This window comes from Sturnus vulgaris, chromosome 2 (genome assembly GCF_052056855.1).
Source record: "Sturnus vulgaris isolate bStuVul1 chromosome 2, bStuVul1.hap1, whole genome shotgun sequence".
Lineage (NCBI taxonomy): Eukaryota > Metazoa > Chordata > Aves > Passeriformes > Sturnidae > Sturnus > Sturnus vulgaris.
This window is the reverse complement of record NC_142244.1, coordinates 99970142-100546857: the sequence shown is the minus strand read 5'-3', so window position 1 is coordinate 100546857 and position 576716 is coordinate 99970142. Positions and strand designations below refer to the sequence as shown.

The following is a 576716-nucleotide window of genomic DNA, read 5'->3' as shown; positions in this document are numbered from 1 at the left end:
AGATTACAGTTTTAACACACAAAATGAGAAAAAAATATTAATTCCTTAGAAAGGCTTCTCTGGCCAGAGAACTTCCCTCCATTTTTGCTGCTTGCAGTTCCTGAGCGTGTTAGACATTTCAAGAGATTTGATTTATTTCATACCCAAGTATTATAAATAAGTGGAGAGCATTTGCTTGCTAATGCCCAGTTTTAACATTTTAGCATTTCGTAAACTTAGTAACAATTGTGTTCAAAATTAGTATGACAAAAGACTATAGAGTCACACAATAGAGATGTTATTTTTCTTTTTATCTCTTGGGGAAATTTCTAGGGAAAAATTCTGTTCCTGGTATAGCATTATAGCAAATACTTTAATGGCCTTCATAGATTTGTGCCTCAGTCTAAAATTCTATACTTAACATTTCACTTCACTATGATTTTATTTGAGTATTAAAATTGATCTAAAGTATAGATGAGCTAAAGAAAAAACTGCTTTGAAAGAAATCATATAACTCAATACTTATTTCAGGAATCCAAAATGTATATTCACTTGTCTTTTATCAGACTGAATGATTTTCTGTTTTAAGGCAATACAAACATCACTTGGGATTCCTTGTTACCCTGAATTTACTCCATCATTGCTAAGTGTTTGCAGTCTTGCAAGACACTATCTCACATAGAGCTCAGATTCTACTTTAAGGCACCAAAAAAAGATGTAATTCTTAATGGAAAAATGGGTTTTGAGGCTTACTGGAGGCTGAAGGATCACTCTTTGGGACATAACATGTCTATCAAAGAGCAATGGAAGTGCAGTCATCAAAGTTACTGAGATCACCTTAAGCTACAGCAATGCAACAAATTGGGATCTGTGGCATTACCTTGCTAAATCACAGTTACTCATCAACCCAATGCTTGTATTTTCAGGTGCCTCAAATGACTCCAAAGACACCATAGAAAACCTGGCTGCTACAGGGATTATAATATAAGGCTCCTTTTCTCCATGTGTCTCCATTAATTTATTTTTTCACTTGATGGTTCGATGTTTTTGTCATTGATACACCTTTCTAACTGCCAGAGAATCTTGGGCTCAATGGTTATCATATGGCAGTAAGTTCAACATATGGTAGTAAATTTACTCTGCCAGTGATAAATATAAGATGACTTTTTTATGTGTCATATTTCTGTTTTTCAGGTGCATCAAGCATCTCCTTAAACACATCACCTGACTGCCTTTCTCTGTACCCTGATTTCACATCTCTTTCATATACTTCAACTCCTCTGTGAAACCAGGTGTCCCTGTCTATTCAGTTTGTATTCCTACTAATAACTTTCATTGCTTCTAATCGTCTCTGTAATGAGTCCATAAGCAGGAAAAATGTTATAAAAGACAGTGGAAGGGGAAAATATTTTATATGTATATTAGAAATTTTCCTGAACATGTTTCTGTGAGCATATGTGTACAGCTGAAGCATTAGCACTTCAGGGGTATGACACCACAAGACTGCACAGAACATCTGAATCATAGGATTATCATATTAAGTATTATTGCTTCTAAAAATTCAGCTTTGCAGATAGGTGAATATTTTATGTCAGTGCATATATGTACTTATGCACTCCTACCCATGCACCCACACATTATGCCTTAAGAAACCTTATACATGTGAAATAAAGTATGCTACATCTACAACGTAGAATTAATTTCATTATTGCTTATATTCTCATTTAGACATCCAATCGCACTTGGACCATCCCTGCAGATAAAGAGGACTTCAGTGAAATTTTTGAAGGCCCTTTCCATCTCTAAACATTAGGGAGTATTTTTTCATTTTGAACTAGCAATATTGCCCATGAAACACTTTTGTTCACATATTCCATCTATCATTCCACTGCCAGTTTACCTAGCTTTGTTAGGTGTTTTTCACACTCTATTGCACTTCAGGTGAGCTTTACCATCATTTGAAATGCATTTGACAGCATTCATAGGGCAGCTCTGCAGTCATCAGTTGGCTGGCCTTTTGTCAGCATGGTACCTTGGTATTTACCTATAGTCCTTGCTTTTCTATGGCTTGCTATTCCCTAATCAGAATTCCCTCACCTCACGATACCTAATTTCTGTAACAGGCCCCACTTCAGGAATTTTGGCAAATGTAGTTTTTAAAAGTCAAAATAAATAGTTTCAGATTATTTTACTTTATATATGTCTATGCTAGCATTTACAATAAACTGCCAGTAGATTGAAAACACCACTTTCTTTTACAGTATCAATGTTGATTTGTGAGTATTACATCTCTTCCTGTTCCTATTGCCTTCTAATAACTTCCTTTAATTACTGTTTCATCCTCTTACTCAATAGTGACACTACACAAACTTGTTTATTATTTCCACAGTTGCCACAGAGTTTTTGTTAGACATAGAACTGAAATTTGCTACCCTAAGGTCTACTTCTAAAACAACACTGTGCATTTTCTTAACAACACAACCATATTGTTCTTGTGTTTCCACAGAATTCTTGGTGGAACGGCAGCCAAGTTTTCTTTTAAATAAGCTGCTGCTTAATTGTACCAGCTTGTTCTAACATCTCTTCTTTTGACACCTTGGTCTCACAAGGTTTCAGCTCTATTAGCTGGAAAACAGCTATTGCCAGTGTTTTCTGTATTCAAAATGAACAAAAGAAAATAATTTTATTTGAAGACTTCATCTACCTCCTTTATAACTTTAAAGGAACAGGTATGTCTGGGAGAAAGGGAAGAGAGAAATCTAGATTCAAATCCCTGATCTGTGCCCTTGATTCAAGGACTAGATGGCCCCAAAATATGCAAAGCAAAGTGTCTTTGGATTTTGGCAATACCGAACAACAAAATTACCACAATTTAATTATTGTCATTGAAGAACACTGTTTGTAGGCAAACCCTTTCTAATTTTCTCAAGTTCTATATACTATACATTTTTCTATACACTGACCCAAAACATAGATTGTTCAAGATTTTTACTAATAATATGGAACAGTTAAGCCAGAGGTTTTCAGGACAACAACTATGAATTTAGGAGTCTAGATTTCAGCAAAATTCCCTCCTGATACCTCCTCATCTGCAATTATCATGCATCTCACTGGAATCTGGAGTATCTGAGGAAGCAAACAAAGCCACAAGGAAGAATTGGTGCCACCACTGCTTCTGAGTGACTGATTTTTTTCATGGACACTTCCATGAAAGGAGAACACCTGCTTGTTATTTTGAGAACAAGCTGTCCTGGCTTCTCTGAAAGCTTACACCAGGAGGGGGCTCACAGGTGTGAAGGCATCTCTAGTCAGCCCAAAATAACACTGCCTGGAGGGAAGCAGATCTAAAGCTCTTTAAGACTCTGTTGCTAAACAGACAACTCTTGTTTTTGCCTTTACAGGTTCTGTTCTGTGGTGCTAATTTTCCTCACACATTGTAGAAAGAGCAGATCCACCTCCTTAAAGAAAGTCTTACTGGGTGAAAGAACACCTTGTAAATCCTCCTTATGACTGCAGACTGAACTATTTATTACTGTTTAAGCATATAGATTACATCCAACTATGTATCTTTAGCTCTCTCCCCTCGCTCCTGCAAAGTCCTGGCAAGATCCCACACTAAACCTGCCAATGATTTTCTTAAGGCAATAACACTTTTGCTAACTTGGAATTTGATGTCTATTCCCCACCCCCCTCGGCCTTCTTCACCTTACAGCATTAGCACTGTTGCTAACTTGGGAGACTGTGTGCCTAATAAAGTTTTGTAAACTTCCATTGCAGCTGCCAACTAGAGATGTAATTCACGTCCCCAGGTGAGTGGCTGCAGCTGATGAAGGATATAAGCAGAAGGAGGAAGAGTCAGCCCAAAGCACTAAGGAGGATTTCTGCTATCAGAGGAGAAGAGGAAGCTGGTGTTCTGGATGGAGAAGGACCAGCAGGAGTTTCTCTAGAGGTCGTGGAGCAAGACTAGCCCAAGACTAGCCTAGAAATGAGTGAAGAAAAGTCTGATCAGGGTGGACTGCACTGCTTGTTAAAAGATTAAAAATAGCAAGAAACCTGAAATCTCTTACTTAGTCAGCCCTTCTCCCGTGGGAAGAAGGACTCAAAAAAGACTAGAAATACAAGGCTCAATCCTGCCTTTCTACTGAACTCCTAGTTCCTATTGACAGTTGTTTTGGGTTTCAGGGAATGGCAGTTTGGTCAGTTGTTCTTCTGTGCCCTCTTTCTTTGAAACTTCAAACAAAAAATGAACAAAACTTCATTTAAAAGTCAATTAATCAAAGCAAGGCAGAGGAATAGCTCCATTAAACTGTGCAAGACTTAGGACAGGTGTGTTTGCATGAATATTCATTGTAAATTCTCCTGCTACCTCAGTCTGACAATCCCTGCTTATTCAAAAGCAAAGTTATAAGCCACTAGATAAACTAATCAAAGGATTTGCTCTACAGATTTGTCATATATTGTTCATGAAGTTCGGTATATACTCTATTCTCTTGAGTCATTTCATACCAAAATGGAGCTCTAGCCTAGCATTTCATTAGATTCATAAGCAATATAGGCTGAAATAAATGAATAAAGGCAGAAAAGTATTGAATTTTTTTCAGGCAGCTTTCCAATTGGAATGTTTTTCATTTTTGTTCAGAATTCAAATGTTTCTTGCGTTTTACCAATGTGAAATGTGAATCTAAACATATTTCAATTCATTTCATGGAGCAGTGACTCTAGAAAGTTGCCTAGATACATAAGATGACTTAAGGTAATAGAAGGAAAGTGTCATAGTCACTCTTAATTTCACAAAGCAACTACAGCAGCAGGAACTGCAGTTACCAGCAAATAACACAGTGGCCTGAAGGTGAACATATGGTATTTGTCATACTGCTCAGCTATGAAACTTGCCAATATGGCCATAGGAGGGAAAAAAACCCAAACCAAAACGAAAGAAACCATGTCAGTGGAGTATATTACTAATTTGATGCAAGTAAACCATGTTATCAAAGACCGGAAGTTAAATGTAAAAATGAGTGTAGAAAATTCTAAAACATTTAAAATGAAAACAGTATCTCCTTTTATTGCAGGAGGCCATGTGATTGCTCATGGTAAGAAATTGAAATAATTGAAATTTAGAAAGTGTAATTATACCCCAGTGCAGCAAATAAGAATTTTTATCTCATTGTGCTCATATGAAGGATGGTGTGGGCGAGCATATGGATCTTAGAGATGATTAAATTAGTGACTAATTTACTGCAAAAAGAGAAGAAAACAGACATATAAATAAAAGTTGGAAACAAAAAAAGTAATTTCATTTACAGATATGACTAAAAATAGAACATACACAAAATTTTATATTTTAGATAAACGTAGTAAGGCTCATATTTAACATAAATTCCCTTATATTTTAGCAAAATTTTGCCTGATTGGATAAGGATGGTGGATCTTGCTTCTCTGCTAATGAAATCTATGACTAACAGATGGGTGGTTGTGTTTGAAGTATCAATTTTCACTCACTGGGAGACTTTTGATGGGTCAGCCACTCTCTGATCTTGGGAGGATGATAACACAGATATGATGGCTGGGCACTGGAACAGGCTCCCCAGCAAGGTGGTCTCAGCACCAGCCTGACAGAGCTCAAAATGCGCTTGGACAACCTCTCAGAGACAAGTGTGACTCTTGGCATTGTCCTGTGCAGGGCCAGGACTTGATGGTCTTTGTGGGTCCCTTCCAACTCAGCATCCTCTATGAGTGTGATAATAATGCTCCTTTCTTGTAAGAATAGAATTTACCTTTTCAGAACACACAGAAACTACCATGGCAGAGACGCTTTAGAAGATATGCCAAAAATTTGGGTCCAAAAGTCTTATGTGGGCTGATAAACAAAGGAACAAGTTTTCCAAAGTGCTCATTTGGTAATAATTTCCCTTCAAGAGACAGCTGATGAGAGCTCAGCACTGTCAGAAGGAGGTTACTTACTTAAGCATGTATGTTGGAAAGTTTCCCTCAAGTTCATGGGATTGCAAAAATGAAAATGTCTTGCTTCCTTAAATCAAAGTCAGGGTGAAAATAACACTGACTAAAATGATGGTTAACTGATTCATCTATATAATTTATATAATTTGCTGCCACAAGACCTTATTGAGACTAAGGGCCAAATACAATGTGCTGTACAGACAAAGTTGTCTTGGTTATCATAGGATGATGGTGTAATTCAGGCTGGGAGGTACCTTGGGAGGTCTCCAGTCCACGTCCTGGGCCAGGGCTGGAGCCAGAGCAGGCTGCTCATGGCTTAGACCAGCTGGAGCTGGAAACCCTCTGATGTTGGAGACAGCAATGATACTCAGGGTGACCTGCTCCACTGTCTCCCTCATAGGAAGAAGTTTCTGTTTATCCACAGCCTGAAACTCTCATTTCAACTTATTCCTGATGCCTCTTGTCCTGCCAGCCTGCCCTGCACTGCAGTGAGGAACCTGATCCCATCTCCTGCTTGTAGGTTCTGCGAGGCGTCTCTCAGGTGCCCACAAAGCCCTCCTCAGCTCTTGAAGTGGGGCCTGTGGTTGTAAAAGCCAAACCTCTGGCTGACAGCAGTTATGCAGACAGCTAGAGCCCTTTCTCCAAAGCGTCAGGATCCAGGAGAAAAGCTCCAGGACCTCTTCTGGCCTTGGCAGAGGTGCCCGTGCAGAGCAGCAGTCCCAGGATCTGCCCAGGCCCCATCAGCAGGCCAGGCCAGGAGAGAGGGGCCTCTGTCCCTGTGGGAAGGGGATCTCCCTCTGCCATGCCTCAGTGCCTGCTCCTGACTCTGGGATGTCTCTCCGGGCACAGCTGTCTGTCTGTCCCCACAGCTATTGGTCCCCACAGGTGTCTGTCTGTCCCAACAGCTGTCTGTCCCCACCTGCCACGGCACACTCACACTCCTTGCAGGCCTCTGGAGGGAGGCACAGCCCCTCTCTGCCTTTTCCAGGATTTGGGAACTTCCAATCTTCCCTGCCATGGTTGACTCTGTGTTCCCCACAGCACCCACCTGGATCCCTCCTGTCTTCTCAGGGCTTGGGAGAGTCCTCTCAACCTCTCCTCATGAGATCTTACACAAAGCCTCCAATTCAGCATTGAAAGAACACAAACAACCAGGTTTCATTCTGCATGGCACCATTTTATATGACCTTATATTCTGGAAATCATAAAATCAGTCATGGTTAGATAATCTCTCTCCCTTCTTCAGTGTGGGCTAGATCCTGAAAGCAGACTTACTAAGGTTTGGTGGGGAAAACTGTCTGAAATAGTCCAAGAGATCCAGCTTTTATGTGCTGATCTTATGTTGGTCTTTGGGCAAAGGGAATAGCATCTTAGCTCTGTGTTGGGACAAGTTCCCAGCTGGTGCCGACTGGCAGGACTCCAGTAAGACTCCCTATCCCTGAAGGTATTCAAAAGATGTGTCGATGTGGCACTTAAGGACATGATTTAGTGGTGAACTTGGCAGTGCTGGGTTAGCAGTTGGACTCTAAGACCTTAGAGGTCTTCTCCAACTTACATGTTTTTATGATTCTATTTCTTCAACCCCTCCTGAGATCAGACCTCCTGCTCTCCTCCTCCCAGGGACAGGCACAGCCATCACCCATGTCACCTCTACCCTTGGTGATATATCAGAGGCCATGGGCATCTGGGCTGTGGCCAGAGCTTCCCCTGTCCTTCAGCATGGCCCTCCTCCCTGGCAGCCTTGCAGCATGACTTGCTCAGCCAGTGCTACCTCTGCAGCTAAGTTTTAAACTGGTTTGGCTAAACCTCGACAATTTTGGGTATGAACTCTAGTAAACTGGTTTAAATTCAGCCTACAGTGACTCAGCTGGCATTCATAAACACTAGCGTAACAAAAAACTAATTTTAAATCCGTCATCGTGTGTACAGTTGCATCAGTTTAATCTGAGCTGCTTCCAGGCAGAGTTAAGCTAAGCTGGCTCTGCTTGGTTGCAGCAGAGCCTAGGTCTGGAAAAGCTGATGTACAGATACAAGTAAGACCGTCAGTTATAATTATAAACTACTTCAGCTCGGGTATCTGCGTGCTGCAGGGTATAAATTAATCACTCACTGCCACGCCAAACAAGCCTTTCTTCATGTGCTTTTGGGGGAGTTAATGAATGCTTCCCTCCAAAACACCTGCTGGCATCCAGGCTTGGGGCCTGCTATCCCCTCAGGAAGGCTTGTGAGCTGGACAGAACACTACCAACTTCCATAAAATAATTATCATTCTCAAGAAAAACACAGTGATGTTATCATTAAATTGGGACCAAATCCAAGGCAATAGAGAGCACGGAACAAGCGGTCCCCTTCCACTGGATCAGATGCCTTTCTTGGCATTAATTGGGAGTGCGTCAGCAGGGGAGGTAACTCTGTTAGCTAAATGAATAACGTTACTGAAGTTTCTCAGGTTGTCTGTGCCAAATCTGTGTTTAATCAGCCTAACTTGGAAAGGCTATAAAGGATCATTTTATTAATCTCTAAGGTCAAGATCTTAGCAAGATTTTGAATTATTAATGAAACTGGCTGATAATTGGAGCAGGAGGTAGAGTCACGCTCACCTTTGAAATCATGGAATCAGCAAAATTTTCTTAAGTCTTATTACCAGATTCAAAGGGACTGAGATATGCTTTTAGACAGGAGAATTTCATTTTCTGTTGAATGATTTAAAATATAGCAGTAAAATCCATGTGGATCCCGCATGTTTTAGCAATTTGCTGAACTCAGTTGTCCATACTACTTTCATTGCTTAAGAGACAAGGGTAGAGCACTGTAACCTGACATTTAACGTTTCCTGACTTCCATTAAATGGAAATCGTTAAACATGAAGCCATACCAACTTGAACAATTGTACTGAGCTATAAAACACGACTTTGAGAGTTTGGCTTGAGAACACCTCAGGGATGCAGGCAGAGAAGAGAGAGTGGATGAGCTCTCCTGTTGAGACTACCTCTTGGCAGCATGAGTGACCTCCTTTCTGCATTGCCACGAGCTTTCTTCTCCTCATGAAGATGAGTTTTCTGTCCTGTATGTGGCTCCTCTGGACAGGAGGCAAGCTGCAAGACTTCTTGACCTTTTTTCACTAGTAGCCAGTCTCATTTCTTAGTGTCCCTTTTGTAGGCTGCGTGAATAACAAGGAGTTTATTCTAGGAAATGTACACCCTGAAAAATGTAAACACTATGGGTTTCATTTTTCCCATTTCCCTAAGGATCTGAACTCCAAACAGATGGGAAAATGTGGATCATACACCACAGATACAAGAGAAAGATAAAAGGAAGCAACATCCTCTGAAGATCTGATCTAGTCCTCAGGCTGGTTGGGATAAAATTTCTATGGTTTAAAGGAAATTTTAGTGCCACATTGTTGTGGTGACCTCAGTTCTACAGCATGGAGATACAGGTTGTTCTAGTTCACCTTGTTAACGGGGAGTGAAATTCACTGCAGCTCTGCTCACAGCAACAATGCAGCTAACAGGAATTTTCACAGAATAATAACCCAGGCATTTAACTAAAACAATGTAACACCAATCATCTAGTGTCATTAAAATCCAGTATCATTTTAGTAGCTCAAAGCAATAATGTCGGAAGTGTTGTAAAATTTCTTTCCTTCCTTCCCTTGTCTCCACATGCCTGTAGCTGAAATTGCAATCCAGCTGTATGAAAGGGAAAAAACTTATATTCCTATAGTGCTTCCGACCTAATACCAGTGTTATCATATTGGATGTGAAACCATGCATCCAGACTTAATTTTGTTTTAATAAGAGTGTAACACTTGCTATGTACTTTCTTCTACTCAAGAATTAAATTGTACAGAAGGGATATATATCTCCTAATAAACTCTTTTTTTCATTTTTCCACTGCCTCTGCTTTCTCAGTATCAGCCTTTGAAAAATGCTTTAATAGTTCTGTGAATGAGAATGTTCTTTTTTTCCCATTGCCTGAGTTCTTTCCTTCATATAAATCAAGATTTTTGGAAAGGCAATATGCTTTCAGATTATTAGAAAAAAGTTACATTATTGTTTTTGAAAAGGCCAGCAGCCACAAGACGTTATTAAATGCTTTTCTGAATATATTTAATATTCAATTAAAAGGCATAAGACATGGTTCAAATCAAATCTAAGGATGGGTAGACTCCTTTGGGAAATGCCATCTCCCAAGACTTTAAGCCATAAGGGCAATAAGCCACTGGAATATGATTCCAAAGGACATAAGCAGCATTTTATTGTCTGGAGACTCTAAATCTAGATTGGAAAAAAACCCCTAGACTCTTGCTTTGGCAAGGATAGGATTTCACTCTGAATATTTTCTGAGTACAGTATCGAACAAAGGTGCTTGGACTTGCCATGGTTCTCATGAAAAAACTGCATGGAAACTGGGGGGCATTTTAGGGACTGTTTTGTGTAGGTTGGAGTTGATGCTCTGAGTGGTTGAAATAATGCTTTTAAAACTTCTGAATAATTCCACAAATATTAAATTTAATCTTCTAAAATATGTGTATTTTCTATCTGAGTACATGGTGCTTTACAGCTATTGATAAACTAAGCTTTAGCAGTCCTTTGAGATGAGTAACCATGTGCTTCCTACAGATGCAAAAATTGAGGCACACAACATTAAAGTAATTTTCCAAGAGCCACAGAAAAAAATTTAAATATAATTTTCTTATGATTCCTCTGCACCACTTCCAGCCTGACCAAATACTTGAGTGTCAGAAGTGATACCTACCTTTCAGTCTACTGGTGAGATACATGAGATATACCCCTGTGATACACAAAAAGAAAATTAAGTTGCAACAGGATGTGGGAAAGGGATGCCATGTTTTAGCCAACATGCATTCCTCTGCTCACTGTTCTCCAGGTTACTAGGCCAGATAATGGAAAAAGGGATAAAATCACACTAGAAAAAACAATTACTTTGAAAACTAGAGGCTAAGTGAGAATAGACTAGAAGGGAAAATGTTTGACAATAGTCTTGAAACAAGGTTTCCTACTTCTAGCAAGGCAAAAATGTAATTATGTGAGAAGGACTGATGTCATTTTTGATCCCACAGATATGAGAGAAAACCAGAGAAGGCGCTTTGATGAGAAATCTGCAGAAATGATTTTGTTGATCCATCTCTGATGATTTCTAGCCACTAATATTTTAAAACAGCAAGAGCAAAAAGACATGTTTAGAATTGTACAGGTGTAATTGGTCATAATTGCTTTTGATTTTCATTCATCAGCACTTATACTTCTTAGCAATACACTTGACCTGAAGTACAATGTCCATAAACAGGGTTTACTCAGCAGTTGACCCGTATCATCTCCTTGCTAAGAAATTACAGGTTGGAATAATATCCTGAGCTGTTCATTTTTACAATGTCCCTGACCATGGCTCTGAAAGGTTTTAAAAATTCATTTACAACTCAGGAATGAGTCACTGCAATCCTTCATTATATATGGAGAAAAAACGTCTAATGACTTCCACTGGGATGATACTGTGTTCCAGTAGAAAGACTGTAAAATCTATTTCTGCTTATGGCACTTCTGTTTTTTAACTCCTTCTTCTGCCTTTCTTGCCTCAAAGAACATAAAAAATTCCTAAGAGGCACTTAAGCATTTTTGGTATCCATAGCAGCCAAAGGAAACCCATTTTAAACACTTTCATAAAACACTTTATGGGAAAAGAAATTTTCAAGCTGTAGAGGAAAAAACCCACCTAAAATACCCTACAAAAGAGAGCCAGTTTATTTATTAAAACAAAAAAAAATCAAGCAAACATTTCTGCTGGAATCATATAATAAACATCCACAAATCTTAAGGTTCTTGTTTGTTTCTTCTACATGGGTATGACAATATTAAACTGACCACCACGTATGTTTACACATTCAGCAGTACTGGAGAAGACTCATTGATGATACCTATTTCTTATATAGCAATAGTTACTTTAACCTATTAGGAGTGATGTAAATTATTGTTGGTTATCTACTAGTTAAATATAAATATATCAAAAGATATCCGTGGTAACTGTCAGTAACTATAACTCTGTTATCTGTATTTGATTTAGCATCCTGGTACTTTTACTTACATCGTTTCAAAAATGCAAGCATGTATTTTCAATGGTTCCATCATTTTCTTTTCGTTACTTTGCCTACAAACTCATGTTTAACATGAATAAATGGCTGCTTTGAAAAAGGAAGAAAAGGAATAAGGTGCGCATTTCTTGTTCGGGATAACTGCTTTCATTTCAGCATGTATTCAGTTATTATTTAGTATTTATTTAGTCATGCAAAAAATCTGGCTTCACCTCTCAGATTTTCTCCATTAGTTTTTCTGTTTCACTGTCCTGGTCTCAGATTTGTACGTAGAAAGGACGTGGAGGAGGGAAGTTTTTTATGGCTAATGAAGCGATTGCTGGTGTTTTGATGACCTGTAAGGCCTCATTTGGTAAAAATACTAAAAATCTGGTATAATGCCCTTGTGACTTTGCCAATTTCTGCAGTAAAGGAGGCTGGTCATTCACAACAACTTTGCCATGAAAAAGGACTATTAAAACTTGTCCATATACATGTTTCAGGCTAAAACTTACACAGGTATTTCCAGTTACTCCCCGTGCAACAGGAATTAAGGAAATTCCAAATCATTTTTAGGTGAGGAAGAACAGTGCACTATCTGGAAAGTCGTCTTGTTAATTAATAATTGCATAGGTGGCTATGTGCACAAAAGACTAAGAGGCAGAGGAGACAGTTCTATTATTTCAAATTTTGGCATTGGAAGAAAAGTACTGTATTTGAAAGACTGGATGAACAGATTGCTCATAAATTGAAAGCATGCTTCCAGGGACTAGAATCATACATGTGCCTAAAACAACAGGGAGTAAGCATATTATCTCTACATATAGCTTTTTTTCCTTTGTGTAGGGCAGAGCAGTGAAGACTTGGGCCAAGTGCATGTAACTTATTACTAATTCCCAAAGAAAAAATCTGATGTTCAGGCAATCACAAGCAGAGGGAATAGCCTGAGCTACTTAATAATAGCAGTTGTAGAAAACATGTATTTTTTCTACATTTAGCAAGGGGAGGAATAAATTAAATCAATTCAAAAAGGAATTAGACAGTATTTTGTATGAATAATTCAAGCAAATTGCCTAAGCCTTGTTATGTGTTAATGGAGCTTTAAGTTTATGGACATCTAAAACTAGTCAGACAATGCAGGAAAGCTAGCCAGAGAGATAAAACCTTGTTTGAGCTGTATGCTCCCATAGGTGACACACAGCACTCCTAGAAACAAGGGAGGATGATGCAGTCCGAGTGTGCTGGTGCAGCCGAAAACAAAATAATAAATGTGCCTGATCCCCTAGAGAGCCATGATAGGATAATGGGACTATTGTTGTGTGTCCTTGATGCTGCTGTCGTTCCTTTTAAAGCAAGGGGAAATCTATGAAACGACTCTGTTCATTTCACTAGAAGGATAGGTCTAATTCTGAACCTCTGGCAGCTGTCTCAGAAGACCCTTTGAATTATTCTGGGGCAAACTAAGGAACTTCACTTGGCATCTATCCAGCTTCACTTCTGCTTATCCTTGAATATTTGTTACTAGTAAGTGTCAAATAAGAAACTTCAGCTACCTACTACCAGAACAGTTATATCTCTTTGTGCTGTGGTACAGACAAGAGTGGGGACAGAGCAATTTCTGCTGAAGGCTTTGGTTATTTAGCAACCTCCCAGAACAGGCAAATTAGAGAAATGTTGTAACAGCTTGCCCTTTCAGGGAGCCTTTCTGCCATAGGCACCCCTCACAACTGCACATTTCTTTCAATTCCACATGATCTCACTAACCTTTGGTTCCTTTTCTTCTCTTCCCTCTCTCCAAAAACAAAGCAAAATAAACTAGAAAAAAGCCTTTAAGCCTTAAAAAGGACACTAAACTAAGGTTGCTTGAAGGTTGCTATGTATATAGCTGCTGATGGCATATGGAAGGTTCAAAGATACTACAGAGAGAACTGCTGGCACTAAAACTGACTTCTTTAAAATATATCATACCATGATCATTACCTGTTGTAATTGCAGCAAAAAGCTGCAATCAGTCTAACTCAGCTAGGGCTCTTCATTTTCCTGTGTATCAGTCCAGCAAATTAAGCACCTGCTCTCTCACTTCCTAGTCTAGCAGTCTAAGCTCAGTACTCCGAGCTGGCACCCTGGTGCTACTAAAGGTAAAGCATGGCTAAAACATGTAGTGAGGTGTTTATATTGAATGATATGGACTGATCTTATTGGGCTCCAAATGCTCCCTCTGGGGCTTCCCTCCAACCACAGCCTTCTGTACACTATCACCATAGAGAGTTCATATTTATTTTTTATTTTTAGAAAAAAATCAAAGTCCAGTTGGCCAGGGTTTCCTTCCCAGCCCCTCTCCGTCTCTTACACCATCCCAGGTGACCCTCACATGGCAAAATTGGGAAGCTTAAGGACTGAGTGGTGCTTGATGTACAGAGAAGGACTTCTTGTGAAGAAAGGCGGTTTGACACCTGTAAGAGGCAACTGAACAAGCTAGAATGGGGAAGGGGAAAGCTGTGCTAGGGAGGGTTATTTGAAAGGGAAAAAAATAAAAGTGACCTGTGTATCTCCCTGTATTCTCCCAACTGTCCTCCCCCAGCTCTGACCAGTGATTCCTCAATGCAGAGCTAAGCACAGCCTCCTCGTCAAGTCTCTCCTCTCTCCCCTTCCAATCCCAGTACAAATGTCTCTGACATTGGGCAAACCTGCCTCCCCACACCATGGACAAGGACAGGAAAGGGATTTTACTTCTCTTCTTTAAGCACTGAGATTTATTTTGGCTCTTTTGTGGCTGTGCTTTGAGTTGGCTCAGAGTTAAGTCATGGCTTGATAGCATGCACTGCCATCTATCCTGGGGTTGGAGGAGTGACCAGCAAAGGGAGAAAGGGGTCACCACGCAATTCTATTTTACACAATCAGTTGACATTATGTCATCTTAGTGATCAGAGCAAAGAAAATTAGATCTGGAGCTCCTTAATACTTTGCCTGTTTTGTTTTTGTTTGTTTTTTTTCTAGTTTGTTGCTTGTGTTTCCTTGTTATAGACAGGACAGATAATCTCCAAATAAGCAGCCTTACATCATCCTTTACAAAAATGTGCTTTCTCATGTTGGATCTGGATTTCCATTTGCATTGGCTCACTGCTGTCTTTCTCGGCAGCTGAACCCCAGTATATGTGAGAAGGACACCTTCAAGGGGCTCTGTGGTGCAGGGTTGCCCAGTGTCATGGATACAGGCACTAGGATGGGAAGCAGGGGACTTTGCCTATATTTGCTGTATTTTGGCAACTATCATCTTGTCTCTGGGCACCATGTGCAAAGAAAGCAAGAGACATTTGAGCCTGGAGCCCAGGAATAGGTGTGATTAGAATTAATAGTGAAAAGTGTGAAGACCCTGAGAGAAAGAGGGGTAGAGGTACCAAGAGGAGTGGCTGATACCAGGTCAGAAACTGGGGCAGCAGAATGGGAGAAGGCAAGGCACAAGATTGAAAGGGGAACAACAGGGAGACAACTGGGAGCAAAGGTATGAGTGAACTGGGACGGGGGCACTGGGGATGGGAAGGGATGCATCCCAGCTGGGTGCAGAGACTACAACCAGACCACAGAGCTGGGAGCTAGTGGAGATGGTTGGGAAAAAGGAAAAGGATATAGGAGGGACACAAAAGCAGAAGGGAGAATTTTCTCTGCACTGAAAATATTTTCAAACTATATAATTAAAAAAAAATAAATCAGTGTCCCATTAAGTTTTCTATGTTTTGACCGGATTTTTAGATTCTACTTAGCTGAAAGTCAAGGCCTGAGCATTCAATTTCCATTGTGTGTTGCTGTTTTCCACTGCTCCAGACATAGCACGGGTGTGACACCTCTGTCTGCAGGGGAAGGTGACGGCTCACAAAATCCTGCCTGTGGCTGTCTGCCTGACACACATCTGTGCTGGAAGGAGCACCTCCTTTGCTTTGCCCTCAGACTGACTGAGTACTTATCCTGGGTTGTATGAAGAAGATGCCACAACAGATAACAGTCACTAATCTTTGAGATTCATGGATAGACAGTGCTCAAAATATCTGCTATTAAGGTGTGTGCAAGTGCTCTTTTATTCAAGGAGAGAATGCCTTCTGAATGCAGGATAAATACTGATAAAAATCAAATAAAACAGGATGTTTAATCTGTAATAGGCAGGAGACGGAACAGTACAAAGACACATAGAGTTTCTTTACCAGTGCTCTTTTAAGTGATAGGAGTCCAAGCCAGATTCCCTTTCAATGCCACACATATCTATTGAAGTCCAAGCAACAGACTTAATTGCAGCAGGAAGTTGCTGTTTTAAAAAGCATGTCTGTAAAGAATGGGGGGATGCATATGGCACATATGTGCCTCGACAGTTTTGCTAAATAAACCATGAATTTTGACAAGTGTGTATCTGTAAGTTTGCCATGGAAATAGGATTGTATAACATCACAGCTGAAATAAAAGTTCAGCCTCTGAAAACTGTGGGGGCGTGCTGCTAAAATGTTTGTTCGAATGTTAGCTGACTAGTTTCATAACTCCAGTGCATGTGGTTAATGCTCTTTTAGACAAATACCTGGAATGGATGGATGTCAGAGCTGCTTAATAAAATCATTAAAATTGTTATAGCTAATGGCCATATCTGAATTTCAGTGTTTTATAAAATGATAAAGGTTTCTTGTATTAAAAAGATTTAAGATATGAGGCTTCTCAGCTTGTTTATACAGGATTCTTTAAAGTGGAGGTCTGGAAAAATATTTGGTTCTATGTTTAATGAGGAAATTACACTTATGGGGATATTAATTTCATTCATAGAATCTGTTTAGTTTGACAAAACAGTAAGGAATGGGCTGTAAAAGCTTTCTCTTTCAGGTTGTCGATATAGAGCCATTGCCCTGATGCCAAAAACAGGAATTACAGTGAAGAGGAGTTGTTACTATTAGTGAACCCATGATTCAGCTCAGGAATCTCATCCAGAACCCAGTGAATATGCTGTCACTCCGTAAACCACTGGCATGTTGGCAATGCATCAGCTGTCCCTTCAACCAATACCAAGAATTAAGTAGGTGTAGAAGCACATCTCCAAGAGGCTCCTAAAATGGTAGTTCTGGCACAGGTTTGATATGCTACTTGCTTCACAAACTGCCATCAGCCAAAAGATAAAGAGCAGAGTGAGGGTTCAGGGCAGCTTTTGTTGCACTGAGCACTGTAAGCCACCTGCACTGACTTTGCAAATCAGTCATTCCCACTCAACTGATCTTGACCCGCATTCAGGAGATGCAAAACCTAAATTAACAAAACAAACTTTTCCGAATTTGACCTAAATTTAAAAATCATTGGGATCATCCTCAGTCTTCGCTGAAGGTCTGTTTTGTAATTCACACCAATTGGCTCATCCCAGTTGCTGATGGTATTGATGCTCTTGGTTCTGATGCATGACCACAGCGCCTTTTCCAGGTGGGTTTGGCTGCCCCTGGCTGTAGAGGGCTTTTGTACACTGTTCGACTTCAGCACATGGCAAAAGCAAAGTGAGCCCGCCCCTGGGATGTACACCAGGAATGAGCACTCGACCATGCTGCAGTTTTGCTCTGTTCCAAAAGGAGAACTGGCTGGGGCAGGGGGAATTGTCATGAGTGTGTATGCACACACCTGTGCATGCAGGCATGTGCCTGCACACAGGTGTTTGCATATATGTGCATATATGCTGAAAGGCAGGCTCTTTAAGCTGCAGCCCTGGAGAAAGGCTATTGCTCAAGGAGTCAAAGTGTCTATTGGTCTGATTCACTAGCCACAAAATGTCCCAGGAACTGTATAAGGCCTGCCTTGCCAAGTGTTTTCAGGCTAGCAGGATTACTCCAGGGAAGACGATCTAGCAATTGCTGTGGCATCTTTAATTGTTTATAAGAAAATTGCTTATTAAGACTCTATTAATGATAGTGCTCCTTATAATAAGAGGCAAGAAATATGTAAGACACAGTCTACATCTCAGTCCCTCTAGACTGTTCCAAAATGCTGTGTTGGAATTGCTAGGTTTATACTGAACTGGTGACCTGATTGTGCTTTTATTTTGTGCCTGACAGATTTTGTCTGGCATACACACATGGCTTGTACACAACAAGCCCAAACTAACACACTACATGTGACAGAAGTCAGGCACACAAATGACCAAGGTGTGCACAAAAGCATTTTTGCACAGAGACACAGATCATTGTCCCTTGGCTTTTACAGGTGTCACATGAAACATCTGTTGGGCCACATGCAGTAAAGAGTTGCCAGAGATGGACATGCCATGGTGAGCTGAAGTATGGGTACCACCTTTTTGCTTTCTGCTCCTGTGGATTTGTTGAAGATAAAATTAAACAGGAGTCTCACTATCAAAAACTTTGACAAACCCCTGATGTTCGTCTCTGGCTACACTCCTCACACTGCTATACTCTACAGCAGGGTGATGTGGTTGGCAAGATTAGGGCAGCAGAGTCATACAGCAAATACACAGCCTCTTGGTAGGAAATCTGAAATCACCAAATGGAAGAGATCCTATTACAATAGATCGTCTCCCCCAAAGCCGTGACACTTGATCTATTAAATCATGGAAATCACAAACGCTGCAGTTTCAGTGCACTGGGAGGATTGTATTAAACTCAGTCAGCAATTATTGGTAATATGGGATAAAAATCTTTACTCCTAAAGTAAGCTTTAAAAGGTCATAATGTAATCGCTGCCACTGATGGTCTCTGCAGTGGCTGTTAGTCTGATTGCAAAGCAGCAGAGAAGAAATGGAGATGCATAAATTGAATGCAAACCCTAAATTGCTATTTCTGTCACAGTGTTACTGGCAAAATTATAGATGCAGCACACATCATCTTTCTCCCCATTTGCTAGATTTAATAAATTTACCTTTATTCTTCACCAAATTTCCTCTTTATTGTTGTTCTGTGAATGCTCATTATGAGAAAGCACAGAAATGCCAAATGAGGCAGGAGAAGTAGGAAATGTGTGAAAGAGACAGTGGGAAATTCGGACAAGTTTTCCAAGCCCTTTGTGTTGCTCACAGAAAATGTAATGCATGAGTTAAAGCTGCACTGCCAGATTAGATCTGGAGTTGGTCATAGTGGCACCTTCCACTGCAATGAGATACAGAATAGAGACATTTGGAGCCCGATTTGGGTGGTGTTGGGGTTTGCACCCTGACAGGTGTTACGAGCTGCCAGCTTGCACCAGTGCTGGCAGCCCCTGGCTCCCTCACATCAACAAGTTCAACACTAGAGGCATTTTTTGTACCATTTCTTCATGCCATTTCTTCATCCAGGGGACATACCCTGCTCTGTCACATCTGCAATTCCCTTCCCAAGGGAGACCTGATTCCTTGCACCTCATCACTTCCTAAGACAATTGGCAGAACAGATTTCAGCTTTCCTTGTCTGCTTTCAGAATCCCACTCCCATTCCATAGCCTGCTTATGCACAGTGGTCAGCAGAGTTAATCCTAGCCCATTTTTAAGGCAATGCAGGTAAACTTCATGGAAGTCTCCATCAGATGCCCTCATTTATACTTTAAAAAGTCTCAGAGTAATTTAGTGCTTAGACTAAAAGTTTTGAGGTAACAAGTTATTGCATGCCAGCTCCTATATATATAAACATCTGCATGTGCTCTCTGCCCTAGCACCACTCTGGTTTGAATGACTTCACTTTTGCTTTATATTAAGAACCATTAACAATAACTGCAGATCCCTCATACATAATAATTTGCAACCTAATAGGTTCTACTGCACCACTTAGTTTCTATCACTTTGAAAATAATTTCTCCTTAATTGAGCTAAGGTCAACTCTTATTGAGTGCGCTGGTGCAGTGACTAAATGCAGTTCAGTTTATTTACTCTCAATCCATATTTTAACATTTCTGAGTGTAAACATACAAGAAGCAGATTTTTCATACAGGAAACAAACAATTAGGAACAACCTGAGCAGTACAGCTGCTTATCTTCACTGTTGTGATGTGATGCTATACCTCTGAGTATACCCAGTCCCACTGAAACATAAGTGGTCTCCTCTACCTGGCAAACTGACTTCTTATTGTAAAATCATCAGCAAGTTACTTCAAATTGTGGATTTACAAATTTCTCATGTGCTTCTTGAATGGCTATAATTAGTTTAATAAAAAGGACAAATTTTAGTTAATCAAAACCTTCTCAGTGGATTCTGAATTAACTGACTGAGAGGTAAAATTAATTAGAATTTTTCTCCAGCTGAAGGAGTAAAATAATCTCTTGCTCATACACATTTGGTATAGAGGCTACCAGGAACACCTCAGGCCTTTATTTTCTGAAAAGCTAATAATATCAAACCGAGTGAAAATTAATAAGTCATGAGTACCTTGTGTAGAGCTGTCTATCCTATTTAAGTGATTTTAAACAATAAAAGCTTGCAGCCTTAGAGCTACTCCTCCTTCTCTGCTTCATTTTAGTCCTAAACACCATAGCAACCTACCTGACCATAGGAAAGGATGTCAGGTCCTATTTCTACCATCTTGTCACTATGCCCTGCCTGCCTCAACAAACTCAGGAGCTGTCTCTTCTTTAAAAAGAAAATACTACTGCATGGGATTGAAGTGGCCATCAGCACACTAACCGTGGTAGCAGAACCCAAATGCCACAAGTTCTGAGTAACCCTCATTCCTGCAGCTTCCAAACCAGGCTCGATATCTCTGCGGCACAAGCTGGGCTTGCAGCAAAGCGCAGCCTCTCAGACAAAAGCCCAGCTGGTTAATGTAACCACCAGTGCTCTGCGGAAAGATGAGACAATTCCTGTATTGACCCAAATCCAAAGCACACTTGAATCTAAGGTCACCTTCAGCTTTAGATGAGCAGAAGTTGCAGAGCAACTATAAAGAGCAAAATATAAAGTGCTCCTTGCTGCCTCTCATCCGTCTTCCCTCCAGTCCCAGGCACAGCTGTGCCAAAATGTCTCTTTCCAAGAGCTGCTGCCTGAGCCCCAGGTACCCCTTCTGCCAGCACAGAAACAGCTCCACAGCCCCTTGGATGGGCACAGACCATCTCATCACAAGCCTCTCTCTCTCCCACCTTTTTTCCTGACATCCTGTTGCCCATCAGCCATGGCAAGGCACCTGACCCCAAACTCAAGGGCCTTACACAATTGCGCAAGAAACTCCACTTCAAACTAGCTGTGCAGTAGCTAATTACTGCTGATGGGTGAGAGACTATTACTGGAGGGATTCAGGAATGCACATTCTAGCTCCTCAAATAAAATGGTGCTCATCCTGCAGCTGTGATCACTAGTCTGTCTTACTTGTGACAGAATATTGCAAGGTGAAGCTCTTTTTGCTTTAGGCATTTTATAGCACCTGTCCCGAAGTGAGAAAGAAAATGGTTGAATAAGCTCCAGAAATTCTTATTACCAAATGCAAGTCTGCACAGCATGTAAAATACAGCTAGGGTCACTACATTTCTGAGGTGTTTAATCAAGTGGAGTTGCTGTTTTTTTCTCCCTCAGATTAAGTTATCATATTATAATATAAGCTACTAGAGTACTTCCCTCAATTCTGAAGGAAGTCATATTCAGATCCAAACCTCTGATCATAGCCTGAAAGTTTATGTGGAATTTAATAGGAATTGAAGGTACATAGCACTCCTTAGGGCTTGGCCAATGCAAAATGCTGAAACTGAATGTTATCTATTTTAGAGATATCTGTATATATAAAATATATACCAATATACTGTGTTCTACTATGTTTACCTGATGTTGCCATCTATATGTCTACCTGTCATACCTAATAGCTTGTGAATCTGCTGGCCAATTTCAAGGTTATTTGACAGAGTAGCAGGAGAATAAAGGGAGTTTAGTTTGAACCTGATTAATGGAAAGAGGAAGTGAGGTAGAGAAACAACAGCCACCCAAGCTGAACCAGTGTATGCATGGTGGCTCAATCTCCAGCCATAAATCTTGAGGGAATCAAAGCATAAGACTGGTTCCACTGCTCACCAAACTGCTTCTTCACCACCCTGAAATCCATCAAGAACATCTGCTGGAAGCTTTCACTGTAAGTGCAGGAAGAGTCTCAGTGAATCAAAGGCTTCACAGACAGCTAACAAATCATATACCTCCTAATGTGAAGGTCAGCCAGCTGCCGTGTTTCTATTCACATATTAAATGAATAATACTTATCCTAGAACTGACAGAATAAGCCATGTCACTGCCAAAGTTCATCCTACCAACAGTGACCTCAATGAGAGTTAGACTGATTAGTATAAAAGTACTTATCTCCAACTTTAAAAAAAAAAAAAAAAAAGAAACTGAATGAAGTGGAAGAATAAAGTCACTTCAGCATCTTAATATACTTTATCCTGAAAGGTGTAGGCACTGCAGAACAGAAGACAAAAGCAACTCTGAGATATTATTTCAGTATGTGATATAAGTGTTCATAAGAAAAGCTATGGAAAGAGTTTGCAAAGTTTACTGAATTCCCTATGCCTTCACTCCCTGTGCTTGTTTCACAAAGTGGAGCTGACCTGCTCAGGTAGGGTATCCACATGACTGTGGATAAAAGAAAATTACATTTGTACAATGGTTTATTATGTACCTCATTAAGGCCAACTATTTTCAACCATTAGTAGCCATTTGAATGGACACTGCGTGTTGTGTTTTGGAGGGAGGGTGGAAGTGTGCCACATGTAGAAGTACAAATAATACTTCAAGGTATATTTTAGCTGAGACTAAACTGATAACAATAATAAAGAGACACTATTATGGTAAGAAATGGACACTGTTCACTGTCATAAAGATTTGTATCCACACTCCCCTAATTTGTTGTCTTCCTTTATATAGCGCCCTTTACAAGTTTTTATTTTGCTCTTTATAACAGCAAGAGAAGTGTAATTACTCTTGCTAGAAGCTGATGTGGTTTGTGCTATCTCATTCCTTTTCCCATTGATTCCTAAGGTAAATGAAAGAACAGGCTGTATAGTAGCAGTTTTTTTCTCAAAAATGCAGCTTTTTCTTTGTGTGCACCAGCAAAGCACTAAGCTCAGACTAGGGGGTTGGCAGGAACCACAGGAGCTCTCACCTGTGCCCATGGGAAAGCCCAAGCCCTGTCACCAGTGGGAGTGTGGGACAGCTCCCAAGCCTCCTATTCCCACAAGCCTTGACAGAGGGGCTGATTAATGGGGTGATTTATCCCAGATCTAAGTTGGCATACATTCTCGTGTGTATGCATGTATATATACATATATTATATATATATATATATATATATATATATATATACATCTGCCCTGCAGTACTGTGTGATAGGAAAAGAAGTTGTGACCAGTGCCCTTGGAATGTCTGGGCTACCCGACTTTAATAAGCCCCTAAGAACATGCTGGTATAGTTTGCAGCTCTTTACTTACTCCTGGGGGACAAAGATACACTCCACGTTCCTCAAACCAGGAAGACACTGAATGTCTTACAAGCAAACAGGCAGGAGCACATGCCCAAGTGCATCTGCCAAACCTGAGTACATGATCTTGGCTCAGAGGAATAACTTGGATGAGAAAAAAGGATTTAATTCTCCCCATTCCCTTGGAAGAAAGAAAGAATCAGAAACATTGCGGTGCAGTTAATACAGCCATGGCTCAAAGACCAAGACTGGCTGATCGTACAGCAGTGCATCAGCCAACATACAGCCTTCCAAAAGAAGTCCTTCCCCCTCCCTCTTCCCTTCCCAAACTCAGAACTCCCCATTAAATCCTTTTTAATCTACAAAGATCAAGGGATCAAGGAGCAGGTGGATTCAACGCAGCTTTGTAATGTTCCCCAGCTCCCATTAGGAATGAGGGAAGCCATGTCAGGCAGAAGGGAATTGGAGGTCTGTAAGTGATGTGAGATTCAGGTTTTCACCTGACAGCTTTTCTATCAGAAAAACAACCTTTCCAATTAAAAAATCTGATTGTTTATATGTCCATATTATTGAATGTGAAGGACATCTGAATATCTTTGTACATTGTTAAGCAGTTCTAAAGATTATGCTGAAGTCTGGTGTATGTATGATGATCAAAAGAGACACCCTCAATTAGTATTGAAATTCAGCCAGGATTGTTCATCTTATCAAAGATTAAAATTGAGGCAAATTTTGGCACTGTCACTATGCTAGCCTAAAATCCTGTCAACATGTATTTTTTTATGCCAATCCTTCTCTCACCTCTCCAAACCCATCCTCTTTGTTGCAGTTTTTGCAGCTGCATATCCAGGTCTTCAACAGCAAAAGACACAATATCTAGGTAGAAACAAGTACTGTCTTGCTCTCTTATTCTGGGGAGGACTTTTAACCTCTTAAGGGAAGAAAGAAACAGACTTTCCTACCACCATTTAAAAAATTACATGCATTAGCATATGAACTAGCCTGGAGTTGTCTTTTCTTTCAGAAATGCATCTAGGTTGATTTTTTTCTTCTTTCAGTTGCTCCCAAAAACTTCACAGCCCGCTGTGACACCGCACATGCACAAGGGGTGCCCAGGCTGGAGCTGTCCTCTGCCCAGGTCACCCTGTCAGGGGCTGGAGGGCAGCTGCTGCAGGGACCCCTGCCATGCTGAGGGACACACAGACCTCGGTCTGCCCCACATAACACAGCGGCAGCTCTCAGCACCATGGATCAACCCTCTGCCAGCACGGAAAGCGGATACCAAATTAAGTGTTCTTACTCACGGGCAAAACTGCTCCTCTTCCACTTCATCCATGACTTCACTGATGTCCCAGGGAATGCAAAGGGTTTGCTTTTTCCCACTGCCAAAGTCCCTCTCCATGATGGAGGCAGGAATATATAACCGACCCTGCTCTTGGCGGGAGCAAGGAGCACATGAAGCCACTCTGCACCTGCTGTCCCTCAGCTGGAAAAGGCTGGTGCAGGCTGGGCTTACTCTGTCAGAGCAACCGTGAGGAAGGAAAATCACACAGAGAGAAGGGGGGAGAGTGGTGGTGAGTGCATGGAGTCCAATCACTTTGCATCATTTTGCAAGTTGGAAACAAGATACGGTTAAGAGGTCATGTGCCCTGAGTGATTTACAAATACAATGTCTGCACAAGAAGCCACATGAGTTTTTCTTTTCAACAGAAGCAGCGGCTTTTATTGGTAATTTGTCCAACATCCAAGCTTAGAGATTGCCCATCACATATAAGGGAAAGTGTTAAAGCACTTAAAAATATATTAAATCACTTTTGAAACCCACACGGTTGGGGGATGGTGCTTCCTCCAACCAGTTAGCAGAAGTGTAGGATTTAGCACTTTCAGTAGCAGACTGAAAGCCTCTCCAAGGCAGCAAGCAGAGCCTTGGATACTAACACTCACATTCGATAAGGAAAAATAGCCTCTTTTTCTGAGCCAGCCCAATTTACTACAGGGATAAGGAAGATGACACTGTGAACATGGCCCTCTGTGTATCCACATTCCCCTTTCAAGTGAAAAATGAGAAGCACAGCAGCAGTCCTCCACTCGGTATTGAATCAAACCAGGATGCTGGCAGGAGAGTCTTACACAACACAGTGAATAAAGCACATACCTTTCCTTGTGTACCTTTGTCTGGATGGGGCTAACAATCTAATGCTTGTAAAAACCAGAAGAGGGTCTTTCCTTACAGAAGAATATTGTGAACTCACATTTCAAGTGTTTAAAGTCCACCTAAAGGGAACTTAAAATGCAGCATGATCAGAGAGGAAGAGAAAGCTGTCAGGTACTTAGCCAGTAAAAAAAGGAAAGAAAGAAAGAGGCTGAGCACAGGGCAGCAGGCTGAATATCTCTGGAAGTCTTACCTCCAATTATGGAATATAGAGGATAATTTAAAGGGATATTGTAAATTCAAATTCAGTGTTTCAAATAATTTATAGTTAGAACTTTAGTCCCTTGAACAGTCTATCCCTACACTGGTTTAGCTTCTCTCATCTGCCTAATGTTTCACACCTCTCTTGTAAGCAAAAACTGAATTTAAAAAGACTAGAGATTTTCTTTAAGACAGCAAGTTCAGATTTGGTTAAAAATGCAGGAAATATTTGGCACCAAAAAAAGGACTTTTTGTCACAGGAAGTCCTTTAAAAATCTGCAGTGGCCTCAGTACCTCCTGGGGCTGAAGATCACTCCATGGCTCTTAGTTGTGCTCTGGTCCTAACAAGGAAAATGTGCGGAATCCTTCTGCACCAGCCACACCACACAGGCCAAAAAAAGGGCTAGACAAATCCTTGATGCTGCAACAAGATTTGTGCTTGGGCCACCACAAGCCATTCATGTACACTGTGCTTAATGAGGGAGGGCTGCATTTGCACACTCAATAGAAAATGCAGAGCAAGGGGGCAATGGGAGCAATGTGGATAGGAAGGAGACAGAGATGCCAGGAGAGGAAGAGCATCCACCTCTTGGCCACAGCCTTGGGAGAACCAAAGTCTGAGAAAAGGGATTCATCCATGCCCTGCTTGCTGCTTCTGCAAGGCAACCATATCTTTCACATCTATTGTAAGCAAGCTGAGCTGGAAATCACTGTCAGCCTTCTCAGGGTAAACTAGCTCACTGAGTCTTCACACAATCTTCTTCTCACAGCCTTCACAAGTAGATGCCCAGGAGCAAGAGCTTCCCACTGCACTCAAACTGTGGCAGAAATTATGGTGCTAGTCCAGCTGGGCATTGCCCACTTCTGCCTCTCCACCTCCTCCTGACTGTCTCTTGGTGTATATAAAAACTGCAAGCCTGGAAATAGAACTGTCTATTTTAGGTTTACCACCATTTGGTACAGTGAGTCTGTGACACACAGCCAAGGCTCCTAGGTAAAACCACAGTGCAAACAGCAATTAGAAGGATGAGAAGAGTTTGGACTGGGATACTGCTGCCCTGCACCAGAGGTGTTGCAGAGGCTCAAGGAGGATGGGAGTGCTGTGTGACACAGCAGCCCCAGGACTGCTACCAGGTATACCTTGGAAGTTGTTCTTATTCTGAGCCACAAAAAATAGGTATGAATTAATGATATAGTTACTTATTCCCTCTGTCTAGGCCTCCTTTCCTAAGTTACCTTAGGGAGGTGCCTAAGGTGTTTCTGACAATGCAGATCTCAGACAGCATCATTTTAATCTGACAGCATATCTATTTCCCTCTGTAACTGGACTGTGCTTGGTGTTCTCCCTTCCTACCACATCTAAAATAAGGACACTGCAGCCATTTTGACAATTCTCATATTGAAATTCCAAATGGCTGTGAGTGCAATGCAAAAAACACTTTAAGGGACTGTGGCTCTTCAATTATTTACGACAATATTATACATCCAGATTTTTCTTAACATAAATAGCATCAAATGGGAGCAGAAAGAGAATAGAACATTTGAGCCTATTTTTGAGACACCTAACATGCCATGGAGCTCCACACCCGCCCTCTGAGATCTGTTTGCTCCACTCACTGCTGCAGCAGTGGGTGCATTGGTAATCCTGCCAGGGAGGAGAGAAAACCTTCCCTGGAGCAGATAGTACAGACTGCAAGGTACTTTGCAATTATTACTGAAAATATCCAACTCCTCTGTTTCTCTTAATGATGGCTCTAGAAGCATTTTGCTTCATGTTTAATTTTAGTCTGAAAACCCTGGCATGGCTGGCACCGATACAAATGTCTTGTGCCCCACTAGGGCACAGATGAATTTTTAGGTGATCAGTGGGAGACTAGATGGCTTCTCCGAGCCCTGAGTGTGCAGGACCCCCACTCCCAGTTAAGATACTCGACGAGACTTGTTACTGCTGTTTCACTCTTCGTGTATCCAAATCAGCAGTCCGTGGAGATTTAGGGGCACTTCATCACATAAAATACTCACTGCAGGAGTATCTGGAGTCTCTATCAGATGACTGGTGAATCTCAGGGTCAAGACAATGTATCTGCTCTTGCCTGCATGTATTACAAAGTTAGGAAATGCAAGACACTCCTATCTCTCTGAGAATTGCTAGGACAGTCACCACTCACTCCCAGGGGCTCTGTGGCTTTAAGCACCTTACTGCAAGTAAGACTGAAGCAGTGGGGAAGAAGACAATACAATGGTTTCTCTCCTTTAAAACCTATTTTCTAAAAGCAAATATCAGTCCAGAAGTATGATGCCTTTATTCCAGAAAGCCAGTTCACATTGACATTTAGAGGCAATATCTTACCTGTACAGGCCCCCTTCTGGGATGCTTTGGCCCACTTCAGGGACAGCCACAGTCCCCCACTCACTCCAACAACACCAGAGCTGGCTGTTCCCCTCACTAGCACTGCCCAGAAAAGCAAGTGATCTCTTTCAGACAGTTTAGGAGAAGATATTTAGAAGGGAAAGGAAGAAAATTGACCTTATTTTACCTTAGACATAAGAAAATATTCCCTTGCTTAGGTATATGACTGTGTTGGAGTAATTTTCATAACTTGGTCCTAACCATTAAGGAAAGTTAAACACAGCTCAGGGAGATGCCTTCATATACTTAATTTGACTTCCAAGAGTGATTCCATGGAAACATATGGAACTGCTCATATAAACAGAGTTACAGGATATGCAAGCTTTCATGGCAATGGCTTGTTCTACATCCCAGTGACTTTTACAGATCCGAATCTTTGCTGATCAGTGCTCTTTCTTTGGAAATCTCTTCTGCAGCTGGATTTGCAAGCAGGAGTGTAGAGTACAGTGTAGTCACACAGGCAGGCTCTGTGTGTTAATGATTCCCATGCTGCACAGCCATTCACCAGACATTTTGTACACAACCTCATTATCTCAAACTCAATTGATAGTTAAAAAAAGAAAGAATGGATAAACAAAGGAAGGAAAAGGGAAAATATAAATAAGCCAGATTGGCTGTTGAAAGCCTTTACAAAAATACATCAGAAAATTCAAATTATTTTTTCTTTTCCCTTTTAAAAAGAAAAGCAACCAGTGCAAAGGCACTTTAAATAGCTTCACCAGCCCTAAGCATTCTCTGATACATTCTCCCCCTTCCTAGAAGCCGGGAAAATAAAATGCCCTGGAGAATACCTAATAACAGAGTCTCTGTTGCTCAACTACACTCCTAGCAGAGATTATCTCTGATTGCAAACCCACCTATGCAGTCCAGGTAGGAGAATTACTGAAGAAAATTATTTTCCCATCCTTCAGGTAGCCCAGTCCTACCTTCCTAAACCGCATCAGGTAGCTGATAGGGTTTAGCACTGCTTGGAGTCACCTGGCATGGGCTCTGCCATACGTGGAGGAAACTTCTGGCAGCTTCTCACCAAAGCCACTCCTGTAGCCTCCCTGTTATCTTTTGGGGAGTACGTGAATGAAAAAAGAAAACAAAAGTTGTTGTGTATCAGGTATATCAGAATAACTTGGTTAATTTTCACTGTGTGATAAGGTAGATAAAAACAAAGGAGTTTTCTCTCTTGAAACCTTCTCTCTCCTCAAAGATAAAGAAGAAAAGGAAATCTCTTTGTAATTAGTCGAATTGGTTTTGCACTTTTCCTTTCTAGAGCATAAATCAAATAAGGAATATTTCTAAAGAAATTACCTTCATCTACTGCAAGACTTTTCAGAGGCTGTTCAGTATCTAGAAGGTCACAGCAAACTTAACGATCTTTTCATTCACACATACCCTTCAAAAATACATTTTAATTGACATTAGGAACTTTAAGAACTTGTATTGTGTCTGACTTTTTGAGGAAGGCAAGACACAATAACTTCTTTGTTCTCATTACATTAAATGGAAAAGTATTTTGGAGATGGCACATCCTAGTGCTCAGCACCAGTCTCTGGTGTTCACTCAGGCACCAGCGAAGGTGCAGCCTGTCATTTGAAAGATGAATGCAGACCCTGTCAGGAGATGAAAGGGCCTGGGTGCTGTGTCTGCAGGGATTCATGGACACACAGTGCCTCCTGAAGGTACTGACAGGCTCCACTGGATGTCACCTTTAGATGAGGACCCTATGACTATGGGCAAGTGTTTTTAACCCGGAGTGTCACCAGTGCAAAAGCAAATACTAATGTTGATTCAGAGGACTCCCTTGGAGCTCCAGAACTTTACAGTTCTAACCATTTTAACCCAGTCGTGTCAGAGAGCAGAAAATTGGTCACTGCTAACTCAATTTTCTTTCATTTAGAGTTTGAAGAACAATGCTGGAATTGAGACTGCCCTATGCTGGGCACTATACAACAGTATGAGTTAGTCAATAACCACAAAAGACTGCAATCTAGATAGATGGCAGGTGGAAACAGAAACAAGACTGAAAGAGACACAAATTGCCTGAAGCCACATAATAGCAAAGAGCAAGTCAATATCCTATAGACAGAATTGGATTTTACCTTTTAATCAGAAACATACTTCAATTTTTTATCATTTATAGCATTTTAGTTCCAACATCAAACAATAGCTCCATAAAAGAAAAGCAGTTCTCTCACTTGAAACACTTTTTGGGTTCCTCATTATCTCTAGTAAAAGAAACCTAATGGACAAAAGCCAGGAATCAAAGAGTAAATCATTGGTATTGTTGCTTTTATTATTATCATAGTTGCGCTTCAGCTTCCCACAAATTTTACATACAGAAGTGAAGCTGAGCTTTTATTTCTTTCATTGAACTATATGGGCAAAATTATATCAAGTCTCATTACTGCTTTTTAATCCTTCTTCTATTTTGAGTCTTGTTAGCTGGGGAGGAAAAAAGAGAAAATGCAGCTGACTTTTATCATTAGAACTCAACAACTGTCATTAAAATAACAACAGCACATCAGGCACAGCTTCTCTGTGAGCTCAGCCTCGGTGCTGCCAGCTTGTGTGTGTCAGTGCACCACAGCTGGCAGTGAGGTGGTGGCCTGTGGGCATTGGCAACTCTGGGGACAGCCAGCACCATCCTGTGCTTCTGTCTCTCACAGGTCCAGGCTGGGGGAAAAAGCAGCACCAAAAATGTGGCTTTGCCCTTTCTTTCCAAGCAGATTTATCCTCCATGTGGTCACTGTCTGAACCCATAATGTGGCTGTGCTGGGATAGAGGAGGATCTGTTCAGAGAAATCCCATCTTTTTTCATGACCAAAACAGAGAAGAAACCACACAGACACTGTGGGTGACTCTGACTACCGTGTAAAGCTGATGGAAAGAGAATAGACAGAAATGCAGGCCCTGCAGCAAGACAGTGTGTGTGACCTCCCAGCAGCCCAGTGCCTGGTCTGGGAGAGCTCCACTCTGTCCGTGGGTTGTGGTGGGACTGGGGATGAGAGTGAGCTTCAACCAAGGCCTCTCAGAAGTGCTCAACTCATTCTAGCTCCAATGAATTGCTAGAAAACATGATTCTGCATATTTTGTAAACCCATGGTCTCCTGCAACGTCATTGTCTCATTAGATTGGCTTCTTGTATACCTCTGAAAGATAGAGAGAGCCCCTTGAACTTCCTCGATGGTGATGAGACAGCAACTGGTGACACCCTTCAATACACTGATTTTCATCTCGTGCCTGATAGATGTGGCACTTTCCTTGTGACTAGGAGGTTGTTTCAGTGGTTACCAGGTACCTATCTCTGTCACAATACTCTCTTTTGTTCCTGAGACTATAATACTGTCACATATACAAAGCTGACTTAAAGTGAGATAACAGGAGATGAATTCCTAACTAATTAGCATTATTGTTTTCATAAAATTGTCCAGAAGAAGGACACATTTGGCTACTTTTGTTGATTTAATCTTTTGCTCTTTTCACTGGATGGGTGAGTCAAGCTGCAGGAATTGGGGCAAAATTTGGTATGTGGAAAACAGTTCTCTTATCTAAGCCTTCCCCTCTTCCAAGTCAAAAAGAAGTATCTGGAGTTGGAGTTCTAAACAAAGTTTTAGAAAAATGGTTTTATCAGGTATCACAGGTTCTTCCAAGTGTTTCATCAGTTCATGATGAAATGAGCTCAAAGATTAGATGAATGGATCAAGTCAGCCTGATCAACAGAAAATGAGGAGATATAAAAAAGAAGGTAATAAACACATTTCAGCTTCTAATTAGTCTATCAAAAGCTCTGCTTTCTCTATAGTCTAAAATAAGAGAAAGATTAATAAGATTTTTTCAAAGACTAGTTGTATGATCATTAGACTTTTCCTTTTATTCACATTGATTTTTAACCTCCTCTTATGAGAATTTTTTTAAAAAAAAAACCTTTACATAAGGAACATTATTAAGCATCTTTTCTCTTTTTGTAACATCTACATGTGTGAACGACAGACAAATTATTATTAAAGCTTTGAAAGAGCCTCAAAACACATTGCCTCTGATACTGCTAACAATCAACAGATGAAGGGTAAAATGTTTTAACCCACAGTTTCCCAAACTGTTTCTCTCATCCTCTATGCACCTGTCTTTCCTGGACTACATCAAAGAATATTAAAAGCATATAAAACATATTTTACTCTGAATAATTATACAAAGAATTTAATTTAGAAAGTAGCCTTGCCCAGAAATGGTAGTTCTTTCATCCCAGCACTCATCACCTCAGGGCAGAAGAAGGAGACCTCTGGTACAGACTGTTCACACTTCTGTTCCCTCTGCACATGTGATGTTTTGTTTCTGTGAGCAGGCAAGATTGCAGCTTCAGTCTGGATAGAATTGCTAAATGTTTTGACAGTTTGAGAAAAACCCAATAACGCAGCTTGTTCTCATATTGTAAGTGTAAAGTTTGCATAAAAATTCCCAGGGACACTGCTGGGAACAGTGTTTAATTGGACTGTAAGATCTCATTGCATCGTTGAAAGAGTACAATCAATAAGCCTTACCTACAGTTGCTTAAAAATGGAAGCCATTTAGAAACAATAACAGCTGACAAAACCAATCTAAACAGTGCTAAAGGCCTGGTTACTGCTTTACATCCTGCATCATAAACCTGCAGGCATTGGGAGGACTTGCTATTTTTTGGCTCAATTCTGTCAAAGCTGGTGAAAATGGGAACCACACATAATGCAGAGGGCTCAAAACCTGAGCATTAAATATGAAATATAAAGATTTAAAATCATGTAATTCTGTTTTCCAAACCTAACAACAGTTGCTGCCAGCTGCATGAAGAGTACAAATCTGAAATCTGCTGCCAAATCAAACTTGAGCCTTAATGTGAAAGCCCAGATTTTATAAAAAGGGTAGATATTATTAAGAAGAGAGCTAATCAATCAATTACTGACACTCAGCTTCTCACCAAAGCTGGTGCCATTTGTAACACGTATTGAGATCCTTGACTGGAATGAGATGCAGTAGAAAGGCAAAGAATGACTGTGGGCACTCACAGCCCGGTGATGAAGTGCCAAGGAAATGTCAATAGCAGTCAAACAGTAATTTTCCTGATTACAACATGTAATCTAGGCTCCCCTTTCCTTGGGGCTGACACAGAGTTTTAGACCAACAGTTTCAGACAATTGAATTCCAAGCTGTGGCTGGGTGAAAAAAACACGTATTGAATTCTAAATGTACACCTCAGTAACATTATCTTCAGTGGAACATAAGCACATCTTTAGTTTTATAAATGTGTTTAAGTGCCGTCCTGATGGGACTATGTTGTTAATGAGGTTTATTACAGTAATTTGCATTGGAGTCACTTACAGGCCTGAGTCCCAGTGTGTTTGGCATAACACAAGAATTGGAGTATCAGTTTCTCTGCTCCCTGAATCACACAAAGTATGGGAGAGAGAAACAAGTGATTGACATAGAGAGATGGGAAGTAGAGAACAAGCAGCAGATATGTACACAGCAATGGGGCACTGGAAAATAATGAGGTGAACAGGGATCACTGCACATGGAGAATTGTTTTCCTCCTTTACATCTAACTTCAGATTTTTAAAAATCTGTAAATTTATGAATCTGAGTTGATTGCCCAATACCATCTGCATCCTATACATTTATCTGGATCACCAATTTATGATAAAGATAAATCATACTTTAACACACATCTTCACCTCCTGGTGCTGCAATGGTGCCCTGAACGAGTAATTCAGATGCAGACATTGTACAGAGTTACTGCCCATAAAAAGTCATAAAAGAGAAAGGATTACTTTTAATAATAATAATGATGATGATACCACCCACAGTAGCTTTATCTAAAGGACGGATATTCACAGCGTGTGAAGCTTCTGTATTCAATTTCACTGCAAGTCCAGGCAGGAGCTCCTGGGGACCCCTGGAGCTTGGTCAGAGCAGGCTTGTCCCCACACAGCCCATGACACTGGGGCAGGCAGCCTGGTGCTTGGCGTTCAGAGAGAGTCCTGTGCCATCTGAAGAGCAGCCTGGCAGCACTAACACGTGGTGCAGCCTGGTCAGGCTGAAGGTCCCTGCACACAGATTTTTCCCGTTCCTGCAGAGGGTTGCTGTGCAGAACTGGTGGGGAGCTGCCATCCACACTGCCCTGTGTGAAAGCCTGCAGGCCCTGCAGCTGGACAGTGCTCCCTGCCTGGCTGGCACTCACCCCTGAGCTTATGTGACCTCACCACAGGCTAGGGCTGGCTTTACTGCAGTCGTCCTGTTATTCTAGTGACCAATGTGACCTGGAGAATGTGGCACTCCTGAACACGTGCTCACGACCTGACTCTTCACGGATGTAGTGCCACTGAAGGTAGTGCAAAGTGTGCCTCTGTCACAACCAAATGGGATATTTTATTTTATATTTAACCACTCACATGGCATACCTATCTCCTAAGGCTCTCTTCCCTCTCAAAAGGGTAAACGTTCTTACTTCCTGACACACTCTGGGCTGGATAAGGGTCTCAGTTTGATTACCAGTATCTTTTGAAAACACCCAATATTAAGATCTCCAGAAGCAGAAGAGATGTCTGAGGTTTAATTGATCTTAGAGCAAAGCCGCCAGGCATCAAGAGTCTTAGGGTGGATGCAAGAAATGGAGAGCCAGAAGCCCACATCCTTTTGCTTCTTCTCTGGGCTGTACTCTACCAAGCACGTGTTCTGAACCAGCCTGTTCTGCAAGGTACCGCAAAAAGGAAAATCATAAAGATGGACCTTAGATTTGAAAACTTCCATGATAAAACAAAGCAAATGGAAGACAAAATGCCACCACTGTGACAATCTCAGAGTGACATCATGCTTGTTTCATAATTTCCTTTGTACCCCTGTCTACCAATGTCTATAAAGGCATTAGCTTTGCTGTAAATAATTCCTCCATAAGGCACACTGCAAATTATATCATGAACTTAAAAAAAAAATTACAATATTCAGTATACTATACCATAAATATTTCTAAAACTTCAATGATTTCTAAATAATTGCCAACTGCAACTGTGTAAATGAAATGCAACAATAAACAGCTATGTTCTGTTGTTCTCTAGATGCATTCACTGTTTTGGATAATTTTTATAGTGCTGCAGAAGAGGTTTTGCATTAATTAGCTGGCTCTTGTTCATTGAAAGCAGTTGATTTACTAAGTATCTTGCTTATTAGTGTGGAGGAATAGAACAGAAGGCAACACTTTGTAATTGCATTTTAATAAACAACCTTGAATACTTGATTTTTAATAAGTAGCTGACAGGAATTGGGGCACCAGTTTTTCTTTGTGAAAAGGTTTAACTGATGGAATCTGGTGTTTCCTTTAAGTTGATGGTATCCTTTCCTGCTATGTTCTGTCATGCAGTTCTGCCAACTATTCAGGCCAAGATTCATGACTGTGATTGCTCAGTAGATTAGCTGAGATCCCAATGGACAGCAGCACCCATTACTGACTCATTTTGCAAGCTTGAGCTAATAACCTCATGTCATCTATTCTTGTAGAAAGTGTGTGAAATTGATTCTATGGTGGTTATAACCCCAGCAGACAGCTTAGACCCACACAGTCACTCACTGTCTCTCACCAACAGAATGGGGAGAAGAATCAAGAAGGGTAAATGCACAAAACCTCACAGGTTGAGATAAAGACAATTTAATAGATAAGGCAAAGAAAATAAGGAACTCTTTCACCACTTACCATGGGCAGACAGGTGCTCAGCCATTTCCAGGAAAGCCACGTTCCACCACATGTACCAGGGCCTTGGTGAGACAAACACCATCACTCCAAACATTGCCAACTTCCTTCTTCCCCCAGCCCTGTAGGCTGAGCATGACTCCATATGGTGTGGGATATCCCCTGGGTCAGCTGGGATCAGCTGTCCTGGCTGTGTCCCCTCCCAGCTCCTGCTGCACCCCAGACTCCTCACTGGGTGAGGTGAAGAGCAGAAGAGGCCTTGGCTCTGAGTTAAATGCTGTTCAGCAATAATTGAGATGCTGGTGTGTTACCAACACCTCTCTCACCTGCCCAAACTCAAAATGTAACCCATATCAGCTCATATGAAGAAAATTATCTCCATCCCAAATAAAGCCAGTACAGACTGATTGTGTGCACGGATGGTATTTGGAAAAAGTAGAAAGAGAGCAAGTATCACCTTTTGCCATGGGGCAGTGGTTGGGACAGGAATCAGCTCTAGAATTAACATACCCACATATTTCAAGCCCTGACCAGCGTGAGAATCAACATCTTTGGATATGTCTAATGAATCTCACCTCACTTGGAAGCTTTGAAAAAATCTTTATTAAAAAAGAGGTATTATTTATGACAAAACTAGAACTAATTGAGTTTAAAGAAATCAAATATATCAAAGTGTTAAGCAGCTTATCATCTGGATAAGATAACTTTGGTGGTAACTAGTTATTCTTCATTCAAAAACATAAATTCATCAAATTACCACCTGTGTTTTTACTTTGTTTTTCTTCTCACAAAAAATCCTATCTGTACTGGATACATACATACATATATATATATATATATATATATATATATATATATGAGACATGTATATGCTATTCCATCCTGACCTTAACGGCCCTGCTGGATTTAGCATGCTCATGATTTTGCCCCCAGGATGTGTTTCTACATCTGTGTATGTGGCAGAAGGCATAGGGAAGAGATTATTTTCCAGTTTTTGACAGCATGAGGGATTTCAGCAGCAATGTTAGGCACACTGAATCTCCTTGCCAAAGTGAGACTAAATCTGCTCTCAAGAAGTAGTGGCATGGCAGAGACTGTCTCAAATGAATGCTTTGAGATATCACTAAAGTAAAGCAATAAAAGGTGCCAAACAAAAAGGAAGTCTCTCTGATTAGTCTAACTAGAGATGAGGGAAACTTGGTTGCATTCAACCTGAGACTCTAATCACTACCCTTTTAGTCACTCCTGTGTTTTCCACATATAAAAAATTAAGCAACATGAAAAACACGGCTTATTTGTGGTTCTTGTAATTATGATTCCTAAACAGGCAATGGGCCTTAGGGGAGAATGAGACATGAGAAAGGTGAAATGGGATTTGAACATGCAAGAATGTTTTCTGCATGCAGCCCGGCTAATCCAGATCTCCAGCAAGTCCCTAATTCACAGACCACTGAGACAACAGAAGGACTGTACTGACTTCACAGGCTTTGCAGTTGACAATATAAATGCTCAAATACATTCAGAGTTTTCTGAAATCTGAATTAGTTCAATCTAGAAAATTTACACCCCAGTAAGCCCTAACAACTCTTTTCTACTCACACTTGCTCTTTGTTCCAATATGCTTAATTTAATTTTAAATTTATGCTATTTTCCTTATGGGAAAAGGTTGCTGAGCCTTCAGCCCTCTTGGGACTTCGCAATGCCAAGCATTCTTGGGTTATGCCACTCTTGTTCTACTTTGGTAGCCATTACCTTATAGATGTGGAATAGGAAATTAAAAGGAGTAAGCTTTCCTTGCTCAATCTGGACAAAACATTAGTAAATATCCTTCAGGAAAAAAAAATGTAACAGGATTTATTCATAATTTTTATAGATTTCCTGGAAAACAAGTAGTCATAGTTTTTCAATAAGGTTCTCATCTGGAACTATATGGTCTATTTGTGGGCATAAACAAATGAAAGACACAAAACCTGATCAGACAATAGTCAACCCACCCTGTGCTGAGACATCCCAGATATGCCTGCATGGTTTTCCAAGGGGAGCCCACAGTGTAAATGATAACTGGGCCAAGAAACTGTCTTGGCAGCCCTAATCCTGTCTCCAGAGAAAATCAATTGCTAGTTGAACTGTAGAACTCCAAAGGTATCCATTCTGCCCAGATTGTTATACACCAGGCAAGCAGCCCACCCAAAAATTTCACTCCCTGATAGCCAGAACACGTTCCAAAGATCTTTCCAAAGGATGGAACATGAAAGCTGTGTGAGAAATCTCAATAGCATCTACTGCTGGGGAAGCCATTGGTCCAGAATAATCCACAGCAAGCCTTGGCACATGGACTGGTGCCAACCTCCATGGCAGCTCTCCTTCACAGCACTCCTCCAAAGGGGTGCTCGCAAATTTTGAGGAACACGCTGTTCTTTCCTCCATAACTCTGCATGCTCCCAGCCTATTTGTATGCTTTTGTAGCTTGTGCTGCATTCTGAAGTCTGTGATTATTAAATGCTGGTGTTTGCTGCTCTTTTTCCATTGAGAAAAACACGTGAGAAACAGAAATTATACTGCTACATTAACAGAGAATCAGGAGAAGGAAGTTACAATGAGTTCCCCAAAAGACAGATGATTCATACATTTCATAAAAATTGTACCATATGCATTAGCTATCGTTCTCAGATAACATTATTGTTGTAAGCACTGTTGCACATAAGTACTTCATTTATCTAAATCGAGACTTTACACTTCTGTGCACTCTGCAGGTCCCAGCCCTGCCATGATGGAGTTACTAGCATGATGTAGCAATGTATTATAGTGTCAGATCGACTCACATTTCACATTTTTAACTAAAGAAGATCAAAATAATGAAATGCAGCCATAAAAGGAACAACTGCTCTCATCTGCAGCCACTCCTGCTTAAGAGTTATTAAATAATAGCAATAAAAATGAGAGAATATGTTGTTATTGACAACCTGTATAGACTGGAATAAAATATTTATCTTTTATTGATGCTATTATTTATTTCTACTAGATGAAACATCATTAATTTTTTCCTCTACTACTTTTTTGGTCCTCAATTGGTATTCAATATCTTCCTAAGCCCAGAATATATTTCCACTTCGCCTTCAGGGGTTTGGGGTCTGTCTCACCCTCTCATTTTGATGACTCCGTCCTGCCACATATCCATCTTCCTCATTAGTAGGGTTGGTTTGTCTCCTATTCTAACAGGTTCCTGCCTGCATTAAGAGTGATGGGAATGTTGTCAGCATTAGTGGGGACTTTACCTTTCCAAACCTCTTGTCCTTCAGTCTGCTCAAATAAGACCTGTGAAGAAGCACTTACCATGTGATAGATGGGAGTTGTAATGTCAACCTGCTTCAGCTGTATCATCCTCAAGCATAAAACAAAGACTAGGAATGGGGGGGTCACTCATCTGACAGTTTTGATGCCAGGCAGGCAAACTAAAACTGGATCCAAGAACATGGAAATAAACATAATTTTAGTACACAACACTGTGCTCCAAGCTACCTGGCAACTGTTAGAAGTCATTTACTCACTATTCACTTATTCTGTGAGCAGGAGGGAATCTACTGGGAGACTAAAACCATGCAAGTCACAAAATTATCATTGTCACAAACCTGAGCTGACTCTGCTGGCAGTCTTTCACATTTCATATTTCCAGCTGTAATTAATGAGCCATTTTCCAGAATGCAAATAGAAGATTTTTAAGGTTTTTCTTTAAAGCTTTTTAGCTTCATTTTCCATTTGTGTGTTCTCTGAGATACAGGAAACGTAGAAATATAAGGTGGAATGACAACAAGATGCAAAAGGCATAGAAAATTATGTAAATATGTTAAAAAAAAGAATTTCACTTGCCTTGAGACATGTCAGAGTGCATATATTAACTTAATTTAACTTACAAATAAAACTGCCTTTCTTGCAGCTAAGTTAAATTTAAGCCAATGCTTCACTTCACTTTGCATAAAGGCAAGGATGCCAAGACAATATTCCAAGCATGCAAATGTGTAAGTCCAGAAATCTCAAGACAGGAGTATTGCTTAGCCATCTCCATGCAGTACTTTACCAAAAAAAACCACAAATAAACCCCAAATAAACAACAAAACCCCCCCACCAAACCCAAAACAAAGCTTAAAACCCAAAAAAAGCCATATTTGTATAGCACCAAGCACTATTGTAGTGGGAGGAAGGATGCCCCAAATCCTTTAAGAAAAGGCACAGAGGGCACTGAATAGCTGCTCTCTCTTTCTCTATGAGCTGTAGCTTTCATGTTTTCCGAGACTTTTTACTGAACAGGTAAATCAATTGCCGTTTTTCAAATCAATATTTTCTTGTCTTGAATGTCTTGTGCTGATAAAGCACTTTCAAGTACAACTTGAGTTTTTCTTTGTGTTCTGCATTTAATATTATTATTGAAAACTAGAACTCTGTAATTGTCATGGCAAAATTTTTGCCACAGCATCCTCTGGAATAAAATTGACATTTATTGTAAATAAAGATGATAATTCAGCAATGATCAACCTTTCTGATGGCCTTCTAGATTCACCAGTATTTTGAAAAGCAAGAATTTAAAGACCAAGTCTACCAGTGCCAGTCTACTGTTTTTTCTGGCCAGTTTTTCACAAGTCACTCTAAGAAGCTGTTTGATATTTCCATGCAGCTGCAGTGTCCCAGCTGGAGTGTCTCTGAGGGAGCACAGACAGAGATTTCTGTTGCATTTAAATTCCTGCTGAAGTTTTACCAATTATTCTTTGTAATCTTTGAACTTGTCTTATGTCAAACTAATCAAACAACCCCCTCAAAATATCCAGCACATAAAATTGGGTTTATGTCATTATTTTAGTCGCCTTTCTGAGGTGGCTCTGTCTTGCTCAGCTGAGTTGCTCAATATATTTATGACACTGAGCAAGCATTATAAGTCCCAAATCACAGCACAGGTCAGGTTAGAAGGGACCACAGTGGGTCATCAGGTCCAATTTCCCTGCTCAACCAGGATCATCCCAAAGCACAGGATTGCATCCAGATGGTTCTGGAATACCTCTAATGAGGGAGGCTCCACAACCTCTATGGGCAAACTGTTCCATTGCCTGGTCACATGCACAAGAAAAGAAGTGTGGTGTATCTATAGAGATATATATAAAATACAGTACTTGATACTCAAAGCTTGACAAATACTTAAAACTTTGAAAGAAACCCAAAAAACCTCTTTATTTTCAAAGATGGAATTACCTCTCTTTCACTATCTGATACTTCTTAGAGATCTCATCTTCAGAGTTCAGAACCAGAAATATCTAACTACTTTGTGTTCAGGATGTTTCAGCAGGGCTGGAGATCATCTAGCAGATAAAACAAAGAGATTGCCTGAGATTTCTAGACCAATGAGAAATGCTTTTGTGAACCTGAACTTTCAGACACAAACATAGTATGAAACCTTTTGAAAATCTTCTTTCACTCCCAAGCACATTACCCATTGAGAGGGCGAAGACATCATCATTAGATGGTATTTCTGCTGACTCCATGTTCACTCTTTGCAAGAGGTTCTGGCAAAATACTCAGAAAAGGAGATAATTTTTCTGAAACAAGCAGTGTATATGCTTCTATGTCAGGGTGCTTACAGCTGTAACTCTAAAAATATGGACAGCTTTTATATGGAGATCAATTAAAAGAGTGATGCACTTAGACTGAGAGGCAGTGACTTCATAAAACACAGAAAGCCCTAGAACAACACAATCCAGTAGTACTGGTGAGATTATAGTGTTGCCACAAATGCATCATTTAAAAATAATGCAGTACATCTCTGAAGAACATAGTTCATTTCAGATTTAATATGAGTACACTGCTATCTATTCCTAGCTGCTATTTAAAAGAAAAAGCCAATATATTGAGAAAACATTTCAGAAAGCCTGAAATACATTTCAAGTTCTAGTAAAATAATTGGAACTGTCTAAGATTTGCTTAATTATGCAATACAGTTAGCCCTTAGTTAGTGATTTAAAACTTAGGTTAAATATATGAGAAAAGCCTGTCATTTCACTTGAAATAAGATTTTTTTTTCACAATAAGCATTTACATTTTTTTGTATTTGAAAATTCCTATATCTTTTATTTTGTTGCCCTGCCAAGTTAAGATACTTTAATTAAATTGAAAACAGTTAGATTTGCTATAATCACCAGAGAAAATAAAATATGAAAAACGAGTCTGCAATAAAACAAATCTTCCTTGAGACATTTTATCAAAATGGTGATTTTGAAATCTACTAACAGCTGTAGGCCAAAAAAGCACATGAAATCACCAGGCTAGCAGATCCAGAGGTCCTTTATCACTAAAAGTGAAACTATAATTTTAACAACAGTCCAGCCATTAAAGCTGTACTTCAAAAAGCTAGCTAGTGGTCAAACTCTTTCTATAACATACTATGGAATAAAGTTATATAATTATAGTTATTAAAAAATGAAGTACATTTCAAAATGTACAACCTAACCTTTATAGAGGTTTGCAGAAATGAGGTTCATGGTGCAGGAGCTCATGCTGTGCAGAAGCAAAAGTACACCAAGTCTATGCTTGTGACCTGCTAATGCTGTGATGAACTGGGATTCTCACAGCAGCCATTTCCAGAAAACACACAAAACACCAGCATTCATAACCTCTGCTTCAAAAACGCAGGCTGCTGACTGACAACAAGGTTTGTTGAGCCACATCCATCCTACCAGCCCTACTCCTCTGTGGCTCCTCTGCAGCCTACGTTCCTTCCCTGCCAGCAGGAGGGAGGTGAGCAGGGGCATCCCACAGGCAAATCTGCAGAGTCCACAGAGCACCCAGAAGACATGGAACAAGAGAAGGGTTTTGAGGAGTAAAAAACCAAAAATTTGCATTGGAAAAAGTGGCATCCTTTGGCCATCAAATGGGGAAAATTTCCGTCACACTATACAGATGTCCCATTGTTGTGAAGAATGAAAAGCAAGCAAAATGCAATTGTAGAGAGGTTTGCTATCCTCACCTTCCTTCTGTTACTGCATTGTCTAAGTAACTTGCTGGTTTTTAGCATCTCTTCTACACTATTATCTGCACTGTAAGTCAGAGACCCATGGATTAGATGTGTTAAGGGATTCAGGTTTTGGAGCAACAGTCATTGCAGTGTCTGCCTTCCTGCTGAGTGCCACCTCCACTGGATTTGTAACAGGCAGAGCTGGGGAGCAAGGATGCTCCAGGGTTTGCTGAGAGACACCTTAGAGAGGTACCCTGAGAGCCCACCACTCATGTGGCCACACCTGAGTCACAGTTCAATTAGCTTCAAATCGTGCCAGGGAATGTTTAGATTGGATATTAGGAAAAATTGCTTCACTAAAAGGTTTGTCAAGCCCCAGAACAGTCTGTCCAGGGAAGTGGTTGGGTCACCAGCCCTTAAGATACTAAAAAAAATGTGTAGATGTGGCACTCAGGGACAGGGTTTATGGTGGACTTTGCAGCGCTAGGCTTATGGCTTGCCTTGATCTTAAAGGACTTTTCTAACCTCGAGGATTTTGGGATTAGCATCAGGTTGGAACTTCTAGGCTGGAGTCCTCTCCTGCACTGCAGCTGTACATTGTACTCAGGCCTGGGTAACACAGAGAAAAGTCATTGCCTGTGTGACAGGGAAGCAGGAGGCTTCCATTTTAGCCAAATTACTAAACTGTGTACAGGTCTCACTTGTTATCCCAACCATCCTGCTGCAGGCTTTATGCTCAAGATGTTCCTCTCCCTTTCTGTTGCAGTCATATTCCTGGGCAAAAAGTGATTAAAAATCAGAGAGAAGCTGCCTAATCTTATAACCAGTGACTGGGAAACTTGATCAGAAGTATAGAGGCTTGGTTTCTAACCACTGCTCTAACAGCTATTTGTGTGCACAGAAAGAAAGTATTTAATACTTGGTGAACAGGAATATGAAAATCTGTATGCCTAAAGTGCTAGCTTAAGGAATGGTAAGGATCAAAATTTAGGTTTTAATATGAAAAATTACTCAGTCTAGTCAGCTAGGGATCCTCAAACCTTTATAAATTTGGGCTAATAATGGCAGACCTGAACCACAGGCCCTTCAGACTGCTACCAGACTTGCCTTCCCCACCACCCTGCAGATAACCATTTTAAATGCAAAACTGCATTCATTCCTGCAGCAGCAGTGCTTTGACTATTTGTCAAACTGTAAAAAGCGATAATAAAAATGAATAATTATAGTTATACTACTAATAATAATACTATTACTATAACTATTACTATATTGTTATGAATAATAACAATAATAACCCTATGTCTTGTTTATTTCCTAAATAACTATCCAACTTCACATGGCCACTGCAGTGGCTGCCCATAGCCTTAGATATTGTCATGTAGTAATGTGCATACCCTTATCTGGGAGGATAACAATAATCTTAGACCTTGAGCAGCCTCATTTCACAGCCTGATCTCCTCCATATTCCCACTAAAATATTTCCCAAGTTTCTGATACATGCAGCTACCTTTACAGATGTACTAGTTTATTGCTTTATTTTTCAGGGATCTACAGAAATAGAAGCACATAAAATTTTGCCAACTGTTGTCTAAAAAGAAAAAAAATCACATTATTCAGTCAGTGCATGAAACAAAGTTATACAGAAAATCAAATTTTAAAAAATAGCAACAACTGAATCACTGCCTCAGTTTTTCCATCACTTTTTTGGATATGTTTGGTGGTCAGAGACTCCAGGGCTTTGCTGGAGCCCCATCTCTTCTGGTCCCTAGAGCCAAGTTACATCTGTCTTTCTCGGGTAATCAAAAAAAGGTTGCTTGTAAAATAATTTTATAAGTACTAGTGCCCTGTTTCAGGCAATGTCCTTTGCTACCCAGAAATCAGTTTGGTCATCTGTTTCCTGGCTACCTGCTCATCTGGCAGAATATTATTTGCTTGTCCTTTATTCAAAGATAACAAACTTACGCAGTTTTACAGCCCTGCGCTAAATATGACAGCTTTTCCAATCAGCCCTATATGTGCCAAATCAAAACAAGGAGGTTATGTTGCAGATTTGGAAGCCAACAGGTGGATAAAGATATATTTAATCACACACAGACCCACCACATCAAACATGGATGCAAAGTCAAGTTTCGTTGGCAAATTGATTTTGTTTAAGCGAATCTCCCACCAATGTCAAAACATAACATCAGCCAAACCTCATCCTTTTAAAGTACAAGTACTGACAAAAACTGGGAACAACAAATGCAAAAAGTTTTGCTCTCTTAATCCAGCAGCATCTGAAAACAAAATCCTGTAGCTTCTCTGCAGACCTCAGGCACAGAGCTTGTAAGACCAAAAACTGCTGTTAAATAGAATTTAAACTAATTGCCCCTGGTTACTGGATGTGAGGAGCAGTTATATAAAACTGTCCCTGTCTCCTGATGAAATCAGTGTCCGTGTTCTTCTGTGAACACATTTGCATTTTTAGCTTTTTCTTAATCCACAAAAGAACCTTACATGTATCAAAGTTGCATCTTGTCCTTGAATGCTCCTTTTTTCTCTAAACTCTCTAGTTTATTTGGTGGTTTATCTGTTGTCTCTGCTTTCTTTGAAGCCTCTGGATACCATCTGTGAATTTAATTGATGTGCAAGTTTTCTTCTGTTATTATTTTAGGTCATTTGAACAGAAGTGAGTATTAGGCTTGACACTAACCCCCAGCAAGCTCCACTTTGCTGTTTTACCCCTCATAGGTGCTTTGGTTTCTGATTTTTCAGTTATTTTTTAATTAAAACTGCAATTATTACTATGGGTTTTTAAAAGAAATTGTTTTGATTGGATTTCCTTTGTTGAAAGTCTCAGATTTTTGCAGAAAGTTTTTGCATTACCTAGTTAAAGTACAAATGAATCAAAGAAAGAAACAAAATTTGTTTGGGCTCTCATCAGCCCATGTGGCTGTAGCATATCTGGCTATATATGACTACTTACATAATGAAGGGTTCTGTATTTGCTGTACTGTAAAGGCAGTATACACACTTCTATATAAAGCATACTGATATACATACTGCATGGAAATTTAGATTTATAGGACTTATGCATAGCATAATAAATGTTTACTTTCACTATTATAATGACAGCTGCTTACTCTTGCTTATTTGAAGATATAGAATTTTGCTATCAGAAGAGGATGTGGAAATCTTATTCCTTATCTCTTCTTCCTCCAGGTGAGATGAAAAGAGAACTAGCTCAGCATTTATGTTTCCTTTCAAATGATTTCTTGGTATAAAATTGCAACTCCCCATTCTTCTAGAAAACAGAAATGCAAACTAATTTTTTAGTATTTCCAGCCAAATATTAAGCATGAATTAATTAAAAACCATAAAAAGGAGTTTAATGCTGGTCACATATATCTCTCTTCTAGAATAACACTCTCTTAAAATGACAGTTTCCCCATGAAGCAGAGAGCCTAGAAAATGTTTGACAAACAAGTCACCCAGACCCTTCCTTGCTGTTCACATTGCCTTGTGCCTTGTTCAGGGTCACCATGAGATGCCAATGCAGAAAACACTCCACTCTGGCAAGTGAACGACCACTGCTAATCCCAGTACTCAGAAATTGAAAGTTTGTGCATCTCCCTGTCCTTATAGCCACTTATAATTTTCAAGTTATTTATCAGAGGCAAAGGTGCTGACTTCACTTTGCTCTGTATCATTTCAGCTGAAGTACAATAAATGTTATAAGATGACTGAAAAAATACCTAACACAACCCTGCATTCAAGGAAATAGTGTCATCAAAACTAGGAGAGAGAATTTTATTTTAAAAATATTTTGACTGATTTGCTCTTGTGCTTTCAGGTCTGCCACTCATAACTCCACAAGGCTTGTCAAACTCACTTTTCCAAGAGGAAGACGTGAATTTTCTCCTTGTTCTGCTCTGAGACGAAATCAAAGAAAGTGGAGATGACTTCTGTAATCTATCAGTACACTAAATGTTTCTCTCTCTGCAGTTGAACAGCATAATTAAGAAGACTTCATTTAGAATTTGAAACTTTAATCATGGTTGTCCTAATAAAATCCTCTCTGGTTTGATGGACTTTATATTACTTCTCCTTGAGTGAACCCCAAACTGATTACTTGACAGGGAGCATTATCTAATTAATTATTTAGAGGAACAACTACCAAATTACACACAGAGATTGAGCAGCATATGGTGATTCAGTTTTAATCTTCTAATCCAGAGTTCAAATCCCAGGTGGGGACTACAATCTTCTGAATATTAATCTAATTGCACCTCTACTGTCCCAGAAAATGAGTTTCTTGTCCTTATGAATTTTTCATTATTTCATCTGTAGTGAGAAAGAAGCCTACATCCATCACAGTTTGGAAAGCATGTACTGCATGTCCACAAACTCCACTTCTCACCTTATTTTTGAGCAGTTCCTCTACATTTCTAGATCTTCTTGGCCCATAACACTGATTTCCATCATCACCCCCACAATGCAACCCTCAGCGCTTGTTTGCCAAGGCATCAAGTGCTCCACTCTGGACAAGCAAGTCTCCATCAAACCTCTTCAATTTCTTACCACTTCCTTTCACCTATGCTCAATACACAGGTGACCCATATGGACTTAAGGAAACATACTTGGGGTTTTGAGATTTGTTAGCTCTCATAACTACTCACAAGTCTATTTCTTAAAGTAACCGAACACTTGAACAGCTAAATTAGGGTTCAACTGATTCCAAATATAAGTGTTGCTGCATCTTTTTCTTTTCTTTTTTTTTTTAACATAGCCTAAGGATAAACTGACTTCAAAATTGTTTACATATTAAAAAAAGCACGTAACAGGGAGAATCAAAACACATCAAAATGTGGTGAGCGTTGTTTTTCAACCAAATGTCTGTGCATATGACAAACACAGTGTCAGGCTAGAATTTGTGTGGCCTTAAGCTTAAGGACAGAAATAAAGTATTTGGAAAAATGTATATTCAGAAAGAACTCCTTTCAATGCCCTGCAGTCTCTTCATCAGTGCTTCATAAGTGGCTCAAAAACCAACCTACAGCAAATCCTAAGGAAAGCCACATAAAACCATGTACTGCATCCAGTCCTTAATTCTACGTGATGGCCCCCAGCTTACCTGCACTCAATCCCTTTCACAGCACCATATGGACCACACATCTACCTCATTCACCAGCTATTTTCCCAAATCTAAACACTACCTCACAATAAGTCTCTTCTAGCACCAACCCAGAGGCAATTTCCCTCCAAGCCAGGTGGAGGTAGGAAAGGGCAGCCTCATAACAAGGCAGTCTGTGTGCTGCTACCTATCCCTAAGGTCATTGAATACTTAAATCCCCACACGTGGCTTCAATCCATGAAGTACAAAAAGCAAGGCTGCTCTCACACTGATGCAACAGTCTAGGTGAGAAAAGAGGCAAGACTGAACCCAGGCTGCATCTCTACTGGTTTTGCATCACAGGCTCCTGAGCAGAAAAGCAACGATTGATGTGAGCAATTAAAAATTGTGATTGGTATGGGACTGAAGAATGCAGTCCTACTGCAAGAAGGATGTTTGAGCTGAGGTTTATTTTTCCCTCAGCAGCACTATCTTTCACAGTGCTTTAGCAAGAACTGCTATGAGGTGTTCTGCATAGGGTCTCTGCTGCAGGATCTGAGAAAGCACAGGTTTCACTGACTGCCTATGCTTGCCAGCATGGCACGAGCAACCAACCATGGGCTAAATGTTGCAGCAGAGGCAGGTAAAAACACAGTGTTGATCCTACCTGCTCTGTACTTGTTGTTTGCCTGCTTTCAACTCCACGTTGTGTGCACATTAGCCAGTTATTTGCCAGCTCTCTTCCTCCACAACTAACAGTTGTTTTTCATGTGTTCTGTGCTTTATTTTTTTCCAAGTTTCTATCTTTCTTCTCATGCCATAAGTCTCTGAACGCTCTTGTAATAACTAGATAGAATAACAGCCAACCTCTCCTGGGCTTGGAATGAAAGTGATTTATATTTACAAAAATGCCTTTAATACAGGAGAGCAAACCCATGAAATATAAACTCTAGAATGTTCCAATCAGTTTAAATTTATAATAAACAGTACATGGAGGGACTCTCTCATGTAAATGTATGCCTAAGCATCTGTGTTGAGCTCTCAACTCTAGATTCTCTATGCAAAGAGTAGGTGGTGTGGCTCAAGAGCCTGTGCTCCACACCCACTTCAGGGCAAGATCAGACACACCTGAAGTACTACTTCTTTCCAAGGACTACAGAAGTTGTTCAGACAAGGGTATCTCAGATCCATGGTCCCTATTTGCTGGGCAGAATTCTACCCTACATGTTTGAGCAACAACAGAACAAACAAGTTTGGGGCATAGGTAGGTTGGGGGCTTTTTTTGGCTCTTTACCAGAAGAACCCAAATTTCAGAATTGCAGAGTGGGACTTTGGCACACTCCAAATGCTCACAACTTGGCCCTGGTATTTCTCAGAGAAATTACTTCTGTGTCTCCTAGCAGCCTGGTAGCAAAGCTGTCCTCAAGGTGTGCAAAAAATAAAAAGGAAACCAAGTGCTGTATGGGGAAATCAGAACATGCAAGTGGAAATATCACTCTCTAGCTCAACGAGAAAGAAAAATCTTCTTCCCTGTGGCTCTCGCAGCCCTTTCCGTGCAGTGAGACTTTTTTAGGAGTGGTCTGAAGGGTGGCCTCATGCAACACGGTGTGTAGAGTGCACAGCTAAACTTCTGAGGTAGAGTAGGCACCAAACCCACATCTCCCATAGTCTAATCCACCTTTAAACCACTGTATCTAAAGGACCTGCCACAGCATTTCCAGCCTGCTCCTCCTGCCACAGCAGCTGCTCTTCCTGTACCACAGGTTGCACTGCCATTGGCAAGAGGCATGTGCCCTCCAGCAGATACCAGTGCAAAACTGCTGCTCAATCTGTACATGCCACATGGCCTTGAAAGCCTGACAGGGGTGCCAAAAGCTCAGTTTGTCTTTTTGATGTCTAAATAACTTTACTGGAGAAAACTTCAGCAACCACAGCCATACAGATTGCTGTGCTAGATTTGGAAAAAGAAAGGATTTTGCTCTCTTTAGCTTATATGATCTCAGCCTATATTTTTCTTTAGATACCTACTACCCTTACCAGAGCTACAACTCCATCAAGGTAACAGCAACAACTTGTTATCTTGTCACAACGAGAGACAAATAATTCAATGAGTGGGTCTAACAACATAAACAACATATGAAGTTTGCACTTACCACATAGAAACAGTTAACTTCTTATTTTCTTCTGATGCATGATTTCATCAACTTCATCATCATGCACAACATAATTCTGTTACTATGGTAAACAATTTATCGCTCTCATTTTATTAATAGACATTCCAAACAATTAAAAAATTGAATCTACAAATTTAGGTTTATGCCTTTGGCAAAGGCAGCCTGTTTTGTAGACCAGCAGATGTAACTGTCCTACCCAGAAAACCTCACTATCCGAGGCTTGTGTTATGTTCACACAGATGTTCACAAACAAATTCAGTCTATTATTATTTTCAGATTAATGACATCCTGCTCTATTAGAGCATTGCCAAATCATCCTTTTATTGCCAGTCTTGCAAGGCTTTGTGCTTGTTTTTTTTTTTTCTAAAGCTCCAACTCTAAAAGACACGTGATTAGTCAAAACCCTCAGTTTTCCTTCCTACAGTCTCAAACAAGCCTTGTCGCAAGCTTGACTCATGTTACCCTAGGGGCCCTAAGAACAGAAGTTAATTGTCACTTTTTCTTAACCACTTTCAAGACTTTTAAGGGTCTGACTCATGATTTCTAATGCCTACAGTTGGCAATACTGCATATACATTACGTGTGTCATATCATCCATATGCCAGTAAACAAAATCTTTATGAAATGTCCAATTAGTTACTACTCACCCTGTTTATAACACATGATTTTTGAAAATAATGCTCAAATCTCTGGTGCCAAAGAAGTTATATCACTGCAGTAGTCACTCACAGCAACAGAAAATAAATTCCTCATTAATCTGATTAAAAACAATTAGCAAAATCTACCGCCTACTCAAGTATGCATGTGAAACCTCAACAGAACTACTTTCAATTTCTTAACTCAGCAGCCTACAAAACAGAAGGAAAGCCATGAAAACTCTTACTAAATATCAACTGTACAAGCATTTTCTGTACTACTGTCATTGAAATATAAACATATGAGACAACTTGTGAAGGTTTGTTCCATCTACGGACTCATTGTGTCATTGTGTGCTTACCAGTGCCCCCAGCCCACCAGTGGAGGCATTTTGGGGAAATCTGCAGGTTACCTTAGTCCTGCTGCTGAGTGCACCACCTTCACCAGGCCAGCCACCTGGCAGCTGATTTGTCATATACTCCATGTCTAAGAAGCTTCTGCAAAAAGAAGAGCAGAATGTTTGTTTATAACATGGGATGGTAGCATTTCTATGTTTGAATTCAGATTTATGGCAAAATTTGATGTTGTGATTACTAATGTTAACATTTAATCAGTTTTACACTTTAGAGAAAGGCCCTCATTTATAATGCTTGGCATCAAGTAACCAGAATCAGAAAACCGGACATAAAACAAAAATACCTCCTCCATGTAAATACATACAGTGGAACTAATTTCAGGCATATTTAAATTATCCATTAACTCAATTAGATATTTGCACCATTCAGTTCACCTCTTTCATTTTGGCTCTACTTTTGAGCCTACAAATAACAACCTTGTGTATGCTGTACAGATGTGATGATTGCAGCTCAGAATGAATCAGAAACATATAAATGGTTAAGCAAGCTACATGCTCAGACTTGCTTAGTCTGAGTCAGAACTATTCTTCTCTCCATGAACCTCATAAGCAACTTTCTAGACTAATAGAAAAAATATAAGGAAGGAAAGAGGGGAGTAAAGAAAGAAAATACTTGGGAGATATTTTTGTTTCAAGGACTTTAAAGATTATTAACTTAATTATCAGATTGGCAATTAATATAATTAAAGAGTAAAAAATGTTTCATAAATTGAACATCTACTTGACATTATCTATTAGAAGCTCAACCTGCACACTACTGCTGAAATGGAAATGTTGTTGCTCATTTTGCCAGGAACTAAACACGTTTATCTCTACATTTCTTACTATATAAACACACTTTGTTTTCTGGCGTCACACTGGAATATCCCCAAGAACATATTTGTATGATTTAATGCTTTAATACCTGGGTTGCCTTCCCCAGAATTAGATCCAATACCTTGTATTGGTTAAGAAAGTAATTTTTAATCAAAGCTTCCCACCATTTCTAGAAACAAAATGGCAGAGAAATTACTCCATTCCGTGGAATGCATTTTTAAATGTCTGTATTAGTGGTGGGATTTATCAATTTGCATCCAAGCATTGCTCTTCACGCTGTTGCCCATTCACATGATCTAAGCAACCACTCCCAACTGACAGACAGCAGGAGCAATGTGCACTTCATTTTCCCCCTTTTTTTAAAGACAGACTTCTTTTCATCGTTGAGCACAAGTTTATACTTCACTGATTTTATTCAGCTTGCTATAATCTTTACCCTTAATGCAAAAAAGTCATCTGCTATGTGAGTTAGATGGGGAAAATACATAATGCATGCAATAGAGAGAATGCACTGAATTAGATCTTAGTAAGCATCTACATCTGCCACTCAGTCATTGCTGATAACATTTTCCATATATATTGCCATTGCCATATATATTCCAAGCTTTGGTTTAGGAGTTGGGGGGAGGGTGTGTTTTCGTTGAAGTAAAAACCACCAAAAATTGAGACAGAAATACTGTAGTGTTGCTACCTCTGACTCTAGCAGTGTAGTACCTGTATTCACTAATTTCACACACAAAAAACATGCAGCTGTACAAAAAGGAGAAAATTCCTCCAAACTAATTGTTTCATAAGCAAGTGAAAAAGTTGACTATGTAAACACATCAAGGTTATATTGATTATGGTCAAATGCACAATGAATGTAACACATCATCTAGAACTGTTGCTCCTGGGAACCTCGAGACACTGGTATGTATTAATGTATAAAACAAAACAGGTGTCTTGACTTGTTAACGTGAAGATAAAAACATAACACATTTAGCCAAAGCATGCTTATGCTGTGGCTATTTCGCTTTTTATCCATTAATTCAGACAAGCCTTTGTGTGCTCTGAAGTGCAATCTTGCTTTCTGCCTCTGTTATTGGCCAAGAAGTTGAAAGTGATCAGACATGCACCAGCTCAAAGTTAAGACAAGGCTCTCTGTCCAAGAGCTGTCAGCATTGTGCAAACATCTGACTACCACCATAAAGGCTGGATTTGAGACTTGACGAAGGATAATAAATGTTCCTTTCTTCTCCTTGCCTTGAGCAGCTTATTTCCACCCCAGTACACATACTTTTGGAAGACATGCCAAAGATGCCAGTTGAGAAAATGTATAATTTTCACAGAATGAAGGATTTAATATACACATATACATTTTAACTCCAGTAACAATCTCTCTGGTATTCTTCCCAAATGTGTTGATAACACTTTTGATGATATAAACATGAAAAGCAGTAACAGATTTTTTATTTCCAATCAGCTTTTTATTTCCTTCTTGACTGCAGACACCTCTCTCAGCATAATCCAGAGCAAGGTTATCCTACACTAGTGTTTGACAAGTTCCAATCAAACATCCCTGATGGAACAGGTGATGGCACATTCACTGCTATGCCACACCAAGTGCCAAGGGAAACCCTACCATGTGCATAAGCTTTCAGAATGGAACATGGAACACATTCTTAATTAGCACTTGGTAACATTTGCATTTGTCATCTCAGTGGAAAAGGACCCTCCATGAAAGCCTGAGCATTGAAATAGGAGCTTGAAAAACACAATAGCAAGATGAAAGGCAACATGGCCAATTCTAGACAGTGCACTTGAAAGAAAAGTATTTATTTTCTTCTTTTTTTCCTGAAGGATGATAGGTACATAACCAAGCTTTAAATCAGGAATAGAACAGAATACTCAAGTTATATTCTGTTTATTCTTCTTTGGTAAACTTTACTGTCTACGTAAAGCACTTAAGGTCAGTTTCATAGTCCTGTGGCACCATGTAAAGTTCCTGAGGCACCTTCCTGTGCCAAATTCAGAGCAGGTACTGAAATGAGTTCTCTGAGTGCAGCCAAGCACCTTGGGCACACAGGGGGCAGCTCTCTTCCCACCCATCAGCCGCTTCTATACCTCAGCTGCAATTATTCTCCTCTGCCTATTCCTGAGAACAGTCATATTCAAAACCTGATATCACACCCACTGTGGGAGCACCCCACTCTGGAAGGGAAGTGCAGGACTCACCCTCAACATAGAGACTTACCAGTGTAAGCATGCACTAATTTCACTGGGATAATTTCCTGAAATACCCAAACAAAACTGTCTTCCCTTGGAAAGAGCATGTGTGACTTGTACAAACAGGTATGTTGGTATAAACTATCACTGCCCATTAACCTGCTTCCTCAGCTCAGCTTCTCTGCTGCAGGGCACTGTCTCTCAAGTCTTCTGGCAGCCTTGCTCCTCTGAAGGCTCCCATAGCCTGCTTCAGTAAGTTTCATATTCCCCCAGCTGATCCACAACATTTTTCAGGTAAGAAAACATGGTATGAATAACTCTACAAGACCAACTGAATAACGACAAATAGTTAAGTGCATCTTTCATCACCTCAGATGGATGTGGAGCCCATCAAGTACCTGATCAGTCAAGGACATTCAGAGAGTTCCTGCAGATTCATACTGCCTGTATGGCTACACTATTAAGCTTCCCTAGCCACAAGAACCCTTGAATATTACATTTCAGATAAATTTTAGGGCCCACTCTGGTAAGTCTCTTTATATTTGAAGATTAGTAAGAACTGCCCCCTCTTGAGCAATCTTTGAAGTTTTTGCAAGTGTCTCCCACTGCTGCAGCTTAAAAAAAATTAAAAATCAGGTATAAAATTTTGAATGCTGTAAATGAAGAGTGACAATAAAGGGGGAATGTGAAAGTTGCACATTACTGTAATTGAATATATACACCTAAACTTAAAAAATTCAAATATATATTCAAATATGAACGTTATATCAATCAGAAGTGTCAAGAAGCACAAAGAGGTGCAACTTTGGGGAAAAGTTTCTGGTTGTTATGAGAGTAAGATAGTTTGCAATATTATATCCAACAGCAGCCTCAAGAGAATTTTATGAAAAATTCTGTTCACATAAAGGCTACACTGTAACTGGACCATCAGAATTTCCCCCGCCTCAGACCTTTTGAGCATTTCCACAAGGCAATACCAACAGTACTCCTGACCCCTTGATGCAGAAATTTTCATTTCAAAAGGTAAACACAATCACACAATAGGGTTTAAACTCTGTTTGCAACTTGTCTTATAGGTTGAAAAAATGGAACAAAACCAGATCTGCCCTATTGTACATGAGCATTCTTACAGTAGAAAATATTAATGTCAGGTAGCATTCCTAGACTAATCTCATGTTAGACAGTTTGTTCATAATTTGTTGAATTGTCTTTTAGAGAAACAGCATTTAAACCTAGAATGAAACATGTCGGCAAAATTTTGATGTATATGGATTCTGCTAGAGATTCAAAACTTCTGTCATTTGAGAATGATGAAAGCTTACAAATATGGGGTTTTCTTGGTACAAGAGAAGCAGGTTTTAAAAAGAGTAGTGCTGCATGGCAATTTTTAGAACTAACAATCACCAAATCTGCATACATTCATGCCACTGGTTTAACAACAACTGAGCTCAACAGACTCTTTATAGAAGTTTTTCTAAAAAGGAGAACCTAAATTACAAAACCCTGGTAATACTTATCGTTTGAATTCAAAAGCTTGAGCACACCACAGAACTCTAAAAAGGGACAATGAATATCAACAGCTGATTTTACATTTCTTTTTGGCCACTAACCCTAAGCTTGCCATTTATGTTTGAAAGATGATGCCTCCAAATTACTCGTTTTTGCAAATCTGTGAGTAAACTTGAGCTCTGCATTACAGGTGGAAGTTTCCTGAACCAAGAAGGATTAGAGTGATTAATGCATTCTGTAAACCAGAGCCCTGTTTCCTCTCAGTGCTTTTAAAATCTGTGTCTATCTTGATACAGCTGAGGACTTTGAAGGCCAGTGTTCTAAGTCCTGCATGTGGTTTCAATGACAAGAATTATGTTTCAATTAATTTCTACTGAATGTGTTGTCACATTTGTAGGAACTCAGTTCTCACTGAACCGCTATTTCCAGAGCCAAAGTGTCTAAAACAGTCTGAAGAGACATCCTTCAAGTCTGCAGAACACCTAATGATACAGAAAGGGCTCCTCTCCGTATGTTGTCAGTGCTCCCAGCTCTCATTATATGCACACTTAGCACCCTAAAAACAGTAATTAAGCACAAACAAGATGTTTTAGACAGTCAAAATCACACATCCACATAGCAGCCACTGTGAACTTTATTAAGAAAAGAAGTGTTTGCCAATTAAACTGCAATGACTTCACTGACTTTCCCATTTATTTGTAGAAAATCAGTTCTTTCATAACGGCTCTGGAAATCATTTATTGCCAGGTAAATGCCGAATCCCTGGCAGTGTATGGTCTACTTGGAAGCCTGTCAGCTTTACCATGAAAGGTCTATATACAGCTTTGCAAAATGCCAAGTCAGCAACACACCTTTCATTCAAGCAACAAAGTCATTTTTGAGGCAGATGTCACACTAGCCAAATAGCAAAGCCACCTTTACATTAAGCAATCCTTTTCTATCATGACAGTTCGACAAATGAAATGCAATTTGAGAGGAAAACAATCCGTAAGATACCAGTTACAAATTCTCTTCATGTAACTGTTTAGTCAAGTCTTATTTCTCAGGCAGGAGAGGCTGAACTACAATGAAACACAGCATGGTGATTTATCTTCATGAAAGAGTCCTGTTGCCAATGCATCTGCTTTTGCCTCCTTTACTTTTTATTACTCTGTGTAGTCCTGTGCAGTAAAGTCAGAACAAGGCTTCTTCATTCATCTGGAGTCAGATTTATATCCAATTCACTAAGTGACTCACACCACTGTCTATGCACATCTCTGAAAAGTAGTTCTCCATTCCTATGTAATCCAACCATCACAAAGATACTTTCCAGTGTCTTCAACTCCAGAAGTTGTTTTAATTCCTTTTTCATCTTGTAGCCATGTACCAGAATAGCATTGTCATGGGCTATGTAGAGGAGAATTTAATCCTTATTAATAGCTTCAGTAGATTGCCCGAGGATTTTTAGTACTGTAGTAGGCTTCACATGCAGCTACATAAGCAGATTCTGGGAAAAAATCATCATGGTATTCTGCTAAAAACCTGAGAAGAAAGCACACCAAAAAAAAAAAAAAAAAAAAAAAAAAAAAAAAAAAAGAACAGAATATGAAACATTTAGGAGAAAAGCTATTTTCAAATTAATTTTTAAGCTCAGCAAAAACACAGCCTGGGAATTAAGAATTATTACTCTTTGAAATTTGGCATACAAAGGATTTGCCCTATTTTTTAAAAGTTTCACATAGTGAGAAACAGCCTTCCCCTATCATTCTGGAATTCAATAAGCACTAAAAAAAATTCCTCAAGCTCAATAACAAAACAAACACAAACACCAAAAAACCTCTGAAACTTAAAGGTACACTCAGAAAAAGAATTCAAAGAACTAGCACAGAAGGAAAAAAAAGTTAAGAGATCTTTCTGCAACTTCTGTAAGTCACCTGCTCAGCACACTATTTTCATTTCTGTCCAAACCAGTGTTTACAGTTATCACTGTGTCAGTATCTTATACAAATAGCCAAGACCCATTAAGTCAAACTATATCTCTTAAGGCAAATAAAGTTATGATTTTTCATATGTGTTCATGTGTCTGTGCATATAGGGTCTCCATCCTTTAGGAGAACCTGATTTAAATATGGATTTCAATGACAAAAAACATCCTTCGTAAATTCAGTTCCTTAATTTCATATTTCTGCAAGATGGTTTGCAAATAATATTCAAACTGCCAAGCACCCAATATTTTATGATGTTTTCCTGCTCTGCTAACACACAACTCTTTCTTTGGTTTAGGACTGAAAATAAACAGTGCTGCTACAAACACCAGTAACAAACAGCTAAAATGACTATAAGCTCTCTGCTCCTTCCTTTAATTTCGAAGGCACTGGGTATATAAACGAGGGCAAAAGGGCAAAATGGTTATGAAACTCAAGACTACAATCAAGCTGTACTTCAGAAAAAAACACAGACCTTCAAAAATACTTGGATATTAAAAATCAGCACGAATAAACATGGCAAAATGCTAGCTACATGTTTTAAGAGTAGGAAGCAAAAGAAACAACAGAAAATAATGTCATTTACAGAATCAGTGTTCTCTCAAGAAACAGTGGTTGGGGTGCTGACTTCACCATTGGAAACTGAAAATATCTGTTTTACATAGCCAATACTTTGGACACAAAGTCCAGATTAAAAAGAAACGTTCAGGCGAATGCCATTAAAACTACAGGCCTTCTCCAACCTCACTCACTGCTGCACTGCCTGAACTAGCATGTCCTTTGACCTAAAGGCAGCCAAAGCTTCAAAGAATACTGGCAAGATACTCTAAATAAAGCACTTTAAATTTAATGAGAAACATATTAATTGCTCAGAGCTCATAGAAAATGGTGACAATACAAAACTGCAAATAAATGGAAAACGGTTGATTTTTCCCACACACCCCCATCCTTGCACTTGAACACAGGCATCAAACAAGTGCTAAACTGGAGGAATACCTAGTTACATCCTACTAATTCTAGAAAAAGCAGTGAGAAATAGAAACTTTTTAGAAGAAATGGTGTCACCATTAATTTAGAAGGAGTCATGGTGTCACCGTTAATTTAGAAGGCACATTGTCAACTTCTTCCATAATTCCTTATTTCATAGCAGCTCTGTAATTAACAGTATATAGATGGAACTAAAAGATTTCTGATGTAAAACGTTTCAAACCACTAGAAAAGAATACTGAAATTATAGCAATTTAGAAGTTAATAAAATACCCAAGCCATCAACTGCTATGACCTCTGACTTTAGCTAGCTACAAATCACTTTCTAGGATGAGGGGTTGGTATGAAGCAAGTGTGGAAAAGCCTAAAACTTAACAGATTTGAACTTAACTTTGAAGGCACTTTAATTGTAGATGGTTAAGATGAGCCACAAGTGGTATTTAATTAACGATTCTTCATTAACACGCATTAACGCCTCCAAGACATTAAAAAATTACAGAGGCTGATGAAAATCTTTGTGTCTTTGGATAACATTCAGTAAAACACGGTACTAAGAGCTAGATCATACAAGGGAGCATGTTTTAAAAGAACCTTCAGAAGACATTTGGGTAGCTGACAGTTCCAAGAATTTAACGGCAAGTAACGAGAAACAGGCTCACTTTCTCTTACCAATTTCCCGACTTTTGCTCAAATCATCAGTCATACATGCCATTTTGGTGCATGCTAAAGTGACAGCTGGTACAGATGAGAAATTTTAGTTGAGACACTGTGCCACAGCTAAAGCTCAAAAAAAAGGCAGAATGCACAGTCAAATATACATCTCCCTGTTCTTCATGTAACAGTAGTGAAAAGCAAAATACCCCAGAGCTAGCAAACACAAATTATTTTCTGCAGAGAAATAGGAGAAAACTACTGACAGAACGCAGTCAGCTTTTGTCCCAATCCCTTCTAAATGTGTATACAAAGAACAGAGGCCCTTCTGAAGCTGCTTTCTATTCAAAAGACATCACAGTGCAGAATGCTGGCACAGAAATATTAGGAGTCTCCTAAGACTTTTGCCTACTGGATATTTCACTATTGCTTTCTCTTGGACAAGCTAAAACATCACCAAGATCAATTACACTGTTACCTGCAAGTCATGAGCCAAGATTTAAAGACAGAGGGAGCTGTAATTAGCTGACAGAGCTAATGTTCAGCAATAGATCAGAAAGCACATTGCTATCGAGCTATTCAGAAATTATTTCATTATTTTTAACTTACAACTCTGATCAATTCAGTCACCTGTTGCATTATTGCCTTCTTCATTTTTATACTTTTTATGGAGTTCATATGCATACATCTACACAGAGAGACTGCTAATGAGCAATCAAGTTCTAGGACGCACAGTCCACATTGATTTGAGACTGGATGTATTTTTCATCATGAATGTCCTCAAAAACAAACTCATGCTTTACACTCATGCTTAGAGCAGAGAGGTAACACAGTACAATGCATTATCTTCCTCCCTATCACAGGTTCCTAGAAGGGCAACACTTCAGAAATGTCTAGAGGGGATGGAGACAAGGGAAAAAGATGTGGGCAACTAAGGAATTCTTCAAGCTATGTTCTGATCTTCAAGTGTGGGTGTTCTTAAGCAAGGAATAGCCTCACAAATACATTACCTGTCACATTCCAGGCAGATGTACCAAAAAGAAGAACTGAATTATCACTATCCACATTATAAGGCCATTTGACACCTGTCATGAATATATCTCAGCAAAAGTCACTGAATTAGTATGAGTTTTAAGAGCATCCTCTGGCGGGTCTTGTCTTGACACCACCAACGCAACCCATTACCAGAAGTCTCTGAATTAATAAAAAAAATTATTTTAAACATCAGCTACCATCACATGAATAAACTTAGGGACAGCCCAGAAAGTGTAAAAATGACAAAAAAAAAGAAAATCTTAGTTTTTAGAAAGACATCCTCAGCCAACAGGGTATAAGAAGACAAGAGTCCAAAGGAAAAGTTTCCAGGAAGGTGACCTTACACACTTCTGCTACAGAGTTTTAAAAGGTAAGCAGATGCTTTGATGAGATCAGTGACCTGATCTAGATGTTGTTTGAAAGGCTACTGTAATGATCTATCTAAATTTGCTAGAACACCATTATGGGTCCTAATTCTATGAGTCACCTCATCAAAAGAAATGTCATTTACAGATTAAGAAGTTACCTCATCTCTGACACTACTGCTCAAATGCAGGATTTGAAAAGAAAAAGGCTTTAGGTTCACAAAAAAAACCATCTGACCCTCACCCCTCCCCAATTTATAGGCCTGTCTCCATCCGGAAAGCTGCTCAGGGCAAAAGATAACAAAGTCCATCATAACCCCATTGCAGTCAACAGAAGAAGTGAAGTTTCAGACGTTTATTTTAATACCTAGTGTCTCAAGAACCACGATAAAGGAGTAAACTGGCCCGTTTTCTGACTGGACTCTTGTCACTCACTGATATATAGAAACTGAGATCATATTCCTTGGCCTTTTAAGAGAAAGCACAGAGATCCCTGAAGATGCCAAACTACCATCATAACATTTCCAAGAATCACACTGAGTGAGAGAGAGAATTAAATTTTGCCAAAGACCTTTTGGGAAAACAGTCCTACAAGAGCTCAGTACAGGAGTCCTTGGTTTGTCTTCAAGATGAGGACCCACTCGTGGCCAGGCAAGCACAGGTCCCTAGAGTTACCTTCTAAAAAAGCTGCCATAATACATTGAAAGTATTTTGGGAAATCTCTCAATTTACATACATGATCCAAACCTCAGCTATTGACTAGCAATATACTCATTCAAATTCCCAGGCACCTGATGATTAGGAAAGCAAAAGAAAGAGAAGCAAACCACATGGTGAGTTTCAGGAACAGTTTTTGGCAATGCAACAAAACCTTAGTCAAGGGCAATAAGCACCGATGAGCACATTCTGCAGACCGAGCAGCCAGCAAAGCCCACTGAAAGTAAGAACCTGCACAATTCCAGGTACTCACTAAGAAGCATTCTACCTAAAGGTCCTCAAAATTTGAGAGGGCACAGAATGGCAATTATCTTTCCACCCATTCAAGCAATTATCTTTCCACCCATTAAATGAATACAGCAAAGCCCCAAAAAATTGTAATACCCTAAAATATGGCACTCTGCAAAGAGAATACCTTCAGTTCAAAGTGTTTCAAAACTTGGAAAAAGATGTTGCTTTACATGTTGTTTGTGCACTCTAAATCCATGTCTCCATTTATACTCAGAAATCTAATTTTCTCACATTTAGGTCCCAATTCCATGAAGTTTTCTAGTGTGTCAAAACCAAGTAACTGGCTAATCCAAAAAATGAGAAAAAAAACCCAACGTAATTCAACAATTTAAGGAAAATAAAATAATAAATATAAGAAACATATATATATGTTTAGATATATAATTAATATAAGAAACACTGGCACAAACACTGGCAAAATTGCATTCTTTTCCATCTTTCATAATGTGATTTTTAAGTACTTGTCCTTTTGCAACTTAAGTCACAATGACTCACAATGAGCAGGAACTCTACCACAAAACAACGTTGCCTAACTGAAGATGTCTTCTAATCCATTCACCATGTGCAATGCTTAATTTTTTCATTCTTAGACAAAAATAACCTCTCATAATTGTACGTTAGCACAGACTAGTGGTGATAATTCACCACTGCAGTTATATATAATAAAATTACTACACTCAACATGTACTGTCAGCAATAGAGATCTAATTCTTAAGGTTACTTGAAACAACTTGTCATCTTTGTATATACATATTTTATCATCACAGTCCTCTAATTTGGTCACATTCTGGCTTGGCTTCCTTCTCAGAAAAACTGAACAGTATCAAAATATTTTTCTACCCATGGAACAACAGATACGAGCAGATTTTTGAGCATCAGGGAAAGAATAAAAATATACCTAAGCTTAAAGGAAATACTGAGTTTGAAATACCTATGGGTTTTTAACAAAACTAAAATATTTTACTGTTAGTTCTCCATAACCTGAAATAATATGTTGACCTCACCTGAAAAGAAGCTTATTAGAAATTTTAAAAGCAGTATTTCAGAAATATTTCATCACTTAATTATTTTGTATTTCATCAAAGTCAAAATATGTCTATGTCTTTTTGTACCACTCCATTTTGCCTTTTTCCTAAAATGCAAATAACATTCTCTGAAATTACCTCAGTGAAGATGGATCTTGCTCTTGTAAAAATAGACATACTGTATCCTCCTAAGTTTTAAATAGCTCCTATTAGTTAACAGACCTGGGCGGAGGCCTCTGCTTCCAAAACAGTTTTCCAAGCCAAGGCTGCATGCAAATTAATGGAAACAGCAAAATAGAAACGGGCACCTTCCTGCCAGTCATTTCTCATCACTGAGGCAACCTTTGGAGGCACCTTACAATGCCAGGAAATTGTAAAGTAGAGCATATGCAGCACTTTATTTCAAATGTGGCTGAAATAATGGAATTCATTTAAAGCTAATACTTCCTCTTACTCTAAAGCTATTAACAAGCAAGGTGATTTAATCAAGCGTCTTTCACTAGTCTGACTACCAGTTATCAGCAGTAAGCACTAGTTAAACCATTAGCTTCCACTCCTTCAGTCCTGAAGACTAAATGTGAACTAAGTGAAATTCAGTGAAACCAACTGGTGAGTCTATTTTACACTGCAAGTACTATGAATTATTTCAGAACTAAATAATTTAAGATTCAGAATTTTGTACTTAATTTGAGAAACCGATTTTCTTCTGCAAATTCTATTATTGAGAAATCAACTTGCATGCTCTCCATGAAGAAATTTTCATTTTGCACACTTCTAGAAAGCTGAACTAAGCACAAAAGGTAGAATTTCTAATTAACAAGAAAGTTCAAAAGATGCATTTCATACATTCTTTAAAAATGTATGTTGTCTGGGAAACTGAAAAAAATCTTGTCTAGCAGCAGTCTGAGGGCATGACTAGAAAATACTATCCAGTTGTGGACAAATATTATGTAGCATTTCAAAGCTAATTTAATGCATCTATCATGTCCTAAGTAATCTCAAGACAACAAGCCTCCAGAAAAAATTTACATTACAAAAGTCTCAGTTTCTCAGCCCACGGAAGATTAATATTACAAATGGTAAACTGTAAATTTTAGCCACAAAATCATAATTCAAAATTAAATCAGTATCTATGCAAGAACTGAATCAGTTGTGAACTGTACGGAAGTTTTATTTAAGAATACATAAACTACTTATGCTTGGACTACTCTTATCTAGATGTCAAAGAAGATTCAGGAGTAGTTTTATGAATGCAAGCAGACACATCAGCCCTTTGCTATTAGAGAAATAAAGAAAGCGAGTGTACTTCAGCTTCTCACTCAAGAGCAGTTCACTTAAAAAAAAAAAAAATTAAGCAGTCCTAAGTAAATTGGCTGCTTTTCCCTAATGCATACAGACCTGGTAGGGAAGTTCTTACTGTTCAAAAGCTAAGCCAGAACAGAACTGATATAAAATATTTCCATTAATCCTTTAATTCCCAAGAAGGAAAATGCAGAACGTGAAAACTGAAAACTAGTACTGATGCCTAAGATTTTTAGCTTTTTGTATTTTTCATGTATTTGTAGCTTTGTAGATTTGTTAAAGCATGGCTGTAGTTTCTAGTATTTTTCCTATATTTCTTCCCTACATTTAGAAACAATAGGCTAATCTTATACACACATTCCTAAATATTGATTAGTCTTACTCCAAGAAGAGAACCAACTACACAGACATTCTGTTTTCCAACCAGAATCTGGACCAGACATTAAAAAAGTGGGGCAGAAGAAAACCCTGGACTGCTTTCAGTGGGACAGGACCCCAAGGATTATTACCTAACCAACGAACCTTTTCATTGGAGAGGATATGATGAGTATAATAATCGACTAACCTTATAAAAATTTCAGAATTACTATACCATGTGCGATTTTCACCATACTGTGTACCTGAAAGCTTTCAAGTAAACGTTTGCTTATATCACTCTAACAAGCTTTCTTGTGATTAGAAACAGATAATGCAGAACTATTTCTGTGATAAAAATCAAGCATGAACAAACGTCTAGAAAATATAATTGTTTGACCACTTTCAATGACAAGCAGCACAAAGAAATAAATACCCAAATGAAAAACTTTTCAAAGCACCATGTGAATACATGTTGAGAAAAAAATATCTAGTAATTTGCACTGGTTTCTGTTGCCCAGTAGCATAGCTGACAAGGAAACTAGACTAAAGAAAGTATTTATTACAAAGCTACCCGAGACCAAATGCTTCCTACAGCAGTAACTGTAACTTTGAAGCCTTTTTGACACTGTCAAATAAGAAAGTGCTTGAACACAGCCTTCAAGTGTTTTGTTGTAACAGATATGTGATATCTACATTATGCTTGCCTTGTGGGGCTCATTTTGGTTTAGTTATGGCCTGGCCTCAAGGACTGAAGCACACTTCTGGTTAAGTGTTTTCTAAAAGGAATGCAGGTTGTGTACTTGGAGGACTCTACACCGCGACACATGGAAAGGGGGAAATATTGAGAGATTTGCTTCAAAAGCACAGTTCTACCTCCCCTAAAAATGCCGCTGTGGAAACACAATTTATTTTTATTTCTATTTATAGACAACTACACATTTCAATGAGATGCTCAGATGGACAAGTAAAACACAGATACTATTACTAGAAATTTCAGTCCTCTTAAGCAACCCTTTCCCAATAAGCAACCTTTATTGTATGGGGTGTAGGGAACATGTTTCTCCTTTCATCTATTTGGCTCCAGCAAAGCTTATCCATAGAATGGGTATGAAATACATGGTATTAAAGACACTAAAAAACAGAGATCTGCTCTGATCAACACAGAAGAATCTGAACAGGAAAAGATCTGATAAAAACTGATCTGATCCACAGTGAGTTAAGCTCCTTAAGAAATATTCACTTCAAGCAAAAACAGTCCTCCAACAATAAGCTTTAATTCTGTCCTGTTTAATTTAAAGCTATTTTGAATGTCAACAAGGATCTGACAAAAGAGATGCAAAATGAAATCAGCAAAACTTCACAACTGACTGCTTCCAGAGAAAAACTGTGTATTGTAGAAACTTTGACATTGGAAACATCTTCTATTTTCAATAAGCAATTACAGTAAAAGCATTTTAAAGCTTTCATCTTCCTGACCTCTAATCCAAGGTTTTTTTTATGCTAGTATAATAATACTATGTTACCTTGCTGTAAGTCACTGACCAAATTTAAATTACAATTTCCATATCTGTTCCATTACCACCTACAACACCTTCTCCTGAAAGTTTTCCTTGGCAATTTAATTTTTCAGTGATGCTGCACAACACAGTGCCAACACTAGATATCTAACTACATCCTCAATGTCATGCAGAAATACTAATTACAGTACCTGACAAACCCATCTGATCACGGTGCAGGTATGACTTTACTGACTCCTGGAGCTAATGTGCTCAGAGAGAGTTGTGCATCTCTACAAACCACTGCACTGCATCAAAGAGAAACCTTTCTGTTCAAAGCTCAGTTAAGACAGACATTTCTTTTGAGAAACCACCATAATTAAAAATACATTTTAAAGCAAAAGTTTCACCCCCTGCTAATATTGATACAACATCAAAACTCTCAAGACCTTGCTCTAAAAAAAACACCAACGCAGACTTTGCATTTCTTCATAAAACATGCTACTTAACCAAGTCAGACTTGTCAGTCTATACGTATCAATAAACTTCCATACTTCAGTTCTATATCAATGTGTTTATCAAAATTCAAAGTAGAAAATTCAAGATCCCTTCAAGTGGAATTAAAGAACAGAAAATCTTATATTCATCTTTACTCAAATTGCTATTGTTAAAATGGTATACTAATTTTATAATCATCTTGCAGTTAGAGAAAATGAGTATCTTATTGTAAACCCCCTTTGCCATTCCAGGACATTTAGATCCCTGTAACAATAGAAACACTGCTGCGGTACATTGTGCCACATTACCTCAGAAACATCTCGAAGTGTTTTACTAAAGCCTTGAGGTTTTTGTCAGGAAAGCACATCTTCCCCAGTATTTCTGGTAGTTTTACTGTGAATAAAAGAAAATGTTTATACCTCTTCTTGCAAATGCAACTTCAAATTACTTTTATCCACTATAAAGAAAAAAATATAAAAATTTCTTCTCAGCACAGACCCCTCCCTTTTCCTTGCAAGCTACTTTTGATCTTTCAAAGCCTTACTAAATAGAAACATGCTGAGAAAGTGAATGCTGCTGGGTTTAATGATATTTGATAGTGTTCTGGAAGTAACACTGCTTTGCTTTTCTTAAATGAAGGCTTAGAGACCCAATAATATAACCAAACCTATGAATAGCCTAAAAGCTCCAAATAGATTAAAATGCACATTCCTCCAAAAATAAAAATACATTTAATAAAACAAATAGAAAAATCACACAGATATCAGGACTGGAAAAAAAAATAAAGCAACTTTGATTAAGCAGAGAATTTTGCATCTGTTTACCAAACATCCTCAGCAAATGTTGAGATCCATAGATATACGAGGGAGGTGGTGGTTGATCGCTCGGTGGATAATTCTCTGGCATCAATTTCCAGGACAAAACCTACACATAAAGTAGGAAAATATTGGTTATGAAATCTTTATAACATCATAAATAATTTAGTCTATACAGAACTTCAAATTCAAATAAGTAATACCAACAAAATCTTTTCTTATACAGCCCTACTCTCAGGTCCACAAAATTTTAGTTATTGAATCTAGGACAGTAACATCAAAATCTGTTACCTCATTCAATTCGTTGTTTCTTCTACCTTCAAAGCCAGTAAACACCGTGCTCCCTTCTTTGCTAGGAGTCAAAGTTATAGGTGAAGATGACCCGCTATGGACAGGGGTTTCTTCAAAACCAAAGGAAAAACAAAACAAAAGAAATATGAAAAATTTTACTACTTCTAAACTACTACTTGGAACTATAAGCCATTAAATACATCTAAGGCCTGCTGCTAAAACGTCTGAAGTCTTAAACACCTAAATTCAATAAAGGCTATCCTAAAATAGTCTCTCAGAAAAGCAGCTCATTGCATTCTGTGAAAAATATACCAAAGTACTGGAACCTTGCTTTGTATTTCTCTCTTTGATAAGGCCTCAGTTAAAGAATTGATACAAAAAGTAATGACTTCCCACTCCTATCATTCATTTCAGAGTCCACGCAGCATTAAAAAAAGAACAGAACTTTACACTTTGTGTAGACCAACAACGTAAAGAGAACAACCCACTTTTTTCCAGGTGCAAGAAGAGCTTTGGCATAGAAGCTGGGGTGTCGAGGTGGCGCCGCTTAGGCTGTGGGGACGCGCTGCTCTCTGACAGCCTGTCGCAGTTGGAGCTGTGGCGCGTCGAACGCCTCAGAGACTGCAGGATTTCGGGTTCAGCTTTTCGCCTTTTCGGCGTGGCTGGCTCTCCTGTGGTGGGCTGGCTGTCAGTGGACTGAGGCGTGGGCGGGTTCAGCAGAGGAGGGCTTGGGGAAAGTTCCTCCTGATTTCTAGGAAATGAAGGCAGCTTTACAGAATTGAAGAGGTCACGGCTCTACCCACAAAATAAATTCTTCTAGTTTCACAGATCTTACTGAATACTTTCAGGTAAGACAATCTTCTCTCAGTATTATCTTCTCTCTTCTATTAAATACTATTTTCCAGAAGTACACTTATCTTCAAATTAAAGTTAAAAACCATGAATACCACATTCTCCTACCTTTTGAGATAAACAGTATTAAAGTACTTTTATCTAACCTACCTGTTAGTATTTGTTGAGTTTTCTTTGATAGGAAGAAAGAATTTTGATGAAGTCACCTTCTTAAATTGAGCTTGTTCATAAGGATAGAGCAAAATTAAGGGAAGTGTGAAGTCAAATGTTATTCTTAGCCCATCCACCATCTCTTTACACAGCTCGACACTAGAGAGGGAAAAAATTACATATTTCAAAGTTGCATGGTAAAATTTTTCAGCATGGTTGGACAAAATTGCTCTTTAATACAGTCCATTAACATTATAATTACAATAAGCTGATTCAATCACTAAGTAATGATAAACAACTAAAAATACACTTAAAAAGACGCTCTTGATAACTTGATCTTGATTGCTCTTGATAACTTCAGAAATGCAAATTTTTTAAGAGGTCTGCTTCACAACCTCAATCAAAATCACACAACTGTTCTGTTGTATTACTATCCATGAAACTAATAAAATCTACTGTAGAGTAAATAAAGTTAGTCAGATGTTTTTCAGGTACACATTATTTTGGTTTTTCAAGTTCACTATGCTCAAAAAAGAGGCATCAGCCAGAACAAGTAAGTACTCGGCAGACTGAATCTCTGTCTAAAAGGCATAGCAGAATTTGACCTATAGCCACTAAGATGCAGTTAAGGCTGTGCTCAAGAGATATCCAGTGAACAAATAAAACCAGATACATTTGCATTGGAGAGCAGTTTCCAACAGTCTGCTCTGGTAATCAGAGCACCACATTTGGAGGCTACCAGGAATTTCAGTTTCAGGCCTGTGTAAAAGACTTAAAACATTAGGTGATGAATACATGAGCTATAACAAGTAGAACCAAGAACACAGAATGCAGCACACCTGCAACCCCTCTCACCTTTGTGGAGGTACTCCCCTCTCATGTTTCAAGTGTACATATGTGTATGGTAACAGAATTTGATTCTGCCAAAATGATCACATTAGAAATTCCAAACCTCCAGTATTTCATACCACCTACTAAAACTACTGCACGTGAATTGGGTCAGGGGATCATCATCTGTAGAAATTCTATAAATCCAAGGTCAGTAACCTTCAGCATTACAGCAGTAAGTGAAATATAATGAAGATGTCAGCTGAATCTCTCCTACTTAATGATCACTGAAACTATACCCATTTTTTTTACTAAAGCACTTTACTTAGTTTTTATTGAGGAAGTTACATAAAGCTGTAAAAATCATAATGTGTGTAAAACCTTCTGTTCAAATTTCTAATATTTCATCTAACCTTTGTTTGGAAGATTATAGTGCAAAGAAAGAAAAGTGTCAATCTGTCAAAGAATGAATAACATCAACATAAAAAAAGACACTCACATAGGCTAAAATATTGCAAGGAATAGCATAATTACACACCACTGAAATAGAACACTAACACAAGTCAGAATTTCTCTTTGATAAAATAACAAGCTTTCACCCCATTGTACTTCGATAGAAGCAGTTTCATCTAATATCAAATATCTTGAATGTAAGAGAAAAAAAATCCCCAAAACAATAAAAATCCACCACACTGCAAGCATGCATGGCTAATGCATTTGTAACATGGTAGAAGAACATACAGCTCAACTGAGAAAACAGACACCACCAATTTTGACAAATCATGATTTCTGTTACCACAGTTTCCTTACATACTGACTCTGATATTTAAGATCATATGCCCATCTAAAACAAGCAAGCTGTATTTGGCTTTGTAAGTGTTTGTATTAAATTTTTATCCTTTTTAAAACTTGAACCTGTTCAAGTTTATCTAATCTTATATCAGATATTAAATTCTTCACACTGACAACAGCAACACATTCTTCCAAATGGATCTCCGTATTTTTAAGAACTTACATCATAAAACAGGATATGGATACTTTTGCATAACGACTTTTCAGAGTATAGGGACTCTCTCACTGATGAATGTATCAGTGTTACTCTACCATAGTTACCTGCCAAATACTTTGAGCCCTGTAAATAGATATACATTATGGTATAAGCTCATAGAAGTCAACAGCCATAAAACAGAACACAGAATGCAGCAAGATCATTCTTCTTGTGACAATAGCAGTGGGCTAAAGGTTACTTACTTCTTCTCTGGTGGCACATAATGGAGATTCATGTTAGCATGTGGAGTCATCTGATGGTGCCGAGACCTTTCATTGGCTGAAAAAGCAGCGTTAATTGCAAAATGTTTTACATATGACTCCAAGATGGTTATTATATTTGTCTGGCAAGGAAGCTTCACTAGCTGAAAAAGAAACAACAAATTAATGTCTTATAAAAACATTAAGTAAGTATACCAAGCTAGAATCGGAGCTTGTAATGTACCGACTAATTTAGTAAATGTCTACTGCATAAAGCAAATTCAGGACTGTATTATTTCAACCCTTAAACTGCATTTTTAATCAACATCAGAAGAAACAAGAAGCATGGACAGTTAGATCAACAAGTCTGCTGCCATTTCCAGCTTTCAAAAGCAATCTGCATTCCAAAGCAGTACAAAACACTGTTAAATATGACAAGGTACTGTTACAGCCATAGAGAGGTCTACTCCCTACACTCTTTCTATTCTACCTTGCCCTGTCTGAGCACAACATGAAGCTAACAAGGTGAAGTTAAAAACCTTCAGCAGTTATATAAATCAAAACTACTTTTGACATCCTCCTCACACCCCCATGCACATTAGAGTCCCAACTTTTATTTCATACCCTTTTTCTTCTATTAATATAGTAGCAGTCTTCCTCAAGTTTCTTTTTCAAGACTTCAGGAATTTCTATGCTTATTGCTCTTTCTTCCATGTCCCTTTTTGTATGAGTGTCTTGTTCTTCTTTCTACAACAGATCAGTAAAAGAAAATAATATATTGGTTGGTTGTGAAAAAAGAACTTCAGTAGTAAAAGCACAAGTAGATAATAGCCTTAATGCAAACCATTTACCAATACTGCTCTTTAAACCATCTGTAAATTCATTTTTTTACACTTTAAAAAAAATTTAGCGTTCTCTTAATATTTAACTAAAAAAACAAAACAGAAAATTGTTAGGTGTTGCCGTTTCATATCACCCACTGTAGTAGTGGGTGATATGAAGTACTACTGTAGTAGTTAAATTCTACACATCTTCAGATCGACTGTTTACTGTAGAAAAAGAAACAGTTTTTTTTCTTGAAAACAGTCCTCTCTACATTTTAACTTAAGACCAGGATTTACATGCCTGTTTCACAGTAAAATACAAGACAAACATCCTGCTATTCGAGTTTGACCAACCTGCATAGACAAGTAAATTTTTACAGCACCTACAAAAGTGGAAAATCTAGTCAACTACATTTTCTCTCCATAAGCCTTTTGTGTAGAATGAGAAGAAGAGAAACAAATGTGTATTTTTAGCATCAATTAGTTCTATAAGAAAATGGCATTGTATCATTTTCAAAATCACAATCACAGTAAACACAAGGAATAAGAAAATTATGCTTTTAATCCTAGCTAAATTATCAGCTGTGGCCTATACTTCATCTACTTCAATTTTTCCAGTGTTAAATATGGATGCTTAAATTCTAATAACTTAAGGAACACACAAAAATACCATTTCTGTCCTCTCATCTATGTCACTTTCTTCACTTTTTATTTCTTCATCTGTTCCTTCATCACTGTCACCAGAAGAAGAACTACTTATAGCTGCATAAAAGAGATTTCACATATTTATTATTACAGAGGTTATAACAAATCAGTTTGAGGCCTCAACATAAGAAAAACCCAAAACCAAAAACCCAACCCACTAAAAAACCACAACTAGCTTGTTATACTTAATTAGGATGAATAATTCCAATTGAATTAAACATGCATTATTTACTGCCCACTACAAACGTTTTAAACATGTAAAATGAGTTTATAGGAAATATTATTAAATCCTCTCTAATTGAAAAACACTCATTTTTAAAAGCTCCCTACATTCCTGAGCACCCACATTTTCACTGGACTTTAGTTCTGCACAGGGGATTGATATATTAATCATTCAATCAAAAGGCATGGATCTGTGTAGCAACAGTTCCCAGAACATCAGTTTAAGTGCCAGACAATGTTCCTGCTGGCTTTCTAGTCACAAAGGAAAATGCAGGAAATTAAAGATCTGGCTTGAAAGTTAAATCAGCCAGTCAGCTGACAAGAAACAGATCTTTGTGCGAGGTAGACTGGGGAAAAAAATAATCTTATTGCCCTCAAAAATACACAAACACTAGCAAGGAAATGCTGTGTTTCCTAACATCAAAGAAAATTGAGGGCTTCTCACACCTATTAATACTACACTAAAGAAAACAGTGCTAAGTTCTGAAATCGCTGATTAGAATAGTTGAGAAGAAATGCAAGGAGAAGCCTCTGGAATACAAGAAAACAGATATTCTAACTTAACAGACACTTAGCATGAAACATAGTTCTCACTCTTCATACGACTGCCTTTGTATCTTTCAGACAGGACCACGATACTCTCCTGGCAAGTGACACCATGCACTTCTCCCCCAGATCATGGGATCCCACCAGTTACCAAAGGATTAAAACAAACTCACAGTTTTCGCTACTCTCATCATTTTCTTCAGCAGGAAGGCTTTTTAACACAGAGTCAACACCAGGCAACCTGCAACGTCTCTTCTTTCTTCCCTTTCTTCTCCTACAGAACATAAAATGGTTCACTGACATTTGGGTAATATTATTTCACTTGTTTATCCTAGGCAATTCGATTATGTGCAAATGCACAGGAAACGTATGTTTGAGTTATTTTCATTAATTAATGCTGAAATCATTTGGACAATGCTTATTTGAGAGTGGATACCCTAATGTCTGTACATTACCTCATATTCATGTTCTCAAGCAGATCCTCAAGCCATGGCCAACCAATATTAGATTATTGCCCTTGGCTCAAAAATACTTCAGGTTTTCCTGAAGTATTTTGCAAGTACATTTCTTTGGGAAGATGCAGATCCAATACACAGACATTTCATAGCAATAGTTAAGAATAACATAGTTATTGAGTTGTTAGTCTTTTACAGTGTTAATCCACAGATCTCCAGCTTAGAGCAGCTCTTTAGAATGCACTGACTGTATTATGTAGACATCTACCACCTACAGCATAAGCTCAAACACCAAGCTCAGTTGTAGACACCTGGATGTATTTGTCTGAATCTGAAAATGAATCTCATTTATTTTGAGGCCAAAAGGATTCCTTACATGCGAGCCACAGCCTTCCGTGCCAATTTACGCTGTAATCTGCGGTTTTCGTCTGTATCCCGAAGAACATGATCTTCAGCTGCCCATCTATCCCAGCTAAGGACAGGTCAAAAGAAAACAAAAAATTACTATGAAGAATGGCCACTCATGATTACAAATGAATAAATATACTTTAAATTTACAAAGGACTCATTTAATGTCATTCAGAAGCAATATCTACATCTCATGTTTACATGGGTTCAGCTCTCATGTTGCCATCTAAAATCTTGTAACCCACAACAGCATTTCTAGCACCGACACAAACTATCAATCACAGTCAAGACACTGCACTCATGTACTGGCCTTAACAATCAAAAAATCCAGGGCTAGTTAAGCAAACATTGGTCCTTTGATATTCTGTGCAAAGCCTGTGTTTACAGAATAAAACAGAAGAAATGGAAGAACTGAAACCACATATACAGGTTCTTACCTTCTGTTCCAACCGTTAAAATGGATCAGATATTCTGGAATCTTTCTGCCTTTCTCATCTTTTCCAACAACAATATCAACAATCTGAAACAAATATTGAATAGTACATATTAAAAAGCTTGAGAGACAGTAAGCCTTTGGGCATTTAGAAAGTTTATGCACAAAGAATGAAAGAAGAGAAAATTAAATAGACTTGTTATTTTGCCAGTTAATATTGACACAAACAGAAGATAATGAATATACTAAATGATCAGAAAATCTAGCTTTCTTGTTGACTACTCTTAACACGCAAACTGCTCACCATCTTTGTCCTATCCTCAAATGTCCCATGCTTTCAAGAGAGACAAAGGGAGACATCAAACAGTGCAGTAGTACAGTATGGATATGCAGATCTGGGCTACTTACACTTTCTCTCCTATGCTATCTCCTCAAGCCCCCTAGGTAGGAAACACCATTCTCTATACAAAATCCTCAGAAATACTGCTCTGTCGAACACCACAGACTCTCAGCCACAAAACATTAACAGGCTTTGGGAATATCTCAATCTCTGTTTTCTTCTGTTTTCATGAATGGCAATGGCCAATCTGAAAGGGTCTGCACCTCAGAAGATGTGGTGTCTACACTTGAGTGGCTTTCAATAGATCATATATAAGTACTTAGGCTACAGTGATGTTTAAATTTGGGAGTCCAGAATTTAAGAACTATTGATGGATTCACAGACAGTTATCTTGGTTAGGGTACTTGACAGTAAAGAAGAAATGGCACTATACATTCTTGTACTCAGATCATAGGTTTATAGGGATAGGAACTACAGTTGCCAGGTAGTTAGGACATAGGAGTAAGTGTACAAACAAAAGGGCAGCCCAAAATATTACAGGATGGTGGCATTCCTAATCAAAGATGTTTGAGAAACACAGACAAGCACAACTAGCAAACCTGCAGTAAAAAGTAGTAATTTCATCAAGAATCCAGTTACAACACTTCCTTTTTTATCCCCCTCTGTAACAAAAAAACCCAAAACTCTGTTTCAAAGTCAGACACAGATGATTTAGGATTGAAAAACAATCTTGTGTACTACTGATACCCTAAAAAACCACTGTATTTAGATAAAGCTCTGTCGTTACTATCATTACTCGTAAGGTCAGGCCCTAATTGAGGCAGTCACCTCTCACTGCAACACCTATGGCCCACCTCGCACTGCTTACTATCCTATTTCCGTACACTCTCCTGCACCAGCGCTACTACTAACACCTTTCTGAAACGCAGAAGGGCGGGCAGCAAGCGTGGGAAAACGTCAGGGGAAATAAATACAGCTACGCTACAAAACTGCAGGGGTGGCAATAAGACTTCAGAATTACTTTGCAGGTGTTCAGCCGAGGATGGAAGGCAGGAAGCCCGTCCGACACCTCCAGAGCCGCTCGGCTGTCTACGAGCCGCGACAGGCAGGCCCCGAGAGCGCGGGCCCCATCACCTCTGCTCCCCAGCGGGCAGGCCCAGAGGCTCGCAAACAGCGCACCCACAACCCCCGGGACTCCCGAGGGCCGGCCTGAGCCGCCTGCAGGGAGCAACAACGGAGGGAGGCCAGGCCCGGTGGGGACGGCACCGCCTCCCTTCGTTTCCCTGTCCCGTGGCGGCGCCCGCCCCGCGGCCCCCACGCCTGCTCCCCGCGCCAGAGCCCGTTTCCCGCAACAAGTGCAGCTGCCGGCGGAGCCGCCTCCCCGGCCAGGCCCACAGCCGCTTCCCGCGCCGCCTCCCGCCCGGGGGCGCGCCCAGCGCCCGGCGGGAGCGGTAACGGGAGAGCAGGAGCCGTAACGGGAGCGGGCGGGCCGCGCGCCGGCCCCGCCCCGCGCCCTCCCGCCCGGGGAGACGCGGGAGGGGGAGGCAGGAGCGCGCGCGGCCAGTCACCTTGGCATCATAGAGCACTTTGGCTTTGGTGGGGTCGGGCTCGAAGCAGAGAACTCTCTCTCCCCGGTGGAACTTAAATTTCATTCCCCGCGAGGTCATTTGTTCATCATGGCGCAAAGGAGAGGAGCCCCGCCCGCTCCCGCGGGGAGGTGCCGCGGACGGCCCGGCCCCGCCCCGCCCCCGGCTCCTCCGGCGGGGGCGGGCGGCCGGGACGGAGCGGGGATGCAGCGCCCGGCTTCGTCTACTGTCTGCGGGGGAACGGCGTTCGGCCCCGGGCGCTGCGGGGACGGCCCGACCGCTTGTGCCCGCCCCGTCGGTCACGCGGGGTGCGCGGCACGGGATGCGGGAGCCGGCGGCGGGAGGGGCGGCGGCGGCGCGGGGGCCGCGTCCCTCTGGGCGGAGGGGTGGCCGCCTGCCCTGGGCCGGGGGAGTCCTTGGAGGAGGGCGAGAGCTGCCGGCCCTGGCGGCGGTGCCCCAGCGCTATGGGAACCGGGGCGTGCGCTGGGCCTGTGCCCGCCAGCGGAGCAGGCCAGGGTTAAGTGCTCCCCGAGAACAACAACTGCACTTCTCTCTGCTGCTGCTTCCCCTAAACATCAGCAGATGTTCCCATTCCTCACCCTCTCTCCCGTGCTCTCTGCTAGGCAAAAAAATGCCCTTACTTCCAAGATGGCTTTGTGTACATTGTAACTTCCCGCAAAGGTTTTTTTTTTGCTCTCCGTTGTTCTTTCAGCCTTCCTTCAGGAAAATAAATCAGAAATAAATAGGGTGTTGGTACTAGAAACTCTATCTGCTGTTTAATTTCAGATTCTACAAGCATACATATAGTGCAGATAATCAAAATCAATACACAGCTTTCTTGCCAGTTGATGCTGGCTGATGCCTGGAAGGGACCCATGGGGTTCAGCCAGAAGAATGCTGCAGTTTCCCACATGATGTTATTAGATGCTCCCTCAGGGCTGTTGCAGTTTTTTATGCCAGTTCTGGATTTCTGATTTACACAAGACCATAACAGGACTGGGAGGCCTGGGCTTAGCCAGCCTTGTGGAAAGACCAGTTAATTTGTGATTATTTAGCATTTCTGAAGTTGTTTTTCTGTGGAAGTTGTTCAGGAGATGGATGACTAGACTGCAACTCTAGACTGAGCATACACTAGTTTGATGCTAAGGGGAAGAGGATTTTAAATCCTCATATTTTTTTTCAGTCACTGAGACTGATAGCAAAGCTAGAAGCTGTAAGGAATGCCATGGGAAAGAACATAGAGTTCTATCTAGTGCATTACCAGAAAGTTTCTCAAGGTAAAAAGTGATAGGGGGTACCCAGAAAACAAGATTCTGAGAAGGTGACTGCTCCTTGGGATAGGATGAACTGAATACTCAATTTCTTTTGATTCAAAACATACTTTTTATAGTGAGAATGGCTGGAAAAGCCTATAAACTTGCTGCTAAGACTGTGTGGAGTGAGAGAAGCCAATTGATGGAAAAGAGTGAGAGAAAGTTAAGGAAGCATTCCTGAAATTGTTCAGAGCCCACTGATGCTAAGGTTAGGAAACAGGCTCCAAAAGTGCATGGATGCAATGTCAACTGCAGGAAGTGGGGGTTTTTTGTTGTTTTGTTTTGGGTTTATTTGTTGTTGTTGGGGTTTGTTTGTTTGTTTTGGTAAGATAAAGAAAATGGTGTTGGACATTTGGAGAACAAAGCTGCTTCCAAGAGACTACTGTGCTTTAAAAATGGGGTGAAACAGCAACAATCAAACAAAACAAGGGAAGGAGAATCACCAACTTGTGCTTAGGTCCCTTCCTCCAACCTGGTGTTAAGAGTACTCATACAAGAGGACTCTCACACCACTTGTGCATAAACAGCTTATGTATTTCCACACTGCATCCTAGATGACTCCTTTTCCTTCCTCCCCACTGGTGTCCACTTGCAAACTCTGCTTCTTGTTCATCTCAGCCTCTCCTAGTTCACCCCAGCCCACTTTTATGGCTCCCACCCAATCTACTCCTCAAATCTTTTGGCTCAAAATTTCTTTTTACTTGGGCCTCCTAACACTTACATACAACTTGCTGCCATAGCATTTGAGATCCAGTTGTTGTCCTGTTTACTCTCTCCCTGCTCCCACTCTCAGAGAGATGCACATGTGCATCCATCCATATCTCTCTGAGCCACCTTGCTGTAGATAATCCTTGCCTACAGATCCCTGGCCTTGCCAGATCATCTACCAAGGCTCCTCCTCCAGCAGGGTTTTCAAAATCCTGTATGTGAGCTGTGCTTAACTAAGATCCACCCAAAGGGAGACAGGAGAGGAGGAATACTGGTGTGTTTATGGAAAACCCATGAGAATACTACCCAGGCAATGCCTACTTCTAGATAAAATACAGAATGTGGACTTTTCAAAGATACTGAATTACCCATAGTGAAAACTGTCAAATGGCTGTCCAAAATCAAAATTAAAGAGCAATAGCCACTTGGAAAATGGTGTCTGTGTGTGTACATACTGTTTGTGCACCACCTGTCATGAGTTGTTCCTGCCATATACAGCACAAAAACAAAAGGCCCAGTACAGATATAAGAGATTTAGCAAAGGTTGAACTACAGCTCTTCACTCGTGGGCAGCAATTCTGCAGCAAGGAGAAATTACAGACAACAGAGCAATGTCAGGCAGCATCTTCAGGATCATGGGCCCAGATACTGAGGAACAGTGAAGGCAGCGAATGGTGGAAGAGGCCAGCGGCTGGGTTTGTTGAGTATTGCTGAAGCAGGAGATAAGCTGACCCACCATGTATTTTGAGGACATTCCCAGGACACTACATCGCCTCCAGGAAAGAAAAGCAGATTTACAGCTCCTCTGGGAGACAGAGCAGCCCGGGAGTGGAGAGTTTGGCCTCCTGCCAAAGTGAACCCAACGAGATCATGAGGGCTAATTCGAGGATCTATTTCAGCTGCGCGCCTCACTGCAGGCTCAAAGCACACCCTGAGAAAGTTTTGTTCAAGGACAGGTTTTATTTCAAGAACACATTGTGTTTCAGCAACGCAACCCGCGGTGTTTGTGAGAGGGAAGATGGAGGCGGCGCAAGGCTCTCTGGGAGTTGTAGTCCTGCTGCGGCGCGGGCGGCGCAAGGCTCGCTGGGAGCTGTAGTCCTGCGGCGGGCGCGGGCGGCGCAAGGCTCGCTGGGAGCTGTAGTCCTGCGGCGGGCGTGGGCGGCACTCTGGCCCGAGGGGAAGAGGTGCCCGAGTCCCCTGAAGAGGAGAATTCCCTGCCTCGATCCTTCCCGCGCAGTGCGCTGGGAATACCGAAGCTTGGGCTGTCCGGGGAAGAGAGGTGCCCGTGGCTGCCCGCGATCTGCTCTATGCGGAGCCTTCGCTGCCCTGGTGTGTGTAGCCTCAGTTTTACCCCCATGTCTGCTGGTGCTGGGCTTCTTTCTATACTTTTGTCACAAAGGTGACAGCACCCTAAAGACACACCCAGACAGTCTGGCAAGATGCAGTACGCGTACTGTTAGTTGCTATTGTTTGAACGTGCCCTGCTTTTCATTGTTTCTCCCGGGATCGATGCTCGGTGCCAGGTGTGTATTTTACCTGGCTCACCTGGATTGGTGCGGTGCTGAAGGGAGGACACGTCAGCCGAGGGCAGTGGGGACAACGGGTGTTTCCATGAACTCCAGCACCCACTCTTCTTGTAAATCCCGGTGAGATTTTCTGTTATACCTAAGCAATCAGTAATTCTTTTAGCCCTCACTCAGTTCTTTAAAATCCCTCCTTCATTTGTTCAGGCTGGAAACGGCAATCAGAAACCTTTAAGCATTCTGAGGGTATTTTGACTTTATGAGTCTCTCATCACATTGGCCATATTGGAATCTCTTAAAAGTGTACAACTTTCTCCCTAAACTTTTATTCAACAGCCACCACCTGCATGTTCTCTTATATGTTTTGCTTGTTAGAAAGCAAAATTATTTGTTCTGGCATTGATCAGGGCAAGATATTTTTTTTTTTCAGAGTGACATTCTTCTTTTTTGCCTCTTCGTTTTTTAAAAGGAATTATAACCAGGAGTTTTAGTATTAGGATCCTGGAAATTTCCCCATTAATATTACAGGACACTCAGAGGAAGCAAAGGACATCCACAATGAGCAGGAGGAAGAGGCAGTTAGAATCAAAGCACAGCTCACAAGAAAGAGACAAGAATCCTTTAAGAATGTTGTATTGTATAAAAATCTTGCTGTATTGCAGTGCAGAGAATACAACTTCAGTGAGTGTCTGCATGTTTAATGAAGCAATAATCCAGTTGTCCTCTCCCTGTAGTTAATAAAAAATTAGCTAAACACCAACATAAAGCTATCCTTGATTTTTTGAGGAAATCCTCAAAAAGCTCAAATGGTGAATGTTTAATAAGGAGAACATACTTCTTTAGGACCTCTAAACTATATATAAAGGCATATAGAAATACTAAACTATTTGCTTAATTTTATTAAGGCAAACCCTGCTGTTTAACTATTTGCTTGGTTTTATTAAGGCAAACCCTGTTGCTTTCAAATCTCCCAAAGTTAATCCCTGGTGTTTACACTCATTTTGCTGTTTACATTGGCTTCATGAACCTTTAGTGTAAATAGAGAAAAAGAAGTAAGGATTCTTCCCATGAAACAGCTCAAGGAAGACATTGTGACATCACTTAAATGAAGCACGCTTCCTGTTTCAACATAATTAAATTCTGAGATCCTAAAAATAAAAACAAAGAGAAGAAAAAAAACACCCTAATTTATTGTAAAGCTACAGACATCTCAGGGATTAAAAAGGGCTACAGATGGTGAGATTATTGTTACCTATGAAGGACATTCCTCCTGATGTTCTTATTTGGGTGTCTATTTCAAACAGCGGTTTCAGCCAAAGCAGTTGTTGTTTCTAGGATCAAAACTAACATTTGCTCTGCACAAGGAAAAAAATCTTTTGTGATTCTAATGCCCTCAAGGGTTTCAGCAGGATCACAAAATCACAGAATATGCTGAGTTGTAGGGGACCCACAAGGATCATTGAATCCAGCTCCTGGCCCTTCACAGCTCCATCCACTATGTGCCTGACAGTATTGTCCAGAGGATGGTGACCTTAGTGTCACAGGTGCCTTCTGCCATCTCTGTGAAGCTAAGACCAGATTCTTGCAGTTGGACTATGTTTATAACACCAAATACAACAAGTGAAGGCACTTGGCTTTTTGGCCAAGTGCCAAGACCTGACCCGATCCATAATTACAAAGCAATTGCTTCCTTTCCATGGACCTAAGATACAACTGTTAGTATGTTTGTGCTTTTTTTGTTATCTCTTTCTTTTCCTGAAAAAAAAGGGTAATTGGAGTGATATTTTCATAGTATGAAGCTGAGAAGACATGAAGCTATGCACTGGAGAGTCTGAAGGCAGTGAAAAAAGGTGGTGCTAGGCACAGGAAGAGGGAAAAGGGGAGGCTGGTCTGGTGTTTGCCTGGTGCATGCTCCCTGCTGGAATGGGCTGCACACTCACCATCTCCTGATCTGGATTTTGTCTGGGACAGTGTGAGCTGACATGAGCCAAACCTTTTCCAGGACACATGCTTGCAGTGAAGCATAATGAGCAATTAGCTGTCCAGTGCTTAAGCTCATTTCCAGGCCCTGTTTTTTCTAAATCTGTGGTCATAACTTTAGAGTCCTTCGGGGAGAAAACCACTCCACATTGTACTGCGTGTGACTGGTAGAGTTTTTTTTTATTTTAGAAGGTCTCAGGCCAGGGTTCCTTGAAGAAGCTTAAGAAGTTTCTGCTGTTTTCCCCTCCATCACCAGCTGTCCTGACACAGCTGTGTGTGTAATAAGGAGCCTCACTGGAATATAGGTTGAGCAAATGTAGCTATGGCAAAGTTGAGTAGAAGCTTGGGCTGAAGTACAAACAACATATAGTGACAAATATTCTTAGAAATTAATCAAGATCTTAATAACTCTAAGTAGAGTTATTACGAAATACACATTACTTTTGACTTCAGTATTTTTGCCTTCGTTCCTGTCTTGTGAAATAACAATAATACTTCAATCTAGAAGAGAACTAAAGCTGGGATTTCCCTACCTTTCTGTTTTAATTGAACTGTGAGGGAGTCATGAAGTGTGAAATGGTGCTGGCATCAAGGCAGCAGGCTGTATAATCTTCAGGCCTTCAGCTGTGTTTCCAGTTTTATCTTCAGATTATCAGTGGACCAAGAATTTTAGGAGAAAACATACTGATCACACTTATCCTGAGAGAGGCTTGACCACAGTAGCAGAGTGTGATCAATGAAGCTGCAGAAGTACTTAAGGGGGGGGGAAAAGGATGAAATAATCATAATCACAAGTAATTCAAAGATTGTGCATTGAGGCTTTACAAATGCTCATCCCCATCTGCATAGAATAAATACAAGGAAAATGGACAAAAATCTGCTGTTTTCCTTAAGGGTTTGTCATTATTTTATGTTGCTATGGAGTGCAAAAGTTGTAGGGGAAGAGGTAGAAATAAGGTATTTATACATACCACGTATCATGGAAATTATTTGTCTGTAGTAGAAAACATACTCTGGGTGTTAGGATTGTACATACTTTTCATGGGAAAGAAATGGCTCTCTTGGAATGCAAACCTCCCTCATTCCTGGCCTTCGCTCTGAGACATCGTAAATAATGCAGCAAGCTGCTGCCCCGAAGTCAGGAGCTTGGAAAGGAAGAAACAGATACAGCCCTTATGTCTGCCTTGGTGACCAGAGCAGTGCTGGGCAAGGCAGGGTGTGTAGGGGGGCGTGTGCAGTTCAAGCCAGGAGAGAACAGCTGGGGCCCCTGCAGGAGGGTTAGGGGGGTGTTGTGTGGCTCATGAGATGCAGCCAGTGCCAGAGAGAGCAGAGGGCACCCCAATGCCCCAACACTGAGGGCAGCAGAAGCTGCATTTGTGGAGCACAGCCACAAATGCATCCTCCAGCTGTCAGCCTGGGTCACCCAGGCTCTCAGGAGCACAGCCTTAAAAGTCAGCCCTTTCCATTTTGCAGTCCCATAGCAAAGAAGTGTTACTTGCTTTCTTCTTTGCTATAAAACCACTCCCTGGGTATTGATGTTTGTGCTGCTCTAGAGACCCTTGTAGTTGCAGGCAGTCCTTTGATGTGGTCTGCAGAAAAGTCCTCAAGTTCAGGCAGGCTGCCCAAGCTGAGGTGAAATTACTTTTGGAGGGGGCCTTAGGATGCACACATGGCCCTTGTTTTTAATGTAACCTCTGTAACCCCAGCAGTCCTGCTCTTTACTACCCCCATTTTCTATTTCAACACTTTTTCTTTTCCCTCTTTCATTGTATCACTTGTGATCCCCCACAACCATTTTTTTTAAGTGTTTTTCTCACCCACTTTCCATTTCGGTAGGGTGGGGAGAAATGAACTGACACTTTGTTCCATAACAAAATGGGCTGCCATTTCTAGCTGGCATGGAGGATCAGTGACAAAATTTGCAGCTGTTTTTTTACCTAAGCCTTTTGTTCAGCTCCTCTGACTTCTCACTCACTTGGTTGAAGTGCATGTTCCCAGCAGTATTTGTTAGATTGAAGGGTTTTTGCATGACTTGGAAAGGGAAGGCTGAGAATATGCATGAGTTCAAGATTTTTCCTCATGTTGGTGTAAGAGTATAAACTGGCAATTAATGAAAATAAATGATGGTTGATAAAAAAACAGAACAACCAACCAACCAACCAAAAACTGACTTTGTGCATTTATTCAAAGAGGCAGAAGAGTTATTGTAAAGTACAGGTAAGCAAATTACACCTTCCCCACTTGATCTATGAAATCCCCTTTTCCAAAGGTGTGTCCTTATGCTGCCAAACATACTGCATAGTTTCAGCTGATGTACTGGTACAGTAAAGTCTTTCTTTTCATATGCCCATTCTTTTGCTAAGCTCTATTTTTCATAGTCACCTTATTCCAAAATATAAAAAGGGGAGAGACTTAAAAAAAGAAATACCTGAGATAACAAGATACAATGTGGTCTTTTATTCTGTAAAATCACTCAGTCAACACCTTCTGTTCCTCCCTTTGCTTCTCTACCTGCACATTGAACAAGTCAGCCAGAGCAGTTTCAGAAGTCAAGGTACAGAGTGATATTGAAATATGATTTAGCATTCTTGAAATGTTTAGTAGTTTCTAATACAACAGGACATGGACTATACTTGTGGAAGATCAATGAAAGACGTTACCCAGGTAACCTTTGGAAAACCCAAATAACAGGCCTGCTATAATGAAGATCTATTTCCTTGAAGCATTCTTAACAGTTTTTCATTTGACATGACAAGAGCACTTCTGAATTATTTCTAAATGAACAGAAAAGGAAAAATCCATATGGGGGAAATTGTTTCTTAACTTAATCTACTTTTACTCTTTTCATTAAAGAAATAATGGTGGAGATAGGGCCAATTGTAAAGTTTTAAAAGAACATTTTCTTGTGTTTATAATCTGTCCTGTAGTTTGATATTTTCAAGGTTTCAAGGCTTTATTTGGCCTCTATGCTTTTAAGTGATTTTTTCTTTTCAGAATTCATGAAAGTTTTTAGGCATCTCTTAAGTTATTTAGACCCTGAACATAAATTTCCATGATTAAAAGATTTTTGGAGTATGCATTTCCTTTTCTTCCTTGCTTGGGTAGCTCCAAAATGACTTTAGCTGTAAACTTGGCATGCAGTTGCTTTGGAACAGAATATCATTTTTCTGAGCATGCAAAAAGAAAATTCTGTCTGAAACAGTGAAACCTTCCTTGCTCTTCCCCACATGACACATATTTGCAAAAGAGTACTTTAGTTTAGAGTGGCAGTCCTAGTTTCATGGGAAATAACAATGAATGACCTTTGCTATCCTCAGAGTCAGGATCTGACTGATGGCTCTTAGAAAAATAAGTATTGAAAGGAGTGTAGCTCTGGAAGCAGTTACGTGTCTTCCCATATTTTCTTCCTCTCTGCTGAAGCTGAGACAAATTATTGTGGACAGACAATAGCCCTGTCTACAATTATAAAATTAAGGATATTTGGCATGAGGTAGAGGTTAGAGGTGGGCTTATGAGTCAAGGACTAGGAGTGGTGAGCAGCAGATGGTGTGGGAAAGAATTTGAGAAAGCCAAATCGATCTCTGTGAATTGTCTTTGTGGTGTGAAATCCCATCCTTTCAGTCCTTCCTCTGCTTCCAAGCTCTGAGTGACTTGGAAACCAGTTCAAAAATAAAGTGTACAAATTCCCCATCCCTTCTTCCCACTAAGTCCATCCTAATTAATTTATAAGAAAGGCTACACAAACCAGTCTGAAAATGAGAACGGAAAAATAAAGCTTTTGTTTTCCCCACTCCTTCATTGCCAGAGATTTTCTCCCGTTTCTTAGAATACCACCCAACATTCAATTCACAAAGTTGTTCATAATGAGCTTTCTTCAGGCTTCCCTTAATATTGTTTCACTGTGTATAAATACTGCTGTGAAAAAAGACTGAATGATGAAGACTGCTCAGGCCAGTGGCTGGGTCCTCCCTCCAGGAGACAGGAGTTGGAGCTGCCCCTGCTCCAGGCAAGGTTTATTCACAGAGACTGAAAAATGTGAAGAGCTAAAACTGTCACTCTAGGCTAGTCCAGCAGCTGGTTACCACAGCAATTCCTCAGATATGGGGAGGGGTGTGGATTTAGATATCTAAGGTAGAGAAACTACCATAGCCTGGTCTACCCCACCTCCAATGAATTCTCTTCAATGAACTGAAAATAATAACTCTTTTCCTCTGATGGTTCTGTGACTTTTTTCCCCTAATCAAACCTATCTAATGCCTAATATTTGAATTGTTTTCCCAGTTAACATAACTTTTTAATATTTTTCTTTCTCTCAGTTTTAGATATAATATTTATTATTAAAAATCTATTGTGTTTTATTAGTAAAATTGAGCATGTAGTTTATGCTAATTTAAAGCAATTACTTCCTCTTGTTGATTACTCAGGCTGCTGTCACTGTTACATAAAGAATTAAAATGTGGGTTTATATTCTTTCTAGCCTTGAGTAATTCCTTTCTCAACATATTAATTTTGTGATAAATGAATGTGTCTTTGTTCTTTCTTGTCATTTCTTCTTTCTAATATTACTTAGTGTGCTCTGGACTAACCAGCCTTTCCCAGGGAAGAATGGTTCAACTAAAGAACACGCAGTGCAATTTATTTATTTTACCACTTGCAAATACAAGTAAACAGAGGTAATGCACCATGGAAAGAGGAAGGAGGAAGGCTTCTCAGATGGTGGGCTCGCCTGTGTTCTTTGGTTGTTTTGCCAGAGGCTGAAAATTCAGCAAAACACATGATTAGCCCATGTTTGAAAGTCCCTGTTTTGTTGGAAATGAAGCTCAAGCTGAACTCTGTTCCTATTCAGCCAAGACTATTAACACATGGTGAAATATTAGTAGCTACTTCAGAGTGACAACACTGAAGGTGCTGCTTTGTCACATCCAAAGTCGAGGTGAACATCATCCCTGTTTATGTACATGTTTTTTCCAGGGACCCTCTTGGGCTTCTGAGGGAAGAAGAGCAGACAACTGTAGGGGGGACAGGACATTAAAGGACAAGTTAATGTCCTGATTAAATCAGTCACAAGTAGTTTACCCCTTCAACAAAGCTATATTTGGTAGATACCATACTATGATGGGGTGAAAGGGGAATTAAAGTCAGTATACAGTCAGTAGCCTAAGGCAGAATGAAACTTGGCAGAAACAGCGGACCCAAGTCTGGAGAAAATGTGAAAATCTTTAATGATGATCTTCTTGACAGCCTACTAGGAAAAAAGAACTAGATGAGATATCTTGGAGTCAGCAGCAAGACTATAAGATGTGTTATGCTTGTTTTCCTTGCACGTGCCAGTTAAGAATGAATAAAGGTGGCTGGCAAACCAGAGGCCTTCAAGTCCCAGGTGAGCAGAGCCCTCAGCCCTGGTCCAGCTCTTGTGATGCCCAGCATCCCAGTGCTCAGGGGTCCCAGGGAGGGCTGTGGGAGTCATCTTCATCAAGCATCAGACAAGGGCTGTTCTGGGACTTCATGACAAAACCTGCAAATCCAGGAGAGCTGGTGATGGCTGAAATCTTCTTGGTGGGCAGTGGGCTCTGAGATGAGTCTTGGGTTCTTCTCAGATTGTGCATAACATAGGAAGAGAGCTGAGAAAGGCTGAATAAGCTTTGATGTGGATCACTCCAACAGCCTAGAAGATGGTTCTTTCCAGTATTGATATTGGAAGGACAGGATGTTGGGATTATACAGAAGTTATTAGGAGTAAGTGGCTCATTTTTATCCAATATTAATACAGTATTTGGCATCCAAAGTATATTTTGCACTTAGAGTTCTGTGCAAACTAAATTACATTACATTATACTGGTTTTTTTTTATATTTCTACTTAATTTATTTATTGAAGGCAATTGTTTATATCAGACTACTCTTGCAATGTCCAAACTTCTTTGGATCATGTGTACTAAGAATAGCCTTGGCTACTGAAAGTGGCATAGATTTATATTTCATACATATCTCAGAATATCGAGGACTAGAAAATAGTTTCTGAGAAAGTTTTAAATATCTTTTGAAAAGGAAACACAAGAAAACTTACTTATGCCTATAGAGGATCATATAGACAGAGCATAAAATGTTGAGAAACATATCTATGTATAGAACATGAACTTAAAAATGAAAATTGAAAGACATTTTACTAATTAACATGTGAAAAGACATGGTTATTTAAAGGCTGAAAAAGGAACTCAAATACTCTTAGACTCTATGTTTCAGTGAGTAAACAAATGCAGTCCTTACTCCACATTAATGTAACCTGTCATTCCAATGCTAAACACAGTCTGAGGAAAGGAAAACACTTCATCTGATTGTTTTATGGTCATCTCCCACACTTGAACGATGTCTTGAAGTGAAATCTAAGTGTGGGCAAGCTACAAAAGAATATAGAAACTCTTTCCAACTTAAAAGACGCTATGAATTGCTATCATTTACTTTCAGGGAGGGACTGAAGCCCATTCATCTCCCAGCAGGCCAGCTGAGGGTACTGCAATCTTTCACCCTGCTGGGGATGCTGTCACTGGCTGTGGGCACTGTGGCACTCCCAGCAAGAGGCTGCTGCCGAGCCCCTTCTTGTGCAGGGAAGCAGAGCCTGATGGATAACTACAGCTTTCTCCTCACTTTTCTGGGACTTCTTTGTGGCACTGCTTTTTTTTCCTCGTGCAGCAGTTAGTTTTCCTCATTTCAGGAAAACTCTGTGTACTCTTGGCTTGGATGCAGTAATGTGTATGAAAATGCCTTCACTCCAGCTTGGCATTCCCTGGCCATAGCTCGGGTTCCAGGTGTTAATGGTATTCTGCTCTGAGTTCATACAGACAATTTCAGGGTAAAGGCACAGCACTAAACTGGTTACCAGATTACATTTTATTTCTTAAATGTTTATTGCCAGCAGCTTATAGCCTCTCTGGAGACAGATGATTATGTTTTCCACCCTGTTCTGAAAATAAGTCTCCTCTCTTCCTAGGGATACCTTTTCTGTTTAAGCAAAATTAAGTATCTGATCTTTTGAGAGACTTGCTGTGGTTAAATCACTGTCTATATTTCCTTTAGTAATGATCTCAAAGGAGTTTGGGAAGATAGTAAAACTTTCTGTAACACACTGATTAGTCCTCTTAATTAATAGGGCTGAATAGAGCCAAAAGTATAACTTCCAGAATATTCTCTCTCAGTCTAGCATAGTTCTGTGTTTTTTCCAGTGTCATTTAAGCATGCTGTTATATTTCCAAGACTTCAATTGGGTTTTTTTTTAATTATGTTATAGGACAACATTTTTCAAATAGATGATTTTTGGTGCAGATAATTTGCAAGGGCATCCTTGATTCTTGTGGAGGCACATGCAAACATTCTTCCTGATATTTGGCTTCTTCTATTAAAGAGCCACATAAGGAAATAAACAGCACTTCATATTTTCACAACAGGGAAACACTCTTCTAGGATGTGCCCCTTTCATATTTTCAGGTGCAAAGTGTGCCTCTGATACTGCTGAGAGCCTCTGGACTTCTGGTACATGAACCTCTTGAGAACCCCACCTGCAGAGATTGCACAAATATGTTATAGCAGCACTGTTTGGATCCCACCATACAGAAAACTTCTTCTTGTTTAATATTTCCAGCTGAGGGTGGAAAGATATCCTTCCAGCCTGGAATGATCTCTGAGGTATTAGCTAAACATTGCCAGGTTTATGGCCAAAGTGAAATGTGGAAATCATGGATTAATGTCCCTTTTGTGCAATTTCTCAGCTAATTACTTAATTCTGAGCACATGAGGGGTTCCCTTGACCACGTGTATGTTTTCTGACACTTCAGCTACATGACTGTGCTTGTAAGACTGAAATTTTGTTTGAAATAGCTTGTTTTATTATGAGCTCAGGCTGTGGTTTGACATGATTATTTAGGGAGTTTCATGCCCTATTTAATAGACACAAATTGCAGGGTGCTGGGCGAACTCACTGTGCTGGTTCATAATGGTTCAAAAAAATGTATGTAGGAGGTATGTCTTGTCTTAGACTTACACAGACGGTTGAATTCTTATTATATAAGCTATATGTAATATATTACATAAAGTATTATAACACTTTATTTTGGCTCTGGTATTGTTTGTCCTCCTGTGGCTGTTAAGAAATCAACAACATGCCTAACATATTTTTCACTCTGATTCAGCATAATGCAGAGGTGTTCACATCTGATATCAGATTTTGCTGCCAGGTGATCCAGTAATACAGCTTCTGTATCCATTACCATGACTTATGTAACTTTTTATGGGAGAACCTAATCCAAAAATGAGCAAAACTCTCTCTGAAGTCAGATGGCTTTGGATCAAGTCAGTCTCTCATTTGCCTTGCTCCCTCCAGGTTGAAACAGACTGGGGACCTTAATAGGTTTTAAAAGCATGCTTCATTTTTCAAGAGAATGATTTTGACTTAAGCTCATTTGATAAAATGCTATAAAAGTGAATTTGCTACAAATGAGGAGCAGTATATTTTATAAAGTGGAATACCTTAACTAATTATTTTAACTGATATATTTATGGGTTTTTTGAAAGTAATCTTCAGACTTGTCCATGCATTAGTCCTGGGGCGAGCAGGGAAGGCACATGTGGTGTGATATCAGTCATCAGATCACCCCTGATTCACAGGTGACCTCAGCCTAAGACAGATAGCTAAGGCATCAAACAGCAGTCTCAGCTTAAGCTACAAAAATTAGATGTAGTTTGGGATTTCAAAGACCTCAAATTATGGGAGAGTTTCAATGTGGTTTTAGTTTTCACCTGGCTTAATTACAACGCTCTGTTATCACAGACTGCTGCTGTTTTTTTTTCCTAGTAGCAAACCTGAATGCACTCCTAATTTTCTTGATCATAACCCTTTCCCATAGTCATACCCATGATAAGCTTGTGACTGAAGTAAAAAATAAAAGCTGCTCACAAAATTGTGCCTCAAACCTTTTCAGATCTGTGGAATATTTCCAAGATACATTTCTCTACCTTGTCTTCCAAAAGGAGTGCATCATCTACGCCGAGTGGGGCCGGTCTTATCAAGGAGGTCATGGAGTTAGGGAGGTTTCACATTGCTGTGAAACCACATTGCCTCATCTCTCCAGATAATCATTCACCTGCTTACACACATGTGCTGCTGGCTGCAGACTCACAGTGTGATATGCTGGAGCCACAAAAAAAGGCCGTAGGTTGCTGTGGGAATAGTTGGAAAAACCAGTCAGCAGGCGTTTGTGGCATTTCCTTTGAGTTCCTGCATTCTCTGCTTCCCTGGAACATGGCAGCTGTAGACCTAAAGGCTTGGAAGTGGAACACTTAAGCCAGTTTAGGTAGTATTATGGGCATATAGGATACACTGAAAAAGGAGATTATCGAGTGATTGCAATACCAATTAACAAAAACTTGGCTGCAAAATTTACAATAACCCCCTACACCAGTACAGGCTGGGGGCTGATTTGCTGTAAAGCTGCTCTGTGGAGAAGGACCTGGGGGTGCTGGTGGACAATCATCTGTCCATGAGCCAGCAGTGTGTCCTGGTAGCCAAGAAGGCCAATGAGATCCTGGGGGGCATTAGGAAGAGCATTGCCAGCAGGTTGAGAGAGGTGATCCTGCCCTTCTGCTCAGCCCTGGTGAGGCACATCTGGAGTGCTGTGTCCAGTTCTGGGCTCCTCAGCACATGATGGACATGGAGCTCCTGGACTTGGATCCACTGGAGGGCAACAAAGATGATTAAGGAACTGAAGCATCTCTCTTGGAAGAGCTGGGGAAGCTGGGCCCGTTCTGCCTGGAGAAGAGATTACTGAGAGGGGATCTCATCAATGTCTGTCAGTATCTGCAGGGAGAGTGTCAAGAGGACAGAGCCAGGCTCTGCTCAGTGGTGCTGACCAATAGGACAAGAGGCAATGGGCAGAAACTGATGCACAGAAAGTTCCACCTGAAGGTAAAGAACTGTTCTGCTGTGCATGTGACTGAGCACTGGAACAGAGTGCTCAGAGAGGCTGTGGAGTCTCCCTCACCAGAGATATTCCAGAACTGTCTAGACTCAATCCTGTGCCATGTGCCTCTGCTTGAACAGGGAGGTTGGAGCTGATACCCACTGTGGTTCCTTACAACCTTACCCATTATGTGGTTCTGTGATTTGCTTCATCTGTCCTCCTTACTCCCACTGTGTGTCATTTTACTTCTGTGATTTCTATTAGGACAAGAGTATTTTCAGTTTTTCTTTGCCAATTAGAGACATGAAAAGCCTTAAAGATGTATTTATTTATTTATTGCAAAACCAATGCCCTGTTTTCACCCAGATCCCAGGCTGTTTAGGAATGTCAGTGGGTGAGAAGGAAAATAAAGCATCAGGAGGAACAGGAGAATCTCCTAGTCTGAGGGCTGATTTGGGAGAGCAAATGCAGGTGGCAGGGAGGCCAGTGGTGACTGGGGTGGGGGCCTGGGGAGGGACACATTGTGAGCAAGCATGAGGATCAACTGAGATTGAGAGGCACATTCATGGCACTCAAAAGTGTGAAGAAAGATCAGGTGGGAAGACATGCAGAGCCTCGGGCAAACCAAGAGAAGCAGAGCATGGTGGTATGGGGAAATGGGGTGTAGAGAGGACCTGGCATACAACATGAGGAGACAGTCGTGGGAAATTGGGTTGCATGGTTCTCAGTGGTAAGAAAAAAGGAAAAAAACTTCACAGTGGTGTTTTTAATCAAATTAAAAATAAAAAGAATTTTAAAAAATTAAAGAAGGGATTAACGATAGAGGCAGAAAGAAACAAACAGCATAGTACTATGTGTAAAGAGAAAGCTCAGAAGAAACTTTAGAAGAGGAATGGTTCAGATTTAATAGTTAAATCAGTATTGTAGGTCTGTATTGACAAGGAGTAAATGGTGTCCTTGAAAGGCGCCTTCTCAAACTATTGTCTCTTCCTTATCAGTAAGAAATAGGTCTGTGTCTTTTTACTCCCTATAATTTTCTCTAGAAATTCTTTGCTTAAAAGGAAATAATTATTTTTTCAGAAGAACAAAAATTCAGCTTAAACAGTCTGAGAGTGTTTTTTCTTTTAATCTCTTGGTTTGTTTAAGGAGCTGAAAAATCAATCTGAGGCTCAGTCAGAGCAGTTACATGTACTTTGCAAGCTGCAAGTTGATCCCTCTCCAGGACAGACTGAAACACATCTCTTAGCAAGGCAGAGCGGGAGTACGCACAGAGTTACTGACAAGCACTTCCCTGGAACTCACTGACACTTGGAAATATGCCTCATTTCCATTGCTTGGCTAAGGATTTGTTCAGCATGTTCTGAAGAGAATGACAAAGTGCCTTCATATCCATGAGCTGCTGCCAGGCTGATCCTGAGGACTGCACTGAATTTCACTGCTCTGCATAGGGACCCTCGTGCCAACAACAGGCATATTTCAGCAGTGCACTGAATGTGACCTCTTGCTTTCCAGCAGGCACAGCTCTGATGCTGGCAGGGGGCCAGATAAGTGCAGTGTAGGGCCAGCTTTGCTGATTCACATCAGCCATACATCCTCCCACACCAGAAATCCTCAGCTGACCTGTAATCAACACAAAGGAGGCCGGATCCATTGCTAGCTCTGTAACTCAGTCTAGCTTTTATTATATTAAAATCTTACCAACTAGTGATGCACTGCGGGATGGGTATATATAGCTAATCAAAAGCAGAGCTCACACCTTCTTGGATTTTCAAGCTGAAAACAAATTAGTATCTAAATGTAATGGGAACAAAAAAGAATAACAATACATCAAATTAACCATTGCAATATATTGTCTGTTGATTTGCTAGGACTTGTTAAAGTGTTCCTGCTTAAACTGAAAATGCAAATGTTAGCTGGATGTGAGCATGCAGGCAGTTATTGGAAAGAATGGGCAGATTCTGTGTGTTTTTTTGATTCAAGATGCCAAACTACTGCACATGCATGAGAAGAAATACACTTGAATTCTGCTTTCCACTTTGGGCAGCTACTACTTCACCATTTCCATTCCAAATGTTCATTTATTTTGTTTATCTTTTCTCATCTCTTTCCCAGGACACATGGTGCCTCCAGAACAAATTCTCCCTGCTAAAGATCTGCAAAGTGTTAGAACTTATTCCTCCAGCCAAAACAACAATCTGTGTAATAATTTCTGCATTATGAAAAGAGGCCAACTACTAAAAGTTGGTAAAAATCAAAGTACTCTTTTGTTATTTGCTCTGTAGTCTGCTGGGAGAATGAAAAGACTATCAATGCCTCAGGAGGGTAGTGAAAACTCTTATTGTCCAGGAAATAAAAGTTTACATTGAAACTTTGTGGATACCAACCCTGAGCATGTGGTGTTTCATCCTGTTTTAAAACACAACAATTTTCTTTTTTTTTTATGGTGGGAACTTTTCCTGGGATATAGGAATGATGAACACCAAGAGAGCAACCAAAAGACACTGTCTTACAACTGCTTGTGATTGGATTTTCTGTCCTCGTGCTGCTTGCCCAAGTTCGTCCAACTGGAGGTGCCTTAATTTTACATGACCAGTTTGTGATGCACTTGTGAGATGGCAGATGAGCCCCTCCACCACCCCAAATTTCAGAGAGGGACTACTGTTGCAGTTAATAGATGTAACATACCCGAGTAGTGCACCACCTGAGGCAGCTGACTTCCCAACAGAAGTTTCTCTCTCGGCTTGAGAGCTGAGAAAAGACTGATGGCTCCAACAAACATTTCTGAATTGCAAATGCTGCTTTGAATAAAACAGACACATATAGCTATTTATTTATTTATTTATTATTTATGCTTAGACCATTGACATTTATTTAAAACTTGAGAATGAAATCCACTTGGTATTTGCATATGAATGTTTTACATTTGTATAAACTTAGCTTTATATTCTGGGAGGAAGGAAAGTAAAGGTAGGCAGGCACAATGCTTTGGCATCCTGTACAGTAGCTCACAGCTCAGTTACATGCAGCTTTAGTCATTGCCATGGCTGGGACTGGTGTGACTTGGGTCCAGTGCTCTCTCCTCTGCTTAGACTGCTTTGTGAGCACATCCTAGCTCTGTACATCATACTAGAGTGGTAGACATCTGCCTTGCCCAAAAGCCACAGGTGAGGAGCAGTTCACCTCCTTTGTGTTCTTGTCTTGCTGGGGATGCTGTTTTTATAGTGAGCAGGGCTGGGACTCACCATGACTCACATCCCCAGGATGCTGCCACAGCTCTGTGGCACCTGATGCCAGGAGTAGCTCAGTTGTCTCTGCACAGAGCACCTCCCTGCTCCTGGAGTGACAGTGAAAGTGCAGGAGTGTGTGAGGGAGTCACCTGGGATTTTTCATGTGTTTCTTTGTATATTGATATTGGTAAGGTCTAGTATTAATCTGCTTGCAAGTCTGGGTGAGAGAAATTCAGTGCACCTTTACTGAGCACAATACAGCCCAGCTACACCAAATGACTCTCGAGAGACCTCGTGTTGCAAGTGTGGACTGGCTGGTACAAGTTATGTCTTGGGAAAGGCGCAGGAGTCTCCAAAGGAAAAATCCACCCATCTGGAATCACTTGTATGAGAGCTCATGATTTCTAAATCTCTAAGTGCCAGATCTTACAGCCTGCACATACCCAAAAGTATGATTAACATTGACAGGGGAAATGGCTGCATCAAACAATCCTGAAATGAGAGCTTACTCGTGTTAAATACAGATTAAATTCTAAGTTTAAAGCAGCAATCAATTTTTAATTGCTCCTTTCAGCTGTGGTTTTCTAAGAAGTAGAAAATAATTGCACGAGTGTTGGTTAACTTAGGAAAGTCTACTCTGAAAGGAGATTTTGCAAAATGTTTAGAATAATAAAAGAGAGCCATTTTTGCATTGTGCCAGAAAAACTCCAAGTTAACAAAAAAAAGTCTGGCTCCAAGCCGGACCACCAAAATAGAAACTAAAGATAGTGCTACAAATATAGTCTCAGAAATTGGTTCACATAATTTGGTTGTCTTCTAAGTAAAGAGAGAAATTATTTAAAATTTCTGATTTTAAAATGTTTTGAAACATCCCACTTGTATTGCAGACCATCTTCATTAATGTAAAAGCCAAGATTCATGTTTTGTTAGCACACACACATTTATGCAGTAAAAAGTGTATGAAAAGATTATTATAATTTACTTCTAGGGCTTTGCAGTAAAGTGAGAGAAAATTCTGTGCAAATTCCTAGATCAATCAATTTTCCTTTCAAGGAGTAAAAAGGAACAAAACATCTTAGAATACTGAGATGGATTTTCAGGACCTTTTCTGTTTTATAGGAATTGCTGTTTTCTGGAATAAACAAATAAGTTTTCTGATGCCACAACCTGTTAAAGTAACATCTTCAACAATGAAAACACTCAATTGGAAAATTGGAAATAAACAAATGTACATGAGTGTACTGAACATAGATGCTCATCTGTTGAGAAAAAATTGAGTAATTTTTATATAGTTGCAGTGGGAGCAGCTTCATTTTGAACAAAATGGGTTGAATGATATTTTTTGACATAATGCTGTGTCCTAGGTCAGGTGGCTAAGCTTTGTTTTAGAAACATGAGAAATAAAAGCTTGCACTGTAAAGAACAGCACAGTGTGTCAGAGGACAAGAGACATGACTGGAACAGAATAAACTCAAAGACACACAGAAGTTGAGCTTCTCTTAGCCACTACCTAACAAAGGTATTTAGAGATGTTGGAAGCACCTTCATTCAGAAGAATTTAGAAGGAACACTGGGTTATTTGGAAATTTGTGGGCTGAATCATCATCTTTAAAGGAAACATTGAGAAATTGCCAAGGGCCTGGCAAACTACAAAGAACAACAGGAGGTAAAATCCAGCATACATAAAAGCAAAGGAGCACACATGGAAGGTAAACCATGAGTGTATCTGGGAGACCTCTAAAGAGTTCCTACTCACTGACTGCCCCTGGGAACACCTAGTCCAAAAAAAAGAGTAATTCCAGGACAAAGACTGGAGTAGAAACTGCAATAGGAAACTACACATTGAACAAATACTCATATGACACCCTCGACAATTTGATCTATACAATGCATCTCTATAATTTATGACTCAGTATTGACTGTACTTAACATGACACACAACAAAGTCTTACAGACTCTGCTATTTACTTACTGCTTGAAAGAGGCCTCCAAATAGAGTATTTCCCTTAGCTTACTGTTGACTATGTTTTCTCCAGCCTCCTGTGGCTCTGTAGTTACAATTTCCAATACTGACATACACATTTACCAAACTTTTCTAGACATCAACTACATTGCTGCTTCCACCATGAGCTCGTAGAGCATGATAAGCTCAGGCAGTCGTTGTGCAGCCCTGGCACAGCAAAATGTGATTTTCTGTACTGTACCCACCAGCCCTCAGCCACAGTTCACCCACCTCTCCCAGCAGCACCAACTGTTCCAGCACTACTTGGAACTCCACAAGTCCAGGTATCACAAGGAACAGGGGTGGTGGACTGACCCCTTCCTCCTGCCAAAGCCTCGGCAGCAAGCATGGCAAATAGACAAGGAGGGAAAGCAGGGAATCTAAAGCCACCCCAAATTCACCCAAATTCACTTTTCTAGATCTCTGTGTAAGTACTAGTGTGTGGGGTGGATGCATTTCCTATTTAATCAAATCCTTAGATGGACACCATAGGTGAAGTTTATCAAATATTGACAACTTTCCCATCCTTACCTATCTCAAAGGGTGCACTCTCCTCACTGACCCACCCGGGTGCTGACTCTGCCTCTAGTCTTGCCTGTTTTCAAGGAGTGCAGCAATAGAGAACATCAGGTAAATGGTGCTCTCTGAAGCTCCCTAAGTCAGTCCAGCCTTCAGCACAATGCCTGAAATTGCTCTCCTTTTCAGAGTGGCATCTCTTCCCACACATTGGGATGGGGGGGAACGAGGAAAGAGAGGGAGAAGGAGGGAAGGTGACAATTCAGAAGATTAGGTCCTTTGATTGCTGTGCATAAAATAATTAATCAATAATGACACTGTAAACCTGTGGTGCAACTTCAAGACATTAAAATATGAACACATCAGCTAATTTAATTGCCAGTATCTTGAGCAGAGCACACTTACAGATAAAGCATCTACAGCTAACATTTCAAAGCTTTCAGTTCTTGCTTGACAGGGCCCATCACTTGCATTACTGGTTTTAAAACACTCTACATCAAAAAGGCACACATGCTCAAGGCAACACCACCATCTCAAGACAGTCACTTCTGCATTCTGAGAGAATTAAGACATGTTTTAGGTTCCTGTGGCTTGCCAGGTTAAGCCACAGAGTGAGCCATCTAACCAGGACACATCTGTCAAGTAATTTTTACCTCCTACCACAGCCAAATCTTCCCATGCTCATTCCTTTCAATATACAGGGCATGCTGTGATACTCTCCTAGGCAACACAAGCCACAGCAATAAGTAGGTTTACTTTTTCTGGTCCTCTACCACTGGGATATATCAACCAGGCTATAACAAACAATTCCCAGACTTAGGAAAGCTGAGTAGCATTGCACTTTTCTTACACTCAACAGTAAACATCTCAGCCATCTTCACCTGTTTCTCAGTTCCAGTATTTCTTGCAGGAGCTTAAGAGAAAAAGGTGTCGAGACTGAAGCTGCAGAACAACAGGGGGAGAAAAAAAAGTAACAAAAAGGAAGTTTCTTTGTTTCCATGTTCTATAGAAACTGTTCATTCCGGGACTGTGGGCTGTAGAGATGGCGAGAAGCAAAAAGGTACTGTGTATCCAAGCCCAGCAGTTCTGATGCTGTGAACCAGTGGGGAAGCAGGTGAACCAAGGTACAGTTCTCAGCTTCTCCATTTGGGGAAGCACTCTGTATTACCAGCTTCCTCATACAAGGTATGGTAAAGGATGTGGTTATCCATTCCTTCCCATCTGATGGAGAATATCTGAGATTATTTATACCTTTGTGCAACACAGGCCTGTGAACAACTTGCGCTGTTCTCAGCAGTGCAACAGTGTTGTAACGTGCTAAGGGCTTGCTTTCAATGCTTTGAGCACTGACAAAAAAACCTCAAACAAATCAAAGGTTTTTAAATGCTTGCTAACAAAAGCAAAAAACATTTTGTCTAAACACACAGATAAAGTATATCATTCTCTAATAATACTGAAAGATTCAATTTTATTTCATTTTATTTGCAGGTAATCAAAATGTTTAAAACAGAAAATGCATGGTAGGAAATTATGCATATCAGGTATCACCCACTATCTTCTCAGAAAGCATTTGCGACTACATTCAGTCATACAATGACAGTACTTTGTGGCTATGTGGTTTTCTGTTGTTTTCGCGGTTTTTTAAAGCATATTGAGGCACAAGAAGAATGGTCTTTTAAGGTTCCTCCTTGGGCTTCATAGATCTGTAATCAGTTCCATGAAATGCCCTCAAGCTTGGTGGGTCAACATCACTGACAGCCTGGTCAGCTTCGCCTGCTGGCCAGGGCTCCTTTTCCTGCTCACTAGCCCACAGAGCACCTGCAGCAATACTGATGCACATGTAATTTGCAACCAAACCTCATTGAGATACATACTCTGCCCAAAGCCTTTCCACTGGCCAATACCACACTAAGCCACAAAGCTGCATCTTCTTTTCCTTAACAGGAAATTAAGTGACAGAACATTGTCAAAGTCATTATTTCTGCTCTTGAATACCACCAGATTTTTTGTGCTGCTCCTGGAAAAACTTAAGTGTAAACTCAATCTTTTCTCCCAGCAACCCCATGTAATGGTAGTGAGATTTCCCCCGTTATCCACCAATACTCCATAACAAGGTCACATATCTCGCTTGGGAGACTGCCAGTAAGGGAGAAAGGACAAGGAAAACTACATAGGAAAACTAAATGCTTCTCCCAATCCAATAATCTTCAAGGAGCCTATTGCTTCAAGTCTACTGAGTCACACCAAATGCAGCAAGACACACACCTGCATGCCCAGAGCAAAGGCACCCTCAGAGATTTCCCCACCTCAAAGTGACTTTATTTTACTATCACCAGTGCAGAGTCAGTAACATTTGTAATCCCAGCACCTCTGTTAAGTATTTGTATAGTTGTCATTCCACAGCTAAAAGCTGGGGGAAAAGATGTTTTCCCTTTGCACTGCATTGACCATCCCAGGGAGATGTACACAGTAAGGAACCATCTGCCTGCCCTGGTGGTATTTCTTTGTTCTAAACACCATCAATGACATTTCACTGTTACAAAATGAAAAAAACCCAGGAGCTGAGACTAGGCAGGTATCGTGGAAGACACATACCAGAATGCTCAAGTGCAAGGTGGGAAATTTAGGCAGAGGAGGTTTGAACTCACATTTCAAGAACATGCCTTGTTCCTGTTTATACCAGCAACATCTACTCCTAGACACACAGTCCAGGTCCTCTGCCACCATACTGTCATATTACCATGTTGCAGATTATCAATTAAGCAGCCCCACCAACGAATATCAGCACACTTTATTGCCCACTACTTTAATCTCATATTCGGGGGTAAGAGAGGGCATTTATGGACACTGAGCATCAGCAATGCAGATGGTGCTTATATCTGTAACCAGTGTAAGCAATGTAGCTGTTTTTTAACAACCACTCCTTACTTCAGATCATCAGAACTGCAATTTGTAGTGGCAAGTGACATCTTCTGCAAGTGCTCATGTAGGTTCAGATAAAATGCTCATATTGCACAGTTCAGAAAATAAAAAACATCTGGAAACTGAATATGATCCGGGTTTTGCTTTGAACAGAATAAACAAAAAAGCTACCTAAATTTTGTGGAAAGGATTTTATGGACACAAATGTTTGCAATTAAAAAATTTCAAGAAAACACTTCAGTGTGTTTATGTAAACATTCCCCTGCTGCCTCGGAAATATTGACACAGCAACAATGCACTGAGACGTTGCAGAAAATAAAGTACGCTTTAAAGTAAAGAAAGAGCTACAACCACCAAAAAAGGTAAAATACTTATTGAATTATTTCAAGTTTACAAATAGAAAGATATTGTAAACATGTTCCTGCTATTTAAATCTCTGCTGCTCTTTAGCTGATTGCCCAGTAAACTGCTAAACTGCACCAATACCAAGTAGTTTCAATGAGAATTCTCAGGTGAAGAAAAAAACAAAACTGCTGGACCCAGATTTTATGGATCAAAGTGTCATTTACTGGGTTGGGCAGAGGCATGCTAAACTTCATGACAGTGTAAAAACCAAACCTGGGTACCAAAACAAGAGGGGAAAATAAGATATTTATAGTTTCTCCAGCCAAGTTTTCAGAGACGTTATCTATTTGTAGGAAGAGTTATCAAAAACACTCCCACATACACTATCAATTGTTGCAGTCCCTGTTAAGCCGATGACCTGAAAAGAAGTTTGGTCACTTCACCAGGCAACATTTCCACCAACACCAAGGCTGTTAGAACTAAGACACATCCCTTCTCTCAATGGTTACAACAGTCTCTAGAACTTTTGGGTTTGATTTTTACCAGAGGAGTGGACAAAAAAAAAATACTGCCAATGCTACTGGCTGCTAAAAACCACAGAAGCCTTGCAGGTAGCTGGGGAGCCTCCTGTGTGCTCTCTACCCAGCCACACTTAAATTCACACTCTGATTTCCTTCATGCTAGATCACACGGCTTGGCAGAACTACCCACACCGAGCGAAAGGCTCCACACATACAGACAGGTTGATCAGATGCTGCCCTCAGAAGATGTCTGCTGTGCTCACCAGATTTTTGTAAAGAAGATAACCAAGTTGGTAAGATGATTCAAGAGAGCAGAAGATGGGAAACCAATGTTTGCAGCTTAAACTGGAAGTCACACTGAGTAACTGAGAAGATCTCATCAGGTCAGAAATAATTTTGCTCAACTGCAGATGCAACAGGCTGCCTCACATGTAAAACATTCTGCTGTCCCCTTACCTTTAAAGATACATCATTGTACTAATAAGGCCAGAAGAGTAAGAACAGCCTTGTCTTTTCAGATGCTTCAAATACCTCAAACTGAACTGCTGCACATGGGTGGAAGTTAGAAATTCCACTTATTTGACTCTACTTCTGCTACAGCTCAACTCTGAACTGCCCAAGCATGTCAGCTTACTTAAAGAATTATGTGCTTTAGTCTTATTCCTGTGTTGCAACTCAATTTGTACTGTCAGAATCACACTGCACTAGTGTTGATTTGTTCTTTGCAATAGCAATGCATATAAATCTAGCACATGAAAAAACACGTGTGTGGGATAAAAAAGCTATCCTGCTAGAAATTCCTAAAAATAAACTTATTTGAAATTACTCCTCAAAAGTATGCTCCTTAATTCTAATTAACTGAGAGAAAACTGTTTTTCCATAAGCTGCTGGTTCTCCCAAACAAATCAATTTCCACACACTTCACAAATATTCCCAACTGGAAATTCCATCAGTCTTAGTGAAAAGCTCTGCAGCACCTTTGTACAAATGCTCAAAATCTTTTGAGCAAAGCATAAGAAATTATATCTACACGAAAGACATTCTCCCATGCTATGAAACAGCACTTACATAAATAGTATTTATAGAAAAATAACTCCTGTGTATCACTGGTTTCCACTGCAGATCACAGTTACCCCAAGAGCAACAGAATCGTGGTTCAATCCCAAGCCTCTCTCCAAATGTGCGATCTGTCCTCACACAGCACTTAAAGGGTTATCCCACTGTCAAGGATTGAGGCAAACCCATGCAATAACTGTTGAAATTCGAAGAAACCCCTTCAAGTCCAACATTTTAATGAGAAACTAGTGTAGAAGGAAATTTCCTGCAGAATCTTACAGCACAGCAATGAGAGGCAAAGCACACATGCAACAATAAATCCTAAAGCAAGGATGCACAAGTACCACAGTGAAATTACAGGGTGGCTCAGAGTGAGTAAGAAAAACCAAGAGGGGAGGAGGTCCCACATGTTCCAAAAACATCACTGCCAATAACATGAAACACAATTGCTTTATGAAAGAAGGCAGTAACTTTAAAGCAGCCACTGACACTGGAGAACAAGATACAGCTCTGGCAATTCTCTACAGCAGATATGGAAGACAGGGTGGTCCAACCCAGAACCAGTAGCAACCAGGAGACTGGGCGGTGACAGTGCCAGGAAGGGCACCAGACTGTACGAAGGCTGGAGAGAGTAACAAACAAACCCAAAACATTCTTGGCAGGACTCAGAAAAGAACATTAGGAAGCGTTTTAGACTCCAGCTGGCTATGCTGCTCCCAAAGAGGACACAAAAAACAAAACCCTTGCTGCTTTGCTGGTCTGAGTCTGTAGGTTAAGACCCACACTTTTACAATTCATAAGGGAGACAGATGAGACCAGTTTTTGCTCACCCTTCCTCACTCCACATCCACCTCTTCCCAGACATCTCCCCAAATCCTGCCACTATTACAGCACTCGCTCAGGCTGAGATGCCCGCAGTGATGCAGCAGCCATGTGGTTCATGTAGCAATGATGGTAACAAAGACAGCACAGGCCAGCAAGTAAACAAGTTCTGATTTCTTAAAACAGAAGGGCAAGGGAAAAATAGTATGAGTGATCTGATGATTGAGCTTAAGCTTCTTCTTGAAAACAAAAAGTATTTTTGTAACGTGTAACATTGCTCTATATTCTACTGTATCAAATGCAGGAATCTCAGCATTCACTAGATCAGTTTCAGTTTGGAGGCCATTAAGATACTGGTATTTCAGTACAGAAGCTATTTCATTTTCAAGGTCTGATTTGTGCTATCACTGTCTCAAAAGCTGGCAGACGAATAAGCTACAACTACAGCTACATCATGAAGCCTTTATGCAAAATATTGGAGGAAAATTCCAAAGGCTGATTTATTTTCACGTTAGTTAAAATACAGTTTTGCTTTAATAACTGAAAACCAGAAGTTTTGTAAAAAGTCAGGTGATGAAAAAAAGTGAATACAAAAGCAAAGTGGCAATATAAGAACAAGGGAGGAAAAAACCCGATAAGATTAAGAATAGCATTTAAATATAAAAATTTATTTAGGTGAAGTCACAAACAGTTTGATATCAATTTACAAACATTTTATGTTATGCATATTATTGGAAATATTGAGAAAGGGAGAGGAAGTAATGGCAGATTTTTCCTGAAACAACTAAAGGCAAACCCTTACCATCATGCGCATTACTGGATCACAGTATTACCTTGACCATACCCCTTAGTATGTGAGGAAAAAGGAGAAAGATGCAGAACAAAAACTGTGAATGAGTGAAAAAGATTTTCATGAACACCAGACTACTAAGGTCTAGTCTGATGGTCAGGATTTTAAGTATTCTACTAGAATAAAAACTAGAATTATAACTTAGGTCAGTCATTATAATTGATGAAGAATTTTGTAATGCACAATTGGGCTATCTGGCAATGACAGCAACAGTTAATGTAGAACAATGGAGAGAGGATACTGAGCCTCACAGAATAATTCTGTTGACAACCTGAGTTATTATCCCGAGTGTATGATACTTTTTTGAGTCAAATATACATTTATGTTGCAGATACTCTCAATGAAATGGCAAAAGTAACAGCTGTAACAAGACAAGTTATGATTTATTTTTTTTAAACAAATATAATACACAGGGTTTTGAAGTGTCCGGTTGTGATCTGCAAAGATCCAGGATTGCACACAAGTTTGGTCAAATGAGAAGGTTTAATCTGCGCATTAAATTGGCTTTTACTTTCAAAGTAGTATTTTAGGGCAGGATTCTCCTCCGGGAGAGTGTTCCTGACCTCATTCAACCAGTGTTCAATTTATTCACCTTCCTGAATCTTTGCCCTCTTTGGATAGTCTGTGACAAGTGCTGCGCTGCAGGAATTCCTGTTTTCCAGCAAACTGGCTTGCTCTGCAGGTTTGTAGTCCATTGTTACAATTGCTGATTGGGTAAAATGAATTTCCTACGTCTTCTCTAGCACAGCTTGCAACGCAACAGAAGCAGAGGTAAAAGAATGCACTAGAATACCAGAGCTCCACTTAAACACCAACGGAGTCAGGCTGTTGGCACCAATAAGAAATTCTGTATTTAACAAATCTGCAAATATTTAAAATCCAAAATTATTCAGTTTTATAAATAAACTCACCCACTTAGTCTGACTCCCATCCCAACTGATCTTCTGTTTTCATGGAGTCTGGGAAAAAAAGGAGAATTGTCTGAAGTTATCCATACAGACATAAATTTGCAGTAATGAATCTCACCTATCCTACACACGCGCCAATTATCGCACTCAAACTAAAACTAGGATTTCTCACTTTGTTCATTCCGTGTAAAGTTACAGCTCTTCACCAGTGCCTTAGAAAGGACAGCTATCTTCAGACACAACACTTTGTATACTTTGACTTCATTTTTACTGTTTTACCATCTGTGGAAATGCAGAATTAGAGATACAGGCACTAAACTAAATGATGCTGAAATTTTAGGAGTCTTGGACTAAAAGGGGGAATGAAATCCAATCAGGCTGCTTAAGACTATCCCTTGAAACCACAAAAACAAACTCAGTTCAAGCCAACAATCTGGGAAAAAAGTTAAAACACCTCCTCTTCCCTTGACAGCATGAATGTGGAAAAGTTTAGGTTCTGTCCAAAGTCTTACACCCATAAAAGGCTATTCTCTGCCGTTTTAATGCTCCAGTTCTTTTGCCCAAGTGTGATGTCGTGTCTTATTTTACTCAAGCAGTTTTACACAACATAAACAGAGCTTGCAAGAAGCTGGGGAGATATGGGGAAACACACAGGTCACCTTCAAGAAAATATTTTCTTGCTGCGACCTTGACAATGATAAACTCATGCTTTATCCTAGGCTTCATCTACATTTGACAGCTGCTCAAACCATCATTTCGTTTAAGGACATTTTTAAACAATTATAAGAGACTATATGCTACCAATTAAAAACTGCTCTAAAAACAGAAAGATGGCTGAAACCACAATAATTAATTACATAAGTTTTACTTTTTCATTGTGTTGCTAAAGTACTACTCATTTTACAAACATTAAACTTTTGGTATTTTTTAGGTTAAAATAAACATATTTATTTTTTTCTTTACACACTTTCTGGGAGGAAAATACATCAATGCCACTGATAAAAATCAACCAGGAAATTTCCATTAAATCATATGGGATCAAGACCCCTGGTGCCTCAGCAGACAACTGAGCAAAGCTCAGCACTGACAGACCAGCTGCTGTGGAAGAAGTTACAAAAGTGGTTACATGACAAGTTGAAGGTCCAGTCTCAGATGAGGTGAAAGCTATAAACCATTGCCCACCTGGTGCCCACATAAGATCTGTAGAAAACAAGAACTGAGCTGTTCACCTTGAGACTGGAAAAACGTAAACAGATATATCAGAAAAAGTTGCACAACAAAGTGCATCAACCACAGAAGGTGCAAGGCCAACAGGCCTGAGTTTATCTATCTTATTGCGTGGTGTTTGCTCCCTTTCTTTGTTACAGGTTGGCCTAGAGAATTTAGTTTTGATAGGTACCAAAGGCAAGACTTGGTGTGATATACCAAGCACTTTCAGATGCCTGAAAAGGGACCAGGCTAACATGAGCCAAAGAACTTAGCCCCTCTGTAATGGCAATCCCAGGGAAACAGCATCAGATAACTTAGCAAAAATTCTTCTGGAAGGAAAAAGTTCTTTCTACAGTCGTAAAAAAATATTTGATTAGAAACAAACATAGCAAAGATAACACAATCTGTCACCATTCAGCTGGAATGAAATTCAACATTCAGCATTTTCTGTGCTGGGGATTTGGCAGACTTCAGTCACCAGTGTAAGAGAAGCAGCACAACCCCTAATATAGACAGGAAGCCCTTTGTAGCTGTGGAGCTCAGCGTCATGCCTCAGGCAGGAGAAAGGGTAGACCTGCCTGCATCCACCACAGGTTATACAAATTCATACAGTGATGCCTATAATGAAAGCAAAACAAGTACACAAAATCCTCCCTACTTCTCTTAATCACACTCATCATTTCCCACAAAACAGGTTCTAACTTGTGGATTAAATTTAGTGAGCCCCAAAACAGGTTTAATCTTAAAATCACTGTGAATTTGCACACTGCAGCCATTCTTATTGAAGTTTATCTTTTATTCATATCAATTTTTTGCCATCCCACGCTGCCTGCAACTGCCCACATACTCCCATAGTAACAGGAGAGTCTGTACTCTTTGCCTTACATACAGTTAACTGTATTGCTGAGAAAGTTGATTTTTTAAAGACAACTCAGAGGAAAAGAACAAAACCACGGAACATCTTTCTTCTAATATCTTCAGGAAAATGCAAAAATATACCAGAAGAAGGAATTAGTGGGGTTCCCATTTTCTGGTGGCTGGAGCAATAAATGCTTAAATATTTGCTCAGAGCATCCATCCATGTGCACACCTCTCACGGTGGCCAGCTGGGCACCCGTGACACCGTGTCCCCATGGTCAGCACAAGCAAAGGGTCAGTGCCATGAGACGAGACCTGCCGACCAAGACAAGGGCAACCCAACTGCCCTTTTCTCCTCTTCCCATCCGAGGGAGCACCATGCCCAGCCAGCAGAGCAGAGAAACACGCGGCCATCGGCCCATCACACCTGGCTTTTCTCCTCCTGTTTGGGGCTCTGGCCTGGTGGTGGCGGCTGGGCCGCCGAGGCCTGTGTCTCGCTCTCAGCACGCGGGCGCCTGGGGACAAGCGACTTGAGGGGCGCCATCCACTTCATCCACAGGTCCAAGTCCACGTCGCCCCAGGGCAGTGAGGGGTTCTTGGCCGCCCGCCGCCGGAAGTCCTCATCGTAGTTCATCCAGGAGGTGCCGCCGTAGGTGGCGTGCAGCTTGCGGATGGTGTCCAGGTACTTGAACATGGCTCCGCAGCGCGCCGGGTGCTTCTCGCACAGCACGCTGGCGTACACCAGGAAGGCCGAGACCCACTGGTCCAGCGTGTCCCCCGGGCGCGGGCCGTGCTCGGGGGCCAGCTCTGTGTGGAGCAAGGAAAAGAGGTCAATGAACTCCCCCCGCCAGATCCGCTCCTTAGTGGCCTTGGCCAGCTTGTAGCCCAAGGGCCGCCGCAGCCCCACGTAGGGGGTGGCCGCCGCCTCGGCCTCGCCCTGCCCCGCCGCCGCCGCCGCCGCAGCTGCTGCCGGAGCCGCCGCCGGAGCCGGAGCCGGGGCCGGGGCCGGGGCCGGGGCCGGGGCTGGGGCCGGAGCTGGGGCCCCGGCCGCGCCGCTCGCTGCTGCCGCCTCGGCGCAGGGGCTGGCGGCCGCCGCCGCCGCCCCCAGCGCGGCCTGGCGCTCCAGCCAGCGCGGGTTCACGTAGACGGTCCGCAGGCGCGGCGCGGCCCCGGCCGCCGCCGCTGCCGCCCGCGCCGAGCCCTCGGCGCCGGGCTGAAGGCGCAGCACGGCCAGGGCGGCGGGCGCGCCGGCAGGGAGGTCGCTGCCGTCCCGCCGCGGGGCCGGCTGGGCCGCCGCCGGCACCTGCAGCAGCGAGGGCGCCGCCCAGGGCGGGGAGCCGCCTCTAGGCCCGGCCGCTGCCGCCAGCGCCTCTAGGCCCGGGAGGCCGAGCCGCGAGCCGGGCGCCACCGCGCCGAGCACCCATCGGGTCTCGGCAATCCCGGCGCGGTCCCGGGGGCTCCGCGACCTCCCCTCCTCGCGCCGCCCGGCGAGCGCCGTCCCCAGCGTCAGCGGGGCCGCGGCTCCGGCCCGGCGGCGGCGGCGGCTCCGCCGCCTCCCACGTGGCATCGGCACGGCGGCTCCGGGCGGCGCGCGCGGCGGGGGGCGGGGCCGCGCGGGGCGGGGCCAGGGACCGAATCCCCGCCCCCGATCGGCCCCGGCCCCGCCCCCTCCCGTCAGCGGCCCCGGGTCGTTCCGTGGATCCGTCTGTGCGGCACCGAAGGGCCCGGACGGGAGCACGGGAGCGTAATGCTCTGGCTCTCTCGCTCTCTCTCTCTCTCAAAAAATAACCCCCAATACCGCTGAATATATATGCATGCTCTATTAATATATATATATGTATAAATATATATATAAGTATGTACGTATATACACACATATATACAAATATGTACACCTTATTTATATATACGACATGCTATGTAATATATTTGCACGCTGTATATATAACTTCTGTAAGGATATGTAGTGTAACCCCGATGTTACTATTATTGCTTCAGTATAGCAAACTTTTCGAGGAGTAACGGCATTACATCACTTCTCCCTTCCTGTATAAATAAGCCTCTTTTTCTCTTTACTGAAAATGTTGGGAGTTTTTTGTTTGGTTGGTTTGGTTTTAGGGATTTTGTTTGTTTGTTTTAGTTTTTTTTTATTTTGGGTGTTGTCACACAGACTCAGCTTTCCTGGCTAAGCACTGTGTAGGTCACCAGCTGGGTGAAGGTTGACCCCCACTGAAGCCAAAGCTGGGTGCTGGCTCCTTGTGTGGACTTAGGCACCCCACTCCACAGCTGCTTCCACAAACACTTGTGTAGCACTCTCTCTTCTGGGCACTTCTCTTGAGCGCTGTGTTGAATTGCCTATAGATCAATTCCACTCCAATAAAGACAAAAGTTCTGTAAAAAAAAATAACAGCACTTGCATTTTCACAGAAAGACCGGAAGAGATACATTTTAGATAAAAATCTTTTTATCCAAAAAAAAATCAAATCCCAGAAATGACAAAGTTAGAATTTTTCTGTAAGAAAAAAAAAAAAAGGTAAAAGAGTGGCTTTGGGGTTTTAAAAAAATGCTTAATAAATTCTAAAGCAATAATTAGAGCAACAAAAAGTTACTATTTTCCAAATCACCCTCATTTTCTGGGATTTTTCAGAAGTCTTAACAAAACAGGTTTTATTTAATTCTTGAGATGAACACAATCTCATTTTGATAAAAAATAATTTTTTAAAAATTCGACCAAAACAGGTGACAGTATCTCCTTCCAATTTCAGTTTAATGGGGCATCAATAAAACCAGACATTGTTAAAACAACAATAAGACCATAGTTCCTCTAAAACTTACCCATGTAACACACTTGTTATTAGGTCAGGTGATAGGCATTTACACAAAGTCTCTGAAAATTTCCGAAGGTTAATGTTTTTTTGACTGATTCTAAATTAGTATTTGTTTAGAACCAGAAAGTGACTCAAGTTGGAGGGAACCTTGAGAGGTCTACAGTCCAACCTCCTGGTCACACAAAGGCAAAAACTAAACTAAGGCAAGATTTCTTAGTGTCTTCTTCAGTTAGATCTTGAAAACCACCAGTGATAGGGCTTCCATAACCTGTTCCTGTACTGATGATTACCCTTGGTAAATCCATGCTGGGTCTTTCCAGTCACATTTTTTTTCTCCTCTATGTGCCCAGAAATGGCTTCCAAGAGAACTTCTGTGATTTTCCTGAAGTGAAGTCACCAGCCTGTAGTAGCTTGGGTAGTCCTTGCTCTTTTTGAAGATAGGTGCAACATTTAGCCTTTTCCAAGCCATTAGGTACTTCTCAAAATTTTGATGGCCTTTCAAACATAAAAAGTGGCCTTCCAGTGACATCATTCAGCTCTTTGAGCACTCTCTAATTCATCCCCACTGGTTCCTGAGACTTGCATGGGCTGTGACCCCTCAAGAAAAGATCCATGACTTGGTCCTTTTCCTCTATTTACAATTTTTTCACCTTGAGGCACAAAGGGCTGGGAGACTTTGTTGGTGAAGGTCAAGGCAAGGAAGGAATAAGTAGAAATCATTTAGTGCCACTTCTACAGGTTTTTTAAATACCTCCAGAGACAGTGACTCCACCACTTCCTTGAGCAGCCTGTTCCAGTGTTTTGCCTCTGAAAAGAAAGGGTAGCAACATCGGATCAACTAGCATTATTTCACTAATCCTCCGCAGGTATGGCTGCCCAGACAGTATCTTGTGGCTGGAAGCTATCAGTAAAATTTGAGAATTAGGACTGTTTTTGTCCTGTGCTTGTACCATGCACACTAGAGCTCAAGCCTATTTCAGGGTGGTGTTGCCAGATCAATAATGTAGTTCATAGTGATAATGAACAGAAACTTTAAAAATAATCAATAAGTGCTTTTATTGCCGTTTTTTGTTTCTGCTGTCAAAGAGGCAGACAGCAGCTAAGACCAGTAGCAAAGTTGTCTACATGAAGCATCTCTGTACCTATGCTGCACTTACTCTTTGAATTGCAGCTGTGATCCTCCAGGTCTCTGTCTCAAGAAAGCTAGAATTTTTCATGGGGTCTTTCATGAAGAAAACCAGCTGGGCAATAAGTAATACCTGGGCTGAGGCAGGTGGAAATAAGAATGCTCTGCCTCCACTTCATTTAGAGTTGCTACTCATCAGCTGACGTATGCTCCTAACTATGCACTTATCTGATTGTTTCAGTCTCCTTTCACAGGCTGTGAGTGCAGTGTGTAAGGATCTGAATCGGAAACTTGGAGGTTTGCCTGCTGGCAACTGACTATGCCCAAGAGTATCAGCCCTTCAAAGTGGGCAGTGCACCCTACAGAGAGTGGCGAGAACTGTTTCTGGTGAATTTTGGAGGCAAATGTGATTGTCCTCTCTACTCCTCATGTGATGAGTTCCTTACAGCTCTGAATTTCTCTCTCTGCCTTTTTCCTCATGTCTGCCAGTCCCTTTATGTTCCTATGATATGCTTGTAGAGGACAAAAAAAGAAAAACTTGGAGCCACACGTATGTATAGTTGTATTGCAGATGTGTCTCTCAACCAAATTGCTAGAATGGGCACAGAACTGCAGAAAAATATGCAGATCGTTTTATGTTCAGACCTTCTATTTAGTCTCAAGCATGAGACCTTATTGAAGGCATTAATGAGGAGGCAAAATGAAATGAAACTTTAAACAGAAACAGCTGAAACCTTAGCTGTGGAGGAACTTGGAATTAAGCAATAGGACAGTTTATTAAAATAAGAGGGGAAAGCTACTTTGCATACCAAAAAAAAAAAAGAAAAAAGAAAAAAAATCTCATTTGGAAACATTACCTAAAACCAGAACACGTACTTTTGAAAGTAGATGTACTTGTGTGCTGTTGCTCTTTATGAACCTTAAACAAAGCCACAGAGAAGAGAACTGTCTACTCTATTGATGAAACCAGAAGTTCTGCCATAGAGCATTTACCTCATTAGCTCCAGGACCCCAGAGAGCACAACAACTCTGCACTAGGGTTTAAGGGGAAACTGGAGGGTTTGTGGAGCTGATGGGTTTTCAAGTCAAAAGAAGGATGCTTAGGCCCCATGGAATCAGCAGTCTAACTGTAAGTTCGTCTGAGACTGGGGAGGTTCGCCACTTGCACAGTTGTCCTTGGGCACCTTCCACTTACTCCATAAACAAAAGCAGAGGTCAGGAAGAAAAACAGGATTTGGTGTTGTGTGTTTTGCTTTCCAACTCGAAAAATGTAGCGGCTGTAGCGTTCACTGACACAATAGCAACAGAACCGAACCTACCCCTGAAGCTAAAGGTTACTTAAAAAGGTTTAAACACCGAGTAAATGACGGTGTTGGGGATCCAGAAAGAAACTGACAAGCATCGCTGCTGAACTCCCCCAGTGAGGGGAGGAGGACTCAATATTCCCACTAGGAGAAGAGGCAGGAGTCAAATTCTGCATCTGACGGGTGGCTTCCTTCACTCCAGGTGAGGAAGCATCTGGCTGCCTTCATGGGTCTGCATGGTATTGTCCCTCCCTGTGCATTCTGTTTCTGCATTTCTTTACAATTTTGCTTTTCCCAAGCTTGTTCTGTCTCTCTGGTAAATACTTCCTTACCTATGCTCAGAGTGGGAACAGAGAAAGTGTCAATGGAAGATAAACACGTGTCTTGAGGAGGCTTAACTCCACTGGTCCCACTCCTTTCTTTTTCTGTGGCCGTGAGGTACTCAGCAGAAGAGCTACAGGTCTCGGTGACCCATGCTGCCTGCGGGGCTGACGTTCATGCACGCTCAAATTAGGTGTTTCAGAGGATGGTAAGAGAAACGTGGGCCAGAACACAGTTACAAGCCGAGCTCTCTGTCCCATGTACTGCACCCACAAAATACCCATTCTGTTCCCCTTAACTCTGTGTGTAGCCTCTGCTCCAGCTTCTCAAGGCATCAGTGTGATTATCCTGTTTATTGCTGGAAGTTTTTCCTGGAGACATCATCTCTGCCAGACACAGCCGGGACGGAATGGGACGCGGCGCGGGGCTCAGAAGAATCAGACGGGGGTTTGGCTGCACCTCGGGAACGATCGTTCCGGAAAATAGCTGTCCTCTGCTACTCGATCCCTCCCCGAAACGCAACCGCACCGTCCCAGAGCGGCAGCACTCGGGACCCGCAGCGCCGGTGTCCGCGCAGCCCGGCCGGGCTGCTTCCCCCGCGCCCCCGACGTGGGCGTCCCGCGGCGACACCGAGGTGCAGGCGGCACTGAAGTATAAGCGACACCGGGAGCTGCTTTTCCTGCCCCATGTGGAGAGGCAGACGGGCCCGGCACCGCTGGACCCGACGGCGTGTGTGTGTGCGGGGCGGCCCGCCACTCGCTGCGCATCGCAGCCGAGGGGGGAGTGACTCTGGCAGCCTGCAGCGAGCCCAGATAAAAGCTCCGCTGCTGCTGTTTTCCCTCCCCTTTTCTCTCGTAACTTTTTTTTTTTTTTTTTCCCTCCCTCTCCCTCCCAGCAAAGTGACCGCGCCGGCGGCAGCCCCGGAGCAGCCCCAGCGCCGGACGCCGCCATGAGCCCCGCGGTGCCGCCGTCGGGCCGCGCTGCCGGGGGCTGAGCTCGGCCGCGGGGGACGCCCCGAGAGCCGCTCCGCGCCGCCGTGGCGGGGGCTGCAGGCAGAGGCAGCGAAAGCCCAGGCAGGACCCCCGGCCGCCCCGGCGTGCCCGGGGCAGCGCCCGCCGCGATGTCGGCGCAGAGCCTGCTGAGCAGCGTCTTCTCCTGCTCCTCCCCGGCCGCCGCCGCCCCCGCCGCCGCCAAGAGCCTCTCCAAGCGGAGGCTCCGCCAGACGCGCAGCCTCGACCCCGCCATCATCGGCGGCGGCCGGGAGGACGGCGAGGGCGCGGGGCGGGCGCCGCGGGCGCGGGCCGGCGGCAGCCCCCCGGGGGAGCGCCGCGGTCCTCGGGGCGCCCCGCCGCCCCACGGCGCCTCCTTCTCCACCCCCAGCACCCCACTGGAGCGGTCGCCGCCGGGCAGCGCTCTCTTTGACGACGAGAGCCTCCGCGGGAAGCGGAGCCCCGGCTGCGAGCTGCCCTTCCTGGCGCGCACCCCCTCGGCCCTGGCGCTGAGCGGCACCGCCAGCCCCGCCAACAGCATCTTCTCCTCGCCCCGGCGCTGGCTGCAGCAGAGAAAGGGGCAGCCCTCGTCGCCCGAGCCTCGCCCCGCCGCCTACGTCGTGTGGAAATCCGAGGTAGGCACGCCCGCCCCCGGGGGACGGGCACCCTCAGCGCCGCCCTCGCCCCCGTTCCGTGCCGGCGGGGCTGTCCCGGGGCTCCGGCAGCGCCCGCCCGGTGCTGGGTGCGCGGCTCGGCGGGACTCGTGCGTGCCCGCCCCGTGCGGCGGGGCCGTCGGGGCCGCCGCGGGTGTTGGTGCCGGTTGTTGGTGCCGGGTGTTGGTGCCGGGTGTTGGTGCGGGTGCTGGCTTCTGCGGCCCTGGAGGGCCGGATATTTGAGGTTCCCTCGACGGGTTCCTTGTGTAGTTGTCCCAGGCCTGTAAAACTTTCCCCTCCCAGTTTCACACCTCTTAAACTGAAGTATGTGATGGCTTCTAACAAGACACTCAAATTATTTTTAATGTGCACACCCAGTGAGCTGTGATTTATTTGACAACGCACATGTGTCAGAACCACATGAGGAGTAATTGTATTCCAAGACAAATCCAACTTTGCAATGCAAATATTTATTCATTTAACTTGGATGTCGTCGATGTTGGGCTCCAGATACCATACCATGTGGATGAATGTTTTCAAAAAATGTGGCATTGTTTCCTGGTAGTGATTGCTCATCGAGTTGGTTATGCTGAACCTTTTGTAGCAGAAGAAGAACGAATTTTTCTTGTTTAAAGAAATTCTCCGTCCAGTTCATAGTGATGAGGTTTCAGGCTTAACTGATTAGTAATGCCTTCTGGAGAATTTGGATCAGAAAGCAGCATTTCCATTTCCATTTCAGATGAACCTATTATAAATAGTTGGTGATAATTAGATGCATCAATAAAACAGTCCCATTGTTGCAGTGAGATGTAGGTGTCCTTGTAAAATGTCTACCTTACACAGTAAGATCAGATCCAAAGCCAAACCAGGCACCATGATAACACAAGATTACAAAATGTAGTTTTCATGGGCAAAGGCTGCATCTTACCCTGAATCCCATATCTCCCTTTTTGTTTGGAGTATAAAAGTTGTTAATGTCTGTCAATTGGGATGGAGTGTCAACATGTAGGTGGCAACTTCAGGCTTGATGCTGGCTAATGTTGAAAGAGGTGGCGAAGAATTTTAGCAATTAATTATTACAAAGTCTTGTAATCTGAAGTTACTCTTAGCAATATTTCATCTTGATGTTGAATTTTAAGATAGTAAAAATTCATGATGTCAAAGAACTTTGTGGGATTTGTAGTATCAGTGGACAGTGAGATAATAGGTGATCCTACTAATTAAGGATAAGTTTGCTGCTTATCCACTTATGATTTTATAAGGTCTATCAAAAAACATAAGATACATAAAGTTTCCTGTGCAGAGTTTCCTGAGTCCAAGACTCACAGCATGGTTTCTGATATGTAAATCTTAAGCAAGACTTCCTTTTTTCACTGAGTCTATCCAAAGGCGGTGGACACTTGGGACGTTTTTTTTAGGTCTGTGTGTTATCAAAACACACAGCACAGCACATCTTCAGACTTCCTATTGAAAAGTCTTGGGTTCTTAATTTGGTGTATGTCTAGCATTTTTAAATAGCCAACCTTTTTTTTTTTTTTTTTTTGGGAGGGATGTCATTGTCCCCGCAGTCACGGTGGTGAGGCTGTGATGCCAGGAGCAGGATGTGCCTGCGGTGGGTCAGTGTTGTCATTGTGAATTGATAGCATTTTATGTCAGTGTCATTTAGCCTGATACTCGCTAGTTTCAGAGTTGCTATTTTCAAGCTGTTAAACAAATATGAACTTCGTTGTTCAGCAAAGACATGTACAAATTATATTAATCTATACTTTAGAAGAAACTGCAGATACATAATTTTGATCTTATTCCCCTTTTATTTTAGGGATGCAGCCTAATGCCCATTCAGTCTGGTCTCATTGTAAAACAGCATTATTAATAAAAGACTTATTTTTTTTCTTCCTATTTAGTGTTTATTTGAAAAGGTTCATTTTTTAGGAAGTGAAGGGGTTTTTTTTGTCTTTGCAGCTTCATCCTGGCTGCAGCAAAGCAAGTGTGCTTGAGGAGGTGAAAAAACCCACATTTGATTGGGTGGAAAGGAAGTAACTTTTTATATAACTTTATAAGGTCCCATTATTCAAATGATTGTATTCTCAGTAGGAAATCTGTAGTTCCATTTCTATTCAATTTAGGAAAATAAAATATATTACGATAATGATTTTACTTAGCTGTAAAGATGACTGAACAGATGACCGCCTAATGAAAATGAACATTGAAAGTTTCGGTTGTAGTATTTAAAAATTCCCATCCTGTTAGCTGGGAATAAAATAAATGTTCATTGCAAAATCAGTTTTCTATACTTTCATTCTAACACCTTCAGTATAATTGCCCTTTTTAGGAAATATTGCTCTAGAGCCACTGTGGAAGCAACAGGGTTATGCACTGGGAGATAGGTTCTCCCCTGCTACCTTAATCTACCTTAACCTTAATCACCTTAATCTTTAAAGGAGTAAAGAGAGTAAAAATACCATGGAAGTTTCATCTTCAGAACCCCCTCAAAATTGTAACTCCTGGGCAGGTCCTCCTGTGCCTGTCCCAAGCTGGATCAGTGTGGTGACATCCACAGGGACATGTTGAAGGTGTGGTTTGCAGCCTATGCTGGATGAATCCTGCCCTGGGACACCTGGTACAGATGGACAGCTGGAGGGGCACTCCAGTCAGGTTTTAAAGCAGGCATGCCCCACTGATTTGGCATTTTTGTATATGAGCCCACAGTGTCCATACTAGCTTTGTTACGAGGCCAGGAGAATAAAATGGATTGATTATTTTACCTTTTTTTCATTGGAATTCCTTGAGTTCTGCATTTTATATGACAAGACTGTCTACTGGCCTAGGGAGAGAAAGGTTGCTGCTAAGTTAATGCCACCTTTCATAAATAATTGTTAATTGAATGCCTGAATGCACAGGGGATTTCCAGTTTCAGCAGCAGGTCACACCTAAATGTGTTAGCCCTATATTCTTAGGTCCACAGATTTTTGAATGTGAAGCATCATCTGACAGATGTATCTCTCAGTGATCTAGCCCAGTGATCTGGCTGTTCTTTATTGACGTGTTGTTTTCTTCACAAGAACATTTTTACTGCTATAAAGATGACTTTTGGCAGAACTTTACTTCTGTGACAAACATTCTTTCACCTTTCTGTTTTCTGCTTATGTATATAAGCTGCTTAAATAAAAAAAAAACACCCCTGTTCCTGGGTCTGGAAATCAGCAATGTTTCCAGTGGTTTCAGCAGGAAAAAGCCAAGGTGGGTATTTTTAATAATGGAGAAAAAACATTCATCCTCAATTCCCATCTGATCTTAACTGTACTTTTATGCCATTTCCCTTAAAGAAAATTCACTTTCACTTGAAAATTAAGTCTATTATGCTTTCATTAAGTGTTTCAGATGCTCAAGTGAGTTTCTAAGTAAGCTAAATATCATGGACAAGATGGTAGAAATATCTAGAAATACCTTAATACCTTGATTCTGCCAAAATTGGTTATACATCTATGCTAACATATGTGAGTACACATGTACAAGTTAGGGATGCAAGTGTTTACACTGACTGACTGACTGAAATACATTTGCTGGGTCCAGAATAGCTCAGGATTAATAGATCTGTGTGAAGTCTCAAGTTATGTTAACTCGTCTGCCTATTTTTCTGTCTTAAAGATAGTAATGGAAAGCCACAGCAAGTGGATAAAAAATATGGCAATCACGGGAATGTATCAGAGTAATCTATTTGTTATGAGAAACCAAATCTACACACAACTACACAAATCTACACAGTTAAACTTAAATGGTCTGATTGTTTCGCTGTCATAGTCTGTGTGTTACTGGCTAATTAGATATTACCATCTCCAACTAATATGGTTTTTTTGGGGGGGAGAGCTGATTTTAAAGTAATGGTAGCATAACATCTGCAGCCTTCCCACCTGCATGCTTGTTCCCTGGGAGGCAGAGGGCAGCATCCTTAATTTGCAGTTTGCTTCTCAATGAAGTTGAGTTGCTGCAGGTGGATGGCTCAGCCCTTCCTCACCTCCTCCTCCTCCTGACTTACCCTGTGATCCACTTGCATGCCCAGCTTTCTGTTGAGCACTACAAGAGGAGTTTTCCATGGCATGGGAGGGAAGGTTGCCCTGGTTCCTCACCAGGTTTTGGAGGAGAGGCCAGGAGTTGTCCAGGTGTCTCCTGTGCTGCTGGCTGGCCAAGCTGTGATGAGCTGCAAGGATGTTGGAGAAGCCAATCTGACCAGAACAACATTAGTTGAACTGAATTATTTTATAGCATGGCCAAAAGAAGTAGAGAATGTTCACAGCACAGTTTTCAGCTGACAGGTGCCTTGGGACGTCAGCTTGGTAAATTCCCTGGCTTGATACTTTAAGACTTTAAGTTAATTGGGAAGGCAGTGTAGGTTCTCTCTTTCCTTGCAGCAAGTGGAGGTCCTCTCTTCTCTTAGGCAGCCAGTGACAGGATAAGAGGAGGCAGCCTCATGCTGTGTGAGTGGAGGTTCAGGTGGACATCATTGTGAGCACAGTGTCTGTTACCCTTGATACCTAACCCAGAGATTTTGCTGTATGAATAGAAGACATGTAGGAACATACTCCCTTGCAGAGCTCTGATTAACTGTTCTGGAAGCAAACTGGATGTTTAAATGGATAACTTGCATTTTTTCTGTTGAGGGAGCTTTTTAATGAGATGTGTGAGAACTGTACTTTGGGAGATTTTTTTAAAGTAAAAATTGTATGTGCTGGTATTTACCAGTGAACTGTTCTGCTTTATTTTCTTCCCTAAGACATTCCAAACCACTGGACACACAGATTAGTCTCAGCCTGAGTCCATTCCATTCAATGCTGTAAGAGTTCTATAATTACAAAATTTGGTGGGCAGGAATGTTGTGGGTCTCTCATGACAGGAATGCAATTAAAAGTAACTAAATATATTTAATATTTCCGATTTTGGCAAATGGACTCTTCCCATTCTCAACTAAATTATGTCTGAAGACATTGGTTAAAAATATGGGGGTTGATGGCCAGGACAGACAGAATTTTTCAAGTGTGCATTGCTTAAGTAATGGGAAAGGAACTTGTGAAAATAATAGAAATGAGACTGAAAAGTAATTTTGAGTAACCTCTAAAATATTAACAACCCAGACTGCTGTCTTGAGTTCTTGGTGGAGCTGAAGCACATTTAGTTTTGCAGATTCTATTGAATGACAGGAATTGCAGCTGTGACAGCTTGCAGGTGAAGAATATTTCAGAAGTCTCTTCTGTAGTGTTCTGGCTGTACAAGTATTAAGGCTGTACAGGTCTTAAGCCTGTTTGGGAGATTTTTTTTTCCATCCAGATGTAAATATCATAATTGAAACCAGCAGGGAGCTCTGAGCAAGTAGGGCTGAGCAGTCATGATGGCATAGTAGTAACTTCAGCGCATCATTGTCATAGTCGTAAAGCTGAAATATTAATATAGAAAAGGTACTAAAAATCAAAGTTATAGTGGCAATGCTGTCATAATCTCCTTAAACATGATATAGTGCTGCTCATATTTGATTCTCTATGTGGCACAGTATATGAGAGCATAAGCCTTACTGGAATTAAGCTAACATTTTAAAACGTAACTTTTGTACATCCTGGGTTCCACTGATTGCTAACTGCACCAGGTGTCTGGATTGTGGGAGAAGGGGCCAAAATTCCATTCAACTTGTGGAAATTGGAAGGAGAGCAATAAGGAGATTTAGGGCAAGGTTCAGACTTCATTTGACATTACAACTCATTGGCCAATTTTGGAAAGTACTGAGCTTTCAGACCTAGAGTACTCAAATGTGTGCCTTCCTTTTGGCTGGTGACTACTAATCAAGCCAGAGTTTCAGGAAGGAAGCAAAACCTTTAGCTACCATTCAATCCTAGGAATTTACTTTCTTCATCTCAATTAAAAACTTTTGTATCAATTATTGTGTACAAATTTTTAAGCTGTGCTTGTTCAAAATAATTATTATTATTTTTATCTATTCTTACCCTGTAACAATAATACATGTCAGTGGAAATGTACGTGGAGGCTTTCTGGTAGAGTTTTAGTTTTTCCTAGATATGTATAGACTGGCTATTTCAAGTTACATGTGTTTTCCACTCCAGTTGTCAGTTAAGAATTATTAAATCCTTGGGAGAGTTGAGAGTGTTTTTGAAGGATTTGATGAGCTTCCAGTGCCTGATGCTTGCCACATTGTTGTACTGGAATCAGATGTTGGGTACCACGTGTTTGTGTTGTTGGACCCAGGGAGGTTAGGTACCGTGTCTCTGGCTCACAAAACCAAGCATCAGTTTCACACTCTAAAGCTGTCATCCCTGGGTCATCATCCTTGCAGTAGTCCTGGCCATGGGAGCAGCTTGAGTCAGCATCCCCAGTTAGGAAACCAAAACTGTCTTTTCTGGCCCTTTCTACTTCATCTCTTCTGTATCCTCTCAAAGGGAAGACCATCTGACTCACAGTATTTACCCTGAGTGTGTTAGGTCAGAAAAAAACTTTTGAGCAGTGCACTTAATGAGGATGCACATGAGCAGCCAGTCCAATGCAGAAACTCTTCTCATGGCTGCTGGGCACTTGTTTTTCTCTTTCTCAGCTGTTAAGTTCTGAGTTCCTGTTCTATGCACTTGGACCTTTCTCAGCTGGGCTTGTCTTTTATCCACTTCTAATACTCCTTGTTATGCGTGTCTTCCTTTATCCTCCATGCCAAACATTAAAAAGGAAGATACTGTGTCTTGTTGCTTTTATCACCTGAAATTCATACTGAAAAAAAAAAGCTGCTTTACTGTAGCTGTTGCCTACTATTTGGCATTGGCCAAGTCAAATGTTAATGAGTATTTTTCTCATAATTGGACAAACTGGTTTTCAGCAAAGTACAAAGTATATTACAGATCTTAGTAACAAAGGAAAGATTTAGTTTTAGGTTTATTAGTGCAATTAAGATTATTTTTGCATTGCCTTGGAGTTAGCCTGGACTTGATTTTCAGTGATGGTACTGTACCTCCACTGAGTGTCTATAACTGATTTTGCAAGAGGAAGACTAATACAAATTTTCCATTTCTATTTTCAGGTTTCATTTACTTTATCCCTTTGTTTTCTGCCACTGTTGTAATATGGCAAGATGGTTTCTGAGCACTAACTTTTTCATTTTTTCTCTGAAGGGTAATTTCAGTTGAGCAGCACCCTACTGAGACTAATGTGGTGAGAAACCATTTGGCTGTGCTCTGTTCAGTTTTCATTTGCCTCTCTCCATAAAAAATTAAAATTACTCCTCCTACAGGAAATGTTTTCGGTTCTATTATGTCTTTTCCTTCCCATAGGAGGTATTCCTTTTAATTTTTTGAATAAACCCATAAAAACTTTGGCACAATAGGGTATTTGGGCAAGCTGTTTAAGAGATCTCACCATCTTCTGTTTTTAGAAGATGTGCAATTGTTTCTTTATACAGTGCTGTGAGGCTCTGGGGCCAGCTAACAATTATGTGAAATGGGAGAATTTGAAGCTAAAGAATATCGATTGACACATCTGCTATCACTTCTCAAATGTCGTTATTTTGATTGTTTGTATCTCATATTTATCTTTTTTAAACCATAATCAATCCTTTTTCTCTTTCCCCTGTCTTCAATCTTAAAAGGATTCTGGGTAATATTTTGCTCTCAATCTCATCACCACAATTCCTTTTGTAAGTGTATGTGTATATAGGAAGGTTAAATCCTCATAATGTCCTGGCTGGAAATCAGCTAGACTTAACTTTTAATTTAATTTGATGACAGTGCAGACTACTATTTGAAAGGGGTGGTGGGGAAAGAGAGACTGGGATAGATTACATTTTCATGCTCCAAAATAAGACCCTATCTACTCTATCATAAATTAGAAAAATATGGTTGAATTTTCTTGTGGCTGTTTCATAGCATTCCTACTGACAAAATATGGTGTGCCTCTTGCTCATTGCTTCACTACTGTTTCTCAAGCATGTATTTGTGTCTGCATCCAGTGACAGCTCTTGTTCCAGCACACCACAGGGACACGTCTCGTAGGTCTTTAAAAGGGGGCAGCAGACACAGAAATGCTGCACAGAGTGGGCTCTGCCAGGGAGTGGGTACCAAACCACAGCAAGCCAAGAGAATGAGGCAGCCAAATTACTTAAACAGACACAATTAGAAGTTTTACTTATTTCAGAGATAAAGTGCCTTAATTCTGTATTCACTAAAGGAATGCAGTGTAATTGGCAGCCAACATATACGGAGTGTGTTTAAAGGAACTTTTTAGCAGAATAGTAAGAGTTACATTGGAAAATTTGCATATTTTAAGTCTCTGGCACAGTGTCCAAGATGTTTCTCAGTGCTTTTCTCTGCTTGAGGTATGAGCACATACGATTTCCTCATCCTGCCAAGGCTTAGATGGAACCTTTCTGTTCATAAACCTCTCCTGAACAGAGACAGAGTGAATGAAAGAGATAAATATACTTTTCTTTCTTGGAGTAAATTGTGTAACAGAGCCTCCCTTCTGCCTGTTTTTTAGCCCAAATGCAGGTAAATTACACCACCTCAGGTGGACCAGGGGAAAACAAGTTAATCTAATTCATTTAATGAGCTGTGGAAGGTGTGCAATGGGGGCTGCAGGATACCTGCATACTGGGCTGCATGAGCAGAAAACAGGCAGATCAAGAGAAGTGACTTCACCCTTGTGAGGCCCCATCTGGACTCTCCTGTACAAGGGAGATGTTGAAAAGCTGGAGCAAATGGAGTGCAGGGCCATCAGGACAGTTAAGGGATGAGAGTGTTTAATGCACAAGAAAAGGATGAGATTTGTTTCAGCCTGGAGAAAAATCAAGGGGGAATGAAAATCCACTTTTATTACCTACGTGGGGACTAAGGAGAAGATGCAGCTGGATATTGTCAGAGTTGCACAATGACAGTCACTAGTTGCAGCAAGAGGAATTTTGAGTAGATCTAAGTAAAAGTATTCACAGCAGGAGTGGTTAACTATTGAAATGGATTCACCAGAGAGGCTTTGGAATCTCTGTTCTTGGAAATTTTAAGCCCTTGACAGGTCAAGGCCCAAAGGATTCAATAAAATTTTGGAGATGGGACCCAACTTTGAGTAGAAGATTGGACTAGATGACCTGCAGAGATCCCTTCTGACCTAATATTTTCTGTGATTCTGTGACTCAGAGTATCATTTCTTTCCAAAGTAGAATGAAAACTGCTGTTCTCCCTTGTCCTACAACACACCTTTGATGGGACAAAAGTTGCTGAGTTGTAGAAATTAAGCATATCCTACTCTTACTCTGCTCCTGATGTCTCAGAAATGCAAAGAAAGCCAGGGTAGTTCTTTAAAGATGTCAGTACAATTCAAAATGAACCACAACCAAACCCTTCTGAAATTCAAGTGTTTTGCAGAGGCAGCTAGACAGTGCCCTAGAAGAACTTCAGCAGGGATTTGGCAGGGAGCTTTCAGTAACTACTTGCCAGTTTGGTTTCCTGTCACCTCCTTTAAGCAAGCCAGCCTGCTTCTTCCAGCACCAGGGGTCCAGGGCTAAGATGGGCTTACACCTTTAGGACAGCATGTTGTTAGGACAGACTGATCTGACATTGAGCTTTGTCTGTTTTTATGGGTTGTTCACGCTTAAAAATATTGAACATTTGGCAAAACACTGTTAACTTTTCCTAACATTTCATGGTAGTTCAGTGTGCTCATTACAGGCTGTATGATGTGCTGCCTAAAACACCGCAGTTCAATGCCTTTAATAAAATGATGGTACAGAAACATTGCTGTCAATTTAGCTTTTCTAACTTTCATTTTTGTCATCTTGTATTTTAAAAGTAAAAGTAATCTGTGAGAGAAATGGAAGAAGGAAAAAATTTGAAGAGGTATGCAAGAAGGAAAGGAAATCTGCCGTGCTTTGAGCTGGGAATTTCATCAGATACACAGAAAAATAGGTGTGGCAGTAGTACTGTTCAGGATTTGCCTATATTGTCTTACACAGCAAGAGTTTAACCTGATATTGACCTTACGATTTATGAGCTTAAGGGTACAGTTATGTAACTGGGATCAGTCAAAGCTAAACTAAACTGGAATAGGCAGATGGGGCCACACAGCCTGGAAAAAGCTGGTACCAAATTGGCTTGCTGAAATAAATGCTTCCATTCTGCTATTTAAAAGGAGCACAGGTCATAATTTGCTGCTGTTTACAATGCAGCAGTGGGTTTTTTGAGCTTCTGAAGCATGCTGATCAATATCAGACCTGTGTGTCTTTTCCTTGCTCTTGATAAATTATTTTGGCAAGTCTTCGTTTAGCTGGCAGAGGTTTTGTCAAGCAGGTGCAGCCTCCAATAACGAGTATGAAAATGGGCTGACAGAAGGGTCTTGCCCACAGTAAAACAAAGCCTTGATTACTTGGACTCATAACTGTTTGCAGTCATGGTAAATACTTTTTCCCTTCATGGACCAGGAGAACATATTAAAAGGAAAAAGTGATTCCAGCTGTGTGGTTCAAATAGAAGAAGATGAGGAAGGGCAGAAGACAACACAGTGTGGTAAATGAGTAGCTGAGTGAACATCAGCAAGGCTGGAAAGCATGATTGCCACTAAAGTGCCACCAGTGCTGGGCAGAGGAGAGCTTTGACTTCTGCTTGGGTGTCCTTGTCCTGTCTTGCTCATGGTGTGATGTCCTGGTTTACTGCTGGGAGTGCTGAGCTCAGGGTGCTCAGGTTGTGGCATCTGTGGCTCGGCACATGGTGGCTTTGCTTGCCACACCACCTGGCCCTCAGTGTGGCTTGGTCAGATGAAAGGCTGGTGTTGGACCCAGTGTGGTCTGTACTGGCTGCCACAGGGCTTGGTGCCTTGAGTAGTTCTCATCATCATCTATCTCTGCAATGAGATTTTCTGAAGCTTTTGACTCACTTTTGAAGACAAACCTTGAGTTCCTAGATTATTTAGTTAGTTTTTGAAATCTTATCTTTGAAGTCAAATTTTATCTAATCTAGATCTTTTGTATTGTTAGTTTTTGTTATTGTAACGATTTATTGTAACTGTTATTGTAGAGCCTTCTTTCTTTCTTCTTCCTTCCCAGAGGACTGTAATGCTGAGGTCTTCCACACAACTGAATACTGTTTTTTAGCAGTAAAGGAGGCTTAAGCCTTGTTCTTGTGTTTCCTTGTGCGGTTTTTCATTTTAGCAGCACTTTCAGCTGTTGCTGTTTCAAATGTTCATGCTTCATTGTGCTTGTTTTGTGATGATAGATATGTGCTTTAGAACAACTTACTAAATTATATTTGCCTCTACTATTGTTCGTTATTTTCTGCTTGTGACAACGTACCTGCTTGATTTTTAGAAACACATCTGGAGGCTGTATCAGTACATTATTGAAGTCCAAATGTGTGTACTTTAGCTCTTTTAACTGATAGCATCCAGCTGGTGAGATGGTAAATGGAAATTCTGATTGCTGTAGAATGTGGGGTCTGGCATAAGTGCCAAAACTAAAAAGAGACTATCTGCTGTTCTTTGGTAACTTATGTTCTGTGATAGCTGGCCTATCAGAGAAGAGGAGGGAGCTAGGCTGCACTGCTGTATTTGTCAGAGATTCCTCTCTGGAAGTCCATTGTAAGCAAAGCTCTCAGGTGTTTAAAGGCCTGGTTGTTTGGGAATCTGTCTGACAAACTGGCTGGAAACTAGATACAATTTTGCTTTCTACCAGGGAAATCCTTCCCTTATCCTGAAAGGCTGCTGAAGGCCAGAGCCCTGCAGAGACAGTGAGGTGCCACGGGAGATAACAGAGCATGATCCTTATTGCCTGTGCTCCACAAACAGGAACTTCTCTGCCAAAGCTGCTGAATCCTGATGATGGGGCAGGCAGCAGAGTGAACCCTCATCACCTGGCACGTTGGAGAACTGTTGAGCTCTGGGAATAGAAGCACTGGGAACAGCAATGAGCTCATCTCCATGGCCATACTGCAGTTGTGGTGGCCATGGTCTCAGGTGGCAGGACACCTCTCCTAAGTGGTTTGAGCTCTTGGAGACCCTTCTTTTGGACCAAGTCCAGCTACTTGGACTTAGCATTCAGCATGATATTTAACTATAGAACTTTTTTGAGCTAAAGATAGCAGGCTTAAGATGAATTAACTTGAATTATCATTGAAAAGAATGAGATTACTGCAATGAATTATTTATTTCTGGCTTCCTTACAGTTCTTTGAAATACACTCCCTTGAGTGTTGAGATGAAGGCATTTAATAACCATATTGCTCTGCTAGAGGGTGACCGGCCCCTTAGTTAAAATAGGACCAAAGGATTTATTGGAAAGCAGGAGCTCCTCTTGTGCTGGATCTGACTCAGACAGATGGAGGCAGAGTGGAAGCCAGTGAGAGAGGAAAAATATGGTTGGCAACATCTGGGCCAAATGAAAGAAAGCTGGAAGGGAGCAATTAGGATGTTCCCAAGGAGAATGTGAGGATTTCAGTGGAAGGTACATAGCAGGGGGAGCTACAGAGAGGATTGCTTGCTGACCCCTCTTGAAAGAAAATCCAGGGCTAGAGGAGGCTGAAAACAGAAAAGCAAAGGGGAGTTTGCATGGCATGTTCCTTGGAGCCAGTGATAAAGGGCCAGAAGAGCAAGGGAAGGGATTTGCTTCCAAGTTTGGGTGCTGGGGGTGTTGGTGCAGCAGAAGCAGCTGCTGAACTGTCGAGGACACAGAAAAAGCAGCATGTGGGGAGTATAATGGGGCCTCCCATCAGGTCCAAAGGTTGGGGTTTTTTGTTTTGATTTATTTTTTCACTATTTTGGTTATTTTATAACCCAGCCTTTTCAGGCAGAGAAGTCCTACTGGGGAAAGGCATGAAAGGTTTGGGAAAGACTGGAATGACTGAACAGCAATCTCTAGATCAGTGAGCATGGTGTGAGATGGAACTCGGTTAGCTGTGGTGTTGATGTGTCATGTATATGTTTTGGGGTAAGCAATTGAATTGCTGGGTCTTGCCTTAGAAGTGAAGATTATTTTGTGTAGTAGCAAAGCACTCTAAATTATTTGCCAAAGCTTAATGAAGCCTGGAATTGAACTCAGGAGGAGAGAAATTGGGAATTATATCTCTACACTATCACACCCTCTGTGAGGTGTAGTTGCCCAGGAAAGCCAGACTGCAAATGTTTGATGGGAGAAAGGAGAAGAGTTTAGGAGAACAATAAGGGTAAAGGAAACTACAGGCACTTTGGGATGATTTAAATTATGAACTGCAGGGGTATTATTTAGCCTTTGTGACAAAATGTTTTGGTTGTAAAATATATTTATATTTAATACATTTAATATATTGTTTCTTTCTTTCTAAACTTGGAAATTATGTTTGCTATGTTATATTTTTGCATGGGAAATACTCATTGTGTCTGGATCCTTTGCTGCCATGAATGATTACCACATGGAAAAATGTTAATTTAACCATTTCACAATAATTTAAGTACGTCTGGAGTCCAGGCTACCAAAAAGCTGTTACTTATAAAACATTGCAAAGTACAATGTCAGGGAAAATAAAAATAATACAAAATGTACTATTTCTTAATAATGTAAGTCAAGGTTTTGTTGTTCACCTTTTTCATTTTGTCAGGAAACATCTCCCAGCTCTGAGATTCTGTTTCCTGGAGATGAGGCACTCACTGCAGAGCTGGGTGGGTGAAGATTGTGGTGGGTAGAGCTGGGGCTCCCCAGACGTGTGTTGGGCTGTTCACTGCAGTGAGTCTGTGGGACATCACTTGGCATTCCAGTACAGCAGCTCCACAGTCCCGTGCCCCACCACACCAGGGACCGCCGTGCTCACTTCAGGTGACATTGGATGTCCCAACTCCCTCAGACACCTCTTGTGGAGGAGTTTCCAGAACAATGAGGCACAGGAGTGGTTCTGAGATAGAATAGCTGCAGGTTACTTGCTTCCAAAGACAGCTGAGGGGCTTTTGTCTTTACTTTAGAGTGAGGAATTTGTGAATTAGGCTCAACTGGCACAACATCAATGTGAAGGAAAGGATCTAGCATGCTGAATTTGAAAGAAATGAAGAAATATTTTTTCCATGCTTTGTATTAGGATAACTCTGGAAATATTCTGTTTTTGATTTTGCTTTTGTTCTTTCCAGCTTTTTAGGAAATATTTGAATTAAAAGAGTTGAGACAGTGCTCAAGACCATTGAGGGAAAAATTAATTTGCTCAGCTTGGAAAAGGATCAATTGCAGATTTTGCTGTAGGGACCAAGGAAGTTTTTGCATTTTCCTTCTTCCTCCTCTGGTGTTATGGATTTGGACTACACACACTCTGTAAGAATATATAGTTTATTTACAATATGCACAGCTCAGATGCTTGTTAGAGCATCTTTTGACTTCCTCCCAAAGAGTGGGACAGAAGCAGTGGGCAGGTCATTGCTTGGTCCTCGAGCTGCCTGGGGGTGACTGAAGCACTGGGAAGGGACAAGGCTTGAAAAATCAGAGCTGCAGGTGAGCCTGTGGATTTGGTGGCTAATCCATGCAGGGCTGTGGGAAGTGTCTGCTGTGAAGGCTAGGTCTTTGTGCCACACGGCCCTACAGAGTGGGGTAGTGGGGCTTGGGTGGGGTTCGGCAATTGCTGCTGGGTATGTTTCCCTTATGGGGGAAGGGGATGCAGCATTAGTTATTTTTGGAAACCACACAGCCTAGAGAAATGATATTTAGCTGATAGATAACTGGTTTAAATTGGGATAATGCCCAAATTAGGGATGAGACAGTAAAAGTGAGTGATAAGAGTATCTGTTGTTTCTGCCCTGACTGTGGGGGGTTGAGGGACAGAAATGGGCATCCAGCAGTGTGCAAATCCATACAGAATCCTGAGAATTTGTATGGGCATTCCTGCATCACAGGTCACCTTGCATTGCAGAGGTGATTTTTACATTACCATAGTATTTTGGCACCCCATTTGTGTGTTAGGACATCAGTGTACAAGGTGAATAAACACAAGAGACTTATTTCCAGAAATTTTAGATAAGAGACAACAGATAGATACAGTTGCACCAAGAATTGTATAGAAATTGTTTTTTGATATTTAGTGGACTCAGCAAGCAAAAGTTTGGCCTTGCTACGTTTTAGAGATTCTTCAACCATGGGGAGAACGTTACAATAATAAGCATAATAATAAATACAATAATAAATACCATTAATAACGGAATGTAATGTAAAGTAATGTAAAGTAATGGAATGGAATGGAATGGAATGGAATAGAATAGAATAGAATAGAATAGAATAGAATAGAATAGAATAGAATAGAATAGAATAGAATAGAATAGAATAATATTTAGTGGTAATTTCTTCAGAAATGAGGGGAGAGGGAGATAAGTTCCCAGTGCACAAAGCTGGGTGACAGAGACCTGACATGATGGAATGAACATAGACAGTAGATGAGGATGATGGAGAGGATGGGACTACTTAGGAAGGAAAATGTTTACTACATCTTCTGAGATACAATGGAATGCTACAAAGAAAAAGGTGGCATTATCAAAGCTAAGATGTCTTTGCATAGCATTGTGGATGATGTAAGCAAAGCAGCATCCTATTGGAAAGATGAGGAAAGAGGATGCCAGAGCCATTGAGAAGAAAGGAGTCTGCACAGGATTTCTACCTGGGTTTTGTATTGAAAAGGCTGTGTATTGATAATTTGTGTATAAATATAACTTACTTTAGCTGCTAGGCAAGGATCAGTGATAGGAGGAATACTGCATATACTCATCTTTATTACCTTCCTGCCTCCCTTTCCACGGGCATCCAGGCATCAGATTTTCCCGTGTCCTGGAGGCTGTGTGTAGATGCACAGTATGGCATGGTGTAAAGATCTCTGGTCTAAACTGAGAAGCTGATGCAGTGTATGGCTGTGCCACAAGGTCTGTTGAGATCCCAAAGTAGTGCAGCCATTGTCCCACAGTGACTAAGCTAAGAAATATAAGAAAACCCTACTAATCTGGTAAATCACAATAATAATAAATTAAAAGTAAATTTAAGGTATTTAAGTATTTAAGGATCAGTCTACTTTTATTTCTACAGAACTAAGTCTGTTTTGATTAGTACATGTTTTATCTTACTTGGGTGGTGTTGGATTGTGCTTGTACTACGAAAGGAGTTTGACACCTTTATGTGTGAGATTACCCAGAGATGAAGCATAAAACCAAGTCCAGCTCCTGCCGGTGTAGGGATACCTCACCACCCCACTTGTCTCCTGTCCCAGCCTGGCTGGCTCTCTCACAGCTCCTTGCCTGGGGCAGTTTCACTCCTCTTCCCAAGAGGTGTCTTACAATATTTTTATCCCCCTGAGCAGTGTTGTGGTTACCCCATAAGCCTGCTGAGTGTGCTGGATGGTGCTACTTATGAACCAGTCACCCAGGTGCTGTGGTAGCTGTTGGCTACCAGCCCCTGTGGTGGGCAACTGAATCCTGGTGTCTGACACCTGATACAGCCTGATTCTGCCCTTTTGGCTGGCAAAGGCAGAGGAATCATCATCATCAGAAAAGGAAGAGATTAACGTGTGATTTTAAGTACACAATTTAAACGTTTAGGCAGAAATGTTTTTATTTAAAAAAAAAAACAGGAGCAGCAAAATAAAGGCTTGATGAAAAATACTAATACACAAAGCAATTCCTTTTGTTTGAAAGTTATCCAGTTTATTCCAAGGACCTTTTGCAATGGTTTCTTTGCACATTATATGTCTTACTGGAGAACTGGCATCTTGCTGTGAATTATTAACGCTTACCTAATGGGTGTTTACATATGTTTGCCTTGAAACTTAGCTCTGTAATTCGGTATGAAAACATTGAGTTTGCAAGCCTGAGCTTTAATGAAGGCGCAGAGGATGTAGAGGAAAGTGGCTGTTGTTTTTTTATGAGTAACAGTTGTGCTGAGCCTCCTCCAGTGTTGCCATTCATGAACTTCAGGGATTCTTACCTGTTTGTTATGACCACTTCATTATTTCTGAACTGTTACTGTGTCAGCAGCAGTAATAGTAAGCCTCTTCTCTAAATACCGTCTTCATTATTTCTCTATGAGAGGGTAAACCAGCCTTCAGCCATACACAGTAGTCTGGAGTGCTTCACTCCCTGTAGCCCCATTCCTGCCCACACCCTGTGCTGGACCACAGCAGCCTGTGGGGCACAGAGCCAAGCACAGAATTTACCTTTTTCAGCACCTCAGCCCTCTGACAAGGACAGGTGCACACCAAAGCTCCTCACTGTCTTCACCTGGATGGGTGTCTGTGTTCTCCATTCAGCCCCTTTTTGGGGACTCGCTGTCAAGGTTCCACCTTGTAATTACATCTCTGAAGGAAGTTGGTGGGTATTACAGCCAAGGTTGCATGCTACAGTTCTCGATCCCAATCCCACTGCCGTTCAGAACTTTCATCCTCCCCTAAGCAGGAACTACTTCTGTGAGAACTTGCTTTGATAAGAAAGAAACTTACTTCAGTAAAAATTGGTTTTGCAGTGGCCACTTTGTAGAACTGGGGGAAAAAAAAGGGAGAAAACGATGCAATAAAATCACCACAACCTGAAGACCCTTCTGTGTTTAGGAGTCCAAATGTCTTACTTGGAAATGCAAGTTCAGGAATGTGACTTGAATTATTGGTGACCTTGTCACTTGAGAAGAAGAATTAATTGTTATCTTTTGCCCTTGAAGATGGAGATTTGAGTGCCTTGATTAGATCTTTGTGTGAGAAGTTGGAGTGGAACAAGCAGCTCCTCTTTCCAGTATTTCAGCCTTGTTAGGGCACTGATGGCTTTCACAGAAGTCCTTGCCCTGGTTGTTAGTCATTGCTAAGAGGAATCAACTAATGATTTACCTTTTTCTGGACAAACATTTCCTAGAATGACAGCGGAAAGGATCCAGTGGCAGACGCAGTGAAGCCTGTTCTGCCAGCTCTAAATCTGTTATTTTGGAAGCAAATATGCAGAAGCTTTCCCTGTGCAGCAGCTGTGACTCGTGGGACAGCTCTGCATGCCCAGGCTCAGCCACTGCAGGGATGCTCTGCAGCAGTGGTGGCACTGGTGACACAGCTGAGCATTCCTGGCTGTCCTTGGTGTCCCCATGCCCTGCAGGATACCTTTCTCCTAAACACATGCAATCCCATTAACAGGACAGGAAAAATTACTATATTGAGTGAATATTTAACATGTAAGATTTTGCATACTTTTATTTTTTAATCTTTTCGTCTTAGATGGCAGTAATCATGTTGAATCTTAGAATTAGCTGAAGTATGTAGGAGAGAGTTGTTCACATGAAGAATTAATTCTTGTTTATGGTGTATTTGTCCTAGAATGTGTCCAACTTCAAATAGCCATGCTTTGATTGTTTTGCAACAAGGCATTAGTCTGTAGGAAAAATATTTCTAGTAAGAAAGTCAGAGATTTGTGTAGCAAATTCTGCTTTTTTTTTTTTTTTTAATAAAGGAAAATTGCTATGGCAAACAAACACGAAGCTTAATCAAGCAGCATGTTGATATTAATTGCCATGGTTTCTTTTTTAGTGGTGGTCTTATTTAAAACATGTCTTAACACCTTGTGGAATCAGTTAACTATTAGTTTGCAAATGATATGGTGTTTCAACAGATGTGTAAACACCCTGCCCTTCCTAACAGGAAAAGGTCACAAATAACTCAGCTTTAAAGTTAGGGTTGATCATGTAATGCTCAGGAAGGAAATGTGTTTCTTTTATACGGGAAAAATAGAGGGTATCCTGGTTCCTATTTTGGGACTGAAGTAATATAATTTTTTTTCAGGGGATCACAACACATGGTCCATTTTTAACACGTTTGTTTTAATAAAATTAAAAATAATATTCAATTAAAAAAAGCTGTGGTGTGATGTTCAATCAGGACGCTGTTGCATTCTTCACTTGACAGTATTTCATTCTGTCTGTGATGGGGGTTTGTTTTTACGGTTAATTTGCCTTCCCATAGTAGGGAGGACTGTATTTATTAGATCTTACCCTGCCTAATCTGTCTCAAGCACCTGCTGGAAAGCTGTAATACAATGTCAACTGCAGTGGTGAGATAAGGACCTGATTTGCTTTTATTTGACACTGTTTCATATTTACCATATTTCTTTAAAAAACATTTTGAAAATTTTGGTTTGTGTGCATGTTTGTTTAGGCTGTCCCATCAATCACTGCTGTGTTTCACTTCCATAAGCAATGCTGTGGCTGACTCCAGTGTGTCCCTGCCTGAGTCTCTTGATAATCTTTTATATGAGATGCAGTCTGTCTCCTCCCAGACTTCATACATCCACAGGCTTATTTAATTTTGAGACTTCTTTCACTTCACTGTTCTTTATTCTGTGGATAACTCAGTACTTCATGGCTTAGGCAGATCTTCAAAGAGACACTCATTGATATTGCTAGCGGCATAAGCAACATTCATCTACAAAGTGTGTTGCTTCTATGACTTGCTCCAATGTATGATTTTTCAGTTGCCTGTCGTGCTGTTTGCAACTGGTCAATTAGCACATGAATTAATTTATGAGATAGTATTTGTGACAAAATACTTTTCATCATTTTTTATGGGGTACTTCATAGCTTTTCTTAGATGTCTTACCACACTTTGGAGGCAGACAGTTGACACGTCATTCATGTTAGAAATAGCATTCAACAAGATATGTATTATTTTGTCTTTATATATACAAGCAATATTGTATTCTATATTCCCTGAATTGAAAGACATTACTCATTTTGATGTTTCCATATAAATATAATTTCATTTATACATGCTGACACCAGAAACAAATATATAGATGAAAAGATAAGATTTCAAAGAACAATACCCATGTATCATTACAAATATATTTCTTGTACATGTGTATATTCCTGTATAGTTTTGTGCATGAATGTTCAAATGAAGGACAAAGTGTTTCCCACATTTGGCTCTGGCAGGCTGAATTTTATGTGTGAAAACTGGACAAACATAAAGGTTCATTTTTGGCCTCACATCTGAGGAAGCTCTGCAGCATAATATTTTCCTCCAGAGTCCTCTTTAGGCTTGTATTTAGTAAATGAGCTTCAGATCTTCCTGTTCTGTGCTCTTCTAGCATAGGAAGAGGAGCTTTGGCTGGTCAAATACTGCCCAGCGAACAGTGACATGAGTGTAGCACATCTCCACCGAAGTGCTGCCTTGGGACAGGGATGTGCTGGGAACTGATCCCCATCTCCTGGCATCAAAGAGCCACCTGAACAGGCTGAGTCTTGCTTCCCTCGTGTCTTAACTCTTTCCTTCGTGTGGGAGTGAAGAGGCGAGGGAGAGGGATGAGAAGGTCGAGTGTAAACCAAGGTCCTGCCCCTGGGTAGGGAGAGGAGCCAGCAGGACCCAAGGGCACAAGGGAACTCCTGAGTCTGTCACTAAAGAAGTACTCCATGTAGCTAATGTAGCTGAAAATTTAGTTTGGCTGTCTCTTTACATCCTTAATGCTTTTCTGTGTATGAGGGAGAAAGCACTGTATAACTGGTAACTTTTATTATGTGACTTTCACAAGTACTTTTTGATTTTGTACGTGGCTGGTTTTTCATGTGACGAGTCCAACAATGCTATTATGTTTAGAATTACAGAAAAAAACATATAGAGCATCACGCTATAGAAATTCTGGTGATTGTGTACTTACTTAATGACTGCTTTCCACTTGAGTTTAGAGCCAAAGTTACACGAGCAATTTTATAATCAAAAGTTACTGGGTTTGAACACTTTGTGTTCTTATGAGGGGGCCTCTCATGTGGGATTAAATTTACCAACTGCCAAAATACTAAGCCTGAAAGAGAAGGATGCCATTTCTCTTTTTTTCTTTCTCTAAGTCAGTTTATCCAGATCAGAATTCTGGGAATATTCAAAAAATAACAGCTGCTTTGTTACAGTTCTAGATATGTGTGGAAATGTGGAGTTGTTGCAGTTGATTTTTTTTGGTGTTGTTTCATTTGGCTTTGTTAATGGTGAGCTGCCAATGAAACAATTAAAATTCCACCCACTTCAGCACAATCTGGATAAACATGGGCCTTCAGAAGGGCTCTTTTAGTTTTAATCTGAAATATTTTCAGTCTTCATTCAGGGTTCTCATTATTTTTTTTACACTCTGTTCTGCTTTATTGGGGTCTGCTCCATAAAGATGATCCAAAATGCTTGATGCTTCCCTGGCTAATGACAGGAGTAGGTGAGGTGTGATCTCCTGCTCCCCTTCCATGGTTTTCCTGAGGTTCTCCATTGGCTATTTTTGTGAAAATGCATTCACCTTTAACTCTTTAAAATTGAGTTAATTTCTTTAGGGTAATTGTGGGTTGCCAAACAGCCTTCAGGAATAAGGAACAGACTCCCAGAGAAAATGTAGGTAATTTGAAATGATTGGGGGCTCTCATCAAAAAGCTTTGACAAAGCTTTCTTGTATGTTTTTAAGTAGATAAGCATTAAAACCTTGCCTCATCCCATTGCTAGAAGAAATGTAACTGCAGATATGAGCTGTGGATACCTAGAGAAACAAAACTTCCTTTAATCAAGGAAAAGAGAAAGAAAGAGGTCACTGGGACTATCATTAAACCTGTGAAGTTTTTCTGGAAAATACAGACAAATGTGTGAATCACATCTCTAATTTCATTACAATTACAATAAATTAGAAAACCAAGAATTATTCAGTTGTCTTTTGTCTTCAGGTGCTTTTGGCATTCTCAAAATTTGCTATTTGGTCTTTTATGATAACTTCACAAGTGCTAAGGCTGTCATATGCTGTCTGAGTTATAAGCCTTTGTGTCTTGACTGGGTCTTCAGTTACTTTTTTATTAGTAACCTTTTAAATCATATTTGGGATTGCAGTTTGACTTTCATCACTGATTTTAAGTGTGTACTTAATTTAGTAAGTGAGGGACTTAAAACTTTTTGGATTATATTTCAGAGTTATTTTTCTTGCAAGATGATTTGTATTGATTGATAGCTGTTTCATGTGTTGAGTGTCAATAGCAATATAATCTTTTCCTTAATTTAGTACTTCTTTTGCTGTTCAGACTGACAAATTGCATACACACTCTTTGTTATAAATAGTGAATAATATATATAGCATGTAGTCATGTTTTATTTATGGTGATGTCTTGGAATTCAGTTCATGAGGCAGAAAATCAGTATTACAGAATTGGTTAAATAATACTGAGTACATATAAGAGAAGAACTGGAAAGTGTGTAAAACCACATTGTTATTGAAATTAAGGGAATTATCAGAAAATCAATTAATCAACACTGTATGTATATTAAAATTATAATTTTAATTTGGATCAGGTGTGTGTATTTTGAAGCCACTCTGTTGATTATCTGCACTCATTGAGCTTGATTGGGTTCACATCCTGGAGCAGCCTTGGAGCATGTGGATACAATTGTTTTTATATGAAATTAGTCTGCCAAATGCACAGTGTGTGCTCAGCCTACATCAGGTACTCAGGATCTTGGAAAAAGCAAACTGTGCTTTGCCTCTACATCTGAGGGCAGTTTGTTGGATATCTTGGACAGTATCTTGTCAGCCTCTTCTGCCAGGTATGTATAGATTTGGAAGGGAAAAAATCCTTACTTCCAATCAGTTCTCCAAGCTTTAAGGAATCCTGTTCTTTAACTGGGCTGAACTAAAGAAAATCCTCTTTATTATCAACAAAATAGGTTGCGATTAGAAGTTTGTTTTCCTCTTGAGTGTTTACTTCCTTGTAAGCTTCATCAGCAGCTATTTACTCTTCAAATTTAATATAAATTCTTTAATGCAACAAGAAGACTGAAGTTTAAAGTTATGAAATTTTCACATTCTGAAAGTTTATTTTTATGGAGATATTTTCTGAGTGTAAAGGATGTTACACACTGTCTTTAGCTGAGTAACAATGACTTGTGTGCTGTTTTAAAGGGTGAGATCTCTATTGTGTGCTGTTTTAAAGGGTGAGATCTCTATAGAAATAGTTATGTATTTTGTCAGTCACTGATACTTCTAGTCTCCAAAACCCTTGGATGCAAATTATACCTGGCCCTCATTATTTCTGCTCTTTGTCATCTTCATCTATAAACAGTGTATTTCAAAAAGAGTAAGTATGGATGTTACTCTGCTAATGTCCTTCCACTATAAAGATAGAATACAGAAGATGCAAAGAAATCAGACATCTTTTGCGTATTTTCTTGCTGTCCCTTCTTGTATCTGTTTTGTTTGTTGTTATTTCAAAGTGTCTCTTCCAGAACATGGGTAGGAGCACCCTAGACAGGTCAAGGGAGATGCTTTTCCCCCTTGACTCTTGTGAGACCCTACCTGAAGTGCTGCATCCAGCTCTCAGGCTCCCAAAATAAGAAGGATGTGGATCAGTTGGAGTGGGTCCATAGGAGGGCCATGAAAATGATCAGAAGACTGGAGCCTCTCCTGTGAGAGCAGGCTGGGAAAAGAAGGCTCCAGAGAGACCTTATAACACCTTCCAGTATCTGAGGGGATAGGACAATGGTGAATGGCTTTAAACTGAAAGGGGATAGGTTTGGGTCAGATGTTAGGAAGAAACTTTTCACTGTGAGGGTGATGAGGCACTAGAACAAGTTCCAGTGAAGATGAAGATGCCCTGTTCCTGGAAGTGTTCAGGGCCAGATTGAATGAGACTTTGAGCAACTTGGTCCAGTAAAGGTGTTCCTGCCCATGGTAGTGGGTTGGGAGTACATGGTCTTTAAGGTCCTTCTAATGCAGACCAGTCCATGATTCTGTATTTCTAAGATGTGATCTTGGAGGAAATGAAGCACCTCTTCCGTGCTCATGCTCATATCAGTAGTGATGTAAACACAGAACTGTCAGGGATGGGTGGGAAGAAAAGTCATGCTCTGCTGCCTCCCGGTGACCAGTTGTATCAGCGTGGGTGTCCCAAATACTCAGAGTTGTCTGTGTCCTTCTGAGGCAGCTGGCACTGGGCTGTGGCAAATAGAGCAAAGGAACAGTGCATCTCTGTGCTGGGAAGCAAGAAGTGTTTCTGTGGCTGGGGCCCACTGGTCTGTCCTTAGTGCATTTTCAGAACTGGCCCCGTGGGCTAGCAGGGACTGCAGCGAGGGAGGAAGAGCTGTTTTGGGTTCATGACTTTGTACTTTGCATGGCAGAGTGTGAGTCCCAGCCTGGAGCTGGCCGAGCAGGCAGTGCCTGTACAGCTTTTGTGTAGATATCCCATGAGAGCACAGACTAGGTGCCCAGTGGGATGCAAGTCAATGAACTCGTCATCCTTGTGCTCACCTGGCACACGGTTGCAGTTGTATATGCAACAATTGAAAGTGGAGTTGCTTTTGGACTGCCTAGGTCCAAGGCATGGAATGATGCTGAAAAAGAAGACTTTTTTTTGTTCAAATGAGATCTTTGCAAAATCCGTGCTTTTGTCTACTAAGGAAAGAATATTCCTTTTTGTATTTCTTTCTTCTAGATAATAAATGTACTTGAACAATGTGTTAAGCATCACAGCTCTTCTGAGTAGGGAGTGCTATCGACTCTTGGCTTATTTTCTAATGTAGTTTGGTCCCCAGTTTGACTACAGCAGCAAAACTTCAAAAGTATGTGCACAGAATTTTATATCCATTTTCTACAAAGTTCTTCTTTAGCATATTATGTGCTGTCATTTGATACTGCAGTTTTATATTCTTCCCTTCCTTTCCTACCCTGCTCCTACTGTGGTTTTCATATCTGTCAAAGTGGCTTTATGGCTATTTGCAGTTATTTACCTTTTTCACAACTCAAGTTTAGTATGGTTTATATTTTTCTTCCAGATTGTTACATTACGCTTTCAGGTCATTAATCTCTACATTCTTTTCCCAGGGAGATCGTGGAGAATCAGACCTCAATGGTCTCCTGGAATTTTCTTTAGCAGAGTCCAAGGTCATGAGGCTGAACGTATTGTTTGAATATTCATCCAGCAGGACCTTTGGATATGCAGTGACTGAACTCAGCTGAGCACTGCTGCTTGCAATGATCAGTCTGTTTATTTAACCCAGGCTGTACTTTAGAGAGGTTTTGGTTACAGGCATATTTGGAGTCCTATATAGATCACAGTGTCACAATGTCCTTGTATTATCTCTGAGAATCTTTATCGTTGAGAGAGAGGGAGAGTCTATTCTTTTCACATGGTTATATAATTCATGAGTTATTCTAATGGATTTTAGATTTTATTATTTGGGGATATTTTCAATGAAGCTACAAGGCAAACATTTCAGAAAAAAGGTGAGGCTTTATTTTAGCTGAGGGAGTAAGATGCCTGCATTACCAGTTCTAATAGAATTTAAGTTTAGCTAAAAGCATCTGTAACCAACACCATCTGGTTTCAGGAGGACCTCTCTCCAAAAAGCTCTTCTCCAGATTCTGCCATTAGACAACTGCAGGACTTGCCAGTTCATGAACTTTGCCAAACTGCAGACAAGTGATTCTGATGACAGGGGGCAGTTTCCCTGTGGCTATTTCAGTCCTTGGGACTGAGAGGAAAATGGCAAAAGTCACATATGCTTCCACTTAAATTTCTTCTGGATGACAGGAATAGTTATAAAAGCTAGTTCATGAATATTCACAGAGGAGGAGAAATAGAAACACTAAAAATCTGGAGTAGAGGACTGGAGGTATGGGGTTAGGATGCCTTTGTCCTAGACCCAGCCTCTGAAGAAATCCTGATGGAGAAGGTGGGATCATCTAGAGGGAGGGAAGTAGATTTTTGGTGTTTCCAGGTAGATTTATTGTAGGACATATTGGGAACACTCATTTCACCTTTCATACATATTAAGAGGTCGTTTCTTTAAAAACAATACATGAATGAAAGAAATCTGCTAGACCTGCAGTGTTCAACATTTCACTCCCTTAGGGACTTTCAGAAGATACATGCTCAGAGCAGGTTGGGTGCTTGTCTGTATGTCTGTGGGGGTGCAGTGTCTGTGGGTGCAAACCCACAACACTTTGTGATGTCAGACAAAGCAATAGGGTTTTGTGTCCTACTTGTGATCACATCGCCTCTCCAGCTTCCTGAGATGGAGAAGTCCCCATTCAGCTGCCCACAGGCTGCTCCTACCTGCACAGCAATGCTCCAGGTGAGTGGCACAGCCACTTCTGGGATCCACATTGTGCTAAGTCTCATTTGTCCAGGCTAGCTTCCAGTGCTGTGCTCTCTTAGGGCAGCTGTTTCTGCTGAAAAGATGCTGGAATACTCTTGGGAGTGGCTGTGCCAGCAGTCCAGGGCAGGTGTTAATCTCCAGGGAAGAGGAGATGACAGGCAGTGGGGCAGGACGAGGGCTGTAACCTTTGCAGTCAGCAAAGCAGAGTGACACGTGGCCAAATACCTCATCCTTGTGAAGGCACTTAATACCCACTGTGCTTTTATTTATCATTCCATATGCCAAATATGTTATCTTTAACTTATGCAGTGAGAGGTTTTTTGTGCTAGAGATAACTCATGTGATTGAAGCTCAATTTTGCAATATCCATCCATTCTGTGTGGGATATAAGGATCATTTTGCAGTAGGAATAGTTGCAATATAACTGTAGGCTCCACTGCAGCCATTTGTAACATTTTGAATTGTTATGGCAAAAAGTATTAGGACATGCAGTATTTGGACATCACTGTGAGTTAGTGCATGCTGCTCAAGGAGCTCTGCACTGGTCAGACCTTATGCTGTGGAACTGGTCATTCTATCACTGGCTGTGCCTAATGCTAATGTAGAAGCCGATGAAAAATTCATAATGCAAGTGTGTGTGCCTGTGTGAATATAATTGCAGAAGGAATTCATCCACAGTAACTTCAAAGAGCACTCTCCAGCAGGCAGAAAATCACAGTTTAACGCATGGAGTCTTCTGTCCCAAGACATTTGTCCGTGTTGCCTTACAGGGCACAGTTTGTCTTCTTCAGCATATGCAGTACAGATGATGCAACCCCACTTTCAAACACTCAGCTGAGACACACAGCCCTGAGAAACGCTCATTATTCCTTGGCTTCACTCTTCCTTTTACTTCTTATTTATTCAAACAGATTACATTCCCATTTGGATAGGATTAGCTGTGGTTTGAAAGTATTGCTGCGGTTTGTCCTGTGAACATGAGTGTAGTATTTAGCTGAGTGAGGTTTGTTTCATGACCTGAAACCTCTTGGACAGAGCACACAAGAGTGTCAGCATTTGTATCTAACTAGATTTCCTGTTGTATAAAGGCATGAGGCACATTTGGGGACCTCTTAGGAACTTTCCCATGGGGTAGAACACAGCATTTGGGGGTTTCTTCATAGCTTTTTTTAGGAAATGTGGAATTTTTTTTCTCCTTTGCTGTTGAGCTTCTGATTAAAGTTAACGAATGTATTCAGAACAAGCTAAAATAGTAGTGCTCAACATTTTGCTGTGATGGAGCACACAAGAGCATCCTGCAGAGTGACTTGCCTGTGCATGCATGTACCCAGTGTGCTCCCATCCCCATATGCCCTAATGAAACCCATATACAGCTGTTTATCAACATTCAGCAAAGTGACTTTGTCCTCAAACAATTTAATTTTGCATTCTTAGGGCTAAAAATAACCAGGTAAGTGCAATAGTTGTGATTTATATTTGTGCGATTTAGTATGGCAAATCCCAATTTTTCTAGGCTTCTAAATTAATTTGTCAAAATGCGAAACAGGGCGTTTAATCTGCTCTGAATAGCTGTGTTGCTCCTATGAACATGAAATATTTTTCCTAATTTCATTTAACGGTTTTATTTTGGATACAAATAATTTTGTTAGTGTTGGAAACCCATGCACAGTAACATAGCTCTGATGTTGAAGAACTGAAACTCTAATTGATTGGCCTTGTCTCTCTGAATGAAGAGTGCAATGTAAACAAGAAAACACAAGCCATAAATGGTGAAAAGCTTACTTTTTGGATTATAACCTCCTGAGCCAGACTACCAAAAAATTGGTGCTAGGATTTAACCTCAGCATGAATACACACCGTTATTTTAATAGGAAACATACAGGTTTTTATCCTCTGTAATGGAGGTATTATTAAAGCACAGTGTAACTGTTCTGTGCTAAGTATGTGTTTCTTAGCACAAATTAAATTGTTCCTGGGCTCACATTGAAGTAAGGTAGGAATTTGTTTATATTAATATTAACAGGGTGCAAACTAAACTAAGTGCAATGGAAGTCTCTTTCTTGCTCGTTCACTCCTGGGGAAGCACTTCCAGCACCCCAAGGGAAACTTGTGTCCATCTCAGGCCATCCTTCTGCTAAGGGGGACTTGCTGTACATGCACTGATGTTCTGAGGTGGATGGCATGTGGTGCAGGTTGATACCATTAGGCAGGAGGTGAAGCATAATCCTCACATTAAGTGGCTTTAATAAAGGACCTCTGAGAACTCTTACCTTCAGGAAAGACATGATTATCTGTCTTCCATCTCTGAGGAAAAAAGTTTCTAAGCTTCTTAAGCATCATCTCAGGAAGAGTAGGAGGTTTTCTTGCCACTTTGGTTTTGTGAAGCAGCAGCCACAGATGTACCACGAGATGACAGGTTATAAATCTGGATTGCAGCTGTACATCTTGAGCCATGTGAATTCAGGCACAGTCAGTTCTTTTCCTTACTATATTTGTTTAAATGAAGTCTAAGACAAAGCTTAAAAATTTAAGAATACGTGAATATCTACAGCCTTAAATGGGAAATGTGTGTACCTGTTCATAGTGCTTTTTTTAAGTATGTTTTTGATGTCCCAAATAAGTCTGTATCTCTTAGTTTTAATTCATGAGCTCTGAAGAAATTTGTGGCTAGTGTTGTATGCAATGGCTAGTGCAGAATTCTGCATCAGGAATGTGAAAACTCTGGTCTGGTGTCTTCTTTTAGCATTGCTGTGCAGTTTGGCTTTTCTGCCCATAGGCAAATATCCTTTACTGTGTTCAGGATCTTCCTTGTGGTGGAGACTGCTCTTACCAGCTGTATCCCATCAGGTCCTGATGTTGCTACTCTACCCAAATGGTAGTCACCTTGCATGGTCCTCTGTACCTGATGTAAAGCCATCTATAGTTAGAGACTTCAGTGAGATTTGTGTCAGACCCTTTCCCAGGAGCTGAAGCTACACCAAAGAACTCCCAATCCCACAAGAAATTGGAACAATCTCAAAACTCTCCTTGTTTGCAACTGCTTCCAGATCCCGTGGTATAGCTTATCTCATCCTGAGTAACACTGAGAACCAGAGCTTACTACTCCAAACTGAACCTAGAAGAGCTGAATCTGTTCTTTGCTTCTATTTTTATTCCCCAATGAAAAGCAGTACCTCGTACTTAATAGCAAACCTCTGATTTCTAGCTGCAGTCCACTCTCAGAATCAAGGACTGGTTCCTCATTTTCATTTTTCCTAGACTTTTCCCATCATTTTGAGCCCGTGAATAAATTGCCCCTGTGTTTTCTTGGCTATAATATGTCCTCATTGTACTTCACAGCTGAAATGAATTCTCGGAGGGCAGGAAACTATTTTCCCAAATGTATTTGTAGTATATCCTTATTTTCTTGATGAGGATGGACTCTTTAACTTTTCCTAGTTACTCATATTTACACATTTCTTAAGAAAATGGAATTACTCCAGTTCCTTGTTTTATCTGTATTACTCTTTAACAATATTCAGATACACATTGATCAAGGTGGTGAAACTGTTGTTATAAGAATCCAGCATTGAAAGAAGGGTGATTCTTTGATTGCTTCCTGAGATGCAAAAAGAGGGGACCGAAAGTGTTTTAGCAGTATAAAGTAAGCCAGTGTATTTTTGTATTTCAAATTGTTATGTAAAGACATTTGAAGCCTACTGTAGTTATTAGGCTTATTCAGATGGATCCAGGGATATCATGCAGAGCTGCAAAAAGCATTTTATGATTCAGGCTGGTATCTGGTGATGCAGTCTTCAGAAGAACTGCTTGATGCTTTCCAACAGCACTTTACATTTTCAGCTATACTAATCATTTTCCAAATACATTCTGAAAGGCTGGTAGCATTTCAAGAATGTGCAGAGTGAGGGAGTGCAGAATCCAACAGGCAGAGAGAGGTGAGGCAGCTCTGGTTCTGTGTCCCCAGGTCTTTTTGTATCTCCAAGAGGAATGTGTGTGTGTGTGTGTGTATAAACACGGTTACAGGGACACACAGATGGAGGATACACAGCTGTGGCACAAACAGGAGTGCCATCCATGCCTGGTTGGTTTCTCCTCTCCAGCTGTGTAAGATGAAAGTCAAATATAGACATCTATATAGCACATCTTTATACACAAATATACAGTGTATGTATGGACATATGTGTTCTCAGTCTAGCCTGCAGCTGCCCCTGGATTCCTCCCAGTCTCCCCAGCTGCTGGCACCTGGGCATGCAAGCCAGGGCAATTGCTGGTACCCCAAAACAGGGACCTCTCTGCCCAAACAGCTGCATTCAGAGCCTTGCACATACATGTGAAGGCAGAATAGACTGCCCACAGGGGTGGCCTCCTCCTGTGATAGCTTGGGGGATGATGAATGTCTGTGGTAATCAGCTATTAATCAGCTACCCTAATGAGGAGGCTCTGTGCTCAGAGCTGCTGAGGCTCAGGCTGCATGTCTCAACTGAGGTGTTCCTCCTACTTCTTTACTGGTGAGATAGGCAGGAACCCTGAAGTGAGGTAGTGCCTAAAGGTTGTGAATGCTCATTTCCTTAAGGACCCTGTTGAATATTTGTTACAGCATTGTTTGTCTTTCTTTCCTTTCTTTCCTTTCTTTCCTTTCTTTCCTTTCTTTCCTTTCTTTCCTTTCTTTCTTTTCCTGGAAAGCTGAGTGTAAATACGACTGCTTTTGATGCTTGAGTTTTGGGATTTTCTCCCACTGACTTCACACTGCTGGGAGAGGGGGGCTGCACAGACACAGCTTTTGAGAAACTGTAGCTGAAGCCGTGTGCCCCTGTGGCAGATCGTTGGGAGGTTTCAGGAAGGCTTTGAGCTATTCAGTGGGAAACAAAGAGAGCACTGGCTTGTCCTGGAAAGATGAGTCGGTACCCTGGAAAGAAGGAGCTCTTAGTATGTGTCATATTACTCTGAGTCAGCTTTATCACTGAGGAGATTTAATGATAAAAGCATGTTTATTCAAAATACAGATTTACAGGAATGGAATGTAGTCATTAAAAAAGTTAAAATCACAAAAACATATTGCTAAGAGTACACAACGCAAATTCTTCTTTTCAGCTTCAGCAATTTAGGTACTTTGTGAGGCTACTTTGCTCTTCCAGTGTGCTCTGCAAAGTACTTATAATTAAAGGATGAGTTATGGGGATCTGGCTTTGATTTCCAGAGAGAGCTGCTTTGGGTCATCTCCTCCATTGCTGGGAACAAGCTCCTGCCTCTTTCCTATGTAACTGGCCTTGGTCCCTGTGGAGGGTCAAAGTCACTCCCACCCACATCTCACCACCCTGGATTGATGAGCATTTCCTCATAGCAGTGGTTTAAATAGGCATTAAACTGCTTTCATTGTGTTTTTATGCTCAATGCAGCATGTGACTTAAGAGTTTTATTTCATGAGCAATAACAATAATAGATTCTTTTCTTCACCATATTGATTGTACTTGCTACTCTGCAGAGAAGCTACCCCAGGTCTGTAAACCCGTGGAAAGAGGAACAGAGCACCTGGACACTGATCTTTTCCTATCTAAAAGATTAATATCTACAAGGACCTGCCAGAGTCTGGTTTCTTACTGTTTGTTTTGTTTTGCTGGAAGTGGTCTTTGATGGAATGGAAATAATGCAGAAGGAACACCTAATGAAAAGGAAGTAAGCTTATTAGAAATTTTGAGCTTCAGATCTGTTTTTGGAACTTGAAGTAGTCAACACTTGGTTGAAATTAAAGTACAAGCCCCTAGGCTGAATTTGTGACTAAAACTGAAGGAAAGGATAGAAGTTAAGCTGACCTTCAGATGTTAAAAAATATTATTCTTTTTGCATTTAGGGTGAAATTAGAAAGGACTTCTGTCCTAAATGGAGTGAAATTAGTTGATCCAAGGTGACTTTTTCAGTTCACTGCACTGGTTGGCTGTCCTGTAGGATGAAACAGGTGAGGACCAGAATTGTGGGGCTAACATCACCAGGAAGGTGTATTGATTAGTAAGACTGGCAAGGTTGTCCTGAATAAACTGCATTTCAAATATCAGCATTTAGCCTGAAACAGTGAACCAGTCTTGAAATTAGAACAGTTTTCATTACATAATGATGGGAGTGCTTGAAGACAGATATTTGAGGTGCCAACCATCTGCTGCACCAACATTAACTGTAGTCTTCAGTTTTGATGTGCCAAATACCTTCTACAGCCTAAATGTCTGAGTCTGTGATTGTAATACTGAGATTTGCTTTAGTGTTGATAGTTGCTGCTGTGCACTGTCTTTCTCCATGTAAATAACATTATCCAAGTAGTTTGTTCCAGCTGCTGGCTCTCTTGGTAGGTGTCAGCTGGAAGCAATGCATTGGTACTAGAAGGATCACTGATAGAGCAAAATTGGTGTCATTGCTTCACTGCTTACTTGGTTGACTTTATCTCAACAATTTTTTTCGTTAGCTTTGAGAACTATCTTATGTAATTCTCTGCTGAGCTGCTGAAAGCTCTGGTGTCCTTGGTGGGACAGGTCTGTTCAGTTTTTCTTTCAAAATGCAAGGAAGTTCCCTAGGTCTATTGTGTTGCGAGCATCTGGTAAGGATTTATTTATTTTTTTTACTGTAGAAAACACTGGATTGAAATGAAAAAAGCAAGAACTTGACCTTATTTTAAAACCAAATATTGATTTTTTTTCCCCCTACAGATAATGGGCTTTGGCTGTTGATAATCAATAATTCTGCCCTTTTGAATGTTTGTGGGATGCTACACTAGATGCGGAACAATTAATTTTTTCTACTGGCTGGAGAGGAATTTGAATGTTCTGCTGGGCAATGATTAGGCTTTATGGATCTTTCAACTCTGGTGAGACTCCAAAAATGTGTAAAAACTCTGTTTTGCAAATTAAGATCAGAAACTATTATTAGATTTTGTTTGTAGTTCAGGCATGATGTCATATTTGGCATAGTGCAAAAGAAAAACTCCCAGCTCGTGGATCTGTTCTTTCTCAGCTCGGTGTCTTCGGTGTTTGCTCTTGAGGCTGTCTGTCTCTCCAAAAGAGGAATGGTTTGTGTGATACCAGCTTTCTGAGGGCTGATTTAGTGTTATCACCCTCATGGGAAGAGGGACAGGAGGCTTTGTTTGGAGCTGGTCATGACTGCATGATTTCCAGCCAGCTTATCCTTAAATAAAAGTGTCACAGCTTTAACTTTTTCTGCTGGTATAAAGTTCTCTAAGGACATTCCAAATAGACAGCCCTGGGCTTTGTGGGAGGGGTACACAGGAGTTGCTCCTGCATTTTTTTGCCTCTTTTTCCAATCCTTTTATTTATATTGCTAAATGATAATGCATATTTATATATGTTAAGTGACTAATTTTGGGTTGAAAAAGACTTGTGGAAGCATAATATCACGAAAAAAACCCTTGTGTTTGGTTTTGTAAAGCATCACAGGGGACAAAGTTCTTCCAAGTTCCATGAAACAGCAGTGTGTTAATGGCCCTTTTGTAACATCTTTTCCAGCCTTGCTTTTTCCCCTCCACAAGGAGGGTGAGGGCTGCTGAATTTTAGAGTAACTACGTTAAGTAGGAGTCACTGTACTTGTGGAGTAATTTGGTCTGCATTAAGTATCTTTTTGGTTATTTGAAGTTTTCTGTAATATTTATTTGAATAAAGTTTGAATCTACAAAAAGCTTGAAATCCTCCTTTGTATTGTGACTATTTAAATGTAATCTACTTTTGCTACAATCAAATATAAACGAAGTATGTTCATTGGAAAAGCAAGTATAAGGAAAGGGGAATATTATTTATCATTCAGTTTAAAGAAGATTCTTTCAAACCAGTCACATGATCAGTTTGTAAGGACTTGCTAATTTTCTGAAATAATTATTTCTGAGTTCATTGACCAAGTATGCATAAGTGTTTAGCAAGAACATTGTAGCGTTTGCAGTTAAAGGTAAAATACATAATTATCAAATCACCGGTTTCTATGGTTTTTTTTGCTGGCTGAAACATCCTCCTTACTGCTGTCTGTAGAAATGTTTCCTTCTTCAAAATGTGGAGTTTCTCTCTCTTACAAGGTTGAAAAGTATGTGGTAGCTTGAGGGACAGAGGAGCCAAAATACAGTATTAGAATAATGGCAGATTTACAGCCTGGTAACTTACACATTAATAGAATCATAAAAGTAAGCCTCACACTACTAGAAAGCAAGCACTCCCCTCTTCCTAAAGGAATTGCACAAAATGTTTATAGCTATAGTGTATCCTGAGAGGAGGCATTTATACCTCCTTGTATTGGGCAAAATCGAAGAAATACTAAAGAAGTGGACACTGAAGAGATAAACAGAAAGGTAAATGTTCCAGAGTTGTAATTTACCTTTGTAACTCCACATTAGAGCTACATGTCATGAATGAAGCAGCTCAGCCTCGCAGGCGTGTGGACAGAAAAGGCAGCCTGAATTTCCTGCACTGTGGCCATGGGGAGGTGGGACATTGCCATTAAAAATGACTGATGCTGCTGTGCCTCAGCCTCAGATGGCTCCTGCGAGGCTTTGCAGCATTCCCTGCGAGGCTTTGCAGCATTCCCTGCCGGAGAAGCGCCGTGTCAGGAGCTGGGGCCGGCCCTTGGGGCTGCTGAGGTTATGTATGGGAGGCTTTTGTCTTGCTGCTGCCCCACTGCAGGTTGGAAATTCTCCTGGCTGGGTCTCACCGCAGAGATTAATGCAAACCTCCCCCGAATGGTAATGACTTACAGAAAACACTTGACAGCTGAGTTTTGTGGAAGGCTTTTGTTGACATTCACTTAAGATAAACAACATAATTCCTCGGCAGTTTTGCAAGTCATGAGCAATGGCATGGTTTTGGATTATTCTGTTTAAAGCCTTTAGACCATAATGGCAGTGTGTGTGTTGTGCCAGTACTGTTATTTTGTACAGGCTTGTTCAAACGCTTAACAGGTGTCTTAAAGGCAGTAACACACCCAGAGCATTTTTAGAAACCATTATTGTATTGTAGTGTGCCATGAGGAGTCAAAATTAAACAAGTGTTCATCTTCTATGTTCCTGTAAAACTTCTGCCTCAAATACTCAGCTTAGCCTGGTAAATAGTCCTGATAGGGCCTGTCCCTCTTGCTATACATTCTACATTTTTTGCATGTGTAGTGAAGCATTTGTTCAACTCTTTCTGTGAAATATAACCAGATATTAAAATATCCAGTTTTCAGGGCTCTACAGAAAGTAACTGCTCATGAAGTACTACCTCACCTCTCTGCTTCAGTAGCTCTAGTCTGGATGGTCAGAATCTCACAGTGTTGCAAAGAATGGGACCATAACAAAGCAGCACCAAGACAGTTAACAAAGGTCACCACTCCACACACCCCAATGTTTTATAAGTAAATAAGCCATTTTAAAGCGTACACTTAGAAAAAAACAACAACGTTTTTTACTATGATAACTTTTTAAAACTAGCTTTAGGAGAGGTGAAGAATGTTCTCTGTAGAACTGTGCTCACACTGTTTTAGAAATGGCTTTCCAAATACAACAGCTGGATTTTGTACGTGTGTAAATGGTCTTGGTTTCTAACTAATGTAATACTTCAGCAGAAGAAATTGAGTATGAAAACTGTAATGTAAATATTTTTAATCTCCTGCTATCTATCTATCTATATATATCTCAAGTTCTGAATGTGCTGTCAGATGCTATAGGCTAATGTTTCCTGAGACTCTGTGAGGCAGAGGAGCCTGTTTAGTACTCTGCTTCATATCCTTCAGATCAGAAGACATTGAGATTTATTTTCTCTCCCTGCTCCAAGTATTTGCAACCTCAACAGCCAGTAAAGAAAGGATAAACAGTGACACTGCTGAAGGACATTCATGCAAGAATTCATCTAAATTCCTGCAGCAATTAATATATCTACTGGGGATTCATCACATTTCTGAGAACCAAATAAACTCAGACATTTACTGTTGATATTAAGACGCCATTTGTCTCACAGCCCAGCAGGACTGGTTTTTTATGGCTCTTCTATCCCATAGTCAATAAGGGAATCAGGAAAATGATTCTTGGATCTCTGCTGCTTTGCTGTTTAATTGCTCTTCATAATAGCTGGAAGCAGCTTTCTGTCTGTTGCTGACACATATTTAGTCCAAAATAATTGTGAAAATCAATAGCCTATGGAGCATGTTACCAGCTTTAAAAGACAACTCCCACACCCCAGGCTGAATGTCCACAGAAGGTATTTGTGAAGTTCTCTGTCTGGACTTCTAACATACAGTCTTCTCATGGAGCCCCAAATTTGCCAGGTTGTCACAGGATGATTACCATAGTCTGTTAAGGCTTTAAACTTTGCCAGCTTCTGAACAGAATATTATATCAGAAATGTTTCTCTATTTTTTCTTTTTCCTCTTTTCTTCCTGAGGTTCAGTAGTTTCATTTGGAATCAAAGACACCTAAGGCTCTTTTATAGTGCTTCAGGCAAATAAATAGTCATGCAGTTCAAGTTCCAGTTTATAGTAAAGAACTGAATTTGAAAATTCTAGAAATGTGATACTTGCAGGTTTATTTTCCTCCTAAATTGTGCTTCTTGTATGCATCTGATGGTGGATTTGAATAAAGGAGCTCCAAAAATGCCAGTAACATTTCCTTGTCTTATTCCTGATGCATCTATACCCAGTTATATCTGCTGACCTTTGTTGTCAAGTTAAGTTTGTGCTGCAGAATCAGCTGATTTAAAACAGGGAGTTTAATTTATTGATTGTGAATTGAAGTTTTTGTAGTTTTCCCTCATTTTCACAGTGTTCAATCTTTGTTCTTTTTTTTCTAAAAACTCTAGAATGGTTATCCTTTACTGCCATTTCAGTACATACAACAAAGCAGAAGAGATCCAGGTCCCTGCTACACTGCCTCCCAGGATATCGTTCACAAATTAGGAAGAGGAAAGTTGCATGTAGAGGACCATCCAAGTGCCAGAGATGTCCTCACTGGACTACAAAATCTAAAAGCACTTTTGACTTTCTGTAATGGCAGGGTGAATTTAACTGAACTTGAGATTTCTTTGGTTAATTGAATGCCTGAGGGAGAAAACCTATAGTGACTATTTCATGATTGATGCCAGGAAAAAAATTAGTATTTATGTTAGATGAGAGCATTTAGGTTGATGAAATACAGTCTCCATTATCACCCTTTTCTCATCATGTTTGTGACATCTGAGCACAAATCCAATTGTTACTGATTTGTTCCTGCTCATCTTTTGGCATCAGAATTGGGGTGGCAGGAAATTCACTTGAGACACAGTTATTTTTGATCCTCATACAGAGTTTATATTTTAAAAATAAATGAAGTTATTTTTACAGAAGGGCAATAATGCGTGTGAACATAACAGAAAAATCACAGAGGAGACATCAAATCTTTAAATGTTAAATAAACTGCTTTGCAAATTAGAAGAGTCATGCCAGTTCCCATCCTATCTGAGACCTTTCTGCACTGAGAGTTTGGAAGACTGAACTGTGTTTTGCAATTGACAACAATATTTTTGCTTTAGCATTTTTCTTTTTTTCAAAGACAGATACATAAAGAAAATGTCTCTGTGTATTCTTCAGATTAATTTCTTCTGTATCCAGAATAATATAGTAGACTTTAAGGCAAGAACAGAACATGATGATTCAGGTTGACCTCTGTTGAGGCTAGCTGCTCCTGTATCTGCCCCAGCATCCTGTAGTTGAAATTAATCAACTTGTTATATTTTTTTTCCATAAATACAAAATTTAATGCAAATGAACACTTACACTAATTTTTGTTAGATACACTGACTCCAGATGTCAGGTACATAACCTGTTTGAAAATTTGATCCCTTTTTTCCCCTTAGCCTTTTTGTGATGGATAGGAGATGTATTATTGTGGTCTGGATGACCTAACTAAATGCTTGATTTAACTTATTCATAGTAAAATTAAGAAGGGCATTATAAAAAGAGGCAAAAGCCTGACAACCTCCTGATCCCCAAAATTCTATCCTTTGCCTGGCATAGAGGCTTAACTTCAAGGCAGAATAAGTACTCCCTGTCATCTGATAACTGTTCCTGGGATGGAAAATGGTATGTTAAAAACATGAGTTGTTAAGGCAAAAGTATTAGGAAAGCAGGACAAAATCAGAAAAAAATCTCCACAAGAGTGGAGAAAATCCTGCGACCATCAGGTTTTTCAGGTTGTGTTGACAGGATAGGGCTGGGAACTGTTAACAAACTCTTTTCATTGATTGTATTGTAGTAGGGTAGAAGGGTTGTATTGTAGAAGGGTTTTTGTAGTAGAGTTGAGCTTTATCAGGCAAATGCACAGTTCCATTGTGGTTTCTTTTTCTGACACAATTAACACGCAAAAGCAGAAATTTGGTTTTATGAGTCAGAAATGCATAAATGCTGATATGCACAGTATGCACACCTCTGGTCACACATGTAACTTCCATTTCTGACACAGCAAATTAACTAGACATAGCTAGTAGTGAAGGTCAAAATCTAATAAGATTATCTGCTTCATTGTAATGTATTTCATTTCATTACAAAAATGGTGAAGCTGGAGTAGACATCTAAACCAATACACATGCAAAACTAATGAATACATTTTGTACTGATTGACACAGGTTGTCTTGCTCAAACTTCTTTGGCTCCAGGAATAAAATAGCTATTGACCTAGTTCTAAAAATATAGAGGATCAGGTAATATCTTAATTCTGATTTATTTGGTTCAAGATTTGAAACGCTATCACTTGCAGCTGGAAGATAAGCAGTGGTAGGGAACAGTGCCATCATGAAATGCTGCAGACTGAAAAAAATCACCTGCTTGTCCTGGGATGAGTGCCATTGCTGTCTGACAGAAACATTGGGCTGGTCTCTCATCCTCTGAATGGGATGCACATGTTTCTAATGGAAGAGGAATTTACCTGTACAGCATAAGGGATGAAGCAGCAAGAGGTAACACTTAACATTTCACGTGTGACTTCTTGTATCCAAGTACAGTACTTTTTTTCTTCTTTTTTTTCTTTTCCTAAAGGCATCACACAACCTGGTAAATATTAGAAGCAGATTGTTCATATACTGGAAGAGATTCTTGGCAGCTGTTTCTTTTGGCTGACTCAATTTTAAAATAAACTCCTAACAAAATAATATAAAAAGTGTATGTGGAATATTGTACCTTTGTTTGGCATTTATGCTATAGTGAAAAAAGTTTCATTAGTGTTATCATCATCATTTTTACATGGTAGTTGGGCATCTAGTCAAAACTATGTATATTCATAAATAACTAGGCCTATGCCTGGACTATTCAGACAATATATGACATTAGCTTTCCTTATTGTCATTGCTTTGCTTTTTTTTCCTCTTTGTTTTTTCTTTTTTTTTTTTTTTTTGTTTGTTTGTTTGTTTGTTTTTGTTTGGTTTTTTTGTTTGTTTTTTTTTTGGGGGGGCATTAGCTTTAAGAGCTGGGTCCAATGTTTTAACCCAATTATTGGATTATTACAGTTACTCCCCTCAGCCCCTTCTGCACAAGCTTTTGATTTCTTGTATTGCAAGTAGGCTGCAGTTAATCTTTGAGGATGTTCTTACTGAAAAGGGAAATTGAGTGGATTGATGTTTTCCTATTTTTCTCTACCTTCTTTTAGATCTTAACCAAAGGTGAGACAGCAAAATGAAAATCTTGCAAAATCTTGGAGTCTGCAGATTAGAGAGATAGAGATATCAGTCTCTTGCAGTCCCATAATGCTTCAGCAAGCTCATACCAACAGCCAATTTGTTCTGCAGAATATTGCAAGAGGCTTTTTATTACCTCTGTTGACAACCAGTTCCTACTCTCCATGCATGATAGAAGGTTTATGAGACCTGAGCTGTCACCTTGCCTCCCCTTTGAACTTGCATCCTTGGATAAAATCTGGACCTTCTTGTCGACCTTCTTCCTTGCATGTTTGTTTAATTTCATGCTGAGTTGACTGACTTCTTGCTCTGGACTTTGCCTTGATGTGACCACCTTTTGTTTTCAGTATATAAAGTTGCAGTAAACCTATTTCCAGTTTTGTTGTAATTCTTTACTTTAGTACATTTTAATGTATCTGTCCGTGGTTTTTTCTTGTGTATATAATATCAAATAGGGAAGAAAATTCAGGATGATTTGAAGGAAAGCTTTATCAGCATTAACATGGGAATACTTCTGTTCTTTCTGGGCGAGGGCCAGCAAATGAGTTATTCAGGACATGATAAATGAAGGGGAAACTATTGTAAGAAACTACTCTATCATGTATAATCCTCATAAATGACTGCATATATGCAGAGAGGAATACTTTTAAGAATTTTGAATTCTTCTTAAAGGCCAGAATGAATTCAAAATATAAATATAAGTTTATTAGAACAATTCTATTGATTGAAGAAGCTGATGGTTTCTAGAGCAGTTTAGATGAGATGAAATCTTACCAAACAAAGACAGGCTCTAGGAGCTGCTTGTCTAGATGGGATTTCTGGCTGACTCCCTTCAGGACCACATGCCCATCTCCAGTACAGTTTGTCTGTTGTGAAGTCACCATCTCCAGAGCCCATGGGCCGGAGGCAGGAGATATTCCAACTGGAATGATCCCAAAGTTAGGAATTTCTGTCCCCTCTGTCACCTGTTTGCTCATTCCCAACCTTTGTCCCAGCACCCCTGGTGCAGCCCAGTTAGGCACACTGTCATTGCATCTCCAGCAGCAGTGTTATTTTGCTGAGCAGGCATAAGAGGAACCAAAGAGCACTTTTATTTTTAGCAGAACAACATTCTAGGCCGGGGTTGATTTATAATGACTTTTATAAGGATCAGGGTTTTTTTGGTCAAGAAAGAAAACAAATGCACTTGAAGCACGCAGGCAGGACCCACAAAGGGTTGGTGAGACATGAATTTTGTCATCTCTATCAGGGCCTCTCCCAGTTGTGCAACAGGGATCACTGGCATACCTTGGCCCTTTTCTCCAGGGACCCCTTGGAGCTGTGATGAAGCACACATGCTGCCCTGACTTGAGGATCCTCTTTTTCCGAGGCTGGATTATTTAGCTTGATGCAATTGGAGCTTGGGAAGCTTCTCAGGTGGTGTAGAATAGAGGACTTTCTTTCAGTCCTGCAGAGATGCCAGCAGCCAGACTTACTCATATGATGACCTTATTTGTAAGAGTGCAATTATCCTTCCTGGTTTTCACCACACAGGCTTGCCCAGTGCCTCCAACCATAACATTTTTATTCTGCAAAGTGGAAGAAAATAACATCTTCCTCTGAGATACTTAGTCAAAATAAGTAGTTCAATTGAAGCTCACTGACCATCAGGAATGTTGAGAGAAAATCTGATGGAGGGATTATTTATGGTTTTGGGGATGGGATATATTTGACCATAATTGTGATCTGATCCTTAAAAGAACATAGAAAAAGCTGGGTATGGTTCAGATTTGTAATGTCTAATTTTTCACTGCTGATAGTGGATCTAAGCAATCTGCTATGCCTTAGGAATAAGAGCTTAGATTTATAAGAGTTAATTTTGTAGACATAGTTCAGTAGCTGTCAAAAAAGAAGAAAAAAAAGTTAGTACTTACACAGAAGGAAAAAACCAATCAGAAACAACTGTGAAGCATTTGTCTGATCCATCCCTGCCTCCTGTGCTTTGGTTTGCCTGGGAGTAGCCTCAGGAGCCTCCACCTGAAGTTGTTTTAAGTGAAACTCACCCAGAAGATGGGCTTTGGAAGCACACCTAATGTTTTTAACGTGCAAAGGGACATTGAGTCTTATCTGTTCAAAAGTAATACCCCCAAACAGGTCTGTAGGGCAGGTCCTCCTGTCTGCAGTCCAGCCCCTGTGGTGTGGGAGATGTGGAGGCTCCTGGAGAGGTTTCTCTCTCGGGGTACAGGAGTGTGCTGCGTGGCTGCACTTGCTGTGCCCTTGTTCTCCTCTCTGGGTGTCTCCAGGGACTGGGGACCTGACACTGGGCCAAGCTACCTGTGGTCTGTTCTGGTTGGGTTTCAGGATTTCAGGACCTTAGTTTTAATGGAGACACTAATGGAAATATTAATGAGAGTTACTGAAAAATAAAAATGGCCATATTGTTTTCCTTTTTGGGTTATTTGATAACTAAGGACGTTACCAGGAACATTGTATTTGTTGTATCCCTTTCTCCAAGAGAGAGGAACATGTATCCTGTAGCTAATACAGACCACATCCCTTATTAAGGACAAGCTTATCTCTCTCATGAGAATTAGATTTACTGCTGCTTTTAGCAAAAGCCTGGGAATGGGATCCTCTGGCTGAGCTGCACTCCAGCCCTGTCCATCCTGGATGTTTTCCCTCTGTAACCTTTTCATGTCAGAGGACATGAAAGGATTTTCTTCCTCCTGGTGATGCTCCATCTTAAATCATTCTGTCCTATGTAACTTGAATATAGTGTCCTCGTTAATTGTCACCATTTGTATGTAAACCACAATGTTTTTTTTCTACCATGTCACAACAGTGACTGAACTCTGGCTACTTGAAATGTGCCCAGATGCAGATACCTAACACAGATCCTTTGAGTTACTCTCTGTCTACTCTCTACTTCTATTTTCCAATTCCACATGTTACTTAGAATCACAAGACCAAAGAATGGTTGAGTTGAAGGTCTCTTAAAGATCCCATGGGCATGGGATCCCTGTCATGGGCAGGGACACCTTCCACTAGACCAGGCTGCTAAAAGCCCCATCCAGCCTGGCCTTGAACACTGCCAGCATTGGCATTGCAGCATCAACAACAGTGCAACTTTTACAGTGTCTCATCACACTTATCATAAAGTTACTACATGCCCATGGGAAAAGTCCCTCCACAGCTGCCTTGTAGCCACCTTCAGGTACTGGAAGGTGCTATGAGGTCTCCCTGAAACCTTCTCTTCTCCAGGCTGAGTAAACCCACCTCTCTCAGTCTGTCTTGATAGGAGAGGGTCTCCAGACTTGTGGACCCATTCCAACAGGACCATGTCAGTCTTGTGCTGGGGCCAGAGCTGGACACAGTACTCCAGGTGGGATCTCACCAGAGAAAAGTAGAGAGGCAGGGCAGAGTAGAGGGGAAACTTAAGCTCCTGCACTTTGGTGACTTGTTTTATCAGTCTCAACTTGCTGGGAGTGGAAGGAGTATATACAATATGTGTTTTCTGAGCCACAAGCACGCATGAAACTGCCTAGAAAGCACACCTTGGGGACAGTTAATTATAGGGCCATTTCAAGTTGCCTCCAATTTCTTGATACATAACAGCCATAATACATAATACATGATAACGTATATAATTTCTTTAAACATTCAGTTTGAGGCAATTCCTTGGTTCAGTGCCCAAACCATAAGCCATGAGGCTGAAGGAGAGTGTCAGTAGCAGAAGGTAGGCAGCAGTTTGAGAGGAAGGGGGATAGGTACAGATGCATAGAACATTTGAAAACTCCTGATTGCTCCAGTAATCAAAGAAGTGAACCTTTTAAAACAAAGCACTCTGCAGAAATAGTGAAAAACTTGAGGGAAGGCTCTGGTTCCATGTTCTCAAGCAGTTTTTCGTTCTCATCCAGGTATCGTAAAGAATTCTCTGCAGTGGCCCTGCCTACATCAGCAGTGAGGTTTTTTGCAGATGTCAGTCCTATTCATTCCAAGGTCCTAAGCCCTGGTATCAATCTTGGTTTTTTAATATAAAAATGAATAGTAACTAACATGCATATGCCTGTATAGTATTAATGGTGCTGATCGGGTGGTGAGCTGTCAATTCTCCCTCTCGCTCTCCTTTTCTCTAATTTATGTGCAGGCTTTGGCTGCCATCCCTGGAACCAGCTGCTATCAGACTGTGCAAGATCTTCTGATGCCAGCAGCAGCATCTGGATGCCTGGCACAGCTCTTTGAACAGTTGTCTTGATTTCTATTGCGGTCAGCGAGCAGCTGGAACTTTTTATCCTGCCTGGGCGATTTTTCTCTTTGGCTCACCTTGAATTATTTGGAATTTATATGTTTCCATCCCGTGGGGGAAACAGGACTCTTTGCAGTTACTTCTCGGTACTTGTGTAGAAGGTCCTTGCAGCTGAAATATAGGGAGAATTCTCTTCTGCCTTTGTGTTTGTGTGTGCTTTTTACAGGAGAAGCACACTAAAATTTGTTTTCACCCTGAAGCTACTGCACACTTACAAGAGCACATGCTGATACTATGAATACAAAAGGAGAAACTTTTGTAGGGATGGCTAAAATGTTTTTAAAATATGTTTTGTATCAGAAATTTCTAATTATACAAGCAGAAACTTTCTACATTGTGTATTTTTTTAGATCTAGGGTAGGATTCCTACTGGCAAATACAGATATGAGAGCAAGAAAACCCCTATGAATTAGCAGTGATGGACTTCTCCCACCCATCATCTGGGTATGAGGGGCCAGGTTCAGAGTCTTGCTCTACCTGATTCTGTGCTGTGACAACCTGGCTGAAAACGTGGAATGTTTTCCATAGCAGCCTTTTTTTCAGTGCAGCTGAGATGTAAGCCCCATAACTCGCTGAGTAGCATGTATGCCTGAGAGACAGGAGCTCCCCTGAACCAAGGGGTGAACGGGGGAGATGGAGGAGGATGTGTCTGTCCCCAGAATGTTAAAGAACTATGTTTTGTGAGACAAAATTAGGTATCAATGCTGCAATTTCTTTATTAAGGGTCTTGTTAGTGGCCTGGTCCATACCCAACCACTCACTCTTCTCTCACGTTTCTGTACTCTTTTACTGCATGTGGGTCCAAGATGTCTGGGTGCAGGTTTCATCATCCTAGGAATACGCCTCCACTGCCCTTTGCTGTGCTGAAACAGATCCTTGCCTGGCAGCAGTTTCCTTGGTCTGCAAGCAAACACACAGCCCACAGCAGGAGAAGCCAGAGGATTGCTACCAAATTAGGAGACTGGGTTGCTGTCTAGGTCAGCAGAGATACCGTGGAAAAGTAAAAGACAGCTTTCAGATCCGTCAGCTGCCCTGAAGGCGCCTGAAGTAGTTTCTGGAGCAACAGCTATTTTTGGGATTGCAGTAGAAGTGAGCAAATGTTATTGGGTTGCCTGGGGCTTCCTTTACTTGAGGCTGGGTGGTCGTTACTGGACAACTTTGTTTTAGAGAAAAAACTTCATTGCGTACAAAATAAGATTCCGAAACTGCATTGGGGGAGCCCTTCCTGAGAAAACACAAAGCAGGGTGTTGGCACTTGTGGTGTGGCTTCTGCTGGGCTCACAGCTGTAGCCATAGTGTGAGCTGGGGGCTCGCAGCCTGTACCCTTCCCAGCTCCTCTCCTGCTGTACTGGGTGGAGCACAGGGACAAGGGGGTTTGGCCTCCTCAAACTCTTGCATCTCTATGGAGGTAGCCAAGGAGCCAAGGGGAGATCTTTGCAGGTGATTGCTTTGAGTTCCACCATCCTGAGTCGTTGGTGGTAGAAGAAGCAAAGGAGAAGGTGAGTGTGGCCAGCTAGAAATAGTTGCTGGTCCCATTGAAAATGGACCAGCTGGGGACTGCTTTCATTTGTCCCCACTGGCCCATTCATTTGTCACCTGAGGTCCCTCCCAAGCAGCAATGATGCCCCTGCCTCCCTATGGCTAGCCCCTCCCAGGTGATTTTGGGGTGCAGATCAAAACAAGGCAGAAGTCTGGTCAGCTGATGTTCGTTGTAGCTCTGACCTCTTCAAAATAATGGGCTTTATTTGGCTTTTCCCAAACAGGTTGGGACACCTTTAGTTCATTTTGTGCTAACAGCAAGTCAGCAGTGTTACTCGCAGGACTTTCTGCAATCTCCCCTACCTGTGTTAGCTCAGTGTTTCCCTTGCTTGGCAGATGTGTTAACTGAAATAATAGGGAAGATGTGACTGTGGTTACACATGGTGCTTGGCAAGGACTCTTTGTCCTGTACGTTAGCCACAGATTTATCCTTCTGCTATGCGTACCGTCAGTTTTTAATTTCCTCCCTTTATTCTGTATTCCAATTTCCCGGCTTTTTTCCTTCATTATCTTTTCCTTTGCCTTGCCTTGTTTCTCCCTGTGGTTCAGTGACTGCTGTCTTTTACCTTGGATCTCTCCTTAAGCACCAGTGAGAACAGAGAGTGTTCACACGTACCACACACAGACACACACACCATGTGCTGGGATCCCTGCCCACGAGGACATGTGCACATGCCCAACTATGTCTGGTGGGTTTTGCACCAGTAATTTAACCTAAGCCAACCAGCTTTTATTAAACCCACGACTGTCAAATAGGGCATAGGCAAGAACCACAAACCATATGTTTCTTCTGTTTCACCACATGCTGCTCTGCCTGCGTCTTAGAAGTAACATGGATATGCCCCTGGGGAAGTTACAGCAAGGTGGGGGTGTTTATTAGAAGACAATCTTGGGATTTGTAGTTTGGGCTGATCATACTGTAGATAAAAATCTGTATATATGTTCTGTGCATTTCAACTATCAGCTACTATTATTACTGGCCTTTTTTTTTTTTTTTTAGCAAGGGAGGAGTAATTTTTGAGTATTTTGTAATATATTGCTTGTAGCTTAGAGGTGGGTTATCTGAAACATGAAGCTGTGTGCTAATTCCAGCTTCATTCTAGAAAAGACACATTTAGTCAAAGAGGAGGCTCCAGATTCCTGGGTGTTATCCAGAGTTCAGTCCAATGACGCTTTAAACAGAGACAGAAAAAAAAAATTTCAGTAATTTTCCTTTCGAGCAGGCTGAGAAAATATGAAAGATTTTCTTTTGTTTTAATGGACAATTTATTTTGTGCAGTACTTAACTGGCTCTGCTGGTGATATATACCCAATCTAAAAATCTCCCTTAATTTATAAACTGTTTACATTGGAGAATATCCTTCTCCAGAGCTGTGTTGCTATTTTTAGTTCTGTTAGTGTTGGTGTATGGAGGATGACTGACAGGAACTGAACATTAACAATGATCTTAGGCTGCTCCAGAGAATGCTACTTCCTATCTGAAACATCCTTAAAAATATGCTGTTTGTGCACTTAGTAACATGTTAATAGTTGTGTAAAAGAGCATTAAGCTCTACTCTGATTTTTATTGAAAAGAGAGATCAGTCTGAAATAATTTTCATTATAGGAGAAGTAGAGGACACTGTTTTGTCTCCCACAGACCTGAATGAGAAGACAAGGAGAGTGAATGGCTATGGCAGGTCCTCTCCATCCCTCCCACTTGTTGGTCAAATCTTCATTTCCTTGATTCTCTGTATTTCTAAAATTCAAGTTTCTGGTTTGTTTTTTTTTTTCTAACTGAGAAGTTTTAGTCTCGTAATATTTTTATGAAATAAAGTCTGGACTAGTTATGGAAGACACAGGCAGTATAGTGAACAACTTAGTAACTTTTCCAAAGGCAAGATTGTTCCTTGGTTAACCATTTCTTTTCTTACAAATGGAGTAGCTGTTGCAAGATTTGTTTTCCTCATACTGAATCTATGGCCTATCACAAATCCATCTAACTTTTTGGTCCTGGTTATCAGATCAGAAATGCTGTGGCCATGTGGAGCAAAGCACTCATACAATGTTGACTTCTTTTGCTCTTTCAATATTTAGGAATTAACCTTATGCCAGCAAGATTTCTCTGTGTCAGATGTTCTGGCCTTCTGCAGCCTGCATAACAGTACAATGATTTGGCTGTTTCAACAAAAATGCACTTGTGTATCTGTTCCTGGCCTGGATCAAATTTCTCTTGCTGTCTTGTCCAGCAGTGTGCAGGATGAATATCATGGAGCATGGAACCACCCATGATCAAAGGCTCTTCCTAGGTGTATTTTCATAGTCTTCGCTATGACTGGATTAGGAATGAAATACTGAAATGCAGATCATCACTAGCAAATTTCAGAGTTTTATCTGTTAAAATTGATGTCATTCAAACAGCTCTTGGTACTTAGCAAGCAGAGTCAGGCAACTCTGCACTTTTAAGACTCCAATGATAAGCCCCTGTTCTTGCATCTGCTTGGCCTGGCAAGAGTTGATGTTTCATGCCGTGTGAGCTGCCTGTGCTGCACCTCTGTGTGTGGGACAGATGTTTTCAGCTACCACAAACAGAAGCTAAGAAAAAAAATAGTGGTGATCTTAGTCTACCATCTCACTTTATTGCAAGTGACAAATGGAAAAGTAATATTGCTTTCATAATATTTCAGGCGTATTTCCTGACCACTGTGTTACTACTCAATCCTGATTTGCTAGGAATTTCAAAGGGGAAACACAATAAAATGAAAACATTAAGAGTTTTTAAATTGTCTTGCTGTATCAATTTAGCCCAAAGTAGGGTACTAAGCAATGTTATATTCTAAACCATAAAATATTTGCTTTCAGTGGTGTGTAATTGAGCTGCCAGTTTACCTCAGTTTATTTTCTCATAATTTTTTCACTACTTCTACAGAAGTAGCACAAAATATTCTTCTTCCCTGTTGTGATTAAGATTCATCATCCTGGGAAGATTTAGTTTTTCCTTCTATTTCCATGGTAAAGCAGTGACTGATCAAAATCATATCCTTGAATACTAGCTAAAAATTTTTAAATTGACAAAACCCATCAGTCTGAAAGAGAACCCAGCTTTGCTATAACATCTGTTTCTTTCAAGGAAGCAATAGTTTCATTTGGGATGGAAAATATGTATTCATGGATATGAAAATGTTCTTTTGTGGTATTTTGGTGCATTTGTTACATTCCAACACTACATTTTATGTTACTACAGACAGTTTAATGCTATAAAAGAGCTGCTTGTGCTAACTGGTAGATGATTAACCTTCATAATGCAATTCATACCCTCAAGTGTTTTTTACTGTAGCACATTTCCCCACTAATCTTATTCTTGTTACTTTAGCACCTGTATCATCCAAAATGGATGATTGATTTAAGCATTAAATTCAGGGGGAAAAGCTCTGCAAAAGTTGCTAAACAACATTTGTCCAGGCTGGGACAACCTCTGACAAATGCTTTTGAAGACCTTTGGTGAATTTATTGAATTGTTATTATTACAAACTGATCTTCTCAAGAGGAGAGGTGACAAGGAAAATAGCCAGGCACTGATTTTGAGAGGAGGAAGCTCTTCTTGGCTGGAGCATCAAGGAAAAGGCCATGAGAGCAGCAGTAAGTAAAGCACAGTGGGTTTGGTGAGCCTGTGCTTCACGATGCTGACTGACCTCATTGCCTTGGGCCCTGGGGATGCCCATGGAAGACATCTCCATGGAGGAGAGAAAGTATGGTCAGAACAGCCAGGGCAGGAGACAGAGGCAGGAGGTCAGGCACAGCTACTCTGTGAGCTTGGAGAGCTGGCTGGGGCCTGGGACCACAGAGGGACACAGAAGCCATGCTGGAACTTTAACCTGGCACACATTAATGCTTTCATTTGAAGTGTGTAACCATTCCAGAAAATTGTGTATTACCAGTGGGAGGCTGGAGTACATATGTTTACTTAAAAGACCTGGTTGTGCTCAATTTTTAATGCATTGATCTTTTTTCTTCTTTTCACTGTTTCTATTTATCTATTAATACTTTCTTGGATGGTAACACCAAGCAAAAAACTCTCAAGAAGTGCAATTGCTGATAGTGTGGCAGCCAGAGAAGTATTTACGCTGTTCTTATTGGAATGATCTTAACAGAAAGGCAGCAAACTCTGGACACAGGCAGATCAACAAAATAAGAGTAATTTATTACACTTGGCAACGTTTGTTGTTGTATTGAGTGGGTGTGAGAGAAATATTTTCATGATTAGCCTCAGATTCAGGGCATGGCATTGGATCAGATTGTTAGTAATAATATCTATCTGGTCTCAAGTTACTATGCTTACAACATGGGTTGCCTACAATTAATAACTTGTTCCAGGGCATAAAACTTCATTGTTTCCATTTCCATTTTGTTGCAAGTCCTCAGTTCATTACCATCAGGTCACTTGTGGCAGAACTCCAGCAGGGAGCTGGGACTTTGAGCTGGGAAGCTGTGCTCTGGATTCATGGAGAGGGAGAGTCTCTCCCTGAAGAGAAGTCCTTATATTTGCCAGCAGGGAGGTCAAGGCTGTGATGGGGAGCAAGAGGGCTACAAAAAAGGGAAGAAGGAGATGGGAGTCTGTGCTGCTCTGCTGCCAGGACCCAGATGGATGGCACCATAGGTGACACCTGCCAGCTACCTGTTTTCAGCACCATCCCTCGATGGGGTCTCTGGGTCTCCTCTGTGGATGATCTCCCCCATATTTAAGTCTCCTGGATGATGAAAGTTGGTTCAAAAGCATTAAGTTGCAGGAAGTGGTGTCATATCATAGCTCTGTTTTGCCTTTCTATAATGTCATAAGATTCACCAAGAATCCCATCCATTTTCAGGTGAAGGAGATGTAAGTGTTGTAAGCAAAGGAGGAAAATTCTCTTTGTGGAAAACAGAGATGAGCTCTAGTGGAGTTTCTCGCTCTTTTTTTCTTTTTCTCTATTTTTCTTGGTTTTTTTTTCTTTTTTTTTACAGAGATTAGTGAAACAGAAATACATTTGTTAAGCAGGTAATGCTGGGATTTTATAGCATACTTCAGTAAAGCTCAGAAGGATGGTGATGATATGCACCAAACATATATCATCCACTGTTGAAAAGACTAGAGGAAAATTCTTGGTGTTATTGGAATGACAGAAACTTAATGCCCTGATTCTGTCAGGCAAAGATATGTGGAGAAAGCCTATTTAAGAGATTATGGGAATTCATCAGGCACAAACAGCTGTGAAGGCAGCCTTAAATTTTGAGATTGATGTGATTTTTGCAATACAGAACATTTTAATTACTTAATTTAGGTGCTGGTGCGTTTCTTGTCAGCATGCTGACTTTTGGCACTGGTGTCACAGTGTTTGAAAACACTGCATCATATATAGAAGCAGCAATTGCCCATGCATGCCCTTGCACTATAAAATGCCCTGGGTAGACTTCAACATTTCAGTTGTTTATCACATACAACCGTGGTATGACAGGCTGGCTAAATACAGTAAAACAGAAGAAGAAGAATGTGGGACCACAGCCTTCATTTTTCTGAATTGCATAACTCCTTCATAAAACTAATCTCTTTAAGGACAGAGGATCAAATTCTCATCTCTCAATGTAGCTGAAGTTACCCCAGCAAATCTGGAATTACTCAGGAGACTCTCAATCCCTCAAGCCCTTGATCTTTGCATAAACTCACATAGCATGAGCCACCTGCTGTGGTGGAAGCTGTCAGACTGCAACAGCCAGAAGGACCAAGAAACCTTCAGAGTAGCAGAAATAATGAGTTCAAAGTAAATCAACTTACCTGTCTTGTTATTCTGCTTTTGTTACTAATTTTTTATCCTTTTTATCCTTTCTCCCTTTTAGCTGGGTTTACGTTATAAATTTGTATATTGCAACATATGTATGGCCCAGCAGTGAGCCTCCTTAAACACTTATGTCAGGCTAAACTGAGTGAGTATTGCTGACTGCATCTGTTTTGACTTAACCACAAAGCAAAATATTCAATAAGGACATAATATATAATGACAAGCAGCAGCAGCAACAGCAAAAAGAAGACAAAAACTGGTGAGGGGAACAGCAAGCATCAAAGACAATTGCTCTGCCAGAGGAGTCACAGTACCTGCTCCATCCTTGCCCTCTCCATGCTGAGGACCAATGTTTGCCTTGGCTAGCAGGAAGCAAAAACACCTTCATGATGCAAAACCCAGCACCTCCAGGAGCAATGGGTCTTGGTGGTGCTTGCAGACTCTGCAGGAGCTTGTGATTGTGCACAAAACCCTTTTGGGAATAAAGCTCGTGTGGTGCAGAGCAGGAGGGAGCCCTTTGCCCTGGGACAGGTGCTATGAGGTGCACAGGGGTTGTGACACACCAGTGAAGCTGCAGGCATGGCTTTTGCCAAATGCCGGTTGAAAACATGCCCATGGAAATGCTTCACCTTGGCTTGAAATGCCTCCTGGGATGCTGGGTAGCCTGCCTTGGGATCAGCTTATAAATTAGCCTCCACTTACTCTGTCCATCCTAAGAATGACCTCTTTCCTTGGACAAAGATTTCAGGCATCATAAGCTTATTAAAGAATTCATTTTACCAGAGTGGTATTGAAATGATTCAGCCTCTTTTAGCAAAGTCCTTCAAAGCTCATGATTTTCTTTCAAAGGAAAGAAGCAAGTAGTGTTATTCTAAATTTTGCCATAGCTAGTTACATATTTTACAAGAAGGTCGCCATCTGCACTGTGATGATTTTCTTCCAGGAACATTCCTTTTGTTATGTTCAAATGAATTTTTATAATGCAATTGTTTTTCACTTAGCTTTCAGTAATGCTTCAGTCAGAGCAAGAAACTCTACTAGAAAAACTTCCACCTCCATGTCAGTCAAATTGTGTAAGTCTTATTACAGTATTCCTGTAAATAACTTAGTAACTAAAGAAAATTTGCAATGGAGAAATATTTTACTATTGTAACTTTTATAAACAGCAAGTTTGACTGGCATTTTGCTTGCCCCCCAAAATAAAAGCACCAAATACTGATTTTTGAGGCTTTATATCTGTGTGTGCCGATGATTAAAATATATTTAAGGTCATGGAAGCCATTTTTTTCCTGGATATTTTACATCATCCCACACAAATTGTGAACTAGATTTTCTGATTTTTTTTCGGAATTTTTTTCTTCATTTGGTTATTCCAGTGTTGCTCTTGTTCTTCTAGTACTAGAAAGTACTCCTAGTATTTCTTCTAGTTCTAGTACTAGAAGAAAATAAGAAATGAAAATTTTTTGCTAGCAATCTTGATAAAAGATCCTTGCTTCTGAAATTAAAAAAAAAAAAAAAAATTCTTAACTTCCTGTTTCAGAGATCTGCATTACAGCTGCTTGCCTTATACCTTGTCCTTAATTCAAAATAGCAACTTCATTGTGATTATTAATTAGATAGTAAGACATGACTAAAAAAAAGTGTCCCTGAAGCAGAGCTTATAGTAAACAACATACTTTTCCATTTCTTATCTACATAACAGCAGTGCCTTGAGAGAACACCAGTGCTTTGCAGGCAGCACTTCAGCTTCAATCTGCTTTGCAAGTACAGCTGGAGTGAATTTCAGTGTTGGGTCAGCAGCTCCTTGAGGGCTGTGGCAAAGCCTTCTGAGCCCTTTGCCTCCCCGTGGAGCTATCCTTGCTCTTCATTTTGGGCTCATTTGCAGGTCTCTGGGATGAATGCTGACTACAGTGGGGTTTTTTATAAAGCAAGCAGATCAGATGCTAAGGACAGGAACACAGCATCATAGAATGATTTGGTTGGAAGGGACCTTGAAAGATCATCTTGTCCAACCCCCTGCCCTGGGCAGGGACACCAGGATGCACTGCTGAAGTCAAGGTTGAAGCAAATGTCTGGGGACTGCACTGCTAACCTGCTTAAGTGCATTAATAAAGTGTCAATTTTTGCACCAGCCAGAACTGTGGAGGCATTTGAAGGCCCTGGTATTGTCACTGGGATGTCCTTTCACCCTTTGGTTTCTGGTATATTGTTCCTGTTCTCCATTTCCAGCTTTGCAGCCTGCACTTTGGTTGCACTGGAGAATCCTACAAGTTGGAATTTGTCTACTGTTTCCTCGAGCTCTGATCTAGCCACTCCCTCTACTCCTCAAAACACTAGTATATGAAGGTTTTTTTCCCCCAAATGTCATTTTTAGCTTCTTTCCTAGTTACTAGTGAGTGAAATAGTGGGAAATACAATCATTGTCACCACCATTTTGCTTAATTTTTTATTTTCCTTTCTCTTGCTAATATTTGTTTGTTTTAAAGGAATAATTAATGTTTTATCCGACCTGGAATGGTGCTAGAGATCTCTTATCTAAGGAGAAGGAAAGAAATCACACCACAAGGCAATCAGGGCCTCAGATCCTCATGTAAACATCAGTTCATTTTAGTACTGTCTGGGGCCATATAAACCATTCCTGGAGGTTTAAGTCCATAGTTGCTCCTTTGGTGTCTTTCCTGTACATTTCTGCAGCAATGCTTGATATTTTAATTTCCAATTTGCACTTGAATTTGACTTTTTTATGGGTAATAGTACTTCTTTCAGAGGAAATGAAAATGTGGTACTTATGTTTCTATTTGTAATTTATTTGTAATGAGTAAATTATCTTAATTATTACTTTAACATAATCTTAATTCTAGTTTAACATAGCATTTGGATAGAAAATTTGCTGTGTCATTTTCCAGAAATTGTCTAGGTGTAGGCATTTTAAAAATATGAATAGCTTTTATTGTGTCATGGAAAAATAAAAGGAAAACACAAGTTTAACGTGCCTGAGTCACTCCGTCTTGTCTATCATATATAGAATATATGATATCATGCAAAAGGAATATCCTTTTAATTGAAAAGGAAAAAAATCAAATTTGAACCTCTATGGAGCAACTTTTTTTCTTTCAAGCTTCCTGTCTAGACCTGTAGTTGGAAAAAGCTCTCAGGAACCAGCTCTTCCGTTGCTGTCTCTGGCACTGTGCTCCCTTGGGCTGGGTGATAGCAGCTCCACCCCGGCCATCCAGCAGCATCTCTGCATCCATGGGAAGAGTCCCAAGAAAACAGCACCATTTTTGATCAGATATCCACAGGATCCCTGGGGAAAGAGAGAGATGGTTTCCTATCTCTGGAGACGCCACTATAGTGTTTGCATGGCTGAAGAAGAAAAGCGTGAGACAGCACTTGGCCCTACCAAGGACTTTGCAATGGTATGTGGGTGTCTGATAGTCTCTAGGTGAAGATCTCCCAAGGACCACATCTTGTTTGATGGTTGGGGTTTTTTAATCTTACTTATGTGGATTTTTTGGGTATTTTTGCTTAAAATATCAAGGGTAAATCTGGCATCCTGCTGCAGTTGGTGGGAGGTTTGCCAGTGGGTTTAATGGAATTCTGTAAATGTAAAAATGTTTTCTTCTGAAGTGTTGCATTTTACGTTTGTTTGTAAGTCCTCCTGCCGGCAGAGCTTTGTTCAGAAGCTTGGGCTTTGAGGCTGCCCTTGACCATTGGGGTGGCCCGAGGAGCTTTGCAGCCAGCCTGGTTCCTGAGCTGCTCAGCCCAGGTGGGGCTAGGACTAGCCAGGGTCCAGATCTGGCAAGACTTGCCTCATGCTGCATGCTAAAGACAGCTGGATGGACTCTACAGCTTGGTGAGAAGTTTGTGAGCAAACTCAGAGAACCAGTGGCTTGTTAATGTGAGGGTTGGGAAAGCTGAACAGGTTGGTGTAACTCCTTATGACACTTCCAGTTTTTGGAATCCCCTCTTATCCAATAATTACTGCTTAAACTTTGAGAGTCAGAGTAGCATACTGGCTACAATCATAAAAACCAGTGGCCGTTGCCTTGAGGAGAACTACGTTCATTTTACATGTGAATGTGCTTTGTGCATGTGCTTTGGGAAACAGCAGAAGGTACTGCTGTCATTCCCTGCATGGCAGAGACCCTTCCTGTGACCTTGTCTAACCCCATGGATCATTACTTGTTTGAGCTATGAGGCTGGTCTTCAGCTCCAGACCTGATTAGGAAATCCTGTTCCCTTCCCAGCTCCTGATGGAGGCTGCTCTCAAGGAGGTGTGGATGCTCCTTCAGCTCTCCCCTGGGCAGCCTGAAGTGCACTGTTATCCCAAGGAGGGTACATTTGGCTTTGCAGGCAATGTTAATGCTTAAGGAAGCAGATAATAAGAGTATGAAATTATTCCATGCCTGAATTTATTGTCAAGGCTAACTGGAGAGGATAATAATTCTTCCCGATGTCTTTGAAATGCATTTTTGTTATTTTTCATAGTAATGCAATTATATTGTGATCAGAGAAAATCAAAGCAAAGCTACAGTTCTTGTTAAACAGGAATTTAAAGCAGACTTCTAAGGGAGAGAAACCAATTGTATACACTCCGTAGCCTTTGCCTGTGGCTCACATGATTGCTGTTTCTTGCATAAGTCTTGCACTTCTTGCACATGCTTGTTTAGTTTTTTTATACAATATTTATTTCCCCTCCCAAAATTCCCTTTGGCTTTTTTCACATTATTTCACATGGACTGAGTCCTTATAGCCCAGTTCCTCTTGTGATCCTCTTTGCTATGGAGAAATGTTTCTGGGGACTTGGAGAGCTTTTGCCTCCAGCATGCTGCAGGATACAGGGAAAGCAAAGTGTTTATCCATCCTAGAATGGAAGAAGTGTATTGGAAACATCGGTTTAGCACACAGCATCCCATTTCACACAAAGTTTCCTTTTTTACTCTTCTGAGAAGGAAGCCTGTGGGGTTCTCCCCTGCTGTTCCTGGCAGCTGGCCATATCAGGAGACTGGACTACAGCCTGGAGAGAGGCAGAGGGAGATATTTGCCTCAGGTAAGGCTGGGAGACCCATGCAGTTCAATTTTTAAAAAGATGTAGGTCAGAGAGAAGGATAATGGGGAGGAAACTGAAAGGACTTTATAGGAAAAGGGCTAAATTGTAAACTGTTCCCGTTTTGAAAGTTGAAGGATATTGAGGTTGTGACCTGATACATGATCTCAGAGAGGACTCAGCTCCAGATGTTGTTTTTTCCTCCTTAAATGCTTATTAAGAAGAAGAAGAAATGTAAATTTATTCGCTAAGAAGGCACGTGATGATTTCCAGGGCTTCCAAAGAAATGGGTCTAGTTATTACATGGCGTCCTGTCTGGAGGTGTAAGTGCTGTCAGAAGGGACAAGAGCTCTCATAGCTGCAGAAAGGCTGTACATTTTGATCCAGACTGAAGTGGGATGAAGTTTAGCAATTATTTACAGTATTCTCTTCACTTCCTGAGTGAGAAGAGAGCTTGGAGCAGTGCCTTGGTTTTGCTGGATGCAGGAAGCCTTGTCTGCCTACATGGTGGACACTGTGGTTTCTGCAGCAGTTTCTTCTCCATCCTTCAGCAGTGGTCCCTGCCTATGGACCAGGGTCATATTCCTGGGCATTAATGGTGCAGTGGGAAATATTGGTGGTGCCTATGGCTCTACTGTGCTGATGAGGTTTTGTATGGGGAATGTGAGAGGCAATGGGATTCACACCAGCAGACTTCTGGATGAGGGATATTGGGCTGATGCTGGGTTGCTGCACTGGAGCAGGATGCCTGGGGACCCTGGGGGAACTGGAGCCCATGCTGCCAGCACAGAGGTGTGTGGTGCTGTGGGTGTTTTGCAGCAGGGTGGGACCTGGTCACCACCATGGTGACTCCCAGAGGAACTGGCTGCATGGAGCTATTGACACATGGTCTGTGCTGCCCATCTTGGAGCTTCCTCCTTCCAGCCCGTGGTTTGTGAAAACCATCTGCAGCTGCTGAACAGTGCCCTGGTTGGCCTCAGCTCTGACTTCCTGCTTTTCAGACATGTAATGATGTTTTTCAAGTGGTGACAGTATGTTTTGCTGTTTCCTCCCTTGTGCAGCCCCTGCTGCTCTCATTGCCTTCAATAAAGGTGTAGATTTCAGGCCACTCAACAGAGTTGGTAATTTCCCTTCTCCTGTGGCTTTTCTTTCATTCCAGGCATTTTGTCTTTTAGGACTTACAGGCTATCTGAAGTAGCATTATTACTAACTGAATGTTTTCCAAGCTCTCATTTAACACACCATCCAACTTATACAAGTAAAGAAGATGCAATGAGTCCTCAATCAGGCCATCATGAAAGGCTGGATAAATGGACATTAGCTCTATACAGCCAAACAGAGTCACTTTAAGAACTCAGGAAAATGGAAAATGATACCTCTCTTCATAGATATATTTCCAGATGATGTTTCAAAAAAAGAGGATTTCTTTTTTAATGTGAGGATCAGGAGAATTTTGAGCTGAAATCTGCTGAAAATCTGTAAAAGTGCTTGTCCATACATGTTGTGAACTGGTCTCTGCTTTCAGCCTTCCATTCTGTTTATATTTTGTAATTATTTGTGGTCCAGCTGTTTCTGCTCTGTATATATAAGAAACTAATGAAAGTTAATGGGCTTTCTCATCAGAAACCCTTCAGAATGTGTTTTGTTATTCTTGCACGTGCCATCTGTTTTTAACAAGGGCTTGGATTAATCAACTATAACAACTGGTTTAGCGGTATTATATTTTCTAAATAGATCAGTTTCATAAGTATGATTATATTTGGCATAAGGAGTCGGTGGATCTTATTCCTGTACATGTGGCTTCTTTTTTTTCTTCAAAGGGAATAAATTCTTTTTTACTCTGAAAAAGTCACTGTCATCGAAGAAATGTACAAAAGAGGTGAATTGTGATCCATCAGGCATCCTAAAATCCTCTGACTGCCTATCAAGGCCATTCCTTAAAGAGTTTCTAGACCAGACATTATTTAAGTTCTTTATCATAATGAGTATAAAAATTATCAATAATTGTTTCCATATATTTAGAGATTATAGTCAGAAATTGCTCTTTTCCAGTATTCCATGTTTTAGTATTGCCCCCTTTAGCTTTCAAAGATGATGTTAATTCATTTACACTCTTCCTGAACTCAGCTTGAAACAGATGAGACCCATGTGTGAACTAATAATTATAGATACAGGGCATGGATGAGATCTGAACATTTGTTTCTCTTTTTCATTCTTCTACTGGCCTATATTGAGTGTTTTTGCATAACTAATTGTATCAAATAAAATAAACAGTCCATTAAGAAGTAGTAAATTTGTGTCAGAGAGTTTGGTTGAACATGGAATAAAAATGACATACACCTTCATTAAATAATTTCAGCTAGAAAAACAAGGAGACACATTACTGAAAAATCAAAGCATTTGTCATCTTAGAAACTAAATATTTCCTTTGTTGTGTTGTGAAATAGCACTTGACACTGAATATAAATACAATTTATTTAAAAGAAAGTAAAAAAATAGCCCCTAACTTCCTAGAAGAAGGAATTATTTAATTTACAGTGATACTGATTATGGGCAGTTGTTTCAGGAAGAAAACAGAAATGGCTTCTGTACAAGAAAATTGTATTTTCTGAAATTCTTCAGTTTTTACATTGATTCAGAAAAATCAGTTTATGACATGAAGACAGCAAAACATGCAGTGTCTCAGTGCCATAAGGTGTCAGAATCATATGGTCTCATCATTTTAAGTATATGTGTGTAATAAATAATACATATATAAACAGAAACTGCTAATGTGTAGAATCATAGAATGGTTTGAGTTGGAAGAGATCATCTACTTCCAGCTCCTTGCCATGGACAGGAACAATTCCCCCTAGACCAGGTGGTTCAGAGCCCCATGCAACCTGGCCTTGAACATTCCAGTGTTGGGGCAGCTACAACCTCTCTGGGCACCCTGTTCCAGTGCCTCACCACCCTCATTCACAGTAAATAATTTCTTTCTTATATCTAGTCTAAATCTACCTTCTTTCAGTTTAAAACCATTATCCTTTCTTCTATCACAAGAGGCTCTGTGAAAAAAGTCTGTATTCTTTCTTGCTCTAAGGTCTTCCTGGAATCTTCTTGAGACTGAACAACTCCAGCTCTCTTAGTCTTGTCCTCACACAGGTGCTCCAGCCCTCTCATCACATCTGTGCTCCTCCTCTAGACTTGCTCTTGCAGGTCCCTGTTTTGCTGTGCTGAGCACCCCAGACCTGGATGCAGAGCTCCAGGTGGGATCTCACCACCTGAGACATTTATGTCACTTGCTGACACTGAAGAGTCTCATCAGATTGTTCTGACTTGATGAACATCGTTGAAAGTTCAAATATAATATTACAGCAGATATTGACATAATTGTGGAAACAAATGTGTTTAAAGTCAGGTAAATACATGCATTTTAAAATATATTTCAACTTGACAGCATTGTGTAGTTTTATAGCATTTTATTATGATGGCTTCTTATGGTCTCATTTCAGATGTGAATTGTAGCATAAACACATAAAATAAGTTGTTAATGATCTGGGATTTGAGGTTCTGTTTGGATTTAGTCCAGCTGTAGTAATTTTACTGTACACATAAAATGAAAAGCACATGGCTTGAAACTTCAGGGCTTTGCATATAAATGGCTTCTTGCAATCAGTATGGCTTCATGAATATGGTATTTGCAGGATACCCTCCATGTACTGAAATTCCTGAGAAAAATGTGTTTACACCGGCCAGAAATAGAAAAAGAGTGTATTCATAGCCTGTGCCAGAGAAAAAACCCAAACTGTTTATATACTGGTAAAATAATTAGATCATATGATTCACATTTTGGAGGGGTAAATTCCCATAGCAAACAGTTATTTCGATTTTAAATCTCATTGCATTCAAAATGTACCTAGGTTAATTTTCTGTTAGCTTTAACATCTAGTTTTAAAATTATAATTTCTTTTAAGGATGAGAAAATGTGACTTTTATCTTACTACAACAAATCAGCATACCATATATACATATATTCCCTCCATATACATAAATATATATATATACACACACACACATACATATACATAACCTTGAAAAATATTGAATATCCTACTGAAGTTAATGCTGATGACTATTGAGGTAGGCTAGACAAAGTGTTTTTCTGATGCTTCATTACTTGAGGAACTGTGGGCTTTTTCAAAGTCCATCCAGAGACTTGAACTGCAAGTGAGAAAGGGAATACGCTTCTCACTTTACCATTTCTATGCCACTGAGTATTTTGTTTTTCGACCTTAAATTGTTGACTAATTGTTCTCCCTCTGAAAGTCCAGCAGCAGCTGTGCAGAGGGGGATGAACTATAGGTCAGCAGCCTGCTGCAGCACCACAGAAGCTGTGCTGCTCTCTGAAATGAGAAGTTCACATTTGGGACAAGGCAAAACAGCTGCTTCTCGGGTTTTTTTTGCTAGTGAAGGCTCATGTCTGTGATGTGGTGGGCCAGTGCTGTTTCCATCCCAGCCCCAGGGCAGCCTGCACCTGGGGCAGTGTTGCATTTGGTTGGAAGAAGCAAAGATTTATGATGCTCGTTTTACTCTGGGAATCCTATTACTGTGGTCCCAAGAACTCATCTGGTTTGTCTCACTTCAGGTCCTGAGTGGTTACCTGTCTTTCAGATGTGTTTAAAGGTGAATCTTCACTGCTGTGCCTTTTCTAGTTCTTGCTCATATTTCCTTGGAACCAGTACATGCTGCCAGTTCACTCATTTGCCCCTTTTGGTGGAGCTAATGCCCTTCTGTCACAGCCTTTGTGGTGCCTGGGGCAAGGCAGAGCTGAAGTGCCCTGCCCTGGCAATGCTTGCAGTGTGCACCAAGGGGCTGCCAGCCCCACTCAGTCCTCCTCGTGCTGGCCCAGATGCAGGCTAGGGACATTCTGGAGTGTAGGCTGCCTGCAGCTGCATTTTGACTCCAAGCTTTATCGAAGTTAAAGCAAGATTTTCTAAACCCCAAATATTTTGACCATGCTTGTTTGTTGCTGCATTTCTCATTGATAAATGGAGTATAAAGTGAGCGAGACCACTTCTTCCACATGTACAAGGGAGGCTGCTGAAGAAACAAAAGTACCAGCTGTGTTTCTCCTGAGGAGCCAGCATGCTGACAGAGAATGAGCAATCATAGTCTGCTTGGCGTTCATTACACTCTTATTCCAAACTCCTACTTTTATTAATTTACATGTTAATTTTCTACTTTGCCATTGATGATACTCTATTTTTCTGTCTACTTCAATTCTTAATGTCAATTTTTCCCTTAAACATATTTGACACATGATTATCCCCTTTTAAAGAGAAGTCCCCACTGCTGTCTCAAAAAGAAATGTGTTGGCCATTTAGATCAAGAGGCTTCATGGGTGAATAATTGTGAAGATCAAAGATCCTCACATATCTGGTGATCTTTACAGCAAATTAAGTTTCTTGGAGAAGAAGCTATTTTTGCTTAGTGTCAGGCATCAGCCTGTTAATATCATGCTCTATTTACAGAGACTGTTTTCTTTCCTTCTCTGTACAAAAGCAACTTCCTTTATGTCTCATCTGTTTCCACCATCACCGTCTGCGGAATAGAAATAAATTTCAGTGGGACTGTGAATAATTAGGAGATGAGTAAGTAAACCACCCAGAGAGCAAATAGGGAGAAGAGTGCAAAGCAGCCTAATGCCTCTGCCCTGGGTGGTGGAGGAGAAGGGCTGGGGAGAGGTGACAGCAGAGGCAGCTCTCTGAGATGCCAGTGCCAATGGAGCAGCCCCTTCTGCCTCCACAGGTGCCCAGTTCAGCTGCTAATGGCACGTGGGTTCAGTTCTCACTCAGTGTTTATGGGCTGTAACAGGCAGTAACAGCAGTTAATGTATGGGTACAGGCACAGCGTGTGGCTGGGGATGTTAATGTGGGCAGCAGGCTCTGTCCAAATGTAAAACATGACCCCAAGGCTCTCCAGCCCATGGTCAGCACCAGCAGGTCTCTTGCTGTCCTCCAAGGGCTTCCTCTCCCAGTGGGTCATTTATTACCTACTTTAGAGCAAAACAATGAAAAGATGTCTACTCTTGCACCTTTTGCAGTGACATATTTAAATCTCTGAACTTGGTCTACACATAAATTATAAAACATTCAGTTAGAGGCTGTATGAGCTGGTCTTACAAGCCACAGTGTTTTATAAACTGTCATTTGAGGAGATGACTTTTTCCTGACCCAAACAGAATTGTCTGTTGCCCAGGAAGAGCGCAGCTCAGGGAACACTTGCTCCTTTTCATGTGCCTCTCTAAGTTTTTTATCTGAAGAAGAGCCAGCACAGGCAGGGTCATGCTCTGCCACCTCTAAATGGCAATAATTTACCCTTAAAGAAGGGGGAAAAAAAAAATTTCTAAAGGTTGTTAGAAATTTGGGAGTCAGTGCTCCCACAGGATGAGTTTTAAGTAATTATAGAGGTGGAACATATAAAGTTTTAAATAGATATCAGTGGGGGTCTTTATGCTGTCATCAGATCTGGAAGCCTGATTTTTGGTCTCCCATAGGCACAAACTGCCTGACGGTCCAGGAGCTGTCAGGAAGGCAAAAGCCACTTGGGAAAATAGGATTATTTCTTCTATAAGGATATAGATTTGATGATATCTAGTGAAATATTTCACGCTCAAAGAACTGTCATATTCCAAAGGGAAAGCATTTTGCCCAAGGAATTCTCAGGAATGATGATAGTGAGGTTTTGCGTTTTGGGATTTTTTTGGTGCTTTTTTTTTGTTTCTGCAGGTAGGTTAACAAAATATCAGTGAAAAAATAGCTAGAAATAGAAAGTACAATTTCTTTATTGTAATATTCCTCTTTTTCCTCTTTCTCTAACAAGAGAAACAAAGAAGTGAAGAAATAAAACAAGAAATAAAACACTTTAATTGTTTCCCAGCTAAGTGAGAGAGTTGAATTTAGGACCTGGCTTTGTTTGTGGACTGTGCCAAGTGCCTGCGATGCCTTGGTGCATGTGGCTGACAGACTAAAAGCTGCCTTCCTACTGCAGTGACAAATTCACCGGAATAACCTGGGGAGGAGCACATGTGTTCCAGAAGCACCTGCCCCTGCAGAGACTGTGTGTGGAGACAAGTAGTTTGTTTTTTGGTGTGTTTATTCAGTTGCTTTTTCATCAGCTTAGACTGCTTGAATTTCAGCTTCAAAGTTTTAAAAACCACTATGAAGAAGACAAGTTAGGAGAACACAGCTTGTTCAAAGATATTGAATAGTTGATTGATGTTATGGAACTGTGGCACTGCCTTTGTCTGCCTCTTCCTCCTTTCTTTTCTTCACATGGTGAGAAATTTGGAGATATGGCACCATCCAGGCCTCTGTGGTATTCCAGTGTCACTGTGATCCTGCTGCATTGGGTTATTTTTCAAACCAATTTCAAGTTCCTGTTTCTGTCAGTGCGTTCCTGCACTCTCTTCATTTCTCTGCTGTTGTGCATAATGAACAGTGACCTTCATACTAAGTCATGCTTCATTTTCGTGAAACTGAGTACACCAAAACAACAAAATGAAGCCATTTATTTTCACATTCAGGTTTCCTAGAACATGATGCTTATGAGAGAAATAAGCACCTTTGCAACACAGGAAAAGGAGAATAAATTTTGCACACATTGAACAAGAAAGCGCTATTATGTATTATCTGTATTTTTACAAAACTTTTGTCTGCTGTCATAAAACTAACATAATAGTGAATGGTTGAGAAAACAATCAAAAAGTATTCTATCAATAAATCAGTCTATATTTATAGTTTCTAGGTTTGGTGGATAAACCTTTCACATTGTTTTAATTTATATGTTCTGTCACATTAATTTATTGCATATTACTTTCATGGTATCTAGTATCTATTTAAATCTGCATATAGGTAATTTTTATTTCCTTTCTCTTTGTGCAAACCTACAGTTTCTGAACTCATATAAAATCAGTTCCTTTATATGCCTTGGCATCTTATGTGAAAATTTGCTCCTTATCACTGTGCAGTAGAAATCTTTAGGACTTTAATTGATTCATAAATATTTCAAAGGTCTTTGCTCTCCTTGTTATCTGTTTGGTTTACATAGATAAAATGCCTAGAATGAAGCATTTGGCAGCTGTGAATACAGGGGCTCATTTATAAACCCTCTAGAGAGAGAGACTGACTTCCCATGGATGTAGAAATAGACTGGTGGCTCCTGCCAGCCATCACTGCCATGAGCTGTCTGGTTGGGAACAGCTACCATTAAAACTCCTGACATGCAGTGAAGCGAACACAGTGAAGAGGAAAGGAGGCTTTGGGTTGCCAAACAGTTTTCTCAGCTACAGAGGGAATCTGTTGCTGAGCAAGTGCTGCCCTGTGAGGAGGTATTTGGAAGGGTTTTGATTTGTAGGAAAAATAGCACTTTCTCGAGTGATGCTTTATAAACTAAAATTGTAGCAGGGCAGTGTCTGCTGATAGGAGACAGGGCTCGGCAGCTGAGTGGGAAACGTGTGGCACTGCAGGTTTGGAGGGGTCAGCAAATGCTTCTCTTTAGTGCCTGAACCAGCCCACTGCCCTGGGCATCCATCTGTCTGTGGCTCACAGACACACACAGACACATCCTTTTACCACCTCACTGCTGGTGCCAGCACACTTTGGAGGTGTACAGATGTGCCCACACCCACGTGCTCTTTTAATAGCTGTGATTTTGTTTCTTGATTGGCTGTTCACAGCACGCTGAGCTGTGGACCCAAAAACTAAAACAGCAGAGCTTTGCTGTATTTTACATCTCTCTGTAACTTACATATAACAAAATAATAGGCTGTCCCACGAGGAAAAGGACTAACAGAATATGTTCCTTCCTAAGACTCACCCTTGACTTGCTAGTTGCTGGTAGTTATATTATATGCTGATATTTCTGCTGGTCTTTCTCCCATCCTTCCTTGTGCAGGTCTGTAGTGCTGGCACAGTGCTTGGCCAGGGGGCAAACCAGCCCTGTCCCTCACAGGTCCCTGTCTGATGGCCAGGCTGGCACAGACAGTGAGTGCAGCCCAGCCCAGCAGGTCAAACACACTTGTGCTGCACTCACTTTGTGGTTTTCCCATCTGGGCTTCTGTTTGTCGACCAAGGATGTTGCAAAGCCTGTGGAAATGCCAGACTTCTGCCAGACTGCTCTGCTCCTGGAGAATGTAGCTTGTGCTGTCCCAAAGTGCTGCTGTAGGAGGACTAACAGACAGATAGGAAAAAAGGCATTAACCTTGTTACCTTAGAAAACTGGACTCAAAGGGGAAGAATATTTATCAAACTCCCTTTTCCAGTGTGGAGTTTTCCCTAAAAGCTGTTAATGCTTCAGGACCAAGAGCTCTGCTAAAATGAAAAGCATAGACGTGTTTGGGGCTTCTTGTCACATCAACAGTGTTGGAATGCTAACAGATGCATGAAGAGCAGGCAAGACTGGCCTCTCTGTATGATGATTTTAAAGTCAAACCTATAATTAGAGGTATGAGAGTTTAAAAATTGATGTGATTTTGTCGAATTCAAACATTTAAAGTAGTTTCTTTAGGAGGAAAGATTTAGCAGCACACATTGACTAACACAGTCCATGCCACTGCTGCACAAAGACCCAAGTTTCTTGTGAAGGTTTGTTACAGAATAACCCTGACACTTTCTTTGGAAATCTTTAAAAAAACCAGCACCATTGTGCTTGCAAGCATACTGTTTTGATGAAAATCTACATAGAAAGATTTTTCTTCCTATTACTTTTAAATTTTTGGTGCAGCCTCTATAGGAAACTTAAAGTAACCATATTTGTCTTAGGGAGAGGGCAGAAGTGAAAGGAAGCTCTGGGTCCTGAGCAGTATGTGTTGCCATGTTAACAATTTAGGATTTTCATGCTTGAAAATGAGGAATCTTGATGTTATTCTAAAGATAGTGTTTTCAGCGTGCCCAGTGGTAGGGCAAACATATGTATTATATGACCTCACTTCAGCAAAATATTTTGCTGCTTCTTTGTGCTGAAAGAAAATGAGATGGTTTGGAACTGCTGCCTAAAAATTGTCAAGTGCCGAAGCTCTGAATGTAATTCTGTGGTTTTGCTCGCACAGCTTATTTTTAGATTAGCCTGTCTTCTCCCTGATGGGGAAATAAATCAGAAATCATTTACAAACAGCAGATAAAGAATTGCAAAACTTCAGGCTGGATAACCTTAGCATAGGCTGGTGGACTGATTCTCCTGAAAATATTAGATACCTTCCTGACTTTTGCTGAGCACTGGAGAGCCTGGCTTTGCCTGCAAATGCATTCATCTTGCTGTATTGGAGTCAATGTCAGATTTTTTCCCTTGCCTTTTCAACTATTTCTTGATTTTTTTTTTCCTCTTTTCAGGGCTCATACTTTCTAAATTCCAAGCAGGTGCTTCTCTGAGTTTTTTTCAGGTGAAGAGGTTTGTAAACCCCAGCCATTCCTACACATTCAGATATGGAGCTTTGCAGTGCAGGTGCCCCTTTAGCTGTCTGCATCAGCCTTGTATTGATGGTGGTGGTGGTGGTCTTCCCACTGTTTCTGTGGATTTGCCCACACATTCACTCTCTGCCACGACCTCTGCTGCTGGAAAAGGTCTTTCCATGGTGTGATGCCTCTCATCCACTCCCATTGCCATCTGTTGTAAAGTCACAGGGACTCCTGCCCTGTTTCTTGCATGTCTTAAGATGGGGGATGTACATATGTGATGAGTGCAGTTGTCATCCAAATTGAAAAAAATAGCTCGTTTGAACTTGCAGAAAATATCTTGAAGATAAGGACAAATAGAAACTACCAATGGTAGTTTCTAGTTATTTTTAGGTTGTTTTGCTCTGTGAACGAGTCTCACACAACCACACCATCCCCCGTGAAAAACTTTGATTTTGTGCAAGAGTTGGGAGACAGGGAAAGGCTCTGCTCAGTTTTGTAGAGGTCAGGCTTAGGTAGAAGAGCATTGCCATGAGGGCAGCTCTTGGGGCAGCTTAGCAGGCAGCTGCCATTCCTCATGGACCTCTTTGCTCCATGTCAGGGTTTTGAGGTCCTAAGTCACATTTTGGAGTTTTTTGGGTTTTTTTGGTTTGGTTTTCAGGTGTCTGCTGAGAGAAACATCCCAAATGTACTCTGGCTTCCTGGAAGTGTCCCCAGGTCTGTGTCCCTGCCAGAAGTGTGAGGCATGAGGGATATGAGGGCTATGAGGGAGCCTGAGCCCACCTGGGGATGCACAAAGAGTTCCCACCAGGCAGACACTGCCTTTAGCAGCTGGGAGTTTATCAGAGGTGGGACATGACTGTTGTCTCTGCTTGGTCACATCTCTTCCTGGATCCTGCTTTCAAACTGGAAGAAGTCATTAAATGATCAGTTTAATCTCAAAATTAGGTTAAAATTATAGAATGAAAAAGTATTTCCCCTCACTTCCCCATCTTCCTCTCCCTCCACTGATGGTCCTCATTAAAGGGATATCATTTTCCTGTAAGCCAAGGGAGATCAAGGACAATCTCAGAGTGGATCCCGTTACTAAGCAGGCATTTGCCAAGGCTGGCTTTTGCATGCTTTTCGAGTTTTACTGAATATATTTAGTAACTGCAATTGTTTCTGGTAGTACTCTTTTCTTGGGAGTATTTGTAAGTGTAGCTGTGCTGTTTTTAACATCCTAATGTCTCCAACTCGCACTGGCAGTCATGAAAATCGATAGTGTTGGATGTGAGCCTGGGGTGTTCCTGGTTTGTCAGCATGTCCAGAAACACATACATTCCTTTGGGGTCAAGTCCTCAAAACTATTTAAGTGAATCCTGGATGATAAATAACAAGCACATTTATTTCAGGCTGAATGAGAAGATTAATTTCAAGGGGTTTTGTGGATTTTTTTGCCTTTCAAGTATTTTTGCTGTTTATGCAAATACGATTTTGAAACGAAAAGATTGCTTTGAGGAAGCACACCAGATAATTTTGAAAATTTTGGATCACATCAGTTGTTTTGAAACTGCTTGTGCATTGATACAAGTGTTTCAATGATACAAAAATGGACAGGCAAAAGATTGTGATGCCATGACTGCATGTGTGACATGCCCTGGAGAATCTTGAGGGAGCACTTTCATCTTGTACCCAAATCTGGTTTGGAGGACCAGACTCACAGGCAGCTGCTGCCTCAGGGGGTGACAGTCACAGAGTGTCACAGGGGTAGGTAGGTAGGTAAACGTTAATGAATCCCACATCAGCAGCTGAAGAACAAGGTGGTCAAGCATTAATTCACTCCTGAAGTTGCACCCAGTTTTCCCAGTGCAGAGACCTCAGCTAAAAAGGATGTTTGGTTGCTTGTGATGGCACAGAGCTGGTTCAGGCTTCCTGCAAGAATATCCCCTGATGAAGATTGAGACTTCTGCTACCTGTGACTTTGATGAGCAGCAGGGATACCAGAATTAGAGCTAGTTTTTGCCTTTTTGAGAATAGAGTAGTAGGTATTGCCTCATGCTGCTCTGTACCTTGTCAAGGGAATATCAATTAAGTGACTACAGTAAAAAATGCATCTGTTTGATGCAAAGGAGGTTTACTAAGGGAAATGTCAAATTGTAGCTCCAGGAAATGATGGTAAGAATTGCAGGAAATATTTCACATGTTAAAAAGATAGCAGCATTAGCCTCCTCAAGAATCACAGCATAGCCTGCCCCTCTTCCCCTCCCTCACCACCCAGGGAAGGCACAAAACCATAGGAAGCAAACACCAATGTGACCAATCAATGCTGCAGTCTGGAAACACCGACATGGAGGAATGGTATGGTAGATTTCATCTACATCTGCCCACTTAGCTTATTTGAAATTTTTCCTGTTCCTCATATACTTCCTTTGCTGTATTAAAGCTTTGGAGAAGGTAATTTTGAATGTTATTGGAGAAAAGATTTTAATCTGACACAGGTGAGGACAGAGTAAATTAAATTTCTCTTTGAAACTGGCTGTTAGGACTGTTTCATATTAGTTTCAATTTATCTGTTGTGACTTACTGTTAGAAAACACAGCGTAGGATGCCTTTCTTAAAAGTAATGTATTGGCTTTTTGTTAATGGTGACATGTAAATCTTTAGCACTGCAGTCCATTTATCCTTCTACTCTGCGTGTTTGATTTATTAATATAAAGTTATCATTGAACTATGCATCATTGAGACTTGTGCACAACTCACACTTTAAATTGTAGTAACAATTGATCCCTGTAGTATCCATGACAGGCTGGTCAGTGCCAGGCACAGGGTACTAGATAAGGGAAACTCCATTACGGGTAGGTATCTGTAAAACTTAACTTGGATTTTAATAATTGACAGCAGCATCAGCTTCCAGTTAATGGACTCAGAAGCTCACTCATAGCAGTACTGCCTTCCAGATGATGCAGGGGCAGCAGCAGTCCTAATTCCTGCATGATCCTTGTCCTTCAGGATGTCACTGGAGTTCAGTCTTTTTGCCTCCATTTTACTGAGCAGCTCCATAATAACGCTTCTGTGTAAACTTTAACTCAAGGTGCTTCTCCACCAGCTGCTGTTTGCTAAAAGGGTGCAGGTTTAGACCTGCCACAGGGAGAATTCCATTTTTAAAATGCTCTTTCCAGCTTGGCAGAGAAAATTGTATATTCATCTTCTGAGAATCCAAATTTATTTCTTAAGTGACCCTGGCACTGAGGTGGGCATTTGGGGTTTGCAGCTGTTTGGAGCCAGTGGAGGTGACCTTGGCTCTCCCACCTGTTGTGAGTCCAACAGAGGGCTCATGTCACTCTGCTTGGTCTCCCAGAAGTCTTGTTTGCCCTAAAATGCTTTTCAAGTGGCACTAGATGGTTATGCTAAGGCCCCAGGGTGCCTCCCAAAATATATGCACACGCCCTGATGAGCTGAATGTTTTAATGCCTCTGAGTCTTGTGTGCTCTAGACCTGTTGCTAGAAAGGAAGCAGATTCAAATAAAATAGGATTATTCTAGAAAATTTGGTTTCTTCTGATTACAGAAGCCTGCTAAAAACATGTACAGAAGAACAGAATTCCGTTCTGGATAATATTTGACTGTAAAGCTCATTAGCTGTTGCTGTAATGCTCAGCTGGTGTAGATCTAGGACTGCCTCATCCCATCTTAGAGAGCTTTTGGAAACTATCAATGTCTCTTCTTTCAGTACAGATGGAGATCCCAGCTGCTCTCCAGAGACACTGTGCTTGCATCTTGATCAAGATGAAAGCTGCTCTCTCCTGCTTCTTATCACTCTGCTTTTCCTGCCTCTTTCTTGTGCTGCTCCCCCTGGATACACTTCATCTGCTGTTCTGTGTTGCTTGGAGTGACGTCCAAAGCCACAAGATAAGGACAGCTTCTATGGTTTTGGTCTAAAGTGAAGATGGGAGAGAAGAGAACACTTACATAAAACTGCCTCTTTTGTGAGGCAATTCTCTGCCTTTCCAGAGCATCTGATGAAGATTGTATTATTTTGTATCATTCTAAAACTGTACATTAAGCAGGAAGACACCACCTCTAAGCTGTATGCAGCCAGGAAGTTGTACCCTACCATACAGAGCATAACCTTGGCTTTTGTTGCCTATAGATTAGCAGAACTCTTGAGCCATTTGGTCCAGATTTCCACTGCTGCTGCTCCACGGATGGTTGGTCCAGTGGGCTCTGCATAGGTCTGCCCTATGGCACTGTGTGGAGAGGCTTTTTTCAGCACCCAAAGCAAACTGAAGGGTTTCAATATTGGAGCTTTTTAGGCTTGAATACTACAAACCATACACAGGTCTGAGGCTGTGATTTCTGTGTGAAAAAATTACTTGAAATTCTGGTATTGAGGTTATTGATACCTGTGCGTGCAAGGGTAGCGAGGACTTTTGCAGGTTGAGAGCTTCCCAAAGCAAGCATACCTGTCCAGGAGAACCCATGCAACAGCTGCGTGGCCCATTGAGCCATGGGGTGGGGAGACCCCTCAGAACCTCTCAGAGCCGTGGGGTGGCTCACAGAAAGCACACTGCCAGCTGATGTGCCTGCTCTGGCACAGCGTGGGGGGACAGACCCTTGGCTGCCCCAGGAGGGTGTGTGGGGGGCTCTGTGGGGTGGATGACACAGCTGGATCTGTCCCTTTGGCGTGGAGAAACCTTGCTGCCCGTCTCCAGCCTGGCGTGGGGATTCCAGCTGCAAAGAACTTTTGTGTCTCTTAAGAAGAGTGCTGGTAAAAAGGGTGGATCAAAGGACCTCAGTAGCTCCAGATGAATTGCCACACACCTCGTTAATCAGCTAATAAAATACAATGAATATGCTGCACTTGGAAAGCCAAGTGAGAGGCCTCACAGTCCCTTACACTGAATTTCCCATGTTGTCCTCATTTAACCTTGCTATGCAGTGGCTTTCCTTTCTATTCTTACATTATTTATAGAGTGAATATTAGCACAATCCTTTCTCCTTCAGCAGCTGGTAGCATCTTCAGAAACAACAATCAAGTGCAAATGAAAAAAGACAGACCCATATATTTTCTGAGTATATTTTACAAACTTATTTGTAATGGCTAGAGAAGAAAACACAGTTAATAAGGAAGCAGGGAGTGGAAGCTGCGTTCTTTTATCTGAATATTTGTTTTGGCAATGATCTGGAGTTCTCTGAAGCACTGGCTTAATTGTCTCTTAAGTTTGCCAACTGTAATTTTCCCTTCTATTATTAGAAATAAGGGCATTTTTTGGTTTTCTCAAAGAGATTTATTTTCATAGCAAATGCATTATGTGTATCCTGCTAATGTAAAAATATAACTTTTTGTTAACATCTCGCATGAAGTTTATTTTATGGGCCCAAGCTCTGCGATTTAACTCTGATGTACCCTGAGTCAGATGATTGTGAGGAGCTGCTGGCTGCCAGCTGGACTTACACACAGCCCCATCAGTGTGTAGGGCTTTAAGGGAAGGAAGCAAAGTCAGAACCTCCTGACCCTTATGAGCATGAGCATTTTCCTCTGGTGAAGCACTAACTGCGTCTCCTACATGGGTGACTTCTGTATCAAATGATAAATTCCTGGCTCAAAGTGTGTGAGTGCTCAGGCTTGAGTTCATATCAGCCTCGTGCATTTTGCAGTTAAATCTGAAATCTAAAAGCAAGGAAGAACAGCATTTATTTCACTTTTTATATGGAACCAGTAGCATTTTTCTTAATGCATTTTCTCTGAAGTAGCTGATGGAGAACTTTTTTCTGTAACGGAATATTCACATTCTTGATATTAAGACTACAACCAATTAACACTCAATTACTGTCTGAGCAGTGATAAAATTATGAAAAAAGTATGAGATAGTTGCCTTAACAAAAAGATTTCCTCTGAGTAGTAACTCTGCTGCTGACATTTCATGTAGAATGTGGAATGAGAAATCTGCAGTGCCTGCCAGAGGGGACTTTGCTGTACAGTTTGGCCTCAGGGGAAACTGAAGGAGCCATTATAACTGGCAAACTTGCAAAGTATTTATATTTGTGCACAAATATTCACAAATTAACAAAGTAACATCCATGTGTGCTTTATCTTGCTTTGAGGCCCTTCAAAGGAGAAGGCTCTGTCCCTCAGCACCTGCAGTACTCTGACTGCAGTGCTGCAGTTTATGTGAGGGCTGTTTCTTATAAATGTTCCTTATCCATCCAAAAGGAAACCACTCAATTTTGTAATGGAGTACAGAATCCAGTCTTTAAAAAACATCTTTCAATTTATACTGTTTGTTTTTTCTGGCAATTCCCTATGACCATTGTGCTTTAATAATTTCAACATGTTCCCTTTTCTTTTTCCTTCCAACTTTTCCTATATTGTTAAAAGCAAAAATTAAACCTCAGTGTTTTTTTTTCCAAGTAGAAGTATTTGCAAGACTGAAGTGAGAGTAACTGGTAGCTTATTGCAACACCAGTATTCTCCTTAAAAATAGGGTAGGAATAAAATTATCATTTAGCAGGTTTTGTCAGGAGATGGTTGATATAAGTTTGAAAGAGCTCTTTGTAATGAGATTTCCATGTTTATAGTCATCTTGCTAATTGACAATATTCTTAGGCATTATGTAATTGTAAGTCTTGTAACATTAAATGCTCTTTCTTAATAGCAAAGGACAAGTTTTGTTAAACTCCAGTGAAATTTGGTGGTATATATTAGTAGTGCAGAGAGGGAAGGGAGATGAATTACAAGACCATTACAGTTTTAAAATATTGCATTTGCAGTCTAAAAAAAGCAATTAAAACTTAATGAAATTATGAATTTTGGAGCACTGCAATAGATTCATTGGGTGTCAGTTGCATAATCACATTGCTGCTTCATAGTGTACTGTATTTTAGTAAAGAAGCTGTTTGTAGTAGTGTATGCTCATAGCAAGTACTAAGTAATCCAATTTAGCTTAGATTGCAATGAAAGTAAGAAAATTTAAGTTATATTACTTGCATTTATCTAAGCCTAAGCACGTGTAAGAAGAGGTAATGGCACACCAGCTGGCACACAGGAACTTGTTGACTCTAGGGAAGAACTATGTGCTCAAGCCCTTAAATTTTGCCTAGGAATGAAATTTCCACCAAAAAAAAATTTAAAAAAAATTTCAACAATGTTAAATGTCTTGGCCATTTTATTTCATCCTAGAAAGGAGTGGAACACCTTACATTTAACCTGAAAGTGGGGTTTATGGGCATTTTTTTGCAGGAGATAAATATAAACCATGAAAAATGTATTGTTGAGTTGAACATTATTTTGAAAATAGTTTTCCCCAAACGTGATTTCTCTCTGCAGCTATTTGGAAGTTTGGAATGTTTGGCTGAATAGTTTTATACAAAAAAAAATGCTGTGGTAATTCTTGATTAGGTATTGATAATGAAGAATGGGTTCAAGACCAAAAGGACTTGAAGCCATATCAATCATCTCTTAAGAAAGTAATATGATCTGCAAAATAAATTATATTTGAGAGTATGTTACTCCTTATATCTCCTTTCAATCCTGTTCCTTTAAAACCAGAAAATAAAAGACTTGCATATTGGGTGAGGGTGCCAGCACTCTGGTGGTGAGGGCACATGCTCAGAGCCAGACCTGGCCAAGATGGTTCTCCATGTACTTGTGTACTTACCATGTACTCAGCTGTAACTTCCAACAGCTGAGCCCCTTGCCACCACCACAGCTGCTGTCCTCCCTTCCCTATGGTGTTAGAAAACACACCCAGGGAATAGGCATTTCAGTGCAAATTTAAATATTTCCTTTCACTTGCAGTAAAACTATGGGCTGATTTCTTTGTTTAATTTCAACAAAAAGGCTTTGAAGTTTTTTGTTTTTGTTTTGTTTTTTTTTAAATCAGCCTAAATTTTCTTTTTTTCTTGCTGAATCTGTAAAATAAAAGTAAATAGTAAAATAAAAGTAGTTGCAATTCAGACCCATTTTGCCACTAAAATATATCCCTAGATGGGTCCACTTCTCTGTATCTTTGACCCAAGCAAGGTCATCTCTCTCATTTGAAATGTGTGATGATCTTGCCATTCTTGTGTGACTCCACTTGCTGCTTACTCTGGAAGTGTAATTACCAGGGCTGCAAAAGATGTTGCAAATCTGGTATTGCAACAGGCTTTGGAAACTAATCATGAAAGTAAATTCCAGAGAGTTAGAACAATAGAGGGAAATGATGGCAATACTGACACTCCATTCTGTGTCCATTTAAAACCTTTCTCCTTGTTTATATGGTTACTCTGCCTAGTAAGAGACTGTGTAAGTGGTTGGAGAGAAGAGCTCTGATACACCCTGACTTTTAACTTACCTGAAGAAGAAGTGTAATGAATTCACTTACTGGAAGCTGGTAAACTTTATACAAGAGATAGGGAGCAAATTTTCAGTGAGGATATACATGATTTACTGTCTTATGAAAGGATACAGTGGGATGCCTATAACCTTGTTTAAACCAGAGCTTTCCAGCTGTCAAAAATTTGAAATGTGCTTTCTGTAGCATTTCTGTCTCCTTTAACTCGTATGAAAGGTTGAAAATTCAAAATTTCAAGACAAAATTTGTTTTCAGCTTTGGAGTCTTTTTTGATAGAATTAAAACATTTTTATACAGAAAAATCAACAAATTTCACTTAATTGCTGTATAATTTTGGAACACTTTTGTTTTTCAGATAATTTCTTTCTAATAGGCAAATTTTCCAGTGAAAATACATTATCTGTTAATAGGAATATGCTCCCATAGTACCTGTAGCCTGGAAACAGTGTAGATGAATATTACAAGCCTATTAGAATTGAAGACATCTGATGAAAATTTTTTCAAATAATTAATTTTTGCAGAACTATGTTTTCTAAGTATGAATTCCAGAAGGATAAAATGGTTTTCATTGTTCAGTGTTGGTGTATGGCATTAAAAGAATGCATGACATTTTAAAGGGAACAACAGGTTCCTTTTAAAAATAGTATTTAATTCAGGAATAACATTACCCAGTGAAAGATCATGAGTGGCAATGCATGTATGAATGCTCACTTGAATTTCTAGACTGTATATTTTACCCTTCTTCCTAATTAACTTGGAAATGTACTGAGAAGAGATATTGCGTGTATTTTATATGTTCTATACTCTGAGAGTAGAAGCCACTGTAGAAAATACTGTGTTTTGGGTTTTTTTAAAGAATATCCCACTAAAGTCAGGGGATATTTGTAGCATAAGGCCACCTGTAGTAACCCAAATCCATGCCTCTCATCAGTGTCAAACAGGGCTTTCTGAATAGCAGAGGACTTTAAAAAGGGTTCTGGGAGAAAGCCAGCCTCCTGCTTTCTTTAATTTCCCTATTCCATGGGGGAGGCAAAATCCTGCACAGTTAAGTCAGAGGTGGTCACATTCTGGAAGAAAAGAGAAATCCTTAAGTGTCTGTCAAAACGAAATATTTTGGGAAAAAATTGAAGTACATGTTTTAAAATATTGTTCAGCTTAGAACCATCACCTTTTTCCTGGTCTCCATGGAATCTGGATTGTTTTAGTGCCTTTTGCTAGTGAAAATGTGACCCTGCTGCTTACGTGGTGTCATAGACCTAGAATGGTGTTTTGTGAGATGGAGGGGAAAAGGTCACCATTCCCAGCCATCCTTATGCTCTGAGATACCTCCCATGGAGGGGACTGTTGTGACAGAGATCCTCATTGCTATCAAGAACCTGCTGCCAAATCCTGCAGGCCACTGGGAAAAGATCTTGAGAAATGGAGGCATTTTTAAAGATGAAAAAGATGATTTTTTTAAAAATTATATTTTCCCTGAGATTTTTCACTTTAAAAACCTGTGCTTTTTGGGCTAATGCAAGTTGTTTTTTGAAAGTTTTGGTTTGGATTGTTTGTTTTTTTTCTGTGTGATGTGAATACAATTTTGAGAGACCACACCCCAGTCCCAATAGAGAGGCCAAATTCTAGCTTTCCCTCAAACCTGGCTGCCAGATTTCATGTGTGGTTTTTTCCCCTCTCTCTCTGCAGACGAGGTGTAGCAATGACAGCAGAGACCAGCTCTGGTTAGTTTGGGGCAGATAATTTTGGCAGGGATCACAGAGGTGCTGTGTATTCCAGAGGTGCTGTGTTCTCCATTCCAAGTGCCTTGCTGCTGAGGGGAATTCAGGTAGATTCTGAGGGGGAAGCAAACTGCTCTATTAATAGTAGGATCCCTACAAAAATCCCTTGGAGGGCATCAGTGACCATTCCCAGTGAGATCCTAGAAAGCAAGGCAGTGATAAGTTTAAGTGGGATGAAAAGCAGAGGCACAGCTCAGTTTTTGCTGGGAGAGACAACTGTGCTCTTGTGGAAGGTTTCTCTCTCCCTTTTTTTCTTTGTGTTTATAACTTGCATAATTTGTGGCTTGACTCCTGTGTAAACCCAATGCTAAGAGCTCATGTGGTTAAAGAGGTGCCAGCCTTTGAGAGGGCAGTAAGCTTGTGTGACAGAGAAGGGGAGGAGCAGTGGACCATGGTGGGGATGGGAGAATCTCCCAGTATATGCTCGAGACCCAGAGGAAAAAAGCTCAGGGAACACCTCTGGCAGAAGCTGCTGCAGCTGTGATGTCCTGCCCTCAACACCAACCCTCCAGCAGGAAATGACCACAAAATCCATCTCTGTGTGGTGAACGCTGGACCTCTCTCTTGAAGATTTCTGTGCACAAGATGCTGCCTCTGCTGCTGTCCCCGATGCAGACACAGCTTTTGCTGCTGGCAGCAATGGAGATGTGTCCCACAGTGAACCTGTGAGCCCTGTGGACGCTGCTCTGCTGCAGCATCTCCCGCTGCCAGCCCAGCCTTGCTGCCCTGCAAGGTGCCCCTGGCCCCAGGCTGCGGCTCAGAGCAGCTACGTGATCTTGTTGAGTGTTTAAAGCAGTTGAAAATAAACATGCTGGGAAAAAAATAAATGCACTTACAAAAGATCTCAATTACAAAGACATTCCCACTCCACTTTGTTTTTCTGTTTAAGTACTGATAGGTTATCTGTTGGGTGGGGGGTGGAAAAAGAAGAGCAAGGGTGAGGAGTGAACAAAACAAATGAATCCTGAGTTCAAGACTCAGAAGAAATCTAAGCTGCTCATACCATCTTCTTACATTGTCTTTCCTCTCAGAAAAGCAATGTGATTCTAAAAAAACAGGTGCTGTCAACGAGAGCTATATTTTGTTAGAGGGACATGGAGCAGAGCAAGGTGAATTACTGGCAACTGTCCCTGTTGTAATTGCAGTCTAGCTGTAACAATTTGCTACAATTGCACACAAGTTAGTTGGCATGTTTATGTATTATGTCACATTTCTGCACCAATTCTTAATAATGTCATGCTTCATCTTCTTATTCCATATGCACTTCCCTTCATTTGTGGCTACTGCAATAACTCCTGTACAGGAAAATAAAGTCATTTTACTTTGTAATGCTCTGCACATTAAATAGCAGAAGTTACTGAGAAGGCTGAGAACTTTTTTAGCATTAAGCTTCCACGTTTTTCCTCTCCACAAACACTTGGTACCCAAGGTGAGTCACTGGTTCTTATTTTATTATATTTGTGGGGTTTTTTAATCTCCCATCTTTGGATCTAATCAACACTGATGGCGAACAGGAGGATTAACTGGATTACCATACTAGACTTTATAAATTTCAAATTGACTGTTACCATCTTTCTGAAGCAGACAATAAAATAAAATATTTCTCATGTGTACTGCATTTTAATAACAAGAAGGAGGAGCTTGATTTTAGCTGTCATGTATTGCTGACTGTTTTGTTTCAGCCACTTGCAACCACGGGTAGCCCTTCTGTTTAATTTTATATTAACTATAAAATGCTGTGATTGCTGTGGTGGGTTTCCTTCCCCAAAACAGAGGGAGACAGTTTTAGAAGCATAAAGATAATGCCTTTGGGATTCTGTTTTCATTGTAATGCTGAAGAGTCCTAGATTACATCTCTTTACAGATAGCAATTATCTCTTTCTAATGACTCTTTTGTATTAAAGAAAAATTATTGAAATATTCCAATACTGTTGAAATTACTCTAATCTTCCTTAATTTGTAGGAAGACAGAAGAAATCAGTGAAGGGTGAGAGGAAATAAATAAGGCATCCATATAAGCTTTTCTGGCTGGCTAAGGGAATGCATAAAAAAGTTTTCGCTGCCTGGATACAGAAAGGACCAGAGAACATTCATTCTTGGTAATAGGAGTGTAGCACACCAATAATAGTAATTTTTTGTTCCTCAAAAAGGGCATGATGTCAAAAAGGCTTGCTTGGAAGTGATAGCTGTTTAGGATCTGCCATATGAGAGTTGTGTTTTTTCATTTGAGAGCTAAATTGCTGCTTATACTGCAAACAGCACCAATCTGTGGCTAACAGAATGGGTATGCCTTCTCACTCGGTATTTGTTTAATGTTGCTCAGGTTTTATTTTATTTATTTTATTAAGCTGTTGAGGGGGGAAGAGATTTGTTTCCTTTGATATTAGAAGTTTTACCCTCTGATGCTGCCATCCTGCCGAAGACAGTCTCCACTAAGGACAGGCATCACAGAGGAACCATAGTTCCTCCCTGAATTCCCAAGACTCTTTCAGGAATTCTGAATACTTAAGTACTGACTTTTTCTATCACCTTAAAGCCAAATATAATTTACTGGGTAGGAAAAGCTTTCAGGAGAGGGGAGCTAGAAAGGAAAGGTTAGTTACTGCTGCTCAGTGAGATTAACAGCAATCCCTCTTGGCATGAAGATGGAGAGCTGGATGGTGATCAGGAAAATATTTAATGGAAATGTTTGCAAGAAAGCAGCATGTCATATTTTGAAGCTGAATTAACTCTGTGCTTTGAACATTTTTTATCAATTCTGCAGAGAATATACTGAAAATTCCTGTCACCAACAGCCCCAGTTTTATGCCTTGCAGCCTCATGATTTCACCCGGTAGTGGTGTGCAGCTTTGTTCCCAAGAGCATAATTTTTTGTTCCCAGTGGCATTTAAGATCACTCTGTCTCCAGAAGTGGATGGTGATTATGTTCTTTATTTCTAAGGATAACTGCAAAGCTACCTGACCAGTACAGAGAGGTCCCAGTGTCTGGTGTCTGCCTGTACTGCTGGGGCAGGGCCAAAGGTGAAGCTGCATGGCTGTGTCCAAAGTGATCCATGCTGGATTCAGCCCTCCTGCATGGCCTGCATTGCCATTAGGAAGGTGAAAAGGATGACAGCAGAGAGGGTTGCTTGGAAAGGCTCAAAGTGCATCATGTGCTTGATGATTTCTCCAGGCTGTCAGAAGGGTGTGCCCGCCAGAGTGGCACAGATGGTGGAGCTGGTGTGGGTCAGTACTTATTGATGGATTATTTCCTGTGCCAGTCTCAGCAGCAGGGACTCCTCTATGATGGCTCCCCCAGGGCAGCCCAAGGGATGAGAATGAGGAAAAGTTATCTGCCTTCCAAAATTCAGTATCCTAGGTGTAAAGTATTTTGTTTCTTGCATGTTATGCTTTGAAGTTCAACTCCATTTCACAGATACGTCTTAATTTTAATTTCATTAGATGGCACATTCTTTACTCTTCTCTCCTGTCTCTGGTCCCCTCCCTTTCAAGTAAGAAATTCCTGAAAATCATCAAAATATTATTTTTGGGTTCTTCTATGTTAATCATGGTTTTGGTCAAAGATGATAATAAGTAGTCATTTGACTGAACTGAAATTCCTGCCAAAGTTAACAAGAATGATTGTGCTAATTTTTTAATGTAAAATACACAGCTTGAAATTAGGAACTAGCAAGAACATGATGCAAAAACTCTGATCCTCTCAGGGAGATGCTGATGTTGCATTTTATTATTCTGCTTTCCTTTTTCTTCCACATCATGTGACAAACCCTGTTTGTTCTGAACTTCAGATCCTTTCTAGACTCCCACAGAAACTTAAAGCCATTGATTTGTTTGGCTTCTCAGGCCCTTTTTAGAAAAAACAAATATTTTTGACCCAGGCAATAAGCCTAACACTTTGTTTTTAAACCACTGTATTCAGAATTGGATAACAGGGTAATTCTAAGACCTTCTGTAGGGTAGGGGTGATATCGGCTTTTTTTTTTTAAAATAGCATCTGCTAATATTCTGCCATAGCTATTTATAATTGTAAGAACGTGCCTTGTGCTTGTTTCAAATTTTGAACAGTTCTCATTGCTGTCCCGAGAGCTGGGGATGCATTACACATTTCTGCATTGCATCAGAATAGGTACTGGCATTTTCACAACTGAACTGAACTGCCTTGTAATGAGTTGTAGCAGTGTTGAGGAAGAAGGCAGGCTGCAGAGTTTGTCTCAATGCCAGTTTTTTTGTTTGCTTTTTATTACGATTAAATGCCTGTAAAAATAAGCCAGTGATTGAATCCAGTCCTTAATTTGAAAGGGTTGAAATGGAACTGGGAGTAGGAAATGTCACGCCTGAATCCCTTAATCACTCAAAATGAAAACTTTTGATAGTGTCCCTAGCTGAACCTTTTCTCCTTACTAGGGGCCAGTGTCTTTAAGATAAGGCTGAAGGAATGTATTTTCAGAGTAACCTGCTTGGAGGAAAATCTTTTGTTTACATGGAAGAGGGCAAAGTGTTCTGCCACATGGGGAAGGATAGTCAATACTTGGGTATAAAGTGCTAATTTTAGCATGGTCAACCCAAACCAGTACTGCTGTGATGCCATGGGCTGGAGGCCACCCCTGTGCTCCTGTTTGGATGCTCTGATTCCAGCTGGATGTACTGGCTTCATTCTGGGAGCTCTGAAACACAGCTCATCCCCAGGCTCAAGTGGCACCTTTCTCATCCCAAGCCCTTCTTTCTTCCCTTCTCCTTGACCTTGGAGAGTAGAGGTTTGTCTAGTCTAATTCCCATCCAGGGTCCCTCTGCAGGCAGTCCTGTGGAGAGAACACCACCACACTTCTTGTACCTGTTAAATAATGAGATGAGTAGTAGAGTGCTGCTCTTCCCTATAAAAAGCCTCTTGATGAGCAACTTGGATTTGCAAGGTTGAATCCTATCCTGTCAGTCCCTGATGAAGACTTCTTAAAAATGGCAATTAATCCAAATGAATGGTTTGGTTTTGGCTTTTTCATCTGGATGCATATTCCAGTAATGTTATGTAAATAACATGTATTTCACATTTGGTTACTCCGAGTACTAGAGTTTGAAAAGAGAATGGAAGTGAAGGGGGCCAGATGCATGAAATCTGCCAGGAAGATTCCATGATTTCTGTCATGGCTCAGGAAGGGTGACCTAGAAACTGGTCTAAGAAAGCATTTGCTTTTCAGGGACTGTCTTTAGATGCTTTACAGTCTAGGAAACAATCATAATCACACTTTCCCTTCAAGCAAGTATTATGACTCTTCTATATTCTTTAATCCATAAAATCCTTTGTACCTTTTGTTGTAAAACTGAGTGTGCACTTTTTAAAATGAGACCTATACAGACACTTGTGGGCATGACATTTCCTTGAATATTACAGACATAATTACAGATCTGTGAGGGCTTTCTTGTTTTGGTTGTCATTTGCTCAGCAGCCCACACTGTGCTGTCACTTACCACAGTGTCTGTGCTTCTGGCCACAACATGGGTTGTGCTGCCAGTGTGCTTTTCCCATGAAGGAATTTATTCTGTAGTCCTAGATTTTTATAAAGGGAAATCTTATCAGCCTGTATCCTCTGTTTTTCTCTGGAGCTATGTCTCAGGAAGCTTCAGGACTCCTGGCAGGAGAGGAGTTAATGCACTGGAAAGGGATCACTGCAGACAGTGTAGGTTTGAGTCTTCCCCCTTTACTTCTGCAAAAACCATTTCTCCTTGAATTAGAAACTAAGTTGGACCCCGGGCTTAGGGATGATTAAACAAACTCTTCCTGGAGAGTGGCAAAAATAAATAAAGTGTGTCCCTTTCTTTTGGAATATGTACAGGACAGTTGCTTTTCTTCAAGAAAATATCAACAAAGGCAGTCCACAGTCTGGCCAGGATTAGTACTAATAATGCATTTCACCTTTGGCAGGGTCAGGCTGCTCTTGGGCCTTTTGATTTCAACCTGGTGCTTTGAGCCTTTTCTGTGCTGCTCCAGAGACACACTGGTCTTTCTCCAGATGGTTGTTGTATTGCAACATTGATTTGGTGGATTTTTAGGTCTTCCACTCTGAGGACCAATCTTACAGGCTGGGCCCCATTGGAAACTAGTGCAAAAGAAAGTCAACAACATGTTTTGCCCTCTTCAAGAGAAAGATTAGACCCTAACTCAATCTTGGTGTTTGGCAGTGGTGTTTCAGCTCTGAAGAAACATTAAATATACACAGAATGAAGAAAAGCACAAATGCTAAGATAACATTGTGTCTTTGGGGATGCTCTGGGGAAATTTCTGTGCTTTGAATTTTCTTAAGAAATGACAGAAGAAGGGATATCACGTCCTGTCTGAACTTCTAGGAAGCAAAAAGTTGACTGGCTTAAGAACAGCTCTCTCATCGTGGTATTCTTTATTTCAGTCACTTATGAGAAGAACTTGTGTGTCATTAAAGAGATATTGATGTTAGTGATGGCAGAATGCTGGCGAGAAAATGACCTAATGTTAAATTAATGGAAGTTGTGCTTAAGCCTCATTGGATCCATTAAAGAAGCTTCTTTTAGATTGCTGGTGAGTACTTTTGCTCATTAGTATGGAAGTAGTTCTCCTGTGTGGGTGTTTTTGTTAAATCGAAACACTGAAAGGATATGGGAGAGACACACTTGGAAATTTTCCAGACTTAGACTCATCCTCTTTTTTTCACAGAGATTATCCATGAGACTTAAAAGCACACATTTTTTATATAATCACAGCAGAAAATAATTAAAGACATTTTGCTATTGCCCCTTTACCATGCTATCTCCTAGAATTTAATCTGAAGAACCTCTGGGTATAATTTTAACTCTGGAGTTCTGATGACAAAGAAGTTACTGCTAAAACTGTACTTTTTGTAGCAGCTTTCTGATTATTCCTCATGTTTGCAGGTGAGTTATTGTGATAATCCCCGAGTTTCTGAATCAGATGAAAACATTTTCTTGTACAGAATTTATCACATTTTAAAATTGAGCAGCTTTCTACAAAATGGGCTGCCATTAAGAAGAAAGAGTGAGGAAGCTTAAATGTAAACATTCATTTGGTCATGGAAGATATAAAAGCATTTGGGAGAATTATCCACAAAATGATCCCATATTCGAAGAACTCATCTGTTAAATTCAAGCTTGGTTTCATGCTGGAAACATTGTGTAAGAAGCAGATGTAGTTTTTAAACAGATTATTTATAATAGTTTCCATAGTACCTATGATTCCTTTGGAATTGTGAGCCAAATATCAAAGGATAAATTGCTTACAAGTTTATTTCCCCGATAAATTTTTAAATGTGGGATGTGTACCAAGCATCTTTAGCTCTTGCTGTGGTATTAGTTTCTCACTGGTGTGGAGGTCCTGGTGTCCTGCTTCGTTGGTGGACTGTGCCTGTAAGGCTCAGCCTGTGAGTCTGTCATGTTGGGAAAACTCTTTTTCAGATAGCTGACAGGGCAGCCTGTACCCCATCACTGCAAGAATCAGATGCTGTGCTTTGAGGGAACACGATGTGTCTGCCAATACCTCATCCTCCCTTTAGTTTAATCACAGGCTGGCTTTTGTGTGTTATTTTCAGAGTACAGATGGGGTTTGCACATGGATAGGAGAGAGCTGAAAGGAGTTTTCTCCTCAACAAGCTTTATGGACCAGGTAGCTCCTGGGTAAAACAGTATCAGTGGCATTTACTGCATTTCTTCCATTCAGGCAGGAAGTGGCCACGATGGTCAGGTGTGTTTGGTAGAAGGCACCTGGTCTGAAGTCCAGCATGAAGCCCCAAGGTCTTGTTTTGTGACTTTTGATGGATGTGAGAACTACTCTTTCAGATCAGCAAAAGACTTTGCAAATTATTTTAACTATGCCCCAATGTAGCTGTAGGAAAATGATTGTCCTTAGAAGGAGTGGCACTGTATCTTCCACTTAGTGGAGGCAGCTGGGAACATAAAATATCTGTAATCCACAAGCTTGTATTTGTTCACATCTGTTTCTGGTGTTGATCAGTCAAACATTTCACTTGTTTGGTCTGGACTGCCTAAAAGTCGTTTTGGTTATTCACAGCTTCTAAGGGCAGCTACACAGTAAAACATGAGTGCAGCAAGCATTCATATGTGTACAGAGATAGTAAATATTAGATATTTAACAAGAAAACTCACAATGATGCGGGTCAAAAGGTGCAGTAAGGGAGTGTTCTGTACATATCTTGCAGATAGCATCTAGCAGTACTGGCCTAAATTAGAAAGGTGCAAAGAGAAAAATCTTGCTTTGAAAGACCTGCAAAATCCATGTTTATAAAATTATAAGAAGAATTGGCCTCTAAATAGGAAATGAGCATTTTCTTGAAACAGGTACTGTATAAGATAAAACCTTCACAAAAGGATCATTTAATATTGAAGAGTCACAGATCCTTGGGATGTTATTCCATGTTTTGATATCTCTTTCACAAAATGACAAGATAAAGAGGTTAATATAAAGGCAAGAAAAAAGTCCTTTATTTCTTTATATCACTGGTGGATAATTTCTAAAAGTAGTGTTACAGGATAGTGAAATGCTATCTCAGTTCAACAAAAAAGCCTGAGAAAAGAAAGATGATTCTTAACAAAATCAGTTGCAAACTCACCCCCTGTAGTTCTTGAATTCTTGAAAATGTACTTTACTTCAAAATAAAAGTATCCTAAAATGTGTATTATTGACAAAGGCTCCTTCTGCTGAGGGGCAGCTGTCATCATCCTCTGGGTCACTCCTTTGTAAATCCATAATCTGTAGCCTCTGACTTTTAATATAATTTTTCTTAGTGTTTAATGTGACTTCCTGTTTGTTTTCTGTCACATTAACCCTTGGTTCCTATGGAAGCAGTTGGGGGCAGTCCTTTAGAATGCATTTGATACAATTTTCTTTTGATACAATTTTCTTTTGATAGAGCTGTCTTTCAAAGCTTTTCCTGTGCTGGTGTCCCTTTGGATGGAGCACAGAACCTGGTTTGTATCTGGTAGGACTCGTCCTTTGGAGAGGTCACACTCTGAGCAGCCCCGAAGAGCAAAGAGATTGTCCCAGAGCACACCTGGTGAATTTGTGGACAGAGTCATGTTCTGTTCCCTGCTGGTGTCCTGGCTCTGGGCTGGTGTGGGTGCTGGGTGAAGGTGAGGGGAGCTTTTCCTGCTGGCTGGAGATGAAGGGGTTGATATAAAGGAAAGGTCACAGAAACTGCTTAAGCTTTTGCTTGAGATTCTACTTCTTGAATTTTTACTAGAAAATGAGGATGACGTTCTCTAGAAAGGTTAGAGCAGTCAGATGTCTTGAAATAAATGTTTCTTCTTTGTGTTTTCGTACAGAGTTACTTTTTTGGGAAAAGAAAAAGACATGATAGCAAAATAACTGATTTTAATACTAATTTCTTATTTGCTTTTGGCATTGGTGGTGGGCTGCTGTCTCATTTTGACTGTTTTATTGGGGCAAGACAAAAGCATTTTGAAGGAAAAATGTCAGTGTATTATCTGAAAGGTAGGGCAGAAAAGCCAGTGAGTGGCATAGCAAAAAAAAAAAAAAAAGTGGCTTGGGCTTGTACAGCTTCATGGAGATGAGCCCAGGGAAACTCTTCACTTCCTCAGTTCCTCTACCAGAAAGTCAGCATTACCAGGCTGCTGGCACTTACCATCACAACGGGTGTGGAGGTAGGAAAAATGATTTTTAACTTTTCCTAGATGTAAAAGGCTCTCACCAAATAACCAATGAACCTGTTAATACTGTTTTATGTGTGGTTTGGTGAATAGTGCTAATATTACAGAGGAACTGGAGGTAGTATTTCAAACTGAGGAGAAATGCTTGCAGAGCAGCCTACCCAGCCCAGTCAAACAAAGAACTTTTTGAGGTGGTTAGAAGCAAGCAGTGCATTTTCCACAAAGATTAGAGAAAAGAACAGAAGCCTCAATAAAGAAGTGTCTAAAAGTAAGAAACACAGACCCCTAGTTAAAAAAACATGAGTCCTTCTTGGTTACCATAAAAGAAATGTGCTAATAGTAAATTCCTTTAACTTTTTAGAAAATAAAAGATTGCATTTGCTCTGCAGAGATGGCAGAACAGAGAACCAAAATGATTAAATGAAAAATATGTTCCAGCTGTCAGTGATGTCCACGGAAAGAAAGAGGACTACTGGAAGTGAAGCTTGGAATTAGAAAATAGTACAAGCTAAAGGACTTAAGTGAGTGAATCGGAGAGTGTTTCTCTAATTATTGCCAGAATCTTTAAAGTGAGTGAAATGGTAGATCTGACAAGGATTTTTAATGACTATCAAGTCAGTCAAATTGGTGACTGTACTTAAAGAAACACACAGACAGAAACATAGTACTCAGTTTTAAGAATGGGTAGAAAAATGTGGTCTAGGCAACATGAATTCATTAACTGAGTTTCTCTATGACCTGAGGGCTTTGAGCATCTGTTGAAAAAAAGACTAATTAAAAAAAAAAAGAAAAATAACTTCTAATGCTTTTGTTTGAAAAGAGCTAATTTTCAAGAAAGCGAGATGTACTAGACCTGACTTTTATCTTAATATTGTCTTGAAAATCCCAGGAATTGTGGGAGATTGGTGTGCTGTGTCTCCATAATCACAGTAAACAGTCTATGCAAGTGTAATGGGAATTATACACTGAACATGAGATCAATCCTTTGTACTGAGCCACACATCTGTCATCATCCAGAATGAATTAACCTTTTTTATTAATGATTTGGAAAGTGTAGGAGAGGCTAAGTTTATTCCATATGCAGCCAATGCCAAAGTAAGAGAGGAATCGCTCTACAAACACTGAAGAATGGAATTGAATTGTACTTGTTTTTGTCAGCTGGGTCTGAAATAAGATACAAGTGAAGTGCAAAATGCTGTATTTATTTATGAGCTATCAAGGGCACGTCCCCATGTAAGGAATTAATTGCTTCCTAGGCAAAAGGTCTGCAGAGGAAGATGTGGTGATCATTGTTGCCTTGCATTTAATCTGTGGTTCAGAGTGGCATGTGTTGGATGCAAAAGCATCCAGTGGGCATAAACAGGACTGCTGTACACAAGGCTGTATGCAAAGTCATCTGCCTGCTCTACTTAGCTCTGCTGAAGCTTCACTGAAAATGTATCATGTTCATTTTCAGGCATCTTCATCAAGAACTGTGTGAGCCATCTTGAGGTGGTTCTGATCTACCAAAAGTTTACAGACTGTTCTGTATTTTAAAAGTTTGAAAGGAGTGAGTTTGTTTAATTTACAGAAAAGATGTGAGAGAGACACTCCAAGTTTCTTGAATATAACCACAGGCAAAGAGGCAATATAATTCTCTGCATCCACAGGAAATAAGACTCTCCAAAACAGAACAAAAGGGAGACATGTAAACATCGTATTTCTCTGATGAAAAGGATAGTTAAGAACTGAAATAGATTGTCTAACCTATTTTTACCTTCTAGGCAGAGTGATTTCATGGCTTTGATAGGTAGCTGTGTCTTGGAATAGCTCAGCTGCAGCTGATTGTGGGTGTCAGGATTTTCAGTGACAATGTTTGTATACAGCTGAGCACAGGGGTTTACACAGTGATAAGAAGCAAGTAGAGAAGGTCACAATATGTTGTTTTAGAAAGAGGAGGTACATGTCTATCTCCAATGCCTAGAGTTTGTTGGTGAATTCTACTGCAAAGTGGGACAGATCTGCTGTATTTTTAAGCACCCAAAAATTCATGGCAGAATGTACCATTAACTGTCAGGGAAAGGAATCAAAGGGTGCATCAAGCCCTTTGTTGATAGGCTGCTTTAAAAAGAGGATATAGCAATTAATAGCAGTGCACATTCTCTGATGTGTGCATAGCCTACATATCCAGATGCTTGAGAGATCTGTAGGATCATTTGAAAATCCCTCATATGAGGAAAAAGACAGCTCAGAGCTACTGGCCTGAGTGCATTTTAAACCTAGCCTTTCTTGGATATGGCAAGATGTTTCTTGGACACAGCAGCACAGCTGCAGCTGCATGTGAGTTAGTCAGGCTAGCTGTTGTAACAGGACTTTTTTCCTACTTGCTAACTCGTACATGATGTGGCATATGGAGCTGAAAATTGCTCATTCTGTATACTCATTAAAATAGAGAGCAACGTCTTTGCAAGGATACTGGGAAACATCACTTGCTTCAGCATGACCAGAAAGGCAGTTCTGGCACCTATGATACATGCCAAAAAATACTGGCTCCATCTCTGAAAAGCTCAGCCCCACAGCAGAGCTCTAGCCCAAGACTTTGGGAGTGAGAAACAAGGAGGAAAAGCCCTTCTCTGCCTTTACTCTAAAGGTCTGGCCAGGTTCTCCAGGTGCCATTGCCTCTTTGATGTGGTTGATATGGTAAAGGAGCAGGAAGATGTGTAGGTTGGCCAAACCCAAACCCATGCCCAAATGCATGAGTGGAGAGGAACTTACAGAAAGTTCCTTCATAAGGCCTGATCCAAAACTCATTTGAGTAGAAGAAGGTCTTCTCTTGGTGACAGATTTGGCTCATGTGGTTGCTATTCTTATTTTCCCACTAGTGTTCTTTTCCAAATTTGTGAAATAAACTTTTTTTTTTTAATGGACAGAAAAAAAGTGTGTGTAAAACACCTGGTATTACATTTTCTTTCTTTTTTTTTTTTCTCTCCTCCTTGCCCCCTTTTCATAATTTGGATCACTTGAGAAAATTGGGTTAGGTTAACACTGGACAAATAGTTAAATTAGCAGAACAGATATGGTAAATTTAGGTAGGAGAGTTATATGAACTACTGAAAACAGTAGGTGGAGAAACTGGATTTGTCAATAATACAGTAATTCTTGTATTCTTCTGGCTACTTTTGAATAACAATCACATTATAAAAATAACTTTGTCCTGGTGACATAAATAAAATCTGTAACTTGCTTTATTGAAAGGAGCAATCATTATTGAAAAAACTTCATTCCACCTATTCTAGCCTCCCATTAGAGGACAAAGACCACAATTTATAGAAGCTAATCCAGAGATGAATAGAAACAAAAATTATGAAGTCTCAGGAAGAAACAAAATTAGGTTAAATGTGGATTCTGAATGGAAGTGAAAGGAGGAAAAAGAATTCCATCCTTGTTTCTGTGGGGAGATTTTAAATACAAACCTTTCAGGGGAAGACAAATCTTTAATCAAGCTCCTACCCAAAATATGCATGCTTGTATAGAGAATACCAGAGCAAAGGAAGTAGTGGGTAGGCCACTTCATATCACAGAGAGGTTTCTCTTTTTCTAAATTAAGTTTACATTAATTCAGCAGTGTAGAAATGAATTGCACATTGTGTCTTGAGCTTGCCTCTGCACATGCATAGGGATGAGTGTGGGCAGCCCTGCCCATTGTGCATGGAAAGGGCTGGAGGGACAGGAATGCACAGCTCCCCTTCACTGTGTGGGAGCAGCTTGGCCATGCTCAGGCCTCTCGGTTTGGATATAAATCCTTTTGAGTGGATTTTTCTGGAATAAATACAAAAGAAGAAAGGTGATGTGGAATTTAATGGCCCTCACCCTGGGAAGGTTTTAGTCTCATTACTGAAGAGGGCACTACTGAAGACCTGAGACAGTCTTTGGATTTTTTATTTCAGGGGAGTCGAGGTGGAAATAGGAAGGTTTGGGTTTTGGTTTTGTTTTCCTAGATGGGTCAGTCAGAACCTCTGTGCTCCTCCTCCCAGCTGTGAAGATGCTCAGTCCTAGATTATACCCGGGAGCAAAATAGTAAGATGAGAACAGAACTCCACAATGAGGGAGCTATGATATGCCAAAAATGCTGGGTTCCCTGTCCTGTCATAATTGTGTGGAAGTCCTTCAAGGAGGAAAGCCTGATGTGCATTAGGTGTGTGCACATAAAGACATTTTTCAGAGGTCAACAGCAGTGTTTGTGGGGAAAGGCAGTAGAGAAAGAGGATAACCAAACAAACAGAACTCAGGGATCATGGTTGAAGACTTACAGTCAAACCAGATTAAAATTGAATCCTTAACAACGTCAGAAAATCTTTTTAGGCTGTTATCCTGTAATCTAATCCTCTATCTGTTAATATTTATTTATATGGATTCTTGAATAACAACTGGATTGATCTTTTTACTACTGACCTCCTACTTTTTAATTTTGCAGAAGGGAGGGGGAAAGAGAGATTGTCGAGTAGTTTTCCTGTTCCTCATGTATTTCCTGGTAGTGCTGCGTGGCTAATCCCAAACATTTCCCAACCCAGCATTCGTGTGTGCACACCAGTTACCTCCTTCATGCCAATTGACACCTAACTTGGATTTTAAGCTTCTTTCCTCATTCCCTACACTTCAGTCTTCATGGAAGGAAAACGGGCAGAATGGTCATGGCACATAGGTGCTGGGATTTTTGGAATGCTCTGTAGAGCCCAGGTATCTTCTTCATGTGCAGCACTCAATAACATCCACTTTCTTGCCTTTTTTTCTGACACTCTCAGCACACTTTATCAAGGTGTACTTGTAAGCTTGTGGTGCACTTCATTGGGACTGCTTAACTGCTTGAACACTATTTGCTAGAGCTCAAATGCTCTTTCAGACCTAGAAGTTGAGAATTATTTCATAGCCAAATTTTCATCTTGTATTACTCTGTTTCATGTATAATGACAATGCTTTTGCTATATTAATCCATTCCTCTGAATTTATTCTTTGTAGAGATTATTCAACATTGGCAAACACAGTAGAATTAATTAAATAAAGCTGAAATGTCTGGTTTTTTTAGAGCAATATTAATTCCAAAACTATCAGACTATTTGGCTAAGAAGGGGTAGTTTTTCACATCAGCAGGAGACTAGCTTAGATGATTGTCTGAGAATGGGTGTCTCAGGTTGTCTTAGGTGGTTTAATTCTATAAATTCAGATCATTAAGGTGTGAGAGACGTTTACTTCGTTGTAGCAACTTCATGTAGTCCTCACTAGGTAGTACTTTACGTTACTTGAGGTAGTAATGCCACCCAGTGGAGAAGAGGAATATGGTCTCCTTCTAACCAAAAAAAGAAACGCAAATAAGAAATTCTTACCAATAAAGATGCAAACCTATTAATTTTGAGAAGAAAATATGATTTTTGTTCATTTTCTGTATTAATTATCTTGCTATTGTCTTACTATGATATCTTAAATTTTAATTTTTTCCTGCCAATTTTGTTTTCTTATTAATGTAATCCATATTTTTAAATTGTGTGGAAATGAAATTTACGGATTATATTAAATTCCACTATTCCATTGTTTCAAACTTCTGTTTTTCATTGAATATGATGGAGGTTATCTGATGTTGAAATGTTTTTATACACTTCATGTTTCCTTCTATATAAAAGAGAAAATGAAACATGTTGAAAAGTTGTAATTTAATTTTGCTGTCCGTAATATAATTCTCCAATTCCTGCATCATTGAAGTCAAACCTGGTTTTCTGGCAGAAAACTAGACAAATACGTGATTTTTTTTCCCTTGAGGTTTATAAATACTGATATCTTGAGATCTTATCAGGAGCTAATTTGTTCTCAAATGACTGGTACACTATAATTAGATACTTGCATTCATGTGTGTTCTTTTAGGCATAGTAACATAACGTGCCATCAGTCCTGAAATTGTCAGCAAAATTAGGAGTTAAAGACATTTGGGAAGGAAGAAGCTTGGCAAGGTGCAGTTGGCAGAAGAGTGAAGCTCTCCACATGTTGCCTGCAGGTTCCCCTTCCCGAGCTGTGTGTGGTATTCCATGGTTTTCCATGGGAAGGCTGCCAGGGCTCCTGCAGTGTCACCGGGGTTGCTCGCGCTGCTTGCTGAAGGGAAGGAGCACGGCTGTGATGAAGGAGGCTCTCGTGTTCTCTTGGAATCCTGGAAACTGGGAAGTTTGAACTTTCTGTGCTGTCAGGCACTGACTCCCAAAAGAACAGTGCTTTTGAGCTGAGGCCTTGGAGAAGGCTTCCAAAATTGAATGGTAGAACTCCAATTACTGGTGTGTAGTTTGAATAAAAGTGTGTAATATCACATGGTGAAGGAGGTTTAGAATATAGTAATAGGTATAAGGCAAGATGGAGGTTTTAGGTGGAGGTTTTCTTTCTTCACCTTCCTCTTCTTGGATCTAGGTGGTACTTTACTTTTTAATTGGATAGAAAATGCCACACTGTGGGTCACAGGTGTTTGGTCATTGGGTCAAAAGTAAAAATAATTTAGGTGTTAGTTTTTAATAGACAATTAAGCCTTAAAAGACCTTGTAACAAGTGAGATAGATGGCCATTTCACCATTTTTAGCTTGTTATCTAGAAGTGCTGTAGTTAATAAACATCTGAGTGCAAACACGAAATTTCATCTCTCATTCATTCAATCCCAACTCTGACTGAAGAGAAAAAGAAGATAAAAAGTGATTAAGTTCAATACCTTTGGTTCTTCCTCCAGCACTGCCTTCATCTGAAAGGGTGGGATTTTAGTTGAACAGTGCCTGTCTGGTTTGCTGCTGAATCTGCTCAAGCTGTGAGCCCAGGTGGAGCAGCCCACCCTGACATCCACACTGTCCCATCCCAGAGCCCTGCCTGTGTCCACTGTCTGGTCTAAGAGTTTGCTCAGATCTGCTCATGAGCTGCTGCAAAACAAATTAGTTTTTGAAGTAACTGATTGCTTGGCAGGTGGAAAGAGGTAAAATTATTTTCACTCAATGTTTCTTGGCAATCTGGCTGTTTCTGTTGTGTTGTGAGGGAGACGCATCCATCGTGGCTCACAGCTGCACTGTTAGTCATATGCTGGATCAATGCTGCCCAGAGTTTGGAAAAATGAATCCTCTCGGGGAAAATGCAGCCTTTGCCAAGCCAGAGAATTGATGCTGAGGGGCCACTCAGCTCTGCGTATACCTGGCTTGTTTGAAGCTGTAGTTGCATGCTCATGAAATCCCATCCCTTAGTGAACAGTTTGACAGCTCCACTGCATCAGGTTGGATTTTCCCAGTACTGTTTTTCTGGGTTTGTTGTCTTCAGCCCCACTGCAGCTCTGTGGTTCCTCCTGGTGTGGGCAACGGGGGCTGCAGGGCTGCCATAGGGACTGGCTGCCCTGTCAGCAGGAGCCAGGCATGGTCATGGCCAAAAGAAAGCAGGTGTGGACTTCAGAGAAACCTCTCTTGCTTTGTTGCTATCGTTTCAGTTAGCAAACCAATTCCTGAGCAAATCCCTCTCCAGTCTTCACCTCAAAAGTATTTCAGTTCTTTTTTTTTTAGCTCCTTTGGTTTTGTTGCTTATTTTTTTCATATTGCTTATGACCTCAGTCATACCATAGCCATCAGATTTGCTTTTAAAGCTGCTTCTGTAAAGGTAGTGGGTGTATGTGAGGTTTTTTGAAAGAAAAAAGCTACAATTTGCCCTGTGATATTTCTTTATATGTATGTGAATAAGGAGACAAGCAGTGATTGGGAGTTAGAACATTACACAGCTCTCCTCTGAAGGTTGTTGGTGACTGTTCTTTGTGATAGAATAATGACTAATTTTTCAAAAATGATTAATTAAAAAGAACTCTGCTGAGTGATTTTTCCTTACTTCCTGGGGCTTGTACATGGTGTTTTGCAGTGACTCTGAATGGAACAGCAAGACATGATTGCAGCATGTACCAGTGGAGATGTGTAAATGTCAATTGTCCAAAAAGCTGAGGCCTGTGCGTCAGGACACGTGTCTTTTACAGCATGTTGGCTGCAAATAGAGAGATCATAGCTTGAAAATGTTTTGCTTAATCATTATTCAAGCTGTAGTTTTCAAGAAGGCTGATGATACAGATATAAACTTCACTGGACCCAGGCTAGAGGAGTGTGTGTATGCAGCTTTGTGAAGTAAAAGGAAACGTCATTCTTTTTTTGTTTATGTACAGGCATACACGAGTTTATGCATCTTTAACTGTCGTAGATACTGCGGGTGCTGCACGGGACATCTGTGATGCAAAGAGTGTTCAGTGATTCACTGATACAGAGCATGAGGATGCCTGTGATGACTCACTTGTTCCCTCACGCTTTCTTTTCCCATTAAGCAGAAACAAAGCTTAACAACTTTTACCAGAATTTAAGGAAAGGTTCATACAGCCTCTAATAATTTGGGAGTTAGATGTATTTGAATACAAATTAAGTTTTCCTTGAGAATTCCTTAAGGGAAGAAAGAATCCCTTTTTTCCTTAGATAAGGAAAAATGATCTAGACAAAACACTTGAGAAATGCTACAAATATTAAGCTTGAAACAATGCCTATTTCTGATACCTAGGCAAAGATGTCTAGTTCTTGGAAATAAAAAGATAAAATTATATGAAGAATGTTCTGTTCTTCCAAGCCCTAGCTTTTGTTCTCATTTACAGAAATAAGCAGATGTTTCTATTTGACCACCTCAGAGTTCTCCCATAACAACTGAAAATGAAAAAAAAATATTTTGAAAGAAAAAAGTAAAAAATTTTGGAAGCCACTCCTGGGGAGGAAAAAGCTGGGCATCTTCTGCACTGTTCAATGGCATCTGTTTTAGTAAAAGTTTGTGATGATAGTCTCTCTTGAAGGGTTTAGACATTTTTTGTCATTTTTCAATTCCCCTTGTTTTTCAATGCCCCTTGTTTGATGTCAACGTTTGGCTAAAGTTGATAGGGTTTTGCCTAGCCTGCTGTATGATGGCAATTCTGATTCAGCTTCTCAGGAAGGAAGAATTCTTATTTCAGGGACCACACGAGGGAGTGCTGTTCTGTGTGTCTGGCTGCAAGTAGCTCTCTTGCTAGCAAGGGCACTTAAGCTCTGTAGTTTTTCACCCTGTTAGTGGAAAGCATTTTCTTCAGCAGTTCTCAACTTTTTCCAGGCTGATGTAATTTCTCAATGTAATTTCTCAAATCTTTTTTTTAGTGGACAGTGTTTGGAATTTGTTGCTTCATAATGGCACACCAGCTTTCCAGCCTGTGCACCAGCCATGCTGGGAGTGTGTGTGTTGTGGGAGGGTGAGTCACGGGAAAGCAGGCAGGGTTTGCTTTGTTTGCTTTCTGCTTCCCTTCTTCCCTGCCAACAGAAGCCCAAGTTCAGTTGGAGCTGACCTGCAAACCTTCTACCTCTAGTTCCCTGGTTCGTGTTAGAGCATCTGCTATGTTGGAAATGTTTGTCCAACATAATTTATTTTGCTTTTTAAATTTCAGTATGTAATCTTCTCAGAGCATCAGTCTTTCTGTGTCACAGAGCAGAAAGATTTTTGTTTGCTTTAAAGTTTGCATAGACAGATTCTTTGGTGCTGCATTGTTGCCTCAAGCTGGCATCCTACAAGAATTAAACCTAAATTATTGGTAGCTCTCGAGTTGCTTGACCCTTTCCTAGGGCTTGTGGCATCCAGGATGATGTTTTGCACTGAAGAAACAAGTGGTGCAGTCCTCAGCCCTGAGACATGTAGTTAGGACTGGAGCTGTTTGCATGTCCCATAGGACAGGTGGCTGCTGGATACTGCCAGGGCTTGTAACTGCTCAGGTGTTAAAATGAGGACTGTATGGTAGATGCACTCAGAACAGGACTTTGGGCAATTCATCCAATATCTACTTTTCCATTGAAGAACTGGAACCTATTTTTTGGACAAAATGCTGCCACACATCAAAAGGGAAATGTGAAGAGCCCTGCAGAGACCACTTGCCAGTCAATTTGAAGAGGAACATTATCTGTGAGTGATGCTACAGGAGACCCCTGAGAGGACAGTCCCTTTGAAAGCACTATTTTATGAGTCTCTCCAGAAGTGTGATCTCTCCCTGCAGTGTAATTTAGCAAGTGAATTTCAGCTACTTTTCCTAGCTAATATGGCCTAACACTTTGTTGGTTAGAAGAAAGTACCTCTCTAATGACATGTGGCTCTTAGCCTCCTACTGACAGATTTTCCCAAGTGGCCTCTATGCTGGAGATCGAAATATTTTATTTTTTATTTCTTATGATATCTTATCCATGCATTCCTCCTTCATGAAACTTCAGAAGTCATGATTCAAAGGCTTCAGGCAGGCATGCACAGAGTTCAAAATGTTGATGTACTTAAGGCACTGTCCTGTGTGGTGGTCATACAGAAAACTGTCAGTCTGGCGATGTACTTTAGCTTGGCTTGTGGGAGTTAAGGCAAAGAAAGTATTCTGTTTGACAAGAGTAGTAAATGATCAAGTAATTCTCTCAGGACTCCCTAAATAGCTCCAAATTGTTCCAGGAAACATTTGGTTCATCACAGCAGAGAGATGCGAAATCAGACATGTGGATTTAGCTTTCTGAAGCAGTCTCAGTGGAGCAAATGGTAACATGTGGCTTTGCATAGTGGCATGATTAAAACTTACAGATGAACACAGATGATAGGTTGCACCTCTTTTTACAAGATCAAGTACTTCAGTGCCCTGCAAAATGGAGTAAACACTCCACACTGGAATATCCATTTCCATCAGCCAACTTGCAGATTGTTTCCATCATACTCAGTCCCACAGGACATAAAATCTTCCTTTTTATGACTTAGCTATCTTCTTCCCAAGTTTAAAAATTTCCAGTTTTTGTGGAACAAATGCTTCTGATTTCTGAAACCAGCAAATGCATTTTTAACTATATGTAAAAAAAAACTTTATATAACTCTGATCAATCTGCAAATTAGAATATTCCAGCTTTTGGCATTCTTTATGCCAACTTTTCAATTTTTCTTCTTTCTTTCCCCATGCAAAAGTATTTTTCTTATCTAGCAGAGCATTTTGTAACACAACTACCCTTGCGATTGAAGTGGCAACACTAATGTATCAATTACCTATTTCCTTGAGAAATTCCACTTTTTCTCTCAGAGGTGGCCTCTAAAACTGCCCAGAATTTTGAAACATCTCTTCAGCTCCTTCTCTTGTGTATTATTCAGAGTATTGGGCAAACTGCTGCAAACAGCTCTCCTCTGAGAAATAGAAAGTTGTGCCATGTAATTGATGATCTTCCAAAAGCACACAGTTGCACAAATTCTCTTCATTCAGCCACATCTCCTCTTGTTGTTGGCCAAGCTTTCAGCAGGAGGCCCCATCAGTCAGGAGAGCTGAGTATATGTTTGGCCTCTGGTTATGAGAAGGATTTGAACCTTCTGCCCAGCTTCTTGGCCAGGTAGAACAAATACTGCCTCGAAGCACATCAAATGTACCTGACAGCAGCAGTGATGATGTATTTATCAACACCACTGTCTATCCCAGCTGCTGGATGCAAGGATAGGTCCCTTCCAGCTGAGGCTCACAACATACTTTTTGCTGAGGGTGCTCCCAGGTTATATTTCTGCCATAGAACTGGTGTTTTTGAAAGTGCATGATTGAATTCATGCAGAGCATGAGGAGGGCCAAGTGCACAGATAAAAACCAGCATGCTTTGAATATAGCTTGTGACAGTCCTTACATTTTGCATTGCTAGAACTGAGGGGGAAGCCAGTCAAAGGATAACTTCATATTGTCCACTGCTTATATGCTCTTGTTAAGTGAATGGTGACAGAGGAATGGGCTGAGATTGAGCCAATCTTTGCTCTGACACACCAGACCTCAGAGAGACCCATCCATAGGATAGAAAAGTTATTTTTTCATGCTGTGGTCTTCCTAAATGAGGACCATTAGACTTTCAGGTGTTGGTTTATTTTGTGCAGCTTTCTCAATGCCACAGCTTCTCCAAAAACATTTTAGGATAGAAATTGTAAAGATTTGCGAGGAACACTTTGGAGGATGATCTGCTTTACTGTAGTGGAATTTGAAAAACTGGGAAATGGGTTAAAAATGGAAACTTTTAATTTTCACAGTAAGTGCACAAATACCTGCCCCTAGTATTTCCTTTCTCAGCATATTTGAGTCTTAGCAGTATTGTTGTTTCATACCTTGTGAGTAGGTTAGGCATCAACATGAGCTGTAGACCACAGCAGCTTTATGCAGCCCAGCTCACCGTTGGCTTTTTGGGCTGTATCAAGAGCAGGTCATGATGAGCTTCTTGTCAGCCAATACCCCCAGGTGCTTCTCCTCATGGATGCTCTCAGTCTGCTCTCCTCACAGCCTGTGTTTGTGACTGGGATTGCCTGTACCCAGGTGCAGGACCTTGCACTTGGCCTCGCTGAAAGTCGTGAGGTTCACACAGGCCCTCCTCTCCAGCCTGCCCGAGTTGTCCCTCTGGATGGCATCCCTTCCCTCCAGCGTGCCAACAGCCCCACGCAGCTGAGTGTCATGGGCTAATTTGCCAGGGCTGCACTGGATCTCACTGTCCCTGTCACCAGCACAGATACAAACACAACCTGTCTCAGTACCAACCCCTAAGGGACAGCATTCATGGCACACATTATGATCTTTGAAAACTGTTGATGTACATGTGAATATATAGTTTTATTTGAAAAAAGTGTTACTCCATTGTACAAAGTATGACTAAGATTTCTTGTGCAATTTTGGTCATTCATATTTAAGTAAAATGAGCTAGGGCGGGAGTAGATCCAAATAAGTGCTGCTAAAATCAGGGAGGAGAAAGATCAAAAGATTTTAGATTGCTTAGCCTCACAAAAGAAGGACATTGGGAAGGCAGTAGGATTATCCTTTCTTAGTAGGGACCAAATACTAGGGATGAAATGGAAGAGCTATTTAAGCTAATGATTTAAAGGGCTATAATGTGGCACTAAATAACCTTAGGACAGAAATTAGAAGATGGTTTCCAACTAGTGAGACTAAGACTCTTCAGAATGAAAGTAATGTGAATAAAGGCAGATTTATGAAAAGATTTGTCTCCTCAGGAAGCTGATTGTTGCTTGAGCAAATACTGTCATAATGGTCCATACCCAGGGCTCTTGTCTCAGAGGTGTCTTCCAGTCCCTGAACCGTAGTTTCTGTACCTTTAGGCTAAGCCTAGTTTACTTCCAGGCATACCTTTTAAAAATACTTTTTATTTTCGCATGTCAGCATGAATACATATCCAGAAAAGCCACCAGGCACAGTCAGCATGCATTCCAAATGGATTCTTTAAGCAGGCTGTAAGGCTTGCCAAGTCTGTGGCTTTGGCTTCAGATGCTGAAGCATTTAATAGTGTGCTCTGTAGCAGCATCTCCAGGTGTAAGACCCTGCTTCTTGACTATCAATGCCAGCTCTATAGGGGACAGGGACAGTCAAGTGTGGGATGGAGTTAGGGACAGGGCTTGTGAGTCCCCAGGTAGAAGAGTGCTCTTTTGAAATTATTACAGTGTAAATGCATGCTTTGAGAGGCCTGTGGAAGGGAGGGCTTACCTAAAGAAGGGATTCAGTCTGGACTGCCATCAGGTATGAGAAGAAAGAGGTCTGTGTCTACCTGGCGTGTGTGTAAGAAGTGGTACAAAATCAATACATTATGGTTCTGTTGGGTTTTCTCCCTTTCACTTTTTTTCTTTGACTAATAAAATGTTCCTTTAAATACTCCTAGTTCTTTTCTTACAGCTTCCTCTTTCTGATTCTTGACTTTGATTCTCAAAATATAAAAAATATTGGTGTAGGGATTTAGTGGTTTTGGTAGAAAGATAAAGCATTATTGTGACTGGTGTGAACTCCTGTTTTTGGATAACTCTTTGGCAGGGAACAAACAGAGCAAACAAGAGAGGCAACTGAACAACAGATCAAATGTAGCCCTAGAGAGCGTCAGAGATTGTAAGGAGGCTCTCATAAGCCAGTCTCCATGGTACACAGCATACATTTCCATGGTCTTGTTTATACAAAGAAATATTGAGTAGGCAGTTTAGCTGTTTTTCTTCCTTTCTCCAGGCAGTCTCACATTAGAGGATTTTAATAATGCAATTACCTTTGTACTGCATAGTACACCTAACAATTATCTTGCATTCTCCCACCTCTTCCCCAACACAGGAGGCATACCACAGAATAATGCCAGAGAAGAAGCTGTTCAGAGATTTCCTCTCCTCCCAGCAGGAATAAGCCTGACGCCATTTTGAGGGAGAGGAGCCGCTCAAAGGGCTGGAAAGGGAATCAGAAGATGACAAAACTGTTTGAAGGATAGGTACAATATTGCTGAAGAGACTGGGTGGAAGAGGGATTTGGAGAGAGAAAGGTGATGGCAGGGGAGCAATAGAAATGGAGAGGCATCCCTGGCTTGACTCCCACTGATTCCTCTTGATTCCAGTAAGGACATCAGTTGTAACTGCATGGACAGAGCAGGCAAGTGGTGCAGCTGAACTTGGCCATCTTCTGCACAGCCTCATGGTTTTACTGCCTGTTTTAGCTGAACACAGTGCTCTGTGACAGGCCAGAGAACCGACTGGCACACCATGGTTCACTGCCTGGAGCCAAGGGTCAGGCTGAGGATGTGCCAGGTCTTCCCAGCAGGTCTGGGATGCCCCTGTTCCTTCACACACTGCTATGCCCTGACACAGCAAGAAGCATTATGTACTAGTTAAAACCAAACTTGAATGCAGCTTTTAAAATACACTATGGTTTGGGAAAGGGAAGAATTGGCTTAAAGGGCTGCCAAATGTACAAATCAAGTATGTCCCATATACTCAGCAGCAGTTCTGTGACTGGGGTCTCATGAAGCTGGTGGGACCAGAGTCAGATAGATGAGCTCCTTCTTCCCCAGATGTGAGGGAATATGCACCAAAAGGCTGTGCCAGGAATAGAGATGCCTAATCTCAAGGCCTTGATGTGTTTGTGAGAAGGGTCATGTGAATCTGAAAGTTGGTGGCAAGTATCCTGCCCATGGGACTTGCCCTTGCTGAGACATGTTTATGTAGATGGAAGTTGTTTGTCCAGATGGCACTCAAATATCTTCACTCTCCATTTCCTTGTAGCAGTAAAAGAATTGCATGTGGATCATGTTCAGGAAGTTGGCCCTCTTTATTTTTCAAAAGCCTAAATATTTATAGTTTTCTTTCTGGGAGAAAGAAAACCAGGTGAAATTGCATAAAAGTCCATCTATCAAGAGGAATTAAATGAGTTGACTCATCCTGTTGACGGAGAGGAGAGTTCTGTGGTTACAACCCAAAGCTGAGGCCAGCTCTGTGCTCCAGACCTTTGCCAAGGCAGCTGGGTCACATATGGGGTGTGAAGCTAGGAGAACCTTGATATATGTGGTTTTTCCTGGCAGGAATGCCTTGTGTGCAGGTAGTCCCTCTGGCAAAGCTGCACACAGCCTGCTGGGTGTTTCTTTTGCTAGCTGGAGGTTTTCTGTCCAGCAAAAAGTGATGCTGCTGAAAAAAGGGTATCCCAGCCAGAGGCAGGTTTAACAGATCAGCCTTCCCATGTGAGTAGAATGTTTGGGAGCCTTGGGGTAGGGAAATCTAGAAAACTGACTTGGCAGATTCCCTGTATATTTAACAGTTAAGTTGTACTAAGGCACGTGGGGATGGGTAACAGCTTTCTCATCAGCTTGCTCTTATACCCTTGTCCCTCTTGATTCTCCATTGCTACATGATAGGGCTGCAGCACTCAAAAATTCTGTTGATGAAATGCTGCATTTGTTTTCTGGGGATATTAAAGAATAGTCATGGGTGATTTTGTTTGCCCAGCCTGAAGCATCTTGAAAAAGGCATGGATTACTGCATGCTTTTCAGAAAATGTGGTCTGCATTTAAAATCCTTCCAGTTTTTTTCAAAAGGGACTAGCAATTTTAGATGTCTAATTTAGGCTGGCAAGCTTAAGATAGAAAGCACTAGGAAAATGCCAACACTTTTAATGTTGTCTGCCACTGGACAGGATACAGTAGGGTTTATATGCTGTGGCAGATGAAATAGAATTAGCTTTTTATAGTGTTAAACCATGGCTCTTTTCAGTGAGGTTATTCTGTATGTATCCTTCTTGCCTCCAACAAAAACACTGCAAAGTGTGGGTTGTGAGGGCAGGGAATACTAAGAATGCTATGAATGCTTTTTCTCGCTGCTTGAAAGAGAATTGGCTGGAAAACTTAAGCCACAGGATGATTTCTTGTTGAATGCTGATTTAAATGATGTAAGTTTAGTATTTGGGGAGCACATCTTTGGAATGCTTGTGTGAGGTAAAGCATGATGGCAGAGACCATTGCAAGTTCAAATCCAGAGGGGCTGTGAAAAACAAATTTTAAATCCACAAATTACATGTAAAGTCAAACATGTGGCAGAGAAATAACACATATTAATCATATACTAAAAAAATAAGTATTTTGCCTGTGAATTTGAAACATAAAACGACCCAAAATATAAAAAGACTGGTTTAAAATAATGACTAAAATAATATTAACTCTCCATAACTAGGGTGTTTTTTTCTAACTTCTTTTGGTCTTGTTTTCTAATTCCTCCTGGAAGAAGAGTATTTCACTGATCTGCTCAACACTTAAGGAAATCCAATGTATACATCCAAGAAATTGTCTTAAAATGGCTGCTCACTGGTCCCCATCCTCAGTTTCTTGCATCCCTTTCCTCGCATCGCTTCTATTTCAACTCCTGTTGCTGTCCTCACACAGTAACGTAGTTTTTGTGTTCCCATCCCCGAGTTCTTTCTCTCCCATCTCGCATTGCTCAGTTGTTGATGCTCCTGCACAGCTCCCATTCAGTGGAAATGTGGAGTGAAAGGTAAGTCTTCCTTCTTGGAGCTTTTTTCAGCTTAATTCACAGCATTTTGCTCCTCATCTCCATTAGGTTTAAAATGAGAAGCTTATTGTATTTTGCTTCCTCCAGCTGGGGAAGCAGAAACCTCACAGAAAATAAAGGTACAGGTAGAAATCAGTGCAGTTCCAGCTGCACAGCAGATTTCCAGTAGATTATCAGGGAGAATTCTGACTATGCTGAAATCATGTGTAGTCACAATTTTCTCGTGGTTTACAGCCATGCATAAAATAATAGGCTTTATAGGAATACAGTGAATAATATATATTTTAATCCTACCATAAGAGCAAAATACCAGTGGCCAATAAAATACTGGGATGCAGAATAAATAATATCCTTTACATTCCAGTAAATATTTAAGATAGAAAGGATTTTGAATGAGGAAAATTAAAATCCTGTGGCAATATGAGTTTTAATTCACTCAGCTATTATTCATATTCTTTAAAAATCAGTGGGAGGAGTCCCATACTTTTTTCGCATCTTTTATTATTGCTGTCTTTTATCACAGGTACTGCCTTTTTGGCTAAGGAAAACCATCTTTTAAGATCATATGTATAACTCCTTGAACACTGAGGAATATGAGAAAGGGATAGAAAAAAAGGAGCGAATGTAAGCAGTCATATGTTTTCAGAAGCAAATTAATTTCTCATTAGGTTACAGGCCAGCCTGATATCATGATCTCTCACTGCCCAAGCACTGGATATTCTTCCATATTTCATTGTTCCATAAGCTTGCATGGAGGAGTGGCATTAAAAGGTTCCTAGTGGAATTTACTTTAAAAAAGCTGAAGGAATTGGCACCGATGTGATCTTTCCTAAGGGAACAAGTCCAGTGAGCTGTGAAGGACAGACTGTTGAACTATAATCTTGTCTGCAGGTTTAGAAAGACTAGACTGATTTTTGTTAGATACTCACAAAGATGAACATCAATACCACTGGAAAGGAGACCTTTAAGACTGATGGTCACTCCCATTTTAAATGGAACACATACAGCACTGTCCAGAGAGTGCATAACACAGTTTTCTGTTTTCACTGCTCTTTCTCCTGTGTGGAAATTAGGAGTTTGCAATGTTTTATTTCTCCACTTGTTCCTTCTCAGTCTCAAGTACTTCCAAAAGAGTTGCAACATGGTAGTTTAGGTCTCCATCTATCAAATTTTTACATACCCCTGAAATTTAGTACATGTGGATAACTGCAGTGAGATCAGCTAGTTCAGTATATAGAAGTCTGAAAGACATACGTGTACATTTCTTGAAATCTTATGTTGCTAACTTTTCTGAATACAACAGTTCTGTATGCCAGAAAGGTTTTTTGGTTTGAGTTTTTTTATTATATATACATACAATGGAAAGTGACAGATTCACTAAAGCCTTCAATTGGTGTTCAGTGTGCTCCAGTGGTTTTGTGGTTGTTTTTCTCACACAGACTTAATGATAGCTTGAAAGCATATTGCTATAAAAATGCCACTAAATTGTTTGCACTTATCATAGTTATTTTCTGGAAATAGTTTTCTACATTTTCTTTCCAGAGATTAGGATCATAAGAGGAAAGGAGAATTATTATTGTGCTTGTCAAATTTGCACAGAAATGCATTTGCCATGATACAACAGTGAATCACATTTTAAGATTGACACAAGTGTTAAACCTAAAACTCAAGGAAAGCAGCATCTTACATGTGAGCATTTGTGGGACTGCAAAAATCCTTAACAAAGGACCAATCCTGGCTCACAGGAGCCTTAAATCACCTTATGAGTAGGTCGGACTGAGAGCTCACATCTGCCAGAAGGGACAGACTCCCTCTTTCCTCACTTGATCTTCCCCAATGTGTCTTCCCCCTCCCATTAGGTCTTGGCATTTTTATAGTGAACCAGTTCATCTCTCAAACCCAGCCAAGGTTTTACAAGGCTAGAACAAATAGTTATTGAACCCAAAGTGACCAAACTTAATTTGACTATCAGACTATTAACTGCTACTGAACTCTGAGGTATCATTTTAGTCACTTTTCACTCAGAATTATTTGGAAAGCTCCAGTCTACCCCTTGGGTATTTAAAAAACTTCTTACTGTGTTTTCAGTGCCTAGAAACTTTCAGTATAAGGGACAGGAATCCCTTTGAGAATCTAAATTACTGGAACCAAACTTAATTATCACAGAGAAATAGGAAATTCAGCCTTGTTGTGCCCTTGAGGCCCGGATATGAACCAGTCATATATAAACTTTGTTTTGTTGAGATTAAGGGATTATCATATTAGTCATCAAAGCTAAAATCACGGGGAAAGTGAAGAGCTGAACTGGCTCATTCCCAGTGGAGTTTGTGTGTTGCTTTTTCTCCTTGTGGCAAGGAGGGCACTGTGTTTGGCTAACCACAGCTCATGAACCATGAGTTTGTGACCAGGTGGACGGGTCACTGTGTGGGAGGGAGCACTGTGCACTGCAGTGACTCTGAGTTGATGTCCCCACTGACAGATCATCTCTCTCATACAGGTCAGGAGGTTGTGTGATGAGCTGGCTCACCCGGAGCTGCTATCCCAGTTAAAATGGAGCCAGTGCAAAACCAGGCAAACATTTTCCATCTGGATCAGCATGTCAGCCTGCTTCACCACCCATCCTCCTTCCCACCTTTACCTAGGAGAGGCTTTTGGAGGCCTTGCCCCCGTGCAGGATGTTCCTGATTCTTCCCTGGCAGCAGTATGATGGTGGAGTGATTCAGAGGAGCTCACAGATACAGAAAGGAGCTGGCCTGCTCTGAGGTCATGGTCTGTGCAACCAGGAATCCAGCTCAGCATCAGGGCTGGGGGGCTGATAAGTCATGAGGAATGCCTCCATTTCAGTAGTGAGAAGGACCCCGGAGGGTGCAGGAATGTCTACGGGAGGGGCCAAAGAATCCTGTGGGTGTGCTGAGGACCCCATCCAGCTCCTGCTGAACCACTCTGCCTAGAAGGAGTTGGCCTTTTGTGGTGACTCTTTTCTGTAGCACATCTCAGCTGATGAACCTTTTCTAAGGTAACACTGTTTGCTCTTGACATTCCAGTTCAGCATGGAAGCATGAGACAATAGGAAAAACAAAGAAACCACATGCCTCAGTTTTATGGTCTGATAAGGATTGAAGGAGGGAGATTGCTCCCAATCCTAGGCAGGTCTCCCAGTTTTGTGTCACTGTGTTATCCAGAGGCCAAAGATAAGGTTACTGTCAGCTGTGCTCCTTCCAGCATGGTTAACATCACCCTTGTGACTGCAGTGCATTTAAAGGAGCCTGAGGAAAACAGGAGATGACATTAATAGGGATTGTTATAATTAAAATCAGTGAGGAGCTGCGCTCACACCTTTTTAATAGGTCATTGTTACAATCTCATTTTCTAAAACTGAATTCACTGGACTCCTGACTTGAGCTGTTGTTAACCCCAATTATTTGGGTCATGTTTTGGGGACCAAAGTCAGTGCTCGAGGAACCAGAGAACTAACATTAACTCCACAGTTCACTGGTGCAGGTGATTATTGTGTCAGCAGGTGATATTATGTCAGTGCCATGCCATGTTGGTGCTTGGTGACACTTTCATTTTACCACAGGATCTTCAAAAGTGTGAACTGGCTTGCTATAAGACATTTCTGGGATGCGGAAAATATTTTTAATTTCAAGTTCTTGCTTTAGTTTCCTTGTTTTGTGGTGGCTGCTGGACAGATCCGTGCTCACAAATGGGGCCCTTGCAAACCCCCAGCAGACCATGGCCAGGAGTGCCCAGCTGATGTGGGGCTGCCCCCAGGCACTGCTGTTTCCCTGTTGGGGAAAGAAGCACCTTGCATTTGACTTCTTCTGGAGGCAGCATCTCCTTATCTGTGGCACAAGGCTGGGCACAAGTTTGTCTCATAAATCAGTGTTTCTTTGAATTGGTTTCCTGGCAGGCTTTGTACCTTTTGGTGTGTGCTAAGTTTGTAGTTCTACTGCTGTTGACCTGTCATTCAATGTCAGCTAAATTAGACAAAAGCAAAATTTAACATCAAGGTAGAATTATGTGGCTATATTTGATGCCAGAAATTTAAAGCTAGTATTTGTGTCAGCCATGCCTTACAGGATTAGGCATTTAATAAGGTGATAATGAACCTCACACAAAACTGTTTCTAAATATACAAATCATAAAAATCCAAAAGAAAAATGCCAAAGCATAAGAGCCAACCATTCCCTGAAATGAAAGTATGACAGCATCTGAGTAACTAATACTGAACAAAAGCAAAATGTCTGCAAAACAGGTCTGGCTTCCTGGCTTCTCACAGACCATCACCTTGCTGATTTTGGAGGGGTGTTTGTATCGTGACTTTCTGATAACAATAACTGCTGTTTGTACTCTTCTTTGCATATCACTATTAATATACTGTGACACAGACACCCTTAATTGTGAGAGGAGTGTGAGGGCCCTGTTTGCACTGCACCTGCCAGACTGCTGAGTGGTCCCTGGGGTCCTGCAGGTGAAGATTTCCTTGTGGCACCACTCCCTTAACTGGACTCATACTCTGAGCTCTAGGGACCCACTTACAACACTTTCAGCCACTATCACTGTACGAAGAGGAGACTGGGAACATGAAGACAGAAATGATGGGAAGGTTTGACCATCACTTCAGAAAGCAGTTACAATAAAATTGAATTAAGCAAATCAGGAAAACATCTTAATTTTTAGCTGCCATAAATATTCAGTGGCTCTCAGTGGGACATAGACAAACCTGTGCAAAGAAGTACTCTTTCCCATAGCTAAACAGACATGCCTGTATAAACAACCTCTTGTGAAGAGATTAGAATTTAGTACAGTGATCTCATACTGCTCTGGGAAGGGAAGATAATTGAGAATTACTGCCTCCAAGTATTCAGCTGGAGAGGTGGAGGAACAGAGTGGTCAGAGCACTCAGTGAACATTTCTGGTGACTGATTCTTTAGTAGTGCTTGCCTGGTATGAATTTCTATACTAGGACTGATGTAGCACTGACAGCAGCATTTCACTTGTCAGGACAGCTGTGCAAAGGCTTAATGAAGCATCAAGGTTTGTGTTCTAAGCAGCTGATAGAGAAGCCTTTCTCTGCTGCATCCCTTATGCCCTTCCTATTTCCATTCCACCTCCAAGCATCAGTGTTGGCAAGGGAACCTAAGAGCCTTTTTAGCAACAGGGAAAGACCAGTGAAGTGCTTAATTTGGAGTAAATTACAGTGCTGCAAACATGAATATCCTGAGCATCATCCTCTTGTACCGAAGAATGGTGGAGTTTCAGAGTCTCTGCTAGTTCTGCCTCCCTTTCTGCAGATGTCTGAGTTTTCTGTGGTGTCTATTTCAGATCCATATTTTGTCACGTGGGATGAGAGACATTCCTGGGTGCCAGCAATAAGGCAGAAGCACACCTGCAAGATGACAAAGCTAAAGTAGTGGGGTTGGAAATCACGTGGTAGAGGAGGGCAGGGAATCAAAGAATCACTTCGGTTGGAAAAGATCTCTGAGATCATCCAATCCAATCTTTGACTGAGCACCACCCTCTCAACCAGATCATGGCACTGAGTGCCACATCCAACCTTTTCTTAATCACCCCAAGAGATGGTGACTCCACCATCCCTGTGCAGTCCATTCCAATGTCTAATCACCCTTTCTGTGAAAAAATTCCTCCTAATGTCCAACGTAAACCTGCCCTGGCACAGCATGAGGCTGTGTCCTCTCATCCTGTCCCTAGATTCCTGGGAGAAGAGGCTGACACCCACCTTGCTACAGTGTGAGTCCTAATTGCCATTGAATTATTTTTCATAAAATTTCTGTAATGGAGACAATATATTAGAGAGGTAGAGCTGCATAACAAAGAATGTGTGATTCAGGAATGACAGCACCATCTCAGTAGTTTTGTGAGGTGGTACTTTGTTGTCTTTTCAGCTGTTGAGGTACAGTGCTGGCCAGCAGTAAGCTTTACTCACCTATGCTCAACTCAATCCCTTCCCTCCTATGATTTGCAGGTGGGCTTAGTCTTTAGCAGACTTTAGGATATTTGGAGACAAGCACATCTAGAGATTTAGGCTGGTAGTAGCCAAGCTTTGAAGACCTGAAAATCCAGACATATTCAGATGATGCAATGCTTGCGTTTTGTTTTTCTTTGTGCTTGTTTGTTTATTTGCTTGTTTGCTTTTAATGAAAAACCTGGAATGAAAATTTCTGCCACTGAATAGGACTTCAAGGTCTAACACTCAAAGTAAGCTGTCAGAAAACTTGACTTTTGGGTGCCTCTCCCATGAGGGAACTCTGAGAGAACCCTACAGCAGCTTTCCAGTACCCAAAGTGGAGCCCACAAGAAAGCTGGAGAGGGACTTTTTGCCAGGGCCTGTTGTGACAGGACAGGGGGAAACAGCTTCAAACTGAAAGAGAGTATGTGTGGATCAGGTATTGGGAAGGAATTCCCTGCTGTGATGGCAGTGACACACTGGAACAGGTTGCTCACTAAAACTGTGGCTGCCCCATTCCTGCAAGCATTCAAGGCCAGGTTGGAGCCCTGGGCAACCTGTTCTAGTGAAAGGTGACCCTGCCCATGGCAGGGGGGCTTGGAAGTACAAGATGTGTAACATCTCTTCCAAGCCAAACCATGCTGTGGTTCCGTGGTTCTATGATTTTGTTACACCCAAACCGTGTTGAGGCACATAGAACAAAAGCAGCAAGGGAAATTTGTGAGTCTTGAGTTCTCTTGACATTTTGTAAATGACTTAACTTTGCTTTAATTTCACTTTGTTGATTTCTTTGCTACTGCTTGTTAGCTGGACAACTAAACAATAATATTTTCACTTAGCTTTATTTAAATTCCAGCTGAAGTGGAGTTCTTTTACCCCTTACTGTTATGAAGAAAGTGCTGAAATTTGAAGTTTCAGACTTGTGCTTCATGGTATCTAAAGTTACAAGTACGTCTCCCTACCAGGATATTTTCCAGATGAAGTAATTCTTGGCGAGACTAAAGGGCCCAGAACATAAAAGATAGTATTTTGTTGTATGTTGTATAAAGCAAAACCTGTTTCCATACAAGATCTTTTTTTTTTTGAGTAGTCCATAGCACTAATATGAGATGTTTGACTTATATCAGCTTTTACTTAGAAATCATTTACCATAGGAAATAATAATATTTATACAGCAATTATTTATGAAAGTTTCGAATTTGTAATATTTATATTATAAATATAAAACCAGTAAACGAATAGGAAAAAATAACTTTTAGAAAAATATAATGGTAGATAATTGAGAAAAATCCAGATACCAACAGCTCAACTTCTTGGGAAATACTTCTAGGTTTTGTACACTGATATGAAGTTTGCAGAGAGCAGAATAAAGTGGTATTTCTGAGGATTTCTGAATGTGGGAGATAGAAACAGAATCCTCACTTTTTACATTGTGTTTTTCTTTCCAGCTTGCCGCACTTTCTAACCTGAGGAATTCAAATTATCTGTAAACTATGCTGATCCAGAGCTTTCTGATTAATTATCCAAATGTGGGCCTTCCTCTGGCACTGGCCTCATCTTCCCTACCCTTGCTCCAAATTGCCACTCTCTGTTCTGCTGGCAAAATGCCCGTGGTCTGAGTGGGCAGGTCCTGTTTGACAATGCAGTCCCACGTTGGCACTGTGAGGTGTGATGGTGCTGAGCCACGGGCAGAGAAGAGAACGAGACATCAGGCAGATGAGGATGCCCTATTGTTGTGGTGCTGCCTGAGGATTGGTTTGGTGGAGGTTTGGCTGCTCAGGTCTGCAGGATCACTCAATTTGGCAGCAAGTCTTCTTTTGTCAGCCTGACATGTTGCTTTAACTCAAGACAGAAAGAGAGACCTACCTCTGGCCAGGTATATGTGAAATGGAAGGTGCCCTGTGCTCTGATTTGTATGGTGAGATTGACCTGCCAAAGCTGCACAAGGTTCACAGTGTGTCATTAGAAAGAGAAATGTAAAGAGAAACAGTAACAAAGTATATGGGATAAAGAGGTGGCTGTGTCACAGCCACGCAGAGTATGTTTTATAGCATAAAATCAAGAATATATGGTGGCATGAGAGCGTGGAGGGCAGCATGAAAGTGCAAAGCTTGTAGAGATCCTGCTCAGGACTATGCTGGGTACCCCGTGTTTGACATGTGTCAAATATGGCAATTTGGTCTAGCAGTTTATATTGATAGTTTTAATACTTTGATGTGATTTGGAATTTTAGATTTTCATTTTCATACATAGTTCTAGTTCTACCATAGTTGGTAGCTCCTCACTAAGACTGGCATTTATTGACTTTTTTCAGAGGAACATGTTTCATCTCAGATGATAGGATTATACAGGAGTGGAATTTACAGTATTGTATATTATTTGCAGTTGGGTTTGGAAATACTGTAAGAAGAGTTTCCCGATTGTGTATCAAGAATGTACCTAAGTACATAAACATGGACTTTTCCATCTTCACCCTTCTACATGAAAACAATACAGCCCTTCAAACAATGGGGGATTACTGCACTTCTTGGGAAGCTCAAGTCTTTCACTCAGGCATGTAGAATAAGTGATGTGGCAAAACTTCCTGATGTTGATAACAGCACTCACAATTTTGTCAAGATAAATCTTTAGAAGGAAGCACATGAATTAAAAATATTAGCATATCTCATTTGAAATGCCATATTTTACGAGAAAAACTTACTTTCATCTTCAAACTGACTGCCTAGAGTATTTGTGTGCTTTAAAGTTCTGCTGGGAAATGGGAAACATTTTCATTCCTAATGTAGATTTTTTTCATTCTGAAGGTTCAACAGCTTCAGTATCCCAGACCATTGTAATATTTCTGGAGCAGTATTTTAGACAACACAAAGCTGTATGCTGCAAAAGTTAGCTCTTAACAAAAATTCATTAGAAGTGGGTGTAAGAGTTAAATGGACATAAGATTAACATAGGCCTAGGATAGATTTCCACTTTTCTTTCTGAGGCAGTGATAGCTACATCTCCAATCATCACCATCCAGATCTTTCAGTGGATGTCCTTGCTGCATTTTGCTGGCATGACTTTAGATGTTGTCTGAAGTAGGAACAACAGACTTGGATGATGATGCTCAGACAGGCCATCTGAGCACAGACACATTCATTTTTGTTGTCCCTGTTACAGGAAAAATATTGTCTGGCAAGGGGACAAGACAGACAATTGGGGATGGGAGCACCCAACTGTGATTCTGGGCTCACAGGCATCACTGGCACAGAAAAAAAGAAAAAGAAAAAGAAAAAGAAAAAGAAAAAGAAAAAGAAAAAGAAAAAGAAAAAGAAAAAGAAAAAGAAAAAGAAAAAGAAAAAGAAAAAGAAAAAGAAAAAGAAAAAGAAAAAGAAAAAGAGAGAAAGAGAAGAGAAGAGAAGAGAAGAGAAGAGAAGAGAAGAGAAGAGAAGAGAAGAGAAGAGAAGAGAAGAGAAGAGAAGAGAAGAGAAGAGAAGAGAAAAAAATGCATTCGTTTTATTTAAGTCTGTTTATAAATTGTTTTCGCAGGCAGTACAACTGCCTGGTGAGTACAGTTATTACAGTAAAGTTTTAAACAGCTTCACTAATGCTGGCATTGGTGCTTCTGGCAAACTGATTGAGAGAGAGAAACAGCTTTCTGAGAGAAAATCCTCTGAAGTGGTAGATATTTTTCTGTGTGAATTGCTGGTATCAGCACACTGTAAGGTCAGGCAGGAGCTGGTGCAGCTGTGCTGCACCTCTTGGTGGCACTTCATCATAACCCGTAACATGGAATTGCACCCTTGATTGGCTTTAATTCACTTCATCTTCTGATTTTGGGAGATTAGTTTAAAATGCTCTTTCTAGTGTATCATTTAAGGTGCTCTTGAAAGCCCTACTTCATTTATCTAAGAAGTTACTGCCTCCTTTCTCACTCCATCTCCCAACAGGATATGTGTGCCCTCACAGCAGCTGGGGCACAATGAAACAGATAAAAGGTCTGTATTTGGGTGAAAACTGTGAAATCTTGGCATAAAACTACCATCAGGAGCAGCTTGACTGAGCAGCCAACATCCTTCCAGATCAGCTTTGGCACAAGTGCTCCTACAATGGAAATAACCAGAGCTGAGGTTAAAGCCATGCCACACTCTCTGTGCTCACACCGGGTGAGGACAAAGGGAAAAGGGGGCTGAGTACTCCCCACTGGAGGACAGGCCAGTCAGCAGATGCTTTTACTCTGTTATGGCTTTAGTGGTTCTGGAAGATGATTTCATGAAGTATTTGGCCAAGCTTTTCTCTTAATAAGGTGGTTTTATGATGTACAGTTCTTTAATTGACCAAAATGTTTTTATTACATGGAGAATCATTATATACAATGAGTCAGATTAGTAGGAGAAAAATGGGAGATGAGTAAGGAATTGGCTAATGGGGATATGACAACAATTAGTGCTGGAAGCTGAAATGTTGGAACTTACTAGAGAAATTCCTGGTGGTCTTGGGAGCAATTTAGTAGAACAGACCTTTGCAATAAAATAACAGTACTAATGAAATATGCTGATGACTCAAAACTTGGAGTTGTAATGAAGAGAAAGGAGGATTCACATATCCCTTCCTTAAGGAAGGAGCTGGATTTTGCAAATCAGACAAATGAAGTGGTGTGATATGGGGAACAAAGTGACTTTTTAAGGAGATGAGATGGAGAGTTTGACTGTTTGGGTTAGAAAAGTAAACCTGAGAGGATTTGATTGTTACCTGTCTGGAAGATAAAAATCAGGGAATGCTTAGGACTGTTCCAGTTATAGGCCTGTCCTACTGTATAAACAGATGCTCTGAAGAAGGACACATGTGGGCTAGAAATTAGAAAATATTTTGAACCAGCAGAGGACCAAAATTCTGCAACGGCTTCCCAATGAGAGAAGTGGAGATGCTTACCTAGTTCTGCCTGTGTGCTTAGGTGATTTACAGTTTTGTCTGATCTGGATGTTTGTGAGAGGAGAAGATTTGACTTGAGATGCAGAATTCAATATTATTTTTCCTGGCTGGGAATATCTGAGAAAAAAAAAACCCATTGATGTTATTATAAATTCTGTTCATAAGCTATTCAAGCTACTTACTTCAGAGTGTGATCTTCCCTCTTACTTCTGGTAATTTCATTAGGTTCTTAATAAAGCTTACGTTGATCTATCACTGGCTTTCAAAATTAACAGCCTGTTGCTCTGAATTGAGAAAGGTCACACCTCTCCCAGCTGTTGTTTCAGGCTGTCAGCAGAGCTTGTTCAAACACTGTGGCACCGGTGTGCAGTGAGTCACAGCTTTCTAAGTGCTTTTTGCAGCTCAGAGAGACAGGGATTTACCCAAATTTCTATCAATAATCTCATAGTTAGGAGATAAAAGATTTCCATTGCAGGGAATCATGCCAGGTGTCTGAGTATTGTGAATTAAGCACCTGGGCTCCAGCTGGAGGATGTTGGCACTGTCCCAGTCAAGAAGTGCTGACTTACTGTAGGGTGGCACATCAAAGGTTCATGAACCTCAGGCAGAGGCTTTGGATGTAGCAAGGTACTGCCGTGATCAAAGAGAACAGACAGTTAAAATAACACATGAATTAGGTCAGAGAGAATTTAGATAGGGTGAACAGCATGTGTCTGGGTGATTTCTAAGATTGCTCCCCTCAGTCCCAAGTTCCTGTGTCTGTCTACCTGTGAGTGCAATGGCTCAAAGTAAGCATTATAGAGTTTTGCTTATATAGAAGCAAATTCTATTAGTCTTAGCTTTGATCCTGATTTGATTTTTTAAATGAATTGCCATCATAATCCGAGCCCTTTAGCTGTAGCTGGAACCATATCTTTGGAAACTTTGTTGAGCTGCAGTCCTTTATCACACCTCCATTCTATATCTATAGGCCTCATATAGGAAAAAGTCTACAAGGGGTGTCTGAGTTTTTTTCCAAGGTTTTCCCAGTCTTTTGAGTAGAAGATATGCTCTAATAGTGTTGTCATCCAAAAAATAATCCCATTGGCTTTCCATTTTTATCATCATCTCTCAACACCTCACACAGACAAACTCAAGGATTTTGCTTGGTCCAACATTTGTGCACTCTCACCTGTACCAAAAAGTATCTGTATGCAAACACGTGCACATGTGCTGACCACGATGTTTAAGAGCACTTTTTTTTCAAAAAAGTCTTGTATGTTAGGATCAAAATATCCCTGGTGATGTATGCAATTCTGCTGCAATTCTTGATGGAGGTGAAGCCTGCTTTTTCCTCCTACCCATCCAGTGCAGTAGGTAGGCTATGAGCAAGGCAGGCTGCTTGAAATGCTGAGTGACAGCCATACAGGGAGGTGGTATGACAGCCTGTTATTTCTCAGAAGTATCTATTCAGCAGAATATGTCACATTTCCAGCCTTTCATCCCATTTTAAAATGGAAAAAAGATAGAAATACGATTTTCTTTTTCATAAAATGGATGCTTATGAATAATGCACACCTCTAATTCGTGATATTTTTCTAAGAACTATAACATGAAATTAAAGTATTAGAAAATATTTTGTTGATTGAAGAAAATGAAACATTGTTAACACTTAATGAGCTCTGTTACCTGCTGCCTATACAGCTCCATAGCTATACTCAGATGAAAGGTGCTGTTGTAACTATACACAGCAATGGACTTAAACCAGCCATTAATTAAATGAAATACTTTGCAAGTGCTTTAAGTAAAAGGAAAGCTAGTTTTCTTTTTTAATATTGATCTGGACTCCAAATTAATAAACCAGCTGTAAATTGAACATTTCCAATATGAAATTGCTCATAGAAAGAAAAGATGACCACACTGAGAAATTTGTAAATTTTGTTTAAAACCTTAAATTAAGGGTTATTTGAGAGGTGGAACAGTGTTTAAGAAACCAATAATTTTCTGTTCAAGCCACCTGAGTGAACACTCTGATGGTTCAGTTCTCCATGTATTTCTGGTTTCCTGCAGTACTGGGCAAGGCCCCACTCTGACTTTGCTGCTTATGCTCAACATCATTCTGCTTCTGTGTTTCTCTAGATGTACTGTCCTCTACATGCCTGGAAATTTTGTCAGGGTAATTGCTGAGGATTTTTCTATGATTCTTCCAAGTGTCTTACATCCTGAACTGAACTGCCATGCAATTGTGTTGCACCAGATCCAGGTAAATCCAGTGTTTAATATGAACCTTGGTCACAGTGCCATACATACATAACTGCAGATAAACTCCACAGAGCTGCTTGTCTGGCTACTGATGACTTAATATACTGATGACTTTATTAATTTTTTTAAATTTACTACCCCAAAACTTTCTGGGCAGTCTCAAATACACCCAGTGGGTTTAATGCTTTCAGGAAGTAAAGATTTAGTGCATCTGCTCTAAGCAAGGACTCTGAACTTATACCCAGAAAGTCCTGGCTTGTGCAATAAAGTTCTTCATAGTTGTTCTTGCTACAAGTGCACTTGTTTGGGGTAAAACTCTGGTTTGCAATGGACTGTTCACGGAAATTATTAGACTTCTTGGCACACTTCACCTGGTAGTTAGTGAACAAGTTACATTATCAAGGTAAAAACAGATGATGTGTCCAGTCTCTTATGAAAGCAGTCCTCAGTCAGGCTTCACGTGAGCTTCCAGCTGTTCTAGGGAAAGAAAGAAAGAAGGAAAGAAGGAAAGAAGGAAAGAAAGAAAGAAGGAAAGAAGGAAAGAAAGAAAGAAGGAAAGAAGGAAAGAAAGAAAGAAAGAAAGAAAGAAAGAAAGAAAGAAAGAAAGAAAGAAAGAAAGAAAGAAAGAAAGAAAGAAAGAAAGAAAGAAAGAAAGAAAGAAAGAAAGAAAGAAAGAAAGAAAGAAAGAAAGAAAGAAAGAAAGAAAGAAAGAAAGAAAGAAAGAAAGAAAGAAAGAAAGAAAGAAAGAAAGAAAGAAAGAAAGAAAGAAAGAAAGAAAGAAAGAAAGAAAGAGCAAGCTTGGTGAGGCAGACTGAGCTTTGCCATGCAATATGAACTACTGTTTTACAGCTACCCGTTTAATAAATTGTTCTGCATTTCTCTGATTTTTCTCTGTAGCCTTTTTAGGTCCTTCTGATAACTGAAAGTTGGTGATGGGTCTCTCGGAATAAGTGTTGTGATTTTGCTTTTGCCCCGGGAGAGGCAGAGATACTGTGTAGCAACAGAACTGGGTAGGACCCGGTGCATCATGACCTGGGTCCTGCTGAGCAGCGTTCCGTGCTGCTAGTGTGTGAGTGATTAATTAGTGCTTAATAAGAAACTAGTAAGGACCATGAATGACAAGAAACAGCCCTAAAGTTGTTACAGTTTTACAAAGCAACAACAGGTGTGAAGTTTGTTCTGTCACTCTGCGCAGTTGTGTTATTACAAAGGAGGTATGTTGAGGTGCATTAAGGATGAGGTAGGACATCACAGTCCTTTTGCTGTGCAAGTGCAGATGCTGGAATGAAGAATGCAAAATCTTGATGCTGTGTTTTGTGTTAGCACAGTAAGGTGCAACCCTTAGGACAGTCTAGCTCAAGCTTTGATTATACATTTCTCCTTAGATTTCTCAGTCACCTTTCTGAGTGATCAGCATTCATTTCCTTAAAGCTGCTTAAAACACAACTTCAATTTTTTCCTGCTTTCTGTATTTAGTGCCATTTTTCAGTTCACATTAAATCTGCAGAAGTTGCTGTTGTATTTTTGAGGGTACACAGCTGCAATTGCTGCAAGCACACAGCACTGGCTTTACTGCAGGCAGCACAGGGAGCCGTGCATTAATAGATCCTGTTGCACCTATCCTGTCCAATTGCTGTTGTGCTATGTGAAATGAAATAGTTTCTCAAAAAAGAATTAAGTTCCCTTGTATACAGCATGATATCTGAAGGGCTTTTTCATAATACACAAGACAAAACTAACTTTGCTCTCACTTATAAAAGAGCTACACATTTACTTCATAGCTGTAGGATTACAGTACCTAGATGATGCTCAATAAAATCAAGGCCACAGCATAGTAAAAGATGCAACATTTCAGAAACAAAACCTAGCTACTGTAGTAGAGCTGTATGGGACAGGAAAGTCGTTTCATTTTAAAATAAAATCAATTTTACACACTTTCACCTACTCTCTCATACCCACGTACGTACACAAAAGCACCAAGACCATGTCTCAAAGTGGTCTGTCTGGCATTCAATCACATATGACAAAAATTGCAAATGTCAAGGGATGCACGTGAGTAACAGTAATGCCAGTGTGTATCTGGTTACAGTGGGATTAGGAGCAAGACTTGGAAGAGCTCCAGCATTGCCCATAGTGTGGCTGTGGGTGTTGGGACATGCAGTGGCTCCCAGGTCATCTTTGTTGCTCAAGAAGGAATGAGAAATATTCTTAATTAACACAAAAGGAGGGAAAAAATGTTATTTTATATACATTCACCTGCCCTTGTGTTTTCTCAGATTTATCTGTAGAGCCAGGTTAATCAAACTCCAGGGATTGAGTTTTCTTGAATCATTTGGGCATGAGTTGGGAAGTCTTTGGCTGAGAAACAGGTCTGAAGGGGCTGCACTTCCTGCAGAGGGGCTGAGAAGGACTTGGGAGGCAGGAATTCTTCCTTCAGGGCAGCCAGGCTACAGAGTCCTCCAGAAATCTGCTCACTGCCTTATGTCTCATCCCTTCTTGATCTGTTGTTGCTAGATGATCTTGATTTAGGAGGGTTGTTTTGACACATCTGGTGTAAACGCATTTACCTCTACATTCTAGAAATAGTCATATCCATCCAGAAACTGGGTGCATAGGTCAGGCCTCAGGCAGTATCTTTCCAAATATAATCTGAAGCACTTGTGTGTCTGTGGATTCTTTCAGTATGTTCAGTAAGTTTATTTCCAACGATTGAGTGCACAATATTTTTGAGGCAATTATGAGTGTGCTATCTCTGTGGAAGTGTCAGACTGATACACTAACTGAAACATTTAGAAAGCAAAGAACTGTTTTAATTTGCTAGTGATAAAGCCATCACTTTCCTTGAATAGAATCCTCTCCTCTGTGGGAGTGCAGGTGTTGGTTTCCGTGACCCCTTTCTCTTGAGCATTCTTATTCCATCCTCTCCTGCCTATACGTCCTCTGTCCCTGCACCCTCTGATAAATCCATTCATTGGATCCTGTGAGTAGCAGTTTTCCTTGGGGGCCAGTTGCCTCTGTGAGCCCACAAGAAGGGTTGTCAGGAATCATATTTGGGTTTCTTGGGGAAACAAGTTTGCTGAGGCTGCTCCTGGACTAGCTCACAGCTGCATTTACTAGTGTACACATTTTTTGTGTGGTTTTTTTGGAAGAGCAATGCACAGCAAAAGGAGTGTTTAACCTTAAACTTGTACAATATCTTTTACAACTATGGTTACACTCCTGTCGTTTCAGAAATCTACTGTGCATCCTTTTGCTCTGTGCATTCTGGGCATCCTTTCATTTCCACGCATGGAGCACTGCCCGTGGATGTCATTGGGGCCCAATCTGTCCCCAGTTTATGCTCTGTGCACCCCTGCTCCTCTAGGTCATAGTTTCTGAGCAAGGAAAAGAGCAGCATTACTTGCAAGGGCTGAAATGTTTTGTTCTCTGTGTTGGACATTGGCTAAGTACACATCAAGGTGGGAGTCCTTTGGAAAGACTGGAACAATCTGTGTGTCCACTGACAGTTTCTAGTGGGCTAAGTTAAATCTTCTTGATTTCTGAATAAGAGTTTCTGTGGAAAGTTAACTGTGATCTGCTTGATAGGCTTGGCTTGTCTAACTTTAGCATGTTGCCTTGCATTTCTGAAACAAACAAACATGGTATGTAGAGGCCAGAGTAACTAACACAAACCTCATCCTGAAAAATCTGGTGTATTGCAACCACTTTTTATGAAAATCCCATTACATGTTCAGGTTTTCAAGACTGTGCAGTATTAGAAATCCTCTCCTACTTCCATTACATTTCCATGTGTGTGTAATCTATGTGAATTTAGAACCCCTTACAGGAGAGCTGATGGAAGAAGAAAGCCACATGATGAACTACTGGACAAAACCCACTGCTCTGGATGCATTCTATCACTGTCTTTGAGCACTGCTTGCTTGTGTGTCAAAATTATACTTCCCTGCTTAACTTTTCTTTCTGTGTTTTGTGCTCACTGCTAATGATTTCATAGTAACTATTTCTTGCTTACTTTAAGCCCAAAAGTATTTCCTTGCTGCCATTTCATCCACAGACCTAGCACAGTGGCTGGACCAAGGGCTGTGTGGTCAGACACATTCAGCCAGGCTCATCTCTGAGTTTTATGCAAAGAAGCTTTGGAGGATGCTGTCCTTGCAGTGACTATGCAATCCCAGAAGATGGAATGGCAGGAAAACATGAAATGAGAAATAAAAAGCCTTTTCAGATCCCATGTTTAATTTGGGAGCTGGCAGTTAGTGAAAGCAGCCATTAGCTTGGAAACTGTAAAAATGTGCAATGATAATTAGTAAAAACCAAAGAATATGGGACCCCTGAATATCATTTTAATTAAAATAATTTTTCAGAGGAGAACAGCATTTAAACACGTACAATCTTAGCAGCCCTGAGAGGAATATTAGTAGCAATATGAACTAGAAGCTGACAGTCACTTTTGGAGAAAGAACAGCTCAAATTGGTGGGCACAGGCAGATCTGCCCTTTCCAGATCCATGTGGAGCTGTAACAAACTTACTGCCCTACTCCCAGAAGCTACTGATTTCTCAGCTGAGTAATTGGAGACGTGAGCACTTACACTTGGCTGTCATAAAACAGGTTTGCTTAAATCCCCCAGCTGAGGGGGTGCTGATTTCTGACGAAATGAGGTAGCTAACAGCTGCGGCCAGTAGCTTTTAAACAGCTCTCACTTGATTACTTATAATTACCTAATTATAATTTGAATGAATTAAAAAAATACACTTCTACTTAAACTGTCATTAACAAATGATGGAGCTGGGACTGCTGTCTTCTAGATAAACTTTTTAAAATAACAACAATAAAAAAAAAATCACATTTCTTTTGCTCTCAAACACTGTGAAATCTGTTTCCATAAATTGCAATATGGTATATTAAGTCGGAGCAACAAGAGCTAAAAGCCTGGGAAATACTGGCATCCAGAACCAACATCCAAGGGCAGCTAGGATCTTTCATTTGTTTCATTAGAAGTTGGCAAGTCTATTAAAAAAATATTTATCTTTGTTGTTTGTGATTCTAGGGGCCCGCTTGTCTACTCTGGACTTTTTCTTCATTTTTCCTGTCAGTCATCAAGGCTGTGGCCTTACAAGCCTTTGCTGACTGACTAGTTGCTGAGGATGTTTTATTCCTCCTTTCCCAGAGCCCTGGCTCGGGAGCCCTGAGCTTTGAAGTGTCAGTATTTGGAGGAAACCGAAACTTAAACAACGTCAGGTTTGTCACGTCCTTGTCCAAAGGAACCTGACTCAGAGGCTTCTCTGCTTGTTTCCTATGTATTGACCTGCCCTAAAACATAGATATTTGGATTATATCACCACTGGTAAAATAAATCCATGCCTGTTCATCCAATACAATCTCGTTATACTTTAATAATAATTTCTGCCTTCCCAATGTCCTCGAGTTTGTTGATACCATGGAAAGCCACAGATAAGATGTGATGAGGTGGTAAGAATTCCACTGTGAGAAAAACCACATAGACAAATAAATCTGTCCTTTGTGTATGAACACACACAGACTTCATATCCATTGACTTTTGTTAGCTGGAAGCTTGGGTTGTGCACTTATACTCCTCAAAGGACATTTGTGTCATTGTTTAAATAGCATGTAAGTACGTATATATCTGTGTGTATAAACCCAGCCTTTTGACCTGGAGCATGCTTTGAGGTGACAACAGCTATGAAGGTTTAAAAACCACATAAGCTGCTCTTTCATAATCGTGAATTCAAGTCACATCTCAGAAATGCTGTTAGGTCATGGTTGCTGAGAAGTCTTGGATAAATCACTGCTGTCAGCAGCTGAGCAGTCCAGGTTGGGGAAGTTTTCTGTGGAGGGAGCCCAGAGTGAGAAAAAGCAGCTGTGAACCTCAGTGGCTTTCTCTGGAATGAGACAAACCCTGTGATGGGAGGAGGAGAGATCATACAAAGAAAGATTGGGGGCGTAAGGGGAGCAGTGGTGCCCGAAATGCAAGAACTCATTTAAGTCAGTATCCTGGCTCTCTGATAAATTGAGGAGGGTGGAGGTTGCTCCAGGGCTGGGCAAATCCCCTGAACCAAAGAGATACATTACTGGACTGCATCCCACAATGCCTATCTTTGAAGTTGTGCATGTCAAACTGCAGTAGTTGAGGGAAAATTGCCATTTATCGGGGATTTACCAAATGCGACATTTCGTAATATAAAAAGCTGATGCCACAGCATACACAGATCCATGGAAAACTGAGTGAATCATTGCAGCTGTTAATGGGTTTCTGAGGAATCTCCTCTGTGCCTGGTAAGAACCATTCTTTTATTACTTTGAGACCACTAGAACAGTTTATCTGCCCTGTGGGTGTTATTAACGTATGCCAAGAATATCAAGATAATATCAGGAACACAGAATGAGAAATAATAATTTAGGGACTGAAATGTAATGGGCTCAGGGGAACGTGTGGACTAGTGACTGAATAAAACGAATAATATTTATTCTATTCCACCAATCTCATTGTAAAATGAAGATCTGGCAAGAAACACGTCCTTATGGCTTCAGTCTATGTCATTCACTAGAGGATTTTTGCAATAGGGAGTATGCCTTACTCTGTAAGGATATTTGCATACCAAATATCTTTCTTGAGCACTTCCTGTGTTGCTTTATTATAGTAACCACGTGGAGGATCAAAATGAAGGGATTACAGTAAAGGACTAGTGTATATAAAGCCTGCATTACTGCTAGATTATTTAGGCTATTTTTACAGGTAGATTATGGGCTATGTGCAGGCAAGTTTGCTGATTGTACTTCTAACAAGAACAAAAAGTAAGTGTGACCCCAGTTTTAACTGCAATGGATTGTGACACATTAGTTTCTTTTGTCATATAGCCAAAAAGTCTGTAAAGGGCAGTTAAGAAAAAGTAAAGTAATTTTAATACATGGATATGAGGAGGAAAAAAAAGATTAGTCTCTTCACATTTGAAAGACAATGTTAAAAGTGACAATGGAAACACTGGGTGAAAGAGCATATTATTAGTGACTGAGACAGGCTGGCATGGTTGTAGCTAGTGTTTAAAAGTTGTTCAGTTTTGCAATTAGCTGTGAAAAACACAGTGGAGGGAAAGAAATCATGTCTGGACCTTATTCTCTAGGTGGGTATCTGGATTTTCTTTCCATGCATGAAGCTGTTGAGAACAGAGGTTTCATCATTTGTGTGTCTTCTTATTCAAAGTTTGCACTATAATAACTCTGTAATTTCACAGAGAACAAAAAAAAAAAGATATTAAAGAGTGCATAAAACAGTGAATATTCCTTAAGTAGTTCAGAAATGCAAGCTGTAGGTTTTCCACTGAGTTTTGGAAGTCACCACAGAAAAGAATTAAATACATGTGATACTATCCCTTGGAAAATGTGTGATCAAACTCATTTTTTTCCTCCATACTGATATAAAAAATAACCCAGTGTTTCAATAATAGGCCATGACAATATGAAACTGTTATCACAGAGGCCAGATATAATTTTTGAGCTGAATTTAGGAGGCCCACTGACTTCACTTGTTTGAAAGCTGAGTATTGATTTGCATTTACTGTGTCACAAGAACACATCAGACTGCTTAGCTTACTAACCAGCTGAAAAAAGAAAACATATATTTATTGTGTGGATATCTTTTAAATACCCTTCTCTGTTGTCACCTGACATTATAGGAGTGTTGCTATTTCTATCCTGATTTTTTGGGATATGGTCTTAATACCAACGTGAGAGACTAGCTGAGTACCTATGGATGGATACCTGATAGAAATGAAGAGCTTAAGAATATTTATTGAATAACCTAATGCCTTTACAATTCTGAATTTTTTTGCCAGCCATTTTATTTAAAAGTCAGAAATTCAAAGCCTTTGGTAATGGGCATACTGTCAGCCAAATTGAGTAAGACTGGCTGAAGTTAAGATGCCTCCATGGCTGTAGTTTCTTCTCTTGGCTCCTTACAGTGTCCACCTGCTGTTGAAAACCAGAGCTTCTAGTTTCTGAGTGATATTTTTGTTCTTAACTCCTCTACCGTGGCAGTTTGGAAATATAATTTAATGTAACGAGTCAGAGGCTCAGTTTCATCACATGAAGATCAGGTGAAAACAGCCATCAATTACGCTTAAGGATTTTGTCTCACTCATCTCTTCAGCTCCTTAGCTCATTTCCTCATTTCATGCAGGGTAAGTCACTTTACACCAGATATCTGGAAGCAACATTTGGGCACCACTAATGCCTGGGCTGTCTTCATAGTTGGCCTGCTTGGTGCTTACAATTCAAAATGCATGTGCAGATTTAGCCTCTGTTGCATCTCTTTGATGGCAAGGCAAAGGCTCAAGAGCATTCTAGAACTGCAGACCCCTCCGAAGGATCAGCTTCTGCTTTGGTGGAGCTACTAATCTCGTGTCAGTAGAGAACTGTGGTCCTGCTCACTCTCAAGGAGAGGATCATGGTGCTTTATTGCAGGTGGGCCCAGAGGAGAGGGGGGGTTGGTGTAGTGTTGGAGTCAACATGGCCAGAACAGGGAAGTAGGGGCATTACAGAATGTGTCTGGGACCTGCAGGCATCTTGTTTTCATTACACATTTCGGAAACACAAATTAAAACTGTTATTTTTTGCATTGCTTAGAAGAGAAATTACATAATCTTCTTGTGGAATTGTACATCTCCAAGTATGGCCTAAGTTACACAAACTAAATGGCCTCCTTAAGATCTGTGTCCTTGACAGTGTACTTGCAGTGCTTGTTGAATTATGCTCTTGTGTTTGTCCTATTTTGCAAATGCAAATATTTTATCAGGTATTTAAAAAGCCACAGCCCTGTTTTCTGTAAAATATAGCCATCCCTCACCATTCTAGTTTTGCAGAGTAAAGCGTTTAAAATAATTCATCTTGAACAGAACATCAAATAACAAATAAGTCATATATCCAATAATATATCCAGCAAAGAGCCTCTTAGTTGAATAAATACTTCCATAACATTTCTAAGAATTATCACTGCATCAAACACCTCATGATACTCTGCCTCTTCCCTCTCCAGCCTCTCCCAAAATTTAGTAAAATACCAGTAGACTTGACCTAAAGATGAGAATTCTTTGTGTTTGGGAAGTGACACTGACAAAATTAATGGACCCTGAGAATATAATCATGACTGTATGCAAGTTTGATCTCAAGCCCCAGAACTGTCCTGGTTTATGCAAGCTGTCTAGCATGGGATGGGTTCCTGAGAAGGGGTGAGCCATAGATCTTCCCTGGCAGGCTGAGTGGTTAGTGCCAACAAGTGCTGTGTTGTCTGCATGCAATAATGAAGAAGGCATTCAAGCCACATAACAGATTACTGGGGACGCTTTTCAATTGCTGCAGTTAAGATGAACAAGACAAATCAATGTACCATTGTATGGAGATGGGTGGCATGTTGCTCTGAAAATAAAACCTGTAGCTTTCAAACATAAATTATTCTGTGATGTGAATTGCACATGCCCAGTTTTATTTAAAAGGCACAGCCTGAAAGCATAGCAGCAGGAAAGAAATGAGAACGTCCCCATTCATCTTAGCTTTGATGTCTAAACAACAATTTAAATACCCATTATTGATTTACTACAGAAACACGGGGACATGCAGCAAGTGGTTTTCTTTCACTTTAACTGGAATTTCTTTCAATATTAGCTGGAAATGCTAATATTTGTCCAGTTGCCTGATTGTTCCATGTATGCATAAGCCCATGATAGTGATATGAATAAAATATAATAACAAAGTCATAAAATCTATCTAGGCTTATCACATTCTCTTTAATTTTCTGAGAATACTTGCAAGGCATTAATGAGCTTAGTAATCAATTGCTTCATGTTTAAAATTAGCTTTAAAAAAGTGCAAGATATATATTTTTTTTCTGGGAAAAAGAAAAGAATATATGCTTTAGTTATCTTTCTCTCTAACACCTTTGAATGTAAGCACTGCCTCCACATAGTCTAGAAAGTGGGATGTAGAGATGCTTCTATCCATGTTGCCTCCAGATGCTGCTTGGGTTCAGCACTTTGGGACAAGACTGGGCTGCTTTGGAGGCAGGCAAGACTTCAGACTTCCACCCCATGCTCCATTGTATCATACAGATTGGATCTGGGTGCAAATTGGCTTGGGTGCAAATGCTGTGTTGTGTGGCTCTGTGTGATGAAGCTCTCACTCACTCTCTCTCACTCTCCACTCATCTCTTCTTCCCCTGGGATCAGCCCAGGCCACCCTGGCCACCCTGCACAGCAGGACAGGGGTGGCTGGGGCTGCACAGGGACACTGCCCATGTTGTCTTCATCTCCGACCCCTTCCCTGCTCTGCGTACCCCTGGGCCAGCTGGACGCCTGTTCCCGTGGGTGCCCAGCGTCTGGGGTGAGCCTGGGTGCAGTAGGTGACAGCAGGGGACATTTTCCCTGGGCCTTGGCTATTATGGACTGAGCCTTGCTCCTGTGCATGCTTCCGTAGCTGACAGGAAAGTGATGGTGGGGAGGAGGCATTTTTCCCCATCTTATCCTTTCTCTCGTGCTGTTTTTGCTTTGTATATTGGGAAGGCAGCCTGTGGCATGCCAGGGGCTGCCAGGACACTTGACCTGCTCTCAGTCTGCCAGTCACAAACCTCTGCTGTGCTCAGTGCCTTGTCAGACATGGTGCTCCAGGCCCCTTGTGTGGCTGCATGTTTGGAGAGGCTCTGTCACAATGAGGTCCTCGTGTTGATGACACCTCTGGTGTCAGCATGATGCTGACATCCCACTCACTGCCAGGGACTTTCCAGGGGAGATGAAGAGGAGAAACAGCTTTTGGGGTGGTACAGCCCAGCAGTGCAGCTGGCTCCCTCCTCCCTGCCCTGCCCGGGCTCTGCCTGCCACCAGCAGAGAGAAACGCCCATGTTTGTGTGCCTGTGTTTCTTTTTCCCCAGTTCAATGAGGTCATGACCCCTAATGGAGATGGTGCCCTTGCAAAGCGTGCTTTCATAGCTTTTGGCACCACGTGGCCAAGTGAGGCTGTGCATATGGACCATCAGACACATTTACTTTCTCTTGTAGTGCTCCATTCAGATTTAAAAAGCCCAAGGAGCACTTTGGTAATTCTTATATAAAAAGCAGATGCCTCCAGTTGGTAGCTCATGTCTCTAAATTAACTCTGTGGTCAGAGGTGATATTTCCAACAAGGGGTCTGGTGGAGGCAGATAGGGCTGGGTCCCTCAGTAGCTCTGTCAGTGCCCAGCACTGCCAGCACCAGCTGATAAACACAGCAGCTTCTGGCAGGGGGGCAGCAGGGGCAACACAGATTAGTTCTAACAAAAAGGCATCTTTTCTTACTCCTACTCTTTGTATTCTTTGTTCTGTGGTTTTGTCATTATATGGAATGGGATTTTTGACTTATGGAGTGATACACTTGCATGTCTATATTCAGTAAAAAGGGACAAACAGCTGAGGCCAACAGCGTGGCCAAGAGTCTCTTGTATCTGTGGTGAAAGATTAAATTTAGCAAAATATTTTAAAGCATAAGCACAAATCTGCAGTTATAGTAGAGCACTCTGCCAGTCAGACTCTTGAAAAATCAATAGCAAGGTATGCAGTCAGTTTTTCTCAGAGAACATTACAATTTTCTTACAGTGACAAAATTAGCATTAAGAGCTGGCTTCAAGCAGACATTTATATGCTGGCATGAGTCATGAACTTGAAAAGGAGTCTGCCTAGGTAATTAATTTTCTCGGTGTTATTGCAGATCTTGTCTTTGCTCATGTATTTTTTTTAAGGCTATATTTAAAACTTATTTTAACCCTAAGATTTTGAGCTGAATTTAATTTTAATAGTACTCCTCAGCATGACCTCCAATACAGGACATGGTGAAAATTCAGTTTTAAATTCATGAGAGTCTTGTGTTTTAAGTACTTGCCTGGAATTAAGTGGATCTGCCACAGAAGACCTATCCATGTACGCGATCTTTTGAAAGTTCTACCCTGCTTCTGTTGCCAGCTTTAAAATGGGACTAATTATATTCATTGTAAGAATGTCCCAGGACTTGAAAGTCTTTGTGAAGAAGTCTGATTCCATGATGGCAGAGATTCCCTGATCTGTTACATGTCACAAAGCTGGGCTCTTCCAGGGCCAGTGGAAATGCCTTATACATGTGTGTAGAGAGCTGAGTCATTTATCTCATTCTTCTCAGGCTGTGGCAGAGGGGAAAACAACCACAGCCTCGTACCAGTATTACCTTTTATAGCATCCATTTTTCTGCTTCAGACTGATGTCCCTCTGGAAATCTTGTCTAGGAACACTCCTTAAGGTGCTGGGAGATGCCCTGAATTTCAGACAGCAGTGCAGAGCCTTTTCTCTCCATTAATCTAATCATTATTACTTGTCTTGCCAATAGTGTCCTATAGATGAGAGGAGGTTTGAAATACAGGGCAGAATTAATGAGATCTCACAGGCACCATCTCATCAGGCAGCATCCAGTTGATGCTGAAGGTCACATGAACACTGCTGAAGGGCTGATACATAAACATAATCTGTGCAGATGAAGCAAATGAAAAGTTAGTTTGCATCCCTGCAAACCGCTCTAGATCCTCACTTAATTGTGCAGGCACAAAGCTTCTGAAGGCTTTCAGTAGCAGAGTCTTATTGCTACAGTTGCAAGATGGCAGCACATTAAAATACCTTATCTATATTATTGAGAACATCACTTGAGGTACTGACCATGCTGAGCCTCAAGAGTACAATACTGAATTTCTGGGATATAAGAAACTCAGCATCATAGATTTATGGATTCTAGTGCAACCTGCAGCACCAATGAATACAAATAAAAACACATCTACAGTAAATATGCCTACATAAGCAAATCCATCCTTACAAAAATACATGCTTTAGGTACTAAGAGTTGCTGACTTGTAAAAGTACTTTTCATTAAACATATTTTTTTAATCCCTTGATGCATATCTCATAGTTTGGTCACTATTTATCTCTGGATGAAAAAGAAGTGTAATTTTTAGCTCACTGAACTTTTGAGTAATCAATTGGTTGTCATCCATAGGTAAATGTATTCTAAAATTATGATTCATATAGTTTACAAGTGTTACTGTGAGAATCAATATGAAATAGCTTTAATACCTAATGTGATAAGAAACTGTGATCATTTGCATGATAATGTAATATTTTTCTAAAATTTGTGCTGTATAACGTTTTTTTGGAACTTGCTTTCCTTCAGGAAGAAAGGTAGTTTTTGTTTGATACTACTTTGACAACAAGAAGAACTATTGAAATCCTTTGTATTATCATGCAATCATAGAATAATTGAGTTGGAAGAGATGTTCAAAGGACATCTAGATCCAATCCCCTGCAGTGACCAGGGACATCTTCAACTGGATTGGGTCACTAGACTCCCATCCAGCCTGACCTTCAATATTTCCAGGGTTGAGACATGTACCAGGTTGCTTCCTGGGCAACCTGTTCCAGTGTTTCACCACCCTCATTGTAAAAAACTTCTTTATATCTAATCTAAATTGACCCTCCTTTATTTTAAAACCATTTTCCCCTCATCCTATTGCAACAGGCCCTGCACTGCTAAAAAGCAAATTTCTCCTGGATTTCTAAGTGCCAAGTCTTTTTTTTAAACAAGGAAAGAAAAATGTTTGTCCTGGGAGAGATTTCTGGAAAAAAAATAAGAGTCACAAGCACCAAAGTTCAGCACCACTTGTGCTTCCTTGTGGAGTGTGCACTTGTCCCACCTGCACTGGGTTGTGGTAGAACAGAGTAGACCCTCTCCATTTAACCATGTGCTGTGGCCACCAAATGCACAGGAGTTAGCCAGATCTCTGATATCACACATGAGCATACTAAGTCATCATTAGCAAATTCACTTTTCAGATTTATGTGCTTACGAAGTTATTGCTGCTAGAAAAGGCCTCTGGATGTGTGACTTGGGTTGTTAAAAGGACACCATCTTGGGAGCAATATGCTCAGAAAAATACTTGGGAAAAAACTGTCCCAGCCAGTATATGGCTCAAATACCAAAGTATGCAGCAAAACCAAGTTAAATAAACTGCAAAATCTATTTCTACTGCTGATTGATAACGCTCACTAGGTCTCATAATTTTATCCTTTTCCTTGGGTTTACTTTTTTCCACTTTTGAGAACCCCTTTTTCAAAATCTCTCTTTACCTTAAACCAAACAAGTATGAGAAGCATGGTGTCCCTTTTTCACCTGGGTGTTGAAAAAAGGGAGACTCGAGGAGTCATCCAGTCCATCTTCTTATGCAAAAGCCAGATTTCTGTCCTTCTCACAGGCTTAGCATAAGAACATGGTCTCTGTCTTCTCCATATTATCTCAAGTACCTGATAAATCATGATCATGCTGGAAAACAGCAGGATGATTAGCTGCTCCCAGTAGTGTGTTGTCAATGGGCTGCCTTCCATGATGTCCACTGCTATTCCACCAGACACTCCATCCAGGAAAATACATCTGGGAAAATACACTAGCTTCAGAGGCTTAGTGCTGAACCTGCTTGCAATCTCAAAGGTCCTCTTTTGTCTTGGAAAAGAAACTGATAGCATTTTCTCTAAGCCTGGTTCCTTTTTTCCCTTTTAATTTTTTTTAAATTTCTCTCCAGTGGTAGAAAGAAATAGGTTAGAGCCCTTTGCTCCAAAGCCAAGGGTGAAAACCGTCTGAATTGAAGGTTGAGAAAATCCACGCTGTTTAAAAGAATTCTTAAATGTTTTTTCAGGAAGAAGAAATTAATTGTGTTTCATTAAAACATATTAAATCTGGTGGGAAATCATTCTGATTCCTGGCAAGTGTGCTTCTCTCTCAAGATACCATTTTGAGAGGCTCACCCTTTTTCTCAAATACTTTCTAGGCTAGACACTAATTTCTCTGCTGGCTGCTATTTATCTATCTCACTTATTTATTTTCCCTTCCTTTGCTCTGGAGGAAGGGAGTGTCCATTTCAGGTTGTGGTTGCTTTTTCAGTAAACTGTGGATTTATGCTGTTTGTGCAGCACCTGGCAGGGAGAGGTTTCTGCTCACGCCCAGGACTGTGCTGTCACAGCCGTGCTGAAGGAATCCTGCTGCTCTGGGAATATCACTGGTGCATGGAGCTGGGGAAGGCTGATGGCTCCATGTGTTTGCAGGTCTCTCTGGCTCCCAGTCAGCATTGGTGAAGTGAACCTGATTTGCAGTTGCTGTCCATTGCAAGAGGGGAAAAAGAGATGCTGAGAGGGGTGAGCTCCTCTCTGTGAGGACTGGGAGAAGTGGGAGCAGGCTGTAGGGAAGCACCACACACGGGTGCTGGCTCTGTGGGGGGAGGCAGCAGCCACACAGACATCTCCCACCCAGTCTGGACACAAGGGCCCTCTTGTGCTAAACAAAATCAGTGTTCAGGAGTCTGTTTTGGTGCACGTGACTGTGGTATTGGTCTGCATGGTAAATACTTTTGGATAACTTGAACATGAGAAGTGTGAAGAGAAGATTCTTTTTACTGTATTGTATTTTAAGGAAAGGTAGTTGGGTAGTTGCCAATAAAGAAAATATTGCTTTCAGCTTCAAGGGAAAATTTGCATTCCCTGCTTCCTTTTCCATATATATGTGTATATATATATATATATATATATGTGGATATATAAATTATATATATACATGGAAATTATTTTGTTTTGTAATAAGGATTTTTTCATTCAGCACACTGATGTTTCACCAATAACTTTTTATTTTAACAATAGATTTGCACTAAGACATGATATGAAGTTTTGATCTTTTTTGATGGCTGTCTTCCTAGCTACTACATATGTTAAGAACCATTAATGACATCAGTTTGGCCAGAAGAAGTCTTATTTGAGGAGCAGTTTTGAAATCTCTAAGCTTTCTTGTCTCCATGTACAGCAGGTTATACTGAAATTCTGCAGCACACCTATTCTGGGTACTAGAGGAGAGGGTGTAAAAATTTCAGTCTAATACAGTTTTGTGGAGCAACCTTTGATGCATGACCACAATGAACGGAGAGGACACAAACAAAATGTCCTGAATCATGCAGCTGAGATTTGGCTATGTCTGTGCTGGATCTTAGGTTGCCTTATTTCTCAACATCATACTTCTCTCTTCTTTGCAAGTTACATTAAAAAACCCTCACCTTCCTGCACTTGCTTTCCCCTCTAAAGAGTATGTGAAGAACTCTGTGGGATGCCAAAAACAGTATTAGTTTTTGGAATCAGCTTTCAGGATGTGCTGAAAGTTGTGTAATCAGCACCTTACCTCCCAGAAAGACTGGGTGCTTTACTCTCCAGCATCTCATAGGCAAGCGGGGCCTGGGAAAGTTGTTTTTTTCAGATACTCGAGAGAGAGGAGTAGAGAATTAAATCGTCTGGAAGTGTATCAAAAGTTTCTCCACCCTGGGTTCAAAACTAGGCCCATCTTGACATCAGAGTCTTTCTCCAGGCTACAAAAATATTTGGGGGAAATAAAAAATGAGTCAAAAGAAACTGAAACTATCACAGTAACTAGAAGAATACAGACGAAAAATGCTAAATAAGGTTATAATTTTTTGCTAAAAAAAGAGAGAGAAACAGTAATAACATTGTGATAAGCACTGGAAAAGAAACGTGCACAAGTAGAGGAGTGAGCTGCTGGCAGTACTGCCTAGTCCACAGGCTGTGATCCAGCACAAGGGATTCCAGGTGATCAGAAGCCATGGCCTGTGCTCTCAGCTTCAAAATCATGTTCCCTCTACAGACTTCAGTATTGCTGTCCTAATATGAAAGTGCATTCAGAAAGCTACTTAATACAACATGTTTTTACTTAATAAAATATTTTTACCTGTATTTGGTGATTTGAAAGCAGAGTTGGTTACTGTAGTACCCTTCCTGAGACCGTAGGGTGATGCAATTTCAATTTACTTTGAAGTACTGGGCTGTGGGGATCTAGACCTTGCTTCAGATGTTGTTCAGCTTTCCTTGCTGTGGTCACTGTGCCTGAGCAGCAAATGGTTGGTGGATGTCAGTACCCACTTCATTGCCTCACTGCATGTGAACCAGAGCTCTGACTCGCAGAGAAGTGGTTTCTTTTTTAGATGGTTTAAATAATATTTGGGTTTAGGTGATATTTATGAAGCACCTTGAAGCCCACATAAGATAGGCCATTCAGGACTATGCATGTGTAAGCAACTTGTCTTTCCTTTTCAGCAGCTGCCTAAGCAAGTTTTGTTGATTAAACCTTGTGTGTTTTGGACCGTGGTTCCACAGCACGAGTGGTTTGGCAGCAGCGCTGGATGAACAAGTTCCTGCCCCTGGCACTGTGCTTGGGGCAGTGTAGCTGGTGTACAGTGGGGTTTCACTTTGATACTGCTGGGAGGGAGACAGTTCTTGGGCATCAAGGAATTCTGGGTCACCAGGCTGAATGCATTTTACAGTGTGATAAACAGTAGAATAGTAGTACACAGTAGAATAATCGCTAAGTGGTCAAATGGGACTGACATGAGCTGACCTGCTTGGATCATGGTGCTATAATAATGCCAAGGTTGTGGACTTGATCCTTGTGGCTCCCTTCCAACTGAGACTATTCTGTGACTTGAAAGCAGATTTTTGTTCAGCAAAGAATGCTCCTCCTGTTGCATGGTTGCTCAGAGAAGGCTGGTCCATGTTCCCCAGGGAATGAGCCCGGGCTTGGTGGGACAAGCTGGAAAGCAGTGCTGGTGCTGAGAAAATCCAGCTGGGTCCATACCCTGCTTCCAGCCTCCAGAGCTCACACCAAGCCAAGGTTTGTGCACAGGTCCAATGGGGGAAAAGAGTGTGTTGTGGCTTTCTTTCTTTTTATTATTTTTGGTGAGGGTTGGGATTAATTGTACATGATGGTATTTTTTGTTCTGACTTAGATGTTGTTTATTATTATTATTATTATTATTATTATTATTATTATTATTATTATTATTATTATTATTATTATTATTTATATTATAGTTTCACAAACCGTGAGTTTTACAGCACTTCAAGCTAACAGACTAAAAATGGAGCTTTATTTTCTTTTACAAGGCCTTTTAAGGGGAAACTGTCTAATTAAGAAATGCTACTTAAATTATTTTACTTTTAACCTAGTAACTAACCACCTGTGTCCCTCAATGTGGACTTTTTAATCTGATTACACAATTGTACTTAGAGCCATGAAGAAGAAGGTGAAGAAGGACTAGCCTCCACCCTAAAACTTCCATCTTGCTTTATGTATATTACTATATTCTAAAACCTTAAACTCTAAATTTTCTACTATGTGATATTACACACTTCTGTTCAAACTACACACCCATAATCCCAGTTCTATCATTCAGTTTTGGAAGCTTTCTCCACGGCCTCAGGTCAGATGCAGTATTCTCCTGGAGGTCAGTGCCTGTCAGAACAGAAAGTTTAAAATTCTCAGTGACCAGGGTTCCAACAGGAGTGTATTGTTCCTTACTCATAATAACAAACTCCTCAGTCTCCACATAAGGAGAACACCTCATGATAAGCTCGACCTGGAGATTTGGACCGGAGCATCTTGAAGGGAGAAATAGAGCCATTCAGATGATATAATAAGGGGAAATACATGAGATCTCCTCTTTGTAAATGGCTGAGTAAACAACCAGGGAGCTGCTGGTCAGTTTCTCTCACTTCATTAGGTAGCATAGCAAAAAGCAAATAGAGAGATTCTTCTGTAAACGGTCAGATGGTAACTTGTTGATATACTGTGAGGAATATAGATTTTTAGAAAACAGAGAAAACTTTGCAACACTTGTCTATTTTTGCAGCAAGCTTTTCAATAAGGTAGTTGATATGAAATTCAGGGCTGATATCATCACAGTGAGTTTAAGAATTATTGAACACCTTTAAATACCTCTGTATTAAGCGTAAATCCATATTTAATTGTGCGTTCATGAATGATCTTGAATTCTAAACTAATTGACTATTGTAGTTTGTGAAAAGTTACAGGTTTTGGACCACTGAAATTGTCTTGGGGAGTTCTAGCAAAATCTGTGACTCCCAAGAGGAAATTCAACATCATAAAGTTATGTCAATGAGAGGAAAAAAAAATCCCAAGACAAACTTTCATCAATCAAAACCCAGAGAAAAAAAATGTTATGTAATAACAGTGAGGAAGAGGGTCTGTGCATTAATGGACAACAAGCACACAACAGCATAATTTGCAAGAAGGCAAAGTCTGTTCCAGGCAAGGCTCCTAACATTTCAGCTACATCTGATCCAGGATTACATCCAATTCTTCCCTATAGGAAAACTGTACAGTTTAAAGATGAAGTGTGTTAAAGCAATGGCAGATTTTAGTTTCAGGCTGTATACAGTGAGGGTTTCTCAGTGTGTGTATGCCCTGGACATGTATTATTACAGGTCATGGTAATGATTCTATTTATTCTTTGTCTTCCCTTTAAGTCGTCTCAGAGTAATCATTTTCTCTGAACAGCACAGGAGACACTGGCAATGATCAGGAAACACTGGGAAGATCAGAAAACAAATCACAAGCCATGCCAGTGAACAAGGGACAGGGATCACTTAAAAAGTTTGGAAAATTCGGCTTAAGACCATCTTTCATGAGAAGGCAGGTAGAGCTGGAAATACACAGTCTAAGAGGATGGTCATGAGCAGTATTAAATTATTTTAAATCAAAATGTTGATATTTTTAAATGTAGTAACAGAAAGAAAAGAATTACTGCAGGTGACCAAAGAAATAAGCCAGCAGAGAAAAGGTGAGTCAAACAAAACAATGTATTTGGGAATATTTGTAAGACTGGTTAAAAAAAAAAAAAAAAAAAGGAAGGATTTGCATCTCCCATGGAGTTTGATGTGCTGAAAACCAGCTAAGTTCTTAGAGTGATTATAAGGAAACTTTATTTTCTATGGAAATGCTGGGCTTCAGTGAAACACAATATTACCTCAAAAAGTGCTCACCATACTGAAAAAATAACTTTTTGTCAATAGATTCCCCTAAATTAAAAACAAATTACTAAGTGTTGAGATTTTCTACTGATAATTTACATTATGTGCTGGAACGGAAGCAAAATTTTTTGTGAAGGTAAAGGTTTTTCCAGTCACCTCCCTGTCTCGCTGTCCTTTCATGAACAAGATGTGTCTGTATAACGGTGCTAAAGCTTGGTGAAGTGGAGATCACATCCATGATCAGGCATCCAAGAGGGCAGAATACCTCACCCTCTGAGCTTCCAGTGTCTCCTGCTGCAGAGATGCCTGAGGGCAGTGATGTCAAAGCTTCTTAGCTTTTGCAGCAAGAGGAAAGATGCCAACCAGGAGCTCTTTTCTTCCTTGCAGCTCTGAAATGTGTGGTGGGCGAGCAGTCTCCATTCCCTATGGTTCTTCAAAACTGTTTTCCTGGCAGAAAAGGGAAACTTCTGCAATTTTCTGCCTTCCTTTTGCCTCACTGCCCTGGGCTTGTGGAGTAGACAAATGTGTCCGTGGAAAACAAGGAGTAAAGCTGTAGTGCACATTGTGCTGCTGTTCTGAATCCTTAGCATTTACACAGCAAAAATAGCTTTAAAGAGCAACAGATACTCTTGAGCTCAGGTCTGTGTCTTCTGCAGACTTGCAAACTCTGCAGAGTGGTGGGTTAAGTGAATGCCCTTTTGCTTCTGGACAAAAAGCCCAAATAATTTAAATGCAGTGTCCAGTTAAAAAATTACCAAACAATTGGGTTTCTTTCCTCGTCCATGCTCATAGATGGCAGCAGCCAAGACATGCATGGGTTTTGCATATCTGAGCAGCAGTAAATGAGTGAGGCTCTCCAGGAGAGTGAGCAGAGTCTTCTGTGACAAACCCAAGCACTTGGGAGGTGAGGGAGAAGAGAGGGTGGCGACAGTGGGGGAATGCAGGGACTGCTGGTGGCCTCTGCAGAAGAGCAGGGACGAGGCTGTTGCTTTGTGTTGATCTTTCAAAGCAGTAAGCCTTTCTCAAGAGAGCCTATCTGCATTTTTGCTAAATATAGGTCTGCCTTTCTCCTTCCTGGTCAGTAAGTGTGGTTGGCTGTGGGTGCCAAAGCTGTCTGCAGACTCTACCCTTTCCACTCCTCCTGTCCCACTTGTGCCTGTGACCATCTGTACCACAGTGTGAAAGCTTGGCTGCTCCCTGTGTGCCTGCTGTTCCCAGCGTGGAGCTTGTGCTCCTGCCCTGCAGTGGCTGTGCCTTAGAGGCAGGTGAGCGTCTGGCTGTGCAGAGAACTTAGGTGGGGTTTGGGGTTCTGGACAGAGTGTCTGTCAAATCATGCTTTGCTCTGCCTAGGTCTCCCCATCACTGATGAATTCAAAAGTCAGAAGAGCCATCCAGCAGAGTCTTGTTCTCTGAATGAGTCTGTACATCAAAGGACCGTGTTTCAGTATCTTGCATTAATACAGGCATATGTGAGCTGAGTCCACCAATCCTCTGGCTCCAAGTTCAGGAAAGCATCCTTCTTCAAGAGTATTCTTGAGCACCTGCTTTCATTTGTAGATCTGTTTTTATGGCATCCTGATTTCTAGAGTGAAAGGCAAATTAATGTCCTGTGAAATGGGGTGAACAGCAGTACTGAAATCTCTTACTACATCCCCTCCAGCCTAGTGAGACCTAAATGCCACTCTGCAGAGAAACTTGATCTGTCTAAACCCGAATCTTTATGGAAAAGCTTAAGTTAATGCATCATATGTGAAGTTTAAATCAAATCTGAAATCTAAAATTAAAAAAATATTTCCTCTTAGTATTTGTTCTTATTTATCCTTTTAGTAAATATTCATCATTCCTGATATCGCTTGGTCTAAAAGCAATTCACTTTGCAGCTATTTTGTTTTCCCTGATCCATAATTCTTTTTGAAGACATTTGGCTTCATGGTTCTCCTTTTTATCCTCCCCTTTTCAGGCTTTATTTTGTAAGCAACTCTTTGTAGAGGAGTTCAGCATTTGTAAAGTTTTGGTAGTGGCACGTAAAGAATACTAGTGCTAGCACTGCCATTTTCCTCTGAGGGACCCCACAGATGAGGTGCCAAGGTATTGAGAGGTATTGGTACATTAACATAAGAACTAGAATACTGGTGGGGATGAAGAGAGGATCCCTAACACCCTAATGCTCTTTCCTGTGGGAGGCAGGAATGATGATTAAAGAAAGTGTAGTAGACAGTAGAACAATTAAGAAGTGCAAGACAGAAGTTATGCTTTCCCTTTCCATGTGGTTAGTGATTTAGGATCTTCTGCACCGTAGATAGTATTGTACACATTTGAAAGATGTTGTTTAATAGCCAATGATGGCTGGGAACATCTTTATTCAGATTTTAAACTCCTTAACCCATTTTTAGTCCTGGTTCTCACTGTGGTTACAGTAAATTTCACAATGGAATTATTTCTTAATGCTGATAAAGGCTCTCCTTTTGTAGAAAAATCAGCAAGTAATGTCTCTTTTTGGCGTAATATGCCCTAAATATGCAGGGTTTGGGAAAAGAGAATGTACAGTTGCACCAAATGTTTAATTACTCTGGTTTAAGGATTTAATTACTCCAGGTAAAAGCAACCTGAAATCATCCATCCCTTCCACTTCCCCTGCAACATCTATAGCAGTTGAGTGACCTCAGGGGGAATTATGTGACAGACAATTAATGCACCATAAGACTCTAAATTTCCTCTCAGAGTGGCAGCCTTGCCACAAACACACTACACCTGGAGTGGGTGGACATGTGAAGAGTGGAGGGATGCAGGACCACTCCTCCAGTGGCAATCCACCCTTGGATGGATCAAATCCTTTGTGAGTCCTCACAGAGTCTCAATGTTTCAAAAGTGTATGGCAGCTGTTTGTTTAACTTACTGCATGGATACCATACCTTTTCAGGGCTTTCTCATTAAGTGAGAAACTTCTTTGGTTTTTTGCACTCTGCTAAGACAAATTCCACCCTCAGTGACATGGGCAGAATAGCCATCTAAATTTGAACAGAATGTAGTTCAGTGTTATTGTGCTTGACAAGGAGGAGCCTCATAAATGTAGCTCTCCAGTCTGTTTCCCTGACCTCACTTGGGGAAAAAAATCCTACCAGCTATGATAAAAATCCTACCTCCAAGTTTTCTTTCTCTATTATTTCTCTTCAGATCTTAAATTGAGAATTCCATTACAACACAAGGCATGAATGTACTGCTGTTTTGTGTAATGCACAGTGCTTATCCACATATTGGCAGCACCTTTATGTTCCAGTGCTGGAGGGAAGAAGTAAGAATTTACTTGCAGACAAAGTGACAGACACTGTCAAGTTTACTTAGGTATTTGGATTTAACTTCTGAATTTAAATCAAAAGAAGAGCGATTCACTTAATTTCTTTTCCTTTGGCTATATCTCATATTGTTCAATTACAGTAATATCAATTTTGCCATAATGGGATTGCTCATTTAATAATATTCAACTGAAAATAAATGTGATAGTTAAAACATTAAAAGATCCTGAATCAGCTAAAAAAAGTCATTAAGTTCAGACCTCAAAGAATTGGCAGATTCTAATAGAGATTTTTTTTCCTATATCTACCTACAAAATTGAGCCTGATTTTTTAAAACTGAGGGAGGGGAATATCTGAGTCTCCCTTGCCACACTTAAAAAGTCTGCAAAGCTTTGTTGAGAAAATAAACAGAAAAGCCTCTGAGAAATGCATGAGCTCCAAAGGAATGCTATGGTGCAGCTGAGGCACATCGATGCCTTCAGTTCACTGCAGACACAGGGAGCTCTCCTCCCTTCTGCTGAGAGCTGCCCTGCATTTGTTTGGGTTGGATTCCCACCAGAAATGGGAGTGTAGGTCTGTGTGTCATGCCAGCCCTTGAGCAGCAGAACTGCCATGCCCTTTTTAGCCTCTATCAAGTGGGCACCATGGTTCATGGGCTGATACCTCCTGCAGCATTTGTTGTGCTGCACCTCTGGCAGGATTACACACTTCAGTCCAAAGTGAAACACTCTACTCCTTGGATGGTATGTTGTATGTGAATGTGGGGGAGTTGATTAAAGGTCATGACAGAGTGCAATGTTGAAACTTTCCTGCATGGCTTTCTGTCCAGTTGAAGTAAAGTGCCTGAGAGCTGGCTTCTCCATCTGAGAAATTTAGCTGGACCGAAGGTCATCACAAAGGTAGCAGATCAAACTTTGATTTAGCAGATATCATAACCAGAGGTGTGTAGCTTCCTCTGCCTTTTGTTTAGAAGCAATTTTCCACATGAATCCCATAGTTAAAATTTCCAGAGATCACTGTGGGATTCACCACACTGCTCTAATGCTTTGTAAACAATCAAAGGCAAAAAAGAACCAAGTTAGATTTAGAATTTTAAAAGTATGAACAGTCTTTGGACTGCAGACATACTCAAAAGTGAGTAGTTAGCTGCTACCTTGAATTACAGCCATTGTCAGCAGCCTATGATTAAATAAAGACTAAGAGGGAGATATGTGTGAATGTGAATGTTTCACAATGTTTTTGAAGTGAACTAACACAATACTGAAAGCATTCATTTACACATCAGCAGGGCAACCACAATAGTCTAAAAGTTATCCCATTTATTGGAATAATCCAGATAGTAGACAGACATATACAAGCATTGTATTCTGGGTCCCTCTAGGCTGATGGAACAGATCACTGCAACCATCTGTTCATCACTGTACTGTACTGGTGGGTCTCAGAGGTACCAACAGACCAGGATGTATGTAAGTTGGATGTTTATGGTTCAAGCAAGAAATCAGTCAAATCTTCAGTGTGGACCATTTAAGTAAGCCAAGATGCTTTTACTTAAAAATGGAGCAGTATACATTTTTTTTTCTCTCTGTGACCCATGGGATCAGTAATTTCTGTTAGCACAGTGATGATTTACCAGGATCACAAGAGAATTTCTTGTGCTGGTACAGCTGGGAGCAGACAGTACAGAGGGAGCAGAAGAATCTGTCATGGGCCATTTTCAGACATGGCTTTGTTGTCTCTTATCTTTTGTTGGAGTGTTCTTCTGTAGAAGAACACCAGGCCTGAGCACCATCATCAGCAAAATACTGCTGCCTGTTTTCTCATAAGTACCAACAAAAAGTGACAATCTATCTTTTTCATCTCAGACAGTGTGCCTGGGTCTCTGTCACGTGAACATTGCTCTCGTTTTGTTTGGAGTCTCCTATGGATTGCAGCCAGTCTCTCCAGTCTTCACAGGGCATTTCAAGGGCTGTAATTTCATCAAAAGGCAGCAGTGAAGTTGTGCTGGCACACAACTGATCCATATCCTTGGCTGTGAGTAGAGCTAAGCCAACAGTGATTGCTTAGACAGCCTTTCTGGGATGACTGAGTTCCCAGTTTCAGAAATTTAATGGTGTCTCAGAGAGGAGCAGTGGGAGCTTCTGGCCATCGTGTGTTCACCTCTGAGAACTGCTCCAGCAGGCGTTGGAGCCTGCTCCAACAAGCCCTCAAATCTGGGCATTGGTCACATGAAGGTCTCTGTTCTCAGCCAAGGAGCAATAATTTTGGCCATCCCTGTTGTATTGCCATATCAGTTTCTTCATTCTTTATCTGCTAATGCTACCTTTCTTGACATTGTCTGTCATAGCTAGACTTAGCATGTTTATTAACAATACTTTACCTGTATGCTATATCATATTTTAGTAGAAAAAAACCCAAGATCTGTGTTGCTTTACAAATTTCACCTTAGTATGGTAGATAGAGATGATGGAGGATGGAGAGATGTTATAAATGAAACCTGGGGGAGGGATGTTTTTTTGTCTTGCTTGCAGGGCCATGTGTTACCTAAAAGGGAAACTACAGATCCTTTGATCCTGACATCCTGTCTCTGAGTACTCAGGTGTACTTTTAACTTTAGTTCTGGGTTTTATGGGTAAACTTTTGTTGTGATGCTCCATGGAAAGAACAACATCAAACTGAAATCTTAAATAAGAGATACAGCTTTGGCTACAGAGTTTACAAATTCCAACTTATGAAAAGTGGAGAATCCTGTTATTACAGAGTGATATTCTAATAAAGCTGCTATAGATGGCCATAGCAATTTTGAATTGCAATGGAAATAAAACATATCCATTTGATCTCTATAATTGCATCCACATCAGGACTTCAGCTACATGGGTAACAACTTATACTTCTAAATTGGTTTTGCAATACAGGTCAAACTTTCCTACAAAACTTGAGTTAAAGCAGACATATAGGAAAGGGAAGGCATTAGAGCTGCTGGGTGGGAAGGAGAAGGAAATGCCTGAAAACCTTTTCCTTTTCTCCAGCTGTGCCATCTAGCTGTTTCTAACTCAGAGACCAGAGCAGGAGTCTGTGAAAAAGAGTGGTAAAAGAAATGAAAGAGTTAAAGTGAGTTGGACAGAAGCAGGGTCAGCGCAGATCTGTGGAAGGAAAATACTTCCCAAAATGGGTCAAAAATAACAAATACAAAATGTACTGAATGAACTTTTGTTTTTGCTTAAGATTAACTTAAATTTTTTAGAAGAGAAAAAAACACTTTCTCTAACAACACGAACCCTGTGTATATTTACCTGAGGCTTATAGAAATAGCTCGTATGACAAGTCTGGCTCCATAAACTCCGCCTAAGAAGCCTGGATCAGCAAAATTCAATCTGGAAGCTGTCTGTAAATTTATTAAAACTGCCTGAGGTTTCTAAGTTAACTATTGAAGTAATCTTCTGTTTGTTAAAAGATGTAAATTTTACGAGTTAGTATTGAAGTCCATGGAAAACAACTTTTAGCATTCAGTGCTTTTAGTTAACTTTAGTTAACTTTAGATTCAATTATTCTGATAAAGAACTGCTAACTGAAGACCAGCCACATAACGTGGGGCCTATTTGCAAATAAATTTAATTAATTTTAATATATTTTTGTCTTTTTTACTTACTGAAGATTTTCAGTAGTTTCATGCTTCAAATAAATCTTAAAGAAGTCAAAGCAATCAGTGAGCTGCTCTAAGGCCAATCAAATAGTGCTTTTCTGCATGTTTTACTAACAGATGAACAGGCAATCCCATTTATAGAGCATACTACATGTTGACAGAGCGCATTACTTCATTTTGCAGTATTGGCAATTTGAGATCTTAGCAAAACAATGCTGAGGTCGCTCTCATTCTGTATTGCCATCCTTGGAATGTGGCTTGGGTTTTCATTAACTCTCTCACTACAAGGTACTGCAGATGGAGACAGATTTTATAGCGGGGGTTGTAATAAACATCAGAGAGCAGAAAGTTGTAAACAGCTTAAATTCTTGGTCCTGTGTGGATGAATTCCTTTTCCTTAACACTTTGATGTTCTCAGCATCTTGTGGACACTTTTTCTAATTGGAGGTGAATGGGTGGCTAATGCTCACAGACTTTGATACCTCCCAGCTGGTGTGTGGGGAGAAGTGGTCTCCAACTCCAGCACCCAGTGAATATATGCCTCAATATAAACAGTAAAAGTTTGGATATTCAGCCTGGCGCTTGGCTTGCAGCAGTCTGGCTCTGCTTAGGAGCACAAATCGTGTACAGGATCACTTCCAAGATTTCTCCTCGACTGTTTAATCAAGGGAACAGGACAAAAAGGGAGAATAAAAGCACAGCTCTAGCACGGCTCTCTTTCACTGCTGCCTTATTCCTGCTTTTCCCTATGCTAGCTTCATTGAAATCACCAGTATTATCAAGTTAGTGTAAAACTGCAGTGAATCTTTCCAAGGCCTTTTCTGTACTTACATTTTTTCGAGTCTTACCAGGACAGTTAAAGCAATACAAGTCACTTGAGAAGAATTTAACTACAAAGGAACTGGGCGTCCTTACTTCGAAAAGAGAGCAGACTGGTGGGGGAATCTTTAGAAACAGCTTCAGTGCTTTCAATTCATAGCTTACCTTTTTACAAAACAATTGCCTGAGAATAGGCCAACATTTTTATACAACCCAGTCTTTCCTAAGCTGTTTTGCCCAGGGGGATCTTCCCCTCCCAGATTAGCATAAGTGTCCTTGCTCAGCAGCACTGTGACTATATCTCTGGATCCCTAGATCTGTGAGGTTCTGGGTTGTGCTTTGTCTTCACCTTCCTCCAACCCCTGCAAAGGGAATAGCCACAGTATGGGGTACACTGGAATAACGGCATCCAAACTATGAGGAATTCAGTATCCTTCCATCAAGTAAAGGATCCTGCAGATTAAAACAATACAGCTCTGCAATTGGAGAAACTGCTTGGATTATGGTGCATGTCTTATATGAATGGTTGCTTTCATGTTCCTGTTGCTTTTAAAATCATTTTCTCTACAGTGCATGCACTCAGAGCTCCAGTTTCCAGGTAACAGGGAGAAGCAGACGCCCAAGTGCTGGGTGATTTAACCTTTTTTCTGAATAGAACTGGGAAGCAGTTTGAGCACTAACATATTATAACTCTTCAGCTAAACTCAGCTCTTTTGGCATGTAGACTAATTTATGAGAGTGAGATGCCACATTTACATGCAGTCACATGTACTACAGCTGTCATGACTGCTGCAGGGAAGACCAAAAGTACAATAAATACACCTTTTGCTTTATGTTTACTGGGCTGTGTTTTCAGCAATGTGCACTGATAAGTACCGAGTTAGTCCATGGGTCTTGCTGAGTAAGGTATTAATCCATTTTGCCTGGACACTTAGGACAGGCCTTGTTGCAGATCCCTTCCCCAAGCTCCAGTTTGCATCAGTTTAGAGTGTAGGAACACATGACTGCTGAAACAGGCTATCCAGGCAGTTGGACCAAGGGTCTTTAACACAGTCATTCCTACCTTTGGGCAGCACAGCTTGTTCTAGGGTTCTGTACATGGATATGTCTGCAATGGCTGCTTCCACAAGTGGGCACATATAGTCAGTGCACTCATCTGGGCCTGGGAATGTGTCCAGCAGATCAAACACAGCACCTGCTTTAGACTGCCATGTCCCAAACTCTTTCAACTCTGCTGTCTGTATAGAGTAGGACTTCAGTGTGTAAATGGGGACCAAGATGTGTAACTCATGCATAGACACTGATGGGTAACTATCTGAAGATGAGTTGCACCTGGAATACTTGGGCATGGTTGTTTGTTGTTTGTTCTTTTCCTAACTTCTTTACAATGTTTTTAGACTTAGGGTAAGAGTCATCCTAAGAGCCATCCAGGGTGTTTAACATTCTGCATTTCTCCATCTCCACTTTGAGTGCTGAGGTCTGTTCCCTCATATTGTCTCTCACTTGTCATGACAGATCAGGAGAACTTTTATGCCTGAATCATTAGGTGACTGAAGTTTCTTACTAGAAAACAAATATGCTTTGATGCTTTTGCAGCCTCAAGGTGAAAACAGCAATAAACTTATGGCCAGGGAAAATGATGCTCAAATAAAACTCATTACTGCTTGAAGCCATCAGACTCCACGCAGTGAAATTGTAACCATTCCTGTTCTTCAGAGTAAAACCAGACGGTGAATGTAAATTGCTAGAGCACACTGTAAAAATGCTCTTTGTTACTTCAGTGGACAGTCATATATACAAGTTCAAAATACCTCATAAGAAACTCAATGTTTGAGGTTACTGGATATGATTCCATTTTATAAATACAAAAGAAACATTTCAAAAGCCATTAATCACAGTAATGAGTAGAAATTTACTATAGTGGAAAAAACTGATTTACTGGCTTTCATATATTTCATTTGCAACTCCTTGAATTAATTTCTAATCAATCCAGGAAAACTATCCCTGAGTTACAAACAGACTGCATGGAGACTCTGAGTTTATGACTGAGAAAAATTCCTCCTGGGCTGTCCCACAGCCCAAGGCCTGGGACTGATTCAAGAGTGTATATCTGTGGTTAAGCCCATGGAGCGATCCAAACCCAGGTCCAGTGATCCTGAAAATTCCCAGTTCCCATTATCAGTGCGGGCTGCTCTGCAGCAACCTCCCCAGCTATAGGCCAGGCTGCCTGCCAGGGCTTGGCACTGCTGGAGATGGCACAGCCCTGCCAAGACCTCAGGGCTTCACAGGACTGTGGCAAATCCTAATTCCATAGTAATTCTCAGGCTGCCTTTCTGCCTTTCCAGGCTCCCTGCCCTGGAGCAGAGATCCCTGGGATGCCTCCCAGGGACTGTCACTCCAAAGGCAGTTTGCATGAGTGCTCCCCCAGGGCTCAGAGAAAAGAGGAATTTTTGTCAGGCTCATTGCTAACCAGCAGACTGCTTCATGATTTGTCTTTATCTGGATCAAAAAAAATATATAAGAATTCATAGTTCACAAAAATTTTGAGAATGTTGGCTTTGGACTCAATCGGATGAAAGTCAAATTTTGAAAAGCAAAGCTCCTTCTCAGCTGGAACACTAGCTTTTCAACCAGTCCCAGTCAATCCTATGAATAATAATACCCTGACCCTTAATTTACAGTTGAAATCCAGAAGAACACAAGGTCCATCTGCTTACATGATCCCCAAATTATTGACAACTACAAAAACATGATGTTTGTAACCACTTCATATATAGCCTGAAATGTATTAAACAATGACTTCATTTGAAGAGGTTTGTTAACATTATGAATATTATTATTGTGGGTCACAAGAGGCTTGGTCTTGTTCCAGTCTTGAAATAATTACTTTTACACTGCAAAACTGGTTTATGAATTACAACATTAAATCAAAATGTACAGTAGTCACGTTACTTCTTGGGAGGTTTATTGTGTAGTTATTACTCCACAGACTAAATGGATTTTAACAATCCCATACTATTCATGAAACAATTTTGAATAAACTTTTAGTTTGTGAAAGAGCTCTTCTGCCTCCTAAATTCCTGTCAAATATTCAGATGGTAAATTTAGATAGGAGCCCATGCTTCTGCTTGTTGATGATAAGCATTCTTCTTTCTAATCAGAGCAACCACATCATATTTCTGTGACTTGTTTCAAGTTAGTGGTTTCAATTTTTTTTTTATATAGCTGCAATTTCTGTAAAAGTCATATGTAATGAAAGAAAATTGTGTTTTTCTCCCTCTTCAGTTCTTGGAAGACATTTAAGGCAGAAGGATAATTGCTAGTGAGAGCACAGCCCAGTTTTATTTTACAGTGAAGGTGAGTTGCAAGAAGATAAACAAGGAAGGAAATACAGGGAGATCTACCCACTCTCAGGAACTAGAAAAATCTTCTAGTGAATTGTTATTTTCCCAGATGTATATCATTTACAGAGATGAGACTTCACTGAGATTTTTGGCTTGCATGCTTAAGTCTCCTAAGCTGTTTTGATACTCTTAACCTGGAAGTTACACTTATTTTTCTTTCCCCCCTTATTTCTCCCCCCCTACCCCCACCCCCCTCAACTCTGGCATTCTTCCCCTTATTTTTATCTTGGTCTGTGTCAGCAAGGCAAAACAAACATTAAAAAAAATAGGCCTGAAACCTTTTCATTTATCTTCACAATAAACAGCAAGTGGTCACATTTATTTAAACTGCACCTTCTAAGGAGAGAAAAATATGGGAGGGTAACTTAGTTTCTTCTGCAGCTTTAAAACCCCAATGAATTCTAGTGACCATGAGGTTTATGTTAATTTTTGTTGAAAAAATATTTTATGCCACGTTTTAGGGTAAGTTTTTTGATCTACAAGTTAGTCGTTTGTAGTTTTAGTTTAAAGATATTCTAGTGAATTTTCATTGATGCTGGAAATAGGGACCATTGTGCACATGTAAGGGATACAAAGTAATTTAACCTTTCTCTAAACCAAAAGTATTTTAGACTAAATTTCTTTGCCATGCTGCTGGTAACTAACAGTGCAGAAATACATACTATCACATGCAGGACATCAGTGACCTACAGTGAATTACGCAGTATGTACATATATAGTGACTTATCAATTAAAATGTGTAGTGATATATCCTGTGTGAGGTTCTGGTAGCACACCAGTGCTAACAAACTCCTGCATGCTTGCTAACATCTTTCACATTATGGGAAAGGTTTCCCTTGTGATTGCTCCATAAGTTGTCCATTTCTTATATCAAGTGCTTACCAGAATAGCTGGTTTTGGCCCCGGGGCATGTTGTCTTGTTTCTAACCTTTCCCTATGGCTACGTTTATTGCTGCTGCTCCTTCCCAGCTGCTGCCACATCAGGAAGCAGCAGTTCTGGCAGCTCTGGCTGACTGACCACAGGCAGAGGGCATGGAGAACAGTCGAGGGTCCTCCTCTTGATCTGTACTGATTACATTCTTAAGAAAAGCTGCTCCTCCTGCCCCTCTGCACAGCACGCTTTGCAGCTCTGAGTTATAATGGAGAGTCTGGTTTGCCCTCGAGGGCTTCTCGGCATTGGACCATGCAGGAGTGTTTTGTGGGCGTGCACAAGGTGCAGTTCCTCTCAGCTTGCACCACCTGGTGCAAGCAGAAGATAAGTGTTTGCACTGAGGGAACACAGGATGCTTTGTACCTGCCCCCCAGGAATGAGGCACTTGCTTCTTCTGCACCAGTATGAGCAACACTTGGGCAGCTCCTTGAGAGCAGTAACAGGGTCACACTCTTCTCATGTATTAGATCTCGTATAAAGAGCTTTCAGACATCTAGGAAATTACAGCAATCAAGTTCTTTCCAAATAGGATTTCTTTCCATCTAAGAAGATTTGTGTTATTGTTGTAAAGAAGCATCTCCAAGAGTGAGGTGGCACTTCATTCTTCATAGGCATTAAGTACTATTTCCCTAAGTTCTGTTACAAACTGGTGAGAAATTATCAACATATTTTGATAGGTAGCAAATAAATGAAAGAAAAAAGTTCTGAACAAAAGATTTTTGTAGTGTATTATCCCTAAATTCCAATTCCTTAGTTTCTAGGTTTTGTTTATAGAACTTTATGCATTTCATATACTTGTCTGTCATCTTTTCTCTCTCTTATTTTTGGGAAATAAATCATTACTTTTACTGACTGAATGAACATTTGACCAGAATAAGAAAAGTGCTAATTCCCCAAGGAAGAAGTGTGCTGCCAGTTGGCTCTGGTTCAGCAGCCATAGAGGCAAGTCGTTTCCAGATGTGGACTTACCTCTGTATGGAAGCTGCATTCATGTGCTATTAGAAAGGTCAAGCAAAACAAGACCTTCGTGCTTGTTTCAAGCTTTTTCACCTGAAGATATTGTGTTTACACCTGATAAGTATGGTAGCCCCTGCTTTTCTGAATGCAAAGAACCAAGGCACTGAGACTGTTAAGGACTTTTCTGAAAGTCAGGTGAGCTTTAATAGCTGGTCTCCCAGGTGGGCTTCTCCTCACTGAACTGCAGATGCCTGAAGGGCAGCTGTCTGACCTAATTGTCATGGACTGTCACTGAAGTAGCACTTCAATTTATGTGCCTACTTTAGATGTCTACTTGGAGTGACATACATAGTCTACCAGATGTGTGGGTTTCTTCCTGTGGAAGAGGGAAGCCTAGGGGAAGCTGAGATGGAGATTGTAGATGTTTACATTTAGGTTAGACAAATCCTTCACTGCAGTAAGGACCATGCTGGCTGCTTTCCCAAAACAGGATACATTTGGAAACTTTTTCCTACCTCATCTGATGAGACATCAGACAGCTTGAGTCACTAGCTGCAGGTGAAGTTCATGGCCGAGAAAAGTAGAGAAGTCACTTCTCCCCAGTTTTATAATTGTGTGCTGCCTGCAACTGAGTAGCTATTTTCCTTTTTTTATTAGCAGTTACTGTTGAGAAAGCACTCAGTTCCTACAGTAATATTGGAAAAACAAAACCTGGCTTCACTAATGATCAGGTAGGTAAGATTCAATTACCTACTCATTTCTCAGCTGCTGTGTTGTAAGCAACTAAATTTCAGCTGAAATGTTGTTCTTCTTTTCATTTGTCAATGATAAATAGGAGAGGAGTGACGATTTTACTAAAATCTATGTTTGCAGGTGTAAAGCCCACATTACAGCTCTTCAAAGCTGTGTAAAGAACAACCACAGTGGGAATCATGGAAAGCATGAATTGATTGAGTTGCCTCGGAATGCATATACAGAAAGTTAACTGTGATGCTTTGTATAATCTCTTAAGAGAAGCTGACATGGAAGGTTTACACTTCCCAAAGTGAGCTGCATATATTCCTTGGGTACACGTTGTCAGGTAAATAAAGGAGGAAGGAAATTGGGAATGAACAGCAGGGAAGAATCATAAATGCATCATAAGTGAATAAGGATGGAATGTGAAAGGGTAAAAGGTAATCAGAATGGCTAGAGAGATCTGTCTGTAAATCTTAGTTGCTAAGTGGCTTAAGAGAGGGTCAGATTATTGCAGGCAACTGAGTAGTACAGCTCAGTGGGTTCCTGTTCACTGCAGACCAGGGTGGGCTCCAAACCCTGTGCAGTTTGAAATCAGAGACTCCTTGGCCACCATAAATACAGTGTAAGGGAGCTTTCTAATCACAGTCACAATAGCTTGTGTTCAAAACCCAGAAAGCTTTTGTTGAGGTCTGGCCTTCGAAAACCTTTTGTAGTCAGCAATTAGTTTTAAATTCTGATACGAAAATCTTGAACTCTGAAATTTCTGATAGCTGCAACTTAACAAATAATTTAAGATTTTATACATGAAGGTAGAAGAATATTTTCTCCCTGTTTTTCATATTATGTGTACAGAATAAAATTGGATCTAGTAAACCTGTGTTTTTCTGGGTTGATACTCCCCAGACTGTAAGTTTTTGCTCATAACTCTTTCCTTGTCATCATAAAAAGTTCAACTGCAGTTTCCTTATCATATACTCTTTATTTTTAATCTTGCACCAATGTAACAACCTGTTATTATTGCAAAGCACTTCCATGCATGCTCTTCATCTGCCCCCAGGATCCTACTCTCAACCAGACAGTCTCCAGATTTCTTTTGTGCCAGCTCTGGCACTCATCTCCTCCCTCGGAGGGCTGATTCAGTCTGCAAAATGGAAAGAAAGGTGTGTGCTTCATTTGCTGTATGGGTTTTTGAGAAGCACGGAGGCAGAGGGAGGCAGAGGGAAGGGAGGAGGTGGCAGAATGGAGCTGGAAGAGGGGGGTGAAGAGGGTTAATGGGTGGCAGACTCTCCTTTACAGTGGCAATGAGTTTCTAGGCCAAACAAGTTTGACCTGCAAAATTTCACCTTTAGTCCTTCTCTTCCCTGGCTTTTCCCTCTAGGGCATATTCTTTACCTTCCTGCCTTTTTGTCTTTTTCCTTTCTCTGAATTACTCTGTTTTCTCAAAGTTTTGCATCTCTCCCTTTGCTGGTTTGCTTCTTCTCTACCTTCTCTACCATTGAGAGTTCTGCTCTCCTCCATACTATTCTTTTCACCTTGGGGTATTTGTTAGAAACAACACCCATGTTTTAATCCTTTTGCAATGTTTAGCATTTCCTTTTGAATTGACTGTGGTTGAAGAAGCTGGTGATGGTTCAGAGCTTGAGTGTAGAAATCCTGCACACCCCTTCCCATCTTGCTCACCTACTTTCCCTGGTCAAACCTGCAGAGCAGACAAACATTGGGAATTAGAGCATATGATATATGTAGAATTTTCCATTTGAAAACATCTCCTTGAAATAAAAAGCAGAAATATAGAAGGGAAAAACAGGCACTCAGGGTTTTATTGTTTTACCCTTTTTTCCCGCCTACCTGCCTGGAGATTCTGATGATTTGAAATTTGTTATATAAAGTTTCTTTCTGTTGGGTACTGCTTTCCAATACATGCTCTGCAACTGCTCAAGTATCTACACTGCCTTGTTTTCCAGGAAGGGGAGTAGTACAGATTGTTCACTCGAGAGACAAAAAAGGACTTTATTGGTAAATGCAGAAACTGTGTTCTTTGTTCACGCCAAGTTGACTGTCCATGGGAACACTTAAAGATTATTTCCTCTGCAATAGGGATTAAAATCCAGGGAAGATCCATAACTGGAAGCTTGTTGAGTACAGTACATAAGCATCAGAGCACATAAAAACTTTGGCTCAGCTGTTTAATCTTTCCAGGATGTATTTTGTGTTATTGTACACATTTCTTTTTTGTTTCTCAAAATATCTTTTCCTTTCTCCCTAAAGTAGTGTGCTATCTCTGTTTTGAGATAATGTGATGGGCTAGTAGCCTAGATTGTAGGTTAGAAACAGTAAAACTGATTCATTTCATGTATGTCATGCAGCACTAGAGTAAGGCCACTTCCTCAGAGAATGACTGAGAGTAACTGGGGGGGGGGGAGGTGCTGCCTTTACAAAGATTTGTAAAGAGCATTTAGAAATGATTATAAAGGTGAAAGAGGGCTCAGGAAATCATGTAGCCTGGCCTAGGTTCTGCTTAGGCTATGCTTAGCTGAGGGAGGTTTATACATTTTTAAACACTTCCATTGATGGAATAGTCTCCCTAGGCAAGTCACACAGAAGTCACTACTAATTATATAACACAACAGAATGCAATTTTCCTTCAGAATTTGTTTGATCTTCTACAGTTTCTGTAAAGACACGTTCACGAAATGACGAATAGGCCACTAATAGGTGACATAGCATTTCGCTTTTCAAAGTCTACGTGTTAAAGAATCGTGAGCCAGTTCACCCAAAGCACGCATTGTAAAGCCACGAACAGGAAAGTTATGTTCTATTTGTCCCTGTCTCCTTCACCTTTAGGTCCTGGCCCCAGGTGCTGCCAGGGCCGGTGCGATGTTTGCGCGGGGCTGCGGGACGGGACTGCCGGACCCGCGGCTGCCGGGGCTCGGGGCTCAGGACAGCGCCTGGCCCGGCGGGCCCCGAGCCGCGGCGGGCTCCGCCTGGGACGGCCGGAGCCGGCAACGGAGCCGACAACGGAGCCGCCCGTGCAGGGAGAGCTCGCAGGTGCGCCGGGCCGAGCGCCGCGGGGAGGCACCGGCGCTGGGCGGGAGAACCGAAACCGCCGCCCCTCCGGCAGCGCCGGGAGCCGCCTCCTGCCGCTGCCGCCCGGCCCTACCGAGGGGCTGCCGGCTCCCGCGGCGGGGTGGGGACAGCCGGGGGCGGGCTGCAGGCGGGGTGACGAGGAGGGGCGCCGGGGGCCGGAGGCTGCCGGGCGGGAGCCCAGCGCTGCGGCGGCCGCCGGACGGCAGGTCAGGGTCAGTGCCCAGCGCCGAGCGCAGCGAGCGGCGCCTCCGCCCGCCCGTTCGCGCCATGGGGGACTCGGTGTTCAGCGAGAGGCCGGGGCTGCGCTACGCGGTGAGTGCCGGGGCGGCAAGGGGCCGGGCGCACACGTGTGCCGTGGGGCGGTGGGAGCGTCCGTCCGTCCGTCTGTCCGTCCGTCCGTCCGCACAGGCGTGGAGTCGCGGGTCGGGGGGAGGCGGCTGCAGTCCTGCCCCGGCCAGGACTCTCTGCGCGCAGCCTGCAGGCAAGGCTCCGAGCTGGAGGCTTTCCCCCGCTTTCCTACCTGGGAGTGTCTCGCTTTGCTGGAGATGACATAAAATAACATATATTTTAATTACTAGAGGAGAGGGCGATGCGGTGCCAGCTCGGGGCAGAAGCGGTGGCGGGGCAGCCTCTCTCTCCCGGGGGCAGCGGGGCGCTCCGGCTCGGGGATCCCGGGAGCGCCGAGTCCGCCCCGCTGCCCCTTCTCTGTGCGGGCACTGGGGGTGAGCCCAGCACCCGCACTGCTCTCGGTGGCTGGTTCCGCCACCGCTCCCGCCGCGGGTCACATAATAATACCAGACTTTCTTTAATTTCCTTCACGAGCGCTGGTGCTGTTGAGAAGCCGCTGCACTTCCACCAGCCTTATTAGGAGCATTTTCTCGTTTGCTTCGGCAGGGGGAAAAAAAAAAAAACCCGCGTAAAAACAACCAGCTGCCTCCTCTCCTGAAGTCATAAATAAACTCCAGCACGAGTAATAGCATGCGAGGGCTGGTGCCGCTCTCGTTTGCACTCATGTCAGTGATGAATAATTTTATTGCTGTTGTTAAAAGTTGTGTGGGAATTGTCAGTCGGAGCAGGCTTGCTTCACTGGTCCTCGGAGCACGGGTGCTGGATTGGCGGGATGGGCTGATGGATTTCTAAGTGTATCAATTACAGGATGCACTGCTATGTGTTTTGTTTTTTTTACTTGCTTCACTTTGATTTCTTCTGTATTGGACATGAAATGAAACATCTTTTCAAACACTTTTATTTTTTAAAACGTTGTGTAGACAATTTGGAAGAGACTGCTTGGGTTTTTTTGGGCAGCAGGGTTTAATGTCTGTCTCTGTACGTACTTTTATACTTACTCAACTATAGGTGTTAGTGCATTCAGCTTCTGTAATAATACGAGTTTTTAGAGGTAATGGTAAGTCAGATAAGTAGTTAATAGAAACAAATACCTCTGGTACTATGTATGAGGAGTGATAGTGCTTTCACCAGGAATCTAGTCATCATACATCAAACAAATTGGAACCACTTCTTTCAATAGGGTAATGGTGCTGTGAGTATTTCGATGCGTGGAGACCACTGCCAGTCATGTCACGTGCTAGCACCATGAAACTTTTATTACTTCCTGTGATTGTGCTTGTCAGTCTACCATTAACTACGAGTTGCAAACACATTATTGTTTCTGTCAGTTGGGTATCAGTCCTGTTTCGTGCCCAGAGACAGCAGCAGGTAGTGCATTCAATTCAGGACAGCAGGCATGCAAGGGAAAAAGGATGGCCATCCTTATTGGGTGACCATTATTCCTTTAGCAAAACTCCTACTCTTTGATTGTTGTGTATTGCAGCAAAAGGGAAACTGCACACCTAAGAATGAAACTTCATACAGTTATATCTTGGAAGTAAGTGACATTTGTAGTTGATATTGCTGGTTTGCCTGGAGAATAGGGGTCTGGATGCAGTGCATTATCCATGCATAGACTTACCATGGAGTCTGTGAAAAACCTAGATGAGAAGAAAAGCATGTTGACTTGATGATGAGCAAAGACTGTAGAGCTTTCTTGTATTGAGACCTTAGTAATTATGGCTTAAATGTAGCGAAGTACCATTCTCATTAAGTAATTGCGTGGTGTAAATACAAATCAAGTTCTTGGATTGTTTTGATAACTGTGAAATAAAAATTATGCAGTGTTATAGCATTTAATAGCGATTAATTTATTGGCAGAAGAAATTATAGTGATTTCTGTGGTGAGCTTCTCTTTTGATTTTCAGGACTGATAATTAAAGTTTCATGGCTTTCATCAAAGGAGGCATCTGCACTAGCATCCTTGTTCCTATCAGCAGTGTGCTTTTGAAGGAAGTCTCCCAGTCTTCCCCATTTGTGTGCTTTGCTTCATGTCTCGGGTTGGTTGGAGCACGGGAAACAGCATTTGTTCAGGTGGTGCTGAACTGGGGAATGTGCTCCTGGTGCTTCCCAGAGCTTGGAGGGTATTTGAGTCTCAGGACCAAGCTAGAGTCAACTAAACTTGGAAAATTCGTTTTGTTTGGACATTCGATCTGCTGTACCAGCCCCTGAGCTCTGCAGTGTGCTGCAGCCAGTGCAGCACAATAATGTAGCCATAAATCAACAATAAATCAACAGGGATGGATGACACTGTGATTCTGAGGCTTCCTAGTGTGTTTGCAAGCATAGCTTATGCAAACACAGACTTAATAGCTTAAGACTGTTATGTCAGTGGGTATGATCACATCACCTATAGCACATTGGATCCTCTGTGTGTGTTAAGTGAGACTGGGATGACTGATAATTACGTCACAACTCCATTTTGAACTCGGCATTGGTGTTGACTTACCAAAAAACTCCACTAGGCAAAGAGGTAATTTTAATAAGCTGAAACATTGTTTTCAGTGAAAAATAAATTAAAAGAAACCAGCCAGTTAAAAATGAATAAAAATATATTATTAAAAGAGGAGGTGTAAAAAAAAAAAACCAAAAACAAAACAAACCAAGAAAAACAAACCAAAATGCAGATTGAGAGACAGTTACACTTGCATTAGATCACAGAAATTTTTTTCCTCCTAATATCTTTTCACTAGTTCAAAGACCTCTTCTCCCTTTCTCATATGTTTATATGACATTTTTATTAAAAGTTGCAGAAAGGTAAATAATATCTCATTCTTGATGTATGTTGCCTAGCCAAACTGTACCCTTTAATTTTTAGACATGGGTTAGTTTTACCTGCCTACTAATCATCTGGCTGAATTACTCTGAATTAAAAGCTCTTTTTGGTATCATGGTGTTTGCAACTGCTACTAAAATCTCCAAATGTTCCAGGAACAGTTTTCATATAGTTTTATTAAAAGGGATGGTCACCATCCTGACTTGGGATTTCTTTCTGTTTGTTACTACATTATTTTCTTTTTTTTGTTTTCCCATCGTAGTAGCTTTATGGGAAAACTAAAAAGTTGCTTCATATATTTTGGCTAAAACACCAAGGAGATTCATTGGTTACTTGAGATGTAGAGTTTTTTTATGTAACAAAAAGACTCAAAACAGCCTCAGCTCTTGCCCAATCAACCGGCCCCTCAGTGGTTCAAAGCAGGAAGCTTGGAGAATGATCTGGTTTGGATATAGCCATTTTAATCTTAGTGTAATATCTTTAATCTTGTTTTGTCTTGAAACATTTACCAGAAAGGACTTCCCTCAAGGGAAAGGACATTTTACCCTGGTGAGGAAACTCTGGCTGTCTTTCACCAGGGAATATGAGAAAATGGGGAGGAGCTGGGATTTGGAAGTGGCTGCCATGACTAGAGGGGTACCTTGGGGAATTAATCTGAGGGGAAGATCTGAGACTTTCTTAGGGCCAAAAAATTGAGTGTTCTGGCATCCAGAGTGGAAGGGATGTACGAGTCTCTGAATAACACAACTTTGAGTTGGTTTAAGCTTCTGAATCTATTGCTGATAATGATGTCACCTCAAATTCAGACATTGGAGAGTATTTTGAGAAAAGAAGGGGTTTTTCCCAGCCTCCAGAAGTGTTTGGGGCATTATATTGTTTATTATACAATATTACAATATTATATTGTTTGCTCAGCCTGTGCCCAGCTGACCCCTTGCTGGGGTGATAGGCAGACTTGTTGCTCACTCTTTAGTGTCTAAAATCCATGAGTCTGCATGGAAGGATGGAGAAAACAAAAGAGAGAGTTTGCGTGGGAAACTATGACACCAGCAAACCTCCTGCTTTCTGTAGCACAGAGAGAGTAAAAAGAGGAAAATAGACATTTTCCTCCAATATTCCAGTTGTAGTAATGCTAACTGTACCTCATAAGAATTAGATATTGGAGTAATTCAAGGTAGAGTAGCGAGATTGGTGGTGATGCTGTAAAACTGTAAACTGGAACTGGAAAAATCTCTTTGTGAGGAGGACCCAAGCACTGACATCCTCCTGTGGGCTTGCTTGTGTTTTGCAAGAATCCACTTTTAAAGACAGTTGCTTGTGTTTCTGATTTCAGGATACGTTGCCTCATGACTTGAGCCTTCAGCCACTCATGGTTTTTAACAACAAACTTACATGCCACAAGCAGACCACATTTGTTACCATAATTGTAGGAAATCCTGCAAGTAATTTCTCTTACTGGACTAATAAGTGTGCTGCCTTCACCTAGACCATTTGACTGGTTTCTCTCTTTTCCTCATGGGCTTGCCAGCAAGAAACAGCACAGGACCAGGCTGGGCCAGTGTGCATCCAGATCAATCATAATGTATTTTTGTACTTAGATTTGGTGAGGTTAAGGACAGGCTGTGGGCTGGAGAGTAAGTTCCTGCCCACCAAAAAATCTTAAGCATCTCTACTTCACAAAAGATAGCTGCTTATTTTCTCCAACCCTGAATACTCACAAGCACAGTTAACTTTTTCAGGAAGTTTAATTGCTCTGTAGGTGTTGTTTACAAATTAGGAAAATTTGAAGAAAACTGTAAAATTCACCAAATAAGCAAGCTACAGAAGAGGCAATTAAGCAGTAGAGGAATAGTTAAATGTCAGATTTCTGGCATCTGATTCTTGATTTGTCAAGGACTTATCTCACCTTATGCATGTTGGATTTTTTGGAAGGAGGAATATGATTTCTGATGGCTGTTGAGCCCAGTGCTTCATTCTTCGTTTGGGTGAAATTCCCAGTGACAGTGTTGACTCATGATTACACTTCTGCAACATTTGAAAGTGCTTTTATTGCTAATCTCTAAAGAGCATATATAAATATAGGAAGTGAGCACTCTTTGTCACTCAGTATGAGCACCAAGGCCAGGCTTTGATTGGGATTGATGGAATCTGAAGTGAGTCCAGCTTTTTTTTTTATCTGCTATGCAAAGTGGCCATAAGTTAACACCAAAGAGCTGAAATCCAGGGAAGACAGGAAGCAAGGGGTCACGTGTGTCGCAAGTTTTAAAAAAGTTACATGAAGCAGATTTCCATTCTGATCAGATTCTATTTTTTTACAGCTCTTGAACACCTCATGTATTCCAGGAGCTCTTCACTGGCATGTGGATATCAATATTCTTCCTCTCATGTGTAGGAGAAAGATGGGGAGCAGATCAGGTTGAGTTGGGCAGGACTTGCTAGGTTAGGTGCAGAGCCACACTGATGTGGTTTTATTAGTCTGCTCCCAGATACTGTGCAGGAATATAAGTGGCCTAAAGTATGGAGAAAGTGGCCATCCTGTGTATAGACAGCAGGAATTAAAGCTTCCCTTTATTCTGTTTCTCTGTCTCTAGCATAATGTCCCTGCAGAGCAATTACAGTTCTTGTAATAGGACTTACAAAGATGCTGTTTAATGAAACTCCCACGTGAGTGGATCTTCGGGTTTCTCTTCAGAGGGGCACACGATCAGCAGGCTCAGATGTGGTGCTGTGCTTCCCCAGGAAGGTTAGTGCTGATTCTGCTTCTCCAGGAGAAGATTGAATCAACTAGCACTAGTCCTTTGCAAAGCATCAGGATGAGGTTTCAGGCTCAGGTCTGCCTGAGCAGCAAGGTCATGCGTGGCTAAAATCAGCAACCTGTGCCTGGAATGAAGGTTAGCCGTGTAGATGAAGTACAAGATGAGGATTTCAGTCTCTGTTATGTCCTTTTTTGGTGATTTTTGAGCAAGGCTCTTCTCTGGTACTTTTAAATTTTTTTTTTCTTCCCTTGTGGAAATACTTCTCTTCCTAAAAGAACCTGTGTGAGGAAACATGTGCTAGCCTTTAGAGATTGGTTGGTGGTGTGAATACAGAACTACCCTGAAGTAAAAATGTTGAACTCCGCCTAGTCAATATTCTCCACACAAGCTGATGGTTTGTATTTCAGTTCTGTTTTCCAGAAGTTTTTTGAAATTTGCAGATGTGTCTTCACACTTCTTTCAGCCTGAAGAGTGAAGTAAATGGAAGATGATTGAGGTCACAGATATATTTAGATAGTTGGTTCTACTTTTATTTATCTTCAGTTGCAAATTAGTTACCTTTTATGCACAAATGTGAAGAACTGTGAAGAAGGAGATTTACTTACTCAAGAGATTTGTTTCTGTGGAGTTATATATAGTAAAGTAGTTTTGCTGGCTACGGCTCCTCAAAATTTCATATATATTTAGAATTTAAATCTCAAATGAAAATGACACCTAAGGAATAATCTGGTTTACATGTCATCATATAAGCAGAGGTTTTTGAACTTATTTGATTTGTCTCCTAAGGACCTCTGTTGTTCACTAAGTGGTATTTTCTGTGCAAGGTGTGTTTGCTGCAGTTGTTCTAATGGAACACCTGTACCTGCAGCAGAAATACAGCTGAACTCTTCGTGACTTGGAAAAGATGTACTCAGAGTTCAAATTCTACACTATTGCTGCTTCTCTATGACATTTGAGAATATAAAAAGACATTTCACTCCACGGAGTGAAACGGCTTTTTCTTGTCCAGGGAATAAAGGAGGTCTGCATGCATTGCATTGCTTACAAAAAGAATCTGACAGCCTTTCTGTAGCATGCCTTGGCTGACAAATCCACTGACAAGTCCACATGGTTCACATTAAGTTTCTCTAAAAGGGTGTCAGATCTTAGTGCTCCCTTGGGAGATACCTGGATCTTATCAGACATGGCTGACTCAAAAAGAAAAGTAAGTAATGTTTTTTCTTTCTAAGGCTTACTGTCTAAGTGTTATTGATAGTTCATATTTAAAAGGATTTTCTGAATACATCCTCTACTAAATCAAAAAAATGTTATGAATTATGATGGGAAGTTGAATATTACAGCAGTACTTAAAGAGACTGTATTTAGTGTTCAGTTGCCAAGGGCAACCTAAGTAAAATTTGGGTTTTTCAGGCTGTGGTGCCCTCAGGTATGCAGGAAGAGTAAATGCTGATCTTAACTACCTGCAGGATAGTCTGCTGCTATTTCATACTTGGATGCTTTACATTTTTGAAGAAGGTGATTGAAGCTGTGGAAATTGTACTGGAGACTGTTGATATTTCACCATATAACTGAATTGTTTACTTCCAAATAATATCTCATACTTTTGTGCATTAGTTTATATGAATCTGATTACTGATCCTTTTTGCTGAGCTGCCATGAAGATAGATGTTCCTATGATTTTATAACTAGTACAGTTCTATGTAATTATAGTAGGTTAGAGGCAGTCTTCACACTGTTTACTGTAGATGATAAATTTCTTTGAAATCAAGCATTTTGTATAAGTAACACCCAAACTTTGGCCTGGGTGTCTTATCTCCTGAAACTTGCTGTTGTTTTCTTTTGATGTTGATAAAGGTATAATATTTGAAAAGTTTTAAGTATTTACAAAGTCAGTTGTGTTGTTTGGGGTGTCAGATTTGATGCATAGACCTAAATTAAATGGTGTTTAATGATGACTATTTTTCCCTCTTTCCTGTTAGTTTTTAAAAGGTCCTGTTACACTCATCTATACGTGACTTGGCGTATGGATTCAGTATCCTTGCTGGCTGAAATTCTCATTTGTGTGATTACTGTATTTTTTCCAGTCTGGTCCTATTAATAAATATCCTGAGTCTTGCAAAGCACTTTGTTTAAACACAAGCTGTGGAAAAGTAACTAAAGATCATTGTTTGATTAAGCTTGCTTAAAAACTTGGAAATGTATTTCTGCTTTCAAGATGGGTTTTGAATGAACATAGTATGTAGAGTTCTCTGTACAAAAACCAAAGTAAACCCGTAAACAAATTGTGCTGGAAGAAAACCATAGGTAGTTGCAGCCTGGTCCTGTTCCTGCTGAAATATGTCCCAGCTCTTGAAACAGATGTGGAGTCCAGCTTTGTGCAGAGGCCACACCCTCCGTTTCCCTTGGCAAATTGTCTCACATTCCAGCGACCCTCCAGATGAAACATCCTTTAATTGGTAGTGTGGCCTTAAATGTTTATCTTTTTCTTCTGTGGTAAATTGTTCTTGTCCTGTATCACTGCAGGCTGTCATTAATATTTGCATACTGTTATTATGTATCCCTTTAAATGTCAGGTTTTGTAGCTGCACATATTGAATGCTGGAAGTATTCCCAATTTCTGTGAAAGTTATCTTAAGTAAAAATGAGTGATTTATTTTACTGCAGAGTATGGCACTGAGGAACTTGTGGTAGAATGTCAGAGGGGTTTTTTGTTTGCAAGCAGAGATCTCTATGAGTAATTGAGGAACCCCCTGATGAGCTGGTTGCTGCCTCTCCCACATGCCTGTTTCTGTGGTCTCCTGTGCACTCAGTGCTTTCATTGCCAACCTCACAGCCCGTTCTGGCCTCTGAGCACATCTGCACAAATGGTAGGAGCAGGTGGCAGGAGCAAAAGTACAGGGCTTGGCTTTTGACTGGAGGGTGCATGTCTGTCAGAGTTGTAGCTGCTGCATCTCTTACTTCCTGTGGTGTCTGCAGTGTCTTGCACAAGTAGAGGTAGCAGCAGTGACCAGGGGGTTTTGCTTCAACCCATGAGCAGCACGCAGGATGCAGTGTTCAGGTCTCATATCTCAGTGGTGGGTTTTCACTGGAGAGATGCATGTGCATATCTCTCAGCATTATTTGGGTGACAGGCAGCACATTCTAACACCTCTGTTCAGCTCAGGAGCAGGGGAGCTGCTGACCCTTGTTCTTGTAACCTGAAAAGCTGAATTACCTGAGCTGGCTGTTGGAGGAACAGGGGAGTGACTGCCAGTGACACGGAACTGTGAGCAGCTGAGAATTGCACCCCCCGCTCCCAGTTGTACGTGATGGACACAAGCTTCAGTTCTCCCAAAAAACTACAACGTCACACGAGTGCATGAGTCAATCCAGCTGTCATCATGACCTGGTAGTTTTGGATTTAAAGCCACTGGGCTTTCCAGAGGCAGTTCACAGTCCTTCAGCAGCAAATGAACTCCTGCTCAGTTGTGACTCAGGGCACACAGTGTTATCTTTTGGGCAAGGATCTTGCTGCTGCATCACTCTGGGCTGCTTTGTTTTCTTGTGTCTGAATAAGCTGCAATTGGACACTATGGCTGGAAGAAAGGAAGTTGCTAGTGAGCTTTGTTTTCAGAGTTATTGAGGACTGATAATATGAATGTCTATAAATATTTGTGTGGTTTTTTTATTTTGCATGTCTCACCCTGAAATGTATTCACAAGGTCTCATTTAGATTGATGTAGATCTGAAATTCAGTGTAACGCCACAGGAGAATGGACTAATTAAATGGAAATTTTTGAGCTTTATTGCCCCTTACCTGTCTTCTTCCAGAATGCATCAGCATTTTAGACAAGATTTTCCATGCATGAATGCATAGCTCATGTGAAGCAATGTCAAATTCTATATTTTAGGAATTTAAGATGATAAAAATGTTGCAAGAGGGTAGACTTAACCTCTGTCAGAAATACAGAGGAGAAAGAGGATAAAAAGAGCAAACTGTGCAGTCCTTTGTACATTGTACATTACTCTGTCAAATGTTTTTGTTACTTTATTGTAACATGGAGAGTTGCTTACATTTATTTACAAGAGAGATACTCTCTTTTTTTGGATGCTGATCAGCTGATGATTTCCCTTCTGGCTAGCTGTATTTTTTGGGGGGAGACATTCTCCCTGCTGTGAGTTCTCTGATGAACTGTAGTTGTCCCACTACAGGTGATTCATGGCTTTGGAAGTGGTCCTTGCAAATCTTTATTTTCTGATAGCACTGTAGTCTTGAAAGCATTCCTTTATATGAGAAATTTGAGAGTCTCCAGTTACTGAGTCTTTCTGCACAATTTTGGATAGCTTGTTGTCAGTGGTGCTGAATTATATATTTTACTTCCAGAGAGTATACATAATGGCTGGAGAGTATTTAAATCCTTCAGTACTGGAACAGCATTTCTGGCCATAAGTTAAAATTGCCATAGTGCCTGCTGTCTCTAAATTAGGCTGAACTCGTGTCAAGACTGTGGCCCTTGCTACAGTGGTATGACTTTAATTTTTTCAATACTGTGTGTCACACCAATTTGTATCATTTTTCCTTTCTGCACTTCCATCATCCATTTATAGTAATTTCATTATATATTTGTATTGGTGCAGGCTTTCTCAAACCCAGGTAAGCAAGAGCTATTTTTATACCTTTAACTATGTCATAAGGGCCTTTAGTCATCTTCTGTGAAGCGATGGGAAAAAATTACTTGGCTGATTTTCAAATTTATTGTCTTTCAGCAACTTTGAGGTCTGTACAGCTGAATTTGAAAAGATGCCTTTACTAGGAGTCAGCCCTGTTCATCTGGCCAGCTGAGGCATCAGGCTGTGGCTTTTTTTCTTTCTCATGTATGGTGTTGCCAGATAATACCCAGTAATTGTTGCTGTGCAGCAGAATGATTTTATGCTGTTGCAAATCCTTTTCTCTCAGCAAGACTAAAAAAGGTGAAGGGGACTGTGTTTCTGCTGTACCTTAAATAAAGAGTAACTAAAATGCACACACGGAGAAAATCTGATGAGTAGCAAGCTGTTGTTGTTTTTGTTTTTTTTTTTCTCTCTCTTCAGCATAACCCCAAAGTATTTTACAAGAAATGTTGTTGTCAGGAAGTCCTTAACAATTTTTATATATGCCTGCAAATAGAGTGCCTGTTCCTTTAGCTACGTGTAATATTAAGCAGAGTTTACTTATATCTTACTATATATTGTACTAGTTGTTTAAATGACTTGCCCTTTATGTGGAATTCATGCCTGAAATTCCAGCTGAAGAAATATCATTGAATTCCTTTCCTTTACTATCATGTTTCTGATGATGTTTTTTTATCTATTGCTTATTTTAAAGTTCTCTTAAATTCTTTCTCTTGCAGGAAAGTGAGAAAATGAACCATCATGAAATACAGATGCTCTATAGATCATGCACAACAATTTTTAATGAAAATGCTGTGCAGAGCACATTTATCAGCCTAACTCATTCTGTATTATTTTTGGTGGAATATTTACACTTATATAAATAACTTTCTACATCTTTTGGTGTTAAACACCGTACATTGGCTGTTAATAACTGTTTACTTAAATGTGTGAGGCTTTGCAGATTAGAGTGTCCCTTTCACCAAAAGTCACAGGAAATAACAAGTTTTTTCACTTCTCCCAAGTGATGTGTGTAATTTTGTAACACACATTCTCCCAGGACAGGGTTGTTAGAGCTCAGATCTTCATGCTGTTACCATTTGTCAATTATATTTCCTTTAATTTTTCTGATGTCGTTTTGCAAGGTAGGGCTTTGGTTTGAACCCTTCAAATTCAAATGAAGACCTTCAGCTGCAAAGATGTAGAAGACTGATGTTAAAACGACTCTCTTTGTTTTTCCCCTTGTCTTGTATGGACTGTCATTGCATTGTACGTGTTGAGACACTTGCTGGTTTGATTTCGTGTCTAACACTATTCCTCTCCTAAGGATGCAAGGCCAGGCTAAGTCAAGGTTTCATTTTACATGGACAAATGTAATCTTTAATTGTTTTCTTTCCAGTATGTATTACTGAAGTCTTCTGAAATGGTGCATCTCTGCTCCTGAGGTCTGGTGTAAAACAAACTTCAAAACTGAAAGCAGATTTCAGTCACAGCTTCTGAAAATCCCAGCAGTTGCATGGCTGCTTGACAAGGGGTGAGGCTGATTCCAGTGTTTATGAAGCCAGATTTGTAAACTGACAGGAGCAGAGTTTGTACATAGCTTGTTCTGTAAAGTGCTTAATGCATTTTGGTGCATTTAGAAGTAATAATGTGTAATAGAGTGTGTACGTATGTCCTTGGTTTTCACAAATAATCTTGTTATGTTCTTGGTGATTCATCTCGCTGTTTTCCCCTTGAAGCTTTTTTCCCCACTAATGGTAATACTACTCAGTTTTCTGTTAACTCAGTAGAATTTCTATTTATCTATTAAGAATGGAAAACCAAGGGGGAAAAGGGGAGGTCACATTTCTTCTGGGATGAGTTACCATGAGGAATTAATGTCTTGATATTTTGCCTAAACTGTCCTCTAGCTATCTTTGTGGATCCCTTTTAAAGCAAACTCGAATGCAGCTTTAACAAGGTGATTGGAGCAAGGCAAAAATAAATATTCTGACTCACAACAATGTGTATTTAGGTGTTTAGACATAGATTTAACTCTAAGTGCAATTTCTCAATCTGGCTCCAGATAAGCAGACAAAGAAACAGACATTTAATCAGGCAAATGAGGTTGCTTTTATGTGAGCTTTCTTTGCATCTCCTCAAGGCTTCCCTGCTTGAAGTAGAAGTGGGTAAATGAATGGCTCCGTATTCCCTGTCACTCATTATAATTGTGTTTTATGATGCAAATTCTTTACATTTGGGAGTTCTTTTTGTCCATGTTGAGCCACACGTGGTTCAGATACTCCCAGCCTTACGAGTGGTGCCTTCAGCCTAAGTGATGGTTATAAATAAACAAATACAGTGAAGACTGAAGATCAGGAGTACCCTGACCTGCTCAGAGATACAGGACTGTTCACATTTGTTTCAGACAAGAGAAGTAATGTGGTGTTTGGGTGGGCATTGTAGATACAGTCCTAGGGATGGTGTAGCTGGATGTGCTCCCGAGCTCCATCCTTGCTGGCAGCTGCTGTAGGATCACTGCCCCTTCAACCAGTGTTTGGTGCATGCCCTGTCTGAGTAACACTTTAAAAGAATTCTTGTACAGAAACTGTGTTGACACTCACAAAAGGGCTGAAAAAATACCCTCGTCCTCCAGTGTTCAGTGGATGCTGAGTCTTGTCAACTACTTACAGTGTCTTGGTTTCATCAGTCTTGGGGGTTGATAGCTCCCCCAGACTTCAGCTGCAGTTTTTGTTTGCTCACTGAAGCATCAGCATCACTGAAGAGCAGCACTTAGGACTGAATTGCACATTCATATCAACAGCCCTGCTGTCATACCCCTGTAAGTGAAGGCCAAACCATCATGGTTATCAAGGAGCAATGCTCCAAAGATGTTTCTTTGAGGAAGAGAAGATCCTTGTAACCACAAGCTTGTCTGCTTTCTATCTTTCTCTTTTGTTACGTGCATTACAATGTATTAGTTGCGGGTGGTTTTTTTTATACTGTTCTTGTATTCTCTGCTGGAATTACTCACTTCCCATTATCCACAAGATTACCCCATCACCACATCACAGTTGGTTTTTAACAAAAGGCATTGGTATCAATGGCCACCACATGGGAGGAGCGAGCAAGGCTTGCTGCTTGGCCTCCTGAGATTGTAACAAATCTTGTTCACACCTACTACAAGATGCTTAAATTACTGTGCCAAAACAAAGTTCAGCTATCCATTTAAAAATGTTTCCTTTATGAGTACAGTAATTTCTTGTATCTTATAAAACAGAGAGCAGCATGCCATGTTCTGATGCAAGCTTAGATTTACTGTTCTAAAGCCCAATTTTGAGTCTGGACTGTTTAGGTATATTCAGTGTTGGTATTCTTGAAACCTCACCTGTGAGTTTTGCACAATTATTTCTCAGAATTACTTTTCCTTAAAAATCTTCTCTTTCCAGTGTTAACTTTCATCGAATAAAAAGAATAAGAAGAAAGAAGAAAAGAGTTGCAGTTTTGACAGGAGCAGCAGTAATTGTGTCAGTTGTGGAAATGCACAATATACCAACTTGGAGAAAAAGGGAAGGGCCCAGATCCATGCATTAGTGAAGCAGAGGTGAACCTGCTGTAATTACACTGAATCACTTTTACTTGTCGCTGTGCTTGCAGGAGGGTGCCTCTTTTACAGCACATAGACTGGATCTGAGACATAAAAATAATTAATCAGAAGTTTCTGAGGTCTTTTATTAGTTTTGACAGCCTGCTTTCTGGTGCTTTATTTTGATGCTCACATATGTTTTCTCTTCTTTGGGACCAAACTATGTCTGCCACTTAGCCTTATTCTAGGAGGGTTATGTGTGACCATCCTACCTCTTAATCATGGATTTCTTATAGTTGTGTCAGGAGTGTTTGGTAGCCGTCCTGCTCACTTACACTTTCCATAGGCTTATATGTATGTAGTCTTAAATGTATTTAAATTACTTCTCAAATGACCTCTGAAACATGTACCTCGAGTCTTAGTAAATCTTTGTAGGTTTGGGCATCAAGGAAAATAGGAGGGGAAAAGACAAAGAAAGAATAGCTTTTCTGGAGCTCCCTTCAGCATGTGCATGTTCCCCATTGCTTTGGTACACATCTTCCTCCCATTTGTAGTAGGTTTAGATTGTTTTTATATTGTCCACTTTACTCTGTTTCCTGGAGACTCATGCAATTTAGCACTGCAGAGGGACGGGAGGAAATGATCTCTAGACTGACTCTATTAATTATTGTTCTCCTGAGAATCTGCTGCTTCTTCAAAGAGAATGGCAATAGGAAAGAGATAAAAAGCACTCTGGAAACATGCTAGTGCAATTATTGCTTACACGTCTGGAAATTAGGGGACTGATCCTTTCCATGAAGGTTTCAAAGAAGCATATTTATTCTGCTTTATTGTTACTTTTTATAAGAAAAGCAGTCTTTGAGCCTGTAACTCTTTATAATTGCTTGAAACTGGAAAGTGATTTCTTAGGAAGGAAAATACTTGAAGATTTAGTAGAATTCACCTTGGCCAATATCTCAGAATGTAAGATGTGGAGGATCTCCTGAGTTGTGCATCCCTGCCCCTTATTGTTGCACACAGCTATGTGTAATCTCATAGACAAACACAGCAGGGTCTGTGTCTCAGAAGCTGGATGGTTTTTCCAGTTCACTCCTTCAGCTCTTCCAGAACCCTGTGACCAACTTTTCATATTGACCTAAATGTATTCTTGGGGCAGCATGAATATGACCTTTTAGTTGAAACTGCCCTTTTGCTGGCCTGTTAGTTATCCAAGATTTCCTTCCTTCATTTTGTTTTGCCTGCAGAAGGGATGCTGGCTCTGCTGTGAGGGACACCTTTTTTCTGTGTCTCTGCCTAGAAATTGTCCTCTGCATTTGTTGCCTTCTTCAGGGATGAACTTCACGCACAGTGAGGAAAAAAATGTGAGAGCAGAGTGACAGAAGCTCATTTCATGGCCTGAAGTCAAAGGGAAAATGTCCTCTGTCATGATCCCTTCCTCACCCCAACTATAAATGGAGCAGCTTAGCAGCTGACATCAACGTTGCAGTGTTCTTCATTTAGATAATACTGCCCTTGGCAACTTTTTCAGCTCATGGCTTTACTTTTTTTTTTCCTTTTTATTGCCCATCTTTTAAATAATTGTCTTAATCAACTTTATTCTGCACTTCCTTAGTTAGGAAGGATCATCCTCTCAGGGACTGAGATCTGCTGCCTCTGCAGGCAGAGGAGAAGAGGGACATACCTCATCTTTCTCATTCTGCTGGAGTTTCTCTTGAAATGTGTTTGTGCTTGGTTTTGGGGACAAAAAAGGGAGAGGTGGAATTGGGAGATAGCAAACTGAAGATAATGGGGGACGAAGAGGAGGAGAAAAGTACAGATGAGAGAGAGAAAGGCGTGGATGAGGTGAGCTGGCTGCTGGTGAGTCTGGCAGCCAGCTCACAGTCCAAGCACAGATCATCCCTTGCAGCTGCTGCAGCCCCCTGGCTTCTGCCACTGTCTGTGGCATGGCCCAGGGGCTATAAAAACTCCTGGCACTTGGACTAGCAGCTGTGGAAGAAGCTCCTAGGTGTGTCCCTGCCACATTAAACCACAGTAGGTGAAGCAAACATTCCTTACAGTGGGCAAACCCTCTGCTCATAGGCACAGATTCCTTTTGTTTGCACCACTACTCCTGTGACAGTAACTCATTCTTGTATGGATAGCTTAATCTGGAGGAAACCTCCAACTTCTACATTTCACCATCAGTGCTTACAGATACATTCTCAATTGCCTAGAACTTAGGTGTTTGACAAAGATGACCTCACCAACTTAAAAGAAATAATGTGAACTTTTTCAGTCCTCTTCCTAACGAATTCATTTCAGTGGTGCTATTCTTTCTGTTTTGCCAAACTTTTGAAAACAGAAAACATAAGACTAAAAAGTCAGAACAGTACATGCTTTTTAAAGAGACTCTACTGTGAACCTATTTATTTTTAAAATTAAATGTATTTTTTACAAATTCATATTGACTTTTTTCCTCTCTTACATGGCTTCTCTTAGGATTTAGGATCATTATCTTGTGCTAAGCAGTGGCTCTTTGTGCAGGCTTACCAGAGATATATTGCATTTTCTGGGGAAATATAATCCATACTTGTGCAATTTTATGGGTGACATTACATTAAGTAAAGGTATTTTTTTGCTTGTTGTGAATCTGAATGGGGTAAAGGATGAACAGATCTATGGATGCCTCATTGTTTAAGTGTGCCAGCTCTCTCCTACGTAATTTTCCTCCAGGGCTGTAAAGTTTTAGTAGCACTTAGCAAAATGTTAAAAGGAAATATATGCCAGTATGATTTTAAGGACAGCATAAGGCATTTGGAAGTGGTGACTCATGCAAAGTGTTAATAAATACAACTGCACTCAAGTACTTAGAGCTGCCCTTGTTACACTACAAAGGTGAGAGGTGCTTCTGAAATGCCAAATTTAGAATAAATTGTCTTCAAACTTGTCCTTCTGTAAACATATGTCTAATAATGATAAAAATCTTCTGTTAAGTCAGACTGGCTAATTCTATCACATTTTTTGATAGAAGGGATCCACAAACTTAAGGAGTTTTAAAAACCATGGCAAGGTTTACAAATTTTTAAATTTTTCTGTAATAAGTGTTACTTTAAAAATGGATTCTGGGTGAATTTTTTATGAAGTACACCCCAGTGTTAGTTGTGCTTCCCAGCCTGTTCACACAATGCCAGGATGGCCTGGCAGTGGTGAGAAGGTTATCCCAGTTGCTGGTTGCCTGGAAGGCCTCCTGGTTGATGGGGTGGACAAGTGCTCAGGTCCCTGCTCTTGTCCTGTTTTACCTTACCTGGGCAGGTTTGAGATGTGAGGTGGGATTAGGGGTCTGCTGTAGATGCCAAGTTCAGCTTTTGTGTAGAAGTCAATGTTGCTAGAGAAGGAAATACTACTGGGAGATCCATATCTATGGGAAACTTTTAGTCCTTGGAGAAGATGCTATTAATAATGATAGGATGGATATTTCTGGATGTAGTAGTCAACATTTTTCTTCTCCTAATAGTTGCTGAATGAAAAGATCACTCCATTTCAGGCTTGGCTTTGGTATGTAGGAATGACCTTCTGGAAGAGCTAACTATGAAAACAGTTCTGGAACAAATGCTGACAACTTTAAACCAATTTCAAATATAATTTGAACAAAATGCAGGGAATTAAGTTAAGGGAATTAATTAACTAAACTGAAGAGATCACGGGACAGTTAATTTTTTTTTCCTCCTGAAAACCAAGTCCCCAAGCGGTCAGAACCACCCATAAAGCATTCTATTGGAAGTGCAAATGGACAATTAACTGCCTCAGAATAAAGGGTAAGCAGAGGTCTTGGAAACAAAGGAGGCTGAAGGCTTCTGTGCAAACTGTAAAAGGTCAAGCTGAGCTCTTTGCAGAGGAAGCTGATGCAAATGAAAGACGTCCTTCAGACACAATCAGGGACTGAAATGGAGCCATAGTGCATTGAATAATTAGTATACCTTAAAAATAATATAGAAATTATCTCAAAAGGAGATATTTTCTGCCTCCACTCTCAATAGAGTGCTAATGTTGGAGGTGCTGTATTAAAGCCAAGGTTATTTGTGTAAATGAGGGCCTGAAAAATAGAATCTCTGTTTTAAGAATGAAACCCAAGTGTCTGATCTTCCTGGATCCTGGGAACCATATGATATCCTTCCCTAGATGACAGTAATAATGGCACAAGGTCCTCTGTCTAGCTGTATTCATTGTTCTAGTAGAATATATTACTTTCTCTACAAAGTTTGTATTGGCTGTGTCATTATAGACATCAGCTCAAAATATTGTAGGGGCTGACACATAAACCTTAAAGTCTGATCTCAAGCATTTTTGGTAGCTCAGTCCTTCCAGAGCTGCTCACATATGACTGGAGAATAACAAATATATTTTTTCCTGTTAAAAAGAAGAAAAATTCTCACCTGAGTAGCAATAGATTGCTTATTCTGACATTTGTTGTAAGAGTTTAGAACAAGGAAGTCATTAAAAACAAGGAATACTGATGAATGGAAGAGGAAAATGAAGCATAATTTTATCATAGCCAGATCGTGTAATTTCATGTTTCTCCTTCATGGTTGTTGCATTTCTGAAAAGTATAGTATTCTCTTTTTTTTTTTTTTTTCTTTTCTAACCACAAGCCTTGTATTTGGTGTTAGACTTCTTGTAGCGAAAGTGCTTGTAGCATTGCAAAGGGCACTGATACAGTTTCACTGGAAATAGGAATACATATGTTCAAGAAATATGAATTAATGTCTGGAGAAATTGTGTGAAAGCAATTAAGGAAATAGAGATATTCTCATCTTGAGGACTGAAGGAGAATCATGTTGCTTAGCATAGTGAAAGGGAAGATGAGAAGGGTGTGATTGTCAGTGGTACACCAAGGGAATAAACAGAAAAGAAAGATTTTTTTTTTTTTTCCCATTAAAGCACATCTATGAATCATAAACTAGGCATAAATCAAGTCAGATTGGCAATTAGGAGCTTATTCCATAGAAGCAGGGTGTTCCTTGAATTGCCTCTTGGTCAGCTGCTGCTCACCTTTCTCTTGTCACATCCTCTCATAAAAAATGTTGACTGAAATAGGAAATACTTCTGCCTAGGACTTGTGGGGTCCACCAGGAATATTGATTTTCACAGAACAAGTATTTTATGTTAAAAAAATTTGCATTGAGGAATTTGTGGTGGTTTTTGTGTGTAAGGACTGTTAGTGTTGTATGTATCTGTTCAAAGGCTCATATTCTACACAGAATAAATGAAAAGTAGAGCTTTGAGTATCCATGGAGACAAAATATGCTGGAAGACTTGAAAACTGAAAAAGTTAGAAGATATTTCCATCTCTAGAATTTTTTATTATGGAATGTATTTATGATGGGGACAGAGCCTATGTTCCAATTGATCTTCTGGGCTTTAAAGTACGTTAATATCACAAGGGCAGGAAATGCAGAAGTGAAGCCAGCAAAGATTGGTAATCAAATGCATTAGGAAAATGAAGACTGAGCTTTAGTTTCACTGGGGCAGAAAGAAACTGTGTAGTTGCAGTTATTTAATCCAATTCCATTTTCCCCACTTTCCTTTTTTTGTTTTTGCTATTTGTACTATAATTTAAAATTATTCTTTTATTTTATAATTTACTCTAAGGTTTCTGCCCAGTGGCAGAAATGTCACTGGGCCATTCCTTGCCTGCTGGTGAGGAATGAGAGGATGGGTTTGTCCCCATGTGTCTGGGGAAAGGGCACGGTTTGATTCTCATAAAGGGATGGAGAAGAGCCCTGGGAAGTGCTAGCAATCCAGTCCAGCAAATATGTGAGGGTTGTGTTTTTTTGGTTCTTTTTTTTTTTTTTTTTTAAGACAGAAGCTATGCAGCCTTAAAAGGACTTGTTTAAATTTTTGTGTGTGTGTGCTGAGTATGTCAAGTTTGTAAGGAGCCAGCGATTCTTGCATCCTTTTAAAGTGAAAATTATAGAATGCTTCACATTCTGTTTGTCACCAAAATGCAGATTTCTTTCTCTTACTATGAGTAGAATCATAAAAGTGATTTTAGTGAGAAACAGTATGAGGCTGGTGTTGATAATTCGCTATTTAAAAATGGGTCAGGAGGCCAGGATTTGCTGGCTTCCAACAACCTTGACATAGTGCTGTCAGAAGAAACCCCCTTTCCTCCCCTCCTCCTGCAAATCTAAACAAGTCCTTTTTAGGCTATATGGGAAGGATGGCTGATAGCTATGGATATAGGTGCTATGTAAATCCTTAAATAATACGAGGTGTACTGGAATAAAATGGAAACCAGAAACAGCAGCAGAAATGCAAAGCTCCATAAAAGTTAGCTAGAGGTTTGATACACATCGGGGCTTCTTTACCTTCAAATTGTTTCAGGTGGCTGGGGAGTGTGTGCTTTGTGTCTGTTGTACAAACCCGGCTGAGCTGGGGTATCAAAGAAGTGTCTTTGCTTCTTTGTGTTTTACAAGTGCTCGGTCATTGGCTTCCATGAATTACTAATGAGTGCAGGGAAGGAGGCTTTTTGGATTTCAGCATATATGGTTTGCTAATGGGAACTGAGTGGTGGAATACTCATTTGCCAGTCATTTTTCCAGTGTGCTTCCTTAGGTTACAGTTATTATGTAGAAGGTAAATCCTGTGAGCATTTGAACAAAGTGAGAAATGAGATTGCTGCTTTGGGACAACTTCATTCTTTCCTATGTGCCTTACATTTCTGTTGTCCCACGTGGAGCTGTTTTGACTAAATTGGACACTCCACCTAACTTTCCAGTGCCACCAGGCACTGTGCTTCACTACACTTGCATTACTACATTTAACATTTAATGCCCTCTCCAGAGTGTGGTTTTATTATGAAATGTATATTGGGTTGATGGCCAGGAGGTGCTTGGCTTTGCAAGCTGATAGAGCAATCTTTTCTTTTTCTTATTCTAAACTGTATTAATTTGGGTATTAGAATGGGTTTAATGCAGTATCACTCAGATTAGCAAAATGTTAAAATAATTCCTGTAAATCAAATCCCTTAATGCATCTTCTGATCTGTGAAACCTCTCTGGAATGGCCTTGGCTTAGCCAAGCTGCTCTCTAGTATGGGCAGTAGGCTGTGAGCGTGATCTGGCTAGAAATAAATGTAGTGCAGTAAATTCTATCCTGAAAAAATTCTTGGCATTGCTTCTATTAAATGTAAAACTTGCAAACATATTTGATTTCTGTGTGGCTTGTGGAGTACCTCTGGCTGCAAGACTCTGATCCTAATCCCTTTAACATGAATGGGAGTTGTTTCTTCTCTCTCAGTTTCTTTCCCCCCAGATATTGCTGGTATATCAGACACTCCAGCCCTGCTTAAGCATTCCCAAGTGTCTGTCTATTTTACCTCTGGAAATGGCTTTATTACCAGACTTTGAATAGTGTCTCTTTAACTGGGCATTGTCTTCATTTGTAATCATTATGACATGGAGGGCAGAACAACCTTTCCTACTTTATGGTACTCCTCAGTATTTTTATTGACAATAAATATTAACATGCCTTGGCAGTACAGGATGCAGCTAAATCCAGTTGTGGACAAATGCTTGCTAACCTGACAAGTTCATTTACCTCTGTTAGTAAGGAGCACGAGTCATAAAGACTTGTGCTCTCTTTTCATCTTGTCTTCTCCTTAACATTGAGTCGACTTCTACAGCTGATGCTGTTGTGGCATCAGTGAAACTCACATGTCCCATTTGTCACAGAGTGTGCCAATAGCTAATTCTGCACTTCTGAGTCCTGTTCTGTGGGAAAATGTGCTCAGGAGACGCTGAGTTGGGACAGAGTTTTGTGAAAAAGCATCCTGGCAAGAAGGCAAGAGACTTGATCAGGGCAGTGCTGTTCCTCACTGTCAGCATCAGAGGGGTGCCAGGATTTGTGGGTTTTGAATGGAGCTGCCCATCAGCAGCCTTGAGTCCAAACGGAAGATGGCATTCCCCTATGGAGGAATTTCAGGGCACTGACACAAACAAAAAACTCCTCAAAGGAAGAAATGGTCTGACTTTATTGCTTTGTGACTTTGGAAAATGTCAGTTTTTATTTTGAGAATCGCTTTCTTTGGTTTGCAGCAAGAGACCAGACTGTTTCCTTGGATTTCTTCCATAGACACACAGTCTTGGGCAACTTCACATTCACATTTGAATGTAAATTATTGAAGTCAGTCTCATCATTGGCATGAAATAGTAAAATAAAACCTAAGTGAGATGGGTTTCTTTGAAATGAAAAAGGTTATTAGCTTATTAATTTCATGTAATTTGGTAATGAGTTACACAGACAAATGTTTTTTTTAATGTTCTTTCTTACTTAATTTTTTTGTTTGTTCTCTCAAGGAGAGCTCCTGCTTTTGGCAATGATTTTCACTGGCCACATGTAAATGAAATATAAGTGTGCAGCCAGCACACTTTTGTATGTGGCATAATTAAAAAAATGTGTGCTATCATTTCAAATTATGAAGAAATTTGTTTTCATAAACTTTTCAATGTTCTCTGGGGTGTAATTATTTAACATAATAGGTACTTTTTATTTCAATGTACTAATTGGCATGTTAATAACTTCAAAAATTCAAGACTGGCAGTGAAGGCTTGAGGAAAATAGCACAATGTGTTCTATTGGTTTTTGTAAGCATTATTTTGCCAATTATTCTCTCAGCTGGTTAGTTAGCTACTGTTGATTGAAGTTTCTGTTTATCTGACAGAAGAAATTTTATGGAGTTAAAACAGTTTTTCCTTCCTCTGTGAAGGAGGAAGAATGAAGGGTAATAACTCTCTTGAGTCTCCTGATAAAGCTTCACTGACTGACACTGTCAGCTTAAAAACCCCTTATTTCTCTATATGCAGTCTTACTAGTTTTACAAGTGCTAATATGACTTATCTTTTCTCTTTATTTTTTACAGAATTAGAGAATAGTTAAGATTGGAAGAGTTCCTCTGGAGATCATCTGATCCAATGCTTTGTTCAGATCAGGTGTCAGCTACAGCAGCCTGCTCAGGCCTCTGTTCAGTTTTATTTTGGGCATCTTCAGGGCCAGAGACTACTCAGTCTATGTGGGCATCCATGCCAAAGTTTGACCATCCTCACTGCACAAGTTTCTTCCTATGTTTAGAGTGGAATCTCAGCCAGAGCCCTCTGTCTCTTGTCCTGTGACTGGCCACCAAAGAGAAGAATCTGTACTTCCTTCCTCCTTCAGGTATTTCTGCAGATAGATGAGACCCTTTTAAGGCATCTTTTCTCCAGCTGTCTCAGCCTCCCCTTGTATGAGAGATACTTCCATTCCTTAATCATCTTTGTGCCCCTTTGCAGGAGAGCTTGCTCTCATTACTCAGTCCTTGTCTCTCTTGTGTTGGGGGGCCCAGAACTGGATCCCACATTCCAGGTGTGTCTCAGCCATGCTGAGCAGAAGGGAAGGATCCTTTCCCTTGACCTGCTGGTGACACTATGTCTAAAGCAGCTTATGCAGCACAGGAAGCTGATGGCTTTCTTTGCTGTGAGGGCACGTTGCTGGCTCAGGTTCAGAACCACAGCTTATTTCACAAAATTGTTTTCCAGCTATGTTTGGCTCATACTCTGAGCAGTTCTTGCTTTGCACCCAAGTTTCCCTGGAGGTCTGTCAGGTCAGATGTGATGTGGCCCTGAGAGGTGACCTTGTCACTGGGTTTGTGTACCTTTGTGCAGCGTGCCTGCCCAGTCCTGCAGGCAGCAGAGGCAGTCTGCATGCCCATCTGCTCAAGCAGCATTTGACATCTGCAGCTGGCCTGGGAGCCTTGTGATGGCAGCTGGACATGACTGCAGTGACCTGCTAGGGAGCGTGGTCCCAGGCTGGAATCCGTACCAAGTGCTCTGTTTGCTCACACAGTGTGGACGAGAACACAAGAGCTTGGTTCTGCACTGAGCTTTCTCTGCCTCAGGTACCTTACACAAAAATGTCAGCTAGTGTCTCAAAGGTTTTAACACAGAGAGAAATGTCCTCTAAAGCCAGTGTAGTTCTCTGGTTTTTACATACCCCACTTTCTCGAGTGGTTTGTAGATGTAAGCCTTCTTTCTTTGTTCTGTGAATCTTCCACTGACATTAAGGAAAAAACCAGCAAAACTCTGTAATATTCAGCAGACATAGTACCCGTCACTACTCATGGCTTCCTATTTTAATTATGCTGGATTGCAGCTCACCCTGCCTCGTGTTTTCATGTGTATGAAATTCAGGAAGCTGGAAAGTTTTATGCATGGTTCAGGGCCAAGAAATCCAGCATGTGGACTTAAGATATCTTGTGAAATCTTCATCAAACAGGAATAATATTTTGAAACAAAAGGAAGGAAATAAAAGATCTCTAACATCATAACTTTACACCACAGTGCTTTTATAAAGGCATTAAATATTTTTACCAGATGGAAAGATGCAATTCTATCTTTCTGGATGCAGAAGACTGTCAGAATAATAATCTGGTTTTCCTGTTAGAACTTTCCTTCATTTGAGTAAGGAAAGTTTAATATCTGTATAATGCTGATACATGAAAGAATTAATTGCTTTATTAGGTGAACACTCAAAAGTACTGAGGCCTTGAAGCCCAGCTTGAAGAGGAAGTATGATATAAAAAGAATGCCTTTTTTTTCATTGTGTAACCTTGTATCAGTGATGAAAGTACCTAATACTACCTCTTATTTGAAGCCAAAATACTTAAATGAGTATGAAAAGCCTATATAAAACATTCTTCCCCTCCCCTGAACTTGCTGCCAGTGAGTATTTAATATCTCAAAGATGTATAGCATTTAAGTATTTATTATTTTTAGGCTCATAGTGGTGTCATCCTGAAAAATGCATGTTGCCCTGAATTAGGAGGATGAAAACTCAAAAGCAATTACTTGGTTTGCTCCAAATATTCACCAGAATATCCAAGACTTAAACTTGTCTTCGGCTGTTCTTCAGTAGGCAGTCTTACATAGAAGCAAATAGGCAAGAAATAGAGAAGATAAATGCCTGAGTATATATACAAACAATTGTAAATATTCAGTAACTTCTGGAAAAAAAACCAAAACAGTTTGGTTGAAAAACCAGATGCACTTTGAAATGAGAGTTAAAAAGTGTTTACATTGATAGGAAGGTCCAGTGGAAGAATGGTAATGTCTTTTAGGATCAAATTGTTGTGATGAACCATGTGTACCTGTAGTGAAGAAGAGCACAGGTGTTGCAAGTCACTGAGATAAAAACAGCTGGACCAACCATCTACACTCAGTGAAAGGAAAGGGGGAAGAAGGAACAGAGTGCTGAGCTTTGTAGCAGAAAAGAAAGAACAATATTTTTTTGTTTTGGATGCTCCTCAATACCAGTCAGTTAGGCAGATATTTCTGTTTTATAGTGTGGGGTGATTTGTCATCTCTTCGTAGTTTCCCTCTGGACTGTAAATGTATTCTCTTAGAGGTGCACCAGAACAAGGAATGTGCCTGGACTACATATGCTGATGTAGAAATGATTGATGATTTCGGGGACTCCTTTTCTAATAGTGGCCATTTCTACTCAAGCTGAGCAGTATTCATCTTACGTGCTGTGCACAAAGTTTGGACTGAACTGCTAATACTTCTCAGTATCCCTACAAGATCTGGACTGAAATAAGAACCTGTGTGCGAATCCTGATAGTAAGTACATGATTTTGTGAAGTGAGGTAAGGATGTGTTGGAGTAGAATAATTCCTGCTCCCTTTTAAAGGTTTCTGCTCTCATTGAATGTTTTCCCCATTGCTGTCCTTTATGCAAAGGGCAGATGTTTCTGATAAGCAAGGTTCCAATTTCTCCTTAGTGTTAAAATAAAAGGTTTTTGGATACCTCACTTTGCATTTTTACAGCCCTCTGGCACCTTAGCTCCATGGAGCTCATTGCAGCTCTTGCCTGCTCTGGTTGCATGCAAGACCCCTCAGTGCAGAGATTCTCTTCATGCTGAGGCAGCAGCCTTAGTAGCTCAAGTACTCACTTCAGCTCACTTGTGTTGCTTAGTGTTCATTGAACCTGTAGAAAGTCTTTCAAGAAGCTGTCTTCAGTGAAAGAGGGAGAACTCTGCACATATCATGCCTTCTCCACATTAACCTGATCTGTTCTTTAATTCTTAGCAGCTAGGACTTAATGAGTGAGTTTCTGTTTGACTAGCAGTGTCACATTGTTAATGTTTGGGAGGCGTGAATGTGTCGTTATATTGTTAAACACAAATATCCCACTGGATTTTTGGAAGCGTACAATGGTTGATTTGTTGCAGTACCAGTGTTCTCATGAATGAGAAAGCTGCTAGATCTGTTTCTTTTGGAAAATTGCTGTCTGAAGTTTGTGGCTGTTTTCTCCAGTTCATCAGAGAAACTCTTCATCAGTGGAATGAAATGAATAATAGAAATGACCCAATACTGTATCTTTACAACAGACTTTCCCGTCTCTTTTTTTCCCCCTGCAGCTCTCTGAGTGTTTCACTCAGGGTGACCAAGGCTGAGTGTCATGTACACAGAATCCTCTTATCCCTGGCAGTGTATGTGATTATTCTTATGCTGGATGCATTTATAACAGGACCAGGCTCAGTGGATCACTGCATGAAAGACTGTTCTAACATGCATCAGTTAAATCATTCAGATGGTAGAAGGTATTTCTTTCAGATTTTTATCAGATTCTGCTTTAGGATTTACCTCTGCTGGTAAAACTGAGAAGTAAGGCATGAGGCCTTTGAGGGGCAGCAGCCAGCATGTGCTTTGTGTGTGGTAAACAGCCAGGTATGTGCCACTGTGCTTCCATGTCACCTGTCGTGGTACAAAGGAGGGGAGCAGTTTCTTGCTGAGACAGTTCTCAGGTGGGATCTTGGCATAGCAAGAGCTGAGTGTTGAGTGGTCAATGGCGCTATAAATTTTTGTTAGTGTAACCAACTGTGAGGTTTGAGATGGGGTGCTGAAAAGAGGAAATGCTCTCTGCTTGTGCCCTTTCACCTTGGATGAAGTCCCAACATCTGTTGTCATGTAAGATAATCCTTACTTGTCCTTCAGGCTCTATGATGTTTTTTTTCAGTTGGTATTTTTGTATTTGCTTTCAACTCTGTTACTTAAAATATTCTTAGCTTCAAAACAACTCTCTTCATGCTTCTATATTTTCTTTGGTAGAGGTGTTGGAACCCAGCCCTTTGTCATTAGACTTTGAGAAGATGTCACTGGTGACCATCAGGGTAGAGAATGAGGAGATTTGGTCATTTACAAAAGTTACTGAAGGATCCTTGTCATGTTAGATTTTGCAGGGACTGTCTCTTTTTATATTGTTTGGACTGAGTACCATGATGGTGTCCAGCAAGGATCTGTCTGTGGTGGCCTGCCTGGCCTGAGGGTGCCCTCCCTGCTAAGATGAAGGGTTGGTGCAGTGTCACACACAGGAGGTGCTCATGGAGAAAATGTGTACATGCTCTCCCACAATGCCTTGGGCTGCTGATGTAATTTGTTTATACTGAGAGAAAACCTCTTATTTCAGTCTAGTAGGATGGCAAACCACAATCAAAACAGTTACATTTGTACACCATGTGAAGAAGCTTATTTGATCCTCAGGCAAGTTTCAGAGGTCAAGTCCTTTCATCCCATTGCCTCGTCTTGGCAGGGGCCCAGTGCCAAGGAGGAGTCCTGTCCTTGTCCTGTGATTCCTCCTCAGCCAGAGGAGACTCTGTCTTCCTTGGCTCTGTTATCTCCCTGGACCTGGTGTATGCATGCACAGAGCAGCTATGCTGGAAATTGCTCAGTCATCTTCTAAATCAGTTCTCCACGGTTCCCTTCAGGCTCCTGATCTTACCTTCTCTCCTTGCCCGAGTTGCAGAAATGAAAATGTGTAGGGAGCCAGGGCACAGTGAGTTTCCCCACGGATACCACCATGTACAAGTGGAGGGGAAAGGGCTGAAGTACTGATGCATGGGTTTGAGGTGGAAGGAACAGGTAGCAAGTCAAGGAAAATGGCAGACAATGGTGTGTAAGGGTGAATGTCAGAACTGCTTGTAAATGTTTGGGTTTTTTTCTGCCTGATTTTTAGGATGTGTGTGTTGCTCTGTAACTTGAAAAATGGGAGAAAACCTGTGAAAACTTGGATATATGCTAGCCCAGGATTTTTCATAAGCATTGGTTCTTAAAAACCTGCATTTTCTCAGAGTAACTTCCATTCCATGGTGCAGTTGGTTTGCCCAGTTATGTTCCTTGTGAATGTGACATTCAAAATATTTACACGAGCTGCTGCCTTGGAATGCCCCAGTTAGCTTTGGGGTGGTGGGGACAAGCAGCTGTGGTGGCCTCTGGTGGGGTGGCTGCAGAGAGTCTTCATCCCATCCTGAGCTTTGCTTTCCAAAGAGTTTATTTAACACTTGTCAGTTATTTATAAAGTTAAAACCAACTATTATGGGAAAGTCACGTTAATTCATGCAAAATAAGCTGCAGATGTATATGGCTAAAATGTTACTGAGAATTCTGTGGCTCAAAAAGGTAAAGATTTATTCAAAGACGGGACACTGCTCACATTTCCCAGAAAACACAGCATGAAGGAGATAGATTTATGTTAAATGGGTTGACACCAAGAAATAAAAAGCTCTTTTTGGCTTGGTCTCAAGAGATATGGGAAGTTCTTGTTAAGCATTAAGCATCTGGGGAACCTCTCACCTTTCAGGTGCTCAGTCCTTGGCAGGGTTGAACATCTGGAGACTTTTTAAAAGTTTGTTTTATTTTATTTGTTTGCCAAGTTGCCTAGTAATTTCTTAAAGGAAAGAGACAGGAGGTAGTTAGCACATATGAAGAGACGTATTACGAAATAAAAGAAATTATAGTTTTGTGGTTGAATGGGTTAAATAGTCTTTAAGGTCTTAAAGGTCTTGTAGGTTTTTTTGTGTTTATTTTGTTTTGTTTTGGTTTTTTTTAAGTTTTTTGTTTGTTTGGTTTTTTAAAATATTTTTCTTTAAAGAAAATTGTTTAGAATGTGGCATTTGCAGATTTCTTTACTTCTGTCAGGATATTCAGCATGTCATTCATCAGCTGACATGCTGTACAACTTTTGAAATGTGAAGTTAGGGGAGAATCTTAGGAAAAAAGTGATTAAACATTCTTAGTTGCTCCAAAGTGTACCTACAATGAGGTTCTATTGCATTATTTATTATATAAAAATACTTAATTTTTAGTCTCCTTCATTAGAAAACCCACAGCATTTGTGCAAAGTTAAAATACATAACAGAAACAAAGCATTTTAAAAGGATTTGATGGACTCTGTTTCAGACAGAAGTTTGGTTTTTTTATCATTTGGATATGTTCTGATGCATTTTCCCTTACGTGTAACATAAAAACGGTCAGTTGTTAATTGCAGTAACATTCCTTTGCATTTCTCTATGTAAAGCAGCTGTTAGTGGTACAATATGTATATTCTGAGGGTACCTTATGTGACAGCAAGACTCGAAACATTCTCCTGAATGATTTATGTTTTTTATGGGAGGAAGTTACATCAGGATAAATGTTAGTTTGTTGTATATCTGTATTAAGCAGTTCTGTCCATTACTAATATATCACTGTTTGTCAGTGATGCAGTGTCTTGTTCCTTTGTCACTGAAGGGTGACATATCTCAGCCATTGTGGCATTGCCATGTGAGCACAGTCCTCTCCACTGGGATCTTAGCACAGAGTTCACCCAGTGACAGGTGACAGTGCTGCTGCCCACCCTGCCTGTGCTCCATGCTAAGAAGAAATCAGACAACTGCTAATGGATATTGTTTCAGTAAGAACAGTAGAAGCAGGGGAAGCAGCCTAGCAGTGGGATTCTTACTCCTTTCAAAGTAATGTTCCTTTTCTGTTAATGCATTTCTAGGATATAGTATGGGTGTAAAAACAAGAAGACTTCTTGTAGATCAAGAAGTCAATCTTTATTGTATGAAAGAAGTGAGTAATGGCTGACTTCAGTGCTCAAGGAAGTTGATTATATTTTTAGTCTTTATCTACCATGAAAGCAGTCTCCTGGGCAGTTCTGGAGCATCAGCATTAAAGAGAAAATCCTGCGTGACTGAATGCAGTGTGTGTAGACCCACTGACTTCAGCACACTCCTTCTACTCTTAAGCTTTCTCTATTTTGCTAACCACACTGACAGCTTGAAATATACCTGAGGATCTCTTTTTAAATGTTTGCATCTTAAGATCTGGACCTATATAAAGGTTTTTACTTTAACATTTACAATTCTAAGCTTTCAAATTCATTATGTAAAATTGGGGTCAAAGAAATCTCAGAATTTTTTTTTTTGTTTGTTTGTTTGTTTGTTTGTTTTTTTAATAGAGAATAATGGCGTTATAACAAAAATTGTCCTAACTTGGTATGTTTGACTTCTCCAAGGTGGAATCTCCCACCCTGGGGCCAATCTAATATGTCAGTAGAATTGGGTATCCTATTCTTCTACTGACTTTTTTGTGGGATGTTATTTCACTTCTCAAGGGTTTAAGTTCCCCGATCTTTCTATTGATTCTGAGAACATCTGTCTTATAATCGTTCTTATTTCATTTATTAGGGATCAACAGCTAGCTTTAATCGTGTTTTTGTAGATGCTGCCTGTGAGATATGCCTTTCTAATGTAATTGAGATGCTCTGAAGCATTAGAACAGCAGTCACTCCAAATGAAACAAAAATCTCCAGTTTCTGCCCTGCTGATTTAAGGTTAACTGGGTTTAAAATCTAGTGCTTGTATCTTTCCAGTGAAGTTTTTTAGTGAAGCTGTCAGACATTGATGAAATTAGTAGATTTCTTTATGAAGTTCTTTTATAATCCTTCCCCAAGTTCATGTCAATGTCTGTATATGTATGAAAGGTGCTTATAACAAGTCAGTAAATATGAATGTTAGCAGGCATGCAGATTGCAATTATTAGTGGGCTATGAATGGATGAAAAAATGGGTATGTGTGGATGTCTACTTGATGCTCCTTTTTGGTGAAATTGTTAAGAACCTGGTGACACAAGGGGAAAGTAGTTGTTGAATTTCATAACTTTTTATAAGAACGTAAGTACGACCTTTTTGTGAAGTATTCTGTCTTGAAATAACTGCTGTAGTCTTCTTTTCACAAAGGTAATACAAAGTCTGCAGTATACACATTTTGTGTATTAATTTTTAAAATCACCTTGAAAACTCATCAGTTGAATGTAGTTGGTACATAATAATTCTTTGTGCTATCTTACTTTCATCTTCTTTTCTTTGTAACCTGTTGATAGATTAAAATGAACACCTAGCTAGTAATTAGCTAGTAATAAGATAGCTTTTTTTTTTTTTTCTTTAATTGCAGTTTCTAATAGGTCATGGCTTGGAGATACTTTGTCTGTCTGTGCCAAACTCAACAGCAACTAAAAACAAAACCCCTCTAACAACACAAAACTAAGGATATTGTAAACCACAGTGAAATACAGAAAAAAAAAATAGAAAAATGTGTTAATAACTTTCATTCCATTCTTTTGTCTTACATCACTTACCATTGTGTAGCAAGAGGAAAAATTCCTTGAGTTTTTTTGAAAGAGAAAAGAATTCCCTGTTTTATGGAGGCATTCTTCAAATGTATTTTACTTCTGTGTTTTTATTACAAATTTTCAGGTGAGCTGTGAAATGGTGCAACTGACCTAACATGGAAGGTACATATTGAGAGGGAAAACATTTAAATCATGTTTTATGTCTTTCTACAACGTTTCTGTCCAATAGAATATAATAAAGTAGCAGGAAGTTGGAAATAGAATTCATCATAGGAGGGCTTGGCTTTAAAAACTTGAAATATTTGTCCTTAATAATTTGCCTGCCTTCTTTCCTTGCCAATATAATAATTTTCAACAATCCCACTTCTTTTTCAAATACTGTATTGTGGAAAGGCAATTACTGAAAGACCTAAGCTGGTGCAGAAAAACTATTCAGTCCAAACTGATAATTTTCTTTCAGAGACACAGTAAAAAATTGGTTTGGAATTTTAAATGGTTCACATGTGTATAAATAACAATAGAGAAAAATCATGCAAAATTCAACTTTCATGTCACACTAATATGAAACAAAAGCTTGTCTTAATATAATAAAACTTAATATGAGTCAGAAGCTCAACGAGTAACTGTTTGGGAAATAATTTTAAGATCAATGAATACCAATCTGTATAGTGTTCTGTATGGTTTGATTCCTTCTTGTTTTGCACGTGGTTGAGCTCTGGTGTTTTTTACCTGGCTCTACAGGAGGCATTTTTGAGTCTCCTGCCTTACTGTCCCATGTGAGTTTTCAGTGCTCAGCTGTGTCCTGTCCACCCATCCTTCCTTCAAACCCACGGAGCCTGCCCTGAGTCCTGCAGGGCGTGGGTGTCACCATTCTCCTGCTCTCTGTACCTGCTGTGGTTTGTTCCCCCTGGGCACACCCAGGGTGCTGTCACTCCTGCTGGGACACATCTGCACAGCTGCTGGGACACATCTGCACAGCTGCAGGTTCATTAGCCTATCCTCTGTTTTGCTGCTGATGTGCTTCTAAGATGCTTTTACCAAGGGCTATTATAATAAATTATAAATAGTTAAATAATTGTTTAGAAATGTTCTGACTCAAGCTTATTCTACACTTGAGGACTAATTAAATTTGTTTTTTGTAAATAGCAACTATTTTCCTTAACAATTTGAAACTCTGAATGGCAGAAGGGTCTGCAAGCAAATTAATCAGGGTGGAAGTAGTAAAACCAGCCCTGCTCAGGCTTTTTTCCTCTCTCCTGTGTGGGAAACATGACGTTTTCTAACCCGATAGTGGGAACGTTTTCTTCTGCAGGCCTGAGTCACTTGTGAGGAATGCTAAGATTAATGCACAAGATTAATTTTCTCACTGCTGCCTTCTCCACTGCAAAAATGGAAGTTTGCTTTCCTTTGAACTTTTCTTTAATTTCCAGCAAAATTTTAGGTACTCTGAACATTTTTTCCCTACAAATTCAGAAACAGTTTTGTTCTGTTCTGTAAAATCTATCCTTGCCTTTTAGTGACCATGAGCACAGAAGTCCATGCATATTCTCTTCCAGACGTAGTTTATTTTAGAGTGTAGTGATTAATCTTTGCTCTGCATTGTATGCCATTCTGCAATATACAGAAAACCTGTTCTCACAGAGCTGTGAACAGTTTTTACTTTATCAGGGTTCCCTAGATGTACAGTATCAGTTTAATTCAATTTTTTCCCATTTTCAACATAGTATTATACTTAAACTATAGCAACAGATGTTCTGAAATTACATTTATATTTATGTTGGATGCTCTAAGAGAGATTACTCCTGCTGTTATCCTTCTTAATTAAGCATTAACAGTTATTGAAAGAATTAGTCTTAAATGCTAAAATTAAAATAAGGGATAAAGAATGTCTTCCCACGTGGCTCCAGAGTAAGCACTATTGTCTATACATTGAAATTCATCAAAGGGCAGATTTTAATGCACATTAATTTCATTGTGACATGTATTGCGTAAGTGTTCCCATTGAATTTGAGCAAAAAGACTTAAAGTTCTATCTTAAATTAATAAACTGCCTGTTAAAGTAATTTTAGGTAAAGCAGTAGTACGAAAATGAGTTCATATTCCCCTGGCCAGTGCACCTTAATTTATATAATTTTAAGATTTAACACATGTAGTTGAAAGCCATCATAAGTGAAAGGAGTGCAATTGGCCTTTTCCCAGTAGTTTGTAAATAACAACATGTTCCATGTACTATCCCTAAGGGAGCAGGAGCAAAGCTCCAGGTATCTTTCTTTGCATTCTGGGCCAGCATTAGTTCCAGCACTAACCATGACAGCTTTGTCCTGTCAGACTGCAGGGGAAATGTCTGAACCTGCTTCTCACGGTGTCCCAGTGCTCTGCCCACAGAGCAGGGATGGAAGGTGACCTGGAGGTGATAACACTGACTTTGGACCCAACAGTGTCTTTATGTCTCTTATTTGATTAAAAGGAAGTCAGGAAGAAGTGGAGATGCTTCAGGTGAGTGTCTGTGTAACTTGGTGTGGTGATGTGCAGGTACCACTGCTGTGCACTGTGTGTGCCTGCTGATGCTCCTCAGCTGTGTTCTCTTTGATGCTCATAAGGTTGGAGAAGTAATTATTCCAATTAAGACTTCAGAAAAAAAATTAAACATAATTTCCATTTTAGATAGGTTGCTTTCTCAGAGAGGTTTATTGTCACAAAGAGTTATAAAATCCTATTCCACAGGTAACTGAAATTTTTCCCTTGTTCTTCATTGAGGATAGACCTTTTTTGTAGTGTTAAGGAACAGAGATTATCTTGTAGCATATGCCCTTTTCTTGTCGTTGAAGGAATTTGGTTCTCCACTGTGATGAGGAGATCATAGAGGTGGGAAAAAGGGTAACATTTAAACTCTTGAAATTCTGTCTTCTCATTCAGTCAATTAGAAGACATAATTAGTAATTGAAAACGTAATTAAAATTTGACTTACTGCCAAAATTTGTGTATCATGTAATTTTTCTAATAGTGCCTTATTTTTTGAAATTGTTTGTGATCCTTTTGGCCTTTTTTCTTTCTCACCTTCCTGCATCTGACTGGATTTCAATTCAATTGAAATTAATTTCAATTCTCCTCAGATTCTAAAGCCCTGAATTTTTCTTTGCCTGTTGCCAACATCCTATTTCATTCTGTTCTTCTTGTTTACATTTTACATTTGCTGCTTTTCTTCCGTAAGTTTCTGACACTGTTGGTTTCCTGCTCAGTCCCATGTTGGCTACTCATTAACTTCCTCTTAATTGTTCCCTTTGGGGATTTAATGCTTGCTTCTACAATTTTTCATGATCCTTCTTTTGTTCCTTTCTTGTTATACCACCATCAAGACTGGTCATTATTCCTATTTACCGACATAATTTTCTGGGACTCTTCTATCATAGGTTGAAACCTATCTATCCTACTAGATAGGTAGAAACAAAGGTGGATGTGTATTTGGGTGTACTTAACAGGGTTAGAAATTAATTAAAAGTGTAGAAGATAAAAACTTCCCCTTGCCTCAGAGACTCAAATTTCATGAGAGTTTTCTATTTAGATAGCCTTGCAATTTCTGATTTTCCGTATTTGGGTCAGCCCCTTTCTATTTTTTTATATCAATGGAGAGCTTAGTTTAGAACTTGTTCTCTGATCAAGAAAAAAAATCAGATAACATGGATGAAAACTCACATTTAGTCTGAACGAGAGGAAAATTTCTCAGTAAGACTTACTGAAAATATCTGAAGCATCACACAGATTAATAACAAGCCATCCTGTCAGGTTAAACTGGAGAAGGAAGCAGATTGAATCACAAACTGCAGAAGACTTCCTGAGCATTCTTGCCGAGGCCTTTTCCAAAGACATTTGTTTTATTTGTGGTGTATGTAACTTCAGTATGTTTCTAAACAGACAAGAAGAAGGAATCAGAGTCATAAGAGCAGAGAAACTGGAAATTTAGCACTCTTCACAGTGCGTTCCAGCCTGTGTGAGAACAGTTACTGCAAAGCATCTGGAGAAGAGAAGGGATTAACCCCTGGATCTTGAGCGATGCTCTCATACTTGGGCAGTGAGCAGCAGGGTGTGGTCCACATCTCAGGCTGGTCCTGGGCTTCTGTTCCTGCCTCTACAAATGGATTCGTGCTGACCTTAAACAATGTCCTTGGGACTAAATTAAAACAGGGAGGGAAGTGTCCAACTGCAAAGTTGGAGCAGACTTTTGAAATGCTTGGCTTTTTCTGGAGGGGGAAACGATAGCCTGGAGTGCGTGCCTAAGCTCTCTGTGCCATGGGGAGGACAAAGCAGGTGCCACATCACAGACCTGCCAGTGTGCCCACAGGGCTGCACAGGACCCAGAAAACCCGGGATCACTGTTCTCCAGCCTGCTCTGGAGGGAGGTTCCAACGCCAGTTTCTTGGAAGAGCTACAAGCCACTAGGTTATAGAATAGCCTAAAATCAGGAATCTGTTTATGTTTGCTCTGGTTGATTATGTTGGTTGTTTGTTTTTTTTTTCACTGGTGGTCACGTCTGATTTTTGGGCTTGGTTTGAGGGTTTGGTTTTTGTGGCTTTTTCCTTCACCCTTTTCTTAGTTTGTTTTGTTCTTTGTTCTTTTCAGAAATATATTTCCATATCTGCATAGTGTTCTTGCCATGAAGCTCCTTTTTTTTTTTTTTTTTAACAGAATATCTTATTTCCATGTTTTTAAGTGAAAATTAGTCATCTCTTTGTCCTATAAGCATGTGGCCTTTCACATGTGCCTCTGGGAGACCACCTCCTGTACTTTCTGCCTTTTCAGTCACTGCTGTGGTGTGGTGGGGCTGAGATGGAGACCAGACTGACATTTTACTGATGCTGCCAGAAGGGCTGTGAAAACCTGGGCAGTTTCCCTGGTCTAAATGTAAACACCTGTGTACAGTCCCTGTTAGACATGTGGCACCATGCTTTTGTTTTGCTTTTTTCCACATGCAATTTGGAGTGATTGTTGAGGGCTGGGTGCTTCACAGGAATATGGATTGGTCCCCTCTGCTGCTCTGGATTCAATAAGCTGATGTTAGAAATTCAGATTGCAAGCTGATCATGGTTGATTTGATCTTGCTAGTTACAACTCTCAAATGTTGTGAGGCATTATTCCCACTTCCTTCTAACAGTGCACAAAAGAGAGTAGAGATGTTAGTTTTTAAACTAAAATCATTTTTTATGTTCTCAAAATCTACCAAGAAACAAGGACTTGCCTTGTTCTGTTTTTTTTCTTCATAGGATAGTATGTAACAACCAAAGTGATAGTCCTTAGACCAAACTTTTGTGCATTATTAATATGACTTTTGAAGATCTTGCACACTTTTGCACATTGGACTACAATAACATGGCATTGGGACCATCAGTAGCAATTTGAATCACTTTATCACCAGTCTTTCTTTTTACTTATTGCTTAAAATCTTTACCCAGAGGATGTGGAGTTATTCTTAAGGGACATTTGAATCTTAGGATGTCTCTATCCCTTTCTACAGAGTGCATTTTTTTCAAACATGACAAAATACTGTGAAAAAGCCTAGTCACTAAAAATTAGAATGTCTCTGTTTTTCTTGCTTTACAAACTAGTGACTGCATCTGTAAGATAAAACTTTCAGGAACGTCATGAGAAGTTGTGAACCTTAGCCTGGCTCTGTCTTAAAATGAGTCTTCCTTGTGTCCAGTATTTTTGCCAGTTAAGACATTAGAAAAACTTCCATAAACAAGGTGTGAAAGCAGAACAAATGGGCGTGGTCCTGCTCCACCTAACATTTACTGAGAGATTGGTGTGAGCTTCCTTTAGGGCAAAGTTGTCTTCCTGTCTTGCATTCCTGTCAGAGAGATGGTGTTGGGTCAATAGGTATTGGTTTCTGCCAGGTCCCGTTTAACCCTTTTCTCACTGGATAACTTAGTTTACTGACATTGCTAGGGACCCCTTTAAATGTGGCATCATGGACAACTTAGGATTCTACTTTCTAAATTTTTCTTTTCTTGAATGATGCACAAGCAGACCCAAGTGTCTCAGAAGTGAGTAATATTTTGGGATACCTCAGATTTTGGATGACAAAGTCACTGATTTTTTTCAAAGGATGAGGGCACAGCATCAATTTGCCTCAAAGCTTCCAAAAGAGAGTGATTGTGACCTAAGTCTGAAGCAGCATATTTATACAAAAAGCAACACTTCCACGTCACAGAGAGTGAGATTATCACTGTGCTCATCCTGGGGGTCTTGCTCCCTGTCAGGATTTGGGAGAGGGAATATCAAAAGCAAGACGTGATCTGTGCAAAGCAGCAAGGTTTTGTGTTGTGTGAGGAGCTAGAACAGACTGAAGCTCTGAAGTCATGCAGGCGTTTTCTCTAGGGGTGTATAAATGTCTGAAGAATATCAGAAACCAGTTTTTCACCAGGACTCTTTAATTACATCTGCCCAGAAGAAAATATGACCATTTTGTTCTTAAGTTTGCAAGACATAGGCAGGATTTACGTAAGTATTGTTATTATTTACAATGATAGTTATAATGTTTGAGTTAAATATCCTCTAGCAATCAGCAAGGAGCTAGATTTACATCCTTGCCTGGTTTTGTGTCACACGTTGCTACATATTAAACCTATTTATCAGGTAAGTGTTAATCTGAACAGAACAAGTCTCTTGCTCAGAGCAGCCTTGCTCATGCTAAAGCTGTGCCTTAGCTTCCGGAAATGCAACATAATTGAATGCCAGTAGAAATTGGTAACTTGGCAGTAGCTCAAGCACTATACTGCAGTGAGGCTTTGATTTCTTTTATGCCAAGGTAATGTTAGAGTAGCACTTGATTTATCCTGAATTTGTTGGGCTTTGACAGACTATAATCTAGTTCTGGGCATTGGAATACTTCCCTGAAAAATAGGAGAAGTGTAGTTTATTTTTGTAATCATACTGTTGTTTTTTATGGCTAATAGAATATTAATTGTATGTAATTCTAGGTATAGTGCTGTAAGAGCTAGGTAGTTAGTATTATATAGAGTTAAGAATACTAGAAAGGCAAAAAGCCTGAGTCCAGTTTATGAAGAATGTAGAGAGTATGGCAAATATAGTGTGAATGGGGAAACTCCCTGCTTTGTAAATTCAAGTAGCATGTATGTATTTCCAAACATGGCTTCATTGTGTTTTTTGTTTTAAATAAGAAAATAAATTGTCTTATTCTCAAACTTCTTTTTGGAGACAGTAGGACTTTTTCTTATTATTTTTTTCTTTTTCTTCAAACCTACTCATCTCCAATATTTAGCTGTAGTCTTGAATCTAAACAGTACACTCTGGGTTTTTTTTTACTTGGATTTTGTGTTGGTGAATAAAAACTCACAGTACTCCCTATGAGAAGCAGACAGAAGAGTAAATATCTCGACCTGCAGTGTAATTTGATTATTTAAGATTCTGATCTTCATCTGCTTGGTTAAGCTATAAGGATATTCATTTTAATGCACAGACCAGGTGGTAAGTCATGTGAATGTGAATGTTTTACATGTGAAAATCTTTACACTGGTGCTTATTCATTTCAAGACACAGGAAGATCCATGCTACTCAATTGCTTGTTCTTCCGAAAGATTCAGCAGCACTTCTCTGTAAAAGTTCAGTGCTAGAAAGAATAAATTTATAGTCATCAGCTTCATTGTGCAAAGCTGTACAGATACAGCAGTTAAAAGAATATGACAGTACTGAGAAATTTGCTTCTCATTTGCTTAACTGAGGCTGGGATTCAGACTTCATGTTCTGAGTGCCTTTCAATCTGGTGTATATATGATTAATGTTGGTGAGTCACTTCTGATGGGAATTTTCGCTTTTTCTCACATTGCAAGATAGGAAGACTTTCTGCTCCTCCCACCACCAGTTCAAAAGCACTGTAGAAGACAGAAGGGAGGAGATAATTTTTCATGTTTCCAGAATTGCACTCTGTTAAAGGAGCTGAAGGGATAACCAGTCCCTTTGGCATTTGCTGCACAGGTGTCTGCAAACCAACTAAGACAGCTGAGATTGGGATAAAGGTGTAAGTAGATTGTTATGCACTTGCAAAATGTTCTTACTGCTTATTTAAATTCAGAATTTAAGTGGGAAGACTAGTCCAGAAAAAATGAGAAGGAGGGTTTGGGAAGGAAGTTATTCTGTAGGTGCAGGAAGGCAAATCGACCTGAATCCTTTAGGGTTAGGGGTTCATGGTAGGAATTGTTGGAGCTCTGGAGATCTACTTATTCCTTTCAGAAGTAAATAAATAAAATTTCCTGGAGAGAATATAATGCTTCATTAACACAGATTAGCTCAAAAGCTCTCTGTAGCTGACTGTAAAATAATGTAGCTATGTCTACAGAACTTATCCTGTGATTTTAGAAAATGTTTTTTCTCTCTATATGTGTGCCTCTGCATAAAGAATGCAATACATAGGTTGATTGTGAGATTCAGTACCACAAAAATTCATCAAATAGGACAGAATGGCTTCTGTATTGAGGAATTTTAGAGACCTGTGTATGGAGATCAGGTATTTGGAAATGCCTAGGTACATAAATGTACTAGAAGTCCTCAGTGGTATTTTACAGTGTTTAAACCAAGTTAATAGCTGCTGGTTGCAGTAGGGCTTAGGCAGCTGACTTGCTTCTGGTTTAGATAGCCCTGTGAGACCTCTAGGTGTAATTGTAGACCTCTAAGTAATGTCAAAATATGGTCTGATACTTCAACGACTATGCTTCAGCTAAAATTTGAAGTCTGTCTGACCTCACTTCTGACACTGAGGACAGACCTCTTGAGCTCATGTCTTGTGGATTTTGTGTCCAAATCGTATTTTGTGGAGCTGCAGCTCTTCGACAGGACAGAGCAAGATCACTTGAGGCAAACCACTGCTGCTGCAGACAACTGTATCAGATCATTCTTGTTGGTATGGTTGTGATGTTCACTACAAATAACAAATTACCAACTATTTGGTGATGTCTAGGAATTTTTTCTTCTATCTTCTGTTTCCTACCTTTTGGACTTTGGTATCTCAAAACTGACTCAGCAGAAAGCATATGGCTACAGTGAGTGTTAATGCCAATTATTGTGACATTAATAATATGCTGTTAGTTTGGATTCACATTATTGTTGGATATATAAGTTTAATTCAATCTCTTACAGATTCTACATTCTGCAGTAAGATTCAGTTTGTATTGCTAGCAGGCTGGAAAATAAATTAACCCAAGGGGAAAAGAAATTTTTTCTAATACATGCACTAACAGCACTTTAGAAAGTGACTTCCATTAAAAAAAGAAAAAGATTTGAGTAATTAATTGTATCAGAGAGAGATACTTCCCCTTCTTTCCCCTCTGTTCCTCACAGCTTTTGGGGTTCTTTTTGCTTTCCAGAAGTATAATGACATGCTCTGGGTGACTAAAAAGGCCTATTTCTGCCTAGGGTTAGAGCAGAAAGGACAAATGCTTTGGTAGTGTAATGGTGATCTGAACACTGAGGGAAAAAACAGAGCCTTATGAAGGTAGAAAATTAAAAGATTTCATAATGTCTTCATTATTTCTAGCATTTGTTTCCAGTATTTTCTGCAGTACTTTTTTCTATTCTGAAGAAATCCATAGCTTCCATGCAAGCTCCTTTGCCCTGTTGGTTGTTGTGACTCATTATTCATTAAAAATCTATTACTACCAACAGAAGATTCTCAGGTCAAGCTCCTGGCTACTGTAAAATGCACACTAAATACTCAGCGTGAATTCTAGTGGGCATTTGCACTTACCCAGCAATTAAGGATGCTCTTGGGAACCCTGCAGAGAATTGCTCAATATTCTATAAGACTGCAGTCTCCAAAATCAGACAGTACATACAGCATGGCTCTCTGGAAATATTTTTTAAAAGGTAAGGCCAGAGAAAATGTTAGGAGTGGGTAAAGAAAAGCAGAGCTCTGTGTGTGTGGGTGAGGAGGAGTGTGTTTCTCCTGTACTCTGACCTTACTTTTTCCCTTCTCTGTATGGTTTATTCCCCATTTCCCATGCATCTCTTTCATGCAAGGTTTCAAGGGACCCTCTGTTGTACTCTGGAATAGTTTGTGGCTCAGGAGGAGACAGATTCCAATGGCCTTACCAGGAATCAGCCAGCATAGGGCCAGGTCTGCACCACATCTGCACCATGGGCTGCCATCCTTGAGTGTACAAGTCTGTCTGAGGAAGGTGGTCCAGCTGACTGTTCCCTGGTGGCATTGTAAGCTCAAGTTCCCCACAGTACTTGGAAAAACACACCTCTTCAATCACATACTTTGGTTGTAACACCTGCTAACTACTGTGACAGGAACTTTCTAAATACCCTGTGTAGAACATGTTTTTATTATTCTGAAGAGTGTTCAGAAAAATGACTTGATACCTTGCCATCTCTGAATTCCCATTTCTCCAGGCAGTTTGAACCTGTGTACAGACACCTTTGTTTTTAAAGTTTACCTTTCCAAAGCTGCATATCATCTGAATTGACAAAGGAAATGCATCTTTCTGCCTTTTTTCCCCATCACCCTATGATATCATAGATATTACACAAGGAACACTGAGAAAGAAATGATAAAAGGAAGATGGAAAAGCAGATGTGGTTTTTTAGACCCTCTCAAAGCTTAAAGCCAGGTCGGTTTTAATCCTGGCTGTTATTTCCTGGATTATCATAATCAAAAATGGATTATGATACACAGTAAATGGTCAGTGTGCAACAATTAAAAATAACTAAGTGATGCCATCTGCTGTCTTAAAATCTCATTTAGTATTTCATCTGACTGAATTGTTATTCTAAGAAGTAGAAACTACCTACACTGAGTATGATGTCAGAGCCATGACATGTTATCTTCATGTGTGTCAATGTTAGGCAGTATAAATATTGTGATTAAATGTAGTAGACTATAGAATGTCAGAAAGAAATGTGATACTATTGTCAATCCAAAACAATTCCTTGGTGAACTTACTTTGCAAATAATTTGAGGGCCTTTTTTCCAGACTGTTTGTTTTTTTTTTTATTCTGAGAGGAAGAAGTAGAATCTTGTGAAATAAAGGAGAGATTGGAAGAAGGTGACACACCATCCCAATAAAGTGTATGTTTATTAAAATGTATGTTTTATGTGGTGAAATTCTTCACATTACTTCTATTTTTAGTACAAGTTATCTGCAGTGACTTTTAGGTGCTTTTTTGGTTTTTTTTTTTTTTTTTTGGAAGAGCTAACCTGACCGTGGTCTTCAAAGAAGTTGAGGACCACATTTCTGTAAGACACGTTGCTCAAAGAGAAGTCACTCATCGTCTCAGATCATAACATTTAACAGTTGAATATATTCAACTAAGGTAAATTTGAAGTGAAGTTGACTATGGACAACCATGCTCAGCATTGAAATGGCATTTCATTCAGAGAATATCAAATAGTTATTTATTTCATAAGTATGTGTTTGGTTGCTTGGGGGTTTGACAGCAAGAGTTAAGGATGTATTTTGTTCACATGCAGTTATGCCAGATTGCAGTTCACAGGTTGCCATTTAGTGAAACACTGGGATGTGGTGGAGTGATCTGAAATGCAGTCAGCAGTGCTTAGCAGGTATAAAGGGTTGCAGAACCAGAGATGGGATTTAATTCTTTCTGCTTTTCTTCTTTGTTGCTTTTTGTGATGGTGTGTAAAGCACTGACATAATCTCAGTTTTCTGTACTTTTTTTTTCACCGTATTGAAAATAATCTGAATTCTGTGAAGGTAACTATCACTACTGCACTGTTGTAACTTCATATCCTGAATGGATATGCCTTGTTTAGTGAGGTGTGAGTAAGGATATGTTTGGACATAAACTTATGTACAACCACAGTCTGATAATGAAGCATGTAATTTCTTGTGGCGGTTGGGGCTTTTAAATTTTATTATCAATACTGCAGTGATCTGTATTTCTGCTTGTATATTTAAAAGATACACAATCTATGCTTAGAGTTTTGTGTAGTTTAATTTTCATTGGAAAACTTATTCAATATATAATTATTCAATATTCCAGATGTAGTACACTAGAACTGCTCTCCTATTGGAGCATTAATAACAGAATAACAGAAGTTCTTAATTTGGTTCCTGTCTCTACTATGGGTGCATATCTGTAGAATTCACAAATGGCCAAACCGACAGCAAATTAATTCTACAGTTAATCTCTCAAGGTGTTTTGCTTTCCAGCTGTCTTTTTATTACAGAGATCTGCAAATCATGCTTTGACAGAGAGAAAGCTATGCATGTGTTTACATCTTTCTCGTAGCTTGCCATACCTCTTTTAAACTTCTTTAAAATTTCTTTGCAGCCAAAATGTCCAATTTGGAGCTTTAAGAAATTTTTAAAAATACATACGTGGTGACTCTTTTGATTTTTGTTTTCTAAACATTCACGTTTCCAAACTTCTCTGCACAAATCAGAGGGCTCAAACCTTGCTTTAAGAGGCAGAATAAAATGTGAAATTCAGATTTTTATGTAATCATGGGTTGGGTTTAAAAACACAGAAACTTCACTGCACTTCGCAGAGTTTACTGTAAATTTCCAAGTGTCCATCAACCAAAAGCTGTGACAGCTTTTGCATTTCCTTACATACAAATCTGCCGCTGTTAATGTAGTCCTGAGTGAGGATGAACTGTAAACTGTGTGTTAGGCTTTATTTGGGATAGCTTCCAAGTGATTGAGAAGGGAAATAGTACTTAGTTTAGATTATATAATCTATGAGTTCCTATTATATTTCCAGGGCAAACGCTGCACTCATAATTAGAACATCAGTAACAATGTAAGGAAATGTCGTGGTCTCGGCTGTAGAAAAAGCTACCTGAAGGCAAGAGGAGATTTAAAGGTCTTGATGAAAAAAAGCAGGAAGAGATTTTATTCCTCGTGAAAACTCAAAGAGCTCCTGAGATGATGTTTTAAAGAAGTTGCAAAAATGTACTCATTTTCTAATTAGGGAATGATGACTGGCTGTTAGCAAACCTTTTTTCTGGAAATATCCAGGCTTTTGGAGAACACATGTTTTCCACCACACCAGTCAGCCTGTATGGAAAACTGAACTGCTCTCTATCTACAGAATAATGCAGAAGCCCAGAGTGCTTCTGATTCTTCAAGCTGATATGGACAGTAGAGTATGAATTAAAGGTGTGCTTTTTTGGAAGGAATGACCAAGATGTAGGGAAGATGGTAGAAAAATACAATTAAAGGAAAACTAAGCCATCTAAATTGTCTTTTCTTCATTCTGCCTCCAAGATTTTATGCTACGTGAATTTTTCACTATAGCAAAGTGCTTCATAAATTTAAAATGTAAATGCAGAGGATTTCTTTCTCTTATTCCCTGGCGTAGTTTTTACTTTTATAACTCATGTTCTTTTCCAGCTGAATGCTATTTCCAGGGAAGCCAATTCATGCATTTCAGAAGTGAGCAGTGCTGTGGGAACTTTCCAGTCTGACTGAAATAACACAAAACCCATAGTGAAGTACCAACATGAAGACCTAAAAATGCGAGGAACCATGCACATGATCACTATTTGCCTTCATTCCTGCCATTCCTGCTACAGGAACAGAAACACTTCAATGACTTGTTTTGTTTTGGGTTTTTTTTGATGCTGAATTACCAGAGATGTCTCATTTTGAGTGTAAACTCCACATTATGAGAGGCCCCTCTTAGGCTTTGAAGTTCTTTCTGTCATGGGAGGAGATTTGCTGTGAATGAACCTCAGGTCTGCCTGAAAGACATCACACAGTCTAACACATCTGTTGGGAAGGTGGAGGAATACTCATCACAGGATGTTCATCTCTGAAACACTAAGGTCATTTGTTACAGACTGTGAACTAGGTGACAAAATGCAATTTCCCCAGTAACTAGGAGTAAAAGTGTAGCAATAGTGTTGGAGGTGCTTGTGTGACCTGCTTGGCTGAATAAATCACTGGTCAGGATCATGATGCACATGACTGGGTGATTTTTTTCTTTCTTTTCTTGTTTCTCTTATTTTGATACTATATATACAATTCCTTTTTTGCAGCCTAAGATTTGAATGATGAATACCTGTTTATTAAGCAAGCTTGTTTGGTGCTGGTGGGATAGGTTGGAAGTCTGGTGTTGGATTTTATTGATTTGGAAATATTTGCTTCAGTTCCTTCAGCATTACATTGTTTTGTGACCCCCGGTTATTTTGATATCCTGCTCTGTGAAAACTGAGTTGTATTGAATCTCCTTATATGATGTAGGAATTGAAATAAATATGGTGGTGTCACACCTTAAATCAAATTTTTATACTTAAGAAGATTTTTAGTTAAAAATACAAAGTTACATTCATAATAATTTGTCATTTCAGAAAATAATTACTTCCACTCACTGGGGCAAGCAAGTATGAACTTCTTGTGTTTGTTAGAGCAAAACTCAGGCAGCTGTAATTTGTAAATAAAGGTAGTCTGCTGAGGAACAAGAATTCTTTTTCCAGGAAAGTAATTTTCTGTTGTTTCCTTTTCTTTTGCTTCTTGCTTGAATTACATCATGGAGTAAAACACTAGCATCTTTGCAATAAAAAAATATATCTAGTGACTCTTATTTCCTTTCTCTCATAAAGTGGATGTTGTAGAAAGAGTGAGATTTTCTGAGTGTGCTGGTTTTCTTTCCTTCCAAGCAATGTTGCAAAATGCATCATCAGTTCAGCAGTGTAAGCATGGTTACTTCTAAGGGCCAGGAGGAATCACCTTTGGCTGCAGCATTTAATTTGTCTGATTTGTGTGTGCTGTGCTTTATGAGAACCATTAGCAGGAACTCTTTGGAGAGTGTAAATACAAGAAACAGGGTATTTATAGAGCTTCAGAAAATGCCTCTTGAGGTGTATGCATTGTAAGGTATTTCTTAATGTGGTTGGGCAGCATCTGTCATTTGTTAAATTGCCGAACCTTTAATTGTACTTTGTGTCATCAGATCTGGACTCAGTCCAGCACTAATGTTTCCCACTTGTAATACTTTTGGGTTTAGGGACTTGCATGCATTCTGTGGGAAATTAAGGCTAGAAATTGACAACGACTTTGGTGGTGTTCCTTGGGAAACAAGTTAGAACTAATGCATACGGTGGAGTTAAGGAAGAGGGGGCAGGGGAAAAGTAGGCACAACACAAAACCTGTTAAATTTAGACTCACTTTCTCTTTGTCTGGTTGCACTGGTGTTTTCAAGCCCAATCTCTTTTGTCTTCTGTATAGTGTATTGTGTTGACTGTTTAGCTACTAGACAATTTACAACATGCTGGAGGACTGGGAAAGGAGAGTTAAAGAGCATGCTGGAGAAGTATCACAGCTATGGCAGGTTATGGTAGCTCATCTTTAGCAGCTCTGTAACTTACCCAGTTTTGACCTGTAGAACTGTCTTCATATTGACAGTATCAAAACTTTGTGAGGAGAAGATAAAAAACAATGAAACTTTAGTCTTTAAACCAGTACTTAGTTTCTAATGGCAAATTTATAGCAGCTAGTAAGAGCAGGGTGGAGTTAGTGTTTACAGACTTGAAGTTTGGTTGTGCTAAACATAGTAATTTATAATTCAGTACTGTCAATTCAAATTGGTCTATCTGTGTTATGATCTGATGGTTGCAGCATTGCTTTATTATGTTTGTACAGTGTGTGCATGCAGCATTAGCACTCTGCTTGGAAATAAGTCATTAACATCCCAGACCATTGCATGATAAACCTTCCTGCAGCAGCTCTTGCTGTCCCTGGGCTCTCTAGTTTCAGTCACTTCAAGTTTGTGAAGGCTCACTTGCAGAGTGGAGTTTTACAAATTCTTGCTCACACAGGATCTTGAGGGAAATGTAGAGTCTCCCAAATGTGGGAACAGAACCTGCAAGAATCTATAAACTTGGCCACAGAGAGAAAATGACCACATCCACTAAAACATGAGATAATATCTCCCACACAGTGAAAGAAAACAAAAAACAACATGCAGAATCAGACTCTGAGAACGGATTATCTAGTAAGTTTAAAACAGCACTGTATGTGTTTCTATTTTAAGATTATTTAACATAAATTGATGTTATCTAACTCCACATGTCTCCAGTGACGGAATGTCATCCTGAGTGCACAGAACATGCACATTGACTTAGAAGAATAAACAACTCTTTGCTATTTTGTCTCAAACGCAAAGGCAGGGGAAGGAGGGAATGTGATTTCCCTTGCTACCTTTAACTCCTTCACCAGGCCAAGCTTGTGTCATAAGCTAGCAAGCAAGCAAAACAGAGTTTTATTTGAACAAATAGGGAAAGGATCAGCTAAAGCTCTGAAGACATCTCAGCTTCTGAAACCACTTTCCACTTTGCATCACCAACACTCTTAATTAATGTTCAGGATTTTGCGCTGTATGAAGGTCTGGAAACCTGCTGATGGTTCTTCTCAAATAAGCCTTGGGATGAAGTGGCCTTCTCTGGGAAATGAATGAGTGTAAATCTCTGTGCTGAAATGCAGAAGGTTGAGGGTGGATGGAAAACAGACAAAACAATATTCTGGTTTTAGTAAGCACCATGGTTCCTACTTTTTCAATTTTCTGTGTACCTGGCAAGGGCACAGAGGCTATTTTTGAACTGTCTAGACTATTCTTCTAAAAGGGATCTCTTCTTTTTCCTCTTCTAGTTATTGGTCATCAGGAAGAAGGGGGTTAGCACATCTATTTGTGAATTTGCCCACACACTGAGCCCACATAAACATTTTACAATGCATATTTATAGAACTGTTGTAACAGCATGTGTCCTCAAGAGCTATGCATTTATAAAACTAGTGTGTACTAGCATGTAAAACTAGCATGTACTAGCATGTAGTTTAATCAGTGCAGAAGCATCACTGCTAACAGAATTTTTGCATGACATTTTCTATTTAATGTAAAATCCACTACCTCCCCCTATTCCTCCAGTTCAGCTTTAAAAAGTTTATATATGGACACAAAGACAAGATGTGATTGTGTAGCCCAGTCATTTAAAGTTTACACTTCTGGTAATAGATTATTGAATTATTGATTATTCCAAAGATGGAATATATTTTTCCATATTTGAAAAGTCTTGACAGTCAGGTGAAGTCCCCAGTGATTAGAAAAAAGGAAACATCACTCTTGTTTTTAGAATGGGGAGAAAGGAAAACCTAGGGAACTACAGACTGGTGAACCTCCTTCTGTTACTGGGAAGATGATGGAGCAGATCCTCATGGAAGCATTATTAGGAGACATACAAGACAGGAGATGATCTGAGACAGCCAGCACAGCTTCGTGAAGGGCAAATCATGCCTGACCAATCTGATGGCCTTCTATCATGAAGTGACTGCAGTGGTCAACAAGGGAAAACTGACCACTGTCATCTGCTTAAATTTCTGTAAGGGCTTTGACATGGTCCCACACAACATCCTCATCTCCAGTTTGGAGACAGGGATTTGGAAGGTGGGCTAATGCTCAACAAGAAATTGACTGGATGGACACACAGTTGTAGTTAGTGGCTCTATGTCCACGTAAAGGCTGGTGATGAATGGTGTCCCTCAGGACTCTCATGGGACAGGCACTCTTTAGTATCTTCCTCAGTGACATGGACTCAGTGGCACTGGTGCACCCCCAGCAAGTTTGCAGATGACACAACAGCAGGACAGGATGCCGTGCAGGGGGCCCTGGGCAAACTCGAGGAGTGGGCCCACGAGCACCTCATGAGATTCAACAAGTGCAAGGTGCTGCACCTGGGTCAGGGGCATCCCAGACATGAGCACAGACCGGGAGAAGTCACTGAGAGCAGCCCTGCAGAAAGGACTTGGGGGTTCCTGTGTATGAAAAGCTGGACAGGAGCCAGAGGTGTTTCCTCATGGCCCAGAAGGTCAGTGGAACTCTCGGCTGCATCAAAACAAGAGTGGCCAGCAGGTCAAGGGAGATTCACCCCCTCTACTCTGCCCTTGTGACACCCCACCTGCTGTGCTGCATCCAGCTCTGGGGTCCTTAGCATAAGAAATGATGAGTTAGAGCAGGTCCAGTGGAGGCAATGAAGATGATCAGAGGGCTGGAGCACCTCTCCCATGAAGACAGATGAGAGAGGTGGGGTTCTTCTGTTTGGAGATGAGAAGGTTTTGAGGTGACCTTATTGTGGCCTTCCAGTACCTGTTACTGCTTCTCTTACTGATGCTCTTCCCCACTGTTAGTTTTTTTTATTAACCCCCCTCTTCTCTCCACACAGGAGAATTTAGCAAGACTCTAATGTGAGTGTATGTATGTGTTCATACTTTCATTGCTATGAAAGATTGGTTATGAAATGCAATAGATTCTCAGGCCATTTGCTATAGCTAAAGAGAGAACCTTTCTCACAAATGTGACCCTGTTGTAATCTGAGACCATAATAGCTTTTCAATAAATGGGGTTGCTTCATCAAAGCTGACTGGTCTTGGAAGCTGCTGTAGATTGCTTCCTGGGTACTTAGAAACCACTTGGAGTTGATTTTGTGCTAGCATGAAAAATGAAACTGAAATGACAGTAATCATCCAGTTTTGAACAGAGCAGGCAAGAACTGGTTGATAAGGTTGACTGGGGACATGATAAGTAAAACTCCTTTCTTCTCCCTGCCCCCCCCCGGCCCAGCTTTGTGTCTCTCGTGGCTTGGCCAGCTGTGGTGGCCAGTGCAGCCTCACGCTTCCTCTGCATGCCCTTCTGCTCAGCTGTGTCCAGCTGCTGGTGCTTCTCCTGTTCCTGCTCTGCTGGGGTGTTTACAGAGACACCAGACTCTGCTCCACTGTCTCTGCTGGTATCTCTGCCTGACAGAACTTGTGGTGTTTAGTCAGGAAATGGAGCTCAAGTAAGATGCTGGGCTAGTGTGACTCTGAAAAGCCTGCTTCATGGCTTCCAAGATTTTGCATAGAAACTCATGGTATGTCTTCACCTAGATGCAAAAAATGCTCTAAAATTTGATTCCTTGCAGCAGAGCCTGTTTATATTACTTCTGTTATTATTGTTAAGCTTTTGGACAACCCATTTGTATTAACCTGATCCATGACAGTAATTCAAATGGTAACTAGAACTTTAACAACGATTGAAACATGAAAGCGTGGTACATGGCAACAGCAGCTAAGAGTCCCATGAGAAAAGGGAATGTCCAGAAAAATATTGCCTCTTTAAACATTCACAGATGTATTTTATATATCTGTAGCATGTTAGTAAATGTATATGCACGCATAGTTTAACAAAATTATGCTCTTTGTAGAAATCACGTGACATGTGAATCCATCTTTGGGGTGACAATTACAGACAACTGAAATAGCAGATGTGCTAAAGTTTTAAAAATAGTATTATTTCTGGAGATAAGCTCCTGCTCATTTCTCACAAGCAGCTATTTTTCTGATGCTCTGGTGCTTATCTGTGTGTATGTAGGGGTAAGATAGATCAATGTAGATGCATCTGACTGGTAAGTTTCTGTGAATTTTGTTTGCAATGTATTGCTTCTGAGATTCCTTATAAAAAACTCACAGACCTTATATGTTATACATAGTTTCACAGTGCTTTTAATACTGCTGGAATCATGATTAGTAAGGGCATTTGCAAAGTAATTTCTGAACTCTGTAAGATCTGCAGGACAGAACTCAGAACGTCTTGCATGTGTGAATAGGAGTCCACGTCTTGACATTGCAAGTGACATCACAATTTGATGTAAATTGTATGTCAATATAATCATGGTGTTGTTTCTCCTTTTCACATTTAACAAATGCTAATAATACTTTACTATCTCAGGACTGCTTGTAGTCATTCATTTGTGAGTACCTACATGGCTCACAGGTCACCTGGTTGCTTTCTGCATAGATCAAGTTCTGCACTCAGATTACCAGACAATAGTGTTAATATGTGATCAACGTTTTGATAGTTTAGTTCTGTAGGAAAAAAACCGAGAGATTTTCCTTTTTTAGGATGTGTTTTCATGTTAGTAAAACACCACAGCCCTTGCCTTGTGACCCAGTGGTGCTCTTAACAGATTTGCACTGTGGGCTTGATGGAGAGGAAGCTGGCACTTTGTCATGTAAGAGCATTTACTCCAGGTGTGTGCTGTGGAGCTTCCAGAAGATGGAGCAGAAGAAAACAGAAGGGCAAGTAATCCAAACAGAATTTTTGGGCAGGCCACACCTGACGTGTAGCCTGAGTTTCTGTGCTCTTACATGCAGTTACAAATGTGGCCAAATCCATACACAGATGTCATGGTAAGTCATGGTATGTCATCCATAAGCTATAATCAGCCTTCTGTCTTCTCACAGCAGCAAAATAAATTTGATTGGGAAAATTCACTGTTGATTAAGACTGATATTTTAGGAGCTAACATTGTAGTTAAGTTCTAACCACAGGTCAGAGCTGTATTCCTTCCTCTAAAAAGAAAGTATTGACTTATTTCACCATTGCTGTTCTGTGGTTCTTCAGTAAATATTCAAGATCTTGCAGTCTCGTGGTTTTCTACATCATAATGTTGACTTTATTATTAGAATGTGATTATACTGCACTTTGTTTAAATACAGGTTTTTATTTTATTTTTTTTAAATTTGTGATACCTCAGTATGCTAATGGTGTTTGATATCTGCAAAATAATTTTCTTTGCCATGAAAATGTTGCTAAGGGAAGTGGGAGCTTTGTGGTTTGGTTTTTTTGGAGGGGCGGGGTTTACAAACTGCCTTTGAAGGAGACTAAGTAGAAGCTGCTTGTGTAATTGCAGTGCATCACCTTTAAGGACCAGTAGCTCCTCATATGAATGAAGAGAATGAAAATCCAAAGAATGAAAGCAAACAAAGAAATCCTGCTTTCTCAAGAGATTGATTTTCTTTGCTTTTTTGGTATTGTTGCAGGTGGTTATGTGGGAAAATCTCTCCCAGTCTAAGCTTTCTTATGTTTCCTTGCCCTATCCTGGAGCTGTTTACTCCTCTGTATTGCTGTAAAACTTTCTGTTTAAAAACTTAGAAACAAGAACAGGCGCCCACCCCCCCCAAAGAAACCGGAAAACCCAAACACAAACCTAAGGGTTTGTGCTATAGTGTGTGACTCATGATGCTTTTTTTGGAAGGAGGAACTTGCTGTATCCTGGTACGTATTCAGAAGTAGCCAAGCTACCAGGCTCAGACATTTGAGGACTTTTTTTCCCCCTCCTTCTATCAGACCATATGTACTCAAACTTCCTGTCTTGGGAAATGAGTGTAAGTTTCTTTCTCTCCCCTTAGGCCCTGGGAGTTTTTGTTGGGGTTTTGTTTGGATGGTTTTTTTGTTTGGTTTTTTGTTGGTTTTTTTTTTTAAATCCAAAGGGAGCTGTTTAATCAGCTCCAGGAGTGGGATATATGGCGTAGGAGGTCCATTTTGGTTTGTAGGTAAAGCAGAACTCAAAAGAAAATATTATTAAATATTTGCTTTTTCTAAAGGACAGATTCATTTCATTATTTACAGGCGGACAGTGATAATGCTTTAAAGTTAAAAATCTGAAATTATTAAAAAAAGTATTTTAAAATTTCTCTGTGTAGCGAAGTTAGATACTGTTCCACGTTTTATAATTTCAGCTTTTGAAGTGTCATGTTGCTTATATATGAGTAAAACTTGGCTTGAAGATGTGTCCCCTTACAATAGCTTTTAGTAAAATAATATTTGAGGAAGCAGAGTTACTTGTACATTATCATTTTAAACGAAAAGAATTCAGATTAAATAGGTGGGGTACTGATAGTGAGATCAACTTTGCAACTACTGGAGCAGCAAAAATGGGTGATGCAGCTCATAATGTAACATGTAACATAAAGCTGTAGAGGAATAATAGAGGAAGTATTTAAGGAAGTATTATAAATACTTGCCTTTTGCTCAGTGGCTGGCTCTGTCAGCTGGCTGTCACATTTAAAATGCTGTATTTGAAGAGATTTGTGTAATCTGGACAATTTTGTATAGAGATAATAGAAAAAAAAAGCAGAACTATGATATGTCAGTGGTGATGAATTTCTACAGTCAGTAACTTTTCAATCCAATCTGTTCACATCTGGGAAAGTGCTCTGGTGTACGATTTTGGAACATGGATGTTCTTTATGTTTAGGATGAAGATCTCTGGCTGATTCTGGACTGATTTTAGCTGGAGATTGACTGATCTTAGCTGGTGAATTAATGGGATGGAGTGCTTGCTTTGCTTTGTATTTAAGCACACTGTAATTAATTAGGCTCTATTCCATCACACCTTTTTTGAATGTAAATCTCACAGTTGTGGTTTAGGAACTTGAGTGCAAATGACAGCAGCCCTTTTTTATTGCTCTAGTGTTCTCGTTTGTAGCCTGAAACCTGACAGTTAAAATGTCACAAGGTGGCTTGAGCTGCTGGCTGCCCTGTCTCTTAATTCTCTGCAAGATGTACAGATGCTAAGTCATAAGAAAAAGCAAATGGTATCTTGCACTTCCTTCAGGATTGTTTAATTAGCATAGCAGCCCCCGTCATGTAAGTGCATGAGCCTGGATGAATTATGAGGTACCAAAAAATTAGGAATATGGTAAAAGAGAGGCAGCATCAGTAGAAGCTTGAAAGGATGACTGAGCACAGAAAAACAAAGCTCATTAGAGCACGTGCTCGAACACAAGATACAAAAGATAGAGACTAGAAGAACAGACGTGTGGGAACAGTCCAACAATCTCTTAAATGCAGAAGAAATATATTGGCTGGTTTGAGAATTTTTGATAGGAAGAGCAGCCACCGATTCCTTTTCAGTCACTGCTCTTGGTGGGCAGAGCTGGAAGCGAGTGAAAACATCCCTCAGTGCTCCTCCCTTACCTGCAGGGAGTGATTGCTGCTGGCTGGGGGAGCAGGCTGGTTTGTGGTTCAAACCGGTGGTGGTGTGTCACTGCTCCCAGGAGTCAAATGACCTTGTTTATGATGTGTAGCTGGGCCAGTATGCAGCTGTTTCCACTGTAAACTCACAGAAAGCTGGGTTCAGGGTATGATTGTGCATATTAGTTTGCAATTAACTTTGTATGGACACACACGCAAACCCCTTCTCCCATAGCTGCCTAAGTGTTTTTTGCTGCTGTAGGCAGCACAAGTGCCTTGTTCATTTTTGTTTCATTTTTGCCCTGTCAGAGAAACAAGTGTGTGGGCAGAAAGGAATGAAAGTGATGCTTATGGTGCTGAAGAAATGAACTACTGGGTGAAGTGGCTGGGTAGTTTAGAGTTTTTGCTAGAGGAACCAAAAATAATTTTTTGTGGAACCACCAATCTCCCATGCTACAACACACTTCAGAAGAATCATTATAAAACTGGAAAAGGTAAGTATATCCAAGACAGAAATTCTTGAAGAAGAGCAGAATTGATATGCATTCTTGAAGTGCAATACTGTGATGCTTTCTTTCATAACATAATCATCCCATTGTGTATAACAGATTTGCTTGCATTAAGTGTTCCTAAAACAAAAATATTTAGGCATGAACTTTTTTTAAGCCTCACATTCTAGATAGAAGTAGAATGGAGCTGCTAAGGATTGAAGGAGGTAAGAAGGTGGGTAAGCCCTTCCTTTATTGTCTAAGCATCCTGCCCTGGGTTGTGTCCTTGAACATGTAAGAACTTCCAGGGACCTTTGCTTAATACTGGCATGCTGCACAAAGGGGAGGAATGTATTTTTACTTCCTCATGAGATTTTCTTCAGTAGTGTGTGATTTTGTCCTGTTTCTGACAGAGCTTTCTCTTCCTGCTAATGGTTTCTGCTCTCTGTAATTTTTTTGAGGTTGGTTTTTTTTTTTTAGCCAGTTCAAATCTCTGTCCTGTGGAGTAGAATTTCAACCAGAGAAAAAACACTTGTCCTCCCTGGTGACAGAGCAGGGATCCCCAGGAACGACTGAGAAGCAGTGGTTGTGGAGAGGGGTTTTCTCTTCAGGTGTTGGGTAGGAAACCTGTCTCTGGAATTGTATTTCCTGACCTAGAGTTGTTGCAATGTGTGTTATGTGACATTGTCCCCATTGCATATGCCTTCTCCACGATGGAAGGAACGTCTGACAGATGTGTAGGCATTTGGTTTAATGCTGGAAGATGTAGTGGTGAATTAAGCTGAATGGAGTAACATTCTGCAGAGAAAGAAGGGGAAGAAGGAAGAGGAGGAAAAAAAAAGAGGGTAGATGTATGGGAGGAGAGCCAAGAATTTTAAGGATTTTTTAAGGATTTCTATTCTACAGGAGCATACCATATTCTACAGGAGTAAAAGGCTTGTGAGGGATTTGTCAGCTCCTTGGAGAGCCTCTTTTTAAACAGTGCAAAAGTGCCAGAAACCTGTCCTGTGGATGGAGGAGAGCTGTGTTGTGTGTGAGTGTTTTGGAGAAGTTCTGTATCTTGGAGGAAGAGGAACCAGAGTGTGGTTTGACAGTTGCTACAGCAACTAACGCTTTTTTAATGGAAGGCGAGGATAAGTGGTGGTATAAAGTCTTGTGGAACTGACGTACCTTCCCCCGCTTCCTGCCAATTTTCCAGTATATTAAAACAATAAGTAATTTATGACTTTAGCTGAGAAATGGCTCTGTGTTTGCCCAGCTCACACTCGTTTGCAAGACTGCACGATCTTTACAGAGACAACAGAAAAGAAATTATTTACATAACAGAAAGCAGGCATTCAAGCGTCTCTGAAAAGAATGCTTTTCAAGGGACAAATGCATCCCTTGTTCTGCCTGAAGAAATTTTGTTTGATGTGGATGTCAATGGGACAAGTTTTTTTTATCTCATAGCTTCCTTTCTTCTCATCCTCTCCCTTCCTCCTGACCGTGGTATTTTTTTTTGCAAAGTTTTTAAAACTTTTTTTGGTTACTATGGAGTTTTTTTTAATGTAGGAAGGATGTATTACAGAGTAAATGAAAGATGATGCAAACCTGTGGCAGGAGGAAAATTCTGCTGTCTCTGCAGCAGTGTTACAGAAGCAGCCCTGGCATAGACTGCTCCAGTAATTGTTATCCAGGGAGAGACTTTAACCCTTGTAATCTTTGGGACTCAGCTGCATGCTGTTATCCAGGAGGAATGATGCATGAGTAGAAACCACACATCACATCCCAGAGTATAGAAATACTACTTTAGGATTCAAAAAAGTGCCTAAACTGTTCACTAGTTCACTGTCTGTTCACGAGTTTAAAAGCACATGTTTTAACCTAGTGCTGGTTTTGGCTTTATTACTGAAATTTAGGGGCATTTGACAGCTGAATTTCAGGGGAAGAGAGTTTGGTTAATGCTCTTGCTCTCTCAAATTTCACTTAGAAGACTTAGGCTGCAAAGGGGCACTTTGCCTCCCCCTTCGGTTCTTTATGCATGATCAGAAGTAATTCTGAGTTAAGGCTGCTGATTTTAATTGAAGAGCAGGTATTAAGTCATTAATCATATTTGTAAATGAAACACAAATATGCACAGTTATAGAATCTTAAATGCATGTTTTGCAGTTCTTACTCACTTTTAAAGCCCTATTTTAATGAACCAAACATGTTTACCTAGCTCTTCACATCTAAGATTTATTTTACAGATGTCCTTGCTAGTATTTTGAGCATTAACAACTCATAACCAGGGCTTTGTAGGTTTCTTTCCTGTGTTCCATTTTGCAGTTTAAAAGAAAAAAGTTATCTTCAATACAATTCATGACAATACTTCACAGTACATTTTCAAAAAATTATGACTGAACTAAGAGCCAGTTTTCAAGTGAATGACACTGAGGTATTTAACTAGAATAAGTTCACTGCTCTCGAGTTGCTGAGAAGCAGTGCATGAAGCATGCACATTTTTTTCCACGGATGAAAAAGTAATAAACCTTTGCTACCAATTTTATGCATTTTAAAACTCAGTAGAGGATAATTACTGCCTTCTTGCATTCATTATGGCATTTTGTGGATTCACATGAGATGAGAGAAATGACTGAAATATTTGAGCTAAAGGGAAGACTGACAAAAAGATCTCCTTTTAGATATTCATGTGTTAGTGACCAGTACTTATCAGAAAAGAAATTTGCAAAGTTTGGCTTCTGCAACATGAATCTGTTTCTCCCATAGCATCCTGTTTGCCATTTTCTTTCTCCTTCAACCCTCTCCTCTTCCATCCTTACCCTGACCTCGAGATGGCTTATCCTTTTTGTTTCTCTGACTCATTCACTTGCCCTGGTGACACAACCCCATCTCCAAATCTCTTTTACTCTCCCTCCTTCAGGCTGCCTCAGGGTCACCCTGCTGCAAGATTCTTTATGTCTCACCACCTTTCCCTCAGTGAAACAAACCTGCTTTCATCTCTCTCATTTTAGGGAGCCTGTGCTATTCCAACTGCAACCCATCTTCTTTCTTCCTTTTCTATTAAATAGATTGATTCAGCTCCTCAAAGTTTTTTCTTTTTCCATTTCCATCTGGACTTCTAGGCTGGCTGTCATCCTCTCCACGGCACCTGACTGCCCTTGCCCAGCATTCCATGACTACCAAAGAGCAGTGTGTTATTAAGGGACACCAGCAGAACTTGCACTTGATCAATGCTTTCTTTCTGCTCTTCAGGTCACACGAAGTAGAAGTCTTTCAGCTCCCCTGAATTGTTAGTGAATGTGGAGTGATTTCCTAGGAATCACATAAGGACCTGCAATATGAAAACTATATGTGACTGAAAATGTTAACATTTTAATTCTTCTATTGTGTAACAAAGGATAAGAAATTGTTGAGAATATGTGATGGTCAAGGTGCAATTACACAGTATGCAACTCTCCCGTACTTTTTAAGTTAAGGGTTTCTCCTCTCAGCTGTATTTAACTGTGTTTCAGGTAAGTATTCCGCTTAATACTGTGGCTTATGCTCTGGCATGACGGAACATGCAGGTACTTATTAGATTTTTCATTTTACCAAAAATGGGTAGGTGTTTCTTTTTCATACAATTATTGGATCTCTGATTCATTGGCACTCATCTGGAGTGTGCCAATGCTGCTGACAGCTGTAGGCATGCAGCACACTTCTGTAAATTGTCTGAAGACCTAAATTTTGAGATATACTGGGTAATGTGAATATTTTAGTGTCTCATTTAGCCAACCACTTCAGACTTTTCTTTAGATAAACTGGAGTTTCTCACCTGAAGAAATAGTATAATCTGAAAGCAGAAGCAGGTTACTTGTTGTTTGTAAGATTAGTCGATCATCACTGCCATCAGTAAAAAACTTAGGAAGTTTGAGGCAGAAATATATGAAGATATTAAGAAAAATCTTGCCCAGTTTAATATAGTGACCTAAGCTAGTCTTATTTCAGAGCCTTTTGGGCATGGATATTACTCATGCATTTTTTTCTTACAAAACTTGAAAGAAAAGTGGTCATCTCTTTTTACTTAATTTTTCCCAAATTAAAAATCACAGGAAGTTACTTGCAGTCATCTTGAAAGTGAGTTCTTGCTAAATGGTTAGAAATAGCTACTCTCAAGTATTTTCAAAGTGGCATTAAACCAAAGATTTTTCTGCCTTCATACTGATGACATTACAGACCAAAGGAGTTGAACTGAATCCCAGTTTATGGGCTGATGATCGTATTTTATTGTCAGAAAGCAGCACTCCTGTCTTTATTTTCAGCATTTTTTAAAGGCAGAAAACTGTAATTTGGGAAATTGAACGGAATAATTCCATGTTTTCCAGCAAATGGTTCTTTAATGAAACCAGGTGTTCAGCTGTTAATACTAAGAGGCACCATATGCAAAATTGTCCACAAACAATAAATTAAATTTAGCAAGCAAAATTCTGTGTCTTTGAAGGAAAGCTGACCTAGCTTGGGTTCACATTGTTACGATAGAATATTTTTTTCCAATGCCCTTGTCTTTCTCTAAGGTAGATGCACAAACTCAGCTGAGGCACCACTGCATGTTACTGAGTAGAAAGAAAATCTGATTTAGTTTCTACTGATTTTACTCAGTTAACAAGGTCATGTATAGAACTGTAGGAATGACTGGGTTTCCATTCTGTAGCTTACTACTAATGCACCACTAAAGGCATTAATCTAAATTGAATGGTAGAAGGTTGTTATAGTCAACGCAAACCAAAAAAAAAAAACCAAAAAAACCCAAAAAGCAAACGAAAGCTGAAGCAGAGAGATTGGGGGGTGTTAGGGACTGCACAGATTCATAGCAGTGAACATAAGAACGTGATCTAGAGGAGATGTCTCCTGGCTGTCTCTGTCAGCCTACCCTGCCCAAGCCACCCAACATCAAAGAGAGTTGCTAAATCCTCTGCAGCAGGGGGGAGGGAGCTGAGTCTGTCTGGGGAGTGATGCTCCAGGTGTCAGTCAAATACTGCCGGGCTGGGAAGGCTCAGGGACAGCAGAGGGGATGTTCTGCAGACCTTGAGGGGCAGTCCCCTGTGAGTGCAGCCCCTTCCTAACTGGTTCCCTTACCTATAAGGAGTGGGGCTTTGTGCAGGGGGTCACAGAGGGGTCACACTGTGAGGCTGTGGTGAGGAGGATGTGCCTTCTCTGAGGACTCCCTTGAGCATCCCTGGATCACATCCTATGAAGAAACACCTCCGTGGTAACATCGGCTTGCACTGTAACCATCCTGCTCTATGGGGGTTCCTGGCAGAGAAGTCCAGGCAGTGCCTGCAACATGGGAATTCAGCGTGGGATACTGGAGCATGGTGCTGTATTGCTGGATACAATAATAATACTACAGTAGAATTATAATACTTCTGGCAAAAGCACTTCCCTAGAGTGTGAAACCTGGAGAGTCAACGTGAAAGCTGTAGCCTTATGTAAGAGTGCAGTTAAAGAGTTAACTGCAGATAAGAAGTAACTGAGATAGGCTGACTTCTGTTATCAGATAATTGATGCTCTGCTAAAAGGAGTTGGATTTGGATTTGTTGGATCAGCTGTGGTCATAGCCTGAGAGTGAAACGTTTGACAGTTCCAGCTCTGTTTGGACCAGTTGCAGTAGGTCTTTTTATCCAGGACGTGGTCCACTACATGGAGAGTTATGGACTGTTATCTCTGTTGCCTAATGTCTGCATATGATAAGTTTGGTTACATGACACTGCCAAAAAAAAAGAAGGAAAGAAGTTCTGGTAGCTTTCTAGGAAAGGTACCCAACTCTTTGAAAGAGGAAGCACTCTTTGATATATGATATCCTGGAGTGTTACATGTGAGCCCAACCTTGCAACACAAAGGGCTGCAGTATTTTTTAACCCAAAGACATTTGGACAGTTTTCAGTGAGGCCTGGCCTTTGTTTCTAAGTACTTATATATACATTGCTAGGAATATTGATAGTTACATGCAGTTTTACAAGAAGATGTGTTTAACATCTAATATGTACTACACAGTACTTGTGTAGGGCTGTCACTTCTTTACAGCCATGCTTATTTACATTCACAGGTCTGACAAGTCTTTCATCCTGGTTTGTATTTCTGCTGTTTCCCGTGCATCATGGCCAAGCAGTGAGTTTGTCACTGCCACCTTGCCTGTGTAGTGATGGTGAGGTGTCTGAACTGTGCACACATAAGTCTGACTGAGAGAACTTCCACAGTTCTCACTGCGTTGGTGCAGCCTGGGTGGTTATATAGCTCTCCATGTATGTATGGGTATGGAAATAATCTCTGTTAGGAGAATTTGGTTTTGACACTCATTCACGGGGAATTCTGTTAGCAAAACTGATAAGGCAAAATAAGGAGAGGAGCATCAACGACTGTATTTATAACACTCGCTGATGAACAAATACAGCTTCTGCCACCTAAATTTAACAGTGCAAATTCCTAACACAAGTTAAGGAAAAATAGCAGCCATTTGTCCACCCCTTCATAGATGTGTTTGCCATGGAGCATCTGTGTTGACGAAGCCAAATTCTGGCACATTGTCAGAATACTGATTTTTCTCAAAAATAACGATTACCTTATCACACTGTTATGATTTGGGTGGTAACTTCTTTAGGGGTGTAAATCCAGCCAGGCTGTAATAGTGTAGTGGCTCTCAGCTTTTGAGAGCTTCCATACTGCCAGGCATTGCTTTTTCTGCAGAAGCAAAGGCAGCCATGGAAGAGCCTCTGCTACTTGCAATGAGATTCCTCTTTACAGGAGTGTGGGTCAAGGCTGCTTCATTTCTCATGCAGCAGAGTTGAGCTGTTGAGAGTTTAGGTTGCCTTGGCAAGCAGCTGTGCTCCTGGCTGGAGGAGAGCAAGCTGGGAGATACGATGGTCCAAGACTGGCCCTCTCTTCCCCAGCATGTGCAACACAGAGCATCTCAGCCTGGAAATGAAAACAGAATGGGGAAATGGTTGTACCATTTCCCAGATGCCTGGGTCTCTAGTTGCCGTTGGTGTTTTTTTTTTGGAGTCATATGGCCTTCATGGTGATAGTCATCCCACCTAACTTGTTTAGCTTATCTCTCAGTCAAATTAAACTGTACCGCTTGTTGATTGCTAAACTCTGCTAACAGGTATGTTACATAGGAGATAATTGAGAACAGAAGCTGGAGTTTGTTTTTCTTTTTCTGGTAGTTAAATGTGCAGGAGCTTTCAGCAATTAAGATTTTACATTTAGATAATCTTGTGCAGTTACCTTGCTGTTACAAAACAGCTGCTTTGCAGTGGAATGGCCTATCTTCTCAGACTGGACCTCAGAAATGGGTAGGCAAACTGTGATTGGGAAGAGGATATGGCAGTGGCAGGTTGGGAAAAGCCAAAGTGGAGAGGTCTCCATTAATCCGATTACAAAGAAAGATCTTGATTTGCTGTGCACGCAATCTATAGATTTATTAACATGGTCGTATTGTGGTTTAAGACTGTCACTCATGGATCGTCCCCCTCAGGCTGTAGATGTGCTCACAGGGATGTAATGACAGGAGCTGTTTACCCATGGAGAGATAATGCTGCATTGCCTGCATCTCTTGGCTTTTGGGATCTTATCAGACAAATTATCAGGTTCTCAAAATGATAACAAATCTGGCACATTGGCTGAGGTGGTGCCAGGTTTCTTTGGCTCTGACAGCCTGAATACATGGAGTCATGAATGGCTTGAGAAAGAAACACTTGGGTGCTCTCCTGCCCATGCCCACTCTTCCTCTGGGTGTTTGCAAGATGCTACATCACAGAGTTACCTCAGACCTGCTTTGTGTCCCGAGGTTTACTTTTCCAGTTCAGTATGCTATTGTTTGAAATGTCAGCCACCTCCGGCCTTACCCGCCTAAGTTGTAAAGTTTTCTCTCCCTCTCTTCGCTTGGCTTGGGAGGTGGAGAGGTTTTGGGACTGTTCCAGGGCCTTTCTGAAGCTGCTTTTTCCACTGTCAGGCAGGGTCTGGCACTGAGTCAGCCACTGCTTCCTGGTTCTCACCCTTCCCTTGCAGGCAGACAGATGAGCTGCCTTAAGGGAGTGACCTTTCTTGGAAGGTGAAATCGAGCACATAAATTAAATGCTGACCATAAACAGTAGCCACATATATAGCTACAAACACATTAATCCTGTGTTAACAGTCCCCAGTGCCGTGTTCGCTGATCAAATATTTATTGTTTGTGCAGTGCTTGGAAGATGACAGCATTATGTACATTTCTCTAATCATTACAGATTAACATACTGCACCAAGGCAGAAACTTTACTGAGATAATTTTTCCATATTCTGATGAAAGAGGTGTGTGTTTATTAGGAGAGCTCAGTGAGGCACAGAAGATATTTGTTACAGTTTTGAAGAGGAAAAATTTGATAACAGAGCAGGAATCTTACTAGCCACATCTTGCCCTGTGCTGAAGAGGAATGACGGTATTAATTTACCTGCCTTCCTCTGTTTCTGGGTTGTAATGTGAATTGACTTTTCTTCCTGCCCCAGTTCTTCTCTGGAAGGCTCCTCTCTCATTTTATGAATGTTTGATTGCCACCAGTTTTATCTTGCCCTAGCATCTGTGGAAGAGGATGAAGGAAGACACTATTTAAGTATCTGGATGCATCCTGGGCTGGTCAGGAAGAGCATAAATACCTTACCTGTCCCTACAAAGGATGATCAAGGGGAGTTTGATCCACACCTCTTGACACTCACCAGGGCTGAAGGAATTCCACCTTGAGGTGTGAATTTCCTGTCCCTTCCTTAACCTTGCTCTTCCTATTTCTGAACTCTTCTGCCCCCTCTATTTAGTCTTTACTGTTAAAGCTGTTCTCCCTAGTGCCATGCTTAACTTGATCTGAGTTCATGCTTTGCATAACTAGATGGGAGAGAATATATGATCTGACAATAATAGCAGGCATGCTTTTTGAAGTTACAATGTGTGGTAGCCAGTGACTTAAGGAGAAGCTCACTTGGGTCAAAAATAACACTCCTTACACAGACAAAAATTTAAAGACTAAGTCATGTGAAAGAAGAGCCTGTATCTGGAAATCTCCATGTTCCTGATCTTACCAGTGGTTCTCTTCATAGAGATACTGCACTCGAATGGACAATTCCTGTCTCTGGGCTGCCATGTGGTTGGGAAGGGATGGGAGGAACCAAGAGGGTGGCTGACCTTGCAGTCAAGGTCTATATTAATTGCCTCTTTCAAAGCAGTATGTTCCAGTTGGCCTCTTTAGTGCTTGCTCTGACTGTGGGCTGTTCTCTTTCTCAGCTGCAGGGGAGAGATTTCTACCTTAGGGGCCTTCAAAATCATCCATTTCTCTTCATTAATCAACGACTTGATGAGAATATAGAGATCTAAGTGGACTTCAAGCACTACATTTTTAAGTTCTGTGGAAATTTTCCACTCTTTAACATATGATAACATGCAGACTAATTTAAGTTAATGGCATTAATATTCCTCTCAGGAGATAATTTTCTAATTGATCTTATTGCTGTAATATTGTCTGTGGACAGTTAGTACCTGATGGGATCCCTTTGCTCCAGCTTGGTGAAGAGATGAAGCCTCCCAGGGCAGCTACATTCCACAAACAGCTGAGTTGCTGGGAATCCCTTTGGGGCCCAAAAAAATTCTTAACTCTCTTTTTTTTAAAATAATGTTTTTCAGTCATTTTACATGGCTTTGATGGTAGAATTTAAGTGATGGGAAAAAATACCTGAGTCACTTCATGCTGTTCTTTTTCGTCATGTTATGATATTTGAAACTTTGTAATTTGGTTGATTTTAACTGTCAAAAAGATAAACTTCCCATGGATGCTTTAGACTTGAGAATACTTGTACTTTGCTGAAACTTTTAGGGAATGATAATAAATAGTCTTTGCATGTGAACTTGTATCAAGAGAAACAGATATTAATCCCTTGAGGAAATCATAAATGTTTTGCTTTTTAGATGAATTTAAATTAATTTCATGTGGTCTCACATGGGTTTTCATCTTCTTTTTGTAAGTCCTCTGTCTGTTTTTATTCTTTGCTTTACATCAGTGTGCCTTTGCTTTCCCCAAAGTTTCATCTACTTTTTTCACTTGTCTCTAGTGGGATATTCAGTATGTCTCCCACTCTCAGCCCAGCTTGATTCTGTATCTTAGGAAACTCCTTCGTCTTCCTTCAAGTTACAGGTTGGTAATGTAACGTCCCTTGCAATCTGCTGGAGATTTCCACTCTTTTCTTGTCATTTTTCCCCTCTTGGTTAATCTGCTGGAGATTTCCACTCTTTTCTTGTCATTTTCCCCCTCTTGGTTTTCTTTCTGTCCCTTGCAGTGTCTTACAAGATTTTTGTCCGGTTAATTATCCTTCAGCTGAGGCTGAAGAAAATGAAGGTTTTTTTATCTCTACGTTGAGTTCCAGCAGTGTCCTGTGCCAAATATGATGTGCATTTATAGAGATTGCTTTTTTCCTAGCAATGAGTCAGTAGCTGTAGCAAGAAAAAAGGAGCTCAGCAAGATGTATGTGATTTTCCTCAAGTTGTCTGCTCCATGCAAATATGTTATGCCTGTATACTTTCTTCTGATATGAAAGGCTGTATAGCAAAGGTAAAGGTGGGGGAATAGGATTTAAATCCAGGTATGTAGCTCTCTTACTGAGAGAGAAATGTGAAGGTAGTGGGTATGTGGTGAGTTGAGCTTACCTTTTGTTCTTCCTTGCTTAATGCATGAGGAAATAAGGGAATAATTCTCTGTCAGGTGGGAGTTAGCAAACTGGGTAATGCTGCTTTCAAAATTTAGAAGTGGTAAATACATGGGGAAGGGATTCTGGAACAAGTAACATTGAAGTAGCGAGCGTTTTTGTAGAAGTGAACTGCGTGTGAAAGATTGTTTTCACTTATCATTCTCTTATCACTTCATGTATTTTGTCAGAGTAATAATGAAAAGGGACCTTTCTGAAATCATAAATGACAGTTACAAGTCATTGCAAGGTGGACATCTTCAACCTGGACATCTATGGAGAGCTGACTTCCTCTTGCAAAATTTCCATCTTAGGAGACAGGTTTTAGAAGTATGGACTCAGAGAGATGCATTTCTCGTATTTGCAAACGGTTAATGTGCCAGTGTTCTTCCCAGTAGATTGTGGATCTGAGTTGTCATTTGTGACCTTGAAAGTCTGCTTATAGTAAGCCAGTAGGTAAGCAGCTGCAGAGATCCCTCAAAATGTTGATATGCAGGATTTTGGTTGCTGTTCAGATCCACTGGCCTACATGCAGAATGCTGTTGCCTCTGTCTCAATCAAATGAACTCATTTTGTATCTTCCTTTTTCTGCTACCAGTTCCCAATTTTCATTTCTCTAAAAGTCTCACTTTGGTTCTCAGAAGCAAATTAAGGCAATCAGTCCAGTCTTAACTTGCAAATTAGCTCTTAAGAACAAACTAAGCTGAACATCTTCCACTTGAATTCACTGTTCTTGCTTCTACTTATGCTATAAGGTTAGTAAATTTTTAATCAATATTAAAGTTTTGTCAGTCCAATACTGCTCATTGTTACCATTCCCTCCACCAATACTGTTCTCTTCTGTTTTAAACTGTGTTCCTCCATTTTTGCCTTCTTTAATTTTTTATCTGAGTAATCTCTTTTGGAAAGGAGATTTTTTCCTTGCCCTATTGCTGCTGCATTTCTCTTCTTGTGAACTGCACCTCCTGTGTTCTGTGTGTAAACATTCATTGCTGTAAGCTGCTTTTTGAGATCCAGAGGCAGATACAGGACCAATTCAAGGGAAGCAAGTAGAGGTTTACACTCTCCTGTTTGTGTTGTGTTGTATGGTGGAACAATCCCACATGGTGGAGTTACAGAAGAATTGAAGTTCATGATCCCCAGTGCTGTAATAGCTGCTTTCCAGTTGTCTGTATTTCTTCTCTGTAGGACTTTGAGATGAGCTACTGATGTGTGTAGCTTCCTAAGGCTGGAATAGACACTAAGGAATTATCTAAAATAATGGGTTCTGCAAGATGTCCAGTGTAGTGTATAAAATATTTTCTTTTTAAACAGCAACACTTGCCATACAGTTATTTTGAAATGTTCGATACCATTTGCACTTTGTTAGAGCAAGCATCCATGCAGGGGGATGTTGCCAATATGTAGAAATAAAAGTCTCTATGTATGGGGAGCACACTGTAAAGGTTAGGTTTCATTTTGATTAGAAAACCAAACAGTTGGTTTGGAGTCAAGTGAAGCTTTTTTCCCCTCCTTCTCTCTCTAGGTGGTTGCTGTTATTCTTACATTTCTTTGGTTTGTAAAACAGAAGAAAAAAGTAATTTTTTTTTCTAATTGGCCATGCATTCTAAAAATACGGAATATTTTGGCTGAAAAGTGGATTTGGTAGCAGAAATCTGACTTTCTTTTGGCTTCAGGAGATGCTGCCCTGACAAGCTAATAAGAACTAATCTTTAGCAGGTCTAGCATCATGCATAAAGGAGACGAGAGCAGAAAAGGTTCTGCCTTGAAGAGCAGTTTTGTCAGTGATGCTCAGGAGGGTCAGAGTTTGGTGCCTGAACCTAAAGCCAGGTAGGCAGTTTCTCTTGGCAGTGCTGCCAACAACACAAGTTTGTCATGGAGGCAGCTCCTACAGGTGAGCCCTGTCACTTCTGAGTGGTTTTGTTGCTGTTGAATAAAGCAAAGCAGAAGTGTAGAGATGTTTAAGGGACTGGAATGCAGTGTCTGCAGGGCTCAGTGGAGTCAGTGGGGGTGTGAGTGTGCCGTGAGCAGAGCTGGGACTCTGTGCCTGGGTGTGCATCCCTTGGGCTCAGCCTGTGCTCATTGCTGGGACACATCTGGGGCATTTTTTTTAGCAGCCAGTGCTCACCACTGGTGGCTGAATCTCTGCTTCCAGCTCTGCTTCTTTTCTCCAGGAGAGCTCCAGCAGCACTTCTGCTGTCAAAGTAGGCTGACAGCCAGTGGGGCGCTGGCTTCCACAAAATCTTTTTTACTGAAAAGGTTGAAGCCTCTTTCATTGTTTTTATGGCTCTTTGGGAAAGTGAATTCTGACAAGTGTGGCATGAATCCATTCCCAACATGCCAGTTCAGTGATAGTCCTCACTGCATTGGTAGTAAATGCCTCTCTCCTGCCTTTCCCTCAGACATGGCTGTTGAGGATGCTGATACAGCCTGGGAATTGGCACTGTGACTTGAATGGTACTGACTTTCATGGTATAAGCCTGTCAAATTTAATTTCAGGATATTATAGTTAATAACTCCCTGTGTGAGTGTGCCTATTTGCAGAAGTATAAATGGTTAAGCCTGTCTTGTGACATGGAGCTAGTGAAGCTGGTGATTTTAATAATATGTTTTTTATTAAGTTCAGTTCTCTCAGAAAAAAAAAGGTTTTTTTCTTTCCTCCTTAGTAAGAGAATGAGTATGGCCTAGTGTTCTTATATAATTTGCAAAAACAAAACTAGAAAGAGTCTATGGAGATTTAATTCTCTGTTTTTATTAGAAGTGCAGGGTACTTTGTGACAGTGTCATGTTCTCACTGTCTACAGTCAAGTTCAATCATGATATGCGTAAATGATGTGGATTATGTACGTATTTTAAGTAACATATCTGTATTTTAAGTAGTTTTTTTCAGATTGAAGCTATCAGATAGTCTTTATAATTCAATATATTTTTCAGGATAATGTGTTTATTCAGTTCAATCACTGTGCTGGTTTTGATATGTGTACCAAAGCTCATCTTTTAAATCCAAAGTTCAGTTAAAGAATTGTTGGTTTGTTTGGTTTTTGGCTTGGGATTTTTGTTGGCTTGTTTGTTTTGTTTTTTTTCTGGAAGTATTTTTATTCTCTTCTTTTTGCACACTTTTATTTTTTTTCGTTAGAGTGCTCCCTGAGGAGGACGGTTAATGGAGGTATGCACTGCTGACTAGAGGAGATGGATTGATTTCTGAAAGCAAGTGAAAATGCCTGAAATGCTTCAGCTTTTTTTTTTTTTTCTGGTTTCCTGATCTTTAATCCTGAAGGAGAAGGAAAAAATGAAATTAAACCCAGCCTTACAGAGAGCTCTGGTGCAATGGTGATGGGGTTTGTGTTTTGTTTCTTGTCTAGTGTTGATAAGAAATGAGTTCAAAGATACTGAAAGAATGAAATTCTTTGGCCTTTTCATGAGTAAAAGCATTAGTGAGCTGAAAGTATGAAATGGGGAGAAAAGAAGTGAGCTAAAAATTGTGTAAGCTTGTTGCACTGTTAAAAGAACCTCCTATAATCTTCATGCCTGCTGAATCACTTAGTATGTACTATATTGCATGGTTGGTTTCTTTTAAGCATAACAGAACATGTTATTAACTCTATCTGTTGCAAAGGCCATGATGTTTATGTTTATGTTTTCCTGTAGGATGCAAGGTCCTGCAAAGTGTCTTCTTCCCTCTGTACCGCATTGCACAGTTTGTTAATGCACATTTCTTCCTCTGAAATTCCATGGAACTTAATGAACTTCGACAGGACAGACTCAAGGCTGTATTAATATCACAGCTCCACAAAGAGAGATGATTGTCAGATCAGATATCTGGCTTAATTACAAACTGGTTTAAAATTTTACCTTTTGCTCCAATCTGGCAGAAGCTATACTGATATAAACCTATCCCAGCCTGATAAGAGTGTGAATGCCCAGAGATTGATACAGTGATTTAACTAACCCACTCTCTGGCTCAGGGAAGGTGGTATGAAGGAGGAGCTTTATTAATTGCTGCTTCTTGCTTTTTGTTTTTGGTGGACTTCTGTGGCTCCAGATGTCCAGGAGCAGACAGGATGGTGGGTTTGCAGGATACCTGGGCAGGTGGGATTCCCCTGCAAGTTGGAGCCACGTGGGTTGGTTGGGATTTAGAGGATGCTGAGGCTGCTGGGGTGGTTTGGTTGTTCACCCACGTTTGATGTGCAGATTGAGCTGAGCTGCTGCTGTGCTGCTGGGGAAATGAGACAGCCTGAGGTTTACAATCAGCTGCTGCTGGAGGGCCATGAAGAGTCTGTGTTGGAGAGTGGTGGGCTCTGCAGCTGTGGGTGGTGGTTGGCAGTGTAGCCATTGGATGAATGAAGAGCTGAAGAAAAACATGGATTGTATAGTGTTCTTGCTGTAAATTTAGCATGTATACTCTGGTGGCAGGTATCCACTCTTGAGCACAGTTCTGTTATGCTGTCTAGGCTATATAATAAAAGGTCTTGGACCACATTTTGTCCTCCCTGTGATTTGGTGGTCTTCATCTTTTCAAGCCACAAAAGAACACTATTACATTCTCCAAAATGGGGATCTTACTATTTTATTAATACACTCTCTTCCTCAATTGTCAGGATGATATAATAGAACCATAATAGTGACAGGACAAGGGGTAATGGCTTTAAAGTGAAAGAGAGTAGGCTTAAATTAGATATTGGGAAGGAATCCTTTACTTTACTTTAAAGATGGTGAGACTCAAACACTTGCTCAGAGGAGCTGGCTTGGAGAAGCTCTGGATGTCCCATCCCTGAAAGTGCTCACAGCCAGGCTAGGTGTGACAGTCTGGTCTAATGGAAGGTATTCCTGCCCCTGGGCTGGAAATTGATCTTTAAGGTTCCTTCCAAACCAAACCAGTTTATGATTCTGTGATAACAGAAGAAGTATGCCAGATGCTTATTCTTGTGAGGTGTTTCAGGGCAAAGTGTCTGAACTCCACAGTACAGTGCCATATTTGTCCATGTAGCATATGATTTCATATGTTTTCTTTCCTTGTGTTTGAATTCAAGCTATTGTGCATGCAGGAAAGAAGTTTCTTTTGCTTTCTCCTTGTGTACCCGTGAAGGTACTTGGGCATTTAATTTTTCAGGTGTCTTGACACAGCAGTTTTAAGTGTTTGGGATTTGGGTTTTTGTGTAACAAATGTAAGCACAGGTAAGTGCAGGGGCAATCTGCCTCTGCATACAGTCAGTGAATGCCAGTCTGTCTGAGATGGAAATTTTGTGTATACAGACAAAATCAGAAGAAATTGAAATGTCTTCTTAGGTCTCACCAGGCTCTGCTAGCATTTCAAAGGTGTTTCTACCTTCCAAAGAAGTTATTTCTTCATCCAGTGAAGAAAAAGATTCAGTGATAGTCCACAGGTATGTTAGCTTAGCATTTTTCCTTGCCTGAGAACAGATGGCAAAGCCAAGCATTGTGTTGATCACTCTGCTATGATCTGAATCAATTGGAACATCTAGGATGGCGTCACTTTCTAGAGAAGGTTTTCAGTATCCTTTGGGTGCTCAACAGCACTATAAGAAGATAGAACAATTTAAGCAAAATAATTCCACGAAAAAAATGTCTTGGACTTGGTGTGACAAAATGTACAAAGTTAGATTAATTTCTGTCAATTCCAAGATGCAGATCTCAAATTGACAAGGTCTACTAGAATGTTTTTCCAGGTGAGTCTGGAAGCCAGAAATTTCTGGCTTAGAGTTGCCTACATGGAGGCACTGGGCCAATGTCATAACATTTGAGAAATCCTGAATTTGCCAGGTAAAAAGGCAGGCGAGACATTGGGGTAAACTTTTTTTTGTCTTTTTCCCCAAGAGAGCAGAGCCTCCTGCTGCAACACATTTTGAATGTTTTTTTATGGGTCTCATGGACTGAAACTAAATTTTAAACTGTTACCATTTCATGACAATGAAAGCCCTGTGTTTCCAGTTCTGTTTCAACTTTGCTGCTGCAATCCACAAAGCTAAAACTTGAAGCCATCTGATCTTAGAGGAATGGGAAATATTTTTGTACTAGCTAAAACACTAAACCGGGAAAAAAAACCCTGATATCATAGTTTCCAAAATCTGCAGTTTTCTTTTCCTAATGTAATGATCAAGTTTTCTCTTATGCAGATAACCTTTTCCAAATACTCAACACTTCTAAACTTTCTGATTAGGTACAGGCAAAAAAAATGCTCCCTGAAACTGGACGAGATTTTTGGTTTTTTCCCCCTTTCATTTAAAGGATACAATGGACTTCTATGAATATGGAGTTGCCTGAATACAAATGTATGAATGTCTCCCATTTTTAGGCAAATACCTTTGTCATAAAATATGAAAAACTCAGAATTTTAATTTACTGTGTAAACTTCCATGTTCAAAACAATTTTTGGACTGATAAACCAGGACACTTCTTATAGTTGCTGTATTTTCATCTTCCAAACTCGTTTTAAAATGGATTGTCTCTGTCTGAAGATCCAGCGAGTCAGGTTCACTTTACCGTGCTCTGGTTTTATATCACTGGAAGCTGTTTGACACTGATGTAACTCAATGAATCACTGTCTTCCTGCTGCCAGCTATTTTAAAGTGAACGAGTGTGTCAGAAGTATTAAAATATTTTACATTGTAGCTGAAATTGATAAAATCGGATTGTGTTGGATGGTGGTGGCTAGGAAAGTAAACTGTAGGATGCATTTTGTTTACATTGGTGTTGTGGAGAAAAATTACTCTGAAGTAGCATAGCTTTTGGCCTGGGTCTTTCTGGCAGTCTTTGAGTTCATAAAACGAATGGGGCTGTGATGAATTTGTCTCACTGAGTTACTGGTCTGCCACTAAGGGTAGGATTTTTCAAGCATGAGCTCTCTCATCTGCCAGTTAAACATATAAGGCAATTGTCTTGTACCTCGCTATAGTCAACACACAGTGAGCACCTCTTTAGGTCAAAGGATGGCAGGGTAAGTGAGATGATTTGCAAAATAGCTCAGCCTTAAAAACCCAGCCTGCATTTGTGATCCAAGAGAATAATTGCATACAACAGATAGCAAAGCTTCTCAAACTAAGCATGTACTTAAATGTTTTGCTGACTGGCAAATTTGCCTTCGGTCTGAAGTCATTAGGAGCTTATTTTTACATGAAACATTTGCAGTCAAAACAGTGTTGCTATCTCTGCTTCATTTCTATGGAAAGATTAAAAAGTTTGCAGGACTTTGGAAAAGAAATCTTGCCCTTTGGCCTGGAATGGCTGCCAATTCTGTCACACCATGCCATTCCAGGTATCAGGAGAGGGAGTTTGCATTTGTAGGACTAATCTTTACCATGTGCTGTTCATGGGAAGTTTGGGAGTCTTCTGAAAGCAGTGGTGGCACAGGGCTGGTAAGTGCCATGTGCTCCCTGTGAGCCCAAGGTGGATGCCTCGTTGTTAGCACTCCCCTACATCTCCAGGGTGTGTTTATGTGTGTGTGTGTGTGCTGGGCTCTCCTCCATCGCCTTGACCACTGGCTGAACCGGCCACCTGCCCTTGCTGCCCTGAGGAACCCCGGGGTTTGGAAGGGTCCTTGATCTGAAGGGATCCTTCCCTGCCCCGTGACAGCTCTCAGCACCCCAGAGCTTCTGCCTTCCCCAGCCAGTGGCACTCATTGATCACACAAGGCTTTCATTCCCAAGAGGTCTGCTAAAATCCTGCCAGAGTGCTTTGTGTACGGAGCAGATTTATTCTTTCATTTGGAATTTTCACCTTACGGTTTTGTATCAGTATGGTTGATGTTGCATCAGAAAGTAGGAAGAGTATTCAGTGTGAAGCTTAACAACACTGAATTGCTGTTGTAGTCACAGTGTGACTCTATTATCACTGGGGTAGTGAATGTTGCACCAAGAAGGCAAGTGGTCAACATTCATCCCTTTGTCTTTCTCAAATTATAATATCTGTAATAAAACGGGAAAAAATGCTGCTTTGCTTATCTTTATCAGAAGAAATCAGTGGTTATATATTAGCATCTGAATTAAAATAAACCATCTGTAGATATCAAGGACAGATTTTCTGCAGTCAGTTTGGAAACTGTTCATTTATTATTAAGTATTTAGTAAAAACAGCAAACTAGTGATAAAACTGGACTTTGGAATTTATCTTAAGACAGAATGAAAATGTTTGAACTTTTTTTGGTTTTGGTCTTCATTGTTTTTGCAATCTCTGAGGGCAGTTCCCTTTAATTTTGAAGCCCTGTTCATGAGTACCAAGAGCAAAAGGACTAAATGTCATTTAAAAGTAATGTAGCAATACTTGCCAACAGCACAGCTTTAGTAGATTCTGAGACAGGAATGTGGGAGCAGTCATAGCCTTAAAAAAACAACAATAAGCTTTAGCAAATGGAGAATCTGCGAAAATATTTGAGAGCTGTGCATGATCTCTTCTTGTTGTGTTGAGTTTTTGCTCTCAATATTTTTTGAGGGTTGGGTTTAGGATTTTCTTAGGAAACCTCACAGAAGACTTAGAAAAAAAAAAAAAGATAAAAATATTTACTTAAGAGCTGCATTGAAGACCACTCCCTTGCTAGAGTTAATTTTTTTTTCTCCTTTTCCTGGCTGTTTTATCTATCTTAATGTAACTTAGTTCACGGATCATTGCATTTGTGCCAAGTTCTCATAGCGTTTATTATTATAATGGTGTGGTGCATTTGTCTTGCTAAAATTATTAGCTGAAGTGACCTCTACTCAGAAGTGTTCATCAGAGTTAAGGAGGTCATGCCTTCAATGTGCTGCTATGAGCAGAGCTAAGAATCTGGGTGGAGCTGATATTTCCACAGCAGGAATTTGTCCCATTCTCATAGTTTTGAGAAATAATAAGTTTCCAGCAGAAGATTTCACAGCTTCAGTATTGGAGGAGGAAGAGGATTAGTATCTATTTGCACATAGCTTCAAGTAATCTCATGCCTTACCCAGAGAGTGAGCACCCAGGTCTCCCTGTGGAGAGCATCCTTGCTCTCCCTAGTGAAGAGGAAAAGAGTGGATGGGTGAATTCCTGCATTTGGATCCTATTCAGAAGGGCTTTCCATTTCCCAGCACTTAATGACTTCATGCCTTTACAAATAAGGCTTTGAGGTCATCCATCATTCACATTGTCACAGCTGGGAGTTGAAGAGAAGTAAGGTATTTTGCTTTTCTTGCAATAAGCCAATTTAGGTCATGTTCTGTGCTAGTAATACTATATCAGGTCATGAAAATAAACTTAACTCTGTGGTTTGATAATTTCAGATAATTTCCAGAAATTATTTCAGGAAACAAAATTTCAATTTTGATGTGTAAAGCTTCTGGCTTCTGAGATATTTAGGTATGTATTTTGTGAGCCAGGCATAGTGTTTCTGCTGTCTTGGTGTGGAGTTTCAGGACAAAAGTATTCAGGGTTTTCATGGTAATGAAAGTTAGGCTAATACACCTAATTTTAAAGTAATTTAAAAATTTTTATTATAATATTCAGTGTTATTATATTATTAACATTATTCACGTCTCACTAAGGAAGAACATTGCAGAAGTGCTGAGTAAGGCATAGTAGATTACAGATGTTTTTTCACACAATGAAAAATAAAATGCAATAGTAGTGTAAAACAACCCAAATATCTTCTATGGCATAAAATTTTCATATCCTATGAGAATTCTTTAATTAGTAGCTAATGTTAATGTTTTGCATTAAGCAGGAGAAGGAGTTGAACAGTAGTTTGATTGGATAGTCATTAGCTGAGGTAAAATGCTCAGCATTAACTGAAAATAAAATGGCAAGAACCTTTTCTGCTGGCACAACCAACCTCTATCAAAAATCCTTATGCAGCCTGAACTTCCTGCTCTGCACAACTTACACAGAGCCTGTTAGTGTTTTACTATGGAGATGAGAATATCCCTTCTTTTATTGCTTTTTAAGGAGTAATGGGATCACCTTCTGCCAAAGAGTGAGGGGAATAGCTCCTTTCCTTTGGAAAGATCTTTTTCTCTAGGCTAAAGGAAAAAGATTAAACAGGCTGCAACAGCTCCTTCCTAGCCTTCTCAAGGTAGGAAAATAAATCTGATAGATTACAGGTCTTATTTTTTTCATTTGCCTTTCCAAAGTTGAGGAAAATGTCAAACTGTTCTCTTGTCCCAGAAGAACCAGGAGAGAGGGTCTTGGAACCAGTGGAATGTCCTCTTAGTAACTGGGATACTGCAGCCATCAGGTAACCCATTCTTGTTAGAACTTGTCTTTCAGACAGTTTTGTCAGAACAATTCTTCCGTGGGTTTTTGGTTTGTTTTTGTTCTGGAATTGGGAGAATTGTGCAGGAGTGGAAACAGAAAAATACACTGAGCTGAAAAATCCGGTTTAAAATGTGCAAGGAAGAAAGCACTGTTACCGTGCTCTTGCAGAGCTAAGGACTGCCAACAGCAAGTCAAATACAACAGAGTGGCCAAAGGAGAAATATCATTTGTATTTTCAGAGATTTATTGATTTGGCTATCATAGAAAAGAACAAGTCATCTTGTGCGTAAGTGCTTGGACGTGCGATTCCACTGACTGGTGTGTGCTGGCGAGCAGGTAACAGAAGTGCTTGCTACTGTGTGTAAATAGCACTGGTAGCTTCAGCTTTGTTAGCTGGAGTGTGCAACTTCCTATGTCATTTCAGAGAAGCAATCCCAGTGTCTGCTTTATAAGAAAACAGCATTGAATGGTAGCAATTGTATAAATCCCCCTGACTTGGGATACCTTGAGTCTTCTGGCATTTGACCCTAATCTAGCTGAAGGTTAGGTGAAGCTTGGAGCCAGTTTAAGAGCAGTGTGACCCTATCAGCAGGACTGAGAGTACCTTGGAAAGACTGTCCCAATGTGGATAAAATGTAAAATATTGTATAGCACTGATATTAATGAGAAATGTAGGTTATTTTTTGTTGTGAGTTAAAACTGTAGAGTATACACACAAGTTCACCCATCCATGAGTATTTCACAAACCTTGGGCAGCAAAAATAAGCCATAAAATGTAGTATTACATTTTTTGTGCAGGTTTGAAGAATTGAGCTTCTCAGTCACAGGCCAGAAACTCTCTCTCTTTTTCATATGCATGCTGAAGGTGAGGCAATAGGCAGCACAGCTCTAATAAAACCCTGAAAGCAGAATTAAGCCAAGAGGATGCTTCTCTCTATGCCACTTTGTTTTACTCTTGACATTACTGCTTCATGTCACCTCACTTGATTGCAGAGCATGAATAACTTTCTTAGAAATACCTCAATGCCATGCCTGCCTTTCTGCCTCTTGCTCTGCTCTCTTGGGCTGTGGCTACACAGAGATTGAAGCATGTCAGAGAATTTCCTCTGGTTCTGAGACTCAATAATCTGCACCATCGGTGTATGGAGTGAGCATGGGCCAGGAGTTATTTTTGACAGACCATTAGGACATGGCCACTCTGCAGGGGGAGGCAGTTTTATATTTTATAGTGTGGATTAAGGCTGTTCCCTGCCAGCTGGGTCACTGCATGAGCCCAGACACGTGTAGTTTGTGAATACACATTGCAATCTTGGGTTATGGGTTTGTGGTTTTCTCCAGCATGACAACACAGCACTTCAGCCCTGAGTGAGAGGACAGTTTGGTTGACTGTCCATATCAGCAGTGATAAGCCATGGTATTGGGAGCATCACAGGGCTGCTGAAGCTTAGCAGATGGTAGAGCTAAGGCAGCCAACCACACGTGTGCACTTTGACTGGCAAATTTGCACTTTGCAAATACATTCATTTTGATCCTGTTCAGGAGATAGCAGATGGTGTCTTTCCATAGCTGCAAGTTAACAGCACTAACACAGGTAATAATTGTCGGCTGTGTTCCCCTAAGTGTAGGGACAGCTTTGAGGATCACACACTTTCTGATGAATAAAATAAAAGCTTCTGGTGTTGATGTACATGAAGCTGTGTTTGCTCTGCAGTCAGAGCTGGCACAAGTGACAACCCCCTGACTAAAGCCAGCTTCTCTGGGTCTCTACAGCCCACTTTGGGGACAGTGGGGTCTACCAGCACTTAGAAATCTCCAAAATCTTCAATGCATGATGCCATACAAACAGAATAGGCAGGATTATTCTCTGTCACAGTGGAATAAACAAGATAAGGTTAGCTCTTAACCCGCTGGAAAATACTCCACCTCATAAAGGACCATGCAACCTGTATCCTGCAAGGCTCTCTTTATACTCAGGCCCTAGTACCTTTGTATGGAAACTTGTTAAATATGCAGCAAATTAAAACAGGTAATAACTTGTTACAGCATGTTGGAAGTTTCAGTAGGTGGGGTTTTTGTTGCTGTTTCAGATGTGTTTGCTAGTGCCTTAGCAAGGCATGGTGAGAATTTTGTAGGCTGCCCAAGCACACCTACAGGCGTACAGTAACTCAGCTTTCTCCTGTGTCCCTGATTTCCCACCCAGGCTATATGGTCTTCCTACTTGGAATAGTCTTTTTTCCTGCTTCTTAACCTGGAACAGCTGAGTATTCTCATTCTATTATTACTATTTTGTCAATGAATTGTTCTAAATGTAAGGTAGTGCATGCATTGCTGTATCTGTAATGCAGACACACACATATCTGCTTCCACATTTTATGTTGAATCCTTACAGCTTCTGCAGGGCTCCAGCTGTATCTGTGTTTTGCACTGGTTTCCCTGGGGTTGTTTTACTGGTGAGGCAGAGTCCAAGATTTAGAAAACAGATCTAGGTCCAGCACAGCATAAAACCCACATGATGGCTTAGATGAATGTTTCTTGGCTTGTGGAGTTTTGAAATCCATGGTGGCTGTCAGCAGAGCCAATAAATTCTCCATCCTTGGCGTTAGAGAGCAACACAGTACTATTGGCAAGGTAAATGTCTGCAGTTTGGAGTGCATCATCTATCCAGAACGTATGTCTTTACACAGATGGTGCCTTTTGTATAAAGAAAAGGAAGTGATGAAGTGTGTAAAGTGACCAAGAGGGAACCAGCAGATTGTGACTGTGTTTACATGAGGACAAATGTGAAGTGATTTAGTAGCTTTATTAATTCAAACTGGAATGAGCAAAACTGGTGGTAAGGTCAGTGGGGAACAAACACAGTATAATTTTTACATTCAAAATGTGGATCCTAAATTATGAAACAAGATACTCAAATGAAAACATGAGGTAACATCCTGATTAATAATGTTTTCTTCAACAGCAGTGTACTGCAAAGTGACCTTTCAAGCATTAAAAAAAAAAAGAAAAAAAGTCCAGTATTTATTTCAAGCATTTGCTGATTTCATACCATCATAATAGAAATCTAAGCAGCTGTAGGTACACAAATCAGTAGACTATCAAATGCTTTTTGTGCATCATGTTTTAATAAGGGCAAATAAGAAAAGAAAAAAGAATTTTTTAAATACACTTTTTTTTTTTTAAATTTTAGGCATTGCAAAGGCAATCCCTGCTGTTGTCTAGAACGAGTCTGTATGGCCAGCCCAGGGCTCCATTATACAGCAAAATAGTTGTCTGCTGAGAGGCTGTGCTATTTGATGACAGAAGTGTTAGGGAGCTGGACAGAGCCATCCCTTGGGGTGCATCCTGGCCAGTGGGATGCAACTTGGACTGCCATTCTCTAGAGTTGCCTCAAATAATTCATCACAGGTGGGTAAAAAGGGAATACAGTTTACAAGGGGTAATTATCTTTAAAATCATACTGCTGCTGAAATGCTGTATGTGCTGTAATACAGGAGAGGCATTAAGCAGAAGATAAATTACAGTCCTTTTCCCTCCTCATCCCTCTGATTTATTGCTGTATTCTTTTGTGATGTTAAGAGCTGCTTAGTTTGTCGTTTGCCTTTGTATTGTACAGCAGTTGTTTTCCTTTTGTGGTAGTCCTGCAGGGCTGAAGGGCAGGAGGGGGAGTAGTTACCACAGAGCAGTAGGACAAGAGAAAAACATTGAAGAAAAATGGGCTAACGCGGTTAGAAACCTGAAGTGGTGCCAGCTGAGGTTGCCTGTGTGCCTTCAGGACTTTCCCCTCAGCTCATGGCTCCCAGTGGTGGAGGTGAGCTCTTTTAGGGGGTAGGACACTGACACTGAGCTTTTGGGGGGAGGACAGCTGTGGCTGCAGCCCCACTTCTGTCAGCTCTCCCCCTCTTGTCTCATGATGGGATGGGATGGGATGGGATGGGATGGGATGGGATGGGATGGGATGGGATGGGATGGGATGGGATGGGATGGGATGGGATGGGATGGCTGCCTGGCTCATAGCTGAGCTCAGTGACATCACATATCAGCTCCTATTGCAAATCAGCTGTGTGAGGTGCTGTGATTGAAATGATCACCTGTTCTGGAATGTATCCCTGCTCTCTTCTCCAGTGAGATGAACAAGCTGGGTCAGTGCCTCTTCCCTCTTCATTCTACCATCTCCTGCTCTCTTTCTCTTATGATTTTCTGAGATTTTTTTGTCTGGATAATGTAAGGTTTAAAAAAATCTGTTCATCTTGCATGTTTGAAATTATTCTTACCCTCTCACCTGTGGTACAGTAAAAAAACAAGTAGGCACATTTTGTAACAGTATCTTCATCAGGATGATGGATGATTCTTAGAATTACTTCTGTAATTACCAGAAGAATTGAAAATAAATGAGAACCTGAGATGTGCAGTCATGCTTTAATAGTTGGCATCTTAGTCTTTCACCTTAGAGCTTAAGGTTTAGATGAAGGAGTTCACGCCTCTTTTTTATGCACCTATTTGTATTAAAGAACCTAACCCAAATAGTACTTGTTGATTCTGTTCAGATGCAATGGTAGGAAATTATTTAAAAAAAACAACCTGAGACTTTTTAGGCTGGTAGAAAATCTTTATTGATTTGGAATACTGTATAATAAATTCACAGACAGGCATTTCAGATAACAGAAATTAATGTGCTATTAATTTTAATGTGCTTTCAAAGGCTGTATATTGTTTTATTGTGTGCTTTTCTGCACGTCATAAAAGACTGTATGGGAAGGAAAGAGTGAAATTAATTTCCAGAGAGAAATGTTTTAGGATACTGGGCATTTTTCCACTGAACATCTCTGTGGAAATCTGGAAAAAAATGTTACTTCAGTTCTCTACAAGAAAACGTTCTAACTGCAGTTCTCTTTCCCATCATCAGTAAATCTGAGAAAATTCTTTTGTAATTATTAACTAGCAGAAAGAATGAAGCTTTTTTAGGAAAGCAATTTAGGAGATTATTTGCTTTTAAACGATCTTCTTGGAAGTGTGAACTATGGATGGTATTTGTACTATTGTTTTCTGATTTGCTTTCAGATAGAGGGCAGTTTTAGTCCTTTGGAAAGGATGAGGGAGGAGGACAATATTAACTGTGTCATTGCAATATGTGAACTCTCTGCTCTTTGCACTTCTCTGCTATTCTCTGCAGTCCCTTGCAGCCTGAATGCCTCCTGTATAGGACAGACTGGCAATAGCCAAGTCCCTAATGGACTTGAAAGAGCTTTGACTCTTTTGCTGTTGAAGGCTATGGGTGGTTTTTTGAGTGAAGACAGTAAAAGGCAAGGAGCTTAAAGCATCATTGACTTACTTTAATTTTCAGTACTTGCTGTTAGTTACATAGCCACAATGCATCAGAACTCGTGATGAGTGTATTATTACTTCATCTGGTATTTTATTCTCTGTACTGCTGTTCGTTTTTGTGTGAGTTCACATCCTTAGTAACAGAACTCACTGGGACAATTTTCAGGGTGAATTTTTGTGCTGCTGGAAACCATTCTTTTAGAGGTTGGCACCAAAATAGTTGAAAGGCAGTAGTAGTTATAATTGAAAACTGCAACTGACTGTTGTTTGTTTTGTAATAGCACAGCATATGCCCAGCTCCTAGGGGAAAAGACTTTTGCAGCAGCTGAAGAATGTAGCCTGTGATCTCCTTCTTCCCAGGGATGCTCCACCCAGCCTCATCACTATAAATGGCAATTGGACTTCAGGGAATTACAGCAGACAACGAGCTAAGCAAGGGCAGGTTCATCTGCAGCTGACATTTTCACTGTTGGGCATGAAATTCATGACCTATAGCCTTGAGCTGTGGAGTGAACAGTGCAAGCTCTGCAGCTTTGTGTGAAGCATAGTTTGGGCTCTGGTCGGATGGGTCAGTGCACTGGAGGTGGTGGCAGTCTGATCTGCCCAAGCCACTTCTTCCAGAGCCCTGTGGGAGGGGCTGGGCCTGTGGGAAAAGGCTTGCCAAACTTGGTGGCAAGTTTGCCACAAAACCCCACGTTTTATCAAGCAGCTGTGGAGTTGGCCACTGAGAAGTGACTTCGTGTATCTGCAGCCTTACTAGCTGATGAGAGCTCAGAGGAGACTTAGTGGTGCTCAGCAGCCAGGGAAAATGGTATTTAATGGAGGAATTCAGTTCATTCACTTCATGTTTGCTATTTAGCTACAATGAAGACATACACCTCTGTGCTGGCCACCTTGCACTCCCTCCCTGCATGGGAGGAAATGGGGAAAAAGGCATTTCTGGAGTTTTGCCCTTATCTCTGTGAGCCAAATGCAATTAATTGCTTCCCCAAAAGTTCCTGTTTCTCACTGCTGGTTGGAAGTGGTGCTGAGAATGTCTCGTTAGAGATGGTGGTATTTTGAACCCAATCCCACTGCAGGTCTGGTCTGCTCCACAGCTGATGTGTCAGCATTTGAAACATCCATAATTAGCCTGCACTTTTGTTATTATTGGCTTTCATTTCTCTGTCAAATGGAAAGGGTGAAATTTCACAAAGTCTAAGGAATTCCTGAATCCAGTTAGCTCTTTGGTGAATTATTTATGGATAATAATAATGGTAAGAATAATAACACCGGTAACATACGCTTTCATTAGTTCTGTGCTGTGTGAAAAGTCAGAGAGGAAAAGCACGTTTAATGTTTATTCAGGGGAGGATTTGAGTGGAGAAGTGTAAGGGAAGTAGCCTTCTGTGGAATAATAAACACAAAGTTATACATTGAACAAATGCTTCATTTTTATTATTCCCTCAGTTTCCGGCTGGAAGCATTATTGACTAGCTGTATTCATCTTTACCAAAACATCTCTTGTATACAGTGTTCCCAGGCTGTCACTTTCCAAAAGCACAGAGAGCACACCTGCAGGCTTCTCTCTGCAACAACTGGAGTTTTATGTATTCCTTATGTAAATACATACAATGAAATGTGCCTAAACTTTCACATACCTCTTGGAGATAAAACTTTAAAGCAAATACCAGATACCATAAAGATATTTTAACTCATAAAAATGCCACAAAATGTGCATGTATTGCAAATGCCTTTAAAATCAATGTCTTCTTTTAGAAATGCACCCGATTTTCAGCTTGGCCCCTGGAAAGTCATTCTTGTAGCTGAGGATATTTATTCTGTTCCGTTTTTTGAATGGGATGCAGCTGTTGAATTCTTCAGACCTGAGTAAAGGCTCTTAAAGAGTTTTATTTATATCCGTTTTTTTTCTGTCGTCCTCTGTTTCTGAACAAATAGCAACAACTTCAGCTATTGAAAATTGTCATACTGCAGCTAAGGCAGGGTGACTTCTCTGAAGAGCTGGACACTTAGGTGAGTACATATGTGTAATTGTATTAAAGCGAGTGTGACTTCTGAAGGAGGCTGGCATGAGGTAGACTCTCCCCTCTAGTGCAGAAGTTCCTGTAGGAGATCCCTGGGGATCTAGAGAACAAAGAGCATGTCTAAGGCAATCAACTAAAACTCATCCACAGCCTATTAGAAGCGTATTGCAATGATACTTAAGTGTATAATCCCTCTTATTTCAAAATACAGGCTTTTGGATTGAGTTTCCCTGGAGTATTCTTTGTGATTATTAATGAGCTCTATCAAATACTCTTATTTAGCTCATTAAAGGGCATAATGCAGATAAGAACTCTTTAAACCCTGTAAACCTCAAAATTAATCTGCTCTCTAGACCCATATGTTACTGGAAATCTTTGATAGTAAGCTGAAATGCTGTGGTACTTTGATGTGAGTAGAGTTTGATAAAAGTTCAAAAGCAATATGCAGTGCTGTTATGTGTCTGTGAGATGGGGATGTTCTTTGTACAACAACAGTGTGAGATCCTGCAGGAAGCTCAACCTGGCAGGCAATTGTTGGTTTTACAAGGACACTGCAGTGAAAGCTCTTCGACTTCCTCTGTCTGTATGCCTTTTTTCTGCAAGAGCTTCATACTGGCTCTGAAGTCCACACTCCTGGTTCCTCCTCTTTTCACTTAATGCTTTGCTCAGTCAATAACAAAAGGTAAAATTTAAAGAGGTTTATGTGGATCTTTTAATTGACTAATGTATATTTTAATTGCAGTAATAATAATGTTGATAAGAGGAGCTGTTGTGACTACTTAACACAGACATATTAAAATAATTGGAGTGGGGATGCTTGCTAGATTGCCATTAGAAATTTTAAATAGGAGCAGAGAGCATTGACTATCAACAGCAAGGCATCCAGGGAATAAGGGGAGGGGAAGACAAGAAATAGAAGAGGGGGTAAGCAGAGGACATTGGAAAGCTTTCATGCTCTTCATTTATCTAAAAATAGGTTTTCAGTCTGCCTTTGAGTTTGTTTATGTTTGTCCTTCCTTTGCAGACTGTGGATGGAGACGTGTCTTTTCAAATGCTTTAGGAGTAGGGCCTGTGCTCTTTGTTCTTGGTTTCTGAAACAGGACTTGGAGTTGTGGTTGCACATTTGGGGAGCTGCTGAGGCCTGGACAAGACTCTTCCTGCATCCTCTTTTTAAAAATCTAGTGCAGCATTTTCCAAAATATCAGTTAAGTCCATAGTTCTCCCTGTGCTCTGCTTTCTGCAGGTCAGGTATCTAAACACCTCCAAAGGTGGGAGCTTGTCCTTGTGGTTCAAGGGCCGCTGAGGTGTGGGCTGTACCTAATGCTGCTTGTCACACCTGGATTTTGGAGCTACACTAAAAATAAAATCTGCTCTGTGGTTTTATTAAAACAAAGCTGTAAAGTGGCATTTTCAGAATATTGCAATGACTTGGAATATGTTTGGCTGCTTTTAAAAGTGTTTGATAAAATAGAGAGCATACCCTTCTTGGAGATTACAGCAACAGCACCAGCATGTCAGAGCAAACCCAGCTTTGGTTCCTCCAGGATGGCTTTTCTATTCTTCATCAGCCTTTCAGTCTCTGCAGCTCCTTATGATGCTTTCCTTTTCTGGAAAGAGGAATGATGCTGCATGTTCTCTCTTCATCTGTCTCAATGTATGGGCTTTTATTAGAGTCTAATAGAACTTGTCAGAGTATTTACGTCACCTCTTTTGGAGTCATCAGTTTCTGGTGATGGATAGCACTTAGAATTAAGAGATTAAAAACCCCCAAGTTAAATATATTGAATTGGTTTTTATTTGCTTTCTGCTTTTTAGAGATTGTGAGCACAGGCAGAGAGTGTCTGGAGCAGATGGGTGTTCTGTGGTTACTGGACCAGACAGCGGAGATATAATTAAACTGCCTTTTTTGCATGTGCAATTTGCAACCACTTCTCTCTTTTCACAGGTCTTAGGATCATATCAAGTGTAAATTTAATAGAGGTTGTTGTACTTCTCTTATTTATTTCCGAGTGAGCTGTTTCAGCTGAACCTAGTGCATATAATCTTGTAGGGCTCTGGATGCTCAGTCTGTTTCTCAGGCTCCATGGCAGAGTTCAAAAAAGAATGCAGGAAAGCCTGGACTAGTCAGTGTTTTTCAATTCGTTTTCATGGAAATGCAAAGATCCAGTCTGTTTTTATTCACAGTAGCTCTGCTGTGTCTCCTAAAAGCTATTCTGCAGGGGCTTTTATACCCCAGGTTCTTTCTAATGAGCCTGGAAGGCTTTTGGTGGTGTGATGCCATTGCTGGGAGTGGAGGAAGGAATCTGTCACAGGAACTCCTGCTTGCAAGGGGAAAAATACATAGTTATACATACAAAGTTCTTGAATGGCAGCCACCATGAGGTACACCAGCACATTTTGGACAAAAACCATCAGTCTTAACTGAAAACATTTTTTAGATTTTCATCAAGCTGTCGTTACTGTCCACAGGAAACATATTTTTCATAAGTGTTGTTTTTAAGACAAAATCCTATTTTTTTTCCACTGAAAAGACTGAGATTTTAGGTTAATTCTGTTTCTGAAGCTATTTTTGACAGTCCCATGAGGCATTTATGTCTAGAATTGGTCATTGGTGTAACAAGAGATCAGCCAGAGGAATTCTCAGTTCCTGGTAATTTGGTTCTCTTAATCCTGCATCTCTCCAGAGTCTGAGTGAGTCCTTGGGATTTTGCACAATTAATAAAGAAACTAAAAGTCCCATACTCCTTGTCTATGAATGACAAAGTTACAGTCTAAGAAGTGTGTAATTTTTCTGTGAGAGTTTAGGCCAAGCTCAATTAAAAATTTTAAGATTAATATTTTGGAGTGCTCTGGGAAAAAAATAATCAAAAGAATAAACCAAATGTTCATTTTCTTCCTTTTTGTTGCTGACAGGGTATATTTTATATAACCTCTCCACAAGCTGTGAACATTCTGTGTTATAACATTTAGTTATATTAAATGTTAAAACAATAGCATGTTTTTAAATATAAAGCTGTGCATTACTGAAAAAAGTAGTTTGAAATGGGAAAAAATAAGTTCCTAGATATGCTGGTAGCTAATAGAAATTATATACAAATAAGTTCAACTCGACAGCATAGACAGTGTGCCCCAAAGAACCTTGGGGTTTTTTGCAGAGAACACTTTTAGAGTAAAGAATCCAGGTTCAAAGCAGAATTCAGTTTTAGAAAGGAAACTCTCTCTACCTGTATTTCCAATAAATATGAATTTGAATCTGTAGTTCCAATATTGTTTGACTTTTTTTTAAATCTAAGATAAAGGAAAAGACCCATCTCTGACGCTCAGAAGTAAAAGGGGGACAGACTCTCAATACTTCACACACATTAAATTTTATCTTTATGCAGGCCGCCAAGGAAGGTTGGTGATTTTAGATGCTTTGTTTTCAGAGCTGGAAATGGCAGTTCCTTCATCACATGGTTTGAGTGAGCCAGGCTCAAGAAGGAGCACAACCCCAGAGTTTTACACATTAAGGAAACTCAAAGAATATTGGCACAAGGGTTATGTGAGCTAAAGAAACTTATTTTTGAAGAAAGATTGCAAGGACTACAAATGTACAGCATATTTATGAGAGGACTAGCAGGACACTGCTCTTTATCTGCAGCATCTCAGCAGTCAGTGACAGTACTTTGCTGAGGTTATTCAGCTCTCTCTGCAGATAAGGCAGCTGTTTTTGCCGTGGAAATCCTGTATGGTTTGGTGCCTAATGTGCAGCACACCAGCTGGTCTTGGTACCTCTCAGCCCTGGGCAGCAGTGTGGAAAGAAGCTGGAAGTGGAGGTGAGGAGCTGCATAATTTGAGGATTTGATGTTGGATCTAAGAGACACTGAAAATGCTGAGGCCTCTGCATTGATTTCCCTGGGCTTTCATAAGGCTCCAAAATTAAGGGCATCTGATGTCCGAGTTTGGTGCTACCAGGAACCAGGCTAATGGCCAAGATGTCAACCCAGGAGGGACTGTGAGTTTTTGAGCTGAGGCTCTCATACCCTGGCTGGTGGACAGCTCTTCAGCCTGCTGATTTAGAGGTGGACAAAGCATCTGGGTAGATATTTGGAGGGAAAAAAAAAATCCAGAAAGTCACACTACATAATCTCCCTTGCCATTGCTGTGAACTCGAGCCCGTGGTTCTGTGTGCAATCTGATGAAGCACTAGGTCATGCCAGCTGACAAACAAACTTGTCACTCTGAAGAATGACTTGGTGAAAAGCCACACAGGGCAGAGCTGCCATCAGAATAATTGGTGATTCACTGTTTGTTTCTCACAAATTTCCTACGCTCTCTGCCCACGCAGTATAGATGACAGCATTCTGTATGGGGACTGTGAACATGACAGACATTATTTATGAAGCAGTGCCTTTATCAAGGATTTTTTTTCCCCTAGCAGACTGTGTAAAGCACTCAGTCTCTGTGTTGCTGTTGTCAAAATTGTGTTGTAAATATAGCTGGACTGCCTGAGTAAATTTTCAGAGGTGTTTTAAAAAGCTCTGTGTGAGAAGGTCAGGCAGAAGCTGCTGAGAGCTCTTTGTTCTGTTCTGAGGTGCCACAGCAGCTGTGTCCAGCACTCTTGGCTACTCCTGACAGTTGGGGCAGTTACAGTTGGTTCTGAGTTTGCACATCCACAGGTTGAAGGATTTTTGGGAGGAGATCTGCACCTTCCTCACTGCTCCTTGCACTATCTCAGCACATCTCTGGAGTAAGAAGCAGGGAACCCAGTCACAGCTTGTCTGTGAGACTGAGCTTTTCCTTGGGCCAGGCTCTTAGCTTGCTTCAAAGTGGAGAAAGGAAAAGATAATTTTTCCTCTTTAAGATTCATGACGTCTGGCAGCAAAAGGTGTCCTGGGAGTCACAGCTGCTCCAGCTGGGCTCACTCTCGGCTGCTTAGTACACAGCTGCAGGTCAACAACATTATTCTTAATTTATTTTATGATACAGCATATCTGGATGTGCGTCCTTAATTCAAGCCTGGTTTGAGCAAACATTAAAGAACACTGAAGACAGAAGAGAGCTCAGTTAATGGGTAAGGAAACCGAATAATCCTGTATAGATATAGGATAGAGGTAAGTGTGATGGAGAACATCGTCTGAATGTGGCGTTCATGGTGACATCAGGCTTAATGTTTTTGGGCTTTAGATGAATTCAAAGATAAGTGAGCATCTTAGATTCAGTGGTGAAAAAAGCTGGCACTACCAAGCATTGCCAGGGATTACTTGGCTCTGGAAATCCATCAACAAACTGAGAGCCCTCAAATACTGTTTGTTTTCAGACCAATTTCATGACGGTGCCTGTTTGCATAAAGACTGAGAGTAATGAAACTATGGAATGAGAAGTGACATTAACGTTGGAAACCAAACTGTGTAATTAGATTGATTTGTATTCGAGTGGCTTTGTCAGGTGGTTTGCTTTGGAGTCTGTGGTGACACATCTATCCTTTTTCGTATGCTTTGTGCATGAAGGGCACGTAACCCAGGCAGTTGTGAGAAAAATATGCTGAGGATAAAGGGGCTTTGAAAGCTGATGGCATGACAGCTGCCACTGATGGGTTCATTTTGGCAAATAACACTTTCTGTAAGATCAGGTTTTATGGCTGTGGCTGTGTTACTGTTGCATTTTTAAATTCAAGTTAACTGCATACAAGAAAGTCGAGACCCAGAGCTGTTCATTATCTGGCTCAGTCAGTGAGGAGCTTGTAACTCTAGCAATTGTTTCTGTTTTTCATAACAGTGGGAACTTTATGGCTATTTTTCCCCTTTTCTGTCCAAAGTAAATGTGCTGTTTCAAAACAAAGAAAGAAGTGGCGGAATGTCTGGTGGGTACAGTTTGAATTTGAGGTCCTTCACGTTGGAGGGACAGTTTAGAAAATATACCTTTTTCCTGAAAATTGATGTTGCAGCACAGTGTTTTTATTTGTGTGGATCCATTTTACATTTCCTACTTTAGAAGTCACATTTTTAACAAGCTTCCATGTTAATATAGTGGTGAGGTTCAAGGTGCTCTTTAGAGGTCTATCCAGGCACATACAAAGATCCATCAGTCTGACCTATAGCTATATATCCATTCAGAGCAGTTTCTATAGTTCCAGTATAGTTGAAGTGGTTTCTTAAAAAATATTTAAACTCTGTTTGGTATTGAACTTAATGGCAGATCAGAAGTCGTGTGCAAACAGTAAAATTTTTTTAAGAAATGCCAAATAGTGCTTTGCATTAAGGCAATGTAATGTCCTGTGCTGTGTTTTGCAAAATGGTATCATATTGTGCTTCATTGCATAGAAAGAAGAGGAAAAGTAATTGCATGGATGAAAAGTATTCATAATGCTAAGGGGTGCAAAGCCACCTCTTTGTACTCACAGTATTTTCCCTTGTTACTAGATTTTGTGTATTTTCTGAACTTTTCCATAGAGAATTGTCTTTGCAGGGTCTTCAGGAAAGAAACAGAATCAGCAAAACAGCTGCAGGTGTGGGTGGAATTTGATATCCCAGATCTTATGAAAACCCCAACAAACAAAGCAGGAAACACAGTCCCAATAAACCAAGTAGATTGGCAGAGCACTGTAACTCACTCAGTGGTGCAGCCTTGTCCGGGGCTGCATGACATCAGTGTGTAGCACAGGGCAGTGTTTGCACATGTGAACATAGTGTGAGTGATAAAACTGAAGTGTAGATTATGTAGCAAAATAAGTAAAAACTCCTATTCTTTAAAAGCTAATTGTTTTCTTGTTGTGTGTTTGAAATGCTCTTGTCCCTGCCTTCTAGAACTCTTGTGTTGCTTACACTGCAGCTTACACTGCTGTGATATAAACTCAGGACTCAAAGAAAAACTTCCTTAAATAAGAAAATGCCTCCTATAACCTTTTTTCAGCCTTTATCTCAGCCAGTTTATGAAAAAGAGAATGTGCATGAGGAAGCACATATGGTCACAGTACAGAGTGGGTAGGTGGTCACTGTTAGAGGTGTCCAAGTCAGCTCTGAGAGTAGCCATTCATGTCATGAGTTTGCAGATGGCTCTGGAGGGGCTGGAGATTGCTCTGGCACTCTGCTGAGGTTCAGCATGGTAGGGAGGGAGATGTTGGAGTAGGCAATGGCTTCCTGAGTAGGGCAGTTGTCTGGGATGGAGTGAACCTGGATCCATGGGCCAAGCCCAGCAACATGAGGTTCAGCAAGACCAAGTGCTGAGTCCTGCACTTTATCCACAACAGCCCTGTGCATCTCTCCAGTCTGGGGGAAGAGTGGCTGGAAAGTGGCCCAGTGGAAAAGGACCTGAGGGTTAACAGTGGCTGAACTTGAGCCAGCAGTGCCCAGGGGGCCACAAAGACCAGTGGCATCCTGGCCTGTACCAGAAATAGTGTGGCCTGTAGGTCAAAGGAGGTGGTTCTTCCCCTGTCCTGGGCACTGGTGAGGTCACACCCCAAGTTCTGTGTCCCAGTTTCTGGACCCCTCACCACAAGAAAGACACTGAGATGCTAGAGTATGTGGAGGAGTGTGAGGAGCTGAGGAAGGGCCTGGAGCACAGGTCCTGTGAGGAGTGGCTGAGGGAGGTGGGGTTGCTTAGCCTGGAGAAAGAGGAAGGTGAAGGGGGATCCTACTGCTCTCTGCAACCAGCAGTAGGAGAGGACACACCCTCAAGTTGCACCTTGGCAGGTTTAGGTTGGACATTCTGAGTAATTTCTTCACTGAAGAGTTGTTAAGCATTAAAATGTGCTGCCCAGGGAGGTGGTGGAGTCACTGTCCCTGGAGTTGGTCAAGAAATGACGATGACCACAGTGCTTGTGGTTTAATTTACATGGTAGTGTCCAGTCAAAGGTTGGACATGATGATCTCAAAGGTATTTTCCAACCTAAATGATTCTGTGATTGTGTGAAAGCTTGGTTCAAATTCTTGCTCCAGGTCAGTTAGTGCAGACTTCTTCCCAAGTCCTTTGTGTTTCAGTTGAGTAACTGAGAGCTGTCACTTTTAATAAGTAAATATTTAGAGATATCTTGCATTTTGTACCTATCAAGTAAATCACACTCAGCCTCACTCTCCCCCCAAAAGAAGAAAATAATGCTCTAGAATTGTTTTCCAGCCAGATCTGGTATGTAGGTAGTTGGATGACCGTTTTCCTGTGTGCAACAGACCTCATTTTTCTTTCTGTCAGTTGTACAAATTTATAGGAAAGACTGGTATGAAGCACTTGAAACGGTAAGAATAGAGTTTTATACTGAATTAAAGACTCTGCTCTTATTCAGATCTTAGTTCTTGGAGTTACAGAATGATTTGATTTTTAACTTCATTTTGAGATTCTGGTAGTATCCTTGTCAGATCATGTAATCTGCATGAGTATTAAAAGCTCAAAATCCAGGAAGTAAACTAAAGTACTCAAATATGTATTTTTAGCTTTGTGTACAATACTTAGGCAGATAAAGTTTTTGCAGACTTGGAAATTACAATGTGTACTCTTTCACATGCATTCTCTCTGTTAAATAGTAGGTAATTTCCTTCCTTCTAAAATGCTGCAATTTTTTCTTTTATTTAGAACATAATACAAATAGATGCCAGTCCTAACTGTTCAAAGCATTGGCTGTGGTCACATAGATACTTCTAATTGGGTGCAGAAATTATTAAGTTTTGTGCTGTGCAAGCAGAGATCCTCATCGTTTCACCAGGATATATTGTACTTCTTCAGGATCATATATCCAGATAGGACATGTAATTATATTCTTTTCATTCAGATTGTTTAAATACAGTTCACATATAGTTTCAGCCTTACTATTAGCCTGCAGAGTTTGTTATTCCCAGTGAAGCAGGAGCAAGTTTTAAGACTTCGAAAAACATAGCACCAGCCTCTTGAAATGTACAGTAAATGAACTAATAGAAGGGAAAATAATTCTCCTCTTAATGAAGGCAGGATATCCCATATATTTTGTGTTGAGATTGATGAGAAACTTCTGTACCTCATTACTGTGCTCTTAGATGGTTTAATTACTATAGTTTTTCAACTTGTTACTTCATGCAGTCATAGTTGTGACAGCACTGCTTGTACCCTTAACCTGCAGCAAAATTCAGAGTATTCCAATATGCTTAATTCTCTCTTACACATGAAAACACACAAAAATCTGTTTATGTGAAGACTGACAAAATTTCAGCTGCAATTCTGAAGTTGGATCTGGACTTTTTAAGGCGTTCTGTTTCTGTTTTGACATCTCCAAAAAGGTATTTGGTCTCTTCTAGTTCTAGTGGTTCTTCCTGATAAATCCCTTAAGAAGTACTGGTATCTTCTGAAGTAAGAAATGCAAAAAATCTGACCATAGATTTCTAACTTCTGAAGGTTAGTTTTCTGAATCTGTTGAAAAAGTTCAGTATAGAGTCTATATGTTAGGGATGAGTATTTTGCTGGGCAATACCTTTGTATTCACATTTATTAATTTATTTGCATTCAGGTTTATTAATGTCAGAAAAGGAATTACATGAATCTCCATTACACATCAGATTTTTGTAAGAGAATGCTTTTTAAATACTCTAAACATGAAATAGTATCCTGAGGCATTTAGAAAGCTTGGAAAGGTTGATCCGGAAATATTTTCCCCTTTATTTTAACAATTTTAATACTGCTGTGAAAGCATGCTCCTTGTTCTGTTCTCTGTTTATCCTTAGACTAAAGTTAGTTTTTACTCTGATAAATAGAAATCACCACTGTAATAGTCTGAAATGTGTATCTTTACCTGGGCACGGGCTCATGCCTTTTTGCTAGATGAAGTATTTCTGCTGTGGGTGTGAATTTTGTCTCTCCTGAGCAGAATACCAGCTTTCCAGTGTTCCCACAGGGGTTGTCTTGCAGTACTGATCCTGAATACATGGATTTCCAGCCTTGGGAATGAGACAGGATGTGAGGAAGTGTCTATCTTTAGTACTTCAGTGGTTATATTAATTGCCATTAAGTAGTTTTGATATCTCAACCAGTGTTTTGTAAAATGTGATCTTTCTGATAAAACTACACTTAAATACAATAAAGTGTGAGATAAAGCAACTTTAGTGCAAGGCTTCAAACTAACACAGAATCATCTGGACTGTAGTTACTGTCTTCCTAGTGGAGACACTATATTAATAATTTTGCCACTGACGTCAAGGGGAACAGGATGTCACCCTAGATAACAGCCTTAGTGAAGTCAGTCTTTCTTAATGAAGATTAATTGTTGGGGCCCCATACTTTGTACATCCATGTTTAGATATCTTCCTCTGAATGCTTTGATGTCACACAGCGAGCCTTGTGCTTCTTTGTACAGTGTTGAGGTGGCATTTTATTCATCTGAAAGAATTCTTTTGCAGTAGTAGCTGGCACTTGGGAGCAGCTGTGTGATCCCAGAGCATCCTGGGTTGCAGTAGTTTGTAATGCCTGCTGGAAACCAGTCTGCTGCCTGTAGTGCACTGAGCTGGCTGTGGAAGAGCATCTGAAATGAGGATGGCAGAGAGTCAGGCTATAGCACACTTCACTATCTACTGCTTTTTAACTCTTCATTAATTTGTGGGTGGTTATCTAGAATGGCACTAGTAAAGGAGTTTCCATTCAGTCCTTAACTGCATATAGTGCTTAAAAGCTTAAAATTAGTTTTTCCCCTTCTCCTTCATTCTCATCCTGTCCAGGAACAGTATTCTGCATGTTGATTCAATAGGACAGAGTATGTGGCTGTACTGAAGTGACTGACTTTTACTTCAGAACTCATTTTGGTTCTTACTAACAGCAACACCAGGGAAATGAAGAAGAGAGGGATTACCTGTACCAACAGCCAAATTGTGAGAGTTTATGCCTGAGGAGTCTGGAAATAATTGTAGAGAGAGTTTAAATAAATGACCAGGGGAAGCAAAAGGTTGTGTAAAGTGGCAGTGATACATGGTTTCATGAAGCATGAAGAAGTAATTAAACAAACAGAACTAAGACTCTCTAATACTATATTTGCTATGTTATTTGCAATACGTTCTTGTGTAAAACCACTGAGTTCTTTAACAGTGGACTCATCTAAATACAAACACATAGCTGAAAGTTGCTAGGATAGAAAAAGTAGGCATAATTGGTTTTGATCTTAGTGGTTTCAAATGGATTTGAGCAAAAGACTTAATGAAAAGTAGACAGCTAATCTGATAATGGTGTTCACCTAAATGAGTACAGACCAAAGTCATTAACAATAGCAATAAGGCATAAGATAAAAATTACACTCTCCATTTTTCATTAAATTCTTTTTTATAAAACTGTGATGTGTGAGGGTTCTTATTTCCCAGCCTGTGCACCATCCACATAACTCACTAAGGCTTGAAACTCCACAGAAATCAAATTGGTCACTGCCTATAGATTTGCATCTACATTCAGCATTCCATGCAGTGTCAACAGTTTCTGTATTGTACAAAAGACAGAGGAACGAGGCTTTTCTCTAAGACATCTGCAAGATTTTCTGCTGGAGGCTAGGGGGAAAGAGGTCAGGCACACAAGAATAGCTTAGACATGCTTAAGAGTAATTTAAGTGCACAGTGTTACTTAAGTCAGGATGTACCACTTAATGTTTATTTTGGAGCTACCAAACATCCAACCTATTAGAAAAATGCTTTAAAGAATATCAGAAAAGCTGCAGTCTGCATCTTATTAAATATGTGTTTATGATTGTGCTTACAACTGTGGACAAGAAGTACAGGGAAAATGGACAGATTCAGATTCTTCAGAGGCAAAAGGTGCAGTTTTCCAGTCATCTTCTTTGCTGAGTCATCTGCTCTGGTATTTTAGGTAGTTACCTGGTAAGTGAACTGCTCGTTTGAGTGGAAGAAAGATGTTAGATATTCATGGGAGTGCCAGAAAGAAAATGCAGCTGGAGTTGCAGACTTGAGAGGAAAAATACATGACTGGTTGGTGGAAGAAACCATAGAAGGCTTTTAGTCTAGATTATGGTTTCATAAAATTCTTTGAAGAAACAGCTCTGCAGTTAGAAGTTTATGTCCTGTCAGGCTGATCACTTTATCCCAGAACAGTATTTCTATTTACACTCCTCTGTTTATGTGTTGCCGTTTTCTTCTTGGTGATGGAGTCATTTGCAGAGCATATTCAGATCTATAGTTCTATAATCTAAATAATAGAGAGCAACTATGTCTGAACACATACGGTCATGAACTTCAAAAAAACAAACACGTTATTCTGACACGTTGCTTAAAGATCTTCTGCTCCTTTTAAGCTTCCAGCTAGGTCAGGCTGATGTTGAATTAGGCTGGTGAAGTGTTGCCTCTCACATGGAGAAAGAAGCAGAAAATATTCTTCATGTTTGTGCTACCCTTTTCCTCCTTTGGTTGCCCCACAGAGTGCAGAATAGCTTTAGGTAGATGTAATTACACCAGCACCCATTCTTCAAGGGAGCTTGACTTTCTGGACCTTTTCCAAGCTTGGATGATTTTGCAATAATTTACAGGCTGCTTGTATAACTGTGCTTTGAGAGGAAGATGAGGTCTTTAATTTACCTTGCATTTTGTAAAGCATGGGAGTATTTGAATAGATTAAATTCTCAAATACTATGTTTTGACTTACAGAAGACGGTGATATATAAGTGATATGTATTTGCAAATGAAACAGATTTTTTCAAGGAAATATTTATTGAGCCTTTAAAGATTAAGAGATTTCATTGGCCCTACCTACCACATGATTTTCCAAAAATATTTTAGTTTATTAGTCATGTGTTCCATTAGCATAATAAAAACCTATGTTAATGTGACCTAGCAGAGATTTTATCAAACCCATCAAGTGTTGAAAAGGAATGTCTTCTTTACTGCACAGCAATTGGGCAAATTGTTTGCACATTCTTTAATCTCAGCAACCTGTTGTGGCATTGCAAGGTGCAGATGTTGCAAACACTGTTTTTAGCTAGACATGAGCACCAGGATCATATGGGGGCCTTGCAAACTGGCAGAATAAAAGGATTGAAAGGATCAGGCCTCATAATCTTGTTTGGTGCTTTTACAGTTGTGTTGGTTTCAAATCCTTGAATTCCTACAGAAAAGAAAATCATAGAATAATTTAGGTTGGAAAAGACTGAGATCATCAAGTCCCAACACCCAGCACTCCCAAGTCCACCATGAACCTAAGAGCCACCTCTACACATCTTTTAAATACTTCCAGGGATTGTGATCCTAGCACTTTGCATGGGTGGAAGGGTGGGATATTCCATGCCTAGGTAGTGCTGAGTTGGGTGCTCTGCCCATATGAAGCAGCTCAGCTCTGTGCAGAGGTTTGCTGGAGTCCCCAGAGTAGGACCTTAGTGCAGGGCTGTCCCACAGCAACAGCTCACTGCTTGCAGTTACAGAGCTACCTCAGAGATTTCCTGTTTTAATACTAAGGGTTAGGATTTCAAATTTTTTATGGTAGACATATCAGTGATAGTTTTGTTTATGAAAATGCTCGTGATGGAGAAATAATGAAGATAAAATACCCCTAAACTCCACATAAAAACCTGTATTTCTCTGTCTGTACCATTTTGACTGTAGAATACTCTATATATTATATGTTCACGAGGATTGAATGGCATACTTCTATGCTTGTAAAGTTTCTTTTGCATTATCAGGGTTGGAAAGGAATTCATTTTGTTCTATGCATTGCCTGGTTGTGGATGCTGTTCTTGATCACTTTTATCTATAAATGACAACAGCTTTTTAAAAAATGTAAATGTTTACTTGCAGCTTTGCAAATAAAGTCTATGTGACTCTTGCTGGTTTGATTTTGCTTGAGTTAAGCTACACAGCTTGACTCGTGTCTCTGTGCAAACCTTTAGTTTGAGATTGCTAAATCTGGTTAGTCAACAGTAAGGCACCAGAAGAGGGAGAAGAGGTGAAGAGGCAAAAAATCAAGTAACAAATTGCAGTAGTCAAATACTGGGGTAACACATAAGTTTTGCATATGTGGCCCATGTGCATGTAAATACGATAAAGACTTTGATCATAGTACATGCATTAAGTATATTGAGGTCCAGTTGTTGACATTGAGGTAATACCTTTATCTATTATGATTACCTAATGACTTACAAAAACTACTCTGGCAAAAAAAATACTATGCTGAACTCAAACATATTTCTTGAATCACAAGAAAAGATGTTAATTATGTAATTCCTTTAATCTATATTGCTAAATGGTGCTGCACATTTGTTAATGGTTTTTTGTCTCATACCTCTGTGTGAAAACACACAATGATAGGTGTGCATATATATGTTTAAATACAAATGTTTGCACAGGTTGTATGTGTGTATATAAATATACATGTACATATATGGGCAAAATATTTGGAAATTTGCACAGAGGTGTTTACATGCAACAGGATGCATAACTGCTAAGTAAAGTAAAATTTTACTGATTTTTATATTAAGGAGCTAGTAATTTCTAAAGTCAGTGGACATCCTTTGACTGCAGTTAGATGTGTAGAACAGATGAATCATAAGTTTACAGTGAAAAAAAATAATATGCAATGAAGGTACAGATGCTGAAATTTAAACTGAAAATGAGAATAAAGTTTATTAACTGGAAGCCTGCCATGCTGTGATAAAGGCATGTTGGTGGGTTTCTTATAGCCCAGCTGATGTGCATCAGAGTTTTTTTATTATCAGCAGCTGCACCATGGTTTTACTTACTGACAAGATTCATATCTATTTTTTAACATGGTTAGAATGAAAAACAAATTCTTCTTTCTCTCTCTGTAATAATCTGTGCTCTTTGATGATGCTTTGATGAATTCTGCAAGTCTTCCTTTAAGTTAATTGTCAGGCTTTAAACTTGTGTTTATGCTCGCTGTTCTCTTTGAGTGATTATTATTTCTCTGGCCCAGTCTGAATACTCGGAGAGTAGTTTTTTGTATAGGTTCTCACAGGTGGGATGTACAACAGCTAAAGCTTTCAGTTTGCTTTCTGAGCATAATTAGTACCTTACAAGAGATGTAGCATATCTCATGCTGTTTTCCTCTATAAATGTTAACAACTAGGTTGTTACTGCAGCTCTTCAAAAACATGGAATATTTTGTCCTTTAGACAATCCTGTTCTAAACACAGCCTTGTCATAAGGAGGAGATGAGTTGAAAAAGGGTCTGTCAGTGCACTCTTAGAGTCTGGTGGAGTCAGATTAGCAAGATGTGGGAGATAAGATTCATGTTGTCCATGAACCTTTGAAGATCTGCTGCTCTGACCAATGGTGCAGGAAAAGAATTAAGTGACAATCGAGAACTGTACAGCAAAAGCAAACTGGGAAAAGCAGACAAGGACGCTTGCCCCCCTCCCCCTTCCCTGCTTTGTGCTTTTTGTTACTGGAATCCTAATGTTTTTGCAATAATACTTGATTAAATGGCCTCAGACAGAATTGACTTCTTGTTTTGCATGTCTGTATCCCTTTTAAGGAATGCTGCTCTAGGGAAAATAGAGATATTTGAAAGCTTAGAGATGTCCAAGAAAATGGCCTTTTGGTGAGAAGAACCTGTGTTGTTTTTTCTCGCAGTAAGAGAGATGGTTCTGTTTATTAAACTGTGAATACCATATGATGCTTCATATTTTTCCATTTGATTTCCTGTAGGGTGATTTCACTTGGAACAGCATGTCAGGGCGCAGTGTTCGGCTGAAGTCAGTTCCCGTTCAAAGCCTCTCGGAGCTGGAGCGTGCTCGGCTGCAGGAAGTGGCTTTTTATCAGTTGCAGCAGGACTGTGACCTGGGCTGTCAGATTACTATCCCCAAAGGTAAGAGCTTGATAAGCTGTCTCTGTTTAGATTGTTAAGCCACTGATTTCATATCACAGCAGTAAACACTGGATTTTTTTTATTCCACAGATAGTCTCTTCTATTTCAGTTTTGCTTAACCATAGTCATTGTGTAAAAATGATGAGTAAAGTTGTTTGTCTGCTGTGTCCAATTTGGGCCACCTGGGAGTGGGATCATCTGATCAAGGGCACATGTCTATATGACAGATAATCTAAATCACACCCATTCATGCCAGGATGTCTTGGTACTCAGTTGAGAGAAAAATGCTGTTCTTAGGTTTCCTGATATCCAGAATTAAATGTCTATGTAGGTCAGGTAGATCTTACCATAGAAGTGTTTTTTATCACTCTATATAACGTTGTCTGTGAAGGAAGCCAACTCTCACTAGTTCAGATAGATAGTGAAGACATTTATGTCAAATAATGAGTCCTACCCAAGTTTTCTTAAAGTTGCTTATTTCCTAGAAAACAAGTTAATTTTCAGCATAAAGCATTGAACTCCTAGGAAACAAAAGATCAAATGAAAATGAGAAGCTCAGCTGTTGGAATCCTGATGCAGGATACGTGCATGTGATAGACCTGTACTTAGGTTACTGTGGAAGAGATCTAAACCTCACTAATGAGAAAGTTTCTGTTGTTTCCTGTAGGCTGTGGATCAAGCATAGCAGAGATAGCTGATGTGCAATCATCTGTGAATCTGGCTTTCCTGTTGTTTCTTTGCAGTTGTATACTTACATAAGGAATAGCAAGGGATCACTGAACTCTCACCTTTGACTCTGACCAGAGGTCCTGTGTGGTAGCATGTACATACTGATGGCACAGGAGCAATTTTAAATGTGTCTAAGTTAAGCAGAAAAACAGTTGTCCATTCTATGAAAATAATGACGTAGAAAAGAACAAATGTGAAAGAGACAAGCTTTTGTATTTATCAGCTTTTTTAGGATCTGCAGAAAACTCCTCCCAAAACCAACAGTCCAACTTCACACGTATAGCAGGGCATCAGTTTGTAGTGAGATGGACTTAATCAACTTCTTCTAGATTCATCAGCTCCCCTGGTCCCTCAAAAAAAAGTTTGATCAACAGGAAAACTATTTTATATAATATTCATAGGAGGAACTGGAACACTAAGGGCATTGCAATAATTTCTGACAGTCTGACTGCCAATGGCTGTTCCTGAGGGAGATGAAGATACACATATGGAGGTCCTACCATAAGGGTGTGTGGTAATACCATCCAAGACAATCAAGTATACACATTCATAGAATAACTTAGTTTGGAAAGGATCTTAAAGGTCCTCTAGTCCAGCCCCATGCAATAAGCAAGGACATCTTCAACTAGATGAGGTTGCTCGGAGTCTCATCCAACCTTGAATGTTTTCAGGGATTGGGCATCTACCACCTATCTGGGCAGCCTGTTCCAGTGTCTCATCACCTTCACTACCCCTTCATTACCCCTTTTCCTCTTGCAACAGACCCTTCTAAAAAGTCTGTCCCTATCTTTCTTTTAATCCCCCTTTCATTACTAAAAGGCTATGCTAAGATTTCTTGAGTCTTCTTTCTCTGAGCTGAGCAGCCCCAACTCTGTCAGCCTGTCTTTGTAGGAGAGATGCTCCAGCCCTCTGATGATTTTTGTAGCCCTCCTCTAGACCTGCTCTGACAGGTCCATGTCCTTCCTCCTCTGAAGACCCCAAAAGTGTCTGCAGCCTTCCAGGTGGGATCTCACCAGAGTGGAGCAGAGGGGCAGAATCCCCTCCCTCTCCCTGCTGGCCACGCTGCTACAGATGCAGCCCAGGACATGATTGGTTTTCTGGGCACACTGCTGGCTCATGGCCAGCCTCTCACCCACCAGCACCCCCAGTCCCTTCTTGGCAGGGCTGCTCTGGATCCGTTCATCTCCAGCCTGTATGGATGCTGGGAGCTGTCCAAGTGTGGGACCTCATGAGGTTTCCATGGGCCCAGTTCTCAAGTTTGTCCAGGTCCCTGTGGATGTGACCCACCCCTCAGGTGTGCCAGACACACCACTCAGTTTGCTGTGGTCATTTTCTGAGGGTGCAGTCGATATCACTGTTTATGATGGAGATATCATGCAGGGGGCCAGTATGGACCCCTGAAGAACACCACTTGTCACCAGTCTCCATCTGGACATTGAGCCATGTTCAGAAACTTTGAACTTTGAAAAGGGAGTATTGCTTTTGTGTTCTGCTTGATGTTTCCTGCTGGGACTGCCATGAAAGACTAACTGTTTGGGGAATCTTTTAGGTTTGAATCACACACAATAACTATTTTCATTTTGGGAAAATACAAAATATTAAATTAGTTTTAGATATATTGAGTATGAGAAGTATAATTTTAAGCTTAGAAATAAGAATATCAATTTTTGTTAAACATTTGAAAATAAAAGGCATTTCAAAAAGTCAGGAACTCCAGGTTAATGTTTCCTCTCTACTGCTGGCTCCATCATTTTTTGTATTTCTTGGCTCACTTTGAATGAGAAATAAATTGGCTATTCAGTTCTGCTCTCCACTTAGGGTGTACCAGTGAGATTATCAATAAGAGGCAAATAATTTCACACCTGCATTCTTGCTTTGAATGACCAGATCATGGAATTTTGTGTTTTAAGATATATATCATGAAGGAATAGCCAGTACAATTGAATTTTGTAATATTGTAGTACCATCTATTGAAGGAAGTGAAGGTTATAGCTAGAATTAAGGTACATTTAGTATTTAACTGTCCATCCTGTTTCAAAGCTTGGCACCAGTTTTGACAAATGAAAAAATAATATTTTGAAGTGGGTATATATAATAATCACTCTGTCAATACATCATGCTACATCTGTGCTGGTACTTTGGTAGGAGAATAAGAATCTACCATATTCCGAAATTATTACGAATTGGTTTAGGCCCTTTGCAGAGACACTTTGAAGTCCACCTCATGTTCCCATCATTTTTAAATGTGTGGAATGAAAATTTATGACAAGAGTTTACAGGCAACCATCCAGTTAATTGTCACAGTTGAACATCATGTGTAAACTGGGAATTTCAAGTTTTATCCATGTGAAACTGGCTTGGGCACTTTGGACACTCAAGAATGCAAATAAAATAAAATTCCATCACAGCCATCAAGTTAAAACCAGACTCAAGTTAAAAACAGACTGTTAAACATTTTCTTTTTAAAAAATCCAAATCTACAATAGTGAGATATAGAACTAGTACTGTCTGAGAGAGCTAGAGGAGCTCTGTGGGTCTGGAGAGATCCAGAAAAAGGAAAGATGGACTCTACAACTCTCTTCTACTTCAGACAATGCCATATGAAAATATTCATGAGTAGACGCAAGTGGAACTATTTATGTATTAGAAAATTTAGGAAGCTGTGTATAGAGTCGGACTTCTTTGTGGTTCTTTGGCTGCTTTTCAAAACTTGCTAGAGAATTACATTAGAACATGCATGTGCCTGCTGGGCATTTGCTTCCTGGAGGCATTTGAATAATTACATTTACTGGCATAGGTATGGTGAAAAGTAAAAATTCGTGGGTTTTGGTTAGCAAGTGTTTGTGCCAAACGTGCTCACATTGAGGTTAAATCAGAGTACAGATGCCTCTGCCTTATCTTTACAACCACAGACATGCTGTTACTGGTTGCTTCTCCATAATGCTTCAGTCCTCCCATGCTCAGAAGGTCCCTTTGTCACAGCTAGTGCAGTTTTCCTCTTCCAGGGCTCATCTGGCTGTTCCCACACTTGTGCAGGAATGCATAGAATGTGATACCGCAAATGTAATCCTTCTCCTTCACTGTATTGTAGCCATTGCCATTAATGAAGAACATTAGTAACATCTCCTATTAAAATATCCTGTGGTCACAGAGAAGGGATCACCTCCCACAGGAATTTCTTTAACCAGCATGTCATTTAAAATATGATACAATTGCATTGAAGTAGGTAATCAGAATGAATTCACGTTGATTAAAAGGTCCTAGTTTTACCTCTATGATGAGATGTTTCACGTTTCTTTCTTGTTGTCTTGCTTTTCTGCCTTTTAGCTTTCAAATTCTGTAATCAACTCCTTTTTGCTCCCATGTCACTCCTCCATTTGCTACCAGAAATTAGACCAAGAATCATTTATCTTGTGTTGGTTAAGTTGCAAGAGGATGTAATTTCCAGTCAAAGCATTACACAGTTTCCTTACCAATGCAATTACTCTGTGGAAGATTTTTAATTTGCTGACATTCTGAATGTCACAACAGTACCATTCTGGTACTGCTTCTTTGCAGTTCATGTTTACAATATAGTCTGTTTTTCTCAATCTTCTCTTTAAAATATGAGAAAAAAATGATAATGAAACTCACTTCGGGTGTGCTTACTTTTTGGTGACATTACAATTCTGTGTATGTCCCTGCACAAAAGTAGTGAGAAAAATGAACCTTTTATAGAACTTTTTATGGCTTCTGCAGAGTAAAACTGGGATCAGAGCAGCAGAGGAGCTCATTTTCTTCTTTTCATTGGCTCCAGGTATCTCCTGAGCTGAGAGGTTGTTGAATGAGGTTTGGTTGGATCAGTTTCCTGCATAGCTCATGGTCTTAATGACTCTCTTCACAATCCTGTCCCACTTCACTAACCCTGTGTTTGGAAGCAGGGGTAGGAACTACTAGGACATTATGAATTGAGCAAATGGGGAATTAGGTCTTCAACCCTAATTCAACTCCTAGAGCATCTGCCTGCATTTTGAAGATATGATGGGAAGCTGTTGTTGAAGGGGCTTGAATAGGATTTGGGACTCAGGGGTCATATTCGAGTCTTCTCTTTATTCAAGAAGAGAGAATGACTGCTTGTGTTCTTGCCAGTTCCCAACAGGATGTTGTCTTCTCAGCTTTGCAGTGGGGCTGGAGGATTTGTGGAGAGAGAGAGAGAATAAATTAGGCGAGCATTTGGGGTTATATGTGGTTTAGTGGTGATTATGCTGGTGCTAGGTTGATAGTTGGACTGGATCTGGATAATCTTGAATGCTTTTCAAACCTTGATGATTCTTTGATTCTGTGATGTTTTGGGAGAGAGAAAGTAATTCTTAAATTTACTGCCAAATCTGGTTCTCAGGTCATTCATTTAGTTGTAATGGATATGATGTAAGGGTGGGTTTAGAAACCTAAATGCAGTCCCAGTCATTTAAGGAAAGTCATTTTAAGGGAAGCTGATGCTGCTGGAACATGTGCTGGTGAATGTTTTTGCATGTGAGCTTTGTGACGTGTGACACCATGCATCTGCTCACATGAAGTGAGCATTGGTCTCCTTTACAACTTGTTTTAGAAATGTGAGCTTGAAGAAGCAGGGCTGGATAAGTGTGTGATTACAGACTGAGAGCTGAGACAACCCTGTCTCTCAAATGAAAGAAAACATGGCTGGGCTTTTTGAATTTTTACCATTCATTTGTGTATTTTGCCCCCCAATGCATTCCAGTTAAGCTCTGAATAGAAATGGGAATTAAGAGTTACACAATTCCCTGCTTCTTGTTTATTTTGGCAGGGTGTTCTTCTTTCAGTCTGTTTTTTGCTTACATTACTCGCCATTGTATTTCATTATTCATTTTCCTCACCACTGAGAGTGACTATGATTTTTATCTGGGCTTGCATTTTTGCGAGGGCTCCAAACTGCTCATTGTTTTTAATCACTGACCAAGTTATATAGTTTATAGCAGTTGTGGCAGTGGAAAACATCTGAATAAACTGTGGCATATATATGTGGAGTTACAGGCTTACACTGGGTGCTTTTGACCTGGTGTCAGTGTATCTTCTAAGTGAAGAGGCTTATTACCACCCCTCTTAATACCACCCTCTGCTGATTCTTCTTGTATAAATACTGTCTCTGGCATGGGATTTCCAGTCCATGGATTTTCTTTCAATGTACTAAAGTTCATGAATATTATATTTAAGATAAGTAAGGCTGAGATAAATTCTCCATCTTTGTGCTGCTTTAGTAAATCTTGGCTATACTGTATCAGACAGACTGGTCAGAGATAAAAACTGTTTAACTTGCTGATTTTCAGACTGAAACTTCCCACCTGTGCCCTCCAATTCAAATATTTCATGGAAAAATGTATTTTTCCAAGGATTCCTTTTTTCATACTAAGAAAACAAAACCAACTATCTCTCAGTCTGGGAAAAAAAAAAAAAAAAAGAAATAAAATTGGATTAATGTTTTAAGCTAGGAGAAGTCCCAGCTGCTGCAGGGTAGAGGTTGTGAGACACAGCTTTGAGCTATGCAATACAGGCATTTATCAAAGTGAAGGTGACAGGAGTTTTTCCAGGCAGAGAGATAAGAAAACAAGAAAAAAACTTTTCAATTTTTTTTTTCTTCCAGCAAGGAAATTTGCAGAAATTTTCTGTTGGGATTTTTCCTTTCAAATTCGTTTTTTTTGCCACTGTCAAAAAAAGAACAAAATGGAAATACATCAAGCTTGCAAGAATATAATTTTTCTAGCATTTCAACAGGGGAAATAATTTATTATCTTCCAATTTTAAGAAAATTTTTAGAGGGATGTTCCTTTTTAAAATTTTTGCTGTGAGGCAGTTTTTTAATAAAAGACTGTGCTGTAGTCAGCAAATTGATTTCCAGGATTTTCTTGCATCACATAGCAGGTTTTACATGTCTGCTTACATCAGGAAAGCTTTATTCAACTTAGCTATTCTGTCAGTTAGAAGCAAGCTAATAGGTTTAAAAGCAAAAGTTTTTTTACTCATTACAAAACACACTACAAACAAAAAAAACCCTTGTCTTTTTATTAAGTAGTATTTTTAAGTAGCTAGGAGCTTTGATTGAGAAGTAGTGTGCATTTTCATTGTGCTGTTTGAACACAGAGCAGAGGTAAAAAATGCTCATGGGGAGCTTTGGGGAAATCAATGGCACTGATAATGTAAATATGACAAAATGAGTTTATACCTTAGCACACTTAAAATAAAGATTTGTGTAACTTCCGAGAACCTACCTGTTTTGTAGGTGTATTTTGTAGAGAGAGAGGACAGGAATGAGGACAGGCATGGACATTGAAGGAATATTTATCTGGAATATTTAGTGGAACTCGTTGGGCAGGAGCTCTGACAGGCAGGAGTCTTTCAATCCCCTTCACAGTTAAGGAAAGAGATCTTGTTTAAATTCCTAAGATAAATAAGGAAATATTACAATCTGTGTTTCTGTATACAAATATCCTGAAAAGTTAGAGAAGATGGAATAATGAGCAGGGTTTTTCATTAGTAGGGCAGTTGCTTATTTAGATACTGTCTGTTGTAGTTGTCGGGTACTGCTTTTGAAAAGTCAGATCCAGAGACTGCTGTGACATATATTTGATGTTATATATGCAATATATAGTTGATGTTTTGTCCCATAGAATTTTAAAATTACTTCAGGGACAAAAAAAAATCCTATCTAATGTAGTTTCTTTAGGAGTACACTTGAAATAGCTATTGACTTGAAGTACATGTAAATACAGTTGGTATTTTGTCTGTATTAGTGTCAGACATGAAAATCTTGGCTTTCATTTTAAAACATTGATCATGACCGTGGGCTATATTCAAAAGTTGAGACACGTGGTAGAGAGAATCAGTGTTGGGAAGCAAAATGCATATACAGAGGCTCTAAAACAGCATTGCAAAATTTGGTGTATTTGTTTATTTTCCCTAAATCTTTGAGAGAACACTAGTGTAAGAGAGATATTCTTGATTATGTTCTGCCAAATCTGTCTTTAACAGTTCACGTAGTATTTACCCTTTGATTCTGAATGCTCATCTAGGCTGTCCTATACTTGCCAATAATCAATGTATATGTCTGGTGATTCTATAGTGACTTAAGAATTTGTGCTTTATTGTGGTTCAAAGCCAAAGAATAAATACAAATTAATATATGCCAAGGAAAAAGCTTTTGAACCTTTATTAAGAGTACTGGCATTGCAGCTTACTAGCTTCCATATTCTGCTTGCCTTTGGCAGGGCTTTGCCAATATGGAACATCAGTATAACATGTATTCTTCCAGTATATCTTCAAAAATTGCAGCTGAAAATCAGACTTATTTCTATTATCTTGTGTGTTACTCCTTTCACAAGTCCATTAAGGAAGTATTCCTGATGGTTTTTTTCTTGCCTTAGGTAGAAAAAATTTCTCTAGTTTTTCCACAGGCATGATTTAAGTGGAGTTGTGGCTGGTGCCAGAAGCGTAATGTCTCTAGATACTGATTAGGAAAGATAAAGTGACTCCAGAAAGATTTATTTTATCAGAGCTCTGGTACTATATATATCTTTGTATTAGGCTTTTACACTGAAAAGGCTGCCTTGAGATTTAATGGAGACATAATCTCCTGCTGAAGGTTTTTAAGAATAGATTAGACAGATGTCCATGTGACTATTTCTGTGCAGGAAGTCAACCCAAGTGTTCTCTGCAGAGCTTCTTGTGTCTTTTTTCTGTGTGGTTTACATTTTCAACACCTGTTTCTGTTATGATTGATGATACAAAGGACAGGTAATTACTACAAAGAGACATTTTTAGAAGTAAGATCCATTGGTCATTTTTCAGAGGGATAACAGCTCAGTTATTTGAGCCACCAGACTGTCCAGGGAGAGACCTGCTGCTCCATAATTTCACTTCCATACACTGAGAGATCCTCTCTCATTTCATTTCTTCATCATGGCTCTGAGCAGGATTACTGTGGACTTGTTTAATTAGTCCCAGAGGGACTGAGTTATGAAAGCTGTTTTGTTTTCTTACGTGGCTTCTTCTTTAAGGCGAGGGTCCAAGGACAGACTTACACAAAGGAGTCACAACAACAAGGCAATGCTCAGAAGACAGTGGAGACCTGGGTGCTCTGAACCATCTCTGTGACCACTGCCTGGTCTCCTAAATTCCAGAGGGTTAGAGGAATTTCTCTTCTTTCAAAGAGCTCCACTCATGTTCAGGCTCAGAGCAATGTGGGGGAAAGATCTGACTGAGATGTAAAGAAACTTGATTGCTTCTTCACCTGCCAGTACAGGTATGCAAGTGACTTTATGGATAACAATAAACCCAAGTGTACAGATTGAAGGTAACTCTCCTTATCAAATCAAGAGTCATTTTGAGTAGCAATAGCATCAAACTACTCTCTCCCCTCCACACTATAAAATTACTTTTTATTTAAGTTGTTGAAGCCAAGAGACAGTCAATTTCTCCCCGTGCCACCACACCTCCCTAGTGAACTGAAAGCAGTTTTAGAGCTCTTATTTGTATGTTTCTATCTCAAACTATAGTATTAAGGCTCCTGTTTGGTTTTCATTTGGTGTTTTGAATTTTTTTCAATACAGCTAAAATACTTTCATTGACTGTAGTTGTTTTAATTTATTAGTGTAGATAATTTTTGACCTTTGTTGTTGTTGTTGTTGTTTTTTTGCCTGATTTAGTGTTGACAATTTTCCTGAGTTATGGAAACACTCCAAGAAGGGGGTGTTGTTCAGTCTTTCTCAAACCTTTCAAGCCTCTGCCTCATCGTGTTTTCTGAGTGTCTTCCACTTAGAGAGAAGGGCAGCAGCAAGGTCCCTGATGTATCACAGGCTATTTAAGTCAGGAACTTTCCTATATTTGGAGCTTAGGGAAACTCCTGTTACACTGTGGATACTGCTATAATGTGAAAAAGTAGTGTCTATATTTTGTCTTGCACCTGCTACTTGCTGTTACTGTTTCCTGAATCTTGTCATCATTGTCAATGCTGCAAATATGCTCTGATGCCTAGAAGGAGTGGTTGCTTCTAATTTCCCTATGCCTAGACACATTTTTTACTTCTATTATTGACACAAGACATGTGCTCCATCAAAAGACCTGGACCACTATCTCTGACTTTTTTTAAGGGTTTTGTTGAGGGGTGGGAGGTGGAGTTTTAATATTATTTTGTTAGATTCCTGTGACTTGGGATTTCTTATGACATGGGAAATCTTGTGCTAATGTAGGTGCTGAAGCGAGCAGAGCTGTGTATGAGTTGAAAATCTGAGTGTGTTTATGAACAGGAAGTCAGACCTGGCATCGTGTATCTGTTTTCCCTTTCCAGGAATTTGCCTGCTTTTTGCTGCTCTGCACTAGCAGGCACATACAAGGACATTTGACCTTTTCTTCATAATCCTCTAAAGGCTATCAGGTAGCTTTGCATGTGTTTATTGAGTTACTTCCATCATCCCTTCTATGTATGGCAGCAGGAGCCATTTTCCTCATTCTGGCATAGAAAATCACTTGAGCAACCATGTATTTTCATGTTAAGATGAGATTTTTTTCCTTAGGTCCAGCTAAAGATTTAACAAATCAGCTCCCAAACAATTACAATTTAGTGTTTGGATTCTAAAAGTCACTAAATATCTTGTTCCTCAGGGCTCGTGTAATGCAGCCATCTTATATGTTAAAAAAATATTTAAATAGCAAAAAAACCTATATATGTTTTCGTTACAGTAATGGCAAAATAACTGAAGAGGGTTTTTTCCTCACTTCCTCCAACACAGTTATTTCTAGTCATAGTCCAAATGCAAAAAGATTAAAGAATACCTTAAACAAAAAAAAATCAAAATAAAAGGAAAGCTAGGAAACTTTATTCTTGGTTTTGTTGTGGTGGTTCGAAAAATTCTGCAACTATTAAAAATTCGGTTATTTTAAGAATATTTATACTCAGCTTGCACAAACAAGGCAGGCATCCACTTTGTACTTGCTGAAGTGTTTCTTTTGGTGCAGCTGTGCTGTGTTCATCTGTAAGACCTGCAGCTTCCTGCACAGCAGGAGTGCAGTGGCCTGGGCGGGCCTGGGAAGCTGCTGCTTCCCAGCTCTTCCCCTTGCACGGGTGGGCTCTGACATCCCCTTCCCTCTGGCGGTGGCTTCAGGGGCCCTGATCCTTGCTCAGAGCTCAAATCCCATATTCCCTATTAACTTAGGTTTGGCTCTCACCCTTAGAATACGTTGCACCTGCATTTGCCCACCAGTTAATGCAAGTCTTTTCATGACAGAGAATCATGGAAGAACGTATTTGAAAATACAAAAGTACTTATTTCTTTACAACATGTATACTTGGAGACTGATTAAGACCTTAAATGCACCAGGGAACATGTAGGCAAATGGACTGGAAATGTCACGTTTTCTTATGATTCCTCTAGGCACAGGAGTTGAATAGCATTTGCTGTCTGAATTAGAGCAGTGACCAAAGTAACTTGTTATTTTTTTGGTTGTGGTGGTGATGGTTTTGGATTTTTGTTAGGTTTTTTTTGTTGTTGTTGTTCAGTTGGTTTTTTGTTTGTTTGTGGGGTTTTTTGTGAAGGAGATTTAATACCAATCTCACTGCAGTTATAGCTTATATTTTCCAACAGCATTTTTTGTTCAGTAGGTTGGGTCATGGCTTCTTCTGATAGAAATAGACCTTGCAAATAAGTTTCAATCGTGCATTTTCCTAGATTTGATTCTAGTTTGGAGCTACAATTTGCAGATTTGTTTTCCTAAAAGACAGGGCAGTCTACTCAGCTAGTATAAATTGATACATCACCTTTGCCTTCAGAATAGCTGTGCAGTATCAACAGATGTGTATAAAAAATATATTAGTACCTGGCAAGCAAATTTTGTAGGCTTGTTTTTTTGGTTTTTTTTGTTTTTTTGTTTTTTTTTTAATTTGTATCAGAACCAGAGGAGGTTATTGTGAACTGTTACTTGATTATAAAACTGTAGTCCTGTAGGGACGCAGCTTTCTTTGAAGTAAGTGAGGTTTCCATCAGTTTTGCCTTTAGACGAGTTCCATGGACATTTATGAATACTTCCTAGATAAATAATTTAATTTGCCTACCAGTATGACCAAATTCTTGCTGTTCAACAGTAAAGAAATTGTGTATAGAGCAGCTTTTAAACTCCCAGCACTGAATCACTTAAACTTGCGCAGCTGGATTTTATAATTTGTCTGTGTTTCATTTTAACAATTAGTAGTGCCTTAGCCCAGAGGGACTGAAGCCTAGGTCTGAAGAAGATGCACTAACCACAGGTTACCAAAGAGTCTGCTGGGATGTGGAAGAGGTGAATTAAAAGCACACTTTTAATTGTTTAACAATCTAATGGTTGTGGGTTTTCTCAGGTGGTTGTGTTATATGCACTGTGTGTTGCTGAGAATGTTCTTTCCTGTGCAGTCGACTTTCCCCACCAGCTCTCCTGGTTTCTCACCATTGCCCTGAAAAGGGTTTGGGTCGGGTGATGCCCCTGCCCACAGGGCTGCAGTGCTCCAGCCCTGTCCCCTTGTGCACAGCCCAACTGGAGGGATGTCCCTGCTACTGAAAAACTGGCTTTTGCTTCAGCCCTGCCCTTTTCATGCTGTTTCTTCTGCCATAAGCACATTGTTCAGGAACTTCTCGGAGAGGAGAATGCTGAAGCTTGCTTGCTGCATCAGAGGAAGCAGCACCTAAGAGGAAAGCTGCCTCTGTTGTGTGTGTGGTGCCTTTGGTGAGCAGCCTGAACCTGGTGAGCATCATGTCACCATGAGCCAGATGTCACCTGGAAGGTCATGACTGTAGCTGTGGAATATTCTTGAATGATTATGGCTTTTCTTCCATCAGCTGCCGGCTGACAAGCACAAAGAAATGCTGATTTAAGTCAAAGTGAAATAAAGCATGGAACATTGGCCATAAGGAAAAACAGGATAATAGTCCAAGGCTTCTGCATAAATACAGTAATCGGCATCATTGATGGAGCTCTTGTGTGTGCATGACTGAGACAAAGGGTGAGAGTGATAAGAAATACCTGAAGGCTCAGCCTTCCCTTTTTCATACTGCTTTATGTGCCAAAATCCTGTTTCTGTGATTGAATTTTTTTATCTTCCATCTGTGTTGCAGCTGGCAGTTCTTTGGAAGCTACTGCATGGGGACAGGGCATTTCAACAAGTTCTTAAAAATAAATATTTCAAGATGGACATTTATAGTCACAGAAATGGCTAAGTAAAACCAGCACCCTCTTCTTCACCAGAGCAGCCCCAAGTGCATATTTAGAAGTAAATTTGCTTTATATAGTAACCCAAAGAAGTAGCTGCAACTGCACTGTGCAACTGTCAATGAATGAAGTGCAGTCTTGCTTTTATTGTGCTCTGTCAACAGAATTTAGCAGTGTTTTCTGATTGACACTCTCAATTCCTTGCAGTATTGCACAGGCCAGAGGGACTGCAGCTTGACATTTAGCACACAGGCTGGCTGTGGGAGGCTGGCACTTGGGAAATGAATTGCTCTGGGTGAGTGAAGTGAACCAATGAGTGCTCAAGAGAGGTCTGACTTTGTGGTTTGTGGTACCATTGGTAGTAATTTTCTAGACAGAAATTATTGCAGTCTTAGAAGATATATTCTAATTTTTTTCTTTTAAGTGCTGTTAGATCCAATTACTAGTGGTTGTTAAGAAAAATGGCCATGAATAGAATTAGAATTACTATGAAGTAGTTTAGAAATCTCACAATATCAACTCTTTTATCCATTTCTGTTTTGATAATTGGGCTATAGGTCTGATAATAATCACTGAGATAGGTCCTCTTTTTATACTGTGTTAAAATAACTCTTAATTGTGGAATTTGACAAACATTCTTCCCTAAATGGACAAGAAACTAGTTTCTCTTAAGCAAAGGAACTTGCCAATAAATGGGGAGGGAAGTTATCTTTGTTCTACAGCGCTGTCAGCAGCACATCATCTCTTATGTCAAAAGCCCACTGACTTGAATTAGTTTAAAGGATTTGTATGAGTTTATGAATTATGTTTTTGAGTAATAAAAGGTGTCCTTGCATCTAAGTAACACAAAAAGGAATATCATTCTTATAGACAATCTACCAGCCCATGTATAAAAAAGTGCTGAAGAATCCTGTTTTTGTTACAGGTTCACTTCAAGCTTGGATGCTGTTGTACTTTTTTGCTGCATAATTTATTAATTATTAAAAGCATATTGGATTAGGGTTTCACAGGATATTGACTATTAAGTGACATAATCTGAAACTGTTGGCCAAGACTTCCTGAGTATTAACTTTGTGTGCCACTAACTGTATAATTCTGAGCTAATTCCCACTACCTAATTTGTGATGCCTTAGTTCATGCTGAGCAACACTTCTACTTCCAAATAGACTTGTTCATTTCCATAAATATAAATTGAATAAAGAAGTACTGGAAGTAAATAGTAACAGGATTCAGCCTGCATTCCCTCTCTTTCAGTCATAGAAGGTGTTAGTAGGTGGTCTTGTGCAAAGCAACAGAACAATAATTTTAAAACCTCACAAAATGCTCTTTATTTTCATGTTGAAGCTGAAGTTTATATATCCTCAGTATAAAAATGACTTCTTATTACCTAGTTTGTAGAACCATGATCTCAATTAGAGAGAAATCTAAGCCCTCAAATGTCTGTAGAAAATCTGGGATTTGATAGTACAAATGGTAAAAAATGGTGTTAGTGATGACACTGCAGATGAATTTCAACTTTAACCTGAAACATTTAAGTTTGATAATCTCAGAAGTCAAATTGTTCAATTCTTGTCAAAAGTCAGTAGATTAGTACAAATTATCTTGTATTCTGTAGGTTTTGTGGTTCACTGACAGAGTCCTAAAGAGATGACCTGATTTTTCAAATAGAAAAGTCCTTTTGGCATTAACTGAACCTGCAAGTGCTTACCACTTTGGAAAAACAGGTCACATAGCAATTTAATGTGCACTCAGGGGTTTGATTCTAGACTCTTGGTCTTTTAAATATTCATTGTGCTAGTCTTAATACATAGATGCATTGCAGTGAAAAATGCAGCAAACATATAAATTAGTAAGTACTGAACAGATCAAGTCCATTTCTGAAAAACAAACTTGATCTGCACAGCTGCCTGCACAGGTGTCCTTCAGGAAGAATAGAATGGGTTAGCAAAGGAAAAAAGATGCAGCTTCCTTCAGTGTGACAGTTGTCATTTGAGTGCTTCTCTAGTCTTGTTTATGCTCTTGAGTGGAATCTGTTGAAGGAGCAGTGTATTGTTGATCTACAGAAAGAAGGCATAAATTGAAAATTATGTACACAAAAGGCTGGATAACAGCCCAAAAGCTTTTATCGCTATGTGGTTTAAACTTTTCCAAAGTGGAAATTAAAAATAGCAAGCCATCCATAGCTAATACTACTTTGGACTGATACAATACTATTTTGCATAAGTATTTGCTAATTAATTAAAAAACATAGAGTAGGTATTAAGTGTGGGTAATAATGCTTTACCTGTTTCTCAAGAATGTTTGGGATATTAATTATGTTCTCAAAACTACACTGCAGCTAATAAGTACTGAGCATTATTATTGTGAATTGGGTTCATTTAATAAGTAAAACTGCTGGAGTTGCTTAAGTCTTTAAACACATTATGAATATTTCAGCAATGCTCATGCCTGATGTGCCCTGTATTAACATTAATTTGAAAGCATATTTTTTATATTTATATATTTATTTATATGTACAGTGTATAGACTGAAATTTATCATGTGTTTTGCTGGGGAGGTGGAGAACTTGAACTGACCTCAGACCTCTTGGCAGATCTTCTGAGCTTTAGCTTTATACTGAGATTCTTCTCAGGCTTATTTTCATATGCAACTCTTTTTTTCTCCCCATGGGGTAAACTGTAAATGTAAATCATCATAGCAAAACACTGCATTTTACATTAAATTTTGATTCTTTCTCTCATTTTTTATGTCTCAGTAGACTTCAGTGGGATGTCAGAATATCAATAAATGGGTTTTTGGAGAATAAGCCTCTGTGACTCCAAAGAAATATTAGTCATCTATCAAAAAGAGTCTGTGAAAAAATAATTTGAATTTATAACGTGGAAAATAATTTGAAAGTAGTTTTATAGTTATAAAGCCAGAACACAATGGTAGCAGGGAACCTTATAAAAACAAGCTGTACTGTCAGGTGTATGTAAGCAAGCTACCAACTATTCATATTGCCATGAGGTGAAAGAATTTCTCTTAAAAACTCAATCTTAGCAACAGGAAATGTCAGAAGGTGTGAAAAGTCTGGGCTTTTCATCAATCAGAAAATGACTTTGAGTTATAGCCTTGTCATGTGGCTAAGAAAAAAGGAAAATCTAATCACAGACCTTATCAGGCATTGAATTACCACCATTATATTGCTGAATTCTCATCCAGAATACCTTATCCATGTAGTCAGCCTTACTTTGGAGAGATGAATTCTCACTGGAGCAGGTGTGGGGAATGGGGAGTTAACATAACCAACATATGGCAATTGTCCCTCAAGACAGGAATGGAATATCTGGCTTTTGAGTGCTGGGAGCCCTTCTGCCCAGGAGGGCTGCTGGTATTCTGGGGGTGCATCAGGAAGAGCTTTGCCAGGAGATCAAGGATGGTGATCCTGCCCATTTTCTCACCCTCAGTGAGGCTACATCCAGAGTGTTGTGTCCAGTTGTGGGCTCCTCAGCACAAAAAAGACAATCAGCTACTGGCGAGGGTCCAACAAATGCCTACAAAGATGATGAGGGGTCTGGAGCATCTCTCCTATGGGGAGACACTAAGGGACCTGGGCCTGTTCACACCTGAGGAGACAGTCCATATAAATATCCATATAAATATCCCAAAGATGGTTGCCAAGAGGATGGTGCCAGACTCTTTTCAGTGGTGCCCAGCAACAGGACAAGGAGCAATGGCCATAAACTAAAACACAAGAATTTTCACCTCAGCATAATGAAGAACTTGCTTACATTGAGGAGGTCAGAGCACTGGAAGAGGTTGCCCAGGGAGGTTGTGGAGTCTCCCTCTCTGGAGATATTCCAAACCCACGTAGACAAATTCCTGTGTCTCCAGGTGACCCTGCCCTGGGGGAGTGGTTGGACTAGATGATCTCCTAGGAAGGAACTAGAGGTCCCTTCCAACCATAACCATTCTGTGATTCTGTGGTATCCTGGAAATAACTGCAGAAGGCAAATGTACAAGTGGAGTCAGTCCAGCCAACATTATAAAAAGTAAAAAGAAATGTTACTTTTAAATTAAAAGTAAATAAAAAGGATATTAATTGGCGATTAAAAAGTCAGAATTTGTTGAGCAGTCTGTTGGGTAATGTTCTGGACTTGGTTTTCAGTTTGAAGGAAAAGTATGGAGAAATAGCTTGTCTTCTTTCATGACCCCTGATTGCAAAGATGAAAGTTCATTAACAAAGATCCACTTCACTCCTTTGTGGTATGTTCTTTGCTACAAAAGACCACTTAAGACACTGGCATACAAAACTAGAAAAAATGTGTTGAGACAGATTACTTGGTGACTCTCTTGCCCTGAAAGTGAAATGGATATGGTGTGCTCATTTTTGAGTTTTTGCCATATTACAAAACCAGTAAGGGAAAAGGTACATGTTATTAAACTTTATCTAGAGCAGTGTCTGTGTTAGCATATCAGTCCCTGTAGACCCTTTATGTTGCTTTGGAATTAAAAAAATTCCAAAGGTACAGGTTAACGCAGGCCCCTGACTTAATCCCTTGTATTTGTTGAGACGTAATAAATAAAATTCTGTTTTGTTGACTTTTCATTACAAAAGATGCTGCTGAAGGAAATAATGATAGCCAGCCTTTTGATATAATTGTTTCAAGAACCAACCTGCCTCTGGTATTGCTTAAAACCTTTGGTCCTTAATACCTTATTGAAAACTTGGACGATATATTGATTGTCAGAACAAAAATTTCTCTGAGGCTGTAATCCACCTGAACCAATCTGGACATGCTGTACCCAACTGCCAGCTCCAGTATGAGTTCAGATCAGATGGGTCTGATATGAGTTCACATCAGATGGGTCATGTGAAGGTGGTCAGCTATCACCCAGCTGCTATGGCTGGTATGCAGAGTTTTATCCTGGACGTTAGTAATCCTTGCTTGCCAAATACTACTTTAGCTCCACACCTGAATCACAGTCTTGTGGCCATGGATGAGGGCTGTTCAGTACCTTTTAGGTTTATGGTGCATTGCTATCAAGAATATCCAGCAAAAATCCTCCATTGTTAACTCTTCAGTGACCACACACGTGTAAATGTTCCCAGCAGCATGCAGGGGATACATTTGTGTTCCCCAGTACAGCCTCAGCCTTTGGGTGAGCAAAGACACACTTCTTTGGGCTGGAGGACTGTGACAGTGCCCAGCCTTTGTGAAATGTGCCTCACACCCTTCCTGATCCCCACTGCTGTGACCATCTCACTTCATCTTCCTACAGCTTGTGCAGCAGTTTGTTCAGGGTTAATTCTCTTCACTTATTTCCCTTTTTTGTTTTCTTATTTTTGCCTCTTACAGATGGACAAAAGAGGAAGAAGTCATTAAGAAAGAAACTGGACTCTTTAGGAAAGGAGAAGAACAGAGACAAAGGTAAAATGAGAACACACTTAGTGATCAGCTCTTAGATTTGTATATGAGATTGCTTTAGTCTGATACATACTTTTTGAAGTACAATGTTGCTGAGCTGATATACTGTCTAGCTATTTATTTTCTAGCTTAAAAATATGTTTTATCTTTTCTGTTTGACTTCAGTATAACTCAGATGTCTTCAACTGAAAGATTTTGGTTTATTTTTCCTGAGAGAGAAAGGAAGAATTAAAGAACTGCATCTTTTCTCCAATGTTCTTTCTCCCCATTTTCACCATGCGGTGCAGAATGTGGTCTGTATAATGTGATCCAGTTCTTTACCTGCATTACTCTCAATTTACAAAGCACAAAAACCCAGCATTGCCCAAGCAAGTCAGTTGGTGTGCTTTTCTTTCTTTAACCTTAGGAAAATAGCCATTGTTTAAAATATATAAATGCTTCAGTGCTACTGATCAGTTGGATTTTAATAAACTCCACGTGACAAGGATTTACAGATACGGTTGTACTCTTTTGTTTGGACACTAATCAGCTTTATGGGCTGGGCCCTAATCCAAGACCTGAAGTTGACCTGTAATTTGGAGCCATTTGAACTAAGTCTGAATACTGAGACACTGGAAAGTATCTGTGAAATTGCTTGTAGGTAATTGTGCATCTAATTCTGTGTTCACTTCTGGAAAAGTTCTGGAAAAATGGTTGTAAAACTCAGTATTGATATCTCAGTTTCACAAACATGCACACAAATGCAGGAATTTGTGACAGAGGAAGTGACCTGGTTACTCTGATGTCCTCCCCACTTTTAGTCTGGTTTAGAAGAAGAATGGAACTTTGAAATTCCACTGAAAAAATTAACATCCCCATTTCCAAGTTAGTTTAGATAGCTGTGAAGAAGAAAATACTTTTAATTTTTATTTGTTGATGACTTAAAATACATGATTATTATTTTCTTGATTTAAAATTGGTTATGGGAAATATTTGTATTAATCTTCCTAAAACTGAATGCGCCCTGACTCATTGGTTTGATACATCCAGTGGCTTTTTGTATTATTACATTGCAAGTACCAAACTTTTCATTTGTTACAAGAATTACTTGATATATGACTGAGGCCACATGGAGGAGGAGTCATTAAGAAAGAGATTTAATGATTTTATAGCCATCTTTGGGGGAAAATATTTTTTGCACTGTCCTATTAATGCATTACATTTGATTACGTTGCATTTAGTCAGTCACTTCATTGCTGGTTTTTTCTGTAGTTATTCATGCAGATGAGAGTGCAAAGCAACATAGCTCTGTGCAAAACCTGCCCTGCTTTTCAGTGTGTTTGCCAGATATTGATCTTCATGGGGCCTGTGAGGTGCTCTTCTATATCAGAGAAGGTTATCCACATCCTGCATTTTTGTTTTGTCTCTCACAAATTTTTGGTGTACTGAGAGCTTTCATCTTCCATCCCTTAGGGGTACCATGACTTTGGTAGTCTCTGTTGAAAGTTTCTCTTTAGAACTTCTTTTGAGAGTTAAAAACCATTTCAGCTTTTTTTTTTTCCCTCTCACTTCTTTTTTCCTTACTGTAGAAGATTTTAACAATGATAAATTGCATTGGTAATTCACCAAGCCAGAATTTTGCTGTGTCACCCGAACTTGGTAGATCTTTGCAGTTGCACTTTCAGAGCTCTACCAATGCTCTTTGGTGCAGTGCTTTGAGAAGTGAGAGTGTCCTTTTTGTGATGGATACAAATGCTTAACCCAGAGCTGGTCTTTATTCCACTAAAGTCTCTGTTGCCAAAGATCTTTCAAACAATATTTTTTCTTACATTGCCTTGCATTCTATTGTATTTCAGCTGACCTTTGTTTCTAATAATTGCGCAGCTGCACCAGTTGAGCACTTCAAGATAATATTATATTCTGCTATTACAATTCTCTTCAGGGATTTTCTTGTGTGTCTACCTTGCATGGTAGCACTTATACTCCATTCAGTTAGTAGATTTGGGGATATACTTTATTTTTATTCTGAAGGGTTTTCTGAGTGCACTTTGCCTTTTGGGGACTCACTGGTTGCCACAGTAAACATCAGCACTTTGTACTTATTCATCATTGTTTAAATCTATCTACTTCCTGGTTTTCAGCCTTGCTCATACTATCTGGTAAACTATACGAATAATTTTCAGAAACCACTATGCTGATTATCCTAATTTTAATTCCTTTTTTCTTATTATTATTTGAAATTCAGATGTTTCAAACATATACCTATCTGCTTTTATCCTTTTTCTTCAATGTCTTTCTGTCTTATTCTGAGTTATAGAAGTGTTTTACATGCACTCTCCACTTACAAAATATTATAGGAGCATCCTCTGAGGGGAAAATATCCCAGCACTTCTCAAACAGTAGAATCTGTATTTCTATCCTCCCTTTATGAAAAACTTGAGTTGGCCAGTAAGGGTCCAGGAAATTGGAAGGTGCCACGTTCTGAACAGGTTGCGTTAGCAGAGTGAAAAGAAAGGCATATCTGCTCTTACTAATTGCTATCAGCAAATGTTAGGCAAGAATTACCCAAATAGCAGCATATGGCATCTTACTTGTCAAGTTTTCTGGCCATGGTTGGTTCTGGTATACTTTTCTCTGCCATTCTGAGTTATTAAAGATCATCTGCCCCTCGGGTACTTGCTGAGCAGACTCCTAATGCATGACAGCAGAGGGAATGAACAACCAGGGTTGCTGGTTTGTGCCTGGGGACCATCAGCCTGGCACTGGTTGAAAAGTGGCCATTTTCCTGTGGGAAGCAGCAGCACCAGCATCTCCTCCAGCCTCAGGAGTTAGAGGGAACAGGATTGCCCAGCTTTCAGTTGATGAGTTAGCTCTGGAAAGAAAAATGTAAGGCCTTGTGCTGCTGGTCTCCAAAAGCATGAGCCTGCTATGCTCACATCAGAATTGAGCCCCATCACCTTCCTTGAACAGTGGCCTCCATGTCACCTGAAGTCACAGTTAACCTCCCTCGACATGTCTTTCAGAACAAGCTGGTTTTGTAAAGAAAGTATCTTCCATTTCTGGGCAGCCGGTCCAAGACAAACACTCCTCACTGTGAGCATGGGTGTGCTAGCAAAAGGCTGGGAGCACACACCCACCCAGACAGGTCCCTAGTCCTCATGCCTGAAAGGAATGCCTTCCTTCTGTTTATTTTGGGGACTTTGTGGTGGGTTTTTTTAGTAACTAGTCCAGCTGCACTGTTGTGAGAAGAGAGCAACAAGACCAGACCACAGGACGTTGGAGGGGAAGCAGGGAACTGATTACCAGACACTTCATAGGGAGGAGATGCAGCTGCCTTAATGCTTCATTTCCATCCCTTCAGCATTGCTTTTGTAAACACAGTTGCAGTTGGGAGGGTAATTAATTTCAAACATTTTTCGTTTTCTCTGTCCCAGCCTGGGAGCCCTCACATACCCAGACAAGCAGTGGCTGAGAGGACCATGTTGTTGGTCCAGCCTAGCATATGTGCCACCTGAAAATCTTCTTTTGTAAATCAGACTCCTCAAGGTTAATCCTGACTATGATGCAGCACCATGTGATCATGTGTGTTGTCTGCAATCAAAGATAACAGGGATGTGCCTGGCACAGGAGGCCACAGAGGTGGAAAGAAGGGCCCACCATGCTGATCACCAGGGATGCACGATGGAAGCCTCACTGCAGCTCTTGCCTGACAAACCCTGTCCTGTAGCACCAATGTGCACTGACTTGCCCCATGGTGCAGGTTTCTGGGGTTTCTCTCTCTGGAGAGGTGCCAGCCCCGTTCAATTTGTGCCCAAGACTGTTCTTCCCCACCCTCCCCACCAGATAAGGAACAGTACTCATTTTTTCTAGGACTGTTTGGAGATTTAATAGCTTGTATTTTAGGACTCAGTCCAATTTATGGAGGTTTTGGTTTTTTTTTTTTGTCTAAACTTCACATTTTATTTAGATGGATCAGTCAACCTGTCTGTTAAGTGAAAGTTTCAGCAACTTGTCAGACTTCTGAAGGCCAATAAAGACAGTACAGTAGAATTTAATGCACTCTAAATGAGTTTCGTGTCTTTGTCCTTTTTTGTATCTGTCAACATCTCATTAAAAGGGGAGAAATTGTAAAAGAAGTGTTTTTTCAATTGTTATTACATCTCTGAGTAATTCACCAAAGCAGGATATAGCAAAACTTGCTGGATGTAAACAGTCTAAACAGGAGAACAGCACTCCACTCAGACATTTAAGCAATATTTTCAGCTTCCATCATTCAAGTGTTTTTGCTTTACCCGATCTCCTTGTTATTAATGGCCATCATGACCCTCAATCCTGCTGTCTACAAATGTCTCCAAACATTGGGTTTGGCTGCTGACAAACAGTACTCAGGCTGGAGGAGCAGTAACATGTCCGGGCTGCTTGGAATAAGACATTCTGCCTGGAATAAGACATTCTCAGGATGCTGTGCATGCTGGCAGCTGGTGGCAAATCCCTTATGAATTCAGTGCTAATTTTTACGGCAGCAGAAGCAGAGTCTTTGGCCGTCCCTTGCCAGTGATATGGGTGCCAGCGTAAGCAAGCCTACTTTTAAAGTACACAGAGGCATTCCTGAGAGAGATGCCTCCCAGAAATTACTTGTCCTAGAAGATTTTATCAGTAAACCAAGTTTGTTTTGCCTTGGTTCCAGAAAACCCTACAGGTTAATGAGGAGACCTGCTCAGAAATAATAATCACTTGTTATGTGATTGCTTGAGTAACTGAGTATCATCCCTTTTGCTGATGTTTCTGCATGGAATGTAAATACTTGGCAGGTTCATCTGTGAGGCCTTAGCAGAGCTGCTGAATGCAGGACTTCCTGAAGAAAGGCCTTCCTGGTAACTCTGTGGTATATGCAAGTCCAGCAGATGTTCGACTTTTCTTTAGTTCAGAGCTATTGAGAATGTCTTTTGTGTTTACTTCCTGTTCATGCTCAGCAAATTAAGATGTATTAATTAATGTTTGCATTGGTTCTCAGTAATTCAGCCTATCGTGGTGTCCTTGGCACAGCCTAAGGAAGCAGCTGAATAAAGGAAGTTTCTTTTTTATTGTAGTTTATCAGAATTTTTTTAAAAGCCTTTCCACTGCCTTACCATGCCTCTATAAAAGCATTGAATATGTTCTCTCTCTCAGGCATAAAAAAGATTTTCTTTTAATCCACATTGTGTCATACTTTATACTAAAGTCACGTAAAGTACCAAATTATCTCATTAATTTTTTTGTAAAAAAACCCCAGGCCTACTCCCAGAAAAAAGCATAACTAATTGGGAGGGCCTTATATCACTCCTGGAAGGTTAGTGAGCTCTGAGTAGCTGGAGAAGAGATTTTCAGCCACAGAACTGATGCTGAGAACATTGTCTGATCTCGAATCTCCTGGAGTCAATGCAGGTTTTGAAGAGCCTTGGTATGGAAGGAGTTTTGCAGTTCCCGTTATGGACTGAGGTTTCTGTTCTCCTTGTTTTCTGCTTCCATCACAGTGTCTTCAGAGCTGAAATAATTTATTTCATTTAGCAAAACAGTTACCCTGGAGAGATTGACTCAAAGACCCCATTTAAATATCCCTTTAAAAGCTTGTTCTCTGATCTCTATTCTTGTCATGTAAATAGATGTAATACAAGCACCTTAGTAAATCTTGGTCACAGGATTTTAGCAACCAAAAACCAGCATTTATGATGTACTTAAGAAAAAAAACTCTGAATGCTAAGGACTCAACTGTAGTTACTTTTCACTTTATTAGTATTGAAAGACTCATTAGAATCTAGAATATAGACCTCACTGGTTCTTAATAGACTGTTTTGTTCTGCGGGATGGAAAGCAGCTTTCACCAGCTGAAACTTCAGAGAAGTCTTTTAAACCATATTTGGACAGGGTGACATGAGGTCAGGTAAGCTATAACCATGTGGGTCAATATCCTGGAAATTATTGTTTGGTTCGCAAAAAGGAGGGTTTGGGATCACTGAAACTCTTATTTGATCTGGCTAGGAATTTTTCTGTGACATGCTGCTTTTTATTAGAAAATGATGATTTACCACCAAAGAAAGATTTCTTAGGAACATATCAGTTTCAAACAAAATTTTGTTAAGAAATTTGTCTCAGCTGCAAGATTGACTTTCTGGTAAGAGAAATTATGCACTTCTCCAAAATAGTAAATTGTCTCCTTTGCCAGTAAACAATGAAAACTGGAATGTATTAAAAGTGGTGCTAGTTAAGAATACGAGCCTGTTTGCAAGCTGATTGCTCAATCTGCCAGGTTGTTTCACATTTTTACATGATGCTTTTGCAAAATGTCTTTTTAAACTGCCCAGTCTCCTCACTGAGTAAGTGATCAATTTTTTGTTGAGTTTACAGAAAATAAACTTAGTAGCTTTGGCACTCAGTATGTATATAACAGACCAAGGTTTGAGCCACTGCTTTAGGGTACATTTCTTCATGCAAATAAAACTTTTCTGACAGAGGGGATCCCCAGCCTACAGCTGTAAGACAGTTTGTCCTTTTTTCCTTTCTTGTGAGACCAGAGCCTCAAACCTACACATCTTGTGACTTGAGTTAGTGCCTTTCTCTCCCATCCATGTGTTCCTAATTACTTCACATGAGTACAGCTTTTCTTTTTTAATGAATCTGAAATGTCAGAAGGGCTAACATTCACTCTAATTACCTGTCCAACAGGGAAGTTGTTGGGATTGAATGCTTCTGAAGAGTGGTGGGTAGGACATGCTCCCTGCCACCACAGCCCATGGTGCAGCACACACATTTTGGTGGGAACTTGAGGCTGTAGGCAGTCTGCAGAGGGACAACTGATTTTCTTAATTTCAGCAAATGAGCAAAATGTTACTGGGCTTGCCAACTCCTTAATGTAATTACCACTGCCAGCCAGCACCACTACCATCTGTATTTAGTCTGAAATTCAGCCAGTTGGTTTTCATCCAGTTCCACATCTCTGCCAGACACTGAGAAATCGAGGAAGCGGTTCATGTCCTCTGAGAAGGGCTACATCAGAGCAGCCTGGAGTGGAGGCTCATTGTCCTTTCTCTGGCCCACACTGAGCAAGAGCAATTAAAAACCTGGAATCCCACACCAGAGAGTTTCCAAGGAGGGGCAATGCCTGCATCAAAATGCCAGCCTTCACACACTGAAGTCAGGGAGAGGGTCATTTTAATGAAACTTGTTTAATGAAGCAGTGCTGAGATCTCCTCTCCTGCTGATCTTGCCCCCGTTGATGTAGGATCAATGGCACCAGCATGCTGTTGGGCATCACTTGAGCTAAATACTGCTGTCCTCTCCCAATTTGAAGCACAGGCAGCTCTGAGCTAAAACAGGGAAATATATTGTGTTGGCTTTTCTCAGGAAATGTTATAGAAGGACAAATGAAAAGGGGTGCTGGGAGTTTAAGAAAGCACTCAGACAGCCAGAGGGGAACACATGCTCCATATGCGTATTTCAGATTTGTCATCTTAAATGTTCATTAGGAAGATAATTCAGAACAGTAAAAAGTATTTAATATTAATACTGTAATAATTTTATAGACACACTCTGCTGAGTACAGGAGGGAAAGGTCTAACTGAACTCCTGGCAATCTTGCAATCCCTGCATTGTTTGATATCTGTGTGATGATGTTCTTTCTTGTCCTAAATTAAATACAGATGGTTTTAGGTGTCATTCTACTCATAGGTCACCTCCAGAGCTGCTTGATATATGAGGCTCTGCTTCCTGATTTAGTTTTGTCTGGCCACCAAAGTTAATTCACGTCTTAACATTTCATGCTTCTAAAGAGCAGGAATGTTTCTATCAAAACAGAACAACGGGCTGTTGTTTCTTTAGTGTGATAGACTAGTAGTGTCCTCATTCAAGATTCTTAAAATATCCTCTTCTTTTCAATGCCTTACTTTAATGCAAATCCAGATGGAAGTGTCGTCAAAGACCTAGTCAGACTTAAAATCCTAAGAGGAATTTTAGCCTTTAATTATTTACACAATTGTAAAAGAGAAGTATAGTATGTAAGAATTTTTCTATGTGCTTCTTTTTGTTATAATTCCTTTTTTGTTACTTAAAGAAATTTGGTTTTAATCTCTGGTGCTTTATTTATTCCTGATATGAGCATGTCTGAAGCCGGAACCGAGTAGAAGTTACACTCATTTTCACTAGGGTGAACAGCATCAATAGCTATTTTTTCATTTCTTTTGAGCATAAGCCAGTTCTAATTGGAAATCTGTCTCAGTAGTTTTGCTTCAGGTAATCTCAGATCCGATTTGAAAATTATTTATGAGAATTTCATTGTTGCTGATTGATTCACTGTAAAACATTTTTCTATTTTGTAAAATATTTAAGCATTTCACTTTGAGACCTGAGATATATGCTGGTTTTGTACATTACAGTTATATTGATGTAAGATAGGGTTACCTTCTTTTTCTCAATTAAGACAAACGTGTTCTCCTGTATTTCAATGTGTCCGTGCTCTTTTACTGTTACGAAGGAACTTTATACTGATATGCCACAATTAAACAGGTTTAATCTTACCAGTATTTAAAACAGTATAGTTCTTGTTTAAATTTAAAACTATATCCTTGAAGGTTTAGTCTGAGTGGTGAATGTACTTTGTAGCTCTCTGTGCAGGCAGATTCATATCCTCTGAACTGTTGTGAAACCCGTGCACTCCCAGACTCAGATGCCCTACAGCATTTATGAGAAAGGAGCCTGGTGAGGGATCTGAAACATGAGAGGGAGCTTTGGCACAGTCCAGAGAGGCTCCCCAGTCTCAGGATGGTTACCAGGGCTCCTGATGCCCCTCTGTACCATCTACATGTAACCAGAAGTGCCTGACTTCTGTTACTTTTGGTGGAAGTTAACATCTTAATTAGATCTGATCTCAAGTGATTTTCCAAGACACTGTGCAGTGTATCTTGCATTATGTGACAAGAAACATGATTCAGATACCATGGACTACAATTACCTGGCACTGTTGTTATTGAGTGCAATACTTCATTTACTGTATATAAAAAGGGACTTCAGATTGTTTTTATTAACAACGTAAGAGTTAATTCTTTTTGTACTAAATAAATATCAGATGTTTGGTAACTATTAGGGGTTTGTTGTTGTCGTTGCAGAATTTATTCCCCAGGCTTTTGGAATGCCTTTGTCTCAAGTAATTGCTAATGACCGGGCCTACAAGCTCAAGCAAGACTCTCAGAGAGAAGAGCAAAAAGATGTTTCAGATTTTGTGGCCTTTCTCTTGCCATTCGGAGCTAAACGACAGAACAAAGAACTTTCAAGCAGTAACTCATCTCTCAGCTCAACCTCAGAAACACCGAATGAATCCACTTCTCCCAACACACCTGAGCCAGCGCCACGAGCACGGAGGCGTGTAAGTAGGCACATCACAGTGGGGTGTGTGACTGTGGGTCCAGAGGGTCTGGCTGGACCAGGAAAAACCTGGGGTGTGTGTGTGGACTGTGGAATACTTTTTGTTCGAATAGTTGTTTTTTTTCCGGTGGAAGTCAGCCTCATCAACATCAGAAAACTCTTAACTGTAGTGGAGATCTTCTTTTACTGATGCTGGTGGGAAAAGATCACATAGACTCTGTGGGTCTGTAACAGATCGCAGAGAAGCAGAGAGATTATCTCAAAGTCTTCCTGTTTGCTCCCTTTATCTACCTCCTTCTGTCTAAGTCTTTTAAATTTAACAAATTCCATCTGTCTTCAACCTAATTTTTTCAGCAGGAAAAGTCTAAACTTACGTGTATGATATTTATAGGTATAATTATCTTAATCTAGCTCTAACCTGATAATAAGTCTGACTATTAATCCTGATCCTTATATTAATAAAAATCCTCATAGTCTAACCCATATCATATCCTCCATGGTAAGTAAGGAGGTGTCAGACTAGATTTGTCTAGATTGTCAGACTGGATTTGTACCAGGGTCTTTGAAGGATGTTTCTGCATGCAGGCTATGAAGATGCCTTTGACAGCAAAACACTGAGTGGTGGGTTTGGGTTGAATATTAATCAACATGTAAAATTGATCCTTTTTTTAGAATAAATCTTTTCCTTGTAAGTAAATTTTATGCTCTGAACTTTACAGTTGTACAGTTAGTAATTTTTTTTCTTCTGTTACCGTGGAATAGAGGTTCTAGACTTTACTGCTTTTTTGATTTCATTTGCAATGGTGGGAGAAAAACATGCATAATAAAATACTTTGAATAAAAGCCCTGTTAAGACATCTGAGCAAGAATTTAAGTGCAAGAACAGACTTTGGAAAAGAAGATGTTTTCTTAAGAACCTTACCTTTTTTCATCCTTAGGATAAAACCTTCTTCATAGAAATTCTCTATTGGGCTCTTCAAACCAGGGTTTAAGAGGGGTGGAACTCTGGAGTAAATTGCAAATTGAGAGAAGGCAGAAGGCAGGTCACGGGGCTCTTTGTTTGTCTAAGCTGCCAGCTGAAGCTTGAAGTGTCTATTTTCTGTCTGCCAAACTGAAAGCATGATGCTTGCAGTCTTGTATATGCATCAAGGTACATCTGTTGGTCTGTGCAAACCATATGAACAGTCATTTGTGTGCACAGAAGTGTAAAGTAACTTGACTAAGTGTAAAGGGAAACCCATTAACTTCTTTCAGAATTTGGCAGTCAGTGACAAAAAATAAAAGTTCACTGTATGTACTCATTGGCTTCAGAACCTTTCTTTCATAGGAGAGAAAGACAACTTGTGTGGCCAGAGTGAGTCATCTGCTGCTCTTTTTACAAAGTGTGAGAAGATTTCTGACGTGCATTTGACCAGTGAGCAAGCAGAAGAACGAGGATCCTTTAGTACATCCATAGAGATCCATCCGGACCAACTTCCTAGAAGTTGAGCGAGGGTTTTGCTTGTTTTGTTTGTTTGGATAGTTGATTGTTTTTAGGGTTTTTTTGTGGCAATACTGGTATTGCAGCTTTCAGAGTGCAGAATTGGAGCCTTTACACCATAGCTGTGAGGAGCGGCAGCAGGACATGGCTCAACTACAGAGAAGTAAGAGTAGACTTAGGTAGTCAGTATGACATGAGGGAGCTGGCATTTTCTCTGGAAAATGAACTTAGCTAATTCATTTCATGAATTTTCAAGTATTTAACATTAATATCAACCCATGCCCCATATCTTGTCTGTCTTTATAATTCTATTTATTAGTGCAATTACTCCTCTGCTAATTTAGGGATGGTAAGGAGGGCTGCACTTATCTTCTATCTCTTGAGCACCATTGCACTGTTTGCTTTCAATTGAAAAATGCTTACAAAAAAACCTAAAAAATTATTTTTTAGTGCATGCAACTGATACAACCAATTTATCACAAAAATGCTGCACAGATAGTTGAAATGCCGTCCTCTTAAACCTGAACTGGAGGGATTGTTTATCATTGCACCGTTCGCTTCTGTGTATTTCAGTGAGTCTTCACTCAGCTGAGACTTTCAGTGAGAGGTAGAAGGTAATGCTGGCTGCAGAGCTCATGGTGTGAGTGCTGTGGTTCTCTCTCTTGCAGCAGCTTGACAAAAATCACTGTTGCTGCATTTTATATGTAGGGCTTTTGCCCAGCAGTTGTAAGTTGAGTCTTTAAATTCCACTTTCCTTCGTGTTTCTGTGTGCTTAGCTTAAGACTTCCTCAGTGTATTTAGGTTTTGAACTCGTCATGGGGGAGCAGGGACTGGTATCCATTATGCACAAAGGTAATGCCTGGTAGATGGAATTTGATTTTCTTTAGCTGCTGGGTGCTGTAGTTCAGGTATCTCAGTGTGTGTGTGTTACTAGACCTGGAGCAGTGGGCAGTGGTGTGCACAATCTCCTCCTACACTGTTCCTCAGCAGTCAGGGTAGGTCTGGCTGAGCCCACACTGGTAGGTCTGGCTGAGTTTGAGCTGGACCCATGGAATATGTTGGTAATGTCTTCCTGTGCACTTTGTAAAATCAGGGCTGGCCTGGACTTGGTATTGCCAAGCAGTGACTTCAGTCACTGAACTCAAGGTCACTCTTCCTAAAGCCAGCTCAGTGTGCTGGTTAATCCACAATTTTGATAAAATGCCCAAGGACCACGTTGAACCATGTATTTGCATCTATTTTAGGGATCTGAATCCGATTTAAGTGACTCTGATAATGGTTCATGAGGTTGCTTTGCAGACAGGAAAGGACCAGTAAAGGCAGGGTATAAAGGCAGGCACCTGTCACACAGGGGCTGCAGGGGTGAGGGTGGGGTTAGGATTTTCATTGACAATTGATTCATTTGATGTTTGGAATGCCAAACTCTTAATTAAAATAAGCATATAATTCAGTTGGAATTTTAAACACATAGATCATAACCAGAGGTTCTTGTTTGTTTTGGAGGGTTTTTTGGTTTTGTTTTTATTTCCTGTTGGCAGGAAATAGTAGAAGGAATCAAGCAGATGTACACCAGAAATAAAGGTCAAAAGTTACATTCTAAAGGGTCTAGTAATTGTTTATAGTAATGTGGGTAAAAAGAATCTAGAAACTTCACTGTACTTCATTTATACATCTACCATGAGTTATGAGAAACAGAACTAATCCTGATAAGTTAAATGGAGGCTTTTTTAAGGTTTTATGAACTAGATATTTGTCAATGAGTTTGAAATCTAAGTGGACTTTCTGTGAGTTTTGCCTATGAGTTTAAAATCTTCATGAAGTTCAGTTGGCTAGGCTGATGGAACAAAATACAGCTTGAAATTCCCTTGTAAGCAGTTGTACAGTTCTCATTTAATAAATGTAGAATTCTGACTAGCAGTCTATAAATTACCTGTCAGCAGAAGTGTGCTTTTAATGAACTATCGTTTTCAGAAAAGTTTTGAGTACGAATTTACATTTTCTTTATTATTTCTTAGGATGATATGCTGCATCCCTGTACTGTACATTTTATGTTATGGTAAAATTTGTGCTTTGCTTCCGAAAGAAAGAAAATAGTTTATAACAGATATTTTTAATAGGAATAAAACCTGAATTTTTTCTTTGTGTTTTATTATTATTGTAGGACTACATGTACCCTAGAATTTTTTCGCCTCATAATTTTAATGAGAATTGAGAGAAATGGTAATTTTGAAGTGACAGTAATCTTGTGCTTTGAAAGAAAAAGTCTTATTTTTCAACTGTGAAAATTAAAACATGCCATAAATCTCCTGTCGCTTGTGCTGCTTTATCCTTTACAGACTGCTTGAACCTCTGCACCTTGCTGTAATCCAAACCTGGCTTTCAAAGCTTTCATTGGAGTTTTAATGATTTTAAAATATAAGATACGTGAAGCAGAATTATTTAAAAAATACTACCCCTCAACTTCTCTGGTGTATCTTTATTCTGTGTTAGAGTGGGATTATTTCAAACTCCTCAGCTGTATTTGTGATATTAACTGTACATGGTATATGATTGTAAAACATTTTGTATACATTTCACTGATACAATGGTCCAAGCTACAGAAGAATTAGGCAATAAGAATACAAAATATCTGTATATCTGCATGCACATGAATATGTGTATTTGAATATGTGTACTTTAGATACTGCTGAGGTGCACCCACAGACCATGATTCATCCTTGCCCTGCAGTATATGCAGGCTTGCAACAGTAAAAAAATAGAGCAAATGAGTGGAAAGCATTTTGGTTTTCAGCATTTTAATTTGTATTCATTGTAATATGAGAATATGAGAACGTTTGTACTGTATTGATTTTTCCTATCCATTACACTGGTATTTATAACGTCATTAATTTATAAAAATTGTAGCTAATTAATAGTTGCTAATTGTATTTTTATGTTAGTTTGTTTAAAATACAGGTAGGCAAAAGTCTTTGTTGGATGTCCTGTGATGCTGAGATTCCCCAGCCCTACTGATTATTCATGTGTGTGTATTTTACAGGGCGCAATGTCTGTGGACTCTATTACAGATCTTGATGACAATCACTCAAGACTATTGGAGGCTCTCCAGCTCTCTTTGCCAGCAGAAGCCCAGAGCAAGAAAGAAAAGGCAAGAGATAAGAAACTAAGCCTGAACCCTATTTACAGGCAGGTCCCTCGGCTTGTAGATAGTTGCTGCCAGCACTTGGAAAAGCATGGTAAGAATATTTTGTTTTCCCAGGAGTGGCAGATGTATTTTTACTATAATATAAATAAATGCCTACTTTGAGAAGTAAGTATATGCATCCATTTGCAAGGACCTCTTTGAAAGCTAGACATTTTCCCTCCTGTTTTGCCTCTTGCTAAAGATAGTGTCTCTCAAGTAATTCTGTACATGATAACTTCCCAAACTGAAGATCTATGCTACAATCTTGTAAAACTGGCCCATAGAGCACAGGATGGAGGCTTTTCTTGGAGGTCACTCACCTTGTACTGAGGTGCTCAGCCTTGCAGGAATGGCTCATCACACCCCACAGGTTTACCTGTACCTTCAGAATAAAAAGTCTGAAATGTGCCATTCAGTCTGGAGCCATTCTTCACAACCAGTGGATCTTAAGGTGTGAGATCTAGATGAACTATTTATACTAGTAGTGCAAGACTTGATATTTGAAGGTGGGGGCTCAGAATAAGAAAGAATTCCTTGCTAAATATATATTAAGCTCCAGGAAGCCTCTTCTGTTCACTGCAGGGCTTGAAGGGTGAATACTCAGTTTATCTCTGGCTTGATTCCTCCTGACCAGCCTCAGGCTCAGGCCTGGTCTCTGCAAAGGAGGTTACTGACTCCTGCCACTGTTCTTCTGTCGTGTTAGTGATTGTCCAGGCACAAGCCTCCCACAGCTTTGCATAATGCAGAAACAATAGGCAGTCTAGGTATCTGATCACCATCTCTGCCAACGTGTCTTATCCTTGTAAAGCTTTTTAATGATAATTGAAATAACTTGGCCACAGCAAAATGGAGTTATCACATGGCCAGATAATCAACAAACCATAAAATAATGGTGATTGTAGCAGCAAATGATGTATTTGATGCTAATTTCACCAGCAAGAAATCATTTACTAACTCTGAATGAAAGGCTTTTGCAGATGAGGGTCTACGATTTAAACAATGCTGAGCTTTCACAATTTATAACTGAAAACTATCTTCCTTACAAATGTATCAAGGAACACTGCAAGTCTTTTACAGAGATTAGATACCATGGCTGATAAGTAAGTATGGGATAGTTAAGTTTGAGATTAATTACTTCCATCCCTTTAAGCAAACGTAGCTGAATTTGGAGAACATAAAAGTATCTGACTCAGCCAAAAGCCATCCAGTTGAGTACCATTTGGATACTGTGATTTTATGTCACCTGATCATCTGTGATAAATTTTTAAACAAAATTCTTTTCTATGTGATGCTTTTTATGGAAATATTTGCTTTACAGAAATATTTGAAGTTTCCTTTTAAAGGAAGTTTATGCTGGGTTATTGTGCATTGTTTAAGAGTAAACTATAATATACCACAGTGCAATAATCTGATACAATCTGGGGATAATTCTTCAATTTTCAATTTAATCTGCTGTCCACAAGAAACTGAGAGAAATTTAAAGATGGTAGAAGACGGATACTGTAGCAACATCCTTCTGGGCTATATGATGGACCAAGTTGCTAATTCTGAAAATACTTACCTATATGCATAAGTCCTTTTCAGCAACAAATCACCTGCAGTTTCTGATGAATGCTTTAAAGGATAATTCTGAGCATTATATGACAAAAAGTGGTTATGTTTTTAGACATTAAAGCCCCTGTCCTTGTTCACCTTCCCTATTTTCCCTAGAGTCATGTCCCAGAGATATAAAGGCTTTCTGTAGACCTGCAGTGTAGAACAAACACCGTATGTCTGTGTAGGAACAAGTAACCAGCCTGCAGATTTTGCCCAATGTGTGTATTCTCCATCTCAAATGATTCCCTGCCAATGTTGCTGGGTTTACTAAATGATAGTCCATCAATGTAATTTTCTGTTAACCAAAGAGAGAAGATTTAAAAAGAGATTTTTATGTTAAAAAAAAAAACAAAAAAGCAGGATCTTATCTGTCTCTGAAGATCTGCAACTCCAAATACTGCTCAAGGTGACACATCTCCAGCAAGCAAGTGTAGCCTAATGGCTGTCAAAAGTCATTTGTCTCACAAGGTAATTTTACATCTCCTGTATGTCAGTAGAGATTAGAGCTGCAAAGAAGCCCTTGTTAGATCATAAACTTCCAAATTTATAGATAATTTCATGCCTTTTGCAAAAGTGTATAACCATGTAAAATTATATTATGTACACTGGTCCTTAAGGCTCTAAAATTTCCACTCACATTGTTATTGCTAAAGAGCATGTCACCTCTTCAATTTTTCAGACCCTGCTAGTCTGCAGGATATGTCCATTTGAGAACCATATTATCATGTGTAGTATTTGTAGTGGCTTTCTACAGGGCTAGAAGAAAGTTTGAACTGTGGTCTTATGAAACAGTGGGCAACACCAGTTTCCTAATCACTTTAAGTCTAAATGACACAATTTGCCAAAAGTACAACAATGCTTCTTTATAGCTTTCCCTCTATATAATACTTATTCCTACCTTAAAACTGCACACAACTCCCAGTTGAAGTTCTTCCCTGTCATAGTCTACCTGAGTGCCCTATTTATGAACCTTTGAAGGAGACTCTCAACTTTGTCTTGACAGGAACTTTAGGCCCAGTGAGTTACCCCAAATACCAACTTCATCCTGTATCCAAATACACAGCTCAATGCCCACGTATTTAGTTATTTTACTGCCTCTTTCCTTTGATGTCAGTCCTGGAAGTTACACCTCCAAACCCTGAGCAGTGTCTCAGTCTCTCATAGCAGTGACACTACCAAAGTGGCATCACAAGAAATGTCACAGAGATGCCATTTTGCAGATTAAGTGTGGTCCTTAAAAAACCACAGAGGATAGCTTCTTAATCACAACTGAATCTTGCATCAATGTGGTAAGTATACGTTTGTGGAGAAATATGTTGCTTTTTTTTATTATTTATTCTTATAAGTACACACATAGTTCAGAATGCTTTGGTTCAATGCAGTTTTCAGGAGAAAATTAAAAACTAAAATAGTGCTATGATGTATTACACTTGCAGGTCTCCAGACAGTAGGAATATTCAGAGTTGGAAGCTCAAAAAAGAGAGTAAGACAGGTGAGTGGATATGGTTTTCTTTCATGAGCTATGATACAAATAAATCTGATTACTTTTGTTGTGTCTTCTTCCCCATCTGTAGCTTGGTGAAATTTAGGTTTTCTGGGTCAGTGACTTCAATAATTTTTTGATGGCTCATAAAAGGCCATTTCCAATATCTTTTACATCTGGTGAAACCCTTGTCAGGTTCTCAGCAGGCTAACAGGCTCTGTATGTTTTGCTCTGCAAAAGTAGCACAGAGTTGGAGATCCAAATAAACTACAGTGAAGAAATTTTCCAAAGGTCACACTGCAGGGAAAAAAAAATCTTGGCTGTTCGTTTCATCTCAGAAACAGCTGAAGCTCCCAAAGTAAGCTCAAACTGTAAATCTTTTTTGGAAAACTCACGGTATGAGAAAACATGCAAGTACAGAACAATCTCTTTGACCCTAAGATCTGTGCTCCTAAATATCACCTTTCTTTTACCCCTGACTTCATGGTCAGAGCAGACCCTTCCAAGTCTTAGTCTCAGTCAAATTATGAAAAAGAAAGATAGTGTACAATTAGGTTCCAGAGATAAAGTCAAATGTGGATGTTGGCTCCTAGGTATACCTACCTAGATGCTGCACTGTAATTCCCAGAAGCTGGGAATACATGTTGAATTACAGCAGTGGAGAATGGTGGTTAGTGTTTGCATGATGCATAAGGAGGGGATGAAAAGTTAGAGGAAAATGCCCTTCTCAGGAAGTTAAGACAAAAAACATCAAACAGAAAAGAATGCAAAAGAGAGCTTGACTCCATCTGATCACAGAAGTTATAGTTCTTTGCAAAAAGATCTAAAAACTTCATAGTGTAATGTTTTATCATTCTGGAAAGTTGCCTTGAATAGCTAAATTGAATTGATTTTGGCTGGTAGGACAGTATACCCTACTGAATTGTAGCTCATTCTCCAGCAGTTTCTATTCCTGAGTAGCTGGTACAACACTAAGCTAAAAGAAATCTGCAGAGGCAGTTTTCAGATCAACACTGATCTAGATAAAGTGCTGAAGTTGCCTCACATTTGCATTGCAAGCTTCAATGTTAAAACATACATTATCATTTAGGGATGAGTACAATTGCATCATTGAGGAAAAAGCAGAGAGCTTTCATCATTCACTTGTAAACTAAGCCTTACTTTGAACATCAATAACTTTTACCACTTTTCGTTTTACCCTGCTTCCAAAAGGTGAGGAAATCAAGAGATTTTGGTATCTATGTTTTTTATTACATGGACTAATTTATTGAACTTGGTAAACCAATATATTTCATTAAACAACAAGGAAGCATCAGCTTGGCCCTTGTGATTACAGAAGTAAAAGCTGTCAACATGAACACATGGGAAAGTCTGGGTTCAATTAAAATTCCACTCATTTTCTGAGCCATAGAAAGCCAAACCCAGCTCTCAGATTTTGGTGTGCTTTTGCAGCTGTTCATTCGTTTTTCTTGTGTAGAAAGTAAGCATATTTTGTTTTCCTTCCTTCCCCAGTTAGAAAATGTCGTTTCCACTGTAGTTTGTTGCAGTAAATACATAAGTAAGTAGATGCATGTGCCAGCAGGGTTTTTGATTGGTGAGCAAGAAGAGAAAATCTAGAGCACGTGAATCTCTTGCAAACCTCCTCCTTCATGTTCAGTGGGGTGTAGGACAGAGATTGCCAAGCTCATGTTCTCAAGCATCATGAGATTCTCAAGCTCAAGGTGTTAGATCTGGAGCATCAGGATGCCAGGTACCATCTTTTGCCTGGAACAGATGCTCGAGTGGAGCATTGTTGCCAAGGTTGGGATGGGCAGCCCTTGATGCTGGGCCTGGTGACATCGTGGCAGCTTCAAAACTGAGGATGGAGAGTGAAATAGCTGGAGCTCTGCTCTCCTATCCCCTCTTCCAGCACATGTCCTCATCTCTCATATCATGAGATTCAGTGGATGCTGAATAGTGTAGTTCACCACCTGTATCTTCCAAAAGTCTGAAAGCATTCCATGTGAATGGAGGCTGAAAGACTTAAAGTTGAGGTGTACAATATACAGTTTTAACAGCCATGATACCCGGGCCTGAAATGTGGCCACATCTCACTAAAGCTTCTGTCATATTTTGCTGCTTAGGATATCTCTGTAGGTCTCACAGGATATCAGAGCACAAGTGCCATATTCAAGACTGTAACAGCAGTTTATGATTTAGCCAGCAATTTGAAAAGTCTGAATTCCTGATGCAGTGCTAATGGGTTTCCTCAGCTGCTTTCAGGCATTTAAGTGCAGAAACAATCCTCTGGATTGAGGTAATTTATGGTGCTCTGCAGGGATGTTCTGCATTTTTCACCAGTCTGGAGAGTAGAATTAAGCTGGGAATGAAGTCCCCAAGCTGGCACTGGAAAATCTTTGACCATAAATCTAAGAATAATATTAGATAAAGAACATATTCTGGTCTTCATATAATAATTATTCATTATTAATAATGACTGATATTAATAATGGTAAAAGTAATCCTATTAAATTAGAATGGAGGCTGTGGTTTTTAATGAATACCTGTCACACCCATTTTGAAAGCACAGTCTCAGCTGAAAACAAAGGATTTTCACACTGAACACACTCAAGATAGATTTGCACGTGGTCAATATTTGTCACAAATTATCACAGGCAGATTGTTTGCTTGTGACTTAGCTTCTTCCCTCTCTTTGATATGTTTTGTAATATTCCTGGTGAAGAAGTCTGATACCTCAGATTTCTTTGTTTATAAGATTTAGCTGTAATCACTCTGGGAAGATAGGTGTGACATTGTCATACCTCATAATGTTAGCAAAGGTACACATTTTTTCTAGGAAATAGTTTTAAAACCTCTTGACTGTTTTCAAAATGCCAAAAGAGTAAAAGGTGAAGATGTCAGCCTGAGGAAAGTATTCTGCTCTTGGTGCTGAAAAATCCATGCAGAAGGACAGTTTTTTACCTTAAGGTATCTCAAATTTGGGAGATGGTTTTCTTCTGCCTTTGGGAAGTGTGATGCCTTTGAATTGTACAGAATTTGTCTGAGGACCAAAGTGGGAAAAAAAATATAGCAATACCTTGTTATGATGTTAGCTTGCTGTTTGTGAACTCTGTAATGATGATTACTTAATGAGTATAACTAAATTTGGAAGGCAGAACAAGGTGTGTGTGAAGGAATGCTGTGAAGTCTAGTGAACCTGTCTGCTTGCTATCTATCTTTACATAGTCTTAAATGACAAGAGAAATGTGAATTTGGCGGATATTAACATGATCTTAATAATAATGTTTTTCTAAAAAATCATAAATGTTACGAAATGCAATTTTAGTCTTTCTGGTTCCAGGGATAATGCAGAAAGGTGATATAAGAGCCTGTCTTGTAATTTTCCTTATTCTCTGGTTTCTGCCTTTGCTATAATCTTGCATTTCTGCAAAAATTATACTTGAATACATGTTTTCATACAAGAGTGTCATATATTAGCTGGAAAAAAACCTGTATTTTATTACAATCTGGTACAAACCTAAAGTTACGTATTATGGAATAAGCAGCAGTTAGATATGAATTATATCTTTGACTTTTACCAAAGGCAAATCATGCTCAATCTTGAAAGTGAAAATGAGTAAATCTGCCTCTTAAAAGATTTTCTGTGTTGGGATGTATTCATTGGGACAAGAAGTAACTATGGTTTTCTCTCATAATTTTTTTCAGTTACGTGAAGAGTTTGACCGAGGTGTAGATGTTGTATTAGATGAAGAGCACAGCATTCACGATGTTGCTGCCTTGTTAAAGGAATTTCTGCGTGACATGCCTGATCCACTTCTCACCAGAGAGCTTTATACACCTTTCATCAACACTCTCTGTGAGCTCTACAACATCTTGATTTATCAATTTTCAAAAGCTAATCTATTTGAATTCTTTGATCTCTACTAATAGCCTTCTTTTATTCTGTTCCTTTAATGCTCTGGCCTTGATTTGCTCCAAATATTTGTATAATATACTATGCAATACATATGCAATAGTAAATAATATAATATAATATAATATAATATAATATAATATAATATAATATAATATAATATAATATAATATAATATAATATAATATAATATAATATAATATGGTATATTCTTTAGTATACATTTACTGAGGTTTCTTGGTTTTTATAGTGTGTAAGAATTATCCAGAAAACTAGAACAAGAGGGATTTCACTAACTATAAGAATGGAATTCATGTTGTCTGTTAAAACCTGACCCTGTCATTGATCCAGCAGTACCAGGTCACAGACTCCCATTTGAATCCTCATATCTTAAAATTTTAGATCTGTTTACTGACCACAGTTCCAGCTTGGCTTCAAAAATTCAAGTTTCTTCATAGTTAATGGTCCTCAAAGCCATCATATTAAGTACTCCCAGTTGTGTTGCCTAAGACCCTCTCAGAGATTTAGGAAAAAGTGAGACTGGAGTTTTCAAGCTTGAGCAGCTGCCTGGAATGTGTTCTTCAGATGCTTTCTAGCCCTCATGTCTGAGATCCTGCCTCTGTCCCACCTTTGTCACTGGCTATCATGTAGATGGTAGATGGTTCAAGTGGTGGTGGTGGTAGTAAAATGTCTTTTATTTCTCTGGTTGCTTTTCCAATCTCCTGGTACTTCTGCAAGATGAAAAACTGTAAGAAAACTGATTAAAAATGGCTAAAGCATAAACCTGACTGGAATGCTTGACAGCTACTGTCATATACCAGTAGCTATGCCTAAATGAATGGAGTAAGTAAGAAAAGTAAGCAGAATATTTGAGTCCAGTAACAGTGATGGAGTCTAAAACATGGTTTTTGCTCTCTTATAGGTTAAGAAAAATCCTATGAACTTGTGAGCAAAATGTTAACCAACTAAGGCAAAAATCCCATAGCAGTAGTTCTTATAGTTTTGATGTTTCCTTAGAGTTTTCTCTTCTGATGTTGTAAGGAAAATGATTCTTAAACAAAGCTATTCCTATGGGTTGGGAACAGTATATTTGTTCTGCTTTTAGGTTAGTTGGAGTGATTTTCTTAGAACATATTTTCTCCCCTCTTAGTATTAGAGCCAGATGAACAGCTCAGCACCTTACAGCTTCTCATTTATCTTCTACCTCCTTGTAACTGCGATACCCTTCACCGGCTGCTGCAGTTCCTCTCCACAGTAGCTGGCCATGCAGAAGACACCAGAGACAAGGATGGCCAAGAGGTAAGTCCTGGTCACTTGTGTCCTTTGACTTTGCTTAATTCATGGTCTGAAAAGAGATCTTAAAAGCCTTGAAACATACACAGTGATGGCGTAGCCCTGAAAGATGGGAGAGACTTAATCTATTTGCCTGCACTTCTGCCATTTGTTTACTATGTTCTTGGGGCTGTGAAGGTTTAATTTTTGTATGACTTAATCATAAAAACATCTACCACTTCCTTGGGGAGATTCAGTGTACCAGCCTTGCTGTCAAGAACATCTAATGTCATCCATCCTTCCCCTGCTGCCTTGTTTTATCTCATTATATTCTATGGGAAAAATAGTCAGAAAAGGTCTGGCATGCAAGGATGTACTTTTTCATTTTATTTTCATTCTCTGTTGTTGCTTTTTTATATGACTTTTGGACACAGCAGTTCGCTTCTTGGTTCTCTTAGCTTCCTTGTGTGCCCTGAGTAGTGAAAAATAAAAAACAGAGGACAGGAACTCCAGCTGTATCCTTGCAACTGACAGACTTCATCACTAGCTGGAGTCAGGGTTCGCCTTTGCCTGTTTTCCTTCTGACCTCCTTAACTGTTGCGGTCTGGGCCAGATTCAGGGGAGAGTTTGATGTGCACTCACCCCACGGAGACAAGAATGCCCACAGCTGTGGGGCTGAGCTCTAGCCCTGAGCATTCTCACATAGGCACCTGTGCCCATTCACACTAGAGAAGACCTGAAAATCCAGGGTTCTTGTTTCCTGCCAGGGAAGTGCTTGAACGAGTAGGCTGCTGTGCAAAAGTTGCTATGCAACTCTGTTAACTGAATAAAATTGATATAGTCTGTCTGTGCTTGCCAAAAATACACTGGTTTATCTGTGGAAGGGTTCTCAGTCCTCTGAATGGCAGCAGAGACTACTTCTGACACTCCTAGGAAATTCTTCAAGAATTTTGTCTTCCAGATGGAAAATCCTGCTGATTTTGTCCAATTTTAATGCCTTTTGCAATTGCCTGATTTTAACAATTAGCACTTTGAGACTTATTTTTGCCAAATTTCTGCCTCAGATCCTAACTTCCAGTTATTCCAACTTTACAAGTCGTAACTTCCAGTGTTGTATGTGACTTCAAGGCCTAGTTAACTTTTAAATGCACTTTAATTGCTATTATTTTTGTTTCAAAAAAACTATATCACTGTGATGGAAAGCATTTAGAAAGAGCAGCCTGTAACAGTTTTACTGTGCTTAAAAGCATGTATAAGCCAGCTAAGGTCATGGTCCCCCTGGTCCTGCAAGTAGTTCTCTGTTGGTTCAGGAATGTACCCAAGAGGATCTTATTGCAGGGCTAAGGGGATGCTGCTTAACAGAGTTGATTTGGCTCAAGTATTGTACATCAGCTTTGCCACAGGTATTTTGGCAAGGCAAGTTTATGTAAGCTGTCCTGACAGTATTCTAAGCATCAGGAATATTATGTGCAACTGGATACCTTTTATAGATAATACAATATTCTGCTCACAATTGTTTAAGCTATTTATGACGAATTAAGTGAATAAAGGCATACAGGGCAGGAGAAAGTATTTTATCAGACTGTTTGCTATCACTGGAAGGAAAACAGCCAAGCTTTGGCACACAGTCTCTCTTCTTGATTTCTTTCTACAACCCTTCTCACATGAAGATGAAGATGGATAACTAACTTTATTAAAATCACTCATTCAGTTAATTTCAGTGGAAATATTTACAACATTTTTTAAGGATGCCCTGAGGCTGCCCTTAAGAAAAGGCTCACTGTTTGTCCAAAGAGCCTGCACTTGCAGATCCAGGCACAGCCAGAGGCTGCCCCAGCACACTTGAGGCACTTTGTGCCTGTGCATCCATGGTGGCTCAAAAGTCAGAGTTTGAAAAGCAGGTCACCTGAGAAACTGCTGCGTGCTTGGTGCTGTGCAGATAAGGGTGTGCTGTTCTCACAGTCGTGCTGGGATGAGTCTCTAAACAAAGAGCCAACATGTTTGCTGTGACTGCCCATGCACCTACTTACACACTGCTCCTACCAATAAAAAGACAAGCTTTTTACTGTCATTTCTGTGCTATCTAGTTGAGTTCTTTGAAAAATAAACCAAGTGTAGTCAGTGCAGTTTTAAGTTTGACTAGAGTATTGGGTGAACGATCAGCTACAAAATAATTTTTAAAATACTACTTTGAAGTCATCTGTTTTGTGCAACTGACTTTTTGCAATTCTATTTTTACTACCTCTTTTTGATGTCTCTTTATATCCTTTTAAAAAATTATTAATTCAAATTACCTATGGCCTCTACTTTTTGCTTAGTTGAAAGAATAGAAGGAGAATATAGTAGTCTAATCACAATATGACAACGAAATTTTTGATGTAATAATGTATATGACATATTTTTCAGATAATTTCTTCTAGTCTAGTATGTATTGTTAGCCTTTTACTTCCTCAAAATTCAGTTTGCTTCCTTGAGCACAGTTTTATAAAAGTAGGAAAAAAGGTAAAACCCCAACAAACTAAAAAAAGCCACCTAACAAGTAAACATTTGGCATGTTCTAGAAATACAGGGAAATGCTAATAAAAACAATGAGCCTGCTCCTTAGTTATCTCAACAGTTTAAACATGGGAAAGTATCACTGTATATATTTCAAATCTTGAGTGCTACTTGAGAAAGCCAGGAGCTTTCAGCCTTTGGTCCTAGGAAACAGTAATGTGCTGAGGTGCTGAAGTAGGCGGGAGGTTTCTCTGAGTTCAGAAGTATGCCACTGTTGAGCTCCCAGGGAATTAAGGGCAGAAAACACTTCCACTTTCTACTCCTGTAATCTACTTGAAAATGTATCCAGGAAATCTACAGTGCTTGTTGCAGAGATGTTTGACTCAAGGTGTTTCTAAAAGTTGTTCATTTTTTATTGACAAGCAGCAGGATTTGGTTTTGATTAATGAAGCATCTACCAAATGAGGGGGGGAGAGAGAGTATGTGTTTGTGTGTGGGTGTGTAGGGGTGTGAGTGTATATAGATGTGTCTGTATACATACCTGTATACACTAGGTCCTGTGAGACCCCACCTGACTTTTATTCTCTTTTCTAGATCACTGGGAACAAAATGACATCACTTAACCTGGCCACCATCTTTGGCCCTAACTTGTTGCACAAGCAGAAATCGACAGACAAAGAATTCTCAGTTCAGAGCTCAGCTCGAGCTGAAGAGAGTACTGCTATCATTGCTGTTGTGCAAAAGATGATTGAAAACTATGAAACCCTTTTCATGGTGGGTGGATATTTTTTCATATTACTCATATACATTTGTAAGATAATTGAGAAAATAACTGACTGATATTAAAGTAGATGGGGATGAAATAAACTGTAGAAGCTGCATTAAACTGGGATCAATAATTATTGGTAAAAAAGAGTAGTCTTCTAGCAAGGAGAATGATTGGCAGTAAGTAAAAATACTAAAAATGTGTACTTGTATCTTGCTTATAATGGTTTCTGTGTAGGTAAAGGTATAATGTTTAGAAGATTGTGAAAATGATAGGCTTGGCTATTCAGTTGTATACTGAGCAATGCATGGACAAGACTGAAAATGATCTTTCACATCTCAGTTTTGGAAGTCAGGAAGACAATTTTTCTGCAGGGATTAAGAGATCTTTGATTAATTTAAGGAGTTGCCTTCCCTACCCAAGATTTTTTTTATTGGTTGGGTGGAGAGGAAGGACAAAGCTTTCTTGTTTGTTAGCTGGGTAAAAGGAACAAAGCATAAATCTGTGTCGTTCCTGAGTCCCTTTCAGTTGTCTTGCTGAAGGAAGCAAGTTCTTCAAAGAAGGCTGATGGCCTTGGACTTGGACATGTTTACTTAAGATGAAGCTTAATTAGATCACATTTCTCATGCCTAGCAGTTACTTGGGCATTTCATTCTGTGGCTTTATCTTCTGCTCTTTTTGTGTACAAAATTGTAGGTCAGCTCAGCATGACTTGTGTCTGAATGATCCCTGCTCTGGGGTAGTAGAGGCCAGTCAGACCTAGTGGTGGTCTTCATTATTCTGTCTTCATTTTAGCAAAAATACACATAACAAAATCAGTAATCTTGAAAAAGTGGAAAAAACTTTGGTTGTTGTGTCCTGAGACTAAGCAGCACTATGTTACACTGAGGAGACAAGTTCCCAAAACAGAAAGATCACTCTGGAAACCTCCAGTGCTTCAGCAAAGCTGAGTGCTGGCGACCTTGTTGGAAGAAGATGAACAGCCCTGAACTGTGGGCTGATGGCCACTGTAAATGGAAGATGTCTATCGGTTTTCAACAGGGAGTAGAGCATGAGAAAGCAATCATGAGCCCTGCCTCAGATGAACTTTTTGTGGTTTTCCTGCCTTTTATTTTTACTCTTGTACCAGTGAGATACTTGCAATCATTTTCTTCTTTTTTTTTTTAGTTTTTTTGGGTTTTTTTCTTTTTTTTAAATGCTTTTCACATTTGGGGAAAATGCTAGGTGCTATTTTTCCTTCCACATCAGGAAAAGAAAGTGACAGAACTGCAGTCTTGGGTGAAGGTCTGCTGGCCCAGAGTGTGGATGGCACTATCAAGTTTAAATTAATACTTGAATAAGAATACTTACTATACTTGAAGTGTTCTTATTGTTATTTCTCATTAAGAATTTCTTACAGCACAGACACATCTCAGTACATAATACTTGAGGCACTCATTCTGACTTTGAATGTGGAAAGGATGGGGCTAAGGTTAGACTAACCTGCATCTAGTCTCTTTTGATTCTGATGGATGGATTTATTCCCTCATCTCTTCAGTGCTTCAGCTTTCATCTAGAGGTTAAATGAGGTGTGGGAAAAAGAATTTCTTTTGTTTTCCAGAGTTTCTTTTACTGTTTATACTTGACGTTTATGCTACATAAAAAGAAGAACATCTGGAGTTAAGCATTCAGCTACAGCTATAACATGGTGCAATAATGCTAAGATGCTGTTGTGTTTGGGTTTTTTTTTCTTTCTGTTACTTTTATGTATGGGGAGGTTATAAAACTGTGATTGGTTTCAGCATTGAAACTGGAACATTTGTGAACCAAACCCTAGGAAACCAGAAAGTGGTGGGGTACTCAGACTACAATATCAGAATGATTCTGACATATTGGTGGGTCAGAGAGATTCTGTTTATTGGAGCAACCCAGCATATTGAGCACCATTTTTACTAAGTAACTGTTGTTAACATCAGTAACATGCAATAGTGGATTTCTTATAGAAGATGGAATCTGACCATGCTTCATTGATGTCAGTGATGATAACCACTTTCATGTCCAAATCTTGCCCATTTCAGTGAGTCTTGGGGATGTATGAAAATGTTTCATGGGGATGTATAAAGGACTGTTCTTTGCCAGCTGAATGAAAGGAGACACAACTCAACCACCCTTCATTTTTGACTTGGCATGAGGGATGGAGAGCAAGCAGCTTGTTCATGTATTTGATCTCCTAGTGTCCAAATCCAACCCTGTTGCAAAGAAGTGCTACAGAGTGTATGAAATTTCATATTTTTACAGTTAGTGGCTACTGTGGCCTTCCCACTGTGGAGGCAGCCACACACTGCCCTTCTGTGCCACATCAGTGGCAAGGGACAGCACAAAGAAGACACTTCGAGGGTTCCTCCATCCTTCTGTGTCTCAACAGCTGTGACTCTCATGTAGCACCCAACCTCAAAATCTCAAAATATCTGGAACTCTGCTGGAGTCCTGGCAACCCTAGAGCCCTCTAATATGTCCCTGTATGTCCTCCAGAGCTGCTATTTCAGCAGTGCTTTGGCATCTCTTCTGTCTCAAATTTCAAGTTCTCATCCATCTACTTAGGTGCAATTACCAGTGAAACAATTAAGTCAGTAATAGTTATGGTGATATCTTCCTGAGATACTGATATTGTAGTTCTCTGTAAGTGTAAATTTACAATTACATGCATATTATTTCTAAACTTGCCAAGTTGCTGAACTAAATTGAAGACAATTGCTGCACAGGAGGAAGCCCAGACCCAGTAGGTAGCTAGAAAAGAGACCATCAGCACAAATGTACATGTAGATTCATTCTGGTAAAAGTCTGTGAATCAGTAGAAGTGTTAAGTTTGGGTTTCATAGAAGCTTTTATTGCAACTGAACTTCTGGTGGAACTTTTTCAGACTTGTTTTGGCGGAATGAAGGACTGATTTATCTTCTTTTTTTTTTCAATAAGGCAAGGAGTATTTTTATTTTTTCTGACAAAGTTCTCTCAGTAGTTTCTTAGAAGTTACTTGACAAAAAGCTGAGTAGTGAGTTACATACAAAAATGTGTGGATTCTGTTTTACCATGAAACTTTATCTGGAGTTTCTTCTAGTGTATAGAAAAGCTATCTAAATGGAGAAGTTACAGTATACCAGTTTTCCAAAAATTATATTCCTATAAAAAATTTGTTTAAAGACTAGTATATCAGTGACCATCAGTAAAATATTTTTCCAGTTCAGAGACTGAATATAATGGAAAAAAAAAAAAGTGGTTACACAAGTTTTGTGTAGATAGAGATTTTGGATCAGTTTGAACTAATTATGCATATCTTCATTTATTTTCTAATTACTTCCTTATTTTAAGAAATATGCCTTTTCTGTAACTAGACTCCCTAAATACCTCCCAAAATGAGATCTTCCTCCGGGGAGTGTGTTAGTAATTCTATTCCTATTTCCCAGGAAATGTCAGGGGGAATAAATGGTCCATGAAGTGTGACTTGAAGGTCAAGAGATTCAGGGTCTGACAGATTGCATCCAGAAACGTGTATTGCCCAGCTGATGACTCCTTGCTGAGACTGTCTTGCATCGAGTTCCATCTGTCATGAGTGAACCTGGGCTGTTCAAATTTTTTTGATGGTTTTATCTGTTTCAGTGTTTTGAAGTTTGAGTTGAATGTTCCACTCTAATGTGGACAAAGCAGACAAACTCACTTGAGGATTGATAAGTGCAGTTGGAAGCACAGAGTTTATATGTGCAGGTTTTGGGGTGCCATTTCTGCTGTATCCTGCAGCATCTGAAGCTATCAAAGGTTTTGAAGGTTCATACCCATACAAAGTGCAAAGAGAAAGTTAGAAAATCAGAAAGCCAGACTCCAAAGGTGACACAAATGCTGACTGAGCCTGTTGGTGAGAGTGGCTGGAGAGGCAGAGATGGAGATTTTTAAAGGTCCTCAGATTGTTGAAGGGCAGTGTAAAGTGAGGATCTTAAACTGGAGCTTTTGAGATTGAGGTACATAAATAATCCCACTGTTATTTCCAGATAAAATAACCAACTGGATACCAACCAGTTATTCAACAGTAATCAGCATTGAATATTGTACAAAGTGATCTTCAGTCCTACTTCATCTGTTCTTACATGAAATTTCTCTTTTAAATGAAAGCTTCTGAATATTTTATATGCTCTCTGTAAATGTACTTGTACTTGGTTATTTAGATTAAGCATAGCAGCAAAAGTATGTGAAAGGATATTAACCTCCAACTAAGTTGTTTTTGTATTTTTCTTCACAGGTTTCCCCTGATTTACAGAATGAAGTGCTTATTAGCTTATTAGAGACTGACCCAGATGTTGTGGACTATTTGCTGAGGAGAAAAGCTTCCCAGTCATCGTGAGTAATCGGTTTTTTCATCATCCCTTTTTCTGCTGGGAATTTCTATCTCCCACTGGAAGTGTCCAAAAGGTTCTAGTTTTCCACAGCTCTTCTGCACTGTCTACAGTGGAATAGAAATATCCTCCCTATTACACAGACTCTGCCAAAGAAATTATGACTCTTGTACAGCATTTTCTAAAGACAAAACTGTTTCCTTGATTCAGAGGAAAGATTGTGTTCTGCTGCAGAGAACAGAATGACATGTACATAAAAATATTCAGTGCACTATTATCTGACAGGATGTATTTTAGTCATCTGCTGGTTCATGTCTTGAGTTTATTGTAGTTTTCAGTAACAGGAAGCATGTATTCCACTATCCTTGAAACACACCCTAGAGTGCCTTAACACCATCACAGCGAGCTGCTTGACCACTCATTCTTTTCCTATCCTATACACATAGGACATTGTGAACAAGCCAACTGCCACAACAGCAGTCCTATGGACGCTTTGGATATTATTTAATTGTATGCTTTGTGAAAGATCTGAAGAGAAAAATCACTCTGGTCACTATAGCAGTTATGATATATAACATATTCTGACCTTCTCTATGGTGTATATATGCCTGCACCCTTGTGCCTTAATGCTGTGAGTTTGTACATTCAGATTAACAGGGTTCATGGCTTTCTCATGGGACCACACAGTCATTGTCTTTATTCTAGTGAATCCCAATATGGCAGACACAAAAATCATAAAATTTGACAGACTTGCTTTAAGTAATATTTAAGAGGGTTTCTAGACTCTAAACTCTCTGGGACATACTGGACTTTGTCTTCCTATGTTTGTGGAAAGTGCCTAGTGCATTCAGAATATAATTAAAATTGAATTTGTACAGTCAGCTATGATTTTTTTTTCTCTCCCATTGTATAGTTGGAGGTAATATAATGGTGTGCCTGGCTTCAGAAGAAAAGGTATACAAGAAATAGCATAGCTAACACCTTCAGGAAAAAGCTTTCTTTAACTATAAAATTTGGAAATGAAAATATGTGCAGAATATATTAAGTTGTAAAGGATTTTATTGGTTTGCTAACTTGACCACATGAAGTGGCACATTATCACAGATCATCTGATTTGGGGTAATTTTCTCTGTGTGAAATAATTTCAGCTAGTTTTTCTGACAAGTAGCCATGTGAATATTTAGATCACAGTAAGTGCAGGATAGTTAGAGGTACATGAGCTGTCTTTTAGACTTGTTTCACATTTGCCAGAAGCCGAGACTACAATTAGGACAGACACTACAAATCGTGTGACATAAGGCAGAGAGTAGAGACTTCTTCCTTTCGGCCCTTAATTTGGAATGGTCATATTATTTGTAACTCAAGCTAATAAAAACTTCATGATGGATTTCACCATCTATATACTAAAAAAACCATCAAATTTATCTCACATGTGACTACACATACCACTTTTGCATAAGTTAGTCACAAATCATTGTGGATGTAACAGGAATTGTTAGATCCTGTTTTCTTAATTGACTTTTCCTTGAAGTTCCTTACTTTTATCCAGCATGCACACCAACAGGAGAAAATGCATCTTTTTGTGGAAATCTGGCCACAACTGACAAAAGGCATTTTGTAAGGAAATGTTCTGAAGCCAAACAGAAGCATATAGCTACAGTAGTATTAATTTATTGTGTTGTCAGTAATGGGCAGATGAAATATCACTGAGATAAGAAAAAATTACTGTCATATTCTTTCTACTCTGCTGTCATGTAAATGATTTACTTTTAATGTTGATGAGATATGTTTTCACTGTGGTTGCAGCTTCTTGGTTAAGGTATTCCAGGCAATTAGAGAGAATGTTGCTTAGTGTTATTGCTAGGAGTGTGATGCTCTTAAGAGATTAATGTATTTCACAACATAATCTCAATTTCGAGGTTACAAATGTGTTGCTAATTTTTCCTATAAGAAATGTGAGACAGCAGGCAACAAGGAGATATTTGTCTTGATTTCATGGAAATGAGCCTCCAAAATATATCATTATTGCTCTTGGAAATTGCCTGGTCACATACTCAAAATACAAATGTGGATTTGTATAATAAAAAACTTTATATATTCCTGAGACAGTCTTCATCAGAAGAGCTAGTTGACTGCATACAGAATCAACTTTAATGTCACATTAATTGCTTTGAAGGTCCTGTTCTGCAATTGTCCTCACATTTCTGCTCTTGCTGTCATTATCAATGCTTTCTTGGCTCTGATCTAACAGAGAAAACACAATCTCTTTTCCTCCCCAGAGGAGGACAAATCAGATGTTTCTCATCTTTCAGTTCCCTTAAGAGCTGAGCATTGTGAACAGTGTGTCAGGGAATTTTTGGAAGTTGTTCATGGTAAAGCGCTAATTACAAATGGCAGCAATTGTGAAGTGTGCTTTTGTGGGTGACTTCCCAATTTTTTGTATGTTGGCTTGATGACAATGGAATTTGGGTTTACAGCTGTAAGATGAAGCATCTTTAAACTAACAAAAAATAAAATCTATTTCTTATGGTTATTTATTGCTTATCATGGTTAATAGTCCTTTCAAAGTAAATAAGTTTCAAAGTTACGGCATTTTTGGATGTTTTTGGATTATGATAATGAGTTTTAATCCATCCTTACCTGTGACATAAAGATGAAGCCATACAACAGGTCATACAGTATGTGTAAATGCAGTTTTTATAGCTGCAGAGGCTCCTTCAAACATTGAGTCCTGTACCCTATTACAGTAGCAACCACATCTTAATGCCACAGTAACCTGCCTTGTTGGTGGCACCTGTGTTACTCAGATACATGTGAAAATTAGTACCGTGGGCTGCCAAGCCATCACACTCCGTATGATTTGCCTCTTGAAGGCATAATTGTTTTCCCACTCAGAAGCTTTAAGTTTTTTATAACAGAAAAGGGTTTCTACCAGAAACAGAAAGGGAGTTCCTGTTTTGATAACCTTGATGCTAGCAGAAAAGTAGGAATATCCTCAGCAGAAGCAATTATTGTGATTAACACATTTCCAATTCACTCATGCGACTGGACTCTGGTGGACAACATCAATTCATAGAAAGATGCCTGTTGTTTTGGAATCTGAAATTGTCTTTTAAAATTCATGTGGCATAGGTTCCTTCTGCTGCTTTCAAATCTTTCCATTGGTACTTAACCACTTCTAAAATCTTTTCCTTACATAGTTCGTAACCTCTAGAAAATACTTTACTTGCCTTCCTACCTCGCATTTGATTGCATATAATCATCTGTTATTCTCTGTGAAGACCATAATCTGCCCTTCCTCATATTTTGCATGTAGAGGAGTGGGTATCTTGCACAGTATTTGTTTGCCTTCCAATTTAGTTTCTCCCCACTGAGTGGGTAGAGAATCTCACTATCCAAGGGAAGAAGAATTTCAAATTGTAGTAAACATCCATTGCTAATGAACTCAAATAGTAAAGCAAACAGATGCAAAACTTTCATTTTTAGGAATTCGTGAGAATTCGTTCTATATTTGCAAAGAAGCAAACCAAAGTCTTCTTGCAAGTTGTTTTATTTTGTTTGTGAAGTAAAGCTGCAAATGTATAAGTTCAGTTTCCTGCTTTTAAGTATTTAACACATTTTGATGGTTTATTGTAGTAAGATTGACAGAGACCACAGCAGTTCCTTTGATTTTTAAAGCTATTTTGCCTAAACAAATTTGAAAGTGATATTATACATGTATATGAAAAATAGTATGGACTTACCAGCCAAAACTGTAAATCAGTTTAGAAATTTGAATGTTTGAATCTTTCCAAACACTTGAAAGTTTCCATTCAGGTAAATTTTTAGCAGGAGCTCTGTCTTGAGAAGAGGTAGACTATAACAGATCATTCAAGGTAAGACATGAAATCAGTGTTTCACAAAGATCAAGTTTATGTTCCCACATTCCTTCATTTCCATTTTCGTTTCCCTTATTCCTTGTGTTACCTTGCCATGGATAAGTGCTGGTTTACCTCTGTCTTTGCCCTGTGCAGCAGATTTGGGTTTTGAAAAGATTTGCATGCTATTAAAACCTTACTGTTAGATGACATTCAGTCTAGAAGGCTGGAAAGAAGGACACTTGGTCATAGGAAACCTGCAGATACAAAAATTTCTCCCCTTTTCTAAGAGGTTCTTGTAGTTCTTCTGAAAATCCCACGGCACTGCTTAAATCTCATATCACTGCACAAGGGTTTTTAGGACTTAGGAGGACAGAAAGAAAGAAGCAAGTGGCAAAAAAAGAGAAAAAAGGTTTGTGATAGAATGATACATACTTTAAAAACTTCACTGTGTGTTTGTAGATTAATTTACATTGGACTCATGTTCAGATAAGAAGTTTAGATGAGAAGTTACATAATTGAGGGTTTTTTGGTTGTTTGGGGGTTTTTTTATGACTCCTCTGCATTACCATGCTGCCCTGGGAAGCTTATGACAGAACAGCTTTGCCAAATGGCAGCTCTGTTTTTTGAGTTTGCCTCAGTTTAACTCCAGTGATGGTTTTGTCACTGACAGTTACTGAGGAGTAACATTATTTAATTAATTCCCAACATTTCATGGTTGCTTTCATGCTGAAAAAAAAATAGGAATATTTAATAACATAGTAATCATTCTGTCAATTGTATATATTTTATTTTTTGGGACATGCAATATGTAAATCAGCTGGAGAAAAAACAACAGATTGAAAGTGGTGTTAAGTTTTGTCCTTATTTCTGTATTAATATTTACTGTGTTGTTGCTAGCTGTGTGTTTTCTTTCTTTTCTTTCTTCAGTTTTATTTTATTTGTCTGGAAAGAGGGTTACTGTTCTATAGCGAGAAATGAGTTTTGGCTGCTCACTACATTCAAGCTGTCTTTGGATTTGACTATGAAAAGGGCTGACCATTTTCAGACATTTACAGGAATGATCCTCTGTTGTATCACATTTAATTAGAACAGATATTAACGAGAGGTCGCTCAAAGAAGTGTTTGACTCAAGAGAAGCAAAAGATAAACATCTACAAAACAAAGGTGCAGAGAAATGAAAAATTAGTAATAAAAATATAAGTTAGTGAGGAACAATAGAGAAAAAGTTGTTTATTTGCAGAGTAGTTCTACGTGTTTCTTGTGATATTCAGTGACTCACAGCCTGCCTCCTACCTGCAAGGCAAACTGTGACAGTTCAAGAAATCTCCACCAATGTTCCCAGCACATTTCAAAAATGAGTTGTCTCTCTGATCTTTGGCTGTACTTAGGTGGGAGTTGTGTTTGCCTTTTCTTGGCAAAAATAAACGCAGTTTATGTTGTTGGGGGTGTGAAGGTGAAAAGGTAAAAGAAGTTGTAGAAGATATCAGTGGAACCAGTTGTTTGATGCTCAGTCATAAGTACAGTAAATACATCTGTTTGTCCCCTGTAGAATATTTACCTTCCTATGTCTCTAGAAGAGGATTGTTCTCATAGTGTGAAAGGCAAGCTGAGTGCTTGATTTCTCTATGCAAAACTTCAGAATACAAGAATTTATTTTAGCATACTGCTTTGAATCAAGTTAATCTTTCCTATCATGCCTTCAGTTTTATTGTTGCCACAAGTCACATTGTCAAGGTAACATAAGGAATTGATTCACTGCTTAGTTTCCTCTGGTTTACTGTACAGCTGTGTGGGTTTTTTGTTGTTTTCTTTCTTGACAGCAACATCTTTTGATTTTGAGTGGCCTCTGCTGGCCACTTCATGGCAAAAGCTTTACTCATGGAAAATCCACCTCAATAACTGTTTCTGAAGTGTTTTCATTTCAGCAGCTGTGACCATTCTTGTGTATTTGATTTTATCTGTATGATCATAGAATCATAGAATGGTTGGGTTGGAAGGGACCTTAAAAGTAATCTAGTTCCAAGCCCCCTGCCATGGGCAGGGGCACCTTTCACTAGACCAGATTGTTCAGTGCCCCATCCAACCTGGCCTTGATGTCAAACTGCACCTGTAACTGTGAGCATGATGCATTTTGTTATTAACAGTAGTTTTTTCATCAAAATTTCTCAGGAGCCCTGAGATGCTGCGGTCAGAAGGTTCCTACTCCACAGGAGAAAGACATTCTTCCACAGACTCCAACAAAGCTTCCAGTGGTGACGTCTCCCCTTATGACAACAACTCCCCGGTGCTGTCTGAGCGCTCGCTGCTGGCAATGCAAGAAGAAGTTGCCCGGAGCCCAGATAAGCTGTACAAGGTACCTGAGCAGTACACGCTGGTTGGACACTTGCAAAGTAAGCCAAAGGAGAATTCTTCTGCATCACAGGCTGCCAAAGGTATAGTGCATCCTGCTTGTGTCCCTCCTCATCAGTGGCTGATAAAGTTTTCCTGAAATAATTGGAAAATGCTGAATTTGTATTGTCAGCTACCAGGATTTGAGGAGCAATAGTGTAAATAACCTTATTTAAAAAGTGACAGGCCAGTATCCTTTTTTTCTGTATTGAGCCTAAAGGATCTGTGCTGAGTCCTTCTCATTAGCTCAAGGGATGCTCTTCGTATGGCATTTCTCAAAACTTGGAGGTATTATTTAGGAATGCAGAACTATGTATGTCCAGTTTTTCAGCCTGTCTGTGACAGCATGGCAAAGTCTAGTCCTGATCCATTGGACCTACAAGGTCATGGTCCAGGCTTTGGAAAAAGCTTATTTTAAGATTTCAGGCACAAACTTCCTCCAGTTGTAAAGAATTAACTCTACACCCACTCACTTGAAAATATAGCTGAGCTGTACAGCTTTACATCTGCAACCAATTACACACTGAGCATGCTAGTGCAGGGATCCATTATTCCTGTAGCTACCTGGGGAGTGCATACCTGAATGATTTCTTTGGTCAAGAACTGTGGTTTAAACTAAGAGCTCACCAGCACTTCAAGATGCTTTTCCTATAAAAATATTCACATTAAAAAATTGTCATCCATGAAACTTATGCTTAGTGAGCCAAACTTTAAGAAATTTCAATGCTTAGGGATGCACATAACTGGTGGTATTTTTAAAACCACTTAATTTCTGATGTACTGCCTAGGCACTTAATTCCCTTTGGAATTAATGGGATTTAGACTAATATCTCAATTACATGCTTTATAAATGCCAATTGGAATTTATCTTCTGTATTCAATATCTAAATCTCTGAACAGGTTTAAGAATTTGGTCAGATTTCTATTAAGTTACGAACAGGAAATTACATGAAGTTTTATCGTATTAACCATCTTTTGGACTTTGATATGCATCACAAAGGTACTGGACCATGAAAAATTAGGAAATTCCTCTACTGACTAGTGGAATCAGAAAAAGGCATTAAACTGTTTATAACCTATCATTTCATTAAATCTTTGTTCTGTGGCTGCACTTCTGGGTAAGATTGGCAGCATCCTTGGGTTGATAGAGCATGCCTTACAGTAACCCCTGGAGCTGGGGCTGCCTGAGTGAGCTTTGCCAGAAACTACCTTTTGTGGACCAAATCCCCCTGTTCTTGTGCAAATTCTCTGACTTCAGCAAGGCAGAGGACTTAAGGATTCAGCAAACTCAGGCACCTGCCCCTACAGAGCTTACTGAACCCATTGCAGGATCTGATCTTGAAACAAGCAGCTGTGAGCAACTACATAGAATCAGAATGCAAGGGTTTGAAATGGACCTAAAGATCATCAGTCCCAACCTCCCCCTACCACGGCAGGGACACCTCCCATTAGATCTGATTGCTCAAGGCCTTATCCGGCCTAGTCTTGAACACTGCCAGGCTTGGGGCATCCAAAGCCTCTCTGGGCAACCTGTTCCAGTGCCTCACCACTCTCACAGTAAAAAATTTCTTCCTAATATCTAACCTGAATTTCCTCACTTGCAATTTGCACCCATTACTCCTTGTCCTATCACTATAGTTCCTGATGGAGAGTCCCTTGCCGGCTTCCCTCTCAGCCCCCTTGAGATACTGGAAGCCTCTTACAAGGTCTCCCTACAACTTTCTCTTCTCCTGGCTGATCAGCCCCAATTTACTCAGCCGGTGTTTGTAGATAAAGGTGCTCCAGTCCTCTTACCAGCATCATAGCTCTCCTCTGGATTTTTTCCTTCATTTCCATGTCCTTATGCTGTGGTGACCATAACTGTACAGACTACTCCAGGTGGGGTCTCACATATGAGAAGTTCATGTTAGATACACAGTGAAGGTGCCACTGGATGTTAATGACTCTGATACATTACATAAGGTTTTACCTTTCTATTTACGTATTTCTAAATAATGTCTGTAAGAGGATTGATTTTTTTGATTTTTTTTAAATCTTTTCCCTGCTCTTACTGCTGTTTAGAGGTTTCTGAAGATCATTTTGATATCTGGGGCACTTGGCATTCAACGCTGAAAAGTGGCTGCAAAGATCCAGTAATCACAGGTAAGTAATTTCTCAATTTTAAAGCCAAATCTAGCAAAGAAAAAAATCAACTCCTTGTTTTCAAGAAATCACTGTGTAATCAGGAGAATTCACATTGTCCAGAGCTGGACTTTTAGAATGTGACTCTTAAGTAGAACAGTGGTTATACTTCTCTGTATTCAGTGGAATACAGAAAACAGCAACATTTCAAACAGTCAAATCTAATTTTAAAAGTCATTTTTAAATTGCTTCAAGAAATAGTTTTGAATTCTTCTAGAACACAGAGAATCATAGAACCATAGAGTGATAAGGGTTGGAAGGGGCCTTAAAGATGATCTACTCCTAACCCCCCTCCTTTGGGCAGGGACACTTCCAACTAAACTGGGTTGCTCAAGGCCTTGAACACTGCCAGGGTTGGGGCATCCCCAGCCTCTCTGAGCAATCTGTTCCATTGTTTAACCACCTTCACAGTAAACATTTCTTCCTCATATCTAACCTGAATTTCCCCTCTTTCAGTTTGTACCCATTACTCCTTGTGCTGTCACTACAGTTCCTGATGAAGAGTCCCTCTCTGGTTTTCCTGTCAGCCCCCTTCAGATACGGGAAGGTGCTGGGAGGTTTCTGTGCAATCTTCTCCACTCCAGGCTGAACAGCCCCACCTCTCTCAGCCTGTCCCAGCCCCCATTCCTCTTCTGCGGTGTGATACAAGGGAAAAGCAGTAGCTTGTTAAAAGCCACGTGAATGGTTCTGCAGACTCATGTTGTGATTCTGACTCTTCCCCCAGGTTCTTACGGGAACATCTATGAGAGCAGCTCGCTGCGGCCCGGACAGTGCTCCCTTTCCCAGGGGAACCTGGCCGCGTGTTCCCCTCGGTGGCAGGGCAGCTCCTCGGAGCTGGACAGCGGCCGGCAGGTGATGCGCAGGAGCCAGACGACAGCTGCCATTCCCGAGTGCCAGCTCCAGCCCCTGGGGTCTCGGCTGTGCACTCACCCACGCAGTGAAGTTGGCTGCAGGAGTTCAGAGCTGTCCCACTCCAGGTCGGAGCAGCACTTGACTTTGAGCAGTGTGGAGGACCTCAGTGAGCACGACTCGAGCGCGGTCTGTTTGCAAAGCGCAGCCAAGCCCTCCTACAGGAAAGAGCGGCCGCCACCCCCTTACCCAGGCCCAGCAAAAACAAGCTCTGCCTTGCCGCAGCGCTCGGGTGTTTCCTCAACTCTGCACTCTTTGTGGAGACTTCAGCGCCCAGAGAAAGGTTCAGGGCTGAGAGCAGCTGGAGGGCCACCAGGCAGAGCCCCTGACCCGGCCACCCCCAGGCAGGAGCAGCCGGGCCCGCACACACAAGCGGGTCACAGCTATTCCACAGCACCTCACAGCCAGAACAGTAAAAGTGTTTCAGAGGCGGACTGGAATGAGTGGCAAAGGGAGAGGTGGCAGATTTGGGAGCTGTTATCAGCTGATAACCCTGATGCCCTCCCAGAAACCCTTGTATGATCTGACTCTGTGGAACTGCCGCTCATACCCGTGCCTCCGACTCATAGGAAAACAACGGTGACATTGGAAAACAGGGAGGGCTTGTTTGTTTTATACCAACTGTATTGCATATACTTTTTTTAACTTTGTTCACTTTAATTTCTTAACAGCACTGTCAAGCAGTTAATTTACAAATACAGTATGTTCCTGTTTTTCAGCAAGCATTTGAGAAAAAACAAGGTGAAAACTTCAGTGTAATAACTCTGTATGCATATGCTGTGTATATGATAAAACCGTTGCTTTGATGTTGCTAAAAATGTATTTATATATCTGCAGTTTTGATGATTGTATATTCTGTAATGGGTATTGTATGATAATCATGTTATGTTTTCATATACAGATGTCAATCAATCATGACTGCTTTTTTTAAAAAAATCACTGAACTTACATTACCATGATATGCATTGGAATTCTATAGAAAGTGCACAAGCTGGTTTCTGTGCTTATATATATATATTAAAAAAAAAAAAAAAAGCTGTTAAAGGGGAAAGTTGTACTTCTTTTCACTGCCTTTTGGAAAACACTAAAATAAAGTGGAACATGAAAAGCCATATATTTTATAAGGGTAGTAGTGAGCTTAGAGGGGGAAATACAAAATATTTTTTTCTTATACATATGTTTTCAAAAAACTTTAAAATTTGGTACAAGATTGTAAAAGTATTTTTTTAGATTCTGGTAGGAAGCAGCTCAGAGAATCTAAGAACACTGTGCCTAAACCAACTAAGTATGTAGTGCAAAGTCTGCCCTCCCATTCTAAAGGAAAACCAATGTTATATATGCAGGATATAATATATATATTTATAAATGTATGATTTTATGTATAGTTTTAAAACAATAAACTGGAATCCAAATTTTAGAAAACCAAACCTAATAAATTGAGATGCATAACACTGAGAAAGAATATGGCTTTTCCTTTGAAATAACAAAGCTCCAGCATTAAGAAAGTTAGAGAAAGGAAAAAAATGCAGACAGGCACATGAAAGGGAGACAAGTAGAGTTTCAGAAATGAACATGACATTTGGAGAAGCTCACAACTGTGTTTCTATAAATATTGTGCCAAAGTCTGGGTCAGCCACACCTCCTGGGTAGCTGTATGTTGTGTTAAATGTTGCTGTTTTATACACGTTGCTTTTCAGCTGCAGAGCCGTTGTTGGGCAGTGGGTGGCAATGCACTGCAGCGTTCCAGAGAAATTCCTTCTTAGCACTCCATAAGGGAAAGTGTATCATATCAAAATAATTTTATAAAACATATTAGTCTTAATTTTAATGAAGTTGAAGGCTTATTCAGTGATGTTGTCTTTAAGTTCTATCTTGTGCCATAATGATGGAATAAAAAGCTAAGTAAAACAATGAGCATATTTTTTGCTCTTTTTTTTAAGTAAGTTTATGTGATATTGATGTGTTTTTATACATTCTTGAGTGTCTCTATCAAAAACATCTAAAAGACTTAGGAGACTAAGGGCCACCTTCAAATGCAACTTAAATATACAAGATTCAAGGTTTTACTTTAGTTTGAGGTTTAAAATCCATCATATAAAGAGTCCTTCCCCTCATATCTCCATTTTCCAAGTAAAGTTATAAGATAAAAGCACCAAGCCAAGTAGAAAGGGGCAGGATTTGGCCTTTGACTGTTGTAGCTCTTTTTATGCAGAATAAGTATCACTCTCTTCTGGTCGTTGCAAGACTTTTCCAAATGTTATTGTGGTATAAGACTTGATAGGAGAAGATTCTTGTGTGTCCCTTGTTGCAGCAGCCCTGTGTCAATTTATCCCAAAATAAAGGCACTCCACCCCAAATTAAAATGATTGTGGAATATAAGGAAAGGCAAACTTGAGCTCTTGCAATCTTCACTATTTGATCTTGCCTCAGTATTACTCTAGGCTTGGTACAGGTTTGCTACATGGAATTATTTCCCAAGTACTCCTCAAAACCAGTTATAGTGTAAATCTTGCTGCAGAAGATACTGTATTCACTAGATGTCCATCTCTTCATTTTAAACCCTTCTAAAAACAGGAGCACTGCACCCTGTTCAGTGAAAGATGTCTGAGACTTACTTAGCCTCAGGAAAATATTGCCTTTTGCCACTCCCTATCCCTGTATGTATTTATATTTGTATATCTGTATATTACCGTCTACATAGAGTTTATGCAACAAAAGATGAAAACAAAAGGCAAGACAAAAGACAAGACCACTGCTGGAGGACAGCCTTGTGTGCACACTTTTCAATAGATTGTCATGTGGAAGAGAAGAGATACAAAATAAATTCCAATAAATTAAAGTAATGTTTGGCAAGACTACATAATTTCTGTCATTTTCATTTGAACAGGACGAAGTAGAATTATCATGAGCAGGTTAAGAATGTAAGTTTTAGTTTTCAGTCTTTCCAGACTGAAATCAGTGACATAATTTAAAAAAAAAATTTCACAAGAAAGGTAGCCATGAAAGCTTGTTTCTAGTTTTATGTTGGGTGATAGATCTGTGTGGGATATCCCATTTTAGCTCTCTAAATGATCCTATGACACATGCTCTTGAATAGCCATAAAACCCATTTTACAGGGAAAGTCTCTAGTGTGAGGGTATCAGAGCTTTTCTCGGACTCTCTCCCTTGGGAGGAGGATTCCTGTCTTAGGAAAGGGGTCATGGGCCTGTGCTTTAATGAAGAGGTAGAGAAGGCCCCCTCTGGAGGTCTTGAGGCCTCTGGGCAAACTCAATTTCCCTCCAATCACTTCTTATCACACCACACTAGTTCACACCTATAATTATAAATAAACCCCTTTCCCCTCCTGGGCTGAACTACCTCTCTCATGAGGTGTCTCCCAGGTGGGAGGAGGGATGTGCTGCACTCACAGGTGAGCCCAGGAAAGATGGGCTGTGAGTGCTCCAAGGACAGGGTGCCTGCGAGTTGCCCGTGGGGCAGGGGTTGCATTTCTGCTGCAGAAACAAAAAAATGCACGTATCCAGTCCAACTCTAGGTACAAGCCTGTCAGCCAGGGGAGAACGAAAAGACAGACTTTAAAATACTACTTTACAGATTACTGTTGCTGCCATCGTTTAAGACAAGCTGTGATTTCACTGTTGCATTGTGCATTCTCATGCTCCCCAGCTGAACGGTCAGTTGTGCCTTCTCCCTCTTCCCCAGCTTACTGTGCCATCCCTTAGACCAACTCATGGAGTGTTGGAACTCTGGAAACTGAGGGTTTTGGATTTTCTGTGCTAACCCTCAAGAAAACACAGCTTTTGACCTGAAGCTTTGGAGAAGACTCCCAAAATTGAGTAATAGAACTAGAATCACTAGTGTGTAGTTTAAATAAAAGTGTCTAATATCACATGGTAGAAGATTTAAAATTTAAGGTTTTAGAATATGAAAGCATGTGAAAGACAAAATGGAAGTTTTGGGGCAGAATTTTCTTTCTTCTTCACCTTCTTCTTCATGAATCTAAGTAAGATCTTGTTTTAATGAATAAAAAAATTCCACATTCCAATTCACAGTGTTTAGTTATTGGGTCAAAAGGAAAAATAATTTAGGTGTTAGTTCCTAATTGAACTGTTAGGCCTTAAAAGGCCTTGCAACGAAAAAGATACATCACCATTTCACTATTTTTAACTTATTAGCTGAAAGTGCTGTAGCACTCACTATAATATAGATAAAAATTAATAAACATCTAAGTACGAACACAAAATGCCATCGCTTGAACTTTTAAATCCCAACTCTAGCAAAAGAAAAAAACCAGTAAAAATGGAGGGAAGAGTTCCAGGGCTTGTAGATCTGGCTGAAACTTGTCCTGAGCAAGGAACACATAAAATTCAGGTGGCTCTCACAAGTGATGGGTACAGGGGAGGAGGAGGGACAGGGTCAGAGATGGGAAGAGGAGAAGGGTGGGACTGGCTCCTCTGTCAGGTGCTTGAGCAACCTGAGGCTTGCTGCTCCATCCTGCAGGCAGGAGCCCAGCCCAGCACTTGAGAGTGGCTCTGAGATACAAACCTGAGCCAATCCAGCTGCTGCCTCGGGTACAGAAATCTCGAGCACTGTGCTGTCTCCACTGGGAGCCCAGGCTGCTACCATGACATAGATTAATGCCACTCAGAACTTCTCTGCTGTTGAAATGATGAGGGTCAGTGGGCTGGAATTTGTGGTTGTATGGTGCGGGGAGGGAGGCATTACCTGTTTTTTCACTGGTTTTGTTTCACAGGTCAGAAATCACAATTCCATCCTTTGGAACACCAGCTTGCCCTGTGTTGCTGGTCTGGCAGAGGATCAGGGACTTCTTTCTCCTCTGGGAAATACACAGGATGTCTGAGCTTCATGTTGCTCCTTTTCTCTGTCTCTCTCTTTCCCTCCCTTCTTTTTGCATTAAAAAAAACAAATAGTAGCTCCATTATGCAGTACTTAACCTTACAGAGCTGTGAAGCAGTGGAAATGGTTCTCAGTTGCATTAAAGGGTATTTTGACATCAGTACATCCTTTTACATCTCTGGGAACTGCCAAGCACTGCTGTGCTGCAGTTTCTACAGGGGAAAGAATCTGCAGCCACACAGTGCTGTTCCAGAGCTGTTCTAGGCATGTAGACACTCAGGCTACTGGGTCATAAAATGTACCCTCTCTGAGAATAGCTTTAATTTGTTTTTTTCTGGAGTGCAAAGCATCTCAAAAAGTTGTATCTGCATCTGGAAAATTTATTCACAGACTCCCTTTTTATTCAGTGGAAAGATGTGGGTATTTCTGTTGCCACGTTGATACAGCCTACATGTGTCTTTCTTTGAAGGACAGTCTCTTTTGAAGGGCTGGTTACTAGAAGGGCCTATTTTTTCCTTCCCCTGCCATATAAAGGGAGCCTAAATAAGTCACCCAAATACGGTAGCCCTCCAAGTTTGTTGGAGTGAATCCCACCCTGAGGGTCTAGTAAAACAGAAAATGGATGGTGAATGTTCTACACAAGTTTCCAGCTGCTAGGAAAAGTGGAATTTACCCAGAGGCTTCAGCATTGTGGCTCCTAGGTGAACCTGGGGCTAGTGGGGCTGGCAGAGTCAGTGTTGCTCCTGGGGCCTGGGGAGATGGAATGGTCAGCTCTGGGACAAATGCAGGTTTTTTGCAAAGTGAAGGAGAGATGCTGCCTGGTCTGGAATTTCACCTTTTTTTTGTTGTTGTTGTGTGACTGGTTGGTTGGTTGGTTGGTTGGTTTTTTAGTTGGATTTCTTTATTCACTGAAAGCTCTGTTTCCAAATGAAGTGAAAGTGTTAATGAACAGACTATGATTTAATTAATTTGTTCAATAACTTTAAAAATGAATATATGATTTCTGGAAGAAAGCTAATTTGGACATTTTATATACATATATATATAGTAGGGACGTGGCTTGTATTGATTCCCAAGTGGCACTGGCAAATGGAGACAGGCAGATAAAATCTTCCTTTTGAAAGATGGATGTTAATTCTCTTTCTTCTGCTTTTGAGAAAGTAAGAAGACTTTGTCTTTGCCACTGGAGTTTTAGGGTCAAAGAGAGAGGAGAGTAGGAAGGAGGGAGGAGGAAAGAGGATCCACTTCTCTCTTAAATTGCAGTTGGGAGGGGTGAAAGCATGTGCAGTATCTCCAGATGAGTGATTGTCACACTCTCTGAGTGAGAACTTCAGCCCCAGACTCTCTTCATTCTTCTAATGATTATTCAAACTTTTAAATAAAAGAGAATTACTTTTAACAGTGTCTCTTTTGAACAAAGGGGACATGAATAGTCACTTCAATCACCACTTCCTTTTGCAGGGTTTGCTCTATTCCATTTCCCTTTGTCTACTTCCAGCCATAGCTGTGGGCTTTAATTAAAAAAAAAAATTAAACAGGCCTGGGAAAAAAGATTTCTTTCTGCATCATCTTAATAAGAATCCAAATTTTGTCTGCTTTGGAAAAGGACTATTGGCCAACCAAAGCATCCTCTAGAGTACAGAAACTCTTCAACCATTATGAGAAACAACCACCTGACCCTGATTAGTGTCTTCAACTTCACAGAGGTGAAGTAGAGACACCATTCAAAAATAAAAGAGAGGAAGGAAGGAAGGAAGGAAGGAAGGAAGGAAGGAAGGAAGGAAGGAAGGAAGGAAGGAAGGAAGGAAGGAAGGAAGGAAGGAAGGAAGGAAGGAAGGAAGGAAGGAAGGAAGGAAGGAAGGAAGGAAGGAAGGAAGGAAGGAAGGAAGGAAGGAAGGAAGGAAGGAAGGAAGGAAGGAAGGAAGGAAGGAAGGAAGGAAGGAAGGAAGGGAAAGAAAAGTAAGAAAGTTAGTTCAGACTGAAAAGCACTTTATCATGAAGAAAATAACAAATGCATGTGGTAACCTGACAAGCAGGGTTACTGAAGTAAAAACACACTGTTCACTTGAGGACAAGAATCAAATGATCACTTTGGGGAGATGGAGTGTTGAATATGGAAGCAGCATCTGGCTTTTCTCCTAAAAAAAGGTTTAAAAGGGTGAAATGCTGAACAAACTCTTCCTTTCACCCAAGGCTATTTCTGTAGCTCCAAACAGCAGCTAAAGGTTACCAGCTGTGCTTTTGCCCAGGGTGCTATCGACATTGTGTAGTTGTGGCCTTATTTCTGAATATAGGGAGAGCTGGACCCTGAAAGAGCTCAGAGTTGCAAGAAGGCTCTTCTGAAATATTCCTTTAAAAAACACAAAAAGTCCTGGCTCCAGTATTATGAGCCAATTTTCAGTCTGTGAAAAAAAGGACTAAAATTAAAAGAAAAAGTTAGCTCTAAAGTAGCAGCCTCATCCCACTAGGGCTTTCAGTGGGTGATTGTTATTTCAGAGGAACCTATTGCTTATAGCTCTGACAGTGTTATAGCAGTGACTTACCAAGCAAGTGGTAGGACCCAGGGAGCTGGGAGGCTCCCCTGTCAAAGGAACAAAGATACTTTTAAAAATAAGCAAAGAAAGTAGGAGAAAAAGAAAGTTTGTAAGGCAAAGTGAATGCTGTATTTCCATGTCTGCCACTAAGAGACAAGTTTCCAAATCTTCAGGTTTTCCCATCCTTGAAGATTCAAGATTTGTAGTTGGAAACATTGAGAATTGGTGTAGTGGAGTAGAGCAAGGTCCAGAGAACCCAGCAGATGTGATGAGGCCCTGCTATCTTGCACGTTTTGTCCTCCATGGCACTGTGATTAATTCTGTCTGATCCTGGTGGTAGTGAGAAGATGAGTGTGAGAATATGTGTAAATTTTGAGCCTTGCTGCAGTGGCATTGCTACACAAATGCAGGGATAGAGTTACACAACCTTTTGTTCTACTTTTCTTCTGGTTTTAGGGCTCCTTTATTCTGCCTTGTGCACTAACCAAGACTGAAGAAGTAATCTTCAATATATCCCTCCTGTCATCTAGTGATTTGAACAATACTCCTGGGATATACCAGGAATTTTTAAACTCAGTATCTATCATTTTGTTCTCCCGTCCCTCTGGTTAGTGGGAGGGACCAAGGGCAATGCAGCAGCTGCACAGCACTCATCAATGGACCACACAGAACTTTCATGTCCTACCTTCCTCAAGCCTCTCCCACTGGACTGAATCCTGTGGGCAGGGTGGTGGTGTATGTGTGTGTGTGTGTGTGTCCCACAGCCCGTGATGGCAGAGCTTAGCTGAGAAGCTGATGCCTTTCCCCAAGGACAGGGAAGCACACCTGAAGATGTGCTGCCCAGTTCTCAGGATCTGTGTGGAAATTTCTGTGCCCTGGGATCCTTGGACAGCTGCTCAGCACTGAAGATTAAATTGCCTGAGCAGTTTTGGCTTGTATTGTGCTGAGACTCCAATACCCCAAGGGCTGGAGCATGTGAATATGGCCATGGTGTTTAAAGGCACAGGGAGATTGGGGAAGCTTCATGTGCCCTGTGCCAGCACCACATTTTGTGCTGGGAGTAAATAGAAAACCTCATACTCTGAGGCAGCCCTTTGGACACGTTCAGACACCAAATGAGAGTCTTCCCTGAGAGCCAGACAAGCTGATCCAGGAGCCTTGGAAAAGCGGCAGTGTTGCAGCTGCAAAATGAGCCCTTGCTAGCTGGTACCAGAAACTTCTGGTTCACTCCTCTTGCAGAATAATGGGGAAGTGCCAAAGGGAGTGGCTGAAAAGAAATTAAGGATTCCAGAGGAACATCTCTTTTGGTAAAGGAAATTCATCACTCCTGCACCTGCCCACAAGGAGATATCCAATTGCCACTGCAGGTATGCCCTGAGAAATGGTGGTGATCTCACATCCTCCTGGGATGGGGCAGGGGAGTGCTCAGCTCCCTGCTACGAGAGCTATGCCTGTGGTGTGTGTCCTGATTGTGGTTGTTGTGGGGGGTCTTGGTTTTATTTACTATTTCTCTGCTCTGATCCTTTGTCCCACTGATCTTCATATGCACAGGGAATGTAGGATCTGCCTTGTGTACAAAAGAGGGAGCAGAAACTTGCACTCCCCTGTGAGGAGAGCTGTTCAGAAGATTTTTGGTTTAATATTTATACTACCCTCAGGCAATTTTCTACTCTGTGTTTTAAGGGAGTGGAGAGGGAGTACATGTAATTGTTGTTTCCTCTGGTATCAAGGGATTAGCTTAAGGCCATGGATAAGAAGCATCAGGGATGCAGATGGCAGTGGAAGAATAAAAGTAACCATAGGAGACTGGGAAGACAGCCCCACCATCCCTTTACATAGAAAAATTTTTTTAAAAATCTTCTATGACTGTTTTTCCTTCAAGCAAGTAAGAAATACCCCATTAAAAGAATTTTATAAAGCATCTTAGTCTTAATTTTAATGAAATTGAAGACTTATTCAGTGATGTTGTCTTTAAGTTCTTTGAGTTAATTCTGATCAGTCCCCACCCAGTGGATTGAGACAGAACTGAGTGCAGTATAAGGCAAGGAAATAAATTTGTGCACCAAATACAATAAAACAATGCTATTAAGGTTTGTATGCCATTTTCTGCTATACCAAAGCTCATATCAGTCATAATGGAAAAATGTGGATAACTTCTGCCTAATTCTGGATATTTGCCAAAACATGCACAGTGAACCACTGTGAACCCCTGAAAACTAAAAGGAATAGGATAAGATCAGAGTTTCCAGGTCATGATTTGTGTTTACGACTTAACATCAAGTACTATCCTCCTTCTTATTTTTTTCCCCTTTTAAAAGAAATACTTAGTGTTTCTATAAACTTTCCAGGCATAGCAGGAGGGCATTTCTCTGCAGTGCTGCATATTATAAAAGGGCAGCAAACACTTCTGCATGTCCATTGTAGGGCTAGTTTTGGACTCAATGTCAAAAGCCAAAAGCTGCCTTGTGCTGACCTACAGGTTTGCATTTACCTCTGGAAAAACCTTAAAAGGTTTCTTAGGTGGAAGGGAGACAGAAAAAGAAAACACGAACTACAGTCATGATGCTTTTGCCACTTGGTGCATGTCCACATCTTTGTAGGCAGTTTGGTGGATTTGCCAGTGCTGTGGAGACAGCCCTCACTTGCAGCAAACACCTCTCCACTCTCACTGCCACTCTGAGGAGCACACCAAGCCTGTGTGTCACCATCAGTGCCAGCTGGGCACAACCCTGTGTGGCTGCAGCAGGAGTGACGCTGACCCTTCCACAGGACCCTGGGACTCTGCTATCTCCACACCCTGGGTCTCCATCTCTCTGTGGCTCTGATCCCCCCACAGCACATCCCTCCCTGCCTGGGGGTTTTGTGCAGAACAAGACTGTGCCAAGGGGTAGGTGGGCAGGACATGAGCCCCAGGATTTTTGCATCCTCAGCTCAGCTGCAGGCAGGATGCATCTCTCACTGCCAGCCCACAGGCTTTGCTGTTACCCTGTCAGATCCAGTGATTGGAGAACCCTTTGTAGAGCAGGGATGAGATTATACCATAAGGATTAGCATCTCATACTCAGGACTTCTTACACTTGTTTCCAATCACCCAGCAGGGAATGTTGTTTATTCGGCAGGCCTGTGCAAACACACTAGCAGGGCAACTGGAGCAGACCTTTCTGCTTAGAGAGTTTATGCTCACTGCACAATTGTGTTGATGTAAACCCATTATATTGGCATCAACAAGAACCGTGCTGAATACCTTAGTTCTTCCACCCAGCAAACAGGCTGCTGGGCTGAGTTCCTCATGGCTGCAGCCAAAACTCTGCCAACCTTGTCGCCTGTGAACTAGATGTTCAGTGAGGAGGGAGACAAGAAAAAAAACTTTTCTTAAAATACACCCATACAGGCCTTTCCTTTCAGCTTTATAGTTTTATTCAGTAAACTAAGATAGAAGTCACATAGCAAGATCAGCAGAAAACTCAAATATCTGCTGCATGTCAGAGCCTGTGGATCTTTTCTTTAAAGTTTGAGAGTTTTGGACCATGTTCCCACAAAGGGATTAACCAGAGAAAGAGTCTCATTGCCTAGCTCTCTCTGCCAGTCTGGGGGTTTAAACTACCTTTCATGTTTCCTGAACATTATACTCTTGTAGATACAGCAGAACAGACATAAAATTAGCTTTGCTTGTGGGATCTTTTCTAAGGGCATTAAGTTCTGCTTAAGTGTTTCCACTTGTTGTTGGCACATGTTTAACACCAGAGCCACTGTGGAGAGAATACTGAATGGTTGGGCTGCCAAACAAAATCAGTTTGGGGATTCATGTTAATAGGATGGCACTGCAAGCAAGAACAGACTCATGTAATACTGACCATTTCATCCGACTGAATGCAAGGAACTATCATTTGGAGAACTGAGATTTCAGCTGTCAGAAGTGTAAAGCAAGTGTGTGTGCTGTGACAGAAACAGCAGCCAGACCTTTGTTCAGGCAGTGCCTGAAGCACTTGATGGAATTGTAAGTGCAGTGTCCCAGGAAATGTCCTCATGGCTCGCATCAGAGGTAATCTGTGCCCATTAGAATGACTTTATTTTAGACATCCATTCCTGGATATTGTAGGGGGCATATAAGGACATTGCATGTATTATCACAGGATAAATCCTTGCAGGGCCCCAGGTGTGGCTAGGGTGCTTTCCCAATGTTTTGGAAGAGCACCTGGGGAAGAGCAACACTGTATCCCTCCTTTCAGCTCTTCTGTCATCCCAAGCATGAGGTGGGCCACATCCTAATGCCTGTTCTCACAGGCAGGAGCAATCCTAAAATGTTTCTTAGTATTTACCTCCATATAACGTGATAGATGCTCCGCAAAGTGAATGAGGTGGGCTCAGATGAACATCCTGTGATGTGATGTAGTAGTTTAGAAAGGACTTCTTATACCATAAACTTTCAGGCAGCATGAAATAAAAATACACAAAGTCTCCTTTCAGAATTTTTAACTGACGTTGCTTCCCTAGCTACCCAAAATATTTGGGTTTTGCCTTATTTTTCTCTCAAGACAAACCTTTTCATAAGCAAATGTCCCATCTTTGGTAGCATCCCAGCTGCACTGCTACCCCTGATTGTGCTGTGGTGTCATGGACATCACCTGGGATTGCTGAATTGCACACTGGCAACTTGTTCTCTCATGGTCTGGGAAGGCCACTGTATCCTGAGCCCTGGGATGATGGAAACATCCACACAATTTCCCAAAACTCTCCTTTTGGAAGCTCTATCTGGAAAAGTAGATTGGGTTGCAATTGTTTGTTAGTGATTCCTGAGGCCTCCGTTATCATGGAAGCCAAGAGCATATGTGGTGGAGCAGGAGGTTTAGCTTCAACCTTGCTGATCCCAACACCTTCTGTCTTAGCCAAATAGGGAGTTACTCTGGATGTTTTGCAATGTAAAACATCGGGATGAGTATTCCAAAGCAGCCCATCACTATGTCAGGAAGCTCTAGGATTTTGAAGAGGATGATGAGCTATGGCTTTCAGGCAGGCTGTTGAAATCTACTGTGTTCACACAGTACTGTGATGGGATAACTATACCCCTACTAGTTCAACAGCCACCTACAGCAGTTTGGAGATTTTCGTATACCTATGCTTAACCTACTCAGACAAATAACCATTTTAATTTTTTTCAGAGCCTATCCCTATCAAAGGAATCCTTGCTTGCCCTCTTTCATCCCACGAACATTTTCTTTCCACAAAATCTCTGGGACTCCCCCCAGAAACTGGGTATTAGTGCTTAAGGTCCTGCAGCAACTGAAGGCCTTCTGTACTGTGTTTTCTGGCTTAATCCATCTCAGCTAAAGGATAATCCAGTGACCTTTTGCTTCCCTGACTGACAGTGGTGCATGTGTTCATGACAGGGAGTCCCAGCACCCCTCACTGATGTAGCCAGACGCAGGAAGGGTAACAAATGCTTTGTTGATGAAGTTCAGTCCCCCAGAATGTCCCTCATTTTAGTACTGAGTTGCAGAGAAAGCTGCTGGGCAAGTGGTTAAGTCCTTTGCTCTACTGATTTTGTGTAAACCCCTCCTTGGGACTGGTATTATAGGAAATGTCTTTCCTCCCTACAAGTCATCCCATTGTGCCAAGGGCAGTTGCTGTGCTTCTCATAAAATTGTTTATGAAAAAAAATCCTTGTTTTCTCTGTGTTTTGTATATCTTTGTTCCTCTTTTCTGTCCTGTTGTATACTTCATGCTTTCCATGCCTCTACATTTCTCGGCCATGAACCCCACAGGAGCTTTGACACTGCTCAGTGTGGAGTTGTCTTTAGGGGCCATCCTGTGCTCAGCACAGTGAAATAAGGATGGTGAGTTGGAAGATAAGGGTTTATCTGCATCAGGATCTACAGTACATACACGTGTCACTGCTCTAAGGGACAGAGATGGAATATGAATATTTTTTCTACTCAGGGAGCATTGAAGAGAAGGGGTGATTTCACGGCTATACAACTTCCTCTAGAACTGCTCTCCTCTGAGCCCATTGTAAGAAATCTCACCCAGAGGGTCAATATTATCTTTCTTACTCTATAAAACAATGAGCAATGTACTAGATTGATTTGGTAAGATCAGTAACTCTCTCAAACTCAGGATATTAGTTGCAGGTTTATTTTCTGTAACTATATAAAAAGTTCTTTTTAAATATGTTAACAATGAATGGTTCCTTATTAGGACCAAAAAATATTTTATTTAGTAGATGGAAAAACTATTCTGCCTCAAGAGATAAATGCTCTTATGAAGTGCTGCTTTTGTATAGGCAAGCCTGGAGGGATGGGCTGACAGATTCTCTTTAATCCCCTTGGAAACAGGGCTGGGGAGAGGGATTATTTCCTTCAAGGAAAAATGCAGATTTGGCACCCTAAAGCTATGTGTCTGAACTTGCTGGGTAGCGTGCATTCTGTTGTTTTATGCTTCGTGAATAGGAGGGAGTCAGGCATCTTTGCAATTTGCTCAATAGCCAGTCCAGCAGGAATGTGAAAGACCAGGTTTTGACAACTTTCTCTTCCTGAGCAGGAGTTTAAACTCTTTTCCCTCCTCCTCCCATCCCATTTTTTTGAGGGCAGGTCATGAAATGCAATGCTAAAGTGTATTTGCAGACTCAGGGTGACCTGGTAGTGCTATGTCATCCATTATTAATGTGCAGATATTAGAAAAAAGTAGGCAACAGTACTGAGAGGTGAGACATGCTGGCAGTGTGAGACATAATGCAGTTCCTCCTCCAGGCAGTAGTCCAGTGTTTTCCACAAAGTTCTGTGGTGTGAACAAGAGAGTGAGGGAATTGTGCCCAGACAACCCTTATCACTTGAAGAACAAAGCAAGTAGAAGGCAGATGATAAAAATTAAATAACCTTACATAGAGAATGAGATTTAAACTAAATTTTACATGCCTCAGGTAAAAGTCCTCAATATTTGACTGACAGTGTGTATTTGGGGGGGGGCACCAGAGCTGACTGAAATTTTTGGTTTAGGTTCTGACAAGTGTTTGCTTGATTTGGAATGAAATGTGGGATTATTTCCAAGAAAATGAAACCAAAATTTTCAGTGACATGTTCTTTATTTTGGCCTAAAGACCAGCTCTTGAACTGGAAATATCCATTCCAGGGCACATGATGGTGCCTAGCAGCAAAGTGCTCATTCAGGTGCAAGATGGATAAAAGCAATAGTGTGGCCTTCAGGCTGCTGAGCCAGGGTTGCCCAGGTATCTACAGGACAGAAATTCTGGTTATGGCTTGCACAAGAAATAAGTTCTTAGAGCAAGTAAAGAAAAACATATCTTCTCTCTCTTTCTTTTCCTTATCTCAGATATTTTGGACCATGCTGAAATTTTGGTCTTAGAGGCATAACCATTCAGTGAATTCTATATTGGTTCCTTGCCAAATAATCTGAAAGAACTGAAGAAAACAGAAAAGCATTGCCCTAGGTGGAGTAAGAGCTTTTATTCCTCTTGTTAGTTCTCATGGTCACTTACTGAACACAACAATTCAAAATATACATAATTTACTTTGTATGCACTGCACTCCTTTTGGTGTCTGAAGGTTTATACATAATATGTAAGAAATCTCAGAGGGCGATAAAATGTTTTGCTTCTTTGAAGTGGAAACAACTGAACTCCCTCTAGGATTTTTGGAACAAGACCATGTGAAACACTAGGCTATTATTTGCAAAGTTGGCCATGTAAATTTGAAAACTGAGACTTTCTTCCAGGTGTGTCTTTAACCCGTTTTTCTATTGTAACATTAAAATCTGGCCCTCACAAGCAGCAGAATGATGGTTAAGAAATCTGTATTTACTAAAAACATACAAGACACTTAGTATGTTCAGTCCTTGCAGTGAACTTTTCTGCCTTCAGAGTTGGCTGTGAGCATTAGTGTGAATGCAGATGAGAGCACCTGCAGGTATAAGGAAGTCATATTAAAATTATTAGTGGTCCTTGAAAATAGATGCTTTACACAATGAAACTTTAGCAGAAAAAGAATGTAGTCTATCAAGAGGAGGAAACAACTGGTATTTTCAAGAGAAAAGTTTCCAAATATGATTGATACAACTTCAGTCTGTAGTATATGTCTGTAGATAAGTAAAGGTTGGGGTAGGAATGAGGGAATAACCATCGTGTCAGTCCTTTAACCTAAGGAGATTTTATCATATCCTGTATCTTTCCAGCTGATTGAAATATTCCTGTGCCAGTTTTAAAGCCATTGGAGACAGATGTGTACACATTTTTGGAAGCCCTACTTAACAACCTTTGTATTGTCAATGACCACCTCGGACCTATCTGCAGCAAATGGATGTTAAAAATCTCGAAATATCTCTCTTAAGACTGGGAGCTTTGCCTTGGTAGTCAGCCTGGATGTCTGCTCTTTCCTCACCTGCATGCAGTGTAGCACCTGCACCACTCAACCCTCTTCTTGCCACAAGAGCAAAGCTGCAGGTGTGCTCATAAGAAACCTGCCTGCACACATGCACGTTTCCCCTTTTTCCTCAGTTCGTGCTGAAGGTACAGCTATCTAGACTGTTTTGGCTTATGAGACACATGACCATTAACCAGTTCATTTATATTTTACACTGCATTTCACATAACATATTTTTTTTCTTTTTATGATTCAGTTATGCTTTCCAGTGAGTATATAGGTACCATACAAAATGTATAGAATGACTTTAAAGGAATGCATTATTTTCTCTTTTATACTGTCAGAATATTCTCACAGTTAGGATTAGATCCTTTCTTCCACAAAGACTTCAAACCTTTCTAATGTTCTGTTTATTTTTCCACTCTTAGGTTGTTGAATACAGTCTGCAAGAGTTTTCTCTTCTGGAAGATAAGCACAGGAATAATCCAATTTTCTTCTCTTTAGTAATTGACTGGATTTCTAAACTTAAGTGACTAAAAATGTCCTGGCAAATGAGGATTTGTTCAATGAACTGGGAAAACACTTTGAACTTCAGGAGTACATACATTTAGTGAAGGATTGATTAATTTACTTCATTCTCTCCTGTCATCAGGACTTTGGGACAATGGGCAGATTTTTGTACAGGAAGTTTTTAGCACAGCTCTCCAGAGCTGACCTCTGCAATCCCTGCACTCACGGGGTTACTGCTGCCTTTACTGCATGTGCACAAAACTCCCTTCTCCTCTAGCCCCACCCTTTGTGATTCCTCTCCAGCCTGAATCCCTCCCTGCAGCCGTGGATGCTCAGCACTCTGTCCCAGGTCTGACTGACTCCTTGGGAAGCAAACCAGATGCCTCCAGGCCTTCCACATCCCACAGCTGTTGGCAACAGGTTTGTGACCCCGTGGGAGCAGCACACCTGAAACCCGTGCCTTGCTTTAGCCTGGTAGGAGCTGGTGCTTTCCTAGTGCTGTCTGAAGAGGGTGTAGAGGAGGGCTGATGTCCAGGGATAATCTGGGGAAATGCAGAGCTATTCCTATGTACTGCTCACTATTGTGGGGCTGGGACACTGGCTGTTCTCTGGTAACCCTGCCTTGCTACCCTTTTATCTTTTATCTTACATCCCTTGTCAGAGAGTTTTCATAGGCAAATAAGAAACATTAGGTCCTTGGACACAGCTGAGATTCTCAGTGAAAAGACACCCTGAAGGTGTGCTTGATAATTTTTCACTGCATAAATTTTCGTTTTACGAGGACTGAAACTATGGAGGGTTATAGGGGTAGGGAAAGAAAAGGAAAAAACAAAAACCAGCTGCCTGCTTGTGTGTTTGGATGAAGTGGAAGCTGTCCACAATGGAAGACAAGCTCCACCATATACCTCTGAAGCTGTTTCATGAGGTACTGTCTGTTTTCTTGCTTCATGCAAGAAAGAGGTTTGTGCAGCTTTTAAACTGAAAATCACATTAAGTATGGACTTTAACGGTAACAAGAAAAGGTAGTTTTTGTTTGCATAATAATAATAACAATAATAATAATAACAGTAGTTAAAACATTGATTGAAAACAAACTTTTTGAGATGCCGTTTCAGGGTTTTTTTTTCCCCTATGAAGCAATCAATGCTCCAAAAATTGATTTCAAGGAAAAAAAAGTCACACTCAGCAGTGAGAATACTGGTGTAAATCCCTGTTTGTTATGGCTCTAATAAATTTTTTTTTGTTGTTTGTGCTTCCAGACCTTTCCTATTTCCTGACTGCCGGACTGCTTAGTGATAGAGGAATTCTTCAGCTGTACGTTTAGGCTTTTTTTGGTGTTTTTTCTTCCCCTATGAGCATCTTTATAAGGGTCCTTTACTTTTCCTGGGCCCAGCCCAGAGTGGACGTGGGCTGGGGTGTAGGGACCATCAGGTCTGGACCAGAGGCTGGGATTTGGAGTGAGCTGTGAATAAATTCACTCCAGCAGAGGTAACACAGGATATCTGGCAGCTGCTGGAGCCAGGCTGATCTGACATTTTCTGCAGGTTTCTATAAAAATGGGGGCTGGTTTGCAGTCTGCTCTGGGAGGCTCTTCACTGCCCTCCTAGGCATTTGTGCAGGGGCCACTGCACCCCATGGTGCTTCACAGGCACCTTCTGTTGAGATGTCTCTGGACCACAGTCATGTACATCCATGTACAAAAAAAAAATGCACATCCCCATCCCTCCCTACAAACCTTGTGGCTCTTTATCAAGATGAAGGAACAGGACATTCTGGTGAAAACCCACCCGGAATACTGTGTCCAACCCTGGGACCCCCACATGAGAAGGATGTGGACAGATTGGACCAAGTTCAGACGTGGGCCATGAAGGTGGTAAGAGAGCTGGAGCACCTCTCCTGTGAGGACAAGCTGAGAGTTGGGACTGTTCTGCCTGGAGGCGTCTCTGGGATGACCCTACATCACCTCCCAGTAACTGAAGGGGACTTTGGAGAAGCTGGATGTGGACTTTTGACAAGGGCATGTAGAGGTCAGACAAGGGCAGAATGACTTAAAGTGAAAGGGAGTAGATTTATACTAAATATGAGGAAGAATTTGTTTACAATGAAGGTGGTGAGACACTGGAACAACCTGCCCAGAAAAGTTATTGATGCCCCAACCCTGAGTGTTCAAGGCCAGGCTGAATGAGACTGAGCAACCTGCTCTAGTGAAAGGTGTCCCTGCTCATGGCAGGGGGGCTGGACTAGATGCCCTTTAGAGGTCCCTTCTAAACAAAACTATTCTATCATTCTATGCTTCTGGTCTATGGCAAAGCCTGTGCTTGCTTACATGGTGCTCAGAGTCTTTGTAGTTAATATCCTTTCACCTGGTGATAGAGACTGCTAAAGAGACTGACTGACACTCAGTAGTATTGTCTTCTAAACCTTAAAATTTTGGGGTCAAAATACTTGGACAGAAACTGTAAAAAGAGGAAACAAAAATAAACAATGTAGCTTGGTTTCTGCCTGAGGACTTTTTGTAGCAACCTTCAGGAGATTGATGCAGGCTGAGGGAGCAGCTACAATCGGTGTCCATCAGGATTTTCAAAGAGGCATCTCTGGTTCTTATGGAAATCAGCAGTGAAATAATTTCAGAGAAATGTGATCCCACTTATTCCCATTTTTCTCCTTTATTTGACTGCTAACACTTCAGGCTTCTGAGGGTTTTGAATTAAATATTTTCTAAGCAGTCAGTGTCTCTCCATGCTGTACACTTGGTTTGGAGATGATATCTAGCTTTTTTTCCATCTTTGATTATTTTAAATACATGCTCAGCATTATGTCATTTACTCTCAGTGCTGATAATAACAGATACATAAAGAGTAAACAACTTTATGTCACAGTAGGAGTGTTGCTGTAAAGCTTAGGGCCTAGGAAAACTTAAGGCTCAGTGCTGAGATAAGTCAATGAACCCTGAATATAATCCTATTAAGAAATTGATTACAAAAATCTGAAATGAAATTGCAAACAAGGCTCTCTGTATGACATATCTTGTCCCATCCAGATTAAGAACCAGCTGAATCCTACAACCAATTTAGAGAAAACCAATTGCAAAGCCCTTCAGAAGATAACTGCATATCTTATTTGCAGTTTAAATTAAAGACAGAGACCCAGTTAAGCAGACAGGCATAAGTAAATTCTTGCAGTTGATATGAGTTACTCTGTTGAATTACTTTAACCAGAGGATTATATAGATTATTTATTCTATGAATTTTTACACTCGTTTGGCTCTACTACAATAACAAAGTCTTGACTGTTTAATTTTCATTTAAGTATCTATATTTCATTTGTTAAGCAAACATAGCATAGCTTCTGCACTGTAACCCTGTGGTTTTATATTTCTATATACACACACAGAGCTGAAGAAGCCAAACCTTTGGCATCTATATGTGAGGGAACTTCAGTATTTTATTCATTAAATGTGAGTCCATTGAATTTTTCTTTTTCCTGTAGACCATTTGCAAACAGTCATTGTGGTAAATCCTTCCTGCCCAAATCATACTCTTGAACACTCAATACAGCTGAACTTTTGGATGGCATGAAATGAGGATGTAAGAGGTCTGTGTGAGCCTAGTCTCCATGCTGGGGGGTTAGAAGGAGAGGGGTGATAGGAAAAAGATCTAAATAAGGCTTGAATAGGCTTTTTTAATATGGTGTGCAAATTTTATATGCAATGCCATTTGTCCATAACTGTCTTGGAATTTCTAAAACTTTTATTTCTACTTCCTCAAGTCAGAGTCCAGATGCCTAATTGCTCTGGCACACCTGTTCGGGTCCATTGGAATCCCTTTGGTGTTCATTCAGTTTTCCACCTCAGATATCTTAGGGATTCAGAGCATGGAGAACAAAGTCCACTTTGGAGTTTTCACAGACATAAGATGCTTCTTCTTCCTTCCTGCAGGGAAGCTGAACTTATGTTGAAACATCTGGGAATTATGCACAGAGGGAAGAGACAGAATGGCTATTCCCTAAAATCTTTTAATTGTTTCCAGTTTGGCTGCTCAAAGAGGTGAAGAGAGGAAAGGCCCATGGTAGTGACTTTCAGGGAACTTGCAGAAGAGCCAAAGATCTGTTCCTTGATGCTACAAAGCCTAAAAATCTACAGGGAAAATAGTAATGCAGGCTTTGACTCACTATTCCCTCTGTCTTGAGGTGCATTGTTGCCCCTTGCAGCAGAGAAATCGTGTTATGCTAATCAAAACCACTAGCAGGCAAATTTTCCTTTCCCAAACAAGACAAGAAAATAATAGACATCTTTCTTTTAGTATCCTGGCAGTTGTATTGCCACCTCCCTGAGAGACACTGATACAAACTCCTGGGGCTGATTCTGTCAGTCACCAATTGTCTAAACAACCTCAACCTCCGAATTTAAACAGCAGCAGCACATTGGTCATCTCTCACTTTCTGTAGCATCCTTGCTTTGTATGCTACAGTGTCCAATCGAGGCTTTGCTCTAAGTAACATGGAAATGATAGATAAATAGATAAATAGACAGATAAATAGATAGATAGATAGATAGATAGATAGATAGATAGATAGATAGATAGATAGTTTGCCTTTGCTCCATGCAGTTTATATAATTGTAATGTCTGCATTACAATTGAATTATTTTTATTCATAGAAGGCAAGAGGGAGGGAGGGAAAAAGACCACAAACAGAAACTTTAAATAATTTATCTGGACAGACCATTTGCATCAATAAAAATTTTCAAATTTCAACCTTTAAAATCTCTCATGTCTATAATTTTTTCACTTGGGAAAAAACTTTCAGAGAAAGTTTTAGAAGGAAAAGTTGATAGAATGGTATTTTAGAACAGCTGGCAAAGCAAAATCATTTACACACAACTTTGTTGTTAAAGTGCCTTTATTCTTGGATTTCTGTTATGATTTCATTATTGGGCCATAGCAGATTTTTGAGATTTCTGTAAAATTGGGTCAGTCTCCTCAGGCTTCAGTAAACTCTTCTATTCTTTGAAAAGAGAAATTCAGCATTAGCTAATCTCTTCAGGGTGGTTTTTCTTCCAGTAGGATGTGCACATTGATGATAGCAGCATAAGCAGTACAAAAAATACCTGCAATGTTTGCATGGTAGCCAAACCTCCGAAATGCCAAAGTTCATACCTCTGCCACAGGTGAATGGGTTTGGTAAAAAGAAAACAGCCTCAGGGTTTGCAACAAAGTAAAAGATCAACTACAAAATGTTAATGATAAAAAAAGAAAACCCCCACTCCCCCGTAACATTTGCACTTTAATTCTTCTCTGACACTGAGACCACCAAAATCTCTTGAGATTCTGCTTTTCTTAAAGCTTTAGGCCCCGTAGCAGACTGGTCTTTATTTAGACGGTGAGGTTTCTCAAATTGACCCAGCTTTTTAGGAATTAAACAGACCTCATAAACTTCTGACATGCTTGAGGTTTGCCCTTGAGCCACTGGCTGGGCCAGAGAGAAAACAGACACCAGGACATCTGTCCTACAAAGGAGAGGTCCTGGGGAGAAGGATGCTCCACCTGCCCAAACCTGAAGGGCCAGGAGAAAGCCTGTGGGGCCTTGGCAGCCCTCCTGTGCTTGACATTTAATTGATGATTAATGCTGATCCTCATACCCACCTGTCTAAAAGAGTGCCAGAAACTGTCACTCACACTGCTTTAGCAAAAACCCTGCACTTTTAACACAGTGAGTTTTATTATTGGACTGCTTCAAATAACTTAAAACATTCATTGTCTGACTAAGGCTGAAATGTGCTCTATAATTTCAATATAAATTATTAATTGTATTGAAGTGCAAAGTAATTTTAAACCAAAATGATGTGTGATTTCAGCACAGAGCATAGGTGAACACTGTCCCCATTCATGTAAGTTCAAGGAACTGCAAAATTAGTGTTTACAGCTACTGTCACCTCTGTCGGGGTCTGAGCTTGTAGCCTCTCTGTTACAGCATACTAGCCTTTGGAAGGAGTGCTGAAAACAATAGCCAAACCTCATGCCAGAAATACTTTTGATAGAAAGTGATTTTTTAAAGTGTTGAGCGAACTTTGAAGCTTGTATATTGATTTTTTAAAAGACTACTCTGCTAGAAATAGCACTTGAGGAAAAAATGTATTTACTAAGCTACTCTTCTCCTTAGAGCTGGAAGTGAGTTCAGTTCTTTTCTTTAATATATGCTACTTTTAATCACACTTTTTTGGTAAACCCACTTGGAAGAGGAGGGGGAAATAAAGGGGATCATTGTTTGTTTCTGAGCCCCAGTGCCTGCTAGAAATTATTACTGTTTGTTTCACAACGGGGTGTGAATTACTTGGTTGCAGTCAACCATTGTTTGGAAATATATTTTGGAATGTTTCCTTTATGAAAGGTTTTCATTTGCTTAGGATTATGATTCTGTATTTCTTTCAGCTGTTCACATATTCTGTTGCTACAGAATTGCTCACTTTTATAATAATGGGTTCAACTAATAACCAGACATTTGTTTCAAACTACATCTTGTAGCATGGTGTAAAATCTAACTCCTAGAAGCTGCATTAAACTAGGATCTCCTACATTGTACACTCTGCTAACAGTGATCCTGGGATTTAACTTTTAATAGAAATCTTTCATTATTTCCTGGAAATAATTAAATAAAAGGTGGTCCTAAATTTTTGCAAGTGTGGTGAACATGTTTTCAAATGTGATGATTTGAATTCAGCTGTTTGGGATCTTTTTAATATGTTGGAAGACAGCAGTTGTTTTTCCCATTTTGTCTGACCATACGTGAATTAGCTACATAAAATGCATCTGAGTTCATTAGTGCTGAATGATCAGGGAGACTGAGGCCAATTTTGGCAGTGGTCTTGTAAGTGTTGATTAGAACTGGATCACTTCCAGATTAATCCGTTTAATCCAGATATTGCCATTGCCCCTCCTGTCCCTTCCATTTGTCACAGGGAGGAATGTGCCTGTGGGAAGGACAGACTGTGGCTGTGCTGGTACAGGCAGTAGACTTTCAGGAGTGCCTTTCTCACGCAGTCACAGTGCTTGAGGGACCAAGCTGAACACCACAATTCAGACTCCAGCTTCTGGCTCAAGGTTACCATGCTGGATACCCAGAATATACTGCTCACGGGGCTGTATTTGTTGCTTGGTAAGCACTTTTGAAGACAAATTTTGGCTTTGGGACTTAGGAATTTTGGCATTCTGGAAACGAGGGTCATGGATGAAAATTAAACCTTGCTAACCACGTAACTATTTTTGATCAAAATTTTGAACTTTCAACTCTATCATTCTCTGGTTGTTGGTTTTTAGGAGTTATCTTTCTTTTGGATCTACTTTACTTACTTAGATGAAAGTCAGCAGGTTACCTCAGCAGAAAAGAAATCTCTGAAATGGTGATGTGTGGTCTTTGTGTCACAGTTACCATCTTTCATTGTGTTCATTATGTGGAGACATACAGATAAGGATAGGAAAGGACCTCAACCACCTTGTCCAGCCCACTGCTATCTTAGACAGCCATATGATACCAGCCCCTGAGAAATTCATCTTTATAGGCTTAAGTTCTACTCCCACTACTCTTTTAAAGGCTGCTCCACAGCTTTGCTTTGTAGATGATTAGAGGCCTTTCTCTAATGACATGTGAACATCCTAAGTCAGAATTGTCCTTACAGCTGGTTTGTGGCATCTGTAGCTTCTCCCCCCTGGGTAGAAGAGGCTATTTTTCAGATCTGAAAGCTCTTTATACCCTTTATCTTCAGTATAAATGCCGGGTCCAGACACCTGTGGCTGCAAAATGGCATCTAGATTTTCTTCCTTCTTTCACCATTTTCCAGTCTGCTGCTATGTTCTTCCTATAAAAAAATTAAAGGTGTTAGAGCTGAAGTTTGTCAGGATGATATTCCTGTAGAAGGATTTGTTTTTTTCCCCATGATGTTTCTTATTTGCAAATTACTGATCTTAACTTAATTTTTAGTTTTTCTTTTGTTCATCTGTTGTGTTTGGTTTGGATTTTGAAATGTAGGTGTAGACCTTTGTGTTTGCAGCATCAGTAAAGATGATAGTACACAAGTAGAGTACTACAGCAGGAGCCCACAAGATTGTTTATATCCTGCTGTGCAAACTGGAAATCTGGTTCTACTTCCTCTCACCTCTTCACGCTCTCAGGCAGAGGAGGTAGATCAGGGAATAAGGAGGGTTACTGCATTCCTCTGACTATCCCAACACTTAAATTACACTGAGTGGTTCTTTTAGCAAATACCATCTTGTTTTTGCTGCAAGTCATTCTGTTAAACATTTCATATGAAATCCAGTGTAGAAAACAAACCCTGGGCAGTCCTGAAATCCTGTACAATCCCCAGGCTGATCATCTGTCAGGGCTCCAGCATGTTCTCCAGTGCCATGGCTCCCTTTCCCATAGGCTGTTTGCTCATGTGGGTTGGACTGAGGTGCTTCTTTCCTCTCCAAAGGAATTTGCCTTTATATTATTTTGCATCTACCGTACAAGATTCTATTTTCTCACTTTGCTTCATGCTCTGACTTCTGATGCATATGGGATGTTCCAAGGTGAAACAGAAGTGTTGTGTGTCCCTTTTCCTGCCTCTTGTGATTATTATCTCTAACAAAGACAATTTTAATTGGTGCCACTGAGATAGTGGAGGGGCAATGGTTCCTTATTAGAGATGAGATTGGATTCAGAGTTATAGTTGCACTTCCAGTTTCTGGCTTGTAGGAAAAAGCCATTTTTAGTAATATTTTGCTTTCTGATCCTGGCACATTTTGCACTGCATAAAATTTGGGACTGTTTACATATACATAAGATTGCCAGGTCTCAATTGAAATTGGTATTTTAGAAGCATGGAGAGAACTGGCAGGCAGGAGGTACCACAAGTCTTACATGTACAGCATTTCTCAGTTTTTTCATTGGAGACTGAGCCAAATGTTCCTTTGCTGCCTGGTGATTCTGCAGTTTTATATCAATAACCTCTGTGAAATAAATACAGTTAGGCTTATGCCTGTGGGTTTTAGTGAATATTATTTTGTAAGTTGTTTTCTGAAATACCTGATTCTGTTGCTTTGAAGTCAGTTGGAATTTCACATCTTTTGTGCCCCAAACACACACCATGGTTTCCTAGCCAGTCAATGAGTTAGTGCAGATTGTATTTAATTTTTTTCTTTAGTTGGACATTATCTATTCCAGTTTTGTCTGGCTTTGGAATGTCAATTGACTTTTTTTCACTTGAGTTCCTCTGGGAGATCTTTAAAATGAAATCAGAAATTGATGATAAGAAAAGCAGAGCTAATAAACACTGTGCATACCCAGCTACTGAGCTTATATCCTTGCCACATTTGGGGAAGCCTTGGGGTGTATTGGACTGGAACTTAACTTCTTTTTTCCCCCTAGTTTATTGTAATCTGGCAAATAATTCTTATCAGCTACCTATAACACTGGGAAAAGGATGCATCAGCTGACAATGGTCTCATGATTTTCCTTTGTCAGTACAGATGGCAGTGTTCCTAAAGCTGAATTAATTGGGATAATTTCCTGCCACAGTCCATGGGGACAAATAGAGCTGGGTGTACTCTGAAGCAATTCCCTTCTCAGACCAAATCCATGCAGGCAATGGCTGGGAGAAAAGCAATTTCGTGGGCACTGGAACTATTTCCCATTTGGGGGCAAACTTAAACAGCAAGATTTTGGAATGAAACGTTGTGTGTGTGTTATTTGGACTGGTCAAGGTTGTTAAACAGGGGAGAGAAACAGCCAGTTTTGACTCCTGCATTTTTTATATGATGGATCAGTTTTCAAAGAGGAGAATGATTATGGATGCCCTACAGTGTAATTGCTGTCAGGACCTCACAATCTCCCATCAGAAGCTGAAGAGGACTCCAACTAAAATCACTAAATCCTTTTACCAGCTCATACAAAGATGGACTTTTCACATTCCTTGAAGAACCTGGCTTTGTGGTGCAAACTGGTAGGGGTGGGAGTGGTGGAAAAAGAGCAAAGGTATCAGCAGCTTTCAATACTAAAGCCTAGCAGAAGGGTATCGAGGTTGTCTCCAAATATCTTGGGATCCACCCACCATTATGAAGATAAGCTACTCCCTGTGTTGCTAATTATTCAGAAGTAATTACTTTTAGTAGTATTATTTCTCTAACAAGATTTTCCTTTGAAAAATGTCCCATCTCTTGTACAGCTGATGTTAATGAACATGCAAGTTTTGGCTCAGGGCTGGTGTTGACTGAGTGAGATGAACTGCATGAATATCTGTATCAGTGAAATTAATCCAATAACATTTAGATCAGATGTTTTCCCCCCTCACTCCCCTTTGCATTCAAGCCATGTTTCACCAGTGTACTGTAGTGACACCTGAATAAACACTTGCAAATATTTATAATTCCCCACCTTCTCATAGGGGGCTTTCTGAGATCTTTCCCACAACTCTCCCATATAAAACAGTTGAATCTCTCTTCTTTCTTAATATAAACATGAAGGTAATGTGCCCCTTGTCACAGAAGACATCTGTTATATGTACAGTAATTATTCTGTAGCTCATAGATTAATCATTGTGCTCCATCTCATTTTGCACTGCAATCTGCAAATTATAATGATTCCTTGAAGAGACGGAAATCAGGTTTGTTTGTTGTATTATTAATAAACTTTAAATCACCCTAAAATTCATAACTGGGTTTTTGAGATTTGTTCCAGTCTCCAGATGACAAATACTGGCTGTTAAAGACACTTTACTACAATCGGCTTTGCTAATTGCCATGAATGAATTGAATTGAACATTAATTAACTATTCCTGTAAAGGGCTCATCACAGGAAAGCCTTCTGGACTTGTGTAAATTTATATTTAACATCCCATGACAAATGCATGCCTTTCAACAATTGGTTTGCAACTCCTGACAAATGTTTTTATTTCATTTATGAGTGCAGTCACTGCATCAAAAATAGCCATGTCTTAGATTTGCATTAAGACAAATTACTCTTGAAATGCATTTCCAGTCTTTTGGGAATCAGCAGGATTTCTATAAAATGAAGATCTTCCACCCATTTTTACCGAATGTTTATGTTTTATATAACAAGAGAATTAAAAAGATCCATGAGGGCACTGCAATAATTCATATGTTGGGCATGATGCAGTATGGGAATTTATTCCAAGCCAGATCTGTGCTTTTTTTGGATTAAACTTAACATTTCCATCACTGGAAAATAATTATATATGAATAGAAATACTAGTTATACTTGGGATCCCTTCTCCTATTGCCACCCTCTAAAGAAGGGCTTGGGGAAATGCTGGGTCAGCCCTTTTGTGACCATCTTCATCAGCAATTTTATTCTTTAGGACAGAAATTTGGTGTTCCCAATATAATCCTGAATGGGTTATTTTGCCATTGCATTGCAGCAATGGCAAACTTTGAATTTGTACAAAGACTGCTTTGCTAAGGCTGAGCAGCTGAGCATATTGTACAGTCTCCTACTATGTGTTAGGATTTTATTTTCCATACAACCAAGTGGGTCCTGCTGCAAATATTTGAAAGCTAAGCAGAAAGATGTGGTGAACACTCAACCCAATTGCTGATATTCAGCTAAATGATATTTTAAGGTATTTTGATGTTGAATAAATGCAAGGAGGACAATGCACCCATCTAGCAGGAGAGTCAAAGGACTGAAAATAAAATTACAACTATGCATAATGTCAAATATTATGGGTGAGTTCTTTGGGTTTTTTTCACAGCATAGTTTTTAAAAAGTCTTAACTTCAAAACTTCCTTATCCTGAAAAGAAGAGTTCAGGAGTGATTTCCAGGAGATATCTCTAGAGTATTTATTCAAATACACACACACACATACATAGAAAAATATGTGTGTGTGTGTAAATATGTATATGCTTATTTATTGTTTTCTATAAGCTTTTGTCACACCATTTCCCTTTGCATTTGGTTTGCATTACAGCATGGGCTAATGCAATTGCTTTTGGGGAAGACTTGTAAAAATATACATCAATTTAATCTATTTGTGTTAATAGAAAAGATTCTCTGTGATTTTCTTGGCTCTGTTGAATTTATGCCACGTATATCCACTTTACAGTATTGTCCGTGGTTTATCTTCATTAGTCTCAGGTTTTATAATTCTTTGTCCTTCATATGGCTTGAATTTTGTGCAGACCCTGGGATTGCATACACTGGGAACTAGCCTGGAATTCAGGAGAAGCAGGGCTTTTTTCTTCTCTATGATATTGGGCCTTTTTGATTCCAGGTCAATCCTTTGTGCTTCTGACTCCTCCTGCATTTCTGTCTGGTTAGAATCTGAAACCAAGCTCTTCAGGGACTCTGACTTTGTACCTACATGGTGACTTGAGAAATCTGTGGATGTCTAGATGTCATCATGGCTCCCAAAAAGTGTTTGCTTTAGGAAAAAAACTAATCAGAAATAAAATATATTTTCTATATTTTCTCATGGCCTGCTGAGTGTGGGAAGATGGGTTGAAAGGATAGTGCCAAAGGCAATCTCTCCCGATGAATTACACCTGTAAGGTGTAAGGAGTCAGAGTTGTTAGAAAGAAATACACTGAAAGAAGGTATGAAAAGTTTTCTAATAAAGTATTGGTGGTGATTCCAGTCCATCTCGGCATAATTGTGACAGCTAAGTCCATCTACGGGCTTGTTGTATGGCCATAAATGTTTTTGCAGCTACACAGAAGGAAATATGCGTCCTTTTTCCTGGAATGGAGCTTTGTATAGACTTTACTTCTTTGGGGGCATTTGTATGCTCCCTTCCCTTCTGGGCTGTCTCATATATTGTCTGTGTGTTTGTTTGCAGAACCTTGCTGTGTAGATGTAAGGACTCTGACTCCTTGCTGTGGGTGGAGGAAACCACTGCCATCGTGTTGTGCCGTGGGCTCTGCAGAGTGCCAGACTTGGGCAGTCAGCACTGTCTTCACTAGTGGGATCAGCTGAATCTTGGACTACAAGCCCATGCTGCCCACTGCTTGAAACAACCCTGGTAGTCAATCCTGTACATTACACCACCATTAGACTGTCTAACCCAACACCCTTAACCTTACAGGTTAGGTTGGCTGAAACTGACAGGTCCCTGAGCTGAGCTCTGCTCTGGTGTGATGAAAGGGTAGGTGAGGTTGACTACTATTTGTGCTCTGAAATTATGCATCTGCTTGATTTTTGGGGTGTTATTGCTTGGGTATCTGTCAGCTGAGAAAGCTGCCTCAAATGTGCAGTGGTTGGTAATCAGAACATGGCAGATATATTCAGTTAAAATTTAATTCTAGGCTTGTGGTTTACCCCTGAGAGGCTTTCTTCCATCTAACAGCAGCACTGAGCTCTCATCCAGACCAAAGCTGAGTCAGCTGTCTGTTTTCCAGGTACTTATCTTCTGAAGTGCTGAAACATCTTATGTGTTTCACTGCCTCCTGTGTCATGGGAACCCCAGTAAAAGCAAATGACTGGAGGAGAACTTGCCTTTCCAGCATTTCCAGGCACAGCAATAAGATGAGTTTGTGGAAGAACTCTCCACCAAGGCCTATTAAACATTAAGATGCTGATGTGACCGTTGGCTCAGAAAATCTTAAAGTGTGCAGGGCCAGGAACTAGTAGAATATACAAGGGAAAGATGTGTCTGCTTTCCCTTGTCTCTCACTCTGTTCCAAAATATTCACTACTCTCACATCATCTTCTGAATTAAAAGGATCTTCAGTGTGGTCCTGTAGAGATGGATTTCTGTTCCTAACTTTTTAGAGTTTCTCAGCTATTTGAAAGCACTGTGTGGTCTTGACAGAAAGCTGTCAAGGGACCCAGATCACAAGCTAGACAAAATGTATGTATTGTATGACATTTAATATGAATGTTTTAGTAATTTCTGGTGGACCAAAGGAGTGATCAGCACTGAGTGGGGGCAGACATCTGACTAAGGACAGTAGTCTTAAACAGGCAAGTTTACCAGTCCCATCAGTGTTCATTTGTGGATCATGTGTTCCTGGATGACTACAAGGAAAGTGGGGCTGGAGAAATACTGCTGAAAGTCTGGAAAACTGAGCTGTGTAGATTGTCATGAGGTGCTTGAATAAGCAGGAAAACTTGACTCCAAAAGGAAAGGAGCAGCTGGGGTGGTAGGAATGTATCTGAATTCAGGGTCCCAGGACCTACAGCAGGAGAGGCAAGATAGAAGTTCTGGCAGAGTGGAACTGAAAGCTATGCAGGAGCTTAAGTATGGCTGAGGATTTTATTTGAGTTATGATTTAATAATTTATTTTCTTTCTTTGCTTGTGTCTAAAACCCCTTCTTTAAATCTTGCCAAGTAGACAGTCCTGCTAAAAGTGTCTATACATTTGTCTTTAAACTTAGGTTGAAGTAGAAGAAGTATGCTGGTAAGCCTAGGGAATGTTGTTCCTGTGGTGGTGGTAGATCAGAGTAAAGAAATTTAGGAATCATATTCTGCTTCCACTGAATCACAAAAAATGTGGGCTTAGTTCTGACAGATTATCCTCCTTCCTTCAAGAAGGGAAGTAGTGGGGGGACACCAAGGTTCCTCCAAAGTACTGAGAAGAATTGCCACTAGCATGTGGCATCTGACAGGGCTATTTATATATTCTGGATTATGCTGTAGTTTGAGATGCACCACAAGGAACATATGGGGCAAATAATTTTTTTCTTGGCCCATCCCTATGTGTAATAGGGGTAGAATGATATTCCTATGCATGGGCAAGCTAGAAAGATAAACATACAATAAGGTGAGCTGATCAGAGAAGAATGGAAAAAACAAAATAGTTATTTTAGGTTATTGTAGAGGAGAAAGCAGGGTAAAACCTTATGCAAGTTTTGCTATTTGGCTTTGTGGCAAAATTCAGTCCTGCCTTGCTTCTGTCATCTGAGGAGCTGTAGAACTTGCTGACCAAACAGCAGCAATTCATGGTTGTCAGAATGGATAAAATTGATAGTTTATTATTAGATAGTTTATTAATAATATATATTAATAATAGTTATTATTATAGATTAATAGTTTATTAATAAGCAATTGGTGATGTAGTCTGTTCATTATTGCACGCTTGCAGTTCTTTCATAAATTAAAAACCCCACATAAATATTAAGCTTGGCAAGAGTTTTTCTGTAGTGTGTAATGTGCACTCCATACTATAGTGTGTGCTTAGTTATAGCCCTTACCAATATGTTGTGGTAATAAAGGGAACATTTTCAATAATAGCAGCTCACATAGTGGGAAGTCCTGTTGTGTGCATGGACACAAATTGTTGAATAAGTTACCATTAAATAGGCACAGCAATCAGTGACAGATTCTGCCTCTGAGATACTAAGCCTTTTCCTTAAGTAACTGATGTTACTGAATGCTTGACAGTTCCACTGCATGATCATTTTCAGGAATTTCCTGCCTTTGAAATCCAAAATGGTCCACTTCAATCTCTATAGAGACATTAATTTTACATCTGCTTTCTTTCCCCCTTAGAGCTGAATTTTAAATTAACACTAAATAAATATTCTTTACAAAGTGTTATTAACAATAGCCATGAAATCCAGTGGGTAACTAGTTTGAACTGCAGCTGTCCTGGTCCTTTTTTACATCACTGGGGACAATCCTGTCTGTGATTCTGTCCATATGGGCAGAAGTCTTCTGCCCATACACCTCTCTCCTCACATTCAGACACTGTGATTCCAGTCGAATGGCAGCCTATTAGGTCCCAAATTTTCAAAGCATACAGTTATTTCCCATCAACATCAAAGCAATTTACTCTTTGTTTCTCTTTAGAAAGGAAGTGGTCCTTTATTTTCCCTCTGCAATTTGTTCATCTTTGCTAAGTGCTGCTGCAGATTTTGTTCCCTCCTTACAACTTCCTTTTTCTTGTTTTCCCCTTCAATCTGAGAATTTCAGTCAGGCAGTTTTATTTGCCATTTTAAAGAAATACATTTTGCAAGTACAGGTCTCACTGTTATGCTCTTCTGATGTAATTGAAATAAGGTGATTTGGCCACAGAGCTTTCAAAAATTTGGTAGGGCTATTACAGAACAAACAAACTTATTATATTTTGTATAATTTGCATCTCATTTTTGTATCAAAACAAAGCTTCTGAAATACTAATTTCAAAGGTTTGAATTGTTTTTTGTACACTTCAGTTGAATTTCTTTAGGGCAAATTTTCCCCTTCATGCATTGCTAGACGCAAATTCACAGATGAACTTTAAATGCCAGTAACTTTTGATAGAAAGAAGTCATGGTAATACTGAATGAAAACCCATCTCCCTCTAGAATCAAGTTGGAAAGTGAGATTTCTAGATTACACTTAAAATAGGAGAGGAAGAGGGTGATGAAAAGAGGAATTGGCAAAGTCTTTGAAAATAACCAGCAATGTTGAAATAATTTCCTTCATATAATTATGCACTTTTATCTGAATTTTTTTCCTTCTTATCAAAATTAGCTTGCATTTATGCTTTTGAGACCTCCTTCTGTAGAGATTTAATGAGGCTGATGATTTGATGCCAGCCATCAAGAGCAACGTGTGATAATTCATTTTCATAGGCAGTAATGTCCAGTTGTGAAAACTACCCAGCTTGACTGCAAAACTCAAATTATCACCCTGCATGGTCTGATGCTAAACCTATAGGTTACTGATGCAAAATGCAAGTTCAAAGTACACGTTTGGATGAAAACTGATAATTTCCCAAGGTTAGGCCACTAGGGTTTTCTAAGGAGCTAAGAGCAAGGCCCGGTGTGGAAATTTGGACTTCTCACTACAAGTGAGGATTTACTTTGGTCCATATCCAGCCAAGATGGGAATGAGAGACCATGACATACGACTTAAATTTGATAATCCAAAACTAATGACAAAATGAATTCATGCATGTTTCTGGGTTTGATCTGGAGAGATTTTTGAGTAGATTCATCTTTAGTGTTTTGGTTCAATTTTGTCTTCCAAAATCTTTCAATAAAATCTGAGTGTAAGAACATTCATTGTGGTTTTGCTTATTCTGTTTTAATAAGTAGCCATGAAATCTGGGAGGGGACAGAGTTCAGAGGCTTTAGTTTATTTTTCTCTATCTGCCAGGTATTGTAGACTTGAGATACAAGCTATGAAGAAATAAAGCTCCCAGCATTTTTTTCAGGGTATATGACTAATCAATTATTATTAAAGGTAAGTATAACTTTGGCAGCTTCTTCTATTTAATTTATTTGGTAAACTTTCCAATATAAGCAGGATTTCTACCAAAATTATTTAGAAAACAAATAGCAAAATGTTTCTCAGATTCATTATTTTGGAATAAAGTCTCAAACTAATAATTTTTGGGGTAATTACTGTAGAAAAAAGGGTTTTAGCCAGGAGTAATATAATGCATGTCAAAACCCAAAATCACAGTTTACCTAGGGTTTTTTTTAAACTACCCATCAGAATGTACAGAATTCTGTATTCCAGTGCCTGTGGAGCAGCCGGCCGTGGGGATTTTGCTGGTTATCCCCAGGCTTACAGAGTCAGGCACGTAGCAGCTCAATTTGTGTGTGAGAAAGGACACATAAGAAGTTGTTACAAAGCCCTTTGCAGATAATGACCCTCTTTCTAATTTGCAACTTAATAGTCTTGACAATTAATAATTGTCTTGACAATGAATAATCTTTACTGAAGTCAGTGTGAAAAGCAAACAACAATCTGCAATTCTTTAGTTTGTTTTCTTTTTTACCATTATTGCTAGAACAGTTAAAGTACTTACAGAGAGCACCAGGAACAGTTGGGGTTTCTTCATATACCTATTATGTGATTTGGTATACATCTTTTAATCTGCTTTGCAAGAAAAGCCTAGAAAACCTAGTGTAGTGGGAACCTGGGAAGTGTACAGCAAATCTGCCTTGCCACTATGCTCCCTTTGCCACTGCTGCTGGCCCTCAGCTGGATGAGATCATGGATTAGGTGCCAGTTGCAGTTCAAGCTCAGAAAAGGTGCCTGGGTTTAGATCATCCTGATCATGCCCTTTGTCCAGTCATCTTAAGGGCAGTCTTCATGACTAAGCAGAGAAGTAGTATTCCTTCTGCTGCTACAGGGCATCCACCCTTAATTTTTTGCTGGCTTTATAACTACTGTGCATCCATACTTACATGATGTAATACTGTAAAAGGAAAATGTCAATTTAAAAAAGGCTGTTTCCTCCAAGAGACTCTTGATTCTTAGGTATTCACTGCAAAGGACTTGAAGAACTGTAAGTCCCATGTAGCTCTGTTTGTGTTTTGCAAAGCTAGGCAGAGTTTGACAGCTCACCCTGGCACCCAGTGCCAGATGCCAGTGAGTTGGGACTATGGATGTTTGTTAGTGTACATTGATGGTGGATACCATTCCATCAGGTGCCATATCACTGCTGTGTGAGGTGGGCTGCCACCCTTCTCACAGTAGGAACAGATGACTTCCAGAGGGCAAGAACTTGGAGAGAGAGTGGTTTATATGACCAGATGGAGTCACTGTGATAATCTGGTGTGAGATTCCAGATAATTTATTAAGAATTGGCAAGAGTAGGCTATTAGTTCCTTGATGGGTTTTATTTGATGAGGGGAGAGAGTGGTGAAGTGTTAATTGAGAGGGAGTTAGCTCTGCTTTACTCTGGATATATGTGCTCAGTGATGTGTGTTCCTCTCTTTTTCCTAGGTGGAGAACACTGTGCTAGAATCCCACTGACCTTTATTTATAAATATTTCAGAGCCTGAGAAGGTCGAGGGAGGGAAGCAGATGACCAGGTGTCAGTGGTAGTGGGACAGGCAGTCTGTCCAGATTTGCTCACTGGAAAACTCGGTCTGGTGGCCTGACCCCTGGGCCGTGACAGAATAACAGCTCAACACCACCAAGTGCCAAGGTCCTGTGGTACTGAAGCTGCTGTCTGCTATTTTGGATCATGGTGAAGATGATAAGGTTTAAATAGGAAGTCACACTGCAAGTGTCTGGGGCATGCTGGGGTAGGCTTTTTAAAATAGATGTCCACAGCTGAAACACAGTACCAACATCTCTGAAATCCCTCTTTGGGGTGCAATTATACCCCTGACACGAATTCTACTGAATACATAGTAGGGGGGCTAGAGTGATGAGGGCTTGAACTGCAGAAAGTGAGGGCAGGTGAAGGTCATTGAGGGTTTGATGGATAAGAGCAGATTCCTGAGCCCCTCATTCAGGCTGCTGCTGGAGCAGGGCTGTGCCACTCGGCTGCAGTGGCTGCCACTAGGAGATGCTTGAAGAAGCCACTTTTCTTTGGACATTAACAAAAGTAATGAGAAAAAAAATAGCAAGTGTCTGGAAGAGGAGAAGACTGAAAATTTACTTCCTTATAATGAAATAATTTCTTTGTCTGTGCAGGCATTTCTGTTGGACTGCCATTTCTTCACAGACCAGACAGCTAAATGAACAGTTGAGTATCCACTTGTTCCCTCAGAGCTCACACACTGAAAACCATGGTGGAAGTGCTAAATGCTTTTCTTTTTAATTCCTGAGACAGTTTAAACTAGTAAAACTCTTCAATATATTTTTTGTTTGGCAAAGAGATGGTCATGTAAAATTATCAAAATTATAATAATTAGCAAATTGCAGAGAAATGTCTTTAGGACTTAATGCTCCAATGTGTAAGCAATAGAACTGTAATTTATAAGCTGACATACCAATTCAGCTATAGGCAACTCCAGCAGCTGCTTTGCTACTCATTAAAATAAGTGCACAGCTATCAGACTAATTATAGCATGGAGCTATGTAGAGAACTGAACCCAGACAGTGAGACAGGAGAGCCTCTGGCAGAAATATTCCCCAGCCCACTGCAGCCTGGAAATCCTCCTTCATTTTAAACTTCTGTCTCCCTGGACATGTTTGAAATGCTGCTTACTTTGTACGTGTTCCTTTGTGCTTCAAGTTCCTCAAAGATACCTCTGAGTCTCAGAGGGGAGTCACGAAAGGTGTTTGGGATGCAGCAGTTGCTGCTTTTATTTTTTGCTCTTTGAGAATGCAAACCCATCCTGGTGACTCCTGCTTTTTTTATTATTAGAACAGACTTCAGCAGCTGTCTCACCATGAGGGCAAAAGAATTGTTATTTTTCTCCCTCACCCCTCTCATAAAAAGAAAGATGGGATCCAATTCCACATATATGTTTCTGTGTTAAGTTTGAGATTAGGGCCAGGGTAGTATGTCAGATTGGTTTAGGTGAACAGATACCTCGGGTGATTCCTAATACCTTCCTGGACATACCAGATTTTGTAAAAACTGACCAACTTCTGACTTTTCTTGCATGTCAGTGGGTTAATTTGTCTGCCCACCTGTATTCACATTTAATTGTTCTTGTAAACAGAAGTCAGGTACTACTGCTCATTTTAACTAGGCATGTATATAAAATGGCCAGCAGTTTTGTTACAAAACCCTTCCTGACTAATGAGGCTTTGGAGAAAAGTGCTGTATTTTATTGTCCTGGGGCAGCCAGTGTGTAGCAGGCAGGCTTGGTGGCCTCTGCTCTGCAGGAGAGGGTCCTTAGCTGCTGCACTGGCATCAGCAAGCGACTCCAATCTTCTTCAGAGCAGGCTGTGCATGCTCAGCATTCAGAGGAATCTCTTCTGAGGGAAGAGGCCAGCTGGCCTCTGTATTGTTGGGCTCACCTTAGTGTCACACAAGCATCCTCACTCCATCATGCAAGCCAGGCTTGCTAAATTTTGGACTCTTAAGCTGAACTTCACAGCAGTCATTTACATCCTTACCATATCTGGAGTTGTACATTTTCTTAGACAAGACATCTCAAAAGATAAAACAGATTTGGCAGCAAAAGAAAAATAAAAGAAACCCTCTAAAACCATATGCATCTGGAAAAACTTTCTAATATGTCTTGACACATCTGTTGCTTTAGGAGAAAAAAATTCCCTGGCTGCACTGGGGCCCTGCAGCTACATGTGTTGGGGGCCTGGGTGTATAATTTGTGGAGCGTAATAATTCTATAATTATATTGCTAATTGTCTGCTAACCCTTTTTTGTAATAACAGAGTGAAGTGATTTATAACTTAGCAGTTTTACAGGAGCTTAGGCAGACTGTTAGTTCAGTTAGTTAACTGAAAATGAGCTCTTGCAATGTAGCTCCTAATAACTGTTATTGTTAAGGGCACACTATCAAGCTGCCCAAATGCCTTGCTGGAAGGTGTAGTTCTGCAGAAGTGTTTCAGATTTAAAATCTCAGCCTTTGTGGTCCTGCCTTTGTGAAAAATAATAGAAGAAAGGATGGAATAAAGGTTAAAAGTAAGAGGAAAGGAAGCCTAAGCAATATTCATAAAGTAGTTCAAAAGGCTGCAAATGGTAGGAAGAATCCAAATTGCAAAATACAAGAGGCATTTGTAGTGAAAAGTGTAGGAACTGGATTTTGCAAGGGCTAAAATACTTTTCAGTTCAGTAGTGAGGAAGAATTGATAGTTTGGGGATTAGACAGAATCTCCTCTCACAATACTTGGGAGATCTAGAATTTGCAAACTTGATTGCAAAGACAAGATATTTACCTTCTTTTTCATGCTTTGCGTTTTTGATTTCTCTGAGCTAAATTTGGCTTTGTGGGGGCCAAAGCTGCTTTCTCTGTCTGTGGATATTTTTTTCCCTGGGTGCTGCCAAAGCTGCTGTTGCTTCCCAAGGCAATTTTACCTTGGCTAGGACAGAAAGGAATGGCTGTTCTGAATCATTCAGGCAACACAATGTCTTGGTAGATTTGTGCCTCCAAATTATATAAGATGGAAATGTGCAGCATTTTACACAAAAAAAAAAATTAAAAAGTCTTCAATGCTTGGAAATTCTACATGAAAAAGAAGCAGTATTTTTTCCCCTAAAAGCAGAATATTCAAGTATCTGAGCTCATGTGTTAAGTGTGTAGCAATAACTACCTGTTGGGACTCTTGACTGGATGCTGTTTGCTCTGGAACTGTTTTAAATTGTTGGAATTGAAGTTACATTATGAAAAGAACAATTTTTCTTTCAGATATGGAGTATTAGAAGATGAAACATATCTGATCCTCCTTGCTCATTGCTGCAAGTGTCCTTTTATGTCAATGGTTCCTTAAGTATTTCATCTTTTACAACTGATGATTTACTAGACTTGGCTTCGATTTTTACTGTTTTCCCTGTATCACTTCAAATATAACTTGGCTTATCATTTCAGATATAATATGACCTAGGTTGTGAAATCATTATGGAAGATTCTTCATTAAGAGTCATACTGGATTCTTAGAATTATTTTATTTTAAAGGGTTTTTTTTTTTCCCCTCATTCATCCCAAGAGAAATTTTCAAGCCAGCTGGTTCTGATGTGATACAGACTATATACAATACTCATTTTGTACTCATAGTTGCTTGACATGAAGATCAGTAGATTAAAGAACATATCATATTTTTTGGAAAATATTTGAATTTGGAAACCATATTAAAGTGAACATATCTCAAAAAAAAATTAGCTCACAGTGTGTATGTGTGTTTACTCATGTAACTTAAGTATTCTGCAAAATATGATACCAGACACGTTATCTGGCTCAATCTATATGAGTTGTTTTGGCATGTTCAGAATTTGCCTCATAGACTGAAGTTAATAAATAGAAATAACTTGTTCAGCATGTCCACACAAAGTTATAAAAGGAAAAAAGATTAGAAAAATTAGAGAAGTGGACACTTTTTTAATAAAGGGACAGGAATTTGGAATACAAGAAGTAAAACAGAATATATGAATATAAGGGGTAGTTTGGTATTCATTCTTTTTAGCTAAAACAGTTTGGATCTGCTCCTGCCTCTCTCAAAATCTGTGGCAAGATCTCTGTTTTTGTTAATAAGCTGTAAATGTGCAACCTCTAGTACACATGTCCAGTCTAGGAACAGTTATGTTTTTTTCTTTTTCAGTGTGACAAAACTATTAACTTTGGGCTTTTACTTGTGAGAATTGCACAGTCTCTGGTGAACATGTGCCATTGCTATTCTTAGAGAAGCATGTAAAGTTTTGTTGTTAGGAGGTAGGAGTTTATTTTCTGCTAAGCATGATTTTAATTTTTTTCATTTCACTTTCTGATTAAAATATTAAGGTAGTTAAATACACTTAATGAAATCACAGCATTTGCCTTAGAGTCTCATAATGTTGTCCTGCTAATAATAATTTCCTTTAAAGCTTGTCACCCACACTCATCCCTTGCACTTTTTAGTTAGAGTGTCCATTCATAACCTTCGCTGTTTCACTCTATTTAATCTGCTTTAATATATGACTTTACTGTATGTGGTTCTGTGGACCTTACAGCTACATGTTGGAATACACATCCAAGTGGAAATCCAGTGGAAGGGAATTAAACAACCTAATCAAATAAGCTAATGCTCCTTTTTCTTGCTTATGCATTTCTCCACCTTTAAAATACATATACTACTACTTGTTTTGGATCTGTGGATGAATTTTTTATGTGAAAATTACCAGGGTTGCCTTTTTACTCCATATCTTCTCTTGCAGCTCTGCTTTTTACTTCAAAGTAACATGAAATGCCTCTGGATGTAATTTTTGATCGATACTTTTTAACTTAACTTTTAACTTAAGAAATTATTAGATTTTTGTCTGCAGACTAAATATGATCAACTTTTTTTCTTGGTGACATATAATATGTTATAGGGTATATTTCTGCACATCTCACACTATTAGAACTATTTATTTCATTATCTGTTTCTGTTCTGTAAATGTATCTAGACGACTTCTTGTCAGTGTTTGGTAAAGACAGGCATATAAAATTTAAAATATTTTCAGTCTGTTAATGTATTCCAATCTTAGAGTGCATCAATGTGGTATGAACATTCAGAGGCATTTGGTGGAGAAAAGTAATTCTGAGAGATTATAAAAGCTTTAATGGAATAAAATTCCATTTCTTTCTTGAGGTGAATTCCAAAAAAAGACAAAAATATATTTATCAATACTGAATAGCCACAAGAAAATCCCCTGAAGCACTATTATTCATTTACCCTTCTTAGAGATTCACACAAAACTGGGGCTTGTATGGTCCTGCACTGTCCTAAATGCAGCAAGACAAGGATCATTTGCAAAGACTTGAGCGTCCCTCAGCCTAATTAATAGGCTCAGCTTCTGTAGCCGAGGAAGGCTCATGGCAGCAAGCACAGTCTGCTTCAGGGGTGTAAAGTTAAAACCTTGTTGGGAACAAATGCCACTCTTTATTTGTACTTAGAGTAGGCAAAGAGATGCGGGAGATGAAGTTAGCTCAGAGGGATTCCTGTGATTTGGGAGGATCACCTTTCATCACAATGTCCATCTTCAACTCAGGCAGTCTGTGTGAAGGCCAGCCCATTGCACATCAGTCACTAACCTTTCCCAGTCACAGAGCCTTTTACCTCTACAGAAGATATCTTCTAGACCTTAGCTGAGTTGAGCAGCACTGTGCATAGGTGGGGTGTAATGGCCTGGCTTTTTAGGTGCATTATTTTGAATTTGCTGAATCCACACTTTTGTGACAACTCAAACATTCTTTAGGAAAAAATGATATGAAAAAGTTATTTTGCATCAGTATACTGAATATAAAATATCTGCAGCCTTAAAATATATTTTATTCAGGTATCTACCTAGATAATGTGTCAGAGCAGAGAGCTGGAATTTCTGGAATTATTTTTAGAGCTGCTTTCAAAGTGGGACTTTTCTGCAGTGCACAGACCCTTTAAAATCCTCTTTAAGTTCTCTTTAAAAGCTCTACTCTAGCTTTCTGTCAGACATAAGAGTTATGGGGACAATACAAGGAACTAGGAATATTTCCTGTCTTTCACATTGGGGAAACTTCTAATGCTGGTTTTAAAGTACATTTTTACAACATAATAATTTTAACTGGAAAATACAGCCACAAAACTGGACACTGAATATATTTATTCCTTTGGATACACTCTTTGCACCTTAAGAAAATACATCACAGTGAGTTAATAATTACTATTTTTATACTGTGTTATTTTATGGAAAGTATCTCTCACCAGCAGGAAAGTACAAGGACTTCTAGGAATCACTAGGGTATAATGAAAGTTGCCAAAAATGTAAACCAATACAGATTTTCTTATGAACCATGAAAATATTATGTTTAAGCTAAAACCCTAACCTTTAGCCTTTGTATGAGAGCAGCAAAAAAAATATGGACAGGAATTTTTAAAAAAAGTGTGTATATAGACATCTGAGGTCTTAGGTCCTATTTATTTAAAAGGAAAAATGGCCTGAGACCTTAGAAAATACCAGCCGACTAAACTAACATCAGAAGATCTATGAATGATCTGTGAGTAAGTGGAAAATTTCTAGTCTGATTAAATCTGCAAAATGAATCTGAACAGTGGGGTCCCCCCTCTTTGCTTCTCAAGTGTTTTAGTGTGCATTTAATTATGGAAAGATATCTTTTCACATCCATAAGGGCATTTTTTTCCTGAGATTTTTTCCATTCTGCTCATACTTCCATCACTTACTTAGTCCACAGACTTCAGCCAGCATGCCAGCAATACTCAAATAAAAGAAGTGACCTACCCAGTAAGCAGCACCAAGCAATGCAATAGCAGAACAAAAGAATTATTCCTCATGAAGAGAAAAGAAAAAATAGTAAGTTTCCAGGATGCTACTTGTGAAGGTGTCAGTGTTGAAGTACACCATGAGAGGATTGCAACTTCCTAGCTTGAAGATCAACTATGGGGGCACACAATCAAAGAAGGAAGCCTATGAAGATGTCTTAAAAATGAGATTTTTTTCAGTGATTTATTTTCTTCATGAATTTAGTTGTGGATCAACTGAAGTAATTTACTGAATCTGTGTTAATAACTACTCTCAGCAATAACACGTGAAACAGAATTACTTTTTTCTCATTTTGACATTTAACCATAAAAAGAACCATTTATGAGGATCAGATATGAAATCCAGAAAACTGTTGAATATCTTCAAACTGAATGGCTGCAAAACTTGTTCCCCTTTCAGAACAGAACAAGACTTTTTTTCTCTCTTTTTGTTTGTTTGGTGGGGTTTTTTCTCATTTGCTAAAGGGAATACAAGGGTTAAATAACCTCAAAGGAAACAAATTAAATGAAAGTTCTGCCTAACCCCAAGCATTTTTTACAGTTCTGGTTCAATAACACAAATGAAATATCCCTTGTTAACATGGTTCTAAGTACAAAATACCTTAACAACAATTCCCAGGAGGAGTTGTAACACCTTTGTCAAATTCATTTTAATGTTAAAGTAGCTGAGAACATGTTCATTCTCTGAAATCCGAGGTATTTCAACATTTCCATTCTAATTTTGGATGAAAACAAATGTTGAAATATTAGAATTTCCCCTGGGATGAAAATTCTAATATTTTGTTCGGCTCTAGTTTCCAATAACTCTTACACTTTAATTTTGTAATATTTAACTTAATGTTTCCCATGTGAGTATTATAGCACTAGTGGGTGAAACTTTAGTCACCTCACAGATTAGGCATGCAAAGGAAAACAGTTCATGTATGTAGAGGGACAGATTTCTCCCTTCACAAGTACCTTCCTCTTGTTTCCCCTGCTGATGAGACGTCAGTTTATTACAGACTTGATGAATGGAGTTTCCTTTCTCAGGAAACAGTAGTCAGGCCTATGGAAGCATTTATGTAACAGCATACATTCCCTCCCTTCCTTATTATCCCTTCCCTTGGCAGGGCTGGACCACAGTCAGAGACTGCCTGAAGGGAAAGAGTGAAATGCTGCTGCTGGGATATTTGTGGGAAACAAAACTTAGCAGTCCTGGTCTTAGGAGACGTGAAGCCACGATTGAGCCCTGCTTGCAGCTGTGTGGTGCTGAGTGAGAGCCCCTCTGTGCTGCTCATCCCTCTGGATCAGGAAGGCTGATGATCTCCATGGTAGGGCAGCTTCACACACACGTGCACACACTGGATCTCACCATGTCAAATCTCTTAAGCAGATAAGTTTGCTCCTTTCAGACTGGGCTCCAAACAGCTCAGGCCTGCCATACTTTTAATACTGGGCACCTCCAAACCAGCCAACCCAAATGAACTACAACATGAGCTAGATTCAGTTCCTATTCAAAGCAGGTGCAAGAGAATGTAACCTTCTCCACAGCGTGCATTTCCCTAGATATCAACATGCTTTACAGATTAGCTTGATTGAATTATCTCAGTTTTGCAGGTTGGAAAAGTGAAATGTTGACACAATTATAGCTATCAAATTGTCCACTGTGTTCTGTGGCATAATTAGTCTTGGAGCCCGTGACACCAAACTCCAGATCTTACATTTCATGTTGGACCATGGTCTTCAGCAGGTGTTTCACAGAATGTGTGTTAGCAGGTCTTGGTCTTAATTCTGTTTTCCTTCCTTAAATGCAGCACTTCAGTGCCTGTGCCAATGCATGCCCTTTGTTCTGATCCATATGAAGGATGGAAAGTGGTCAGCCTATCTGTCTCTTTCCCCAGGAACTGCCTGGTCATGACAGTCTCTGGCAAAAGTTGAGTCGTGGCTTAAAGCTCAAAAGGAGAAGTGCTCTAACCATGTCTTCAACGAAGTAGACACAACTACTGCTGACTTTATTCAATAATGTAAGTACTATTAAGGGGTAAGTCAGTGCTCTTGTGCCCAAAGACATGAGCTCAGTTCTTGCTGGGATGTCAGGCTGTGGTCTTATGTGCGCGTGAGAAAAGGAAATTTCAAACACCAAAACGTGTTGGTCTGTAAATATTGCTCCTAAGAATAAATTTCTTCCTCTTTCCTTTAGGCCCTAAGTACCTAAATCAACTTTGTCAGGTGTAGCCCATGAGCCTGAACTTCTGATATGGTATGTGCTTGCACAGGTATGAACCTCAGCTCCCACACAGACTGTACTAGGAATATTCTTTACTGGAAATCTTAATGAGGGCTGTTTTATGGAGGACCCAGATTAAGTACAACTTAGAGATAATTTTAAAAAATACAAAAGCTCAAATGTACAGGCTCTGGTACAGTTATGATTAAGTCATTACCTGGACAAGGCTACTGAAGGTAGGTGTTGAAATATGCACAGCAGCTTATAGAAACTGATACATTGTGCATGCTAATATTTATTATGTGATAGGATACAATGACGGTACTAAAACAAAGAGCTATAACAGCAAACCTAGAAATACCTTAAAACATTTATAACCAAAATGGAAAACTATGTCATTGCTGAATAAATGTTCCTTGATTTTTAAATTATTCTTCCAGTGCATTTTGCTCCTTGGCAAATGTAGCCAAAGCAACAGATCCAAGAAGTTCAGGTTTCTAATAAAATAATGAGTTTTTCCACCCTCCCAGTGTTCAATTCACCAAATTACTTTTCAGGAGAATATATTCCTTGGGTGCACATAGCCAGGAAGGACTCTAAAGTGATGTTGCTGGTAAAGCAGAGAAAAGTGAAGGTTGTTTCATTGACTTCAATGGACACCTCAGAGTATTTCGGGTTTATCTTATCTCAGAACTTTCCATATGTGCTATTAATAGCTCTTCAATTCTTGCTATTTTATTTTTGCTTTCAAAGCTTTTTGTCTGCAAGTTCTTTATTACCCGTGCCTAAATCATCATTCTCTGTGTTTTGTTTTTTGTACACTTCATCACAATTCATTGATCAAATATGATTCTTTAAATAATAAACCGTTTCTAAAGATTTGAAAGTATGTTTCTGTTTTCTAAAAAACATATGCAGCTGAGTTGAGCTCTAATGTAAGTCTGTGAAAATCAATGCCTAAACACTTACTGACCATGTTGCTTTTGAAGAAAAAGTAAGAGGAAGCATAGGATAAAAAAAAATTCTTCTTAATAACTTGATATTAGGTGCTTTAATAAAATCTGAAAAATGTATTTTGAATCAGTTAGCATACTAATGTTTCACAATGCCCTAAAAGAGATTTTAAATTCTTTCTTCTCTTCAAGTTTGCTTGTAAAACCCTAGTTCTGCATTTCCCTACTCCATCACGTGTGACGTGTAGCATCTCCACAGTCAACTCATGCAGTTGTTGGTAGGAGTCTGAGACTTCTTCTGTGATCTCAAGATGATGGTAGAGGAACTATTTTTCCAAATTCATCTGCCACAGGTGAAACAAATAAAACTTGCTTTAAATGATATTTCATTTGAAATAATCCACCAATAGCAATGTATTTCTGGGTAATGTCTCTAGAAACCAGCCCATGTCTGCTAGCCCTTTATGAAAACCATTAAATCCCATTAACAAACATGAGAATGGGTGCTGAAACTTCTGAATTGTTGACTTTGCTATAGATATGTCAAAGGCTGTAACGAAACAATTTTTCTGCTGTTTTCTTTTTTGTTGATTAAGAAAGGAAGCTGCAAAAATACGAACTCACACTACATGTTTCTTAAATACTAGGTAGTAAATACTGTGCAATTCAAAATTAATATCCCTATGGTGATAACACAGAACAGTGATCTTCACTGAATAATTTTTTGTTCCTTCCTGAGCCAAGAAGGCCTGGGTGAATATATTATATATGTCTTGTCAAAGATATAGATAAGACAATTTGTCTAACTTGTTCTCAGAAATTACAGTTATAGGAATCTCTGAGTTTCCTGAGGCAATCTTTCTCAAGTGCTTTACAGGACCAACCATCTAACATGAACTTCGTTTGCTTTAGTTTAAAGCCATTTATATCTGGTTCTGTGCATGATGAACTTGATAAACAGATTTTTAAAAATTATTTCATCAGACTTATAAAGAAGATACTTAGATGTTGAGTTGAAATTATAAAGACTGCTTGTATCAATTATGACTCACATATCCACCTGTTTTGTTTTTTTTCTATTTGAGCAAGCTTAGGTAAAATGATCTTTGTTAAACTTTCTATTTTGTTTCCTCTATATGATTTAGTAACACGGGTTTCAGAAGATTTTTTTTTCTGATTAATCTTTTTATTTCTAGAATGCAGATACATGTTCATTCAAAAAGATTAGTGATCTATTTTACTTGGAAGGCGATGTGTGATAACTGACCAATCCAATAGAAAGGTGCTCATAATCACAGACGAAAATCCTTCTCTTCTTTACACTTGAATGCTTCATTTAAGACGTTCAGAGTTACACACATCATGAAATACTGCGGTTTTGAGGAGAGGATTTCTGAAAGGGCCTCCCTCCCTGATAACATTTAAGCTCAGGAGTTCAATATTGACCCAGTCAATATGAGTGAGTTAATTGCTTTACAATAATGAGCAGAAAGTCCATCTGTTCCTCCTTTGTGATAGGAATGCTCATATTCAGAATAAAAATACTGATATAGTAAGAACTGGAATGATCTTTAAAAATAGAAAGTTAAAGAAATAGACATCCCATTTAAATCTCTATGCTAAGGACTGGAACATAAGGATTTTGTTTTGGCACTTAAGATTCCCAGTACATCTCAACAAAGAATGTCTTTGAATTTATTGAAAGTAGGAGCTGGTTTGTTTGCAGTTTAGCTCTTGAGGAGGCTCACAGTGGGGGTAAGCAAACAGGGCCATAGGGGCTGACGTAGACAGAGGTTCCTCCAGACGTGCCACTGCTCTTTTCTCAGAGATAAAACCCAAGAGATTACAGATCGACAGTAAACTTCCTTAAGGTGAGGCCGATGGTCTAATGACTCTTTTTTGCTTTACAAGGCCCAGGGTGTGTTTGGGAAGGGAAGCTATTAAGACAGATGAGGTTTGGTGATATATTGTATTCGGTGCTCCCACGGGACAAAGGGATCCTTTGATTCCCTCTCACTTCTATCCCCTCAGTTGCATTTAAGCGGCCGTGATACAAACTCATTAGAGGACCAGATGTACTTAAAACCCTTTCCAAACCATTTTGTTGTTGCTACTGGTGTATCTTAAAAGCTGGGTCTGTTCTGGGGCCCCCAAGCAGCAGTTTTTCCTGGCTGGGAAGGCTCAGGGGAGAGGTGTCTGGGTGGCCAGGGACTCAGTGAATTGCTGGGAAAAGGAGTAGGTGGAAGTAAAACCATAGGGCTCTTTAAATGATATGATTGCCAAAGGCAGTTATCCACAGAGATGAAGAGGAATGAGGAGAGGGTGACTGGTGGCTGCCTGTGGTGCTCCTGCTGAAGACCAGCTTTTGGAGGAGTATCTGTTCACCAAATGCCTTGTGATGCTGGTGCAGCTACAGGAGGAAGCCCCAGGGGAAGTGGGCACTGCAGGAGGCATGGTGACTGGTGCCCATCTTTGGTGGGGTAGCAGGACCCACAGGTCCAACCTATGGGACCCTCCTGACTCTGGCTTCCTTTTCCCTGTGGTACAAGGAGAACATTTCCCACAGCTTCTTTCCCAGTGGTGTCACTGCTGATGGAAGCACAGGGGTGTAGGAAGGAGTGTGTGAAGGGTGACTAAGAGAAAGCAAGGGGCTCTTTCTTACTGGAGGAAGGAAATTCTTTCCTTGGTGAGAATGGGCAGGATGGTGAGGAGCAGAGACAGGGAATCAGGATGTCTGGTCTGTGTGTGGGGGTAAGGGCAGTCTGGTTAGAGCACAAAGTACTTTCTGGCTGTAGGGGAGGTGAGAGCTGTTCTTGTGCTGGAGTAAAGAGGAATATTTTAATGGATGGTTGAGTTGGCTTTCAGCAGGGAGAGATGGAGGTCTCTGTTCCCATTGTTTACCACTGCTGATAATCTTCCTTTCCCCTACCTGAATGCCTACTGAAATTGCCCTGGCTCCTATCCCAAAAAGCCTTACTGATATTTCCCAAAGTCACTGAGTGATGCAGATGTTTGTGAGGAGTTTCCAACAGCTCCAGTTCAGCCATTCGTCTGTCTTCCATGTTCACACACATAGAGTTTTGCTGGACAAGTGGAAAATGAAAGAAGTTCTCCTGCTCTATATGAAGTAGGTGTGTATTTCACCTTGCTCCCCCTACTGTGGGACTCCTCTTGGAACAACTTGCTGTCATCAGACAGACCTTGGGAAGCATAGCTGGGCAGGCAGGGGGCCAGGTTGGGAGCATCCTTTTGGAACCTGAAGCTCCTCGGGCTACCTGCTGTGAGTAGGGTGGAGCAGCCACTTCCTGCCTCCTCTATGATCCCCTTGACCACAACTCCCCAGGCAAGTTCTCTCTAACACATCCTACCTAAGTGCTAAGCTCTTAAAGATGGCAATATGTGCAGCTATCAGTCTGCCCTCTTCAATACCTCCACTGAGTCAAGTGTTGCTGTGATGGATACTGCATATTTGTTATTGGTATTTAATTGTTTTGTGCTGTTGTTGTAGAGAGAAAGATACAGAAGGGAAAGTGCCTGTGTAATTTGTTTTTATCCTGTGACCTATATTAGATTTGTGGAGCTTTTTTGTGCCTAAGTGAACTGAGAGTGCCCACTGTTTCAATAAAATGCACGGTGATCCTTAGCCTGAGCCTCTGAGGCAGGTGTGCTCAGTGTCTGTTGACACAGCGAGGTGCAGCAAAGTTTTACTGAAACACCAAGGCATGGCCACTCCAAGCAGATGTACCAACAGTTCTCTGAGGTGTATCTAGCAAATCAAATTTAGTCTGGGAGTGCATGCTAATGCATCCAGACACTTCCTGTCCAGAACCTGAACAAGTGCATTTGGATAAAGCTGCATCATGCCATGAAATCATCCCCATTATTTCACAAGGAAGAAAGATGACTGAAGAAAAGGTTAACAAGTAGCAAAGCAAGTATTAAATAAAAGTTTAGAGAAGAAGAGAAAAATGGAGACATAATAGGTAAGAAAATGAGAGAAAAGTTACAGGAAAGTTATGAAAGTATTGACATCACAGATGTCCTGCAGCTTAGACTGCATCAGGAGGAATATGATTTATGTGTGATTTCTAGTGTATGTTACATAGTACTGGACATACTTATCCCACATGCATATTGCACAGTGTCTTGGATCACTGGGATGGTGTTTGTAGCCCAACTGTTGATGTCTCCTGGGCTTTCCTTGCCTTGTCAGCCCATATTTGAGGTTACTTCTGCATATGCTGTCCATGAACAGGTGGCAGCCTTTATCCTTAAGCTCCATGCATGTGAAAAACGATTCCCTCCTTGTAATTTTGAATTTATTCACAAAAGGAACAAGAAATTAAGCAAGAAACAAGGCTAGACTTCTCTATAGTTCACAAAGCTGTCTTACAAATGGAGCTGAACATGGGGGTTAGAGTAACATGCACTTTCTCTGAGCAATTTGTGACATAACAAGAAAACTTCCAACATTTTAATCAGGATTATCACATGATGTTTTGTTAGTTTTCTGGACAAATGCTTTCAACTAGTTCAATATCATTTGGACAGATACTGCTTATAATAATAAAAAAAATCCTTACCAAAATGATGGTTACCATAAGCACATAGTGTGATTGCCCATCTCTAAGGAAAATTAAAAATTGGACCAGATGGCTAAAAAATAAATAATAATTCAGGAATGCTGAGAAAGAAATCAAATACATTAATAATCATGCTTGAATCTTCTCCAAGAGCAAAATGATACACTGTGAATGTGTTTGTCTAATCTTCTGAAGTAATAATAATTTTCAGTCCAGGCATTCTTTCTATTAACCATATGGTTTATCAGGCTTTTCTTCCCAGCAGCAGTCCCCAGTGGAGGGACTGTGTTGCAGTTGCAGTGCTAATACAAACCTCCTTGTCTGAGGAGAATGAGAAAACTGTATTAGAAATACTTGGAATCTGATGCTGATAAGCATTGTCAATCACGTCCCTGTCTTTAGTTCTTTGTAAACTGAAAATTCTTTCTTTTAAAAGCTCCTTAATTGTTATGGTTACAAATATGTATCTGACTATATCGAGTGCTGGCAATTGTCACTCGGGATGAAGGCACAAAGAAATTATACTGAGTTCCTGTGAGCAGAACTATTTGCACCAAAGTATCCTTCATGTATGATAACTCTGTACAACAGATGAACCAGCCCTCTTATTAAGAAAGAACATGGGAACTCTTTTTTCCCCCCCTGGATTGTTAGGAACAGAATTAAGTAGTTAATTAAGTTCAATATTGGATTTATTTTTTTACACAAAGTTTCATCCCTTTTACTTTGATTAATGATAATTTTCCTCTTATTTTAATCTGGAAGATGAGAAACTGCTGTTGTTTTGGTACAAGCAGGATTTGCTTAATTATTTTTTTCCCTAGATGTTTTTCAGTTTCAGATTTTGTGCAGAGCCTGAGGAGAAGGGCTGAGCAGGTAATGGAAACAGCTTAATATTTTGTGTTCCTCATGAGCAAATTAATCACAGTTACAACTAAATATGCGATGACATTTGCAAAGATGTACAGTACAGATGAATTGAACCTAAGTCATTCTCAGCAGACTTGTTCTACATGGAATATAAAAGAGAATACAGCTTCTTTTTCCTTTTGGTGTCCCTCAAGACTCCTTGCTAAAGTTATTCCCCATCATACTGTGGGCTTTATCCTGGGATGCTTATGTGAAATTGATTATTATGCTCTCTCAGTAAAAAAAAGTAACTTCAAATGCAAGCATGAGTAACTAAGGCCAATATTAAGCAATGTTGTGATGCCAAAGCAGTGCAAAGAGGCCTCTGTGTAAATGAAAATCAGACTTTATGTTTATGTGAATTACACATCTGCAAAATATCTATAATATAGAATATAGCAGTTGTTTAATTTTTACCTAATTAGAGAGGCTTGAAAACATCTGGCATTTGACACCAATCCATTTTTTCATTGTATTCTCTCTTGGTAAGTTGGGAACGGAATATAATATATCCCACGAGATGTGCTTTAGTTTATGACAGGTGTGCATTTCCTAGCTGGTCATTCATTGTATGACACTATTTGTTTCCCACAGATACAGCTGGAAATACATTTATTTGGCAGTGAGGAATTTGCAAGGGGGGAAAAAAACTGGTTTAGGAGGAAACTTGCATCAGAGACGTAGATATGTAATGTTTGCACAGAAATCTCAACGTGGCATTTCATAACTTTCACAGAATTTGCTTTGTCAACCAAAATACCATAAATTTAATAAAAAATTGGTGCAAAACTTCCAACATTAGTATAAAAAGTAAAATGAAATGTGTGTTGTCAAATTATAATCACTCCCGTAGCACATGTAACTTTTTATTTAAGTAGTGAGCAAGTCACTTGTGTGTGCTTTCTGCTGTTAGGAATAAAGGGATGAGTGAAGTTGGCCAAGGGGTGGTTTGGGCTCTGTGTGGGGTCTGTGGGTGGGGAACAGGGAGCTGAGCTTTCTCCTCCTTCCTCATCCTAAAGGATGTGGGAAGCCCTGGGACTGCATGAGAGATTGTGGGGGAAGTTTGACATGGCTCGTATGGAGACTCTCATTCTCTAATGACAGAAGGAGCAGCTCTGGACGTGCTGCTCACAGCCTGTGCTTGCTTAGGAATAATATCAATTTCTGGCATGTGGTCCAGACTGGTGCACTCAACAGGGGCCACTGCCCTGCCCTGTAGGTGCAGCAGCTCCTAGCTATGCTGGCAAACTCCTACCCTCCACCACAGCCTCCACCCATTAGCAATGGACCCAAGCTGAATTCCAAATTACACCTGGAAGCAGTTTGTGACCGTTCCCCCTAGTGTAAGTCAAAACTACACCAGAAGTGAATGATACACATGGCCGAATTGTAGTGCCTGGGAGCATCCCCTTGTGCCATTTACTGGGATAGGCATACTCCAAATGTCTCTGTAAAATTTATTGTTCTGGACTTGGAGTTTCCCTAGAAAAGCCTGTGAGGTTATATGCAGATTTGTGAAAATTTCTAGTTTAGCTAAAATTCATGGCATAAAAAAGGCCATTTTTCTAATCCAGGATTTTTTTAAAATTCTAACACTTCTGATTTTGTTGTTGCTATTTTTTTTCCTTTTAAAGGAAGCTAATTTTTATAAAATCTTCCACATCTTTTAGAATGGAAAATGTCATGTAGTCCCTTGCCAGATAAAAATATGTCAGACATGTGAATGTTTTAACCCCATATGAATATCTCATGAAGCATATGCACTCAGACCACAGGTATTGTTTTGTATTGCAGGCTCTCTCCTTGTTCTCAACCAAAGGAAACAACTGTGTTTCAAGTTTTTCCCCTCAGATGAATGAAGGAAGGTGACTGATTTTCTGCTCTGGATTTGGCACAAAAGAATAAAAAATAACAACAACAACAACAAACCTAAAAAACCCTAAAAAACCCCACCAAAACCCCCAAAATACAAAACAAACAAAAAAAACCCCCAACCAAACAAAAAAATCCATCATAGCTGTGTAATTGGGAAGGGTTTCTTTTTTTCCCCAAATGGAATATGGAAAATCTTCACTCCTGGTGGAAACAGGCTCTATTCAATGCTGCTGGATATGAAGAAATGAGGTTGGTTTGGGTTTTAATAATTATTTTTCTCTGAACTGGGCATGTCTTTTTTCACTTCATTAAAAAAAATTTAGTCTTCTGTTATTCTTCTGAATTTTTTTCTTGTCCTGTCATGCCCCCTCCCCCTTCCAAAAGGCACTGCTTGATCTGATGACATTGTCAAAATGGATTTATGGATTTGTTTACTAACCAGGATTCAGAATGGGATGAAACAAGTTTGCCTTTAGGAATGGATATGACAGATGCTGCTTTCTGAGAATTGATTCTTGTCATAATTTTTAAAAATAGATTGCTAATGTAAAATGATTCATAACAAAAGAAAATTGAGGGTAAAAAGTACTTATATATATATATATATATATATATATATATATATATATATACACACACACACACTTATATAAGTTCTGACAATGGCAGCCTGGCATTTCTAAAGCTGAGAGGTGAAATGTAACTGCTCTGTGAAAAGCATTTCCTCTTTTCTTTTTGGCATGTTTTCACTTATATCCAGGGTGGTCCTGAAGATTTGTGGGCTCAGCGAGAACAGGAAAGATTTCTCATCATAAATTCCATTTTCCTCTTCTTTCTTTGTTTGTTCATATATATATATGTACATGTTTATTTTTTTTTTTTGTGCTGCCTTTTTTTTTTTTTCCATATTTTTTTTTGTGCATTTTTCCACTCTCTCCTGTTGTGCTCGGGTCTGAAGAGTGGCATCTCAAATATTTGGATACAAATATGTCCTGTATCCTTACAGGGCAACACGTGCAGCCCCAAGCCCCTTCAGAAAACACACTGTTGGCATGAATTTCTTGGTCTCATGCATGGAGCAGACAGTGTCTGCTCCTCGGGGGCTCCTAGCCTTGCTGGGGTTCTGCTGCTGCTTTTCCCCGTTTTCTCTGCCTGCCCTGAGGGAAAGGGATGTTTTGCATTGTGCTGCCCTGCAGGAAGCCCAGGGCAGGGATAAGGCTTGATTTCCCTCTGCCCCACTCCTTGCAACTCCATTGATAGTTGGATGTTTTGGTTATTTTGTTTGGTTGGTTTATCACTTCTTGGAATTGCACTCACAGCTTTAGCGTAGCTGTGTTTTCAAGTCTCTGAAACTTCTCCCTGCTGCTTTTCTCAGTCACTGTAATCTAATATTCCCTGGTTTTTACACTGAAAATTTCAGGCCTTGTTTCTTCCAAAATGCACATATTAATGCTATAAACCCTCCTAGACCTTAAACCCTGCTCAGTCACTTCAGAAAATTAGCGTTTTTTAGCCATTGTGGAAAGAAAAAAATCTTGCCACTTCCATTTAATAGCATCACAGCCAAACCAAATGATGTGAGAGAGCACATTGGCATTGAAATAGCCCTTGCTGAGGAGAAGCACATTCCAGAGGAAATTGACTTTTCATGTCACCAACTTACACATATTTTGAAAATTAGGTTCTCAGCCACAGGTTTCAGAGCTGATTTATTTGTCTTTATTTTTGCTAAATTTGTTCAAATGAATTTTTAGTGAACTAACAAGTTTTCTCTGACACGGGCTGAGGAAAGGTTCATGTAAAGAATGCACAGTGCAGACCAGTGTGTACGTGGAGGTCAAGCCAGCTTTGTGAAATGCACAAAAAGGATTGAAGGCAGCATCAGACCAAGTCCACCCAAAACCTCAGGGATTCACCAAGCCTGGAGCTGGAAGGCGATGGTGTGCTCTGCTCTCTGTATCTCACAAGCTGCTACACTTCATCCCCTTATCCATGTTGAACACATGGCTTCCTGTTTAACTTAAACAGGCCTTCCAAAAAGGCATCCGGTTTTGATGTGAAATTAAGGAAGGTTTGCTTTGATAGCTTTTTGTTGATGATTGACGAAGTCCAAACAAATGATTACTTTCAATTTAACTTTATCTGGCATCAGCTTCTGACCACTGAGGATTATGCTCTTCAATTAATGAGCCTGCTGGTTTTCTCTATGACATAACTGCATGCAGCCATGTCGTCTGTCAGTCTTTTCCTTGTTAAGCTCAGTCTTTATGTCTGCCTCTTGAAGATATTTTCTATGCCTCAGATCATTTCTATTGTACCTTTCACAATGTTTTCAATAGTCTTTCAGAGGTGCAAATTATGGATTGTAGCTGGCATCTTAATATGTTACTGTGTGCCTCCTGGCAGTTCTGGCAATTAAGAAAATAGGTTCTTTGACATAACACATAAAAGTGGAATGCATTCAATGAATTGTCCCCATATACATTAATTTAAGATTATGAATCCAGTCAGTGCCTTCAAGCTGGTGACAGCTTGCCTCCCGTCACATCAGTATGTATATGGCTGGTACTGGTTTTCAGGATTCTGTAACCATTTTAGCCTATGCCAGAAGGAATTTTCTTTCATGAAACTGCTACATGATTTAAATTAAAAATTTGTTTGCCACATACTGTGAAATGTTCTCTTCATGTTCTCATCACCAGTCATAAGATGTTTGAAATTCTGCTGGCTCTCTTTTGAAGAATAAAGAAAAAGGAAAGATTCTTCTGGTCTAAATTGGGTTTTGTTTGTGTTTTCATTGATAAAATACTTTAGTGAAGGAGTGAGAGAAGAGAAGAGCTTAGGAGAAGGTACAGATAACTCCCTAGCTGGTGGGGTGGTTTCCTCTCAGGCTGGAGACTGGTGATAATAAAGGTGTGTCATTTCCATGTTGAGGACCTTCTCTTAGCTCGGATGACTTCAGCCTTTTGGAATCTCCTGCACCTCCTGGCAGCCCAAGGGAGATAACTCACCTAAGAACTCCTCTGCCATGCTCTGCTTTCCTTAGCTGCCATGCTTTGCTTATCAGAACCATTTCACTTAAGAAAGTGTGCATTTGTGGGACATCAACTTGGCAATGGATTTGATAATTGCTGTTTGTACTGCTCACGGTCAGTGCTTTTCCCTGTCATTAACGGTCTCCTAATCGTGTCTGGAATTCTGAAAATGTCAGGAATTTAGGCAAGACATGGCCTGGATTTTTCAGGGCAGATGCACTTTGACCCTTTTTAGGAGATGATTGAGGGGCACTGCTGGAGTTAGTAGTTTTCTTTACCTTCCTCCACCACCCTTCTCCAAACAAGCTTCCCTAAATTATTCACTGCTGGATGTCTGCTTGCACAGCAGAGCTAGGGCTAGGAGAGCATGCTAGTGACTTGTGAGTAATGTATTTATCCCAGCTATTAAAGTAACTGTATCTTTTTGTGAAAGAGGTAGCGTAGAGGTAGGAATGACTTGTATTTCTTATATAAGAATGGGTAGGAGAGGGATTTTATGAGCAGTTCATGCCTGTCTCCCCAGCCTCTACTTGGAGGTTTCTCTTTATCTTTGTCAGAATACTCTATTTCACATATACCAAATTGCTCTCTCTTTGTCATTTGCAAGTTCAAACTTCTGGTGATTCATGTATTGCAACTTTTGTGGGAATATTTGTAAAACTTGTTTGCTTGGGTTTTGAGTCTTTTCCATGGCTGAGGTAATGAATTAGGCAGATGCTCACAACACACATTCCATGATGAGTTCAGTGATATTACCTGGGGAGCCACTGGAGTGGTGTCTGACCTGTTTAGAATAATTTGTGCCTAAAAACTAGGGAAAGGTATTCAGGATATTTATGTCGTAACATATTAGGCCCATTACTTCCTAAATTACGTGACAACTCAGACTGTAAGTTTAGCAATTAAGATGCTATTTCTATCATGTTTAGTTAGACACGGCTTCTCAAAATGGGCTTGATGCTTGATGTGGCTGAGCAAATATCAGTATATAACATTATTTCTGAATTTTCATTAATACTTAGTTTCAGTTTCACTGATCTGGGGGGCTGATGTGTGAAGCGACCCTGATTATGCAGAGACTGGAGAAACACAGGACATGCCTAGTGCTCCCAATTTCCTTGTGCTTCTGAATGAGCTTTGTGTTCTCTACTTTTCACCAGGGTGGCTTGCAACATGAGAGCTAAAAGAAACCTATTTTTTTTATTGAAGTCATATGTTAGTATCACTTTGTAGTTTTCTTCTGTGCAATGATTATTGAAACTAAAGTGATTAAATTGGTATAACCTTGTGCTGTCCTCATTTGATATAGCAGTGATCTGAATGGATTATCTGTAAGTGCTGAGTAATCCTTGCCTCAAACTGGGATTATATAGCTGGTAATAAACAGCATCATAAAACTGACATCACTCAGCCAATGTTTTTCTTTAGACTTAAATGATGGTTTGTGTGCACTTTAAAGAGAAAAGTTCTCCCATTAGAAAGGCTGGGGGAAGCCACCTGGAAAGTACACTCATGTGCAAGTGCAAGCTCTGAGCCTAGGGTGGTCAAATAACTTAAAAAGACAGAGAGAGAAATAGAATAGAAAAAATAAATGCGTATAATTCCTTTGTCTGGCACATTTTGCAAGCAATAACCTTACTTTAAAGTAAGGTTCACTTATAGCACCATAGATTTATCTTGCCTGATAGTTAATACTGTTTATATTTATGAAGATTGGGTTGCTTACCCAGAACATTTGTTTCCTTTCTAAATAAATCATAGTGCTAAAGAGGCAACCTTTCAACATGCAAAGTTATGGTGTGTTGTTCAGCATACAATACAAAAAGAAATTTCTTTTTTTTTTCCATAGCTGAAAAGCAAATGTATGTTCAGTTTGACCCTGATCTCAGCTTTTGAAATCTTAGAATCAACTTTGTTATACTAAACACAATTTAAATATTTCATATGTAATATTTAATCTGGTTAAATTCTGGTAGCAGGCAGTCACAAATTACTCTACATATATACATAAAGAATAGTGAAATATTTTGCCGAAAGTCATAAAGTAAAAAGCAATTGGCAAATCTCGGACACTTAGATTTATTATCTGTCCCTCGCACCTAGACCCAGTTGCTCATTGACTGATGTTATAAATTACACACCTCTATGGGAAAGTTTTTGGTGAACTTCCTCTCTGAGAGCCAGACTGCGAAAGCTGAAAAGGGCATTTTCTATTTACATGCAAACAAGTACAAAAAGTATTAAAAAAGCAAGCCATGGATTACATCTTTGGGATTTTTTGCTGCTCACTGAGACCTCAGAAAACAGAACTTTAATGGAGGGCTTACTGCTGTATAGCCTCAGGAGTGAAAACCTAAGCACTCCATAGCTAGCTCTAATAGTTTTCCCTTTTAAGATATTGACTATTTTATTTATAGTTACTTTGCTTTTTGTAACGGGGTAATGTCAATGACAAATGAATGTTGTAAGAAAACCCCACTGTTTTTAGAACCTTTTAAAGATAGGCTTTATATGCAGTGATTAGAGTTATATATAGCAAGATGCTATGTATTGGGAGAATTTACTTTTCATAAACATTTTTAATATTTTTAATAGATTGAGAATGAATGTTTTTGGTTTTGCATCCAGTTTAGACTGAAAATGGCAAGAGGACAAATGTAATGGAAAGGAAAAATGAGAGCAGAGGAGAAAGATGAAGGAATGACAGCAGCAACTGTTGAGTGGAAAGGAACAAGCTTAAATCAACTGGAAAATTGTATCTATCCATATATATAGATATATACATCTATATATAACTGTCTGTCTGAGAACTGTGTACTCTTTTCATAAGTACAGTATAAGTCAGAAGAGAAAGACGTCAGAGGTTAAATGAAATTAATTTGCAGGCTGTATCTAGGCAATATGCCACTGTTTTCCTGTTTTTTCCTAGATCAAGGCCTACCTACTAAAAGCAAACACATCTTTTATGGGAGACACAGCAAGGTTGTCTTGTGCAGTCTGCAGCATCTGGGTGTACTCTTCTCTTGTGCTTGGCCTTCTTGCTGCAGCACATATCCCAGCTTTCTCCTTTGCTGGAAAACCAATGTTTGCATTGGATGGAACTCAGGTCAGGGAACTGTATAGGCATGAATTATAGGAATCAGGTTCATAAACTCGCCTGTTAGAAAATTAAACACAGGATTCAATTTTGCAAAGCTGCTATTTCCTCCACACCTATTTTCTTATTGCAAGAGATTTGTACCAATTTTCTGTGGATTAATAGTGGTCAGTCCACACTTAACAGCAATATGATAAGTCAGACCTTTTAAAGAGGTCCTTGTTTGTTTCCACAGCTTCAACAGTGGCTCCTAAAATTCTCTGACATGATGCAGAAACAGCTATCTCATGCTGGAATTTCACTGCAAAGTTTGCTGATGCTTGAACACAGAAAATCTGAACACAGAAACTGTTTTAGGATGGTGGACGGGATGGAGTTAGACCAAATGCCATCCCAAATGGGAAGGGCAGCAGTGGGATCTGGGGCTTGTGCTCCTGCAGAGAACTGCATTCATAGCTGTGTGGGGGAGGCTTGGAGCACTGCAGAATGAAGAAGAGCTAATGCTGTGTTTGGCCACAGGATAAGTTGTCAGCATGGCCCTGGCCAGCTCAAGCTTGTGCACAGATGTGTTCTGTGTGACTTTGTTAGGTTAATAAAGCAAAAGGAGGGCAAACACTGGGGGCTTTGGATGAGTGTGGCTTAAACACTGAAAGGAAAGCTGCTGGCAACCCATGATTTACTTTGGACATCTTCTCTAATGGGAAGAGGCAAAGATCTTTAATTTCTCAATTCTTATAGTGTGTAGTAGAGAGGTAGTTGTTAGCAGGGTGCACTTCAGCCAGCAATATTATCTGGTGTGCTGCAGTCTCTTCTATAACATATGTTACTGTAGAAAAGCTGATATGTGAACTGAGGAAAATATGTCCTATGTACTAAAACTAAGAGTGTCAGCCCCTGCTTTTGTAGTGTAATCTATTTGTCCCTGTAAATAAGGAAGGAATAGATTTAGATTTAAAAATATCCACAAAACTGACTTTTTCTTCCTTTCCTATACTCTCCGAATCAAATCTAGTCACACAGAAGTGTAATTCATCTTTTTAATCAAGAGCAAATTATAAAATGAAAGTCAAGGTATTAAGCTCTTTTCTCAAACTACTGAGATGATTAGGCTCCAATTTGATGTTTTAATTTCCTATCACAGGAGTTTTACTGTTTGCCTTAGAACGAATGCCTTAAGAGAGTTAGATCTGTAATTCCCCAGACTCTCCTAACACATTCACAAGTCTGAATAACTCCAGACACTACCGGCTTCCAACTTCTACTTTTGACATCTATTTTTAGACTGTCACATTTCTGCCTTTGAACACTATCCCAGTTGGGATGCAGACTGAAAAAGCTGAAGCTGCTAATCAGCATTTTGCCTCACGTGAGTGCAGATGAGCCATCCCCAGTTTGTGGTTTTGTGCATCTTCAGGGATGGAGCCTGAGGTCGGTGTGCAGTGCTCGTTGTCAGCCTTTCCCAGAGATCCATTTCTCTCCGGCTGTTGCCAGGGTGGCACCATGTCTGCCAGCACTGCCACCTCCAGCACCTTGGGTCCTGTCCACTCATGGGAGGTGTGTGAGCTGTACCTCCCTTGACAGATATTCTCACCATCTCCCCTGAGACACTGTTGCCAGCTCGGTCCACTTTGGTGAAGTTTAAGGCTGAGACCCTTTATTTGGAATAAGTGATGGTTGTAAACACCTTTCAGCACTTCTGAGATCTAGTAATTTTGTTCAGTTTGTTTCCTGCATTACACCACAGAGTCTCAAGCCAACTTTATGCCTTGTCATCAAAAAGTGAAATCTTACCAGGAAGGGGGTGGCTTTCCCTTTTCACCACTCTCTCAAACCACAACCACTGTTTGGCTGCCCCATCTGTATGGCTGTCTGACAAAAAAAGATGCTGAACTTCACGGAGCCCCTGGAAGAATGCTGACCTTCCACACCCTGGGAAGGCAGAGAGTCAACTTAAAACTAGGTCAACTATTTAGTACTAAATGAACTATTGACATCTCCCTGTGCTCATACACAGACAGAGCCAGAGGACATTATGTAGGAGAAGAATTCTTACAGTTCCAGTGCCTGTAGGGAAAGTCACAAGTCCCCATGACTCACAGCAGAGTAGCAGATCTTAGGACTGCAGGATGCCTTGGAAGGTGGCCAGTCTCTACTCCGGGAGGAAAGCAGCCAAATTCACTACTGAGTGCATTGTTTCCAATTTGAAACAAGCTGGGTCAATGCTGGACTATGCACCATAATCCCCTGCACATCCTTTGTGTACTGATCCTTTCAGGATAACCACCTTGCTTAGTTACTGTGCTGAATCTGCACTTGGATCTATGGGTCCACACCAAAATTCACTGCAAGTCCCAGGTCAGAAGTGAAGTAAAGCCTCAGGATTGAGCTGATTTAGCTGATGGTGTGGTGGTGAACTCCTTAATGGAGAAAAGAGCACAGGGTCAGGTATGTAAGTTACAACGGGTCACTGAGTTATGAGAAATATTGGCAATCTGTCTCATCACATCTTGGGCACTATGTTGAAATTATCAAAGACCTTTATAGAGGGATGTAGATGTTTGTAGACATAAAGTATATTGCTGCATTTGTGAAGAGAGGCAACCTTGCAAGGCACAAAACAAATGCTGACTGTGTACTGCTGTGTGTGCTCAGCAAATAGCTAAGATTCTGTCAGGGTTTTAGGGGATGGATCCATTCCCCAGTGCTTTTGCAACAGTATGGTAACAAAGGGAATAAAAAAGAAAAATAAGAGGCTTAAATCTGTCATTTACAGACTAGAAGCACCACAGATTTTCCCGTAAGGCTTTCACGTCTTTATTCAAATTTCATATTGGCCAAACCAAATTAAACAAAAAGGAAATAAAGTTTCAAATGAAGCCTTCTTGCAGTAGTTTATGCTGAATATTCTTCTGAATGGAAAGACCTTTCCTCTCTGCTGTTGTAATTTAGCATGGGAAAATCCGATTTTCCTGCGCATAGTTCTGTAAATAAATGGGGTAGTCCGTAGCTAGGAATCTTCCAATGGAACTTTGCAGCAAAACAAATCACTAAACCAGTATATCCAGAATATTTGTTCTGGCAACAATATTGGTTTGACTAAAGCTCACTACATTTCCTTAGATTTCTAAGGACACTATTTCTATATTTCTGTTATTTTTATTCTAATACACACATAGGTATTTTGAGCAGATGTCTGAGGTTTTTTACCCATTGCTCAGCAAAAATAATTTCCTCAGTCGTGTCCCTGACAAAGTAATTTTCTCTGAGCTGCTATAAATGTGATCCATGAAAATTCTTTTGGTCCATCACTATCCAAATTAGGTACTGAATAATGCATATTTATAAACAATGTATATAGATAAGGAAGGCATTAAAAAGTCTTTCAGAGGCCAGACAAAAGAAAAGTCTTTTTCTCCTTAGTGTTTTGAAATGAAGTTGTTAGTAGCTTCAAATGTAATAGGGTTATGATGACACAGAGCACAGAAGCAAGGAATAAAAATGAAATTAAACTGCCAGTAGAAGCTATAATTTTGATATTTGCAAGTATACTCTCATTTGACATGCACAGAAAAGAGCCAGTTTTAAATGATGATGGTAATATTTGTTGTGTAGTACTATAATACTTTCCACTCATCTCTGTGGTAGTTTTTCCTTTTTTTCTTCCATTTGTCTCCTGACAGACTGAAGAGGAAATGTAGCAACATCTTAAATATTTCAGCATAATTAAATTATATTACGATTTGAAAATTGAAACTCATGTGGTTTTGAATTTGGAAAACCTGGGGACCCAGAACTATGGTTTGTGATTTTTTTTTTTTATATGCTACACTGGGTTAATATTGAAGCTTCTATTTTACTTTAATATTATATTTCACTGATTAAGGGATTCCTTCACTTGATACGTTGAAGAAGGGATAAAATTAAATTAGCTTAGCTCATTGAATTGATGAGTATATCTATCATGATGCCAGTACTCCAGGTTTTTCTAGCTTACTTTTTCATTGACTGTAAAGTGGATATTGAAGAAATTTTCAAATGTTGATAGCCAAAACTTTGCTTCAGTGAGGTTTCTTCCTGCAGAGCTCCATTCTGAGAGGCTGGGTTTTGTGACAAGCTGATTTTGGGGAAACTCACATTTGATGGGCACTTCAGATATTGCAAACCAAATGAGTTTTCTTCAATTAGTTTCCTACTAATATTTCAAAGCTGTGTCTAAATTTTCTGCTGGGGCATACCATGCATGCCCTGTGGTTCTAGTCCATGCATCACTTGCATCTTGCCTGACCTCTGTGTTTGGGTTTCCTTTCTGTGGAAAGTGGGGAATGGTGACGTGTATTCAGGTTCTGTCCTTATAAGAAATAGTCTGGGCCAGGGAGACATATGTAAAGCACGGAAACATTCTCAAATTCCCTGATCAGATATAACCTGAGACCTCACCTATGAGAGCAAGTATTTCTCACATACAAATACAATTCTTTGACGTGAGGTCATTCATGAGCATCAGTGGATTATACTGTCTGACATTTCTATCTTTTTTGTGCATTGTTAGAAATCCTGAGATAATAGTTCCTTTAAACTACTCCAAATTGCCTACTGTTCTTCATATTTAAATGACTAAAGTGATCATAGCTTTTTACATGTCACGTTACTTGTGTGAAATGAAATAAACTAAAATTTCTTTTCCAGCTTCTAAATCATGTGGGATGTCTAAGTCATGCCTGCTTCCTGGTAAACATCAGTTATTTATTAAAAATTATGATGTAAATAGGCTGAATGGAAACAGTAGATTAAATGTTCTTGTAAAGTTTTCCAAGAGGCCAGAATCCTCTGCCTGTGAAGAAGATAGAGCCCTTAATGTTACTGCAGGCATTACAAAACCAGTCTAGTTACTGACTGTGCTTAACAGCTCTACTGCCTGTCTTGTCTTGCTAGGAATCAGAAGGTCACCTGAACTTTTTGAGCCTCTTAGGCCAGGATGAAAAAGTTATGGCAATTTTTGTAGTTCAGAATAGATTATGGTTTTACAAGACAGTATGGTTTACAGAGAAATGTCATGCCAAAGATCACGTGGCCCTCCACCTCTCGACTCTAATCAGTAAATTCCCATTAAAGCTGAAATATTTGAGATAGGCTCTAGCATGCATCTAGAATGAGAATTTAATTGCCTTTCATCTGCTGTGAGATACATAAACTCTGACATGCTTCCAGTAGGGGTGTAGATTAGAAAAAAACCCATTATTTTGATACTTTAATGGAAAGTTTTTTCTATTTTTACTGGTGTGCATAGCTTTTTACTGTTGGGTTTCTCAGTGAGTGAAATCCTGGATGATTCTGTGATTTAAACTAGTGGAAGTTCTCTGTGACATCTGTGAATTTATTCCTTGTGAAACAGTTTTGTTAAATTTACTATTCAGTTGGAATAAAAAAGTGAAAATTGTGTGTAGTGTTACTTTATTTTATTTGGTATAGAACATGAGAAGGCCACCAGGGGAGCATAATTCTGCTAAGTCCCAAGTAGCTAAAGAGGACAGCAGACCATTCATCCCATTCTGCACACCCAAAATGATAAGTCATCATCCCATCCTTTCAACCATACATCCTATTGACTAATTTAAGGTATAAATTTGTACTCTGAAATCTCCATCTTACAGTAACCCTATGACCTGTGAGACTACTACAGTCCATGACACCACTATTTTTCTTACTCCTTGCTAGCTGTCTGTCAGCCAACATATGCTGACTTGCATGGAGAGTCTCAGTCCCTGTTGGACTACCTTACATTTCAGGTGCTTCAATTAAACCAATAATTCAGATGCCTCTTGTTCTCACTTGCCAAGCAGAGTTTGAGATGAATCTTGGTGGACAATTGAAACATAATCTGTGAAAAATCCCCATCCAGTACCTGCCTGGTCTATCTTAAGCCTTAATGTGATGCACGTTTTCTCTTGCTGTCTTTCTCTGAGAAACTCAATTGAGTCTTTCATACCTAATCCTGCTTAAAATACAGAATCTTAAAATACTAAGCTACATGGCACCTGATGGCTCCCAGGTGTTTTAGAAGAATCTCTTGCTGTTGCCACGAGGGTGGAGCACTGCACAAAAATTGCAGCTGTAGCCAACTTTTGAACATTGAGCTGAGAGGGTGGGCAACGACTCTTTCAAGCAGTGGTTAGACTTTACATCTGGAAAATGAGCAACTTGTGCTCTGGAGTCCTGCCTCTGCCAAGACTGTATCCAATCTATAGATCCTCTCTTGGAGACAGCCTGGGACTAAATGGGAAGTCAGTCATGTGGGCAGGCAGAGAAAGCCAGCACTGCCTCTGCTGCTCAGTGGCCATGGTGACTCTTTAGGGAGTAGGAGAGTCAGTCCTTGCTTAGAACTATTTTCTTGGAGGCGGAAGAGGGAAACGAGGCTGTTAGAAAAGGTTAATTGTGCAGCTCTCCTGCCTTTCATATCTGGCCTCCATTACTCAAAAAGATCTTGGCCTCTGTGCCTGGCATTGCATAGACTGTAAGGACAAAGTTTATGTCCTCAACAAGGCTGGTAGAGAAACATTTTATGGTCATCGATTTGCTTGGGTATATTTGAGTGGCTTGTTACACAAAATGGTTCATTTTGGTCTCAGCCTCTGGTATCCTTTTGTCCCAGGGATCTTTAAGGCCAGGGGCAGCCCGTGTCCTAGCTTTGGACTTTCAGTGGCTTACTGGAGATGAATTCCCTGAGAGTTTAGCACTCCACAGCAATTAACTGGTAGACACAAAAGCAGTTTACTGGGTTATGCTTTCTATTGAAGCCACTCTGGTGTATCCTGATAGATGCTGTTTATGACTGACCCAGCCTGTCAGGACTCCCTTCCTTCAAAACTTTCTTTCCAGAAGCTCAGGGTATATGAGCAGGACCAAGTAAACTAATACTGTACTTTTCAGTGATGAAAATGTGCAACATGATTGTCTCAAAATCATGGGCAATCATGTGGGCAAAATTGGGAAAATATTATGTGTCCAAACTAGTCTTAACATAAGTTTCAACAGGAGTTCCTTAAAAGTTGTGTCAATCATATCTTAAATGTAAATATTTCATTTTAAAAATAAATACATCTTGGTTCTTTTAATTCTGTTGTCCGTGATAGTTAGGTACACAGGATTAATTTGTTTGACTAATTTTCCCCTTACAATGGTATAATCTAATCCAGGTAAAGACACACAACTGTTCAAAGCTTTTAACATTTGCTTTCAATGTTAACTTTCCAGCCATGGTTAGAAAAAGAATTCTTTCAGAAATATGATCTGCATTGCTTCCTTTTGTTTTTGGCTTCTTTCAGCTGTCTTCCAAATCTTCAGTAATAGCACTCCTCTATAATATATATTTGCTTGCACAAATTCTAGCTAAAGAATGCAAGCAAGGAAGCAATCTGTCTTCTAAATCAGCAGAGATTTGAACTGAACGGACCAAAAATACCACTGAATATTAAATTAATGTTAATATTGTTAATTAAGACCATCAAACTTCTGCAGTTGTCTTTGTGTCAAAAATATAGTTCTCTTTCATTAACTATAATTAGGAATTACCTTCAGGAATAAGAAAAAAGTAAATTATGCCTTCCTAGTGGTATGGTTTACTTTGTTTAACATAGGAAGGTAGTCTTAGTGTTTTGCCTCATCACTTTGTAAAGGAAATATTTTTCAGTCAAAACCCCCTTTATACCAGTTACACTAACAACCTCTCACACATTATTTCAAAACGAGATTAAGCAGGATAGAACAGTGCATTAAATGCATCACAGCTGTTACATATACTCTTGAGTTTTGATTTACTTCTGTCACAGTAAAAATAGATTTTTATAAATGGATGTTTCATGCTTTTCACTCTAATGTATGACATACAGTGAGACTCATATTTCCCTTAAATAATGGTTTAGCCACTGTGAATCCCTATCACAGCTGTTCAACAGTGACTCCAGAGCAGATGATTTAATGACAACAAAAATTCTGTGGAAGCTTCAGATTCAAGCTGAATCCTTGTTCGGAGGCTTCTAAAACAAACTTTCCAGTTTTTCATCAAAAAATTCAGCACCTTGGTGTTCTAAATTTTTGTCTTATATGAAATGATAAATGTCACCCAAATAGGCTTTGGGAAGAGGGCATTTAAAAATGATGTTACCATGGGTAGCTGCTCTTAGGAGACAAAAATAAAGTACAAGCCACAAGCTTCAAGGCCTGCTAATTTACCCTGAAATAAATAAATCCAAGGGACTTTAGAAAATGTGACATAAATTTGTTTCAAGAAAACGTGAATGACAAAACACCTGAAAATAAATTTGTATTGCATAGCTTATTTCTGCTAGAGATTCTGCTTTGTTTTCTCCTCAAATTGTTGTGTGGCCACAAGGCAATAAATTAAAAAATACCCTTTGACATATTTTTGGAAAACTCTTTATGTAACTCTTTATTCTTTCTCCCCTTCTTTTAAATTTTAATTTTAAGAAGAAGAAAAATAAAGTCCTTTAGTAAAGCTCTGAACTAGGTCCATATCTAAAGATTAAGTGTAGCAGGTTATGACTTCTAAAACTTTCAGAAATGTTGATTAAGTAAGACAAAAATACTTTATGGTCAAGTATTAACTTGTTTTATGATTATTGTTGGTTTTATTTTTTTTTCTTTCTTATTGCAGTCTTGCAAAAATAAAAAAACCCAAATTGGATTAATTTTTTTTTTTTTTTTTTGGAAAATACTAACAGTTGAAAGTCAGTAAAACTTCTGGAAAACCTGTATTACACTCAATGTCAGAAGGTGCCATTGGCCATCTTTGAAATTATTTTTTCTTATTGATTTTAAGGATGAAAATTTTCTATGTCTGTATAAAAAGGTATTTGAAAATATTGATGTGCATAATAAAGGTCTGATTTTGTTATGTTTGCTTGTATATTGAGGATTTATTTTCTCTTGTGTTTTGTTCTTCCAATACTAGAGGGAATTTTTTGAAGTTTGGAATATTATTCAGCATAAACTGACATTTGAAAGTTCATGAAAAATAATTTAAAATCCTTAAACCAGAAATAAACTCCCAACTTTCTAGGAAAAAGTGTTGCCACACATCTGTACTAACCTGAAGTTATCTTTTGTAAGTACATTTTCTTCATTTCTTTATTCTTAAGCACAGAAAGTCCTGTCAATTCAGGCATTGCATTTTAACATAGCCACTTGTTATACCACATCTGTGTATAAAAACAGAAAAGAAATGTAAGCTGTAATTTTAAAGACAATGGGACTATTGATTAATATAAAGTTAAACATGCATCTAATATTTTGGAGTAATAACTTTAAAGGAAAATTTTTCCTTGGAAAGCATGCTATTGTTGGAGCTCATATCACATCAAATTGCTTTTCATTGCTTCTGAAACCCTCTGCTATGTAGTAATCTGTGCTTCATGAGGAAGGAGCATGTGTGCCCCAATGTGCTCTTCAGAAGAGGAGAAAGGTCACATAAAATCCAGGATTTCACAATGTCTCAAACATGTAGATTGTTGCCTGCTTTTTTTTTTGTTTATTTCAGAAGCTGAAGTATCTTATTTTCTGTTCTAGGAAATGTGCCAATCTAACACTTCAAGTGACTAAGTATTTCTCATATGTCCCAAGGCTAAGCTCTGGAGAGGAAGGTTATGAAAGAGGTAATGGAGTAATATCTGAAATTGAAAGAGCAGGATTTTGTGCAAGGTTTTAAAAGGCTTACAGTGCTTATTGCTATTATGATGAGTATCTCAGTTGTTTCTAAAATAATATCCCAGATAAAAGTACCATTGTTAAAGGCTGTGCAAATTTATAGGGTGAGGGAGCTTGAGAAGAGTTGAGACAAGGTGAAAACAGTCATGTGGATATGGTTATTCCAGCAAGTAGATGAGGAATATAGCAGAGATGAAGTAGTTGAGATATAAACTTTTTAGATTAAAAATGTACTTTAAAAAATATTTTGTGAGAATATGTACTTTTAGCCAAACATTACATCCTAGAGAATTGCTTTCAAAGTTCTAATATTTTCAAATGATTACACTACAAATATATATTTGTCTTTTCCACCAGCAGCTGTGTCTTGATAAATAAAGCTTTCACAAATATTATGAAAACTTTCGAAAGATAACTGAGAAAAAAAATCTTTTTTGAAAAAAGAAAACAAGTTTATATTTAATGATAATAACTCTTCACCAGTCACTATGATGTTTAACTTAATTCAGGCCTTGGATTTAAACAGCTCACATGCCTGAAAGTCAGACTTAGATCTGACAGATACATGTGGAGCTGTGAGAACTTCTTGAAACAGACAAGAAAATGTACAAAAACATAAAGAAGAGCACTAATCCTGTGCAGTGCTCTGTATATCCACCATTCCTACACTTTCTCATGCTATCATAAGTAGAAATTAAGTCAGTAGAATTAAATTAATTTCTTAAAAACTTTTAATGAAGAAGACTTTGGGGGTTTTTTATTTTGTTTTCTATCATTTTTTTCCTGTTTCAAATCCTAAAATGCTTGACCTGGGACTTAATTTCTATGCTGTTCACATGTAATAAAAAGGGCCTTCCAAAATAACCATCCCTCTCTGGCATTTCATGTGACAGGAGGGAAAGAAAAGACCCTCTATACAATGCTGAGCTTAAAAATAAACTTTTTGGGTTTGCAAATAAGTGGAAGCACAATGGAATCCTGTGTTTCAATCTTGTGTGTGTATTCATCATGGATGCCTAATTATGAAGCATAGAACTAAAGCTGAACTGTGTACCCCTGGTTACAGGACCCAGGGGATGACTGGATTCACGGGTTGTAACTTGTTCCTCAGGGGCCAATTAAAAGCACACCAGGTAAAGCTAAATAAAAAAATATATAACTCCTGTATACTACAGATTTTACTCATTGCTGAAAACTGGCATCAAGAGAACTTTGGTAAACTGCACTTTTAATTAACTGCTTTATATGAAACCTTTAGCACGACCTGTAAATTCCCATTTGTGTCACCATTTATTGTCAGAAATACAACGGGAGGAAACTTTTGGATACATAGTTCTTCTGCTGCCCTGGTGAAAGAAGATGTACAATCTTGGCTAAGAAAAGATCTCTGGACTCCTGCAGCCCCTACACGAAAACATTCCTTTCTCTGCTGATGTACATGTCGAGCACTGTATGAAGGAATTTTAGATTCTGTTTATGTCAGTAATTTAATCTTAGAGTCATAAGAGTGTGTTTATTTTAGCTCCACTGGTGATGAATTCTTTCTGCTTTCAGATAAATCATAGTTAAGAGAGTTGTTGAATAATTCATCAATATAATTTTGAATACGTTAGTGTATCATATCTCAGAAAATTTAACTAGAAAATGAACATAAAAGCATAAAGCATCCATAATGTATGGCAAATGTTTGTGCATGAAAAATACGGGCTTTGTATGTTTTTTCATTTTTATCTAGTGTTACGCTGGTGTGGTTGCTTGAGTTTAATAGGAGTAGCTCCCAGTCTGCAATGACTCAAATTGTAAAAGAAACAGAATATGATCTGATATGCCTGGGTGAAATGGAAAACACAGGAGCAGATATACCCACTGCAGTAATGTGTTGGCTCATGTTTAAACATAAACGTCTGTATCAACAAGCCAACAGCCATTAATAAACAGCTGCTAACCCTGCTGGAGATTTTATCATATGCATGAGTACTTTTTGCTAATGAGAAAATGCTTCGTTTATCAAAGTAACATTGGTTTCATAGAGATGTAATTCAAAGTTTCTTGTGCTGTACTGGGAATACCAAAGGAAGTAAAGACTGAATTAATAGGTATTAGTGTACTGGAACAGATTTAGAAAAAAAAATTTGTGAAGAAAGCTACACCCTAGTAAGACTGGAAAAGTCTTTAGCCGAGAAACATGTTGTTTGTGGAGGGTTTGCTAACAAACTTGTGGGGAAAAACAAACAAATATTCAAGGCAAAGAAAGGTCAGGAACTCTGAATATCTGGAAACCCCTATCATTTACACTTTTGGTCAATAAAAATAGTCTGAACCATGCATTTAAATATACTTTGCAGGTAACTGGAAAAAAACAAACATTCCCAAAGGTCCCTACATCTTATCTTGGACATAGAAGTTTAATGCAAATGATATGAACTTCTGTCTGCAAATTCTGCTGTCTCTCTGATGCATAGCAGAGTTGCTTCCATGAGGGTCCCATATCCCTGCAGCACACACATACATTTGTTATTTATGAACAGAAAGTAACCTAGTATGCCACAAAGCACACGAGAGACCAATATCAAAGAATTTGAAAGCAATGAGTAAATTAATATGAAGATATCAAAATGACATTAATATTAAATGAACTTCCAGCAGCCCCAATTTGCAAATATTAAGCTGTGTTTGTTGTTGCATATGAGACACTCGTTAGAGACTTTTTTATTATTCCAACAGAACAAAGCAGCTGTATATGAGTGCTGTTTCCCTTTAAGGGCTTATAAATCTGATGCTCTGAGACATCTGGACACTCATGAAAACTCCTGAGCCTATAAACTTACAGAAACTGTTTTGTGAGGGTCAAGATGAAAATTTATCCCCAGAAACTGGGGTGAATCTGAAAATCACAGATGATGCAATTAATTTTTAAAAGGTTAAATTCTTTTTTGTTTGTTTTTATTTAACTGTTACTTCAGTTTGCTGGCAGAATTCTATGTTTAAAATTCAGAAAATAAACATAGATGTAGGAACTATTGACCAACCTTTGTTTTTTATAGCAAAATTGGAAATATGTTAATGTGTGAAATAATTGTTGAAATAATTTTATGGGAGTCAGTATTTGCTGTAACGCCCTAATTCCTTATTGCAGCCTGCATCTGGCATTTTGCTATATTTGTTATATTCATTCTTGACTTGAAGTCCATCAACTCTAAAGCTTTTGAAAAGAAGTGTTGAGTTTGGAAAGGGTCTTTATTAAAGAAAGTTTCATCAAGGGCTTATGGAAACTTGTGAATAATGAGGTAATGAGAGTTGATCTTTGCAAAAGTCAGACAAGCTTGGGCTAGAAGCACAGGACAATTATTACCTCTATCAAATCACAATGACTGTTGAGGATACCCATTAAACTGCATATAATTGCCAATCCTTAAATATTTTTATCATGTGTAAAGGAACAATAGGGAGTTTATATGAGCTATAAGTTACGAGTAAGAAAGCCTCTTCTAAAAGTGGCAGTGCAAAAAAAGAGAGGAATGTGGCTCATAAGCAGACTGAAAGAACAGTAGCTTGACAAACATCATGGGAACACAACCATGTTATTTATTAGCTAAGTTTGCCTAAGAAATGTAATATTAAGGTAGTGATCCCAAAACTATGATCCTGAGACAATTCACCATTTTCAAGGGAGTTGGAAATGGCCTCTACATAGAATCATATCAAATATTGACATTTACGGCATCATTATGGCAAATCAAGGGTGTAAAAGTGCCAGGTAATTTGTCATAAATTCTTTAGATCTGAGGATGTGCTAGAAGAGAGGCTCCTGGCTGGGGTAGGAGTGCTGTGGTCTCCTTGGAATGACCCCATGCCCCAGTGCACGTCCCTTGCCCTGGGCACACAGATGTCGTGCGCTGGCTCCACGAGGTCTCTGGGCTGGGTGCCCCAGCAGGGGATCAGTAAGAGAGAAAGGGAAAAGGGTCTGCTGGGACAAGGGGCAGCTCGACAGGACAGCACTGCCCTTACATGCTGTGTGTCTGCTCCATCAGTGTCTGGGGCTTCCTCCCTGAGCCTCTGCACGTCTACCAGGCACACCTTCTCCACTTTTATTGTAAGACCAATGCCATCCGGTATGTGAGTTCCAAAGAAGCTTTAGAACGATTTTTTTCCCCCTTTTTTTGTGGGCTGTGTATAGCTACTCACTGAACTCCTGTACATCATAGTCCTGGAAAAAAAGATGAGAAATACCAGATAATTTCTGTTAAGTCTTACTGTTTGATTCCCTATTAGTTTACATCTAAATTCTGTCTCAGGCATCTCATGCTATCCTTCTGTGAATTTAGACCAAACATGCAATGTTGAAAAAGACTTCTTTTTACTGCAAAGCAGACTTCCAGGAAGATATGGAAAATATTGTACCTCATTTAGTCAAATAACCCTATAAACATAAATATATAGACTTCTATGCACTCTAGAACATACCTGAAAGTGAATTTGAGTTAACCAACATGAAATGCCAAATATTTGTAAAATTTTTATCAATATTATAGAAAAATAGGAATCTAGTGGTACTCTTTATGTTTTATACATGACTTAAAAAAATTGCTAAAATAACTGTTTTGCTAGCAGCATTGATACCTAAATGTGGATTGCTTTAGGATAATAATTTAATTTTACTGCTACATGACCAGATTTTTACCAGTGGTTTCATTGATAGAAGAGGAAGTCAACACAAAGTGGAACATGGGAAATCTTGATTATGAGGATACAAATTTTTATCTTGGCAGCAGGTAAATTCTTTAACAAACTGCCTGGAAAGCCCATGAAAACTCCAGTCCTGAAGATACTCACTGACTGAAAAAAGCCTTGAGCAAGCTGGTAAGGGATGTGTGTCCTTTGTGTTCAAACACTGGGCCTGACATATGGGCCTGAAAACCCCAAATAATAGCTGCTAGGAGATACTCATCATAGGACAAATGGTCTGAGACAAGGCCACTCATGGCTGCCCTCTCAATACAGGTAATGTCTTTTTAATAACAAAATTCAACTAGGGAGATAAGTTATATTTACCTCTAAATGAACTTTTTCTAATGAAAGTAAACAGTTAAAGGGGTAAATCTGGTTTCATGATTTTTGGAAAATAGGACGATTTGGTGAGATGTCTTGACAATGCTGGATACAAATGATCAATTTGGGTATAATTAATTTTCCTGCATACTGTGGGGCTCCCTAATGTATTCAGAGCCTTATGTAGTTGACAGATATTATACAGGATATATAGTAGTATGGCAGATCCTTGCAATTTGGGACAGCAGTTGAAAGAGGAGATACCCTAGTGTATATCCCCATCACAGATGGCACTCGACACTTTGGGAGTAACTGAGCCAAGCTCTTGGCAATCTTCATTCAGACCATGTTACAGATCATTGCCAGGGAGAAACAGTGCTTTGCTGGAAGTGGCTCACTAATACAATGCAAAACAATAAATTCAAATCATCATGGGAGTTCAGGGAAAATCGTAACTTGCCTTCACAAGAAACTGGCTTTGAAGTGAGAATGGTTGCCAGATACATCTTGAAAAACAAAAAATAAAGAACCAACCACCCTTGGCATGCCCACACAGTGAGTTTGTTTTGGAGATGGAGACTCATCCCTCTGGCTTGTGTGGTACCTGCCACTGTTCTTGGTGAGACATCCTGGTGTGAAGAGAGTAGTGGGAGAAGGCAGATGATGGCAGTCCTGGTCTGTGCTTCCAAGATACCAGTCTCCAAGGAAGAAGTCTGAAAATTCTGGTGTTAACTTGGATTCAGCTTCCAGCCCTGCCTAAACAGCCTTGAAAATCCTGGTTGGAGAGAAATGAGGATTTTTCCAAGAAAAAATTCTACATGTTGTTTGGGTTCTGATTTTCCTTTTTTTTTTTCTCTTTTGATAACATCTGTGAAGATTTGAGTTCTGCTTCATTTGTTTTAAGTTCTGATTGATGCAATGATGTTTGTCCTGTGAAGAAATAGTCACATATTTGCCCTAAAAACAACATCTATGTGCTTACAACAGCATCTTATATGTATACAACAAAGTGTCTGGGATGATATTCACAAGTTTTAAAATTGAATAAAAAGTTAATAACTTCTGCTTAAAGAAAATGACTATTAAAATTCAGTAGAGGTCATTTATTAGTTCACAGGCCCCTGTAAATTAATGTTTAGTCCAGGACCAGAAATATACCTGTGCAGATGGTGGTGAGGTTTGCCTGCCAGCTCGGCCATTTTTATGAAATTTAGCCTTATGACAGGTTTAATTTCTCTTCTTGATCCCCAACTGGTCTAATTGCATCTCTCTACAAGCTTCTTTTCCGTTTCTTCACCCTGTGTTATTTTGCCAAACCTGTGGTCGTTGGATGTGGATAGTAGTCTTTCATAGCACCACAGAAAAATCATAAATGTGAGCATCCTATTTAAAACAGAATTGTAACTCTGCTTTGTACTGACAAAGACAAGAAAATCTGAAGTAAGGGCTGCTTTGTTTCATGCTAGTGTACAGGTGCTAGTGTGGCATGCCTTTAACGTCAGACATTCACAGGATGGTACTTTCAGGTTGAAGGGGTGTCCTTTAGAGATGGCAATACAGCATCAGTGTAACATTGCAAGAAACAGCCCAAGAAATATCAAATTCATTGAAACACAGGGTTTTTTTTAATCCAAACTACATATATACCCTGTGTTTTCAAATGAGTGGCTGAGTTGGCACTCAGCTCCTATCACCCAGATCTTGTGCTTTTCTAGCAATAATCCTTATGTAATTACACATTTGATATGTGAGAGCTGCCAATGCGGTTTGATACTGTTTAACAATATGTAATCTTTCATGTTACAATCTGTAATTTTCATAGCTGTATGAGAGACTATATGCTGTCAGCTCTCTGCAGTCTGGGCTCATTGGAACAGACAGGCTGCATATTTGTTAGCTTATTTTTGCTTACTCACCATGGAACTATGTATTGAATTCAGACTCGAATTCTAAGTGAAATTGAGAGGCAATTTCTAGAGTTAGAATACTGTTAATCCAGTCTTGCTGTTGTAAATCTTCAGAATGGATGGACTGAGATTACTGTTGCCTATGGAAGACAGCCTACTGGTCTCTGATTTTCCATCAAAAGCAGATTATGACTTTCAATTTTAGATAGCTGCTCTTCAGTTGACTTCCTTATAAGTTATGAAGAAATGTTGCAAGCATTATAAAATAAAGGGAACTTTGAACTGGAGATAATTTCTGAATGTCTTTCAGTCTTAATCAGAAAATTATAAATGGGAGTTTCCAGACACAAAATCCAGACACAAAATCCACTTTGCTTTGATTGTACATAATATTATGAATGACAGTGAGAGAACAAGCATTTGAGATATGACTTCAGTTTTTCTTAATCTTTTCCTCACATATGGAAAGGTAAATATCTCTTTGAAATAACAGCACAGGCTCTAGAATCGGAGAATAGGAAAATATTTACATAAAACACAATGTGATGGGACCATTATGAAAAGTATTTTCATGGGTTTGCAGACAGCTCTTGTGCTTAGAAGACAAAAATAATCATGCCTTAAAACCAAACAGATGCACTAAACTTACATTGAGAGATCTGATCGAAGATAATAGTTGGCATATTTTACTACTTCTTCCCATAGTGAGTCATTACAGCTCCCTTGTTTCTGTCCAATCTCGATTCTGGTGCTTTATCTTTTTTGGTGGGCAAGTTCTTCTATAAGCAGAAGAGACCAAGTGACACTTTTAACTTCATGTCAAACATCATAGTAATTTAATGAATACCCTGAAGGCTTGCCTTTTCGGCTGTACACCCTAATGACAGGACATTTTGTTTCACTACTAGTGGCTTCTAAAAACTTGTGCCAAATGTCCTCTTCTGCTAGATTTCAGTTTCTAGACCCATGAATATCTGTGAAACATTCCTTATATATTCATTTTATAGACATTATTTTTTTTCTGTACCTTGAGTACTGCATAGGCAATTCAGCTGCTTCTCTCATGAGGCTGACAAGAGTGGCTCATCTGTGTCTAGGCAGCAAGAAGGTAGAAGACCTTGTTTGACATGTGCATGTAGTTTTGGTAGGAATTGAGACCTTCTCTATTAATCCATCCAGGCCAAAAATTTGTTTTCACATAAAAACTAAGCCTCCTTAGAGACATAAATATGTTGTTGTGAGTAAAAGACCAGTTGGAAAAATGTCAAATCATTAATTTTCAATGGTTTCCTGGAAATAAGAGGATTTAAATTAATAAGAAAACTAAATTAAGAAAATTACATTGGAGGTCCAAGTTCCACAGAAGTTCAACTGTTGTCTGTTTTCTTCTCTTTACTTTGTTTCTTCCATTTAACTTTGTGCTACACACTTTGCCACTAATTCTTTCTCTTTTCTTCATGTTTTCAGAGGGTTAAAACAAAAGGGAAGTAATTTGCTCGCTTTCATATAGCACTTAAGCTATTCCTTTAGGAATACCTTTCAGGATGGGATATGAGTTCTTGAACTTTTTTTTCCTATGCATTGTTTCTGCTTTACTATTTTATGTTCTCTAAATGCTTTATAATATACGTGAACACTGAAATCTTCCTCTAATAGTATATTACAAAATTTTCCACCAATTAGTTGTATGAATGAACTATTGCACTTTCATTTCAATTATTTTGAAATTAAGACAATTTTTTTGATCAGTTATGGATTCAGTCACTATGGTATAAAATCCCTCATGAACAAATATTCACAGGCAAAATTTCAAACATTTCCTTATATTGAAGCAAGGTTAATGTAGAAATTAATACTGTAGCAGAGACAAGACCAGTTGGGTTGTGTTTTGTTTTTTTTTTAATCAGATACTTAAGCTTCCTCTCAAGCCCCTCAACCTGAATAAATCTAAATAAATAAAAACACTTTGGGATTGACATCAAATTATAGTACTAAATTGCATTTTTTGTCATGTCCCCACTGAGACACCATCATTCTTCTTACTGTCCTGGCATCTCAATGTTTTAAAAAAACCAGTTCAATAAAAATAATTGGAGAGGTGGAGTATGATTGAGTGGCATCTATACTATGTGTACCCACAGGCACACATCATTTCCTGGCTCTTGCAGCAGTGGTGAAAATGTAATGCTTGAACAGTGTGTCGCTATGGCTGGCTGGTTCTTTGCCAGACACATATAGTTACATGGATTTCCAGAATGCTGCCACTTTAGGGTTGGAAATGAAGCCCTAAAAATCAATAATTTGGCTTCAGTATTCGGCTGTGTACAGTAATTTCATTGTGGTTTTATTAGATCAGTAAAATACCCTCTGTGGGACAGTATCACAAGGAGCTAATTCATGTACCAAGCTTGAAGCCTACTACATGCCTTAGAGTTTAGAGAAAGGGATTTGAAAGAGGTGAAGGAGTTATATAGAGGCTTTAGTGTTTAAAAGAGTTTTCTAATGAGAAAAGAGTAACAAGAAACTAAAGTCTAATAAAGCAGATATTGTAAGTTTGAAGTTTCACATTACCTTCATTTGCTTTGTAAATTGCTAAGGAAACAAGCTCCTGGGATGCTGTTCCTAACATGCCCTCATCAGCATGTGTCTCTTTCCTCCCATCCATGCTGTACACACAGAACTGAACAATTAATGATGTTGAGAATTCTTGAGCTTATTTCAATTAAATTTGAACCAAGATTTGATTAAAACATCAGTGAGTGTGTTTGTTTTAAATGCTGGCATATGTCTGCCACCTTTACACATGCTGAGTAAAGTCTGTCTGCAATTTGTGAGATTTTTGAACAAGTGAATCTTTGTGGTGCTCTCATCAGCAGTTCAGATTCTTTTCTCATTTTCATTTATGTACAATCAACTGAGCTACTTTCTTTTATAGACATGGGATTTGGAATCATCCTGGTGTTTGATATTACACTGGATTTATGTCTCTGTGCTTGGAAATTTGAATTTGAGCCTCAATCAGGAAATTAAACTCTTGAGCAGAAGTTGTTCCCACAGAACTCATTTCTTTCAGAATAACAATCGTGTTGGTCAAAGAGGTGCAGAAGTAAGTTGTGCCACTGGCATAGATGAGTTGGCAGAAGTCCCTAAGGTATTCACAACTATGCCAGTAACAGAGCAGGTTTTTATTAAGTGACAGAAAGAGAAGATTATATTTAAAGTGCTATAAATTGGAGCTTTGCCTTATAGAGCATCAACATTCATTTGTATACTGTGTCTGAAAGAAGCATTCCCCTAGCAACAAAGCACCTTAAAACAAAAAGAAATCTTAAAGGGCAAATTACTACTAGTCATTGCTGGATGAAATATCAGTGCTTTTATAGTGCAGTAGCAATGGTAACACCTGACGTGGAACATGAAGAGCAAGTACAAGTAAGCAGTGTGAATAACACTGTGTTTGGTTTATGTTCATCAAATTATTTCACCAAAACTGAAAGAAATAAACTCTAAATTCTGGGAAATATTTGAAATGTGTCAAAAGAGACTGTGAGGAATATTTATGAGCAGTTTCACTGTCCTCATGTATTTCATCAAAAATATTTAACAATTCACAGAGCTGACTTGATTCCATAGCATTAATTACTAATTTTCTACAAGAATTACTTATTTAGTATACATTATCAAAAGATATAGAAGAGATACAGAAAGACCAGCACACTCTGGTGATAGTGAAGTACGAATCTGTGGCATGAATTAAAATGTATGGCAGGTGGGGGAAAGTCTTGAAACCCGGAACAACATAAGTACCAATGCTTTAATGAAAATCATGATATAATGAAATCGCTGTTCACTTTCTGTGCAGTCACACATGACAATGTTTCTGTATATTATGAATTTTCTATAATAATTAATTTTATGCATTCAGAAAACAGAATAATTGAAGACAAATATGCAAATAGCTGTGGAAGCACTATCTGCCCATTCCAGATACAGTCTTTGATATTCATAATTTGTTTTCAATATCTTTCTTTTTGCTAGAGAAATCCACAGGGCTTGTTTTTGTCCGTGCCAGATGCCTCTCATATGAGAGGAAGTAGTTGCCAAATTGCTCACCATGCAGTGGAAATGGCAACTGAAAGTGATTACACCTAACATATGGTCCAAAGACAGACATCTGCTAACAAAGATTAGGGATACTGTGGCAGATTCTCACTTGTTCTAATGAGCCAAATAATCTTGAACATAAGTCCATTAGAACAAATGAGAGTAGCCATCAATGATTTTTGCATCAGACTTGCCTGTCCCCATTCCTGTCTAAGCTTTGCAAGCCTGGGTGTGCAGTGGTATCATGGGAGATGTGAGTGTGTTTGCCAGAAATATTTCATAAAACATTTTAATTAGTTACAAAGGGGTAAGAATAGCAAACCTAGCAGTAAGACAAGTAAACCTAGCAGTTTAGCAAAATGCAGTAAAAGCTTAAGATAGGCACCTGGAGATGGTAAGTAGTACACAGGGGTACAACAGAAAGTCCATTGTTTTTCCTGTCTGCAGATGAAGTGTGCTCTTTGTTCCCAATGGGTTCCATCACTGGAGAGGCAGCACTCTTCCATAAACATTAGCAATGCAGTCTCCTAACTGTTAAGGGGGGAGGGGAAATGATTTTCAATTACAGAGTTGAGGATTGAGGGCCATGAGGTCTGGGTGGAAAGAGCTCAGAGTTAAGTACCTCCATGGCAGATGCCTGTCTCTATCACACGGTGCCAAACTCAGTAATCCCTGGGGAGCCAGGCATGGAAGCTGCAATCAGTGGCATCCAATACTGCATCACCTCATGGGATGGGGGGGCAGAACAGGAGTGCTGGTGGAGAGAATGGTTTGAAGGAAGGGTGGGTCACTGAAGGAAGGGTGAGACCAGTCCTCACCTTGTCACTGAGGAACTCTGCTGCGGGTAGATCTGGGACTGAATGCCAGGGGAAGGAAGTGACTTTGAAAGCTGCATGTGCACTTTGAGGGGCATAACTGTAAAGCTAAGAAAAAGAGTAGTACAGGCTGGAGATGGGGAGGCAAAAGGTGCTGGCAGAAAGGAAAGAAAAGAAAAACAACTTGTAAAGTGAAAGTGGCAGTGGTGATGAAGCAAGATCATACTGACTGCATTGATCACACCAAATAAAGCCAGTCAACAGAGGAAAAATTGGGACAAGGAAGTTTGGTAAGAAGGCTGGTCACTGAGCAGTGAAAATGCTGCTATAGCATAACCTTACTTTGAAACACAGATCTACTTTTGAGACCCTCAGCAAAATTAGGAAGATATTTGGGGTCGAGAGAATGTATGCAGCCTTGGAGAGCAGGAATATGGAAAAAATTACAATCTCCTGCACACTTTCTTTACAACTAAAAGATTATTTTTCCAGGAGATCATTCTGATGTTAAGTTACTTCATGTTTTTATTTGTGTATTTAAAAAGACAAAATCAAATGGTTAAGAAAGTTATGCACCATGCTGAGTTATGAGGGGAGATATTAAAATGCCAAGTGTTTGTGAGAATGTGTGTGATATATATACAAATCCATGAGGTGTATGTATATTACCATATATTACATATGCAGACTAAATGAATATCTCTGTGCCCAGACACAACTATAAACACAGATATGGATGCATGATTACACACCTATAATTGAAATATATAAAGCCATTTTGGGCTTTCTCCTCTTTTGGGGGGAATATTCTGAAATGTCTCCAGGTATATGGCAGAGTTGAGATCCTCTCCAGCTGTATGGGAAAAGAACCACAACTGTGCAAGTAATTTTTGCTGCGTCTCAGGAGTGTCACTTGATACATTTCATACTTTACTTTGTTTGTAAAGTATGGTGGAAACATTCCAGTAAAGAATTACAGCATTAAATATAAAATTATTAACATCATTCCTTTTTGGCTAGGCAGGTAGAAGGTATGCACACTTTTTACCATTTCAAGCATTTAGAAGAACATACCTCTAAAAAGTTTTAACTGCAAGTAATATAAAGTTATGACTTAAGAGAGGTAGGAGTATGTCTCTGATTATTTTTCAGTTTTCTACATCCTTTGTTTTGATATCATAACCTAAGAAGGATCATAAACTTTGTTCAAATTTGACATCTTAATTGGGAAGTATTTAAATAAATTTGGGATCTATGTGAAGAGGTTGCTTAACCCATTGACTATCTAACAAAAATTCACAGATACCTGTGCAAGGATTAAAGTTTTGCTGTTTGACTTATGGAAGATTTAGAGTTTTCCTTATAGCTGCAAAAATCAATGTTCAAGATTGTTTAGATATTAACATTTCAGAAGCTGACATGTTTTCTCTTTTGATTGAAGAATGATGTCCTTCCCTCTGGTCTGGAGATGATATTTTGCAATTTCTCTTCATGTAAATTGGTAATACAGTGGAATTCAGACTTCTCCAGAGTCAGAAACACCTATCTTAATTTCAATTGTCAAATACCTGGCTGTATGACATCTTAAAGATATTTTTTCCCTCCCAAATTAAACAATGAAAGAGGACACTGCTTGTCAAACACTTCAGCAGTCTGCACTCATGCTTGGCCCACTATAGAAAATTGAAAGTTAATTTTCCTTGATGTGCTTATTCAGTTGCCCACTAGGTTTTGACTGAATACTCAGGCCAGAGGCTAAACTGGAATGAGAGTCTTTAATCCACATTTTGCCTGCATTTATCTGACAGATCATAAAAAGTAGTATCTTCAGGATATTACACTGTGCAAAACATCTTTGCATTTTTTTCCTACTTTTGTTCAAGCTTAAAACCAAACAACACAGTGCAATGTTTAGACCACCCTTTGAAATTAAATTAGGAAAAACTGAGGCATTGAAGGGAACTGTGTGGGTTAGATCTGTCCTTAATGTACCTTCAGAATTCGGGCTGGGTTTTCGTGGTGTCATTTAAAAAAATATTGTGTCTACATTCTGCTAAAATAACCCACTTTTGTACCTCATCCACCTGTGAGGTTGTTTGTTAGTCTTATGTGAATGACTATAACTTTGTAAACACAGAAAAAACAAATCAGAAATGCAATGTTGTGGGTAATGTATCTGTGTCATCTCCCTGAGTATGAATTGCAATGGTAGGTGTTGGCAAATAAGGGAATTAGACATCCTTTGGGTATTCAGTAATTTGTTTAAATTGATTTATTTTTGAAGCATTTGGAGACTCATTTCTACTTGTAAATTGTTCTCCTAAAATGTATTTATGAGTCAATGTCTTAAATTAGGCCTTAATGGAAAAATGGATGAAGCCTTAGGTAATTCTTTCCTCCCCTAGCCATGCAAATAAAGTTAATAACTGCTGTCTTTCAGCCTTTCTTTTTCTGTTTACTTTAAGTTACTAATTAGTTGCAGTGATCAGAGTTATATTCTTTAGACTGCAATAAATGGAATTCCAATAAGACCGAAGTTGTCCTAAAAATAAGCTATGCTCTATTAACTTTCAACCAGTGTGTAGAACTGTCAAGCTGTTTGCAAAAGGATACTTGCAGCACTTGAGTTGTTTTGTTTCATTCCGTGGCTGATATAGGGAAAATGTGCAGTTTTGCTGCTGTAATTGTAAATCATGGGGTGGAAATTTACATGACTAGATCCTAAGCTGGAGTACATTGAGATGAAAAATATTCATAACTGCATAAAATGTTTACAAAATTAATCTTTTAAACATGTTATAAGCAAACTACATGCATTCTAACTATATCACTTCAGCAGCCTTGTGTCATTTATATTTCCAGGTGATCAAATACTATATTCAGATATGGACTGAAAAAATGACTTAAAAATCCTATTCTGCTCTCCTGGTGAGCTTGACCTCTGAGCAAAGGCAGTCTCTACCACAGCAGTTAATGGAGTACAAGTAGAGCTTGATTTCTATTGAACTTTTATAGTGTGTTTAAAGTAATTGGTAATAACAATGTGGCTCTACTGAGAATGTCAGCTATGGAGTTCCTCAGCATACATTTAATTTAAAGATTGGTATGATATGATGATGTGGATACTCATATCAAATCATTTATGGTAAAAAAGCCACAGAAGTGATTTAATAGGTTTCATATCTAGTAGGACTTCTTTAAGAAGTTATGCAGCTTTTTATATCTAGTGTAAGTGTTTAAACTGATTTCTGTAAATTTCCATTTTCCTTATAGGTCTCATTCACTCAGAACACTTTTCACCCGTAGTGATTTTGTGACTTACTTTTGTAAAATTACCACAAGCATAGCAAAGTTGAGTGAGCTCCTCAGTCAATTCAATCCTCTATAATCTTTGTTTCAGAGTCAAATACTGACAATGGGTAGCTGGAAGAAATGTAGTGCAACTATGCTTTGGTTTTACTGATGTCTGTGAGGAGATCTAGAAACAGGTCAAATATGGTCTCTTCACAGGTATGCAGTCCTTTAATTCACCTTTTCCCCATGAATTTCAGCTCAGTCATTTTAGCATTTGGTGGTTTCATATTAACAATGAGGTTCACCTCTGAGTGTCTTATGCTCTATGATGCTGAGATATGAAGGGGTACTTTGAAACCATTGGTTTACTGAGCTCAAGCAGTGGCACTCCTGTGGCTGAGACGAGATCGAATCTTTTCATTTTGTGGCATCTACTTTCCTTCTGAAATGCATCACAAACTGCATCTTGGAAGAGCCCTGACCAAGCAGTCATACCTGGGGCAACTGCATACACAGTTGACCTTCTGTTGAACTTCCAATATACAGAGAGATGCTAATTCAGCTATATTGGATACTTTATGCTGAGTATTTGGAAATTTTATTTTACAGTCCTAAAACTGCAATTGAGTTCAAGAAGATTTATAAAACAATACACTGAATGTTTTATATAAATTGTAGAAAATCTGCAATTATCAAGGATTTAGAAATAGTGTGGTATTATAACTCCAAAGTCATAAAACCATATTGTTACCTTATTAACATAATATTATATTCTTGCTATGGATCATATTTTATATAATTTATCAGAAAGCAGATTTATTTGCAGTTCAACAAATTTTGAAGTAATGTAATGTCTTGCATAAACTGAAAAGTGCAAGGCAAGAAATGTAGTCAAGATGAATCCTACCATACCATTTCTCTGTTATATTGTTGTAATTCTCCCCTCAGTCAGGGAATGGATTTTTAGGGTTTCCCTGCCCTTAGTCAGCTCAGGGAACCATGTCAGTCAAGGAGGTCATCCTCTTGGTTTGGCTTGTCAAATGCACAAGAAGATGCAGAAAAAGAGGGAAGATATGAGGGAAACACCAGGTGGCAAATGCTATTGTTATTGATGTAGGCTGTTTGAAAGCTTTGGGGTTGCTTTCTACTTCTTTAAAGATGCATTATGGTGTTCACAGGTATCAACTTGGACAAAAATTATTAAGAGTGCATTTTTATTAGGAGTTAGTGGAGTCTGACTGCACCACTATGAAGTTTTCTGCTGTTCTTTTTGTGTTCAATCACTTAATTACAACTGAGCAAACACCCTGAGCTGTACTTCAACATCTTATTGAAGCATAGCAAAAGTGAAAGCAATCTGTGGAAGCAAACAAAATTACATCTGTTTGCTGACCCCAAACTTGCAAAAAAGGGAGATGAAATTAACTAGTAATTTGTTGAGTAAATTCTTATCGACTTCTATAAGACTATAAAAGCAATAAGACCCAGGATGGCTAACAGGAATTAGCAGTCCTCTCACCACAAAAATAATAACTTAGAGAGCATAATTCTAAAATTTTCTACTATGGTACTATTACAACATGATCCACAGTATTTAATAATTTTGGGTGGAGGGAAAGTGCTTCTGTATTGGTACTTGATTGCTCATCACTTGATTCTCAAGTGTTTATATATTTCTGATTTCTGTCTCGAACTGCTTAGGAAGGCACATAAATTTTTTTATAATATGACTAATAAATAGATCCTTGTTTGTGCAGGTTATACTCTTAAAAAAATTGCTCAGTCTTAGCATGCAGATGTGATGGGATGTGTTGCAATCCAGCTATACATTGCTGGCAATATTGACATCCAGGTGATGGTAATGGCAACAGTGCATTGCCACCAACTTTTAAATGTGCACGCCTCTGCCATTCTGCAACAACCAGGGATGTAACCAGAGGTTTTGTGTGATTTCATGTTGCCTGCATTCATCTTCATGAACTAGGGCAGAGAAAAGCTTAAAGAAATCCGGGATAAGATGGCGTCAGAAAAGAGGTTAACTGTGTTTTGCCTGTACCTCCTGGTACCTTTAATTTACAACAGTGACAACATCTACTCCCTTTATGTTCCTCATTTTTGAAGCTGTACAAATATCCTCGAGTTCTTGCCAGTTTGAAATTTGTGTGCTTGAGTCATATGAGAAAATCGGCTTTGTCTTGTCATGCAATGTCTGTCACTCAGCCTCCCTCAGCTTGGAGTCACTATGTCTGCTTAATGGAGCAAATTAGTTCAGTCACATTGTCCTCATCTGTCCTCAACTTCTGCTGCATTCCCTTTGCTGGAAATAGGTTAAAAGGCTGAAACATTGGTAACTGTTGGCAAGTTTTGTTTTAAGTCCCATGCCTGAATCAGATCCTCTGCCCTGTACAGTAAGTTGTGTCTCAGAGCTTTTCTTCCATATGAGGTAAAGAAGGGAAAGTATTATGAAACCATGGAATCTATTTATCTGTCTATCTATCTATCTATCTATCTATCTATCTATCTATCTAATCTCTATATATATCTATAGCCATATCTATCTATATCTAATCTAAATCTATATCTATAGTATATATCTGTGTCTATCTATACCTATCTATATATCTATAAATATATAATCTAAAAAAAGGAACTTATACTAGTATGTAAATGGGACAAAAATTTTCCATCTCATGCCTAGAAAATAGTATGATAAGATTCTTCTTCATAATTTATTAAATGCATCTCTTTCCTGAAAGAATCAATACTGAAAGTAAAGTTGAATCTTAATCACTGTTTTAGTGTTACTTTTGTGCAAAGTGAAAATTGAATGCAGCAGGGAAGATGGAGTGCCTTTTCAGACAAATGAAATGAGCCATTCCTTAATATTATTTTCAAATTACTAATGAGTTTTCCCTATTTTCTCAAGATTATGTTACAGTGGAAAATCACTGTTACAGATGAACGGGGTTTTTTCCTCTCAGTAACTGAAATTCGCTAGAATTACTTAAAAGAAAGATTTCATATTTCTATCAAATGATCCACCTCTGCTATTGCTATTTCATATTACAGGTTTTTTCAGATTCACTTAGCAAAAATATACCTATAATGTTTGTTTAAAAACATAGAGTAATTAGTTATATCAAATGCGTGCAAAATATCCCACCTGCTGAAAATCTTTAAAGTTACTTTTTAAAGAAAGGCACAGTTCTCATGTTAAAGTAATGGGGGGAAAAAGGCATGTAAACTAGAGAAAACAGTATCTTGGCTCAGGTGTTTACCAATAACAGCTACTTCTATTAAAAAACTAACTCCTACATTCATCTTTGTATGTTCATAGAATCATAGAATAGTTGGAAGGGATCTTTTAAAGGGATTAGGTGATTAGATTAGATTAGATTTTAGGGATCTAATCCAACACCCCAGCAATGAGCAGGAACTTCAACTAAACCATGTTGCTCAGAGTCCCATCCAACCTAATGTTGAATGTTTTCAAGGATCAGGCATCTACCACCTCTGTGAGCAGCTTCTTTCAGTGTTTTGCTGGAACAGGTTCTAAAGAATGTTCTGAGAACACTTTTTGAGGACCTGGGACAATTATCAGGAACCGAGGGTCCACAGTAAATGTAGAAGCAGCAGTGTTTTAGATGTTCTGCTGTTACCACTGTTTGTGCTATTTACCACTTGCATATTTTGATTCTCTTCAAACACTTACTTTGGAGACAGCAACAGAAATAATGTACTGAACTAGACCCCCGTAGGTTTCCCCATTCCTTGGCTGCCTATGAAGAGGCAAAAGAGACTGTGCTCAACCAGAGTGGTTAAGAGCAGGTTTAAAGGCTTAAAGGTAAATGAAGACACTCTTAACATACAGCTCTGTGAAGTACATGTAGGTGCATGTTAGAGCACAACCTAAAGTCAAAGGACCTGCCATGTTTCAATTTGGTCTGAATCTCTTAATCCTAAATCCAGTCTGCTGATGCATACAGGAACATAAGCAAATTCAGGGTATGGGACTGATGAGGGGGAGGAGATGTTTTTGCATAGCCTGAGCAGCAGCTCACTTTGTATTTTGTTGCACACTATCAAAACACTTCAGTTGCACTGATTAAGATTCTTTAAAATTGATTATGCTGGTGTAAAAATGGCAATATAACAATATTAATGTACTAATTATACCTGTTTATATCTCTGTCTGTTTTAGTATCTTTGGCCTTTGTGATCTCAAAAATTCTTTCCAGCTGAATTGATTTCCTCTCAATTTTGTGGTGGTGGAATACTTTTCTAAATACATTGCTGAAAAATAGTCAAAGTCTAAAGATTTGTGTAACTCTTTCTTCTGTAGTCATATTTGTGTAACACACCTATCTATTCTTTTTTATCAACTGTTTGGAAAATCCATTTATATTTACTTTTTGTTAAAAACATTGATTGCACTTCAGAGTAAAAATGCACCAGCATTTAATATGGAAAATATTTTCTGATGGGAATGATGTCTATAAAGGTTTCATAATGTTTTCATTGTCTGAAGATCTAGTTCAATATCATGTTCAGGCAACACGTTCTATGTAATTCAATGTTAAATGTCCCAACATGCTATAAAAACTCCCCACTGGGGAGGAAAAAATGGCATTGCATAACTAAATTAGATTAATGTACAAATGTATTTTAAAAGGTCAGGGAATTGAAATCTATGCTTGGTTTAGGTGAATAACAGGTAAGACACAGCAGCTAATCTTGAGAAGGTTGCCTGAAACAATTAGGAAACTTTGACTTTACTGCCAATCAATTTGAATAGAAAAAACCTGACTTAACATGAGTCGGACCAAGATATGCTTGGATTTGTTTGCACTGTGGCCCAGAATTTTGTATTATTTGTACTCTGAGAAAATTATTTTTTTTTTTTTAAATACAAAGTACAACATCTCTGCCCTGGCAACTGCAAGGGCAATGCTGTTAAAAAGCCTATTTATTGTACAATTTGCTCTCAGTACCTTCTGATTTCCTTTTCTTGCTTCAAGATATCAAAAAAAAGACATTGTGATCGTAGCAGCAGATTTGCTGGTAGAAACCAGGGAATTTTGTCTTTCTTTTAATATTTCCTCGTGTCCTCTGACTTTTTTGTGACTGGAGATACTGTTATGTACCCATTTGATCAAGACATCTAAATGATGAAGAAATTTGCCAATGTTGCTCAGCACATGTGCAGATTTGGTTTGGTCCGGATTTATTTTTTTAAACATGTAAGCTGTCTACCCACGCCATTTAGTAGTCACTCATGCATGTAGTGTTTCTAATTCATGTTCCTTCCTAGGCTGCCTTGGATTTTCCAAGTGGAATTACATACAAGATGTGGTCCAGTGTCCTATGTCTCTTAACACAGCCCATCTCCCCCTCTGTCATTCAGACTGTGACTGCATTTGCCCTGATCATTGGCACAGACTGACTCTCAGCAAGAATGATCCCCTTGGCTTTTCCAGGCTGTCTGTATCCCAAATGCACACTCACTCCTCAACCACTGCCATCTTGCAGTGTATGCTCTTTTCCTTCCTCAGAGTTTCTTGATGTGGTCATACAGGCCCCCTGGGCCAAATACTGCAGCTGTTTGCAATGATCTTTTGGACACATGGGAAACCTAAGAGTGATTATAAATTTGGCAGACAAATCCAAGGCCTAGCCAAAAATGCCCCAGACCTACAGTTTGTTTGGTGAGCTATAAAAATAAGTACCTATGTCCCAAGGAAATATATATGAAAATCAGTTTTCTTCCCAAAACTCTTGGTTGTTGCTTTCCATGTTGATACGTCCAAAACAGAACAGGAATACAAGAATTGGCTGTGTTTACATATTATTTAGTTTCTATAGGAATAGATCAAGTGAATCAGCAAGGAGGGGTAGAAAAATTCAGCCTTACTAGAACTCTTTTGCACCATTCTCACAGTCCCTGCAGGCTGGAAGAGTTCACTGAAGCTCATGAAATTTAGTGTAATGAGTCTCCTTCAACTTTTTCAAGGACTTAATCTCTGGGTGGCCTAGGACAAAGGGGAATGCCCCAGAAGTGAGGAGCCAAGTTAAACTGGAGTGTAACCAATGCCCTGTCTTCCCTATAGGAAATTAATTTTTGTGGAGCAATATTCAAATGCTAAACACTGAACAGCAGGCTATATTGTACTGAAGTGCTCTTACAGGGTGCTGTGATTGGATTCAGTCTGTAATAAGAAATTTACTCTGTATCTTGTCCCTGAACAGTTTAAGCAGTTTCCTCAAAACACATTTTAGCAGCTAGGTTGTTCAGCTTGAAAACTGCTAAAGGAACTCATGGGCCTGTTTCCATGGTTTACAAAAACACATCTTATAAATAGATTTTCCTACTGGAAAACTCTCTGTCAATTAATTCTTCCAATTAAACCTTAATAACATATACTTCTTGAGAATTTGCATTTGTGCCTTAGGCATGGGAACCATGCATAGTAATTCCATGGATGATAATAGAACTCAGCCTACCCTGGGATCAAAGTTGTGTCCTTATTTTTCCCTGTGTTTATTGGCAGCTTTTGATTCCATCAATCACACCAAGGCAATGTCAACTTCGAAAAGGCACTGCTGGGTTACCACAAGTACTATTTTGGCATGTTTGGAGTAGTCTCAGGCAGAGCTCACTGATAGTTATTCTGCTCAACCTTTTTTCCCTCTCATAGCTCTTCAGGGTTCCATCTTCAGACCTTATTAGTCTTTTGTTGTTTTTTAAATGCTGGTATCTAGGTTACAGTAGCCTTTTAAAATATTAGATGTACCATGCAGATGACAAGGCTTTTTTTCTGAGCTGTCCCTTCCAAACTTCGTTTGGTTCCTGCAGTTTCTGAGCTGCCCTGAAGACTTATTTCTGAGTTTTGGCCAAAAAAAAGCACATTATTTTGCTTTTGTGACAAAACATAAGCTGTATGTGTGGAACCCACTACCATGCTGGACTAGCTCTTTCTTCACAGTCCCTTTGAGGCTAATTTTTCCATTTCCTGTCACTGCAGCTTGCACTCTTGGAGGCAGTTTTAAATCAGTAATGTCTTTGATGTTTTTCTTTCACCATGCCAGGAACATTCCCAGAATGACATTGATGCTCTCCCAGGCTGTCCAAATGTGTATTCATGGCAGGCTTCTGCTAAGCTGCTGTAACACTCTCCCACTCTGTTTGCTAGCTTGCCAGATGTGAATAAGCTGCAGTTAATTGAAAATACCAGATTTCGAATAGGTTGCAGTTAATTCAAAATTCTATGGCTGATACCAAATTATGATGTGGCTAAATTTTAACCATTGCATCTCCCTTCAGTGAAAATCAAATGACAGAAACATTTGTCAGATGTTTTGAATTTTTTCTTCTTAGGCTTCCTGTGCCCTTAAAGAAAAATATACAGAGGATCTTTCCAAAGAAAGTTGAATGCATCTGACATAACTCGGGGTCAGGTAGAGTAAATGGACTTGGTGTTTTTAAATGGCAGCTGAAAATGAAGTGCTAACATAATGAATTGTTTTGTGATACTTCTGTGGAGTTTCATGCCTACAGATGGGAGGCATTAACTTTCTGTCTTTCACTCTAAGAACTTCTTTTCTTTCTCTTGTGCCCTCTAATATGTTAAGATGGAATTTAGACTTTTTGCATAATTGTACTTTTGTGCTTATGGCAAAAACAACTTAGAAAAAAGAGTTTGTTTTGTTGTCACTGTTTGTAAGTCATGTACTTAATAGTATTTATATACCATCCATTTTGAATTTGAGTGAAGCTGTTTGCAAAACCAGGTATTAATACTTATATTACTGTACCTTGAATAAACATTTCTGTGGCAAGGATTTTGAATAGTCATGCTACATTAGAATTTTTGCATGTGCTAGAGCCTTCCATGATTCTACTTCAATTAATAACACAGCTATTCAGAAAAAGATTTTGTGAAGAATATGGAAAAGCCTAATGTTTTTCATTATAACTGGATGAATTTATTAATATCATATGATTCAAACAAAATCCCTGAATTACCTATCTGATGGCAAAGAGGCCCCAGGCAGGAGGGTGTGTGCTAAGGTAATGCAAGTAGCTGGAAAGGGCAGACAGAATAACTGAAGCTATTAGACCAAGCAGGCTGACATAAGTCCTAGACTGCATGGTTTATATCAGAATGCTGATATGGGATTTAATTCTTTACAATTCAAAATATGGGAATATGAGTCAACCAGCCTTTATGACTTGTAGATATGGTTTAGTTCCTCTGATAAGTTTGCTTCATTAAAGCAATTGTGTACATGCCATAGAAACTGCCTTTCATAAAGCCCTGAACTGCATGTTATAGTGATTAGAAGTCAACACTATCTGATACTGATTAAGTGTAAATTAAATGAATTTAGACACTTGTTAGCTGGTATACATCAAAGTGATGTCGTGGAAGATTTATCATTGAATAGAAGTATGTCAAATAGGATTTTGCAGAGATGAGTTACAGGTCAAGACTATTAAATACGGTTTAATAAATAACTGAAAAAGCAGTGTGAATAAAATTTATGGTTTATATAAAGCATGTCAAAATATTGAGAATTGAGTGGCCAAGTTAACCAATCTGGATGTCTTAAACTGCTAGGATGCAAGCAAAAGATGAACTTAGGCGTCAGGGTTCCTACCCACAGAGAGTCTTGCATGAGAAGCTGCAGAGTCTGGGATGCAGTTCTGCTCCTTTTGCTCACTGTCCTCTTGCTTGGCTTGCTGCTTTGTCTGAGGAGAATGACACACTGACTCTGCTTCTGGCACCTGAGCCAGCTTCCCTGTCTGGCTATCTCTGCAGTTATTCAGTCCTCCTGCAAATGTGGTTACAGACCAGCAGAAGTGGGTCCCACAAGTAAGTCTGAGGTTTTCTGTTGACTTCAGAATCATTTGTATGAACAGATTATGAAAGTAATATTTTGAGGTCTTAAGTTATGTCTTCACTGTTAGTTGTTATTTATTTATCACCACAAAGCCTAAAGAAGAGCAAGAGAACAAAAAAGTTTCATATTACGTAAAATTCACTATGAAAAACTGAGTCTACAGCGGTTAGAGTGGTTGCACAAGTTGAGTGCATGAAAAAGGAATTTTGAGCTGAAGGTTGGTACCTATTGTTCAGAATTCATATGAGTTAAAGATGAAGTATTATAAAATTAAGATCTGGATTTTTGACCTCTATAACATCAATATTATGTTATGTGTGAATATCCAGAACTAGTATATGTTTATCTGCCTATTTTCTCTCTCTCTGGCATCAAATTTTGCAAAGAGAAGGAATTAAAAAAATTCAGGCCAATTACTGGTTTGTGCCGTTATTTACCGTAGGATAAATCCACACAGTTATTAAACGGAGGGTGCACAATCCTTGTTTACACTTCATCTCTTTTGTTGGCATCAGCTCATGTGATGCTTCAGAGTGAGGGAAGGTCAAGGAACAGTTCCTTCTAAAGCAAATTCATCCAGGAGCATTGTCTTCCAGCTCAAGTGCTTCCCTGACTTGTCCCATTGCGAGGCCATTTGGGCTCTAGCTCTGGTGGCAGGGAACCACAAGGGCAGCAGTGCCTCTTCATGGCAGAGCTGCAGACTTGTGTTGGATCATGGCCTTGAAAAACCCCAGTAGCTACTCAAATTTGGCTTTGCTGTTCTCCTTGTCATTGTCATGTTTTGCTGCTGCTCTCCTTCCTATGCGTGGGATTTCCAAACCCGTGGTTTACTCACCCATCGATTGCATTTTGCACATCTGTTCCTCTTGAGGTTGATAGTTTTATTTCCCAAGTGGAAGTGAGCTTCCAAAGGATCAAAGCTGTTGTGGACAGTGTTAGGGATGACATACAAGCTTTGCAAATAGAAATGGAGTGGATTTTTGTCTGTTTGAAATGCTCCAGAATAATAGAGAGATTACACCAGGAATGGATCATCTAATTTTCTTTCAGGCTATTTATACACTTCTGGGTTCTCCTTGCTGCATGTGGCAAATCACTCAGACAGAAGGACAAGAGTGAAAAATGGATGGTTTGACTCCCTAAAGCAAATGTAGCCCAAGTGAATTAATATATGGTACAGAGCATGAAGGTATCAGATGAAAACTCTCACCCCAAACCCATATGAAACAAATACCACATTAGCTTTAAAATAAATTTTAAGGGAGGTTCATGTGGAAAACCTGACTAGAACTACAGCTGACTTGGTATGTACAAGGAGGTTTATAATTCACATTCGCTGAAAAGTTTAATCCAGCAGCGCTAAGACCAATTTATGGTGTTCTGTATGAGAGCAACAACTTACAATAATACTTATTATAAGTAACAAAGAAATTATGGAGACAGGGAAAATCACAGTGATGTTCACAAGCTCAAAGTCTGGCAGCAATGACACTCTGAAAATGGCAGTGAGTGCCACATACTTCAAGTGGAAAGAGGCAGCTGATTTGCTGAGAGATGGACGTTGCTGCAAGGCCAGGGATGTTCCTGTTAGCATCTCTAAGATTAATTAGAATCATGTAAATAGAGTGAGCTCTCCTGTAAAACAAAACAAAACATTTAATAGCAATATACCTGTTTTGCTTTTCACAATAATGGAATAAAATATTGATCCATCTAAAAACATTTCAGAGAAGCATGAATAATTGCCCCATGGAGACATGAGGGAGGCAAACATCAAGTGCAGAGCTTGTTTTTGATGTGTAGGGGCAGTGTGGAAGTCCTGGGTTCCCCATCTGCAAGAACCAATAAGGGGAAGTGGAGAAGCTGTGGAAGAGGAGCAGGATTTCATATAATCCAGTCCCTCTCCAAGCTGCTACCTGGGGCTTCACTCATCACCTTTGGAGGCTCAGTTATCTTCTGCTGTCCCACCACCTGTAACCATGATGACATCATCCCAAAGAAGCCAAGCATCATTCTGGCTGTGACTGACAGAGGCACAGCTTTCCAGGCCAGCCAGGAACACGGAAAATAAATCTGTGAGACACAGTGTTACTACTGCTGAAGGTGGTGAAAAATAAATAGAGCTGAGTCCCAGAGAAAGGTCCTTTCTTCAGCAACTTGCAACATTGAATGGGGTGGGACAATTGAAATCTAATAATCTCTTTGTGGCCTTTCTCCTTTCTGGTGTAAACAGGTGAGAGAAGCAGAAAATGAAGGTAAATAAAGAGGAGAAGTTCGAGACGAAATGAGGAAAGAGCAGGCTGATTGAAGTAGAAAGTAAGTGCAAATAAATGGGTTCTCTTGGCCTCCCCAGGCGTGCTTTCCACCGAGGTGTAAATTCCAATAACATATGTGTAGTCTGGGAAGTAATTTAGTGGAGAAATTAAAGTACTAACAAGTGGACAGTTAGGAAGTACTACATTAACACGTTTAAAGACCTGTAAGTAGCTCTGCGTGAGCTGTAGGCTGAGGGAGCAGCAGCTTTCTGTGCATTTATTCCATAGATGCCAGTCTCTGTTCACAGTCTCTGTTCACAGGTAGGATGAGCCTGTTTTGTGCACTGTAGTCTGAAGTGGTATCTACTTTATTTTATGAGGTTTCATTACTGGACTTGAAGGTGGCAGGACAGTGGGCAAAGAGGTGCAGTGAAGGAGAACCAGCACTCTCTTGATGGAAACAATTCTTTCAGTGGCATTTAAATGGCAGTGGTCTATTACTGTGCTGCCTACTGCACAGCATGCTGAAATGACTCTTTTCATTGGAAAATGCAGTGTTTCTCCTCCTAGGGCTTAACGTAGGTGGCTTTTTCTCTTGCTTCTATATGATTTCCATGCCCTTACAGTCACTCTGTGAGCATTACTGGTGCTCTTGTTTACGCAAAGGCTTTTCTCCAATGTTCAGTTTATTGTGAATTGCTCGGGAATTACATTATATTTTTTATCGTCTAGTTCTGCAGTCTTTCCATAAAATCCAACCACAGCATGGAATTATGTATGGTACGTTTATAAAGCCTTCCATATGTAAAACAAATTAAGCTCTAATATTACACCCCAGGCTATTGTGCTAGTGGGAGTTCAGGATTCTGCAGTTGCACTCCATGGGAACATAGCAGCTTTTTGAAGAGTACATGTAGGCTGATGTAGACACCTGATGTGTGTTTGAAAATGTGAACTATGAACTACCAGGTCAATGAAAAGGGGATACTTCAAAGGACAAGGCTGGAAACAGTATGTATTGATGTCACAATGATGATAGCTTGTCACTTAGGTATTCCTGTTTCAGCAGGAATATCTAGCTAGCCAGTATGCAAATATGAAGGCATTCTGACATTATCGAGCTCATGTATTGCAGAGTCCACCAAAAAAACCTGGTAACTGAGAAGCTCAACTTGATATTGCTTGATGCACACCTTGCACACCTGAGCCATCTCGGTTAAAGGTTGACATCCCCAAGAGAGCAGTTCTGCTTCATATGTACCAAATGTGTGATCCTACAGGACTAAAAACTGGATTACAAAAACCAATCACGAGAATTAAATCCTAGTCCTGAGACTGCATTTACTGGTGCCAAGAGCTATTTCATCTCCCAGCTCACTCTAATGGGGTCTGTAATTATTGGCCTGTAATTCTAAAATACAGAGATGATATTTCTGCACTTACACATCACACAAAGCACTGTCTTGCTTCTTCTGTGGACAGGTATAGCTGTCCTGTTAGTGACTGGATGATCCCCACAGGGTTTTTCCTGGCTAAATATGTCCTGTCAGGAAATGACTTCATAAGTGTTCAGAGACTGTCTGAACTGAGAGCAATAAGTTTCTTAAAAACAGCTGATGCTTCCCTTCTCTACTAAAGCTCCAACTATTTGCTTATTTTTGGAAGAAAACGTAAAGAAAATTTGCCATTCTCTTCCCCCTTCTATTTTATGGGAAAAAAAATTGGAATACATTTTTGAGGATATAAATTATGTGCAGGCCTGTCTCCCTCTTACTTTTTATGTTATGTTTTCAATTTTGCTCCTAGAGTATTATCCACTCACATCCCTACACGTTAGGCTATGCATTTAGTAACACAACTTACACTAAAAAGAACATATATTTAGGAAATGCAAGTGCTATATTTATAATCAAAAGGCAGTAGCTGTTTTTACAGTGGTCTGTTAAATTATGAAATCTTTTCTTTCCGTCTTTCTCCTCCAATCAATTAGAGTTTTTAAACAGAAGCCAAAAAGATGGATACAGTGTTTAGTCTGAGACTGAAAGCTACATCTCTTGTCTTCCTAGCTCATAGCAGAGTACAGTCTTTATTATTGTAAAAATATCCAAGTAATTTGGCAATATTCTTTTTACTTGTTGTTATTTAACGAGAATTTCTGCAGGGTGAACTTAAAAGAAGCATTACAAAATCTTGAATTATTTTGCAAAAAGCTCAATAGAGCTTAAAGAATTGAGTAATGATGCTTTATTTGTTCATGTCTATTTGAATATAATTCCAGTGTAAGACAGAAACAATCTGATGTTCAGATGATCTTTCTTTTTCAATATGAAAACAGGGAAAGAAATGTGAACTTTTATCATCATGTAAAATACAGTGATCAGTATTTTGTGGGTTGCAATCATAGAGAAATCTTACCTGTATTTAGGATAGCCTGTGCATGATTTTGGTAGAGAGCTCAAAAGTAGAATTTTCATAATTTGTGTAGGTTTAAAATTCACATATCCAACCCTTATGAAAATATAGGTGTCCAATCATGTAAGAGATGCATCCTATATCCAAGGACAGGCTGTGGAAACTCCATGCTGAGCTCAACCATACCATGCCAGCTCCTACGGAGTCCCACTGCTGTTGAGCACAGCACTGCTGTTCTGGCTGCCCTGCTCTCTGCTGGACACCCCAAGGGGCAGCAAATTTGTGCTGCTGCTTGCCAACAGATTCCTTTTCAGAGGAGTGTGTGATGGGCGTAGCATGGATACAGATTTGACAGCTCTGTATTCCCTGCCCAGCAGCTGGCTTTTTCCTTTGATAGAAGAGTCCGTCTGGAGTCTTGGAAACACTTTCCAATAATCTTTTGTTTCTTAGAAATATAAACATTTCCATTTGCGATGAAGAAACAAAACCCAGCCTATCTAGTTTCTGCCAGCACAGTCTGAGTGTCCCATCACATCAGAAAAAAACCCCAACAATCACACCAGATTTCTGTAGCTTCCATGTCTCACAGGTGGGCCTTACATTGTATTCACCTAGCCTGTAGGTGCAGACACAAGGGGAAATTTAGGTCCCACCATAAAGGGACTAAGAGGAGAAGACCCCAGACTCTCAGAGAGGCAGCTGGAAAGCCAGGCAATCCCCACAGTGGGCATAACCACACTGCTCATCCCAGCCAGGTGATCCTGGCACAAAAACCCACTTCTACAACTTGCAGGTAACTGTAGTGGCTTTCAACAGAGAAACCAGGTGGTGAATGGCCATTGGTTCTGCATCCCTCCTTGCCCCTCAGCAGCCAGGCTGGTGTGCTGTGCTGTAGACTGATGGGTTTGGTATTTTCACAGGCTGCAGAAAAATAAAGAAGTTTCTACTCCTGTCTGTTTTTCAGGCATCTCTTGCTATTTACCTCTAGTCTGGGCCAGGAAATTGCTGTATATGTTAGAAGTATGAAGGGAATAACACAGCAAATGTTCTTTTGCATTTCAGTGTTCTCTCTGCTTTGCTGGATCTGTCACTCTCTCCAGCAGGAAACAGAGCTGTAACTCAGGAAGGGTTTCAATTATCTTCTTGTTTGCTGGAAATAGAAGAAACCTCAAGCTGACATGTTTCTGAAGAAGAATTCCAAGGGGTGTATGCTTCATGCCACAGAACCACAGAAACTAGAAAGAAGGAAAAAAAAAAAGAAAAATTCCTGACTAGCTCTAAAGTTTTCACTGTCCAAACTAAAGCAAAGCAGATCATTATTCACTTTGCTATCTATTTACTAGCACCTTACTGTCACCCATCTCTTAAAACTGCTGGGGCACACTGGGGCTGTCATGCTCATGAGCTGGCTTGTCACATGTATCACAAATCTCATACTTACAAGAAAGAGAAAAAACAGGACACACAGAGTTTGTAAATATATTTACAACCTACTGCAGGAACACGTGGACCTCAAGGAAATGTACACTGTGGATGATTATAGAGACATCACAGTTTACCACCTGAACCGTCTCCCCTGGGTTTTAACAGGGGAATTGCACCTCAAAAGCTGTCTTCTTTGCATGAACTACAAAACATTGGAGCACTCTTCTTTTTCCTGCATGTTACCACTACCATTCTCTGAAAGCAGAGAAAGTTCTGCGCTCTCCCAGCTTTCCTGAAGGCATAGTCCAGGGATAAACCTTGAGCCTGAACAGCCCTTGATCTTAATAATCTGTTATGTCCATAGCTTGGGAGAAAATATGGCAAGGTGGGTTGAGCCAAGGAACCGTTTAATAATGAATATTGGAAAGATTAAGATGAATATTGGAAAGCACTTTCAGGTTAATCCATATAATTTCAAAAAAAGCCATTGTGCAGCCTGTTGCTCTAGTGCAGAATTTCCCCATTACTGCTGCTGTTCATATGCCATAGACAGCAAAAATTCTTCCCCTGCTAAGTTTTTCAGTTTTAGTAATTTTTTTTTAGGTTCTACAGGAAGCCATATCATATATGTGCCAGCTGACCCCTGCAGAGGTGAAGCCAATGTCAGCTGTATCACCTCCTCTCCAAACAGTTCAGTAACCTCTCAACAAACAAACAGCTGGGGTCACCCCAGCTACCAGCACTCTCACCCAGCAGTGATGGGGATTTGGCTGTTCCTGCTCCTGGCAAACCAGAAATATGCTGCAGATACATAAAAAGGTAAGGGTAAGGAGCTGCCTTTCCACCTAGGATCAATGAGAATCTTGAGCCTATGTGCACATCCCCAGCCATGCAGACAAAGAGCACATCAGCTGCTGGAGCCATTTGGGCTGTTGTACTGAGGCTGCTCAGGAGAAAGCCACATGCTGCTCTACTCCTTGTACTGGGAAAAGGGTTGAAGAGGAGAAGGGTCTTGGGAATCCCTTCTTGGAAGTGTGGGAGATGTTATAGACCTGAGAGAGAGCACAGTAAGGCACAAAGTTTTCCTGTGGTCTGAACATGAACCTAAGTATAATTTTTTGAGTAATCCTGATACAAGATAACATTTTCAGATGTTGATTCGTAACTCTCCTGCTGATTTTCGCCTTTTAGAAGTCTGCTGTGGATTTTGTTGGACATGGCCATTACATATAGCTGCTCAGGTAAAGAAGTGGAAGGTGTTTGGGATCACCATGCATGGCCATGCATGGAGCAGATTTAACTGAACTGGAACTTGAGATAACTGGTAATATTGAAAACCTTATGAAATTACTATTAGTAGCAGCTCTGAAAAAACATAAACAGCTAAAGCTTCAACTCCTTGTCTGCTATAAATTACCTTGTTTCCAATATCACAGTATCATTTCTTCATTATTGAATGACCCCAAATAGTAGTGTTTCATATATAAATCTATAGGTACTGGTCTAACTAACTAGACGTAGTTTCTTCTAAGCCTGCGACCAATGAAAATGTCATAGTATCTTCTATTAGTATCCTTCCAATTTCAGACTTTCAACACTATGAAGAATGAGTAATATTTTTTTCCTTTTTTAAAGTGCAAGTCACCTTCAAGCACCTGCCTTTTGAACAGGAAGAGAGAGGCCATTGAAACGCGGCTTTTTAAAGAAGGGCAAGTGTTACTCATTATCGTTTTGTAGTGTATTAACTGAAGTATATTTAATTACTTCAACAGTGGAATAAACAATTTTTTTATGTAAAATGAAATCAGTATTTGAGTGTTTTATGTAATTTCTGATGCTTCTCTTTGGAGTGTATGTTTCAAGTCACAACAGGTCCTGTCAGCTTTTCTTCAATCAAGTTTGGAGACAAAGCATGCAGAAATCTTCTATTCCAGCAGAGAAGAGTGAAATTTTCAGGGAATGAAAATTGCCTTCACTTCTCACAGAGATTTTGGTCTTGCTCACAGAGATTTCCAGGCACTCTAAGTCGTTCTGGCACCTCTAGGCTATAAAAACCAGATACTTCTTTAAACTCTCTCATTTTCCCTGACCTATGAGTTCCCAAAGTAAACAAAATTGTTTTTTGATTCTATGAAGGCTGTCATTCAACCCTGCTTTAAGTTCAAAATTTCTGTATTGAAAATAAAATGGTACTACTTTCAATTTTAGACATAACTGGTAGTATTTCCAAATTCATTAAAAAAATTTACTGCAGCATTTTCCATAATGGGCTGTAAAATATTGTCCAGTTCTTCCTTCAATTACACCTTCAATATTACTGGAAGAGAGAGTAACAAGAGGTGTTTAAGCAATAGAGGAAATAGGAAAGAAAAAAAAGTAGATGTTATTGCCAGGATAATGGAACCCCAAGGACAGTGACTACATTTTCCTAGCTATAGATCAGCTCACAGACTAAGTTTCTTAATAATTAGATTTAATTAAAATTATTTTTCTGTATCTGCCATTAATTGAGCATTTATTCCCACCTCTGTGATTAACATGGATTGGGCCAACATGTCTGTGCAATAGTCTGTAGATTTTTTTAACAGAGAAATTATTTTTAATTATTCATACAGCTCTAATTCCTTTTAGAATCAGTCAAACGGTGGGTCTGAAACAACATTCACAGACCTGTTAGCTTCCTACTTCTTAGAAAAGAGTGTAGTGTGTTTTAGGAAGGCTTTGAAAAAGACAAGAAAAAAATGCTAGCTTTTTGCTTTTCTCTACTAAAAAGAGTTAGAAGAGTCAGCACTTCTATGAAGTTAAACAAAAAATATATATAAAAAAGCTAAAAAGTAAGATAACCAGCCAGCTTCTACCCACAAAATACTTACAGATGTAATTATATTTAGTCAAAAGAATAAATAGCTAAACTTTCTTTATTGCACATAACGTCTCCAGGGATCCTGGCAATGAAGATGACTGGTTAGAGGTTATTTGATGATTTGCTTCTATTCCTCCAGTGACAGATCTGCTACTTTTCTACTGTCTGACTACTTGCCACACAGTTGGTAAGGTGATGCCAAATTTTACAGAAAAATAAATATCTAGAGGTGGGAATCAGCTGACAAAGTGTTTGAGCCGACAATCAATATTCACTTTAGAGTCCCCAGAGAAAAACAGGCACTTAGAGGGCATAATTCTTAATGCAGATGCCTAAAATAGCTGAGCTAAACTGAGCCCTGGAAGTGCTGATTTCAAATACAGCAAGAGCCCATAGCTCAGAAGTGGAGGCAGCTGTATTCTGGTCTGGGAAGAGGTTTCCAATCGCAGGAATCTGATTTCAGAGATGCTGCTGTAGGGTAAGGTGGCCCCCACACACACAGAGCTGACTGTTGTGCCATGTGCAACACATGCACCTGAGAGCTGCCTTGACAAGGGAGTTTCAGCTTAAACTCCCCATCCCAGTGTCCTACATCAGGTGTTAAATGCTGCTTGAGAGAGCAAGTAGCTTGGCAGGGCAGTGGTTTCCTTCTGCCTTGGGTTTGTGACTGGCAGTGCAGATGCTCTATGGCAGGGCCAAAAGAGCACAATAATGGTGGAGTGGTCTGGCATCATAAAGCCTCCCCCTTTTCTTTCCTGTGGATCTCCTGAACTTGTTATTTAGCAACATTTAAAGCTATATCAGAAGAGTGTTTATAGGTAAAAGTAGTAAAATCCTTGGGAAGAATTCTCCAGTTTAAGGAGGTCCAGCTGCCACTCAGCAGCAAGCCTTGGGTAGCAGGAGGCAATGGAAGAATGGAGGAGACACATTTCCTTTCGAGTAGATGAAACTTTACCTCTGTTGTTTCCTACCTGCCGGTCTACAATCTACAATCCTTTGCTTGCTGTCAAAATAATTTTCAGACAGCTAGGGAACATTTCTGGCCACTCTATATTATATGTATATAATAACATGAACTAATTTAAAATAAACTTAATTCAGAGATGCTACTTGCACAGCTAAGGAATTTAAAAATGCTTAAGTCTTTGCAGAATTGGTTCTTTCCTACTCTCACAAGACAAATACTGTAGAATAATTTTTATATGTAAAGTCCTAAACAAAGACTCTGAAGAATAGGCTAAAAGAAGTTAGTATAGACTGAAAGAAACTATCCACTCCAGTCTTTTGCATATTTTACAGGTTTATCTGCTGCACTATTTTGAGCATACTATCTAATCTCCCTTCAAGTATTTCCTCTTCTGATATCCCAGAAGTTTCTCTTGGCAGACTTCTCCATTGATGAATAACTCTTATTTGGAGATTTGTCCTCACATCTAATTTAAATTTGTTGTGTTTTAGGTGAACATTTTCCTTGAACAACCACAATCAAGTCTCTCTTTTATCTTGTTTCCCTCAAAAACTTCTTAAAAGTTCCATATTTTGTTTAAACTACTTGTCCTTTCCATCTTGTTCCTTATATCTTGCAGCTTTCTTAATGCTCTTCATCTTTGCTGCTCTCTCATCTTCACAGTGAGAAGGTCAAAGGATATCCTGAGTGAGGCCTCAGCTGTCATGTGTGTACATGATTTATTACCTCCCTACTCTTAAGTACAGTTCTTTGAATGTGTTCTTTTTATATCAGTATTATCTCTGATTTTCATTTGTTTAGACACAAAATCTAAAAATGCATTTTAGCTAGTTATTTTCAATAAGTTTTGGAACAAAATAGTTCACTGTTTAACATAAGTAGTGACTGGGACAGATCAAGTTTTATTAAAAACGTTTGATTTTGCAATACACACACGTTTGTCCCTATGTGCTGTCGAATGGTTTCCTTCCTTTTCCTCATCTGGGAACTCCATGACAAAACTTGCTGTTGACCAGTGTTTCAGATCTTCCACATAACAAAGACCTGTAAATAAAAAAATCACACTTTCCTTTAAATACTGCAATCTCCCAGAACACAAATTTTTGTCTGGCTTTTACTTTCTTTCCCTAGGTTTTGATGTTATGCACACAGTTAGGCTGAAAGATATGGGCTGTTTAAAGGATCAGCTAAGGATCAAACTAGTCCATGTGTTCTACCACCAAGATACAGAGCTGTTTGAGTCACAATAATCTGCTTACTATCCATTTTAATCAATATTTTCTTCGTCATGTAACTCATTTTCACATGCTTTTTTGCCAGCAGTCACATCTCCCAATTTAAGGAATGTAACTGGCATTCTAAGCCACGTATGTGGTCACCCCTCTGAAGGGTTAAGAGGTGCACCTTTCCCAGGTGATCCACTTACTCAGGGTCTGAGAAACAGCAATGATTTTTTTTCCAGAAACCACAGAAGAGCTTAGAGTGGCTGGGCTCCAACTTTCAGTACTTCACCTTTGTAGTCAGGTAAAGTGAATTCATGCAGTTGCCAAGCTGTGAGTCCTCCAAAAGGGCTGGGGAAAGTGTGTCAACAAACCATGAGTTGGATGCTGCTCTCATTGCAAACAAGGGAACATGCACTCCTGCCCACTCCTGCTCTGGAACACCTCTCTGGGCTCATTTAGCATTTTCCATTACACATGCTTTCTTCCATTTTCTACACTATTACATGGGATGAAATATAAAAATTCATCTGCCAATGACTCTTCCATTTGCAGCATCATCTTTCTCCTCCATGAAAAATTGATTAAAAACTGATTTAACTAATCTGATAGTTATGTCAGTTCAAACATTAATGTCATTTCTACTACCCCATCATTAACAAAGTATGCTTAATATGGAAGGTGTTGCCATTAAAGACGTCTTGAGAGAACTTTAAAACAAAGCTTCAAGCACAGCTGGTCAGCATTAAGCATCACAGTGCTTACAATCCCCAGTGTTGATGTTGACATGAAGATAATTTCTGCTGTCTGGAATTCTATGGCATTAAGAACTTAGTGTTTTCCAAATGTCCTTCTTAGTATAGGTATTCTGAGACTTTTTTCCCCAGACCCTAAGGAGTTTACACAGTCTGAAAGCCTGTTTAATTGTCTGGTTTATTTTCCAAATGCCATTTAAATCCATCTCTAATCTTCATTAATAACAACATTATAATTACTTCATTAACTTTTCCAGATAAAGTGTTTAAACTCTACAGAAGCAAATAGCTTTTTTGCTGGATTGTGTGTGCTAATAGCTTCATCTAGTACCATAACCTTGAGTTTTAAATGTATTTAATGAAATCATAAAGCTCTTGTTTAGTGTGTGTTACCGAAACCTGAGGAACACGTGGTACAAGGGTAAAGATAGCAACTTGTTGTGTTACATTGATTTAATGATGCATTTTGAAAGACTGTTGGGGAAGAAAGCTCAATTCATTTCCCAAAGGTAAAAATAATACCCTAAGTAATTTGCCTTAACTTGTTTTGCTATCTTTGTTTCTGTGTAAAGGTTAAGTAATGTGGTCAAATTTTATAAGTAATGCTTTATTAACAAAGTACTTGCATAAAGGCTGTAAAATTGAACACCAGATCAGGAAATAATAAAAAGTAAGGGTTGTATCATAAAGTTAACCGATTCGTACAGCTAGTGTTCCCCAGATAAGGTACATGCTCAGCTGCCCACAGGGTGTGCAGTTGTGAGTTACTGTTTCTGAATAACTTAACCTTTTAGTTTCTTCTTTCTCGACCCTTTTCATTTTCAACTTGAAGGTTGAATGAATGCACCTTCTTAAAATAATTTTTAGTTTGCCTTTGTTGGAAGAAAAGCAAATCCCTGTGCCTTCTATTAGCTGAGTATATAAATTACAGTCTGTGGCTACATTGCTCTCAGGCCCCAGTCTGTGGCCAGTGTACCTGCTGACCTGGAAATCTTGTGGTTTTCTCTGAAGTTCTTGTATGCACATAGTTATAGTCAAGGAATTTGTGGCTGAGAGACTTCAGCTGTTTCTCAGATGATTGTCATTTAGATGCCTCTAGTGCATTTCAAGGTGAAGTCAAATAACTTCACTGGGCCACTGTAGAGGGCAATGTAGCATGACAGATTTTCACTTTTCCATGAAATGAGATGGAAGCATTTACACAAGGTGCTCTGAAGTATCTTCTGCTAGGCAAAAGCAGGTAACTGATGAGTAGTAACAAGAAATTTCTGAAACTTCTCTGCTGTTAGTCTCTGGACTGGACAGTTAACTTTCTCACCCCCTTGAGATGTAGGAAAGTATCTCTTAGTTTATCTTGGATTTTAATAAATTTTTGTTACATGGTATAAAATAGCTCTTTGGCCAGTGTGGGTCAGCTGTAGTTATCAATAGTGTCCCCTTTCCTTACCCACTCCTGACCTTCTCACTGCAGTGGGACAGTGTCTGGAAAAAAGGCAACTTTGCATGTTGAGGTGGTGTAAGCACTCTTCAGTAACAGCCAAACAAAAGTATTTTATCGACACAGTTTCAGCCACAAAGACAAAACACAGAACCATACAGTCTTCTCAGAAGAAAGTTAACTCTATTTCAGACAAACCCATTCATCTGGGTTTCTCCAGCAGTTAGCTTGCTTGGGGAAAGCTGCACTCAACACCAGGACATTTTGTTCGTAGTTTTCTCAGGTTGTAAGCTAAAAGTCTGAGTGTACCTGTGTACTTGTGTATCTGTGTATACTGCCACAATATCGTAAAATGCAATACTACCATTCTGCATGTATAAATTATTTAATGGCAGTAAGGAAATAGCACTTGTAAACTTGCACATAGAAATGTATTCAGGGGCTTAGGTTTTTATGCAAAAAAACATTTGATGTAGAAAGAGAGATGCACTATGATACTGCATATCTTTGAAGAGACTTGTATGTGAAACAAGGGCTGTTAGAATTGAATCTACCTCATTTGTCAGGTATTCAGTGCTGCCATTCTAGCTGAGCACGTTACTTGATTTGAGGGCTGGGTAACATAGCTGAGAACAAACAATAAACTATTGAAGGAATGATCTTGTTGCACCCCACAAAACAGAACATACATTGTGGGATGTCAGTGATGCACATCTCTGAGGGAAACTGAAGATGTAAAGATGCAGATACCAAGATGAGGTATGAAATCTTGCCTGTATCAAAGTGAAAGGAAGTGTTGCCATTGCATGGAAGAAATTAGAACTTTGAGAATGCATTAACAGCTTGATTCTGGAAAATGTGCAGCCATAGCGCCGTGCAGTGAAACCTGAGAAATCTCTGTTGCTTTAAACTTACCTGGCTAAATTGAGCCAATTTATTTAGCCACTCAAGTGTGGACAATTTCAGCCTGCAAAGAACTTCAGAAGCAAACCTTGTTATTGAGTAAGAATTCAGTGAAAGGAGACTAAACCCACTGTGTTTCATCCTGAGCATTTAATAGGGAAAAAGCTGAAAGCAGATATTTAGAAACACATGGTAAGATGATTGGAAACTAACATTATTTGTTTCATATACATTTCTTGGTATACTGCTCTCACCTATTCCATTCAATCAAAATTCACCACGAAAATTTACACTAGGTTTCCATTTCTGGTACAAAAACACAGAGTGACATGACTGTATATTTTAAAAATGGGCAGAAGTGGGAGAGGGAAAATCCATCAGTCTTTTCATAAGAGAAAGTATTTCTTATAAACCACTTTTTGAGACGAAGCAAGTATGGCTAGTAAGGTATGCAACTAGAAGTAAAGAGAAAGGCAGTAACACATTGATCTATAACCAAGGTTCTGCCTGGGACCGTGATTCTTGGCTCTGCTGGACAAAGGTCATTTGGCTTACAAATAGTTACTATCTAAACAGCAGGGACTAAACACCAATAAACTGTTTGTATGGATTGCGCACAGGAAACAAGCTAATGACACACTGAATGAGAGTGTCTATTTAATGCTGGGCTTTTGCTGGGGCCAGATTGGAGCACAGTAGTGAAGAAAATAACTCTTTGTCCTCAATTACATTGATTTTTAATGAATCTTTTAATTCCATTAAGCATTAAACCCAACATATTCTAGAGGTCTGCTCAGATTTTTTCTTAAACCCTCTGATGCAGAATACAAGCTCAAATCTGCTAGACCTCTTCCTGGAGAAAAGGAGAGGATGGTTTCAGCGTAATTAGTCTAAGCATTATATGCAGATATGTACGTGTGACACTACAGCAGATAAGTCTAGGTTACTCTCAGCTTCAAGAATCAGCTGAATTGCTTGAGAATTATGTAGTTTTCTTTAAAAAATAAAGAACTCAGAAATAAAAAAAATCTGACTACGACATCTATTATGATGATTAACTGCTGTTGAGACTTTAGCAGACATGCAGTGAAAATAGAAATAAATTTCATTCTGATTTATGTTTGAGGAATAAACGATTATTTTACTACAAGTATTGTTTCAACAAAGAGATTCTCTCTAGCAAAGGTAGCATCTGCAAGGCTTGGGGAAACTTTTCATGCTTTTGCCAGCATTCTAATGAGATCACAGCTTGGGGGTCAGCAAGTAAAGCATGAGATTTCGTGCCTGGCTGTAAGAGCCTAGATACCCCGACTGATTGTCAATATGATTTTTGGGTAAAGAGATGGAGGTACACAGGTATGTCAGCAGGTAAAGGGGCATGTCAGGTGTAGAGTATGAAAGTTAGCTGAGTTTTCATCTTGGCACTAGAGTTAGTAAAGCATTGTATGGGCACTGAAGAAGTGGTGGGAAAATCCTTCATTGAGGGCGTATTTTAGATAAATGTATGTGATGTTTATTGTGGAGTCTGAAAAAGTGCTAGCATAAGGACAGACTGTCAACCATATTTGAAGTAATATCTGCTCTCTAATCTGCTATTAGCCTAGTAGCCCTCTTAAAATTCCTTTGTTGTTGCAGTTTTGGGAATCTGATGAATTTTAATTGGCTTGACTCATGCGAAAAAACTGATACTCATTCAGGAATTGGTCATGAGATCACTGGTGGTAAGGGAATACTTGGCCATGTAGTCCAGTACAAATCCTTTGTCACAGGAGCATGAACTTGGCAAGGACAAGGTCCTCTCCTTATGCAGTGGAGCCACAAATGAGTTATCTGTCCCAAAAAAAGTTGAATGAAGATCATTACACCAAGCCTCTGGCCACATATTCATGATTCCCTACATACTGTATAGAGAGACGATTTTAGATGTATTTATTGTCTTACAACTTTTATTGGTATTGTTTTTCATTTTTCTCAACTTCTAAGCCAAACTCCTGCAGTATCATGAGGCTGAATGTTTATGCCTCAGGGAAAGAGGAAAATTATAACTAAAGAAGTATTGAAACCATTAGGAATGGACATTAGGAATAACTTTTCTGTGCAGTACATTATTTAATGATCGTCAAGTCATATATTGGGCAGCAAAAAGACATGCTGTAGTCCACTGGATAATGATAACTTCCAGCTTTTGTGTGGTACACTGTTGTTTCTATGACTCCATAGGTCACAAGGAAGACAAATTTGTGTCTCTTGTGCATTTTGAGTTATAGACAATATATCCAGGGGGCAGAATGAAAAATAAATGGTATATTTTTCAGCTTGTTGTACTTTTTTTAAGTCAGCCTCTCATAATTTTATAAAATCTTGAAAAATGTCTCATTTTCACTCATATTTTTGTGTTCCTCCATCATTTGTTTTATTGCTTTTTTCCCTATCTTCATGCTTTTTGCTGTCTAATTCCACTTGCATATGAAGAGTGTTTTAGCTTGTAGAAAAGCCATAACTAACAGTGAATCTTGCCTGAATACAATAAAGTGACACGTTACATGATCTCCCTGTAATTAATTAATTAATTTCCTGCTGAAGTTCTTCAGGGCAAGAAAGTAGTATTTGCAGAAAAGGGTTAGCAAGTAGTGAGCAATCAAGGTGATGAAAAAAAAAGTGAAATACGAAATACAATGTCATTGCTCTGCAGAGTGCAGCATAGGCTTGTTCTTGGTACTTCCTCTGTCCCTGTTTCCTTGTTTGGGGAGGGGTGTGTCTGTCAATATATTGCAATCACACATCTCTGGCCAAGACAGGTCTGTCACCAAATGCTTAACTATTACATTGTATAGAAAAGGAACCGGGAAAGAGTAAACCAATCTTTTCTTACACTGTATCTTTCCATTGATATCAGTAATGGAATCCTCATTTTCTAACCTTTTCACATAATACTTGATATATGATAGCCTTTTTTATATGGAAACTTCAGTATTGTGGGAATTATTTTAACATTTTTAGAAGGTATGTGCACAAACCTTTGTCACCTTGTAGTACATACAAACAAACCTTTGTCACCTCCACTTTTCCGGGGTGAAAATGCTGGCTCAGTGCCCTGCAAAATAGTCAAGTGTTTAATGTAATGTGAACATAGTATTCAGTATTGCTATGGCTTTAAGTAATGGAATAACTAGATAGGTGCTAAACTACTGCAAGGAAACTGTACTCCCTTCTGAAGACCCTTCACCACGCTGCGCTAAACAAACTTCAGGCACTCGGACCCATTTGGTATCTGTGGAGTTAACTAAATTAAGCTTACTTCCAGTTAGCCTGTGTCACCAGGAATGCACTTTGTGTTTACCTATATAAGGAAACCTGTCGGACCTCGAGGAGCCCGGCAGGGCTGTGTGTGTCTGCCGGAGGGGCGCGGGCAGCGCGCTGGGCGGGCGGGGCAGGAGCGGAGGGAGCGCAGCCCCGGGGCCGCCCCGCAGCGCCGCGCCCGCCGCCAGGCACCGCGCCCCGCTTCTCCGGCCCCGGGAAAAGAGGAAAAACTGTCCGCGGAAAAATGGAGGAGCAGGTATGCCAGGCGGAGTCGGGCTGCGGGGAGGGTCGGAGCGAGATTTGCCCTTCCGACTGCGGTTCCGTCTGGAACGGGCTGTGAGCTCCGTGCGGGCTGCGGGCAGAGCGGGCGGTGCTGCGGGAGCGACTCCCGTAACTTGTCTGACATCCCGTGTGCTCCCAAGTCGGATGCACCTTCTTTTACTGCAGGAATTCTCAAACTTTCTTAGCTCTGATGGAACACAGATGTGAGCTGAGACTGGAAATATAACTGAGATGCTTTGGTCAGTTGGCTGAAACGCTGCAAATCCGTGGTGTTATCACCCTAGTATATTTCGGAAAAGAAGTTCTTGACATGTTTCTTATTTACTTTGTTTGGGGTTTTTTTTAAATCTTAAAATGTGCTTTTTACAAAAGGTGCACTCCTTTAGCATGTCTAGGGGTTTGGTGAATCTTATTTGGATGTGTGTGAATGCAGCTAAATCAGCATAGCTGGAATGTGCTTATTACAATACAGGGAGTTCCTGTAGCAATAAAGATTTTGCAGTGAGTTAAAAAATAAACTTCAGGTACTGTATAGGAAATGAAAGCTAAACAGGTTCTACTACAATAGGGATTACCAAGTTCAAAACAAGGATTTGTATTCCTTAGGAAGTATTTGCACAGTATGATTATGTTTAAAAACAGGCTTTCAGTAAAATCCTCCCAAAGATGGAGAAATTTTTCCCTGAAGATTTTAGTCAGGACGTAATGAAAAATAAAGTTGAAAACAAATTTCAAATCGTGCTCTAGCTGTAAGAATGCTGGTGTGCAGTCCATCAGGACAGTTACTGTTAAGTAGCAGCATCTTCATTGTGGAACTTTAAGTTTTCTGCCATTATGGTGTAAAACATAGGAATGGAAAAATATTTTCAGTTGATCTCTTGGAGTACCTTCTAAGGAAAAAAAGTTGCAGAGAACTAGTCAGGTGGAGTGCATTTTCAGAATGATTTTTGTTTTTCTGGCATTAAAGACTGATAGATATATGATTACTTCCCTCTTATTTTCATGGTTATTCATACTTATGTGCACCACAGGCATGTGAATGCACTCATTATGGGAGATGTAGCTACATCTTTCCTAGCCATCAAAGTGGGAAAGTAAAATTCCTAGGAGGTTAGAAGCTTACAATGAAGATGATTATTATTTAAAACCCTCTTCCTTCTAAATAGCTGTAACTTTTATGAATTAATGTCTCCCTGACATTAGTAATATAGTATTACCTGGTTAAAATTAATTAGGAATAAAGAAATAATTAAGTCACTTGTGTTCATAGAGATTCTCATTCATTTCTGTGTAAGATTTTTGTTAATTCCTGACTTTTAATTTTGAGTGAGGTTTTAATGGGAATGACACAGGATAGCTGCAGTAGTTTCAGTAGAGACTTTTATAGGAGCTTCAACACCACAAAGTACATAGCAAGTTCCTAAATACCTATTTCAGGGCTGAAGTGAATGGGTTCATTGTGATGAAGCATCTTTGGTTCTGGTGGAAGCCACCATGGCAAAGAAAGCAAGACTGGTGAACCAGAACTAGAAATATTACTTGTTGCACTTCTCATCCTGGTGGTTTTGTGGAATATCTTTATTATTTTGAATTGAAAAGGAGTAGAGAGAAAGGACTTTTAACAGGGCTGTTAGTAAAGCGTAAATTTAAAGGGCAAGAGAAGACTCTAGGGAATCATGCTCTTAAATCACCTTTTCCAAGTCTCATTTCAGGAAATTGCATTGCCCCCATCAGCTTGTCTAACTGTGTTGCAATCATTAATGGTCTTTTGATTTTCCAGTGCCAAGCAAGGTAGAAAGGTGGTTCAAAGTCTCTACAGTGTTATTCTTATCTTATTGTATGCCGGGATATGAGCAGCTGTCTGTGGCCAGGCTGGGGCAGGGCTGGCCCAGGCTGCAGCCTGCCTGCCCCTTGGTGAGCTCTGTGGCTGTGACCCTTTCCAGGGACACAAGGGGAGGAGCTGGTTCACACTCCTTTCAGCCACAATGCCTGCCTCTGCCACCCACAGGAAATGTGTAAAGATGCGGCTTCAGCGCTTGCAGCTTCGGGGGGACCTGCCTAAAACCAAGTCTGCCCCGGGGCTTTACCTCAGCTTGGTGCTGTGCGCGTGGTGTCACACAAGTTTCCACTAACCTGGATGTACAAAAAGCAAAAGAATTTCGAATTAAATAAAATTTAAAATATCTCATTTAAAATATGGGATAGATCTTGTGTTTTATATAAAATCACAAGAAAGTCTAGTGGCTATGACTGGATTGCCATTCTCTGGCCTGAGCTCCTGCAAATCAGCCTGCTACCCTAGGCATGGGTCTCTAACCCATGTTAATAGATGATGAGCTTTATTCACTGATTAAAGAAGAAAGCGCATTCTAAAGGCATTCTGACTATGTTTAAAGATTTTTTCCCTTCCTTCAAGGATTCCTTTGTATTAATTTTAATGGCAGAACAGTGTTTAGAGGTGCAGTAATGGTGCTGTGTTGGACCGTATATTTTGAGGATGAATGTGTTAAACCCAGGTGAAGGCAATGAGCACCTCAAGTCTGTGCATACACCTGTGGTGCCAGCTTCAGTTGTGTAACTGAGACAAGACTGCAGGAAAGCAGAAATACTTGGACTTGACAGTATTGATAATGAACCAAAATGATCTTCTGCCTTGCTGCTGTGTTACCGATGGGTTAATTCCTGAGAACTGTTATTAATTCGTCACTTTTAAATCAGAAAGTGCTTTATGTATTTAGCATGTAGTGTCATAAAATTTTTGTATAGAAATAAAAGAACATACTAAATGTCCTCAATACTTTTCGACATTTAGTGATCTGCTCATCCGAAAAACAAAGTTAGGGCACTTTTTTTGGTAGGCTTGCTTGACTTGCATCCATCACTTCATTTTTGCTTTCATTTTCTGATTTGTGTATAATTTGAAGCTGAATGCTCTTATAAGTTGTCAGAAGGCAGTTTGGTACATCATGTTTTTTCCTGGTATCTTTGCACACATTCAATTTAAAAAAAAACAAACTAACTTTTCAAAGGTGTAACTGGAGAGCTTGAAATAATAAAAGAACATGCTGTACTAGTTGCATGCTCCCTTTACGATTTTGTTAAAGGCTTTGCCATTCCATTATGCTATCATTTTGTAGTGTAAGCATTTTATATGGCGTGTGTGATTTCATTGCCCTTAAGTGACCTTAGTAAATTCCTTATTTCCCCTGAAGCACATACCTAATTGAAAATTGCCATCTGCAGTTGAAGAGCTCTAAGCAAGAGCTCTAAGAATAACTCAAGATGGAGATGGGTGTCTAGAGAGCAAGGCAAAAATCACTTTTTCTGTAGAATTCACTGAGATTGCATGCAGTAAAATACTTGCTTTGAAGAGGAATGATAAGGAATTATAGGAAGGGCATCTTTATCTGTCTGCCCAGTTCATCTGCCTAATATTGCTCTCCAGAGATCATGTGATCCACAAAAAGCATGTGTTGCCTAATTTTTTTTAACCTTTTTAAAAACTTGCCTCTCTTCTTTCAGCCTTTGGTAAATGTATTTGGAATTTAAAGTTAAAAATACCATTCCAAATCTGAGCTGGGCTTTCTAGTCCTCATACTGCAGTGCCTTGCTTGGCTCTGGTGTGCCACTTTCAGGATGCAGTTATTATGGTTGCAGTCTGCAACCACAACTTAAAAATGAGATGATGTGTTCCCCATGAGAAACTTCTGGCGTAGCATTGCATTCATTACAGCTCCTGTGAGTATAAGTGCTTAAGAGTCATAAAAATGAAGGAGGCAAAAAGCTGGACAGTGTGAAGCTGAGGAATGGCTTAAGAAGGCACTTTCTTAGATGAGAGAACATTAAACTGTGCTCTGGATTACAAGTCTGTGACATCTGTATATTTGTTCACTATTGTGTAATGTAATTGTTTAGGACAGGAAAAATGCAAGTATTTTAACTAAAAAGGGTTGGGAAATGTAAAGCATGAAAAAATCTGTGATGAAGATGCGAAGTTTTTCTCCTATCTTCCTGTGTGTTTATTCATTCCAAAAAGTTGAGAAAATTACTAGGCTGAAAATTAATCCTTCACAAATTCTCTAGTCCTGTGTTATCTTACAAATAGACTTATTTATGACAGCTTATCCTTTAAATCTGTTTTTTTCTGTGTTAATTCCAAGTCATGTTTTAGAACCATTTATCAGGGTTAAAACTTTGGAATACAAACTGCTTTGAGACTCATAACAGTAAGGTATTATCTATGTCTATGATTGTAACATATTCCATTTCATATGCATCTAAAATCTCTGCTGAATTTTTTTAGTAAAGTTACCATTTTCATGTGATTGTGTGCACAGAGACTGGAATAATTGGTCCTTGCTTTTAGGTAAATCAGTTAAAACTCAGGATTTTCCTTGAAAAAATTGAAAATCTTCCATTTACAGATTCATTAGGGGGTAGAAGTTAAGTTGTATTCTGTTTTTTCTTGCAGTTTCACTCAATGGTGTTTCTGTATTGGTCCTCTGAAAGCTGGATTTAGGGAGATGGCATATTAAAAAAAAAAAGCAGTTGTTTTCAGTAGATATCATTATATTAAGTTCAGGTTCATTTAGTGTTCATGATATTCACATTCAGTGTTATGAAAGAAAGGCCATTTCTGACCCCTCATGCACAGTTCCAGTCATTGCTATGGGCTGAGAGTGCTCTGCTTGGTGATGCACTGGATTGCAGAGTGCTCAGGGTATCGGTTTGAAAGTGTCATGACTTGTCTGCTGTGCTCCTCCAGTGGTGCATGTGATCCTGCTGTTTCTGATATTTCTGTTTTGTAGCTGCCTAGCCTGGAAAATTCCATGTAAAACCTCAGATCCGGCCTCCTGAGGTGGATTTTTTTTGACAAATTTAATTTCACTATGTATGAAACAACATGAATGTTCCTGCTGTGTTAATTCTGTAAAATGAGTAGTTGTTTTACTATACTGTTCATATCTTAGTTGTCTCCTTCATGGGAAATTCCATCCAATTTTAGCTGGGAAGTTTAGGCATTAGCAGTTAGTTATGAATTCTTACCTTAAGTGCAGGGTGGTTTGGGATATCCTATTGGTTGTGGGTTCAAAGTTATGTAGCTGTGCTTAACACTCCAGTGGGAAATTCTGGCCATGTTGCATTTTGCCTTTGATATGTTGCCATGCCACCACCGTTAATGCAAGCTTAGACTACAAACATCTGTTTGCTTTTATTGCACATGTGTTGCTTAAGATGTTCAGTTTTTACACGATGTGAATCACTGGACTCAATGAGTATGATTGGCTTAATATATAAGCCTTAAGTTGAGTCAATAAATTGCATGTCCTAATGAATGATATACACGATATACACAGAAGAAAAAAGTGACAAGTTCACGTCTAGACTTGCAAGTATTTCATATTTTAGTGGGTTTTTAATGGTTTGGAGGAAGTCACATAAATATCAATACAAAAGGAAAGATTGTATGCATCCATATGTCAGATAAATATAATGAGAATAGAGAAATGCACCTGATAGAAAACAAAATGATTAAAGCTCTATGTCCTTCATTCTAGAATCTCACCACAATTCTGGCACGAATGGAACACTTGTAAGAAAAAAAAATAGCATTTTGATATCACCACATATGCTCTAGAGTGCTCTCTTTGATGAAAAGTTACCTGGATTTAGAAATAAGTTTAGCTGTTGACCTCAGCAGATTTTCAGCAATACCTCATAGGCACACTGATGTTTCAGAGACCTGCCATGTTGGTTCTAGCATGTATCATTCTGCATTGCTGGGATGCACAACAAGATTACGTTGGATTGGATTAATGAAAGTGAGTGAAATGACTTACAGTTGTTAGCTTGCATTTTAATTTTGGGGGTTAAGCTTATGTGCCTTGAAGGTTTAATTCATATGTTTCTGTACCATGAGGAGTCTAATTTGGACATTTTCTCTGCCACTTGACAACTAAAGCAACAAAACACAAGGAGAAAATGGAAGATTACAGTTGAGTAGAACTATCAGCTGAAAGGCCTTTATTCCCCCTCAGATATTTTAAAGTTGGTATGCAGAATTGCTATAATATAATAAAAATTAAAACAAAAAGCTCTCTAGAAAGGGCTTGCAAAACCAAAAAGTTTAATTGGTGGAGTCAGTATCATCTGCCAAGTTTCCAGTACAACACCCAGGCTGAGGGAGGTAGAACTAAAATTGAAAGTTATTTCACTAGCTGGCAAGCTGGTCTGAAATCAAGATATAATGGAATCAGAAGAAGCATGAGTTTCTATAGTCATAGAAGAAAATATAATTTATTTATAGAAAATGGGGAATAATTCAGTCAGCAGGAGTATCTGCGGACTACCGCAAATTAGAAAATGAATGCAAGTCGCTGATGAGGAAAAATGCTGAAATGTGAAAGCCATTCTGGGAGTCATTACTGAAGGTATTATGAACAAGAGGATGAGAGACAACCATTTTGCCCTGTTGTGTTGTGATAAACACCATCCTGAATTGTTCACCCAGTTTTATACGTGATACTGTAAGAAATACGCAAACAAATTGGAGAAAGACTAATGGAAAGCAAACTAAAAATTGTACTAAGGAAATGTGACATAGATTGCAGGAACTGAGTGTGCTTTATTGAAAATCTGGATTCCCAATGTGTCCTGTACAAGCATCTTATGAACTAGTATTCTGCTCATCTGCCTTCACCCAGAGGTCCAAGGAGGAGCTGAGCTTTGGCAGCTGCCCACTGCTGCCTTCATAGCACAAAGTTCTTCTATGTTCCAGCAGCCACCCCTGCATCTAGCAACTCATTGGTTTTCCTATCAAAGTGCTACTTGCACGAGCTTAGCTTGGTGGATTGCTGTCTAGAAAAGAGAATAAATAACACAGACATGGTTATAAATGTGACAGCAATTAATTGTTCTTCATCTCTGAGGATGGAACAAAAGGCAATTTGCAGTAATGGAGGGTTTCATTAGATTCTAGGAAGAACTCTGCAGCTGGTATTTAGGCACTGTGTTCGGTTACCCTAAGAAGCTTCCAGGTCAGTCTTTGGAGGTTTTTCAGACTGAATAAAATATTTTTTGTGGAGTATCTAAGTGTAGTTGATCCTCACGGTGATCAGGGAATGACTCTACAAAGACCTTTTCAGACTTACAACTGTAGTGGCTTGCTGTGACTTTGGCTGTGTCCCCAGCATGAAATATGGAAATATTTTCCAGTTTCAGACCCCAACCTGTCTCATGTCTGTGTTCCAACACCTTAGCAGTGCTTAAGCTGGGCATGCATTTTCCTTTCATGTCTACTTTTTGCCTCCAGTTCCATACTCCAGTCAGGTGCTAGTAGATCAGCAGTGAGACTGGTGTCTCACTGCTGGCCCTTACCTGTAAAGAAGAGCAAGTTCAGCCTCAGACTGGGATCCACTGATACCCTCTTTACTGATTTCAGTGCCATAAACTCACTGTTTCAGAGTTTGGAAACTCTGAATGATTATCTTAATTTAGCTTCTACCCAATCAAGAGTTATTGCCAAGAATCCCGTTTTAACATTAGCATTTAGTAAAAATAAATGCAGAGATTACATGAATGAATATAAAACCTAATGAAATCATGGTAAAAGTGTGAATACTTACACGTGTGAAACCACTGCCATTTACGCTACAAAATAAACTCCTTTTTCTTTTACTATGTAGATCGTGTGATGTAGCCATGAAAACTGGAACAGCACAATCTCTGTCGATGTAAAGAAAGCAAGAACAAAACTACTGTAAATAAATGTGGGAATCATGTTAGTGGAGGAGAGCAGGCTGTTCTCCTCAGCACTGAATCTAAGTAGGAGGTAGATTGGATGGTTACATGACAAGGTTCTCCTTGGAGAGCAAATTTGGTTTGTTGTGTAAAATGTGTTATTGATATGCTATGGGCAACAAATGAGTCTGTCTCCCCCGTGTGTGTGGCAGTGCTGAGTCATTGATCAGTCAATCAATGCTGTTCACTGCAGTGCTACATCCATTAATCTCGCTGTGAGAGTACAAGGCATAGCATTCAATCAATGAGGCCTCAGATTAAAGGCAATGATCCAGGAAAAGGAGAATGTAAAAATAGAAAAACAGGGAAATGGAAGTGAGATTAATTTCTTCTACTTGGTACTTTCTATAACCATCTCATGGCTCAGCATTTCTGAGGTTTGCTGCTTTGTGAGATCATGATTCACGAGGTTTTTTACTAAATGAATTCTGTAATGATGGTTAAATTAATTGTTAGTGTCTATTTCATGAAATGCCAAATGAATGAACTGTTGACCTTCCTAAAAGTGGAAAATTATCTCATATTGTGATTTTAAAAATATAGGTGAATATTTTTATTAGCAGTAAACCTTTTTACTATCACAGTCATCCATTTGAATCCGTCCATCTGTTCACTTGTCTTTGAATAATTCACTCTGGTTTGGAGGAGGTGCAAAGGTGTTACAGCAGAGATATCTGCTCACAGGACAGCCTGCTTTCTACCACACTGTTCAGAGACATCTCTCAGTGGCAGAGCCTGAAAATGCTTCACTCCTCCTTTCATAGCTGGGGCTGTTCTTCAGAACTTTTTTCAGGCTGGTATTTATCCAGAGTGGCGAGACAGTCACTGTGAATTTCACATCTCTCTGGGCAAAGACTGTGTGGTTGACTGGGGGCTCCATCTTGCAAAAGGGATGCCATAATGCATTCTGCTCATTCCTGCTGGAAATTTACTGTCTTCCACAGTGGTTTCTGTCTTAATTCAATCCTTATTCTCAGCACAGAGGAAAGGAACGTTGTCTCAGGCAGCCAATGTGTAACTGTTAGGAAAAATACTTGGTTTGTGATGGCAGTAATTACTACAACCATTAATTACTGTATTTTCGGGAAAGAAACATACTATTTCATATTCATAGGCAACATCACTATACGACTTTCTGAGGTTTAGATGTTTTACATCTAAAAATAATTAAATTGAACCAGGCTACTAAAATATTCAATAATTTTAGGCAACTGTATAACCATATGTCTCTTCCAACCTACCTTTTGACATATTGCCTAGAGGAAAATACTTCTTAAAATGTTTGGACAGACTGCATCTAAAGATAAAACTTGTTTGAAAGATGACATTCTTCTGAGCAAGGTTCTCCTAGATCACGACTGGGTCAGCGGTTTTTCATGGTTTTACATTCTGAAAAAGAAAATCTGAAAAATAATGTGCAAATATGGAACCAATATTCAACACAAAACATTCTGTACTTTCTAAAAAACTGTGTCTCAGCATTTTTCCTCCACTGAAATAATTTAACACTAGATTGAGAAAGATGTGTGCTGCAACCCAGGTTTTGCTGGGCTTCAAGGTGTGATGTTAAGCCTTGACTGCTGTGCCTGCTGTAATCATTACCCCAGACCAAGACCTACAACATCCCCATTACGGGAGGTGATGGGCTGCCCTCTTCTGAGATCCAGAAACTTCACTAACTTTCTTTAGTGCCAGTGCATAGTTTTGTTTGCTTGCAATTTTCTTCCAAGTGTGGTTGCTAGTTTCTATTCTCTCAAGAGCTGGACAAAGCTCATTGATTTATAAGCCCAAGAAGAGGGCTTATAGGTTTTATAGGCTTTAGGTTTTATCTATCTTTTTATTACTAACTTGCTCAAGGAATGCAAAATGTGTGCTGGAAACCTTCCCTCTCCCAAAGAGGCAATGCTATGGCTACAAGGTGACATATCTGTGTGAATATAAACTTATTCCCTCCTAGAGTGCCCATGTCACTGGAAGAACAATGTCACAAAAATCAGAACTTCGTGGTCCTCTGGGGAGAGCTGTCACCAAAGGGAGGGGGTAACTAATGTCACTCTTATGTTTTACATTATGAGGATGTTGACCCAAAAAATCAAGGAATTTTTCTGCCCACATGGAGGCTGCAAATGTGACAGATGGAAAACTAAGACTAAATCAAAACAGGCTTTCAAAAGCCTTAATGTAAAGGTAGGTGCATCCATAGGCTTCTGGCCCTTTCATTAACTTGGGTCTCTTGAAATATGAAGAGATGAAGATAGCAGCTAGGTACTGAGATGCTTGTATTTTTCTTGGATTTTTAAAAAACAAAGTTTGTCCAAATTAATCAGTCTTTCACTGTAATTGTTTGGTGCCGACTCTGAAGAAGTCAGTGTTGTTTACCCCTGGTTCCTAGGCCTTGTGTTTAAGCCTCTGTTTGTTTTTCAGTGGAGGGTGAATGAGGATGTATCTGTTGAGCAGAATGCTGGGAAGGTGACAGTGTTACACATTCCCATCTAGGAGAGAATGCTCCCAAGGCCTATTCTCCATGCCCTTAAAATCCTGTGGTCTAACTCCCTTGGAGTATTCTTTCTGGTAATACATCAGCTGCAGCTGAGGATTCTTTTCTCAGAATGATCAGCGTTTTCAAAGCAGTTTTATTAGTCTGTCTTCAACTCCTATGGGAAAAAGGGTTAATTTATGAGCTATGGGGAGCAGAGCCCTGTGTTCATGAGACCACAAGATTTCAAGGCTCTGAATGCATTAATTAATAGAATAGTCCATGTAAAGTGGGACTGACCTCGTTTTTAAAACTTGTGGGTGTGTAATGAAATCTCTTTGTATTATCAAAATTCATCAACAGTAACACATGCATGTAAGAGCTGAAGGCTGTTTTTCTATTGTTTCCTATATTCACTTTTTACTACCTGCCACTGTTTTCTCATGCTCTCAGATGGGTAGAACTTTTTTCTTATCTACAGTGGTAACCACTGTAGGTTACGTTGAACATTTGTAAATGAAGCATGCTTTTTCTGTTCTCAATTGCACTGATTTTGTTTGTCTTTTACGTTTCTGTGAAATTGCAAGGAGAAAGGAGCTTTTAAGATACTCTAAAAAGTAAAAAGATCTTGCCTTTTTCTGTTATAACTTGTTAGAAGCCCACACTTGGTTTTGGACAAAGGATTCCAGACAGCTGGCTTCTCTCCAAAGTGACTTCCAACTTTATGCTTAAAGGAAGAAATCCCAGGTGCAGGAGACTGAAGTAATAGGGGATGTAATATTAAGGCTGTATTTTTTTTTTTCTTCTATAGCATGTTTCTTTTTTCTGCCTAATGTAAGATAGGTATAATTCCAATCTAATTTACAATTACAATGGTAAGTACACTTTCCTTTTGACTCTTCAGGTGAAAAATACTGCAATGCTGAGCCCCACTGTTCATGCATCTTATAGAACATAAGGACATTTTTTCTTCTGCCTTCCACAAAAAAGACAAAACAACTTTTTGTTTCAAGAGAGATTCTTCACCATATATGTTGTTCTAGAATTAAGATGTAAGCTAATAAACTGAAACAATAGATGGTATGGTGTTGCTTTTGCCACTGCAAAAGCACTGTTTATCTGCTATAAAGAAAGGTGGTTATAAGGAATACAACTGTCTGAAAATATATCAAAAGCACCAAAGAGGAATTATTTATAGTATTTAATCCCAGCATGTATCAAAGAGGATGCTGAATGAGTATTACAGAAGCATTCAAACTGCACTGATCAGCGCACAGAAATTAATATATGGTGTATCTGTATCCAATTATAAATTCCTCTTTGGTTTATGAGTAAAATTTATGGAGTAGTCTTTCAAGGGAAGTGGTGAAGCACTGTGTGCTCAACTGTTGGCAAATGAGGTCTGCAAAATGTTTGAAGGCTCTTCAGAAAGCAGATCTGAGAGGATCAGTGGCATGGATGTGATGACATGGTGGAGTTTCCATGTCTCAGATCTGACTTGCATTTTGACAGTTGTGCGGATGCAGAAGCACCAGGTTGTGCCAAATTTACAGCATTCAGAGTAAATGAACTTCCAACTTCCTCCAACTCTATTATTAGAGAATGTTCAGATAGGGTGGGGTTTTTTTGTTGTGTTTAATTTGAAAATACATATGCATTTGAGATTCAGGAGAATTGTGTGACAGTTGAACTAGGAATGGAATCACTGTTCAAAGCACAAGAAACTCTGAAATAGCAAATGTGCCACCAATTACATGACTGGTCTGTGTCATGAGAAAGAGAAGAAAGGTGATAGATGTGGTGCCTCTATTACACAGGGTGATATTAGAACCCACTGTGGGCTTTGTAGCTTGCCTATAAAGATCATCTCAGCCACTTACACAGAAATATTGCAAATAGCCATATTCCATATTTGTTGAAGCCCCTGTGGTTATTTAGATATTTCTGGTTCGTGTTGTTTTATTACTTTTTCATCTACTGTTTTTGGTTGAAAGCATGAGTTGGTCAAAACATTTTCTTGGAAGTATTGATTAATTTTGAGAACATTTCTATTATAAAAAGGCTCTTCAGTCGTAAGGACAGACATTAAAATGGAGGGTGTGGAGGAGAACCAGAGAAGCTGGTTTCAAAAGTTCCAATGAATTTGGTCTGATTCAGTCTCTCAGAGTCATATCAAGTTATTGACAGTATAGGATTTTAACCCATGAGTCTGTCATGTCTTGAATAAGTGACCCAGTCCCTGGATTCTTTGAGTTGTACCCCAAAGCTTCTAATGTTATATTTTGTATAATAATCTTGCTTCTTTTTTTCAGTAGTCAGAACACACATCTCAAGTGATTTTTACAAGTATATTATCAGAGTCTGAAGTGAATGAGCCTTTCTGTTGTTTTTCTCTGCTTCAGATCTACCCAGGTATATAAGGAGGCATTTCTGAAAGGAAAACTTACTTGTCTAGTTTTAGCTTTGTTGATATAAAAGATTTTGTCTAAAGAGTAATTTTTCCCGTGCCTCCTTTCTTTTCAGTAACTTTAAAAAAACCCCTAGTCTGTTGAAATCATGACATGATGGAGCTGGCAAATGTGGTCCTATAAGGCAAATAGCTCTGCAGCAACTACTCTATAAGGGAATTTGAAGGGACCTTGTTTTATGTCAGACTGGTACAACTGGCAGCTTCTTATACAATGCTGTTATGTTCCTGGAACAAGTTCAAATGGCTTTTAATGTGGGGGCCCATAACCATGTGAACTACCAGCTTTACTCTTATGATCTACCACTCAAAAGTGACTGGATTAGTAACAGGGCACCATTGTCTCTTTTGAGTACTTTTTTTTTAATAAGATGGCATCCTGATTTATCCACAGCTTCATCAGCCTGTCTACTTGTCTGGTGCCCTGAGCATTTGTCCTCACTTATGCAGATGTTGGTTTGGCTCAGGCTGTGATTTCCTTTTTTAAGAAACCTTATCACTCTTTGCTGAAAGCCTGTTTATTTGGTAAACTTGACCTCTAGCTAAGCAAGGCTTGTAGCCTGTTAGGAACGAGGTTCTCTGAATGTAGCAGCTTTACCTGCTGTTTTCAGTTGTGTGCATGTATGGTCATGCTGAGAAAAGTAATGTCACTCCCACTGTAATGGCGTGTTGTGCCTACAATGTGCCTGCACATATCACCAGCCAGTTTTAATGCATTAAAGTACTTTAAGATTAAGTGGTGCAAAGAAATTACATCTCTCATACACAAAGTTTCGGTGTTTAACAATTAAAAAGGACGTGTGAATATTACTTGCTGTTAGGTCATGTGGACCAGAACAGGTCCCTGTTTAAGACCCTGAACTTGCAAACATTTGCACGCTTGCATAACTTGACTGTATAGTGTAGTCCTGTGTAGGTGAGTAGGTCTGTTCATGGCAACAAAAGTAATCATGTAAGAAGGACTTAGAACTGAAGCCTCGTATTTGATTCTCAGTACATCAGAAAATCAGTGAAGGATATTGCAGAATGGCTTGAGACCACACTGGCAACTAGATGATTTTGCTCATCTGAATTTAGATCAGATGGCAAGAAGCCTATACATTGTAAACTGAAAATATCAGAGTAATACCTCCCTGTAAGTGTAGCAAAGTTTCATTGCAAGGATGCAGAAAGACTAGAACACAAAATATTTTACAGGTACTACTTTTCCCTTTTGCTCTTCCCACAGTTCTGATATTGCTCTTCCCACAGTCTCGAGATTGACCCAAAAATGTTTTGACAATGTTAAAAGTTGTTCGCCTCTCTTTACCTATCACAATTTGCTAACAAGCATTTTCATGCAAGATTTGAGGTGGAGTGTTGTAAAATTATGTGCTTTTAGACTGTAAAACTCTGGACTCTGTCCAACAGGACGTTTTTATATGGCCTGGATCCTTTTCAGACAAATAGGATCTGTACCAGGGTGCAAAATTGTAGACAACTGATGCATTCTTTAAAATAACTACAAGTTGGCTCGCTGCCTGTTCTGAGAGTCTGTCAAGACTCCCCCACTGGTGCCTTGGAATGTATTTTTGAAACAGGAATTGTGAGTGCCAACAAAGTACAAGTTTAAAGGTAAGCTTTCTTTCCTGTCTCAGTCTGAGAATTTCTTTGTAACTTAGTGGCCTTCTAAGTAAAATGGGTAGGGCACATCATCCTTCCGGATCTACACATCTGTGACCTCAGCAAGTAATCATTTTTTTGATTTATAAAAGGCAAATGTACCATAAGGGCTTTTTTCCTGTTTAGTGGTAGACCAACTTCCTAAATCTGTGATGTCATTGCCAAATTTGCAATTTAGAAATTTATTACTTGATATGTGCAAATTACTTCAATCCAAGCCTCCTCCTGAAATCTTGTGCTATGGTAGCAACTCCTGTGTACCCATCTGGGGAAAACTACTCCATCTCCTTGAAAGCATTTACTAGTTGCATTATTTCCCTGGTTCTTCACATTTTTGTCCTGTATTTTTAAACCCAGAACTTCTGGACCTTCTTTGTTCCTTTACCTGACAGGATCACCTTTAGCTCTGTCCATTAGGCATTTGTTTTTCATCTTAGCTGTGGCAGTAAGATATGAAAGTAGATACTTCAGACAAGGACAAAAGTACAAGTGCTGGTGGTAGGATGGGTAAGAGAGGGCTGGATATGTTGTTTTTATTCTCTCCAAGGTAACAGGCAGGACTCTCTCAGCTGTAGGTGAGAAGAGGGATGCCTCATAGGCAAGGGTCTTCTACAGAAGAAGAAAATGAGGAGTGACAACTGCTTTTCCCCTGACTAGATTATCTTCCATCAACATGTCCTTTTAGACTTTAGGTGGGAAATTTTGCAAGGCTGCTTCTCCATGAAGTAGCAGTTTGACTCACTTAATTCTCCTTGCTGGAAAGCAATACTAGGGATTCTAGCAGAGACTAAGTGAACATCCTCCATGTGCCAGTGATGTTGAATAGAAGTAACTATGTCTACAAAGTGTGTCATATTCAAACTTATGCCATTTTAAAAATTCCAAACTTGCCTCAAGTAAATTGTGTGAGCACATGATGGCTTTTGTCCTGAGGTTGTCTGGGGAAAGGTTGGAGTCTTTGGTACTGTTCGTTCTACAAGTGTCCTGCCTATTAGATCAGTGAATGGGCTGTGGCAGTTGCAGCATCACAAAATTATATTGCAAATGTGCAGGCATATGCTTTTTGAAGTTTCTCACAGATAAGTACGGTAGTCTTGGAGTACTCGGAGTAAGCCTTCTTTGAGTGATATGTACTATTGCTCTGGAAAAATACATAAACTCAGGTTGTCTTTAAAAGTCTGGGAATGATGAAATCAAAGTGAATATTTTCAGAACTGGTTAGGAGTTTTGGTCCCTCTAAATTAATAGAAAAAGGTACAGTCTACTGTCAAAATCCTAAGAAACATAATGGCCCAGCTGCTGGTCAGCATTTGTTATGCCTTAGGAGACATTCCTTTTTGTTCTTTTTCTTCTGAATACGACCCAGCTTTGATGAAAGTAATTATACCTTTGCCCTGGCCCTGGCTAAAATATAATAGATTTTTCTTTTCATACCAGATCTGTGTCAATTCAGTCAAAATTTCAGAATTTTGACGGAAATAAAACTGATAACACTCTTAATACTCCAGCTGGTGCTGAACAGTGTTTGTACAGCATCAAGGTCTCCTCTGTTTCTCCCTCTGACACTCCAGTGAGGATTCACAACCAGGCAGATTACCTGAACCAATCAAAGAGATATCCCATGCAATATAAAGTGCATATATGCCTTGCAATAAAAGGGAAAATAAGGTGATATAGGGAATTAGCCAACTTTACCTCAGGTACTGTCTAGGAATCAATGTACCCACAGGAAGTGGTGAGTGATTGCTTTGGCATTGCTTGTTTTCTCCTGTCTCCCTCTCCCTTTTCTCCCATTTATTCAATTTTTTTAAAATTTTATTTAATATTTTGAGTTTTCTTGGGGTTTTTTGTTTGTTTGTTTTGGTTTTTTTTCCTTTCTTCTTCCCCCATCCCAGTGAGGGTGGTGAGTGAGTGACTGTGTGGTGCTTACCTGCTCACTGGTGTAAATCCACAACAGCCATACTTGGCAGGATTGAGCTACTTGTCCCCAGAAGATTCTGGCATCATCATCCTTATCTTGATGCATCCAAATATTCTGATATGCACTCTTAAAAAAATAAATGTGTGCAGATGTGAATATACAGATTTGTGTGTGCTGCAGTGGAAGAAGGAAAACAACAGCTGAAGTGGAGCCCAACTAAGAAGTCTTTTAGCAGTCCTTTTTTGTTCATAAATACTTTGATAACTCTCTCCAGCAAAAACAATTTTAGAGGCTAATAAGCCTCTAAATGTGCAAAAAAATTATAGTGAAAATGAGACTTCTACATTTATGGAACTAACTTTGGATTCCTTTAAGTCCAAATCTGCCTCACAAGCAGGTTACCTTCCATATATTTTCAAATTTTTCCTTTCACCCTTTGCATTGTTATCTGCTTGGGGGTTTTAAAAATAAAAAGTAGATAGATTTTGGTAATGTCTATATTAATTAAATGGCATCATTTTTCTCAGTTAAATTGTAGCAGTTTTAATGGATAAAATCTAGCTAAGCAGATTCATGAAGAATATTTATTCCTAGGTAGTCATCTTTGATTTTAGCCTTTTTTCAGTGTGATTGTAAGAAAGACAACAAGGAGAGTCTTAAAGCGTGTTCTTTGAAGTTGTAACATTAGTCATTTTTGAGCACACTTTCTAAGCACTGTCAAGTCAATTATCTGTTTTAAAGCCTGAAAACCAAAGTTGACAATTCTTTTCATTGTTTGTAGAGTTGTAGAGGAAAGATATGCTTTGAATTATATTTGAATAAGATCTTAGAATAAATAGGGGTGTGACTTGGCCCTCAGTTCCACTGAGTAGAAAGAGAAGCTGTGCATGCACAATAAAATACAGAATTTGAATCTTTGTTTAATGAGGGAAACAAATGAAATTTCCATGCTTCTTTGGTCTTTTACAAGTTCTGTATAATAATTGTAACAGGAAGTGCTATAAATAGGCTGTGAGGATGACTATCATAAAATAAATTGTAACTGAATCAATCTGGAAATTCTTATTAATAAACTTGATTCATTTGATTGCTAATTTTTATTAAAGTACCCCCCAAACTAAAGAAAGAGGGGTTTTATTTAGATATTTAAAATAAAAACATAATAGCTAGAAAAAAGAATTTTCTGCCTGAAAGAAAAATGAATATTCCTTTATTTTTTAAATACTTTTCTTTCCCCCATGAATTACCCAGCATATTAAGCAGGCACAATGTAAGAATGTTTCTTGCAGTGTTTCAGCAGGAAATATGTAGCTTTGGTTGTATAAAATGACAGTTCTCAGGAAGGTAAATGTATTGAATTACTCCATTAATAGAAAGAAGACGCTATTACAGTAGTTTTCCCCCAGGCATTGAGTTTCACAGGTGCAGTAATCATGGTGGGCTACAATGATAGTACTGTAAATGCAAAAATAACAATATGCAATTAGGTGAATTTTTGTGTGAAATGTGATAAATCAAGGAGTAGAATTTGTCAGACATCAATTCCCTAACAGCAAGAATGTTTATCTAAACCACAAAAACCTCACAGCTGAAATCACTATTTTCTCATGTTTTCACTCAGTTCACAAGAGAAATATTAACAGCACAGTTCTGAGAAAGAAGCTTTTTGGTCTCTTTTTGCATTCGTTAAAAAGCACTTCTTAGGTAGGCATGCTTTTGGCAATATCTGTACCTTCATTTTTATGCTTCTGAAAACTCATTTTGTGAGTGAAATGACACTACCTGTCATTTACCTTCCTGTTTGGGAAGAGTAGAGTTGAGAGATAATCAAGGGAATTCTTGCAGAGAATTCTGCACACCCATCATTCTTGGTCTGTGGGAAGTGCTTCTTAAGAGAGCATGCTGGTGTTAAATGAGGCATACTACCTAGGTGTCACTGCATTTTCTGTGATAATGCTGGAAAATGTGTTGTTGAGAAACTTGTAACTGAGAAACTGTAACTCTGCAGCGATAAAAACGTTACCTTAACCACAACCTGACACTGGAAATCACAATTTTCCTGTGAATCACACTTCTTTGGGAATTTAAATATTGTAGGTCTTAATTTCTTGTTTGCCAAAGACAGGTGTTTGTTTTCAAATACAGACTGGAATTACCAAATGATGCATGTATAGAAATGTGCTGTGAATGACCATCAGCATCCCTTGAGCAGTGATGTCTGGCCATAAGGAGGTGTCCCAGAAGCATAACTGAGTTCAAGAGAGCTGCAGCTGGGCTGTGCCAAGACAGCCTTGCCTGTCCCAGTTCTTGGAGATCATTCCTGCATTGATGGTACAGGCCAAGATGTGACCCTCAGCTCACGGGATAAAATGTCCCCATCATCTTTTTGGGTGCACAGAAGTTCAAGCACTGAGCCTGTTGGAACCTGTCTTCTTAGCAGCTCTCCTGGGCTGATGGAAATCTTCCAACGTGCAACTGCTCTGCAGCTTCCTATGTGGTATTTACTCAGTGGGTTGTCAGCTGAATTTGACCACTGGGGTAACAAGAGTCCATATGGCCAGATGAGGCACTGATTAATAAAAGTAACATTTTATATTTTGCAGTATTAACATTCTTCAGAGGTTTTTTTTTTCACAAAGGAGCTAAAAATTTCACCTTTTTTCTTTGTTTTTTCATTCTTTTTTGAACTTGATTGCCACTGAAGAATGAATGATGAAACTGATATGGAAATTCTCCTTATCAAAACACCAGACAAAACCTCTCCATTTTCTTTTCCTCTTTGTGGTGTGTCATTCAGCTACACAACATTAATTTTTCTTATCCTGTTTAGTGCTCTGCAGATTCAGGGTCGAAGTCTAGAAAATATGTTCAAAGCCTGGGGTAATGTCTCCTGTTCCTTGTGACCCACTCTGGGAGCCTGGGCCTTGGAGGATGAGATTCTCTGATTCTCCAGATGCCAGGAGTGGGGAAGCAGAGTTCAGGTCCCACTAAATACAGTTCTCCTGGGTTATTTGCCCCTAGGACTATGAGGTGCAGACCAGCCCTATGGTCCATCCTGTAGGTGAATTCAGGGGAGTGAAACCCCAGGGACAAATAGGTCACTTCCCTGGGTGGTAGTCCCAGAGGGCTGGTGTAGGAATGGTTGACCCCAGGCCAAGGTTTACTAGGCTGTGTGTTGCTGTTGCCTGAAGGTGGTTGGGTTTACTGGAATGCAAGAAAAATGCTTGAACATAAAAGGTAGGTAAAGTAACATGGTTAATATGTGAATTGTTAACCAGTCAGACAACAAATGTCTGTGGTGGGTGCAGGACTCTCCTGCCAGTGTCTGCAGTGGAAATCAAGTTTCCATTCAATGTGGCTCTGAGTGACACCCAGGATACAGAAGGAAAACAAACAGTAACTATTATCTTCCTTCTGAAGCAGCTCCAAAGTGAATATAAACACTGATTGTTTAGAGACCATCAATTAACCTAAGAAGTATTTAGAGCAGGTGCAGGAGAGATAACAAATGAAAAGAGAACTTTATAGTCTTGTGTATTTAAAACAGTTTGGCTTTTTGATGTTGTTTTTATGGGGAAGAGTATTGACTTGATAGTTGGAGCCTGGGACTCCTTTATGAACTGTTTTTAGTTTGATAAACACACTGCAAACATCAAGAGGAAAGGCCTAAATGATGGGAACAGTAATGCTGGGGATGTTTTATTTATCACTGCAGTAATATTGAAAGAACGTTTGAACTTATGGATGGAGGCTTATGGTCTTGTTAACCTCTGGTTTATTACGGTAGAGTTATGCAACCGTTCATATTCTGAACTCCCTAGTAGTGTCTAGAGGAATTGCTGAGAATAGAACTTTCTCCTGTTAGTCACTTTGTATGATGTGCTTCCTAAGAACTTGAAAGCCATTTCAGATAAAGGGTAAGAGAAAAGGAAACATTCATTATCTTGACTTTACAGAGAAGAATCTGAGAAATAGAAAAGCAAGGGACAGAGATTTTACAAAAAGGTACAATGTTTCAACCAAAGGAAAATTTAATTGACTTTTCATAAAAGAATTCTGCAGATGAAACAAGAAGCTTAACCCTCATCTCCCAGTAGTAATCGAGGATAAATGTGGATCAATGTAGCTTTTTCATCTCTAATCTTGAAAAAGTCTTTTATGTCCCTTCCTAAAATAGGTAACAGTATGAATTTTATCTTTTTGTTTGTTTTTTAACACCTCTTGTCCTTTAGTTTTTCAAGATTTATCTGTCAATATTCTGCACTTTCACACTCTCTACAGTTTGTTCACTCATTGAAATTTAATGTACTTTACAATAGGTTTCTCAGCTTCTTTGTTTTCTGGAAAGGCAGCTTTGTTATTCAGGTCTAAAGGTGGTAGTAGGAAATACTTTGGGTGTTAATAAGAAACGTGGTCGATTCTTACTGAATCACTTAGGGAAAGCCACTTGATCTTCTGGCCAGCTCAATTGTTAAATCAGTAAGCAGGAACACTTGACCACTGATCATTCATCCAAGCCAACCATCCCTTGGTGAATGTATATCCCTGTTAAAATTAGCAGAGGTGCTAGCAGAGGTGAAGGAGCCCCACCAGCAGTGAGCTTTGAGCTGCAATGGCACACAGAGAGTGCCTGTGCTCCATGACTGATACCGGGGAGGGCTCTGCACACCTGGGGTGGAACACAGCAGAGGGCTGGGGGTACATTTCAGGTAGCATGGGGCACAGGTATGCCAGGGCACTGTGGTGCACAGTAATGCTGAGGCAGGACTGCCTTCCAGCACCTCTTCCTTGTCCTGTACAGCTCTGCATGATGGCAAGGCTGTACCAGGGAGAGGTCTGGTGGAAGTATTGTGTGGTGCATCCTATTCCATACATCTCATATCTTGTGAAAACTGTGGCTGGTAAAGCCAGCCAATCTGCCCAGAGTGACTAGAAGATGACATCCTTGCCTATGGGAGGACGGAGGTGAGAAAAGGAGGCTGTGGCATTTGTGAGGAAAAGCTGTGATGGTGGATAGCTTCTGTGAGAAGCTGCTAGAAGATTCTCCATGTCCAGCTTCCTCAAAGATGGACCTGCTGCTGGCTGAGTCCATCAGTGCTGGTGGCAGCACCTCTACGCTAATTTATTAAGAAAGGTAAGGCTGTTACTGCACAGAAGCATTTGCAGCCAGAGAGGAGTGAGAGTCTGTGATAGAAATAGACCCCGAGACACCAAGGTCAGTGAAGAAGGAGGGGAAAAGGTGCCTCAAGTGCCAGAACAGAGGTTCAGCTGCAGCACGTGGTGCAGAGCATGCTGAGGCAGCTGTGCCCTGCAGCCCATGGAGATCCCTGCTGCAGCACAATCTGCCTGCAGCCTGGGGAGCCCCACACCAGGAGAGGGGGGTGCCCAAAGCAGGCTGTAACCCTGTGGGAACCCATACTGGAGCAAATTCCTGGAGGACTGCACCTCATGGAAGGGACCCACACTGGGGCAGTTTGTAAAGAACTTCAGCCAGTGGAAAGGACCCATGCTGGCAAAGAGTGTGAGGGGTCCTCCCCCTGAGGAGAAGGAGTGTCAGAGACATCTGATGAACTGATTGCAACACCCGTTCCCCATCTCTCTGTGCCCCAGGAGGGGAGAAGAGAGAGAATTCACAAGTGAAGTTAAGCCAGGGTCAGCCTACCAATGCCAAGAAACTTGACATTGTTGTGGGTTTTTTTCTCATTCCTCCATTGACAATCTCCCTGGAAAATCCCAAGAAAACACTGTCTAGCCCTGATTACCAGGGAAGAACTTTCTAATACTGGGAATGATTAAAAAAAAAATCTATATATATATAAAAATAACTGGTGATACCATCAATGAAGCAAATGTTCCCAGTGGATTCATCCCATGTACCAGAAATATAAATACCAGAGAAAATAAATCCCTTGTAGGGGCAATCACATTACCAGAGAATCCCTGTGCTCACCAAGTGGGAAGGAGGATGTGAGGATGAGTTTTAGGGTAGACAGGAGTTGAAGCCTCATGGACTAGTTAAATTACTTAAACATCATCTTATCTCTAACACAATCAGGCATGCATAAAGACACATGGGAACATACAGTTCTTTACCGTGGTTGAACATATGCCTTTATTAATGTACAAAAGACTGAGTTCTATTTCAGTCAAGCATAATATAGTTTGCTGTTAAATTCATAGTTACACTGAATGCATTTATACATTTGGTTCTAGTTTATCTCAAACCGCCTTGCCATTTTTAGGCCTCAAATATTTATAAAATCTATAGAATATTTTTTAGCCAACCAAATGATTCTGTGATCCTTATCTGTTATATTTTTACAAAATAAATAATTATTTCTTTTACATTAAAACTACTTAAAATTCTTTCTGCTAAATTCTAGTTCCCTCATATATGTAAAGGAAAAGAGAAAGAGGGGTGTAACATCTAGGTTTGTACTTTCAGTGTTTTATAAACAAGAGAAGTGACACCACACAGAAACAATATTTTGTATATGTATGTATACAAAATATATAATTGTAGTGCTTTGAGTTTGGTTTGAAAGTAAATACGGATTTAATCAGCCTTAAATAAAATGCAGCATATAAATACTATTGCTGGAATCTAAGATTCTCTTTGAAACAAAGGGCTTCCTTATAATTTTTATAAAGATGTGGCAGCCCAGGTGTGAGTTACAAATTAGTTGTATCTGATGATATCATTATATATCTGGCCATAAGAATTTAGAAAATATTCTGCTAATACCGTGATGATATTATTCACTTTTAAAATGCCAAATTATTTTACCCTATGGAGATATACTTTAAATTTTCAAACACTAAAATAATTAGGGAATTAAGAATTAAAATTCTCTCAAAATTAGCCGCCTGGTATCATTCTAAATAGGGGTATTTTTAATGAATCTTCCACTGAGAAAATTTTATTTTTTTATGCTTTTTTAGTGTCTGTTATACAAATGTTCAGCAATCTTTTTATTGAACTTAAATTTTTATTGCCTTCCTAAGATATTTTTCTAAGGCTTGAGGATTTTAGAATAGAAGAACCATTGTAATTTGTGTGACATATTAAAAATTCAGCCATTCTTTCTTTTTTATTTTTTTTTTTTAACCTCTCTCTTTCTCTCTCTTTCTCTTTTAACCAGCAGCAGTTAAAAATAACTGTTTAATTGTAATGCCCCTACAAATCCCCTCCCTATGACATGGTTTGTGTTTGAAAATCCATATAAGGACTTTTCATTACCATTTCCTTGGCACAACTTGTGTTTATAGAAGAAACCTCTTCTTTCCTGATGTAGAGGTGGAGTCCGTGGTGGGGCTTGCAAGAGCCCTGAGCAGAGGCAACCTATGGCAGGGTGCTGGGTGCTACTGCTGCCTCGTGGGAGGGCTGATTTTGGGGGAGAGAAGAGCAGCACTGAAGCTTAATTTTTTCTCCCCCACCTTTCTGTAGGTGGCTTTCCCTTTGGAGTATGTCACCAGGTTGTGTTGGTGCTTTCCTTTGGTACCCTGCTATAGAACACCCCAGAAGAAGAGAACGCATCCTCAGCCACTGGGTTTTGCTGCAGTTACCCATATATGCAGCCTGATTATTTAAAAATCCTAAACTTAGAGATGACAGAAATCATCTATTTTTGTTAGGAATCATCTATCGGTTGAAAAATTCCTGGTGTGCTTGTGCCTTGACACGGATCAAGTGTAGACTTTTCGTTTTTGCCTGTTTGGATGCTCAGGTTACACCAGGTGGTTCCCCCGTTAGATGGCACTGTGTGTTTCAGCAGTGCCTCTAGTCACTCCCCCTGTGTTAAATGGAAAGTAATTAACTTTTAGGAGGTGTGTTTGTTATAAAAAGCAGCCTCTCCATGTGGATGTGAGTTCTTTGTTCTTATCAGGCTGAGGAAAACGGTCTTGCTCTCTCTGCATTTTTTCTCCTCCCCCCCCCCCCCCTCTTTTTGAATAGCAATACTGGAAATACAGAGCAATAGAAAATACATGGAAGGTGCCAGTGATCAAAACTGATTTGTATATTTTTTCCCACTCTGAAATCAAAGGATTTTTACCTTTCTATGGGGGATTTAATTTGGGTCCCTGTGATTTGAGAAACTAAACATTTTGACAAATTTTTTTTTCATTATTAATGGCCATGTTGCAGAACAACTCTTATCTTTCCTTAAATTTGGAAGCACTAAAAATTATAGAGCTGGTTGTTTCTCTCAAAACTGTGAAAGAAGTGTGGATAAAAACCTGATTTCTTAGTGACTGAGCAGGAATCAAGTTATTACATTGCTGCAGCTGCTATTTGATCCATTGGTGTTGTTAGAAAATTGAGACTGGGAAAAATGATTTCTTTAGCTTGGACAGAAGTTCACCCCTGAAGAAGGGGGCTGCAGGAGGCCAGGGCAGGTCTCTGCTAATGGGGAAGGACCTGAACATGATTTTGATTTTGACCTGACAAACTAACACTGCCTTCCATATTCCCAGGGAATAAGGACTAGGATGAGCCAGGGATAATCCCTGCAAGAGATTGTGCCTGTGGCCACCCTGTTCCAGAGAGTGTGAGAATTTAGCAATGTGAATGTGAGATATTCCATGCCTGTTTGCCTCAGTGCCAGAGAGCAAACTCAGGCTCGTTTAATTGACTCATATAATTGTAGGCACTCTGTCCCAACAAAATGCTAAGCAAACCTTGGAATTTACCCATTCTGGATTTTTCAAGCCTAGCAAAGCAATGAACAGCAGTAGCACACCTGGTGAGTATTTTACTACACAGGTCTTTGGAAGTACCACTGCTCTTGGCTGCATCTACAATGGTTGTTGTAAGGAACAGTAAAAACAACCTTAGTCAGGAAAAAGAACAACAAATGGGACTGGGGTTCAATATTGTATTTAACTGGGAAGATAATATTACTCTGCAGGCTGGAGTGGGGTGAGGGAAACATAGATTGCTCTCTGGCTGCATTATTGACTCTCAGGGTGACTTTGAGCCAAATACTTCAGTTTTCAGAAGTGAGTAATGACTTTTCCTGCTAGCTGGGCACACTTCACAGGGTCATAATTTTGTCCCTAAAATGGTGGCCCTCTGTACACCTGAGGCTGTAATTTTCTCAGGTTTGAATCTATAACATGGGAAAGCTCATAAAGGCACTTTCCTCACCTTTCTTTTACTGTTCTAATGTACTGTAATTTTTTTTGTAACCAGAACTGCTGCCTATTATGTGTGGAAGCTAGTGATCTCAAACACAACTTCCCAATCCCACCTTTTGGGTGACAGAGTATACTTGTGATCCTTAAAATAGTATTCAGGTTATTTATAGGAATTGTATAATTTATTTTTATGACCGATACACATAAATCAACATACAAATAAAAAAAGTTGAAATCTTTAAAACAGACTTCCTAGATGAAGAAAAAACACAAATGCATACTTTAATAATACAGTTTACACAACAATAAACTGTTAACAGCTCAGCTTTTGTACAACTTTGGAAAAGAATTTAAGCAGACTTGGTAAACTATAGGTTGAAAGTAAAAAACCCTATAAAAATACAGATTTATTACTGTTTAATTTCAACTGATTTTCCAAAGCTTAAGACTCAACTACAAGCAATTTTTCAAGATCTTATTTAATAACTTCAGTCTTTAGGTTAGTAAGGTGTATGCAAATATGATTTGAATTTTATAAATCTACTTGAAATGAGAAACTTCTAGCCAGTAGAATCATCTATAAAACAATAACTGTGCTAGCTTTTAGACCACATGAGGATTACAATTTTTATGGGATTTTTTTCATTTGTAAGAGGGATTTTTTTTTTAAATAATTTTGACTGAACTGAAGTAGGGCTGTGCCGTTTTGCTACCTGTTGTGATTGTCAGATGTCATGCATGTGTGGGAACCCCGTGTGGTACCAAAAACTTTAGGGGTGGAGGAGTGGCAGTGACTCCTCAAAAGTCTGGAAATGCTGGTTACTTTCTGCACTAAAAGCCTATGATGGTAAAGCTTCAGAATAACTTCTCTATTTTTATTTTACCTAAGTGTGATGCTTGTTATTTTTACAGGTATATGAAACCATAATCACTCATATTATTGGTTTACTTAGGTTGAAAGGTAGGTCAGCAAGAGAATTGGTCTACTCTTCTGAAGCTCTTGGTGATAAAATTGTATTTCCCGTATGGGTCTGGGTGCAATGCCAGTTGGTCAAATTAAACTGATCTTGAAAAATATATTTTTTCACACTTTAATGTTTGGAGCCTGGTCTGACATTCCTTGTCTAGTCTGCCTTAAATTAAATTTGTTGAAATAACCATGCAAAAAAATAAAAACCAGATTTTTTTATGAGTTGTTCCCTAATAACAACAGCAACAACAACAGAAGACATTCTGTATTCTTTACCTATGATGTTTCTCTGAAATCTGTGAGATTCTGATGCTAGACTTCATCTGTAAGGTAGTAGTTATTTTCTTAATTTAACTTTTAATTTTTCACATTTAACTGAAAACCCAGACTTCCTACAACAACATCATGGCTTTCTCAAGTTAATTTAATACAGGTTTGCTGGCCTCATTATCACTCTGAATGTCCTTCCTATAAGCCTTCACATGGAACAGGAACTCCTATTCACAGCAGAAAACAAAATTAGGAAATATAAAAAGCGGTGAAAGAAATGGATTTATGTATAGCACTGGCATTGCTAACAAATTAGAAGTGACTCAGTTGCACATTTCTACAGATAAAAAGAAGCATGGGCTAAGTTTTGCAATCTTATCACATATAAAGAAAAAATACTGAAAGTCTTCCCTGAAATAATTTAGATTATGCTGTTTATGGCGCAGTCACTTAGGGAAGAGAGAGTTAATTATTTCTCTAGTAAGCAAAATGTCATGACATTGTCATTATCCAAGAATGCAGGGCACACACTGAATTCATTCCCTTGATCAATGGGTGCCTTCAGGATTTGTTTTGCTGGTAGATTCCCAAGGGGAAGTCCCATGCTCACATCTGATACTTTCTCCAAACACACATAAGTTCAAGACAAGTGTTTTTAGAAAGGGTGATTTTCACAACCTTCTCTGCTAGAAGGAGAGGACGTTTCCTCTAAGACTGTGGGTCAAAAAAGGACATAACCAGCCAGGTGATACGTGGTGCTCAAACATCCTTGTTTTCCATCACACTGGTGTTATGCTGTTTGGGATTCCTTGCTGGAGTGCCATGTGAGCTTAACTGGAAGTAAATTGTTGCCTGGGGAAGGGACAGTGGGCAGGGTCTGCTTGCTTGAGCTACTGAGATTATCTCAGGATTTTCACAGCCTACACAGTTTAAGTATATTAGAAATGGTACATCTAATAGAAATGATCTGAAGAAAATAATGAAATGATATTTAAGAGTGCTCTGTGGGCTTTTTTTTTTTTGCCTTTTTTTTTTAATAATATCTCAATATAAGTTCTATTTATAATAAAACACTTACTTTGACAGGTCTGAAAATATTACTATTTTAAAAGGCTGACTAGACCTAATGTTGGCTTGGATCATCATTTTCTTTTTGTTATTGCAAAGATATTTCTCTGCCTTTCTTTGTTAAACTAGCTTAATTGAGAATCCAAATAGCACCCTTGAGACGACCATAGGGGCTGAAGGCAACTGCATATTAGAGTCAAAATCATCCTGTTATCAAAAATAAATCATGGTCTTTCTCATTCACAGGGGCTTTTAAAGTGTCTTCTCTTGTGGTTCTATTTTTTATGACTTTTCTTCTGTATGAAGACTTGACAGCTGATAATGAAAATCATTTATAGTTCAGATTGCCTGGGTGATGAGGGAGAGACAAACCTGACTTCATTTTAGGAATTCAGCATTTGGGAAACTACCATGATCAAATGTACACTGCACAAAAGGAAAATTTTAAGGACCTTTTATTGATGGTTAAGTGGGATATTCAAAAGGTGGTGCCTGCTTAATACAGCTTTTGTATAAAAAAATAGATCACTTATGATCAGTAAAATACTGAAACATTCATGAAATGTCAAATGTCACTGGGAAGCTGAGACTTCTATTTCTCAAAGCTGGAGGAATTGATCTTGCAGAAATATTCTCTTTCAACGATTTCTCTTATTTAAGAGAAAATGTTGTATTTAAGAGGCAGTGTTGTAGTGTGAGGCAAGAAAATTACTCTTGGAGATAATTTATTGCTGAAGTGGGAGGTTTTTTTCCAGCTCAAACTATTCACTGTAAATAGTATTATGAGTTTCATTTCTATTACACCAGACAGTGCTTAGTTTTGCAAATGAAAATAAAAAATGGGCCAACATCAAGAGAAGCGTGGTAAATGAAAAAAATTATTTTTTGTCTTTGTAAGGACTGTGATAAACAGTTGTGGATTATTAGGTCATATATTGCCATTCTTTGTGCAGTACAAAAGAGGTGAAAGCCACTCAAGAGGACAAAACAGCAGATGGGAGGAGAGGCTCTCGTGGTTGGTGGGTCTCTGTTGTTGGCATTGCCCAACAGCTGTCCTACCTTCACCAGGCAGCTTCCCCGTGGAGCACACTCTGTCCTCACCCCATGGAGTTGTGCTCCTGAAAAAAATGGTCTCCCAGATTTTGGTATGTGAGTGGGTACCCATGCTGCACACCACCAGCATCACATGTAAGGCAGCTCTGAGACATGGCAGAGAAGAGGGGAGGCCAAGAGTGCTGTGTGGAAGGATATTTGCACTCTGGATGACACCAGATTTGGGGAGCTGGAACTGGTTTCCTCACACAGGCTTTTGGTTTCTGTGCTCCCTCTTGCTCCTTCATGTGGCCGCTGCCTTCCTCCTCTCTGTTCACTGGATCAGGATGAAACAGAACGGAATTCTGCTTTATTTCTCTTCCATCTGCCCTCCCACGCGTCCACATTAGATGTGGGACTTCCCATTAGCATCACTTAATCCAGCCCTGCAGTTGTTTTCAAGGCATGGAGAAAATGTGTCCCTCACTGAGATGGTGTTTTGCAGAGAAGTGGGGAGTCTTCTGTGACACAGCCACTCTTTGGAAGGTATGGCTCTGACATGACAGTCCTAGAAGGTTTGATTATTCTTGCTTTAGTCAGGAGGTTGGCTCATATGACCTTTCTGCCTAAATCCATCTACGGTGTGCAATTCCAGAGTGGCTGTTGAGAGAGGTAAAAAAAGTCCACCACAAAACAACAAGATACAGATAAATGAAAGATAAGGACTTAGAATCTGCAGCTGTTAAATATTAGAATGATGAGGCAGGATTGCTGTTGCTGTACTTTCCTGGGGAATGAAAACACAGCACTCCTGGATGAAGCCTGTGCTGGGAAGCATTCTCATTCTCACACAGTACTCCTGAGACATCGATGGCCTAGCTATTGTCACAACTTCAGCTGCACAATATTGCTTCATTAAATAATGCAAGCATATGCATGTTATATCTGTGCACACCATTTGAGTCTTTTCAAAGCAGCTGGCATTTGAGTTGGGAATTTTGTCAGTGGGAATTCTAAACATAAACAAGGAAAAGGTTACATTTTTGAAACATCTGTAATCATTTGTGTGCCATATAAATTAATTGGCTGTGTATGGATTTTAAGCAGTTCACTCCTCTTCTGTTACGTTCTGACAGTGTATGCTTTGCATTCTTGAAACCTTTATAATTTTCCTAGAGTTTCTAGAAACAACCTGAAATCCAACTAAATTATGTTAAAAATTCAATAACATAGCTATTATCTGCCTGCTTCTTATTATTTTTTACTATATCTCTGGTGAAAAGAGAAAAAAGGAATCAATAGGGGTTAAGACCTAACTGTATGACTCTTAGGTAATGTTATAGAAATACAGCAGGAAACTAATGAAAAAGCATCTTGTATTTCCCTACATAGGAAACAAACCTGTGGATGGAAGTATGGAGTCCAGTCAGAGAAGCAGAGTATCTATTCTTACCAAAAAATACAGATTGGCTTCAGGCTTGAGGTCAAACTGAGAAAAAATAAAGACCTTGTGTTACCAAATCAAGAGTGTGCACAAGAGAGGTTTTCCATGCTGGAATTATTTTGCAAGTAATTTGCATAAAAAATTCAGATTTTGTTAATAAGAACATTTTCTGTATAGACAAGCACTGACTTTTATTTTTTTTCTTTCTGTTGATTTATGGTCACTAGTAATAAAAAGTTATCCAGGAGGTAAATTGCTTTATTATTCCTCATTGCAGTCCCTTTCTCCTGTTGGTTTTCTTTTTTGCTCTGTCTATGATCTAATTCTGGCAGCAGTGAAAGATGATGTCTTCAGCTGTGCCACATGAGTTCTTTTAAATTCTTCTTTTCCTTGAGCAGCAAGATAATTGATTCCTTCTCTTAAAATGTAAACCTCACAGCTTTCCTTGTTTCAAGTATATCTACAGCCATTTAAAATAGAATAACATGCGTCCTACCTTGGTTCTACAATGTGCTCTCCTTCCGGACCTCTTCTTCTTCTGTGTTTTAATTGGCAGTAATCTGAAACTGATCAGTCACTTAGGCATAGTGGGAGTATGGAATTGTATGCACATGAACTTATATGGAGTCTGGGAATTTGATTGTATTCAACATCAAACTGTAAGAAACTGAGAGTAAAAATAGCCATGACAATTAGGTGCCTCATAAAAAGTCAAGAAACAAAGCCTTTCATTGTAGACTTCCCAGTACCTCTCAAAGTAGATTGACAGCACTATAAACTGATTCCTGCTTGGTGTCCCGTGTGCAACATGTAGTTATGAACATTTTACACCATTGTTCTTCCCTCTGGCAAGCTCTTGAGAAAGCTGAGGGTGCTGAGGAAATGAAAAGTCGAAAGGCAGAGGTGCTTGCTCATCCTCGGCTGGGGCTCAGGCAGGGAGGCTGCAAGGGTGTGGGGGGCCTCTGCTACTGCTTGTATGATTAAGATGGGTCTCTTGCTGATTCTTTTTTTGGTTGGTTGATTTGAAGTTTTTTTGTTACGCCTTTTTTGTTTGGTGCTTCTTTTTTTGTTTGTTGGTATGTTTTTGTTTTGTTTTGTTGGTTTTTTGAGTGTTGAACTTCAGTTAATTTGTTAATTTCACTGGTGTCTATGCAAATGACAAACTGATTCAATAGCTACTCACTGCATGAATCTGATTTCATTCAGAACAGAAATTGATGAAGAGACCAAACATGGGCCATGCCAAAAGTCAGCTCAAATTCAAGCAGTGAAAAGCTATTGAATCAGTTTGCCATTCCCTCAGACACTCAGACCTGACTGTCAGAATCGGAATGTAGCTGTCGAAAAAAAATTATGAGCTTTCTTGTACGTTTTTAGTTATTTTATTGGGTTTTTCTAATAAAGTACATAAGGATGATGACTAACTGAAATACTAATATGTTGGAAGTCCCATCTGCTGGTGAATAATTGAAATTATGAGCAGCTGAGCCAGGTCCTTGTGCTGCCTGGTAATTGATCAGGAATATTGTATCTGCCATGAAGTGTTTGTTTTCTGTGTAGTGGCTGATGGCTTCTGTCTGGTAATAGGACAAAATCAACCATCCAAAACATTTCAAACGATCAGCAAGAATTAGTGATTAGCCTTTACATGAGCTTGGCAATAAATTTGCTCTGTTCTTCTTTGGTCTTTGTGACCACTAGCGACAGAGAGACTCTCAATGTAATTGTTATGACTGGTGCATGCCCCTGCCTTTTCTCCCTGCTATTTGTTCATTAAAGGTAAGTGCTTTCTCTCTGAGACTGGTTACATGCTGCTGCTTTCAGTATCTTACTGTGTGTTTCTCCTCTTAGCACTTAAAACTTTCACACTCTGTTCCAGTTATTTGCTTTGCTCAGAGTATATTCTCAGATAATCCTTGGAATGCCTCCCAGAATCAGTATTGCTTTCAGATTTAATATTGAAATTAAATATTAGGAAACCAAAATGTAAGAGTAAACAGCATTTGAGTTTGTTCTGGACTCTCAAGTAAATGGTCATCAGCAAGAGCATGAAATAATTTCTCTATTCCCTGTCCTGTCTGCTACTTACTCTCAGATATTGAAGCTTTTAGAATGCTGTGAGAACACAGGGCTCAAAGCATCAACATTTTCTTGCTATCTTTTCAGTCTTGGTCATGTTTCTTAGCTTTATTTCACCTGAATGCTGAGTCCCAAAAGCGTGGCCTGTGCCCTGTGCTCTGAGCTGCTGCACTCATGCTGCTCCTGCTGCTGCGTGAGGATGCGCGGCTGCTGCGCCTTCCCTGGCACCGCCTGTGCTCTGAGCAGCACCTGCCTGCCCCGGGCTCGGAGGGCTCTGCTTCTGTGTCCACACATGGAAACTGCAAAAGCCAAAGGGAATTCCTTCCTTTGGAAGTGCCCCAAGAGCTGTGGAGGAGAAAACTCATGGTTTTCAGAGACGTTCAAAGGACTGGCCAAGCACTGCTTCAGGGCCTCCCAGTGTTTTTGTTTCTGCCCGTGGGATTTACTGGGTTTTTATGTCATCTTTTCTTGGGAGCCAGGAGCCAGGTAAATGCTTGTACTTGAAATTATGTAGTTGCTGTCGTCAACTCAAGTAGGAGGGCCAGAACATGTATATTGCTAGCATTTTCCTAAAGTCTGAACCCCCACCAAATGCATAATTCAACGGGCACTTCTGCTGAAAGCAACAATTTTTTCAAAACAAGAAAGAGACTATTTATTAAGTACTTTCTAAATTGTAAATGAAATTAATTAGTTGCCTATTTTTATAATTAGTCTTTCAAAAATTGTATGCCACTGAGGTAAGTGAGGGAAATTTTTTTTTATTAAACTGGTTACAGAGATTAGATACATTGGTAGAAAACAGTTCTTTTGCTTTCAGTGGTCAGAAGTAATCACATATGGTGTTTTTTACTATATATCCTAGGCAAAAGGAAGGGGTAAATTATAACAGATTGAACAGAAATCTTATTTATTTTAGTTTTCAAGCTGTTTAGCAACTGCTGTAAGAATTCCACGACATAAAATTCCATTGGTGATACAGTGTAAATAACTTTTTTCATTCGTTACAAAGAGATATATACATCAACAGAAAGTCAGAAATAAGCTTTCATTCTATGGCATAGATGAAAATATAATTATTATCTTTTATTAGGAAGCCTCTAGCTCAACAACATTTTGTTGCAGATTCTGGTAGGTTTTTTCAGATGTCTGGATTATTGTGTTAACAGTATTCTTTAGTGTCAAGTTGTGGAAAATGACAATTCAAGACCAAAAGTCAAAGACCCTCTTCTGTGAAATTGAATTTCCAGAGCCAGAATCTGTGAGCCCCTTTTTCATTGGAACAGGTGTTGTCTCTCAGATTCCTTAGAAAACCTTCCATGTGCAATCCATCACAGAGAGGTCAAAGTGGCTTCAGTTTGTGCAACTCTTAGAGGGATTTGCAACCTGCTCAGGAAAGGTTTTAACTGCTGCTTTGAAATACAGATCTTTATTACAAAGAATGCATGCTATGTGTGTAATGTGGTTCTGTGCAACAGGCTCAATTCTCAAAGGTGTGTTTTTCATGGTCTACACTATGCAAGCACACCTTTCTCTCACAGTCTCAATCTCTATAGTAAGACTAAGAAAATCATGCTACTCTCCTTAACTCAAAAAACCCAAATGAATCCCAAGCCTTATGTCAGGCTTTTACTTCTGTTGGAACAAACAGGTATTTTTCTCAATTTAAATGATTACTGAAATGCAAAATAACAGACGCTTTCTACAGCATATCTCTTTAGATATGAAAAACATTACCAGAAGACAGATAATGTGGGGATAGTGCCTCACAACAGTGTAATATAATTTATAGAATTTATTTGATGCATGCAATGATCTGCCCTTTTCTGAAACTGTGACTGTTTGGAGACAGAAATGGAAACTCAGGTGGTTGGGTCTTTCTTCCATGCCTGTACTTACACTGTTCTTATTCTTATATTTATCTAAGAATACTTATAATTCCAAACCTATTTATGTTCAGTACCCTTGGAAGAGAGATGAATCTTTTAAAAGCAAATGGAGGTTTTCAAATTCCTACAGTGGAGTCAGAACTGTGATTATTGCTCTTGCAAAGATAACTGTTGGAAGACTATAATTCATAATGAATTTATTCACAGATAAAAAGTCTTCTGTTTAAAATGCACAAACGCATACATACACATGTGTGTGCTGATTTTGTTGATTATATATAAGTATTTGTAAGTTTAATGTGGAAATCCTGTTGACTTATTAAATTGCTTAAAGATTTTATGGATATAAGGCAGATGTGGATTTTTAGCTGCATCTTATAATCATAATGCATTTTAATATTCTGATTGAATATTCTTGAAAATTAAATGCATGGTTCATTGCCTTTTCATTATGAATTTGGTGTTTGAGTGGGGAAGGTTTCTGCCTTTCTGCACCTTTTTCTATCTTGTTTGTGGACACTGATCCAAATTATAGGCATAGGTTTTATAGGGTTATTTGTTTGCTTCCCGAAGTTTTAGTTAACATTTTTGAGTGAACAAAAAAGATACTAGAATTGAACAGGTATTAAAATTCTGTCTCCTCTATTTTGAATATTTGAAGGAAACAACATTTAAATTGATGCCTTCAGGAATTCATGGGGAGGGAAATAACAACATCGAATTTGGGTGAATACACAGAATTTTTCTTTAGTTTGCATTTATAACTCCCATTTTTTTTATCAGTAATTAAACACACACATTAAGGGAAAAATGTAACAATGTTTTGTTTCTTTGAGAATTTTGGCATGAGAATAGAGTGCACATTCATGCAAACTGGATTTGTTACTGACCACAATAGCTGCAAAGGAACAATTACACTTTATTAGTTCAATAATTTCGCTAAGAAGCAAATATTCATTGTAGCTCTGTGGATAAATAACATACAGCAGATTCACAGCTTCAGGGGAGCATCAGCATTGCCATTCCAAGAACAAGAACTTCACTCTCTTTCTGGATGCTCTCTTCTGGAAAAGGCCACTGGCATGGGGTAGTGCTGGGAAAAGGCTCTGCACAGGCTTTGTGCAAGAAACCTTAAAGCTGCCTTTTTAGTATGATGTTGCAAGGGAAAATAGTGGAAATAGCCTGGTTTAGTTTTCATTCTGTAAGCATCCTATATGTTTTTGCTAGAGTTAAGTTCCATAAATTTCATAAATAAATGTAAGTAACAGCATGTACATCTGTGTCCTGGATCTTGGTAACCCCGTGTGTTACCTTATCCACATTCAGATTTGGTAGGACAAAGGGCAAAGGTTTAAATTAACAGTGAGCAGATTCAGTATAGGTATAAGGACGATGATGCTTACAACGAGGGTGGTGATGGTGGAACAGGTTGCCCTGAGAGGTGGTAAATGTCTCATCCCTGGAAACATTCAAGGTCAGGCTGGATGGGGCTCTGAGCAGCCTGAAGATGTCTCTGCTCATTTCAGGGAGGCTGGACTAGATACTGTGGACGCCTCCAGACTCTTCTATGATTATGACAGCACATGTGGAAATAATTTTGTTTAATTATAGACATGTACAACGTTAGTGGTTGGTTTCAGCTAGTCTTGCACTGGCCTTTTATAGCCAGAGGACAGAGACATACTTCTGAAAGGATGCTGAATGTAGCTACAGGCATAGTGGTTAGTTGAGGATTTCTGGGTTTGCTCACAGCTCCTCAACTGCCTATTCTTCTATATGTTCAGACAGATTAACATTTTAGGAATAAGAAGAAGAAAGTGAGATGGGAGAGAGATGGAATGATTTCCTTAAGGAAAAAGCATATCTGAAACATTTTAGAGCAAAGGAGCTGCAGGAGAAGCACCATTCAATCTCCACATGATATTCCTGAGATACCTGCAGCATTTCAGTGAAAATTTTAAGTTCAATAAGCAGTATAAATATGGAAAATAAATTTCAAAATAGAATTCATTTTTTAAAAGGTTATGGGTTTTGTAATCTGAACCTGGTAAATGTTGAAATAGTTTGCCTTTTTCACGCTTCCAGCATTGTGTTGCCTTGTATTCAGGGTGAAGCCCAAAGCTAAAGTCCTTTTCTGAAAAGGACTCTGCCAGTTAAAAGCTTGTTGCAGAAAAGGGTGGTATTCTATCATCTGAACATCACATACAACCATTTTACTTCTCAAATGATCAGGCTGGTACAGACTCCTTCTCTATGCTTCAACGTCATGGAAATTTATATTGCTGATTATAAAATATGGATTAATATCAACAAATTAGTAACAGAGATGTGAATTATGTAATCAAACCCATCATTTAGTAACTTAAAAGCACATGAAGAAATAATAATAAGTTCAAGGGGGTTTAGTCCTTACAACTTTGAGGGGGGGGGATTTTTTTTTCTGTTGATTTTGTTTTTGGATTTGGTTTTTTTAAGCATTTGTATGCTTCAGCTTACAACAGGGGCCTCCTGCACTATTATGATGGTATTTTGGCCTCAGTAAATGACAGGCGTTATTGGTACACAGAGATACATTACACATTCCCTCCCTGCAAAGCCTTCATTGCATGCCATTAGATAACAGCGTGTGCTCGGGAGCTGCGGTCTCTTAGCAACTAACTCTGCCTCTTTCTTTTGAATTCTCCTTTTGTGACCCAGAGTCAGGTCTTTAGACATAAACCTCAGCCTGCTTTTCTATTTCCAAGACAGTGAAAAGCGGAATGTTTTGGGGTGCTTATGTAAAATCCAGATAGTGTGAGAATAAGTCTTGCTTAATCTCTTCCAAGTATTGAAAATAGAGATAAATTTGTATTTAATAATTTAATAATAAATATACTATTAAAATTCTGCTGGTTTATGGTAATGTTGGTAGTGACATGCTAATATATTTTTATATGAAATGTTATTTTAAGAAAACACATAGTTAAAATCTGCAGATTTGGCAGTATCACATTTATGTAAAAATTTGTACCCTTTCACTGATGTAGATATTAAAGTATGCACTTTGGAGGATTTTTTGGTTTGGGTTTTTTTCCTGTTATATATCTGTATTTGAAACAAGGATGGACAAAGAAAAGCATTCCTTCTAGGCAGGAGATTAGGGGCTAAGCTTTCAAAACAGGTTTACATTCAGACCTTTGTGTGTATGCTCCCAAAGCTCCCATTTAATGTTTTTGTTTTAGAGTTACTTTAAGTGGAAATGTGTACTGTAAAACCCTTTATTTCCTAAAGAAAACCCTGGGTTCAAGAATTATTTTATTAACCTAAATCTTCTATTCATTCAATTAAGGAACATAAGAGTTATTTTGGTGAGGTGATGGTGAATTGCTGTAATGAATAATGGTCCTTCTAAACTCCAGATATATTTTTATGTCTAGACAGGTCTGTTGTGTGGAAATACGATTGTAACAGATATGTCAAAATGCACTGAAGAGATTTTTCATAATAAGTGGTTTTTTGGTTTTTTTTAAGCCAAGGCATGTATAATGTTTAGAAATCTTTCTGAAGTGACAATTCTGGTCAATTCTTCTATGTTAAGCTGATTAACTGTTTCTGACCTTTCAAAGTATGTCATATATAATCCTAGAAGACCACCAGAGTTGAAACTATTCTGTTAGTTTTGACATTCCCGTCAGGCTTTCTGTCTGTTTCACAAGCAATCCTAATTCACTTGTTTTAGTTAATTTGACAGATCATTGTTAACATCATTACTAATAGCAAACTGCTACAAGTTACACGTTTTGACAAGAGGAGTTTTAAAGACAGAGTGATACCCATTAATTACAAGAGAAGGAAAGTGCTCATTTCTTTTGCCCAAGAGCTGGATATTATCTTAATATTTTGGGAGTAGAAGGGAGAAAAGAGTATGTTTGCTTCAGGAAAAAATTTATATATTTCTATCTGAAATGAAGTGAGAACCAAGTGAAATAATGTTGACACTTTAGTGCATCATATTTGAAAAATTTCTATTTCTGGTAGCTGTTTGTCAAGTAGATTTTGATTGAAATATCACCTTTCTATGTAGAGCTGCTGCTAGTTTATCTAGCTTGTTTTGATCAACTTTTTTCTCATGTACATAACCAATTTTAACGTTGAATGGGAAATAAGAGCTAGTCTGCTGAGCTCTTTCCCTTCCTCAGAGGTAAACAGTTGAGAAGATCTAGATTCTTACCAGTGAATGCAATGTAACCCAAATGGGAGCCTTCCAGGAGAGGAATCAAAGACCATTGCTGAAAACTCTGTCAGGTGATGAATAAGTGAATAAATGTTTTGTTGCTGAGAGAGACTGAAATTCATAAACAGGTGTGCAGGTTTTGGCTGGAGTAGAGTTAATTTCCTTCACAGTGGCTGGTATGAGGCTGTGCTCTAGATTTGTGCTGAACACAGGCTGGTAATATGGAGATGTTTCTGCTATTGCTGAGCAGGGCTTACACAAAGCCAAGGCCCTGTCTGCCTTTCCTACTGCCATGATGGTGAGGAAGTTGGGGATGCAAGGGAGACTGGGAGGAGATACAGCTGGGACAGGTGACCCGAAGTGACCAAAGGAATATTCCAGACCATCTGACATCATGCTCAATATATAAAGTGGGGGAAAGAAGAAGGAGGGCAGGGACATTTGGAGTGATGGTGTTTGTCTTCCCAAGTCACTGTTACACATGATGGGGCCCTGCTCTCCTGGAGATGTCTGGACACCTGCCTGCCTATGGGAAGCAGTGAATCAATTCCTGGTTTTACTTTGCTTGCATGTGTGGTTTTTGCTTTCCCTATTAAACTGTCTTTATTTCAACCCATGAGTTTTCTATCTTTTACCCTTCCAATTCTCTCCCTGATCCTGCTGGTGGGGGAGTGAGTGAGCAGTTCCATGGAGCTTGGCTGCTGGCAGGGGCTAAACCATGGCAACAGTAAAAAGAGACAAGAGGGTGGTATTATGTGTGGTTTAAGTGGGATCAAATTTCAAGGAAGAAGGGGAAGTACAGCCCAGAAGTTTTGGAGAGAAGCTTGCATAAAGATTTCTTTCTACTTTCACTCACCGAGCAACAAAGCTTGCAAAAGCTAGACTGGTCTGAAGCTTTAAAATACAATATCTGATCAGTAAAAATGAACAGATCTTGCTTTGAGGTTCCCATTTTGGTATAAAACTTACAAATTAAACATGGGAAATAGTTTGGCTTTAAAGCAAGAGTAGAGCAAACCTTCAGGAAGAACCAACTCAGGTAGCTATACTTGAAACCAATATCTGTGAGAGTCAACCAAAGTGTCTTTCTGCAAGGCACTGAATTAAAGGCACATCCCATACAATGTTCATCCATACCTGCTTAAACAAAAGCATTTGAAGAAGTTCTGGGTGACTGTATCCCCTTCCTGTGACAGCTATGATCAGGCCCCAGAGCTGTGCTTTAGAGTCTGAGTTGTGTTTCTCAGCCCTTGGTGATGTGGGCCAGGGGAGTGCACAGCACCTCCCTCTGTGCCTGCATGCCCTGCTTGCTTTCCTCCTCACCTCTACATGCGTGGGGAAAGGAATTGATGTCTGTAATCTGAAGAGTTACAGACAAAACCAAATGCCACTTTTCTGTTTATCAGAAGTGAATTCCACCAATGCTAAATGATGGCTCCTGAGCCAGATCCGCTGTTCCTGTGAAACTGAGGATCCTGACACAAATGTAAAGATGGAACTGGTGTGGAAAGAATCTGGGATGGGAATTTGAGGCCTGACATATTTACCTGCAGGTTGTACTGGCCTTGCCTTGTCTGTGTCCTGAGAAGAGAAGGAGCAAGTATCTGAGGTTGCAGCTGTTTTGTTTGAAAGGTTTGGTAACAAAAATGTTTGTGGAAAATGCTTTCAGACAGTAGGGAAAAAAAGAGCAAGTTGATGTCTTCAAAACTACATGCTTGCATTCTTTGAACTACAAGAAAATTATCCTAAATCATTCCTAGGATAGATAATAATACTGGTTTACTTGATGTGTTAGGCCATGCCTTTTTCTGACATAAGGAGAGCTTTAACTTATTCTATTCTCTTCACCAAGCCTGTTTTTGTTGCAATGTGATTTTTTTCAAGTCTTTTATTTTAATATCTTTTTTCTCATTATTTTTATAATTTTCAAGAATACTCATTAAATTATGCATCTTGATAATGTCACCTAGTATACCTATATAAGTATACATATACTATAATTTTATCCTGTAATATTTGACTTTTAAAAAGAAAATTAACAAATCAGGATAATCATAGAGCAGCTAAGAAGGGGGACAAACTTGAATGGTAGCCTAGGACTAGAGAGTGTGCTGTAGTTTGGCATTTAAAGTAAAGAATGACTCTGAAGAAGCTTTCTTTAGGCAGTAAAGAAAATGCCAGTGCAGCAATTTCTCTAATCACATGGATTGACATTTACTTTGAGACTGAGCCTGCCTGTTAGTTAATTAGCACAGTGGAGTCACATTGCACTCAGCCCTGCATCTCAGCAGGCCCCTATTGTAAGATTTACATTTCACAGGGAAGAAAACAGTCTTGATAATGAAATGATGCTTTGCAGAGATATGTGCAAGAGAGCACAGACAGATTATGTAAATATGATTTATCCAGAGCTGTAGCACGTGGGTCCTATTACTCAGATAGTGATCTATAACTCACTGATGGCTCTTGTGATTTCACATATATGTGCTTGGTGATTGGAATTAACTTTTAAGATCATTTATTTTTATGTATGCCATAAAAGGCTTACATCAAAGTTAATATATATTCCCTACATTTACCCCGATAGCATTTTGTGATGTTTATCTTCTCTGTCTTTTTCAGTCACGGTGACATTTTCAAAGGAGGAAGACTCCTACTGTATGCATCCCATTTAGCACCAAAATTAAGTTAGAGATGCTCAGGAACTGAAATATAATGTGCAGTACCTACTTGCTTCATTAGAATGCCAGTGTTCTTTCAGCTGGGAGAACTTCCTATTTTTTTCCCATTATCTGAAAAAAAGCAGAAGGATGGGAAGATAGTTTTGCAGAAAGTTGTATTGGTATGGCTGCAGTAGCTGAAGTTTCTGAGCAGATTCAGGGAGCCTTTGTTGAGATTTGTTCCTAACTCGTTTGACCCATACTGCATTCCTTTGGCTTCTCCACTTGCCCGTGAAAATGAGGACTCAGGGCTTTTGTGCTTGTCAAAGGCAGGGCAAAGTCTGGACCATACATTGTTTTTCACTTTCTACTCTCTCAGGTTGATCAAATGTTTTCAGCCTGGTTCCATTTTTATAGCACTGTGTGCCTGACTATGTTCTTTGCCATTTTCCCTGCAGTAACTTCAAAACTTCATGGCCTCTTTCATCCAGGCAGCCCTCGAAGGGGATGCATGTCCATGGAATTTGTACCAGGAGTGCCCTGGGCAGAGGAGTGGGACCCATGTGGCTGCCCCAGCAGAGGCCCAGCAGGCTGCTGTGAGCTGCTGCATGTTCTGCCTGTGAGCTCCCAGCAGGGTCTCCGTGGGGATCCCTTCCCTACCTGGGGCAGCAGCTGCAGGGACACAGTGAGGCAGGGGTAATGTGTCCCTCCCTGGGTGCAAGGGCCAGAGTGGAATCCCTGAGAAATCATCTGCACGCACTGGCTTTTAAATTGCTAACAAAACACAACGCTCTTCCAAGAAAAGCCTGCTTGCTCTTAACCTGAAAATTAATATATTAATACAAATAATGTCTCTGTTCCATTAAAGTACTCTGGAGGGAGAAATAAGAGAATCAAACCCCTTGTTTCTAAGCTCATCACTTTGGAGAATTTCCTGAAAGTGATTAAATTGCTACATTCAAACAGAGAGGGAAAACATGCTGACAGCATGTTACTTATATTCTGCTTTTGGCAAGTAAGAGGATTTGAGTATCTAACGTCCCCACTGCATTTTAGGAATGCAAGATAGGGTCAGGAATTGTAGAAAACAGAAGTTGCCATTGTTAGTTGTTGACCTAGGATCCTGTTCTGCTGATTTTTGAACAAGTCATTGAAAAGAGAAATTTGCAGATGGTTCGAGAACTGTGGCCACAGTTAAAGCAGAAAGCTAATTAAACTTGTAAATATGTTAAAAAAACCTCCAAAATAAAAAACATATTTAATATTATATTTAATTGCTACCTATGTGTGTATTTCTAGTTGGAAAACTATCATCTGCACGGAGTCAATTTTAATAAAATTATTTATAAGCATCAAAATCTTTGGTTTCTACCTTTTTTAAAAAGCATAACAGGTTTCAGCTTCTTCCACACATCAAATATGTAAAAACCTTCAGGTTCTATTATTCACTTCCTATAGGAAAAAATGGATTTGAAAGTGAAAATTATGAGCTAGGGTAGTGTAACAGGACTGTAGAAATGTATTTTAAAAATTACTCAGACCAGCTTCAAATCTCATAAATTTGACTTCACAAATAGTAATAGGAA

General features: G+C 39.8%; 3 protein-coding genes and 2 long non-coding RNA genes across 11 annotated transcripts; 1 reads left to right on the top strand and 4 right to left on the bottom strand.

Annotated features, from left to right (window-relative positions):
* Positions 1–36873: 36873 nt before the first annotated feature.
* On the bottom strand, positions 36874–43029 carry LOC148224927 (uncharacterized). The gene is made up of 3 exons (XR_015801764.1): positions 39571–43029; positions 39275–39399; positions 36874–39168 (listed from the first exon to the last, which is right to left on the bottom strand). It is a non-coding gene; the product is annotated as an uncharacterized LOC148224927 (long non-coding RNA).
* A 13369-nt stretch (positions 43030–56398) lies between these two features.
* On the bottom strand, positions 56399–76322 carry MSL3 (MSL complex subunit 3). Its single transcript, XM_014875859.2, has 13 exons — positions 76156–76322; positions 74252–74334; positions 73783–73878; positions 73125–73225; positions 72149–72240; positions 71279–71401; positions 70658–70818; positions 68579–68737; positions 68065–68327; positions 67577–67686; positions 67295–67394; positions 66779–66863; positions 56399–57303 (listed from the first exon to the last, which is right to left on the bottom strand). Exons 1-13 carry the CDS (start codon positions 76252–76254, stop codon positions 57204–57206), a joined length of 1572 nt encoding a protein of 523 aa, XP_014731345.1. The 5' UTR covers positions 76255–76322; the 3' UTR covers positions 56399–57203.
* Positions 76323–103703: 27381 nt separating this feature from the next.
* LOC148224926 (uncharacterized) lies at positions 103704–108457 on the bottom strand. The gene is made up of 3 exons (XM_088160199.1): positions 107309–108457; positions 104818–104865; positions 103704–104731 (listed from the first exon to the last, which is right to left on the bottom strand). Exons 1-2 carry the CDS (start codon positions 108446–108448, stop codon positions 104857–104859), a joined length of 1149 nt encoding a protein of 382 aa, XP_088016325.1. The 5' UTR covers positions 108449–108457; the 3' UTR covers positions 103704–104731; positions 104818–104856.
* Positions 108458–113580: 5123 nt separating this feature from the next.
* Positions 113581–425848, top strand: ARHGAP6 (Rho GTPase activating protein 6). 4 transcript variants are annotated; one of them, XM_014882414.2, is made up of 13 exons: positions 113581–114084; positions 366155–366314; positions 384611–384682; positions 393796–394052; positions 398569–398764; positions 401745–401800; positions 405497–405647; positions 406855–407003; positions 410067–410246; positions 414506–414603; positions 420629–420891; positions 422909–422989; positions 423753–425848. In XM_014882414.2, exons 1-13 carry the CDS (start codon positions 113581–113583, stop codon positions 424457–424459), a joined length of 2874 nt encoding a protein of 957 aa, XP_014737900.2. In that variant the 3' UTR covers positions 424460–425848. The 4 variants fall into 4 exon arrangements, with proteins under 4 accessions (XP_014737900.2, XP_014737901.2, XP_088016323.1 ...); XM_014882415.2 differs by lacking the exon at positions 113581–114084 and adding an exon at positions 267639–267776; XM_088160197.1 differs by lacking the exon at positions 113581–114084 and adding an exon at positions 306916–307070.
* Positions 425849–539425: 113577 nt separating this feature from the next.
* LOC148224925 (uncharacterized) lies at positions 539426–564906 on the bottom strand. 4 transcript variants are annotated; one of them, XR_015801762.1, is made up of 5 exons: positions 564786–564871; positions 564247–564334; positions 550377–550493; positions 543083–543230; positions 539426–542859 (listed from the first exon to the last, which is right to left on the bottom strand). It is a non-coding gene; the product is annotated as an uncharacterized LOC148224925 (long non-coding RNA). The 4 variants fall into 4 exon arrangements; XR_015801760.1 differs by lacking the exon at positions 564247–564334 and having other exon boundaries at positions 543083–543244; positions 564786–564906; XR_015801759.1 differs by lacking the exon at positions 564247–564334 and having other exon boundaries at positions 564786–564906.
* Positions 564907–576716: the final 11810 nt, after the last annotated feature.

Bases quoted from the DNA above. Each gene is read 5' to 3' on its own strand.
- MSL3 (XM_014875859.2), bottom strand. From the start codon at position 76,254: ATGACCTCGCGGGGAATGAAATTTAAGTTCCACCGGGGAGAGAGAGTT. The intron at 67,687-68,064 runs GTGGGTTGTTCT...TTGGTTTTGAAG, and splicing joins CTTCTTGCACCTGGAAAAAA to AAACCCCTGTCCATAGCGGG. The intron at 67,395-67,576 runs GTAACAGATTTT...CTTTATGTGTAG, and splicing joins GAAACAACGAATTGAATGAG to GTTTTGTCCTGGAAATTGAT.
- LOC148224926 (XM_088160199.1), bottom strand. From the start codon at position 108,448: ATGCCACGTGGGAGGCGGCGGAGCCGCCGCCGCCGCCGGGCCGGAGCC.
- ARHGAP6 (XM_014882414.2), top strand. From the start codon at position 113,581: ATGTCGGCGCAGAGCCTGCTGAGCAGCGTCTTCTCCTGCTCCTCCCCG. The intron at 114,085-366,154 runs GTAGGCACGCCC...GATTTCCTGTAG, and splicing joins ACGTCGTGTGGAAATCCGAG to GGTGATTTCACTTGGAACAG. The intron at 394,053-398,568 runs GTAAGTAGGCAC...TGTATTTTACAG, and splicing joins CGCCACGAGCACGGAGGCGT to GGCGCAATGTCTGTGGACTC.